Below are 487,587 nucleotides of genomic sequence, written 5' to 3' on the forward strand. Positions count from 1 at the left end.
ATCCACCTTCTTACTTTAAATGCTGACTAAGCTGCTCAAAAATTAGGAGGAAGGTCAAAACATGGGTTCCGAATTTCAAATTATTACAAGGAAGATCTGCTTTCATTTGTTTTATCTTCCATGGGGTTAACTTTTTATTTCACAGATTTACTAAATAAATAGTGATATCAAAAGTCTGTGATGTTCCAGCACTGGAGGAAGAAATGGCACAGCAGAAGAAAATAATGGCAAAAGATCTCCATATAGCAGCATAGACTCTCAGCAGCCTTGCAAGAATTCTGTTGAATTCAAGTTACTCCCTCACAGAATAATATATCCCTTTGTACTGATGGATATTTTTGTATTAGGGGGTTACAAAATTTTAATTTGCAATAGTCACCACAAAACAGATTACCATGAACCCTGTAGTTTCTGTATATGTATTTCTTTGTCTCTTCATTCTCTGTCAGTGGATTCTCTTACTCCTGTGCTTTTTGTGTATCTCTCTGACTCTTACTGTAGTTGTTGTCATGTGGGAGGTAAGAATTTATTCTGCATGGCCTCAGTGTCTTTGAAATCAATAAAAAGGTCTTCTTAAGAGACTCACTTTTTAAAAAAAAATCAAATCTGGAGTTTTATTTCAAGTTAAACTATTCAAATACTAGCATAAAAATGCTTCTGTATTTGCTAGAGAAAATTGGAAGCTAGTCTTCAATAAAAGGCTGAATGATGTTAATTTGAGTGCAAAGATGTTTAAAATAGGGATATGCTGGTTTTGCACATCCTCAGGAGTGAGCACCCTAAGCTGAATAAAGCAGAGAAAAAGCCCTTCATAGTATCCTGGGCTGGATAAATGGAGATATGTAAATCTGTATTGTTGGTCTCAGTCCAGTCAGGATCAGGGAGACATGCAGAAGAACGACGAACTCACGCCAGTTTGTCGAAGGGGGGACATTGCCAAAAGCAAGTGCTGCTGCACTGTGTGAAAGCTCCTAATTTATTACCACCTGTTTACATAGGTGCATTTTTACTTTTACATCCTACTGACCTTCAGGTTTTGCCTGTTTATTGCTTACCAGCTCATCACACTCTGCCTGTGGTGTTTTTTACTGCTGCTTTTCACACAACACGGTGTTACATAATGCTGTCTCAGTTATCCACAAACATTCTTCTAACCTCAAGGTCAGTTTACATTTTGCTAACCACCAATTCTTAATTCCCACATCTCCCCCTTCTTTGTTTTGTAGCTTCGTTTCCATGGCAATCATTGCAATCAGTTGCAGTTCAGCCTTCCACACTGTGGACAGAAGGCATCATACGCATCACAGGATGGCATATCCTGTAGAACAAATCAAACATCCCAGGCCTGCTAAAACCCACATCCGTAGGTTCAGACCTGCAAATTAATGCCCAGGGTTGAGCCATGATAAACTTTAGCCTCTCTCGTGATGTCATTATGCATTAATTTCTGAATCTCATTTAATTCATGTTTTAATGAATTATGTTGCAGATTGATTGTTTACTTGAGGCAATTCAGAGTCATGCTTTTAAGGGCAAGTAAAATTGACTGATAGCTGTAATTCTGTTCTGCTGATCAAGGGTGCCAATTAAACTCAGACATCAGAGTGAAAAGAGTAGGCTGATTTCACTACCAATAATTAAAGGATATAAGTACTACAAAAATAAGCAGTAAGAAAAATACAGAGTAGTACATATGCTTTTTACAATATGTAATTAAACAAGGCAAATGCACATAATCATTACTACACAATGGGTTACTAATATACAGATCAGCAATCGCTGGGGAGCCCCAGTGAAGTGCTAAGGCTTGGACAACCGGCCCAAGCCAGAGCTGACCCATAGATGAATCCTGTATATTTTATAACTGAAACCATTGTCCTAAAAAGTATTATACTAAGTTATAATAAACCACCTATTCTGATGTGTATTGAAGCCTGAATAACAGGCCCTGAGCCAAAACTGCTAACTCAGTATGTAATCATTAATGAAATATACATGGAAGATGTAGCTATCCTGAATGTATCTTTATCTTTCTCTGTGCATGGATAACAGGGTCATGGAGTTGTCTAGCACTGTGGCCTGATGTGAGACCTTGCGCATAATCCAATTAGATAAGCAGAGAAACTCCCTTAGCTTCTCCCCTGAGCCCTGGCCAGGCTCTGGAGGAATCTAATGTGAGATTGAAACCAGATGTTTCTACTTACAACAAACGTATCTGTTATTCTGGCTTGCTGATTTTTAGTATATAAGGCTGGACCTGCTTGCAGCGACTTTGGAAGCTTCACCTATGGGTAGATGCACCGCGTAGGATTTCCCACTTGCCGGGACAGGCTCTCCAAACCCTCGCTGTAACCGAGGCTCCCCAGCCACTGCGGGGCTGGGTGATGGTAACGTATGCAAGTGGTGATGGATCTTTCTTAATCACTATTCTCTCTCTCTCTCGTATTAATGATTTGATGCATTACCCTGTATTTTCCTCTTTGTTTACTTTAAGTGCACTATTCTGTCTTTTCTTACTGTATGTTTTCTGTATTACTCTGTTACATTATTTAGTTATCCCCAGTAAAATATGCCTACACTTTTCACTCTGGTGTCTGAGTTTAACTGGTATCCTTAATCAGCAAAACATCTGGTTGCAGCGAGGATTTGGATTACCTTTCCCTGCAAGTGGGAAGTCCTACATGATGCATCCATCTGTAGGTGAGGCATCCAAAGTTGCGGCAAGCAGGTCCAGCCTTATGTATCCAAATCAGCAAGCCAAAATAACTTGCACTTTTCTCTGAGTGGAAACATCTGGTTTCATCCTCCTGTTGGATTCCACCCAAAGCCTGGCCAGGGCTAGGGGGGGTGGGAAACCAAGGAAGTTTCTAACAAGGTCAAACACTTGGGTTCTCAGCCTTGAACAAGGCTAAACAAGGAAAGTTGGATACACATTCTCACAGCATTTCATCCATATTAATAACCACATTTTGTCTAAGCTACATCTTTCATTAATGACTAGTAAGCCTATATATTTAATTAATGATCAGATACTAATAACTAATGCTAATGTTAATACAGATTTTACTAATTGACAAATACTAATAATGGATAATGTTTAGTTATAAGGTTCATCTATAGGTCAACTTGTTTCAGGCCTATTATTCAGGCCCTAGCACTACAAATTCAGATCTACATCTCAAAGGAAAAATTACTGTAAGTTTATGGCTAGATACATTGGCTGTAGATAGACAACTAAAATATTGAGGATCTGTAATGATGATCTGATATCAGCCACTACTATTGCTTATTCGTGCCTATTTTCCAGCCAACAAAATATATGGATGAGTTGCACAGATGGTCTAAAATACAGGTGCTGTTGTGGCTGCAGAGACACACATGCACCCCCTCCTCCTGTGGACATACACACACGGGGGCATCTGCATACAATGTTTTATTGGCAACATTCAAACAATATGATTGATTATCTGTGTCTCGAGGAGGAAGTCAAGTCCCTCCAGCCCATTGTGTGTTGTTACTGTCTACTGGTACATCAGGATCCCACTGCTGCCACCATGTCTTCTGCTTTCTGTTGTAGTTGTTTTAGACTTCCCAAGTGATAGCTGCAGTCACCGAGTTCCTAGGGGAACGTAGCCTGCACATCAATTCCTGCATCATCAGTTGAGAGATCTGGGGTATCGGGTTGGAGGGTTGATCCTTCCAGCTCACAATATGGCTTGACTTTCCTTGTCGGTATCCACCGAGGACCTGTGGGTGACAAAACACAAGCGTAACCCTACCCCCATACAGCAGATCTACTGTCCCTCTCCAGGTTGGGTCTCCTTCAGGATCCTTATACAAGACCTGTGGTTTAACTATAGAGTCCGCTGTGGTGCTAAAATGACATTCGGCTGCTGTCAAGGCAAACTGATTTTTATTTTAAAAATTTAAGAGTATATAAAGCCATTGCTAGGTGATTATGTGGTGTGTCTGGAGAATTCCTCCTTCTTTGTTTTAAAATCAAGGCTTTTAGTGTAGCATGTGCTCATTTGACTATTGCCTGTCCTGTGGGGTTATGAGGAACATCTGTCTTATGCGAAATCCCCCACTGCTGCAAAAATAGTTGTAAGTTTGCCACCCTCCATCTCTAAAATCCACTGTCATTTTCCAGGATCTGTTCCTTTTTTTGACAGGCCATATCAAATTGTCCCAGACTGTGGAGGTTGGCTTTAGAACTCCTACATCTAATAAATCTTTAATTGTGATATCTCTTCACGTTCTCCCAGAATTCTATATTGCTTCATTGTGACTAACTTAGTTGCAGCTGGAATCTGCATGGGAGGCATTTTTACTCTACCAATGGTAACATGTCTAGCACTAATCTAGGGTTTAACTCCAAATTGATACTGATCATCAGAAAGGTTTAAAGTTAGTCCTTTTAGAATGTATATACCTATTATATATTCAGGAAGGGGGACAATCATGACTGAATACAATAGTCTTGGGAGGTTTCCTATTTTCATTTCTATTTGTGTTTATACAGCTTCCATTTGTTCTTCTCCAAACCTGTGATAGTTACAACCCTCTATGTTTATATATTTGCCACAGCTCATCATTTGGAACACCATCAATTTTTTTTTCATGAGACATGCCATTTTTTAACAAAGCCTAAATATTTCCTTATGAGAAATCCTGCTTTCACTGCCTTTAGGGCTGTCTTGACTATCTCTATTCCCTGCACATCCTCAGGGGCCCCACTCTCTGAGGTCACGTAACTGTTGCACTTTTTCAATTACTTCATCAAGGGGATTCCCTTTTTCATTAATGAGGAGGATCATAATTACATTCTTATATGCCAGTGGAGTGGTTTTAATCACTCGGTTTCTCATAGTGACCAACAAAGGATGCCGCATCATAAGGTCAGTGTCTCCTACAAAAATATCTGCTTTCATCCCTTCCTCTTTCATTGCTGTATACAATCATGCAAAGTACACCACTGATTGTCAGATGCTGGCCAATTATTTTCTGTAGGATATTTGGGATTACATCCCTGAGTAGCCAATGCTAACAAATTAATATTCCAAGTATTGTTTCGAAATGTATCCTGCACAAAAGAATCTGAACTTAAAATCAAAAACTTTTTAGAATTTTCTGCATCTAGGGTTATCCCTGCAGCTCCCTGATCATGCAGGTGCACCATCAAGAGAGCAGGGATTCCCCTGGTCTCTGCTTAAATCTTTCAATTATATTGTTTACTTCATACTGTGTATAATCCTCTATCATATCCTTGCCCAATATTAGGATCTCTACCAGGATCCCACTGCACACCTGATTCTGCAATCGCCACATGCATTTTTACAATTCACTCACCCTATCCTTTTCCTATACTTATATTGTGCTACTCGCACTGCAGCTTTCTCCACCACTGTCTGATAAGTATACAGTTTATCAGCAAGCAACTTATTCTGGCACTGCAACATCACTATTTGACTCTGCAAATCACATGTCTGTCACTCCATCTGGGAGCTCTCTAAAAACAGCTTATCTTTACTCTGGTGTTTTTTTCTATATGCAGTTAACAAAATCCACCCTCATTTACTTGAATTTGTAGTTTCTATTCCTTTTTCAACAGATACTCTTTTCATACAATTTAAAACATCCAATTATTACTTTAAATAATGGCATTTTTGTCAGATCCCACTTCTGACACCGATTTATGTTTTGCTGACTAGGGATACCAGTTAAACTCAGACACAGTGAAAACTGTAGGCATGTTTTACTGGGGATAACTAAATAATGTAACAGAGTAATACGGAAAACATACAGTAAGAAAAGACAGAATAGTGAACTTAAAGTAAACAAATAGGAAAATACAGGGTAATGTATCAAATCATTAATACGAGAGAGAGAAAGAATAGGGTTTAGGAAAGATACATAACCGCTTGCATACGTTACTATCATCCAGATCCACAAACACTGGGGAGCCCCATTTACAGCGAGGGTTTGGAGAGCCTGCCCCGGCAAGTGAGAAATCCTGTGCGGTGTGTCCACCCATAGGTGAGGCTTCCAAAGTCGCTGCAAGCAGGTCCAGCCTTATATACTAAAAATCAGCAAGCCAGAATAACAGATACCTTTGTTATAAGTAGAAACATCTGGTTTCAATCTCACATTAGATTCCCCCAGAGCCTGGCCAGGGCTCATAGGGGAAACTAAGGGAGTTTCTCTGCTTATCTAATTAATTTATGCGCAAGGTCTCACATCAGGCACAAGGCCAAACAACTGACTCCATGGCCCTGTCAACATAGAAAGGTAAAGATATATTCAGGATAGACATATTTTATGATATCAAAGCTACATCTTTTGTTAATGAGCATACATATTTCACTAATGACTGCATACTAAATTAGCAGCTTCGGCTTGGGGCCTGTTGTTCAGGCTTCAATACTTCAACAATTTAGCACTTTTTTACATCAGCATAGGTGGGTTGTTATAACTTAGTACAATACCTATTAGCACAATGGTTGTCAGTTATAAAGTATACAGGATTTGTCTATAGGTTAACTCTAGTTTGGGTCTGTTGTCCAAGCCTTAGCACTTCACATGTGGAACATAATAGGACGTCTATGCACTCCCTACGTCTTCAGTAGTTTTAAACTCCTGTCTGACCTTCCACCATAACGCTAAATCAAAAGTTCCATTGACCAGAAACCATGTACAATAATTAAAGATATATTACAGTAACTCATGCGGTTGATCATCTGTTACTGAATATTGGGCAGACTTCAATAGCTGCTTAAAAAATTGTATATACAGCTTTTTTTTTAGAAAACCCTGACCCCATAACTAAAGAGAAAAAGAGAAAGAGAGAAAGAAAAAAAAAAAAGAGAAAGAGAGAAAGAAAAAAAAAAAAACCCACCTTATGATTTAAGAGAGGGAGAAGAGTTGTGTGCTAGCAGCTTCCCACAGTCAGGCACTGCTGTGTGGTACTCATGAGATAACTTAAGAGAAAGAAACCAGCACCTTCCCACAGCCAGGCACTGCTGCTGGTAGGCAATTTAAGAAGAAAATAGAAGCTTTCCACAGTCAGGTACTGCTTTTAAAGATTTTAAAGATAAAAAACCTTCTGTTCTTTTGTATTCCAGCAGCTTTCCCGAAGTTGGGTGCTGCAGTCTGGTACTTAATTAGCTGAATGAATATTGAAGTCCAGATACCACTTTCCTCCTTCAAATATGAGCACACTGCTGTCTTCTTCAGTTTTCTGTATGGCTCACATGGGGCACCACTTGTCATTCCCGGTCCAGCCGAGATCAGGGCAATACACAGAAAGCAAACAGACATCAACACAGAAAACAAACTCACATCAGTTTGTTGAAGGGAGGGCATTGCCAAGAGCAAATGCTGCTGTACTGTGTGAAAGCTCCCAATGTATTACCACCTGTTTACATAGGTTCATTTTTACTTTTACATCATACTGACCTTCAGGTTTTGCCTGTTTATTGCTTACATGATGTACTGGGTCTGGCTGAGCTGGAATTGGTTTCCCCTACAGCAGCCCTCACGGTGCTGTGTTTTATGCTGGGAGCTGGCAGGGTGTTGATAGCACCCTGGTGGTGTGGCTGCTGCTGAGCAGTGCTTACACAGCACCAAGGCTCTTTCTGACATTTCACCCCCAGTGGGACGGGGTGGGCAAGATCTTGGGAGGGGACACAGCCAGGACAGCTGACCCGAACTGACCAAAGGGATATTCCAGACCATGTGACGTCTGCTCAGTACAAAGCTGGGAGAAAGGAGGAAGGGGGTGGGGTCACACTTGGTCCTCCGAGGCAACCACTATGGGTATGGGAGCCTTGCTCCTGAGAAGGCCTGACATCGCCTCTTCATGGGAAGGAGAGAATAAATCTGTTTTCTTTTTTTGCTTCCGCGCATGGACTTTTGTTTCGCTTTGCTTATATTAAAACTGTTCAGGTTTTTTTTTTTTTTCTATCTTATTTTCTTTCCCCTCTTTACCCTGTTGAGAAAAAAGGGGAAGGAGAGGAAGTGATAGAGCAACTTGGTGGGTACCTGGCATTTAGCCAAGGTCAAACCACCACACATGCTCACCACACTCTGCAGGTAGTGTTTTTTACTGCTGTTTTTCACACAACATGGTAATGTAAAAATTACATAATGCTGCCTCAGTTATCTGCAATCATTCTTCTAACCTCAAAGTCAGTTTATATTTTGCTAACAACCAATTCTTAATTCCCACAATGTACATTTCAAGACCAAGTTTACACATTCTCAAAAGGAAGTTGCTGCATTGGGAGACAGCTGCAGTCTATGGACAGGAAGGTGCAGACAGCCATTGTGGACTCCTCAAAAGTGAGTGGAGTGTGAATGTCATTAACAACAGACCTGTTCTCTGCTGCTCACATGGCAATAGAGATTTGGGCCAGGTTGAGTTCAGGTATAGAACGACTTTTCATCTAGATACCTTTGACTTAGAAAGGTTACGCAATAGAGTTTTTTCTGCTGCGAGTGGTGTTTTTTTACTACCAAGATGACAACACACTCAGTCACTGGGCACTGGGTGATACCAGCCATGTTTCTCTGTATGGATTTGTGATCCCTCTTCTCCAGAACATGTTGTCAAAGGATAGCAAAGTCATCAGTGTGACTTCTTTTGGGATCCCCATTCACTCTCCATACTCAATTTTGGACAACTTTTTCTAGACTTGGAGTTGCATTTTATTCTGCTTTTCACTTGTAAGATTGTTTTTTGTGATGTCTTTACACTTCCATTCCCATGTGAGTTTTGTTCATCACTCATGTAGGCTTGCTGGGACATCAGTGAAACCCCAGTGCTTGGTTCTCCCAAGGACTGCAGGGTTTGCTTTTCAATGATTTCTGGATTGGGCTGCCAGTAGTTGTGGAAAAAAATGAAATATAGAAAAATAATGGCAGGGTTATTGTTCCCATCAAACACAGAAAACAATAACAATAAACAAAGCATGGGTCAGGACCTGTACTAGCCATAAAAAAGGAGTCCCTCTTGTTCTTTCAGCAACCAGCGTATGCTGGCACTAGTCAAACAAGGCTCTATACACTGGGTCTACATACTGCATATTCATGTTCAGTTGTATATAACTGCCCTAGTAAAAATGCATATTGTCATTGCCACTGCAGTGTTTTGCCACTTCTTCCCTACTTCTGTTTCCTCCAGTGTAGATTTACTGTCTTTGTAACAGAACTCTGTGCCATTACCTGGTCAACTGCCTTTGGACACTTGGTTCTTAACTCCTTAAATATTTTTCTCCTTCTGTCAGATGCTGCTATGACCAACATCTCTTGTCAGGACCAGATCTGGTGAGTTTGTGCACTCCTGAGGCAGGAGACTTTTTTCATTAAAAGGGGGTGTGTTTCAGACATATTTCCTCTTCTTCATTGTTAAAGAAAAGCTGACTAATTATTCCATGTGACAACTATCACAAAACCCCTCGTTGCCTTGACAGGAAAAGCAAGTTACATAAGAGCAATAGAGAATTGTTGTTGGTTGTTTTTTTTTTTTTTCCAAAAATGGAAGATTAAAGAAAATGTGCACACACACCTTTCCCAATAAATATGACAGGAGAAAGAGTGACAACTGACATGCAAAAAGGCTGAGGTGCTCAACTTTTTTTTTTTTTCCTCTCCATTTTCACTGATAATCATTCTTTCCACATCTCTCAAGATCCTGAACCTCAAAGCAGGGACTGGGGGAACAAAGTCCTTCCTATTGTAGAAGATCAAGTTTGAGACCATTTGTAAAACATGAACATACACCAGTCTATGGGGCCCCGTGAGATGCATCCCAGGGTCCTGAGAGAGTTGGCAGATGTAGTTGCTAAGCCACTCTTCATTATATTTAAAAGGTCATTGCAGTCAGGTAAAGTTCCAAGAGACTGGAGAAAAGGAAATATTACAGCCATTTTTAAAAAGGATAATTGTGGAGGTTTGAACTCAGCTGGCAGCCAGATGCCATGTGGCCAGCAGTTCACCTCCCCCTCCTCACTTTGGTAAGGTCGGGGAGGGACAAAAGAAGAATTCGTGGGTTGAATAAAAAGAAATCATTTACTAAATGTAACAAGAGAACAAGAATAACAATAGTGAGTACAAAAAGAAAATGGGTAGAATGCAGTATTTGCTTACCGAGCGCAGCGACCGCCCCCCCCCCCCCAGCAACAACACAGCCTGACTAGTAGACGGCATGACATGAGAGCGCAAGAGAGAGAACCCGAGAACGAGACTGCCCACCTGGGCATGACATCACATGGTATGAAATACTCCAATGAAAATTAACTCCATCCTGTTTGAAACCAGGACAATAATAAAGGGGACCCTGGGATATACAGACCAGTAAGCCTCACCTCAGTACCTGGTAAGATCATGGAACCGATCCTCCTAGAAGCTCTGTCAAAATATATGGAAGACAGGGAGGTCAGTAGAGATGGTAAACAAGGCTTCACCATGGGCAAATCATGCTTCACTAATCTAGCAGCCTTCTACAATGAAGTGACTGCATCAGAGGATAAGGAAGAACAACTGATGTCATCTACCTGGACTTCTGTAAGGCCTTTGAAATGGTCCCCACAGTGTTTTTACCTCTAAATTGAAGAAGTATGGATCAAATGGATGGGTTGTTAAACAGATAAGGGATCAGCTGGATGGCTGTATCCAAAGAGTTACAGCCAATGGCTCAATGTCTATATGGAAACCAGTAACAAGTGGTGTCCCTCAGGGATCCATACTGGGGTCAATATTGTTTAATATCTTTATCAGTAATATAATGGGATGGAGTGCACCTTCAGCAAACCTGTGGATGACACCAAGAAAAGTAGTGCAGTTATTTGCTAGAGGGAAGGGATGTCATCCAGAGGGACCTTGACAGGCTTGAGAGGTGGGCACAAGTGAACCTCATGAAGCACCAGAATAACAATCAGAGGGCTGGAACACCTTTCCCATGAAGAAAAGCTGAGAGAGTTGCAGTTTTCAGCCTGGAGAAGTCTGTAGCGAGACGTTACCGTGACCTTTCAATATATGAAGGGAGCTTATAAGATGGAAAAAGCTTGATCAGAAAGGCCTGTAGTGACAGGACGAGGGGCAATGGTTTTAAGCAGGAAGAGGGTAGATTTGCATTAGACACAAGGAAAACACTTTTTTATGATTAAAGTGGTGGGTCACTGGACCAGGTTGCCCAGAGAAGTTGTGGATGTCCCGTCCCTGGAAATGTTCAGAGTCAAGTTGGATGGAGCTTTCACTTGATCTAGTGAAAGATGTCTCTACCCACAGCACAAGGATTAGTCTAGATGATCTTTCAACATTTACATTGTCTCTTCCAGTGTAAATGTGTCTATAGATCTTAGCAACTTTCAAGAAGATGTTACATTTCTATCTCAAGTTACTGTTACAGTTTATTTTTATCAGACAGATCTAGTAGACCAGATGAAATTTGATGTATAATTTGGAATCACCTATGAGGGAAGAAGAGAGGGAACTCAACTCTAACTTTGCTTCAATTTATTAGATTAATTTCTGTCATGAGTTAAAAAAGCAGTTCTATGAACAAGTATGTATCTACTCATTTAAAAAAAAAAAAAGAAAAAAAAAAATCCATTTCCAAATGGGTTCTGATATTGTGTCTAGAAGAACATGAAGACAAGGAGACAAACATCTAGACACAGAGGGAAATATTATATGTAGTCACAGATTCCTGGGCAGAAGCAGCTCATTATGGAGCAGGGTTATAGTATGAAGCTCTAACAATTTTATCCCATTTAAAAAAAAAAAAAAAAAAAAGACAAAACTTCAGCTTTCCAGAGGAAGACAACTCATCAGGGACTGCATGGAAAGGTGATTTGATGAAGTCCAGGAGCTTCTGGGAACCTCATGGCAGGGGTCTGCAAGTGGTTATAATTCCCAGGACAGGACTGCAATGCAATCAGATTCACAAAGCTTGAGCAGACATGATTTCCACGGCAAAGCAGGTTTAGGGAGCTCTGCAGCAGGTCGTACTCAACTACCCTCCTAGTAACATCCTGGGGACTTGCCTGTGTCCTCACAAAGCAATAAAGCCTGCAGCAAATGTTACACCATATGTCTCTCCTTACTCTCGAAATCTCCTGGGAATGACAGAGGACCTGACTACAGAAACTACTACCCAGTTTCTCATGGTAGCTTGGTCCCCCACAGCAGTCTAGTCATGGTCCCTGAACTTTTCTCCCTGGAAGGAGCAAACTGGTGTCAGGAAAGGGAACTTAGCTGTGGCATCACCAGTGTACTCCAGAGTTATCTCCGTAGCCCAATCTCGGATACTGTAAAGTTCCTTGTAGAACAGGATATTTTATTACTGGTTTGAGCCTTTAGGATGTCTCCTTCAGAGTTTTGGTGCTTGTCTTACTCCATTTGAGTTTCATTTGTGCCTATGCTGAAAAGATTGTGCATGCACAACATGGCAGACCTCATTATTTTCATTTGTTAGTGAGAGGCCACTGGAACAGTGATTTCTCTGCTAGCAGATGCAACACCAGTATCTATGGTCTATGAGAAGATAGAGATTCATCACTGATTAATCTTATGTTTTATCTTTATGAAAGGATGCATTAGAAAAAGCCACTCAGCTTGTAAGGAAAACAAAAACAAAACGCCAACAAAAAACGTCCATGAGAGGGCAGCAAACGCTCAATATTGGAAACCTTTTTCAGCCTTCACCCATTTTCAGGTGGAAAGCCATCTACCGAATAATTTTTCTTAAATACCATTTCTTGGTTTTAAAAGTAAAACCTCAGAAGATTTTCCTCCCCCCCCCCAAAAAAAAAAAAAAAAAGAAAAAAAAAAGTTTAATACATTCCGCGGAAGGAAAAAAACACCCTTCCTTTTCCATATTCAATTTTTCAATCTCTCTAAATATAGCCACGTTATTGTCTATGCCAACATAAGAATGGAAAGTACTGTAAAAATGTTCGTCCAAAAGAACGATTTCCCTTAAAAAATAAAAATCAAGCACGCAAGGATTAAACTCTTGATTAGAGTGCCTTTACTGCTAAATTCTCATTGAGAAAAGGGCAGGAAATACAAATAAAAGACAAATTCAAGAAGGGGTAGAACTTCCCAGAAATACCACTGGGCAGATTTTGCTGCAAGAAGCACCATTAAAAAAACATGAGGAGCAGCTGTTTAAAACACTGAAACCACACGTAAGAATCAATCAACCAGGTGAAACTGTAAGATATATCACATAGCCATATTTTAAAATAACAATTTTAGGGAAAAAAAAAAAACAAAGGGCAATTTGAGTGATTCAATAACTGGGACACTTCTCTAGGATCGAGGTTTTACTTCTGAATGATCAAGACAAAAGTTTAAAGCAAATTACAAACTATTATGCAGGCAGACTCAAAGTCTTTGTTATCTGAAAAAAAAAAAAAAAAAAAAAAAAGAACGTACAGAAAAAGGGCAGCAACGCACAACCTCTTGTGCCGCGAGAAGTGAAACTCGAACGAAACCCGCAGTTTTGTGCTAGCGGGGCGCGCGATAGCGAAAGTGGGGAGGCGCGGGGAGACGTGGAGGGAGCAAGCCCTAAGACCCCGCCCCCTTTCGGTGCAGTCCCCAACCAGGTCGGCTCCCACCGCATAAAGGCCGCCGCGCCGCCTCACTCCCAGCATCTTTCCTCAAGTCTCAGCACCAGCATGTCTGGTAGAGGCAAGGGCGGGAAGGGGCTCGGCAAGGGCGGCGCCAAGCGCCACCGCAAGGTGCTGCGCGACAACATCCAGGGCATCACCAAGCCGGCCATCCGGCGCCTGGCCCGGCGCGGCGGCGTGAAACGCATCTCGGGGCTGATCTACGAGGAGACGCGCGGCGTGCTGAAGGTGTTTCTGGAGAACGTGATCCGCGACGCCGTCACCTACACCGAGCACGCCAAGAGGAAGACGGTCACGGCCATGGACGTGGTCTACGCTCTCAAGCGCCAGGGACGCACTCTCTACGGCTTCGGGGGTTAAAGCGCTTCCCTCCCAGATCCTCCCGAGAACCCAAAGGCTCTTTTAAGAGCCACCCACTTACCTGGAAAAGAGCTGTGTCGCCTTAAAGCTTGTGAAGCGAAAATGAATCCTTGGAATGCTTCCGTTAATTGCATGGTTAGTTATTGAATGACTAGATATGTATTGAAAGGCAGTTAAGCGCTTCATATAAGTGTATATTGCAAATACATAAGGGACTATCCATGCAATACAAAGCTATTTCTGTGTTTTTGTAATTTCAGAGGAGAGAAAAGTCCTGGTCGTTAGATTGAAAACTAGAGCTGAGTAATAAAACGCCCTAAACTTATGTTACTGTTTTGAACTGGGGAGTCCTGGCTCCCCTCAGCCAGGTATGCAGTTGCCCTGCGGGTGTACCTCGTCTGCTTTCTCGCTGTTTGAGTAAATTCTAACAAGTAGATGCGTATCTGTTAATCATGTTAATTCCTGTAATGACACTTGCACATGGAAACGTACTGGGTAGGGCTTGGACATGTCACAGCTGGTCCCTCCTTTACATAAAATTTTAAATACTGGAATGATTCTGAATGTCCTTTGAAAGTCATTTTTATGGCTTTGTCCATTATTCTTTGTGCGTCCAGTGTGATAAAGCTTAGGAAGCTGCTGTTTTCGATTTAGGGCTGCTCTTGTATCCAGGGTCAGCACCAGACCTCCCTTTGTTCAAAAGCCCTCTACTCGTGCTCTGACAACACTCCCTTGTTGGAAAACAGCAAAAAAATGCAGTGGGGAAAACAAAACTCACAGACTACAAAGTTTGTATTTTGACAAGCAACAGCCTGAAAACACTCTCCCATTAATTAGAGCATTTCATGTGCAATTCTTCTCAAAATGTATATACCATACCAGCTATGATATTACTTTCTACTATTTCCAGATTTAAATTTTTCTTTGTAAAACAAAAAATTAACAGAACCAAACACAACACCACTGTCAAAAAGAAATTTAAAAAAAAAAAAAAACCAAAAACCAAAAGCAAAAACACACACACACCAAAAAAAAAAAAAAAAAAAAAAAAAAGAGAAAAACAAAACCCTAAATACTCCAAATAAGGTTTCCTGTTGAGGAAAATGGGTACAAAACTTCTTTTTCAAAGCTCAAGACTTCGTGAATTGGAATGAAATAACCTTGAATCTTCTATGCGTTCAGGACAGCATAATTTGCAACTGTCAGTTTCTCCTTCGAACAATTTTTGCTAAAAAAAATTAATTTTCTGGATGGAGTATAAAAATTGTTATAAGAAATATATAAAACCTAAAACAAGAGCGGTGAGTGCAAGATGGGGGGAGGGTGAGCGAGATGGGCGGTCGAGCGAAAAGGCGCGCTTTTCGAATTTGAAAGTATCCAGTAGTAATGTAGCATGGCTGCCAGCCAATCAGAGAAGAGAACACTCTATAAAAAGCCGCCACAGGACGGGAGCAGCAACACTCTGTGGGTACCGGTTCTGTTAGAGCGATGGCGCGCACGAAGCAGACAGCGCGTAAGTCGACGGGCGGGAAGGCGCCCCGCAAGCAGCTGGCCACCAAGGCGGCCCGCAAGAGCGCGCCGGCCACGGGCGGCGTGAAGAAGCCGCACCGCTACCGGCCCGGCACGGTGGCGCTGCGCGAGATCCGGCGCTACCAGAAGTCGACGGAGCTGCTGATCCGCAAGCTGCCCTTCCAGCGCCTGGTGCGCGAGATCGCGCAGGACTTCAAGACCGACCTGCGCTTCCAGAGCTCGGCCGTGATGGCGCTGCAGGAGGCGAGCGAGGCCTACCTGGTGGGGCTCTTCGAGGACACGAACCTCTGCGCCATCCACGCCAAGCGCGTCACCATCATGCCCAAGGACATCCAGCTGGCCCGCCGCATCCGCGGTGAGCGCGCCTGAGGTTCCCCCCACGGTCGTTCCTCTGTCATCCTTCATCTCTACCCTAAAGGCTCTTTTAAGAGCCACTACATTGCAGAAGAGGGCTGTTAACACGGTCGGGTTTTTTTGATGCTGTCATGCAAAGCTAAATCGTTAAGTTCTTAACAGGTAGTGTAATTTTTGGGGATGGTTTCAGAAGTACTAACATCCTAGCATTTAGTTTGTTTTTCCTCCCACACTCCTCAGCTCTACTTAGCTGATTTCTCTGGACATGTCAAGAGGCTTTTGAATTAAGATTCAACAATACAGAAAAGATAACTGCTAACTGCACAAAACAATGCTCAGGTAAGTTAAACAAATTTAATAATCACAGCAAGCCAACTTTTTAAGTATGACAGAAGTCATGATTCTTCCTCTCCAGATCTGATGCTTCCTGTAAATATGTTTTGTAATGATTTTAAGGAGCAGTGCAGGTTTTTACTTTTAAACAATGTGAAAGGTGTCACCTGAATTAGTGGACAATAAGCTTTTTATTAAAGAGAAATTGATGTAAATATACTCTATCATTACTCTTACCAGAATATACTCAAAGTCCTAATAATGTATTGGATATCTGAGAACCCTACCTCTTAAGTATGAGATGAATAAAACAAAAGTACTAAGAAGATAAGCCTCATGAAAGGTATAAAAATGGGAAATTGAATAAATTAGTCCAATTGTCATTTATAATCTCAAATTTGTTTGCTTGATGACTTTGAGGCTGGAGTCAAGGATAAAGGAGAGCTTGAAAAAGCAAAGAACCTGGTGGATGGATGTTCCCGGGAAGACCCCCATTCAATTTTCTAAATAAATGGAGAGCATTGGCACAGGGGAAAATTTTTGTGGCTTTCATATGGGACCAAAATATTTCAGGGAAAGGAAGCATCTGTCAAGCCCTGGCAGTTTTGTAACCAATGAGAGTCTTGTAGGAAATATGCTTATGTCATTTTGAGATTTGAGGACAAGTGTATTTATTGTGTTGGATGACAAAAAGAAGGTGGACTCTGGAAATGAATACACATAGAGGAATCAGAAGGAAACATTTATCAGAATTTAGTTGATCCAATAAAGTTTTTTAGTTAGAAAAGTACAGTTGGCCTTTAGTTTCCTTTAATTTCTTGACTGATTGCGTCAAGTCTTGTACACTTTAGGTGGTTTAATTTTTCAGAGAAATCACCTTTTCTATTAATTCACAGAAAACATTAAGATTCCTATGGTTTTTGCTTCTTTTCCTATGCCCTTGGTAATAGAGTCTAGCCTGTACAATATGCTTCCTGTATCAGCCAAACTGGTCTGAAATGAAAACTCAGGTATTTGAATATGGCATCTGGGAAGCTCTGCAAGAAGTTTCATAGAGTGTATTTCTAAAATACAACACAGGAAGTAAAATATTGTAAATGCAACTAATATTTATAGCATAACGATGTAGGTATGTAATGATGTACATACACACACAGAATGTACATATTCTGCATGTATATAAACACATATATGCTTTTCCTTCACTCACAAGTTTTAATTCTTCTCAGTATCTGTCTACCTCTGTCTTTTCCGGTCCTCTCTGCCCTAGCACCACCTGGCTTTATCCTACTGGCTTTCTTTTTTGCAGTCCAAATAATATGATAGAGTAGATCAGATGAAAGACACTACTTTGCAATTGAACTAGATGATTGTTATAGGTCCTTTCCAACTGAATTATTCTGCTTCTTTCCATTCCATTCATCTCTTTGTACATCACCACTGAAGAGTGACAATTTTATACATTTGATAGTGGAAGTGCTCCTGCTGGAATAGCACAGAGACTGTGCCTATAAGTGTAATTTGAAAGGAATTATATGATTATAATTTTAAAATTAACTATACGTCTGGCTACACTCTATTCAGTAGTCTCCATCCTGACTCCTGTTTTTCCACATTGGCAGTGTATTAACTGCAACGACTTCCATTTGTAGCAAGGCACCACTTAGAGGTTAGCAAAGGTTACAATGGCTACAACCTCAGACTTATTACATTGTAAATGAATAGAGTGAGGTCATGGGGTGAGCAAAAATTATCTTGCTGAAATAGACACAGGTGCCTGCTTATAGTGCACACACAAGCTCTGTAAGGAGCCCTCCCTGGTACCAGGCTGTGGAATCTGCTCTCAAAAGTGTATGAGGAAATAATTCATCATGACTGATAAGTTGTAAATATGTTTTCTGTGTTCCGGGTCACACATCTTTTGTCATCCACCCCAGTGCTGCCTCTGACAGAAGGTGTATATAGCACAGAAAGCATCTCTAAGGGAAATCATGCAAATGGTGCTCAGAAGCCACTAATGACAACACGTGACTGCTCAAAGCACCCTTCAGTGCTACCCAGCACTCAGGGCTGTTACACCCCAGGTACCAGCTGTGAGTTTTCACACACGGGGAGAAGTGAAGATGTTTCCCAAAATAATGGGAGTAGTAACAACTTTCCTTTATGAACATGAGACCTAATTTTTAGCTTCCTATTTTAGTGCTCAGGCTCTTGTTAGACTAGTCAGTCCTGTGGGCATATCTCATAGCAAGAGGTGGGTCCTTATGAAGAAGGTTGAAATCTTCATACATATAGACATATATCGTGCCAGTATCTTCTGAAGAACTCTATAGAAATCTGTTTGCAGAAATCTGGCAAGTCAGCATGTTTTCTGACTGCATAAAATCTTGTGATCACTACCTGGGAAACTGTAAGTTCAGTGACAAACATGTGTACACTCATTATTGGAAGAATACACAAATTTTCACTGCGAGAGTTTTATAAACCTCTTACTAAAGATACACCCCCACCCCCACCCCAAAAAAAAAAAAAACCAACAAAAAAAAACCAAACCACAAAATCAAATAAAAACAAAACAAAAAAAAACCCAAACTCAAAATCAAAACCCCCCAAAAAATCCCCCAAACCCAAACAAAAGCTTCAGGAAATACATAGCCTTTATTCCACACTTTATTATTATCAATGGTAACAAATTCAGACAAACTTTATAGCTTTTTCTGTGTACAATAATTTTTAATCAGCTTCTTGACCTTTTTAGTTATGTTTCTGTTCTTTGAGAGAGAAACCTCACATGCCCTTGTCTTTTCAGCAGAGTCATCCACCATTTTGTGACTGGTCTCAAAACCGATCTTTTCAGACAGATAAGTCTTGCTCCTGGCATTAACAGTTGTTGGAGCAAGGCAGCAGCCCCCTTTAAATCAGACTGCCTTAGCCAGGTTTTAACAGTAAGACAATTCCAATGAGCTATGGGAAGTTTCTCCTCTTGCCTAGACCCAACCAGCGAGGAGAGTTTAAGGCAGAGTTCCTGACACAGGGCCTGTCCCAAACAGAAATGTGTGTTGCCCCCCCCCCTCTTAAAATTGCTTTGAACCCAGCAGTCATAGTGAACTAATATAGTGACCTCAGCCCCACCTTCCAATGCTCTGTCCTATCCTACGCACTCAGTGTTCATGAAGTACCATAAAGATCACCTCAGTATCTGTGAAGGACCCTCATGAATGGCAAAGCAGGAAATTGTACACCTTGTGGGATTTGCAAAACCTGTTTATAAATAGGCAATACAGTAAAATAAATGTTTAAAAATAACAAAGAGCAACTGGGCCCATAAAATCAAATGCTATAATCTAGGAAATAGATTTCTAAAACGTGCTATGTAAAAACAAGTGCTACAGCTCCTTTCCTTGTGCATGTAGTGGCTCTTAAAAGAGCCTTTGGGTCTGTGTGCGTTGCCTCGATGTCAGCTGGAAAGAGGGAGAGGCCACAGTAGGAGCCTCAGGCACGCTCGCCGCGGATGCGGCGGGCCAGCTGGATGTCCTTGGGCATGATGGTGACGCGCTTGGCGTGGATGGCGCAGAGGTTCGTGTCCTCGAAGAGCCCCACCAGGTAGGCCTCGCTCGCCTCCTGCAGCGCCATCACGGCCGAGCTCTGGAAGCGCAGGTCGGTCTTGAAGTCCTGCGCGATCTCGCGCACCAGGCGCTGGAAGGGCAGCTTGCGGATCAGCAGCTCCGTCGACTTCTGGTAGCGCCGGATCTCGCGCAGCGCCACCGTGCCGGGCCGGTAGCGGTGCGGCTTCTTCACGCCGCCCGTGGCCGGCGCGCTCTTGCGGGCCGCCTTAGTGGCCAGCTGCTTGCGGGGCGCCTTCCCGCCCGTCGACTTACGCGCTGTCTGCTTCGTGCGCGCCATCGCAAACCAGCTCCAACCTCGCCCTTGTGAAAGAAGGAGAAGCGAATGAAGATAGCTACGCGGCGCTCCTATTTATAGAGCCGTCGCTTCTCTGATTGGACGACAGGAAGAGCGACTTCATTGGCTACCGTGGAAATCCCAGCCTCGGCCCGAGAAAGCTGAATCGCCACTGCCTGCATCCCCACCCCGCCCTCCCCGGCGACCCCGCTTCCAGTCACGACTCCCTTGGTGCGAGTCCGAGGCCTGGGCTGGGGGTGCTATTTCAGACACAACTCCTTTCTCCTTCTCCAGCTTTCCCTATCCGCGAGGTTCGTGGCAGATTCAAAGCCCTGTGCAGGCTGCAATCCAGGAGTTGCTCCTAAAAGCGCAAAGGGTTTTTTGTTGTTTGGGTTTTTTTTTCCGGGGGGGGGTGGGGGGGGTGTTGCTGGGTTGTTTCCAAAACAAGAAAAAATTCCTTCATTGCTATACAGAGCTCTCTCATACAGCAACAGGCACATTATCCTCAAAGCTACAAAGGAAAGATTACATGGTACTTGAAAACACAGAGACAAACACTTAAAAAATCATATAATGCAAGTTTGTAACTGTAGCAAGTATGTAAAAAGCTATAACAATACAGATGAAGCTTTTAAGATATGTCTCTCACGTTTTCTTTTCCCTGTGAAATAGGGCTTGTGTTAATTATCAAGTAAAATCGTGACTTTGAGAATACTTATGACAATTGTGAAATTAAGAATTTAAGAAGGAATAGGGAATTACTCTATTAGTAATTTCCCTTAATTTATTGTAATTATTATATTAAGGCTGCAAGAAAACGAGTGACCACAAATCTTTATTGAATGCAGTTGCTTGCAATTGGCAAAAGACTACCAACAGCTTTATCTAAACATGCAAAGATTGTTTTGCAGTTTTTACTCCGGTGAAGGAAATAGAACACCAGGACTATAGAAGTGCACCTGTGGTGGAAGCAGTCTATACAAGAACGAGCAAAGCCTTCACGCAAGGCTCTTTTAGCCACAATTTCTTGAAATGTTACTAGGGGCATAATTTTAGTTCTTGGTATGTCCCCTCCCCTAATATGTACTCTAGAAAACTTTATTAGATTTACTTCTCAAACAGGTTTGGTTTTGTTTTGTTTTTTTTAAAAAAAAAAAAAAAAAAAGATGCAGTAATATAAACAGGTTATAGCAAAAAAAAAAAAAATGTTTAGAAATAAGGAGAAAGAAAATGCTCACCTCCGAGCAACTTTCATGTTTTTCCCTAGGATGAAAACCTTGTTTCCCTTTCTTCCTCGCAGATTATTCTCATTAAAATGAAAATTTTTGAATACACGGCAATGAATAATATTCCAGGTAATAATGTTTAAAACTGCAAATATTCGGAGAAAGGTAAAGGAAACTTTCACTTTTCATTACAAAAAGCACTCGACATTTTCAGTGGGGTACATTTGCCACGGAATTTAATTAGTACACAAAAGAAAAATCTTCTCAAACACAGCAAAAACCAAACATCATATCGCACTTAATCGTTATAAACATTTTCAGCAGTACTCCATAATAAGACAGTTTTGATAAACTTTGGACATCGGGTAGCAGATGGTTCAGATATCCTTTCACAAGAAAAAAGTATCGCAGCTCTTCTCATGAGGAAGTGGGTGGCTCTTAAAAGAGCCTTTGGGTTCTCGGGAGGATCTGGGAGGGAAGCGCTTTAACCCCCGAAGCCGTAGAGAGTGCGTCCCTGGCGCTTGAGAGCGTAGACCACGTCCATGGCCGTGACCGTCTTCCTCTTGGCGTGCTCGGTGTAGGTGACGGCGTCGCGGATCACGTTCTCCAGAAACACCTTCAGCACGCCGCGCGTCTCCTCGTAGATCAGCCCCGAGATGCGTTTCACGCCGCCGCGCCGGGCCAGGCGCCGGATGGCCGGCTTGGTGATGCCCTGGATGTTGTCGCGCAGCACCTTGCGGTGGCGCTTGGCGCCGCCCTTGCCGAGCCCCTTCCCGCCCTTGCCTCTGCCAGACATGCTGGTGCCGAGACTTGAGGAAAGATGCTGGGAGTGAGGCGGCGCGGCGGCCTTTATGCGGTGGGAGCCGACCTGGTTGGGGACTGCACCAAGGAGGGGCGGGGTTCCCGCCATTTTTTTCTGCTCCGTCACAGATCGTGATAGAACACCGTCTGCCGTAGTCTGTTAAACAATGCTGTAAACTCTGCGAAGTAAACAAAAAAATTCCACTTTCCGCCCCCCAAAAATCCCATGGACGTACATGTTCGTACTGTAGGAAAGCTTTTTCCTCCTCTCCTTGCGTTTGTATAAATCCATTTGCTATACATATGTGTGATTTTGTTTGATTTGTATTCAAAGTTCTATAAACCTTTTTTTCAGGAGTTTTAGTGATTGAAATCTCTTATTGGCTTTAGCAATTTTCCTGCAATATCTGTGCTGTCGGGCTTTCTAATATTGATTTTGTATTTACCTTTCTACCTCCCGTTTCTTAAATGAAAGGTTTGATACACTATTATGATTTTTACATAAGCGATTTTGAGTGTGTAAGCAAATATTAACCAGAAGGTGGAATAGAATCTTTTTTATATTATTACCTTTATTTTAGACTGTGACTTTTACTAATTTTTCTCAATTAGAATTACTGCTGTGGAGATTTTTTCCTTTTTTTTTTCTTTTTACAAAATATCCTTTAGGATAACTAGAGATTTACATTCCTGCTACCTTAATCAGTAAGAAAATCACCTTTCTTTTGTATTAAAGATCAAGGTTTTCAATCTTTAGCTGTTGTTTTTTGCGTCTCAATCCATACTGGAAACAGATGAGAATCTGAATTAGTGTTTATGAAAGTAAGGAGCAATCCTTATCTAAGGATGTTACACATGTCACAGTATAAGAACATTCCAAGTTGGAATAACTACTGGACTAAGACATAATGAATGGCTTCATTTTTTTCGGGGGGGGGGGGGGGGGAAGGAAAAAATGTTTGTTGTTTTTTTTTTTCTGTAGGAGACGGAAGCATAATATCTGTGTACACTTTTAAACTGTGCCATATTAGAACATATAAGCAGTTTATCTATATTGTGCTGCTAAACTGGGAAAGAGTAGCTTCCCTCAGTCTATTTAATAATTTAATAAAACCAAAGAAATATTTGCTCTCTGTGGTCATATTAAAAGCTTAAAATAAGAGTTGATTATCATGACATCTCAGATGTTGTTTCTAATACTGTCCCTAGATGTATTCATGGTCAATATCAAATCTATGACTTTTGGGGTGCTGGGTTTTGGGTTTTTTTTTTTTGAGAAGAAAACAAATACAATTTAGATTAAAATTTTCTTTTTTAATGTGCATCACTTCTGAAAATGAGGATATTAATTAACATGGGAAAGATCTTTGCTTTACCCCTCTTCCAACATGAAGCAACCCACACTAAACTCTTCTAGTCAGTTACAATTGCTTATGTAGCAGAGGCATTCACAGCTTTTCCCCAGGCTGTAGCAACTGTGCTTCCTGTTGCAGAGGTGCAGTGGAATACACAGGTACAATGTGAAGTCTCCTTAGAATTGGTGTAGTCCTAAGCATACATCCTTTCTCTTCCTGAGAGGAGTGAACAGGTGAGTGGACTGTGATACCGGGGCTTAAAAAATTTATTATGCCATAGAACTATTCATACAGAACTGGTAGGTCACAAAGCAATAAACAAACTCAAGACTTCTATGCTATAACTCACCTAAAGAAGGATTCCAGAATAGGTTTGGGTGTTTTTTGAATTATTCCTTTATTTTCTTCACTTACTAGTGCCTCACTAGCAGCAGAACACCCAATTTCAATACCCCTCTCTTTCTGCTTCCCAATCCCTGCCCATACTTCCTAGTGACAGTGCTCAAGCAAAACCACTAAAAATTGTGTTCATTTAAGACATATGTAGACTAAGGACAGATTCACAACAAGATAGAATAAAGACAGATTTAGTTCTGTGAGATAGAGGCAAATGACTAAGCCTCTAGAGCACTGAGAACACTTGCTGTCTATCCCCATGATTTTTATACTCAGCTTTTCATTTCCATTTGTAAGTTCTCAGCTACCTTGCTTGTATTCTGGTTTTACATCCTCCAGGTAATTAAAGTGATGGTTTTGCATATATGTTTAAAGTCTAGCACAATAAGATAAAGCTCTTGTAGGGTATTGTTTGTATCAATAACCTCAGGATGAATAGTTAGAATCTTGACTTAAAAAACATCATTCATGAAATGCTGATAGAACTTCAGGCTTCAAGTTTTAGATCAATATTAGGCAAAAAATATCTATTGCCAGACATTAGTTGTAGGATATATAAAAATAAACTTCTGGAAAGGTAATTATATTTTTTAAACTAGCAGTTTTGTATTTTTATGAGTATTGGACAGGTTTTCCCATTCTTTGTGTTTTCCATTCACTGACAGCTGGTGCTTCATTCCTATTCAAAATACTCTGTCACTTTCAAAGGAAAAATGGAATTGCAATCTGTCCTTTGTGAATGAGTCAGGTTGTACAGATCCCTGCTTTGCACTGTTATCATGCTCCTGTTGTTGTTCTGCCATGCTGAAAATATAGTAGATCTCATCTGGACTATCTGGGGGAAAGAAATTGTTCCCTTGTACTTAAAGCCTAGGTACTTTTGACAGACCAGCAAACCCCCACAGTGGAGGAGAGCTCAGAGGACAAGGACAAAAGACAATGAGCTTGAGGAATAATGTACTGCAAAGAAAGCTTCACTTATCTCAACACCAGGGAGACTGGAGGGTTACCATGGTTTTAGATAAGACAGATGCACCAATGAATCATCAGGTTCCCTCAGACAACAAATAATCTGTTCCTGAGCAAGCCAGACCAGCATGAGGGGTGGTGAGGGAGGGTGGTGTATATGTGACTCAGCCCAACATGAAGTATAAAAACTGGACAGCAAATAAAACAAACTTTGAAGACCACAATGGGCTTGAGACAGTTTCAGTCAACATATTCCTTCCCAGTGACTGGGGAGGCCCAGCATTGTGACAACGAGCATATAGAGATCAGTTGTGAGAATCACGTTTGCACTGTGATTCAACTGTATATTGCAAATACTACATTATGCTTGTGATGCTATTTCAGTACATTGCTGCATCACTCCGCTAAATCAAAATCCCACATAATGCCAAATATGCTCAATAATGAAATTTGATACTAAACATTAAACTCTCTTCATTCATAATATCTAGAAGAATCTTCTCGGAGAGTATTCAAATCTGACAATATGGAGGTGTGGTCAACTGGGACCTGTCTCTACATGGGGGCAAGACTGTAAACTGCACAAGATCTGACTCTTTTGACACACTTCAGTCTTCTAAATCTACCTCAATGGTACTCATTCTCTGTAGCCCTGTGCCCACATAACACACCTTCAGTTCAGCATGAAAGCCACACTACAAATCTGTGCTTACTGAGAACAAGCAGCCCACGTGATTTTGGTAGGAAACGTTTTAAGTACACAAAGTTTTTATCTTAAGACTGAGTCCAAGTCAATATTTACGTATGTGGATTTGCCATTTGGAAGGAATCTCCTGGCAGTAGCATAGTTGCAGAAGTGGTTTATGCTGCTTAAGTAGAACTAGCAAACAATGTCTCCTAATATTTAAATGTTACAGCTAACGGTTTGCCAGTGTGTTGATCATATCTATCTATTTGATGGGTATAACAAGAGATCTGAGGGAGACTGTGGTACTTTGGTAACTAATTTAATCTCTTCCCTCCCCCTTCCCTGCCAGTGGACAACAGTCAGAGGTGGAGAGCCCCATTCTCATCTATTTATTTAAAGGCTCCCCTCAGTCAGAGATCCAAGAGGTTGGGCTGCAGCCCTGTTTTGGACTGTTTCCAACCTTCTTCTCTCTACCAAGTCCAGAAACTACACAGGGACTGATAAATCAAAAAAATACCTCAGTTGTAGCCCAGAAGCCTGGGCTGACTTTTTAGGATGCAGTTTGCCATGCACAGAGTGTGGCTCCTTACAGATCAGAAAACGGTTCACACAGGGGCAAAATGTTCAAGAAATCATCTCACTTCTGATGCCCAGTGCCAGCTGTGGGTAAGGACAAGTGCAACATTGTCTGAGTCACTGCTGTGTTGCTCTGCAAACCAGCAGGACATAGATACCATTTCATCATGGAAAACAACATCACAGGATTAGTCTCCAGCAGTGGATTGCAGGAAAGGACACTGCACATGCACTTGCAAGGGAATGTTGTACTTGGCAGGTACTGACACCCAAGCACTCACTTGGCCCTGCCACCACTCACCTCCTCCTCACCAGGCCACATGTTTCAAGGTACCTTTCAAAGCAATGCTGTTTGTGATGAGTAGTGTCCGGGACTTCCACGCCAGTAGTGATGGAATTGCAAAAATACACTTTCTAGGGTGTTTCTCTCACACAAAAATGTACCAGCTATCAGGACAGCTGTTCACCCCACTTAGCATGACTCTGGAGTAATGAGTGTGTTGTGTCTCACTCTACCTTGGAAGGAGAAGACTTGCACCATGCAAAAGCTGCAGTCTTGCAGGCTCATGGAATACCTGGTATAGGTGAATAGGTCTGTGAAGAAAGGCTGGAGAAACTCCTAGACCAGGTTTGGTGTATTGGGAAGATAGTAATATACCCAGTTCCTCAGGTGAAGCTGTTTTAGGACATGGGAGAGAAGGGATGGGGTCAATAACCTGCAATTGGAGGCAGGAGTGTCCTTCTGCCCATTTGGTTTTGTCCCTGTGCTCTGGACTTCTCCCACGTAGACACCAAATGACCTCTCCAGCAAGTGCTCCAGGTGGCTTCCCAGGACCAGGGTGGCCCATGGAGCTCAGAGCTCTGTAGTACACAATGCAAATCTTCTGCATTCAGGTAAGGGACAGAAAACAGCAAACTTCATCTGACACTTGACTGCTGCTCTTAAATCCTTACTCTGCTTTCTAAACTGGCAGTTGAAGCAGCACAGTTCTCCTTATACACTGAGCATTGACTAAGCTAACAAGGGGTATCTTGAAAGCATTTTAAACACAATGTTTCTTGCACAGCTGAGACTGATCAGTTCCTCTCCCTGTCTGGGCTTCTGCAGAGCTACACTGGGCAGTTAAGTTTTGGTGTTGAATTCTGCCGACTCTTATAGAGTTGTAAGCACTTTACAGCAGCTGAAGTATTGTCCTGTCTAAACAGTCTCTGGGGCATAGTTTTTAAAGTAATGAATGTACTGTGGGCATCCATGTAGGAATGTATTTAGCTTTTTTCTTGGGTTGTGTGTTTTTGGAGGAAGCCAAGTCTGGAAAATAGTGACATGCATTGTGTCAGTGTCTCCAGACGTTACTGCTGTTCTTTGTCTTTGTTACAGTAATAATTGGTTGAAAACCAAATACTCTGTTTGGAAAACCCAGCTGCTTACAGGGTTTTGTTTAGTTTTAGGCTCTGGGCACAGCAACAGGCTTCCCTTTAAGGATCCAGCAGCTGAGAAAGACCACTATAAACCCCAAGACCTGGCCAAGTCAGACCAGTCATTTCCCAGCCCATGCTGATGCAAGTAACTGTACTGCTTCATGTACAGAACTTTGTACTTCTCTTTGACAAACTGCATGAGATTTCTTTTGGTCCATGCCTCAAGTTTATTAAAGTCCCTTTTAATTGAATGTTTTACTTTTGGCTCTGTCTACCCTCCCTAACTTAATATCATCCACAGCTGCTAAGGGTGCATTGCCTCTTATCATCCAGGTCATTACTGAAAACACCAATTAATATCAAGTATTCATTCAGCCCAGGGGCATTCTTTTATTTACTGTGTCCACAGTTACTAAGTTGTTAACTACAGCCCTTTGACCCTGTTCTACAAAGAATTTTTGAACACCTAACAGCTGATGATCCTGCCCATACTCCCTCAGATCCCAGATGAGAATGTTCTGTGAGATGGTTCCAAAAACCTCGCTAAATACCAATTGTATTGCATACTGCACTCCTCCCCTGTCCACACAGATTCTCTCTAATCTATAGTTCTGTAATAACTACCAGCAGCTAAATATCAGCATTTTTTGTTGCTCTCCACACATCATCAGAGGTCAACAGAACACATTTTATTTCTGATAGTTGCTCAGTCTTGCTGATTCTTGGACACCCCACTATCTTCCCAAGTGTGTCACTCTACTCCATATTATAATTTCCTTACTGGTAACTTGCTGCAACCAAGAACATTAGTTATTGTATTTCCTATAGTGTATACTGAGGAAAGATTACCTCCTTCCTCTTCATGTTTTAAGTTTCTGAGAAGAAACTTCAGTTTTTCAGACTTCTCTGTCAGGAAACTTCAACATTGTTCTTCCATTAGAGAACAGTTTCTAGACCTCTCTGATAATTGCTGTTGCTCTCTTCTGAGTATTCTCTTATTGTTCACTTCTCATTACCTAGAGTTCAGTACTAAAAACTAGGCCTTAAACTCCAAGCAAGGTTATACCATGCCTGACTACAGAGGAAAAACTTCTTCATCTGTCTTGTAGATGTTGTCATTGTATTCCTTTCCTAAAACCTATTAACATACTGTTGTTGATTCCCTGTCAACTTATAACTGTAACTGGAAGACCCAGACCTACTCAGATGCTAGTCAACTTCTCCTGTCCAATATTTATAAAACCGATATATTTCTTTTCTGGTGAAGTATCGTACACATTTTTGAAGACAGTGTCTCCAATGTATCAGGCATTTTTCAACACATAAACTGTCCTCCATCATTCCAGCATTTCTTTGCTTGTTGGTACCCATAGCACTTCTATACATGCCCTGTAAACTATAATTCAGATCATAAATAAAATTACACCAGGCCTAGGACTGATTTTGCAGAACTCTATTTGACACAGCATTTTAACATCATAGCCGACAATCATAAACATTTAAATCTAAATTTCTACCGGGCGGGGGAGAGCAGCTGCTTGTGCTAGGCCAAGTTTTCCTGATTATTAGTTTCACTTTCAACACTTTTCTAAAATGAAATAAAATGAAACAGAGAGAAAACTTGCAGTGTATCAGCCAGCTCTAGGGAAACATTGCATCCTCCACTGAGACTCTTCCTAAAGTTTATTTTGGAGCAAGCCATTTAAACATGATTTTGATTTCTTCTCTTATGTCTTACAAAATTATGTCTCTTTTGAGTACTGTAAACTCTTGATTTTATTCGTATCTTCCCTGAATTTTGCTGAGCTGGTAATTAGTACAACTCAACATCAATGTGGTATTCCTTTCCCAGGGTGTGCTGAGTCTATAATGCTGAGCAATGCAGAAATCTGTAACCCAAAATGCCTTATTATGTATTTAGTTCTTGCCCATATTCTTCAGATACCTTAAGTGTAACAGAGTGACTATATAGGCTGCATGCATAGCTGGATCCGCTTCATATTATCACAGGTAATCTCTCAGCACCTATTTGCCTTCACTCAGCATGAAGGGCTAGAACTACCTTTGACAGCTTAGGAAATGACATCTTACAACATGTACATCCTGAGTGCCACTGGAAGGATAGGATGTAGATTTTCTGTATTGATGGCTTAGTTTCAATTTCCATCTCTGACTGAATCAGTATTTGCATTCCGACTCACAAAAAAACCCCCTGTCATTTGACTGTGCAGTGCACATGGGAGAACAGACAGCATGGAACATAGATTCAGATACCCTATTTCAATTTTTTCTAGGCACTCACTGAGAGTTACAGGTAGGGTTACATTTTTCCACACTTTTGCATGTAGGTCCCTTTATTTCTTTGTCTTTCTGCATTTACCTGCTTTCTTTTTTTCTTCAACTGAAAACCATAAAGAGTTAATTAGTCTACACAACAAAGTAGAGAAGAACTCTGCTTAAAGCTGAGTTTCCTGTGTGTAGCAATACTACTAACCATAATGGTAGTTCCTCAGTCCCAGGGATGGGTGGAGAGAATTAAATTGTGGTCACAAGAGAACCTCTGATCCAAACATTTTCACAAGATGGAATGAATATTTTGATGCTTTAGGCTGTCATTTTCTGGACAGACAGGAAGATTTTGAGGCTGACTGATTAAAACGCACAGCCCTTCTGTTTTGCTGGTTAGCAAGTATTTAGCAGTTATGGAAGGCAGAAGAGTCACTTCTCCCCACCTTTTGATCACACCAGAATATAGGGATTTTTTTTAAAGTGGCAGTTTCACTGAGACTTCAACTTGCCTTAACAAGTCCCATAGTCATGGATGACAATGAACACTGAGACAAATTAGGCTAGCTCAAATTGGTCTTGACAAGCCTTGAAACTAAGGACTGCCTGAGAGATAACAATGATTTTGAAGCAACTTTTATTTAACTACCAAAATTTTAAAGTGGCAGGACTACCACTCAGGGTTAATCTGTACATAGGTTTCACAAATTAACCTGGAAAAGTATTATTTGCAAAATAGTACTCAGGAAAATTATTGTTTCTGTCCAATCAGCACTGGTGAGACCCATCCTGGAGTGCTGTGCGCAGTTCTGGGCTCCTCAAAGACATGGACATAGCTGGAGCGAGACCAAAGAAGGGTCACAAAGATGATGAAGAGACTGGAGCATCTCTCATATAAGAAAAGGTTGAAAGAGCTGAGACTGTTTCACCAGAAGTCTCAGAGCCTTATTCGTGTGTTCAGATACCTGATGGAGGGAATAAAGGAGACAGAGCAGTCTTCACAATACTGTCCAGGATAGGAGGCAATGGACACAAACTGAAACACAGAAAATTCTACTTAAACATAAGAAATAATTTTTTTGAAACAGGCTGCCTGGAGAGGTTGTAGTTTCTCCCTGCTCTAGCTGGCTCTTCTCTGAGTGTGGGGATAGTACCTATTGCATTAGGTATTAGATTAGAAGGAAAGATACTTTTTTTTAAGGAGATGTGATTGCCCTAACACTGAAATATCTGTTAGTATATTTTTGTTAGCTTAATTGAAGTATGTATCTAAAAGGATAAAGGCTTCTTTACTACTGACACCCTTTTGACATTTTAACTCTTCCCTACTATACAAACTTTGCAATTGCTGAATCAGTATTGTCAATATAGTTGCAGCATGCCAGGGACTTCACTAATGTCTTTTGATCTTGGGATGGTGTTTTTATTTTTAATGTTAAGAATGATTACCTAATGTCTGCAAAATCATTATTTATCAAGAAGATAGCATACTTCAATTAAAAGTTTGTCATTTCTCTGGTCTTCACTATGCTAAAAATAGTAATTGTGATTAAATGAGTGTAGACTTTCAGCTAAATTTGGCTAATCAACTTATACAGACTGTTCTTCTGCAGCCTGAATGTCTAATCTGTCTCTATTTGTCTAATGTCTAACCTTTTTCTCTTCCATGTGGAGCTTCTTTCTTGACAAGAACAAAAAATCAAGTGTTTTCTCTGCTATACAGTTTTAGGAATGACTTCTTATGCTATATGTGACCTATTTTTGTTTTGAAGATCCTTTCACTGTAAAATCTTCTGTGATCTGCACTAACACCTGTTCTGCTAGTCAAGGAAGGAAGCCAAGGCATGTTGAGTGATGATGCATGGAAATGAGATTCTGTTTTGGGGAAGTAAGGATATGCATTTTAAGGAGACATAAAAAATTGGTTTAAGGTCCTGGGTAGGAGATAAACAGAGCCTGGTTTTGGACAGGGTGCTTGGAAAGGAAAAACAGCAGAACTTTCAATATTTACTGTTTGATTGAAATTTAGTATAAAAGGAGTCACATTTAAATATTTGTTTCTTCACATGGGAACTGCAAACAATTTTTATTACCAGCTCACTCTCAACATGTTGGTTTGGGGTTTTTTTAAGTAATGCTGCTTGGCAGTAAGAAAAATTCTTTGTCAGGTTGAAAAACTGTTCCATACTCTACCAATGATCTGTTAAGTTGTGTGGTGGGATGCTTGGTTTGCTTTGTCTTTTTCTCTTATCTGTAAAACACCCAGGGCAATATCAGTGCTACTTGTAAAGTAGATTGTGATTGGTCTCCTTAAAAACTGAGAATTGTTATTTTGGTCAAGTTATTCAGTTATTTCCAGAAATGAAAACCTGAAAATTGTTCGAAGCTTTACACAAGTTTATTTTATCCAATTATCTAGAAAAAGTTATTGTTGAGACCAGGAGGAGAATTAACCTTAGAAAAGCCTCCTCTTTTCACACCACTTCATATCCATTAAAAAACCAGATTGCCTTTTGCAGAAATGGTTGTTAAAACCAAGAAAATTTTCACTGCTTGGAAGTAGGCCAGAAGTAATTCTCTGTGTAGAGCAGAGTCACTGTGATGGTTCAGGAAGAGTTACAAAAAAGGATGTTGACACAAAATGCCAGAGGCCAGCAGTCAAGTCTTCCAGTGTCTCAGACTACTAGGGAAAAAGAAAGAACTTCATAAGTGCAAGACAAAATAGTAAGCACCTAGATCAGGGAACTCTTTTAAAGTCATGCAGATCTACACGGACCCATCCAGAACTAAAAGTGAGAGAAGACCTAAATTCTGTTCCTTGAAATCCTCAGATTAAGGCCTTTGTCATCTGCTTTCCTTACACAAACAGAGATGAGCTTTTCCCTTTAAAACTTGTCACAGAGGAGAGACAGCAATCCCGTTTTGATGGAGTTCAAGTGACTGCAGGTACTTAGGGAGCAAGATCTGAGGGCTCTTCTCCCACCTCTTTCTAACTCCTGTCTAACCTGTAACCTGTTCATGGGGGAAGGGAAGGAGATCTCTTTTCTCCTGGTGGACTGAGAACAGGTTTACAAAGAGTGAGATTGAAGGAAAGCTTGCCCAAAGGTATGGATGTGAAGGATGGAGCTGGTGAAAAGGATCCACCCCCGGGCCTACAGCTGCACTCATGCACCAGCGGTTACAGTCCACTCCCAGTTACTCCCAGCTTTCTGACCAGTTTAAAGTGTAATAAACAAGACTAGTAGAGATCTGACACTAAATCATCAAAGCTACAGAGTCTAAGGCACATAAAGCTTCTTTCAGTCCTTATTCTCTGAAGAATGTGCATTATATTAAACAGACCCAGATAGATGACAGCCCTTCCCAGTTTTGACTTTTGTATCACTTACAGTCAGATTCCACTTTATGGCCATCTCCCTTCACCTACTCTGGAAAATAAGCATGATGCCATCATCTTTCTACCAGTAACTGCCCTTTTACCCCTCAGAAAAATATTCCTACCACTCATTCCGGTTACCAGTCTGAGTTTCCCAACCCTATGACTACTGTGGAATTAGGTCCAGTTGCTTATGTGGGAACGATGTCAGGTTCATGATAAGCATGGCAGATTTCACTGCCCAGTTCAGAATGTCTTTCAGTCTGGTTTTTGCTGTGTGGTACTGAAAAGCCTAATTTTTTCCTTTCTCCACCTTTTCCTTAATATCCTTCTCTCCTTCAAAGTATTTATTAGCTGGCCTGCATGCACACACAAAATAGAAATAGGACTGAAAGAGAACATGAAAAAGTGACAGTTCATTGTTTTCACTTTTGTTATTGTAATGCATTTCATTTATCCTTGCCATTTTAATCTATCCCATTTCAACTAAAACTATTTACTAATAAGTATAATTTAACTGTGTCTTCAACACTTCATGTATGAAAATAAATGCCAGGGCCTTTTGCAGCATACTACTAGTCTTCTAGAGCTCAAATGTAGCCATGCTAGAAGAGTCACTTCTTTGCTGAAATAACCCACTGACATTTTGCATTACAAATTTTTATAAAGTACAATAGGGCAATATCTTACGTTTGGGCTTAATTTGTTCTTTTCAACAACAACAAAAAAATCTGGCTGCTCTTTAATTAGAAGCTAGCTGAGGCTTTTGCCTTCTGATTTAATAAAAAATTATCCCAAACAATTCGTGGCAATCCTTAAAAAAAAAATATTTAATTTTGTTGTCACTTTGTGAGACTTAATATTTAAGTGGAATCATAATAATTAAATCTGATTCTGATTTATGAGGATTGTCTGAAAATTATTTTGATATTCTGAGGATTTGGATGAAAACCTAAACTGGTGTTTTCCTTTAAAGAAGACAATGGCAGGTTTTATGAAACCTAGGGATAAAAAGGAGAAAAAAATAAACCACAAAAAAACAACAACAAAAAACCACCACCAAACAATCTGTGTCCAAATATTTAAAGGTAACATTGAGGCTGAAGCACACTGTTCATGCAGGCCAGATTTCCACATCATTTAACCTATCTGTGAGAACCCGAGGCTTCACCTGGTTCCATTAATGTTTAAGTAACATCCGATACACTAACATGTATGTCAAACTACCTGTTTGAGATTTTTCCCCTACAAGTCTGCTTCTGAATTCTGTAAGTCTTAAAGAATAATAGTATATACTGCTGTAACTGAGAAAATGTTAAACTAGCACCTTATACCGATTGTATATGCATTAACTAGGCACTGACAGCTTCATTTTAAAAACACAAACTATTTGTAAAAATATCGAAAACTTGCTATTCACCTACAGAAGACCACAAAAAATGCAGGGTGCTGGCAAGTTCCAGACACTTTTCAACAGTATATATATTCCTCTGAAGGTCTCTCATCTTACCCAAACACGAAATTCTGTAGAAATACCGTATCCTTAATAGTTAAAGATATGGTTAAGGGAGCCGAACCTTTATCCATATTCAAAGCTCAGCCATGAAATTGTGTTACTTCCTTCTCTTTTAAATCAATTTACGACAAAAATAATGAAGCTACACCCTCGGTTTCTATCCTCATCTGGAGAAAACCCCCTAAGGAATAAGCCTGTATTATGGGGGAGACTTTATATCTACGGATTTTATTATAATTTAGAAGGAAAAACAAAAGTTTGCCGTTCCCGGGGTCTCTCTGGCTTCACAACGCGGCGTTAAACACATCTTTTCTCTCTCATATGGGGTCCCAACAGCAAGAAACTCCCCTGAATGAAAGTCCACCGTCTTCTCTTCACTCCCCGAAGAAACTGGCGTATTTTTGTAGCACTCATTTTACAAAAAAGATGAATTTATAACTCCGAAGAAACACAGACTCGGAGGACGAAAAGCTCTTCCTGGCTAACAGTTAGGCGGGCTCTGCAAAGCACCAATCACAGATCACCGCTTCGCTATAAATTGAGGCATCGGGGTTACTGTAGCCCAATTACTTTCTTTTGATTAGGAAGAAGTCTCTGCAGCGATGTCGGAGACCGCTCCCGCCGCCGCTCCCGCTGTCGCGGCCCCCGCCGCCAAAGCCGCCGCCAAGAAGCCGAAGAAGGCAGCGGGCGGCTCCAAAGCCCGCAAGCCGGCGGGGCCCAGCGTCACCGAGCTGATCACCAAGGCCGTGTCCGCCTCCAAGGAGCGCAAGGGGCTCTCCCTCGCCGCGCTCAAGAAGGCGCTGGCCGCCGGCGGCTACGATGTGGAGAAGAACAACAGCCGTATCAAGCTGGGGCTCAAGAGTCTCGTCAGCAAAGGTACTCTGGTGCAGACCAAGGGCACGGGCGCCTCCGGGTCTTTCCGCCTCAGTAAAAAGCCTGGAGAAGTGAAGGAAAAAGCCCCCAAGAAGCGGGCGGCCGCAGCCAAGCCCAAGAAGCCGGCGGCCAAGAAGCCCACCAGCGCCGCCAAGAAGCCCAAGAAAGCGGCGGCGGTGAAGAAGAGCCCCAAGAAAGCAAAGAAGCCAGCGGCCGCCGCAGCCAAGAAAGCGGCCAAGAGCCCCAAGAAAGCGACTAAGGCTGCCAAGCCCAAAAAAGCGGCGGCAGCAGCAAAGAGCCCGGCAAAGGCAAAGGCGGTGAAGCCCAAAGCAGCCAAACCCAAGGCGACCAAGCCCAAAGGGGCCAAAGCGAAGAAGGCGGCGCCCAAGAAGTGAGGTGTTGAAGTGGAAATGCTTAAACCCAACGGCTCTTTTAAGAGCCACCCACTATTGTCCGAAAAAGGGCTGATACACTCCGTCGCCGAGCTCCGTGCCTGCCGCGGAACTAGCCACACTCCGCTACCCGTGTGGGACGTTAGACTGTGTAGTGGATGGGACACTAAACTTCTGGCCGTAGTTACGCTAAGACTTGGAAAAATAAAGTTTAGATTCCTTTCGAAAACGCTTTCTAAAGGCTGGCTTTTTCTGAGCACCGCAAGAGGGTGTATGTGTTAAAGGGACTGCTTAGGGCGGGTATCGCTCTGGAGCGCGGAGGTTTCTTTCCGTGCCGTAATCAGCGCGGTCCCTAACCGCCTGGGTGAGATCGCCACACCTCTTAGTGACGGCAGCCGGGGACTGTCAGCACGGCTCCTTTCCGCTTGGCAGCGCTGTCGTGGGGCAGGTCTTCGATGATTTCACCTACATGATCTTTGAGAAGGGGCTGCCCGGGGCGGATAAGCGGACCTCTCCCGCACCCTGCCTGCCGGGTGGCGCTGCAGCCACAGCGGCAGGAGCTATGCCGGGCCGCTGCGAGCAGGGAGCTTTATGCCCGGGGCTGCCTCGCCCGTTAGGAACGGAGAGGAGCGGAGCTCGCCGCGGCGCCGGTGACTCCTAGAGCTCAGCCTGTAGCCGCTTGTGATTGGCTGATGGGGGAAGCCACAGCCGCTGATTGGAGAATTAGAAAATTTCGAAAAGCCCGCGCTGCTGACGGGACACGCAGCGCTGCCCGCGCTGGCTGGTGGTCCTGGGGCCGCCCGTCCCCGTACAGCCCGTCCTCGCAAAGCGTCTACTCCGTCTCAGGTGTGCTCGCTTCTCCTATTGTCTTCTGATCCTACAAGGCTGCTTCCTGTATTCTCATACAAAATGGAACGTTTTTAAGATTAGACTATCCCAGGAAAACTATGAAAAATAAGTTATTAGCGTCGTTTTCTTTCTCCTCATCCCCTTTCTGTGGGGGGTGGGTGTATTAATGTAGCTATTAGAAGCTACATGAATCTTATTTATGGAATGTGTAGTACAGTGTTCTGCATCTTGCATCTCCACCGTAAAAAAGCTTGATACAACTTACATTTATTGGAAAATATTGGAACGTTAACATTCATTAAAGTTACTACGTTCAAGTATTTTTATCAAGCATTTCATAATAAAAACTTTCTTGCAAGCTCTGATGACGAGATTTAACAATTTATTCCATATTGTATTTACCCAATTCTGAAGTACACTTTCACACCTAGAAACAGAGATACTACTGTGTTAAAGCCCTCTCAGGGAGTATGTGGGTGGCTCTGAAAAGAGCCTTTGGGTCGAGGTGGTCTGGCCGAGGCAGTTCACTTGGAGCTGGTGTACTTTGTGACAGCCTTGGTGCCCTCGGAGACAGCGTGCTTGGCCAGCTCGCCGGGCAGCAGGAGCCGCACGGCCGTCTGGATCTCCCGCGAGGTGATGGTGGAGCGCTTGTTGTAGTGCGCCAGGCGCGAGGCCTCGCCGGCGATGCGCTCGAAGATGTCGTTGACGAAGGAGTTCATGATGCCCATGGCCTTGGACGAGATGCCCGTGTCGGGGTGCACCTGCTTCAGCACCTTGTACACGTAGATTGAGTAGCTCTCCTTGCGGCTCTTCTTGCGCTTCTTGTCGCCTTTCTTCTGCGTCTTGGTCACCGCCTTCTTAGAGCCCTTCTTGGGCGCGGGGGCGGATTTAGCTGGCTCAGGCATTTTAAGACCGTTCTCTACTCTAGAGAGTACTAGCTAAAATGGCCGCGGCGCTCCCCATTTATAGGGCTCTTATGCAAATACAAGACACCTAAGTCGTACGATGTGATTGGACTTTTCTGCACGGGGGTGTATCTTTCTCTGATTGGTCACAATACGATCCGTCTTCTCATTGGTCGTATAAGCAACGACTGCTTACACCCAATCACCAACTGCTCATCCCGCCCAGGGAAGAGATAAAATGGGAAGAGGCGTTGCGTCAGTATGATTTTTTTGATCTAGTTTCTTGCTGCGAAGCTCTGAGGGGATTTTTGCGTGTCTAAAGCATGTCTGGTCGCGGGAAGCAGGGAGGTAAAGTACGAGCTAAGGCCAAGTCGCGCTCATCGCGGGCCGGGCTGCAGTTCCCCGTGGGCCGTGTTCACCGCCTCCTCCGGAAAGGTAACTATGCGGAGCGGGTGGGGGCTGGAGCTCCCGTGTACATGGCGGCCGTACTGGAGTACCTGACGGCCGAGATCCTGGAGCTGGCGGGCAACGCGGCCCGCGACAACAAGAAGACGCGCATCATCCCCCGCCACCTGCAGCTGGCCATCCGCAACGACGAGGAGCTCAACAAGCTGCTGGGCAAGGTGACCATCGCGCAGGGCGGGGTGCTGCCCAACATCCAGGCCGTGCTGCTGCCCAAGAAGACTGAGAGCCATAAGGCTAAAAGCAAATGAGCTTGGCCAGTAAAGCTGCTTAGATTTTTCACGACATTGTACCCCAAAGGCTCTTTTCAGAGCCACCCACACAGCCAGAAAAGAGTTGTGTTGCTTTGTTTAGAAAAGTGCTTTGCTACTGTTTCTTGCATGCAGCTTTTTATTAAGGAGCTAAACCTGTTTTGTATCATTGCCTTAAAATTTCCTGTTTCTACCTGAGAAAGGTGATGTATTTCCTTTCTAACTCGTCTTTCGTAATGAAAGAATGGTAATTATACTAGTTATATTGGTAAAATAGTTTTTAATGTGGAGTCGGTTCAACTGTCATGACTTTACAGACTACTTATGGTGTGAAATACGCAGCGGGGGGGGGGGAGTGGCTGAAAGACAAGCAGGACAGGAAGAAAAGCTATGCAGCATGAAAGTGAACAGGAGACCACCCCAAACCCATGTAACAACATGAGAAATGTAACAAATGAAGAAGTGCTTGCTTTGTAGGCTTTTCTTTAAAAGATGTTAACCTTCCCTATGGCTTAATTCTATTGGGGGCTGGATTTGATCTTAAGAGGTCTGTTCCAAACTAAAAGATTCTTTATCTACAAACGAAATGAGAAATGCTTTAGGGGAAAGGGCTTGTTTTGATCTAGATCCTTAATGAGTCAGACCTGTACTGTAAAGCAACAATGTAGCATTCTTCTGTTTAGAAGCAGCTCCTTACAGCACTGGTGTATTCCCAGTTTAAGTGGGATTTCCAAGCTTGACACTCTGAAATTCCCTTACTGTGTATAGCTATTCCTGTTGTTGCATCAGTTAACAGTGGGCAATGTTTTTTAATTACTTGTGCTAACAATGTAGGATATTATCACCCAAAGGCACAATGTTATGGCTCTTTAGATTCAGTTACAAATTGAGAAAGACTGTTTAGATGATTCCTCTTGCTAGGATGTTCCCAGAAGCTGGTGGTCTGCATCACACTCAGTCTATAGCTCCCACCTGTGCAGCACCTCTGCCCTCCCCATACCCTGGGAAGAAGGAATGCTCTGGTCTTAGAGGAAGGAAAATACCACCTATAGCAAGATACTATCCCTTGTCCCTCTCCTTCCCACTCCTAAGCTGTAGCAAAGAGGCTTTTTAAGTAGAACTGTATGACAGCCAAAGAGGGACACTGGTGATCATATGCAGAGAGAAACAAAGGAAGACAGCTCTCTGGAGCACTAGACTTTTCTGGTACGGTGACAGTATCTGTGCCCAAGGTTCTGCTTGCTAATGGATACATTTAGAGCTGTAATGTTTCCATTATGTATCCATTACTGATCCTCATTATGCTGTTTTATTGATCAATAGCTGCAGCTGCATATCTCCTGCACTTACTGAAAAACTGTGATGATATAAAAACTGTGTTTTAATATGCACAAGTCTTCTGTGTTTGGTTTACAGAACAGATCCCTGCATATGTGTGTGCAGATCTCAATCATTGAATGGTTTGGGTCAGAAGATGCCATCAAAGATCATCTAGTCTAACCCCCCTGCCATGGGCGGGGACATCTTCCACTAGATCAGATTGCTTAAAGCCTCATCTAACCTGACTTTGAACACTTCCAGGAATGGGGCTTTCACAAATTCTCTAGGCGACCTGTTCCAGTTTCTCACCACCCTCACTGCAATGTCTTCCTTATATCCAGTCTAAATCTACTCTTAGTTTAAAATTGTTGCCCCTTGTCCTGTCACCTGTCTTTCTACCTGCCTTGATGAAAAGTGTCTCCTTGTCTTTGTATATTGCAAGGCTGCAATAAGGTCTCTGCAGAGCCTACTTTTCCCCAGGCTGAACAGCCCCCACTCTTCTTCATAGGAGAGGTGCTCCAGCCCTCTGATCATTTTTGTGGCCCTCCTCTGGACCCACTTCAACAGGCCCATGTCTTCCTTGTGCTGGGGACCCAGAGCTGGATACAGTAGTGCAGGTAGGGTCTCACAAGGGTGGAGTAGAAGGGGAGAATCACCTCCTTTGAACTCCTGGTTATTCTGCTTTTTTATGTAGTGCAGGATATGATTCACTTTCTGGGCCACAAGCATGCACCTCTAAATCAAAACACAGGAATTCCAGATAAAGCTCATGGGGGTGGGGGTATCTGTATCCAGGAGTGGGATTTCTCTGAACAAACTCCTATATGTGGAAATCAGTTGGTACTACAGGAGAGGGCCCTGCCCTTCCCTGAGTGTGGAGGTAAGTTCATCATATCTCTCCAAATTCTTATCATCTGAGCAGAAATTATTTTCTTCGGAGTTTTGTTCTAAACATGTATTTCCCTCATTACTGTGCTCACCTTAGTAACAAGAGTTTCACTCTCTGCGATACTGTTTTGCCAGTTATCAGGCCTAGCATAAAGATGAACCAATAACCAAATTGTATTTGATACAAAAGGGTCAGTACAGGGGTGAGCACTGGGGGTACAAACAAGTCAGATTATACATAATTGACATCAATCCCAATGACCCCAACAACACCACCACATGACCAACAATGGGTGGAATAAATGGTGAAATGCAGTCTCCCATAAAAGGGACAGGAGACAACTCAGTCAACAAGCCAAACACATAAGACCAAGGAAGCCACATACTGAATCTCTACACAGCCCACATTTACAAAAGCCAGACCTGACTGGAGCCCAGTCCTACGGAGGCAGGAGGTCCTTCCCCAACAGGGAACTCTGCAAAGGGCATCCACCTCACAGACAGACACTGCTCCTGCCTGCAAGTGGTCCCAGCTTTTATCCCTCAGTGGGACACCTGACCTTTGTTTACTTAACGCAGACACCTGGGGCTCCTTTACCCAATGGCTCTCCCTGCAAGGCCGGCACCACCCTGGAGGGAAGCCCAAAGGCAAACTCACCCCCCCTTTGTGAAGGGCTGTAGGAATCACCTATATGTCAACCTTAATTTGGGGCTTGGGGTTGAAACCCCAGCATTTCACTCGCCCCTTGACATATGGGTGGACCACAGCCCTCACACGATCTCTAAGTGTGACATCTTTATCTTGTATTTGGCTACAGACACTGCCACAGTCATCTCAGCTGTTTCTTCCTATTCTTCACTGTTGTGGTCTTTTTCATTGGAAGATCAGTGTGACTGTGGGTCTGAAGCTGATGGCACCTGCTCAGCACAGTTCAGCGTCAACTTGTATTCCAGTCCACACGCTGCCCATTTGGGTCAAATACATTTGTCACAGGAGTGATTTCATATTCCAGGCAGTGCCACACAAGATCTAGAAGACAAAACCTTAGACCATCGTTATTCCCACAAATAACATTTATTTGCGGGGACATATTCCCATTTTTTCTGTCCAGGCTTCATGATTAGGATGGTGTTATCTTTTCCTACAACTATTACTTCAGCTGGCTCAGGGGGGCCACTCGGCCCTTGGACCCATACTTTTGCCCCATTACTAAAATTCGTGGATCTCCACGAACAGTAGTCACTTGGGGTGGGTCCCCCTACCTCACCTTTGTTTTCAAAATTGGTAATATTAATAGCTGTGCTATTCTATCATTGGGTTGAAAAACTAAATCTTGTTCACCATTATTCAGCAGGATTACTTTGATCTCTCCCTGGTAGTCTGCATCAATCACTCCTCCCATTACATGAACACCTTTTAGGGCTAGGTTTGAGCAAGCAGTTATTAAGCCAAAGTGTCTTGGGGGAATTTGGATTCCTATTCTGGTGTTAATAACCCTTGTCTGACCTCAATTTATCTTTACCAGTTCTGATGCATAAAGATCTAGCCCAGCAGCCTCTGGAGTGGCCCGGTAGGGGGCCATTGCACCTGGAACCATTTCCCCATAGATTAAAGTTTCAGTTACCATTAGAGGCTTTATTTGCAGATTGGGCGTAGTCATACACATCAAGGGTGTCTCCATCTCCCCGATGGGTCTATTGTTGGGGTGTGGAGCACATCTGTGAGGTTAGATCTCCATCGGGATAGGTTTCCATTTCCCATCTTTTTTAACTGCTCCTTTAAAAGCCCATTCATTCGTTCAATTAATCCTGGAGCCTGTGAATAGTATGGAATATGGAAGATCCACTGAATATTATGCTGCTCTGCATATTGCTGTACAAATTTCAGAAATGGGACCCATTATCAGTTTGTATTTGTAAGGGGATGCCATAGTATAGGATCATTATAACTATGGTAGAGGTAGTACTATGGTGCGTGGCTTTTCTGCAGGGATAAGCAGTCAAGGATCCTGAATATGTATCAACTGCAGTGCAGATGTATTTGCACCCTCGGTCCTGGGGTAAAGGGCTGATATAGCCCATCTGCCAGATTTGTCCTGGCAATTTCCCTCTTCCCAATTCTCCTTTTACAATATTTGGTACCAGGCACTTATGAGTATGCTGGCACATAGGGCATTGGGCAATTATTGTTTTGATCATATCCAGTGACATAGCTATGCCACACTCTTGGGCCCACTTGTAAGTGGCCTTTTCCCCCAAGATGCCCACATTTCTGGTGTGCCCATTTTGCCAAGCCTTCATGGTCTCCTTCCTGAGGGAACTCCAGTCCGGCTTGGGAAATCTTTGCCTGGTTATCAGTGACAGAACTGTAAAGATGCTCAAGTGAATTTATATTACTACGAGCATCTACATGGAATACTATCACCTTGGTTCTTTGAACCAGTTCCCAAATATCTTTCCATATTGCCTTTCCCCAGACCGTTTTAGAATAACTTTTCCAATCTTTGGCTACCCATGTTGGCAGACAAATAGCCAATCCATTTGCCACTGACCAAGAATCGGTGTATAGGTGACATTCCCCTAAATCCTATTGTTTTAAAGCCATATATGCTGCATATAACTCAGCATATTGGCTACTTTCCCCTTCTCCTGTGGTCTCCAGAAATTTCCCTGAATGAGGATGATAAGCCACTGCCTTCCAAAACCTATATACCCTATATATTTAGCTGACCCATCTGTAAACCATGTATGTTCCCTTTCAAGAGGTAGCAGCTGATCCAGGGTCATCCCCCATCGCACAGGGGATTCCTGTTCAGCTATAGGATCAGGCTTTACCTCTTGATCCTGCATGGGGGCAGACACTACTTGCTCATGGAGGGCAGCAACACCACCAGGTCCCACCTTTGTGCTGTCCTGGATGTACCATTTCCATTTTATAATGCTCGATTCTTGTGCATGCCCTATTCAATGAGTCTCTGGGGAGCTTTTAACCCACTGCATAATAGGGATTTCGGGGCACAGGGCCACCTCGTGGCCTATCGTGTGCTGCTTGGTTTCTATCAAGGCCCAATAACAGTCTAACAGTTGTTTCTCAAAGGGTGTGTAATTATGCCCTGCCTCTGGTAACTTTCTTCCCCAAAATCCTAAGGGGACTCTTCTCTTCCCTTGTTTCTGCCAGAGGCTCCAATTAGCATATGACCCATTTACAGATACATTTAATTCTACTTCTCCATCCTGCATGAGCCATAAGTCCAAAGCCCTTTGAATCGGCAAGAGAGGCTATTCAAAGACAGCCTGCTGCTCATTTCCCCATTCAAATGCATGCTTTTTGCAAGTTACCTTATATAATGGGGCCAGAATCTGTCCTAAATTTGGAATATGTTGTGTCCAGAAACCAAACAGTCTGATAAATCTCTGCACCTCCTTCTGATTCCATGGTATAGCAAAGTTAAGAATCTTTTGCCAAGCTTTAGGTAGTATTTCTCGATGACCACAGTTCCAATGTATTCCTAGGAATTTAACTGTCTGAGATGGTCCTTGGATCTTAGTAGGATTAATCTCCCAACCTTTCTGCCTCATATGCATTAGTAGCACTTAAAGCATTTGTTGTAATTCACCCTCATCGGTCCCCTGAATCAGGATATCATCAATATAGTGGATTATTTGCATATGAGAAGGAAGCTGTACCTCGTCCAGGCGGTGCTCAGCCACTGTGCCTAGGGCACCGTCCAGGCGGTGCTCAGCCACTGTGCCTAGGGCACCGTCCAGGCGGTGCTCAGCCACTGTGCCTAGGGCACCGTCCAGGCGGTGCTCAGCCACTGTGCCTAGGGCACCGTCCAGGCGGTGCTCAGCCACTGTGCCTAGGGCACCGTCCAGGCGGTGCTCAGCCACTGTGCCTAGGGCACCGTCCAGGCGGTGCTCAGCCACTGTGCCTAGGGCACCGTCCAGGCGGTGCTCAGCCACTGTGCCTAGGGCACCGTCCAGGCGGTGCTCAGCCACTGTGCCTAGGGCACCGTCCAGGCGGTGCTCAGCCACTGTGCCTAGGGCACCGTCCAGGCGGTGCTCAGCCATCCTTGAGGCAATCTTGTAAAGGTGTACTGCCATCCTTGCCATGTAAATGCAAATTGATCCCAATGCTCTTCTGCAATCAGTCATAAAATAAGCATTGGCCAGGTCAATGACAGCATACCACGTGCCAGGATGCCTCTGAACTCTTTCTATTAAAGTGATCATATCAGGTACCGCTGTCACAAGAGGTAGGGTGCTCTTGTTCAGTTCTCTATAATCCACAGTCATTCTCCAGGATCCATCAGCCTTTTTGACTGGCCAGATTGGACTATTCCACATTGTGGTAGTCAGTTTTAAAACCCCTACAACCAGTAAATCTTTGATTGTTTGGGAAATTTCTTCATGACCGCCTAGAATCCTGTACTGTTTCATGGTTACTACCTTGGTCGCAGTTGGGATCTGAACCGGAGGCATCTTCCCTACTAAAACTGCTCGGTTAGTGATATAACTATTTACCCCAGATTGATAAAGACCATCAACAAGATTCAAAGTAAGTCCCTTTAGAATATCTATTCCAATTATATGCTCTGGGATCGAAACAATCATGACTGTATACTGTCATTTTGGAAGCTTTCCAGTTTTCATATCAATTTGGGTTTGTACTGCTTCAATTTGCTTTCCACCCAGTCCTGTAGTAATAACAGATTGACCTTTAAATTTCTTTGGATTTCCATAAATCATGGGGGCCTTCGCTACAGTATCTGCTAGAGCCTTTACTATTTGAGAGGACCGTTTTTTCCAGAATAGTTGTATTTCCACATGAGGTTGTCGGCCCTCCTGTGCCGAAGGTACCAGAGCTTGGCCAATATTTCAGTATGGATTACAGTACCTACTGTCTCTTGAGGGGTACAGGTCAGAATACTGCTGCCATTCGTGGTTCTTCCTCGGAACAACTGAACTGCTCCCAGAGGGCCCACCATGAGCAAAGACAGGATCCCGTCGAGGATCCAGAGGGGGTGCTGTAGGCTGAACAGTTTCTGACCAGTGTGCTTGATAATTCTGCACTTTTCCACGGGGTTTCTGTAACCCTCTCTGTTTGTACAGCCTCCATAATTCACTGGTGTTGACACCATCAATTTTAGCAAGAGGTACGCCATCTTTCAATAAAGCTTTAAACAATTGTCCTTGAGACAGCCGACGTCCGGTATTTTTACCGCGTCCGGTGTCTCGGTTCTGTGTATACTCCCAGGGGCCCTGTTGACGTCAGAATTCTCGATAACCCTGATGCTCCTGGGGAGTCCATTCTCCAAGGTCACCTAGCTGATGCATTTTCTCAATTACATCTCTAATGGGATTTCCTGTTTCACTCAATAAGAGAGTTACAAGAACATTCTTATAAGCTGGTGGAGCAGTTCTAATGATTGCATTTCTCATAGGCACAGACAATTGAAGTTGTATCAACACATCCACATGGCCTACATAAATGGCCAGTTTCATTCCTTCTTCCTTCAATCGCTATATACCATCCCACAGAGTATACCATGGCCAGTCAGTACCTGGCCAGGAATTCTCTAAAGGGTATTTTTCCTTGCACCCCACAGCAGCTAAAGCCAAAAGATTAGTACTGTCATCATTAGTCCAAAAAGCTTCCTGCACCAGAGGGTCTGAACTCAGAGTTACAAGCTTTCTGCAGTCAAAGTTATCCAGGCTAAACCCTGATGCTTCCTGATCATATAAATGTACCATCCAAGCAAGCAGGGGCTCTCCTGGTCTCTGACTGAACCATGCAAGAATATCACTGATTTCTTGCTGTGTGAAATCTTCCATTGTAGGTCTTCTTACTGGTGGCTCACCCTCAGAAAAATTCCACCTTCCTCCTGATCTCACATCTGCAGAGTCATCTGAGGCACCAGCCCCATCAGACTCTGCAGGGTACCAGATATCATCAGCTGAGTTATCAGGGTTACAGTGTACATCCACCTGTATAACCTCTGAGTGGACCTTCTTATGACTACATTGTCCCTGTCTCTTCCTACATTTACACTGGGCAATTTGTACTGTATCCTTCTCAGGTACAGTTTGAGAAGTGTCTAGTTTATCAGTAAGAAACTTGTTTACAGATTCTAATGTCATAAACTGAACCCACATATGGGAACATTCAGCCAGTAAGTGATCTTTTTGCTGGTACTGTTTCTTATATGCTGTTAACAGGATCCATCCCCATCTCCCAAAGGTTAGAGCATCCTGTGCCTTACTGGAGAATTTTTGAATATTTTCTAATACATCCTGGGGTTCAGCCTCCACCAACCGCTTCTCCCACTCTTCACATGGTCCCCCAAGTTTAATCCATTCGAGGGCCAGCAAACTATACACAGGATCTTCCCAACCAGGAACTTCAGATGGGGCCATCCTCATCACCAATTTTGTTTTGCCAATTATTAGGCCTAGCATAAAGGACACAGCCAGCATAAAGATGAACCAATAACCAAATTGTATTTGATACAAAAGGGTCAGTACATGGGTGAGCACTGGGGGTACAAACAAGTCAGATTATACATAATTGACATCAATCCCAATGACCCCAACAATGACACCACACAACCAACAATGGGTGGAATAAATAGTGAAATGCAGTCTCCCATAAAAGGGACAGGAGACAACTCAGTCAACAAGCCAAACACATAAGACCAAGGAAGCCACATACTGAATCTCTACACAGCCCACATTTACAAAAGCCAGACCTGACTGGAGCCCAGTCCCAGGGAGAGGCAGGAGGTCCTTCCCCAACAGGAAACTCCACAAAGTGCACCCACCTCACAGACAGACACTGCCCCTGCCTGCAAGTGGCCCCAGCTTTTATCCCCAAGTGGGACACCTGACCTTTGCTTACTTAATGCAGACACCTGGGGCTCTTTTACCCAATGGCTCTCCCTGCAAGGCCGGCACCACCCTGGAGGGAAGCCTAAAGGCAAACTCACCCCCCCTTTGTGAAGGGCTGTAGGAGTCACCCATATGTCAACCTTAATTTGGGGTTTGGGGTTGAAACCTCAGCATTTCAGATACTTAGACCCACTTATTAGCATTCCATATTTTTGTTCTTAGTCACTAGTGGTTGTACAGGTTGTGAATTCTGTTCTGTCATCACATTGATAAGACCTCAAATGTAAATAAGTCAGATGGATTATGTGATAAGAGTGATGGCAAATTTACTGGTATTAAAGTCTTTGCTTTCAAGCACATTCCACTGGGTGAAAGAATATAGAAAAGCAAGTTAAAATAAATTAACTTTCTCTCATTTGCATATACAACAAACTGTAGTAAAGAGGAAATCCATACCATATGGTGCCTTAGCTGTATCACTGGGTTCAATATACCTTAACATTCTAAAGAATTTATGATGGAAAAAAACCTCTAACCAAGCTCCTTCAAATGTTATAGAATATAGTTATGGTTAGGGATAACTCTAATCTCAGTCTATATATCAAAACTCTTAGAATTGCATAGTTAAAAAGATGAAAAGTTTTTCTATACCTTTTTACCTACTGTTTGCAGTGTTACGAATAATGTATTTACTAAGAAGATCTTACATTAGTTTGCATGTTATTATTACAGTTGTAGCAAATACAGATGTGGGTTTAAATTGCTGTATAACCTCTCAAGAAAATTAAGAGCAAATTTTCAGTTGGATGTAATTCACTGATGTGATTTTTTTTTTTTACTAATTATGTACTTTCTTTTTCAGTCATGGTGAGATGTTGCCTTACCGCAACAAAAAAATACAATTTCCTCATAGTTTAATGAGGAACTAGGGCAACTGTCCTAATTAAAGCACACTTGAAATGCTACAGGTTTGTTTTTGTTGTGTTGGGTTTTTTTTTTTAACTAAATAGAATTTTAGAAAGGTTTCCTTCCTCTTTTAACTCCAAGTACTATGCATCCAAATTCATGAAGAAAGTGTCGTACTTATGATCTAGGGACTGGATTTTAAACTTCCATCCAAATAATAATTATTTTCTACAATCAACAGTAAAAGCATCTTCATTACGGATTATACTCATCAGCAAAATTTTCTTTCAGCTTTAATTATTTTTATGAAGACCCTCTGGTACATGAGGAAACTGAGTATGTCACTTACAAACTGTGATGGTTTGATTCTGGCTAAATGCCAGGTATCCAACAAGTCGCTCTACCACTTCCCACCCACCCCCCTTCCCTTTGTTTTCTCAACAGGGTAAAGAGGGGAAAGAAGATAAACTAACCCTTGTGGGTGAAACAAAAGCAGTTTTAATATAAGCAAAGCGAAGCAAAAGTCCACGCGCAGAAGCAAAAGCAAACAGATCTATTCTCTACTTCCCATGAAGAGGCGCTGTCAGGCCTTCTCAGGAGCAGGACTCCCATACCCGTAGTGTTGCCTCGGAGGACCAAGGGTGACCCCACCCCCTTCCTCCTTTCTCCCAGCTTTATACTGAGCAGACGTCACATGGTCTGGAATATCCCTTTGGTCGGTTTGGGTCAGCTGTCCTGGCTGTGTCCCCTCCCAAGATCTTGCCCACCCCGTCCCACTGGGGGAAATGTCAGAAAGAGCCTTGGTGCTGTGTAAGCACTGCTCAGCAGCAGCCACAACACCAGGGTGCTATCAACACCCTGCCAGCTCCCAGCATAAACCACAGCACCGTGAGGGCTGCTGTAGGGGAAAACCAATTCCAGCTCAGCCAGACCCAGTACAGTCTCCACCCCTTATTCCATACCATTTACGTTATGCCCAGGTCCCACATAATATTCATTTATCCATTCCATAAGCTTTCTTCACACCTTCAGATGTTCAGTGACTTGGCTTCCATCTGTCAAGATAGATGTTCAGGACAGAATATGCTTGACTGTTGGACTCCAGCACCGGATAGGTTTGGGTCGTCATTGCACGTATCTGGTTCACTCTTCGTCGTTCCTACTTCCTCCATCACTTCCTGCAACATACAACTTATCCCACAGATTACTTTCCCCCCAAGGTTAAATGTTCTTGAGGCACACACTGAGTTGTCCCATCCTCCCACATTACCCACCAAGTACATCCAGGTCCCTGAGCAAAGACAATCCCACGAGTGGGCTTGCCTTTTCCCAAGGGAGGAGCAATCCACACTGCCTTCCCCAGCCATTTCCATGTGTGTGCTACAGGGACCTTATCTCCTCCCACAGTATGAAGGGGGTTTGTTTGGGCAGGACCAGGACGGTTAACAGATCCTCTGGTATTAATTAGCCAAGTGGCTTCTGCTAAAATTATGTCCCAGTGCTTCCATCCCCCACTGTCCAATGCTCTCAACATAGTCTTCAACAGTTCATTATACCTTTCAATCTTTCCAGATGCTTGTGGGTAATAAGGGATGTGATACACCCACTCAATGCCATGTTTCTTTGCCCAGGAGTTTATAAGATTATTTCGAAAATGGGTCCTGTTGTCCGATTCGATTCTTTCAGGAGTACCATGCCGCCATAAAATTTGCCTTTCAAGACCCAAGATGGTATTTCGGGCAGTGGCATGATTTACGGGGTACGTTTCTAGCCAACCCGTAGTTGCTTCTACCATGGTGAGTATGTAGCGCTTGCCTTGGCGTGTTCGTGGCAGTGGTCCAATAGAGTCAATCTGCCAGGCCTCACCATATTGAAAATTCAGCCATCGCCTTCTGTTCCAGGGGGACTTTACTCGTGTGGCTCGCTTGATTGCAGCACATGTTTCACATTCATGAGTGACCTGTGAGATGGCCTCCATGGTCATGTCCACCCCTCGATCACGAGCCCATCTGTACGTTGCATCTCTGCCAAGATGCCCTGGTGTTTCATGGGCCCATCGAGCTACAAACAGCTCACCCTTATGCTCCCAGTCCAGGTCCAGCCGAGCTACATCAATTTTGGCAGCTTTGTCTGCTTGCTCATTGTTTTGATGTTCTTCAGTGGCACGCCTTTTGGGCACATGAGCATCTACATGACGTACCTTTAGTGCCACGTTTTCCACTCTGGCAGCGATGTCCTGCCACAATGCAGCAGCCCAGATGGGTTTACCTCTGCGCTGCCAATTGGTCTTCTTCCACTCCTGTAGCCACCCCCACAGGGCGTTAGCCACCATCCAGGAGTCCGTGTAGAGATATAGTACTGGCCATTTCTCCCGTTCAGCAATCTTTAGGGCAAGTTGGATCGCTTTTATTTCTGCAAACTGACTTGACTCTCCTTCTCCTTTAGTGGCCTCAACAACTTTTCTTATGGGACTCCACACAGCAGCTTTCCACTTCCGATGTTTCCTACCACACAACAGGATCCATCAGTAAAGAGAGCATAACGCCTCTCATCTTCTGGTAACTTGTTATATGGCGGTGCCTCTTGGGCACGAGCCACCTCCTCAGGCAACGCTCCAAAATCTCTACCTTCTGGCCAGTCCATGATCTCTTCCAGGATCCCTGGATAGTTGGGTTTCCCCAGTTGAGCCCGTTGCATGATTAACGCGACCCATTTACTCCAGGTAGCACTGGTTGCATGGTGTGTGGAAGGGATGTTTCCTTTGAACATCCAATGTAATACAGGCAGCCATGGTGCCAAGAGGAGCTGTGCTTCTGTACCAACAACTTCTGAAGCAGCTCAAATCCCCTCATATGCTGCCAGTATCTCCTTTTCAGTCGGAGTGTAGTGGGCTTCTGATCCTCGATATCCCCAGCTCCAAAATCCTAATGGTCGACCTCGAGTTTCACCTGGTATCTTCTGCCAGAGGCTCCATGTGAGTCCGTGCTCCCCAGTTGATGTGTAAAGTATATTTTGCACAGCTGGTCCTGTCCGAACAGGCCCAAGAGCTACCGCCCGAGCTATCTCTTGTTTGATGTGCTCAGAGGCTTGTTGCTGCTCAGGACCCCACAGAAAATTGTTCTTCTTTCAGGTCACTTGATAGAGAGGGCTCACAAGCTGACTGTAACTTGGAATATGCATCCTCCAAAATCCCACAAGTCCTAGGAAAGCTTGTGTTTCCTTCTTGTTGGTCGGTGGAGACATAGTTGCTATCTTGTTGACAACATCCAATGGCACATGACGGCGTCCATCTTGTCATTTTATTCTGAAGAACTGAATTTCTCGTGCTGGTCCCTTGACCCTGAAGAAGGAACCTCCGGCCTGGCACGGCAAGAGTCAGACAGTGAATACTCCGACCAAGAACGGGAATAGAGGGCCCCTTCTTCCAGCCAGGAGGAGGAAAGGGATGATCAGGTGTATTGGACAGTGTGGATTCGATGGCCTGGCACATCAAATCCACAGAAGTACCAGGCTTTAATTGACACCGGGGCACAATGTACACTAATGCCATCAAGTTATAGAGGGGCAGAACCTATCTGGATCTCAGGAGTGACAGGGGGCTGTCAAGAACTATCAGTATTGGAGGCCTGGCTAGCTCATGCAGTAGAGCATGAGACTCTTAATCTCAGGGTCATGGGTTTGAGCCCCACGTTGGGTGCTGGAATAGGCTGTGATGGTTTGACTCTGGCTAAATGCCAGGTATCCAACAAGTCGCTCTATCACTTCCCACCCCCCTTCCCTTTGTTTTCTCAACAGGGGAAAGAGGGGAAAGAAGATAAACTAACCCTTGTGGGTGAAACAAAAGCAGTTTTAATATAAGCAAAGCGAAGCAAAAGTCCACGCGCAGAAGCAAAAGCAAACAGATTTATTCTCTACTTCCCATGAAGAGGCGATGTCGGGCCTTCTCAGGAGCAGGACTCCCATACCCGTAGTGTTGCCTCGGAGGACCAAGGGTGACCCCACCCCCTTCCTCCTTTCTCCCAGCTTTGTACTGAGCAGACGTCACATGGTCTGGAATATCCCTTTGGTCGGTTTGGGTCAGCTGTCCTGGCTGTGTCCCCTCCCAAGATCTTGCCCACCCCGTCCCACTGGGGGAAATGTCAGAAAGAGCCTTGGTGCTGTGTAAGCACTGCTCAGCAGCAGCCACAACACCAGGGTGCTATCAACACCCTGCCAGCTCCCAGCATAAACCACAGCACCGTGAGGGCTGCTGTAGGGGAAAACCGATTCCACTTCAGCCAGACCCAATACACAAACACCTGTAAAACGTGTCTGTGGCCACTTATAGCAACTTTCAGGCAAGGCAGACTTCTAGAAGGCATATATTAAAATATATCAAATGTACTTCGCACTTTGGGGAAAGGGATTTGCAGTTAGTTAATCTATGAACTACTCGTCTCAGCCTTAGCATCACCCACTTCTGACAGGACACTTTGGAAGATGATTTCCCAAGTCTTCCAATGGTTATACTGCTAGAGTGAAAAATTATACTAGGATAGTCACCCTTCACTTAGGAAGAGTTATGAAGAAATTGTGATCCTGACACATTAAAATATTTTGTGTAACTCCTTTAGGCTTTCTTTAGTATTCAGAAAGCTGGTTATAACTGCCTCATAAAATTTATCTATCCACAGATCTTCAGGTATAAAAAATAAAGCAGACTTTGTGGAGCCAAATGGTCATGTTATGCACCAGCCTGGCACGTCCACTAGTGACAAACTTTCCAGTTAGTCTATAAACAGTTTCAGTTCATTCTGTTCAGTCAAAAAGTGAACATAATATAAATTAAAGACAGTTTTGCCTGCTCACTTTGTATATATTTGAGTGGTAACTCTTTAATTTGTTTAAAATAACACTTTGAATGAAAATGTAATTGATAGTGATAATTATAAACATAACAAAGATACGTTTTTGGATACCTGTAGGTTAATACATGATTATCACATTTTCCCCTGAATTTAGGGAATATGTTCTGCAAAGAGATATTCTGGAGATGTTGCCTAAATTCTGTAAGCTATGTTCAGAAATGAAATTACATAAACAACTGTACAAATTTAAAAGGATATCAATAATTTTTAAAACGGTAAACATACTTGAAGTTGAAGTGCACAAAATAGTAATAAGACAACAATTGGCAAGTACTATAGCCATGTTTCTTCTCTTCTGTGTAAGCAACGTTTAAAATCTTAAGACATTTAAAATATAGCCTCGTGACTCACTATTTATTCATTCACTTTACAAATACAGTCCAACCTACTGTAAGTAGCATGGATGCAAGGTTTGTTAGAAAAACTGTGAAATACGCAGCAAAATTTCTGGATCCCTCATTTATAGGAAAAAAAAAATTGTTATTATTCGTTTCTCAGATGTCATACAGACATCTCGTTGGTAATGTCCGTACTATTTTCTTGTGCTCGCTGGATCCAGCTGCTCGGTAACGAGCAAGTGTCTATTTCTGTGGCCGATTATCTGCCGGGAGCGAGGCCGGCGCCCTGCGGCCAACGCTGCCCGTGGGACCGCGCTGCTGGGATGCGGCTTTGCTGAAGGGCAGAAAGGTGGCCCCGAGCAGCTGCTCCGAGTCGCCTTCACAGGGACGTCAGGTCTCAGCGCTTGCCATCGTAGCCCCGCACTGACCATTTTTCCTGCCGCTTGGGGCCTCGCTCCCTCTGGCGCCGACCTACACGTCGATCTGTGCCGACATGAAAGCGTTGAACGCTCGGGGGCACTGTCCCAAGGGCGGCACGGAGGAGGGGGCAGCGGTCGGGAGCGCGTTGTCAGGATAGGCAAAGTAAAACGCGGAGGCGCCACGGTCGAAGCGAACAAAAGAAGCGCGGCCCTGGGAGCGGCCCACGGCGGGTCCCCGCGACCGCAAGCGGAGATGAGCAGGGGGCGGGGCCGTAGCGCCTCGCGCGGCCCCGGATTGGTCGGATTTTGCCGCAGACCCGCGGGCCGCTGGAGGGACGGGACGGCGCCGGGGGCACCGCAGCCCGAAAACGCGGCCCCGGGGCCGCCGCCCCCGCTCCTGCCACCGGCGGAGAACCAGAGCTGCCTCGGAGCAGCCACCCGCGCGGGCGGGTCGGGACGGGAAAGGAGCGAAAAGAGGCGCCGGCTGGCGGCGGGGAGGGAGTCCAGCCCCGCACGCGACAAGGCAGAGCCGGCGGCCGCGGGGTCAGTGGTGCGGAAAGCGCCTCGACCGCCGTCTCGCGGGAGGTCCGCGCGGGGGTGGCGGGCGGGGGAAAGGGCGGAGACTGCGGCCGAGCCCCCGCCTCCGCGCCTCCCGCCGCAGTCCTCAACCAGGTCGGCTCCCGGGGAATATACCAAGGCTCCACGGCGCTGGCTGCGTACAGTGCGGGACTGCGGGGAGCGCTACAATGTCGGGGAGAGGCAAAGGCGGGAAGGGGCTCGGCAAGGGCGGCGCCAAGCGCCACCGCAAGGTGCTGCGCGACAACATCCAGGGCATCACCAAGCCGGCCATCCGGCGCCTGGCCCGGCGCGGCGGCGTGAAACGCATCTCGGGGCTGATCTACGAGGAGACGCGCGGCGTGCTGAAGGTGTTCCTGGAGAACGTGATCCGCGACGCCGTCACCTACACCGAGCACGCCAAGAGGAAGACGGTCACGGCCATGGACGTGGTCTACGCTCTCAAGCGCCAGGGACGCACTCTCTACGGCTTCGGCGGCTAAACTCTGTCGCAAACCTTAAATTGTCAAAACACCAAGGCTCTTTTCAGAGCCACCCACAAATGTCACAACAAGAGCTGTTTATTACGGGATCTTCAGTTTCAAATGTTTTTGATACATAAGTAACATGAAAACACTATAGAGTAACAATTTTGCAACTTAAAGGATAGAAAGTATTTCTGTAAGCTAAAAAAAAGCCCGAGTACTGCAAAACGCCCATAGTACTAGCACGAGTAGTTTTAAGTCCCTTACAGAATGTAGTCAGAGAAGATTTTATCATGTATTTAGGTAATTATTTCCGCTGGTAGAAGCAATATGGCCATCACCGTAACTGCAAAGCACAACGACTATGTACATGCAACGCCTAAACAGGGACGGTTATAGGACGGAAGTGTCTGAAATTACGTTAGTATTTTTTAGTCCAATAGGAATGGAGCGATTACAATCCTCTAATTTGCATAACGCCCTTATAAATAGGGGGGGCAGGCGCCATTTTTGGTGTTATTGAGGTACAGTGAAGATCTTCGAAAGAAACTTTTAAGGATGCCTGAGCCGGCGAAATCTGCTCCAGCACCGAAAAAAGGCTCTAAAAAAGCCGTTACTAAGACGCAGAAGAAGGGTGACAAGAAGCGCAAGAGAGCAAGGAAGGAAAGTTACTCGATCTACGTGTACAAGGTGCTGAAGCAGGTGCACCCCGACACGGGCATCTCATCCAAAGCCATGAGTATTATGAACTCGTTCGTCAACGACATCTTCGAGCGCATCGCCGGCGAGGCCTCGCGCCTGGCGCACTACAACAAGCGCTCCACCATCACCTCGCGGGAGATTCAGACGGCCGTGCGGCTCCTGCTGCCCGGCGAGCTGGCCAAGCACGCCGTCTCTGAGGGAACCAAGGCCGTCACCAAGTACACCAGCTCCAAATAGAACGGTTTTTAAACTATGACCCAAACGGCTCTTTTCAGAGCCCCCACTCTTTCCTAAAAAGAGCTGCAGTTGCAAATAGAACATACGGCTACTTTCGACATACAAGTTTTTTCAGTAATAAACAGCTCTCGTTGTGACATTTGTGGGTGGCTCTGAAAAGAGCCTTGGTGTTTTGACAATTTAAGGTTTGCGACAGAGTTTAGCCGCCGAAGCCGTAGAGAGTGCGTCCCTGGCGCTTGAGAGCGTAGACCACGTCCATGGCCGTGACCGTCTTCCTCTTGGCGTGCTCGGTGTAGGTGACGGCGTCGCGGATCACGTTCTCCAGGAACACCTTCAGCACGCCGCGCGTCTCCTCGTAGATCAGCCCCGAGATGCGTTTCACGCCGCCGCGCCGGGCCAGGCGCCGGATGGCCGGCTTGGTGATGCCCTGGATGTTGTCGCGCAGCACCTTGCGGTGGCGCTTGGCGCCGCCCTTGCCGAGCCCCTTCCCGCCTTTGCCTCTCCCCGACATTGTAGTGCTCCCCGCAGTCCCGCACTGTACGCAGCCAGCGCCGTGGAGCCTTGGTATATTCCCCGGGAGCCGACCTGGTTGAGGACTGCGGCGGGAGGCGCGGAGGCGGGGGCTCGGCCGCAGTCTCCGCCCTTTCCCCCGCCCGCCACCCCCGCGCGGACCTCCCGCGAGACGGCGGTCGAGGCGCTTTCCGCACCACTGACCCCGCGGCCGCCGGCTCTGCCTTGTCGCGTGCGGGGCTGGACTCCCTCCCCGCCGCCAGCCGGCGCCTCTTTTCGCTCCTTTCCCGTCCCGACCCGCCCGCGCGGGTGGCTGCTCCGAGGCAGCTCTGGTTCTCCGCCGGTGGCAGGAGCGGGGGCGGCGGCCCCGGGGCCGCGTTTTCGGGCTGCGGTGCCCCCGGCGCCGTCCCGTCCCTCCAGCGGCCCGCGGGTCTGCGGCAAAATCCGACCAATCCGGGGCCGCGCGAGGCGCTACGGCCCCGCCCCCTGCTCATCCCACCCCACCCCACCCCCGGCCGGTCCGGCTCCACTTGTGCTTTTGAACGGTCCTTGTGTTGCTTTTAATTTTGTATTTATTTGTATTTGCCTGAATAGACACCTTCATCGGGTATATTTAAATTACCTCTTCCAACCTTCTTGTCCTCGCCCCACAGCCTCTGTTACCAAATCCTTCTAGATGTTTAAACAGGGGAAGGAAACGCTCAAGCCACGTGATTAGTGGGGGTTTTGTTGGTGTGGGGTTTTTTGGGGGGTTTTTTTTGGCTTTTTACTTGTGATGCAGTATTTCCTTCCTGTGAATTACAAGTTTTGGTGGCTTTGAGTTTGGTGGGGTTTTTTTCCTCACCACACATGCGTATCTGCCATACTTGTAGCTACCAAGCATATTTTTCACTCTTGAGAGAAAATCTGAGAGACTGAAGGTTTCTTCTAAGAGAATAGACCATCAGGATGCAGCACAAGTTGCAACGTCGTGTTCTGGGAATGCTTCATACCGGGGAAAGAAGAGACCCATTCTTGCTTATCACCTTAATGGAAATGAAAGACTATTACAATATGCTCACACTAATGCTTGCGTTATATTCTTGCTAAACATGTGCCATTTAATATAGGAATGTTGTTCATATTTTTAATGGTTAACAACAAAATATAGATCAGTGTTCTAATATTACTAACTTTCCTGACTTAAGGCAGACTTGCTCAAATTAATAAACTTTACTTCCCGACTCAGATTATATTCAACTACTTTATACTGAGATTAGTCACAGTTTCACAATTAAAAAAATAAAATTGTCTTGGGTTACTGGTGGTTTTCCTTTTTTTTTTTTTTTTTTTTTAACAGCACAAATTTTCAGTCATATAGGCAGTAAGAAATATTTTTTCCATTTAATAGAGCAATATTGAAATAAACATAAATAAGTCTTCAGGAAAAGTGAAAATTATCATTTCCTGAAGAACTTAAAGGATTTCACTTTAGTATGTTTTCTATTTTAATTTGCATTTAGTCTTCATATTCTGAGAACTCACAGCATTCTAAGATATCTTCTCTGGCATAACTTTACATAACTTCTTTGGAAAACAGAAAAAGAAATGTATTACAGTAGGAAACCCCCCATGTCCCTGTATCTTTCCTGTTAATCGTAATGGCTCACACATTTTTAGGTCAAGAAATTTACCTAGTTCTTTCCCTTTCCTAACAATCCTCTCATCCCCTAAAGAATATACTAGATACATGTGCAAAAAGGAAATTAGTATACTTTTAGAAGATTATCTATATCTTTATGTGTATTACTTTTTCCAAACACACAAACATAAGGCAGCAGGGTTTGTTTTTTTTTTTTTAATATCTGTTATTATCTTTTAGCACTTTCCACCTCACCAGAGAACCTTGCTCAAAACTTCAGCATTCTATTTACAAAATTGTGTAAACCTATTCATAGAATCTATTCACAATTCAGGCATCTACCTGTTTTGAAATTATGACTACAGCATTTAGGGAAGTGTCATAGCCCATTTGATTTCTTTTTTTTTTTCCCTTGATTTGAGGACCTCTTGGCTTTTGTGCTTAGTCACCTAATAAACACCACCAGTCAGCTCTCCATTTGATTCCTAGATTTAAACTAGTCTTCTACAATTAAGTGATAGAACCATTAGCATCTGTGTCAGCCTCCAGTCAGATAAGCCTTTTACTACAAAGCAAAAGCAATTGGCAACTCCAAAATCCAAATCAGAATGTTAAGTAAAGACATCCATAGAATTAATGGATAAAAGAAACAGTTATGGAAAGATACCTTAAGGAGGAGAAATGATACAAAACTATCTTTTTTGCAACAGCAAACATCTGGAAGAGCCTCATAGAGGGTCTCAGAGAAGCTCTGGGAGTTCTGCTTTATATTTCTGGGGGACATGGGTGAGGGTGACTGCAGCGGGCGGAGGAAGCAAGCAGCCAATTCAATGTGAATGCTAGAGCAAGCTTCAACTTTATTGACAGAAATCACCCCTTATATAAGCACTCTACAATAATCATGCATACTACTCACAAATCTATTGGATACATGTAAAAAGCTACATTATAATATCCCAGCCCCCTGTGGCATCTCAGACATGTCACAACATCTTCCCTCTTCTGGCCTGCCTCCTTTCCCAAGGTTGTTTTTTTACCATCAAGGCCATTGTGTACCTCAGTTTCTCTCTTTGTTAACATAACAGTCTGTTGTTTGGCATAACTGTACCCTGGGTTTTTTTCCTTTGTTTACCTCAGATGGCTGCAATCAGCTTCTGCAGAGACCCATGGCCTTGCTCTCTGCAAGCTGTTCTCCAACAATTCCCCCTTTTTCTTTTTATGCAGGCTGCACAAGCATAAATTTACTAATATTTGTCATTATACAAATATATGCTATTTTAATAATTACTACAATCAATAGTACTATTCCTAATCACCGCAATCCTTCTTGTAACAGACCTTGTAGCCATAGGGACAGATCAAACACAGATTATAACCATTTGTCTCAAGGATTGACAACCACTTGTGTTTTTTTGTAAGCGTTGCTTCATCCATTGTAATTGGTTTTGAATTAATTGACTGTGGTCGGATAGATTAAAACAACACATCCCATCAAAATCTTTACATCCATGCCCCTGGGCAAGCAAAAGAAAGTGTATGGCAGCTCGACTCTGTAATACAGCACACCTTAAACTGTCGAAGGTACCTTATCAAGTACAAAGCATCCCACATACTATCGAAGAGCAATCACATGAAAGCAAACAAACTAGGATTGGTTCTATACTACTGTCCACAAGCCTTCACGCCCTCTATGGTTGGTCCCGTTATGGTGTTCACACGTAGTTCTTCTGTTAGGCAAACATCTTATTTCCCACAGTCCAGCATCCTTATTTCTTTGCTACTCACGCAGTTTCTCATCCTCTCGGCCTTGCCGGTGTTCTTCCCAACAGCTACAGCCTGATTACAGTGATGCCACTCAGTCTGGATCACTCATAACATGTCCGTTGTTTCCCAGGCATTCCACAGATCCCCCTTTTTGTTTTTGAGTGATCCAGATCCCTTTTATTGTTCAGTCCATCGTTCTCATAAAACACTTCCACACACAGGTTAATATCATTAAAAGGATTACAATGACAATTTGAACTGTTATTCAATGTAAAAACAAAAGAATTTTTAACCATCTAATAATTGGTAATCTTTTAGTCAAATCATTATTAAACCTTCTTCCTTCTTCAAGATGTAAATTCATTGTATAAACATCACTACAAAACCTAGTGCTATTCACCGGTACTGCTGAAGGAGTCACATCTTGCCATCTCAACCAGATTGTCTGATTATACCAACCATAATGACCAGTACAAATGGCATACCAAACCTGAGATGGGTCGGCAGCAGTTGCTAAGCCCAGGCAAAATGCCTACTGTCCTGGTTGATCTTTTCCTGCCACCTTGGCACACTCTGCAGTTTCTTATCTATCTTATGAGGCCTGTTCTTCATCAAAGCTTAGCTGTTTGTCAGGAGCTGTGTGAGGCCGATGCCTCCCAGCCCTCCCTTTTCTTTGTTTTGCTGCGGCACCTGCAAGGCTTGTTTGAGAGCTGTATCAATTAAGGGTTAGACAAACTTCAAAACACAGCATACTTAGAATAGTTCTAATTAAAAAGAGTAGACTAATTTCACTATCCATATTTAAGGGATATGAATAAATAGTACAAAAATAAACAGTAAGGAAAGTACGGTACTAACATTCAGATCCGCAATTGCTAGGGAACCCTGGATGCAGCGAGAATTCAGAGTGCCCTTCCTTACAAACTGGAAACCCTACGTGATGCGTCCATCCGTAGGTGAGGCATCCAACATCGCTGCAAGCAGGTCCAGCCTTTAAAGTAACAGGCCAAAATAACTGGCAACTTTCTTTGAGCGGAAACATCTGATTTCATCCTCCTGTTGGGTTCCACCTGGAGCTTGGCCAGTACTCCAGGGGGAAAACCAAGGGAGTTTCTAAATAAGGTTAAACACTTGAGCTCTTAATTCTTAATATTACTAAACAAAGAAGGTGGAATACATACATTCTTACAGCATCTTATTATTAACTATATTTTATCTAAACTACATTTTGCACAAGTGACTAGTAAGCCTAGATATTTCATAGAGGAGTTACAATTACTGTTAGCATTTTCTCCCAAAAGAATTGGCAACTGTAGTGTAGCTTGTCCTGTTGAAGTAGCAAACATTACCCAGACATTCTGCTTAAAAGATCAGTCGAAGAGACCGCAAACTGTCGGCACAGGGGCACCCACAGCACCCACAGCTGGATCCTGAGTGCTGGCTGCCTCTCACCCTCAGCTGTGGTTGCACACACCTTGCTGGTGACCATTGGAGACTGAGACCTGTGGAGACACAAGCACAACCTCTTCCCCAGGTTATTAAAGAAAATGGTCCTTCCCAGTTACCCCTTTCTAGGTTTTTGTTAACACTTGAGCTTTGCTCTGGACTTCTTGTTGATCTGGTATCTATGATGAAAAATGACACAATACTGGTGACACCTGTAACGCAGGGGATATGTTTAAAAAGTTTGAAGAGATGGAGTCTGTCTGGTATTCAGGGCAAGTTGCAGTGATGTTTTTAGCTGGATACCTTGATAAAGAAAACTGTTTTTGTATTGCTCTGACATTCTGGTGGAAGAAATGCATGCGTTTTACAGCAGAGCAAATGGTTGACCTGGAGCCAAGATCTCTCCCCCCTTTTGTTTTTGCAAAAGCGCTTTCAAGGTCTGGTGCGCTCTTTCTACGATGGTTTGTCCTGTGGGGAAATGCAGTGTACTTGCGATGCTTATTAGCTATATGGTGAAGATCTTGTTTTGCTTTTTCTGTAAGTACTTTGGGTGATGTCAGTGAAGGATCTTTTCACAAAATATCAAATAAGCTATGCAGATCATCATGAGTTAGGCCCACAACAGCTGTATCTAATTTAGGGTTCCTAACAGTGTTTGTAAATCTTTTAAAGTCTTAATAACAGTTTTAAGTTGTTGCAGGACAATACACACAGGTGATTCGGTTCACAAGGTGAGTGTCAGGGTGGGTTTCAGGGTGGGTTGTGCTACAGTGGTGATTAAGACAAATTTGATCCAATTTGAGTTCTTCATTGACTCATACAGTTATGACCCCAAAATGCAATAGGGGTTTTCCAATATAAATGGATGAATATTTGCTACCCAATTTTCTGGGCCTCTTACATGAATGAGATCCTTGCTTTAAATTGTTACAGCATGACATCAACCCTGAAAAGCATTTGAGGTACCAGGGCTAACAACCAATCTGCTCACAGATATTATGGTCACATCTGCACCAGTATCTAAAATGCACGTCAGCTCGACAGATTTTTTTAGCTTTAATGAGAGTACATTTTACCAGAAGTTAACCTTGTGTTACTGTTTTAGTCCAAAAATATTTAAGGGGTACCTGCTGATCCAAATCCTGAGTAATTGCAGCTTCTTTAACAAGCTGAACAATTTTTTACTTTTTTTTTTTTTTTTTTTTTTTTTTTTTTTTTTTTTTTTGTTACTGAACATAGGGGTACAGACCATAATTTTGATTTTTCTCTTCATAATCAGCATCTACGACCCCTGGTAAAACAAACAACCCCTGTAAGGTTGCAGATGACCTTTTGACAATATTTTCATTAGGCAGAAGGTACAGAGGTGCACTCTCCCCGCAGAGTATGCACCTAAATTCAAAACAACAATCAACACAGAATTACTGCCTCCCGTTAGAGGAGGTATTTTACCTGTAACAGTTAGAACACTGAGCCCAAACAAACTGCAGAGCCGATGCCCCAGCGGGCGGGCACTAGGACCCTGCAGTTCCTGGCCGGCCGCTTCCCTGGCCGGAGAACTCCGCAGCTGCAGTGGGCCGCGTCTCACACACACACTCACACACACACAGAAAGGAGCTCCTGGCACTCATCATTCACAACATAAAATGACAAATATTACAAATACGAAGATTCCATTAAGAACATATTAAAGCCTGTGCTGCATAACCCTGCCGCTTTTGGCGGGGGGGGGGGGCGAGCGCGCAGTGCCGGGCTCAGCCGCAGGCGGCTGCTCCGCGGCGGGGGGGTCGGGGAGGCCCCGGGCCGCCGCCGCCAGCTCCGAACGCCGAGCCCAGAGATCCACACGCTCGTTGTTTCAGATAGAATACTGTCCCGGCGTGAATGCCGGTTTTTCTTCTTAAAAGTGTTAGCCAATTTCTAGGGGGCCAGTCGATATCCCTGAGCCATCGCCTCCAGTACAGCTGGTGTAGTCTGAGGTTTTGCAGCCCGTTCTTATTAATGCTTAAATCTTTAATAACAGAAAAATGCCGTTCTTCCCAACGTGGCTGATGACTCGGCTCATAGCTTACACGAGTAAGAATTTTTCTTGCCGTGTCCATATTCCCTTGCACCAAAGTTATTTCACCTCACTTTTACGTTTTTTTTTTTTTCGCCTCACTTTTATCTACAGATCATCCCCAATTAAGGGAGGATACAGACCAGACAGTTCAGATTCTTTTTCAGGATTTACAGCATCAGAGTCTAAAAGATTATCACACCATTCTGCTTCTTCAAACAATAAATTTGGCTCTTTAAAGTGTCCCTTAGCCTTGCCCAGACCAATCAGCGCGGCTAAGTTTTTTATCGGACTTACTCCCCGCTTTTCTAAAAAGCAAAAAGCTTGAGGGCTACCTCTTGTTCCATTGTCCTGCCCGGGCAGACTTGTTTTGATTCCTTTCCTGTATCGCAGCTTGACGACCTTCAGCAGTATCCGATCAGTAGCTAACGACCAGTGCTGGCTTTTCCTAGGTTTCCCCAAATTCAGCCTTCGTTTTCCTCAGTAGCCCTCTCGGTTCGCAATATCTCCTGAAGCAATATTGTGGATCCGCTGCTCCAATGTCAGACTTACAAATCCCGGCGCTTCAGGAGACGGCACACATCTCCTGCACCAGGCAGTGACCTTCTCGCCTTCCTGCTCCGAAAATCCGTTCCGCTGCTTCCCGGGTTCCGTCTGGTGGAAAAGCAGGGTTCGGGTAACCCTGTTCGGTGCGCCACTTGCAGCGGGCGGAGGAAGCAAGCAGCCAATTCAATGTGAATGCTAGAGCAAGCTTCAACTTTATTGACAGAAATCACCCCTTATATAAGCACTCTACAATAATCATGCATACTACTCACAAATCTATTGGATACATGTAAAAAGCTACATTATAATATCCCAGCCCCCTGTGGCATCTCAGACATGTCACAACATCTTCCCTCTTCTGGCCTGCCTCCTTTCCCAAGGTTGTTTTTTTACCATCAAGGCCATTGTGTACCTCAGTTTCTCTCTTTGTTAACATAACAGTCTGTTGTTTGGCATAACTGTACCCTGGGTTTTTTTCCTTTGTTTACCTCAGATGGCTGCAATCAGCTTCTGCAGAGACCCATGGCCTTGCTCTCTGCAAGCTGTTCTCCAACAGGTGACTGTGCTATATAGTATACTAGTGGAGTTCTGCATCTATACTAGGACAGCATGATGAATTCCTGGGAACTTTATACTGTATTCTTAGCTAAATAGCTGATAAATAGTAATTCTTAAATGTTATTTCTAATGTGGTTTAAAAAAAAAAAAAAACAAAAACAAAAAAAAAAAAACTCCCCAAAAGTCTTAAGGATACAAAGTATCAATATTTAGAAGTGTTCATAAAATACAATGTATTTTGAAATACCTCTAATGTGGTTTTAGAACCATTAATTCCAGGGTCATCTAGCCAGATAAAATTTACAGGGCTAAATTAAGAGCTTCCTAATTGGGCTAAATCTAAAAATCCCAGAAGTTACAGATATCTGAAAATGTATAACAACTGCATATGCACACATACACATATAGCAACTGCTATTCAGTCCTCATAGCATGTAATCTGTATTGATGACTTCATATTAGACTGGCTGTTCATTTTATTTGTGTAGACTGCACTTGTACTGCTGCAAGGTGAACGACAACTCTGAGCATACCTGCCTAAACTATCACTGAAATAGCAAGAACTGACCTGGCAACGCTGCTGACTCTTAGTTTTCAAGTACTGGAGGCAGGTTGGGTGACACATTTAGTCTGGTGAAATTTTGTGTTTATCAGCTTAGACTGAGATTACCAAATTAACCTGAGAGTGTCAAATGTTGGAAACCCCCACATTTCCCTTGGTGTCTGTATAGTTACCTCAGACTTTTAAAATCATCTCTCCTGGAAGTGCACTAGTCCATACCCATGTAAGTGAGCTTCCTTTTTTTCTTGACATGTTGCTTTTCCCTAAAAACAAAACAAAATATCTGTCAGGTGACTCTGCTTGGGAGAACTGATGGGAAGATCAAAACTAGCATGACCAAGGAAAATAACATTGAATTTCAACAACCAGCATCGTACTTCATTTAGGATACAACACACACTGCCCTTAATGTTTTATTTCCCTATGTAACTAACATAGTTCTTTGCTTAGAATTCCTTCAGTCTCAGTGTGATAGTGATTTTGACAATGGGCTGGTTGACTGCAGCAAAGCATACAGAAAATCTCAAAGGCTACTTATGATTGTGTTGCTGCAGTGGTGATCTTACCTGCTTTTCATGGACTGTCAATAGCTTGAATTAATTCTGAAAAAGTTCAGAGCTCAGCTCATTGAATTGGCATCTGAAACACCCAGAAAGTTTTGCATTTGATTTTTGACTGTTCCTGAAAGGCTGTGTCCCAGAAACCATCCTTACTCCCTTTTCCATTATACTACTTAAACCAGGCATCCACATATACATTACAACGTTGGCATACAGAGCTAAAATCCATAGCAGCCTACTGAACATTTACCGGAAATTGTTCCAGAAGCCACAAGATAAATTCTTCCTTATTAATGGCCTCACAAATTGACACTTTTATAGGCCTGTATTTTGTATAGCTTTACTGGTCCATCCTGATGGATCAGTGATATTCTTGGGATAGCATACAAAAACAAAAGATGCAGAGAGAAGAGGGATATTCATGATATGAGGCAGGCATGTAAGGAAGTGTTGGAAGATCTTCAGAACTATATGGTGATGGGTGAGGATAAAGGGTAAAGAGAGCAGCAAAAAAAGATACACAGACAATCCAAGCAGGTTCTTTTTAATATCTTGACTACATTTAATCTCCATATTTGCATCAGATGACAGCATAGGATAGTACAATCTTTGCTGATGTATAAAGATGGAATGATCAAGACCAATAATACATTTTCTGCCCAGTCATGTGCTAGCAACTTGTGTGCCTAGGGGTAAAACAGCCTGCAAGACAGGGAATCAGTTCTGGAACTCAAGCCATACACTACCACTACCTGGAAGCTAGATGATGGAGAAATAATACTCGTTAACTATTAGCAGATGCTAAGAAAAAGGAGAAGAAAAAGAAACCCACAACATCTAAACACTGATGTATTGCAGCAAAGCTCAGTACAAGAACTTACAAGGAAGGGAAAGCATTTTTATTTTAAAGCAAAAGTGATTTGACTCACACATCCTAACACACACCCTCAAAAGACAGAATTTGCAAGTAGCAGGCCAGTATTGCTTGCAGAGACAGGCAGGACAAGGAATGCTTGTTATGAGCCCCCAGCAGGTCTCCAGGGAATGGAAGGTGCTGGCTACAATGTACTTGTCTTTGAATGGCCTCTTGTGCAGTTTAGAAGCTAACAGCAATTCTATTATTCTGTCTCTCCAAGCTCTAACACTCCTGTGACCATTAGAATTTTCCCACCAACTGTTGCCTCCATAACTGAATGTCTTACTGGTCCACGATTGATCGTTAGCTTTCTCTCATCTTCTCTCAAGTGCTTTAGTCTGTACTGTCCCTTTATGCTCTGCTTTGTTTTCACAACCTGGGTGTCCCAGACAAGCTGCAGGTAGGTATTTTGGAATCTTGATTACCAACTATCTAGGTGCATTTGAAAACCTCCATACTTAAAGCTATTCTTCAGGTCTTCTTTCTGGTGCTTGCATGTACTACCTATTTCCAGAGTTCTGGGAACATGTGGTTTTTCACATATTTGGACAAACATGATTTTTTTTCTCCATCTCAGTATTTCAGCTACTAATGCTGTATGAGTACTCAGAGCTGTAAAGTCCACCACACTTCCCCAAGAGAGTTTAAGACTTCAAAGTTTACCAGTTACAGAATAGCAAAGTGTTCACCGAAAATAAGGAGCATGTCCTTTATAACAGTCACCAAATGGGTTAAAAAAATCTTGTTGACACCAATATGATGATAAGCAGAGACTTCTTTATTAATGGCTGGGTGCATAGGGAGTCATCTCACCAACAACGCACACCTAACTCATGTAACATGCTGATTATATAAGATACAGTAATATATAATAAACAAGTTCTTATACATAAATCCATTTTCTTATTCCCACCTCTTTTTGGTCACATGCACTTGAGTCCTGAAATGAGTTGTAGGGCTGCTTTTACAACCACCATGAACTACTAAGTCAAAAGACAACCCCCCTAATGTTCTTGTCTCAAGGACTTTGGCTCACTTTACAGTTTAAACATGCTTCGAGGTCCTTTCACAGTGCGTCTTTTAGAACATCCTGGTCTACAGGGCAATAAGTTGTCCTTACCAAACAGCCTAACAATAGTACCTGGTCAGGAATCTTATTCTTTGATTAGAAATCTGGTTAATTGTCGGGGTAGGCAGCGGGTCTGCTGAAAGCCTGGCGGAACAGATGGAATTTGACCTCGGCCAGATCATCCCGTACCCATGAGAAGTCTGCATGCAGGAGGGCATACCACAGATAAGGAGCAAGGACAGTGAACATCTGCTTCAAGAAACATGAAACTGTTGAACACAGATAAGGAACTGTGTGAATCATGTTCAGAAGTAAAACTTTAAGAAAGCTATCCAATCATGTACCGTTGCTATGGGTTTAGCCAATTATGTTAGAGCTTGAGGTAGTTGTAAAAGATATATAAAGTATGTAGAAAACAATAAAATTTTCACTTCTTTTGCTTCTAACTTGATTATTGATTGTCGCTTGGCCGTCTCTACCGCGACAGTTAATGATTACTACTGGCCTATGCAGCTTTAGCCTCAACATTATAAAGGACTTCGTAGCAGCATGACTGGTGGTATGGTTACTCTAAATCATTCCTTATTTAAATCAAAATCACCAAAAATCATTTAAATCAGCTCAAATTAATAACAAAACAGTAACACTGCATCATGCTGCAGCTCTGTACTGCTCCTAGGACATGAAGACACTCCTATAATGGGAGGTGAGTTACATAGTCTGCAACCTGGATGCTTACAGACTTTGCAACAGTTCTGTTCTATAAACAATAACTTTCCCTGGATAAAGGAGATTTAAAAAAAAAATCTAGAAATGCCTCTTTTTCTGGACTTTCACATTACAAAGAACTTTGTGCTAGCAAGAATATCTGCCACAGTGATTGTTTTCATCTACCAGATGTTTTTAAACAAATTTGGTTTGCATTGGTTTACATATGTTCCTTGAGTAGGCTGCCTTTTCATTACTAGTCATTTTTACTTCAGCTTTGCTGAGAACAGAATTTCCCATTTGACTATCACTTCATAGTGTTATAGAATAAATTTTATTAACTGGATTCTCTGAATAGTCTTGTTTAGCTTTAGTAGTTTAGTGCTAGAAGCTAATGTAGTTGAAGTCTTAGGCTGCAACAACTAACCGAGAGTAAATTTTTTGATAAAACTAAATGCTACTATCACAGAACTAGCTGAATCTGGCAGATACAAGCAGAATGAATAAGATAAGGACCCAAGAAACAATTCCAAGAGAATGTGGTAACTTTAGAAGGTGGCCAGCCCAGCGACAGTGAAAATCAGTAAGAAATTAAAAGACTACCAACAAGAATTAAGTGATTGAACTTGGGGATTGAGTGCTGGATGATATGGGTATAATTGAGGGGCACAATCTGGTATAGGGGTCCCTCTCTGGAGGCAGTCAGCTCAAGTTATAACCCAAGAACTAATAAAAGAAGAAATTGAAACCTTCATTTGGACCTTACCTTAATCAGCAGGATCCCAGGGTTGGACACTGTTATGGTGGCCCAATATATAAATCCATAACACTAGTAGCTGACAAACAGTACTCCCTAAAGCTCACCTAATATATATTAAAACTTAGCAAATGCTCATATTGTTGTGGCAAAGATGTTTGTACATCTACAGTCTGAAAGATGCTTATAGCTGAAGATACAACATGACTTGAGAGAGAAGAAAGGATGCAGACAAGGCAGTACTACACAGGCTGGTAGGAGAGCTAAGGCTAGTTGAGCTCAAACTTCACTGTTTTTGATTACTGAAAAGTGTAACCAACAGGTGATTCACTTATGTAGCAGCTCTGAAGAGGGATTTGCAAGTGAAAAGTATGTGACAGGATGTTCAGGATTTAACTTTACATGCTGGCCTTCATGGAAACCACTATATCACCTTTGCAAAGTTTTTACATTACAATAGTTAATTCAAATTAAAACTTCACTTTTTCACATGTATATATCTATTCAGAGTTTTTCAGAAACTATTAAGTGTAAAAGTAGGACTGATTCAGCACGCTGGTCTTGCTCTCAGCTTCTTAGCAACATTCATTAGCTCAGGATATCCTGCAAAAAAGCACAGAAATACTACTGGACCTTGCTGATACCAGAGAAACCTCCACTTTTACTTCGAGTTATTAAATCTTGCACTAAGTCTCCTCTGTGTTTCAGACTAAAGAAATATTACATCAAATAAATTGTCTATGACAAATTCAGTTTTATTTCTAAATCATGGTGTATTTGGGGTTTGTTTTAGCAAATACATTTCAGGATCTATTCTCTAGACTTAACTGATAATCTGTTATTTCTCTGAATTTTATAGCAAGTGCAAGATACCTTTTAATACCTTATAAGTTTGCTCAAAAAAACCAACTAAAATACTGCTGATATCAATTCTTATTCACACCTTGTGAAAGGATTCCCCCCCCCCCCCCCCCCCGCTACATCTGATTTGCAATTTTTGTTGCTGCTTGTTTATAGCCAAGTGATTCAACACCATACACAAACAGATAGAATTCTAGATTGGATTTATCACTTGTGTAAGGAAGGAAGAGCAAAGCCCACTGTATAAGCTACAATCAGTCTACCAGTGTTTCCCATATCACTACTACAACCACATACAGCTGTTACAGACTTCAGAATGCACACAATAAATTTTTCCTAATTGCTAGCCTCATGCACTAGCACAAGCTATGATAGCTTATTATTAGTGCCCTTTTATAACATTACAGTCCTAAACTGCTTCAGACTCAGGCGTTATACTTTAGGGTTCATATGAGCTTTCCTGCAAAAAACCTTGCACATCTGTTTCCTTCTCAGATTATAGTATTAGTATTTTTTACAATTCAAGCATGCAGCTCTCCAAATGCATTCAAATAATACTATGTTTATTAAAACAGCCCAAGGTCTTCAAAAGACTAGAGAAAAAGTGAGACAGGCAAATACAATTTATTTCCCTCTCTTACTCCTGAAAAATAAATTATTTCTTGAACATGCAAAACACATCATTTTTGACACAAACTTCCACTGAAATTTAAGTACTCTGACCTTTGACTTGTATAAGATAATAAATATGCATTAAAGTAGTACAAATAGCTATTTTACTTTATTTAGTAATTAACAATTTCATCATAAGCATCTGTAAACAGGTTTAGATTAATAAATAATTCTCACTATCAGAAAAACAGGAAGAGAGTTTACTTTCAGTAAGACTCATTTCTGTAGTCATACTGGTAATCATGTACTGCAAAAATATTCTGAAAAACACAAATCCTATATCAATGAGCAATTGGTGGGGAGAATAAATTATATAGACTAACTTAATTCCCAAAATACTATTGCAGATACTTTATCTCGGAGGGGCAAAAGGGATGGGGGGAAGGTAAAAGAAAATGGCTGAAAGTGAGAAAAACAAGGGAAAGAAAATGGTGTGTGGAGGCACTTGATTGGTCAGATTTTGCTGCAGAGTCCAAGTTCTTGGCACAGAGAAAGGAAGATTTCCTAAAATGAAGAGTGTCAGTAGTAAACAAAAAAACTAAGCGTCTTGCAGTTTCAGGCATTCTAAAAGAAATATTTTCTCTAAGTAATTCTCCTTAGCTCCTTGCTTCTGAATTTAAACGAAGGCTGTGTTCAACTCCATCCAGCCGCTTCTTAAAGGCATAGCTACTAATTTGTAGCATTAAAAAAAAAAAAAAAAAAACCACATTATTTTCTCTACTTCAGTGGAATAACAAGCACCTCCAGTTACATAAAATAGCCTGCAGTACAAAAAAAAAAAATCGGAAGACGACAGAAAGTCAAGAGAATTTCACAAGTTTATATTTTTCAGGCACCAACTACAGATCTACTGAGTAGGAGGGCAAGGAGTGGTTACAGCCGAATTTACAGTCAGGAAGAAACCCCGCTTTCCAGGTAGAAAAATCATAGAAATCATTGGATACAACAGATGGGGGAAAAATCTCAATTTGTCATGGAGTTTAGAGTTGTCGTTAAATTTTTAATCACCAGTATCCCTTGGAAAGCACTTCCTCTGTGCTCAGTTCAGTAAATAGTTTCAGGAGCTTAAATACAGATGGAGAAAATGAATGCAAATAGGCGTGTCTAATCATTCACACAGGATACCCAGAATCATCAAATATGCCACGAGCGTGTCTCAAAGAAGACACCAGCAAAAAACACACCTCTTAAAAACGTGACTCGTAGAAATTATCCTTGCCACTGCCCTACCCCCATCTCTCTTTGTAAATATATTTATCTCAGGAACAAACTAGAAGTGTTTGAGAAGCTGAGGGTAGTTGGGGGTTGGTTGTCGCTAACGACAGGGACAATCAGACCACAAGTGATAAAGCAGTGAGGAAACTACCGACAGAGCGTCTTACCTAGAAGGGCAGAAAAGCACTACTTTCTCATTCAGACAACCCTCAAAAAAAGTGCTTGGAAAAGAAAACAATATTTCTGTCAGGATAATAAACTAACGTTATTACTATAAGAACATCAAGTAAATGCAGCATAGTAGGAGATACTTACAATACGCTTAACTCTGAATACATCTTCTGTAATTGAGAACGCAGTTCTGGAATCGCCTTTACGAATTCAGCTCGATTACTTTTAAGACACACAGTCAAATAGAAGGAATATGTACAAGTGTTTTAGAGCTGTCTATCTTCTTCAAAAAAAAGCAGCACACTATAATTTTCCTTAACGGATTTTTCTTTTAAATAAGACCTCTGAAGAAAACATAGAAAGGAATTTTCACCTTAAAACATAAATTTTGCACTATCATGATCATCACAACAGGAAATAATCTCACCGCACTGCTTTGCTAGCCAGGATCCTTCTTAATCTCTTTGAAACACTAATTACACGTTTTTGTTTGGCCTCTTCTTCCCTGTAAAGCTACCCCAAAAGCAAAGTCGAAATTAGTTCCTACACAGGACTAAGAGTTTACAGCTCTTTACTGGCCATGTGGTGGCTCTTAAAAGAGCCTTTGGGTTTTCGATAGTCTTGATTGAAGATCCGTTTGCTAGAAGCTTAAGCGCGCTCGCCGCGGATGCGGCGGGCCAGCTGGATGTCCTTGGGCATGATGGTGACGCGCTTGGCGTGGATGGCGCAGAGGTTCGTGTCCTCGAAGAGCCCCACCAGGTAGGCCTCGCTCGCCTCCTGCAGCGCCATCACGGCCGAGCTCTGGAAGCGCAGGTCGGTCTTGAAGTCCTGCGCGATCTCGCGCACCAGGCGCTGGAAGGGCAGCTTGCGGATCAGCAGCTCCGTCGACTTCTGGTAGCGCCGGATCTCGCGCAGCGCCACCGTGCCGGGCCGGTAGCGGTGCGGCTTCTTCACGCCGCCCGTGGCCGGCGCGCTCTTGCGGGCCGCCTTGGTGGCCAGCTGCTTGCGGGGCGCCTTCCCGCCCGTCGACTTACGCGCTGTCTGCTTCGTGCGCGCCATCGCTCTCGAGACCGGCTCCTTAAACCCAAGCGGAAAGACTCTGCACGGAGCAGCCGTCGGGCCCGCAAGTTATAGCCATCCCCGCGCTGTGATTGGCTGGAGGAAGGCACGAATCCCATTGGACAGAGGGAGGGATTTGAAAAGCCCGCCGTCCAGGGGAGGGGGTGACGGCCGCTCCAAGCTCTGCAGTCCACTCCCCGCGGCAGGGGGCCGCGTTCCCGGTTCTTTCATCCCTCTGCTTTGCCCCGCCAAACGGGGCCGCCGGCGGCTGAGCGCTCTGCCACAGCGGTAACCTGCTAGCGGGCGCGGCGATTTTACTCTGGCCCCGCAGCAGACGGTTTTGCCTCCGTCCCGGGCAGCCAGGATATCAGCCCCCTTGTAAAAGGCTTTTTCGGGAAAACAGTCTTTCCTGCACATTCTGCGCCATCTGAAGCCAAATAAAGTGCTTTCGTTTAGTTTTTTGGGGTTTTTTTTAAATAATCCCTTATTTTTTACTTATATTTCCCTATTACGGTGTCACTTAGGATCTATGAGGAGCCTCATTTATTCTGCTGCGGTAATTGTCCATCAAAGAGACGACAAAGAAAAAAAAAATGACGCCACTTCCATATGAAATCTCTAGGACTAACGAAATTATTTTTCTGTACCATTTCATTTTCGTTGTGCATGTTCTTGACAAATTTCATGAAACGTTGTCTTCCAAATATCGCACATAGACAGACTAATCCCTATGGAGCTCTCTGAGTAAACAAGCCTCTGGCTTGCGGCCAAACCCTGTGAGAATAACAGTTAACATTTAAAGGAGACAACGTTTTATTAGAAAAAGTATGAACTGCATTGGGAAAAGGTTGCAATAGTAAAAAAAAAAAAAAAAACCAAAAACAAACAAAAAAAAACCCACAAAAAAACCAAAACCCTGCTGTTTCATATCGGAAAAAAAAGGGGAAAAGAAACAAAACACCTTAAACGCTACCGTGCATATTTCTCCGTACTTAAAAGCTAGAACTAATTACACTGAAATGAGGAACACTGTATTATAAAGCTTTAGAACCCGATTACGTACTTAATATTAAAAACCTACACGAAAAACAGCGAGGGTACAGCACACACAACACTACCCAAATCATTCCCGGTATTTAAAACCGGAAACATTAGCACCATTAAACAGCATATCCTAGCCTGGGAACTAGAACTGTGCTAAATACAAGTACCACTCACCGAATCAAATCAGTGTGAACGACTCTTTTACTGAATATATGGGTGGCTCTTAAAAGAGCCTTTGGTTTAGACGATCTTTCGAACAGAAGATTTACTTAGAGCTGGTGTACTTGGTGACGGCCTTGGTGCCCTCGGAGACAGCGTGCTTGGCCAGCTCGCCGGGCAGCAGGAGCCGCACGGCCGTCTGGATCTCCCGCGAGGTGATGGTGGAGCGCTTGTTGTAGTGCGCCAGGCGCGAGGCCTCGCCGGCGATGCGCTCGAAGATGTCGTTGACGAACGAGTTCATGATGCCCATGGCCTTGGACGAGATGCCCGTGTCGGGGTGCACCTGCTTCAGCACCTTGTACACGTAGATCGAGTAACTTTCCTTCCTAGTCTTTCTACGTTTCTTGTCACCCTTCTTCTGCGTCTTCGTGACGGCTTTCTTGGACCCCTTCTTCGGAGCAGGAGCGGATTTAGCTGGTTCCGGCATTTCACAAGTCTGTCACTACCTGTATACCGCAGGAACGACGTAAATACAATAGCAGCGACCCCCGTATTTATAGGGACGGTATGCAAATGACATGACTCAGGGTTGTTCTTGTCTATTGGACAATCGGAGTTAGTGATGTCAAGACTGCTAGCACCTCCGATTGGTTGCTATTCAATCTGCCTTCCCATTGGTTAACTTCACAATCACAGCCTCGGCCAATCAGAAGTCCCACCGAACCCCAGAAGGAAGGGATAAAAAGGCAGGGTGGCAGATTCCGTCGCATTTTTATCCTTGTTTCATCTTTTTTTTTTTACTGTTTACTTGCGGGGTTTTTTTTGTTTTGTTTTGTTTTTTAAGTAATAGAACTTTTGTTGAGGCATGTCCGGCCGCGGGAAGCAGGGCGGGAAGGCGCGGGCTAAGGCCAAGTCGCGCTCGTCGCGGGCCGGGCTGCAGTTCCCCGTGGGCCGCGTGCACCGGCTGCTGCGCAAGGGCAACTACGCGGAGCGGGTGGGCGCCGGCGCCCCGGTGTACCTGGCGGCCGTGCTGGAGTACCTGACGGCCGAGATCCTGGAGCTGGCGGGCAACGCGGCCCGCGACAACAAGAAGACGCGCATCATCCCCCGCCACCTGCAGCTGGCCATCCGCAACGACGAGGAGCTCAACAAGCTGCTGGGCAAGGTGACCATCGCGCAGGGCGGGGTGCTGCCCAACATCCAGGCCGTGCTGCTGCCCAAGAAGACCGACAGCCACAAGGCTAAAGCCAAGTAAAACTTTTCTACAAACAACCCAAAGGCTCTTTTCAGAGCCACCCATATATTCCTTGAAGGAGCAGAAATATTCTGTGCCTACAAATAACTGCCTATTTGAAAACTATTTTTATTTCGAAGCTTTAGGTGTAGAGGGAAGGTTTCGGAAGGTTTCATCCCTTTTCTATCATACCTCCAATTTAGTTGATCGTTGTAGATTATTTTTCTTTAGAATTTTTTTTTCTATAGGAATTCATTGTTTTTATGTAAATATTCTCAGTTTAGCTTTTCTGAAAAAATAAAAAGGCAGCAGTTAAGACAGATCAGCAACCGGAGCATGATGTAAGGAGAGGCGCACACGGCAAGGGCGGACTCGGTGCCTTCCGCAATGGTTTGCGCGATGGTTTCCGCGAGGCGAAGCACTGTTAATCCCGGCGGAATGGGCTACGGCGGGGGAGGGGGCGGGCTCTCCGTGCCTCCGCGCGAGGGGCGGGGCTGCCGCCGGCCAATCCGGGGCGTGCGCGCGGTTTTCAAACCCGGGGCGGGATGGAGCCTGTCTTCCTCCTGCCGCACCCGCGAATGCCCTTGTTTTACGGGTGGAAAAGGCGTCCCAGTACCTTGTGCGTAGTGGCTGATTTGTTTTTCTGACTCACGAGGACGGTTTTTTTGCATGTTTGTAATTTATGGCTTTCAGGCAATAGTGGGAGAATACGAAGTACTTCGCTCTGATGCTGTCCCATAATGAACCCAGGATGGTTTCTAAAGCGCAGCATCAACTAATCTAAGTGACAGGGGCTGGTTGTGGAAGATGGTAACAGAGGACTGCAAATTAAAAGAAAATAGACTCAAGTGTACTTTTCCATAGCATGTACAGAAACTACTGGAAGCCAGGCGTACATGCAGTAGGGGATCATCATGTACCTGTTCAGACTTGAACTGACATTTCAGTTCTTTTTCATTTTGACAGTGTGTGTTGTTTAAAAGCACCATTGGGTTTTTCTGCAAAAGTTTCCTTTCCTCTTATGGTATTGCCTCCTGAATGCTACATTCTTTGTTTTGACCATGTTCTTTTATGCTGCTTTTTTTGGGCTTGTTGGCCTTAGCTTGGGGCTCTTAGCCACAGCGGCTGCCAGCTTCTTGGGGCTCCTCGTGGCTGTCTTGGCCTGCTTGAGCGCTAGAGCCCCTTGCACTCCATGGAGGCAGACGCAGCCTCGATGATGAGCTCAGCAATGCTGGGGCTATGGCCTTTGCAGCCACCCATCATCACCTTCAGCTTCTTGGGGGTGGGCAGTCTCCAACATAGTTAGAAACAGCTTTCAAAAAGTGGTGGAGGGTGTCAGGGGGATATAAATATAATTTGCAAGAAGCCGGTGCTTATAGGGAGAAGCCTCTCTGCCATCGGTGTGTTGGGGAGTTTGTCCCACAGGAACATAGGGAAGGCATTTCTTCCCTTTCTATTTCCTCGGAACAGATTTTATTTTTTTACTCCATTGTAGGGGACACCTCCGTCCCTCTGGGTTTTTTTAGGCAGATAGAGATAAAATATGCTTTTATTTATTTTTTCATTCAATTGTGTTTTACGAGGAAGAAAACAAAACTGCCCGAACCGGAGTCAGAAATGCGCCACGTGGAGCCTCTTAATGAGGCCGCCTGAGGGCTGGGAGTTGTTTTCTTTGTTCTTTAATAGTGCCCCTTAAGAACTAAGGCACGAAAACTCTACTGCTTTTTGTAGTGTTCTGCCTCAGGAGGCAGAGGAGTGAGTCACTGTGGCAATGTGTTAATAGAAAATGGTGTGAGGAGGGAGCATTTCTCTCTCTCAAGAGGAATGCTCATACTGAAGTGCCTGAGAAGGAAGTATCTCTGTTCTTCTTTTGGAAATTAGGGAAGGAGTTGTTTGGGTTTTTTTCTCCACTGATGTTTGAAAAATCACTTAAATACAAGTATTCTAATTTTTTTAAAAAAAAATGAGATATGGGTAGATTGAAATGCAGTCTAAAGTTGTGGGAGTTTTTCTATTATCTTCTTCATTGGAAACTACTTGCACTCAGTAATGGTAATTCATAAAATTTACCATTTTCTTCTCCACCTTTCTAGACATGTTTCTCCCGAGATGATGCATGTAATGAGCTCTGTTTCCTTATATAGCAGTTTATGACTAATATTCTGGTTTTAATGCCACCAAGATTGTTTTCATAATGTTCTTTAGCACATTTTTATTAGTACAGGGAAACTCTATACCAAATCCTCTTTTCCTTCAGCTAAAATACGACTGGAATATTTTCCTACAATTACTGCATATCCTTGTTCCTCCTGACTAAAGGTTCACATTTAATGTACAAAGGTAATATATTCTTCTACCTCAGGTAACTATGCTTGTTATAAATGAACATATTTTCCATCTGTATACCATAGTTAAATAAAAGTTTTGTGTATGTTAAAATAGGAGAGAGAAATGGATTATGTCACCTATTTACTTATGTGACAGATAAGAGTTAGTTTCCTTGAAAAGCACAAGTACTTTATTTCATTGCAGATCTGGAATTTCTAATTAATCTGGATACCTTCCCAAATTTCTTTCCACCTTTCCACTTCAGACAGCCTAAATTCTCATAAAGGAGAAAGGCTTTAGAGGTAAGAACAGTCCATCACAGATGCTGTTGGTCATGAAAAAAAGCTTGGTATCATAGATGACCTAAATTATTTTTTACTTTTAAGTCCAGAGAAAATATATCCTTATGCTTTAAAGTACTAGCTATAGCATAGGTAGTCTGATCTCTCATATAGCTTGCTCACAAAGAATGTTATTCAATGTGTAGTTACTTAATAGTTCTCTGTTTTTCCATAAAGCACTAGAATATAATATTCAAGATAATATTAAAAAATTGTGCTCATTTGCACAAACATTCCCAAGTATTCAGACAAACAAGTAAAAAACATGAAGTAATAACAGAACATTCACTTTTCAGTTGACTTTCTCTTTGTGACAATAGTTATGGGAAAAGTCCTTGAATATTCTTATCCTTCAAAAAGTCTTATTCATATTTTTCTTGAAAAACATTATGCTTGGTTGCTCTCTGACCACCTCACTGCAGAGAGGATAGTTTAAACTCCCTTGGTACTAAGCAGCCTTCCACAGTCTTAGAGGAGGTGTGATTTTAACTTTTTAAAATTTTTTCCCCTTGCCTTTCAGGAGGCATTGCATTAGCCTAACATATTTACCAAAACTGTAAGCAAGATAGAGTATATTTGCCTAGGCCAACAAAAATGAATGGAATTAATTGCCTGCTATCAAGGGTATCTCCATGAGACTGTGGGCTTCTCTTTGTAAAACTCATCTGAACATTTATGTGACACAATCTACACAAAGGTTAAACATTTATAGGTCTCTTAATAAATTACTCAGATCCCTTCACCCAAATTTTTAGTTCCTTTAGTACTTTTCTGCAACCATATGTGGCAAACCAAAGTATGATAACATAGGAATATCTTACAAATCTGGTGTAATGTATAGAAACCTTTGAATAATACCAGTATTTATTTACTTTTCATAATCACTTGTAAACAGACTTGCTTAGACACCAGATGAAGTTTTTTAGAAAAAGTTATTGATATTATTGTTTATTTCTCTCAGGTGCACAGTGCAGGGTCAATTTAGACTTTGGTAAACATGAAAGAAACTCATGTCTCCACGCCATTTCAGAGGCGCTGAAGCTGACATTCAGGAAATTTGAATGACAGTCTGAAAGCAAATTGCACTCACTGGCTTCAGAAACGCAACAGAAACCTGCATTTGCAGGTAACAATAAATGCTTTGAGTGGATCCACTATTAACAGAAAAGCAGATTGCCGTAATCTATAGCTAAATCCTTCTGTCTTTCTCTCTGCATCTTTCGAGAGTATCCCCAATATTACTGTGGCACAGCTAAGTGACGGCGAGGGGGGATCAGCTTGGGGCGTTTACCCCAGCGCTGTAAACCGGTTCAGGCCGAGGACGGTGGCGGAGAGGGGTGGCCCCAGGCACCGCCCGCCCGGCGCCGCTGCGCCCAGGCTGCAGCAATTTCTGACCAATCCTGCCTGGGAAACAGATTCCCTCCGCCCCAGTCTCTTAATTCCCTTCCTCCTCCACCTCTTTCTCCTTCTCCTCCTCCTCCCTTGCTCCTTCTCGCCCTCCATGTCCTTTCGATTGCCTTCTCCGCCACCCCCTTCCTTCCCCTCTCCTCCACGAGCCGTTTCACGTCGTTAATCCGCGGACAAGGAAGCTGAATCTGCTGGTGAGCACCCCGCCCTGGCTGCTCTTAAAACCAGCCTGCGTTTTGCGTAGCTCTAATGTTTCTTGTATCGACTGTTGGTTTTATTTTAACTGCGCTTCATTTTTAGTGCGGCTGTTGCCCAGGGTAAAACAAAACAAAAAAGCCCAAACAAATAATAATAATTAAAAAAACCACACACACAAAACCCCGAACAAAAAAAGACCCACAAACAACCAAAACCTACCACTAACAACAACAAAAAAACCCACTCCACACAAAACAAGGGGCAGTCGGGGTTCCAGCTTGCTCTGTTAGAAAATGTTATTTTGATTCTGCAGACTTCACGGTTAAGAGAGCAACCACCCTGCATGATAAATTACTTCTGTAAGGATTCCATGGTTATTAGAGCATTTTTCCCCTTGTTCATTCTGTCCTAGAAAACTTAACATGTGACTGCATGGTACAGAAGCAACCCTATCATACTAACTAGACTGATGCAGATATAATTTCTTCCTCTCCAGGAGGCATTTCTACATATCACTTCTTTAAGAAATCAATTACTTCAGGCCTCTGCACACAAGCAATATTACTCTTGTCATGTGGGGAGGGATTTCAAATCGAAACTAAGTCCTTCCCTCTTTATACAGATACTGCAGCTTTTTCCTGCCATGGAAATTCCTCTGTTGCCTCCACAAGTAGTCTGTGAGAGAATTAGAGAAATATCTGTATAAACAAGGATGCTAAGTAACTTGTAATCCGGGGGGGGGGGGGAACACTAAAAACTTAAATGAATAGGAGTTTTTTTGAGGGAAGGTTTTTTGTGTGGTTGGTTGTTAGAGGTTTTTTTGACCTTGTGAGAAAAACAGAACTGATCCTCAGCAAGTGCATGTAATTGACTGGCAGTTGATACCACCAGGGATCAGTGTAGGATGCTTTAAGAGATGGGAACTATTTAATACCAGTGTTAGAAAGTGCTCACAATTATGTAAGCACCTGTGTTCTTCACAACTGATTTCTACAGAGCGAGATGGTTCATCACCTTCAACTCATTTCTTTCATTTGGAAAAACTGTATAGAGATAAGGAGCCCATTTACTTATTTACATTTACAATATTTAGGAAGCTCTTCTGGCCCCTGTAACCTTTTGGTTGCTAACTAACTTTATAATTAGAATGGACCTCACTGAACTTGACAGATTTAGCCACTGACCTTATAGATATTAAAGAAGTAAGAACATCTTCACCCATTAGTTGTCTCTGCCCTAGTACCTTTAGGAGCAAAGCTTGTTTAGGCCTTACATATTTTTTTTCACTTTTCTCAAAACTTTCTTTTCCAGTTGCACTATATCTTTTTTAATTTAGAGGCCAGAAATGTACACAGTACTCTAGGTGCAGCTATTCCATACAATGCTACAAAGATACAGTATCCTCTGTTTTGTTCTCTATTCCTCTTGTGATTCTTGACATACACATTCTTTTCATTTTAGTGCCTCTGAGCATTGAACAAATTATTTGTTTAGTTATTTATTATTTTCAGGTGCGTGAGGATTTTTTTATTAGGATCAACTGGAAGGGTGCGCTGAAGGTGGAAGATTGTGGCAAGACATTTCTGAAGAATGAGTCAGGGAGCCGGGACAGAAGAACAGGCAGTGAAACTGAAAACTATGGTCAAAAGAGTACTGAGTCTGGCTGAGCTGGAATTAGTTTCCCTTATAGCATCCCTCACAGTGCTGTGTTTTATGTTGGGAGCTGGCAGGGTGCTGATAGCACCCTGGTGGTGTGGCTGCTGCTGAGTAGTGCTTACACAGCACCAAGGCTCTTTCTGACATTTCACCCCCAGTGGGACAGGGTGGGCAAGATCTTGGGAGGGGACACAGCCAGGACAGCTGACCCAAACTGACCAAAGGGATATTCCAGACCATATGACGTCTGCTCAGTACAAAGCTGGGAGAAAGGAGGAAGGGGGTGGGGTCACACTTGGTCCTCCGAGGCAACCACTACGCGTATGGGAGCCTTGCTCCTGAGAAGGCCGGACATCGCCTCTTCATGGGAAGGAGAGAATAAACCTGTTTTATTTTTTTTTTGCTTCTGCACGTGGACATTTGCTTCACTTTGCTTATATTAAAATCACTTTTGTTTGACCCACAAGGGTTGGTCTGTCTTATTTTCTTTCCCCTCTTTGCCCTGTTGAGAAAACAAGGGGAAAGGGGGAGAAGTGATAGAGCAACTTGGTGGGTAACTGGCATTTAGCCATGAAGTCTCCATACAAGTAGGATGCATAGAGTATTCATTTTGCTTGTGTTGTAATTTGTGGCAACTGAGGCACGGACTCTCCATTGAAGTGCAGAAGGAAAGACCCTTTATGATTACAATAGTACATACTTATGCTCCTGCCAAAGCTCTTACTTCATAATTTGCAAATTGGCAATTAGACAGATATCAATCCTTTCTCCTATCAACATAAGAGCACTCTAACACGCGCTGTGCAGACCAATCACCTTCTTGCTCACACACTGTTCACGTGGCGGTAACTTCACACAGTTTAGTACTTTTCTACAGTTCAGTGTTGCAGCTGTCTGTTGTTGTTCCCTGCCACCTTGGCACAACTCAGCAGTTTCTTATCCAAGGCCTGTTTTTCACCAAAGCCTAGCTGTTTCTCAGAAGCTGTGTAAGGCTGACAGGCTGATGTCTCCCACAGTAATTAACAAAGTTGTCGTGTAACTCACAGCAATAATTTATTTTTTCATGAAATTACACAACTTCTGTAATATTTTCATCATGTTGATTGTCACTCTAGGCAAAAATCCATATTCTTTCTAGTTGGACTTCTACATTTCATGTGATTATGCTGTGAGAACATTTATATTTCCCTAGGAAGATGATGCAGTTTTATTCCTTTCCTTCACAAATTTTTCAACTAAGTAAAACAGCACCTTTAATACAAGTTTCTGCTTTAAGAGGTGAAGCAAATCTGTATCTCCAAATTTCAACATTTCCGTCACAATAGTTTTAGCTGGTTTAAAAAAAATACACGACATACTTTTTAAGTTGACATTAATTGTCCTACTGAACTGAAAATACATGTGCTGGCAGACCTACTGAGAGATCAACAGCTCCTACAGAAAACTATAGAGTCTTCTTCAAAACCCCAAGAAAAGTAGATCACTGAAGAGAAAACTATTTTTGAAATTCACATTACTCAACAGCCTCCTCAAGGGGGTGGTTGTCTTTTGGCAAGGCCAGGAGTATTAGCAGGAATGGCAGGATGGGATATTGAAAACTGATGCAGAAAGGAATAAAAGCACTAAGATCTGCTGTGACATACCTAGAGTAGAAAGAGGAATAGAGTTGTTTCCTCACTTCTTTGCGCCCTCATCCAACTTATTCCTTCACTCCAGTGTGCCCTGGCTGCCTTCACACATCACGGGAGAGCTCAAGGCCCTTCCAACTAATGCTGACTGATCAGGAAGAGGAAAACAGAACCTTTCACCCTCCCCATACTGTCTTGATTGATGGAAAAAGCTGAATTGTAAAAAAAAAAAAAAAAATTAATCGGTAGGTCATATACTCACTTGTTTATTCTTAGTAACAAAATCCATGTAAATGAACCACCTGGAATGAAAGATGAACACTGGCTATAAAATACGAAACTAAGATGTCATTTTAGGAAATTAAGTACTAGTCCAGAATTCAGTCAATGCAGATTGCTCTGAGCTGCTTCTTCCTTTTCTGAAACATTGAAAGGTTAGAGCTCCAGTAAAGAGCATGTATGTCCCTTCTTTTGATTTAATTTTATCTATTTTCAGAAGTGCTCAACACTTCAATAATTATATAGACTATTATTTTATACCTACAGCTGCCAGTGAAATGTTTAGAAAGATACCACAAACATACATTACACCAAAATAAAAACAAGAAAATGAAACTGACTGTGTGGAAAAGGTAAAATTAAGTAAGAATAACTTGATTTTAACAATCATGAAATATAGAATAATATTTCCACACCCAAGCATACTGTAATACAGCAATCTATTCTATGTACAATACTATCACATCTATAAAGATTCTGTATATAACCATAGTAAAAAATCATGCCTTAGACTATATGTGGTTTTTATCCCTTTTGAAGTTAAGATATTGCTTCGGTCAGAAAGAAATTACATTGCTAGCTGTTTTGGTGGTTCTGCTGGGTTGTCACTCTTAAGAAGTAACAAACCTTGGATAAGGATGAAAAATTGGTTATTTAAGAAAATCTAATATTAAAGAGGATTTAAAAAGTATGATGCAAAAATAAACAAAGCTTAAATTTCATGGGAAAAAATATTAACCATACAATAAATGCCACAAAAATAGATATCATGAACAACAAAAAAGAAGTTGGAAATGGATACTAAAAGAGATTGCAAGCTCTTGACAAAGTGCCAATCAACATTCAACCCCAGTAGGCATTGAGAATTGAATAAGGCAGTTTGCAAGGTAGAATACCTATTCCCAGTAAACCACATAAAGAGAATTAAATTGTTTCAGTGGATAATCTACAAGAATATTAACACCTAAAGTATTTGAAATCATGAGGTGAAATGAAAGCAAACCTACAGAAAAGATATGCAAAAAATTATGTTTGAAACAAAATGTAACAGACGAGAAGGAAAAAATAATTTCTTCAGCAGACCTGATGAGAACAAAAGATGCCATTTGAATCTAGACAAACTAGACTGCTAAAATCACAAAAAGTTAATGGTTCAAAAAGATCTGTAAGGACAGTGAGAGATTCTGGATACTGGTGCAAGCAATAAAAAGCTCTGTCACCTTACCAGACTGGTTTTGCTTCTGGGTTTTGTTGGGGTTTTTTTAAAAAAATAGTGCTGTCTGAAGAAAGGGGGCCAGGTGAGGAAAGTGTGGGACCTTTCTCCTTTGCAGTGAGTAACGCTTGCTTGCAAGTGCTTCTGCTGTGCATAATACCTAAGCTGGGGAAACAAAGGCAGCCACCTGTGTTGAGGAGAGCAGCTTCATGCTGCCTCTGCGATGCTGCAGCTCTCTGGTTTTGTGCCTGCCCCTGCCCGTAACCCTGCTCCTTCTCATCAGGAACAGAGATCATCCATCTCCATTTTCTCTGCTTCCCTCCCAGCTATCAGTAGCAAGTCCATCAGCCTGGAGAAAATTGGGTAAGTCAGAAGGGAGCTGTATCTGCCTTTTAAGGACAAGAAAAGTATTTCTCTCTTTTTCAGCAAAGCAAGAAGAGAAACCAGAGTGGCCCATCTCCAGACTTTTAACTTCCCACATATAGTGTGAACCTGATGACATTCTTTTGGCATAAACTTTACCTGAAAAAGCAGTTCACTCACTCACTGAGAAACCTCTGCCTGGTAACAGGAGTTCTTTTATGAACATCTATGAAAGTCCATGACTGGAAAATATGGCATGTTCTGTTCTCTGTTTTTTTCTCCAGTTTTGTGTCCATGATAGAAAACAAAGGCTGGTTTTTAATCTGAAAAAGAAAATGTAGAATAACACAGGGCAATCTCAGGAACGTAAAGTCCATAGACCCAGAAAAAAAGGGGTGTTAAAAACAAAATTAAAAAGAAAAAAAATAAAGCCACAACACAAAAACCAGCTTCTACAAACACTATATCCCCCACATCCCCCACATTCCCCCCCCCCATCCCCCCATTTAATCCTTTTAAATCTATTGATTAGTTCCAGATAAAAGTGATAGCTGAGGTAGGTGTTAGATATTCTTAGATCTAGCAATTTTTGTAAAGATCAGTTATGGAGTAGAAAGACATCCTCTATTGAGAAAAGGTGGCTACTGTGAACTGAACAGCAACTGCTTGGTTTTAGCCTTCCAGCTGAAAAGTGTGTTAAAAAAACCCCACAAAATCAAAACTGAACTCAACCAAATAAACAAACAAACACAAAAAGCAGCAGCTGATCAATAAGTGATGACCAGTCAGTCCTGATGTAGCATGGTTATGTGTGCTGCTCCTTCACAAAAAGGTACAACCAGTGTGTGCTAAAACCAAAATAACTGGGGAGAGGAGTAGGGAGAGGCTTAGGAGATATTTATAAAGGGAACTCAAGTTCTTGGAAAGAACTGATTATGGTAATGGCAGAAGAGCTGAGTTTATTGCATTGTTTAGACCGTCAGGATATATAGAAAAGGAATCCAGACATTCGTATTTCTTGCAACAGTCTAAAATAACCATGTTCACTAAGGGAAATGGATGGGAACTTGTTAATGTCTAGTAATTTGTCATCCATCCTACTTCAACCACAGTGGAGTTTCCAGTGACCGAGCAAAGCTTTGGAGGATCCAAAAGAAATAATCCTTCAGAATCAGGAAACCTAAGTCTGATGGGAGAGAACAGAGAAAGTCATCAAGAACAGCTCCAGAACAACGCAAGGATGTCAGAGCTCAAAGGAGTCACCAGCCTATTGCATGTTACCACACAGTATGAACTGTGGGACTCTGTCTTTTTTTTTTTTTTTTCCCTGGTTGGTATATCTCCTCCGGGTGAACATGTGCTACAGGCTGACAGCTTTCTCCTGTTCAGGTAACTGGAAATTTCTAGGAGGCAATTGGAAGACATAAAGGCAAAGCTGCTGTTAGTGTTTTGCCACTACAGCTCCTGGGTGAGCTCTGCATAGATTTTTATGAAAAATACTCATTCTGAAATCTCCAGTTAGAAATATTTTTTTCCTCACTCTGCTTACTGCTTAAGTGGGCTTCAAGAAGAAAAATGGAATTTATGAGTAGTATCTTGGCTCTAATTACCTCACCTTATGCTGTCTCTTCAGGAGAAATGCTGGAGGACCATTTATCTGATGAGGGAAAGCCAGAGCCTGTGTATCACCTTGGGCTTACACAGTACAGCTTGCCACTGCCAAAAGCTCTTGAAAAACAAATCAACAAAAAACCAGAAGCAAACAAGCAGAGATAAAAAGATAGACATTTAAGAATAGCAGGATAAGTGTGGGAGATTTAGATTGGTTTCTGAACATCATTTCACTTTCATCTGGTATATTCTTCTATGTGGAATACAGAGAAAAGAACAAAGAAATCATTCCAGGAAAAGTTATAGAACTAGAGCATCACCCAAAAGACACTCAGCACATAGCATTCAGAGTTATGAGAGATGTATTGATAAGGCACAGCTGCCTAAGAGTTATGATTATTTTGGAGAATTTCTGAAGTGCTTGACACACCTTAGAATGACATTTGAGAAGTCTGGTTTTAAGGTTATAGGTAGCTGCTGTAGATCTTTTATATGCTGAGACTGAAATACTCAACATAATTGCATTATATGCTGCATACTTTGCAATTTGTCGCTGCAAGTTTTATAGCCTTAGTTACTGTTATTATTATCTGAAAACCTTCTGACTACTTAGAGAAACAGCAAATATATGGGTCTGTGATGGTTTGACTCTGGCTAAATGCCAGGTATCCACCAAATCACTCTATCACTTCCCCCCCCCCCTTCCCCTTTGTTTTCTCAACAGGGTAAAGAGGGGAAAGAAGATAAACTAACCCTTGTGGGTGAAACAAAAGCAGTTTAAATATAAGCAAAGCGAAGCAAAAGTCCACGCGCAGAAGCAAAAGCAAACAGATCTATTCTCTACTTCCCATGGACAGGCGATGTCGGGCCTTCTGTGGAGCAGGGCTCCCATACCCATAGTGGCTGCCTCGGAGGACCAAGGGTGACCCCACACCCTTCCTCCTTTCTCCCAGCTTTATACTGAGCAGACATCACATGGTCTGGAATATTCGGGTCAGCTGTCCTGGCTGTGTCCCCTCCCAAGATCTTGCCCACCCCGTCTCACTGGGGGAAATATCAGAAAGAGCCTTGGTGCTGTGTAAGCACCGCTCAGCAGTAGCCACACCACCAGGGTGCTATCAACACCCTGCCAGCTCCCAGCATAAAGCACAGCACCGTGAGGGCTGCTATAAGGGAAAACCAATTCCAGCTCAGCCAGACCCAGTACAGTCTCCACCCCTTATTCCATACCATTTACGTTATGCCCAGGTCCCACATAATATTCATTTATCCATTCCATAAGCTTTCTTCACTCCTTCAGATGTTCAGTGACTTGGCTTCCATCTGTCAAGATAGATGTTCAGGACAGAATATGCTTGACTGTTGGACTCCAGCACCGGCTAGGTTTGGGTCGTCATTGCACGTATCTGGTTCACTCTTCATCGTTCCTACTTCCTCCATCACTTCCTGCAACATACAACTCATCCCACAGATTACTTTCCCCCCAAGGTTAAATGTTCTTGAGGCACACACTGAGTCGTCCCATCCTCCCGCATTACCCACCAAGTACATCCAGGTCCCTGAGCAAAGACAATCCCACGAGTGGGCTTGCCTTTTCCCAAGGGAGGAGCAATCCACACTGCCTTCCCCAGCCATTTCCATGTGTGTGCTACAGGGACCTTATCTCCTCCCACAGTATGAAGGGGGTTTGTTTGGGCAGGACCAGGACGGTTAACAGATCCTCTGGTATTAATTAGCCAAGTGGCTTCTGCTAAATTTATATCCCAATGCTTCCATCCCCCACTGTCCAATGCTCTCAACATAGTCTTCAACAGTTCATTATACCTTTCAATCTTTCCAGATGCTTGTGGGTAATAAGGGATGTGATACACCCAGTCAATGCCATGTTTCTTTGCCCAGGAGTTTATAAGATTATTTCGAAAATGGGTCCTGTTGTCCGATTCGATTCTTTCAGGAGTACCATGCCGCCATAAAATTTGCCTTTCAAGACCCAAGATGGTATTTCAGGCAGTGGCATGATTTACGGGGTACGTTTCTAGCCAACCCGTAGTTGCTTCTACCATGGTGAGTATGTAGCGCTTGCCTTGGCGTGTTCGTGGCAGTGGTCCAATATAGTCAATCTGCCAGGCCTCACCATATTGAAAATTCAGCCATCGCCTTCTGTTCCAGGGAGACTTTACTCGTGTGGCTCGCTTGATTGCAGCACATGTTTCACATTCATGAGTGACCTGTGAGATGGCCTCCATGGTCAGGTCCACCCCTCGATCACGAGCCCATCTGTACGTTGCATCTCTGCCAAGATGCCCTGGTGTTTCATGGGCCCATCGAGCTACAAACAGCTCACCCTTATGCTCCCAGTCCAGGTCCAGCCGAGCTACATCAATTTTGGCAGCTTTGTCTGCTTGCTCATTGTTTTGATGTTCTTCAGTGGCACGCCTTTTGGGCACATGAGCATCTACATGACATACCTTTAGAGCCACGTTTTCCACTCGGATAGCGATGTCCTGCCACAATGCAGCAGCCCAGATGGGTTTACCTCTGCGCTGCCAATTGGTCTTCTTCCACTCCTGTAGCCACCCCCACAGGGCATTAGCCACCATCCAGGAGTCCGTGTAGAGATATAGTACTGGCCATTTCTCCCGTTCAGCAATTTTTAGGGCTAGTTGGATCACTTTTACTTCTGCAAACTGACTTGACTCTCCTTCTCCTTCAGTGGCCTCAACAACTTGTCTTGTGAGACTCCACACAGCAGCTTTCCACTTCCGATGTTTCCTACCACACAACAGGATCCATCAGTGAAGAGAGCATAACGCCTCTCATCTTCTGGTAACTCGTTATATGGCGGTGCCTCTTGGGCACGAGCCACCTCCTCAGGCAACGCTCCAAAATCTCTACCTTCTGGCCAGTCCATGATCTCTTCCAGGATCCCTGGATAGTTGGGTTTCCCCAGTTGAGCCCGTTGCATGATTAACGCGACCCATTTACTCCAGGTAGCACTGGTTGCATGGTGTGTGGAAGGGATGTTTCCTTTGAACATCCAATGTAATACAGGCAGCCGTGGTGCCAAGAGGAGCTGTGCTTCTGTACCAACAACTTCTGAAGCAGCTCGAATCCCCTCATATGCTGCCAGTATCTCCTTTTCAGTTGGAGTGTAGTGGGCTTCTGATCCTCGATATCCCCAGCTCCAAAATCCTAATGGTCGACCTCGAGTTTCACCTGGTATCTTCTGCCAGAGGCTCCATGTGAGTCCGTGCTCCCCAGTTGATGTGTAAAGTATATTTTGCACAGCTGGTCCTGTCCGAACAGGCCCAAGAGCTACCGCCCGAGCTATCTCTTGTTTGATGTGCTCAGAGGCTTGTTGCTGCTCAGGACCCCACAGAAAATTGTTCTTCTTTCGGGTCACTTGATAGAGAGGGCTCACAAGCTGACTGTAACCTGGAATATGCATCCTCCAAAATCCCACAAGTCCTAGGAAAGCTTGTGTTTCCTTCTTGTTGGTCAGTGGAGACATAGTTGCTATCTTGTTGACAACATCCAATGGCACGTGATGGCGTCCATCTTGCCATTTTATTCCCAAGAACTGAATTTCTTGTGCTGGTCCCTTGACCTTGCTTTTCTTTATGGCAAACCCAGCTCTCAGAAGAATGTCAATTACTCTTTGTCCTTTCTTGAACACTTCTTCTGCCTCATTGCCCCACACAATGATGTCATCAATGTATTGTAGATGTTCAGGGGCATCACCCTTTTCCAGTGCGGTTTGGATTAGTCCATGACAAATAGTGGGGCTGTGCATCCATCCCTGGGGCAGTCTATTCCAGGTATACTGGACACCCCTCCACCTGAAAGCAAACTGTGGCCTGCACTCTTCTGCCAAAGGAATTGAAAAGAATGCATTGGCAGTATCGGTTGTGGCGTACCACTTGGCTGCCTTTGACTCCAGTTCATATTGGAGCTCTAACATATCTGGTACAGCAGCACTCAGTGGTGGCGTCACTTCATTCAGGCCACGATAGTCTACTGTTAACCTCCACCCTCCGTCAGACTTTCGCATGGCCATATTGGGCTATTAAAAGGCGAATGTGTCTTACTGATGACACCTTGGTTCTCCAGTTGACGAAACAATTCTTGAATGGAAGCCAGAGAGTCTCAGTTTGTACGATACTGCCGTCGGTGCACGGTCCTCATAGCAATTGGCACCTGTTGTTCTTCAACTTGCAACAGTCCCACAACAAAAGGATCTTCTGAGAGGCCAGGCAGATTAGACAACTGTTTTACCTTTTCTGTATTCACACTGGCCACACCAAAAGCCCATCGGTATCCTTTTGGGTCTTTGAAGTATCCCCTCTTGAGATAGTCAATGCCCAAGATGCAAGGGGCTTCTGGGCCAGTTACAATGGGATGTTTTTCCCACTTGTCCCCAGTCAAGCTAACCTCGGCCTCCAATACTGATAGTTTTTGACAGCCCCCTGTCACTCCTGAGATCCAGATAGGTTCTGCCCCTCTATAACTTGATGGCATTAGTGAACATTGTGCCCCAGTGTCAATTAAAGCCTGGTACTTCTGTGGATTTGATGTGCCAGGCCATCGAATCCACACTGTCCAATACACCCAGTCATCCCTTTCCTCCTCCTGGCTGGAGGCAGGGGCCCTCTATTCCCGTTCTTGGTCGGAGTATTCCCTGTCTGACTCTTGCCGTACCAGGCCGGAGGTTCCTTCCTCAGGGTCAAGGGAGGTGATCTCAGTCTTTCTGTATCTGGGAGATCGCTGGTTACTTTCTTGTGGTTTTACACCAGCTACATTAACAACCTTCTTGGATGTCTTCTTCTTGGCAGGGGTCTTTCCTCACAATTCATGTACACGTGCTTCCAATTTAAAGGTGGGTTGACCATCCCACTTCCTCATGTCCTCCCCCTGGTTGCGCAGGAAGAACCAGAGTTCGCCACGTGTCATGCGCCTTGGCTTTCCTTTCCCCCTGACTGGGACAGAAATGATTTCTTGGGGAGCTCCTAACATCCAGGGCACTCGCCCGTAGAGATGAGGAGGTACCAAGACTCTCTTCAAAGTTCTGAAGCCAGGAAGAGACTGCCTCCATAGCTGGCGTACATCTTAGTCCTTCTACTGCATCTATTTCTGGGTAGTACATCGCGGCCAAGCCGGCAGAATACGAGGATGGTGCACCTTTAATCACTTTCCTCCACATGGCCCGTGTGCATGGGACATCCTCTGGATTTTTAGGGGCTTCATCATTATCTGGATCACCATAGATGACTTCCATCACTGCTAATTCTCTCAGGTACTGGACACCTTCATCTGCAGTAGCCCACTTCCCTGGGGTGTGGTCCATAAGATCTTCCTTAAAAGGATACCTTGCTTTAACACTTGAAAGGAGCCATCTCCACAGACTGCAAATTGCTGTCTCTTTTCCAATTCCCCTTTCAATTCCTCGATTTCTAGCAAGGGAACCCAGCTGTTGGGCTTCCTTACCTTCCAGTTGTTGAGCATCTGCCCCATTATCCCAGCATCACAGCAGCCAGGCAGCGATCCGCTCACCTGGCTGGCGGCAATAGTCTCTCCGCAGATCTCGCAGTTCTGATGACGTCAGGGACCGGGTAGTTTCTGCCTCCTGTTTCGGTTCTGTTATTCCCTCTTCTGATACCTTTGCTGAAGGACCAGCTTCTTCCTCTTCTTTCTCCTCCCTTATTAATCGAGGGTATGGGCCTGTTGTTCTCCTTGTCCATTGTTTCTTTTTTACTACTGGGGCAATCTCTGTTGCTGTTGTTATTGTTTGGGTTCCCATGTCAACCACAGTCCTTTGAGAGTGCTGAACTGCAGCTCGGTAAGCACAGGCCAGGCCCCAGTAAAGTGCTAGAAGTCGCTGATTCTCATTGGGATAGGCAAGACACCCCTCTGTCAGGTGATGTGTCAATTTTGTGGGGTTGCTTGCCTTTTCAGGGGTGAGATCCCAGGCTACAGGAGGTGATAACGGTCCTAGGAATCTGCCCAACGCCTTCCACGCTCCCTGCCACCCAGGAACAGGCCGCCTCAGAGCACATTTCAGCACCGATTCACTCAAAATTTGCGTTCTCTTACACCAAGAGCATACCGAGCTCCACACAACCCACAACAGGCGAACAGCATTAATGAAGAGTATCAATGAACTAACATAAGGATGACTAAGTACCTCGGGAGCCTGCAAAATAAAACCACTCATGATGTTCCCAATTCCTTGCAGCATGTTCCCGAGCTTAACAAAATAAAGATAAGCAGCACAATAAACAAGCCCGTGACCAGCACAAGAGCTTGTTGCTTAATAACTACTATAGCTACAGCACATTTAATATAAAACTGCCGTTGTTTTGCCCCATGTTGGGCTCCAGAATAGACTGTGATGGTTTGACTCTGGCTAAATGCCAGGTATCCACCAAGTCGCTCTATCACTTCCCCCCCATTTCCCTTTGTTTTCTCAACAGGGTAAAGAGGGGAAAGAAGATAAACTAACCCTTGTGGGTGAAACAAAAGCAGTTTTAATATAAGCAAAGCGAAGCAAAAGTTCGCACGCAGAAGCAAAAGCAAACAGATTTATTCTCTACTTCCCATGGACAGGCGATGTCAGGCCTTCTCAGGAGCAGGGCTCTAATACTCATAGTGGTTGCCTTGGAGGACCAAGGGTGACCCCACCCCCTTCCTCCTTTCTCCCAGCTTTGTACTGAGCAGACGTCACATGGTCTGGAATATCCCTTTGGTCAGTTCGGGTCAGCTGTCCTGGCTGTGTCCCCTCCCAAGATCTTGCCCACCCCGTCCCACTGAGGGAAATGTCAGAAAGAGCCTTGGTGCTGTGTAAGCACTGCTCAGCAGCAGCCACACCACCAGGGTGCTACCAACACCCTGCCAGCTCCCAGCATAAAACACAGCACCGTGAGGGCTGCTATAGGGGAAATCCAATTCCAATTCAGCCAGACCCAGTACAGGGTCACAGTTCTATAGCATAGAAGCACTACTGAAAAAGTCACAAGATGAAAGAAAAAAGGGGGAAAGTTGTCAAGAAATTTGGACAACCTAAGATTTACAACAACATTTGGAAACAAGATTTCTAAAGATAATTAAGGTGAGGCAACTCATTAAAATGATATTTTCTTCCATCTGAGCAGAGATACAGGTTACAGTTTATAAAAGTGTTCTGGACTGTGTCCAAAACCATGTGAAGAAAAAAAAACAGCAAAAGAAATACTTTTGAGATATTATGTATCCATAAGGAGAAAGACAAGATACAAGATACATATTAACAAGGTACCTAAATCAGTTCTTTCAACAGCACCTCAGTACCATACATAGAAAAAAGCCGCGAGAACATGCAGTTAGAGACCTGGGAGATAATGACTTAAACACCTACAAAAAAAAAAGAACGTGTTGTCCCCACGGAAAGAAAAAAAAAAAAAAAAAAAGTGGATAAATAATTTTACTCAGCGATCATTACAGAACAGTCCGTTTACTTAAGTACAGACACCATCTCGCAGGCCGCGTGCCCGCTACCTCCTCGGCCGGGCCCTTTGTTGGAGCGCGGCGAAATGGCGGCGGCGGCGCGCGGGAGGGGCGGGGCGGTGGCGCGCGGGCGGGAAGAGGCGGGTCGCGGCCCCGCCGCCCCCATTGGCTGGATTTTGCTGCAGACCCGCGGCCGGCGGGGCTCGGCTCCCCCACCGGGACCGAACGCCGCAACGACGGGGCTGGGAAACCGGGCCGCGCGCGGCGGGAAGGGGGGTTGTCCCGCTCCCGGGGATTTGCCTCCGCGGCGCCCAGGCCGAGCCGGCGGCGGGGCCGACTGTTTCCCGGAGCCGGGGCCCGTCCCGCCACCGCGCCACCCGCTCCTCATCAGAGGCGATGGCGCGAACGTCCCTGCCCGCAGGGGGAAGGGCGCGGAGAAGAGCCCGCCCTTGCCCTGCCCCGCCCCGCCGCGGTTTTCAACCAGGTCGGACCGCTGGCAATAAAGAGAGGCGCTGGCGACCCTTCCCGCCACACGCGGCTTAGCCCGGGAAGAGTGAGGTCATGTCTGGGAGAGGCAAGGGCGGGAAGGGGCTCGGCAAGGGCGGCGCCAAGCGCCACCGCAAGGTGCTGCGCGACAACATCCAGGGCATCACCAAGCCGGCCATCCGGCGCCTGGCCCGGCGCGGCGGCGTGAAACGCATCTCGGGGCTGATCTACGAGGAGACGCGCGGCGTGCTGAAGGTGTTCCTGGAGAACGTGATCCGCGACGCCGTCACCTACACCGAGCACGCCAAGAGGAAGACGGTCACGGCCATGGACGTGGTCTACGCTCTCAAGCGCCAGGGACGCACTCTCTACGGCTTCGGCGGCTAAAGTCGGTTCCTGGAATAGGTTACGCCCTTAGAACACAAAGGCTCTTTTCAGAGCCGCCCAAGCTTTCAAGTGAAGAGCGTAGTCGCTGCTCGTGTTTGTGTCGTGCTTTTGGAATTACGGTTGAGCTCATGGTGGGGGCGGAGGGCAGGGGGAGGTGGGCTTTTGTTTTCGCCAGCGGTGTTGCACCCCTCGGGGTCTTTCTCCCAGGCTCAAATAGGTGCTTGGAAGTGCAGCGGCGGGAACTCCGCTCCACAGAGGGCACCATGGGTGTAGTAGCTTGACTCCTGGGCTCTAGGAGACCGTTTAGGTTCTGCAACATACGCGTGTCCCTCATCCCTTCTCCCGCCCCGCTTCCCTCATTCTCTACCAGTACTCCGGTTACCCCCCTCCGTCCTCCTTGGAAATGGGAACGGAGGGGGCCGGCAGGCGAGAAAACCTGCGTCCCGCGTCCGGCCGGGGACAAGCGCTGTTGAGACAAGCGCCCCCCCGCCACGGGCTTCACCACAACAGCCTGAAAGGGGAAGCTCATGAAATGGCGGCGCTCTGCTCTCTGCCCGCCCGGGGCGGGACGAAGCGCATATGGGCACCCGCAGCGCCCCAGCCAGGGGCTGCGGAGGAAAAAGGCTGCGAGCCCGGTGTGAAAGGGCCTTCGCTTGCTCTTCTTCCAGCCCAGGGGCTGCCCGTTTTCTAGGCACCGCTCTCGGCCCCCTCCACCCGCCCCCCAGCCCCGACAGCTTTGAACGCGCAACCTCGCAAGCATCACACACACGGGTCGGGGGGGACACCGACGACTCTTGCGCTCCCTGCAACCCCAACCTTCCCCGGTTACCCCAAAACCGGTGCGGTGCAGAGCGCAGAAAGTGCGCTCGGCACACACTGCCCGCGCCTACTCCGGAACGGAGGAAGGGACACAGCTCTCTCCAGTGGCCACGTGGTGGCTCTTAAAAGAGCCTTTGGGTTGGGTGCTGGCAGGGTAGGAGCCTCAGGCACGCTCGCCGCGGATGCGGCGGGCCAGCTGGATGTCCTTGGGCATGATGGTGACGCGCTTGGCGTGGATGGCGCAGAGGTTCGTGTCCTCGAAGAGCCCCACCAGGTAGGCCTCGCTCGCCTCCTGCAGCGCCATCACGGCCGAGCTCTGGAAGCGCAGGTCGGTCTTGAAGTCCTGCGCGATCTCGCGCACCAGGCGCTGGAAGGGCAGCTTGCGGATCAGCAGCTCCGTCGACTTCTGGTAGCGCCGGATCTCGCGCAGCGCCACCGTGCCGGGCCGGTAGCGGTGCGGCTTCTTCACGCCGCCCGTGGCCGGCGCGCTCTTGCGGGCCGCCTTGGTGGCCAGCTGCTTGCGGGGCGCCTTCCCGCCCGTCGACTTACGCGCTGTCTGCTTCGTACGCGCCATAGCTTCTTATGTTCTTCCCTGCAACACTGCAGATATAGCAGCGAAAAACTGTTAAACTCGATTCCTGCTGACGACTTTTTATACCCGAGCGCTGCTTTTTTATTGGCTGATGGAATGGACCAAGCTCATTGGGCCAATTTGAAAGTCCCGCGTTAACCCCCCCGTATCATGAACGGTGTACTCATAGTGAAGCCTTGATCTTTTCCATTCCTTTGGAAATCAGCTTTCTCATTTTCAACAATTTGTACTTATTAGTTGCGCTCCTGGCCAATTCGATTCTTCTCATACAGTCCGCAGAAGATGGGTAAAAAAAGGCATTTTCCATGTTTCTCAGAGAACAATATTTTTGTTCAGGTTTACTTAGTAAAACCTAAATTTGTAGAAAGCCGGACACTTATGCTTTGCCATTGAAAATTCTTTAGGGAAGTATTTCTGAAGGAACTGTGTAGTTTATTTAAAATAAAAAAAAAATCTGTAGTACTGTGTCGTTTTTAATACATAAAGATATATGTTGTCACATCCTATAATGAAAATATTGACTCCACAAGCATTATTCACTTTCAAACAACTCAGAGAAAGGAAGAAGTAATTACTAGATAAATACTATTTTTAAAACCCTTTAGACTTCCCTGAGACAAAAAAAAAAAAAAAACTAGAAAAAGGGACTAGTCTTTGGGGGCGCCTTTAGCTACCGCAGTTGTTCCAGGAGCTTTCGAATTACCCAATGAAATTCTACGGTTCTTGGACCAATCAGAAACAAGAAGGCGGGGCCGCTACCCGTATAAGTAGGAGGTACAGGAGCTTTCTGGTTTTCCCACTGGCATAGGGAGCGGCTTGATATGGCGCGCACGAAGCAGACAGCGCGTAAGTCGACGGGCGGGAAGGCGCCCCGCAAGCAGCTGGCCACCAAGGCGGCCCGCAAGAGCGCGCCGGCCACGGGCGGCGTGAAGAAGCCGCACCGCTACCGGCCCGGCACGGTGGCGCTGCGCGAGATCCGGCGCTACCAGAAGTCGACGGAGCTGCTGATCCGCAAGCTGCCCTTCCAGCGCCTGGTGCGCGAGATCGCGCAGGACTTCAAGACCGACCTGCGCTTCCAGAGCTCGGCCGTGATGGCGCTGCAGGAGGCGAGCGAGGCCTACCTGGTGGGGCTCTTCGAGGACACGAACCTCTGCGCCATCCACGCCAAGCGCGTCACCATCATGCCCAAGGACATCCAGCTGGCCCGCCGCATCCGCGGCGAGCGTGCCTGAGGCTCCTACCCTGCCAGCACCCAACCCAAAGGCTCTTTTAAGAGCCACCACGTGGCCACTGGAGAGAGCTGTGTCCCTTCCTCCGTTCCGGAGTAGGCGCGGGCAGTGTGTGCCGAGCGCACTTTCTGCGCTCTGCACCGCACCGGTTTTGGGGTAACCGGGGAAGGTTGGGGTTGCAGGGAGCGCAAGAGTCGTCGGTGTCCCCCCCGACCCGTGTGTGTGATGCTTGCGAGGTTGCGCGTTCAAAGCTGTCGGGGCTGGGGGGCGGGTGGAGGGGGCCGAGAGCGGTGCCTAGAAAACGGGCAGCCCCTGGGCTGGAAGAAGAGCAAGCGAAGGCCCTTTCACACCGGGCTCGCAGCCTTTTTCCTCCGCAGCCCCTGGCTGGGGCGCTGCGGGTGCCCATATGCGCTTCGTCCCGCCCCGGGCGGGCAGAGAGCAGAGCGCCGCCATTTCATGAGCTTCCCCTTTCAGGCTGTTGTGGTGAAGCCCGTGGCGGGGGAGCGCTTGTCTCAACAGCGCTTGTCCCCGGCCGGACGCGGGACGCAGGTTTTCTCGCCTGCCGGCCCCCTCCGTTCCCATTTCCAAGGAGGACGGAGGGGGGTAACCGGGGTACTGGTAGAGAATGAGGGAAGCGGGGCGGGAGAAGGGATGAGGGACACGCGTATGTTGCAGAACCTAAACGGTCTCCTAGAGCCCAGGAGTCAAGCTACTACACCCATGGTGCCCTCTGTGGAGCGGAGTTCCCGCCGCTGCACTTCCAAGCACCTATTTGAGCCTGGGAGAAAGACCCCGAGGGGTGCAACACCGCTGGCGAAAACAAAAGCCCACCTCCCCCTGCCCTCCGCCCCCACCATGAGCTCAACCGTAATTCCAAAAGCACGACACAAACACGAGCAGCGACTACGCTCTTCACTTGAAAGCTTGGGCGGCTCTGAAAAGAGCCTTTGTGTTCTAAGGGCGTAACCTATTCCAGGAACCGACTTTAGCCGCCGAAGCCGTAGAGGGTGCGTCCCTGGCGCTTGAGAGCGTAGACCACGTCCATGGCCGTGACCGTCTTCCTCTTGGCGTGCTCGGTATAGGTGACGGCGTCGCGGATCACGTTCTCCAGGAACACCTTCAGCACGCCGCGCGTCTCCTCGTAGATCAGCCCCGAGATGCGTTTCACGCCGCCGCGCCGGGCCAGGCGCCGGATGGCCGGCTTGGTGATGCCCTGGATGTTGTCGCGCAGCACCTTGCGGTGGCGCTTGGCGCCGCCCTTGCCGAGCCCCTTCCCGCCCTTGCCTCTCCCAGACATGACCTCACTCTTCCCGGGCTAAGCCGCGTGTGGCGGGAAGGGTCGCCAGCGCCTCTCTTTATTGCCAGCGGTCCGACCTGGTTGAAAACCGCGGCGGGGCGGGGCAGGGCAAGGGCGGGCTCTTCTCCGCGCCCTTCCCCCTGCGGGCAGGGACGTTCGCGCCATCGCCTCTGATGAGGAGCGGGTGGCGCGGTGGCGGGACGGGCCCCGGCTCCGGGAAACAGTCGACCCCGCCGCCGGCTCGGCCTGGGCGCCGCGGAGGCAAATCCCCGGGAGCGGGACAACCCCCCTTCCCGCCGCGCGCGGCCCGGTTTCCCAGCCCCGTCGTTGCGGCGTTCGGTCCCGGTGGGGGAGCCGAGCCCCGCCGGCCGCGGGTCTGCAGCAAAATCCAGCCAATGGGGGCGGCGGGGCCGCGACCCGCCTCTTCCCGCCCGCGCGCCACCGCCCCGCCCCTCCCGCGCGCCGCCGCCGCCATTTCGCCGCGCTCCAACAAAGGGCCCGGCCGAGGAGGTAGCGGGCACGCGGCCTGCGAGATGGTGTCTGTACTTAAGTAAACGGACTGTTCTGTAATGATCGCTGAGTAAAATTATTTATCCACTTTTTTTTTTTTTTTTTCTTTCCGTGGGGACAACACGTTCTTTTTTTTTGTAGGTGTTTAAGTCATTATCTCCCAGGTCTCTAACTGCATGTTCTCGCGGCTTTTTTCTATGTATGGTACTGAGGTGCTGTTGAAAGAACTGATTTAGGTACCTTGTTAATATGTATCTTGTATCTTGTCTTTCTCCTTATGGATACATAATATCTCAAAAGTATTTCTTTTGCTGTTTTTTTTTCTTCACATGGTTTTGGACACAGTCCAGAACACTTTTATAAACTGTAACCTGTATCTCTGCTCAGATGGAAGAAAATATCATTTTAATGAGTTGCCTCACCTTAATTATCTTTAGAAATCTTGTTTCCAAATGTTGTTGTAAATCTTAGGTTGTCCAAATTTCTTGACAACTTTCTCTCCCCCTTTTTTTCTTTCATCTTGTGACTTTTTCAGTAGTGCTTCTATGCTATAGAACTGTGACCCATATACTTGCTGTTTCTCTAAGTAGTTAGAAGGTTTTCAGATAATAATAACTGTAACTAAGGCTACAAAATTTGCAGTGATAATTTGCAAAGTATGCAGCATATAATGCAATTATGTTGAGTATTTCAGTCTCAGCATATAAAAGATCTACAGCAGCTACCTATAACCTTAAAACCAGACTTCTCAAATGTCATTCTAAGGTGTGTCAAGCACTTCAGAAATTCTCCAAAATAATCATAACTCTTAGGCAGCTGTGCCTTATCATCAATACATCTCTCATAACTCTGAATGCTATGTGCTGAGTGTCTTTTGGGTGATGCTCTAGTTCTATAACTTTTCCTGGAATGATTTCTTTGTTCTTCTCTCTGTATTCCACATAGAAGAATATACCAGATGAAAGTGAAATGATGTTCAGAAACCAATCTAAATCTCCCACACTTATCTTGCTATTCTTAAATGTCTATCTTTTTATCTCTGCTTGTTTGCTTCTGGTTTTTTGTTGATTTGTTTTTCAAGAGCTTTTGGCAGTGGCAAGCTGTACTGTGTAAGCCCAAGGTGATACACAGGCTCTGGCTTTCCCTCATCAGATAAATGGTCCTCCAGCATTTCTCCTGAAGAGACAGCATAAGGTGAGGTAATTAGAGCCAAGATACTACTCATAAATTCCATTTTTTTCTTCTTGAAGCCCACTTAAGCAGTAAGCAGAGTGAGGAAAAAAATATTTCTAACTGGAGATTTCAGAATGAGTATTTTTCATAAAAATCTATGCAGAGCTCACCCAGGAGCTGTAGTGGCAAAACACTAACAGCAGCTTTGCCTTTATGTCTTCCAATTGCCTCCTAGAAATTTCCAGTTACCTGAACAGGAGAAAGCTGTCAGCCTGTAGCGCGTGTTCACCCGGAGGAGATATACCAACCAGGGAAAAAAAAAAAAAAAAAGACAGAGTCCCACAGTTCATACTGTGTGGTAACATGCAATAGGCTGGTGACTCCTTTGAGCTCTGACATCCTTGCGTTGTTCTGGAGCTGTTCTTGATGACTTTCTCTGTTCTCTCCCATCAGACTTAGGTTTCCTGATTCTGAAGGATTATTTCTTTTGGATCCTCCAAAGCTTTGCTCGGTCACTGGAAACTCCACTGTGGTTGAAGTAGGATGGATGACAAATCACTAGACATTAACAAGTTCCCATCCATTTCCCTTAGTGAACATGGTTATTTTAGACTGTTGCAAGAAATACGAATGTCTGGATTCCTTTTCTATATATCCTGACGGTCTAAACAATGCAATAAACTCAGCTCTTCTGCCATTACCATAATCAGTTCTTTCCAAGAACTTGAGTTCCCTTTATAAATATCTCCTAAGCCTCTCCCTACTCCTCTCCCCAGTTATTTTGGTTTTAGCACACACTGGTTGTACCTTTTTGTGAAGGAGCAGCACACATAACCATGCTACATCAGGACTGACTGGTCATCACTTATTGATCAGCTGCTGCTTTTTGTGTTTGTTTGTTTATTTGGTTGAGTTCAGTTTTGATTTTGTGGGGTTTTTTTAACACACTTTTCAGCTGGAAGGCTAAAACCAAGCAGTTGCTGTTCAGTTCACAGTAGCCACCTTTTCTCAATAGAGGATGTCTTTCTACTCCATAACTGATCTTTACAAAAATTGCTAGATCTAAGAATATCTAACACCTACCTCAGCTATCACTTTTATCTGGAACTAATCAATAGATTTAAAAGGATTAAATGGGGGGATGGGGGGGGGAATGTGGGGGATGTGGGGGATGTAGTGTTTGTAGAAGCTGGTTTTTGTGTTGTGGCTTTATTTTTTTTCTTTTTAATTTTGTTTTTAACACCCCTTTTTTTCTGGGTCTATGGACTTTACGTTCCTGAGATTGCCCTGTGTTATTCTACATTTTCTTTTTCAGATTAAAAACCAGCCTTTGTTTTCTATCATGGACACAAAACTGGAGAAAAAAACAGAGAACAGAACATGCCACATTTTCCAGTCGTGGACTTTCATAGATGTTCATAAAAGAACTCCTGTTACCAGGCAGAGGTTTCTCAGTGAGTGAGTGAACTGCTTTTTCAGGTAAAGTTTATGCCAAAAGAATGTCATCAGGTTCACACTATATGTGGGAAGTTAAAAGTCTGGAGATGGGCCACTCTGGTTTCTCTTCTTGCTTTGCTGAAAAAGAGAGAAATACTTTTCTTGTCCTTAAAAGGCAGATACAGCTCCCTTCTGACTTACCCAATTTTCTCCAGGCTGATGGACTTGCTACTGATAGCTGGGAGGGAAGCAGAGAAAATGGAGATGGATGATCTCTGTTCCTGATGAGAAGGAGCAGGGTTACGGGCAGGGGCAGGCACAAAACCAGAGAGCTGCAGCATCGCAGAGGCAGCATGAAGCTGCTCTCCTCAACACAGGTGGCTGCCTTTGTTTCCCCAGCTTAGGTATTATGCACAGCAGAAGCACTTGCAAGCAAGCGTTACTCACTGCAAAGGAGAAAGGTCCCACACTTTCCTCACCTGGCCCCCTTTCTTCAGACAGCACTATTTTTTTAAAAAAACCCCAACAAAACCCAGAAGCAAAACCAGTCTGGTAAGGTGACAGAGCTTTTTATTGCTTGCACCAGTATCCAGAATCTCTCACTGTCCTTACAGATCTTTTTGAACCATTAACTTTTTGTGATTTTAGCAGTCTCGTCCACCTCAAACTACATTTACCTATGACAAATGAGTTTCTTGCATAGGCACATGCCATCTGTCTCCTCTATACTGAGAAAGTCTAGAGTTTAAATGGCCCTTAAGGAAATAGCATAATCACAGCACTGGCTATATGATACCAAGTTATCCAGTCCTAGTTTCATTCAACCATAAATTAACTTGATCCTTTAAAAAGTGGATTATAGCTTTCTAATTTACTGATAAATGCATTACAATCATAATTTATAACATTGCTATACAGCATTTTAATTTTCTAAAAAAATACCCTTTTTTGAAACATACAGTCTAATACTAGATGAAAAACACTTCCTCCATCATATAAAAAATTAGCACATTAGAATTCCTAATACCATAAAATCATTTTAGTCTGTTTAAACAATTATATTTTCTTCTTCTTCTTGCACAATTATCTTAACTTGACAAGAAACCAGCCAGAATTTCTGCTTCACAATAAATTCAATTTTAAATTATTATTTATTTTTATTACCAGAAATATATCTTGGGTTTGATTTAAACAAATTAAACCAGTCTTTAATACATCCCAAAATAAGTTCACATTCTTTCAATTTACAGATCAAAGCAGAACATCCATCTCGCTTAAGGTCCTGAAAAGCAAGCCATGTTCTGTGGACTGAAAGAACTAATTTCAAACACAATTAACAAACTTAGTATTCCAGAGCCTCTGTATCTTTTCTGGTTTTATTTTTTTTTCCTTTTACATTTAACTTGTGGCTTTTAGAAATGCAGGCTATTACATGAAGTATGCATGTATACTCTTGAACGAATAAGAGTAACAAAACCCTCTGCCATTTTCTCTAGGTTTTCTTTTTCTGGATAGATAACCGCCCTTTGTACGTACAAATCCGCGCGAGCTGGCAGCTGCAGGAGCCGGGCGAGCCCGGATGCTCCGGGGCGAGGTCAGGCAGCCGAGGTCGAGCTTCGCTACAGAACTGTGTGATTGAAAGAGCTTATTGTGACTGGCTGATAGGATTCCAACTATTAACCAATACCAGCGTGGGCTTTAAAAAAGACCAATTACGAAGCCTCTCGTAAGGAAAGTGACGACACTTGTTTCGTTATCCAATAGAAGCGCTGATAGCTGAGGCCAGGGATTTGCATAAGGTCCCTATAAATATGGGAGTAATCGCATTATTGGGCACTTCGTTGCTCCAGAGCAGGCAAGGAGTTGTCGCCATGCCTGAGCCAGCCAAGTCAGCCCCCGCGCCCAAGAAGGGCTCCAAGAAGGCGGTGACCAAGACGCAGAAGAAAGGCGACAAGAAGCGCAAGAAGAGCCGCAAGGAGAGCTACTCGATCTACGTGTACAAGGTGCTGAAGCAGGTGCACCCCGACACGGGCATCTCGTCCAAGGCCATGGGCATCATGAACTCGTTCGTCAACGACATCTTCGAGCGCATCGCCGGCGAGGCCTCGCGCCTGGCGCACTACAACAAGCGCTCCACCATCACCTCGCGGGAGATCCAGACGGCCGTGCGGCTCCTGCTGCCCGGCGAGCTGGCCAAGCACGCTGTCTCCGAGGGCACCAAGGCCGTCACCAAGTACACCAGCTCCAAGTAGAGCGTCTCGGACTGTCAATTTTAACCCAAAGGCTCTTTTCAGAGCCACCAATTTTTTCAAATAGAAGGGTTGAATTACTGGTTTTTCTTGGGAGGTACGTAAATCATTTCATTTGCGTGTCACTGGAAGGTTAAGTACTTTCTTTGGTAGCTGCAAATGTAGCCACTTCATGCTCAAGTGGAGAGCTCTCAACAGCCCGTTCTTGGTATAGAGTTCTACTTGGTTGTTTAAAACTTTGAAATAAGTACATGCTATGAACTGTTCTTCAGTGTGGCTAAAAAGCAGCAGCTTGTTCCTAGTGCTTTGCCAGCTCCGATTTCAGAACCTGAAAGTTGCGGAGAAAGGTAGGTTACCATTTGTTTTCTAGAGGTTTTGATTTCTTCTTGGTAGACGATACATTAAAATAAATATTATTTAGCTAATATTTCGAAAACGGTCTCTGAAGCAAGTCTTTACAGTCGTGTTTGTAGCTTGGTTTCTTTTCCTACGTTCCGTTGCGCCCTACGTTCCTCCCAGTCCTACCGTTTGCTCTAGTTAAAGCAGCTGTCCGTACTCGATAAGGCATTGGGTAAAGATATTTCTTGAAGGATTTTCCTGTATAAAGCACCAACGTGCAAACTTCCGTCCGCAGGAGTCTGTTCTCTCTTCGAGAGCGGCCGGTAATGGGCTGGGAACCTGGGGGGTGGCGGCATTAGAGCGTGGGGCTACAGCTCTCCAGCTCCAGTTCCCTCCCCAGAAGCCGCGCCGCCGCTCGCTCACCCTTCCTCTGCGGAGCAACGGCAGGGCTGGGGCACGGCACAAGGCGTGCCTACCCTTGATCCGCGCACCCCCCCTCCTCCGGAGCCGGTGTGCTGCGGGGAGGCGGTGCCGTACGGAACCGAGCGAGCGCGGGGACGCAGCCGAGGACAGGAGCGGGGGATGGGGGGCTGTCACCGCACTACGGGGCGGGGCGGGAGAGCGAAAGGGGCCAATCCGGGCCCAGCGCGGGACTTTTAAACAAGCCCCGGCACGGCAGCCGCGGGGCGCTCGCTGGGACACCGGCTGCTGCCGCTCTCGGCTGCGCCGGTCAATTAAGGGGGGGCGGAGCAAGCGGCTTGCGGCTATCGCAGAGCTCCGCAGGAAAACACTTCCCCCTTAAAGGAAGCCCGTATCTCCCACAGGCTGCACCGAACGTGCACCTTCCGAAAACAGAAACTTTATTCCCGTATAAATTTCTGCCAAGACCCTTTCAAGATGTTTTCGCTCCTGTAGTTACCGCAGTGTTCCAGCTCTTTTTGAGACTAAGTGGGTGGCTCTTAAAAGAGCCTTTGGGTTTATTTATATGAGTAAACTCTTTAATTTCTTCTCAGTCGTTTTACTTCTTTTTGGGCGCCGCCTTCTTCGCCTTGGCCGCTTTAGGCTTGGCCGCCTTGGGCTTGGCTGCTTTGGGCTTCACTGCCTTGGCTTTAGCCGGACTCTTCGCCGCCTTCTTGGGGCGCCCTGCCTTGGCCGCTTTCTTGGGGCTCTTGGCCGATTTCTTGGCCGCAGTGGCTGCCGGCTTCTTTGCTTTCTTGGGGCTCTTCTTCACCGCCGCCGCTTTCTTGGGCTTCTTGGCGGCGCTAGCAGGCTTCTTGGCCGCTGGCTTTTTAGGCTTGGCTGCCGGCTTTTTCTTAGTTGCTTTCTCTTTTGTCTCGCCCGGCTTCTTATTCAGCTTGAAAGAGCCAGACGCGCCCGTGCCCTTGGTCTGCACCAAGGTGCCTTTGCTGACGAGACTCTTGAGCCCCAGCTTGATACGGCTGTTGTTCTTCTCCACATCGTAGCCGCCGGCGGCCAGCGCCTTCTTGAGCGCGGCGAGGGAGAGCCCCTTGCGCTCCTTGGAGGCGGACACGGCCTTGGTGATCAGCTCGGTGACGCTGGGCCCCGCCGGCTTGCGGGCTTTGGAGCCGCCCGCTGCCTTCTTCGGCTTCTTGGCGGCGGCCTTAGCGCCGGGAGCAGAGACAGCGGGAGCGGCAACAGGCGCGGTCTCCGACATAGTGGCAGCCGTCGTCCACGAATCAGGGGAAACCACTGGGCCTGGAGCAAGTCAGCGGCCTCGTATTTATAGAGAGGAGCCGCACGGTGATTGGTGCGTTGCAGAGCCCGCCCCGCTGCACGGCAGAAAGGTCCCTTCTCCCCGCTCATTTTGTGTTTCTTAGGAGTCAAAAAAGCCTGTTTTTATCAGAATTTCTGCCATCAACCGCCCCCCCGTTCACAGCGACGTGGAAAAGAAAGACTGTTCTTCCCCTCGGCAAAGTTTCCCTTCGAGGAGGCAAAGGGTGAGTTAAAAAAGAGGCAATAAACCCCGAGTCCTGGACCTAGACAGACCTCGGGAGACAGAAACTTTTGTTTTTCCTTCTAAATAAAATCCGCCACGTGGGCAACTAAATCTTCAGACTAATTAATTATTATTCTTTAAAGGGTCTTCTCTTAATATGAACTGAAAATCAGGGATTTGAATTGATATTTTAATCGCAAATTGATTTCAAAGAGGAGGAAGTAACACAGGCTCATCTTGAGCACTGAATATGGATTAGAAATTAGCTTCTTTGTCCAAAATCCTTTACCCCTTTCTAAATAACTAAAATAAATTAAATTAGTGCATTATGCAACAAGGAAAGGAGCAGATTAAAGTCCTCTGAAGGGCTGTTTATGCCCCAGAAGGAGATGATTTTTTACAGCATAGCAGCTTGTACTGTGTTGCTCAGTGTGCACAATACAGACATGGTTCCCTAGTGCTCAGCTACAGAAATATTTATTTTCTTTAAAAATTAGGTGGCATAAGAATTTAACATGGCCAGTCTTTGTTAAGTTATAATCAGTGCCCTATCACTTTATAATTCAGCAGTGTTTTTATTTTGATACAGCTTGATTGGTGAAAATCTGAGTCATCATTATCCAAGGAGACACTGCTGCAGCTGATTTTTTCCATACTTCTACATAATAAAACTTGCTCAACTTATCAGTTAGGGCTCCCCTTTCACAGCAGATTGCAAAATATTCTATTTTTTTTATTGTCCAGTGACTGATTCCTGCATCGCAAGTAGTATTAAAAATAGCATATTCAACTGATATATCTGCTAAAGTGGCTGCTTAGCAAGAGGGGGACAGTCTTCAGCTGCACTTTACCAAGACCACACTTAAACGAATGCAAAACAAATTCATTTTATTTTTCAGAGTACACAGAATTAAAACAAGTATTCTCTGTTATTTTTATTGTTGCCTACAACCCTTTGTTCTGCCCAAGGCCTGCAAACTGCTTGTTACCCCATGCTATTGTAACTGTCAGTGGTACTAAAATCTTGTACAATGTTATCATTCAAGTAATTTATGTTCTCGAATGGATTATTAAAATGTGTTTATTGAATTATAGCACGACTGATTTCTCTGTTACTATTTGAACATCCTTATGGTCTGTGCAGCACTTTGTATAAGGTAGTCACAACTGACAATAGCCCTTTTTACCTCAAGTTGCCTGTCCAGTGATTAACAATTATCCTCAAGTCCATCCAGACTTCAGGCAGAGAACGGCCATGGCAGCTCAAAGTCATGAGAAAATGGTATTAAAAATTAATAATTCAAAATGCCTGTTCTTATGAAAAAAAAAGAAAAAAGAAAGTCTGTAGGTCAAAAGGTTGTTTAGTGTGACAGGATGGTTTTTAAAGACATGAGTTACTACAGCTTCACGCAGGGCTGAGCCAATACTGGAGATCTGTTGGGGCTGTGGGTTCTTGCAATAATCAACTTTGTGCCTTTCTCTCCCCTACAGAACAAAATTTTCACAGTGCATAAACCTCATTTTTAGCATGGATTTAGCAGTAATTAACGAATTTTGTAATGTCAACATTTAAATTTTAAGTTTATTTTCATGAACAAATAGAAGGGTTAATTTTAACTTGGTTGGTTTTGCCAGGATCTACAGCTCCTTTTACGAAGAAGTGGGTGGCTCTAAAAAGAGCCTTTGGGTCACTTGTGAAGTGGGAATACTCCGCAGATAATTCTTTCACTTGCTCTTGGCTTTGTGGCTGTCGGTCTTCTTGGGCAGCAGCACGGCCTGGATGTTGGGCAGCACCCCGCCCTGCGCGATGGTCACCTTGCCCAGCAGCTTGTTGAGCTCCTCGTCGTTGCGGATGGCCAGCTGCAGGTGGCGGGGGATGATGCGCGTCTTCTTGTTGTCGCGGGCCGCGTTGCCCGCCAGCTCCAGGATCTCGGCCGTCAGGTACTCCAGCACGGCCGCCAGGTACACCGGGGCGCCGGCGCCCACCCGCTCCGCGTAGTTGCCCTTGCGCAGCAGCCGGTGCACGCGGCCCACGGGGAACTGCAGCCCGGCCCGCGACGAGCGCGACTTGGCCTTGGCCCGCGCCTTCCCGCCCTGCTTCCCACGGCCGGACATCGCTTCCAAACCTCTCCCGCAGCCGCCGCCCAAACCGACGTGAAACACGCGTCGCTACGCCCCCCCACGCCCGGCCACCTTTTATAGCTTCCCCGCGCGCCCCGGCCTGCTCCCTGATTGGTCGCAGCGCGCTCTGGCTCGCTCCGACCAATGGCGCTGCGGATCCAAATCCGCCCAATGGGGGAGCAGGCGGCGGGCCCTCCCGCAGGGCTGCCCCCGCCTGCCAGCAGGCAGCGGGAGGGGAGGGTGGGGGGCGCCCACCCCTGGGCGGGGCCCGAACCCCCCGCCCCCCTGGCTCTGCTCCTGGCCCGCCTCGGCCGGGCAGCCCGGGCGCCGCTGACCCCGAGACCCGCTCCGGAAGGTTATCTTACCGGGAAACGTGTCCCGGCTGCCTGAGGAGAGCAGAGGCGCATAGCTGTCTCCCAGGAACGGGAGGAACCTCTACTAAATCCATCGCTGCCCTTTTAAAAATCATCCTGTATTTAGAACCTCACAAACTGCTACTACAGCATTACTTTAAAATATTAATTATTATTACAGACGAGAAACACTGCTGTCGGTAGAAACATTTGCCACCCACCACTACTGATCGGTATAGAAACAAGGTAGGAACATGTAACAGGAAATTTCTCTGATTCTGGAGACAAATTACTCAAACATTACTGTAATCAAACTAATACAGTATTATTTGCAAGGCTATTCTTCAGAGCATTAGAAGTCAGGCTGTTACACTTTTACTCAAACTAGAGAATATCTCACTTCTTAAAGATTCTGGATGTTTGTCTTAGAAAGATTCCTGTTCATTTTTCCTCCTTTGCTCTGATTACACATGGTTTCTCTGTATTCCCTGACATATTTTTCTCATTCTTACATGTATTTCGAGCAAGGGCAGACATTATCCTTGTCTAAAGCAACAAAGGAAGCTGCATCCTGGACTTAGCCACATTCTTCCCCTACCCCAGTCTTGCACAGCAGGCCCCATTTCCCCCCACACCATGGGACTCTGCTCTCATTTCCATAAAGTCCAGTTCTCAGTGATTCTTTGTTCCCATCTGCATTCCTGGATGCTGTTGTACTTTAACTTGTGGTTCTTCTTTGTAATGCAGCCCAGATCCTACGATATGGAGATCATAAAGTTACAGTCGAGTGAGCAGCATGCGTGCACCAGGCTCGGCTGCTTACTCTGGATACTGGCATTGCCATAGTTCAGGGAAACACAAAGACATGACTCTCACCAGTCCATGACAGCCTACAAACAAAAATCCCCAAACAAATAAACAAACAAATGAACAAACCCAAAAGGCGGCATTCCATCTAAACTCTGCAATTCAGTGATCAAGAGAGAAACACATCCTTCTTTCCAGAAGGGTACAAAAATAGGAACTCTGATCTAAACTGTTCAGCATATGCCAGTCACAGCAGGAGGATTACAAACCAGGCAAAATAGAAAGAACTTCACGGAACACACGAAGTACTGTCACAACCTATTTATTTCTGGGTAACTAGGACTGACTAGCTCCCTGTTCTGAAGGTTCAGTAATATTTAGGAAGCATCTTTCCTTAGTGGTGCGATTCAACGGTTTGTAACAAATTAACTGATCTTAGAAGTCTATTTCCATCTTCATGCAGTCACTAATCTTCAACAATGCTTTGGGCAAGCCACATCACTTCTCTGTGCCTCTGTCCTTTCCCAGCCCTTTTCCTCCCCACAATCATTTTTCTACTCAGAGCCACAGGTGAAATCTGTGACCACAGGATGGAGGTCGTACTACAGAGAAGAATCCCAAAGCTCTGTATGACCACAATACAAAAACAAGGGTAAATGGGCTTTGGTTTATGTTAACAGTTGTCCAGAGCTGAGAACATCTGTTCTGGAGCTGTAGAAAAGATGGTATTACAGTATTGCATCCATGACCGGTGCCATCATAAGGTAAATACATAATTGTTTCCACAGGCTGTGTTGAATATGCCATGAGCTTTCTACTGTGTTCTTGTCTCTCTTCTAAGAAAACGTTTAAATACTAAAGATAGATTCAATTCTCCCTCAACAAATAATCAAACAGTATGATATATATATACTCACATATATCTATTTCACACACTTCCTTATTCAATCCCTTGTTGACTGGTGTCAGGGTACTGAGACACAGTAGAGGTACTAGGGAGAATTTTCCTACCTTCTCTTGATAGAAGTATAAGCACAAAACTTTACGTAATGCAATGGATGTTCAGTCAAAGCATATTTCAATGATCTGTCCTCTTTTTAAGGATTCCACTCACTCAGAGTCATTACATGAAGGGAAAAAGAATTGCTTTACAGTAATTTCTGATGCTAGGGGAGAAAAGGTTGCCAGCAGTCCTCAAAGCTGGATTTGATGTTTCTGCCATGGCCCATCATTTGCATGGTTGATGAAGAACCAGATGTTTACCTGAGCACATGGATTGAAGTCAGGGCATCCACAGATCCCACTGCTTTGATAAAAGTGACAAGGAAGAGCTTCCATCTTTGTGCTCTTTCCACTTAGAACTGTATTAAAGGCAAAGAAGGTAAAAAAACCCCTTATTACATTAGCTGAAGACAAACTGCAGTTCTGGTCAACCAGATGAAGTATCAGCCCCAGGTGCAGCCAGTCTACACACATAGTTCCAGCTAGACATACAGCTCCCAACCCCACATATTTATCCAAAACCACAACAGAATGGGACAAGCCTCCTGTATGAGAGCCACACAAGATAGCAGACAACCTGACTTCAGACTCTTCCCAGGAAAAAAAAAAAAAAAAAAAAAAAAATGTCAGCTCCTGGATGATTTACATTGTCATATCCAGCTCTTCCATGGGGCCTCTAAACCCATTCCAGGAGTACACTCTCCCTCACCTCACCTCCCCTCTCCACACACCCCCCAAAGGCATCTTAGAGGTCTATCAGTTGTAGGAAACTACCCCCTTTATCCTGGACAGGGTAAGGAAGTGACCTTTCTGATATTATGTACAGTCCTCCTTGTGCATTATGTTTCCTTCTCTGAGCCCATTTAAACATGTAGCAAATTCAACTCCTTTTGCCTCATCTGAAGAGGGTAGGTACAACAGACAAGTGTTCACTATCCCAAGAGAAGAAAAAGGTGGCTCATCTATGTGAGAATATGGCAAATGGAACATAAAAAAAAAAACCCACACATAAAAAGTCAGACTGGAGGAGCAGAAAGAATCAAGTGACTCTTATAGGTTACTAATGTCATCACAGAGCTGCCAGGGAGATTTACTCAACCTTGAATGAGGGGGAGGTCCTCATTCCAGAACACAGTTCCTCTTCTCCTTAAGCTGCTTCCTCGGAGGGAGGGTCAATACTATTATAAGACTGAGGGTCAGCAATACCACAATGATACCCCTTCCCCCCAAAAATCATCATTGACACATTTCACTTAAAGACAAAATTGCGCTTTTTTTAAAAAAAAAAAAAAAAAAAGCTAAAATAAAGAGGATATTCCTTAAATGTAACTTACAAGAAGTATTTAAGATACTACTGACAACTGCAATTAACTCTTGAACCAGGAAGAGAAGTGTTGTATAAACCTATTTGTTTGTGTCCAGCATTCATAAAAACAGAATCAAAGTTTTCAAGTATAAGTTTGGGTAGCTAATAATTTTGTCTCCTTAAAACAGACTTAACCTCAAAACATTAAGTATTCAGCTAGGTCTGGGGCTTATAGCCAACTAAAGGTATTGTTTGAGATATCTACTAGTCTGGTAGCTTAACATAAATTCTTTTTATTAAAAAAAAAAATAAAATCTAAAAACCCACAAGCCTAGATATATTCACCTAGAAATTGATACAGTTAGAGGACTCGCTCTTAAAAATCACCAAGACACCCATCACAAGCTCTTCAACAGGGGCAATTAAGTTTTCTCAACCTTTTTCATGTTATATCATACTTACAACACTAACATCTTATTTTTTTTTTTAACAGGATGAAGACACCGACATAGCTAACTGTTAGTATTAGGTCTTGTGCTCAAATTCAGCATTCCAGACCAAACTTTGCATTTTTGAAATATTTATTCCCTCTCTAAAGCAGCAGCTCATTTGGGAGAGACTCACTGCCAACACAACTGATCCCACTGGTCTCAAAACTAATTTGTCTAAAAGATCCCAGGAGATTTTGTAGTCTGTTTCAAATAAGAATAAAGATTTGTTCCTCGCATATGGTAAGGATTATTAGTACATTTGTCTGACAGCGTAGTGAACGAAGCTAAAGGAGTACTTCCACCAAAATAGAAAAAGAATTCTTTAAGCTGGAAACGTTAAAGTTCTTTTTTTAAAAAATAGCCGCACCTTAAAAGCGCTAATTTAATAGAATTTGAAAACAGATTTTTCCACAGTCAACTTCTTAGAATTAAAATCGTTTAACAATTTTTTACTTAAGGTAGCCTGTCCAAGATGCATCCAGTGGGTATCTGAGGCTTGATACGAAGTAAACCTTTCAATAAGAGTATATAAAATAAATAGTTTTCTAATTATTAGTATCACTTCAAGACTTCAGTTTCTGCTAGCTACCAACAAAGGTTAAAAGGGACATCTAGGAACACAAAGAGAAGAATATAGCAGAACATGAGTGTTAAAAGAGTACATGCTATATATACTGTAGCAACTGCTTTTCTGAAGTTCAGAGTGCCTCTATCTTCCCCCTCTTTCCATCCACATGCTAGTTTTAGACAAATCACAAGAAACAGTATTTTGATACACTGAACATTTATTGTCTTAAGACAAAATGAAGTTTCCCCAGCTGATGAAAAGCCATCAAGATGACTGTAAAGGGGATAGGGTGCAAAATTCCAGTGTACAGTATACACAACAAATTACCTCCCTGACTATCCTGAAAGAAAGATGATTGATCAATCTCACTGCAACTAAAAAAACAGGATTATAAAATATTTACAGAAAAGAGCAGTACAGAAAATAAAAACTGCACAACCATATGCATATGAAATGCTGCTAACACTTTTCTGGCTCCTTAAATAACAGTTCTACTACCCACACCAGAGCATTCAGGATGTGCAAGGATTCAGGCAGAGCAGTCACCCCCAGTCCCACACCCCCCTCCCCAGAGTACCATTATCTCCCTCCAAGGAAGGGGGAGGACTCAAGCAAAGCAGCATCACTTCCTTCCACCAAGTGGACATGCTAGCTCTGAAAGGAGGACCACAGCCACACCTCATCTGCAGCAGTCTCTATTCAGAGCATACCGACAAGTTAACCTGTGGGTAGCAAACAATTCTCTGTTATGCGAGCCCTTTCATTGCTTGCAGGAGGACCTTTCCTTCTCCTCCCTCTGCAGTGGTCTGATCTGTGTTCAGAAGGGCAGGAAAGCTGACTACGACTATGACAGGTCACAGGAGACCTTCCATTTCCTTCATGAAGGCTTCATACACATCATCCTTTGTCTGTACAGAGATAGGGGCAGATGATCCAGCCTTAGGGGCAGCTTTGGTTAATGGGAGAGCAGGCTCATCATCCTGTTTTCTCTGGGAGGCAGCTGAAGCCCCTTTATTCTCCCGGCGCACTCGCAAGGCAGTGGGCACAAAGCGAGTGATCTCTGCCTTGGGGTTAGTGATCTGTGGCTTGGCACTGATAGTGGCCGTAGCTTTCTTCTCAATAGTGGCCGCACTGGTGTCATCTGCCTTGGGGCGCTGAATCAAGCTGGGTGGGGCACTCAGTACCCCAGGATTTGGAATGGGAGCTGGTGGGAAGAGCCCAGGTGGGGCAGGTCCTAATGGAGGCACCAGAGGTGGCCGTAACATGCCTGGGCGAGGAGGAGGGATACCTGTAAGAAGAAAAGAAAGCATGAGCTGACTCCACACCTGGGAGTCTTAAAAGTTTTCAACCCTGCACCAAATGCTGGGCTGAAAATGCCGCTACTCCTCAGATTCTGAAAGCTACAGGAACCTGTGTCTTGCTCCCTTTCAAAATTTAAATTTATAATCTGAAAATAAAGTTTCTTGATGACTCTGAAATCCCAGTGAGATGGATCATCAGAAATGACCAGGCAGAAAAAAAAAATACCCCTATCTCCAACTCATTAAGTGGAGCACCATTACAGCACCCGGGGGTTAATCAGAAACAATCCAGCAGAAGTTTAAACTCTGAAATTCCCTTTTTAAGTACAGGTTTCTTGCTACCAAACTACACAAAGCATGGAATTACTTGTTATTACACAGAAAAACATAACAGCACATAGCACAATGCAGCCACACAGACAGGAACAAGGACAAACTGGTAACCAATTACTAGCTTGGTCAACACAGCAAAAACTGAGATAATAAATCAAGAAGAGACCTGGGCTGAAGCAAACAGACCACTTTACCTGGTGGGGCAGGAGGGGGCAGACGAGGAGGGGGACCACGCGGAGGAGGACCTGGGGGCAGACCTGGTGGGGGGCCTGGGGGAGGACCAGGTGGTCGCCCAGGTGGAGGGCCTGGTGGTAGAAGTCGAGGTAAAGGCCCACGCAATCCTGGTAATCCAGGAGGTCTCAGGAATGGAGGAGCTCCTAAAAACACACATATAAAGAGAGAAACTTAGTTCACGGTTTAAAAAAAAAAAAAAACAAGTGTTCCATCAGCCAATAATAAAGATCTTCAATAGAAACTTGAAAGCTATTCTAATACTAGCCAGCTGCCAGACCTCAAGAGACAGCAGCTGTAGAGTTAAAGTAAAGCTTCTTCACAATAGTCAAGTATCTTCTCCCACTTGGAAAAAGGGGTCCTCCCCATGTAATGAAGCAATATCTGAGAAAAGCTACTGAGCTAAGGTTTTAAGAATTTGAACAGCTAACAGTGAAAGAACTTATCACTCTGGCATTTGATTGTCATTCTGGCCCCAAAAGAAGCAGTTTTGCTCTACTGAAAATAACTGGTTTGAGATTTGCCCCTTTAGGAAGTATCAGAAATGTAACAGCAAGGAAGACAACAGAAAGAGTTGTTGTTAAAAACACTGGAGAGGTATTTGGCACCAGGACTTGTTCTTCATACTCCCAAGACTGGTTCCGCTGCTGCCTGTCAGTGTTAGTGCTAACAAACGAGCCCATCAGGCTGACTACATCCACAGGAGCTGGATGCCTCAAAAGCACAGTACAGCAATAGACTGACTACAGAAGAAATCACACAGGTCTCGGCAACTACCACACCAGGCTCCTGTACCCCAATTGCAACACAATCTGCTGCTTCACAACTCCCAAACTGATACACTGTCTGTAGTACCAAGAGCCTGCATCCTTCAAACCAGAGTAAATCAAGTATTCACCTGGTGGAGGGCCAGGAGGAAGGCCAGTGGGTGGGCCTGGGGGCCTCAGTGGAGGGGCTGGCGGTGGTCCTAGCGGAGGCGGCCCAGGCATGGGAGGTGCCTGTATCTGAGCTGGAGGAACAGGCTGAGGAGGTGGCTGCTGCTGCTGTGTCTGGGAAGTTGTAGTAGATGACCCAGTCTCTGCAAGAGCTTCCTCAGTGAGCTGCTGTTGCTGTTGTTGCTGTGATGTCTCTTCAGACTCAGAGTCCTCTTCTTCCTCCTCCTCCTCTTCTGAATATTCCTCCACTTCTCTCCCTTCTTCTGGAATTTCCTGACCTGGAAATTGAGACATACTTATAAAATCAGTCCACGGGTAATATCTTTGTGAACACCAAAGAAACCTGAGCACACAAATAAAAAGAAGAAAGTTAAATCTTACAAAGGAAAGAAAAGCTGACCAGATTTTATTGTTATATAGAAAACAAACAAACAAAAAAACCCACCCATCACAGTTATGGATACAGCTCTGCCACCAAGAGCTATGTGTTCCTGTGGGAGCTGAAACTTCTACTACCACCCCAAACTGCAGTATTTGATCTATGATTGGTGGAGAGGGAGGTGGGAAGGGGACAACACCTCAAAATAAACATTAATTCCCATCTCCAAGAAACTCCAGTGCCTTTGAAAGACACTGGGGTGTCTTTCTAAAACAAAAGAAAAAAAAAAAAATCAGCACTCTATTGCTTAGCTTATTTTTACAAAAGGCTATTTTTAGGGAGTGCAGATCCTTACAGGACACAGGCTGAGCCCATAGACACAATCTCACCCTTTCTTTCACTAAGAGGTTCATATTCTGTTTGAGCAATTATTTAAGAGTGAAGCAAGATAAAATATAGAAGAAAAAAACCTCCATAAGTTGCTACCATAACTTCAACTCTGCTATGCAAAACACACACTGCTACTAGACTAAAAATGATTTAAAAAACAGATACTGGTGTTAGATAAACACAGCTTAGTCTTTTAGCAGATCTTACATTATGACAGTAAAATATTTACTGTATAAAACAAAAACCTGTGCAAACAAAGTAAGCTTACCAGAGAAACCTTAACTTGAAGCCTTAACAGCATATGTCTACTTAATATATCCATCTCACTCACCTGCCATTCGTAACATCATGGCCTGGAGTGGAGTCAGTTCTTTCATGTTTTTTTTCTTTTTTCGTGACTTCCCAGGCATGTCTGCAAACCGTACGCTATGACCTGGGGAAAGCAAAGTATGGGCAAGGGTGGTGGGAAGTAGGAAGAAAATAACAAAAGTCAGATAGATTTAAGTCTTCTAGCTGGTGTGGATAATGTATCATTCTAACATAACGATGCTCCTTATATAAGGATGAGTGCTGGCATTACTGATTATTTGAAGTTTTGCTAACATAATATTCTTTATCTATTGGTCTCCCCCAAGTAATTAAGAAAAAAATATTATCTGGAAGCATTAGTAGTATGAAATTTAGTTGTCTTAGTTGTTCAAGTCACTAAAGAGTGATAATATTTTACACTGAGGCTTAATTTCTGTAGGGTGCCCTGCCAATTCAATGCTTCAGGTGAAAAATGGTTTGCAACCTCACTAAGTTACCTCAACTGTTAAGAAAAGAGGTCCATCTGAAAGATGCTTCACTTCTAGATAGTTTCCTTCTGATCCATTTATCAATAAAAATTCTTCAGCTGGAATTTAGCTGAGTTACAACACTGTTAGCTGGATAAACAAATTACTTTCCCCACCAGTCAGGATAAGAGACACAAACTCTGCTAAGTAGTGTTCCTCTTTTGAAAAATCAAACCTCAGTCTGTAACTTCCCACCATACCTGATTTCTTTTCTTCGCCACCTTCCCTCTCCTTGTCATTATCACGATGCAGAAAGTCCTCGCCTTCACTGTCTGCATCTGACCTATCACTGTCACTATCATCGCTACTATCATCATGCTTGTCTTGATCCATATCCTCAGGATAACCTTCATCTTCACTAGTACTGGACATATCGTCATCATGCCCTCGCTGTCCTGCAGGAAGCAAAGTATTAGGAAATGCATAAACTCCAAATACACTGGAGTGAAAGACAGAATATTTTGTATGTCTACAGTTAAAAAAAATCCCCCTAGCAACAACACGGACATACTGTCAACCCTTTACTGTTTAGCACATTCTTAAAGAACATTTTGGAGAGTCTATTTATAAGATTTCCTATTAACCAGCTAGTTAATTTGCACAGCAAACAAGTGAAGGCAACTCCTACCTACAACTCATTAGTTCATTTCTATACAGCAGTCATCCACCATTAAAATGCTCAATGGTTTCTGGTATGCAAAAAGCTGATCTACCCATTCACAACAGTTTCTAGGGAAGATACAGTAACTGTGTTAAAGGATGACCTACGGTTTCCTACCAAAACCATTTGTTTTGGGGTTTTTTGGATAGTTTTTGTTACATTGCTTTTAGCTTTTGTTTGGGGTTTTTTTTGAGAAGGGAAGAATTCTCAGAGAAAGTTGGGAGTTTTTTGTAGTTTGGGTTTTTTTTAAAGGGATAATATGTACGACATTTCAGCCTTTTAAGGCTTCATGGGAAAATATCCCATCGATGCAACAAAATGAAAAAACAGGTATCTGAAAGTTATAAGTTTCAGCATTTAAAAATATAGCTGACAACAAAATTGCAGATATTATGAAATATACTAGTATCATCTCAGAGGTACAATCACTTAAGAAGAGTCCCTCAAGTAGTATTAGCATCCATATTACCAGAGAATACCTTGTCTAGGGCACACTATGCTCACAACAGTACTATCCAGAGAGGTCAAGGAAAACCCCAGACAGTAACAGGGAAGTCCTTACCCGCTTCAGAACTGTAAGAAATCTCCTCTTCTCGCCTTCGAGGAGCCATCTCCAAGGTGAAACCCACTTTACGGCCATACATCTGTAGGACCTGAGGTGGGGGAGGCCCTGGAGGAGGTCCAGGGGGCTTCCTGCCTGGAGGTAAACGGGGAACACCAAGCCCAGGAGGAGGCAGTACAGAAATGGACCGAACTGGTGGTCTGGAAATAAGAAAGGAAACGAGAAACACAAAACAACACCAATGAACAAAGACACACATGAGCTTAATAGAATTCTTTAGCTTTCTCTCATCACTGCTTACACAGAAGCTTTCTAAAAAGAAACATGAACATTCCTAAAGTATAGATATGTCCCAAAGAGTTTACAACACATACAGAGACATGATTGCTGAAGATCAGACAAAAGCAAGCTTCTCAGAAGGCAACTGAAGACTGAAAAACAAACAAGCATTGAATCCCATCACAGTGCAGAATGAAGTAACCACAGAGTTGGTAAAAACAGAAGACTACTCAAAGAAATAGAAAGAAGTAGTACTAGAATGAGAAACCTGATAAACAAGTAAACTAGGAGCTTAAACTGAATACTAGCAAGACAACAGAACACACATGGCAATTTAAGGGGCATTTACATTCAAAGTTGCAGGGCTTTAAGCTTTATTGATATTCATAAAGACAAATGCTAAAAGAACATATATTACTCATAAACCAATTTAAACAAAAACCTGTAACAGTAGGAAAAGATTAAGAAGGGCTTTGGTTAAAAAAAGTACAATTCAGTCACACAGAATTCCTGATTTCTCCTAGTCTGTATTATTTCTGCTTCTACACCTAGCTCCTCCCCAGTAATAAAAGTGCTCCTTTTCTTTACTTCCTCTTCAATTTTATCTTCCCCTCTTACCCATAGGCTGATGTCTTCTTGAGGATAGAAGGTGGCTGGGCCCCTGGAAGAGGAATGTCCTGTATGAGGATGTTGGAGGGAGCATGTGGCATATCAGGTAAGGGGATACTCTCCACTTCAACATGCTGAGCATTCTGGGGGAAAGAAAAAAAAAAAAAAGGAAAGGGTTATTCCCACAGAGCTACTGTACAACCTCATTACCTTTCGGAGAATAGAACACACAAGACCTGCCATCACTTGCCAAAGGCGTCTGTTCTAAAGGCACGTTATCTTGCAGCAGTCCACAGTCCATGAAAGATGTTTGGGAAAAAGTCAAGAGGAAAAGCTTTCAACACAAAGCAAAGCACATACAGTGCACCCATGAAAGGCTTTAGTATTTCAGTCAAAACCCAGTCAGGTTTTCATCTCCCTTTAGACCTTCAGTCCGCAAAGCAGAGAGGCTGCAGACAAGTATGCTTGTATTTTTTAAGTATCCAGAAGGCACAAATCACAGGCTGCTGCATATTTCAAAGGAAAAAAAAAAAAAAGTCTTACAGATACTTGCACTTGGGCATTATGTTCTCCAATATGGTATGGAAGAATGTCAAAGAAAGCTCTTTAAAGAAATGCCAAAGGATTCTCATTATTTCCAGCAACAGATTTAGTAGAAATTCACAGAAATACCAACTGCACACTCACAGGCTCACTCTCTTTAACACAGAAAACAAATTCTGATATTGTTGATTTGCAACATAAATTTCCCTCTCCCCTGTAATTTCTTGTTGAATGAAATCAGTGTTTCAGAGACAAATACAAACTTGATAATCCCCATGCTACCCTCACTTAAATGCTGTAACTGGAGATACTACCCAAATTAATACAAGTACTTAATATGGACCAAAAAAACATATATACTGGTCTTCTAAAAAGCTCCCTTCCTTCTTAATTGTCAAACCCGATAAGTGGACAAAGAGTATACAATACCAGTTACAAGCCCGAAATATAATAAGCATTACCTTGACAGCATCAAAATACTGGCTAAGTTGTGATCTCTTCTGCTCATACTCTACTTCCAACTTGCGCAGTTCTTTATAGATGTCAGGATTCTCCTTCTCATAGAGCCGCAAGATGCGCTCAAAAGTCTCACGGAGTTTTTTGCGTTTATCCTTTAGCACTTTTTCATTAAGTTGTGGCTGCTGTACTGGGTTAAACTCTAATCCAAGACAGCAAAAAACAACCCAAAAATTCTTAAGTTACTTTGCTCTACGACTGTGAGAAATGAAACAACTTAAAAGCAAACAACTTCCAATCCCTATTTTCAGGAAGTCTTCAGCCTTACAACAATCCCCTCCCTCAACTCTAAGTCACTATCACGCACAATAGTTTTTTAAAATAGCCATCTTCCTGAAAAAAAAATTAATCTTTGATAGCACCATATCAAATCATAATTAATCCCTGATTATTCACAGAATCTCCCCTTCTAACAGGAAAGAAAAGTTACTCTATTTTAGTCCATCAGTTGTCCCTTAAAACTATGTTATGCATCTACACAAACCACTACTTAAGTCCAACACTTGGTAGCTCTCACTCACCCATCTCATCCAGTTTTTCCATGTCCCGGATAATTTGCTTTGGATCTTTCATCTTTAGTACAGCTGCTCGTACCATCATTCGTTGCTTTTTGTTCTAAGATCAGACATCAAGGAGATCAGAAAAGTGTCACAGGAGAAAGAGACAGAACCTTTGTACCAAATACTCCCCTCGCAATATTCCCAGTCTGCAGAAAAAAATGCACCTCAAAATGCCCTGTAAATGTTAACCATTAGCAGCAAAGGTAATTAAAACTTATGGGAATTTTAATTCCTCTATCCTGATATTTAAAAATGCTTCTATAATTCATTCACTCCAACAAAGACACATACAATCAACAAAATACACCAACTGCCACAAGGTATACAGTAAAACATGCTAAAAAGTATGTGAGTTTCAGGTGGTTTATTTGTCATTTGGTTTGGGATTTTGTTTTGGGTTTTTAATTCCCAAGTACTTACAAAAATGTTTCAAAAAGCTGTAGTCATCACAAGTTAAAAAGTAGCAGATGATGAGATATGACTGGTCAAAACAAGATTTCTGTCAATGTTTTCTTAAACTACTTGTTTGGACAGTATTTTCCAAAGTGAACCTTAGGATATCAACCAAAACATCTGTAGTCTGTTCTTCAGCCATGGCCCATGACAATCACAAACATGATACATAGTACAGGGAATGCCAAATAAAAATTCCTGATCTGCTTATTTACCTTCTTTAGTTCCCTTTTCCGTGCTTCCTTCCCTAAAGAGGAGAGGAAAAGAGAAAATAACAATTTGAAAGAGACAATCAAGTCCATGAAGAACCTCTCCTTCATCGACTGTTTCTCAAGAGTTCATTCATTTTACAAAGACTGTAACTGTTAACTCATCTTCCCAGTGAAAGTGAAATAAGCATGGAATAGATTTCTATTTCATCTGTGTTATATAGTCTTCCTATCTCCAGAAGCAAGGCTGTTTCTATACAAAAAAAAGAACAATAGGAGCAAGAGTCATAGTGATGTGTGCAATCATGACAGGATTGCTGCCCAGAAGCTGAAACAGAGTTAGTGACAGACAACACACTTTGAAAATACATAGGCTTTGAGTATGCATCTGAAATAAAGAAAATCCATAATTCCGTAGAGAATATGCTTTATCTACTTAGCATCGATAACATTTGGCCAAAAGTCTAAAAGGGAAAAACACAGAGAACTCCTTCATCTAACCAGAGCATCTGCAAAATTTGACATGTTCCTCAATTTCAGATTAACCATGTCCCAGAAAGCTGTTGGCTAAACTGCAACCTGCTAAGTACAAAGACCTTTGAACACTGATAACTACAGTAAAAACTTACGAGGTAAATACTCAGAGAAGCAACAACATGCAAGCAAGCAGCCTTCGCAGGAAGTTTTTACATCAGACAAAACTATTTTTAAAGGTAAGGAAACTCAGTTCTGATTCACAAGTGAGAATCTTATCCTCAGAGAAAGTTTTTTATCTGCGTCCCTAGGACTGGACTGCCCCCCCCCCCCCCCTTTCCCATCTACTTAGCTTTTGTGAATACTTACGGGCCTGATCCGTGGGATTCATAAACTTCCCACTCTTGGTGGATGATGTAGATCTCCGCCCCATTTTGACTGTTTTACTTCTGCTTCAAAAAAACAAAATAAAAAGAGGGAGAGACCTGGAAAAGACAACATGGTTTCAGGTCCTATGCACGTGCACCAGCAGCTTGAGCATGCTTATTCCTCCTCTCTAGATCACCACAGTTGCTTCCTCAAAACCCTCAAATACTTGTGAGATCTTCAAACCCTACTATAAGCTCAGACATTCACATCAAAATCACTCTACCCATGTCCTACTATTTATCTACTTACTACTACTTTACTAAGTATCTACTTCAAACTAATTAACTAGTTCCTTATTCACTCTAAGATTCAAAGTAGCTTCTTGCTTACACTACAGAGGGGCACTGGTATGGAGAAATACGCATTCTGTCTTCCTAAGACCATATCAGAGTCCTAGCTTTTCATTTACTCTCATGAGAGCTCTTCAATCTTTATCTTTCCATTCCTCTAATTTTTAAATGTTTCCCACAAATATCCTCCTTTCCTCAGGATTTTAAGCTGCCTTTAATTTCTCTCCCCGGCACCACCGTACCCATCAGCAAGTGTTCTGCACACACATCCACCTCTTCTCTTCCCCAGAGACCACTGCTATACCACTGCCCTTACATTCTCTATTTCTATCAGTATTATTTCAAGCTGTGTTATGACAACCAAAGAAGAAATGGTTACTCTGATAAGAATTTTTGCTTGTCTCTAGACATTTCTACAACTTACAGATGACTACGGAAGCATCCAAACGAGTCAGGGATGTAGCCTCTCTCACAGTTCTAATCTCCCCCCACTTCCAGCCTTACTTCCCTGCCAAAATACCACTGGGAAAAAAACAAAGTGAAAGAAAAAGGCACAAAAGATTCCACCCCAAAGTCTGAAACAACCTCTTAAGTTTGGGAGTTGATGGGACACAACTTCCCAATCACCATACTCCATCCACACAGATTGTGACCAAAGTGAAAGTATTCACAAGTTCAATCTGAAGTTCTCTGCAGCCTCACTGCAATCACCGTGTGCATCATTCTTTCCTGATTACAGATGTCACTTTTAAACCACTAGATGACGTGCCTCCCCTTATACCCTAAAAAGAAATTTAGGCACAGTGCTTCGTGCTTCAAGGTCTAACAGAAAGAGTTCCTACCAATCTCCAAGCACCGAGCACATTCAATGCACTGACTAGTAAAAATCTTGAGCTCTGCTCATGGCTTATACTACCAGGTTATGCTCACAGGTCGCCTGCTGTTTGCAATAGCGCCCCATGATTTGTGATCACCATAAGATTACACGAATTTTTTTGCAAGATACTACCATTTCAACAAACAGAACAGGAGTTACATTTGCACCCCGTATTCTCCACATTTCTAACTTTTAAAAAGTAATGAGAAAGATAATAAACTTATGAAATCTCGATCCCATATCCTTTAGGACACAAATCAAAGAGCTTTAATTCAGTAAGATAACAGCCGAAAGGAAAAAAAACAAAAACAACAACAACAAAAAAAAAAAACCACACACCAACCACTAAATTTATGATTGTTTTGGCCCCTGGGGAATGAGGCAGAAAGCCTCTTATGAGGCACACGAAAGCCTCCCCTCCTCCCCCCAAGCTGAGGAAGAGAAGGCGGTAGCGCAAACCGCCGTCTCCTTCCTTTCGCCTTCCTTTCGCCTTCCTTTCGCCTTCCTTTCGCCTTCCTTTCGCCTTCCTTTCGCCTCCCTGCCCCGTCCCGCTCCGCTCCTCTCACCCCTCTGTCCTGTCCGGTCCGGCCCGGCCGGGGCGGGGCGGCCCGGGTCCCTCCCGCTGCAGCGGCCTCTATAAGCCCCACGCTCCTTGCCGCCGCGGCCCCGCCGCCATCTTGAACCGGGACCGAGTGGCGCGCCGCCGTAAAGCGCGACTGCCGCGCCGCGCGGAGTTGCGCTCCGGAAGCGGGAGCTTTAGCGCGCCAACGCCATCTCTATGGTTCCGCCGCTCTTTTCTCCCCCGCGCGAGTCTCCTCTATGGTTAGGGCGGGGCTGAGGCGCCCCGCGCTCGTCGGGGCATCACGTGAGCGGCGTGAGCCGTTTTGCCGGGGCCCTCAGGCGGCGGGACGGGGACGTCGGCAGGCGGGCGAAGGGGTCGGGTCGGGTCGGGTCGGGTCGGGTGGGGTGGGGTGGGGTGCGGGGAAAGGGCCGTCCTTGGGGTGAGGGAGTGCTGCGCCGCTGTGGCCAGTGCTGGAAATAACGCTGGGGCGGAAGAGGAGCGCTGTGAACGTCGTCACTGCGGCCACTCTTCCCCCACGCATTCCTTGGGAAGATCCTACACAGTGCTCCCTCTGTCCTGAAACAAGGTGGAGCTGAGGGGCGTGTCCGTGGGGAATAAAGTCAAAGTGCTGAGGGCTCAGGAGTTCCTCTTAGTCTCAGAAGTGATAGGCGTTTCTTGTTGGGTTTGGCCTGGAGACAGCACCGTTCCCCTGCGAGGGGAGCTGGCATCCCTCTATTAGGCTCATGTGGCAGCTGCTGTTTCAGGGGACTACGGGAGAATGAGTGGGTGACGTTCATCGGGCAACTCAGGCTGTGCAAAGAGAACAGTGAAGCTAGTTTGGTCCCAGCAGGGACCACAGAAGCTACTCTTGTTGTCTTTCCCTGCAGCCCCTCCTGTGGTAAACTGGTGATCAGCTTTGGAGAGGCTGGTAAACACTTGGTAAGAACTGTTCTGCCTCGTTGCCCAAAGTGTGTCTCCCAACAGAAGTCCACAGACACATAAGGAACCAGGATAAAGATACCTGAAACATCTCATTGAATAGCAGTTGCATCACTGTGAATAAGAAGGGGCATGCAATAAAGTATGGGTGCAGGCTTAAAGAATCAGTGAGCCGGGGGAAGTGTAGGGAGGACATTTTTCTATGCACAGATGCTCCTGGGAGCAGAGGTGGTTGGATCTCTGAGCGGGATTTGTAGACCCCCTGCTCTGTGTGAACCTGCCATACTGTTACAGTTGTTACTGCTACCTGCAATGTTGTTACAGTTCTTCAAATAATGGAAACTTAGTCGGCAAACTTGGAAATTTATGAAGGATCCCTGCAAGGTGGGTAAAAGCAAGACTACACATTTAAGTTGTGCATCACATTAACACAAACATTAGTCCCAAACTGCACAAAATCCAGGTTAGCAGATGGGCAGCCGAGGAGCATCCTCAGAGCCAGAGCTCCGAAGCCCTAGCTCTTGGGGGTCTTGCTAACCATGTACACAGCAGTCATCCCCACCTTGTGCTTCTTTGGCCCGTTCTTTTATATTGTTCTTGTTACCAGGTTTGAAAGCAGCTTAGACTGCTTTTTAGCTGGTTTACAGTTTCTTTTATTCTTTGGGGCTGTTCTTCTTTGGAACATGCATGTTATACAGTTTTAATTCTTAATCCTTTGTCCAAAAGAACAGACTGAGCAGAGGAAGAATGCTTGAGGGGGTGTGGTGGGAATGCTGTGGCCACGCACATCCCTGTCATGTACCAAGTCTCTGGAGAAGGGGACAGCTGAAGCTTTGAAGACTGGCAGCTCCTCACAGCGCTTGGGGTCTTGTGTCATGACAATACTGGGCTCAGTGGGGACAATGGTACCGCCTCATCCCTAACTGCTTTCTCCCAGCAGTGTCTGCTGACTTGGAGGACAAAAGTCTTCACATTTTTCCCTTGGTACTTCTGTCACACCAAGAGGCAGCTCCGGGGAGTCTAGAGGAGAAGTATCAGCAGACTGGTTAACCCCAGACTGCTTGTGACATCTTTGGAACACCAAATATAAGACTGGTCAGAGGGTTATTTCTTATTTTTTGGGACAGAGCTTCAGTTACCAAGCAGGAACAGAGCTAAGCTGTTTCCGCTCAACTGCATGCTCTCCCTTGCCCCTAGCCAGTTAAATGCATGCTGCACTGAGCTCAAGTATATAACTGTGGGTAATGCAAGTAACTCCCATTTATTTTCTTATTGCTAGAGTTGAGGAAAAGAGTTTGAGAAGCTCCCAAGCTGATTGGCAGGTTTTTTACCCCAGAACCACCTTGTCAGGACTGGATGTTGCCCTACTCCTCTATGAGGTCACAGACAACTCTCCTAGCTGTCTGGGGATGCTGGCCCAGCCTCTGTGAGCTCACAGCCTCCTACCTCCTAAGCAGAGGGACAGCCTGTCAGCCTCCAACATCTTCAATGTCTTCCAGAATCTCATGGGCATGAGGACACCTGCCACACCTGCTGTTGCAGGCAAGCCAACTTTGCTTTAAGCCCACCAGAAACAAGGATCCATCAAGAGGTGAATAGAAAGTGTATATTTTGATGTTCCTCATTGTGTATCCTACTTCCCCTGACACTGCTTAAAATTTGCTTTCAAGAAAATGTGGAGAAACTGCCTGAAAATGTAAGAGATTTGTTTTTATTTGACTGCTATTATTGTACAGCAGTGATTGGCAGTCTCGTAAAGATATGTACTGAGCTGGTGGTTTTTTCTTCCTAAATTAAAATATACATTTACACATAGAAAGTTGCCAGGAACCAGGACCTCCTGCCTCTCCAACACTCAAATATTGTGGTTCTGCTGATTGAAAGTCTTTTGCCTCTAAACAAGTACCTCTAAACTGAGTGCCACTTGTGTCAAGAGACACAATATGTCACATCTTGGAGAAATGATGCCTCAGGTCACCATGTCAGCCACCACAATAGCTCAAGTAGGCAGGGCAGTGTTTTTTGCCTCCTCTGAATTGCAACTCTTGACCCACATTGCCCAGTCTGCAGCTTGTGCTGGACCCAGTTTGTTAGTCCCTATCACCCATCTGTGCTTCTGAATGCTGGGCTTTCTCCCTGATAGCTGGCAGAGCTGCTTGAGAGCCAGCTGCTGCATTGCAATCTAGTGGGTTTTGAACACAAAAGCAAAGAGGAGTCAGAAAAGATGATTAAAAGTGGGAATGGTAGGGAGGGAAAAAAAAAAAAAAAAAAAAAAAAACTAAAACAAACCAAACAAACAAAACAAAACAAAAAAAACCACACAAAACCACCAAAACCCAGAATGGAAGGGTTAGGAACCCAGTGAAGACCTTCTCTGTTGTACTCTCACCCATCTCTTTACTTTCACAGGCACAATTTAGTTAATATAATCATCAATATTGCTAATATTGAATATTGATAAACAAGTGTGAATTTGAGTATGCTTTTAGTATGGGGAATTCTAGTACTAAAAAGGGAACCCATGTACAATCCACTAGATTAGTCTATCCTGGAAATCAAAAAGAATTTATAAATTGCATCTATAATGAAGATTTTAATGTTTTTTTCATTATTTAGTTTGATTTGTTTTTCAGACAGAACCAAAAAAAAGTACAGGAAAGAGAAGTCTTAGAATATTCAGGTTCATTTTTATTCTTAAATTACTGGGATTTTTTTTCCAAAGATCAAAGCAAATAAAGCAAACCGCAGGAAATCAGAGAAAGAGACTGCGAATCATGGTCTGCCTCCAGCTTTTTTTTTATAATCTGAAAAATAAGGGTATTTGGTAGCATATTGTGAAATGCAGAATCTGAGCCGGCCTTTGGCAGTCCCACAGTGGTGGATTTGGGTAAAGCACATGAAATTTAGTGCATTGAAGGGCTGTAATCCTACAGACACTTATACGTGTGTATAATCCCATTTCATTCAACAGAGCATCAGCTGTGCACAAAATTATTTACCTGTAGGTTGACAGGAGTGGGGCATTACTGAGCATAAGAGGTTATTCACAGACAGGCAAGCCTGGAACGCCTCAGCCGATTTCTCTCTGTTGTGGGGCAAAGTTTTTTGTGTTTGCCTGTAGGCCCATGCTTCTCTTGCCTGCTAATCACCTGAGATTAGAGTTTAGTTAAAGAAGATCTCTGACTGGCTCCTTCTGCAGGGATGGGACAGGAAATAGCAGTTAAATATTCTTCAGATAGTCTTTGTAGACAGTTCAGTGAATAGATAATTCAGCCTATCAGATTTAGCACTAATCCACACTAAGAGTTTAGCAACCACAGCTGTCCCGATGAGCCCTCCAGATGACGACATGAACTGTGTCATGAATTGTGTTCTCCATCGTGTTGTCATCTTTGGTATAGAAACACAGTAAGAGAAAAATCACACCTTCTCACCGCTACTGCTCCAGCAGTGAATATTATTGTCACTATTATGAATTGCAGTTCAAGGTTATCTACAAGGCATTCCAGAAGAGAGCTGAAGGAATGGTATGAAGTATTTGAAGCATTGTCTCCAAGAAGCACCTATAAACCAGTTTCCTATTAATAAATTTCAGTGCAAATTCCCTGATCTGTCACGTCTCTTTCTCTGCTGCCACTAATAAGAAAAAAAAGCCATTGGTAGTTCATTTACCATAATGAATGAAAAAGGTTTCTTCAGGCGTAGCTGCTGCAGTCGCTGTGACAGCAGGAGAGAGAACTCAGTGAACTTCAGTTCACTGAACCTGCTGTCTCACCAAAGAAGTCACTTCACGTATGACACGCTGGTACTTTTCTGAGGCTGCTTTAAACTCAGTCAGGTGCTTCTCATAGCTTCTCACAGCTGTCAGAAGCTGATTCCTCTCCACAGCTCCCAGGATTGCATGGAGGATCATTTCAATGCCAAGCCCGAGAATGGTAATACTGATTCCCCCAAGAACAGATGCCCCAATCTGCACAAGGAGACTGACGAGCTTGCTCACAGTGAGAGTTATAAGACTGGAGCCAAGAAGTTTGATAGCTACCATCCCAGCTGTTGAAGTTGCTTCTCCAAGAATAATGGAAAAAACTTTATGGGCTATTGCAATTTTTTCCAGCTCGGGCTCTTTGATGTCATACAGCTTCTGGTACAACACAGGCTCTAGCTTTTCCTTCATGACACTATCAATCTTCTGTACCTGACGCTGAATCTCACTCATTGCTTGAATGATAATGTCACAGTTTTCCTTCACAGTGCTGTTCTCTCTCATCTGAATGTGGGTAATGGTACAGCCCAGGTGTTCATTCAGCACTCTAGCCAGCTCATTTGTTGCACAGAAATTTGTGGACATGCAGTCAAGCAATTCCTGGTGCAGATGGATCAATTCTTGCCTTCTCTTGGGGTTATCTGGGTAAAGGAGGTCACTCAGCGCCATTCTTCAGAAACAGGTTACTTCAAGAGAGAAAATAAATCTCTTAGACTGTTCAACACCCATAACCCTAGCCCTTAAAGAACAGTGAAATGCCCTTTATCTCTTCCTCACTGGTTCTTTTTATACTCAGCAAGTCAAATCCCAAGGCATAGCTGGTAAATGTAGAAATCTTAATTATTGTTTTGGATCTTTAGCCAAATGATTGGAGAAGGACCTTATGAGATACTGGACATACTCAGAGCAACAAAAATAGCTAACAAATATGTAATCAGCAGATTGGTAAAATGAAGATGGGTCATTCTTTACCTTGGAAACTGATGATGGTAGAAACTGAACTAGTTCACTAAAAAATGGAGCAATCTCATCTAATCAGCAAAGTCAAAAATAAATTGTGGAAATGAAAGGCTTGTTCTAGGCACACTTTTGTATCAGCCTATTTTTTTCAGTTAGTGACATCTGATTTTTAAACAACTATGATGACTGGTGGAGTGGGCACGTTCTGTATCACCATAAGGGTGTTTTATGATGATTTAGCTTATTTCTCCTCATATTCAAGATAAAACATTACTATATAAGCACTCTGTGCTTGTACTAATAAACTCACACTTGGAAATTCATAGAGAATAGTAAAATTATCTATAATAAACCCATCCTAACCTATATCACCTTACACACATCTCCCACTGTTTCCTTCCCTGATATTTAGCCCCTGTTGCCTCATTGTTTATTCACCTCCCGAATGCTGTAATCAAACCCCCATTGTTTTTTCACTCGTGAACATCAAGCAGACAGCCCCATGATGTTCAGCATGCTGTGTAAGCACCATGAGGTGCACCTACTCCAGCAGGGTGCCTGTGATGGCAGATTGACTTGGAGCAGCATGCACCAGCTTGCAGGGAAAGCTCTGCCTGCGCAGCCACACTCCCTCCATACCCAGGGGGTCCTGTGTGGCACTAATATCAGCAGGTGTTCATCAAGCTTCTAGGACATGACTGAGCAGAATCTGACCCTGCCTTATCACTGTACAGACCAGAGCACAAAATTTAACTTCTTTGGTTCCTTCACCCCACATACTTGTGCCTAATCCTTATGGTCACCATTATTCCCTGAGCTGCTGCTGGTTTGCCAGCAGAAGGGCATATTTAATATATTTTCCTTCATTATCTGCATGTCAATATACAGAGTCCAAAGTGACTGAGTTACCAGTGATCATGGAGTTACTCCTCATCACTAAGCTTCTGTAACCAACCCTGTGCCACTTCCCTTTAACCCATCACCAGCTGCAAAGTAAAAATGCTTTAGCATAGTTTTGACTTAAATGCATATGTCTTTGCAACAAGGGAAAACTATGAATGAGTAAGATGACTCGTTTCTTTGTTGGTACTTGGCATTCTCAGCCCTCATATTGCAAATCTGGGCCACTTTTATGCACTATTTGCCTTTTTCCAAGATAAAACTCTTTGTGCTCTTGGTGCCTACATAACACAGTTACAGCTACAAATAGTCATGTGGGGGGACTAGATAGATTTTGCTTCTTAAAAAGATACCTGTATGTCATTCTGGTCTTTTGTAGTTCTTTCATTATCTGTTAACTGACGCTGACCCAGCTGCATTTTACTAAACACACCACCCTCCAAGATCACTGTAGAAAACCAGAATTATTTCAACAGTCTCCTAGCCAACTTTTAGTCTCAGTGTTGAACTACAAGCCAGTCAGAGATAATTTTTTTCACAATATTTTGCACAGTACTGTACATTTCTTTCAGCCACTTACCTTGTAGCTCTGTCAAGACAACAAACTTTAACACATCTTTCTTTTCCTTCAAACTGGAGGGAGCAAAGTACATATACAATAAAGTTTTGTGATTTTCAGGAAACATAAAGCCATATCAATGCAAGGTAGGATTTCATATCAGTCTTGCCTCAGGGATATTGCTGGCTTGCTCTCTGTCTCAAAGTGATATTTGATCCTTTCTACTCCAGTAATGTTTTGTTGCAAGGCCTTTCTTTTTCCTTATTTGTAGAAACTGAGAAAACAAAATGTTCTAAGAGGAATAGCACTTCAACAAACATTTTATGTACTAGACAGGTGTGGAGGAGATGTTTAGCATTTATTCTTTATGCATGATTATTTCAGTTTCCTATAAATACTCTAGATTTATATCTCTTAATGTTAAAATTACCTTTTACTCTTCACACTGACACTTCTTGTTTTTGCATTTGCTTTCTAGAGTTAGGCAGGCCACATTTCTGTATTTCTAACTATTTCTCCAGCTCCAGGGTAATTTTCTCCAGAAGTTTTTCTAATTAAACATTTAGACTGCCTACCTGGTTTTGTCTGAGTGCTCCTGAAATCAGCTGAAATGTGTATGGGACAGTGACTTCATCCTCTTTCTGCTGTGTTCCTCTGGTGTTTTCCAGCACCATGTGATGAGTTAGGGATCCAGAGGTTGGGCTTCAGCTGGGTCCTGTTGCCTGCCTGTTTGTCATTGATTCTGTTGTGTGTGATGTTTACCCATATCCACCTCATTTTCATCCTCCTTTCCCCTTCCTTCCAATTTTAAGATTTCAGTTTATTTAACACTAGTTTGCAATTGTTAGATCCTCCAAAAACCTTCTGTTCCTCTTACAGCATGAATCCCCCCGCCTATGACAAAGGTATTATCACAGGTACCTACAGCCATGGCTGAAAGGGGGTGGTATTACTTGCTGTTCTCAGAACATAAAACATGTAGGACATCACTTTTCATTCATACAGCTATGGGATTAGGTTTTGTACTGGCATTTATAAATTTCAATTGTTTATAAGTATAAACACTAATGCTTGCAGTTATTCCTTGAAATAATGAATTATTGTCATGACTGGTTTTGTACACCTGCAAATTATGGAACAAAAGTTGAATAGTCCCACACAAATAGAAAAATTAATACCACAGACAGTGAAAACGGGCTTTGTCTGTCCCAGCAAGACATGCTTGTACTTCTCCCTTCATCCAGGCTAGACGTCTTTCATGCTCTAATCCTTACAAAGATGGACCTGCTGTCCACTAGGCTCTGGTCATAAGTGCTACCTCCTCAGTCAAGAATGGTTGAGTTCTGAAATGAAAGTAAAAGATCAAGCCTAAAATGAGTACTCTGCAATTGCCAAATTTTCCCCTGAAAGCTGAGCTATTGTGTTCGACCCAGAGCCACTGTCCTTGTTTTCAGAGCTGTAAGCATGAGAAGATGAGCTGAGAGAGAACACTAATGGTTTAACTGTTACATTTCTGCAATGATCAATTAGTTGTGACTCCTGTTACTGAGAATGCCATGTAGTCCTGAAATATTTCTTCCAGCATTGGACGGAATTGAATTGATCAGGCTGGCAACTGCTTCTGTGTCATATTCTGTAGGCTGGAAACTGATTTCAGGTCTTCAAAGTTTTGGAACATGACAGAAAATAATTTAAACAATAAGCAAGCAGTTTTGTTCCTGCTTTACTGTGGGTCTTTAGGGAATATTAATAGCTATTGTTTCAGACCTATTAAGTTTGAGGGAATGACTTCATCTGTAATGCCTGTTACCCTTTGTTAGGTGTTGGAAATATGAGAAAAGCAAAACAGTGAGAAATCTGTAAAACACACATTTCCTTGACACAGGGTGCCCAGACCAAGCACAGGACGGGATGGAGGTCCAGTGATTTGTGTTTGTCATGGCGCCAAGGAGGAATGCGAAGCAGGGTATAGGCCACGCAGTCCCATTCTTTCACTCATTTCATGGACAGATTTATTTCCTGCTCTACTTCTTTCTCTCAAGGGATGGTTTTTGCAGGAGTCTGCCAGCCTTGTTTCTCATCCTCCTTTTTTCTCACAAAACCCAGCTGCACACCTTGTATCAAGCCAACCTTGTTTCTCATCCTCCCTTTTTTCCCAAAAAAACAGCTGTATCCCTGGCACCAAAGAATGCACTGCGTCGTTACTCAAAAGATAATTGCTTGAATACAGTCCCACCCCTCACACATACAAATTAAGATAAATGCTACCACAAGTTTTTTACCTAACTTGGAGGGATGATAATCTGACACAAAATTGGAGGGGCAGATCGATGGGTTTGTGCTCTATCACACACACCCCAAGAGATGCCTTTTGGTAAGATTTCCTCGGCTATGCTGAGTGTATACAGTGTGTGTGACTGCAATCATTTTTCTTTTGTGTAGTGCTATATAGCCAACCTGCAGTTTATGCATTTATCATAGGCAATCCTAAAGAATCTGTAGATGTTGCATAACAATAAACCATACTATTCATGAGTCTGACTGCTTCTCTTGAATGCAACCGGACCTACAGCATATGGGCTGTTCAGGCATCCAGGTCAGACCTATAGTTACGGCCCCAATTGGCACACCTATTATGAGATAAGCCCAGCCGTCCCTAGCCCCTCTAATCTCTGAAGACCAGCTAGAATGCAAGGGGATTTATCTCTTACTAAATTTATTCTCACCCTAAATGCAACATCCTTTTTTCCTGCGATTTGCCAGGTCCTCTCTTCTGATGCCATGACAGTGGAAGAAGTGGTATGGAGCCCCAAAGCCAGCTCTGGCTGAACAGCAGTGAAGAGTAAAGTCAATTTTGCCATTTCACACAAGTTCATACTGCGGCGGGCGGAGGAAGCAAGCAGCCGATTCAATGTGAATGATAGAGCAAGCTTCAACTTTATTGAAAGAAATCACCCGTTATATAAGCACTCTACAATAATCATGCATACTACTCACAAATCTATTGGATACATGTAAAAAGCTACATTATAATGTCCCAGCCCTCTGTGGCATCTCAGACATGTCACAACATCTTCCCTCTTCTGGCCTGCCTCCTTTCCCAAGGTTGTTTTTACCATCAAGGCCATTGTGTACCTCAGTTTCTCTCTCTGTTAACATAACAGTCTGTTGTTTGGCATAACTGTACCCTGGGTTTTTTCCTTTGTTTACCTCAGATGGCTGCAATCAGCTTCTGCAGAGACCCATGGCCTTGCTCTCTGCAAGCGGTTCTCCAACATCATACCACTTTTACCAGATGAAGAGAAAGGAGGAAGAGGTAGGGGGTTGAGCTGAGAACTGAGAAAAAAGTCTTTCAAAGTATGAAGTGGGATGGGAAGTTGCAACTGCTTGGACACATCTAACTACATCAATAGCTGATGAAAAATGTCTGCTACAACCAGTCTGGCTTTCCAGGGCTCCGGCACAAGCAAAGGTAACATCTGGAGCAGTCTCTCAGTTATGTGCTGTCCCAGGACTGTATCTGCTGTTGGCCTTAGGAGAACTTTTAGGTGCAAGCAGAAAGACATAACTTCCTTACTAGTCAAAACAGTAGTGAGACAGGAGCCCAAGCAAGGAGAACGTTTTGTGTTTCCACCTAGCAAGGGATGCTTGTAATGTCTAGCTGCTGTATGAACTGACAGATATGGGTCACTTCACAGGAAACTGTAGCCTGACAAAACATTGCATTACTCAGCCTTCCCTTGCTTTGTCTCTTGAGTGCAGATATCTGATGTGTTTGACTTTGCTGTGTTTATTCCCCCCTCCCCAGAATATGAGTTTAATTCTGTGTAGACCCACCAGTATATACAAACTGAAGGATTATATTTCTAAGGATGATGTAAAGTAGATTGTTTGCCAGGATTCCTATAAATTTATCAATAAACACCAAAAAGTAAGAGTAATTCACTTGCAGCACTTCCATTGCTTTTCATATTCCATGCTGAAGGTCAGAGTCATACTTCCTGCAGTCATAAGGGTAAAAATACTTGCAGCTGTTTATACCATATTTTGCTGGCCTTCTTAGCAGGACCCCTTCCACGCCTGACAAAGACCATTTTCTATGTTTTCTTCTAACTGTAATGTCTTGGGGCAGGGTGAGTCAGATGGGTTGATAGTTTGTAATATTGATTTCAGAAATGTAACATTCTCACTGAAAATATATTGTTTTATTCCCCTGTGTCTTCTGGATTTCCTCTGTTTGCTTTTCAGAGTCAGATCTCACTCCAGAAATGTTAGCCCACCTCAGTTTTAAGAGTGATAAAGGAAGGCTGGTCAGGACCTACCAGGATCTGCATGACTTAGTGTACATCTATGTCTCTTCAACCAACACAGTATTCCGACTCCCCAATGTACATGTTGGCACCAACCTGCCCATCATGTCAGTAAAAGAAAACTTCAGCATTAAAGAGAATCTGCAGCTCCTAGTCAGTGTTTTAAAAGAGATGCAAGCCACCATGGAAACAAAAGACAAAGATGTACAGCAAATCATCAGCCAGAGTTTTTATGCCAAGATTGCTGGTCCCATTACCTCCCTGCAGGACAAGATTGCTGCAGTAAAGGAATTTTATGAGAATCACAAGGCGGGTGTAGAAAGCATCATGGGTATACTTGTTGCAGTGATGTTGAAATGTAACAACTTCCCTGACTCAGTAGAGTCTGCTATTCATCAGTTATTGAGTTCACCTGCCTTATCCCTCCAAGTATCAGAACTTCAGATGGACTGTGACGATATTGTGAAGATACTGCAACAAAATGAGACATCAGCTACCACAGAAGGCAGCTCCTCCTTGAGTGGAACACCACAACAGGTCAGGCTTCGTTCTCTATCCTCCTTCTCTTCACTTCTTGTTTTCCTACAGGCTATCCTTCAAGGACAAAAATCCATAAAGAGAGCCGTGAAAATAGCAGCTGACTACCTAGAGGAGGCTTTCAGGGTGCTGAAGTCACCTTGTGAAGAATTCCAAGCCTTGGATTAACGTGGTTGAAGCCTGCATCCTAGCAATAACAGATAAGCCAAAAAGAGTCATAAATGTGCTGATGTGAAATCCATCTTGATTCCTGTAATTCTCACATAAGAAAAAGTTTAAGCATGTTTGAACACACATACAAGAGGTATCTGCAGCAGCTGCTTCTAATGTTTTTATTCTTTTTTGAACTATGGACTTAGTATCTTTGAGCATTTAGGGATCAAAATCAAATTTTGATAACTCATTATTTGAAATCACTGCTAAACCAAAGGCAACAAGAAAGTAAATGAAATATAGATACAAAACAAGCTAATAGTAAAGTAGTTCTGTATTAAATCCATTTTTGCTGCCTGGGCAAGCCTGACTCAGGATTTCAGGGGCAGTAGTTCAGTTTCACAGAACATGTTACTAGGTTTGAGCTGATTAGATGATGGCCTCTGCCATTATAGACACCTAGATCTGATACACAAGATGCTGACTCTCAAAATCCTCCATTTAATCTGCTAAAATCTGAAGACAACCAAATTCCTTAAGTGCCTACATTTCTAATGTTAATATTTGTCATGTGCCTAAGTTCTGCATTCCTTGCCTCAGGATTTCCAAGGGAATGACAGCACCAAGCTTATATGGAGCTGCTCTGAGAGTCAAGCAGTTCACACAGGTGCTTTTCACTGTCCTTACTTTTGACTAACTAACTGATCTGCAGTTTGTGCATTCCTTTTATATTCAGATCTCTTTTGCATAGCTAACTTGTTGCTTACTGATTTGGACAGATGGTTTTGAATAGAGAACTCCAGCTTCCTGCCAGGTTCACCAGTGACTGAAAGCTGGGGTCATTTGTGAAATGTGTCAGTGAGTTTCAGTTCAATTATTTGATGACTACACTGCAAAGTTAAATCACTGTGATTAGTCTCCTTGGGCCAGTGAGATAACCTCTCTGACCTTAGCCTTGGCCCAGGGCTAACGTCAGTGGGGTGAGGGACCAGGGGCAAAGAAGCAAGAAAGGCATGTTGGATAGGGGAATTTCAGGTAGAAGATGTCTCTCATCATTTCCACACTGTTATTTTTTGGAGATGGGAGAACTCCACAGATGTTCTGCCTTGGGTGTCTAAGGCTCCAGAAGTGCTAAATGAACACATAAAAGTAAGAGGAGTCTATAGCTAAATCAGAAATTTCAATTCCATTTTGTGATGTTGATTCAATCTCCAGCATTAGACATTGCAGACCAGGGACATAGAAAAGCAGGTAAGTGAATTTCAGTCACATCCAACACCCATGAAGACAACAGTGGACTCCACAGGCTCTCCTTCATTTCAGCATGAAATGACCAGCAGGACTATTATGAACAGAGGATGTGCCCGAGTTTTTCAGAAGAAACAGTAAAGTCAAACATAGAAGTTGAAGACAGGCCTGACAAGTCTCGTGATCCTCTTCTGCTAAGTTCATGTCTCAAGGCATCTTTATGCTTCTTTCCCCTGTGTCTGAGATGCAGTCAGCTTGAGATGAGACCTATGGCTTTGATGCATGGGGTCATGCAGCAGGGAAAGACTGCTATGCAGCAGCCACAGACTTTGCTGTTCCCTGGGACCCTGCACTCAAAGGAGATATGCAAATCTGCACAGTAAGTCACTTGACTCTAGCACCATGCTGCCTTCTGCATCCCACAAACAGACTTTGTCATCAAAAATAAAGGTACTGAGACATCTTCAAAGAGTCCAAAGTCCATGTGTGTCTCTCTTGTATGCCTAAGGGAAAATCTACCTACAGTGAAGGTTGTGACTGCTCTACTCTTCAGAAAGGCCACAGGTAACTTCCCTCCTACCTGGATGAGTCCAAGGAATGTCTGTTTTGATGAACTAGGCTGAATGTTCCAGTCTTAGCTGGAGAGCTGCAGCTGAAAGCAAAGGGAGAGTTGAACCTTCTGTAACAACAGGAACTCCAGATACTGATTTCCTGTGAATGCTTCTTTCCTGCTATTCAGATGTTTACACATGGATGCGGCGAGAGAATCAGTCATTGCGGGCCAAGCACATGAAAACTCCAACTACGCTAGGAAGAACAGCAGAGGCGAAGGCAGTGGAACAGCTGTTCTTGCTTCTTGAAGCTGAAAGAAAGTCAAAAGAGCAGTCACTTAGACCTCTTAAGGCTGCCTAAATCTTCCTGCACTTGCTAACACAGCCTTTGCCCAGAGGAGCTTTTTTCTCAAGTCTAACTACTACTTTGGCTTAGGTCCAGGCACAAACTCTTGTTCCTGAATGACTGTTTTGTGATCAAAGGTTGCATTGACACACTGTTGTCCAAAGAGAGAAAAACAGGAGTCTCTTATTGGTGGTGGACTCACAGAAGGACAGGGATATGGAACAGGCCCAGTGAGGTCTTCCAGCCCAGAGCTATCTCTACAGCCAGGAAACTCACAGTGTTCTTTGACAAAAGATACCTTTCTTCCCTTCTGTCACAGGAAAGAGAACACCACTAAAGCAACAATAGTTTTGTGTACACTTATCTGAGCTTGCCAGAATAGTAGTGGACCAAAGCCCAGAACAGTTCTGAGGACTGAAGTGTAGCAGCCTTGCAAGCCACCAGAAGAAATATCTGAATTCAAGCTGACTGCAAATCTCATCTGCCCTTGCAATAGGAGTGCTGGCGATTCAAATGCATGTGTCCTACGACATCCTTGCAATGACAGATGGGATAAATGGAGGCTGCAGAGAACCCTGAGACCTACTGTGTATTAGGAGTATCTTTAGTGAGCTGTGGGCTACTCCCAGGTTTCATGACAAAAGGGTAAAAACTGGGTCATGTGTCTCTCTTTCATAGGTGAACACAGTGGGCAAACTACAGATTTGGCCTTGAGTGTGGTCCTGGGTAGGTGCAGCTGGTGAGGGCTGCTTGAAATACTTGAGACCAGACTGTCCTGCAACCCTCCTGCATGAAAGGCTGTATACAATACCTTCCACAAGCTCGCAGTGGTACTTGCTGTAGTTCCCCACAGAATGCAGTTGCAGCCGGTTCCCTTGCTGTGTCCGAAAGAAGCTTTTGACAAGGAATGACTCGTAAGGGGGAATGAGGACTTCCTTCTCAGATGTATAGTAAGAAAAGCCTTGCACAGCTGCTCCCAGGCAAGTGGTCACTGTAAACAAAGTTTCATTCCCAAACTTCTGGGCTTCCTTCCAGAGGCGTGAGGTGGAGGTGAAACGGCCAAATCGCACCCTGCTGCCTACCATGGCCTCAATATATGTGTCTTTTACACCCCTGTAAACCTGGTAGCACTTACGTTTCCCCACGCTCTCCTTGCCGCTCTGCCTTTGCTTCATTATCTGGATAGCAGTTGTTAAGTAAAAATGAAAATATTTGAAACTGAAGTTGTGTCTGTAATGCTCTGGAGACCTTCCTGCTGTAGATGTGGCCCAGTTCAGCTGAGAGTGCAGGGAAGAGTTCATGGTGTAAGCCATGAGGACTATGGCATGGCTCTCACGCATCTCCCTCAGGAGACCTACAGGGCTCTTTAATAAAGTCTCCTGAGCCTTTTTCCAGAGACTCAAATAGTCCTTGTTAGCAGCTATTTCCTTTTGGAAATAGTCTCCTTGCTCCAGTTCTTCCATCACCTTCTCTCTGCATCCCAGATACTGGTCATCAAAGGACTGCAGAGCCATATCCATCATGAAGTGAGATACAACCTACAGCATAAAAGCAAATTAAGATTGGTATCAAAAGTGTGAATTTTTTGTGTATCACTGTGGATGCAAGACAAGTTTTTCCCTACCCTCTTCTTGCCTCTTTGGCATTATTCGCAAAGCAAGCACAGCGGGTAGACATCTTTGACAAGACCTTTCTGAGCAACCTCAGGCTATTGTCCAGGCCCCACCTCAGACAAATGCCAGCCAGGATGCCAGAGTTCTTATTTGATGTGAATCAATGTCATTAAAAACTTCAGGAGAGTTGGTTCTTCAGAGGGTGAGGTATACAGCCTGCAGGACAGACCCATGGTCCATTTACTTCAATATTCTGCTCAGGATTAATAAGTGGTTTTGAAGAGGTAAAGAATAAAGAAAACAATGTGCTAGAGGCAGTGCAGCCTGAACACTCTCAGAGGTGAATTTCTTCTTCCTGTCTTGTCATACCCCTCCAACATGTTTTGTCTGCAGATAATGATGTTCAGTAAACAAATGAATAAGGATTTACACAACTGGGTACTATAACAAGAAAATAATCTCTAATATATTCTGCCTATGAAATGACACATTAATTATCTGTTTCTAGCATTCTAATTAATAAAAACCTTGTGTAATAATATCTAAGAAATGGTGTAAGTTAGAGTGTTGTTCTTTTGGATTTTTGATCTCCTAGTAGACTAGTCAAGTACTGTAGTCAGTTGATAATTAGTTGAATTCTACAAGTAGATATTCTCTTCATCTCAAATATTCATCCTAGACACACAACCAGATTGATACCTTTCTTAGCCTCTGAAGTTATAATGGCCCATAAACTATACAGAGGTTCAGTTTATCTCTCCATGATACCATAATTTCTTTGAGGGAAAGCTAAAAGGTAGTCACAAGAAATAGAGCAATATTATCACTGTCCCCTAACACATTAATTTTGTCAGACCCTCAGCTGAGACACACTGGAAAAGGATAGGAACAATTCCATGAGATCTACTCACAAACACACCCTGGGAAACCATCTGGCTCCAAATGAGAGAAAATTTCCAATCAAATAGTTAAAATGAATTAGGACAGGCGAGAGATAGAACAGAGCAACTGAAAACAGAAGAATTAAAACTGAACCCAAAGCTCCTTAAATAACATGCTTCAAACTGGAGGGGGGGAGTTTATTTCACAATTTCAAATAAACAATACTGTTTACCCCTTTTACCAGCATTTCCAAGGAGATCAGCAACAGAAGGCTGGCCAGCAGGACTGGCATCCTAGAGTCCACCCAAGACACTGTAAAGAACATTTTGCTTAAGTAGAGGTCAATTACATCTGTTTCTTTCCCTTTTTTCTTGATCTGGAAAATTTTGCAGTTTGTTATTTTTACTCAGGTTTTGTTGACAATTCTTCAACCAAAGATCATTCACCAGATTCTTACAGCAATTCAGAAATCATTAACCAATCCAAACAGACAATTCACTGATAGAAATGTGTCCACAATCCATAAGGAAGGGTCTGGTTGCACCAACTCCAGCTGGTGTAGGTGTTTTTCACCTTGATAGTTCTCTTCATTCCAGGGTATCTGGTGTGCTTGTTCTTGCAAAAAAGGAAGAAAACTCTGGCTTGGAGAAGACTAAAGCAGTTGTCTCCCAAGGACTGATGTCTCAGGATGAAGTGGAGAGCACCCCTTGGTCAAGAGCTTAAAAAGCCCTTTTAAAGAAGTGCAGAGCTCTGATAAAGTCAACACAGAAATGCAGGGTAGGTTGGGATCCCATCTGGAAGCAGAGATAACCTAACTGTGTCTCTCAGCTCCCCCTGGTTTCTGATAAGTGCTGCAGTCCTACCCTTACAGCACTGTAGAGTGGCATCGTGTTGAACTGCTTACATTGGATACACTCAGAATGAGTGTGTAATATGGATTCTATACTGCGACTAACCCTTCCTCTAGTAGCTGCTTTCCAGTCACACTTCCCAATAAAGGGTAGTGAGTTACTCACCTGCAAAGCCCCATGGCCTCTGACAACTCCTCTGCATGGAAAAAAAAAAGCCAAGAGGAGGTGTCAGGGACTCATTCTGACTACAAAGAAGTGAAGTCCATTTTTTCATTGCCTGCTACTGATAGGCTGTGTGAGGAGGACATTTGTAGTCATGGTGTTATTCCCTGAGAAAAGATGTCTGTGCAGCTGTTTGAGTTCTGGGGACAGAGATCATTTGCCAGATATTGCTGAAATAGGTTGAGAGATGACATAAAGGTCTCATACTAAGTTGTTTTCAAAGTAATCTATAACACTGCACAAACTGATGCTGCTGACAGTATCTCCAGTGACTGGTGATACAAAATGATGACATGAAGGATGATGCAAAGTGGTAAATGAAGCCTATCTATTTCTCCTTCTTGGAATTGCTCTGTCATTTGGGGTTGTATTTCAGACAGTGGTTCTTCAACTGCTAAAAGTGAGTCCACGGGGGGGTTTGTGAATTTATTCAGGCATCTCCTCTCCTTTTGGTGTTAGAGATAAAAATGAGCTAAACTGTGACAGGTTCCAGTGGGAACTTGACAATCAGGACAAACAGCCCCACTAAAATGTTAATTCCGATGCATATAATACAGTTGCAGATTATGTCCCTATTTTCCCCGTCTGGTATCTTAGTGTATGTTGTAGTACGAAGTGAATGAAGTAGAGAGCCCACTGGATTTGCATTTTCAAACGCTTCCAAAGCAACATAGTGTATTGTTAAATACAATAATTACAAAATCCATAAGATGGCAGCAGAGCATTTGTAGTGGTACTTAGATCCGCATTAACGAGGCGAAAATCGAGTTCCTCCATTCCAGCAGTGATTTGTGCACTCTGATCCCCAAAGGTCGTACTGACTTCAGTCCATATAGAGTTTTGGGGACACAGAGAAGATAACATGATGGACATCTTCATATGCAACGGGAAAGAAAAATACAAAACTAATAGAAAGATGCAAATACAGACAGGAAGTTTCATTTTCTTTTTTTGTGAACAAAACCTTACAACAAACCCCCTAACATGTATGTACAGTACATACTAGGATTTCGCTAATCTCTTTAGTATTTTTCCCAGCAAATTTTTCACTGTTTACAATGAGCTCTTTGTTCAGTTTTGCTAGATGGAGTTCAGAGGAGAGTTGTGCTGTGAGCAGTGAAAACCCATCAGTTCATGCCAATAGGGAAACCAGTCCCAGGTGTTTGACCAAGGTGAGCAGAGGTACTTACTGTCTTCTCCTTGACCAAGGCATCATAGTTAGTGCAAATCATAGCAGCTTGCTGAACAAGAGATGCTCACGCTCACATTGGCAGCCATCCCTGGGGACTTATCCCCTGTCCTTACTTCAGGGCAAGGCCTTTCAGAGAAATGCTGAAATTGGTGGATCAGGAAAAGCCTGGCCCTCCTCTCCCTCACTGTCACAGCATACTGGGATCATGACCTGAATCTCAATGTAGTCACTTCTTATTCACAGTGGGGCACAGGAGGAGAGAACGAGGCCTCACATACCTGTATCCTGCTCTTCAGGGTTCATAGAGGCAGGCTTTATCTTCTAGGCATCCCTAACCACAGATGAAGGTTGTACAGAGGAACAGAGAGAAGCAGCACACCAACCGGCTTTACATAAGCAGTATTTATTGCAGTCAGCAGCTGGGGATGGCTCCACCAGTACACATGCAACCAGAGAGATTTGATCTTTCTCAGTCTCCTAAGGGTGAGCAGTCCCTGTCCTTGTAGATGGGATCTGCCATCTAACTCTAAGGAAAGGAAAGCTGACAGAGCACATCAGGGGAGGCTGTGTAGAAAGTTGCTAAGGTATAATGTTCACACCAGAGAGCAGAATGAAGTAGTACAGAAAGAAGAGGGTATGTATATAAATACACTTTTTAAAAATTGCTTTAATATACGTAAGGAGAGATACAAGTTTCCTTGAATAAACCAAATGCTGACACAACTTCAATCCATCCTTGAACCCATTTCAGTTTTATTTCATAAGGTTTATTGCTTCTTTTTTTCTTTGGGTTTTCGGGTGGGTTTTTTTAGCTGTTTAGACACTTTTACTCCCAAGCATAAATGCTAAAGCATCAGAGTGGAACAGATTATTTATTTGTTCTGCTGGGATATATTCAGTTTCACCAGAAACCATTTGTAACAAAACCAGCAAGAGATTTCCAAGTTACTTTTTACACAGTCACTGAATGCAGCATACAAATGGAAGGGCTCATCTAAAAGAACTCCTCATACACACCTTTTGGGATTTATCTGTTGTGCTATACAGGCAAATTTTGTGACAGAATAATCAGAAGATTGTACCAGAACCTGGTTTCTGGCTATGTAATCGTATTTTTACACTTCTATCTTTACAAAATTATCCTACACTTGCATATATTTAAGCTGATTATACTACCTGAAAATACTAAACTTTCCCAGTCATTGTACCAGAGGGCAACCATTTTGCCGCCTTCTCAGTGAGCATCCCAGGATCAGATCCATCACATTTACACACGTTGTGACATTGTTCTTCTGTAATCCTCCTGCATTTTGTAGAAGAGGACAAAAGGTCTTATTATGTTTCTAAGGCATCACACTGATTTTCTTGAGAGGAATCCCATTTTTTTCACCTACTGCTTCACGAGGATTCAAACGGAAAGAAATAAGACAGTCTTCTCAATCAATTCTGGTAAAGCTCAAAATACCACAAAAGATGACTGAAGAGAAACATTTTTGATGAAAGGAAGATAGCTAATGCAAGCTCAGCAAATAGGATAATTATTGCCTTGGCATTCCAGCTGGCTAGGGAGACAACAGAAGGCGGCCCCAGTCTAGATGTATTTCTTCCCTCCTTCTGACCCACAGCCTTCTTTCTCCTGGGGCGCTCAGAGTAGTCCCAAGCAAAGTGAATGAAGTGACCATCCTATCCTTAGTATCTCCCAAAGAAATGGTTGTAGGCCATGGGAAATCCTATTTGGTCAGAGAGGTAGTCACAAGGTGGGTAGTTTTCACAACGCTCCTGCATACGCTCTGTTGAAGTTTTGTAATACTCAGAGTACCTGGAGTAGACAAAGAGAGAGATGCCATTCTGCAGATTCAGTTGATGCAGCTGAAGAGGTTTCACACCCATGATACTAACATGAAAAGTGATTTTCCGAGGTGTCCCAACAGGGAACTTCTCATGCTGAGTTAAACAACTATGTACATGAGGATAGACTACTTGATTAATGCTGGGAAAGGTTGGAACTGAACCCTACTTAAAGCAATCGCTTTTGAGGTTTTATCATCAAAGGAGACCACAAAAGCAGTTAATGTTGGGGAATTTTGTCCCCAGCCTCATTTCCCAGATACACGGGAATCTTTTTTGTTGTTATTATTTATTTGTTTGCTTATTTATTACCTGTTTACCTTTATGTGCTTCCAGTTCCTGATCACTTTCCCACTAGCCACAATTTTCCTTTAGCTTAAGGAGTTTCCTCTAGTCATCCTCACTTCTGTTGTTGACAGTAACGCTATCCCCACTCAGCTAAGCAAGCCCGAATCTTTTAGTCTCAGCTATACATTTTGGATGCCTTTCTTAACTCCTGTTCCAGGTTTCGTTAATCTCTCCTGACAACTGTACACAATGCTACAGGAGAAGTTCCACCAGTATCTCATTAATTGTTACTTTATTTCTGTATTGGATGTACCCTGCAGCACCCCTGAATTCAATTTGTTGCACCCATATTTCCAGACTAACATTACCTAATCAAATAACACCCTGAGCTGTCTGCATGCCTCAGTCCTTCCTGATTACTGCTTATAGCAGAAGCTATTTTTATGATGCCCCACCTGTAAGAGGGTACTCAGTACAGTTGCTACTACTGAATTTCATCTTGGTTTTACTCACTGCAGGTTTCAACATCAGCCAGTTCCTCTGCTACAATACTCAGATCCTCTCTTCCAGAAATGGGGCCTCTCAACCTCCTATTATCTAAAAAACAATATTATCCTTCCAGTCCTTCCAGACCGAGTAAAAATTCTTTTTACACAAACAGTGACACAACAATCTCTTCCAAGAAATATGTGAAGAACATTCTTGGATGACCTCAAATTTCTCCAAATGTTTATAGGTCAGATTTCTCCAAATCTTTGTGTCTAGGATTTTTGCACAAATTGATGTTGGATCTACAGCTTCAGAAAGAACAACCATTCTGATCTAGCCTCACCCCTGCAACAGAGCTTCCTTTGTAGGGAGCCAGGGACAATGACCAGGGCTCTGTGATGCTCATTATCCTGGAAACAGGCTCAGATGACCCTGAAAGATAGTTTCTAACTTGTATTCTGGTGTCTCCATGGCTAACCCAGACAGTTAGTACTGTCTTCCTCCCTGGAAGGAATATCAGAGTCCAGCTATGAGCTCTGAAAAGGATATTGACAAAAAAAAAAAAAAAAAAATTATCTATCAGTAAGTGACTCCTAGAGCCCTTTTGCTTCAACACATGAAGGTAATAACATATATGCACAACAAATTAATGCCTTTTCATCTCCTGTTGCCTTCCCACCCTCTCTTCAGAACAGGTCCAGAGTCCAGCACTCAGCCTGAGTCGCGAGTTGTTACCATTCAAACAGGCTGGATCTCTTCTGCCTTTTCACAAAGGCATTGGCAACTTCCTTTGTAATCTTGATGCCTGCTAAGAGAGGACACAGCAGCTTAAAGATGCAGGGTCATTGTCTATGAAAAACAGAGACCAGTCTAATCTCTGAAAATGGGTGGTCTACTCTCTTCACAAGCAGATGACTGCCATGAACCATCCTAATTGTACATCCCACCCCACTGTCCACTCAGAGCCCAACAGCTGAGCTCCCTCCTCACTCCAACCTGCACATCTACATGGAGCAAAGGCCTTTTCTGTCATAAATTCCACTCATCACACAGCATGGTCTGAGTCCACAGCAAATGTGCAGAAGGCAAAGTCATGGCAGCATAAAATATTAATAAGGAGAACATGAAGGAAATGTCACCCTCTATCCCTAGCCCACTTAACTTCCTAGTCTTGGCTTCCTTTCTAAATTTTGACTTAGACTGCGAGTGATGTGGGCTACCAGCCACCAGGTGTTAAAAATGCCTCTAATGAGCCATAAGCCACAGGTGGCACATGGAAATACCAATGCTCACATGTGTAAGGTTCCACAAAAGGTGAAGGGTAAAAAATAATGATGGTAAGCATCACTCAAGGAGAAATACACCCAGGAGGTGTGAAGATCCTGGTGTTCAAGACCTGGAGAACATGAGATCTTTCTGCCATGACAGCACTGGGCCCTGGTCTCCACTAACACACTGTATCAGCACAGTTGCTTATTTGCTCCCTTGGATTTGTGGTTGTGCAAACATGTGGATGCTGTGGAGCACTTCACTCTCCAGCCAGGGTTCAGCACAGCACAGCCTCACTCCATAGGATGAACCCAGACCAGCAGAAGTGTGGACAGGTGCCAGCAACCAGTAACACAGGTAGCTGTACACAAATACATGTTTCCGCAGGGAAACTGGCAAATTGTAGCGGACACTGGGGGAAAGAAGATCCCTGCCTCTGGGGAGACAGTGGGGTTTGTACCCTTCCTTCATCTTCATGGGGTATTGGACTGTGTTTCTTTTTGGTGGGTGAGAGGTACACCCTCTCTAGCAAGCTGGGGGTTAGTCTGTATCAAAATACCAATTACACAGAAACTGCCAGTTAATGAGCTGTCAGAAATCACCACCTTTCCCTGAATGCTCTTTTAATTTTTCTTCTCTTTCACAATTTGTGTTTGTATTGTCTCACTGGAGAAATACCAGCTTTCACACTCCTCAGCAGCAATGTTATCCTTTAATGTGTGAGAAACCAGAGACAGGGGAGATCGAAAGGGATTTTCTACACATATTTCTGCCAGCAAAAGCTGTGGACATGCCAAAGAGTGCAAATGCCCATGTCCTAGGAGACCTGACAGGAGGGACTGCAGCCCTCAGGAGCAGCCAAGAAAGCTGCTTGCTTTCAGGGTCTCCAGGTTATGGGATTAGGCAGGGATGTCACAGCCTGTTGGCATGTGGCACCAAATCTTTCTGCTGTGTGATCCTGCACACAAGACCAACTGTTCAGCAGATCCAAAAGACCAGTGCCTGAAGGCCCTGGGGCAGTTTTTGCTCTCTTAACAGTCTGGGGATGCAGCAGTCACTTTAGATAGGTCTCTAAGGCCAGCTCAGAGAAGCATGGAGACTGGCGGTGTTGCTCAACCCACATTACCCTATTTCACAGAGGGCAGATGCATCCATCTGCTAAAAACCTGCAGGACTCATGTCTTGCCTGGAGGCTGCTCAAAGGTTTTGGAGATGTGGCACCAGCATACCCAGAGTGATGCGAGGCTGCCAGTGCAGGGAGGCTGATCTCCCTGGTGTCTCCTGCCCCCATGGCTGTGAAAGGCATCTCTGTTTGCTGCAGGTGCTCCTGCACCTCAGGGACTGCAGCACTGAGGAAGCAAAAGGGGAGCAACTAGAGGGACTCAGAATGGTTCTTGTTCACCCCTTGAACCTCTCAAAGGGAAGAAAGAAAGCAGATGCAAGAGAATGGAGATGAGCATCAGTCACAATAATATACTCACTGTCAGTGTTGCGAGATCCTGAGGGGTCTTTGGGATCTGGAAGACAGACAGACAGAAAGGAGTTTGCTTGTGAGTCCTCCTCTGCTCCACTCTGTAACTGAATCCCTCTGCCTACTGTCTGGGTCCAGCTTCCCCCACTTCCCCAGAAGGTCTGTTCCTCCCAAAAAGGGTTTTATTGACACCCACCATTTAGAGACAGACTTCACCATCACAGCAAAATTCATCCATTATGCCTGGATTTGTTTAATTTCAACTTCCTCTGAGCCAGATTAAATGACACAATAAACATATAACCACTGTGGAATGTGGAGGAAGACCTTCCCCCTTCTCCCTCCCCATCCTTGCTAAGAAACTTGCCAAGGAAAGCGTCCTCTAAGAGAAATGGAAGGTCTCCTGATCTCGGATCTCCCACACTGCCCTATTTCACAATTTTTTTCTTTCACTGTTTCACCATACTTTTTTTTCAAGTGTCAGTTCCACCCAAGTCACCAGGTATTTGGCATAAGTTTATTTATGGGCAGAAAGAGGACTCTAGAGACCAAAAAAATAAGTCTGCTTAAACAAAACTTTGTGTGAAAAGGGTTATGTGTAGTTGTATTTTTAGGCAATGTATACATTTCTTGGATGAAAAAAAAAAAATAAAAAAAATTAGAAGTTACTCCAAGGCCATTAAGCATTCAGGAACTTAATGATTAAATAAAAGTAGACATATACTCAAGAGTATAAAAAGTGAGAAAGAGACTGACAGAAGGAAAACACTGATCAAACAAAATATATTTGCCAGTATTGAATCATGATATATCTGATGCCAAGGACTGAACAAAATTTAAATCTGAATGACATAATACCAGAAAAAAACAGCTCCCTCCTGATCAGCTTCTCTTTCCTGCTGTAAAGGGAAAATATTTTTCTCACCTTTTCCTCCTTCCCTCTCTCTTCATCAACTATACAGCTACCACTACATTACTATCTCTTCATCATGAAGTCACCATCGCTAAATCACCTTCAAATGTGATGTGATCTTATGTCAATGGGAAAAGTCATTTTTAATCACCAATAGGAGGCGCTTTTTTCCTCCAGAATTTCTCCACATCCCACATTTCCTGCAGGTGAATGCTTGACTTGATGCCTGTCTCTGTGATCCTACAGCACTCCAGGGCTGTCAGGCACAAAATCCCTCTCCCTGTGGTTGAAATAAATCTTCCTTCAGCTCAACCCTCTTACTCAAAAGTGAGCATCCAGCACACCTTTGCCAGTTCACCTAAATGCTAAACTGATTTAATACCTAAACATATTAAAATGTTCAAATTCTCTGCTGCAATTCAATAGTGCAATTTCAGGGTTAGGGTTTGACCAGTGGAAGAAAGTGCCCAGCAATAGATGAGACTTTCTATCCCCAAGCCCTCTCTCATCCATGACTCTGTCTCTCAGACAGAGATCTGTAGTTGGGCACTGACCGGCAGTGCATCTCTTCCCCTCAAAGCTGTGTGTCTCTCCCAGACCAGAGAGGTAGGTGGCAAGCTTCAAGGTTGAGCAGTCCTCCTGAAAGCCTTCCTGGGAAGATGTGCCCTTACCTTTCTCACAACAGCAGAGCGCTGCCAGGGCCAGAGTCATTGTCAGCAATGCCAGCAGACTCCTCATGTCTTCTTTGGCTGTGCTGGTCTTCCTAACCTCAGAGGTTTCCTGGAGGTTACTGAAGTTCTCCGGAGCTTGCTTCTGGGCAGCAGTTTATATCCTGTGATTGCCTGTATAATTCAGGGCTCTGGCTTGTGTTCCCATTTCTGACCTCCAAAACAAAGCCCATCCTTTGAGCCAGGAGATATTGAGTCCTGGCAGCCACTTTAACATCTATCTCAGGACTCGTGACATTTCCAGATTTTAATCCAAGATTTTGAACGGGGCTATTGAAGAAAAACAACTGGATAAAAAAATCAGTTTCATTATAAACATGAAAGTCATCCAGCTTCTTGCCAGAAAGCCAGGGGAGAGACCAGCACATCCTGAATTAGAGCTGATCTTTTTGTGTGTTGGAGCTCTCTCATGTGGAAAATCAAATGAGACAGAACCCAATAGTGACCCTTTTCACCCCATCCCACACTGACCCATTCCCCTGAAGGCAAAGAAAACCATGAAACAGTTTGCATAGAGCAAACACATGGTAGATTTTCACTTCAGACAGTTTCACCAAATCACTTCAGAGAGCTGAGATTTTTGTACTGTTGAGAACTTTGGTTGTTAGTTTGAGGGAGGGTCTTTCTTTTTTCTTCCTGGAAGTCTTCCTAGTTTGGAATCTTTAGTTTGGCTTCTCTTGTCTAAAAATCAAATAAACCTTTAGACTACAAAAGTGGTTTATTCTTCAGGGCTTGGGGACTTGTGTGGCTGTGGTTACTTGGTATGTCAAGAGACCTGCATGGGCTCTTCTACAGCCTATCTACCAATAACCCCATGCTCCCCAACCCACCATCCAAGTCCCAAAAACATGTCCCACAAACAGCATATGGATCACATCTTCCTCCACCTCATATTCAGTCCTTCTCAGCCCCACATGCAAGGGTTACAGAATTAAAGCCTAAAAGGCTCTCAAGGTCCGTCAGAGCCATTAGAGATTTTGCCAGTCCTTAGAAACACTGTCTTTTTATCTTAGAGATATTTCAGGATTTGAAAAAAAAAAAAGTTTAACTTCTCCACAGTCCAGGAAAGACTGAATATATACACTAACAACTTCCAGCAAAAGTATCTTAAAGAGCAACAGTTTAAAAATAAATAAATATCTAAAAATAATAGGTTTTCTAGGAAAGTTATTCTTCCAAATGAATACTTGAAAGAATATAAATATACAGTTCTAGTAATCCAAACAGCTTTATTTCTCTTCCCAACTTTTTCCAAGCTTTCTAACCAGCATGTAGTCTCTTGAACATGTTTTGTGATTGCTTACACTAATGAAATCCCACAGAAATCTCTGGTATTATTCATTATTTATACTGGTAAACTGGAGTTCAAATCACAAGATATTTCCAGACACAGACCCAGACAGCACTAACCCTGTTCCTTCTGTTTTGGTTGTGTCACAGTATCAAGTCAAACCCAGACAGTGCACACTTGTTGACTTCAGGGCATGAAAGTTTTGCTCTGATTGGTCATCATAAGATTCACCTACTCAGGAACATGCAGACCAAGTGTGGGTGTAAATATACCTAATTCATGTGGCTTTTTTCCCTTAAATTCATTTAGCTCTTTTTTTTTTTTTTTCCTTTGGACAAAACTTTAGCAACTGTCGTGGTGGAGTTTCCTATCATCAGACGTGTTTTCAGTAAACAAATTACATTTATTTCCAGAAGTTCATTTTCAAAGCTGGCAAAGCCTTGAAGCATATTTTGGAAGAAGATGTATGTTTCTAATGTGGCAGCTAGATTTGGCTCTAGACTTAATTTCACAGGTTAGTCAACAATTTGATATTTTATACCTCATAGCCTTTGATAATGTTCCATGAATCTTTCCCACTTCTATGTGGGAGCCTGGAGATGTGAATATTGAAACCAGCTGTACTGAGCTGAGCTGAGCTGAGCTAGAAGAAGTTACGTCTCCTAAGCACCACACACCAAGGAGTGTCCAAGCTGCTGTGGCTGCTGACCAGCCCAGAGCAGCATTGAGTTCTTGGGCTTGTCAGCACTGGTGCCTCTTGGCCTGGGGACAGGCTCTGTGAGGTGCTCTGGTGCTGGTGGTGGTGACAACCCAACAGCAGACACACTGATTCCTCCGTGGCCCAGGAGGTGCTCAGCAACCTGTGCTCAGGGTCAGGCCACAACTTGGTTTCAAATGAATTATGAACAGCAAAATGAAATTGTTTTAGGTGAACAAAGTTGGGCCTGATCTGAAACACTGGGTTTCTTTTATTTATTTATTTATTTACCGCCTGAACCCCCTCTTCACCTTTGGTTTCTGCAGCTTTCTAGCACTACCAAAATCATTCTAAGTGGAAAGTAAGGGCATTAAAGGGTATTCCAAAAGGAAATAATGAGTAAAGACTGGACCACACATTCCTTTCTACAGGAGCACCCTACATCAGGGCCTGAGGGTAGCTGGATAAGCAAGATGTAATTTACAGGCTTTTTCTGTCACTAACTCTCACCCTAACTTTGTTTTTAAGACTGAACAGGCACTTTCTCAATTTTGTTTCCCCAACTGAGGAAAGATAATACAGATTTCACTTTCAAAATATGCCTCTCACCCTGCCCTCTGAACAGCACACCATTTTAAGATGTCTGAAGATGGGAAACTGAAATTTGCCAGTGGCCTCTAAGAGAAGTCACTCACAGACCCTGGACAAAAACAATTGTAGATCCTTTCAAAGTTGTGTGATTGCAATGTAGTGACTTTTTTTTGTAATCCACATCAGATTCTATGATAAACAAACTCAGCTTCTTCATAGAAGATTGAACACCACCACCCAAAATACTGTGACTCATGAGAAGATAGTTTCAAACCAGCAATTTATTGTGTAGTAAACACCCACATCCCGAACTCTCTCTGATCTCTGCTACATCAGCTCAGCGCAAATTAACACAGTGTAGGAATCCATGGCTACATGGGAGAAAAACAGCAGGCAGTATAACATAAAGGGACACAAGCAACTAGATATGTTACAGAGCCATTGCATTTTTGGGGAGGATACCCTGGACTCCAGACCCCAGGATGGGGACATGTCGTCCTTTACTTAGTCCTCCTCCTCCCAAAATAGTGCCTGTAAGCAGCAGCATAGCCATGGTGAAAAGCGTACTGTTCGCAGGGGTAGAAGTCCTCACAGATCTCCCTCTGACGTTCCTGAGGTGACTTAATACGTTTCCTGATCCTGCAAAAGTACGAGACATGAGGGGTAAGCACTGTCATCTTATATATCTGTCTACAGGCCTTTTCTGCCCAACAAACCCCATCAGGATTAAGGGTCCATCACCAGATTCCATCATCCAGCTACGAAGATAAGATCTTCACACAACAGCTTCTGTGTTCCCCGCACCCAGGGGAGCAATGTGACTACAGCAGGAATGTTTTTCCTCCTCAGATAACCTTTTATTTCAGGGATAAGGAGGATGGTGGGGAGAGGAGGATGACTTCTGCCTCAACCTGAGGAAGAGTCCTTCCTCCACAGGCCTCCAAGCCTGTTGCCTTCAGTTCTTCCGCTCTTCCCCAAAGCCATACATGGAACAAAGACCTTAAACATACTGCAAAGGGGCCGCCTGGTACTGCAGAGAAGGTTTGTCTTCACACCTCACTAAGAGGTGATTTCTGTGCTTCAGCCTTTATTTTCACATGCCCAGCATGAGGCATGAAACTGCCTATATCTGTATTTTATAGATGAGACAAGGAAGCCCCCAGGTCACCCTGTGATTTAGAAAAGGTCATGCATATTTCTGCATGAGATCTGAGGACTAGAACAAGATCTCAAACTGATCTTCCTTTCTGGTCATCCCACACTGATTCCTTCTCCTTCTATTGGTGTTTCCTTCAGAGAAATTAAGAAGAGCTCTCCCAGCACATGACATGTCTTAAAATGCAAGAATTTGCTCTCTGCTATCTGAGTTCCATCTTCTCACAGGGTTGGGGACTTCACAGGCACCTCATATCTGCCTCATAGAGGCTAAGGCTTCCCAGAAGTCACCATGGCTGCCACCCTGGAACCACACCATGCTTGGCAAGAAGAGACCTCTTCCCACTCCCATCCTGAGTGTCCTAAGGCCATAACATACCTCTCCCGAGAGATGGCTTCTAGTCTCGTGTCAGCTTGTATGAAGTCATTGGCCCTTTGCCTGTTGATGAAGGGATCTGAGAAGGCAAGGGGTTGTTCAGAGTAGATAGACATTTTTTCAAGACCAGATTTCAATAAAAGTTAGCTTCCACATTTATAACAACCTCTTTGTCCACCCTCCCATGCACAGTGAAACCCAGGACTTTTTAATATTCCCTGCTGTCCACCCTTCTAGTTTGTGCACAGGCACTCCCTCTGGTTTGTGCAGTCTGTATGGAAGTGCACATGCTGCTCTTGCTCTGCTGTTACTCAAGACATCCAGAAGAAAGCTACTGTGATTTTTCTGCCACAGCCCCTCTGAGTGAGTTTAGCTTGACCAAGAGGTAGGTGCCAAAATGCACAGACCATGAGAGGTCTGGGCACGCTCAGCAGAATTAGCAGAATCATGAAATTACAGGTAAAAACAGGAAGAGCCTGAGTAAGTCTGTCTGTCTCCAAGGTTAAGTAGTTACTGAGCAGTCTGTGTGGCAGTTTTGGACTGAGGTGCCTGAAGGTCCCTTTTGTCCTTTTTGAGAAACATCACAGTCCTATTGCAGAGTTCAGGAGTCTGTGGATGTCTTTGGCATTGGCTCCCACATGTGTCTGTATGCTTCTGACTAGCTGTTTTGTGAAGCCCTTCTCCTAGATGGTCTAATTTCTTTTTAGTTTTGATCCATCTGTTCTCTAACCTCTCCAGGATATTACTTGTTCCAGAGTGAAACCCTCCACCCTTTCATGCTTTTCCTGTGACACTAACTCTCTCTTCCAGCCAAAGGATCCCTCCTGCCCACACATCCCATCTGCTTCTTCAAAGGTGCTGAGAGTAAGGCTCTCCCCATCCTTGGGGGAGAACAAATCATGTCATTGACTTCTGCAGTACCTCATTCCAGGCTCATCCCATAGCTTTTTCAGCAATATCCTTTTCTGGTGTCAATCTGGTTTAGGTGCATGCAGAGAGATCTAAGCTCATTAGTTTGTTTTCCAATTCTCATTATATTCTTTGCAAAACAGTGGTATGCACTTGTGCCCAAACATATGAAGTCTTTTTTTATCTCTCTCCCTTATCAACCTGAAAGCCCATCACCCAGTAAATTCAATTTCCCTGGGCTGAGTGTTTCTGCCTATTTAATCCCTACAGTAAATACAAGGAAATGGTCTTGGAGATGTCTGTAGCACACTTCAAATTCAAAATATAGTAAAGCAGTCTCTTACGGAGATACTCATGGGATTCCATGCTTTCATGGGACTCTGGGGAAAGAAAGAAGTAAAAACATGTGGTAAGACACTGTGTTGATGGGATTCAGCCTTTCAAACACCACAGATCAATAGAACACACACAGTGAAATCAGACAAGCCACATTTCAGGTACCTGTTCAAAGGGAAGAGAAAGGGATCAGTGGTGTGACCTAGCATTTATATGAGGAGTTTAGGGTGTTCAGGAGTTTAGAATGAAGCTACCTGGTGTCTTAGCCAGGACTTCAAGGTTTGTGCTTGGTCTTCCAGTGTGTGATTCTCAAACCTAGTTCCTCACCTTCATGTTCCTGACACTACTGTGGATATGATACCTGCTTACATTCAAAGCCTGCATGTATTCTTAAGGAATAGATTAGCACAGTGAGATGTGCTTGACTATTGCATGTAACAGCATCTTATTTCCATCAGTATGGAACTGTGTGCCTGACAGGAAAAGGGCTTTGATATTACAAAAAGAGAAAGGGAAATCTCCCCAATAAAAGAAATAATTAAGAATAAGACCCCTTATTGTAGTTCAGACAAGAGAGGAACAGAAAGAGGAGTAGTCTGTCAGGTGAGCTGGAACAGAGAGGGAAGGGCTGAAGCATCCTGAACCACAAATCACAATGACTGGATCTGAAAGCTCTGGAGCAGAGCTAGGAGGATCTTACACAAGGGCAGAAAAGCAGGCAAGAGATCAAGTTAAGGGGAAAGAAGACACAAAGCTGAATAAAACCCATATGAACAGACCCAAAGATGTCTGCAGTTTGGGAGTTACCACTCTACCCACTAAAAAAAGTCACCTACCATAACAAGTAGCAGCCATCACCAAAACAGCCAGGAGCATAAGGATGATGAGAGTGCGCATTGTGCCAGTAGACGGAGGAATGTCTCACTCTCTCTCTCTCTTGCCGTGTCTTGCTCTCTTCCCACTGAGGGCAGCTAGAGATCCTGGGCTGCCTGCAAAATTATCAGCGGAATGTTTATTATGAAAACAGAGCCAGGAGGGGGCCCCATGAAAGAGCCTGGGGAGGGCAATGTCTGGATGGTACACACTCTTTATGGAGCCATTACAAAATGTCCTTATTAGCAGATTGAATCAGGTTTCAGAAAGGAGCGGGTATGCCCCCTTTCTCTCACAGTTCAGGGCTGGGGGCCATAATTCACAGGGAAGCATGTCACTAGCACTCCAGGCTCAAAAAAGCTGGCCTGTGCAAGTGGAAGGAATTTCAGGGGCTGCCAGGGGCCTGGAGGGAGAGGTGTGTGTTGATCCCAAATGTAAATGTTTGCCTTTCTAATTTTTCCTCCGATCTGCCCTTTTTGCCCTCACCATCTTCTGTCTGGATACACCCAGCCCAGACTGTTCTGGCAGTTTTGTTGATGGAGACATGGAGAATGAGTCTTCAAACACTTCCTCCCCACTTGGCCCCCCTCCCTCCAGTTGGCCCTTGTTGTGGTCCCAGCCTGCCTGTACTCAGAGGAGGAATCCAACCCTCCTACCCCTTCCCCTCTCCTATTTTATTGCTCCGGGAATGACAAGCAAGAACCTAGAAGGATCCATTCTGCTGGATGGATCATGATTTTTGCATTGAGATAACAGGAGCCCCCAGAAATCTCTCTCTGCAGGTCCTCAATGTGGTGCTGACCCTACACTGCTCTTCCAGCCCAAGGGACAACATCTTGGTGAATGTGGAGGTAGCCATATCTCTCAGGACTGCTGCCTCTGGTCTAGCACTAGAAGTCCTTGCCCCACTGGGCACTGAAGTCAGATGTCAATACAAGGCTTTTCAGCTGGGAGGAATCTCCCAGGTCAGCAGTCTCTGGGAGCATTACTTCACCTTCTAGCACCTAAAGAGCTTGTCTGGGACCAATGAAATGGACAGAAGTCAGCAACAAAAGATGGGGTGTTCTTCTCTCCAGCTCTGTGGTAGTGTAGGAGGGAGTGAAAGAAGAAAGAAGGAGTTACAGAGATGACCATCCCTGATGGGTGAAAAGCAAAGGGGAGCAGTTTACTAGAGGCAAGGCAAGGAGGGAAGGTGGGTACCCAGTGCCTGCCAGACCTCCACCATGGCAATGGTGTGTCTGGGACCATGCACACTGTCTGGAGATGAGCCTAAGGCACAGTAACCATTGTTATGTCTGATCCAAACTGTGGTGACCACCTATTTTGTCCATGTGTCCATGAAGGCATCAGGATTTCTCACTGACAGGGTGCAGGCTGACTTCGTTCTGGGTACAGACCACTCCCCCAAAACAGTGTCGTATTGTCACTGCTCTGTCTCTCCAGTCTCTTTAAGGGAACTCTCTGCTCTGGGATTGTATGCATTCCTTAGAGACCACAGTTTTGAAGTTACTGTTGAATGTGGTTTTTACATGTTTCTTGAATGTCTTGTACGCCCTGGGAGCTCATGGGAGCTGCCAAGAAAGGGAAGCTTGAGGGAGAGACTGGAGGAGAGACCCTAGCAAGAAGGCAGTGGAGCACAGAGAGGAAGATGCTGGGAGTTCTTTGGAATGAAGACGAAGCGGGAAACTTCAACACACTTTCCAGATAAACCGTCTTTATTTAGCAGGGCAGAGCACTCTTCAGAGGACTCTGATCCCAGAATGCCTGGAGCATCCCCTGCCCTCAGCCACAGGAGAAGAGCCACAAATACCACTTTAACTCAGATGTTTCATTTTTCACCACAGAGGCAATGCATTTTCCAAGTGATGAATGAACATGCCTGCTACACAGCCCTGTGCCAACATGTCTCCTTCAGGGAACACTTTCCCTTGCAGAAGTACATCTCCTTTCTATTCCCCCTGCACTCCGTACTTCTCCAGCACACATCTCCCCTCCCCAGCATCAGTGGGCTGCCCCAGAGAACACACTGCTCACACCACAGAGCACAGCGAGCCCAATTCCCATTGGTTAGAAATACAGAAAGAGGAGCTAAGACAAATTGCCTGCAAATGCCAGGGAAACCTCTGCAGTCCCCCAAACAAAGGGGAGATCAGAAAAGCAGCCCTCTGTCCTGTCTCCTGCTGGAGTGGAGAATCACAATGTTATGCATGCCACAGAAATCACTCCTGACATTTTGCAGCTGTGAAGCACCAGCAAGGCATTAATAATGAGCAGCCATCCAGGAAAAACAAGGCAGTCCCTGCATACTCACCAAGCCGTTGCTTCCCCACCAGCCTGCAGCTTTTGCCTGAGGGGGCAGCTCTCCCCGAGTCCTGGACCCTGGACTGAAGAAGAGGGGCCTTTTATTTATTAGCATTGATCAGTGACTCCTCCCCTCTTCTGCTTCCCACTCTTGATCCACCCCTAGGCTACCACCTTCTCTGTCAAAAACACCTTCTGCCTGCAGCCAGGAAACCAACAACCTCAAGGAACTGAGCCAAGAGGGAGAGGAAAGAGCCAGAGCAGACACCACAGGATAGTGGGGGCACAGCCACATCCAGGCTGCCTTTCCGTGCACAGGAGCAGTGAGTGGGCAGAGGTCTGAGGAAAAGCTCCAGTCTCCCTCTTTGCAGCAAGACCTCTCCTCTTCCACCCCCTCCTGTGCTCTGACTAGATAAACATCACTGTCTAGGGCACTTGCTCTTCCACTGTGAGCAGGAGACCAGGACCCTTCCTGCATATCCTTTTATGCTCCTTTTGCAACTGTCTGATCCTCTCTTAATGGCAAACTAATGTCACACTGAAAACTCACATAACAAAGATGTCTGCTTTTGGAGACAGCTCTAAAACCTCTAAAAGTGACAAACTGTATGAGGCAAAGAGCTGGCTTACACAGATGCAAGCTCCTGAGGTGCATGGTTGCTGCTCACACAAGACCCACAACAGTGCTGGACAACACATCAGACAACACAGGACATGTCCTTGATGGACTGCGCTATTGGGCTTCTGGCTCTGCCCGTACCCAAGCTAAGATCACACAGGCATCACGCTAGGAATGCTGAACCTGTGTGAGTAGCAACCCGCAGCAGTGCTCCCTCACTCAGCAGAGATCCACACCTCATACATGTGGGTGCTGGCAGGTCCAGTCCTTAAGTAAGGGTAGGCACAGCCTGAGGGACTGAGATCAGCAGAGGTGAGATGGAGGGGATGACCAGTTGCAGAATCAGTGGCTCGGGAGGTTAAAAAACCCCATCACATCTATTTACTAACCAAACAGCTGGTGAGTGTGGCTTGTTGGTCCAGGAAAAGATCAAGTGTGGCCTGATTTACAGCCTTGGTTGCAAAATAAAAATGATAATATAACCAGGGAGTTAAAGAACAACCACATGATTGGATAAGAGGTGGGATTTGCTTCACTTCTGTAGACACCTTGTCACCTTACAGATATCATGCATTTTTGATCTATGTACTTTTGTCTGGTTCACAAAGAACAGTGAGGGGTGTCTGTCCAAGGGTGAGTTCTTTAGCTCCTACAGTGCTCAATGAGTTTGGGGAAAGTTCAGACCTATCTGTGGCAGCAAGGTACCATGTTATGTGTGTCTTTGTACTAGCAGCTCTTGCCGTTCAGAGCCTGAGAACAGCAACCTTGATCTGTCCTCAAGGTATATGGTTCATAGTCATGAGCCACCTTTGAAAAGTATTTTTTGCCCTCTAACAACCTTCAGGGACTGCTGAATATTCAGCCCTGTACATGCTGAACCCTGAAAGAAATTAGGACCCAGAAGATCTGGTCATCCTCATTTACCTAGGTTTTGGAAAAGCTTTGGTCCTAGTGCCATCTGTCAAGTTTTTAGTTAAGTTGGAGAAAATGGGCATTAAAGCCAAAATTGTGAAATGGTAAGGAAGCAGACAAATGGGGCAGAAGCTTGTGCAGTGGAAAGGAGAAATGATGAGAAATTACTAATTGAATCTCTCTTGGGACTAGTTTTATGGAATAGTTCCATTAATGATTGGCTTAAAATGGGAATACTTGTTGAATAAGTTTGTTGATAACACAAAGCAAGAAAGCAACATCAGTGCAAAGGAGGCATAGGAGCTTATACTGGAGGAAAAGGATGACCTTGAAAACTGGAGTAATATGCATAGCACAAATGCAAGATATTCCATGGGGATTAGCAGTAAGAATCCTGATGTAAATTAAGAGCTCATAAACTGTAAGTAGATGGGGAACAAAAGGAATAACTATGAACCAACAGTCATAAAGGTGATCACAGAATACTGATTCTGAGATGTCTAAGAATGTGCGAGCAGAGATGGACACCTGTTAGTGCTGCCAGGTAACATACCAGTGATATCTCAGCGGGAGTCCGCTATATGGCCCAAGTCAACTATGGAAGAAGAATTTCTGTGGGAAGTGGTGTAGATGGGGACTAACAAGGCAAGGTGATTTGCAGTCACCCGCAAAATGACAGACCTTTTTACCAGGGCCTGTGGGAGTCACCAAGCCTCTCCTTCCCTCTATTGTTCACAAAGCTTTTCCAGCAGGACAATGGACTAGCAATTAGGTTTTGTTTCCAGTCGTCAGGAGTCTTCAGGGGTTGTTTCAGAGCCCAGAGGTCTCATGATTAGGAAAAGTCCCATTTTCAGGCTCTGTGTCTTTACGGCCATCATGCATATCCATGCATCCGTCACCGAGTGCCCAGCTCATGCCAGGAAGTCTCCAGCAGAATCACTGAGCACTGCAGCAAGTGAATAAACCCTATCAGCTCTGTGACAGAGCCAGGTTTCCAAACCCAGGTTGCCCAGAGTATCAAGTAATTGACTCACCAATCTGGATAGCCCATCCCAAGCTTGCTCCAGTGTTTCAGGATGTAAGTTAGTCAACCAACGCATGGTCTATGACTTAGGAAGCAATTTCTCAACATGATAAACAAGTGCTTTTTGGAACAACTAGTTCTACAGCACATGAGAAAACAAGACTTTATTTTTACTTTTCATTTAGTCCTAAGTAATACCTAGGAACTGATCCAAGAAGCGAGTATAATTGAGCCACTAAGTAACAGTGTCCGAGTATCCACAATATAATTAAAGTCAACAACCTCATGGAATAAATCGTGCTGAAAACTAGCATACTGACACTAAGCTTTAGAAAGAGAGATGTTTTTTAAACACAGGATCTAGTCAAAAGACTACAAAATAAAAATAAATGGAGCACTTTTCAGGCATTTAAAGAACTTGATATAGATATCTAAACGTGTGTTAGCTCTGGCAGCAAACTCACTCAGCTACTTGAAATTCACCCTAAAACTAGTTCAAAAGCTAATTCAACCTGGGAAGAACACAGATTTAAACATTTAAAAACTAGATTTAAAAAGTTCCAAGGATTAAAAGAAAGGGGGAGCGCATAAACAGGAAAAATCTAGCTTCACAGCAATCGAACAATTTGTTTTCAAAATAACTGAAGTGATTAATTTCAATTTCAGTGGTGGGATGGGCAGAAAAGAGTAATATCATAACAAATAAGCGGGTTTTTTTCCCCAAAAATATTTAAACACATATCTTTGCAATCTGTTTCCACCTTTCCCCTGAGAATAATTTTGCCTCCAGTATGACAACTTTGTCCAAAAATATGTTGCTAGTGCAAACATACGTATTGATTCTAATTAAAACTTCTAACAAAGTGAGTCTATGTATAGTCTTATGAGTATTGTAGAAACCACTGTCGGAAGCTTACAGATAGTGTCAGTCTCCTGTAGGAGATGCAGGTTCCCATGCCAGCTCACAGCTATTTTCTTTTATGCTTCCTCCAACGTTTTGAGTCAGGGTGCATTTTAGAAAACACTCCTTACCATTCTACAAGATGACTTCCAGTGACTTTCTCCTGCCCATGGATGTGGAGCACAGCTGCACGTTCAACCTGAGGGGTGTCACTCCAGACTCTGGGACAACTGGTTGCTCACTATCCCAGTGCCAAGGAGCAGAATTGAAATTAAACAACATGAAAAAGCCCAGGTGCTTCCTCCCTGAACAAAGCCAGAGGATGAGAGGGTAATTCTTCCATCTGCAGTGTTCTACAGAATTTGGGTCTGTCTCCACATTAGCCATGACCATAGGCAGAGGTTTCCAATTGGTGAGCTCTAGGGTTTCTTTGGCTGGTTGGTTGGCTGGTAAATTGGGGAGGGTTTTAGACACTGTATTCTGCTGGGGGTGGCAAATGTTTAATCTATTAAAATTCAGAGATTAGTGTCCCGCCACAACATCACAGCCAGGGTCTATGGAGTTGTGATCTCTGAGGTTACTTCTTGCAGTCCATAGGACTTCAAAATGAAGCTCAGGGTCCTGGAAAAATCACAGTCTGGGTATAAATACAGGAGCATTTGGGGTCAGCAGTCCAGTTCAGTGGGAACACATTGCTCTCCATTTCTACTTGTTGCAAAAAGTGAGCCTGGCTGAAGCTTTTGACTATAATACTCAGCACTCTCCATGGGATATCAATGAGTTACCTTAAAAACTGACTTTCTCTGTTTGGCCAGGACTTCCCAGAACAGCTGTGTTTGGCTGAAACAATGAAAAAAGATTACTGGTTACGGGAAGTTCATAAGCACAGAAAACTAAAATTTCACAGAAGGCAGACCAAGGTTATTTAACTCACTGAATAAAGCAACCAAAGAATTCAGAACTAAGACCTAACTCTGCCTCTTCCTTTGGCTTCACCCCCATCCACCCACACATGTCCACATATCAGCCTATTTCTCTTGCTGTCTGGGAAGGAAGGAAGAGAGAGGATAATGTTAGTATTATTTTGATGTTGAAAAAACTGGCAGAGCCTTCTGTTTAGGGATTAAATAATCTATATAAGTAACTAGAATTGATTGTACTTCAAGTATGCTATGAAAAACTGAGCAAGCAAAATTTTGAACTCTGACTATAAAAAACAGGGTTGCACTCTTATGGGAAAGGGGAGTAGAAATCTTTCTTGCTTTCAAAACCCATCCCCCTGGCTTCACCACATGAGCACAAAAATGTCCTGACGTGATTCATTCTTTGGGATCAGATGAGATTTACTCGTCTTATTTCCTGTCCAGACATGCACAGTGATAAGAAAGCAGCTGTGGTTTCACTCTTTTCATCCAACTGGTAAATAAAAAATAACAATGATACCTCTTTTTTTCAACAACAAACTTAGATAGCATCTTAGATCCAAAATCTGCCAGTACTTGTGAAATCAAGATTGGACTGAAACATTTCTGTTCTGTCTGTCTTGAATGCAGGAAGCCACTGAAATATTTACAAGTATCCTGCAGTAATATATATGTTTCTTTGTTCTATCGCGGGTTCAGTATCTATAGTATCATAAATTTTGTCTTCAGTAAGTAAATAACTTTTTCTGTGGGAGGCCAAGACCAGGGGCTTGGCTCCAAATCTGACAACATAGATAGAGTTCAAAGGAAGGCTAGAGGGTGGGGGGAAATTCACGATACCCAGCTAATTGTGAAATGCTGTTTGTGGTTGGAAGAAATATATTCTTTTCCTTGAAGCATGAAATCTGATTAGTCTTATCTTCCTGTGCATAACTACAAATTATATTAATGATCATAGCTTCACATATTAGCCAAGTCATTCAACTTGATGACCTTCCTTAGTAATGAATTTCATACACTAATTATATGCTCTTTGGATACATAGTTATTGCTTATTTGTATGAAATTTGACAACTGATTATTTTTAAGAAGAAATTTTAAAAGGAGATGGCAAGATAAATCAGATCCATTTTTATTTCTTTTAATTTAGTTTTTCCTTTTTCCTAAAATGGCACTGGATTCCAGAAGTCACCACTTTACCAGGGATATCTTTGTCATTAGTGGTCATAATTTCCTTTAAATTCTAAAATTATAAAAGAAACAATAAGGATAGTACAAATGGAGAACAAAGAAGAGGTCTGGGTGTGGAAGCACTGGGAAGAAAAGCAGTAAGAAGGGCTGCAAGAAGAGCACGTATTGATGGCACCTAGATTAGCAGATCCTTATGATCACAGCATATTGACACACAGATCCTCTGGACATCTAGACTGGGAAAAACAAAGAACAGTTTAACACAAGATATGTCCTAAAACAAGGGACAGAGCACACCTAAGACTTAATAAAAGGGAAAACTCAAACCACTAGAGATGATGGTGCTAAGATAAAGAACAACATTGAGTCATAAAATACCTAGATGAGGAGACAAAAGACCATGAGACCGAATGATACTCAGAGGTGGGAAAAAATGCCAAGACAGAAGACCACAGTCACTGCCAGCTCCTGAAGGATGCAAAAGATGCATCTAAAATAAGCATATCGTGGTCAAACTAGGAGCAACCAAGAAGACATGATGAGGACTCCAGAGCCCATGCCTTGAATATTCTCTGTGATTGCAAGAAAACCAAACTGTATCAACAAATGCACCTTGGTGTTTGTGAATATGTGGTTATGAGAGTGTTAGTCTTAGTGAGTGAAATCAGCAAACAAAACAAAATAATCTTCCTTTTCTATAGCAAGTCACATTGACCTCTGTTACTCCAATACTGCAACAGTATTTACTACAAAATTAAGTATCAAAAGGTAACATGAAGACTCTTTGTGATGTCCTCAGTACGGAAAAGTCTTCATCCAAAACCATCTCGCATCATTCTGAAGCTTTGGCAGTGGTCTGTGTGGTAAGAAGCTTCTTTCAGAGTTCTTTCCACTTTGGTTCATGGCCCTTTTAGCCAGCCACTGGGAGGAAACCCAGGACAAATGCACAAGAAAAAGAGCAAGGCAACAGTGCTGCAGGCAGGAGGTGACATTCTTGGATCCAACATCCTCCCTCACTTGGCTTGGTCAACGTTGGTTGGGATCTGCTGCACTGAAACTATCTGCCCTCTTTTCTCTTCATACCTGATAAAGGATGGCATTTTAAGACTCAATACAGGTGCCAAAAATCACATAAAATCACACATATGACTTACAGCATATATCAGTCCTAGAAGTTGCACAGAGCTTTTTCTATAGCAGGACCTTTCTTTGAACACTCTTGCCAACAAAGACACATTTGTCCTTCCTGGGCTTTAACTGATGTTTTCTCCTGTCTATTCTAGTAATAGGATCTGTTTACAATACTTCCTGGCACCAACTAGGCTGTATTATTTGGGATTTTGCTTCTTACTGTCTCCCATCTACAGCTATGCCTGCACTGGAAAATGTTGCTGTACATTTGTCAGCAAAATACACTGTATGAGTCACATATTGGGTACACAAGCATTTACAATACTGCTGTCTGGCTAAGCCTAATATTAATAAGGACATTGTTTAATACCATACATTTTCCTAAAGCAGACATTCTATGAGAATCTCTGCTGTGCATATATACATCTGTAGAACAAGCCTTTCCCCATGTTACTTGGCCAACCATCTGCCTGTCACTTCAGCTCTTTGAGGTAGGCACCTGTCTTTCTTGTTGGTCATTTCACTAGCAAACCTGCTGGAAGACCCAATAAATAAAATACCAGTACTACCCAATAAATAAAACATACTCACTAGCTCTTTAAAAAGGCCTATGTCTATATTGAGACCTGAGTGTACACCTGAAATGAACAGCTAACTCCAGTAAGGACTGCAGTCAGGACAGTCATTTCATTACAGTCACCCACGGATCTCATTAGAGTAAGGTCCCTCATTTGTGCCAAGTGCCATACAAGCCCCAGAAAGGAGAGATGTGTGGTTACGTGCCTGTCCTCACCCCTCCACAGGAGAAGAGGCCTGTCTGGCAGGAGCACCTTCCTCAGCCAAGGACTCCCTTATCTCTGCCTGGCCTTCCCTAGCCTGGGGCTTGGAGATGACAGATGAAACACAGGTGTCCCAAAGACTTGGATGTCAAGTTCATCCTCTTTTTCAGCCCCTGGAGTTCTTCTGCATTATCTGATCTCTGTAGCCCACTCTGTGCTATTGCTCTAATGTTAATCGTAGCTGACCCCCAACAAGTATTGCAGGCACTGGGCTGCTAAACAGAAATCATTATACCTTAGCTGGAGAGATTTTGAAATAGTAAGAACATAAGAAAATAATTTGTCACAGTGGGTTTTCGCTTCCAGAGAGGGGCACCATCAGTAAAAAACAGTGGGAGTGTTATGAGGAGCTCTGTACAGCCACTTAAGTGAGAGATGTGCAAGGCTGGAGTGACAGCTGAAAGGTTCACTTTAGCTCCTTCTCTCCTGCCTGAAAGCAAGAACCCAAGATTGCGTTGGTCAGGTTTCTGCCTCCTCCATGCAACACTTAGCATTGAGGCACAAAGCTGACCTTAAGCTGCTCCTGAGAAAAAGGCTCCTGCTGGCTTGCGGCTGAGGCTGTTTCATGCCCATTCCTGCCTGCCTGGTGGCTGCTGTCCTTCATTCCTTCAGTCTGCTGAACCGTGTGAGCTCCCTGAAAAGCCACTAGGCCCCAGCCCCTGTGCTGCTGTCCTACAGTTTTTCCTGTGGTGACATGAAACCCCACCACCTGAGCCAATGTCCAGCAGTTACAGTGGAGAAAGGTGGCTCAGGAAACAAGGGAAAAGGGCATGGGGACTTTCTTGACAGCCATGAGGTTGGGATAACCACTGTAAACTCACTTACACGTATACATCTGAACTCCACTTGATTGTGTTGGGAAATTAAGTTGATAAATAAGAATGTAGTAACAAAATATCCTTGTGGGACCGAACAGGTGGCAGAAGACATGGATTCCAGCTGACTGGCTTGATCTAAACTCCCATATCAAGGTCTCCAAGGTATCAGAGGGAAAGGAGCTGTGAGCAGGATGCAGCAACAGGGCCATTCACCAGGCTCAGACCAGCTGCATTCCCAGGGTGGAAGAAGAAGGACAGACCCAACAGTGACTGTGTTTACATAAAATACAAAACAAAGTAAATGTCCAGATCAGTGGCTGTGAGTGAGACAAGGATGCTAATGCCAGTCACAGAGAGCAGCTCACCCACCCTAGCCTGCAGTATGGATGGGCCCATGATCTGCCTTCACCTGTGGGGTGTGAGGGGGCCTGCCTCACCTGTCACATCATCAGCCCCCTGCACCCTCACCACCACTCACTCAAGCACCCCAGCTTCTCCTGCAATAGCTGCATGTCTATGTGTCCTCCTGAGCATGCATTTCTTTTACCTCATCTGCCTTGCTGTGCAGAAACTGAATCAAAAGGCAGAGGTACTCCCAGGGTGCACCCTCTTCTGCCTTTAGGGTTGGTGATCATGGTGAAGTTGAGCCTACAACTTGTGCTGTCTCCCAATGCTACAGGGAGTCTCAGTGTAACAGAGAAACAGCAGCCCCAAGCAGGAGAGGGACCAGCTCTTCACTCCGCAACTACACACCATGCTCCAGCCATGGAGCCGAAAAACAGCAGCTGTATCTGGGGTCCACAGCCAGCCTCAGCTTCCCACATCCTGCTCTGCTTCCTCTCTTCTCTATCCTTGTCCCACTTGGCCAGTGGGACACACCATGACACCAGCTCTGTCCCCTTTTCCATGCTGTCTGTCCCCTCCACCACAGATATGGCACTACCGCCTCCCACATACTCCCTGTTCGACCTTGGGGAAGAGCCTGAAGGAGGGTGTCACATCTAGGGGGGTGTCATGGAGAGGGCCCCAGATGCTGGGGAGAGGGGCAGGGGGAGCATACACAACCAAGCCCAAATGACAGACCAAAGCAGTTGCCAATAGCAGCTGTATAACCAATAAGGAAGCAAACTGAGGTCTTGATACCCTGGGACCCACATCAGGACCTTGGTGTCTCCACTCTCCAGTTGGGACCATTTTGGGGCAGACAGACTTTCCGTTCCACCCAGGCCCCTCCTCCTTGCTGTTAGTGGGAGCCTCTGCTGCTTTTGTGAGTGACCTGGGGAACAGGGCTCCCTGTGTATTCTCTAAGTCGGTGGTGGGGAGAAGCAGAAGAGGAGAGTGCTTGTGGCATGTCTGTCTGTCACAGAGAAATTTGCAGAGACAGATTTAATATACTAAACATAAACAAACCAGCGCCAAGCCTTTGGCTGATAGTCACAGCTAGAAATAGAAGCCAAACACCTCAGGGGCTTTGGATTTGCATGCTCGATGGGTTCGTTCAGCTAACCCCAGCCTGAACCAAAGTAAACACTCCCACGTGGATTTTCAAGAAGGGGGCACAGAGGTGATTCAGAAAACATTGGTGCTGTTCAAGGCAATGGACAAGAAGCAAGGATCACCTCCCAAGCAGCTCATCATGGGGGGGGTTGAGGGCCCCAGCAAGATGTGAGGGCATGTTATGAGCAGGACCACGGTACCCCTGGCATAACAGAGCTAATGATGTAGCCTTTGGGACTTTTCTCCTCTGCCCAACACCTGTCTCACAAAAATAGGAGCACCATAATACCTTAGAGACAGCTGCCCTGCTGTCAGGCATGTCTGAGCATTTGGAAGGGGTGACAGGACAAGCAGACACACAAACCACCCCATTTTCACAGGAACAGCCACAGAAATAAATTTGCCCTATCATGTGAAATGCTGGTAAAGCAGTTTCTCAAGTTCTAAATATCCTGGATACAGTTATCTTTATTACTAAAAGAAGGAGGGGTTTATTGTCCTAGATCACGGAGCCAGACCTGCCAAGAAGGACTTCACTGAAATACCAGTTGCAGGACTCAAGAGACCAAGCAGAAACCTTTGGGTGAACAGGGCCCCCAGGGCAAGGCAGCTAAACCACTCCCTTGTGTTTCTAAAGTCTTGCTTCATCACCACTCTGACAAGGGTGCCTGGTGGGTTCTCTTCGTTCTCCCTTTGCATGGGATATTTGTTCTTTTTAAAAGGGAGTGCCTGGGGCACGTGCAACGTGGTAGGCACCTTCCCTTGGGAGCAGTAGGGACAGAGCTGCTTCCAGACCATGGGTTAGGCAAAAAGAGAACTAAATCAGAGGGCCTGTCACTCACACAGAGAGAGGGAGCCAATGGGGAGGAGGAGGGTGCAGTTAAGAGCCAGCCCTATCCTGGAGTCTGAGTGTCCATGTGGAGTGGTCTGTACCCTTGAAAGTCTCCACGCTGCTGAACAGACAGCAAGGCAGAAAGAAGAGACCCTGGTTTGGAATACTAAGAACAACCCTAATGGAATGATTCTTAGGTCACCCTACTCCTGCCTGTTTCACTGTGAGAGGATTGCATCTTTCCACAGAGCTTTGCATCTCTGTGAAGTGGTGGTGAGTTATCAGGTCACAGGAGACACCAAAGCTGCTGTTTCCATGCTAGGGAACTGCAAGACAGAAGCAGTTGGAAGATGCATCTTCCACACTACTGGATGACAGAACGGATCTGTGAGAAGACGACTGGTGACCATTTAAAGATGGTTGAAACTTTGATATAAGCATTGCTACCTTGGTTATAGCATCAGAAATAGCCTTTCACTTTACCAATCCCTTCTTTCCTGCTACTGTCTTGCCAAGACTAAAATGTACCAAGCAGTGGCTTGTTCACATTTTCCTCTCACCTGCCATAGAAACTTTCTGAATATGCAAGGATAACTTCTTAATATATTTGTAATAAGATATTTCAAATAAAACAATATTTACATAGTTATTAATTATTTAAAATAATGTTAATGTATTCAATATGCAAATATATCTTAATAACTTCTTAACAAAATATTTTCTTTACTGCCAGAACCTCGACAGCGGAGAAAGCCTGAAAACATTGCTACAAGATTGGATCTGAAACCCAGGATGCCCAGGGATCCAAGAGACTACAGCAACTGCATTGGAAAACCATGTGGCAAGGGAGGACATTCCCCATCGGCACCCACAAAGATAAGACAGTTGCTCCAGTAAAAAACCTCTCACTGGCAGGGAGTGAGAGATGGAGAGAAAGCAGTGATCCAGATCTGTTCAGCTTCAGCTGTGCCAAACTAGAGCAACCAAACAAGGCAGTCTTTGATTCATTTTCTTTACATAACAGGTTGTTGGGCATTGGAATGGGCTGCCCAGGGCAGTGGTGGAGTCCCCATCCCTGGAGGTGTTTAAGAGTTGGGTTGACATAGTGCTGAGGGATCTGGTGTAGTTGAGAACGGTCAGTGTGAGGTTAATGGTTGGACTAGATGATCTTCAAGGTCTTTTGCAACCTAGATGATTCTGTGATTCTGTGATTCATGGCAAAAAGACCTGCCATTTCAACTTAAAAATAGCCATTGCGATTTGCAGGGAGATGGAGGGTGAACAGAAAGTGGGGCCATCTGGCTAAGGCACCGGAGATCTGTGTGCAGGAGATCTGGGTTTTCTTTCCAGTTCTGCCCACAGGCTTCCTCAACAATCTGGGGTAAGTTAATGTCTGTCTCTTCTGTTTCTCAGCCAAAGAACAGAAACAATTGGCCAAGAAAAAGAAAGTCTTGATTACAATGGGAAGTCATGAAATAGCCTAGGGTCAACACCTACACTGAATTTCAAAATACCAAAGAACACTCAGAGTGCAGTAGATTTATACCAAAAGTATCACATCACATTTTAAAGCACCATCTTTTGGGCATACAGCCCTGTATTCTTCAGTGGATAAAAAAAACAGAGGAAGAGTTTTTCTTGGTTTGATTATTCCATTGATTCCAGTGATTAATAGGAACAAAACAAAACACAGGAAAACTGCAAGATCCTATCCTCCTCCCCTGATAGCTGATTAGCAGACCCAAGGACTTGACATTTCTTTGTAGCTGTCCACAGACCAAGGAACCAGAAGTGGACTGCACCAATGCTGTATCTTCTGGCATCTATGGAAGCAATGACATGCTATCTCAACCTTGCCCGAGAAAGTTACAGATAGCAGTATTTCCAATGTCTCAACTGCTAGACAAAAGACAAGAAATAATGCTGGTGATGTAGGAGTTATACAAATCACATGACATGGGTGGCATAGAGTTACACACAAGATGATGAAATGTGGACTTTGTCCTAGGAGGCGAAGGAGGTGGAAGATATGAAGAGTATATAATACTCATAACACAGGGATAGGGAGAAATCTGGAGTGCACACAGAGCCCATGAGTTTAGCCTGGAAAGTGGATGGATCTGGCTTTTCAGCCTCTACATGGACAGGATGTAGGGGGGGCTCCAGGGGCTGCTGTGGTGTATGGAGGATTCATAGGCTTGAGCCCTGGTGAGCATGTGGGGAGGAAGACACAACGCTTGTTGCAGACACAAGGCTCGTTGCAGATATGGAAGGCAACTCTGCACAGCTGCAATATGTGGAGGCCTGTGCAGGTGTAGTTATCTGTGGGCCTTTCGTCTAACCTGGAGAAATGTGCTGCTTTGTAGCTCATGGGACTAGTCTGCCTGCCTGGATCTGTACGTACATTGGCAGAGAAGGGAGAAATTCAAAGGGGAGAACAAGTACTTTCTTCAATGTGCATCTTGTGGCTTTGCAGATTTTTCCACTGAGAATATTCCTCTGAAGTTTCCTTAGTGACTGAGCCAAAATAGATCAAAGGGGTACTTCATTTACAGCCCCAGAAAAAACACTTCTATGTTCTCCTCTCCGTCATTATCAGTTCCCTGTGGTTCCCACCCAGTACCTTCCCTCACTGACTTTTGCCTGTCCTGGTCACATCACCCCCTGGGCAAGTCCTTTCCTTTTCCCAGACCAGCCTCTGGCTCTTCCCTGCCCTCCTCTTTCACGGTCCTGCAAACCAATTTCCCAGTCATATCCTTCAGACAATATTTCCCCCTCCTGTGTCAACTGCCCCCACCTCTTCACCAGCCTGTGGGCTGCCATTAGCGGTACTGAGCCATCCTGTGCAGAGGTGCAGAGTGACTAAGCTCTGTGGTCTGTTCAGCTGAAAGACAGGATTTGCTTCTACTGTTGCTGCCTGGATTTATTGATTCAGCTTCCTCCCAGATGAACAGAGGTGTCAGACAGCCATACCCCTCCTGCTTTTATTATAAGGAGGAAAATGGTTCTTACGATCTCTTACACTAAATCTTCACTATCTCCTCCCTGTCCTGAGAACTCAGGCCCAGCTCAGTGCTGGACTTCTGTGAGTGAGATGGGATCTGACCTGAGCACCATAAAGTTCATCCTGTGACAGCTATTCTGGCATATAACATAGAGATTTTAAAAATCTTTATTCAAAGTTGGCAAGTAGGCACCAAGCCTGGTGCCTAGCATGGTCTCTAGAAGAAAGGCAAGAGATTCAGTCCTGCCTGGGGAGCAAGCCAGGCAGCCTCACTGCACTGGGGCTGTCCTGCTTCCCTGCACACTGGGGCTGAGAGCCCTGGGAGGTGTCACTTCCCTTCATGCTGACAGTCAGAGGCCTCTCAGCATCTTCCAGGCACCACTGAGAGCATGAATCTTGAGCAGACAGATACAGAGGTCAGGGCCTGCTCCTCTTCTTCAGAGTAGGTGCCAAAGATTGTTCTGGTCCTTCTCTCCTGTCACCCAGACTCCCTATGGCTTGGCCAGACCCAGCACTTCATGTGCAGGGGGGACTGGTGCAACAAAGTTGAGGTGCAGAGATGTTCTTACTTAAAGTCTTGGTTCAACCTGCAGCAGAGGGGGGCTAGTTCAGAGGTCTAATTTCCTTGCATCTATGTATTCAGACTTTGGTTTGGGCCCACACTACACTAAAGGGAGGAAACAAATTCTGTGCTCAGAAGTGAGCAGAGATGGCAACCCCAAAAGTAGATACACCACACGTATCATGTTGAACTCCCCCTTCCCCAAACAGCCTTGCCCAAGTTGACATTCAGTATAATTTACATGAAGATGGCACTGTATCAGCTGCTGAAAAAGAGGGTGATACAAGCACCAGAGATCTGAGCCTTGCTTTGTGGACTTCACGAGAGAAGACCAGCAACTATCAAGACCAGCTCACCCCGTAGATCTCTTGCTGCCTAGTGGCATTCCTAACCCAGAGTCAGACTCCTGAGGGATGTGTGTATTCAGAAGAGGTGCTGATGAAAGCTGCATGGGGAAACACCCTGCCAATTAGGAGAAAATGCCACGGGAAGGGCTGTACCATAAACCTCTGCATCCCCAGGGTACTTGCAAGTACCAAAGGGAAATGCCTAAGAGAGCTCAATGGTGCCACTAGGACCTGAAAGCTGGTTTTTGCCTGGGTAGGGTATGTGAGGAGCACTCCTGGGACCCAGCCTTCAGCTCTAAGGAACAGTGGTTTATTTTATGCCATATGCAGCAGTGCAGGGGGGTGGAAACACAGAAATGTTAGTACCCTTGCTGAATCTCCAGGTCTTTGCAACATTCTGCTTCTGAAGGCATTTAAATCCTTTCTCACTAAGAATGAATGCAAAGTTGCATCTTCCACAGTGCAACCCAATTCCCTGATCACTGGGGTAAAGACAGCAGCTCTTACACACCTCCACAGCCTTGATTTGCTGTCAAACAAGCTCAGCTGCTATCTTAGCTATTTTCAATATCCCTTGATTTCAGGTGCTGCTGCAGAGCAGGGATCTCACACCACGGTATTTCCACAATACTGAGGGGAAAGGGAACCCCCTCATCCTCCACTCCATCAGTTCACATTCAGCACTTCCTCCACTTAAAAACAAGCCCAGCCTCCCCAGTCGACTCGAAAAATCTGGTCCAAGTACATCACAAATTCAAGTCAGAGATAACACAAGGGGGTACAAAACCCAAAATAAAACACAAGATTCTGCCTCTGGTTTCTACCTTGGATGTCCCATCACAGTATCTAAGCCCACTAAATGTGCACTGCAGAAGCCTTTGAGCATTGGGATTAAGACAGACCCCCTGGCTCCACCACCACCACCATCTGTGCCCAGGGCTGTCTGTACTGAGTGTAGCACTCTGGGGCTGTCTGTACTGTCCAAGTCCCAGACACCACTGCAGAGCAGCTGGAGGAGGAGGAGGCTCTTCCTGTGGCTGCCTTGTGGCTCCCAAAGTTGTTGGTTAGATGCAGAGCTCTGGAAAGTCAGGGGGAATTAAGCTCCCCAGTGTACATAATGAAGCTCCTGAAAAGCTGTCCCTATATTAGCTGTGTACACAGTGAACACAGTCACTGGGGACATTGCTTTTGCTTGCAGGCTTGTTTGCAGAACCAGAGCTTCATACATGTCCTGTTTTGTTTCCCTCCAGCACTGAGGAAGAGTCACGTCACTGTGCCCAATTCATACAGCTGTTCTGTCTGCACAGGGCCAAGACACGAACCTCAGACACCCATGCAGCAGGCCAGTTCCCCTCATATTGTTTGGTCTGGACCACAGAGATGCGTGACACTGGAAACATCTACTACACTAAGGCTCCTCGTAGGTGTCTCTGCAGAAGACCTTCCCAATTTACCTTACTGCAGAGAAAGCAGTGCAACCCTTCCTAGGAAGGAACAAGCTATAGCCATAAAAAAGAAAACTTTCCATTGAGGGAAAGCAAGCAGGGCTCTTGCTGGGACATACAGCCTTGCATATTCTAGAACTGGTATAAAACTAGGAGTTCAAAATCATCACACATCACTGACATGGGGATGTTGGAAGGCAGGTGTGAGTTTGCTCTGCCTGGGCTTTGGGCCAGAACGAAGTGAGTCATCTCTGATCCTCAAAGCTGTAGTGTGTGACAGAGTCTGGGATGAGACCCTCTGTCTCCCCAGTGCTTCAGAGGGGTTGAGACCCTGTGCTCACACCCCCACACAGCCCTAAGGTCAGAGGCAACTGATCCTCCTTCCATTATGCCCCTCACACAGAGCACACAAAAGCCTAGCAAGCCTCATACACTGCACAGGGAACTCCAACACCAAAGTCAAGGCTTCATTCACTATCTTGAGTCCAGCACTGCAACCTCTGCCCACATCCAGGGGCTCAGCCACCAAAAGCAGTGAGGCATTCTGACACTTTAGACCCTTCCCCTTTCTTTGGGGCTCAGCCTCCTGCTCTCAGCATCTTTTCCACATTTTTGCAGCCCTTCTTCAATGTGCAAAAACCACAAAAGCATCCAGCAGGATTTAGGCATATATTTAGACACATATTCATTCAAGAGGTCATCTGGTGCAGATAGTTCTCTTCCTTGGCCCTACCGATGGTAAGGGCATGCTTTGCTCTGCTCACCAACAGCATCTCCTGAGTAAGCTCACCGAGGACAGAGGCTGCATCACAGCCACGTGATGCTACCAGGCAAGGCTCCCCATGACAAGGAGTGCCGCCAAGCACAGTCTTCACTTGCAGTTCCAGGACTAGCATGTAAATCCAATGCACCACAGTGGCAGGTATTTGAACTACCCTGAACAGTCTCATGCTTCAGAGAAAAGGTCACTTAAGAGGTCTGCAGAGGTAGCTTACTCCAGCTGTTTTATGAACACTACACCCATGAGTTAAACCTTATGGCCTTGTAGGCTCCAGCTGTGACATCCCCACTTCTGGGACCACATGCTAGTAGCAGAAAGTCACTGCAAAATGGTTCAGAATAGAGTACACCCGAGTAAAACAGTTTTATGGGCTGAGGGCAGATGTCTTCACTTTTATCAGCCTAAAGAAAGAAATATGCAGCATGCAATGCCCCAAACTTGCCTCTCCCTTGACATCTTCGGTGTTACTATCTAGCTGTGTCCAGAAGCAATACCACAGGTTCTCACACGCCACATGTAAATCAGAGGTTAGGGAGCACTCAGCTGTGACAAGGGGAGAACTGAACAGACAGAGGTGGTTTGCCTCTCTCTCCTCTCCTCTCTTTCCTTTTTTCCTGCTCTTTTCTGAACTGCCTCATTTAGAAAACAATTCTTGGCTATTGCATTAGCTATGGAGCTTCTCATACCCCATATTTCCCACTGCCCTGCCTCTTAGGGGAGAGCTCCCTGTGCAGGGAGACAGGTTCCTGGCCTTGCCAACACAAGGCACAATCCTGAATGCTTTTTTGGTCATATCACTCTTCTTTGGAAATGTGCTGTAATTTTGATTCCCCATACTAACTATTACTGTATGGGGTTTGCTTTAGGTAAGCAGAGGAGAAGGAAGAGTAGAGCACTAAAGGAGGTAAGTTCAGCTGCATGGGAGACAGAACCTTAGGGAGATGAAAGACATCAGCTTGACTCACATGTAAGAAGCAAGAGCTAGCGAAGACCTGGCACCTGCCTCTCTATTGTACTGAGACCCTCCATGCTGTGGCCTTCATCATGGTGGCTAGCAGTTACTTTGCATCCTTTCCAGCTCATGACTTCTCTCTCCCTCTGTGGTGGGGAGCTGTGTTTGCTTCACCCACAAGAACAACTTTCTATTCCCAGATCTTTGCCTTGTGCTAGTCTCTGAGAAAGGCCTGAGGTTTCTCAGCTCTACAACTCTTAGGCTCCACGTCCAAAGCCAAGTTTCTCAAGCCCTGAGAGACAATGCAATCACTGTTTGACCAGAGCATCCATACTCCATGCCAAAGGATGGTGAGCCAAGTATGAGGCAAACCTACTCCATGGATTTAGTACAGCAGACCACAGATGGCTCAAATGCCTCGCCTGTGAAGTCCCCATCCCCTGTACACCACCACTGGGGGACCTCTAAGGGATGTCTGAGGTCAATACACAGACATTAGCCTTTCCCTCTAATGCAGTGTAGATGTCCCATCTTGCAATGCAACTTTCTACCACCCTTTTGAAACAGCTCTCATTCCTCTTAGCCTCAATCTGCATCTTGGGATCATTCATTTATGCTGCACCAGCTCAGACCTGCTGTACCCAGTGCTGTTCTGACCCCAAACCTTCACAGAAATCTCTCATCCTTGTGGAAGCATATTCCATGGGGAGTGATTTTTAGCAGCCAAACTGACTGTTAGGCATTGCAAGCCTGGTTAAATTCAGATAAATTAGATTTTTTAACCTACTCAGAAATAAACAGGCTTTGTCCTTAAGTGAAAGACATGGGGAGTGGGAAATCACATATTTGCATAAAAAATCAAGCTATTCACTTTCTGCTTTATTTAGTAAAATGAATGGAAAAGTTCATGTGACATCAAGCAACCAATCTATTCCTAGTGTCAGAAGAAGCTGACAGTGGATCCCAGCATGGCACCAAAAGCAAAGAGAATGAGGGAAACAGATCTCTCTGGGAATTACAAGCTTTATCTCCCACAGTGCCATTTTGCTATATCACCCTTTGCTCCAACAGAGGTAGCACGGAAGGACACAGAGTAAGGCAATACCAGAGCTCCTTGAGTACTAAGAAAAGAGAGCTGAAGCCAAAAAATGAGAAGGGAGAAGAGATTCCTAGAGGACAGAGAGCATATATGTAGATGACATGGAGATGGAGATGGCTGACTTGGCCCCTTAATCCTACTACTCCAGAAATCCATGAGCTGCAGGGCTCAGTGAACTCTTCATACACCAGAAACAGATGACTCTGGGCACAGTCATTCTGCTGACTGAGAAATCATCAGAGTTCCTCACTGAGGGCCTTCTCTTCAGGTTCATCTTCTTTCTAAAACACATTAGAGGCATGAAATCAATTTTGACGTTGCTTCATTTCTCAACATAGTGATAAAAGAAAACAAACCAACTTAAATGCCTCCCTCTGATGTCTATGCCACTGCCCTGCCTATCCCATTCCAACTGCACAACACAGGGTTCTGACACAAAAAGCCTCTGTGCTACAGGAAGATGAGGTTTGACAAAGAGATAACTCTTAACACTGAACGAACATGGAAGTTTAATTGTCCCTCTCCCATCAGAGACCCCTGGTAGAGTCCTAAGTTTCTGTCTGTAGACTCTGTTCTGTAGTCTTGTTGATAGATTTCCATCCTATCCATGCTACTGTCTCTCTGGCCTTCTCCTGTGGGCTGCCAGACACCACCCCCATTCTCAGTGTCCAAAAGCACCCTTCACTCTGTCTCCCCAGCTGCTCTTCCCAGAGAATAGATGCTTCACTGAGACCTTCATACAGTTGCAGGGGTCAGTGAAGTCTTCTTGATGCACACTAGAAGGTAGAGGTTAATGAAGAAAGAGGCTCTGCAAAGACATCCACCTCTGCTCTAGATCTAATGCTTTTCTGATATTCAGGTGCAAATGAAAAGGAAGGAGAAGGTGACAGGACTGGGGAGGAATTCGAGGAACTGAAGTCATCTTCTTCAAGAGCGTTGTGAGCAACGGCATCATCCTACAAGATCGCAGCTTCCTGTAGACTGTAGAGGAATCCCCCTTTACCTTTTGCATTCTTTGTAAGAAACGATTACAGAAGTCCTGTATATGCTCAACAGAGACTTCATCCAGAGTCAACACATCCTGCTCCTCATCTGGTGCATGGAACATAGCCAGAGCTGGCAGCTGGGACTTCTTCAGTTTGAAGAATGACACTATTCGTTCATTGCTTTTCAGATTGCTGTCTATCAGGATAAAGAGAATCTGTGACGGAAACATGAGCAAAACAGAGACTTGAGAGAGAAAACAGATCCCCACATGGTGATCATGTTAAGATTAACAGTGATATTTTTATAAAGGGTTAGAGAACACCTACCATACCCTGTTAGGACAACACTTCCCTCTGCCACTATCTAACTGCTCCATGCAGTGCATTTTTCTGTATTTTATCAAGTCCAGACTTACATTACCAGACAAAATATCTTCTTTCACCTTTAAAAATATATCTACAGTATGTCAGGAAGGCAGTCTCCACTTATATTCTCTTAATAGATGAGGAAACAAGATGTCTTTTATCTTAGTGGTACATGTAAAAGAAACTGACTCCTCCACTTGCATGTTATTGGGATAAGATGCTCACATCCATGCAAGACCCAGAGTGGCATAGTAAAAAGGTGTTTTGGTGTGTGGAGAATCAAACTCAATTTGCAAGAATGTGGAAGTGAAGCACAGGGTAGTGGGAACCTGCAAGCATAAGAACATGAGAGTACCAAACACAAATGACATATATAAGTGAGCTGCAGTGAATAGAAATGAAGATGCAATCATTCGGGAAACAGGAGGTGTTGGCAAGACGCCAATGTCCATACAGCCCAGCTCAGTGGAAGGTTGTTCAGACCTGGGGAGAAAAGCCCAACAATGAATAAGCTGGGATGATAATGACCTACAGTTTTCTGAGATCCTGAATATCCTTGGAGAGTAAGATCAAACCAAGGATTAGGATTCAATAGAACAGATTTATCAGAATTGGTGACCAATTCCATGATTTTATTTTAAGCGTAAATTTCAACTGAGACCTTACAGGTGCAGTAAGAATTAGTACAAATTTAAAATTTTGGAATCTTAAAGATTATCAGTAAAATACATGGCTATCTCAAAAATCTTTCCTAAATTATCTGTTAATACTAAACACAAACATTATGTATAAATTGTAAAAAAGAAAACAAATACAGCAATTGAGCAATGTAATCAGTGACCTGATTAAACAGAACCCCTTGGCAGGTGACATCCAAGTCAATGAAACAAACATCCAGCTAACATGCATCATTTTATCTTCTCTTTATCCTGTGCAGTCTACTGGGCCTAGCATATTCAATGTACGTATGGTCATGGATAAGACTTACCTTACACAAGAAAAAGAAGAACTGAAAAAAAGAAATGTAATGCAATGTTATGATGTGCCCAGTTCCCATACTGTGATTCATGTTTTCCTTTCTTTTCAAACAAGAACACTCAAGTTAGTTCAAAAACTTTTTTCTTCTCTGAAAATAAACTTGGTAAATCTCAAAATCTTTACTTTATTAAATTTATATTCTATAAAAAAAAAAATACATATATCTGGATACTTTCCTAGGCAACAGCCTATGCGAAGGAGGGATAGTTAGTCTGGTGTAAGGTTTAACTGCAGCTAATCACTGTGATACAGAAACAGGAACAGTGCTTTCACTGGATATGTGATATTTACCACTTGAAGTTTCTCTTTCAAAAGTCAGCTGTGCCCCAAGCTAGTGAGCAGACTGGTTGTGAGGAACTTCTCCCACAGTGTTAAATTCATCCTTTTGCAGGATAAAACACCAGGCTATAGAAGGATCAGAGGCCTAAGGATCTTATCTAAGAGGCTTTCAGCTGGAGCAGCAATACTTAAGTTTTAGGCATCTCCTTCCAACTACCAAGCTGGAAACATAGGCCAGTGTTGGAGGGAAGCACTTTCAGAGGGTTGATACAGGAAATGGTATCACATTTTCACCATTTCATTCACCAGCTTTTGGGTTTCTTTATGAAAGTTTCACTAGACAACTTTTTTTAATCAAATGTTATACAAGAAGTTAATCCAGAAAAACATTTAGCATACCTAGGTTATTAAATGTTGTCACTTTCTATACAAAATCTCCCCCACCTTTAAAACAGATTAATAGCATTTTAAAATGGTAATCTAAATAAACGTTAGTCAACATTCTTCACTTTACCAAGCTTTCCAGCCTTTGTTAAAAATCCCAAAAACTAAAAAGCTGTAGCTTTTTATCCATGAATACAAAGAATAGAGTAAGAATAAAAGAATTAAAAAGTAGGTGTTTAGAACTCCAAACACCTTCTTCCTTGCAAAAGAAAATGAAAACACACAAACAACTGTCCCCTCAGTCAAGAGGTCTGAAGTATCATCATTCACAGTTCCTGACTTGGATCTCTCTAATGACTCACATTCGGCTCACGGATTTACAGAGTGCCAAAGTATAGCAAAAGTTTCCTTCCCCTCTTATATTCCAAAAACACAATTGCATTTGTCCACTGTTGCTCAAAAGAGTGTGCTTTAGAATGACACATTCCCGGTAGGTACTGAGGTGAGATGAATCCTTCTTCAGCAAAAGGACAGGCCACACATCCCATGCTGGTTGTGTTCCAGGGATCCCGCCAAGGCCTACGTGGCCTCAAAGTCACACCTGTGAGGCAGTTTGTAAGGTGATGGTACTGAGGCCACAAGCACTGGAAGCCTAGTCTCCTCAGCAGCTGGAAACCAAGCAGGTTTCTCAATGGGGACACTTCCACAGTAGATGCCACCTGGTAGAAATGGCATTTTCTCATGAGGTATTTATTTTGTTCAGAGATTCCCAGCCAGCTCTAATCATAAAAAATGAATGTGGTGGCCATGGAAAATTATACTGACCATGAGACAAGATTCACCTTACCTAACTTCTGCCATCTAGACTTTAGTCTTGTCTTGGACAGTCATCTAGGCAACCTCTATAATAAATGGTGACAGGTACTTTATTTCACCTATTTTAGAAGGAAAGGAAGGACATGCTAGTGACAAGAACAGCCTAAAGCCTTGGCTCAAACAACTTACCAAAGCTATAATCCACCAAAACAAATCCCACTTATAATGGCAGCTCTCACAGTACTGCTAGAAACCAGGTAGTTCCATCCCAAACAGGAAGTTCATTTTCTGTTTCATACTGTCCTGTACAATGGCTGGTTTTTAAATTCTGAAATGATTTCCATTACATTGTTTCATTTTGTAGCAATCTTCTGGCCTGTGTTCAGAGGTCTGCTGCTACAGGCAGTGAAGGATATCCTGCATGGATGAGGAACTCCTGACACAAATTCTCCCCGCCACACATGATATTATCTGTGTACTGTCACCTGCAAAAAGCTCTCTATTAGAAAATTTTGTACACTGGTGTTGTCTTGGTGTCTCACCAACTTGATTCCTAGCCCAGTGTTTTTAGAACATCAAGTTCCTGGTAAATACTAAGATAGGGAATGATGTTATTGCCCAAGGAATTGAAAATAGTACTGCAAAATTGGCAAATGAAAATTGCCCAAGTTAATCGAAAATAGTACCACAATGTTAGAAACCAATTTGATGTTGCTTAGTTTTTCTTCTAATGAAGACAAACAGGAAGGATGATCAAGCCTCATATCCAGTGTTTGACTTTGAACTTCATGGAGCTGCAACCTTCATTCTTTGAGGAGACTGTATAAGCAAAAGGATCAAATTCTGAAGTTTGAGTAATTTCATACATAGCTTACATAGTACATCAAAGCAAAATTAAAACATCATTCATGAATTTAAAAAAGCAAGCTATAAAAACAACTTTACTGCAGATATCTGTTAAGTGACACAGACAAATCATATTTACAGGTTCCCCTGTTTATGGCTAGAAGAGGCATCTCTAAGTGTTATCTCTATTGGTTCTGGAGCCATCAATGTCTGACAAGAAAAATAAAGTGTATGAATGTCTGTCTGCAAAAGAAAGGGCACTGTCCTTCCATTTCCATGGAAGAACTCTTTAAGGACTCTCAGGAATTTCTCAGAACCCATTTCTAAAGAGGCTTACATATAAATTAAAAGGGACTTTGCAAACATCTCTACCCAAATCATTTTGACACTGTAAAGCAGTTGTATCAGTTACAGCAAAAGCTTTTTTGTTATTTCCAGCATCACCTTATTGAAACTTCTGCAGACACCCATGAGGTACACCAGCTGTAGCTGTCATGTTATACTCTGATACTGTGGAAAGAAAACTCAAGATGCTCATGCTAGTTTGGCTCAGCACTGCAAACCCTGACATTTCTTTTCCAGAAGAAAGCCTGGACTCTTGGCAGTACTTTCTCAAATAAGCACATATTTGATTGCAGTAGGATCCTTCCAAGAAGGCTGGTGGATTCACTCCTGCAGCTGCAGCGCTCTGTGCGATATCTGTTCACTGTTACTCACCCACAATTGTTTCTCAAAGTCTGCTAGAAACGTACCATATTTCTTCTTATTCTTGTCAGCTCTTGCCGTTAGCATTATCTTATCATTGTCTAACATTTGCACTTTCCTCTCCAGCATGTTATAGCCCCCAGGTTCCACAATAAAATCTAGAGGAATCTAGACTGCTTTCAGAACTCACTGCTGCTCAGGGTGCAGTTCAGGCTGTTTTCAAATAACAGTCCTCACTATACAGCCTCATGGATCCTCCAGCTAAAAAACTCAGCTTCCTCACAGGCAAAAATGAAATGATCATAAACCAGAGATGAAGGGACCATAATCCAGAAATTGGCAGGTGAATCACCTCCTCATGATCCATTAACAGTTGGACTCAATGATCTTAAGGGTCTTTTCCAACCTAAATGACTCTATGATTCCATTATTTTCTTCACTCTTTGGGGTCAACCACTAAGCAGCAACAATTCCTCCTCAACTCTCCACAAATTCAAGCAACAAGTTTCTCTTCTCCCTCCAGCTGGTGACAACAATGAGAAGGACTCCTCTTCCCTCAGAGTACAGCAGAAATGTGTGAATGGATCAGTATCCCTTCTCCTGCTTGAGAACCCTCTCAAGGTTCTGTATTCTGTGCTGGTTTATAGAGAAGTTGCAACACACACCCAGTCTCCCCAGTCTGCTCTGGCACTCTGCAGTCACTGTAAAATGCTGCTGGATGCAGTGGTACATGCTCATAGGGAACCTGAATACCTCTCCACGGCACAGCAATGATTCCTTGCTCAAACCGCTGACAGCACTAACCCCACAGCACAAACAAGCCTTTCACCACAGGCTATGAATTATTCACTGGTAATCCTGAAAAAAATTCAAGTCACGAATCTTGTATTTATTCACGGACAACCTTCAAGCCACAGAAAGGCAAAATCTACTCAATACTTCACTTGTTTCAAAGTAAACCTGAGTTAACTTGGTAGTCCTGACAACAGATAACTCCATTTAGAAAAATCAGCCAGCAGAGATTTCCATGGCATTGTGCAGTGGCTGCTCCTGATACCCAAATTAATTCATGTCTTTCTACATGACAGAGCAACGGAGACAAACCTAAGAGGGCACATTACTCTGCTTACTCCTTACTATCCAGATCTAAGACCCAAATAGAGGGATCCTAGCCCTCTCTTACTGCTTTGTAAGAGAGCAGTTCAAATCACAATTTACTTTTACTGAGTGCCACTCCTTTAGGAAAAACAACTTATTAGACAATAAGTCTCCCATCTAAGACACTCATCTATGTGTCCTGCAGTACCACTGCAGCAAAGTGGAAATAATCAGTCAAATCCCCACATCTCTATAATTTACTCTGGCCAAATTCTACACTGATTTAGTGGGAAACTTGCCTGCATGACTTTCAAAAAGTTAGATTTTGATTTGCTGGCAATTCATAAACTATCTGGACTTCAGTACAATATTTTATCCAATGTTTTGTCAAGTATCTCTAGGAAAATTATTCACATTTTCTCAGATGTAGGCATGTCACGTGAAGTGAAAACTAGCTGCAGCTGCATCAGCAAAGGATAGTGATGGTAAACTGTAATGTGCTGTGTTAGAAGAGTAGGCTGCTTGGGGGACACCTGTATCAGACTCGGCTGCTCATGGAGGACAGTGATAATGGTGTCACTGTAACACACAACTCAGATGAGATATCTCGAATTTTTCAGATAAATGAGGGGGGTTTTATCACTATGTATTCATCAGAGCAAAACACATTCAAAGTGATCTTTTGACTTCGATGCATGGTTTCTGCTTGATCTCTTGCCAATGGGTGGGACAGATGGCAAGGTCCAAAGTAGTCCTGTCATAAACAACTCTCAAGGCCTTTTGAGGGTGCCCCTCCATTTGAAGATGAGGATATACTTGACTTTTAATCTTCCCCTTCAGTACCAAAAACAGACAAATGCAGATGTTCTTGCTTGCAAATCTCAATTCTTTCCAGCTCTACACTTCTCCCAGGAAGGTCTCTTCCACTGCCTCTCAGCTCAACCTTCCCCACTGCTGTGATCTTCTGCCCTCTCCCATCTGCTGTTCTCCCTTGCCCCAAATGGCTTCCTGTTGGTCCCAGTCCTCCTTTGCTTGCCAGTTCCTTTCTCTGTTCTCTGGACATAAATTCCCCTATAATCCAGCTGCTGGCAGAGAATCAGCCATGGGATGATTTACTATTTGGGGAGCTCTGTTCACAGAGGGGTGGGAATCAGGCAAAATTTCTCTGAAAGATCCCATCTATCCCATCATCTTAGTGTGGGAAACCCAACAAACCCATTTGCAACTCCTTTTAAAAAGCCATTTATCCCTGGATTCAACCAGAAGGGAAAAGGTTAAGAAGCTCCATGACACTAATTGCTATCTGGTCACTTATATAATGCTCCTTGGCATCTTGCAGGCTGTATATACAAAATCACCTCTCACACCAGTGGAATGCAAGTCACCAGACTGATGCGCAGCAGCTGTTTGTCATTTCCCAGTACAAGGGAACAAAACTGGACCATAGTCAAGGAAGTACATAATGTCCCACTGAGGGAGCAGAGGAGCAGAATACAGAGGATATTTTCCCAAGGAGGCAAACTGGCAGAAGGTGAACAGATCCAACCCCTCCACTTAATTATCTAGCTAATCCTCTTTTCCTGCCACTTGACCTTTGATCTCCTAATGCACAGAGAAGGAGATTATGCCCTCCACATCCACTAAGAAAATCACTGTTCTCTTTTTTAATCCCTAATGGCCCTTTCCTCTATGTTTGGACTTACCTTCCCCCTGAAGAGCTCTGCTGCCGCCCGATATCTGCGCATGTGCTCAGGGTGCTTTGGGGACATCTTGTCTGTGATCAGGAGGAGGTGAAGCTGGAGTGAACTCTGCATCACACCTATTGCTGTCTGCCGAAAAAACAGCCCCCACAGACACAGAGAGAAAAAGGCACAGACAAGAAAATTGAGAACATTCAGTCTGTATCAGATGCACTGCCAGAGGGACAGCAATCCTCATGATCCAGCTGAGATTTCTTTGCAAATCAGCCCCACAAGCAGAACAGCTTTCTTTAAATCAGGAGGGATCCAGTCTGGGTTCTCTGTAGAAGCACTTAACCTCCTGGTTTTGGTTATTCCCAAGACAAGAGTCTGAAGACCATTAGGGTTCATCACTGGCCTCAGGATAGTCAGTGACTAGGCAAGGGGGCTGCCTTGATACAGCAAGCTGAAGCCTAGAGAAGCAAGGAAGTGGAGAGGGAAGATGAGCAAACACTGAACATAAGGGTGCATGGAATGACTGAGGTCCAGCACCCAGCTGAAATGGGAGCAAAAGTATGGGAAGGATTTGTGGTGTCAGGATTGGTGTCTGCCTTTATTTCCTTGCTTTAGCATTAAGCTGAGTAGGATGGAGATGAGTCCAAAGTTTCAGCAACCCCAGGGCCTGGACATTCCAGAGTGCTGAGGGTTGAAATTGCTTCTGCAGTCCCACAGTGAGAGACCTGGAGCTGGCTGCCCCTCATCCCCTGGGCAAGGGCCAAGTAGGCAGCACACACTGGCCCTCTGTGAGTAGACAGGGCTAACACTGCCCAAGAAGCCACTGCATCATCTTCAAGCACTCACTCACTCACTCACTCACTCATCTCCCTTCTCCTTCTGCCTGCTTTCTGCAGCTCTGCAGCCTCTCCCTCAAACTAAACAGCAGCTGGGGCAGACCTGCTGCCTCCCTGATGCCACCAAAACCACAGAGGTGCAGACTGTGCAGCTTTCCACCAGCGGAAGAAGAAAGTTTCCAGACACTCCAGAAGTACTGTGTTGGGTTTCGGGAGGGGGGTTGGTGTTTGATAGCAGGGAGGGGGCTACAGGGGTGGCCCCAGTGAGTAGCTTCTAGAAGCTCCCCCGACTCCAAGTTGGACTCACCTCTGCACCAAGGCCGAGCCAATTAGTGATGGTGGCCACATTTCTGTGATAACATATTTAAGAAGGGAAACCTGGGAGGAGGAGTGGGAGTTGTGAGGAGGAGCTGTGAAGGAGACACCTATGAAAACACCAAGGTCAGCAGAAGAAAGGAGGAGGCAGGGGGGAAGGTGCACCGGAGCAGAGACTCCCCTGCAGCTCATGGTGAGAGGGCAGGGTGTGCCCCTGCAGCCCACAGAGATCACCAGTGAAGCAGATACCCACTTGCAGCCCGTGGAGGACCCCACACCAGAGCAGGTGGCTGTGCCAGAAGGTGGCTGGGGCTCTGTCAGAAGAAGCCCTGACTGTTGTAGTTTGGCACTGGGAGGACAGCAACATGTGGGAGGGACCCACGCTGGAGCAGCTCGGGAAGAGCCCATGGGAAGGACTCATGTCAAAGAAAGTTCAGAGGACTGTTGCCCATGAGAGGGACCCCACACTGGAGCAGAGGAAGTGTGCGAGGAGTCCTCCTCTGAGGAGGAAGGAGCAGTGGGACCAACCTCAACCCCCATCCCTTGCCCCCTGCACTGCTCATGGGGAGGAGGTAGAGAAATTGGGAGGAAGACTGAGCCTGGGAAGATGTGAGGGATGAGGGGAAGGAGTTTTTAAGATGTGATTATACTTCTGACTGTCCTACTCTGTTTGTTAATTGTTGTTGTTAGTGTTTAAATTAAAGTGATGTTCTTTTTCTTCTCCTAACGAGTCTGTCTTTTGTCCATGACCATAATGGGTGACTAACCTCTCCCTGCCCTTATCTCTATTCCCAAGCCTTTTGCTTTATTTTCTCCTTTCCATTCCTGAAGGGGAAAGGGGTGAGCAAGCAGCTGCATGGTGGTTGGCTGCCAGCCAGGTTTAAACCATGACAAGTAATAAGGAAAGGGTCAGGAAGTGCATACCAGCAAGGGCCATGCACCACAAGGCATCTAGGTTTTGGCAGCCAGGACTCTGCCATTAGCTTCATGTTTATCAGACATTTTGTATTCCTCCACTTCTCCAGTGGTGTGCAGATGAAGCAGGGAGAGTAGAGTAGAGAAGACCTCATAGGAGGGGATGGGTCTGAAGGTGAGGGTGAAGCCAGCCAGTACTAAGGGCCATGACAAGGCTGGGCTGTGAGCAGGCGGAGCTGCAGCAGCAATTCCTCAGGCAGCTCCACACAACGGTATGTTTGTCCACGCAACCCTGTGCAAAAGCGATCAGCAGAGCTCATCAACATGGCCAGGTCACATTTGGCTCTCCTGGAAAGCCCACAGGGTAAGCATTGCCTAAAAAATGCCTCTAAAGTATGTGGGAGAAACAGTAAGGGCCCCAAGATGGGGAGAGAAATTCTTGGCAGCACTCAGTGTGATCTGTATGACCCCAGCCTCCGCTAACCGGCAGCATTCTTAGATGTAAACAACATATGCACTGGGAATAAATATTTACAAAAGAACAAGCTACGTTAGAGGGTCTGGGACAGCTTTGGGATGGAGACTGAAGGAGGCACTGTTGATTGCAGCACCTTGATAGGACTCCAGAGTATCTGGGAAAAATATTGGAACATGTGTACTGCCAGTTAGGGTAGAGGGGACCAGCTCAACAGCTCAGAACTTCTCGGTCAGGGAGACAGCCTGGGTGCCAAACAGGACACCCTGGAGCAAGAGCCCAAAGCATCAGCAGAAATGCATGAAGAAAGACCCATGATCTAATGAATTGCCAAAAGATGCAGCGGAGGTTCAGAAGGCCTGGGCAATTATAAAGATAACAAGAACATCCCTGCTAACAGGACTTGGGTGTTCTCAAAGGGCTGTGAGGACAGTGGGGCAGGATATAGCTTTTCTGCCTCCAGAAATATTATGTGATTTGAAATTCATTTTTCATATCCCTTATCAAAATGAAAAAACAATTATTTTTTTTTTTTTAAAGAAAAAACCACAATTTCTACAGTATTTCATTCTGGAAACAAAATGTTGTATTTCCAAAAGAAAATGTTTTCTCTACTGGGGGGCTGCACCTGAACGGTCAGTCCTCTTAGCTGATCCTTGGCATCAGCTTGAAAAGGTATAGCTTTGAAACAGGTTGGGCCATTCTCCTTTGATTAAATTGAGCTTAGTCAGCACTGTTGTAGCTATTCAGAAGTCCACAAAAGGCCCCATAAGCAATAAAAAATCTCAGCTTTGCATCCATCAGGGTTTCTAAGACCTATTAACTTCACAGCAATGAGCCCAGTAAACTGGCGAGATTTCAGAGGAGTCTATTTGTTGGTCATGCCCTATAGCAGGAAGAACCACTGCGACTCTGCCACTACCTGTCCGCTTGGTGAGCTAATGAAGATGGTCAACATGGAAGCATACTATGTCTGATAATTTTTTTTTGTTGAACTGATGAATTCTGGAATAAGGGATAGAGGGGATGGGAAAAATTTTGCTTGGGAAGTTTCCAGCCAGCTCTTAAATATGGCTTCAAATAGCTGGTCTTATGTCAAACCCTGTGAGCTGGGTGATGAAGAAAAGCCTGCCTTCTGGGAGTGGGTCAGTCGAGTTTCCATATTCCTCAAGGCTTTTCAGCCAAAGAGAGAGGATCCTAGCTGAGCAGGGTCTGCTGGGATGGCACAATATGGCAAATGCCCATGGGAGGAAGCAGCACTGCTGTCAGCAGTGGTAAGAAATGGAGCTCTCTGCCCACCAACACCCCAAATTTACTGGAAAGCTAAAGGAACCGCCATGCCTCCCTTCCTCTCCCCACCCCACTTGCACATCCCAGCACAGCATCTGTTTCCAGTCCCTGTATGAAGTAGCAGCAAAGAGCTGCATGGCTTCCCCAACCCCATCTACACTGTTCCTGCAGCTGTCTCACACAACTGGGTGTGAAAACTCTTGGGCCAGAGGACACCCATGAAGAGGAGGCCTAGTGCCAGAGGGCTACAGGGAGCTGATAATTACCACAGGATTGTACTCTGTCACCAGGCGGAGCTCATTCATCCGAATGAAACGAGTCATCTTCTCAGCATCAACATTGTTGCCATTCATATCCACATCCCTCCGGTCATTGTCTATCTGAAGACATTCAAAGACACATTCAGTAGCAGCTGTCCTCTCCTCCCAACACCCCCTCCAGAGGCACTCATGGAGACACCCACCCCCCTGGGACACTGCCATCCTCTCCCCACCACCGCATAATCCCCACTTCTGCATGTCCAGAACCTACAGAGACCAGCCTACACTTGACGATAAGGATCTTTCACCCTTCTTCAGTCTCCCGAGGACAAGACAAACTCATGGCATAACAGAAATCACTGAGGACTCCAGACATCAGCTCCCGATGCACTGGAGACAGGGAGGATTAGCTGATAAACTATTATAGGCATTGTGGGGAGAGATCATTACATAGCCTAACTCCTTCCATCAATTTTGGCTTTACATTCCGTTTTAAAATCTTCATCTCCTTACTGTATTCATTCTACAAATAATGAACATTGGCATGGGCCTCTATGGATTTCCTGGAAACATTATGCAAGAAGAAAATGTCTCAAATAAAAAGAGGTTTTTTTCCAGTACAGCAGAAAAAAAAAAAAAAAATCAAGTCCAGTACATTTTAGCTGTAGAGGAAAATCCATCCTACCACACACCTCCCCACATCCCACCACCCCCACCCAAACGATGTGATTTTATTGAGGTTTTTGTGACCTGGTAAACAGAAGAAAAGCAGGTAACCATTGAATGATAGCTAAACCACCTGAAGGGGCAGAGTTGCTGTGCAGTACCACTGCAGGATGTAATTGAGTTGGGCCATGGAGACTGACACATTGGGATCAAAGTCTGGGATTTGAAAGCCTTTGATATACATGTTGAATGAGGTTCTTTGGGCTGAGGAAAGGTCCACATGCACACTAGATTTTATTCTCTGCATCTGTACAACCTCTGACAGTGCTTATGTTAGTTTTTCCAGTGATGTGCAGACATCTAAAGCTCTTTTTTCTCTCTGTGGTCATTGGAAAGGTCTTTGATCTGTTAGGGGGCCACAGCACCCTGTCTGGCAACCCAGACTGGTGCTTTTCACACTGTGCAGCCTGATTCCTCTCACACATTTGCTCTGCATAAAATGAAAGGGCAGCTCTACTCAGGTAAATAAGATCAGACCAGTGAAACACCTGGGCAGGTGAAATCAGAAAGGCCTTGGAAACCAATCTAAAGCACCCTATACTTCACAGAAAGTCTTCTCTTGACTTTCATGGGCTTCTGGAAACACCTGATTTACATTTTTGGATAATAACAAATCTGTGCTCAACATTTATGATCTTTAAGAAAATGTCTGGAAAACAGCCTTCATCTAACAGTTGAAGCTCTAGTCAAAATCTTTATCACTCCATATAATTAGCTTGTTAGCATCTGTTAATTATGTTCTTTTTAGGTCTACCAGGCCAGATTCCTCACTAGAATAAATCCATCAGCCTCCACTTTATGCAAAGAAGTCTCACCGATTCACAGCAGCCCCTTCTACTACTGTAATTAAGGTTTAAGATTCTAAGCAGTTTAAGAAGTGTTTCATACTCTGCAAGAGCAAAGAAAAAATTAGTTTATGCATCTGATTCACTGCTATCCTGGTCATGCATCTTTGTATTCTTCAAATGAGTATTTTATTCCAAGTTCCTGTCCCAGTTCTTTTTTCTCTTCCTTTTTAGCTCTGACCCCTTATTCCTACACAGTATTCAGTACAGAATAAAAGCAAAAATAATGTGTCTGAATAATTTAAGAAAAACTGACAATTAGATAAATGAATTGTCCACCAATTACATGGTTATGGGTTTTTTTTCTATTAAACAGGAGTTCAGCTGCAAAAACTGGACTGTGAACAAAGAATATTCAATATAATCCAAATTCCATCAATCCAGACACTTTCTTTTATCAAACACCTTCCCAATGCAGTCATCCTCACTATCTGCAACAGCTCAAAAACAAAGGATCTTTTCAAAATTTTTGGAAGAAAACCACCATGACCAAGAACCAAAACTGAGATGGGTGTTGCTTCAAACTGCAACATGTGCATATAGCAAATAAAAGGTTAAATTAAAGGACCTGCCTACCTATTGCTCACTCTTAGATAATTCTCTTTGAATTATTTGGATAATACCAGTAGTAAACATGGTGCAGGAAATCATGAGAAAGAAAGGGGAACAAACTGGCTTTGTCCAACCTTTGTACAACCTAGATCTAGAATTTGGCCAAGCTGCCACATTTAGTTTTCCTAGTACACACAGTGTTTCCCTGTTCCCACCCACTCCATGTGCTTAGAGCTCTGGTGACACAACACTTCAAGGACTTTTAGGACACGCTGTGGTACATAGAGCCCCTCTCCTCCTCAGATACACCTCTCTCTCAAGTTTTAAGTGCCATACTTGTGTGAGAAGGGGCAACATAAGGAAATTGAGATAACCAGTAGAATACCTGCTCTTAACTTTTGTTGGTACTCTTGAAGCAAGTACACGCCCCTTCCCAATATAATCTCCTTAAATTTCAGCAAACATAGCTTCAAATTCAGTGAGGCACCAGCACTTACAGCTGGAGTCAACAAAGATTTGATCTTGCACAGCATCTATCCGTAAGAAATTGCAAAGTAACATTTTTAATGGGCCCGTGCCCAAAGTGTATTTATGGAATCACTCTGCAAACCACAGTGTAGGAGATTGAAAAGAGTGTTTGGGATTTCTCTGGGGGCAGAGCATCTATAACTGAAGAGACCCAGGCTGGATCTGGTTTCAGTCACGATGGAAAAGTTGTGCACCCAGGAAGAAGGCGTTGCCTGCCTCAAGTGGCACTTGGCAAGATTTGATGTCAAGCCTGCTGTGTTAATCCATTATAACATGGCCTAGATTCTTTTCATGTATGTGTCTCAGGAGCTTTTCCAAAACCATGGAAACCCCATCCAAATAACACTGATTTCCAGGCAGGTCACTCAGAAACACAGACAATCGTTCTTTGAAAAGCACTGGGTGCTGGAACAGATCCATAAAGAAACACTTAAAATAGAGAATCCCATCAGGTGTAATATAGATGTTGCATGTCTCAGCTACAGCCACTCTGCAAGTGAAAAGCAAAAGACCTCTTTGGGGCAGGAAACTACAGATGCGCTTTCAGGTGAGCAGGCAGAGTGACCGTCAATGACATCTAAAGAGCCATGAGCAGCTTGAATCTTCTTTATCACTACTACTCGGAGATTTCACTTCTTTTGGAGCGCGACTGCGGGCAGTTTTTAAGGCCTTGCCCGAGCAGAACCTCTCACCAAAGCCAGCGGGCGGGGGAACTCCTACACCAGAGCGTTAATTTTGTAGACACGGCCTTTTGCACGGCATCCTGTTTCCCCGGGGAGCGAGCTGCTCGGGGGCAGCGGTGGCCCCGTTCCCGCCCTCACACCCCCCTCCACCCCACGCCGCGGGCCCACGCACCCTGCGGAAGAGCGTGACGGTGTTCGCCGCGACGCCGTAGTGGGACAGGACCGCGGGGCTGGTGCTGAGGCCGAAGGGCACCTCCGGGACCCGGCCGGCCGCCAGACGAAACTGGGATGCTTCGGAGCTCTCCGGATCCTGCGGAGGGAGAGGAAGGGGGTGGGGGGGTGGGGGGGTGTGTGAGGAGAGGAGCCTCCCCCAGGGACACCCCCTCCCGCCACCGCCGCGCGCCCCTACGTGGGGCGAGGGCGACACCTAGGGGCCGCCCAGCAGAACCACCCGCCCCGCGGCCCCGCCGGGGGAGGGGGGAGAGATCGAGGGGGGCAGCCGAGGGGTGAGGGGGGCAGCCGAGGGGCGGGGGGGGGCCGGGGGAGGCCGCGGGGGGCCGGGGTAAGCGACTTTCTCTCCCGTCGTCCCCTTGCTGCAGAGAGCCCCCCCATCGTCCCGCCAACCGCTTCTCCTCCTAAAATCGGGAAGGCGGTTGGTGTCAACGCCACAGATAGCAGCAGGTGGCTACGGCAGGGCGGGGACCTCGCCTTCCATTTCTCTGAAACCTCCCTGCTTACCCCCACGCTCACAGGTAATATCGTGATGATGCAAAGCCCTGGAGCTCTCAAAAGGGAGGGGAGAAACCCAAAATATGGACGTAGCATGCTCAAATATATATAATATATACACACACACAACACATATATGCATGTGTGTGTGTGTAACAAATATATAAAAATACAATTTTCAATATGACCTTGATTCTAGAGTCAGGGGTTTACAATTTTGGAACACCTTGCATTAGCAGTATCCTGATTCCTTTTTAAAAAGGTGTCTTAGATATATCCTTTAAAAAGTAGCTAATGTAGATACATCGAAGGATAGAAATGTGCAATTTCTCAATCATTTGAGGTCCATTCTTTCTTGCAGCGAGAACATTAGCTACAGCATTAGCCCATATTAAAGCCTCCCTTGCTATTCCCATTTCCAGATTTTGAGTGATGTATTTTTGACACTTGTACTTACAGGATTTAAATTCTCAAGACACGGTCTCTGCTTGGAAATTGGTTTGGTTTTCTTTTTAGTTTGAACCGTCAGCTCTGCTGTTTGTGAGCCCAGAGAGAATGGAAAACAGAATTCTTCCATCATTCAAAAGAAAAACAGCTCTCGTGACCTGTTTTGGAAATGCCAGCTCATCGACGTGGCTCTGGTAGGACTGTGAAAGACTGAGGTAGGAATGACCTCAATGAATTTTGGAGCATTCCTGGGAAAGCTGGTGTTTAATCAGGCCAAGCATGGCCCTTTCTCACAAACACGTGGGGTTTTTGGAGCAGCATGCTGTTTTTCCGTCATGGCATGCTGTTCCCAGCCAGGGAGGCTGTTCTCATTATACAGGGAGCTTGCTGAGCTGCCTACTGCAGTGAATTGAAAGGCTGCAGCAGAAAAATAATTTATGATAAACAGAGAACATGGACATTATTTGGATTAATATACTCTCAGGCAGAGGGCCCAAGACAAATACTCATGGCACACATGTCTTTATCTACTGTTTAAATGCAGCCTTGTCGTGCTTCAAGCATTTGAACACCCAACACATTGCTGGCAGTTGCTGGGGCCGCATGGCAGTAGCCTCCTGTCTGACTCCGATCAATGAGAAATCCTGCAGCAGGTGGGAGGCTGTGATGGCACAAGACACCAGCAGTTATGCCCCCACAATGCTTCACACAGCAAGAAGCCACGGGCCCTGCTGTAGCTCAGCAGAAGCTCTATGCCCCAGGGACAGCCCTGCCACAAGCCTGGCCAGCTACCCCGGGGGGGAAGGAGATGGAGGCATCTCAGCACTTTCATTCTGCGTGTGCAGATTGCCTCACTGGTTTGCAGGACTGTAGCTCTGCAAGAGCAATCCTTGAGGAGCTCCAAATGCCTGCAGGTGCTTAAAGTGAGGTGGCTGGTTCTCTGTGATCTGCACTTAGGGAGGCCCCTGCAGCACAAGCCTCCAGGGCTCACACACTTGTTGCTGCTCTCACTGCACAGGCAGCACCATCTGTCCTCACTCTGTGGTAGGCTGTAAGATGCCGTTGCCCTATACCAAGGGCATGATGCTCTCCCTAGGCTGCCCTCCAGCCCCAGGCATGGGCAGAAAGAGGAAGGAGATTGCAGAAAGGAGTTATTTTTGAAAGGCTAAAGTCTTCTCTGACAGAAGCCATGAGGCAGTGTGTGGACAGCAGAAGGCCAGGGCAGAGCTCAAGGAAAAGGTGGAAAAAGGCGCAGTTTGGGGACCTTAAAAGTAATGAGGATCCTGTCAAAGAGGCCTCTGATTGATGGTGCTCTATCTACCTCAATAAATATTTTTGTCTTCTTTCCTAAGGAAAAATATTCTTGCCATTTTGAGGGCGAGGGGCACATACCTATCACTCATCTTTGAATTCAATTGGATTTAGAGAGATGCAGAGATCTCAAGGGTATCACCTCTGGGGAGCAAAGCAGTGAGACAGACAAACCATGCCTATACCTTCACTGCAGCTTGAGCCCAAACCCTCTTGGACTTCAGAGGACCCACACCAGCACTGGTCCCCAAGACCTAGCTGCCTCAGCCCCATCATCCAGGCAGTTCCCTGCTCTGTCTTTGCTGACCAAAGCAAACAACTTGACATTCCCACGCATCCCTTGACAACACTGTTTCTCTGCCATCCACATTCCTGTTTTGCTTCCCATGAAGCATTTCCCTTTCACCAAATCCAGAGCTCCTATGACCTCCTTCACCTTCCTCCCTTGCTCCTTCTCCCTTTCCACACACAAACTGAATTCTCTGCGTTCTCTCTGTGGCCTGTCATCTAATCCCTCCAAATGCCTGTCACAGCCCCAGCACCTTTTGGGATAGGCGCTGCCTTTAGGTGTTTATGCCACATTCAGTCCCAAGCTCTTGTCAGGATGGGATAGGGCTCACAGTTGGCGGCAGGGAGATGCTATGAACACACCTGGAAGAATCCAATGACCGCCACCTCCGCACCACTGATGAAGGCTTCAGTGTCCGCAATGTTGTTCAACAGAATAGGTTTCTCTGCAGTGCTGGCTGTGCCTGGAGAGGGGAGGTCAGGGTTGGAAGAGGGTAAACAAAGAGCAGCTTAAAGAGGCTCCCCCCAACACACAAGCAAGCATCCCACCCCTTACAATCTACCCACACACCTCTCCTGCAAGCTCAACGCAACACTTGCAACTGCATACCCGTGGTGAGGACTCCCCATGGCAGACTCAGGAAGAAAGTTCACTTACTGTGAGATGCAGAGCTGTCCTCACCTCCAGCACACCCTGCTGGGGAGCCCCTGGTGAGCAGGATAACGAAGAGGCACAGGAAGACAGAGGTGCCCATGCTGCCACCTTGCCCTCTCCTTGCTGTGTCACCCTGCTCCAGACCTCTCCTCTGCAAGAAACACGTCAGCTGCTGTGTGGGCCCACAGGCACTCCTAGGGCTGTGGGAAGGGAGCATCTGGCCCAGGGCAAAGCCTTCAGCTCCTGAGATAAGCGTCTGGCTGGGAGAGAGCCTGTCCTGCTGTGCAGACACCAGCCTTGGAAAGCCTCACTAACATTGCTGCCAGCACATCCTCCCCCACAGCAGACATCTTGCAGCACCCCAGCTGGGTAAGAACATCCCTCTGTGCAGGAGGAGCCCCTGCACTTCTCCAAGTGCTGTGTCCCAGAGGCTGATGTTTCCTTGTGTCTGGCCAGCAGGCCAGCTACTGGAAAACGTAGTTCTTGCATTGGCTCTGGCCATGGGGAACAACTGCCATGGTAAGCATTAAACATGAGAAGGCCATGATATAGCTCCCTGGGACTCATTCAGTTGCCACCCGGGGTGAGAGGTGGGGGCTGTCAAGCCCTGGAGCGTAGCCCCCTCATGGGCCACACTTTGGGCTTCAAAGAAGGATCCATGAAACCCCTGAAGGGAGCAGCTCTGCAATAATTTGCCTATTGAGTTAGACTGGTATTTTGAAGGAGGAGGGCTATTTCCCTGATGAAACATGCTCTTAAGCCCTCCTATAATACACTCTCCACATACACACCACTGAAAAACACACTCTAGAAAAGAACATGACACTCATGCAGAAAAGAAGAAAGAAACTGTGTTTATTCTTGGGACACTGAAATCTTGTTACAGCATCTAGCTGCATTCCCCCTGACTGGTTTTGCCTGCACAAGGATGGATTTTAAAGGGGTAGGGCACCAGATACAGACCAGGAGACCATCAGAGGAGGTAACCATTTACAATGAGTCAGAGCACATGGCAAGTGTAACTCAGATATGGATTTTCCAGGGACCAGTCCGCCCTGCCAGGTGATCTTGTTTCCTAGAAAAGGCACTTCCGGGACCGGAGTTGGTACAAGAGAGATGGAGGCAGCAGAAGGAAGTACTGGGAGAGAGGGAGGGAGATGCCTCCCAATTTAATCCATTATTTGTCATGACGGGGCAGTGGTGAGAACAGACAGATTATTTTCAGTGTATCAGAAGAAGCAGTAAAGGCCACCTGCAGGCCTGTGCATCAACCAAGGCTGGCACAGAGCCCTGGCACCCATGGGAAGGGCTGCCAGGGCTGTGGCTGGCCATGGAGGCAGGAAGGAGCAGCGTGGTGGGCATGGCCCACCTGGAGACTGGTGCAGGAGGCAAGGGGATGGGAAGGGGGAAGGCAAATGGGCTGAACTCATTCTGTCCATTCCTTCTTGATGGACAGGTTCCACTCCCAGGTGAGATGGTCATGCTTGTCATCATCTGTGAAGAAAGACTTGTTGTGGTAGGTGCCTCGAGCCAGCATACCCTTAGGAGCCTCCTCAATAGGCGTCAGGAACTCGTACTCCTCTGGCCGTGGGCCGTAGCTGCCAACCATGAATGTGGCTTTGTCCACTAGGAGAAAACAATCCACAAGAGATGAGCCCCTCAGGTGGGGAATGATAAAGGACAGAAGAGGCCACAGATCACAGACAAAAAGGAGATAGTGGGGAGAGAAACAGCCAGTCCACGTCAGCAAGGGGAATGGAATCAGTGGAAAAAGCAAGTTAGTGAAGCACAAGGACAGCTGGAAGGATAAACAGATGGATAGGCAGATGGACAGGCAACTCAGTCTGTACCCTCTCACATATATATGCTGCTGGAAGAGAGTGGATACACTCAGCATATGGCTCAAGATCTCTCTTGATCCCCTGCTGCTTCTCTTTTCTGGTGAGAAGCCACCACTTACGTGTGCTGAATGGGAAACTGGAGCCTTAGAGGTGGCTGCGTGCGAAAATGCATGTGGGATGTTTGTGTGTGCAAAACGGCGCTTCCCTCTGCCTTGTCCAGACAGGGAAGCACTCCATAGAGTAGAGGCCATGGAAAAACACAGGGGTCTGCACACAGCAGGAAGCTTTGTAGAGCAGCTCTGAATTTTTACCAAGTGTATCCAGAAGAGCTTTCAGGAGGTAGAAAGCTCCACACAGGCTGAGCCACTCTTTACAGGGGTTGGAGGGGAGGTGAAGAACTCTGTATGGAGAGGAAATCTGTGGCAAGCACTGTCTAGGCAGTGTCTCTGGGGACTTTGCTGCTGCAGACAGCTGTGTAGCATACAAATACCAGAGGTGGCTCATATTGAGTTCACACAGGAACAGAAAACAGTTGGCCTGGGTGATGCAGAGTGCAGGCTAACGCACTCTGCTGAGAAGTCTCACATCCTGTGTAGTGGCACAGGTGGGGCCATGGGACTAGGGGAGGTTCTGTCCCAGCCCAGAGCTGCAGGAACATTTCTTTGAGCAGAGGAAACACAGGGGTAGAAGCACTGGTGTGCACGGCACAGAGGACTCTTACTCACCCTTCACCCCTGTCCGATAGGTGTGCTGCACATATTTCAGTCCCGACACAATGTCCCTGTTTACCTGCAAGAAGTGACCAGAAGTAAGTGTCAAGGGAAGGGTTTTGGTTCTGTACCCGCTGTTTTTCTCTCTCCTTAAGACGTACCCATCTTGGCTCCCTACGTCACTGCTCTCAGGCTCAGCCCAGGACACATTGTGGGGAGTCCTAACACTTCTCCATAGGCATCTGGAGACCTACAGCATCCTCTGTGCATCTCCTGTACTTCCCCATCCTTTCCCTGACTTTGAAGCTGACTGGAGCATATCAGTCAGCTTCACAAGACAGGCTGATGAGGACAAAGAAAAGTGAAGCAGGGAGTTCCTGGTTAATAATTTCCATATTGAAAACCAGACATGGGTGACTAGAGTCATCTCTCCAGCACAAAGTGGTGGGCAAGATTAGCTGAGCACTCTCAGCTGTCCTCTAAGATCCATGGGGAGCTGGCAAGTTTCTTCTCAAGAGACAGAAGGACACAGTTTTGTTGATAATCTTTCCTCAAATGTCCTATGGATAGCTAGGATGTATCCCTCGCTGTTCCTGTCCAACATACACTGCCTCCCCACAGCACTACTCAATCTGGAAACAAGACCGGCAGATCCTTTTACATCCCAGGGGAGAATTCACATGGTGCCAGCTCTTACCAGCTTTGGGACTGAGGGAGGGAGTTAGAACAACTTGTCTGGCTCCAGGTGTCTCCTGTCAACAGGGCTCAGACACAAATATTTCATAGCACAAAGGAGAGCTGGAGGTGTCTCTGGAGACAAAGTCATCTCTGAAACAGCATGTGAGCCTCAGAGAAGAAGGGATATCTTGCCTACAGAACCCACAACACTAACATTTTCCCTCCTCTGTTTCAGGAGAACCATCCTCCATCCCTTTTTGCCTTCTCTGCCAAAGCCAGCTTTGCCTGCAGCAACCATGTGGAGTTGATCACTTCAGTGCTGGATGCCACACTGCAGTGTGGCCAAGTTTCATTTTCAGCTGGAAACAGAAGAAATGGCTGACACACTTGTTAATGGGAGAGGAGGAGAAATGAGTCCATTTGGGTATATCATGATCCAGAAGAACTCAGGTATCTTCAGCCAAATGTTACAGCATTAAATGTTTTTTTATGCATACATGAAGCCCAGCAATGCAGACTGAATTAGTGCTTCATACAAAGCCACTATCTCTTCTTCTCCCTATACATTTCCACTTTGTGTGAATTAGAGGTTTTCTGGTGGCTAAAAATCCAAGCCAAACTCAGCCAAAACTCCCCATCTGGCTTCCAAATCACCTGCTATTCACCACTGTGGGTGGACAGAAAGCAACCTCTTCCAAGGGGCGAGCAAAAAGGAATTCCCTGGAAAGACCTGGTCCCTTGTTGGGTAGAAGGACACTTGAAGTTCAGGGAGCTCTACAAGGGCCCAGCTTTTGGGCAGCCATGCTGCCCATCTCTAGATATCAGATAGACTTCTGGTGACTGGACTCAGTAACTGATAAGAAGCAATAGGAAGGAAAACAACTCACTCTGAAGTGGATCTTAACTCTGTATTCCACTCCTTCCTTTAATACAAAGGTCTCTTTCTTGAGTGCTTCAAGGTCACCTGTAAGGAGGGGATCAAGGTGTTAGCTAGAGGTGTTACAGCAAGAAGAGACCACATGTGGTGGGATGGGGCTGGGATGGTGCTGGAGGTAAGCATCCCTTTGAAGGATGGCACACCTGTAAAATGAGTACACAGAGGTCTATATAAGCAACTGCACTGAGAGAGCACATATACAGAAACGCCTGGGTGTATGTATGTGCCTGTGTCCACATCTATGAAGATAACTAAATAAATAAATAAACAAAGGTCTGGGCACATATACACAAAGATGTTTATCATCAGACTGGTTGCTGGGCATCTGCAGGAATGTGTGCCGGCTTGTCAATGCCCAGCCCTGGCCTGGGTGAGTGGAGCATGTTTTGCAGCTCCTGCACGGCTTGCAAGGGCTGCCCAGGCTCTGGAGGGCTCTGTGTGGTTTTGGTTGAACAGGAAGCCTCTCTGCTTCTCTGGGCCCAGCTTCCTCTCTCTGCAGAAAAGCCCATATAAGGTGAAGCCTGGTTCTTTCCCCATGCCCCCAGGAGCCGGAACTGCAGTATTGCTTGATTCTAAAGTTTCAAAACAGCCCGTTACCCAAATGCACGCACACCGCTTGTGCTCATGAGGCCTCACTGAAAGCAGATGAAGGCAGGAGAAACCCAGAAGCTCCTAGAGCAGTCTAGAGGTCAAGAAAAAGACCCTTGATATTTTCCTCTGTTACATCTCCTTTTCTTTTAATACATATATACCTTAAAATATGAAACAGGGCTAAGATGCCCTCGGAGTTCCTCTAAACCCACTGTAGCATCCCAAGGACAAACTCCCTTTCAATTTCAAGCATGCCAGGGCCTTTGCTTGTTCCCCTTTGTGCCTAAGGACAGAGTCTGTGCCTACCTGTAAGGTCCATAGTGATCGGTCCTGGAGCAGAGTCACATACCAGGGTGAGTCGGGTGACCACCACATTGGGAGCTGTTGGGTCTGCAGGTAGAAAAGTCAGGGGGAACTGTCAGTTTACAAAATTAAATGCAGGGGGAGGGGAAAAACACTGAAGAAATGGGGTTGCTTTCCCCACACAGAAACTGCAGTTCATGAAACACCCAGTAATGCTAGACTTCTCTTAGCACAATAGGACCACGCCAACTACCCCAGTCTTTCAACATGGATCTCTCCAGCCTTCATCCCAATACCTAGAGGAGGTCTTTCCACTATAGGATACTCTCCTCTTAAGATCATTCTGATCTGCAAAACCCCTTTTCAGCATAGGCTGGTCCCCTCATGTTTCTAACCCCTCAGGTGTCCTCCAAGGCCCACACACCTCCCACCACAAGTCCCTTTCTAATGCCAGCACTCCGTAGTAACCTTGCATCTAATGCTCAGAGCATCTTCCTTGCTTGCTTTACATGCATCTCTCTACCTGCCCATCCCAAGTCCTCCAGCAGAAGCAGTGCATGTGCCTGGTCAAACAAGCTTCCTCTTCTTTGAGACCACCTTGCTCCATCCCCACAGCACACTGTCACAATGCATCTCCCCAGTCCTTTCCTATCAGCGTGCCCCAGCCTACCTACTACCACAGGTCCATCTCCCAGCAGGGACTTCTTGTACTTAGCAAGGCTTTCATCATCCTTGTCTAACTCTTGCAGCTCCTGCAGTGTTTTTTGAGGAGGAGGTTTGTAGTTGAGTTTCCCATCCAGCTCATCATCATCTTCCTCCACATGAGGTTCTTGGGTCTTCTCAGTCATGGTCGCTTGGTCTGTGTAACAGAGGAGGAGACAGTCAATGGGATTGCTCCAAAGGGGACTAGCATCCCCAGGGGCACTCAATCTGGGCACAGCACGGCTCAGTCTCCCACGCAGGCAGGCACCCGCCCAGCGCCAAATGTAGCAGGATCATTACAGGCAAATAGCAATGGTGATCGGCTGCGATTCTGACACTGCCATGCTGATATTCTGGCTCAAACACAATGCCCCTGTGCTCCCACTCCTCTCCCTGAAGGCACCACACGCACATGCAGACCTACACTATTCTTCCCTCCTGGGGAGGAGGTGCAGGAGTGGAGGCTGAAACTGGAGTGATTTATAGCCACTCTGCAGCACAGTTGCTGACCAGCAACACTGCAATTACAAGCCACTGTACAAGGTTTCAGCATTCACCAGCTATCTTGCACAGAGCCACTGCCACACACTGACATGAACAAAGCCAAGGCCAGAGGTTTGTCTCACCCTCTCCTAAGGGGTTAAAAACCACTGTCAAGCAGCATTTCATACAAAGATCAAATATATGACAGCAACTCCCTTCTATTACCAAGTTATCTTTGTAATAGAAGCCCTCAAGGAAACGCGCCCACTAGAGTCAAGCTGCTGGCATTTCCAGTGCTTGCTCCCAGGAACAGCTCACTTCACGCACGGATCAGGTCTCCTTCCAGCTGAGGAAGGAAGAGTGATGGTGACTGCATCCAGCCCAGCTGCAGAGCAGTCCTGTATGCCTGCGCTGAATCAGTGGGGCTTCTCAGCGAGGAAAGGCAGGACAGCTGGAGCCTGCAGCCACGCAGCCAGGATGGCTGGGACATGCACTGCTGAATGCAGGAGGGCAGCAAAGCTTCTTAAGTGGCATCCCAAATGGGAGCCAGAGCAGGGAGAGATCAACTGATGGGCAGCCAGGCAGAGGGCAGGGAATGGGGAACAGGAGACAGAGGCAGGAGAGGTGAGCAGTGCTGTGCCAGGTCCCCCTTAGTCAGCTGCCTGCCTCATGGAGCCAGCCGCATGCTCTTGGCCACTTCCTCACTCTTCAGAGAAAGGCTGAAAAACAGAGCAGTGCCCTGGTGCAGTGACGGTGTCCTTTGCCATTTTGTCACAAGGAGATTTGGTCAAGCTACACAGATCATTCAGTTCACTTCAGCTTATCCTTACATTAAGTCCTTTTCAGAAGCTGTCCCTGCTAAAAATTCCCCTCTTGTCTGCTTATTTGCAATTTCCCCAGCAAACCCTTTTATCCCTCTCTGCAGCTGTGGCCTTAACATTTTCCTCTCCTCCCAAAAGTTAAATTGGGAGCTACTGGGATAGTTTTCTCATTGGTTAAAACAGAAAGGAAATAATAATAATAAATATATATATATATATATATATGCAACAGTTCATGGTGAATCAGCAAGCATCACTGGGCAGCAGTGAGTAATAAGCAGACCTCCCAGTGCAATCCCAGCATGGGTGAGACCAGTGGAAAAAAATTCAAGGAGGGGTATATTGGAATGTTACAGAGGGACAGAAAAGAACCAAGCAGCACAGGAACAAGACAGCTCAGTTGGGCATGCTAATGGACAACAGCTCTGATGCAAGAATACTTTGCAATGGCATTTTGTGGTGAGTCAAGAACTAGTGCAGAGTGGGCAGCCGGGAGATAAAAGGGAATTCCAACTCAAATGGACGGGAAAAAAAGCATGTCCCAGCAGCTGAATAACCTTGTCTGAGTTCACACTCATCCCTAGGAGTGCTCTATATCATGGAAAAGGCCCTGAATTTGTCCTCATGAGGAAGGAAACCAGAAGCTCCCTCATGAAAATAATGACTGCTCATGCCCCACTGCTCTGCAGCCTCAGCACAGTCAGCTTACAAAGCCTCACAATCCCCTCAGTGCCATCCCATACTCGGCACAGGAAGAGGACATGATGAACTATGGCAGCCACCACCAGGTCTTGCCTTCCACTTGGGCTCCAGCTGCAAATCTGAGTCACTTCCACTCTCCCGAGCTCTCTCGCGATACTAGGCTGCATCTGTTACCACTATACTCACAGAGCAGAGCTGCCTGTCTGCCCCTGTCCTCCACAGGGGTTTTGTGTTTTATCACAGGAGAGGGAGAGAGTCAGGCACTGGAGAGTGAGCGATCTGTGGCCACACGCAGAGAAAAGGCAGAGCGCCAGGGCTGGACCAGCAGGTTGTTTCCCATCACTCAGACCTTCCCTTTGCATCACACATGCTGCAGAGACATTCCCTGCCAGCCTGTGGGAGTGGCTCACTTGAGGGGGGATGCTTTCAGGCTCTGAAAACCTCCCGGAGAGGTGGACAGGCAGCCTGTTGTGTCAAACAGCAAAAGCCTGAGTTGAACAGGACCAGCCAGGCTGTTTGGGCTGAACAGCCCCCGGTTCACACGCATCTCAGGATGGCACTGATCAGACCCAGTTCCAGCATTTCTTCCCAGATTGTGGACCTGACCCTGCCTTCCTGCCAAATTCCCAGGCAGGAGGTGACTGACCAAGACAAAAGCTCACATCTCAGCTGCCCCTGACTTTACTCACTCTAGCTCCGGGACTGGTCTCCTCTGCAAGCCGAGACATGCTACTGGGCTCAGGCACCAGTGCTTCCCCAGAGTGAGCATGTCAGTGCCCAACTGCCGGGGTTCCTGGGCTCCTGTGTCACTGCTCAGGCCAAGGGCTGGGCTAAGATGGAGACTCCCACATGGCCACGAGCTTCATTAAAAACTGAAAACCCTATAAATGTAAGAAGAAATCTGGGTGATTTGTGCCTTGCCCCACCACATTTTTCTTGCTTTCCTGCAGCCCCAACCCACAGTTGTGTGTCGGCACCTGTGCCTCTGAGGCCTGGCAGCACCCACAAAGCAGCAAAGAAAGGGGTAGAAGCAGTGCTAGGGACTGACTCCCTGCCAGAGAGATGGTTGCAGGAGGCGAAGGAGGAATCATGCCCTGCCGAAGACTTCGAGCGTCTCTGAGCTGGGTTCTACCCGTGCCGGGGGTGGATGGCTGCCCTCACACCTGCTGCAGAAAGCTGGAGGAGGGGGGGGGGGGGGCAACGGAAGTGGATGGTGGGCGCCTCCTCGGCCCCCCCATACCACCACAGGGCACGAAGAGGGGTGTCACAGGGGCAGCATTTTATTTGCTCTCCCTCTGTGCATCACTCCCCCAAAACACCCCCTGACCGACAGCTTATCTCCAGGAAGCGGGTTTGGCAGGGAGGAAGCAATTTTCCACGATGAGGGAGTAAGTTACTGGCCCCACCAGCACCTCCGGACCTGACGTCCCCATCCCACCCCCTGGGGTGTGAGGGCAAAAGGGGGAGCCCATTGCCTAGCCACCCCCGGGGACCGCCGGGTACCACCCCGCAGGGTTACACCCGCCGTCACCCCCCGGGCCCCCTCCGCCACCATGGGGGCTGCCTCCCCTTCCTCTGCCCCATCACAGCGCAGAGCCTAACTTCCCCCTCGGATGCAGGCAAGGCCCTGCCCGTCTCCCCGGGCAAGGCTGGGCAACGGAGCCAGCCGCCGGGAACAAAGGCGCAAAGTTGCGCAGCGCCGGGGGTGAGCCCACTCCTCTACCTCTACCCCTGCGCGGCTCCCCCCGTCCTCCCCTCGCCTGGGCTGGTACTCACCAGCTGAGCGGCGCCTGCGGCTGGGGTCCTCCTCCGCTCTCAGCGCTGAGCTTTCAGCTTTGGCAGTTGGAGCAGGAAGGAAGTTGGTGAGGAGAGGAAAAAAAAATAACACTCACACGCAAAAAAAAAAAAAAAAAAAAAAAGGCAGCCGCCACTGCCGCCGCCACCACCACCACCAGCCCACTGGCAGAGGAAGCTCTGCGCGGCTCCGCATGCTGCAGCGCTCCACCGGCTACCGGCCCCGCTTTGTTTGCGCGCCCGCCCGCCCCGTGCTGCGCTCTTTTTGCGCAGGGATGCGCAGGGCTTTGTCTGCGGATCTGAGCCCGACTGGGGACGCGGGAATGCTTCCCGTGCGCGGCTGTCGGTGCCTGCTGCTGTGCCTGGGAGCGAGGTCTTTGTTTTTTAAGCCTTGGCTTTTATTTTTATTATTTCCCTGATGTAATTAAGGTCAATTTCAAAAGCTGGCCCTGATTTATACCGATTAAAATAAGTGGAGAATCAGGTTGAGTGTATTCCTGCATATGTGGGGGGATATGGGGGTGTGCAAATGGGGTTTATTACTGATGAACCTCATTTTTCCTGGTTAAGACGTGCTACCTGCTGCACTTAATCAGCTAATTCTTCCCAACTCCCAGCCATTTTCACACAAGCAGTTTCAAAGATCAGTTACTTCAAGAACAAGCTCTCGTTTCCCAGGGTGCTTAAATGTACAGAAAGATTTTACACCACTTCCTTTCTGAAATACCAGCAGATTTTCTCTTTCTTTTCCACTCATGGAGTGCCTGCTTAGTTCTTCAGTCACATAAATCCTTCACACGCATGATCCTCAGTGCACAACAAATTAGATCACTGGTTTGCAACCAACAAATCTGGATCTGCAATGGCTGGTAGACTGCTCTTAATGCATTTGCAAAAGCAAAATAAGCAAAGCAAATCTATTGTCACTGGGCTTAAATTCACTGACCCAGGTTCATATGTCCATTAGAAAGCATTTATCGACCGCAAATTTTTAAAGGTTCCAAACGACTGAGTAAGAGGGGTCTCCTTCAGGGATGGACAGACCTCAGAATTGAGGGGGACTGATTTTCCCAGCTTACCACTGCTTTCATTTAGGCTGTGTGTGGCACTTTTATTCTGATCTCATGCATTTCAAGGATCAAACGGAGCATATGTCTGCCTGGCAATGGATTTCCATTTAAGAGGGGCTGCAGCCTCAGAAACATTTTAAGTTTCCATGAATTAGCTTCACCACCAAGAGAAATTATTTTATTCTCTGCTGCTCTTTTTCACTCCTACGCTAACCCTCCCCATGGCCAGTGCAAGATAACTGAGCTCAATACAGCACTGAGCTGAGTTTAAAATGTACCTGGCAAAAACATGTAAGCAAATACATAAGTATATACTGATGAGCTTTAAACCCAGATGTGTTTTCCAATCCTTGATCATGATGGCCAAATATGGCTAAACCCTTGTGCCAGCACAAGGGAAGGGACTATGTGGGATAGTGATGGGGAAAGGGCCGAGAAAATTCTTTCAATGACAGTGCCACATTATGGTGGCTCAAATTGTTCATGTGAACAGCCCTAGAATGGGAAAGGTGTGAAGAGCTGGATGTGTTAATTATGGGGAGCTTTGAGGAAATGGTCTTGTTAAGCAGCCCCTGTGTCTTTTACATCAACTTCTTGTCTTGGTTCCTGTGCTGTCTGGACTCTCTCTGATTTCAGTAGGCTTCCTAATTTGTACTGAGAGACCAGAACACCCTTTGGGCTGGAAGGGTGTGTGGATTGAGGTTACCATTTGCTCATGGCTTGGCTTGCGATTTCCTTGAGCTTAGTGGCTATGTACAGAGACAACAGGGCAATCATAGCCTCTAGCTTTATTACGATCATTTTTGCTGAAGGATAGTAGGGTTTAGCTTTCTCTCATTTTTTTTCAGTTGGAGATAAGTACGAGACTGCCTGTGTCTTCATGTAAATATTTGCACACTATTTTTAAATGTGTGTGAGCAAACATCAAGACCAATATATCCACAAATGTGTACAGAGGTATAGCAATGTATAACTGTGTGCCACCACAGGTATGTATATTCAGCCTATATTGGCACGTCTGCCTATCATGCAGGAGAAACAGATTTTACTCCTAGATTAGAAATTAGCAAGTATGCAATAATGGGCAAATCATGTTATTGCTCTGTGCTTCATCCTCCTATTGGTAAGACAGGTGAGAAGGATTTACAGACCTTGGATATGCACCATGCCAAGCAGATGGGAGCTTAGAAACCAGGTATCATCCTTTGGGTCAGCATATCCAACATCCCTCTGGGGAACCACATCACTGATCTGCTGGAAGAAAGGCAGGTTTTGAACCACATTGGAGCAAATCCCTACCACCAAGTATTTAATCTCTGACAAACTGATGCCATGCAAATGTAGATCATCTCTTGGCAGACATTGTCCAACCCCAGCAAATTCTTGTGTCTGTGACAGGAGGAGGCAAGGACAACAGCCAGAGTATACCTCCTTTATTGCAAAAGAAACAGTAATATTTCAAATGTTTTTTTTCATTGGAAAATAATATTTACTTTGACCCCACTGATCACAGCTGGTTGTACAATTAGTTGACCACATGTAATGTGTGATCAGCCACTAGTGTGTAAACTTATTTCAATAGACAAAAGCTTATGCAAATTTTTAAATGCATATCCTTCAACTACACAGTCTCACAGTCTTTACTCTCGACAGTCATATACTTTCTGTAGCACCTTATTGGACCCAGCAAATCTTGGGATTTCTTAAAAATCGTAAGATTAAAAAAAAATTAGGCAAGGCATTTTTTTTCTGCTTCAGTTTGGATTGCTGCCATAAGCTGTCCAGCATTTCTGGATTTGAATCTTTCAGACTGGTGGTATATTGCTGCTGCATGCTATTAAGTGTCATCTCCATCTTCTGCAGAAGAGGTGGCTGTTTTTTAAGAAAGGAACTATTTTATAGCCTTTAGAAGTGAATAATTCAGGAAACCCTCACCTGTGAAAATCCTTAACTTTCACCTACTCTTAATTTCCAAAACAGTCTAATTTGGAGCTGAAACTTCCCAGGCTGGAAGCTCTGAGGGGAAAAATAAAAAGATACTTCAGTCTGGTCAGGGAATCCATTTTTGTAACTGTAAGAGGCCAAATAGTATAATATATTTTAATACTGCTCTTGTAAAGTGGTTTGTTTTGGAGCTACTCAGTTGCATTTGCACTGAAATCAGTACATGGTGTTTTTAACTTAGATGTCTCTCTAATGAATAATGTTGCTGAATCCTGTCACTGTCACGAGCTTTGCTTCTCCCTCAAGATTTTCTGCAGTCTCCAGGAGGACTACAGGTGATACACTGAGAAGACAACCTCACGGTGCAGCAAATTCACATCAAAAGCTGCTGCAAGGTAAGCATCAGTTTCAGCTGTGGGTGTCCCCCAGGTGGGTGTCCTCAGATAGTGTCCCTCACTACTTGCAGAGATCCTTTCTTCTCCAGAAATGGGAGGAGGTAATCTGGGCCTGAGGCAGTCACAAGGTGATGAGGATGGAGGAAGGTGACAGGTCAGGGATCTCAGACACACGGCCTTTCTTGATTTATGAGGGGCATTCACTGAATCAAAAAAGTGCCACCCAACTCCTTGGTAAACCCAGCATTGCCTCTTCCACCTTCCAGTTAAGTGGGATAAACAGGGGGATGCAGCCAATGAAGCATTAATTCATTCCACATGAATAAAACACAGGCACAAGGTGTCCCAGGATTTGCTTTAAAAGGCAGCATCCTAAGGTTGATCCTGCTGTGCCTAGCACACATGGTACCACTCAACTCTCCTAAAGAGCTGCAAAGGAGTGTGAAACTGATGGGGTAGAAAGAGATGAAAGAGTCCCCGGTAAGGGTTTAGCTGAGTTTCCTTCCCCCTGATCTCATGGCAGTCCCTTCACACCACCCAGGTGTGAGCTGAGGGCTCTCAGCTGGACAAAAGCTGACACCAGAAAACGTGACTGGGTGCTCCATCTCTCCAGCTCCTCTAGAAGAGATTTTTTTGAAAGATGGAGAGAAGATTGGAGATTTAATGCTTGTCTAAGCAGCTTTCAGGCCAATTAATGTGCTAATCCCATAACCCCCATCTCCAGCCTGAAGGTGCCCAAAGACTTCACATGTGACTTCTGGATGACTTGACTCCCCTGGGGGAGCAAGGGGAGCAGCAAGGGGAAAGTTGTTTGGGGATGACAGAGGAGGGGCAAAACAGAACAAGTTTTCTCCAGAGGCTAGTGTGAGAAAAGCTGAGGGTGAACAGAGCAGCCCAGTAAAGGAGAGCATGAGCTAAGTGGGTAGAAGGGGAAGAGTGAGAAGACAGGGCTGGGCAAGGGGAAGAACCATATCCCTGCCACTGGGGAGCAGGGATGTCTTCTCTGCACCCCCTGCACTTCCAAGCCCAGCATGGAAGAAAGCAGCTTTTCCTCACCATCCCTCAGTGGATGTCATGGCGGAAGCCAGCGTCTTGCAGGGGATGGTGTCCTAGAGAAGTCATCCTCTGGAGCTGGATTTGAAAGAGAACTAGATTATTTTAGGACCTCACAACAGGTGGTTGTGTAAGGTCAAATCTCAGTCCTAAGCTGATCACCAGAAAGCGTGTTAGAAGGTATTTATCCAAGCACTTCTCCTTGCGTTGTGACTTTCCTTCAAAACAGCCAGAGCTGAAGCTGGAACTAAATTAGGGGTAGAGCTGTGCCATCATCTCCTCCTCTGCTGCTCTTAGAAAATCTTCCTTGCCAGCTGCACCCTGCCTTGCCCATGCTCAACCTTTCAACAGAGACCTTGATTTTATACTGGAAATCATGGCTTTGTGTCAGGCTGTGTCCAGGCTCCCACTATCTCTTAGGTGCCTGATGTGCCTTGGTGCTTTAGCCTTAGCAGTTCTCAGGGCATGCTGCTTGCAGCTACATAACCTGTCTCTGAAGCCATGAGGCAGTAATTATGAGCATCTCTGTGGCAACATTTTTCTTTTATTGCACTTGTGCTGTTTCACATATTATTGCTCTCACGGCCCTGCCTCTGCAAACCTCCCCAGCTTTATTGTGGTGGATTCTCGTGGAAAACACAAGTGTGAAAATTGCCTCTCCTCCCTCTTCTTCTTTATCTCTTGTTTTGCAGACTTTAGTACATAAAGGAGCAAAACAAATGTGGTGCTCAACAAAGCAGCTAACAGCTATTTAAATTCTCAATAAATACTATCCAATAATATATATTCACAGAAGCTTAACAAGCAATGAATGCACAACATTTGCGCATGATAAGCATTGTTGTCCCAGAGTTAATAGAATCACAACCAGGAATAACCAATAGGGAGTTTTAAGTGTGTCCTGATGAAAAGTATATAATGCTATGGGAAAGCACAGGAAAAAAATATCATCCCTATCTTTTCCATTCTTATCACCTGCTGCACTGGAAGGACTCCTCAGAGGAGGATGCTCCTATGGCACCTCCCCATTTCCCTTCCCAGCTGGCCTCTGAGGAAAGTTTTCCCCTTTTTTTTTTTTTCTCTCTCTCCTCTTCCTTTATTTTCAGTTTTCTCTAGAAATAACTTTCACCATTACAGTCAAAATATGCCATCAGCTATGGACCCCACAAATAAATCTTCATGTATATGAAACTGTCAGAACATCCTTTCTGCAATGTGTGCATGCCCAGCGTGCAATGATGGCTACTAGACAGTTCACTTTTAGTCTATGATGTGTTTATGATGCTTGACTGGACCCAAGAAGTCGGCTGAAATTCCAGGCTCTTGGCACAGAAATATACTTAGGGGCCTTTCAGTAAGAGGCTCTAATTCACTTTGTAGAGGTGCGTGCCTCCACTGGAAAGGAAGAGTGTAGAGGATCTAAATTAAAAGAAAGGTTGGAATCTGCCAGTGAAAGGCCATAAAAAAAAAAACCCACATTAAACCATTAAACCTTATGCATATGCAAGATCCTGAGGGGAGAACAGAAGGCTTAGTACCTAGCAATAGACCTGAGAAATAAAAGGAGAAAATGAAAAAAAAAAAAAAAGTCTGATTCACATTTTCATCCCCTGGCTTCTCCTCTTCCACAGTTATTTCCACCAGGGATCTGCTATTGCATGGCAGCCAGAGCATTTAGCATCCATGTGTCTGGGAGGTGAGCAGCCACCCAAGAGACAAGATAATGGAGCAGGAAGAGCTGCCTCCTCTGCCCATTAGTTGAATGTTCCCAAGGAGAGTGCAAGATGCTCCCCAGAAGCAATCACTTCTGTTTGAAAGCCTCAGCTGCTACATGAAAAAAAATCATCATAATAGTGGCAAAGAGCTGAACTGAATGATATTGCACAGCGGTGCTTTTATCTGGTAGGAGGAGAAAAGAAGAGTATGTCTGTAGCATGGTGTGAAAGCCTTAAGAGATATGTCCCCTTAAGAAGAAGAAAGAAACATTTTACCAAAATGTTTTAGAAGAGCCTTTCTTTATTGGGCTGCTGGTTGCCAAGGAGGAAGAATTGATCGTTCAGAAAAAAGATGAGAAAAGGAGCTGTCAGGAAAGAAGACATCTGGAGCTGACTTGTGTACAGGGTTTTTTTCTTAGCCCAGTGATCATCTGATTTCCATTTAAATAAAACATTCTCTTGCAGTCTCATGTCTTTTTGTCTTTTTTTTTTTTTAACAAGGCAGTATTACTTCTCTGTTTAGTTCAATGTGTGAACACTTTTAGTGAGTGCTACTGGATCATTTAATCACTGTTCACAGGTATATGGCATATAATTCATACAGAAAAAAACAGCTAGGATAAAGAAAAAACTAAAGAAAACCCTTGAGATAATATTGTACAAACTGTGTTATTCAGGTATATTTTTAAGAGCAACAACATGCTCTGCCTTCTGGAAGTCACACAGGTAACAAGATTAACTACCTGGGTTTGGTAAAAAAAAGGAAAAAAAAATGTTAGGTTCACTATGTTAATGTTGAGCTTGTTCTGTAAATGGCATTCAGGAGAAAAAATATCTTATAAAAGAAAAGCCAGATATTTTAATTGTGGGCAGAATGAAAACAGGAAAGAGGGGAAGCTTTTTAAAATGATCTAACAAATTCAAACCCATTGCAGCACTACCAGCAGCCTCGATGAAGACATTAAGCAAAGTTAGTGCACGGAAAGGAGGCTCACTAATGTTACTGCTTTCTCATGAGACAACTCTGCAATGAGCACAGGGAATGCTCTTAAACAATGAATCACAAAGCAGTTATAAAGTCCTGAGCTTTTTTTGCTGCATGGCCAAGCACATCAGTCGCCACAGCAGATGTCTGGATGGCTGTGTCTCATCTGCAGGTCTATGAACTTTCTGTGCATCAGCTTCCATATTTACAAATAAGGATGATGAAAATTTAGCTCTGTGTTTTGAGATGTGTGGGTGAAAAGTGCTATCTAAAAAAAGAGATCATTCATTCTGGTTTTCCATTTATTTATGCCAATCAAGGAAAAGTTTGTGTAAGTTAATAAAATCATACCAATGTAACAGTGTTGTATTACATGGTAAGACTTGCTTATCTATTCTAAGAAAGGCCAGACTCAGAAGAAAATGTAACTCCCTGGTAACTAATGAAGTGTATGACAGGCTACATGGGTTTTTATATCATCTTCTATAAAAATCCCAGCACTTCCTAAAGCATTGGTGCCTCCAAGCCTGGGACCTGTAATGATATTCTGACATGCATAAATCGAGCCCCCTTGACTGAATGAGAAAATAAAGACTTCATTTTTCCTGAAGAAGCCTTGGCAATGGCCATTTGGCTTGCAGACTTAGTCTTGTCCCCAGTGTCGCCTAGTTTGTAACACAGACAGGGCCATTGCTGATAGTTCAGCTAAACCTTATGCCTTGATTTATGTTTCCTTAAAGGACCCTTTTCTCCAGCTTGACCATGAAAATCTCTCTCTAGAGCCCTGGCAGTGGAAGAACAGACCTCTGCCTCTTTAATCTCTGCCCCATTGCCAGAGCAGCCTCCAGCAGCAGAAATAAAAACTGAGACCAGTCTCTTTTGCACGCCAAGCTCAGAGACACTCAACATAATTGTTGTATCCAGCAGCAGGCACAGATTCCCAAAGCCAGCACACCTTGTTTGTTGCAGGCTGTAATAGATGCTTAATCCTGACGCCAGAAAAGTGGTACATGTTTTCCTGAAGGAAGAGCAATAAAACTCACCATGAGGATGCCTTCTTCTCTGCATCTTTGATGGGCTGATTTGCATATATTCAAACAGCTAAATATCTGCACCAGGCAAAGCCCAGTCCTCTATATCTGTTTCTCTTTCTTCACTAGCATAGACAGCTTAAGAACATAATGGGCTTCAGGAAGGAGGGTTACAGCATGCAAATCTTCTTTTGCAGGCACCTTGGTACACTGCGTTTCTCAACAAAATGCTCACCAAGATGCTGTTGACATGACAACCTCACTGACCTTCTACAATACCAATAGACAATCTCATTCCAAATCCAGGTCCTACCACTGTTCTTCTCTCGCCAGGGATTCAGAGGCACTTGGTAGGCTGCCTGTTTGCAGGAGGGAAATGAAAGTTTAACTGCAGATGCCCAGGAAATTCCCTACTCGTTTCCAATCAGGTATGTCTATGTGTTAAGTGATAAAACTCTATCAATAAGCCACAAAGTCTCCCAAGCCCCTGGCACAAGCTTGTAGAGCTATGTTTCAAAAGAGTTGCCAGCCACAGCCCTCATCAGCTGCATCCCTGAGTCTGCACCTCAGCTGGGATTTCCTCCCACAGTCCCATGAGATCAGCCAGCCCCTCGAAAAGTCACAGTCTTGTAAACTTGTGTTTTCTTTGTCATTCAAGTGAGCTGCTATTTCTGGTATAACTACAGTTACCATGGCTACACAAGCTCATAAACAGGGTCAGAAACCTTGGAGATGTTTTTTAAGTGATTCCTTGGAATAGGGAATAATCTGGCCAGAGGTAATGAAGCTCATGGGTTTTCCTTTGGGGCCACAGCAACTACACTCCTGCTACTGATTGGAACCCATGGCTTCTGGTACAGTTTCGGTTTGAACTGGGTGGCAACTGAAGTAGCCCAAAAGACCAGCACTAGTTCTCCTGGGGCCAGGGGAGGAAAAGCCTGGGCAGGGGCAGGGAGGGACAGGGATTGGGTACTCGATCCCTGGGCAGAACTTGTCATCCATCTGTTGCAGCCAGGCAGTGACACAAAGCTGGCACCTGTTGCTCTGAAAAGGAGCTGTGCACCTGCATCCCTGCAAAGCAAATGCCACCTGCTTTGTGAGGAGAAGGGAGAGAGAGAAGGAGAGAGGGGAATGACCCGATAATCATGGGAGATAAGACAGAACATGATAAGTGGGGCCCTTTAGGGAGTTTCTGCCACATTTTGTCAGTGGCCAAAAAATAGCTTCATGAGAGCCATGGAAATTTTTTTCCCACATGTCCACTTTTGTTAAAGAGAAATGAGACAGATTTCATTGGGAAAACAGGAAAACAAAGGGGGCATTTTTAAAATTAACAGCCTGAAAATATGTAAATTTTTAAGGTTCAGAAAAGAGGAGTAGGGAGCTGTAGAGCCGATTTCCCCAGCAACTCTACCTACATAGGAGAAGGCAGAAGGGGAGGGAGAGCCCCCTGAAACCTGTCTGCAGCAGATGGAGGCACAGGAATGAGCAGCAGGCATGGGAGTAGAGTCTGCTGCCAGCAAGCTGCACCTCTTTATATCCATACAAACAGGTCCCTGCCCACAGTAATCACTTCTGCTGTCAGGAGCTGCTGAGCGCCATCAGTCTCCACACATTTGTATACAAGCTCTAATCGTCACAAGGAAGAGATGATGCCAACACTATGCTGCCCCCGTCCTCTTTCCTGTGCCCAGGAATTATCACACAAGCCTCTGAAAGCTGTGTGATCATCCTCAAACATGTGGGAATGCTAAATGTGCTTGCTCCTTCTCTGCTAGATTGAAAGCCCCTCAGTTGCATCTAGGATTTACTTCCCAGCTTCTCTGTGCCCACTCCAAGGGCTAGGACCTTATTGATTTTTTAAATGTAAGCTAAGAATTTCACTGAAGGATTTATATAACTTTAGTCATCTGAAAGGCCAGAGGCCTCAGCTGTGCAGTTCCTACTCAGCACCAGAGCAGTGCTGGATTGGTCACTGCTGCCAGGGTCTGTCATGTCAGAAGGAGCCTGTCCTTTCTTGGTCACATGTAGTCACAAGCCTGCCTGGCATGGCTGCTCCAAAAATTCCCTCCTCCAGCCTTATCCAAAGACAAAGCCCACCCATCACTACACAAACCCACACGTTGGTTCCCTTCTGCCCCTGCACTGCTCTGATACTCCTAGTGCAGCTCTATTCTCTGGGACCATTTTTGGCCCTGCCAGCCCTGATTGCATGGTGTGAGCTGGATGCTCAACAAGGGTAAGTGAGCAGTGCTTCACCAGATCCAATGGACCCCAGAAGATTGTTAACCCTGTGGTTATGCCTTGAGCCAGGTAGCTACAGTCCATGACTTAGGTGCTGCTGCAGCTGAGGATAAGAATGTTCTTCCAGCACCTTCTAACAGGGCCCTGGACCCTCTCTTTTAATCCTGAGGCTCCACTCACTTTTCCCACATCTCTGACACCAATCTCCCAGGCAGTCACAACAGACTATTAAAATGCATCGGAGGTACAAAGCACCCGATAAAACAGTGTGCATTACCATGCATGTACTTTTTTGGGTTAGAGTTTGGGCTGAGGCACCAGCTCTTCCCTTTCTCAGACAGCCCCTCACAGGAGCAATGCTACCAGTACCCAGATGTGACCTAGCTGTTAACCTCAGACCAGTGCCTTGGGTCTCAGACGTGACAGGCCACCCCACTGGCTGGTCCCCTGCGTGCAACTCAAAGGTTCCTCCTTCTTCCCCTGCCATTCCATCTGCTGGATGCAGTTAAATATTCACTGGGACCCTGTGCAGCATCTTATCAGTGTTCCTATGACTCCCTTGAGCGACTCAGCCCACTTGGCACTGGGCTGACTGCATGCACTGCTCTGTAAGGTACATCTTGACCCCTGTGGCACTGCTGAGAAGTTTGCTGGAAAAGTTTGCATGCCTCTCTATGCATTCACCAGCACAGGGGAGGGACCTGGGGTGATTAAGACCAACTCCTCCCTTCCCTGCATGTACAGACAGGCACTTGTGTATTTTCATGAGCAGCGGCATCACTCAAAGGGCAAGTGATTTCCTTATTCCCCTTTGCTTCTCGAGAGATTTCCCCCCAGGAGCTCCAGAGAAGCCACAACTTTTTCTTTCAGAAAGGGGTACATAGCCCCTCAGGACTGTGTCGAGACTCTCCTGCTCCCCCAGATCTCACTGGAGCTGTGCCTGCAGAGCACCAAGGTTACAGCACTCCCCACACTTTCCGCCCCCAGCCATGCAGGGGCCCGCCCATGATTTGCACCCTGATGTCACCTGATGGCAGGGTATATCTGGAGGAGAAAGAGCACCTCAAGACCCTTTCTACACAGGCTGGAGGACCAGAGTTGAATGATTTGCAAGAGGAGCCCTTAGCACTGTAAGTATTTCCCAGGAACTCACAGCAATAATGAGGGTGGCAGGGGGATGAAAAGAGGAACTTCCTGCAAAACCCAAAGGAGAAAAAAGTCCTGATAAAACCCCATGTGGGAAAACTTTGGGTGTTTGTGCTTAGAAAGTGTGAACAGACCCAGTAGCTGAGAAAGGTTGTTGTAGTTCTTGGGTGATTGTTTTGCTTCCTCTAACATTAGGGCAAGTGCTGCAGCAGTGGTTTGTCTCAAAGCTGCCTGACTGTGTGAGAAGCTCTGCCCTCCACAGGGCTTCTTGGTTTCTCATGCCAGGCACCCCTCGGTCAGGGGTCCCTGGCTCCCCCTTGGCTTGTGTTTTCAGCTGGCTTAGACTGCATGTGAGCAGTGCCAGGGGGCTCCTGAAGAGCGTTCAGGACAGGCAGCTGGTGTCTCCTGCACCGGTGCCCAACCATACATGCAGGGCACATCAGTGGGGAGTTTGTAGTGTGATGCTGTACCTCTGGTGTTACTGGATACTTTCTTTCAACTGGGATAGTCTTTCCAATGACCCCCATCTGGGAAACAGTTGTAGGAATATAGTTCTACTTGAAATGAGCTTCTGTCTTTTGGAGTGTATCCTCTTTCATTTGTTCTTGGTCTTAAAACTGCTGCTAGAATGAAGGGTCTGAGATCCTGTGTAAAACACAGAACAGAACAGGAACAGAAAAGGTTGAACCTGCATGGAATTTTTCCATCGCTATGATTAGCCAGCTCAAGCAACTGAGACTGGAGCTGTGAGATTCCTCACTCCTCACAGGCATCTTACACTGGATACAGTATTCCCAGATGAATGATGCTAGTGTCTCTCAGGAGGTCAAGAGATGAGCATGCAAGAACCCCATCAAAATGAATGTAAAAATGGGAGTATTTCCTCCTGTGTGCCATTTTCTCCCAGCACATCATTGCATGGGGGTTCTGACACCCTTGAGGCACCATGAAAACAAGTGCACATGGAGAAGTCTGTATTTTTGAGGGTTTCAGACAGGGCAAGATGAGTTCCTATACTGAATCTGTCTCAAGAAGGTCAAGTGAGGCATCTGCATTATATGTCAGGTAAATTTTCCATAGAGAATCAGAGATTAAGGAAGGGGCAGATTAAAGAGTCAACATTTGTCTAGTAGTATTCAAGCCTCTTTAAGTTCAAAGAAAACTAAAAGAAGGATGATCAGCTTAGCCAGCAACCCAGAGGTGGGATATCTGACGCAACTGAGATAAGCCCATTACTGTGTATTAGGTATAATTAACATTCAGACGCAAGCAAAGCTCTTACCCAGAGGATTAAACCCTGGACTGAACAGAGATGCTGTCAGGGGCAATTAGGTAACACCTAATCAGAGGAGGGGGCAGAGAAAGTGTGTGTAAGAATGTCTTGTTCCTTAACCACCTTTGCATCCACAGCTGGCAGCACAGCCATCAGCTCTTACCCAGGAGCTGCATCCCAGTGTCAGCGGCAGCAGAAGAGCTCTGGCAGCCCAGGAAGCCCTGGGGGGAGGCAGCATAGCACTTACAGAGATCTAAAGAAGGAGACTCAGTTCATCAAACGTTTTTCAAGCCATTTGTTTGGTGTGGTACCAAGGACTATCCAAATACCCAGGTATGGAGAGGTGAAAGGCTGGGAAGCTGCTGTGGGCATTTTGTTTGCATCTATGATCCTGGGCTGCCTGCCCACCCATGTCTGGCTGTGTGCGGGGGCAGCTGGTTCCCAAGGTGTGAGAACTGAGGCAGCTCCTGTGCTGTGGGACAGAGCCCTCTCCAGCGTGAACATCTTTGCCTGCGTGTGATGGCAAGCAAGTCCCACTAGCTCAGTGGTGGAAGGGCAGCTTGATTTCCTGCTGCAAGATGGAGGCTGTTATGTGACATTAAGGTTGCTTTCCATCCGACATCATTCTGTTGGTGATGCATGGAGAAAATAGGTACTGGGAGGTTGGTAAGGAAGAAGTTACAATTGTCCCTTTTAGTTTCATTGAGTGTTCTTTCTTGAATTCATGCATATGAGAGAGAGGATGAAGTGTGATTTGGGTAGATACTTTTTCCTACCAAATCCTGGGTTATCAAGTATCTGGTAGGCGGATACAACTACTTCAGACTGGGGGAAAAGGAAACTCCAAGGACTGTCTTCCCATTAGCTACTTCTCTATTGAGTGAAGGCCAGGGTCAAGGCATGGAGTCAAAGAACTAAGAGGAGTTGACCCTCAAAGACGTTTTTGTGGTTAAGGTACTGTGCTGGCAGACATCAGTCATTGGTGAAGTAGGGCAGGAGCTCATTTGGAGATGGAGCTCAAAGGCATCTTACAAGTGTTGTATGTCAGTCCAAGGAGTTGGAAATCTGTTAGCGAGTTTGTTTCTTCTGTTGTACTTTTGGGAATAGCCCTTGAGAGGAGTGCCATGTATCTTGACATGTCAAATAAACACGGTGCTTAGAAGTGGATGTGTGTCTCATAGTTCAGGAGGGGTATCTACCACTGAGACAGACACCCTACTGATGAGAACTGCACCTGAAGCAGAGGTGTAATACTATACTTTGGGGCATCAGCAGACATGCCATGGAGCAGTTTTCTAATGTAAAGCATTTTTTGTAGGGTAGTGCCATCTGAATTCCTCACTGGTCCTGAGTAACAGCAAGACACCAAATTCTCTATTTGGTATGGAGCCAAATGGCCTTCACCTCTCAGTTTGGCCCTAAAAAACTGCCAGTGAAAAGATTTTGTCACTCCTCCCAGCTGTGTAGTCCAGGTCATACCAATCACTGCGCCCATTCCCATTCCGTAAAAGGTGAAGGTGACAGTGTTTGCTTGTTCTGCCACCATGCTGTGAGGATACACTTGTAAATACTGAGTGATTGTTCAGGTGCTGCAGAGATGGCAGCCAAATAAGTAACTTCTATGATTTGAGCTGATCCCTGTGTTAGTGGGCACAGTGTGCACTTAGGCAGCATTGTGTTACAGGCAGGGAATAGCATCTGTGCATACTTCAGCTGCAGACATAACCATCTGCTGCTCCATTTGGGGCTGCTGGAACCCATCCAGTCTCCTGCTTGAGATATTATAGCTGAGACAGGAGCCTTACCACAAGCAACAGAAGAACTATCATGCCACTAGGTGTTATCAGGATCCATCCTACTGCTAGCACAGATGGAAACAAGTCAGGGGTGAAGTATTCCCAGACTACCACAGACACAGAAACACAGCTCTTCTTGCACCGATGTGGAAGTGACTCGGGGATTGCTTGGATGGTCTTTCTCCTTGCATCTCAGGCTTTGCTTTCCTGCACTCTGGCTATTTCAGGACTGTCAAAGACTGTCTTCAGACTAAAAAAAAAAAACAAAAACTTTGATGGCATTTACAGTTCTGAGATTAAAAATCCAGAGTGTCACTGCAGGTGATGTTTGGGATTAGGTCACTATGGTGACATAATGGGATTAGTCTTTAGTACCAAATCCTGAAGTCAATTCCATCAGTGATTCCATCAGCCTGGCTGCACAGGGACAAACACCTGGAGATAGGAGTTATGTAATGGTCATGGGGCAGAATGTGACTTCAAGGAGGGGAGAAAAATTGGCAATTATTTATGTGCCATAAATGCACTTGGTCAGACCATTCTAGCATACTAATTAGCACAAAATTTGATGAAGGGCTGAGAGCTCCCCCTTGAGTGCTGGTGAGATTTATTACTGTCCTCTCTGGGAAGGAAGCAAAGGGCTCTGATGCAGCAGTTCTGCCGGCTGAGGCAGAAGAGATGTCTCCCACACAAGAATTGCTCCCTGATAACTTTTTAGCCCCTATGAAGTGGAGCTTGGCTCATGTACAGTGTGGTGCAGAAGAGGTCAGAGCACATAATATAATGCTCAAAAATACCAAAATGGACATATTCTGGGGAGACTTAAGGGCTTTGCTCTCCTAAATCCTAAGAAATTCACTGCTTTCTAAAAGACAGTCTCCAATGGCCTTAGCCTTCTTTACAATCTCTTAAAGATCCTATGCTATTTCCCTTAAGGTTGGTATTGACAAACATAAGGCCCTAATTGCAGCTGCACCCAGACTAAGGGCCCATCTAGCTCAGCATCCCATCTCCATTGGTGTCCAAAAAGGTACTGCTTAGGCACAAGTATAAGAACCAGTGATGATGATTCTGAAGGATAGGATATTTCTCTAAGCCCCAAGTGTATCTCTGTGGCTCCTAGTAGTCATATCCTGAACCAGTCCTTGGCTTGAGTGTCCTTTGTTTGGCATCTTAATTCAAGCATGCCAGATGAAAGACAGTGCTGTCCTGCTTATTTTATATGCATTACTATCTTTCTTGTTTAATATCTTTATCTTTAATCTTGTCACAATTACACTTTCTGTAATTCTGTCACCTGACTACTGATACCTAGAAATGATAAGCAGGGTATTGCATCAGTCCTTGCCATTATCTTGCAGGCAGAAGGATCTGAGAAGCGTGGGTCTGCAACACACAGTAGCTGAGTGATGAGTGAGAAGCCAGGCACCAACCTCAACACTGGAGACACTCCAACTGGTCCCACCACACCACGCAAGGGGCCTCCCAAGTTCAAGCAGAGACAGACAAGGCAGTTCAAGAGCAAGCCACCTAAAAAAGGAGTAAAAGGGTAAGGGCATTTTGGAAAGAAAAGAAACCATGCTAGTTGGGTGGCTGCTAAGCTGGGCTTCTGCAGTACCATCTTCCCTTGGGCAAGGAGCCAGGAGGCTTCCCCCTGCCCTATGGTGCCATTAACTCTCCCACGTGGAGCTGTTTGTCTTCTGTCTGCCCACAGTTCTCCTTCCCTGCCTAGGGGCACAGGCCAGTTCCCCTTTTCTGGATGCTGCTGGCCCAAACTCACTCTTCACCTGCTCTTTTCTCCCCTAGGTTTGGAGATGACATCCCAGGCATGGAGGGACTGGGCACAGGTAAGCGCTGTGGGATGTTGTTGTCATGCCCTGCTTTAACACAAGTGCAGTCATGCTTCAGCACAGGAGAGGACTCATTCTCTCCCTGGCCTCTCTGCAGCTCTCAGGGTCACCAGAGAAGGCTAGTACTCCCTCCACAGCCTGCCACAGTCATGCTTATGGTTACATACACTATAAAACAGAAAGGCTATTTAGGCATGCTTCAATTTCTGAATGGTTTCATTTGGCTGCAAATGTGCTTGTTTGTTTTCTGCTAATACTCTGGTTAAGAATTTCATCAGAATGAGGTTATCAAAGAAATGCCAAATGCTAAGCTATTAATACCAAAACTCACAGGAACTAAATCCCATCTGGTTAAATATTTGTGTTATTACCAGAATGCTAATTTTAAGAATTTTATGCACCTGACTGGGATTGAGAAACACACACTGGATGAGTTGTAGCCAGTCAGAACTTCTTAGGCATCAATAACAACTGCACCTATCAAAAAGTTACACATCCTGAACGTTGTAGACCAAATTATTCAGCATCTGATTTAAGACTGCATGTGTCTTCAAGGACATCACAGTTTGGCTACAGGTAGTTTATAAGAACAAGAGAAACCACATAACCGGAATTAATTTTTATACCAGTTTACGTAGTTGCTGAAGAGACTTACAGGAAATGCTGGTTTCCTCTTGCTCCCAGAGAAAGATGGCACAGGAGAAAATACACTGATGTGGTTCAGTCTGGTAGGTAGTACCAGATTTGAAGAGCTCGTCTGCTCATTTAATCCTCAAGTAGGGTCTTATTCTTCTTAATGTTTCCTGAGTAAATCACCCTTTACATTAATACCAAATAAATTCAAGAACTGTAGTGACCAGAACCCATTTGTCATTCTTTCTGTTTTGCAGATATCACAGTGATTTGCCCATGGGAAGCTTTCAGCCATCTGGAACTTCATGAGCTGGCCCAGTTTGGAATCATCTAAGGCATCAGCATCTCTACTGGTGTCACCTGATGACTGCACAGATCCCAGCATGGTCTTCATCACCTTTGACAATTATTTTTGGCCCTTACATCCATCTGCTCATGGGTAGGGTGGGTTTGTAAGGCTAGTTATGAGAATGTCCTTTGCAGATTAATTTGGCAAAGAAGTTATTTGAGACCCTAAACAGACCTCATGCTCCATGTGATGAAACTACTGAAAAATGTCTTAATGCCTCCCTGCACCATATTCTGTCTTCTCCCACTGCCATAGATCTTAGTGTTTCTTGAGATACAGGGAGGCTGTATTTGAACTTTTCCCCTGGTTAACTTCTCCGCGATAGCTGAGATACTGTGTGCATGGATGTGCATGTATGTCCAGACCTAATTATATCAAGCCCATTTTGGTTTCTTCCTTCCTTCCCTGACAGCTTTCTGTATAGGATTTCCATGAATATGTCCCCATGTTATTCGTGTCACCAATTATTTGCTGAGAGTATATCTGTAGAGAACAGCATTAGAGTCACCAGTCCAAGCATTAGGCCATTTCCATAGGAGACCCTTCCCCAGGAGTTCACCATAAGAAACCTGCTGCTAAGATTTATGTCATCAGCAAATAGGGAAAAGAGCTTGCAAATGTCTCTGCTGTACTGCCCACAAGCTATAAGCCATGAGACTCTGGCTTTTATAATAATGTTAAATGAAAATGTGTGTGTCTGAGATCAATAGCTAAGTGAAATAATCCTACTGTTCATTCTTTTGTGGTTGTAATTCCAAAGAAGCAGCACTCCAAATGACAATGTGTTTCCTCTGCTTTGATGTGATGCCCCTCTGTGACACCTGTGCTGTTCCCATACCCACACATATTTACACGAAGCATTTGCTCCCCAGGACATATTTGCTGCCACTTAAGAAGACAGAGAATCATTACGATCTGTCACCAAACAGTACCAGTAGTCCTGCCTCATCTAGCAGAAGATGGTATTGCATTAGTTTCTCCCTCTTCCCTGTATTTAGCATGGGGAAAGTCTCTGTTCACACACACCCACATCAGCAGGAAGGCTTTTGTCTCTTCACCCCCTGGCAGCTTCAAGCTCTGGAGCTTCTCTGGACAAGCAGGCAAATGGTGGTTCCCAAGAGAGAGATAACTGCAGAGCAGTCATGGAGGCAGGGGGAGGTTAGGATGTGTGTATGCAGGCAAGCACAGAGCGAATCCACTTAACCCTATTGATTTTGTGTCTCCTGGTCTCTGGCAGCCTGAGTGCTAGTGAGTGGTGAGGCACTCATAACTACTTAAATGCACAGGGAAGGCACAAAGATTCCCTGCTGCCCTGACATTAAGGAAAAGCTTTTGTTTTGTTGGGAGGTAAGAAGCAAGCTGTTGTAACAAGGCTTTGTTTTGTAGCTATATAATATTCATAAGGCAAGGTGGCATTTTTAATCATTGCCTTCAGCTTGACAAGCCGCATTACATAAGAACTGCCTCCCCCCAGATTATATTTTCTGTGCTGAATGTGTTCATGGGAGCAAGAAGTGATCATGGAGGGGAGAGCAAATCGTACCTAAAAGTTCGATCTCCATGCATAAAGCATTGCTATAAATCCATGGCTGCACTATAGTTATCCACTACTGTTATTCCAGAAATAAAAGCTATCAGTTTTCATTTAAAATATAGCTTCAGCACCAGAAGCTAAAGAAAATTCCTGATGGCAGTCCAGAGTACAGTTTTTATTATTCAGCACTCCTGCCATTGGAAACAGCAGTAAACCAACAAGCAGTTCAGAACCGCACCACAATCACAGCGCAGGAGTCATGTACCATTTAGCTAATTGCAGCCCACAGCTATTTCCTTGGGCAGAGGCAGTATGTCCTTTCCACTTACTGGAAATTTCTCCTGCCTTTCTCACCTTTTAAGGCTTTTCTTCTTTCCCTAAGTGTTCTTTATGTAAATTACTTTTTATTTAGCTTTGACTGTAGGGGACTAATTTCATTTTTTTTCAAGCTCACATGCTAGTCCTCTCCTCCTGTGGTTAAATGTGAATGTTCCTATGTCAATGCTCTTGTGCATCCCCTCATATTACACCATCCTGTAGCAGGTGATCCTTATTCCACCTTCTCAGTTTGTCCTCTTCTATCTGGGAAAAGACCTATTGGATCCAGTTTTAGATCCTGCAAGCTGGCTGCCTCTATTATCATTGAGTGTTCCCTTTTTTAAGCAGGAGAAAAAGAGGATAACCTTTGAATTGGTCCTTTTCCTCCCTTTTCATCCCAGGCTTTGGAAAAGCTGTCCAAAGACAGTGAGATCCTCTGTCAGAAAATACTGGGGTAAAAGCAAACTTCTCCTTAGTCCAGGGACTGAGGCATTTCAGCAAATGGGAGAGTCCCAGTGTAGTTCTACATCTGATTGCCATAACCTCAGCTCCCATCAGAGAACTACTCAATTCTCCTTCCTAGAGGAGTCCAACAGGAATGTGCACATACTCCAGCTCTCACGCCTGGCTGATGAACTGTATCAGAAGATGTTTTAAGTCAACAGAGTTTGCATTAAAAATAATTTCTATTCGTTATTAGGGATTACATTCCTTCCTTTACTTGTAAGGAACTTTGAGACTTAGAAGAGGAATCTTAAAACATCCTCAGAGTTGTTTTGTCTGAGGGTCAGAGGGGTTTTTTTAATGAGCTATAGCCCCTGAAATTTCGATTTTTTAAACAGTGAGAGCTGACTATGGCGCAAGAAAGCAAATGTGTTCAAGTAGCTTGTTGAAGGACTTCAGCCTATCGTAATATGTTACTCTTTGTTCTTTTACTATAAAAACAAGTCAAAACCAATAAAAACTAATTTTAAAATGTTTTAAAAATCATAAGAATGTAGTCTGACTTGCTTACAAAATACATCCAGAGAAAAGGCAGATGACTTAGCTTTTCATTCTAAAATCCTTTCCTGAGGAAAGCTCTGAAAGCCACTCACCACTCCTCATGAAACCAGCTATTTATCTCCAAACAATAGGCAATAAAGACTAACTGTGATATCATCTGAGAAGCAGTTTTTCCCTGAGTGATGACTGGTGTATTCTCCCAGGCATGGTGCACATGATTTCCCTAGGGCTGAAATCTTTTGGCCAGTTATGTCTTCTGGGACTCCTTATGCAACTAAGTGTCAGCATGTTTCTACCCTACAGCAAAAAATGACTGAGATGTGAATGCCATTTTGTGGCTTCTCATTGCTATGACTGCAAAACAGAACTGCAAACATTCATTTCCTTTTGCTTCTTGTTCTTGTCAAACTTTTTATAGGGTTTCAAGTTGGTCAGGTTCAACTGCCTCCTGCTGTATGGTGCCAGGTCTCAGCTTTAGAAAGTGTTTTCTTTTGTGCCATCTTTGGAGCTTTTTTCTTGCAACTCATCACTGAGTGTCTAATTTAAAGTCTTTTGTCTTTGAATTCTTTCTGTCCTGTGAGATACAAATATGAGTTAGCCAGGAGTCATCCGGGGAGAACTTTTTATAAATCCCTTCCCAATAGCACTTACAAAGCCAGAGAAACATCTTTTCACATAGTTACTGCTATTTAATAGCACAAACTTTAAATCTGGGTTTACCTGATGCCTGGAAAATTATGTATCACACCAAGAGTGCTCTCAGAGATGAGTCCCATCCTCACTGACCTCAGTTTGTGGCTCTAGTGAGAAAGATAAATAAACCTAAATATCTGCAAGAAAAAAAGAACGAACCTTGGGAAAAGTAAGAAGCACTTGTCTTGGTTTCCCTCACCTAATATATCTAAATCACCTCAGGAATCTCAATTTTTAAAAAATCTTCAGTGTAAATTGGATTCTTCAGGAGATCTGAAGATGCTCAGTGCAAGATTCCCATCCTCCACAACAGTTTGAAAATCAACACCTCGGTATCACTTTTTTCTATGGTATTGATCAATATGGTATGGACTAAGAAATGTACTCTGACAATATCACTGTGTGTTTTGTGAGGCATTTTTCTATTTTATAAATGGGATTTTGAAAGTTAGAAAAATTGTCATCAAGAGTATCCATCACCTTTAGGTCTCCAGTACCTGTTTTTTCAGAGTACTTAACATTATGTCTCAGTGTTTAAAACACAGCAGTCATTGGTTGTGGTTGCAGCTATGAGTACTCATTAGTGAGTCTCACTCTCTCCGAGTCTGATCTCACTTGGACAGTAAGTTACAAGGCCTCAGCTTGGAGATCCAAGAAATAATGAGTATGCATTTTGAGAGTATTTATGTAATGCCTCATAAAAATTACTTGTTGAGCATCACTCAGGGTGAGCAGGTTATTCCAGTCAACAGTCTGTTTCAGCATCACCACAACACTGCAATGCAAATCTAGACAGATATAAAAAAAAAAACCCAGAAGATCATGTAATTAAAATTAAAGTTAGTATCACATGCTTATAAGTGTACTTAACTCTGGAATTTCCTCATACTGGACTGCTTAACTTTGAAATCTTACTCCCAGTCCCATAGTACTGCCAGGGTTGTTAAAGCTGGGCTCAGCTTAGTACCCTGATGCTGAGCACCTGCACCTCCAGAGGGTATCCTCACTGTCCAAGGCAGGGAGCACTTATGGCTTCCAGCCTTCCCCACACTGACTGTAATCCACCTGTAAGGAATGGGATGGCTCAAGACTCTGTGTGGGGAGCACATAAAGGTTTAATTCTATCAGTTGCAACTTTCAGCTTATCTTTAACAAGTGCTCTCATTTTTTATGTGGTTCCGCTTCTTAAAGTTAGCACAACTGTGGTGACATTTTTGGCCCTTGCTACTCCTTCTGGGTGAAACAGATACCTTCACTATGAAGGCTTGTTGCCTTCAAGCATTTTGAAACACCTTCTTGTCTCTGGCATTTTTCTGAGGGCCTCTCACATTCCTGAGGCTGTAAATGAAGTGGCTGAGCATAGCAACCACCAGCACACACACAACATACTCCAGGCTTTTCCGATGGCTGGGCCGACCAGTGATACAACACACAGATGAACTTCATTACCCTATGAAGAATATGTCTAATGAGGGGGTCACTGAGAGTGGAGAAGGCTTTTTGTACCCTGAGAGCTTGGTCAGGACAGTGATGAACACAGGAAAAGTGCATAGGAAGGAAAGATTCCTTCTAGAACATGGAGAGCATGGAGCAGCAATGCAGTGAAGCCCTGCTCTGTGAGCTGCCTGCTAAAGCAGCACACCAGTCTCCACCCTGTGGACCATGCCAGATGGGGTATGGCAGATAGCCAAGGAGCACTTGCAGGAGCTCAAAGTCTGTTATGGTACTGAAAAAAGCATCCACGTGAGGCACAAACTATCTACAAAGGGCATCCAGTGAGCAAGCTGAACTTGGTCCCTTGCAAGAGGCCTTCCTCTATCTAGGAGACAGTGCCTGTAGCAGCACAACCATCTGGGAAGAAAGAGAGCTTGGAAAGAAACACATCAAAATATGGGAGCAAGGGGTGTTCCAGACTACCACCACAATGGTCATGTAGTCACAGGTGACAGAGAAGGTAAGCAGGAATAGCATCAGTGGGAGAATCCGTATCTTGTGTTACTAGGATAACTCAATAACCTGTGTTTTGTTTCCCCTCACCTCTGGTTAGGACACCAGAAGGAGCAAAAGATGGAAATCTCAGGACTGTTAACACCCCCCTCCAGTGTAGGCTGCTAGAGCACATCCCTTGGAAGTGTGATCTGTGCAGGTTTACAGAGGGTGAAGAGGGGTGCAGCAGGTTAGAGACAGGTGGGGCACAGGGCCAGTTACTCAGCCATACAGAGGTTTCTGCCCCACAGGTGACCTGAGACATAAACTCACATTGCTTCTTCAAAACCCCACATTGGTTTCTCTAAGCACAAGGAGAAGACAAGCTCATTTGTTCTTCTCACAAGCTAGCTGGATACATGTCAGCTCAAACCTGTACAACAGACAGCCTCCTTATCCAGCAGCTGCTAGCATGGGCACAGCAAGCCTGCATCTGTCTGCACCAGGGGAGCTGGCTGCACATCTGAAACTAAAGGAAGAGAAATAACAGCAGGCCAGCCACATAGGAAACAAGTAGTGTTAGATCTGGCTTTAGCAACAATGTTACCAGAAATTATCTCTAGGATCAAGGTCCTTCCATGCTAGGCATTTTGTATAATAAATACATCACCGGTAACTAATTAATTAGTAATAATACTGATCTCCAAGAATGTGTGTTACTCCAGCCTGTGGATGGATACTGAACTTCACTAACAAAGCAGGGACAGTGGAGATGCAGCAGAGTCTTGAAAATGTCAGTACATGGCCAGGTCACATATAGACAGTTGGGATGAGGAACATGCAGATGGAGGCATCAGGAAACAGTCCTTTCAAACACAAATCCTTCAGCTAGGAGAAGATCTGGTAAGCACCAGTCCCAGACAATAGCAAGGGGAAAGCAAGTCAGCAATGAAATTGCAATGAAATATGGTCAGCAAGTGAAGCAATTTTGGACTGAAGTTGCCTATATGGAAATAGCACCACAAGGAGCTATATTATGAGAAACCTGAGCAGAACTTAACACTATTGCATGCCCATCCAGAAAGCTGCATTCGGTTCTAGGTATTTTGAGAACAGAGGCTAATAAACTGTTAAGCATTTTGAGATAATGTAGAAGGGGAGGGAAAGAAACATACAGATAGAAAAATTAAGAAAGGAGAAGTAAGGACTCCACAGGCAGCAGGGAATTTGCTCCAGCATGCACAGCTCCCCTGAAACAGCCAGGTGAAGTTGTGATTCCCATATGGAGATAGCTGTAGGGTATATGTAACAAAGCAGGACAAATAGTAGCTAGGATGTAACAAAGAAAATCTATCTGAACATAACGAGACATCAAAAATTTAAGTAGTTAGAACTAAAGCATAGTTCCTGCATGGGGCAGGGCAGTCGTGCTGGGTTATCACTATCGCTGCTTTCTCTCAAGCTATGCAGTAGTGATTCACAGAAAGTAAGCTTGGTTTTATGAAATTTATGCTCAGTCATTACACTATCAAAGTTAAATACACAGAAATCTCTGTTTAGCAGCCATCTGTAAGCTTCTGATAACAAGACACAAACAAACCAGAAACACATTAATATGATGGAAGAAAAACTTTTGAGCTGAGCTTTCACCCCTGCTCCCTGTTACCTGTCAGGAGTTATTTTTTCTCTGTGAAGACCAAAAAAAAAAAAAAAGAAGAGTAGGAACCATTGTCTTAGACCCACACTCCTGTGACCACCCAGCAAGTCCTCTGGAAAAGGTGGCTGTATCTGCCCTTCACCCTCAACAAGGACCAGACAGCCCAAGCGACCACCTGATGCCACAGGACCATTTCAACATCAGAGAGCAAAGTCAGCAGTAATGGCATTCCACTCACTGTGCACTACAAAAGTATGGTGCAGACATGTATGCAATAAGTGGCAGACCTCAGCAACCCTTCATCAAGTTGAGGCACAGGGAGCCTGATCTCCACACATCATCTACATGTCCCCATCCGTGGTCCCTGGCACTACACTGTCTGCTCTCCCTCTCTATTGTCCTCCCTGCCCCTCTCTCCTCCCATTTCTGCCTCCTCCTTGCTGTGTGCTTCACTTTTCTTGCACGTGAGGAAAGTCTTTTTCCTTCTCCATCTGCTCCCACTGACAGCAGCTGGTGCAGCTCTCCTCTCCTCTCCTCTCCTCTCCTCTCCTCTCCTCTCCTCTCCTCTCCTCTCCTCTCCTCTCCCTTTCCTGCAGCATCAGGTTTCCTTTGGTGATTTTCTAGGGGCTAAGGGAGCAAATGTAACCAAAAGTTCATTTGGAAAAATAAATATTAAAAAACAGCAAAAAGCCTTAGTCTCAAAAGAAAAAGCACGGAAGTAAATGAGACATTTTCATATCATTGATCAGCAAGAGCTACTTTTTCGGAAAAAAAAAAAAACAGTGATATCTTAGTTCCACATCCTACCTTTAATGTCAGATTTCTCCACTTTGGAAGATACAAGATACACCTCATTGTGTGTAATGCTATGATACGTAACTTTTTTTCTTGGCTCCAGTCTGGGACCATTTGCCTGAAAGGCAAAATAAAGCTTTGCAGCTTTAACCCAGTCATGTAACCTCTTTGCATTCATTCATGGTAATGCCTAATCCCATTTTCAATCTTAATAAGCTCTTTAGTGCAATAATATCATATGGCACTAAGGCATACAGTTTAATTCCTTGACTTAAAGCAAGCAGCCTCTTTAGAGTTTTTCCACTGACTTCCACCGGCTTTGGATCAGGTCAGGCTCCAGAAAAAATCAACCCACTGCAAACTGGTAAACTACCTGACTGAAAAAGTGCTATCATTCTATAACCTTTTAACACATAACTTTTCTATGCATTCACAAGAACTTCAAGCAATGTTTAACCTGAATAATTAGCTACCCTGATCCCAATACGTTCTTCATAAACTCTGCAAGATGGAATATTTCCTTATGGTCACTATCCTGGTCCTGGGTTGAAACAGTGATTCAGCATGAGGAGTTTGGAGCCTTTGGGTGCCTACTCCCAGAAGAATCTTATCTCTTGATCTATAGAAATTAGTCAATTAAAAACAAGATTCCCAAGTTCATGCAGACAAAAATGATAGAGGTAAATTTAATATGAACTAAATTACAAGCAGGAGGAAACTACTGCTAGTTATAATATTTTAATTACAGAGCAAATTTTAAATCACCTCTTCTGAAGGACTGAGAAAAGTCATACTATGGGGACTGCCTGGAATTTCTCTCTGAGCCCCAAATAAAGGTCCTAAGTAGTCCCAACAGAACAAAACTTCTGGCTTGCTTTCCAACTGCAATTGTGGCCAGGAGCTACACAACAGCATGAAAACCTTTCACTGCCCTTCATGTGTCTTCACTTTGACACTACTTAAAAACAAGAAAAGAAATCTCTCTCCAGAGTCCCTTCAGCCCCTCGAGCTTTGTGATGAGGCACTGAATGTGCACAGAGCAGTCAGGGCTCAGATACACATCCAAAGCAAGGGGCTTGCCACAGCTTTAAAAGTTACTGCTCATTGACTGGGTTAGAGAAGGTGACCTCTTTGGCTGCTCCAATTGCCAAATAAAATACAGTTCATGGTGGCTTATGCTTGCATCTATCCTTTCTGCTTACAGAAAGCTCAGAGCACAAGCACAGCTCATTGCTGCAGCTCAGCTGCTGAGCAGTACTCAGTAACCCAAAATGGCTTATTACTTTCCATCAGGGATCCAAAACCCCTGTTTAGTTTACTAAAGAGATGGTAAAAAGGCCATTTGGTCAGACCCAGCAATGTCTTAATGGGAACGCATTTCTGATAAGAGATGAGTCTTTCTTCCAAGCAGCAAAAGTAAAATCAGATCTGGTGGCTGGAAACTACTGTTTGACAAATTCAGATAAGAACCACATTACTCATTTCTGACAGAGGAAATAATGAACCTCAGAAACAACTTTCCACATGATCTGTGCCCTGTAGGTCTTCAAACAAAGACTATGTGACAGGATGGAGGATAGATATGCTGTGGCTAACATCAGGGGCTCAGGCAGTTCAGAGATCTTGTGCAGGATCAATGGAGAAGTTTTCAAGTCATAGCTATACAGGATGTTGCTAGGATGCTCCCAGCTGGTTTTGACAAATATCACCCATGCTTACCCATTAGTGCACAGGTGGGAGCCCATGAACAAGAGCCATGTTTTAATATGATAGCCTTTATACTCATGTGTAAATATTTGGGAAAATTGACATGTACATTAAACCAGTGTCACTGAGTCTGACACAAGCACTGCAATCTTTGTAACCTGTTGCTATGGAAGAGACAAAACAGGGCTTCATTACTGACTTCTGCATTTCTAATTTAAATCAGATATATTCAGAAAAACATAAGGCAGAAGTGCCTCTACCAAATCAGACAAAAGGTCCCTCAAACCCAATACTCTGTTTCCAGCTGTGGCCAGTAACACATGCAAATGAGAAGATAAAAGAAGATGACAATATATAATACTACATATGTCACTAACATAATCTAGTAGCTTCCAGTGATTTGCCTTCAAAGACATCCTGAGACAGAGTTGATGTCTTTCTGTTTCATAGAACTTGGTAAATTTTTCCTTCATGATGCAGTAGAGACACTTTCTGAACCTACAGAAACCTTTACTATCCACGGTACCCTTAGGCAAGGAGTTCACACAATAAACCCATTCATACCTAATAAAGAAAAAAGTGTGACCTTTTGCTTGTCTCAGAATACAGAAAAAAGCATCTCATTTTGCTTGCTGTCACCTTCAAGTTTCATCAGTACTTGCCTTGGAAGAAACAGTAGTACTATACAGACAAAAGCAAAGCTTTCTTACTTCTCTTGGTGCTTCAAAACAGAGCTTGCTATGACCATTTATTGTTTGGCCAGTTGTAATCAACTGCAAATGACAGTTCCAGGTTAGAACATCGTTGCTTGAAAAGTATTAAAAGCTCTACATTCTTTCTCACCTAGAGAGCTCAAGAAACCTTCTGCCTTTAAATATAGTTACAGAACACTGTAATAAGCAACAGTGGGAGGCTGGTTTTTCTTTTATGTCAGTGTTACTTAAGAGCAGCATTTCAAGACTTCAGATAGGACATGGTGGAGATCAGTAGAAGTTACTGGAAGTTGGGTTAGTGCAGTTCCTGTGGGCATATAAAATAATCTTTACAATTCCTGCCCTCACCCAGTAGTTTCACAGCCTTCCCCTACACACAGGATCAGAACGTCTCCTGCTGAAAATGGACCTTGCTCCCATAAGTCATCATATGCTTAGTGCAGCTGGTCACAACATCAGCTTTTTCGGTCCTTAGGAAAAGCTCAGGTGCTCTTGTATGCCCTGTTTCAAGGAATTGTGTTTTCTTGCAGCAAGCAGTCTTTTTTCACATTTGGATTTTCAGGCAACACCATTCACAATATCAACCCTGGGCTCCTCTGAGGATTGGCAGTTGTTCCCAGCAGTAAAATCTAGCTAAGTTCATTGAAACAACGGGTCTGAGGGCTTTACTATGAAAAGAGATGTGAAGTTCTTAGCCTCCATGAAGTAACTATCAAGGAGGAACATTTTAGAGAAGACAAGAGAGTTTATTGGTTTAACATTTTAGCTATCTATGGCAAAACAGAACACACTGCCTCATGCTCACTAATTCTTAACCTAGGATATTAACATTTCATGGGTTACTCAAAGCAAAACTATGGTGGAAAATTACTGCCTCAGAAAGCCTGGCAAGACACATCTAGGGCAGAAACTGGGTGATTAATGTTCAGATTTGGTGTGTCCAGCAGGCAGGGTCCACACCTGACATAGCAGAATCAGAGGGATAACTGCAGATTCCTGTGGGTATCAAACCAGAGAGATGGTAATAATTTATTTGTAGCAGATAAGGCTTAATTAAAATTAACAAGAAGGTAGCCAGAACACCCCTATTCCCTCAGAGCAAAATCCAGCTGCAGAAGCAAGGCCACCTGTTGGATTTGTTGTCAGTACCAGTAAGCACAGACTGGGGCTGACCTGGCATTGCTTTTTTTCCAGTGCTGGAGGCTGCAGGCATGTGAGTGAGCACCCTCTCCAACTCTTGTTCCCCAACCCCTATACGCAACAGCCTCCTTTAAGCTCCTTTTGGAGTATGATGACAGTGGCTGGAAAATGTCCTGCTCTTTTGGGGCGCCCCACATGCTAGTACTGATTCTGCCTGCTGTTCATCCAGGGGTCACTGTGCCCAGCTCCCCCCCTGCACACAGTGCTGGGCATTCAGTTCATGGCCATGCCAAACTCAAGGGGAATTTCCTTAATACAGAGATGTCTTTATTGAGGACACAGCCTTGTACGGTTAGACAGTAATGTCTGTGGTGTATTGTGAGAACTGGAGTTATAAATACAGAAAATATGGGTGACTTTGGCATGTTTTCCCACTTAAATTTTTATTGAATTTTTTAGATCCAGAAATATCAGGCAGCTCTTTTCATGACAATGGTATTCTTTAAGAGGCTGTAAAAACAGAGCCTAAAATCTCTGCCTTACCCGCCCACGCTTCTCAGGCCTTGATGCAAAATCATCCTGAGTAAGGCCATGCCAGGGGAAGATGCTCCTAACACAGCATCACTGTCCCATCCCACTGCCCTTTGCCATCTTCCAGCCTTTATTTACTTTCTTGTTTTCCTTTAAGTCCATCTGAAAAATGTGGAAAGGAGAGGTGGAGAAGCTTTTGTCTTCCAAAATGCACTATCAGAACTGCCCAACAGCACAACGGTTGGCTTGCAAAGCCACGGCTGGCACATGGCAGTATGCTACATCCTCAAGAAAAACTTCCTATTACTGGCACTGAAACACAGGGAAGTCCCTCATCCATACAAACATGTAGAGTTTTCCGAAGCTGGAGGAAGAGGAACCATGGGATTAGTAATACCTGATATCTGAATGCAGAGCATGAGGAGCTCTGCTGCCTCCCACAACCCACACCACCATGCAGGAGGGGAGCAATACTGTAGTGTCTGGGACCAGGAGAAGCTCAGAGGAGTCCAGGATACTCATCCACAATCATGTGTGTGTATCTCAGGATAAATTCCCCCCCTATGTGAAAGCAGTTATTACTGCTCTAAGAAATGCTAGCTGCTGGTACAGACTTACTTGGAAAAAAGTAGTTTTATAACATGAATTTTCTCTTTTGGCAACTGTCCCATAAGTAAGAACTTTCTCTTACTGGAAGCAAAGACAGGGGCGTTTGGGAAAATATATTGTACCTTTAGCACTATCAAGTATTATCTGAGCTCTCAACAGTTGTAGAAAAACAGCTGTTGGGTCCTGTTTTGACAAGTGTAAGTCATAGTTTTGACTCTGATTGACACAAGCACATAGATACAAATAGTTTATTTTTATTTATTTTGTCTGAAATCTATAAATATAAGCATCTTCAAGACTGTGAGACTTTGCCAAAAGTTAAAAAAACAATTGAATAAGAAAGAGCCACAGACTGTTCCTAACCCCAAGTCAACATTTTAAAAAATGAAACTATCCACAGCAGAATAAGTCTAACCAGTGTTTTCTACAAACTCACTTACCTCTCACCTCACCTTCCAAAGAAAAGTTTTGAATGAGAAAAGAAAATAATTCTCGATCATCAATAAATATCACTTTACCCTTTTGTTCTCTATCAGATTCTTTTTGCCATGCATACCTCACTGTCCTGGCCTAAAAAAGTATGCCTTCTGCTCTCAAATAAACTATGAATGCATTTGTGGATGCATCACCCTGGTTATTCCGCTGAAAGAGATGCTGTGTCACAGGAATCTGAAAGGCACCAGGAAAGAGAATTAAGTGGTTTTCAGCCTGTGGTCTACAGTCCCTAGGGACTCCATGAACTATTTCTAAAGGATCCAGGATAAACAACCAAGGCAAGCAGGAACTCACGTTCTATTAGAAAATTTTTTTTAAAATATTGGAAAAAGATAAAAGACATCATCCAAGGTTGGAGGATGCCTAAAATAAATCCACCTAAAGAGCAGGAACCTGTTTCATACATACCACTTTCTGGATTATAAGTGTTTCAACTAACTGAAACATGAAACTATGGTGATTTTATATAGCTTCTCAGTAGCATTTTGCAGCCCATGCAGAATTCTTGCTGCTGCACCAATTTCCTCCGCAGCATCTATGCCAGATAGCTTAAAGCTAGTGCAGTGGTGTCATCACCTTTCTAGTGATACTTTAGCTGAGCTGTTGTTATTTCACTGAATCAAGAGGCTTTGCTTTTATCTTAAAAGTAGGAACATTATTGAACTCTTTGTTTTCTGCATTATATTCACTTTGCTGATTTACCCAGCCATCTCTGGATCTTCTTGACTCATTTAAGCATCACCATATCTACTCCATATTGTCCTGACCTGGGTACAACTATCTTGCAACAGACAGACAAAAATAACCTCTGATAGGTTATTATTTGCCATATTGTCTATTATATCATGCATCTGTTTGGTGCAGAAACAGGCAACGGAGTATACCTGTGTTGTACAACAGAGCCTGGTGCAAAGGTTGCAGAGTTAATGCCCACCAAAACAGCCCTGGACTAGGAAACAACCTAACACCTCAGCACAGCAGTCTGGCCAGTTAATTTTCCCTGCAGAGAAATGGAGTCACTAGTGAAACTGCTGTACCATTCTCCAATTCCAGACTGCTATCTCAGCACAGCACAGCTCAGATATTCCAGCTGTAACTCGAGCTAGTTCCAAGGACATCTGAGCTATGAAGAACAGACATGCCACCTATGTGCTAGTCCAGAAATCACTGGAGGGATGATGAATATTTTACACAGACCACATCATGTCTAACAAAATATTTCCATAAAGAAATAAATAAGAAATAACAAAATATTTGCCATGCTCATGTGCAGTAACATAAAGCAGCCCAAGTTAAGGGTGGTACATCAGAAATGTAGCAGGTACAAGAAGCCATAGCAAAATAATTTATTTGCCATTCCACCAGGGAACTGCTTGGTGTCATTCCCAGATTGAGTTAGGCAGGAAAGCCAACTCCAAACCACTGGGTTATCTTCAGAGGTGTTTGGCTTTAGGCTATCACTGATGCTGTGGAAACGTAAACTCAAGTTCATGCTCCTTAAGAGGGTACTCAATCAGGACAGCTGTTCTCTAAATGCTCTTGTTTACTGATGCAGTGCTGTAGGATCAGAGCTTGCCATCAGTAAGCATGTACTGTCTGCCCACCTCCCCTTTTGTACAACAGCTGTCTCAACTTTTCCTTACAGAGAGCATCTTCCCCATCAGCTTTCCACACTGTCTCCCCTGTTTCTGTGTCATTTTGGAAAGCTGGTCACTGTTCCTCCCAGCACTGATGTCACATTGTTCCTTATGATCATCCTGTATTTTACAATTTGGGGGTATACACCCAAACTGTAGCTAAAGAAGACTTCTGGCTGTACTGCACCTTACAGATATCTTCCTAAGTCACAAGGCTCTTCAGAGCCTGATTATTCCAGCAGGCCCATGACTGAGTATTAAATCAGAGGCAATCTTTAGTGCAAGTCACAAACTGACTCTGTACTGACACTGAGATGCATCAGCCCTGCTACCACTGGTCTCCCACAAGACCCTTACCACCCTAGATGGCAAAGCTTTCACTAACCGCTTCTCTGCTCTCTGACTACAGCCAGTCTCTATGGAGTTTATAACTAATGAAAAATTAATTATTACTTCATTTTTTAAAATAAGAAAAAGTAATTGAGTCAGTTCCTGTAAGTAAACCTCATGTTTACAAAACAGCCGCACAGCTGGCAATGCCCAGTCAAGAGCAAGGAGGGTAGTGGAGGGATTCAACCTGACAACTTCAGACCCACTGCCACATTGCTACCTTGTTTGTGAAAGTTCATGTATTTAGATTCAAAGATATCTCCGATTTAGAAAGTGTTTGAGACAGACCTCTTCAGGCTGGAAGTATGACCACAGGCTTGCCCTGCATCCTTCCCCAGCATTCATTATTGGCAGCTATCAGAAACGGGTGTTTTCAACATGACAGCAGGTGTATGAACCCTGGGGCTGGCTCAGTGCAGTTTGTCTTATGTCCTAAGCTATTTCAAATCTGAGGAAAGAATTTCTCTTACTTCTGCTGCTCCTGTACTTAGAAAGACACTAATGAAAAATGCTCAGTGGAAAAACAGTGAAACCGGTAAAAAATTGGCAGACTGGGTAGAGGGCAGTGTGAGCAGAATGACAGTGCCAGGAACAGCCGCAGAGATTAGCCAAATGGAAGGGCAGAACAGGGCAGGGCAGGGAGGGAAGATGTGGTGGAGGGAAAAAGGAATAAAGATTGTTATCTGGGGTTTACACTCTGCCCAGATGTGGATGACTCTGTGGGCCTGGTTATGACAGATTCACAGGACAGAGGAAGGCCCTTCTCTGGGCCAGGGACACAGCTCCTGCAGCACCCAGCCCTCTGACTGGGATCCAGTTAGGCACCATCTACACATCATCTTTCTATGTTTAGTTATACAGGCAGCACGGTAGAGGTCTCTAAGGATGGAATTAATCTCTCCTAACCTTAGGTATGTATAGCATGGCTGCCAAAGGGGATCTAGTCAATAAACCCACTGGAGCTGAAGAACATATTTATCTAACCAAACACTGGCATGTGCTTCAGCATGAGATGAGTTGTACTCTAGTCTCAGATACATTGATTAATCCTCCATGGACAAAGGAAAAACTTAAGGTGACTAGCTCAGATGCAGACATTTGCATGTGATTAGAGGTGAGTGCCATACTCAGAATACAAAAATAAAGTAGTCCAGAAGGGCAAGAGGACCAATCATGGCATGACAGTGACAGCAACAGCCACCAATACATAGCTGGGGAATGTGGATAAAAATAAAACCTGTGGGAACAAACCAAATTCTCAAAGCACTATGATAACCATTGGTTAAATATCACATTTTTCACTGGCATTCCCAAAACATTCACAAACCCTTATCAGGGTTCAAAGCTTTGCTGTGCTAAGAACTGTGCAACCACATAACAAAAAGACACTCCCTATCCCTGGAGAATGTGTGCAAAAGCAGCAAGATCCGTGCATGGTCACCACTCATTTTCTCTGACTTTCTTCCCTGCCATTTCCAGGAGGGTCTCACCATCACCCATTTCTCTCAAGGGGTTGTGCTGGCATGCAGTAACATCTTTTGGGGAAGCACTAATGTTAAAACAGGGTTGCCTCAGAACAGGGCATATACTGTTGCTTTCTGACATCAAGTTTCCTTTTAGGTGATCTCAGAGTGTTTCAACATGTCTCAAGAGCTTTAACCAAGGCTTTAAAACAGAATCAGGTAACAAAGAAAAATATTAGAAATATTGTCTAAGTATTTGGGACAACATTTTCTATATATAAAAGAACCAGAGTGTTTGGGGGGAAATGGGAAAGAAACATACCCCCTCTAATGAAAAAATTTACAGAACTCCTTTTTAACTCAGGAAACACAAGAAGGAATTTAAACATTACAACAGGGTAAGAAAAATTTGTTAATGAAGGAAGAAAAAATTTTTTAAATTTGTTTACTTTTTCTGTACTCCAGGTTAGAGTTTAGGTGTGTGTCGAGTACCCACCTCCCTGTATCTTCAAGAGCTCTTTGTTCAGTCTTTAAAACAAGGTCATTTGGCTTTTTACTCCAAATAGAAGCGTGTGAGTACACAAAGTTTTATTTGCAGTTGCAAAGAAAGCTCAGGAGGCTTATTAAAGTTGGAGCTGGGAAAAGGAAAAAAAAAAAAAAAAAAAAAGAAACCCAAGCATGGTCACAAGAATCAGTATTGGCAGCTAGGGATGTGACGTTCATGAGATGGCCCAAGAGAAGAAAGTATCTGGAAAGAACAGAAGAGAACAAAGCTGAAATAACTGGATTTAAAGGAGCTTGCTTGACTAAGAGCTTCTCAAATACCTGTAAAAATTTGTAGAGATTCACTAAATCCCATTAGTAAGCCAGTTGTATAAGTATCCAGAGAGTATATTATTTTTATTTAGCTAAAAGTAGCTAGAACGTATCTCCTTAAACAGTTTGCTTTCAGTAAAATGGAGGATACACCTTTGAGAACTGTGGAATCAAAAGAAAACATAAAAATTAAGTCAGAAATAGAAAAATGTATCGATGATCGTAACAGAAAGAAACTAGACCATTACCTTCAGTGCTGCATTTTATCATTCCATAAGCTATATTACAGCTGAATAAAACAACAGTGAAGGGAATCAGGTCAATTTAGGACATGATTTATTTTGGAACTCCTCTGTAGCATGTTTAATACAAGCATATTTCAGTGTACCACTAAGAATAGTCCTACAGAAACTGAAAGAAATCTAAAGCATATGTGTATGTTTGCAGCGCTGGGTGAAAGGGACCTAATACAAACCGTTACTTCATTTCATGCAACACTGACATTTTTTCACTCTTTCTTTGCCTCCTGGGACAGTCTTACTGAACAATAAATAGGTGTTTAAATCATTAGCACTGAGAAGGAAAACTTGCACAAGAGCAAAGATGGACTCCATGGAGGAAACAACAGTTCAGACTGTTGGTTATGGCTCTCAGAAAGCAAACAACAATGAATGTTGAGTCCACACTACTACTGACAACCTTTTTTCTTTTGCTTTAAAAGATTCAAACTGTATGCTACAAAGTGTCTGAGCGTTCACATCTGAGCACCATGCCCAAATTAAACTGTTGCTATTCACAGCACAATTAGCATTTATACATAGACTGCAGCAAGAAATGCAGGGCTTATCTTCACTACGGAGTTAAATTAACCTTATAATGCTGTAAATTGAATGTTGCTTTTATATTAAGTCCTGATGACACACAAAAACTTCACTCAAGTATGATGTAGAGCATATACAGGGTAGAAAAATAGCTTAGTGCTGCCGGTCCTCATGCACCTTCCCATAATTCACATGCATCAAGAAAAGATTAAATTTTCCCAGAATTCACAGTGAAACAGTTTACAGAACAACCTCCTGTAGTTTTTCTGGTAATTGTAGCCCAGACCAAAATGATCCCTGCAGTTGTCTGTCCCATTAATCTGTCAGAAGCTCCCCTTTCTCTTCTTTTCTCTCATAGCAGGAGCAGCAGAAGCAAAAGCATATTTTCTTTCCCAAAACTGTGGTTTCATGCACATTAATAGAAGTTTGCACACTGCCAGATCACTCAGCAGCACAAATTTAATCTTGATCATGTGTGGGCATATGACTGCATTTCTGTCAAATCAAACAGAGCACATGATGGAGTTTTCACTGTCTTCTATTAACACAAACGTTATATCAGCCCAAGGAGGGTAGATGATGTCTGATCTCTCACAAAGCCAGGCAGTATGAAGTTAACCCATTACATTACTCCGAACCTATCTGAGCTGGCAGATGGAGTACGTAGGAGGTCAGCACCCTGCAACCTGGGGCCATGCCATTTTGGATGCCATTAGGAGAGCCCAAAAAAGCAGGACTGCACAAAGCCAGCCAAGGACTCACCGCAGCACAAAAGCCCAGATGCCATCTTATGCTAGCAATTTTTAAATGGATTTGCACTTGGTGTCCTTGGCCAAGTCACGTGCCGTTAGCCTAAGGGGCCAACAAGGGTGATGCTATGGTGTTACCCCCCATTGCTCTATCTCACACAAGATTACCTCAAAGTGAAATAACTCAAGAAAATAGATCTAAACTAACTCTGCTTGAACACTGCAAATGCTCCACTGTGTAGCATAACGCACACAGACAGTATTTCCCTCCCTAAATCTGGAAGAAAAGCTCAGAGCCATCTCCTGGCGCTTCCTTACAGACTGCTACCACCTTGTGGCCTTTCTGTTCCCTGTGTTGTCAACAGCAGCCGAAACCTTTAAAAGTTAATTCTGTTTTCCCCTGTTCTTTTAGCTGTTCCACTGGAGATAAATGATTTTTAGGGAAAGACGTAGCAAACCCAACGCACCATGGGAGAACCGTGTCACTGTAGAAAAAGTAACATTAAAGAAAAACATGTCAAACACTTTTTTTTGGTAAAGTTTACACAAAGATCTCAAAATAGCACCTATCACTCCATTTCGCAAATGCAAATAAAACTCTTTTATGGAAAGATAGCACAGATGCTTTAAGAACAAATGAATAATTTGTGAAGAACGATTTTCTAATATCAAACAAAGCTTTAGTGCACTCATTCTGAAATCCTGTCATCCTTGATTCATTCAGGAACAAATTAAGACTGAGACTGAGAAACAGTAATATACAGCTTAAAGAAAACATTTTAAATGAAGCTGCTACCAACACAAACATTTTTTCTCAACAAACCATATAGCAATATATAACTTCTCACCAGAGGTACTCAAAGTTTCCTGGAGACCCCAGACTAAATTTTCAGCTGCGAACTTTCCCCTGACAGCTCAGCATCTCACTTTGAAGCTCCTGTAAGGGACAATGCTGCCCAGTGGGCAGGACAGATTTACGACACAGTTTCCATTCGCAGTTCTGCCACTCCATCCTCTGGGCGAAGTCACTCCTGCCTCCTATCCCTGTCTTCCCCACTTCTCCTGTTCACCTCTCTAAAGGAAGGGTGGACTCAGCAAAATACAGCAGCTAGTGCAACATGATTCTGATTGAGATGATGATTTTTAAGTACCATGAGGACAGAAATCAAAGTGAATAATTGAAATAAGAGCATATGATTGATTTTATTTGTTTTGTGATTAGATTACAGAGATTATTGTTTATACAAGGGAAGCAAATCTGATCATTCAACTGGCATTTTGGGAAACCAAAAAAGCAATTCTGGAAATATCAGGATATTGATCAGTTAATATCACTTTTCAGCCTACAAAACAGAAAAATTTTTAAGGCCTGTTTCAGGAGGTTTCCTACTATTTGCTCATACCACAAAGGTTTTCTTGTGGCATACAGTAGCACTCTAAATATAGTTACATTAAACACACAATTTTCACTCATCATAAATAAGGAAACATTATGCTTCAAATCACTTTTCTCAGAGACTTAATTTCTTTCAAGCATTTTAATAGCGTTGTTGCCGTAAAAGCCAGCAGAGGAATTCTCTAAAACTCATTTTGGAGTTTCAGAAAGCAGGCATTCTTTACTGCAGTGCTGGATGCATGGGGGATCATTCCACCTAATGTCCATACACTAAAACAAAAGTTCATTCTTTATATACCTTAAAGACATGAATATTCATACATTTTCCAAGAAGTCTCCACCTTTCTGCCATTTCCATAATGCTGGCATTTCAAAAATACACTACACATGCATGGGGTCTCGGGTGGTTGCCAGTGGTCGTTTGGGGTGTTAGCCCCCTAGTCCTTTTTCCCTTTTATGGTCACGAGTCTTTTGAGAACAATTTCTTCTCCTTGGATGTTTCCGACTCTGTTGTGCAGACCGGCTGTTCATTCTTATCCACCTTGTTTGAGCATTTCTGCCAGGATGCATCTATTCTCAAGGTTAGGATATCTTCTCTGTACCTTTTAATCACTCAGGCCTTGTTAAACACAAAGTTAAGCATTGTTTGGTAAAAAAATTTCTTAATATTCCCCTCTTTGAGTCTTCCAGGTATACACAACTAGATGCAACATGACCACATAAGGTATAATGGAATGCTTCTCTTATCACTAATTGTTACAGGCCTCAACTTGCAGGCACTAACTGCTCGCAGGCATCAGCTAGCAGGCATCAGCATGAGACAGATGTTCCACACCTGCATGCATCTCAGGACCATCTTCACTTCACAGAGAAACATATACATCCCTTTCCAGAGCTGAAGATGTAGGGTCTGACTCTAGAGGGGGTTGTATAATCATATGTGCAATGTGATTATTGCAGGGAGTAAGTAACTTTCCTACATGTGTTATGAAGCAGTGATCCTCCATTTCATGTACAAACTGATACAACTTTCATACATATTTCTGATATAGAGGTCACGGCATTCATCTTGTGGCAGCAAACAGCAAAATTCCCATGACTCAGGAGAGTATTTGTGGAGCTATCAGGTGTTCAGACCACAAGCACATGTCATTGCTGTAAGAAGTAGGTTCAAATTCTCTGTCTTCTGCTCAGTAAAAGAGTACACTTACCACACAGTCTTCTGTGATCGCATATCACCTTTGTGACTTGCTTTGGGCAAGGTTCAGGACTCTGGGCAGTCACACCTGCCCATAATTCACAGAAATACTGAGGGTGGATATTTACACTTGACCAACTTGGACTCCTATTTTAGCCAAGGAACTCTCCCCCGGTGTTCCTATAACCACTGGAGGAAAAAGAGGTCTTCCAGAGAGCGATTCCAGCAGATCCAAAATTTAGTGCTATGGGTTGTTCTTTGGAAGAACCTGCCTTCATGGACAACAGAGGAAACTAAGGGAGTCCAGACAGTTTGCTTAGATGACTGTGACCTTCAACATCACAGTTATTTCTGAACTCCTGACTAAAGTCTCCTTTCTGTTCGGCCTTCGTTCCTCTCTTTAGCCCCTGACCTTGACCTAGGAAAGCAACACATATGTCTGCTCTTTTCACTCTGCCTTCCTTCACTCTCTGATCCCCTCAGCCTGGGATGGTGAACCACAGGCACTGACACCAGGCTGGTCATCAGGAGCTGGGGCTGGCACCAGCAAGTGAGCTGCAGGGCTGCAAAACGGATTTGACACTGATCAACAAAGAGGTTAACCCTTCTTCCCTTGGGCCCTGGATGGTCTCTGCCCAGGCTCTGGACTCCAGGCTGGGCTGCAAAACGAATTTGACACTGATCAACAAAGAGGTTAACCCTTCCTCCCTTGGGCCCTGGATGGTCTCTGCCCAGGCTCTGGACTCCAGGCACTTCTCTGGGTCTTGTGCAGAGGCATTGCTCTGGAAGCTAGCTTGTTTGGGAGTCAGCCATCCAGGCACTAGAAAGGGTGAAGAACTGTGGGCAAGGAAGCTAGAAATAAAGAGGATAGCCTGCTCTTAGAGATGTCACCAGGGAAGAAGGCACTGCATAGGACTTGGGATGTTCGCAGCCTTGCTCTGGTGCTGGCAATGACACCTAAATCTCACTGCAACCTCCTACATCCTCTTCTACCTATTTTAGACAAAATAAATGCTCTGAAAAAAATGGGAAATTAATTATTTTAGCCATGAGATCGAAGTGATAGGGTAATTGCCAGAATGGAACAACTAGAAAATAGATTACTCAGCAGAGTATCATCTGTCCATGAAAGGGCTAGTAAAAACTCTACAGAAGGCAGCTATGATACTGTGCAGTAAGAATGGGAACACAGGGAAATGTATCCTTCTGTCTCTCAGCCACAAAGGGCCCAGAGCAGATGTATCCCCCGGCTGTGTCACAGCTGCCAGCTGCACAGGGGGCGAGCGTTATCCAGGAGTGGCTGCCTTTTGCCGGGCCAGGCTGTAGTATTGCCAGGTAAGAGTGGGACAGGAGGTGGCGTTGCCTTATCGTTGTCAATGCACGGGAGTTGTCAACATTCCGCGTACTTTACGGCAATGCTTTATGCCCCTTGCGTTCCCTGCCTTACCGGTCTACGGCCTGCACCTAAGCGAAGGCAAAGGGCCGCTCCCCCCGCGCAGCCATCCCAGCAGCAGCACCAGCGGGCGCAGGGAAGCCGCGGCGCAGCCCCCCCCACATCAAGCCCCGGCGGGGCGGCTGCGCCCCCACCCTGCGCTCGCCAGGCGCCGACGCTGCGGCACAAACCCCTGACTCGGCCCCTGCTGCCCGGACGGCCAGCGACGGCGGCTAGCACAAGCCCGCGGGCTCCGCCTCCAGCGCGGCCGCCCCTCCCCGCGGCCTCGGGCCTGCGGGACGCGGAGGAACCCTGTCGCCCGCCCCGACTCTCGCGAGATGGGGGCGGTTGGGCCGGGCGCGGTGGCCGGTGGTGGCGCGGGTGGCGCCGGGCGGCTGGCGGTGCGGAGCGGGCAGGCGCCCCTCGGCGGCCGGGATCGCGGTGGTACCGCCTGTCGATGTACGATGCCCTGTCCCGCCGCCCGCGCCCCTCGGCGGCGGCCGCCCCAGGCAGCGGGACGGGACGGGACGGGGAGAGCCTCGCCGTCAGGGTGGAAGGCAGCTCTCTAAGTCCCGGCGGCACCTGCTTCCCGTCCGAGGTGGTCGCAGATCGTGGGGAAATCGGCCGTAATTCGTTAGAAGCAATTGCATCATATTCTCATAACAAAAATCAGTGAGCAGACCCAGTAACAAACCTTTCCTGTAGGCACCTGCAGTACATCGCTAAGCACCCTTGTCTGTAAACCAAGTTTGGGGACTTTGCTGTATATGGCCTTATCCCTGTCCTGAGAGCTCGTCCCTAGCTCAGTCAATGTTACCGAGAGCAGTACAGCTCTGCGTTAGTGAGCAGAGAAAAATCCTCTGCCTCTACGTTAAGATTTTGTCTGTGCTTTGGTCTGTGAACTGCTTTCAGTTCTTGACCTGTAAAAATCAAGCTCCTGATCAGCTACTGGACTAGCAAGTTTTCAGAAACCCTGCATTATATTTGCAAATGTGGCCAAGTGTAAGTAGGAGCAGTAAATAAAGCTGAGAGTATTTCTACCAGCTGTGAAATGCATTTCATGTTATCCACATTTATTTGTATTTCAGGAAGAAAATTTGGTTTTTAATTGAGTATGATGTTAATGAAAAGGGACTAGATTGAAAACCCAGGAAATACATGTTCTATGTTAAGTGCAGTGAAGGGGACAAGCATTGTTGTCTCAGTGCTGCCTTGCCAATGCGCTTCAAATTTAATCCAGGCTAGTTGTTTGCTTTTCATGGCCCACATGCACTTCAGCTGCATAGTGGTGCTTTTAAAATTTTTGCCAAGTGTTATGCTTCAGTTCACCAGTATCAAGTCCTGCACCTCCCTGCCCTAGTTGCTTTGAGATAATTGTGGCATATATGTGGGCTGCCACCAGAAGGGCTGTGCTAGCTATTGGTTTCCATTGCCTCTCCTGCTCGTACATCAGTCAGCTTGTTTGATGATGGGATCGAAGGACTAATTAATGCAGCTGAAAAGCAAACATTTTTTGCTTGTATCAGTTTTCTGCTCTAGCTTTTCATACAACAGTAGGAATACTAGAACTGCACAAGAGAGGCACTGGGGAAACAAAAGAGGACAAGTGAAAGCATAACAGCCAGGAATAAAGACAGAGTACATGACCATGCAGATTTGGCCTAATTCTTACACAGGCCATAAAGTAAACCAAAAGAGAGGCAGATTTTCTCTCTGAAAATAAACAAAAGCAAGCTGTTCTACTGTGGACTTTTGATTTTTTTTTTTTTGTATTTTGAATTTTTTTTTTTTAGGTTGAAGACTCCCCTAACTGATTTTGACAGAAGACAGTGAGCGGTGTGCTGTTCTTACAGGTTAGGACCCTTTCAATTATTCACCTGCATTTTCCCTGTAAGACCACAGGGTGGAAGAGTAAGGGGAAGGGGGAAGGTGTGCTGACATAATTGTCAAGTTCTAAACAAAACTGGAGTTCAGATCTAGTGACATTTTATGGTTCTTGATCTAGGTAAGTAGTTATCTCTGTCCCATCTTGCAGCATGTCCTTGATCACCAGTTACTGATTTGTCATTATGATAACCAGGTTATCTATTTGAGTTAGGTATCCACTAGTGTTTAAGAATGGGTTTAGCAGTTTCAGTTTTAATTAATTTGCTTTTCATATATACCATCTACACTTGAAACCAGATCCTTTGGGTGAAGCACTTTTGCTTATTATGTTATTTTGTTTGTTGTGGGGAGAAGTAAGGTCTAGAAACCAGGTCTAAAGCTGATTAGATTTTTTTTTTTCACATAAAGTCTGTCTTACAGGTGTTGGTATCTGATTCAGACCCAAAGTAAATACAAAAAAATTTCCCCTGAAACCAAACTCCTATCTTTTGGCCTGCTCTAAGTAGATAGTAGGAACGATAGGGAATGCTTTGAAAGGGGATCTTTTCATATCTGTGACAAAGACAAGTAATTTTTTCAGGGCAGTGATGTGGTCAATACACAGTACCAGCAGTCCCAATCATCCAATTACTGGGATTTTTTTTTCAAATCCTTTTCTCTGCCTATCATATTTTCATTCAAGTGGCTTCTCTTAACTTTGAAGAATTCCTTGCTGACAATCAGAGACCCCCCCACATCCTCCAGATGTCTCTGTTGCTTTACATTTTTACAAATTTGTGATAGCATCAGATTGTTACCTCTCCTGTCATGCTCACCAGTACTATCTCATTGTTACATACACTCTCTGTGGTAAGTTTTGTAGGAATAAGTTTTGTTTGTTATTTGTATAGTATTGCACAGCACAGATTTTGACTCAGACATTTGAGATTGTAAGGATCTACCATAACGACTAGTAATAAAAGCAGTAATAATAAAAGGTGCCAAATTTTCTATAGGAACCCAAATAAACTATTCCCTGCCACAGCTGAATACTTGATGTGCTTTGTGGTTTAATGAATTAACATTCAACAGTTCATTCAACACTACTTTTAAATTCAGTGTGATTTATAGGATGGAGCATTACATTTTCATTTCAGTAGGATGTAATTTTTTTGTGCTGTGCTTATTTATGTTGATTTCACATAGATAATCTCCACAGACTGTTCCCAATGGGAAGAGCAAGAAAAGACTCATGTGCGGTTTCTTTCACTTCTTACAGATTCCGTTTGTGCTCATCTTTTTCCCAAAGCAAACCAGAATCTGTTATCATCTGAGTTGGAGGCAGTGGTACCCTGACCTCAGGAGCCTCAGAATCTGGATGGCTCATCACCTGCTGGTCAGTTTTCTATGGTGTACTGACCACACCTGTGTGAAGTCATTAGGGACAGAATTGAGCACATTGGTAAGTTATTGTCTTATGCTTAAAATCTTGTGGATGGGCAAAGAGGAAGCACACCTCATATATAAATAAAGCCAAGAAATTATTTTTAGTATGAGTGAAATCTTAAGAGACAAATCATTATTAGTCCAGAACAAGTTGCCCCAGAGAAAGAAAAAAAAAAAAAATGCAGTTAAATTTGTTATACATATGCTTCATTCACACCCTTTTCCTGGCTTCCCTTTCCACTGCTCCTCTAGGTCCTAAGGTCAGCAGTTTCATTGTACAGGCTTCATTCTGGTGGAGGGGAGGGAGTTGTTTGTTGTGAATTGTCAGCCTCTGGAGTCCTTTGCTGGGAGAAAAGCAATATTCATATTGATGATATCTTCTTCCTCACTCTAGGTTCCGAAAAACTCTGGGGTAATTTTATATGTTTGCTAGGTCACTCTTACACCTTTCTCTTTCTTCACTGGTCTGCAGCTCCATGTTGCATCTGAATTTACCATATACAGTTTTCTTTACATATGTTAGATATTATTTCCTTCTTCTCTTTATTAACCCTCAAATGAGTTTTGTCCAGCTCTAGGCCTGCCTTTCTACACAGAACAACTGCTTGTTATTGCTGTTCATATAAGTTTGTTGTCGTACCACATAAAAATAGTCAAAAGTAAAAGAAATTAGCCATACATACCTGCTCAATTAGAGCAAATGCTGTCACAGCTAAATTAAGTGAAACAAAGCTGCAGGCAGATAAAGAAAAGTTCAGACAGAGCAAACCTGACAAGCTTCAGTCCTGAGGTCTTGCAAATTCATTACAAATCTTACATCCTGTTAATAGTATACTGATCTTGGACCAGCGGGGATTAGGGCGACACGCTGAATCATGACAAACTCACTCAAGTTTGTTGAAGGGGGAACATTGCCAAGAGCAAAATGCCACCAGACCGTATGCAAGCTCCCAATTTATTACCACCTGTTTACATAGGTTCATTTTTAATTCTACATCCTGCTGACCTTCAGGTTTTGTCTGCTTACTGCTCACACACTCACCATGCGCTCTGCAGGCGGTGTTCCGACCTGCTGTTTCTCATGCTCACAACACAGTGTTCCATAATGTTGCCTCACTTATCCACAATCATTCTTCTAACCTCAAGGTCAGTTTACATTTTGCTAATTACCAATTCTTAATTCCCACATCTCCCTCTTCTTTGTTTTGTAGCTTCGTTTCCATGGCAATCATTGCAATCTGTCACGGTCCAGCTTCCACACTGTGGACAGAAGGCATCATACGCATCACAGGATGGCATATCCTGTAGAACAAATCAAACATCCCAGGCCTGCTAAAACCCACATCCATAGGTTCAGACCTGCAAATTAATGCCCAGGGTTGAGCGATATAAACTTTAGCCTCTCTCGTTATTATGCGTTGATTTCTGAATCTCAATTAATTCATGCTGTAATGAATTATGTAGTTTGTAACTTGTTGTTGCAGGTTGCTAGAAAAGGCTCCTTGTAGATGCATCTTAACCAGTTCCCATGTTGTATTTTTCAGTAACGTTATTCATAACCTGTACCACTGTATGGGCTGTTTGAACAGAATGTACAAGGGCCATAGAGGCTACCACAGCTGTGACCACAATTACAATAGCTGAGATAATAAAGGCTAACAACAATCCAATGAATCACTTTTGTCATTTTGCTGTAACTTGTCTCAACATCTTGTTTACTTGAGACAATTCAGAGTTACCCTCCTAAGGGCAAGTAAGTTTGACTGGTAGCCATAATTCTGTCCTGCTGATCGAGGGTGCCAATTAAACTCAGACACCAGAGTGAAAAGGGTAGCCTGATTTTACTGTTAATAATTAAAGGATATAACTAAGTACTACCAAAAATAGGCAGTAATAAAAATACAGAATAGTACATTTACTTATTACTACATACAGTTAAGCAAGCCAATGCACCTAATCATTACTACATAGTGGGGAGAATAATGATTAAAAAAGGTACATCACCACTTGCATACGTTACCAACATGCAGATCCACAGTCGCTGGGGAGCCCTGGTTGCAGCGAGGATTTGGAGTACCTTCCCCTGCAAGTGTGAAGTCCTACGTGATGCATCCATCCGTAGGTGAGGCATCCAAAATCGCAGCAAGAGGGTCCAGCCTTATATACCAAAAATCAGCAAGTCACAATGACTTGCACTTTTCTTTGAGCAGAAACATCTGGTTTCATCCTCCTGTTGGATTCCACCCAAAGCCTGGCCAGGACTCATGGGGGGAGAACCAAGGGAGTTTCTAACAAGGCCAAACACTTGGGTTCTCAGCCTTGAACAAGGCTAAACAAGGAAAGTTGGATACACATTCTCACAGCATTTCATCCTCATTACTAATTACATTTTGTCTAAGCTACATCTTTCACTAGTGAGCATACATATTTTGTTAATGATCGGATACTAATAATTAACCGTAATGGTAACACAGATTTTACTAATTAACAAATACTAATAATAGATAATATTTAGTTGTGAGGTTCATCTAGAGGTCAACTTTGTTTCAGGCCTATTATTCAGGCCCTAGCACTACAAATTTAGATCCACATCTCAAAGGAAAAATTACTGTAAGCTTATGACTAGGTACATTAGCCGCAGATAGACAACTAAAATATTGAGGATCTGTAATGATGATCTGATATCAGCCACTACTATTGCTTATTCGTGCCTCTTTTCCAGCCAACAAAATATATGAATGAGTTGCACAGATGGTCTAAAATACAGGTGCTGTTGTGGCTGCAGAGACACACATGCACCCCCTCCTCCTGTGGACATACACACACGGGGGCATCTGCATACAATGTTTTATTGGCAACATTCAAACAATATGATTGATTCTCTGTGTCTCGAGGAGGAAGCCAAGCCCCTCCAGTCCATTGTGTGTTGTTATTGGCTACCAGTACGTTGGGATTCCACCAGCTTACTGGGGCAAATAAAGGTGGGTCAATGATGTGTGTCCAAGATACGTAACTGGCTGCTCCCAGCAAAAATAACAAACCTATATTTACCACAGAAGTGGTTGAAATGAGGGCCAAATAGTCAAGAAAGGTATTTTCTGGCATTGGCATCGCTTCTACCTGTGCTATCACATCTTCTGCTTTCTGTTGTAGTTGTTTTAGACTTCCCAAGTGATAGCTGCAGTCGCTGAGTTCCTAGGGGAACGTAGCCTGCACATCAATTCCTGCATCGTCAGTTGAGAGATCTGGGGTATCGGGTTGGAGAGTTGACCCTTCCAGCTCACAATATGGCTTGGCTTTCCTTGTTGGTATCCACCAAGGACCTGTGGGTGGCAAAACACAAGCGTAACCCTACCCCCATACCAGCAGATCTACTGTCCCTCTCCAGGTTGGGTCTCCTTCAGGATCCCTATACAAGACCTGTTGCGGGAGAGATGAGCACGCATACGACCAATGTGAAAAAGCAATTCCCGCTTATTAAAGGATACACAGTAATTTATAGACTACCATAAAGTACACGCGCAGCTACTTGATTGCTAATAGGCTAAAGCTACTTGTCCACTTGCCCTTTTGCCCTCTATGATTGGTCCTGGTGTGGTGTCCACACGCCGCTCTCCTACTAGGCAAACATCTTGTTTTCAATAGTCCAGCTTCCTTACGTTTTTGCTACACACACAGTTTCTCAGCCCCTTGGCCTTGCAGGTGTTCTTCACAACAGCTACAGCCTGTTCTTACAGTGCGGCCACTTGGTCTGGATCGCTCATAATATGTCCGTTGTTTTCCAGCCATTCCTCCACAACCTGTGGTTTAACTGTAGAGTCTGTTGTGGTGCTAAAATGGCGTTCCACTGCAGTCAAGGCAAACTGATTTCTGTTTAAAAAATCATGAGTATATAAAGCCATTGCCAGCTGATTATGTGGTGCGTCCAGAGAATTCCCCCTTCTTTGTTTTAAAATCAAGGCTTTTAGTGTAGCATGTGCACATTCGACTATTGCCTGTCCTGTGGGGTTATGAGGAACATCTGTCTTATGCCAAATCCCCCATTGCTGCAAAAATAGTTGTATTTTTCAAGCTGTGTAGCCGAGCCTGTTACCAGGTTTAATTTCTTTGGCACTCCCATGTTTGCAAAACAGCTCAACCAATGACTCTGTATGTGTATGGCCTTTTTCGCAGAGGCTGCAGTGGCATGTATCATCCCAGAAAATGTATCAATAGTTATGTGAACCCACCTTAAGCAAGCAAACAATGTCTGCCAGATTTCATTGGCTTCCAGGCCTCTGGGATTCACTGCATTGTCAGGAGGCGTTCCCCTGGTCTGGAGGCAGTCCAGACAAGCTCAGATGATGTCCAAAGCCTGTGATTTAGTGAGGTCAAATGTCTTCTGCAGGCTCGGTGCATTTTGGTAAAAAAAATCGTGAGAAGCCTGAGCTTTTTGAAAGGCTAGCATGGCTGCTACAGCTGCATCTGCCCAGGCATTTCCTTCTGTCAGCGGTCCAGGCCAATCAGTGTGTGACGAATATGGGTGATAAACAGAGGGTGTCAACACTTGTCAATTAATGCTTGCAATGCTAAAAACATAGACAGCAGTTTCCTATCATCAATTTCTTTTACTAACGCCATCTGGAATCACTGTACGTCCTTAACTACATATGCTGAGCCAGCAACCATATTTATTTCCTGCTTCAGAAACGTTTGCAGGGCTCAGATGACTGCTCCTAATTCAGTTCTCTGTGTGGAATCTGCTTGATAACGTGCACAAGTCTGCCACCTTCCGTCTTGTTTCCATGCAAAGCCTGCCTCACCAGTCTTGTCAGAGCCATCTAAAAAATCGTTAACGCACCGGAAAGTGGGGTATGGCTGATCTTCTGTACAATTTTAGTGGTAAAATCGATATGCTTTGTAATATCCTGTTTGCTGGTAACATCAAAGATATTTCACCCATAAAATCCACAAAGGCTATCTGAAATAAGCATAAGCAAATAGTTAAGCTGTTCTTTAGTACAGGGCAGAATATGATCTGCAGATGAAGCCCTGTCAATGCTTGACATCGCTCTCGTCCTTTCTTTACCAAGGTAGCACACTGATCCACAAATGGTGTTATTGTTTTTTCCAGGGTGGCAGGTAAAAAAATCCACTCCAAATATAATAATTCAGGTGCTAACTGTCCAATAAGAGCCGAGGAGTATGTGGCAGTAGGATATACTAAACAACCTAACAGGTACATTGGCCCACCAGTGGTCTGCCTGGAATTGTTCAATATGCTCACACGCTGTTATCATTTCCCTCCTTGCCTCAGGGATTATTTGATGCAGGGATGTTAAATCTGGGTCTCCCTTTAACAAATCAAAAAGATTTTTTAATTGTTGGGTAGCTGTACTGAGGTACGGTCATACCCAGTTGATTGTTCCCAACAGTTTCTGGAGGTCATTCAGTGTCGTGACTTCTATATTAAGGCATAGCCTATGCAGCCTAACAGGACGATAGGTCAATATATGTCCCAAGTACTTCCATGGCTCTACTTGCTGTATCTTTTGGGGGCAACCTGAAGCCCTGACTGAACAAGCCAGTTTTGAAAATGCTGATACCCCTTCTGTAAAGGGCTTCCTGCTCCTTTGCTGCTAATAAAATGTCATCCATATAATGATGTATTAGATCGATGATGTCTAATTGGAGCGAGCGCTGAGTGGACATAATGCTGACAAATAGTAGGGCTGTTTTTCATCCCTACTGATAATGTTTCATGGGCTGTGCATTATTTATTATGGGTATTGAAAGGCAAATTTACACCTATCATTTGGATGTAGTGGGATTGTAAAGAAGCAATCTTTAAGATCTATTACAATTAAAAACCAGTTCTGAGGTATCATGGTAAGGTTTGGCACACCTGGTTGTAAAGCTCCCATAGGTTCCATTACTTCAATACTCTTACTGCCCTGAGGTCCCGCAAAAGTTGCCACTTTCCACCTTTTTTTGGTATTACAAAAATAGGTGTGTTCCATGAACTATTAGAGGGTTTAATGTGTCCTGCTTCTAGCTGTTCTTGAACTAAGCATTGGGCATGTTGTAATTTCTCCCTTTTTAGGGGCCACTGATCAACCACACCAGCTTTTGTACTTTCCAAGTCAGTTGTAGGCAGGGGATTATGATAGTGATCCCTTGCCAAAAGGCTGAGTCTGAAAGGTTACATTCCATTGTTCCAACAAATCTCTCCCCCATAGGTTCAAGAGACAATCCATTATAATACAACTGTACCCATCCTTTCTGTCCATCCTGACCCTCACTCGTCAAGATCCTCTTACTTTCTTGTGGGGCAGATGTGCCACCTATGCCAGTAACCAATAATGGAACATTTTGCCGTTCCAAGTCTGATGGCCAGTCACATTGTGTGAGACTAAAAACATCTGTTCCTGTGTCTATAAGACCTTCAAAAGTTCTCCCCTGAATTTTTATTGCCACAGTGGGTTTATTTGTCTGAACAGCAGTGGCCCATAGAACGTCTTTAACTCCTGTACTACCAAATCCAGCACTATGCCTCTGAGCTGACGCTGCCTGGGGTACCCAATACGGCAATATCAGAAGCTGAGCTATTTTTGTTCCTAGGGAAAGCACATGAAATCCTGATGTCTGCAACATTACTTTCATCTCACCCTGATATTCTGCATCAATTACCCCGAGAATTACCCTCAGTCCTTGCATGGACATGCTCGATCGACCTAAAACTAAACCTACCATTCCCGAGGGTAATTGCCCATAAACTCGGGTTGAAGCCGGATATGTTACGTCTGACTCAGTTCTGTGATAATGACGAGGTCCAACCCTGCGCTGCCGGCTGTTGCCGCTTAGAGCTCCTGAACCCTTCGTCGTGGCTGTGAAACACTTGAGGCCCCTCCTCCAGTTTCCGGAAAGAGGCAATACCATTCTTATCAAATTTTGACCGACATTGATTAGGCCAGTGAAATCCTTTCCCATACCTGGAACAAGGTTTAGAAAGCGATGGGCTTTGCTCCTTTTCTTGTTTACAATCTTTTTCAAAATGCCCAGGCTGTCCACGTGAGAAGCAAGTTCCCCTGCGTGCCGCTTGATGTCGCCCTCGCACTGCCGGCAGGGCTGCGGCCAGGAGCTGCGCCTTGTGGCTCTGGGTACCCACGTGTTGGCAAGCTTTGAGGTACGCGCCAAGATCCTGGCTTTTTCCCCGGAGTGGTGCAAGGATTGCTTGACAGTCACTATTAGCACTGTCACATGCCAGCTGTAATATTAGGGCTTTGGCTGCCTCAGGGTTATCTACCTGTCGAGATATCGCCACCTGTAAACGATCTATAAATTGCCAATATGACTCCTGAGACGGTTGTCAGATGGTCGCAAAGGAATCCATTCTGTGTTCTCCATCAGGTACCTTTTCCCATGCTATTAAAGCAGCTCAGGAGGCCTGGGTAAACAAGCATTGATCTTGCTGGGCTTGAATGAGGGTGTCCATACACTACCCTTCACTGACCAGCATGTCATAGCCTATCCATGTACCATCAGCCAGATTTTTCACAGATTGCACAGTACAGAGATCTGCATACTCGGCTTTCCAGATGGAATACTGTGCCGGCGTTAATACTGTTTTTATAAGTGCTTGCCAATCCTATGGGACCAGTTGATACCCATGAGAGATTGCCTCCGATATACCTGTTGTAAATGAGCTTTGAAGCCCATTCTCACTGATGCCTTTCTGTAGTTCTTTAAAAAAACAGGTATGGCAGGGACTCATGCTGTGGCTGCTGGTTGGATCTTAAAATTACCAGAGATGCCACAGGGTTCCCACTATTTAGTGTCTCTCTAAAACATGTTTCTAGCCTAGACCCTTTTCCCTGAATCTCTACTGGGAATGCCTCCAGTGGGGGAGGTGGAAAATCTGGAGGTACAGATTCTAGTTCCTCATCTTTACCCTTTTAACTCCCACTTGTTTCTCCCGGGGGAGCACTGGGGGTTACTCCTTTCTCCTTTCGGGACAGGGTACCGGCAGGTTCTACTGTTTCTCCTGCAGCAGTTGTAAAGCCATGTAAATCAATCACCATGTAAGCAAGACAGAGGTTGGAACTACAATCCCCAGCTCTTTTTTAGTTTTAAACTCATGTCTGACCTTCCACCATCATGCTAAATCAAAACTTTCGTTTACCCGGAACCATGTACAATACTTAAAGATATATCGCAGTAACTCATGCAGTTGATCGTCTGTTACTGAATATTGGGCAGCCTTCAATAGCTGCTTTAAAACTTGCATATACAGCTTTTGTTCCTTAGAAAACCCTGACCCTATGATTTAAGAGAAAGAGAAAAAAGAGAAAGAAAAAAACCTTTATGATTTAAGAGAAAGAGAAGAGCTGTATGCCAGCAGCTTCCCACAGCCAGGGGCTGCTGTCTGGTATTTAGCAGATAATTTAAGAGAAAGAAACTAGCAGCTTCCCACAGCTGGGCACTGCTATCTGGTATTCACCAGATAATTTAAGAGGAAGAAACCAGCAGCTTCCCACAGCCAGGCACCCCTTCTGCTCTTAGTATGCCGGCAGCTTTCCCAAAGCTGGGCGCTGCTATCTGGTACTTACCAGATAAACGAATACTGTAGTCCAGACGCCACTTTCCTCCTTCACATACGAGCACGCCACTGTCTTCTTCAATTTTCCATATGGCTGACACAGGGCACCAGTTACCGTTCTTGGACTAGCAGGGATCGGGGCGACACGCTGAATCATGACAAACTCACTCAAGTTTGTTGAAGGGGGAACATTGCCAAGAGCAAAATGCTGCCACACCATATGCAAGCTCCCAGTTTATTACCACTTGTTTACATAGGTTCATTTTTACTTCTACATCCTGCTGACCTTCAGGTTTTGTCTGTTTACTGCTCACACACTCACCATGCATGTGGTGTTCTGACCTGCTGTTTCTCACACTCACAACACGGTGTTCTGTAATGTTGCCTCAGTTATCCACAATCATTCTTCTAACCTCAAGGTCAGTTTACATTTTGCTAACTACCAATTCTTAATTCCCACAATAGTACTGTCAGTACTGTATTTCAGGGCTATACCATTAAATATGAGTGTCAGCTAATAACTGCTTTTATGCAGTCTGTACAAAAGTCATACTGCAAACATATATCAAGATAGTGAAGACTTGAGCAGTCCCTGTGCTTTATAGATACAACCAATTGCAATTTGGAAGTAATCAGCAGAAATCAGAAATGCACAAAGTTGGGACTGAGGCACCTATGCTCTTATTCTGTTACCTTTGAAAATAGATCCCAGTATCTTGAATTGAATGGAACAGGACTGCTGAACTTTAGAGTATGGAAAGGCCTACTGTCAGAATGAACCAGTGTTCAACAGATCTTTGACATGCCAGGCAGATGTCATGCGAGTTACATGGAGACACTGCATTGTAGCAATGCGCTGTCTGTGGGTTCAGCCATAAATTATAGTTGGAGCATCTGTTTTTCTAATGGTACCAATGCTGTCTAATGTTCACCCTTGTCATCCTCACTGATGGTAAGCAAGCTGTACAGAGAACAAAGCTAAATTTGCACAGCAAAAGTTAGTCCATGCACAGATTGACATGTATTTTTAGAGTTATAGTGAGGATTTGTTTGCAGATCCAAAAAATTAGGTTCAAAAGGGGGCTTCCCTATTCCTTTATGTGCAACTGGTATAAGAGGATGCACTGCTTTTCCGTGTGTCCTTCATATTATAATTACTCTAATACGGTCTTCCTGCTTGTACTCCTGTGTGTCTCTTTCAGATAGGTTGCCCACTACCCCTGAGCCATTGTACACTCCAACAGCTTTGGAGATGATGCCACCTCCTGACAAAGGCACTGTGATTTATCTAGGAGAAGGTGGGGACACCCTGAGAAATCTTGCTGGCAGCTGTAGGTAGATGAAGCACCTGTTTTGATCCCCTTTTTGGACCTAATCCAAACCCTGATGAAATCAATATTATTTCCTACTGGTATTTTAAATTACTTGGGAATAAATTATTTTCCTATATATAGGGAAGGAAATTAGTTACATAGTTACACAGCTGTCTCATCATCCATGAGTTCTGCTCATACTGTTAATTATCTCAGAGGTCCGTCTAAGCTCAAGCCATTGTTCTCAGTGAATAACTGTATGAACCAGTTGTGAAAATATTTTGTTGTGAAAACATGAGTAGAGAAAGATAACAGCCAAAAGTGAAAGTGAAAAAGATGAGAGCTGTGTAACTGCAAGATCAACACTAAAGTCTGTGTTAGGAGAACATTTTACTATCCTGTTTGCTGTAGTGGTTTTGCCAAGACTTATAAACAAAATCTGGCCAGATTGGATCAGTGCTTGATTACAAGCTCTTAAATCTGGCAAGGGTTAATTGGACAGAACTGAAGGAAGTTAGTTCCCTTATTCCACCAACAGTTGATTATCAGAGTTATGTGTTCATTTGCGTTTGCTAAGTTGATCCAGTTGCTTTGGATGAGCTTGGAAATTGTGGCTGTTGATTTTGGTCCTGGGCTACTTCGACAAAGATAAGAAAGGATGGGACTTTTGCAATCCTATGATAACTAGATGTGGCCACAAGATTTTCAGAAGCACAAAACTGAAAGAGAGGTGTCATCCTTTTTGAGGTCAATGCAGTTGGTAAAAGCTTGCAATATACTGAAAAGCACGGGTACCCTTTGATGTCATGCTTATTTAGAAATTACATACTTCTGCAGTATGGGTGTATTACCTCTCACTAGTAGGTTGCTACGTTTGGTGGCCAAGAAAACTGGTAACTGCTGTGTGACTAGGAAGAAACCTCTGTCCCCTGCAACTGGACCTGATAATTTACTTCAAGGAATAAGATGCAGAGGAACACCCTGAATCTCAGCTCCCTGCCTTTTTGAAAATAAGGAGAATGATTTCTGTTATGAGCCTTTAGTTGCTGTTCTTTAAAAATGCAACTTTCCATGTCCTTTATTACTGACTTGGACTTCATGCACAGGCAACTAGAAGTAGTTCTTATTTCAGCCTGTACAGCTCTCCAGCAAAGTGTATATTTTGGTATCATGGTCCTCAGACTTCCAACCTCCTTTCCAGCTGAGGAGGTGAAAATTGCTGCCTTGTAAGTATGGCCAGTTCTCCCTCCTGCTCCTGAGGCATGATATTGTTCAGGCAGTTAGAAGCAGTTAGCAATGCCCGGGCTAGCAAACATCAAACTGCAGCCGAATATGAGTGCTTGCTATCCCTGTGAAGACTCTGTATCTAAACACACAGATAGTAGTAGCCAGCATTTGTTGACTACAGGTTTGAGTTTTTAAGTGACTGTAGTTGTACATTCACTGCCTTGAGTATGCCGCTTTGCCCACTAGCCTTGAATTTGGCAGTGAATTTAGCAGGAACTGCAGAGAAATTCAGAGCTCTGGAGCCTTTACTTCAACTTCCCTGCTTGCACCAGGGAGAGTAATCTCCTTGTGTGACCTGGGCTGCTGGGCGCTGTGGCCAGCTGGGGGACAGGAGCAGGTGTAAGGAGAAGGAGAATTTAGGACCATCACGAAGTTAATCTCCTTTCTGTTCCTGGGACAGAAATCCCCAGCTTGGTAGCTTTGCCATCTAAGTTATATAGCAATAAACATAATTTTTAAAACCCTAAAATCCTTCTCACAGAGAAGCTCTATAGGGTAGGGCAAGAGTCTGCATTATCCAGATTTATGGCCTGAGTGCCTCAGACTGGCATGTAATGAGCCATTGCGATCTGCAGGAGACAGCAGCAGTGCTCTCCTGATTCCTGCTCTCCAATTTGAGTTTGAATTCAGCAGGAGCTGAAAGCTACTGTCTGGCAGTGAGCCACCTTCTCCTGAGTTTCTACAGGCCCTCCTAAAACCTGATTTGGGAAAGAAAAATATAATCCAGTGGTAACTCCCATGCAGAAAAATTAGAATATCATGATAGAGATCTCAGATCTTACGCATGCATTTCATTCTATAGCATTTGACTGATACAGATGTTTCCAGAAACAGTTTTACTGGATTAACTGCTGAAACATTTTTCTTCCTTAATGTTAAGGAAGAGCATGAAGAGGAAGGGAAGGGTGGAGAAACTGTGAATGGAATTTCAGCTAAACAAGGTAACTATTGAAGTGGGTATCCCAGCTAGCAAAGCTAACAGCCCGTCTCTAATGAAAACTCCTGTGAGTCTGGAGTAACTTCAGTCATGAAGAACAATACACTGAATATGGCATCTTTGACACATGGCAACAGTGATTAAAGGAATGGAAAAATGACTTACAGGAATTTTGGCTTTATATGACTTCCCTGAGTAGTACTGTCAGAGCTGACAGTAGTACTGTCAGACTGCTGCAGGATAAATCTCTAACACAGCCCCAGTCAAGCAAGGCCAGACACAGCTCTGATCTGAATGGGGGCTGCTGTGTGGCTCTAGCCCTGCTGTATGGTACAGGGTCGGTCCCCCTTATTGGACAGCATGGTAATGTGGCAGTTTCTCCTCAGGTGGATCCAGCACCAGTAAGGAGATAGACAGAAGCAAGAATACAGGAGCCAAGAATGCAACAGCTTGGTTATTGGTGTCCAGGCACCAGTACAAATCCTTCATTTTGCTAGTTAGAAAGTTATATAGTGGGGAATTTTACTTTTGGCAGATAAGACAACCAGTTCAATACCAGCAGTGTGAAACCCACAGTCTCACAGTATTTAGTTTCAGCCTGAAATACCTGCAGTTTTCACTTGTCCTCCTTTTCCCTGAGCTGTCCCTAACCCAAGCATCAGAGGATAGCTCATGCTGCCGGGGTCAGCTGGAGTCACCAGCACAGCTACCCCGACTCTGCAGCATAAACTCTTGGCTCCTGGCTTTCAGCAGAAAGGCCATGTCATCTGTTTCTATTTTGTGGGTATGGTTTGGGGGTGACTGGAATTTTTAATTACCCTGGTTTTTCATGCCTTTGCCACCATATTGACACCAATACAGAGAAAGTAAATAAATATTAAAAATAATCCTTGCCTTGGTTCTGTAAAGGGAAGATCCTTGATAATTAAAATTATGCCAAGAATATTCTGGAACTGAAACAACTTCCCAACCAAAAAAGTAAATTCTTGCTGATAGAAGTTCTGGTCTTTAATGAACTGGGGTAATGAAGACTGTAGTATAAAGTTCAGTTATGTTTCTGTGAGCCTCTCATCTGAGGAAGAAGTACCAGAAGAGAGCAAAAGGAGATACGGGCTCAAACTGTATGGTAAATGTGATGTGAAAACATCTCTTGCAACATGAAAGTGATTGCTACTGGGTCTGAGTGTCATATTTTTTACTTCTAGACAAGAATAATTGAATACAGAGATTTTAAAAAAAACCTGATGGCAAGAGTTGTCAGCTACATATGATTTCTGCGTAGAGAAGTTGCCCATCTGACTGGTGAAGAGACCTGATGGAGCCTAATCCTAGAGTCTTTCCACTTAACTCGGTTGCTCTGCCTAAGTACAGAGTACGAATTGTTCATTGCTCATGCAGAGAGACACAGGCACCTCCAAGACAGTCAGATCTTAGGCTGCCTGAAATCTGTAAGATTAAGTGGTAATGATCAGCAAAATCTTCATATAATTTCTTTTACACTTACCTAAAATACGCTTTGAAGTTCAGCTCCATGCAGTTGCCTGTTTCTAGGAGTATTCAAAAGGATGCAGGTATTCTCTAAAATGACTCAGACTGAAATGAAAGAGATCTGTTCTACTCCTTTCCCTAGCTAACAAAAACTCCTCCTTTATGTATTCCCAAGTGAGAGATCTCTGCCCTCTGACACAGATTGTCTATCAGAAAGGGGACACACTGACCTTCAAAGCACGTTTTGAGAGTGGGAATTTGCAGAAGATGGTCAAAGTGTAAGTTTCTAATCTTTTTTTCTTTTATTAAGGTGGAGTTATCAGAATTCTTATTATCAGCAGCCTTCTATCAGTTTCTGAGCAGGATGTATTATTCTGGGTTTGTAACTTGTTTTACATTAGTTAAATAAGCTTTAAGAGTAGTTTCAGGCAGCTTTCACTTGAAATGGTGTTATAGCCATTCCATAGCACTGAATATTTTCTGTAGGTGATAATCACCCGCACAAACTCAACACCTTTTCTTAAGCACTTCCTTTTAAAAAAGAATGTGGAAAATGTTTTTAGAAGTCCTAGTTATTATTAAAAGTCCTAAAGAAGACAGCAGTTACATTATTGACACACTCAGTGAGATTAGGCATCTTTTCCTGCAGCTGTGTAGACTTTGATTTATGACAGTGTAAATCAGATTTGCATCTGATTCTCTGCAGGATGCTTTGTCATGATAGTCCACATTATTTGACACTGCATCATACAACAGTGCTAACCAGCATCACAACTGTTTGTCTTCTTTCTGCCTACAGCAATGAATTTGAGTACCAGCTGACCTTGCGCACTACACGAGCAGACATACACAGTGTTACTACTTCCAGGTAAACAATATGCAGGCAGGGGTGCCATATCACTTCACTATTTTCAACTTTACCAAGAACAACAGCCTATATAAATGTGGCTTGCGGCTGCTGTTATAGTCAGAATCCGATGCTAAGAAACAAGGTTGCCTGGTGGAGGACTGGAGATTAAATCAAGTATTACAAAAACAATGCAGGCCAAGGTAGACATCATTTCTTCTCACTCACTTGGACATTCCAGTTCCTTCATGACCAGGACACCTGCTACTTTGCCCACTGCTATCCTTACACCTAATCCAACCTGCAGGAGTACCTGGTGGCCATCTCTAAAGATCCAGTGAAGTCCAAATTCTGCAAGATTCACATCTTGTGCCATTCACTGGCAGGAAACACAGTGTATGTTTAACTATCACCAGCCCCCCCAGAAGTGGCAAGGGCACCAAGAAGGCGGCTGTGATACTAACCACAAAGGTGCATCCGGGAGAAACTAATAGTTCCTGGATAATGAAGGGCTTTCTGGATTACATTCTTGGTGATTCAGACAAAGCTCAACTCCTGCGGAACAATTTTGTCTTCAAAGTGGTACTCATGTTGAATCCAGATGGTGTAATTGTGGGAAATCACCGCTGCTCTTTAGCTGGTCAGGACTTGAACTGCAAATACGGATCTAACATGAAAAAATTTTATCGTTCCATTTGGTATACCCGGAACATGATCAAAAGGTAACCTCATTTTCTTTCCCTTTAGAATAGATGATTTTCCTTTCCGCTCTCTCTTTGTTAGTTTGACTTCTCTATGTCCCTTACTGTTTTGGTATTGTTTACATCTTTGCCTTGTACCCAACCCTTTCTGACCATTTTGTTTACATTCAGTTGTATTTCATAGTGGGTTATTTTTTTCTTCAGGATTGTGCAGGTTTTCCTTAGTATACTTTCTCCATTTCTGGTAATAAGTTGTATCTCCAAAGCAAAAGAGTTTTCATCAAAATGTTTTCAGCATATTTCTCCCCACTATCCTCTGCCAAAATCTACTTGTCAAATTCCTTATTTCTTTCATTTTCTTCTTTTCTGGCATACAACCACATCCCAAAATGAAGTTGTTTTCAGAATAGATCCCAGATGTCTATTTGACAAGATTGCCAAGTTTGCTCTATGTTTTGCTACAAATATATTTGATTTCTTATGCAGACTTCCAGTCATAGACACATTGATACTCTGGATTTAAAACTAAACCTTCAGGTATTAAACTAAACCTTCAGATAGTAAACTAAATCCCTCTGGTTTAACTTCTGTAACAAATTAATACAAACAAGATTCTTGTTCAGAAAGCCAGTGTCAGAATTAGTACATTTAATGTTTTTCATCTAGTTTTTCATCTAGTTAATCTGCTTTTTAAAGATCTGTGTTCTTTCTAATGAATGTTTTGACATGTAGATCCCTAGCTTACAGAGGATGAGCACTGTGCCTCTCCTTCTCTTCCATGAGAATTCTTCTCTGTCTTACTGTAAGACAGCCCACACTTGTGAGTGTCCTGTAATTAATACTAATTATGTCTGCTGATGTGCTACTGACCTCATATTCAGCTACTGTCAGCTGAGACAGATACATTAATTACTGCTTCCTTCTTTGTTCCACCATGGATTTCCAACTTCTGCCCAGAGTAAAGCCCCAGGTGACATGCTGTGATGCCATTGCATCTTTCCTGTAGAGCTCTGCTTTTACATTAATTGGGCAGTGGGGGTGTGAGTTGCTAAACACCAATGTGTCTAACTGCAAATTTTCCTTAATAAGTTAATTAAGCAATAATACATTGCAGGATCTTGTCACATCATAAAAATTGATGTCTCCAGTTTGATAAAGGAAAGAATAATCACTGCCATTTATGCTTCAGTCTCATAATTTTATAGCATCTATTATTCAAAACATACAATAGTGAAAGAGAAGCAGATAAGAATAGTGGGTTCCAGCCGTACAACATGCTCATGTACACATCTACAGAGCTGGATATATATAACTGAGCCTGAGAGTTAGAACAAACTCATGGACAAAGGCTGATGATGCATACACTTATATCTTATTTCCGTGCAATAACAGATGTTTTATTTTGGAGGAACTGAGCAGTTTGGCTTTAATCTAGCACACTAAAGGTTTAACCTAGAGCTCAGAATATAAAATTTTTATTGATTTCTTGTTCTTCAGGTTACACATAAGCTTCAGTGTAATGTATTAGCAGACTAGTTTCTGAGTTGGAGAAAAAACCCACTTTTAATAAAGTATTCTCTGTCATCCATATTACAGAGTGATGGGGGAACGTGATGTTTTCCTGCATTGTGATATCCATGGTCACAACAGGAAACAAAATGTCTTCATGTATGGTTGTGAGAGAAAGCAGCAAGCAAAAGCACCATACATGCATCCACGTGTCTTCCCACTCTTGCTGAGCAGGAGCTGCCCAGATAAGGTAAGCAAATGTATAGCTAGAAACGTACTCACCTGAAAATTCAAGCACCGTCTGGGATCCCTAATGTTTTGTTAAGGTATCACATTTCCTAAAAGATCACACTTCACCCACTAAAATAATCTTCAGTTGACTAAAACTAGAAATGGTACAAATATGAAATTTTAATTCCTTTGTCATTTCAGCACTCCAAAGAGTATCCTGATGAACTGGGACATAAAGTTAGCATTTTTTGAAGATTTTTTAAAAGAATGAAGAAAAAAGGATATCAAAATAACATTATTTTAACAATGTCAAAAACTAACATTAAGTATTGTGTACTCCTATATTAAATGCAGTTTTAAATACAATATTGTAGAATTAAAAACAAACAAGTAAGCAAATAAGAAACTAAATAAGAAAAAAATTTCTCCAGGTTGAATCCTTTTGAAAATTTGTTTTGAAATTTGTGTCCAAATCACCATGTTCATGTAAAATATTTCAGTTCGGGGGGGGGGGGAAAAAAAAAGTTTTAGTAGGAAATGACTGCTTTTAACATATGTCATTTTCCAGCAAAATCTGACTGCAAAAAGCTTCTTTTTGAACCAGAGAGGTTGCAAAGCCTCAGGAATAAAATAACACACAACCTAACCTACTAGATGTCATTGCATACTTGCAGCTAATGCCATTTTCCTCCAATATCAATAATGAAGTCGTTGTGAGCTCCAAATCTGTATGTATCAAGCTGTTGGTCTATTAACTCATGAGAGAAGAGTTAGCCCCACTTTTTAGTAAATACGCATGTTCATATATAACAGGATTTATGGTAACTCAGCTGATCAGCTCTCTATATAGGATCATTCAGAACCAGTAAGTACAGCCACGTAAAAAATTATTTGCATGCATCTCAGAAATCCTTAAAGTAAAATAAACTTTTAATCAAAGGCCTCTTATTTCACCTATATCTCCATTATATCAGTAATAAAAGTATGCTCTGAACTATGTTATGCAATATTCAAGTAGAGTGGAAACTCACAATTGTTTACCTCATACATAAGATTTAAAAAACCATGCAGGGTTAAAATTAAATTATTGCATCTTCCTATTTACTTCAAAATCTAATGCTGTACCAGTCTTTTAAGTACTCATTCCCAGACTGCTGTTTCAAAGTCCAAAAGAGCAAAAAAGGCAGAGGTCAAGTGGTAATGTGGAAGATGGGCATCAACAACAGCAACACTTCGGAAGCCTCTATCTGTGGCTCTAAGTTGGGTGAGACAATTCCCTGCAGCTATGTAGTAGGAGTCATCAAACAAGACCTTTACTTTTGTTTTTTCATGGAAAATCATAGCTTGAGCTACCATCCCCTTGTTGGTGTTCTGTCTTATTGGGTAGAAATGAATGATGATTTAAAATAAGAGTTGAAAAAAACACTAAAACTAGGGCATTCACCTAGCAACCTTTCAGGCCACTGCTAGCATTATTGCATATGTACAATAACATTAGTGGATGGCAAATTAAAAGCAGTAACTAAAGCCCGTTGTATTTTTAGGAAATTTTGTAATAGGTTCTAGTTATAGTTAACCTCCTCTGAGTGGATAGATATGTTCATATAGGCAGAATAATGATCTGTAATCATATGTATAAAATTCCGACAGTCATAGATCTGTCTAGCATCTGTCAGTGAAAGGTATGTTAGTTTGCAGTCAGCCACAATCCTGAAATATCACAGATACCTAGCAGTCAGCAGGATGACTGACATTTTTATTTCTGTCTTGCTCCTACTGATACTGCAGGCTGCAGACAGAGCACCCATTTCGATGTGAAAGACTTGGAGTCAATAGGACAGCATTTCTGTGATGCTCTTTTTACCTGCGATGTTCATAACAAGGAGGTAAGGGAAGTCCCCCCTAGGCTTTTCTCCTGCCTCAGTTCATCCTACTGTCGCAAAGCATATACTCTATAGGGTTGTAGCAATAATAAAATTGATAATGGCTTTCTTTAAGCAGTAAACTAAATTTGTGGTGTTTGTTATTATTATCTGTGCCTGAAGGAACATGAGAAAGTAGTGAAACAGCAAGCCAAGGTGAACTCCAAGGTCCTGAATTCTGATGTGTTAGACTGGGATTCCAGGTAACTTAGAACTATTCAGATATGCCATAATTTATTACATGTTTTCTGCACCTCATAAAGACTGCCAAAGTAGATGTTAGAAATATCACTAAAATTTGACTTTTAATTGTCACAGTCTTTGATTTAACACTCCTTAAAATATTGTATACAAATCTTATACCCAAGCCTTAATAGCCAGTTCACTAGAAGTAGAGCTCTGTATCTGCCCCAGGCAGCCTTTCTGAAGAGAAATGAAACTCTGTTGGTACAGAGCTTGGTCTACTGCATCACTTAAATCAATATGCTTTTTTTCAGCCTTACCTTTTGCAGAGCAATCTAGCCACCATGTAACTTATATTGATTGATTTTGTGTAAATCTAATTTCGTTAACCATGGAAGATGACAGTCTGATTCCATTTAGCCAAAAGGACTAAGTTCGGGGTAACTGGTAGCAGTGAAGAACCTGTACGCTGACCAAGCAATACACCTGTTAAACATGATCAGCTCCTTCTGTACCAGTGCTGACCGTGAGTGACTGCAAGATCAGTTGTGCAGGTGGTTTGTGAGAGGTGGGCATTTATGTGTTATGAACAGCTTTGGCCCTATGGTCATTTATTAGAGAATAAAACTTTTGTACATTTCTTTTTTGGGGAAACATGAGTAGGTTGGATCTATCTCACCACACTGTGCCCAGAGTATAGAAATCAAGAGATGAGCTTCACAACTGGTGCTGACCTGCAAGGAAATAAAAAGAGACACAAGATCTTGATGCGTCATCAGAGAACCAGGAGAAAGCTTGCTGGGAACAAAGAGAATGATGTAATGTGAGAGGATTTAGGAGAAGAGTGAGAAGGTGTGTGAAGCAGAACTAAAAGAAACCTAGGTAGAAGCAGGAGGTGCCATCTGGATAGATCACATCTCTTTCAATAACCAAGCTTTCTCTAAGATGATGATGCCCACTTTTTGCAGGTTAGTTGTAGGTCTGTGAAATTACAATGTGGATCTGGAAGACAGGCATGTGGAAAACACATTTATATCTCTACAACTAAGGCTACTAGAGAAAACATCTGCTAATTGTTGGAATGAATATTGCAAAATACTGTTTGCAGTCACCAAATTCAGAAATTAAAAAAAACAATTATATTTTTCACAGCAGCCAGACTTCTGACAGCCCAATCTCCTGTGATCTTGTTGCACACCAGATAAAACTATGCATCAAGGTGTGCCGTGACTTCTTTTTGTCTGTTTACATCTCTGTCCTGAATTCCACTGAGAAAGAATCACTAGAGTTTAACAGGCTCCACTTTGAAGAACCTTAGGATTAAGTCAGTCAGAATAGTAACTAACAAATCAATAGTCTACAGTCCAAATAAACACTGCAGAGCAATAGTATTAATTTTCCCTTTAGCTTAACCAAGATTGTCCAGAAAGTGGTGGTTTTGTTCCAGAAGAAGGTGGCTTTCTACCCATCAGGTTCTGCAGTACAGCTGAGTAAGCAGACCTAGGGTCAGGGTGAGCAGGAGGAGGGCACCAGCTTTAAGCTCAAGAAGTATGATGCCCGTGTGCACTGGCATCAGTCATACTTTGCAGATACCCAGTTCAGGGTGTTCAGGGGTTGTGTTCTCCCCTCATGGATACAGGCAATTCATCGCACTGCTGTTAACTGCTGTCAGCATCAGACTACCCCACTGCCTACTTCTAAGCTCATAGGCAAATGTAGCCCCAGAGTTATGAAAGTGCTTTCACTGGAGGGCAATGAGACATTTTATTTTCCTGTAACCTGTATTTACATGTTTTGTGGAAAAGAATGGGTTGAAACATGGGTTTTGTCCTTGTTTACCTGGTGTTTATTTTTTTGGTGCCTGTGATTGCCATAATATTACTTAAGACATTTCCTGTAGATAAGCAAAACAGACTTTTGTGAGTGTATTACTTTTAGAAAGCTTGTGGATTAATTTTAGCCAACAATAATAGTTCCTGTAAATTGTTGCTTCCTGTTTGTGACATAAATACAGTAAATAAACAACAACAAAATGGGAAACTAGTACCAGGACTGTGTACTAAGAGTGTATAAAACTGAAGTGGCCCTTGTAACACTTTGCAAAACATGCAGATAGGTATTTCAGATGTCTGGGCTGATTGACAAATTGCATGATTTGGAGTTTTAGATCTAGTTTCAGAGATGACAATTTGAAACATGATGCAGTCAAATAAACTCTGGTGAGTGCACTTGTGGTGAGGGAAGCTGCCACAGATCCCTTAACGTGCTCTGTCCTTGCCTGGAGGCATTTGTCCCTGGAGGATATGGAGAACACATAAATCCTACAGTTCCACTTAGTCCCACTGTCACCCAGAGTTTAAGCAAAGCTACTGGGTTTTGTATTTCGGGAAGGTGAAGTGCAGACAGACTTTCCATTCACCCAACCCACTCAGGGAGTAGTAATTTCTGATGGAAGGGCTGTGAGGGTGTTATTGACGTTTAATGTTTATCCACAGCTTGAAATTTCTTCCCCTATTCTATTCAGTGCTAAAGAACCATGCAGGAATTTCCACAACTGACGCTATGGTATTTCCAGGACTATGTTGTTACAGAAGATCAACCATAGTGGGTTGGATGAAAAATCTCTTCCGCAGGGTACAAGGACTGGCAGCAGAGGGTCGGAGAAAGTATGCAGGGGAGGGATGAGTATTGAGATTTTTTTCTGTAATGTATCCTCTGTCATGTTTGTTCTTATAATGCTGCCTTTGGGATTGAGTTTATTTATATGTGAATGATAAACCCACATGGGCACATTTCCTGGATTTTAAAAAAAAATATTCCTGAAAACTTTAGAATGACAGTGGTAAATGGACCCTAAAGTTAGTAGCATTTTCTGGTTAACACCAGGTATCCTGGACCTTTTAGTACTTCTCAGCCCTTCATGCTTTCTTGCCCCACCTTCTCTCATCTAGCTGGCAGTATGCCAGTGCATGGGGGTGTGAGATGGGACTGATAGCTCTGAGGACTGGCAACTTGAGAAAAAATTATCTAAAACTCTGAGCCTTTCCACATCATTTGCTAAAAATAGCCTTGTTTGTGTCTAAACACTCACCATGCCAGTCAGTGGGACTGATTCCATTTTTTTCTGATGTCCATAAGCACTGTTTCAGTGTGGTCTATAAATGGTACATAAAAGCAAGGCAGGCAGGTTTGCCTGATGTGTGTGACTAAGCTGTAGATTGAGCAGGCTGCCACATAACTCTCATAACTGCTTATTGCAAATCATCTGTGCATGGTATTCATCCCAAGGACTGGAATTAAAGGTCATATAATGAGATTTATCTAGATGACATGAGAAATGTGGAACCCTGTTGGATAATTGTGATTTCAGGGGACTTTCAAGCTCAGAAAAATAATTGGAGGGGTATAATACTGCTGTAGATAACTGAAGCCCAAACAAACACAAAAGACTACTGGAGAAAGTTAGGGTATTGTTTGTCGTCCTTTCAGTTTAGTCTTTAAAACTGTTAGACTTGCTTGGTAATACACAAAAAAGAAACATCCAAGAGCCAAGAACGGCAGGGGTGCATTCCTAGAAACACTTGAGAATACAGTATCCACACAAGAGCATTTGTTAAAGCTTAATTACTTCAGGATCTCTACTAAATAATGCATTAGCATATTCCTCATCCCAACAGACTTTTCACACAATGTGATGAGCCATTTAACAATCACTTTCTGTCCTCCCTTGTCTCCTCCTGCCACATTCCTTGCTGTGTATTCCTTCCACTTGTATACCTCTGATGTTCAGTCCCTGCTGTGACCTGGTTTAACACACTAATCTGATAGGAAGGAAACCCAGCAAAAAGAATGACGTGGTTCTCTGCTGGGTTAATGAGTTAAATCAGGTCACACAGGATGGGGGTTTTTTGAGCATCAGAGCCAGTTTAAGCAATGGAGAAAAATACTACCTAGGAGTGGGAGAGGCTGGACCAAGGACAAAGGAAAAGAGACTTTCTCCTTCAGTAGCAGGAATCCCTTAGGAGATCTCAGCAGTCTGAAACCACAACTCCAGGTGATTAGTCGAACGTCTCTGTTTTAAAATTGACTACACTTTAGAAATTAGTCACTAATTTAATAAAGAGGAGTCTCCTGCAAGCAGAGATCCCTCTGGGTACAGGGCCTGTCCCATCACGTGCCTGTCTTAGGAGAGGATGAGTGTGTTTAGGATTGAACACAACTTTGGCCACCAAAGAGCCTGATTCTGTAAGGCTATGCCTGCCAGTACCTATAAACACACATTGCAAAACTATTAGTTAAGTGGAGCTTCACTAGGTCCTGTTGTGTAATTTCTGTGCTGAAACACAGACAAAGGCATCTTTCATGCAATTAATTAAAATGCTTTTGCTGATTGTATACTAGGAGCAAAACATACCAGAGTGATACTGTTGCTGTTGTTATAAATTACGATCACAATGGATCATAATCCAATTAGAATTTTATTAATTATAGCAAATAGAATATGAGCAAAGACAGCGCTGGACGGCAGGGGAGTCTGCGCTCCGCCAACTGCCGCGCTGAGCAGTTCAAACAGTCCCTTTTTATACATCTTTACTTCCGTATTCATGAAGTAGGGGGGGGGTGCATGCTTCAGTTGTTGCTACGGGGTCGTTTTCTGCCTCCTGGTGATAAGAAGTCTTCTTCCTTCGTCCCATAGTTGACCCCACACCCATATGTCCTTATATGGGTCTGTTTGTCTTATTTCTGCCAGTTCCTTAGAACATCTTGCAGATATCTTTAACTTGCACAAGCGGTGTCTGGTTTAGTTTGTGTAAGCGATTGCGGTTATCTTATCTTTTGTTGTCTAACCTTTACATTGGACTTAACATAAATCTTAATAAACAATACCCTAGTCCATAGTTTTTCACAATCCCCCCTTTTTTTTTTTTTTTTATCCTATTATTGTTTATTAGACGCTACTTTCATTTTCGGCACTGCAAGCAAACCTTTTTCCACACTCCCAACATTTATCATAACATTCACAAGGTAATATCTCACAATTACAATAGGCATAGTCTTTACGTGGCATAACGCATTCACAACAATCTTCATCCTCATTAATAGATACACTCTTATATTTTGCCCCAGACCTCGTAGTTAAAATAAGCAATTTAGCTATGTCAAACCGTTTTTTAATGAAGTTTAAAATATAGCGTAATATACAAGGTCCAAATATAAGTCCCAGAATCAACATAATAAGCGGTCCTGCTAAAGCAGACAACAAAGTGGTTAGCTAAGGTGAAACATAAAACCAGTTTTCATACCATGATCTGCCCGCCTCACGATCTTTCTTACGTTGATCTAACCTTTTCCGGAGTTCAGACATGGTGTCCTGGACTACTCCTGTATGGTCAGCAAAAGAACAACATTCTTCATTGAGAGCTATACATAACCCTCCTTCCTTTAAGAACAATAGATCTAATCCTCTTCTATTTTGCAGCACTACTTCTGATAAAGACTTTACTGAAGTGGCTAAATTTTGGATAGATTGTTCTATTTTTGCTAAATCCTCATCTACAGCCATCTGCAAATTTTGTAATTCCTGACCTTTTACTAGGGAGGCTATGCCTGTACCTGCTCCAACTCCGCCTGCTATCAACAGTGTAGTTAGGGTTACTACTGTAATTGGTTCTCGTTTTTGTCTATTCAGGTCTCCTTCAAAGTGACGTAACACTTCCTCAGAGGTATGATAGATCAGACGAGGAACAATAATCACCTGTATGCAAAACTGAGATTGATTAAACACGTTTAGGGATAGGCAAGGTGTTACTCCGATGTCTGAACAAACCCATTTCGCTCCTGGTGTCGGGATAGCCCATTTGTCATTTTGATTCTTATGTTTTTCTATATTGGTGTTAGTGACTGTTCGGTTGCACAAAGGCTGATACTTTTTGGGCACTGTGCCTATACATTTTCCTTGGCCTGTTACTAATTGAATAGTAACTCCTTGCGTCTGGTTCTTCATGTCATCCCATGGACATTCTCGTGGGTTTGATCCATTAGACCATTGAATTCTACCTGGTTTTCCAATTGCTTCAAAATATGGAGGTCTAACATTATAACATAACCAGCATTCCTCAGTCAAATTTGGTTTGCTCTCATTAAGGGCACGATAAGAGGCCTGCATTAGATTCCATAAGGGGTCCTTGGATTCTGGCAACTCCAGATCCCTGGATAAGGAGAATTCAGTCATAGCGTCTTTAGTTGTTTCCGAAAGGAAGTCTGGAGAAGGGGTTACGACAATTACGGGGGCAACCTTTTCTTTAGAAGAAGTGGGTGGGTTCAGGACCAGGTTTGGTCCTACTGGTAAGGGATCATGAGGAAGCTTTTCTTTAACTATTCTAAATAAACTTCCCCTATCCGCTCCCGATTCCCAATATCTAATTCCCCAGATACGTCCAACTAACCATGTGTCATCTTGGGGTTCTTTTATAATTATTTCAATTCTGTTACAGGACACGCTGCCACAGGGTTGTTTAGGGTGTCCATCAAAATCATGCTTTGGGGGAGTGCAGCCCAGGGGTCCCCAAGTTACATCTATATATTTATCTCCCCGCGTTTTCCAATTTGAAGCAACAGTTTCACAACCCCAATAGGCACAGTGAAAATGACCTGGATAATTACAATAACTTCTGCCAGGGTTACTTGCTGGACATATATAAAATGCCTTGCATTGGGCCTGAAGCTTTGCTAGTTCTGGGGTAAAAACAGGGGAGCCCTGTTCTATAGGTATCAGGGAATATAGATGCACGGAGAAATTCCACTTCCCTGGACCGATCTGAGTTTGAATTAATTTTGACTCTGGTAAATTATATAATTTCCAGGCCATAGGTTCATGAGGGTTTCCATTTGCTTGGGTTATTACTAATAACAAAACTAATGGTATACCAGAAAAAAGGGTGTCTGTCAATTTTGCCAATTTAAGTATATTTTTACCAGTCCTGGGGAAGTTCGGCCATTGCTGCTTTTGCATCCCATTGTTCTGGTTCTTTTCTCCACAGTTTGTTCCTCCTCTGCCTCGCCCGTCGACTCGGTTGCTTCGAGTCATGGGGTGTACCATCTTCTTGGCAGCAAGGGAATTCTTCAGGAGAACTGCTGTTTCGGGCTTTGTGCCTATTTACATAGGCTTCTCACTTTGCAGCTTTAACTAATGGGGCAAAACAAGACACGGTTAGTACTTCCCTTCTGCACTTTATAGCCAAAATTTCAGCTACAAAGGGGACTGGTTCGTTGGAGTGGTAACAATAATATTGAGGGTTTATTCCTTTGGCAAAAATTTCCCACCACTCATGGGATTCCCGAATAATTTCTTGTTTAGACTCTAATTGTTTTAATTTCCACTCAGTGAGAGTTCTTTGGATTTTTCCAACACTGTGTGCAAACTCCTATTGGAGGGTATCCACATTCACAGTGTGTCCACCATTTGTCCTGGCATACCTTACATCTAAAGCAAGCAAATGGATAACAATTGCAGTTCAAATCATTACATCTAATCCGTATATCTAGAGTGCATATATTATTTCCATCAGCATATTTTCTATATTCAATATTGTGTGGTTGCATAAGTCTAGCAATTTCCTTTAACACACTTTGTACGCTTCCATATATAATAGATAAAAAAAAAGAAATAATTATAGCAAGTATAAACAGCAATACACACTTTATACCAAAAGGTAATGCGGCAAAGTAATCAAATAAAGTCTCTATCATTACGTTATCTTTTCAGGGTTATCTTGGTGTCACCTGGAGTACTGATTACTTTCCAGTGGGGTCTTGTCACTGGGCCTTTAATGCGACTGGCATGAGTCCATCCACGCTCAGCAGTCCGGACAGCTGTTTCTGTTGTGAGCAAAACAAGATAAGGTCCCTCCCAATTGGGTTTTAGGGTTTCTTCCTTCCACACTTTAACCAATATCCAATCCCCAGGTTTAACATTGTGAATTTTTAAGTCCAACGGGGGTCGTTGCACAATCAGTCCATGTTCCCAAAGCTTGTTACGATGTTCTGCTAATTGTGAAACATATTCATTAATCACACGGTCTCGAATTAAAACATTTGTTTGTGGATTTTCAATTCTATAGGACATTCCATACACCATTTCAAACGCTGATATTCCTATATCTGCTCGGGGTCTGGTTCTGAGAATTAATAGTGCCATGGGTAGGCACTTAATCCATGATAATTTGGTTTCTATCATTAATTTGGTCAAAATAGTTTTGATTTCTCCGTTCATCCTTTCAACTTTTCCCGAACTTTGTGGATGCCATGGTGTATGGTATTCCCACATAATACCCAAGCTTTCGGTTAGGTCTCTAACAATTTTTGACACAAAGTGTGTTCCTCTGTCCGAGTCGATTACTTCAGGTACTCCATATCGAGGTATAATGTGCTCAAGTAACACTTTAGTAACTTGGTTAGCAGTTGCCCTGGAGGTAGGAAAAGCCTCAACATAATGTGTTAAATGATCCACCATTACTAATAAATATTTGTAACGCCCTGCCCTAGGTAGTTCAGTAAAATCCACTTGTATGTGTGAGAAAGGTCTGTATGCTGGGGAACGTCCTCCAAGAGGTTTTTGTCTCATGTTGTTTCGATTAACCTTTTGGCAGGTCTCGCAGGCTGCCGTGACTGTCTTTGCTACGTTATATACGCCTATACAGGCAAACTGTTGATTAAAATGATCAACTAACGCCTGGGTTCCCCAGTGTGTTTTACTGTGTATTTTTGAAAATATTTCGAGTGCTATGCCCTTTGGCAAGGCTTCTCTCCCATCTGGCAATATGTACTTACCATCTTGTTCCTTAGCTCCCATCTGTTCTAGTTTTTCCTTTTCTGCATACTCAAAACTCAAATTTTTACTAACAGGTATTTGTTGCATAATCAAAATCATACTATAATTGCCTGCCACTCGTTTTGCTTCTGTATCAGCTGCATTATTTCCCCTAACTTGATAACTTGTACCTCACTGGTGTCCCTTTATATGTACAACTGCTATTTTATTCGGCATTTTCAATGCCCCCAGAACTCGCCGAATTAATTCCGGGTGTATCAGTTCTTTTCCCTGTGAGTTAACAAATCCTCTTTCCTCCCATATTTTCCCAAAAGTATGTACTACTCCGAACGCATAGCGTGAGTCTGTATATATAGTTCCATCCCTTTCCTTCAGTGACTCTAATGCTTTCCACAATGCATACGACTCACAGGCTTGAGCCGACCAGCTGGCACTTAGGGGGCTTGATTCTATTGTCTTAAATTCTCCTTTTTCCAACTTAACGATGGCATATCCGGACAATCGTTTACCTTCCACTATTCGTGATGACCCATCTATAAATAATACTTCTCCACATTGTAGTTCTTCTTCTTCTAAGTCTGGCCTAATGCTTGTCTGCTGTTCAATTGTTTGAAAACAATTGTGCAATAGTTCATTACCTTCTCCTGGGTACAAAAATTCAGCGGGGTTAACTGCTCCAATAGTTTTCAAAGATAGTTTAGGGGATTCTATAAGTATTCCCTCATACTTTAATAATCGGCTATCTGTAAGCCATTTTTCTGCTTTTTGTTGTAACACTCCCCTGATATTATGAGGCGCATATAAGACAACTCCTCCATTAAAGGTAATGCGATTCATTTCCTCAAGTAATAAGGCAGCAGCAACAATGATTTGTAAACAACTCGGCCAACCCCTGCTCACAGGGTCCAACAGCTTTGATAGGTATGCCACCGGTTTCTTTTGTCCGGCCCATTCCTGAGTTAATACTCCGAATGCCGTTCCTTCATGTATGTTAACAAATAAATGGAATGGCCGCTTTAAATCTGGTAGGCTTAAAAGCAGCGCTTGACTTAGCTCCCTTTTGAGACTGGCAAACTGCTCCTGATCCTGAGGGGTCCACTTGGGTATTTTGTCTTTAGACAGTTGTTCATATAAGAATTTAACTTTAAAGCTGTAGTTCTCTATCCATTGTCTACAATACCCAAATAGCCCTAATGCTTGCCGAATTTGCCTCTTAGTGACAGGCATAGGTAATTCCAGAATTCCTTTAATGCGTTCTGGATCCAATATCTTCTTGCCGTTAAACAAATAATGACCCAAATATTTCACTTTTTCCTCCACAAATTGTAACTTTTCTTGTGATACCCATAGTCCCTTTTGTGCAAGAAAGTTTAGGAGTCGAATGCTTTCTTTTCTTACATCCTCCTTATTATTCCCTGCTATGAGCAGATCATCTACATACTGTAACAGTACGTTTCCCGTTTGTATCTGGCATTCTTTTAAGAGCTCTTCCAGGGCCTGTCCAAACAGATTAGGGGACTCAGTGAACCCTTGGGGAAGCACGGTCCATCTCAATTGCTGTCTACGGCCTGTCTCTATGTCTTCCCATTCAAAGGCAAAATAATCACGGCATTCTTCTGCCAGTGGACAGGCCCAAAAGGCATCCTTTAAATCAGCCACACTATACCAGGAGTTATGGGGTCCTAACTTGCTTAGCAGCGTGTATGGATTTGCTACTACAGGGAACCGGGTGATAGTTCTTTTGTTTATTTCCCTTAAATCATGTACGAGCCGATATTTCCCATTTGGTTTCTTTACAGGCAGAATGGGGGTGTTAAAGGGTGACATACAAGGCCCTAAGATTCCTTGTGCTGGCAATCGATCAATCTCTGGTTTTAATCCTCTTCATCCTTCTAGGGATACAGGATATTGCTTTACCCTCACAGGTATGTGGGGTTCAGAAATTTGGATTTTAATCGGTGGAATTTCCAGTCTACTAATTGTGTCCGGAGAGTACCAGACATCGGGGTTAATTTGTCTTTGATCATCCAAGGTCAAAGGATAAGCAGACACTGTTAGCTCTTGATTTTTCACTTTAATTTCTAATTGCAATTCAACAATTAAATCTCGTCCTAGCAGATTAAATTCTGCTTCAGGGACGAGCAAGAGTTCACCCATTCCAAATTTATTTTCAGTTTCGAATACCACATTTTTGATTTTGTTTACTTTAAAGGGTTCTCCTTTTGCCCCAATTACTTGTACTTTTTCAGGGGAAATTTTACATCCCTCAGGTATTTGCCTAATAGTCGATTTCTCAGCCCCAGTGTCTACTAAAAAGGTGAACTCTTGTTTGTGGGGACCTAATTTTAATTTTATCAAGGGCTCATGATGACTCCGGTCCCCTAAAATATAGAGCCCCTGACTCTCCTATTCCATTTTCAATATTTCCTCATCCCTGATCCTTTCTCTGCAATTCTTCTCTATATGTCCCTTCTTTCCACAGTAAAAACAACATCTCTGTTCCTTCTTTACTACTACTATCAGATCCTCTCTGACCGCTGCTACCATCATTTTTACTTGTCGCTTACTACTCTCTTCTTCCCGCCTTACATAGACTTTCTGAGCTTCCCTCAATAATTCATCCAACCCTCTATTCTGCCAGTCTTCTAACTTTTCAATCTTCTTTCTGATATCTTCCCATGATTTTGCCACAAACTGAGTTTTGAGGAGCGCTTGCCCTAAAGGGTCGTCTGGATTTACCCCGGAGTATAGCTGAAGGGCTTTCCTCAGTCGTTCCAGCCACTCAGTAGGGCTTTCATCTTTCTTTTGCATTTCATTAAATGCTTTATTGATATTCTGGCCACGGGGTACTGCTTCTCTAATCCCCTGAATTACTATAGTTCTCAGGTCCTGCATATGAGTTCTATGCACCGGATCCTGATTATCCCAATTAGGTCTTTGGAGTGGCCATTTAATATCTGCTTGAGGTCCCTGGGCATGTTGAGCATCCCATAGTCTCATTCCTGCTCGTCTAATCATATCTCTTTCCCCGGTAGTAAATAATTGACCAAGGATAGATTGCATCTCATACCAAGTATAAAGGCTTGGTCCCAAAAATTGATTTAATCTTTCTGCCACTCCGAGTGGGTCCTCAATTAAGTTTCCCATCTCGGTTCTTTTAAAATCCCGTAGGTCAGCCGAGTTTAGGGGTATGGAAATATATCCGATCACTGGTTGAGGTCCCCCCATGGGTATTTCCCTTAAGGGGTACATCTGAGCTGCCCCTTTTTGACTTCTAGTTACGCGTCTAGGAGGAGGGGGAGACCCTTGTTCCGACTCTGGTGGGGGAGTGGGCGCTCTGGGGACCTCTGGAGGGGCTGAGGGAGCAGGAGGAGGAATGTAAGGAGGGGGGATTAGAAGGGTTTCGTCTAACTCTTCCTTCTTTTTCTTTTGTTTAGTTTTTATCTCGTTTAGCGGGTAAAGTCTAGCTCCCGGTCTTTCGAGCCACACTTCCGCATATTGACTCTCCTCTGGGTTAAGGGGTTTTTTACTATTAACCCAGAGGTTTAATTGCTATCTGTCCCAATCTTCTTCTGACCCATAGACTGGCCAAAAGACATTTTTAGAAATCATCTTCCCTCCCCATATCTTAGTACAATATTCTATCATCTTCTGTTTATCTTTCCCTAAGGTTCCAGGGAAATATCTCCAGTTGTCTAAGATATACGCCAGAGAGGTATTCTTAGGTACAGTGGGTACCCTTCCCATGGGAGTTGAAGGTTTGCTGCCCTTCGCCCCCATCTTCTGGATTATCCACAAATATACACTCACTCGCTCCCCTTGTTCCTGGCCCAGTCCCTCGCGGGAGATGGAAAACGCAGTACTTAAGGGTCCACGCTTGGTTCAGTATATCGAACCTCTCACTCGTTATAATCCAGGAAACCCAATCCCGCCCAAACGGCAAACCCGCGAACAAATTCGCAATATACTTACACGTCCTGCGTCTTCGTCCGGACTCCCGTGCACAGAATTTTATGGGATTTTACCGGTTTTTCCTTTGCTCATTATTCTAGAATTTAGGTTCGTCGGTAAGGTTGAGGTAGGCTGTTGGTCGCGGGGCCGCGGATTGTCACGGGGCGCCTCCCCGGAGGACCAAAGCTCACCGTTCCTTATCCGAGTCACAGCACCAAGAAATTGGTATAAATTACGACCACAATGGATCATAATCCAATTAGAATTTTATTAATTATAGCAAATAGAATATGAGCAAAGACAGCGCTGGACGGCAGGGGAGTCTGCGCTCCGCCAACTGCCGCGCTGAGCAGTTCAAACAGTCCCTTTTTATACATCTTTACTTCCGTATTCATGAAGTAGGGGGGGGTGCATGCTTCAGTTGTTGCTACGGGGTCGTTTTCTGCCTCCTGGTGATAAGAAGTCTTCTTCCTTCGTCCCATAGTTGACCCCTCACCCATATGTCCTTATATGGGGCTGTTTGTCTTATTTCTGCCAGTTCCTTAGAACATCTTGCAGATATCTTTAACTTGCGCAAGCGGTGTCTGGTTTAGTTTGTGTAAGTGAGTTCGGTTATCTTTTGTTGTCTAACCTTTACATTGGACTTAACATAAATCTTAATAAACAATACCCTAGTCCATAGTTTTTCACACTGTGTAAAGAAAGAAAATAAAAACAGTTTATCAAACGAGTTTGAAAGAACAGTACATCACAACTCCTGCAAGAAGTTTCTTTTGTTCTTTTCCCAAGTGGATCTACTTGGGAAGATTTCTGTGGTTGTTCTCAATGGAAGTTCTTAAAGGCATTTGAAAAAGGTGAATAGCAAGGAATATCACAGGTTCAGTAGAGTTTTTGACATAAATTCATGCTGCAGCTGTATGTACCACCCCTCAATGGCACTTTGCTGACATTCAGCCTAGAAAACTATATGGCCCTCAGATGTAAAATAGGAACACTGTTATTGTTGCCTAGAGAAAGCAAACCGTCATTCGGAAAGAAGTCACATTAATATTGTGATGGGTAACATTCTTTTTATGTATATAAACATTATAATGCTGGCTGCTTTATTAATGCTTTCATTGGTGTTATAGTTGAATTGAAATAACTAGAATCCGAAATAAATTTACTAAATATTTATTAAGGTAGGAAAGCAAAACAGCGCGCTGGGCGGCCGGGGAGTCGCAGCTCTACCCGAGGCTCGCGAATTCCGACAAGTAACACAGCCTTTTTATCCTCACGGAGGTCGGTTTCGACAATCTTCGGCACGCCCCTTAGCTTCTTTTGTTATTATAATTTCTTTAAGGCTGGCTAGCTTCGAGGTCGGTTTGAGCGAAGAGTTAGGCTTTCAGTTACGTAGCAATGTGGGTTGTACATTTGTTAACAGGAAGCTGTGAAGCTGTAAATTACAAAACTAATCTCTTTTTACACTAAGGTCTAAACAAAGACAAAAGTTCAAAAGTTGTCATGGTAATATAAGATTGTAGTTTAACAGTTGCCTTGAGACAGTACCTCTTGCAACCTCGCGGTTAAGTCTTTTTTCTTGCCAGACAGGACGTTCTCAGATCTGTTGCAGCAAGATCATTCCTTTTGTTAAAAAAAACCCGTTTGATCTGCAAATTACCCTTGATTACTTATCACAATTGGTTCAACAGGTAGAACAGAAACTTTTTGCGTTTCATGCCAGTCTTTCTTTTCAGAAGCCCCAACAGCGTAAAAAAAGAGCAGTGGCAATTAAGACTACTGAGAAAGCATGGCTGTCCAGGTTCCCAGACTAAAAATAAACAAGCCGTATTGAATAGGAAGTGAGGTCCCCTGTCAATATGATATGTTTGTGTCCAGGTTCATAAATATTTGCTGAACAGAACAGCATAAGGAATTCAGTCTTGAGCAGCTTGCTTGCATGTGTTCCTTCTGGCATTGTGATTATCATGTTTATTTGCAACTATTTTGGGTTTTTTTTGTTTTGTAACTATAATATTGCCTCATGAATCAAAATGGTTACATGCTATTTTCTTTGCAGAAAAAACCCAAAACATCAGGAAAACATTTTCTCAGCATTGCTAAGAACAGAAGTCATAAAAGCAAAAATGTATTTTTCATCCTAGTAGAAACATGTTATGTTCTTTTTTCTGACTAAAAACTGACATATGACAATTTAATTCAACCACTGTAACTTTAGACAAAAAATTTTGTCACCAAAAGCTGCTGACCTAGAATGTCCATTGCTCTTTATTTTCTGTTTCATCTATGAATCAACACTAACAAGTCTGGGGCTGGAAAAAAATGGTAAAATTCTGTCTCATGAAAATATTTTTTTATACATTTTGATCTTTCTGTCAAGGAATATGCCTTGGAGCTGGAGATTATACCAGCTGTTCTTCAGTATCCAAAACTACTAACACCTCACTCCCTCAGCTGGACCTGTTTCATTTCCAGTTTCATTGAACAAGATTTTTACCAGATCCATTAAAACATTTTCTGTTGAGTTTTCCAGTCCAGTAGAGTGCTGTGGAGAGAAAAGGAAAGGTCACAGAACGTTCTAGGGAAACAGGCAATAATTTTTTAAATTAACTTGGCGTCATTACCAAGCCCCAGCTCTGAAATACTTGTGCTGGCAATATTTGTAAAGCTGCATCATGCCCTTCCTATCATTTAGAGTGTAAGATTCAGTACTCAGCATTAGCTGACCTAGCACTTACCATGAGATTAAGTTTACTAAAGCATCATTGTCAGAATAGTTGGTATAAGATCTAATATTTTTTAAAAATATCACTTCTCCATTATTGCTGTTAGGCATCCTACATAACTATTTGGAAAATGTGAGCCTTATTGTAGTTGACAAGCACTTAAAAATCATAGATGAAAATGGTGGAGTCTAATGTTATGTTCCTACTTCCATGAAAAGGAATTTAAGAAGTGTATTTTACAATGCTGAGCACCCAACAGCTTGCAAAGTGAACACAAGTTGATGAGTTCTCTGAGTTTTTGAAAAACAAGCTAAATACAGAAATCTAGCTTGCCTTCTGGTTAAAAAAAAAAAAAAAAAAAAAAAAAAAGAAAAAGGAGAAGCCTAATCTTTACATGTTAACTGTTTTCCCACTAGTTACTGAACACTTACCAAGCTTCCCCTGTCCTAATCCGGTGTACACTCCTTGAACAACCCATGAAGTGCCTTATCATAAAGACTATAATACCTTCTTTTTGTCATTGTATCTTTTGGAACTTAATAATATTAATAATTTGTTCATGTTTCTTTTCTGTTTCACAGACTCAGGGGATTGAAACTCAACATAAGATATTTCAGGTACTTGACCCAGTGAAAAAAGGTAAACTTTATATTTTTCTTTAATTCTTAAAATTGCCATAAGCCATTTTTTTTCTGTAATCTCAAACCTCATTAAAGAATCCTTTGGCAGGGATTTCACTCAGTCCTAGCGTTTGGAAGAGCTCATTTTTCTTTAGTTTAAACTATCTTCATGTTATTACACTCTGCTTTACTGATTGGGAACAGTCTCACTGGAGAAAAACTGAACCTGAGGCGAGTTCCAGAGAGGTGAAAAAATATTTGTTCCTATTGGCAGTAGGGCACACACATTTTTAATAATGTGGTTATTTGGTACAGAGAGACTAGAGGAGAAAACATTCATTGAAGTCAAACAATGCAGCCCAATCCTATGGAAAATTTGGATCAACCGGAACTTTTTGGTTTCAGTACAGACAAAATGAAAGAAGCAATATGGAGGCTAAGGAAGCAGAACAAGAGGACTTGTGTCATTGCAAGCACAAGGAAATCTGGGAAAGATTTAGGTGTTAAAGTGAACAAGGAGCTCAACATGAGTTATCTTCATACTGTGCCACAAGGAGAAATAGAGTTTTTGCCTGTGTGAAAATAGGAGAGAAAAGCCATCTTGACTTCAGACTAACAATGAATTACTTTGACGACTTCTGGTGTCATCATTATTTTAAAGAATGTTTAAAAAAAGAAGAATGCAAAAGAGAACCCGTCAAAGTACGTGAGAACTAGAGACAACCTCTTGTGATACTTAAGAGAATTCAGCCACTTTATGAAGAAATGAGACTTTATGGGATGAAAATTGTCTCCTAAAATACAAGGATATTCTTCAGTAGAGTATCTGAAAGTAGCAGAGATAGCTTCAGTCCATGAAAAGAAAGTATGAGAAGCTGTGACTGGAATTGATGACAGACAAACTTGCAATAGAAGTAAGGGATGCATGTTTTGGCAGGGAGTCAGAAAGCCCATTACTGCAAACTCCAGGAGATGTAGGGGGTTCTCTGTCCTGCTTCAGTAAAACACACAGTCTACAACAGGGCCCACAGAAAACTGAATGAAACTGCTAGCCTATTTTTCATGGTAAGGGACACATATACGAAATGATCTGTGGTTCTTTCAGGCCTTAGAAATCTGGTTTTCAGAAACTTAGAATTTTAATGTTTCATATTAAAACAGAATTGGCTTTTTAAGTAATGTAGAGTTTATTCCATCCAGAAGTTTAAGGTTAGGGTTTATTAGAGTTTTTGGTAGAGTTTTAATAGAAAACAATGCTGTGGACTGAGTACTGAAAAGCAATAGGATTTGTTATGCTTAGTGTCAGACTTTGGGACTTCACAGATACCCACAAAGCCCACTATCAAGCATACAAAATCAACAAATTAATCTGTGAAGAAAGTACCAAAGTAGAAATGTCCTGAATAGAAAGCTACCTGCCCTCATCCCACAGTGCCATAAGTCAGCATTCATTGATTTTAACCATTATTATAATTTTTATTTATTCCAATAAACACCTTTGAGCAGTGTTAATTACAACATTGTGTCACTTTTCTTAGATTCTTACAGCATATATTATTGGCAAAATTTTGCAAAGCTAATAGTACATTTCTCTTCAGTTTTGACATCTCCTACACAGTTAAACAAGCCTCATGAAATACTGTGAGAACTGCAAAAAGTTTAAAGAAACGGTTATTCTCATTAAGTGCTTTAAAATCTTTTCCAGATATGATGTCAGCAAATTATACAGAACAGTACTTCAGCCATTGTTTTCATGAACAGAAATCTAGAATTCCTGAGTAAGGACTGGATGGGAAATATTAAAGTAGTCATACATATTATCTGTGTTTTAATATAGATCTGTGGGTTTTACAGATTAATAGGGAGCTATCACAGATCAGTTAAACAGTGGAATTTGAGAACATATTCTCTGTCTACATTAAGGATACCAGAATTTATTCTTAGAATGATCCTTATTCATGTGATTTTTCACACTTTGGGTGCTGAAAATCTAACAATGTCATGCCGTAGCAATATGTTTTAGTAATGACTTTGTGTATGGTTCTGAATTCCTGTCTTGTTTTTCTCAGACATGCACCCAGAGCTGTTCTACCTTATGACTACTTTGGTTTTGTCTTGGAGAACTTAACCAGAAAAAAAAAAAGTATCATGGTAGCTAAAAAACTAACAGATGAGTATCTGGTTTGTGAAAGGGTTTTTGAGAATGATGCGCCTGTGATAGGAGAGAACTGGATTCATTGATTCACAGGAGGGGATCCTGTTTTCTTAATGTATTTTTTGAAACTATATAAATAGAACTGTAAGGTTTTCCTGTGGTTTGCCTTCCCTATTTTATTTTGGCCAGGCAGGTTAAATATTATTAATGATGTTCAGCATCAACTATATAAAGTACCTCTTTGTTTAGACTAAAAGGATCTTCAAAATGTTGTAAATATTATTTGTGCCCAAGGGACATACCTCCCCACACACTGTCAGACCTGGTTCATCTCACCCGTTGATCATGGGCCTTACCAGGTAGTTTGCTGCCTCACTCTACCCTGCAGATGAGGAATGTGCAGTGCAGCACTAAAGCCAGCTGCAGCTAACCTGGTCCATGGCCAGCTGGCAAGATGCATCTGCCAGGTCAGGTCATGCTGAGAGAATGGACAGGGCCTGGACTGCAGCAGTGATTTTGGCACTTGAGGAGATGTGGTCTTCACCTGCTGTCAGTGCCCGGGCTGTGCCTGTCACACCAGCCAACACGCTGGAGATCCAAGTCTTCAGAAAGAAGATACATGAGCCACCTGCAGTATAGAGGGAGAGGTGAAGTTGAAAGTGACTCTCCCTCTGCCAACCTGAATCTGGGCACAAATCATTACAGCTGTAATTAGCTTCTGTGGGACAGGCAGTGCAGTTAAATACAGTTTAAGGATAACTTAAGTAACAGTACAGTTTGAGTACATTTAAGTCTTTTGTCTGCTAAAAGCTTGCCTGCCAAAGATGAGATTAATAAAGAATGCATTTGTAAATGCTTTTGTGATCTTGGGTGACATTAAAGCGCTTTCTTCCCCAGCTGTAGCTGTTTGTGCCTAGTTATTGTGTACCCAGGGTAAAAGTGTAACAGATCATGTTCTTCTAGGCCTTCCTGAAATTGACATTGCTTAGAGGAAGGGGGAAACAAAAATACAAAAACCTGACTCTTAATACTTTGTTACTGTGTTTTTTAGGTCCAACTGGAGTACTATCTCACAGCCTGTAAAACACTTGATACCAGCTTTTCCTCCCTCCTACTGCTCTTTGGGAGGTGTCTTATCAGCAGGGTGTGTAGTGAAGGCAGGTGCTAGACATGTGCCTGAGAGGAAACAATTTCTAGCCCAAAGGTTGCTGTCACTCAGGTACTTTCATCTCACCTGCACTGGACCCCTGTTCAGCTGCTCCCTGAATGCAGTGGCACCACCACTCAGGAGGCTGCCACACTACTTAACTTCTAGCTTTCCTGGGTGCTAGCACTGCTCATGTCCCAGGGCACCTTGTTCTGACACAGCCAGCCACCCTCCAGTGAGCACTAGCAGCTGAGCAGCTCAAGAACACGTATCGCCTGTCAAGATCAGTTGGGTGGCACCAGCTCTTCTCTTCCTCTCCCACTCATGTTGCTTGACAGTGGGGCTCAACATAGTATTCATGCTCTGGAGATGTCTGTTATGACTCTAGTCCAGTGTCATTTGAATGTCAAAAACTTGGCTTCCTGGGAGCCAACTCTAGGAGTGAGGACATGTTCTTCAGCTGAGCTGCATGCTTACCAAAACAAAAAAATCATGTTGACTTTGGCACATTCACTTCCTGATTTACAGTTTTATGCATAGTGAAGCAGTTTCAGTGGGAGCTACCTAGAGTGTCTTTATCCCTTTATGACTTTATTAGGAAATAGATGAAGAAGGGGAGGTGGACATGTGAGTTGGAATCTGCTTAATATGAAGAAAGTCTCAATCCCAACAACTAGTCATCTGAGTAAATGGCTTGATGTCCAGCAATGTCTGCCTTCTGTAACTCTACTTACTCTAACAGTAAGTAACTGTATCAGCCTCAGCCCGTTACTGAGTCTGAACTGGCCAAGACAAAATTTGGATGTTTCATTGTGATTTTATTTTTTCTTCTTCACTCTATTTGGAAGTTTCCCTAAGATTCTCAAGGAGAGGAATTATTCACCAAGCAGCTGAAGCCACCATTCCTTGATCATAGTAGAAAAACTGGAGAATCATAAGCCACAAAAGTCATTCCCCCCAACAAATAAAATACATGTTACACTCAAAAAAATTTGACATAAAATCTGTACACAAATAGTCCGTCTGTGGAACTCTGCTAAAGGATGTCATGGATGCAAAACATGTACATGGATTCAGGTGAACATGTACCTTGTAGCTAAACCACTGGGAGTTTTTGAATAGACACATACTGCTTGGGAAATCTCCTCAGCTGAAAAGAGTGAGAATCTAGGATAGTGCTTGGGAAAACTATTGGATATGCTTGTCCTCTTCCTGCTCTCCCCTGGCTATCCACGCATGGTCATGTTGGAGGCAGGGCGCTGTGACAGATGGTCCCTTAGCCTAAACCAGCATTGCCATTCATGTGTTCCTACATATCTCGGTAATATTTCATTCATTATGGTCATATACTTGCATAGTTTGCATTTTCTTAATGTGTATAGCATTGTACAGACATTTGGGAGAAGAGATGAAAAACAGACTGCTTAAGACAGGTACTGAGTTTTGTCTCCTTTAAATTTCCTAGCACTTGGAATTGCCCAGTAAGCAAGTCAGTGAGCTTCCTTTCTCTACCATGTCTCTACAGCATGCTCCATTTTAATCTGTACACTGGAACCTATTGCTGCAAAATCAGGCCCATTAAGTTATGAGCATTTGAGAGGGGCTGAGCTAGTATAGCCAATAATAAATAAATCCTAAATTATTTGTATCTGCAAGAAGAAACAATTGGCCAAATACTTAAAATACTCAAAATGTATAGCTGGGAGGAAATATCCCATACAGCCCCTCTGTTGTGCACTGTATAAGAAACAAGGAAAAATCATACCGTATTACAGCAAGACAAATGTAATAATAAAGACAAGAAATTAAACACATAGGCACAAGTCATCATTAAAAGTCCTCCCAGAGACAGGGCTAAAACTGCATCCAGGTATGGTGAAGAAGGGCACCTTCCAAGCTAAAGGCTCCAGCCAGCCGGGCACCAGTTCTGGGAATGAGTTCTGGGAACCTTACATCTGATAACCTGTGGGATTAGGGTTCAGTCTCATGGAAGCACACATGCAGACAGCACAAAGCCATTTAGCTTTGCACTGCCTTGGACTCTGGCTTTTAGGTTGCCAGCAACCTCCTCATGACAGCTACAAGAAGAAAAGCATAGAGTTGCTTCTGTTTCACTGAGATTTATTTTTAGTTGTCAGCAGATTACAGATGAGAAAAAAATAGTCATTTTACAATTTCTTCTGAACAGAAGTGACTTCTAAACAGTGTAGAATATGAACTCCAATCTCTCTTCTTACCAGTCAAAGGACTCCCACAGAGTCCCTTAAATCTAGTACAACGGGGCAGAACTAGCTACAGCTGAGAGGGTTTTTGAGTAACGTAGAGGGAACAGAGTTCTGCTGTGGAAATTCCCTCAGAAATGGGGAACTGGGTCATGACCAACTTCCGGGAAGCAAGTATAGTAGCTTTTAAAACAGCAGGCTAAAATAACCAAAACACTTTTGAAAGTCTCAGCTCATCTCGTGCTTTACTTGTGATGGCTAATATTACTAGGACTGCTGACAGTGTTGCTGTGTGTGCTTCAACTGCACCACAAGAGACAAAGAGCTGCAGGGTAGTTCATTCCACTGTAAAGCCAAGTGAACATCTCCTTAATGCACACAAGGTATTACATTTCTATTTCAGGAAACAATTCCAGGAAGGAACAATTGCACAGGAATTTAGTGGAAGCTGGCTCCTGGGAAGTGCTCTGCTTTCCCACTCACAGACACCAGGCTCCAGCAACCCAAACACTCCATCCCATCTCTCCTACCTCCAGGCACACACACATAGAACCCCTGCTGTCTTTCTCCTCTCACTTCCTGTTCTTCCTCCATGAGACATGTTGATGATCATCCCCCTGCTTATCCCACACCCATCACACCTATCCTCCCCAACTGCTCCATCATCAGATAGACTTGAAGCATCTGAAGCCACAGGGGCAGCCAGAAGACACCTGTAAAATGTCCCTAGGAAGAAGAACAGCAAGGCATATTGCATCCTGCTCATCCTTCAAGCACAACCTTCCCTGCCCAAATGCCTTGAAGGAGAAAGTAAGGGAACTACCTGGCAGAAAGGCAGCCAAAGATGTGGAAGGAGGGCTCCAGTATAAGAAGGTTGGTGGTACCAAGGGCCAGTCTTGAGCCAGAGGTTGACCGTACCTCTCCCTGCTGGAAGCCTTGGCATCCCAGGAGGCATTACAAGCAGCAGAGACTGAGACCCTGCAGGGGAGGAGACACAAGGCTCTGCAGGAAACACTCAGGAAACACTGAAGAGACTTTTGCCATAGGTACACAATCAGGCAACCAGTTCTGGCCAGGAAGATGCCACAACCCTAAATGTTGTATTTATTGCTCTGAGCAGTGCAGAGAAGTCTGGGGAGATGGAGGTGTGTGCAAAGGCTAAAGCCAGGATGTGTGGCCATCTGTCACACTGATGAAAGCTGAAGCGTAAGAGATCAAACACCTATCTAGTAGGACAGTGGCTTGAGGGACAAGTGCAGTGGCATGATGGAGCAGACCCACTGTAGCAAACAGGACCCAATGCAAAGTGAGGATGTTTGTGAAGGAGCTGCTTGTGCCTCCTGCCCATATGTGGCAGCAAAATGGCAACCTCCACTGTGGTGCTGAGGTCAGCTAAGGAGCTGGCTGATCACCAGATCCAAATCATATATATTTTTCCATTCTGAATGACAAAAAGAGTGAGTGGTGTGAGGTGAAACTGCATAACTGCCCCTCTTGAGAGCACAAACATGCCTCATGCCAATGCATTTTTCCTCACTGGAACACAGGCCTCACCTTGGTGCTCTCAGCTCATACCTCATTTTCCAGCCAGCAGCCCCAATTTCAGATGATGGCTATATTCAGCCCCAAGGCTTCCTTCTACGTCCCTGCCATTCACCACATTCAGCTCAGCAGCTATGGTGTGCTAGGCTTTATTTGCTGCAAGCCTTCTGCCCCAGTCCCTGATTTCTCCCACCATAACCCCTGCCCAAGCCATCTGTGATCTGAATCACCTCAATCTGGATTCTTGTCCTTCTCAATGCTAAAATTAATCCATGCACACAGGCCAGATAGTAAGGGACCTTCCCACTGCCACCTGCCTGATGGCTCTATCCATTGAGCTTCTCAGGGCTTCCTCCTATATTTTCTTTCACCTGCCTCTTGTGCTCTTGGATCTGAGTGCCAATATTAAAGGCTCACAATATATGTACCACCTGAAGATTTTCAGACCATGTCTAAATGTGGAATTAGTAGGTGGGACTCTGTGAACAGCTTCATGGCTAGATGTCCCACATGTATCACCCTCCAGCACACACCTAACAGACCCACCACCAACGCTGCTTATAGGACAGGACAAATGATTCTGGATCTGGCCAGGAGAACTAAAGGAAGGAGAGTTTTGCCCCTCAAATCACTCGAGGTTTCACAGGTTTCCTGTTGCAGCAGGCAGCTTGCCACTTCTGCACTGCACCTACACAGGCAGCGTCTGTGGGTGAAGGGGAGCTCGGGCAAAACTGGGTCTGGGAGCGGTGTTCAAAGTGCAAGACGTCAAAGTGGTCACTGAACTCTGACAGTGCTGCGGTACTGGGGGTCGGCACTGGGACAGTCAGTCACCTCTACAGAAGTGTCCAAGCAAAACAAACTTTTCTCAGCCCCCACAGACACCCAAGCCACCCTAGCAGTCCAGCTTTCCTGGGTGAGCTTAGCCTGGTCAGGTACCATGTCACTTAACACAGCCAGGAGAAGAAAGCCTCCCCCGGCTCAAATGCTAGTGGCTAGGCTCAGCTTGTTTTTTTTACTCATATTTAGATGACGCAGTATGAGTACTACATGAGGCTCCCATGGCCCTGAAAACCGAAACAGAAAGCAAGAAGCAGATGCCAGTGACACAGCAGGGGCTGTGTGTCAGAACCCACCCAGCACGGGACCAGACAGCTGCCACAGACCAACGCAGCTCACTGGGGCAGTACCTCAGCACTTTCCAGCGTTGTTTCAGCTCTACACCCAGCCAGATGCGTAACCCGTAAGTATCCTCCACTGTGTCCCTCACCTTTTTAATGCCGCTAACATCCGGGGAGATCTGCCAGGAAAAGAAGTGGTGCTGCAGGGTACAAATGTCTGTGAGGAAGCAGGCCCTTCCCCAGCTGTGGCACACTTTTGGGGCGGTTCATCTGCAGTGTGATCTGTGTGCCACTGGCTGGTTTCTGTTTGCCAGCAATCCTTCTTGTCAGTGGCCTTTCTTAACCTGTGGTTTCCCCACAGCCAATCCTGTCTGAGGGGGGGAAGGAGGAGCTGTCAATGTTAGGTAAATGGTTGGACTGGATGATCTTCAAGGTCTTTTCCAAACTAGATGATTCTGTGAAGAGGTATCCGGGTGGGGGTGGGGTGTGTGTGTTGTAGCTTGAAGGAAAGGTCCCAACTCCAAAGCTGCCTTCCTTTCTCACTGCTCTTTCCTGGAATTACTCAGCAGCGGGGGAGAGGGGATGCAGGAAAGCCAAGTCTTCTGGGGGCTCTTCAGTGCAAGAGAAAATGCCTATTCCCTCACCCCTTTGCATTCAGCCTGTTCACTGCAGTGGGGTCTGGCAGCTCCACAGAGATCTGTCCCCTGCACAGAGGTACCCAGGCACTCATCCAGCAGCTCACTGAGCAGAAGGCACAGCCTCAGCCAAGGAAGGTGCTCACCTGCTTATGAGCCAGCAGAGGGAAGGGCCCTGCAGTCCCAGCAGCACAGAGTCCCTGCAAGCCCCATCTCACACACAGACACCCCAAGGACCTCCTGACCTGTGCAGGGAGCTGCACAGGTTGAGACACAGAGCTCTCCCATGGTGAAGTTCAGTGCTTCCAGTGATGCCTGCTCAGAAACAAGGGGGCTGAAGCCATGCTTGGGTTCCTCTTGCACCTTTGAGACAGAGCTGCCGACTCTCCCATGCATCCACAGGCACCTCCTTAGAGGCCGAGGGGCTGCAGATGTCTGGGAAAAGCCCCAGCTGGACACTGAGTGACAGCTGTTTCCTGTTTATCTCCTGCTTCTCGGCCAGGCTGCCTCCAAAACACCCCCGGAACCAAGCTGCTGAGCTCACAAAAGCTGGTTCTGCAGTTGTGCTGATGGCAGGGTACCAGGTCTCAGCTTTCATTGCCAAAGTGTATGTCACCTCCTGCCATGCGGTCTCTGCCCCAGTTGGCACAGGGCACCCACTCCAGGCATGTTTCTGTCCCTGTCATAGTTACACCTGGGGACAGGGATTTACCTGGTGGGCTGAGCTGGGGAGGCAGCAGGAGGCTTGAGGGGCAAAGCTGCCTGCAATTTAGCAGAGTGAACAGAGAAGGATCACTGGGAAGAGAAACTAGTTTTTTACACATATGAGCCTCAAAACAGAGGAGAGGGCAGAGATACCATGGGATTTTCCTGAGCTCTCGCACATGCAGAGATCACATAGCAGCACAGTGCTGCTGAGGTGGCTCTACTCCGCCTCTGCCATATATTTCCATGAACCTTCTAGGAATTTAATTCTCTATCCCCTCTCTCGTAAACATGTGTAACTAGGACAATTTTTAATTGCTTTTATATTTTATGGAGGTGGGGGTAAATAAAAGGTAATGTGAGATGATTGAACAAAAGCCTGTTTCTACCAGCCTGCCTTCTCTAGGAAACCAGTCTACAGAAATTCCACAGCAAGGGCTGGTGGGTGGGCAGAACCAGGAGCTGGCTGGGCTGTACCGGTCCCAGCTCTGAGTTCTGACAGAAATCCTGGGGGAGGTGGTCAACTAACCCAGCACAGTTTGTTCTCCCTCTGAGGGCTGTGAGGCAGGATGCCAGGGAGAACAGTGGGCAGGTGTGAGCCCTTGCAGGACAGGGAGAGGAAAAGCAGCAATGCCTGGCTGCAGAAGAGCATGTGTACAGACAAAACAAGAGGCAATACCAGGGTCAAGACAAACACTAGCAAAATTGCATGTGCACAAGGTCTCATTCTGCAGCATGTTCTGGGCCAGAGCACAGATATTTTCCTGGTCATTTGTGTCTTCACTGTAGATTCAGAACAATGGGCATTCTCCACGTGACCTTCCAGTCTTTCCAGAAGCCTGTTGTGAAGAAGACCTCCAAGGGAAGCTACAAGAAGAAGTGAGGTTATTGACCAAGGGAAGGAGACAGGTCAGTGTCTGGATGCTGTGATGCCCTTCCATGCTGGTGTGTGCTCCTTCTGGCTATGACTATGTGGAGGAGAAGTTTGGGACAGAGAAACTTTATCCTTGCGCGAATTAACCATAAGTGACCCACTCCCAAGTATCCAGGGAGACAGGGAGTGGGAGGGGAATGCTGAAGGCACTGTAGCCAGGCACTGGGTACAGATTGAGTGGGAGGGGAATGCTGAAGGCACTGTAGCCAGGCACTGGGTACAGATTGAGTGGGGTCTCTCCTGGCACTCTAAAAACGCAGAGGCTGTACCAAATCCACAAGTGGCTGTGGGCTGATGGCCTACGACACCCAGGACATCAGGATGATATATCACCAGGCAATGGGCACTGGAGGGGAGACAGCAGGACCAACATCATTAAATTCTTGAGGAAAGGTGGTAAATGATTCACAGGAGAGAATGCTTGACAAAGGCAGGAAAGGGGTTATTTACAGAGCCTCAAGCTGGAGGCTGAGCTTGAAGCCAAGGTCTCTGAACTCCTTGCCCTGTGTTTGTTCCTCTGTGCAGATCTGGGTGGCTAGTGCTGCAATGCCATGTGGCTCTGCAGCCAGTGATACCCCTTCCTGATGCCACTTCCCTGTTTTTCAGCACGAAGCAGAAGCCTGGAAGAGGGCACTGAGGACAGTCCACATTTCTGGGAGAGGAGCAGGGAGTCGGGTTTGCCAGACAGTCTGAGAGGAGCGAGGATGGTAATCACAGGTCTGTCACTGTAGCACCCATTTCCCCAGACCTCAAAGGAGGGCAAGTGGCTGCAGGTGGGTCTGGGGTGCCTCTCTGTGGTAGACAACTTCCTGTCCACGTGGGGCATCGGTCCTCACAAAACAGGGAAGAGGAGCACCATGTCTGCAGGTGATCAGCCCTGCTGTGCCCAGAAATGTATAGGCATGCAAGGGCCACAGGGGTACATGGATGCTGGAAACACATGTCATTAGTGGCATTATGTGTCCTAGAACTACAGGGGGAGGAGGGAGGCCGCAGGGAGAGCCCTGCACTTCAGACACTGTCATGCCTGTATTTTACTCTGTAGTCCAAAGATCATAAGGGATGTCCTTATCTGAGCAGACCTGAAAGAAAAGCATTTCACCAGAACAGTTTTTAACCCCCTCCTTACCAGACAGCAGTGTTTTGCTCCCCTCCCATCACTGCAGTTTGCTGACACATGTCTCTCTTGCCCAACATGAGATCACGGTGCAAAGGGCATGTGTGGGCTAAAGGGAGCCATACTGTCCTCCCAGTTCTGGTCCATGCTTGGGACATCATTAAGCCACCTTTGCTGTGACCAAAAATGCACCCCCCTCGACCTAGTAACACATGTACAGCACAGTCAGAGGCAGGACTCAGATGCTCCTGCTCTAGTTGCAAAGGGAGTCCTGAGACCCCAGTGACACAGGCTCAAAGTACATCCTGAGAAGGGTGCCATAACACGCAACAAACAAGGGGTCCCCCGCTTCATGTTTTGCAGCAGGCATCCCCAAAGCAGACTTTACGATGGTATCAAGAAAGCATGCAGGCACCAGGATGGGTTTGCTGCAACAGAGGTACACCAGGCACCTGCTCTATGCGCTGACCCTACTCAAGTCTGCCGGGACCTTGGCCCTGATGCTCTATGCACTGCTGTGGGAAGCTGGGAACCTGGTCGACCTCCCTGGCAAACGCATTGGCTTTTACAACTTCTGCCTGTGGAATGAGACAGCTGGGCAGCTACAATGCCTGGAATATGAGCACCTGCAGATGATGGGCATCAGCCTACCAGGAATAGTGATAGCCAGGGTTTGTGTGTATGCCTGCCTGGTCTTCAGCATCTTCTACCCCATTTTTGTTGCACATGTGAAATGCACAGAGGAGACAGAGGGCTGGAAGGTGACCATCATCATACTCATCATCAAGACGATAATCCTGTCTGGAGGCCTGGTTGTATTTCTTTTCCAAACCTCGCAGTGGATTCAGCCCTCTGAGTTCACTGGGGGCTTCCTGGCACTGCTTGGTTCTCAGGCTCTACTACTGCTCCAGATTATCACTGCCACAATGTACCTCAGCTGGGCCAAGCACACACCTCATGTCAAACCCCTTTTACTGAAAAGGCCCTGCCCATTGAGTTTGGCAGTGAAGAAGATGCAAGATGCAAGCGCTATTGATAACCTGATCTAAACCAGTAATCCCGCTACAGCTTTAGTCACTGGCATAAATCTGATCCTTAGTCCAAAGGCCCTCATCCAGCCATGCTATGGCACTGTGTGCAGCACTCCTGCAGCGAGCAGGCAGCAGACACCAACACCCACAGCACAGAAGCTTTCTGGCAACAGCAGCATGTAACGCACCCCTCAGCCTGGGGCACAGCAGCAAAGCAACAATATTTCTGGTCCTGACCCAGAGGACAGTGAAGGGGACAGATCAGAACTAGCACACAGTGGACACAGCCCTCTGTCCAGATCTAACCTAAGTATAGGCAGGCAGAGAGGCTTCCTTTCTTGGAGTTGCCCAAAGAGACTCTGCTTCTTCTGCTGGACTAAGCAGGGATGCCTTTGAGGCAATTGTGACTTGAGGAGCTGTGGCTTCACACTGCCATCACTATAGTGATGATCACTACAGTGGTGGCCCTGGAAGTGGAAATACTCTCTTCAGCAGGAGCCCCTGTACTTCACCTGCTGGAATGGCATCTGGAGTGACTCTGCTTTAGCTCATTGGGGTGAAGTGGCCCACATCCAACCCCAGCAGCAACAGAGCACCTGGAGGGGCAGCCTAACAACTTGCTGAACACAGCCCTAATGAGGAGTTTCCACGAGGAAGCAGAGGATTTTGGTGCAGAACCCGAGGTTTGTCCCCACTGATATTATGGAGCTAAGCCCAGCACTCCAGAAGCCTTTGAGACTGCAGAACTGGTTCTGTGCAAGGGCAGCTCACCACAAAGCTAACTCAGACCAACACATACACCACACAAGGGTGCACTCAGGGAGATGGGCCAGGACTGCCAAAGGCCAGGGTGCAGTGCCCCAGCTGGGCATCGCAGCCAGAGCACTGGAGAGGGTTTCTCTGCTGTAGCAGCACATAGCACCGCTCCATGGCATGTCTATAACCTCACACAAAGAAGCGCTTCCTTTCCTCTCCATCCCCTTCAGGGACATAAGGGTCTGTTTACTCTCCTGCTGCAGTCTTGTTGTGGATGTGGCTGTGGACGCTCATTTGACCAATTCTTTATTTCAGTAAAAGCTTTTGAACCTGCTCCTGTCTCACATGGTTTGTTCATCCCCACCTTTGGATCGGGAAGAGGACACATCCTCATCCTGTCCCAGACCCCCATGCACACTGCCACAGGGTCAGCCCCCTCAGGATGGTCCCTGCTCCTTGCCAGTCTGCTCCCACCCATGTCTTCCTCTTCTATGGGAGGCCTGCCCGAGCCTGGAGGCAAATTCAGCATCAGGTCTAATGGGGACAGCCTGTCAGGCCCCACTGCAGCTGACACAGAGAGAAAGCAAGGACAAGGGAGCCCCAAGGCTGAACCATGACTATCTGGCTCTGCAGAGCCAGCAAAGGCCTTTCAGGGCCAGCAACTCCCAGTTCCCCTCCAGTCCCAACACCGACCCACCAATGGGACACTCACAGGAACCCAGATGTCCTCTTTAATCTGTCCATGTTCTGAGATGCCAAACAGACATGAACATAACCTAATCTGGAGCCAAATCTCACTGAACACACCACGGGAAGTGAGTGCCCCCTTCCTTTTTCCCCATGGCCTTCATGGGCCTCCTGCTAGCTCCACAGTCCACCAACACAGCAGATACACAGCCCACTTCAGGACCGATTCCCACCATCCTGAGTGCTGTGGGAAGGGCCACCCTCCTCACCGTCCCCTTTGCTCCTGGGGAACCGCAGAGGAAGCAACGTTAGCTGAAAAATATCTCCCTGACGTATTTCAGAGCATCGTCCTCAGAGTCCTCCCACCTTCTCCTTCTCTCTGCATCGGCACCTGCACCAGCGTCAGGACCCAATGGGAGAGCCGGACTGCAGTCGCTGCCTCCTCCCACGTTGCCTGTGTTTACAGGATCCTCCTTTGGCCTTGGCTGGAGCTTCTGCTCCTCTTTGCTCCCGGACCGGGCCTTCTCCTCGCCTTTCTTGCACCGTAGATTCTGACCAAAAAGAAAACAACCAGACCCGGCTGTGCACGACTTCACCCCGACAGCACCTCAAGACGGGGGGGGTGGGGGGGGCAGCCCACCAGCCCCGCGGGGACATCCCTCGCCAATCCCCAGGTCCGCGGTGGAAGCCGCTTTCATTCCGCAGCGCCAGGCGGGGCGGCCGGCCGCGACCAAAGCAGCTGCGCCGGCCCCGGCAGCCTCCGGGAAGGGGAGGAGGGGACCAGAACACCCGGGTGCTGCTCGGCAGCGCCCCCAGGCCCGCTGCTCGGAGAGACACCCCCAGGGAGCTCCTGCCCACCCGGCCGTACTCGGGAGCAGCCAGGGCCGCGCCCCCATCCCCGGGGGCCCGGGCTCACCTCGGCCAGGACTGCCAGGGCCACGTCCACCAGCTCCGCCTCGTTCATGCAGTGCTGCACCGCCGCCGCCGCCCTGGCACCGCACGGGCAGACACTCAGCGCGGGGGGGGGGGGGGGGGGCCCGGCCCGGCCCGGCCTCGCCCGCCCGCCGCCCCCGCCGCTCCCCTCGCCCCAGCGGCGCTACCTGGGCCTTGCCGCCGCCCGCCGCCGCGCGGCCTTGGGGGGCACCGCCGCCGCCCGCTCGTCCCCCGCCGCCCCCATCCAGGCCGGGAGGAGCCGCCGCCGGGCGCCTGCCGCCATCCTCCGCAGCGCGGGCACGGTGGGGCGGCGCGGCCCCAGGAGACTCCGCCCCCACCCTCCGATTAAAGAGGCTACTTTTAACTCCCCGAAACAGCCCAAGAAAGAGAGAAGGGATGGCGGGAGCGGAGGCCCTCCGAGCTGAGGAACGTCTCAAACGCGTGCAAGTAACGAAAGCACAGCCCAGGGGCCGATGGTGTGGCGTTTGGAGCCGACAAGGGCACCCGAGAGCACAGGATGCAGCTGGAGGTCGGAGGGGAGTGCCGTGAAGGCGGGACGGGGCTGCTCTGGTGCATCTTGTCGAGTTTCAAGGGCCACCTGTCCGGTGATCGACATTTGCTTCCTTATCCACGAAATGCATGTTAAAAGTTCACACCCCTGAATATGCTGATGAAGATTAACGAGACCATGCAGGTGTTCTAATCAAACGAGCTAAATTTTAAATATATATATTTTTTTAATCGTGTTCAATTAATTTAGGGTGAGGAACAATAGGCAAAGCAGCGCTGGGTGCACGGAGAGCCGTAACCCTACCACACGCACACCAAGTTCAAAAACACAGCGTTTTTTATACTTCTGTGCCACTGTCTTTAACCAGTCCTCTCTCGTCAGATGATTGTCCTGCTCTTTCTCCATTGGGTCCTTTGAGTTGCTTGGGTCTTTGTCCTCCTCCTATTGGGTCTTTTGAAAGTCTCGAAGCCTTGGTCTCGTGGCGTGTTTTTCTCCTATTGGATTTTTTTTAAAAGCCTCATGATCCCATCTTTTGGCGGGCTGTTCTTCAAGCAGCAGTTACATATTAGCTCTGGGTGATGAGGTTTCCGAGAAGTGGGTACCTATTAGCTCTAGGTGATGGGGTTTCCGAGAAGCGGTTACATTGTTCCAACCGAATGGCATACTTTATATTTTACCCATATATATATATATTCAAACATTCATTGTAACATAGGTTGTAGTAATCGCAAATCACTTCAAAACCCACCCAGGGTACCATATTCTATTTTTACAATACTTTAGACAGCAGGATAGTATGGTTTAACATTTACAGATCATTCAAGCGTATCGTACCTGCCTTGCTTAACTTAGCGAATTAGCTACAATAGTTTATTACACAGAGACCCGAAGCCGTGACTTCCATTTCTACCAATCTCTCTCCTTTTCTTTTTTCCTTGTTATCATCAGTTAACACGAGGCATACTACATCGCCTGCCATAATTCATTGTGTATTTAGCCAACTATCGCGTGCCCAGTTAGTACCTTGTAGGAAATCAATACATGTCTGGACTTCGATACTTGTCTCCTCGTTGTCCACAGCATCAGGGACTTACGAGTCTAAGTCACTCGTCTCCCTCCTCTGAGCGGGACGTGACACCCCCCCAGGCGGGAAGCCGCCGGGCTGCCGTCGCCGTCGCTGGGGGATTTCTCCCCGTCACTCCGAGCTCTTTCGGCTGAACCGCCAGCGCAGGCGAGCAGCAAGGAAGCCCCTCCCCGCCCCCCTCCAAACCCCCACTCCCGGCCGAAGCCGGAGCTAGATGAGGCGCGGCGGGAGGCGGCGCGGGCGGGAACCCCCCGGGCCCGGCAGCCGGGAGGGACCGGCAGGTTCAGCGGCCTGCGCCCGAACAGACCCAGCTCCCGCCGCCCTCGCAGCTCCGGTGGGGGGCCGGGACAGGGCGATGCTTGGATCGGAGCTTTGTCAGCTGCCGCGCCCGCCCTCCAACAAGGCGGCGAGTGCCGCACCCCCGAGGGCACTTCCGGGCCGTCGCCCCGGCGTGCCCCGCCCACCCTGACGTCACGCCGCCCGTGTGATGCCCCCGGCGCTCGCCGTTGCTAGGGCGACCCCTGCGGGCGGCAGCCCTCAGTGTTGTCGCCGCAGCGCGTCTCTGGCAGGGAGCGTTGGGGGGCTGTGAGGCGCGGCCGCCGCTCGGAGCTCGCTTCTCGGCCCTTCTCGCCTTCTCCCTTTCCCCCTCCCCGCCTGGGGCTCGGCACAGCCCGCCGGGCGCCTCCTGGACTCGGGGCGGACCGTGTCCCCGTCCCCACCGCAGCATGCAGAGGCTCGTCACGCTCCTCAGGAGCCTGCGGGAGCGGCTGCCGCCCAGCAGCGCCTCCGCTCCCCGCGCCGCCGGGGCCTCCGAGCTCCGGGAGGAGGGCCGCGGCGGGCTGTACAGCGCGGCCGCCAGCGGCAACCTGTCCCCACTGCGGCGGCGCTGGTGGCGGAGGAGGCTCCGCATCAACGAGCGAGATGAGCGAGACGAGCGAGACGCGAAGCCGCAGTAAGGGGCGGGCAGGGCCCGGCGTGAAGCTTCCACCCACCCTTGGCGGGAGGAGCGGGCAAAGCCCAGCAGGGAGGCAAGCGCCCGCGGCGCCTTGCCGGCTCCACAGCGCTGGCACTACCGGAGGCCGGCCCGAGCTGGGACGGGGGGCGGCGGATGCTACGCTCTGACCTGCCCGGCCCTCCCCTGCCCTGCCCGCCTGGTCCCTGTAGTGACTCTTCTGTGGAGCTCAGCAGCCGTCGTCCAAGCAGAGACGGCTCCTCTGCTGTTGCCAGACGGAGAAGCTTGCTTGAGCAGGGCATGGGTTCACAGGACACAGCCCAGTCTCTCTGTTGCTTGTAGAATGTCTCTGGGACACATGCGGGTCTGATCGGGGGAAAACCCTGGGCCTTACACAGACTCTGCAGGCTCCGTAGACTTACGTAGCCTCCAGAGGCTCCAGGCTGCCGAGATGAGGTCTCCTTTGCTGTGCCAATGGCTGGGCAGTCGTGCTGGAGGCACAGGATTCTGTGCAGGTTCATTGATGCAGCTGAGGAAATGCCTCCTGACTCAACAGATGTGTTGGGGATTTTCCCTAGTCAGCCCCAGGCTTTAGGTATGCAACTGCTGCCACCGGCTCCAGAAGCAGAAAGCTTGCCGTCAGCTTATTTTTTGCCAGCTGGGACTTTCACCAGTTGCGGTGGGCACCGCAGCCTGAAACAATGTCTTCAGCTGTCTGTCTGTGTTAACTGAATATGTTTAATTTCTAGGATGCCTCTGCACCTTGCTTGTGCGAACAACCATGCAGACGTCGTTCAAGTTCTAGCAGGAAGGGAGCGCCACCTAAACCCTTGTGACAATTTTCAGAAAACGCCACTGATGGAGGTACATGGAATAGTTTATGCTGCTGTACATTGGGCTTATCAATGATGCACTGAGTGATATATACCTTGCACAGTTCTTCACGTGTAGGCCTGTGTAGAAACAGGTGTGTTGTAGTCAGCAGGGAAGGGGCATATGCTGCCTAATCTTTGAAGACGCTCATACTTAGCAGCGTTGGGAAGATGCGGGTGTTCTGGCAGAGAGAACTGTAGCTATTGGAAGTTACTCCTCCTTTGTGTCTCGTTTCTAGGCAGTAGAGGACCAGCACAAAGACTGTCTGGCTGTTTTACTGGAGCACGGTGCCATCTCTGACTTCAAAGGTGCTGGCGGCAACAGTGCCCTTCACCTAGCTGTTGCCATTCCTAGCAAACCTCTAGTGGAGCTGTTACTCGAGCACAAGGCCTGTATCAATGCTCAAAATGAGGTAAGCTTGGACTCTGGGTAAGGCTCCTCTTCCCCAAAGTTGCTTGAATTTACTGTGTTATTCTAAGGGAGATCATTTCCCCTTTCAGTTGGGATACACTCCGCTTACTCTTGCAATCACCAAGCACTGTGAAGAGATGGTTGAGTTCCTTCTTCAAAAAGGAGCTGACGTACATGTTCGAGATAAGCATAGAAGGTGAAGGGTTTGTCAAAAGTGCGCGTGGGACTCCTTAGCGTTGTTCAGGTTGGATTGATTGGAGGCATAGGAATGAGCTTTGAAAAAGAACCAGGAGCTGCCCAGGAAGAGTTCCTTCTGTGTGACTTGTGAAAGCAGATCTGCACTCAGCTGCTCTCTTACCTCAGGGGATAATTTCTGCACTGAGGACTGCAAGAAAGGGTTGGCTGTGCTGCCACACATGCACATGCATGCCCCAAGTCAGGTGGTTGGCCTGGTGACCCACTGAGGTCCCACCAACCTGAATTCTCCAACACTACCATGTGTTTGGCTGTGCCTTCACTCTGCCTGTAGGAGAGGGGAAATAAACTGTTTGGGGAGCAAAGACGGACTGAAGGAATGGCAATGCAGTGTCTGCAGAAGCTGATGCATTTCCTGTCATCTTCTCGGTGCTTTAGGACCCCTCTCATGGCAGCTGCTGCGGCTGGGGATATGAATGTAGTACAACTTCTTCTTCGGCATGGTGCTGATCTTTCTCATGAAGACCCATTTGGCCACACAGCTGTGTATTATGCCAGGGTGTTTCAACATGCCAAGTAAGTGTTGCACGTCCTCGTTAGAGCAGCTGCATTCTCAGAATGTCCCTGCTGATGTATGTCCATTTTGGTAACATCACTGAGGTTTAATGAGGTGTTGAGACCTTTGCTGAAGGCTCAGCAACATCTTCTGATGCATCTCTTTCTGTCGCAAGAGGCGATTTGAAAAACTTCCCCCCACAGTTCTCTCTGGGAATTCACCTATGTGCTGCCAAGATCTGCTCAACTCAACTGAGCAGCAACTACCTGCCTTTTGTTTCAGAGGGGATCTAACTGATATCCCCCAAGCTAAACCCTTCAGCAGTTTTCCTCTTGTGGGTAGCTTTGCACCCCTGGCCGTTCATTCGCTAAGGTGCCTATGCATGCTTCACAGCTAGGCTGAAGGAAATAGCCCTCTTCCCTAGTGATGGGTGAATGAACTGCTTTATGCCTATGAGCAGGCCTTGTCTAGCCATAAACAACTGTCCATGACCTCTTTTCACTGGGTCTCAACTTCATTTCTTCTCCCCTTCTGTCAGCCTGTCTCAATGGGAAGCAGGAGAGAAGGGTGCCTAGGTAAACTGTGGAGTAAAAACCCCTTTAGGAATACAGAATTGCTCTAGCAAAGCAAGATTTTCATTCTTTCCCTCCAGGCTTCTGGCACAGTATCAGTGTTGTGCTAATGCACCATTTTGCATAGCAGCCTTGGTCTGGAGCACATTTTTAATATTTTCTTTTCTCGCTTTCTGGGTTTTTTTGTTTTGTTTTTGGTTCTGCTTATGAAGCAAGCCTGAGAGTGGTATCTCTATGGAGACCCAGCTGACCCTCTGCCAGGGTAGTTAGAAAATAACACCTGTGCAATGCTTGGAAAATAACTGCAATCTTTGTTGGCCTCTTGCTATCCCACTTAGGAGCTCTAAATGCTCAAGTCCTCAGGCTAACTATGGGAATTTCTGAAGCCCTTCCAAGTCAGGACTGGGTCTGAGGAGATGTTACCCATCCCACGAAGGTAGAAGCCTTGTAATTAGATGTACCCAGCCTGCCAGGGTGCTTATTAATCCTGCTGGCCCTCAAAATGGAGAGCAGGTTTATCAGATGAGACTGTAGCCAGCAGGCGTGAGTTACTCCATAGATAAGAATAGGCACCTGTAGCATAAATGTGCCTGCAGTGCCTTCAGTCTCTACTACTCTAGTAGTGCAGAAAGTTGTGTTACCTTTTATCAGATGAATGGGATGGCTCATAGTGGCTGTTGCTCTTCTAGTAGAGAGTGTGCGCAAGTGTGGGGGTATTTATAACCAATTCATTTCCTTCCTTCCTTTTTGTATACAGTATTGCTAACCAACTGGAGGAATATATACGCTGTGAAAGGATGGCAGAATGTTCTGCAGGAGGCAGAGAAGGCCCAGCAGCACTTGACAGCTCTTGCTCTGGGAGAACTGCTGACGTTCTGTTGGGCACAGCTTCATTGACTGGAGCAGGTAGGATCATTCAGTGTGGAGGAGGTGATGAGGACAAATGACCGTGGCCTGTTGGAAAATGATAGCATGTCAATGGGATGCAAGGCTTGAGGGATGGGGAGAGGCAGAGTGAAATAAGCACTCACAGCAGCATTGCGCTTTTTGCCTCCTTTCTAGGTGTCTTGCCAGCAGCAGCAGCAGGAGCAGAGCAAGAGGAAGATGTTGATTTCCCGTGGGACTCTGAGGTACCTTTCCTGAAGGAGGCAGCGGGGCCTCGCTCGGCTCGCTTGCTTTTGGGCTCGTTTCACTCTGCTACTGCTTCGGCCACCCACTCGTAACTGGGATCTTGACATGCTGCTGCTGCAGGCAACATGTTCAGTGAGGTCTGGGACAAAGTGAGGGCGAGCTAATGACCTGGCTCTCCTAGCAGCTGGCCTCTGAGCTGGATTTCTAGTACAGGATTGAAGGGGTAAAGCTTCCCACCTGTTACAATCCCCTGAAATCCTACAAGGCTGGCACTGTGAGGATTGCTGGTTTTTCACCACACAGCTCTCTTCTTCGGATCCAGTCCACGTCAACTGGTTGCCCATAGGGCCTACAGACTACACACTTAGCTTCTTCTGCCTCGGTCCTCTCTATCGTGGGCAGCTGTACTTCATCCCCTTTTGAAAGCCCAGTTCAACAGAGATGCCTAACACGCTGGCTCTGTTTGCCCTTTTCATTCTTGCAGTCACCTGTTCCCATGTTATGCGTGTTGGCTGAAGCAGGAGCTTTCTGTGTGAAAACAGGTAGAGGAGTAGTCTGTGCAGTTTCTCACACAAGTCTTTTAAATTACACAGACGGATTCTGAAGGCCCGGGGAAAGAGTTAGGTGGTGTGCTGCTTCCAGCTGGAGGTGGATGCAGATTGTCCACTCAGTCCGTTGCAGAGGAGCGCGGCAATGGTAATTTCCTGGTGCGGTAAATGGCTACCTTTGTAAGCTTCTCTGGAGTGAAGCAGATGTGGAAGAGCGGAGTGAAATAAGCACTCACAGCAGCATTGCGCTTTTTGCCTCCTTTCTAGGTGTCTTGCCAGCAGCAGCAGCAGCAGGAGCAGAGCAAGAGGAAGATGTTGATTCCCCGTGGGACTCTGAGGTACCTTTCCTGAAGGAGGCAGCGGGGCCTCGCTCGGCTCGCTTGCTTTTGGGCTCGTTTCACTCTGCTACTGCTTCGGCCACCCACTCGTAACTGGGATCTTGACATGCTGCTGCTGCAGGCAACGTGTTCAGTGAGGTCTGGGACAAAGTGAGGGCGAGCTAATGACCTGGCTCTCCTAGCAGCTGGCCTCTGAGCTGGATTTCTAGTACAGGATTGAAGGGGTAAAGCTTCCCACCTGTTACAATCCCCTGAAATCCTACAAGGCTGGCACTGTGAGGATTGCTGGTTTTTCACCACACAGCTCTCTTCTTCGGATCCAGTCCACGTCAACTGGTTGCCCACAGGGCCTACAGTCTACACACTTAGCTGCTTCTGCCTCGGTCCTCTCTATCGTGGGCAGCTGTACTTCATCCCCTTTTGAAAGCCCAGTTCAACAGAGATGCCTAACACGCTGGCTCTGTTTGCCCTTTTCATTCTTGCAGTCACCTGTTCCCATGTTATGCGTGTTGGCTGAAGCAGGAGCTTTCTGTGTGAAAACAGGTAGAGGAGTACTCTGTGCCAGTTCTCACACAAGTCTTTTAAATTACACAGACGGATTCTGAAGGCCCGCGGAAAGCGTTAGGTGGTGTGCTGCTTCCAGCTGGAGGTGGATGCAGATTGTCCACTCAGTCCGTTGCAGAGGAGCGCGGCAATGGTAATTTCCTGGTGCGGTAAATGGCTACCTTTGTAAGCTTCTCTGGAGTGAAGCAGATGTGGAAGAGCGGAGTGAAATAAGCACTCACAGCAGCATTGCGCTTTTTGCCTCCTTTCTAGGTGTCTTGCCAGCAGCAGCAGCAGCAGGAGCAGAGCAAGAGGAAGATGTTGATTCCCCGTGGGACTCTGAGGTACCTTTCCTGAAGGAGGCAGCGGGGCCTCGCTCGGCTCGCTTGCTTTTGGGCTCGTTTCACTCTGCTACTGCTTCGGCCACCCACTCGTAACTGGGATCTTGACATGCTGCTGCTGCAGGCAACATGTTCAGTGAGGTCTGGGACAAAGTGAGGGCGAGCTAATGACCTGGCTCTCCTAGCAGCTGGCCTCTGAGCTGGATTTCTAGTACAGGATTGAAGGGGTAAAGCTTCCCACCTGTTACAATCCCCTGAAATCCTACAAGGCTGGCACTGTGAGGATTGCTGGTTTTTCACCACACAGCTCTCTTCTTCGGATCCAGTCCACGTCAACTGGTTGCCCATAGGGCCTACAGACTACACACTTAGCTTCTTCTGCCTCGGTCCTCTCTATCGTGGGCAGCTGTACTTCATCCCCTTTTGAAAGCCCAGTTCAACAGAGATGCCTAACACGCTGGCTCTGTTTGCCCTTTTCATTCTTGCAGTCACCTGTTCCCATGTTATGCGTGTTGGCTGAAGCAGGAGCTTTCTGTGTGAAAACAGGTAGAGGAGTACTCTGTGCCAGTTCTCACACAAGTCTTTTAAATTACACAGACGGATTCTGAAGGCCCGGGGAAAGAGTTAGGTGGTGTGCTGCTTCCAGCTGGAGGTGGATGCAGATTGTCCACTCAGTCCGTTGCAGAGGAGCGCGGCAATGGTAATTTCCTGGTGCGGTAAATGGCTACCTTTGTAAGCTTCTCTGGAGTGAAGCAGATGTGGAAGAGCGGAGTGAAATAAGCACTCACAGCAGCATTGCGCTTTTTGCCTCCTTTCTAGGTGTCTTGCCAGCAGCAGCAGCAGCAGGAGCAGAGCAAGAGGAAGATCTTGATTCCCCGTGGGACTCTGAGGTACCTTTCCTGAAGGAGGCAGCGGGGCCTCGCTCGGCTCGCTTGCTTTTGGGCTCGTTTCACTCTGCTACTGCTTCGGCCACCCACTCGTAACTGGGATCTTGACATGCTGCTGCTGCAGGCAACATGTTCAGTGAGGTCTGGGACAAAGTGAGGGCGAGCTAATGACCTGGCTCTCCTAGCAGCTGGCCTCTGAGCTGGATTTCTAGTACAGGATTGAAGGGGTAAAGCTTCCCACCTGTTACAATCCCCTGAAATCCTACAAGGCTGGCACTGTGAGGATTGCTGGTTTTTCACCACACAGCTCTCTTCTTCGGATCCAGTCCACGTCAACTGGTTGCCCATAGGGCCTACAGACTACACACTTAGCTTCTTCTGCCTCGGTCCTCTCTATCGTGGGCAGCTGTACTTCATCCCCTTTTGAAAGCCCAGTTCAACAGAGATGCCTAACACGCTGGCTCTGTTTGCCCTTTTCATTCTTGCAGTCACCTGTTCCCATGTTATGCGTGTTGGCTGAAGCAGGAGCTTTCTGTGTGAAAACAGGTAGAGGAGTACTCTGTGCCAGTTCTCACACAAGTCTTTTAAATTACACAGACAGATTCTGAAGGTCTGCGGAAAGAGTTAGGTGGTGTGCTGCTTCCAGCTGGAGGTGGATGCAGATTGTCCACTCAGTCCGTTGCAGAGGAGCGCGGCAATGGTAATTTCCTGGTGCGGTAAATGGCTACCTTTGTAAGCTTCTCTGGAGTGAAGCAGATGTGGAAGAGCGGAGTGAAATAAGCACTCACAGCAGCATTGCGCTTTTTGCCTCCTTTCTAGGTGTCTTGCCAGCAGCAGCAGCAGCAGGAGCAGAGCAAGAGGAAGATGTTGATTCCCCGTGGGACTCTGAGGTACCTTTCCTGAAGGAGGCAGCGGGGCCTCGCTCGGCTCGCTTGCTTTTGGGCTCGTTTCACTCTGCTACTGCTTCGGCCACCCACTCGTAACTGGGATCTTGACATGCTGCTGCTGCAGGCAACGTGTTCAGTGAGGTCTGGGACAAAGTGAGGGCGAGCTAATGACCTGGCTCTCCTAGCAGCTGGCCTCTGAGCTGGATTTCTAGTACAGGATTGAAGGGGTAAAGCTTCCCACCTGTTACAATCCCCTGAAATCCTACAAGGCTGGCACTGTGAGGATTGCTGGTTTTTCACCACACAGCTCTCTTCTTCGGATCCAGTCCACGTCAACTGGTTGCCCATAGGGCCTACAGTCTACACACTTAGCTTCTTCTGCCTCGGTCCTCTCTATCGTGGGCAGCTGTACTTCATCCCCTTTTGAAAGCCCAGTTCAACAGAGATGCCTAACACGCTGGTTCTGTTTGCCCTTTTCATTCTTGCAGTCACCTGTTACCATGTTATGCGTGTTGGCTGAAGCAGGAGCTTTCTGTGTGAAAACAGGTAGAGGAGTAGTCTGTGCAGTTTCTCACACAAGTCTTTTAAATTACACAGACAGATTCTGAAGGTCCGCGGAAAGAGTTAGGTGGTGTGCTGCTTCCAGCTGGAGGTGGATGCAGATTGTCCACTCAGTCCGTTGCAGAGGAGCGCGGCAATGGTAATTTCCTGGTGCGGTAAATGGCTACCTTTGTAAGCTTCTCTGGAGTGAAGCAGATGTGGAAGAGCGGAGTGAAATAAGCACTCACAGCAGCATTGCGCTTTTTGCCTCCTTTCTAGGTGTCTTGCCAGCAGCAGCAGCAGCAGGAGCAGAGCAAGAGGAAGATGTTGATTCCCCGTGGGACTCTGAGGTACCTTTCCTGGAGGAGGCAGCGGGGCCTCGCTCGGCTCGCTTGCTTTTGGGCTCGTTTCACTCTGCTACTGCTTCGGCCACCCACTCGTAACTGGGATCTTGACATGCTGCTGCTGCAGGCAACGTGTTCAGTGAGGTCTGGGACAAAGTGAGGGCGAGCTAATGACCTGGCTCTCCTAGCAGCTGGCCTCTGAGCTGGATTTCTAGTACAGGATTGAAGGGGTAAAGCTTCCCACCTGTTACAATCCCCTGAAATCCTACAAGGCTGGCACTGTGAGGATTGCTGGTTTTTCACCACACAGCTCTCTTCTTCGGATCCAGTCCACGTCAACTGGTTGCCCATAGGGCCTACAGTCTACACACTTAGCTTCTTCTGCCTCGGTCCTCTCTATCGTGGGCAGCTGTACTTCATCCCCTTTTGAAAGCCCAGTTCAACAGAGATGCCTAACACGCTGGTTCTGTTTGCCCTTTTCATTCTTGCAGTCACCTGTTACCATGTTATGCGTGTTGGCTGAAGCAGGAGCTTTCTGTGTGAAAACAGGTAGAGGAGTAGTCTGTGCAGTTTCTCACACAAGTCTTTTAAATTACACAGACAGATTCTGAAGGTCCGCGGAAAGAGTTAGGTGGTGTGCTGCTTCCAGCTGGAGGTGGATGCAGATTGTCCACTCAGTCCGTTGCAGAGGAGCGCGGCAATGGTAATTTCCTGGTGCGGTAAATGGCTACCTTTGTAAGCTTCTCTGGAGTGAAGCAGATGTGGAAGAGCGGAGTGAAATAAGCACTCACAGCAGCATTGCGCTTTTTGCCTCCTTTCTAGGTGTCTTGCCAGCAGCAGCAGCAGCAGGAGCAGAGCAAGAGGAAGATGTTGATTCCCCGTGGGACTCTGAGGTACCTTTCCTGGAGGAGGCAGCGGGGCCTCGCTCGGCTCGCTTGCTTTTGGGCTCGTTTCACTCTGCTACTGCTTCGGCCACCCACTCGTAACTGGGATCTTGACATGCTGCTGCTGCAGGCAACGTGTTCAGTGAGGTCTGGGACAAAGTGAGGGCGAGCTAATGACCTGGCTCTCCTAGCAGCTGGCCTCTGAGCTGGATTTCTAGTACAGGATTGAAGGGGTAAAGCTTCCCACCTGTTACAATCCCCTGAAATCCTACAAGGCTGGCACTGTGAGGATTGCTGGTTTTTCACCACACAGCTCTCTTCTTCGGATCCAGTCCACGTCAACTGGTTGCCCATAGGGCCTACAGACTACACACTTAGCTGCTTCTGCCTCGGTCCTCTCTATCGTGGGCAGCTGTACTTCATCCCCTTTTGAAAGCCCAGTTCAACAGAGATGCCTAACACGCTGGCTCTGTTTGCCCTTTTCATTCTTGCAGTCACCTGTTCCCATGTTATGCGTGTTGGCTGAAGCAGGAGCTTTCTGTGTGAAAACAGGTAGAGGAGTACTCTGTGCCAGTTCTCACACAAGTCTTTTAAATTACACAGACAGATTCTGAAGGCCCGGGGAAAGAGTTAGGTGGTGTGCTGCTTCCAGCTGGAGGTGGATGCAGATTGTCCACTCAGTCCGTTGCAGAGGAGCGCGGCAATGGTAATTTCCTGGTGCGGTAAATGGCTACCTTTGTAAGCTTCTCTGGAGTGAAGCAGATGTGGAAGAGCGGAGTGAAATAAGCACTCACAGCAGCATTGCGCTTTTTGCCTCCTTTCTAGGTGTCTTGCCAGCAGCAGTAGCAGGAGCAGAGCAAGAGGAAGATGTTGATTCCCCGTGGGACCCTGAGGTACCTTTCCTGAAAGAGGCAGCGGGGCCTCGCTCGGCTCGCTTGCTTTTGGGCTCGTTTCACTCTGCTACTGCTTCGGCCACCCACTCGTAACTGGGATCTTGACATGCTGCTGCTGCAGGCAACGTGTTCAGTGAGGTCTGGGACAAAGTGAGGGCGAGCTAATGACCTGGCTCTCCTAGCAGCTGGCCTCTGAGCTGGATTTCTAGTACAGGATTGAAGGGGTAAAGCTTCCCACCTGTTACAATCCCCTGAAATCCTACAAGGCTGGCACTGTGAGGATTGCTGGTTTTTCACCACACAGCTCTCTTCTTCGGATCCAGTCCATGTCAACTGGTTGCCCATAGGGCCTAACAGTCTACACACTTAGCTTCTTCTGCCTCGGTCCTCTCTATCGTGGGCAGCTGTACTTCATCCCCTTTTGAAAGCCCAGTTCAACAGAGATGCCTAACACGCTGGCTCTGTTTGCCCTTTTCATTCTTGCAGTCACCTGTTACCATGTTATGCGTGTTGGCTGAAGCAGGAGCTTTGTATGTGAAAACAGGTTTAGGAGTACTCTGTGCCAGTTCTCACACAAGTCTTTTAAATTACACAGACAGATTCTGAAGGTCCAGGGAAAGCATTGGACAGCCTGCCAAAGAAGGATGCTTCAACTCAAGCAGATTTTTGCCACAACGGACAGGTGACTCTATGAGAGACTGATGCAGATATGCATAAACTGAATCAGTATAATGAGAACTGTATTTCTACTGAGTTTGTTTTGGAGTGCTGCTGAGAGGAGGTGATTGAATCTGGACCTGAACTGTATTTTGGACCTCATGTCATTCCCATTCTGAAGCAAAAGTGCTGGAGAAAGAGGTTGCTCAAAGCCCCATCCAACCTGACTTTGCACACTTCCAGGGATGGGGCAGCCTCCAACTTCTCTGGGCAATTCTGTCCAGTGTCCCACCACCCTCATTGCTAAAAATGTCTTCCTTTTTGTCCAATCTAACTCTGCCCCCTTTTAGTTTAAAACTGTTGCCCCTTGTCAGGCTCCAATAAACTCCTCAATATACTCTCCCCAGAACCTGCTTTTCCCCAGGCTGAACAACCCCAACTCTTTCAGCCTTTCCTCATGGGAGAGGTGTTCCAGCCCTCTGATCATTTTTGTGGCCCTCCTCTGGACCCACTCCAACAGGTCCATGTCTTCATTGTGCTGGGGAACCTAGAGCTGGATGTGGTACTGCAGCTGGGGGCTCTGCAGGGAGCATAGCAGGAGGGGAGAACCACCTTGTTCAACCTGCTGGCCACCCTGACAACCAATCTAATGATATAATCCCATAAGTATAAGCATCCCTCGTCTTGCCATCTGCTTGCTGATTTCTCCATGCTCATGGAACATCATTTCTTTAGAAATGGATCAGTCAGCTGCAGCAGGAGCTTGCCGACACCGCCAAGAAGAACTTCCTAGCAGAAGCTTCACTCAAAGCTAAGAAGCGTTACACCAGGGATCTGCAGAAACAGAAACTGCAGTTGCAGAAGGAATTTGACAGGTCTGAAACTAAGGTATGGAGAAAGCCTGTCTCTTGGCAGGGGCCCAGGCCTTTTCTGTAGCAAAGCAGAGCGGGGAACTGACCCTTTCTTAGGGGTTTTCTGTAACCCAGGGTGGTTCAGCGTGCAGCTAGCTGTAATGAGGGAGCTGGGAGGGAACAGCCCTGCTGCCTTTGGTGCCTGCCTGTTTGCACCACTTGAAGTAACAGTAGAGGGCGGTGCTAAGGTGGTCTTAGTATACTAGACAACTTTGCAACAGGAGTAGATCGAGTGACATGGAAGGAACTTGCTTTGTTTTATAAGCCTGATGCCCATGATTAGAAAGATCACTAACCATGAAGTCACTTTGTCCTTATTTAGAGAAGGGTGTGTGTATTCCTTTCCAAACACTGCTCCTCAGGTTCTACAGAGCACCTGTATTTGCTGCTGCTTTTGGGTTTGGTAAAGCCAAATGTGTGCTGACAGGCATGCTGGAGTGTTTCTGGGTGTGTTGTAGTCCCTCCTCATGTCATCCTTGTTACAGAGTTGCAAAGTCACTTTAGGAGCAGGAGGAGCTTCTAACCGTGTTGGAGGAGCCAGCAAGTGGTTACAAAGAGTGTCTGGAGTCCCTGAGAGGGGAGTGTTGTGGCAGCGTTTAGGAAACTCTGTGTCAGTGTAAGCGTAGGAGAGGGGCCAGTATAAAAGATGAAGAAGTAACGTGGGTTTTGAGAGTCAACATGAGAGTCAAAGCAGTCCACTCCTTTTTACCGAGCCTAAGCTGACTACCAAGGATTCTTCTTGTGCTTTGACAGCTGCAGGAATTGAAAGAATGCAGTATCTGGACTGACTATTATGCTGTGTACCTGAAGAATGCCATAAAGGAGAGGGAACTAACATCAAGGAAACTGCAGGGCTGCATTCTGGATGTGTCTTCTGCAACTGCGACTATCACAGAGCTGGAAGAACGCATTAAACAGTAAGGAAGGAACATAGTGGAGCCAGGCTTCACTTTCTGTGATTGTGTGAAAACAAAAGGACTCTTCTTGCGTCCCAGCAAGATAATCACAATTTTCAAAGATGCTTTTGTTTTAGATGATGTTCTCTCATACTCTTCTTTTGGGATTTGTGCTTTTGTGGACTTCTGTGGTAAGGCCTGTACTTCTTTTCCAGACTCCAAGTTGGAAATGCCAAGCTGAAAGCCACAGTCCAGCAACAAGACAAAACCATTGAAGCCCTTCAGAAAGAACACCAGGCCTTTGCCTCGGTAAGCTAGTCAGAGCCTTCCCTTTTCATGAGCTACAGAGTCTAGTTCCATATTTGTGGGAGGAACTCTTAAGAGGAGGTTTTCCTGGAGAGCCTGGGAGAGATCCATTCCTCTGTTCTCCTGACTGTAGGCTGCTCTGAAAGTCCTGCTTGCTCATTCTACAGCTTTCCAGCTTTGAGAGTTGTCCCCCAAGGCTACAGCAAGTCCTACATAACACCATCTTTAAGGAGTTGGCAGCAATGCACTGGCTTAAGTATTTTCTGCTTTAGACCAGGCATGAGGTTGAGATCTTAGGCAGCACTTCAGACACTCATGCAGTAGAGGGATTTGGTACCTCCGGTTGCAGACTTTCCTTGGCTCTAGTGCTGCCAAGCACTTTATCCTGGAGGCCTGGCTGGCATATCATCAGACTATGACAGGAATTCTTCAGTTGCCTGTACTCTGGTCATCTTCCCAGTCTAGTGACTACGGATTCCTTGGTCGGAAGGGTTGGGTCCATAATGTAATGGGAAGACCTCCCAGGATGAAAATCCACAACTAATAACAGAACAACACCTCCACAGGCAGTGTTTTGTGTGCTTGGGTGGCGTTGCAGGAGAGGCAAACACTGTGTTGTACCGATGATGGCAAGAGAAGAAAGGCTGTGAGGTGTGATCTTCAGTTGGGAAAGTCCTAGCATGACTTTTTTTTTCCTTCTTGTAACGCTGCTGTAGGCTTCTCATGGCCCAGAGGACTTGGAAACTGGCTTTCAGACAACACCGTCTGCAAAGGAACAGCAACATCAGCAGGTACTTAAGCAGCTTCGGGAATGACTGGGTTTAGTCCTGGAATTTCTTGTGGGCAGGTGATTTATGAAAAGCTTAGGGAGGCTGTGGGGAACCCCCCACGTTTTTGGGCAGGGTCATCCTCAGGGGAAAAATCTATACGTTTCCTCATGCCCCTAGTACTACTGTATTTTGAATCTGATTGGAGGGACAGTATGTGGGCACTTGCTTTTGTCAGCATGATTCCTGTGGACAGGAGAGAGATCTGAGGTTGAGAGCTGAGAGAGGACACTGGAGCTTGGGGGATCCACGTTATCTTCATTGTGGAAAACTGTATGCATGTTCTGCATAAGGATCCTGTTCCTGTGCTCTGTATGTGATGTATCTTTTCTGTTTTGAAAGCATGGGCGTGAAAGCAAGGAAGTGAAGAAGATGGCCAAGATGAAACGCCACACAGAAGCACCTCTGGTCAAAATGAAGGGAAAAAATGCCACACCGGAGAGAGAACGTACCAGGCATGGCTTTTTAGGGCTTTAAAGCATCATGTCGAGTAGAAGTCAAGCTTAACTGAACTCTACTGTAAAAGCATCTACATAACATTATTTGTGAGGAAATTCAAGCCCTGCATTCAATCTTGCAAGGTGCTTCTGTGCATGAGCCTATGGTTTTAAAAAGCTTGCAAAAGGCCTTGCAAATGCAGGCTGCCTGCAGTTCTCCTGGGAGGGGAGGAAGTCTTTTCTTGCTCTGCTCAGGTAAACTGTGGGCCCTCCAAATCATGTCCAGCACTGGAGTGCTGGCTGCTCTCAGTAACTCCTGGCCTGTTAAACATGTTACAGATGAAGCAAGCCATGGCTGTGCTGCTTATATGAGAGTATGTGGAAAAGGCCAATTATTGCTTTGCTTCATGCTTTCCTTACTAATTTGCTGAGCAGTTTGAAGACGCTTCTGGAGAGAACTTGGACAAAGTGGCAGCATAGACAGGGAAAAGTGAAGAACAGCTCTTTTGAGGTGGGCAATGAAGTTGGTAAACTAAGAGCTCTGGCTTGTTTGGTGGATGTGTGGTGATTATTTTTTTCTGCTGGAACCTGTATGAATCTTTTCCTATACTTTTTGTCCATGTCCTGATGGACTTCCACAGAAGTAACTTTAGAGCTTGCTCTTGGAGTTCTGTCTTTTTTGCTGCCTACAAGTTGATGACATTTCCCAACGGCTGGAGATGCGGTTGAAAAAAATGCATGCAGCAGGCAAGACAAAACCAAGCCCTGTGAGAAAAGTTGTCTGCTTTATGTAAGACTCAGGAAGAACTGGGGCAGATCCAGGGCTGTGGTGGTTTAGGCCCTGCGGGGACCTGAGACCACGTTGCCGTTGTCCTTCCCCCACCCTCAGACCGGACAGGGCAGAGAGTGAGATGCAAACCCCGGGGTTCAGATAAGGAAAAATGTAATACAACAGTGTAACAAATAATAAACCAAACAACAACAATACCAATAACAATAAACAGTAATAACAATGAAGAGGACAAGAAATATACAGAGATATACCACAAGGATAGAGCAATGAAGGGGAGTGACAGCAACCCAAACTGCCACTTCTCTTCCCGCACTTGGGCTCGAGGACCTGAGGTCAGCATGGTATTGAATAAGCCGGCTAGAGCTCCCTCCCCACATGCTGAGGAAGCTTAACCCTATCCTAGCTGAACCAAGACAAGGGCTTAACCTCAGAAGTTGTTGGGAGACCTGCATGGTGGGTCACAGCCAAATGGAGAAGTCTAAAAGAGATGGGAGAAAGAGCTGGACAAGAAGGCAGGCAAAACCCACAAGGAGTTATCTGTATCTCCACATAACGCAGTTTTGCAGGTATAGGCTGTAACTTTGTTGTTGACAAGTTTGAGTGTTTGGTTTTTGATATATGGATCTGCACATTAGTGCTGTACTTCCAGGACTCACTTTCAGTGCCTGCTGTGAAAGTAACACAGCCTTTTCCTTTCCTGATCTTCCCCACTCACAGCTGAACTTTCAACACAGCTAGCAATGAGAAGATGTTGGAGCAGAGGAAGTGCCAGAAAAGACAGACTGCTCACAGGGAGACGAATGAAGCCTTGTGCAGCCATGACCTTGCATCTAATTCAAAATGTTCTGTTGCAGCTTGGTATTTAATAAACAGTGTCATCTAGTACATGTCTTAGTTTTACTGCACAACTGGAGTGATTCAGACTAGCCGGCTTAGATGGAGACTCCTATTGTTGAAGGTTTAATCGGGCTCTCTTCCTATGAAGGTGGTTAGCCCATGTCTCTGCTCTTACTCTGAATGAAGATCAGTCTTGTAGATATCTCTGACAGGGAGCAGGCATCTTCTGTGTCCTTCTCCTCTGGGGAGGCCTGAACCATGACTGTACTCAGATCAGGAACTAGGGCTGAGCCACTGCTAATAATCAGTTCCCAGACTCCCTTTTTAGAGTAATCCTCCTGGGGGTCTGGGCATAAGGTGGTGGGCAAGCTTCTGGTAGCCATGGAAGCTTTGCAGATCCCACAGGACTCTGATGGACCTGTAGCCTGCCGAGGGGCAAGGTGTGAAGAAGGGGGCATGAGCTAGAACAGGGCAAGTCCCACCTCACCTAAGGAAAAACCTTTTTTGTTGTGAGGGTGATGAGAGACCAGTGTCAGGGGACAAGAAGACAAAAGGGGTTCCATGGCCAGCAGGGCAGGGCCCAGCCTTGGCCCACACAAGCAAGGGGAGCAGGGCCACCCTAACCCCAGAGGGACAAATAAGTGTCTGGTGAAGCAGCAGCTCTGAGGGTAATCCAGGATGTCAGGCCAAGCCGGGCTGGGGTTCAGGCCCGGCGGTGACAAGCAGGGTCAGATGCAGCCCAGTGACGGCCAAGCAGGGCTACGGGGAGGCCAGGGGCAGGCTGGGAAGGCAGCCTGCGGCCTGGGGTCTGGAGCAGCAAGGTCTGTGGCCAAGCACAGGCACAGCTGAGCCAGAGCTGGAGCCAGGGACACCATGACAGAGCTCAGGCAGGGCCTGGAGGCCTCTGCCTACGCCTCAGTGGGCCTCTTGGGCCCATGAGCTGGAGGCCCCAGGTCAGCCTGCTGGTGGCTTATTAGTGCCACAGAGATGTTGTGGAGTCTCTATGCTTGGAGATGCTCCAAACTGGACATGGCCCTGTACAAGCTGCCCTGGCTGACCCTGCTTTGAGTGGGGCAGGGACAGATGAGATGGACCACACAAGGCCCCTTCCAGCCTCAATGATGCTGCACTTTGAAGACACAAACATCTCCAGTGATCTGGAAATTTCAGGCTGCAGACCCAGTTTTGATCAGCAAAGCCTCCTGCCTACTTTAACAAGCTTTTTGCCTGAGGTTGACTTCATCTTAACTTTATCTGTAGCCTTCCTTGGGCTACATGCAACAGACCAAACAACTGTAGACTGTTGTCAACATGTCCAGACACAAAGATGACAACAGCCTTCTCAGACACCAAGTCATGTTGTGAGGTATGACACTACCAGTGAAGAATGGCTGTTGAGTTAGCCAAGCAAATCTTCATTTCTAACCCCCAGTTTGAGACCCGGAGGTGGAGAAGAACCATCACGCTCCAGGTCTGGCTGGGCAACGGGGGAACCTGCCAGCTTCCTGGCTCAGTCCCCATCTCTTCAAATGCAAGGAGATAGCTAGCCAGGCATTACAACTTTGACAAGCTACTCTTCACAAACACACCAAAGCAAACTTGGCAAAATCCAAATGAAATAATGTTCTACCACCTCTCCCTTCACATTGGTGAATGTTAACAGATGTCCAGGCTCTAAAACCAAAATGGCCTTTGGAAAACAGAAAAGGTATCTTCAAACAGTAAACTGGACCCATTCTTCCCATAATTGAGAATGAGGGCTCTGCCAAGTAACAACAGTACTGTAAGCTCCCAATAAAGGCCAAGGACATACACAGCAGTAAGCTCTGTGGCAATATGTGAACAGATGAAATATGATTATGTAGCAGTACATTCAAAGACTACACAATCCCTGAGCGCACTTGCCCTGATGTTGGCAGGGGATGGACGGGGAGAGACAGCTCCAGTGACAGGACCAGACTGGTTCTGGCCCTCCTCCCTGTCTGCCATCAGGTAGCTGCTAGGCATTATGTAGATTCTGAACCCCAACACAAGCATTTCAAAAAGTCTGGCTCATGATCTCTCCTCTAATTGGCAGTAGATATCTAGCACAAGGAAACACAATACATCTGAACAAACACCAGCTGTTTTTCTTCCTGGGTGTCTTGCACTCGTTCCTACCAGCATGCAGGTGTCAGTGCTGGAAGTACCTGGTAAAAACACAGGCATCTCCATGCAGGAGACTTTCTTGGCATATCACTGCCCCAGCCACCCTCCATGTTTTGCAGCAAAAACAACTGAGCACAGGAATCAAGTGCAAGGGAATATTTTCTTTTTACAGAAAACAAACAAAAAATCCAAACTAAAATTAACAACAAAAGCCATAAGAAATACTATACTGAAAGTATACTCTAGTTTCACACCAGCCCTTCCAGTTTGAGCCATCTTATCACCATGCACTGTGCTGCCTCATGCATGCCTCCTCCAGCCTCACCTTCTGCAGAACCCCTGACATGATCCTAGCAGCCCTGTAGCCACATGCTACTCAAGACTCCCTAACAGTAGGAGTCCAGCTGCCACAGTGGGTCAGTAGAGACTTATTTTTCAGTGCTGCCACTGATCCTGTCCCATACCAGCATTCTATTGCACAGTGGTTTGGCAAATTTTTTTAACATCTGTCAAGAGGCAAAAGCTACAGTGAGAAGAGGGACTGTGGTTTGCCTTCTCTCCCATGCAGTTTGTTCCTGTGGAGTGAACACTGTTTTTGTCAAGTCTTGTTTGATCTTTTGCTTCACTACTGTCCAGGTTAAGACTTTTGAGCCAGTAAGGTTGTTAATTTAATCTTCCCATCCATAGAAGCAGTGAGGCAGGTCCCACAGTCCATGGCCGTGCTCCAATCCACTGTGACAACAGGAGCTCGGTGTCCTCCCAGGGTAAGGCAGCTCTCTAGAACCTTTTCCTCACCATTTAACTGAAAGAAAGAAGCATAAGTTTTTAAGGAGACATTTCATCAGTGGGGGCAGTACACCCACAGAAGTCAACTTCTGCTCCAGACTCCATATCCCTATCAGCATACATAATTAAGCAGAAAATCAGGGAGATGTTGAAATGTATTCTTGAGGAAGTAAATTTCCAGTCTCACAAGAGGAGCACATGCTCTCAAGCAGCTCAGCTTCTGACATCAGCTGAGCAGCAGTAATTGAACAAGGCAGGCTAAGAGCAAACACTGATGAGAAGCACAGAAGCCTATAGGCTCCTGTTATTGCAGGTGCCCTGAATGTCCCAGATGCAAAGGCAAAATTCCATCTAATCTGCCTTGCAGTGGCTTCCACTGATGGGTATTGACTTGAGAGGAGGCAGGCAAGGGGCATGCAATCAGTAACCGCTTGTTCCTGCAGCACAGAAATTTGGGTGCTTGAACCATTCAGTCTTACCATTCATTTAATTTCAGTACACAGTAAGAGGAGAGAATCAGGCTTGGACTAACATGGCATCAGCAAGCACACAAGGCAGATTGACGATGAGCATCAATCAACAATCACACATTTTGCATTGAACTGGCATGCATTAATATATTTTAAAAAAAATAAAATTCTGTCCTAGGCACTTGGGCACTAAGGAAAACTGCTGCAGCTAAGCTTTAAGAACATTCAGAGGACCAAACACTTATAGAAGGTTCAAAGTCTTGCTAAACACCACATACTGCTAAAATGCACACTGTATGAAACAGAGCAGCAACTTTCACAGAGCACAGATGGGTATGGGTAGGTGCTGCCTGAGAACCTGCAGTGGCTGCTGTTGCAGCCTTGTAACATTAAGAGCTTCAATGGATGCATAAAAGTACTCCCCAACACTTCTCAGACTTACCTTAAAAATTACTCCCCCAGTAGAAGAACATGTCAACATATAGTTGCCCTCAGAGTCAAAAGCAAAAAGCCTTCCTCGTGGGAATTGGACTTGCTTGTAGCCACTGTATCCAGACAGAATAAAAGGACCTGTAGCTTCACTAGGAAGATCATACTCAGACACCTTCAAGCCACTTTTGTGAATATTCCACTGAATAAACTAGAATGACAAAAGGAGATGACAAAAGCCCACAGTTAAATTGACTGGGATGAAAGCAGAGGGACCATTTGTCATTTTTAAGCTAAGCAGCTATTCCACCCAAACAGAAGATGGCATTTTGACACCTATATCTAAGTGGCTGTATTTTTAAAAACACAGGCTGCAAAGGCTTTACGAGTGCCTTCTATATAGGCAAACATATGCTCTACCTTCCATGAGCATTGCTGCCTATGTGTCCTTCCACACTGCATGCAGGATCCTGGTGGAAATTCACTTAACTCTCACCAGCCAAGGATCCACACTTTTATGCAGGTAGCTCTCTTCCTGAGCCACACCTCTACTCCTGAAGACTCTGGAACTGCAGAAACTGAAGCCTATATTTAAAGCAACAGTGAGCTGCTGACAAGAAAATTTATGCAAAGTGGTCAAGGATCTGCTCTCTGGTGAATCCCACATCTCAAATGTGGTGATCTCAGGGGCACAGAAAGGTCATCTTCACATGGATTCCCTAGGAAGGGGATATCACCAACAGCAGGATTTGCACACAAGGTCCAAGATAGCTCCAGATATTAATACACTTTCCAGTCACTCACTCTGCAGAGACTGCATGCAGCAGGGTTGTGCTGCACATCTAAGCTTAGTTGGAAGTCCACAGATCCTCCAGATTCTGAAGGTATTTTTACTGCTATCCCCACCATATGGAGAAGACTCCAGAAGGGATCTCACTGCCAGCTGATCAGTAGAAGGTCACCCAGAGCCTACCTTGCCATCCTCGCCTATGCTGTAGACTGTGTTCTCATCATAGCTGAATTCAACAGAGTAGACTTCCCCATCGTGTGCCTTCCAGCTCATGGCGCACTCATGCTGCTGCATATCTGAGGGGAGAACCAGTACTCAACACTCCTTGTACTTCCACAGAACTGATGTACACAGAGGCCCTTTACATTCATAAGCTCTCTGTCTCAGCCCTTTAAACCAGCCTGGGCAAATCCAATCCAATCCCAGAACCCTGTGCTTATTCTCCAGCATGTGGCTTTTACACTGGCCACAAAAATCATTGCCTATAGCTAGTCACCTCTTCCTCCAGCTTTGCAGGGCTGTTCACATGCGCACTTGTCAGCTGCAGGCATTCTGCATCTAAGCCCCACTGCCACCCTTCTCCTCCCCTTGCTATCCTGTCTACCCTCACACCTGCTGCCAACTCTGTCCTCCCACAGCTGTGGGACTGCAGCCTCCTGCACAGCACCCAGGTCAGAAACAGATCCCTCAATTCACAGAAGAGGGAGGCCCAAACTGCCTTTAACACAAGGATAGGCTGAAGAGGACAAAACCTGACAAACAGGAGTTGCTCAGGGAAGAAAGACCAATGTCAAAACCCTGCCTTCAACTGGAAGGTCCCACATTAATTCCTCTTCTCAAGACTCAGCCTCTGGCAATGGTACTGCTATATGGCACAGCCAAGACCACATGGCTCAAGGGAAAGTTAACTCTGCTTCTCAGCAGGAGGGAAACAACAAATCTAGCAGCATGGGATTTGTTGTTTCCAGGGTCTCCAGCCAACACCCCCCAGAGAAAGTTTATGTCAATTCACTCCTGACAGCTATTGTGGAGGACAGAAAATAGCTTCCATCTTGGTGTTCAGGCACATCCCACAGCTGCCTCCCTGCTGGCAGAAAAGAAGGGCGCTAGGGAGACCCAGCTGGGGACACCAAGGGGCCATGTCACCACCCAATTTCAACATACCAAAGAGACGAACAATCCCATCTGCAGCCCCGGTGACCAGCAGGTTGCCATTGTGATTGAAGGCTGTGCAGTTAACAGCAATGGGCTCAGGCTCAAGGGAGAACTGCAGCTGGAAGGGAAAGCCTGCATTAATGCAAAGAAATGGAGCTGGGGGTGCTGAGGAGCTGCTCTCCAAGAGAGGGGGAACAGATGGTATCTAGTAGCAAGATATCCTCCCGTTTGGAGTCCTACACCTCCCATGACTACAGACTTCAAGGTTGGCAGCTGCATTTTACTGTGACACCAAGCCAAAAATTCACCTCAGCCAAGCCCAGCTTTCTTGGCCATGGTCTCAAGGCTGCAAAACCAGCTTCTGGCAGACATTAGCTTGAGTATATTGCTTTCTCCTACACATCAGGGACAGCATTTCTTAAGGGCAAATGCGAGGGATGGCATGAGGATTCCCTGCCAGAATCCGATCCATCTGAATTGAAACAATGGAGAAGATGACTTGGGATGAAGCCTCTGAAAGAAGTACTTCACTTAAAAACAGAGAGGACAAAGAAAATAGCAGCAAAGAAAACCCTTTGATATAGCCAAACTGAAGAAAGCCTGAGCAAAGCATCATTCAATCCACCTGGGACATTTCCAGTCACAGACTGTGCAAGCAGGATAGAAACAAGGCTATGGACTATTTTGAGGAATCCTTCAAAAAACCCAACACACCAACAAAACAGAAACACCCCACCCAAACCCAGCAGCTACTTACACTATTCATTTTTATCCCACATGTGATAGAGGGGAAAGTAGGAAGGAGGAAAGAGAAGGGTATTGAAAAGAACATCAGCATAATTTAGAAAGAGGGCTCCTACACATTGAAACAGAAGACACTCATTCTCAGCAAGCAGACCGAGAAAAGAACGAAACCCAGCAAGTACCTGCTGCTTCATCGTTTTAGTGTCCCACAGTAGCAGCTTCCCAGGAACTTGGTTCATGCTTTTGCCCCCACAGCTGACTGCTGAGAAGTCCATGTGGGAGATGAGGCTCTGGGCTGCTGCAGAACAGACAAAGGAGGCACCACTTGGGCTGCAGGCAAGTGAGAGGATCCTGAAACAGAGCAAACAGTCTGAACTGCCCCTCTCCAGCAGCTGCCTCAGGCACACCATTCAACTACGAGCTCTCCCATTAAGACCCTGCAGGACAGCGTAAAGGAGAGTGGGATTCATGTGCTTCGACAGATTTTACATGTCCCCCGTTTAACTGAGGAGCTTTGCACTGCTCAGACAGGGACTGCCCTCTAGGTGAAGGTCTAGATAATGCTGCCGTTACAGGAAAGCAGCTGAGACTTCACCTACCTTTCCTCAGTCAAACCACAACATTTATATCTAAAAAAACAGTATTCCAGAGTTACCTGGGCATGTCTTCATCAATGCTGATTTCACAGAGATTCTTCTTCGCTTCTGTGTCATAAAGACGAACTGTCCCGACCCCACTGCCAAGCAATAGCTTGAAACCAACAAGGAGAGGAAAGGAGTGTGAGTGAGGAATAGAGTGATGCCATCCAACAACCACCAACACCAGAGAAAATTTTTCCCATTTATGCATTTGGATTAAACACGACTCCATTAGGGTACATCCTGCCTTTCTTCATGTATCGCACAGAAGTCAGAGTCAAAGCACTGCTTTTCAGTGAGAAAAAGATCTGATGGGCACCAAAGTGAAGTAAAAGCCACCTTCTAGAGCATGGCTCAATGTTACAGAATGAAAAACCATCTGTGGAGCTTCAACATTGAGGGGAGCAAAGAGAGTAACGCTGAATTAACAGTCTAAGCTTAAGAGAAAACCAAGTAAAAGCCACCTTAAATCATGCAGAAGGGCTCACATCTGCTTTATCCGTGCTGCTACATTTTAAATCAAATTTAAGAGTGTGCTCTGTGTCTTATTTCCATTACTTCCATTTTTTCCGTTACTTCATATCAAAGAAAATGAACCAAGCCAGATCTGTGTCACTTCAGAGCCTGACGCCTGCTGAGCACGCATGTATTTCAGACAGAAAAATCTTTCTATCAGCAAGCAGAAAACTCTACAAAGCAGAAGAAATAATGGACATCACACCACGGAAGTCACGGAAATCATGGAGCACGCTCCCTGCTCAAATTTTGCTTAGATCCTACAGGCTTTAGTTCCCCATGTCCCATTGCAGTGGAAACTGTTGCCCTGATCTTACCCACAATGCAGCTGTCTAGAAATCCACATGCAACACAGCCCCAAACCATCTGCTGTGACTTCTGAGCCTCTGCACACAGGCTACTCACCAGCCGATCACGCTTGGTTGCCCATTCCAGAGACAGCAATGGAGATTTAGAAATGGATGAAGCTTTAGTTTGCATTATGGGGTTAAAAGACCAGACTTTGATGACCCCATCCACATCCAAGCTGGCCACCCTCCGTCCAGAACAGTCAACCCTATGTGCAGAGGAAACTGATTAGATGTTTTTCTCCAAGTTCTTAGATGCAAGTAATCTTTCCTCTCCTGGCCACACACCAACTCCTTCTGTAGGAATCAAAGTTTCCTTGCACCACGTCCTGTTCAGTCCACTGGCACAATGAAGCACAGCAAGCTTCACATGCAAAGTATTAAGCAATACCATCCTGCTTTCCCAGGGAGTTTCTTCCTGGCTGGCATCTCCCATTGATATGTCCATTCTCACCACACAAGCTACAGGCTCTTTTCAGTCACACCAACCTGTCTGCCCTACAACCGAGAGAACATGCACAAAGTGCTGGACAGAACAGGCTGGAAGAAAGAAGTCAGACACAGCCGATCCTCTACAGAGGCTTCTATGAAAGCCCTCTTCTGCCAGTCCATTACCTGCAGTACATGATGGATGAGTGGTGCTCCCCATACTCCTCCTGGCTCAGGACAATGAAAGGCTGCTCCTGCCGGACTGCCACAGCCTCTGCACTGCTGGCAGGCATTTTGGTTGAAGTCTCTGTTTGCTCAACATGCAGCTCTGAACATGGCTCTGTCTCAGCTGTGCTAATATCTGTTTTCTTCTCAGCACTTTGGCCCTGAAGGAAGAAATCCTGTGTGAAATAAAAGGAAGCAGCAGCTCCAGATCAAGCTCTTCAGCCACCCCAGCCTGCTGGGAGAAAAACCAAGAAGCTGCACTGAAACAGAAGTATTGTCAGCTCAACACCCCTTCCGCCAGGGACCTTTCTGAGCACAAGGATAGTGTTGCATAACTGCACCATTTAAAATGGCCTCCTTGGTTGTGGAGTCCCTTATATCCCCCTCCATGTGCCCAGCCATATACTTTCCTCTAAGAATTAAAGGAACGACAACATCTGTTTGGCATACCTTTGGGTGGTATAAGAGACTCATTTTGATGCCATTAGAGCACAGACAAGCAAATCAACATATTTCAAGGAATTCTTGCACTCAGCAATATAAATTAAGTCTGCATAATATGCAGTTCAGTAAAACTGCACAAAAACTCGTGTTGGATGGTGAGCCCCAGTGGATGGGTTATCCTTGTCTGCCACAGACTTTGCGCACACTGAAGCAACCACTGCAGCCAACTGACTGATGACAATGCTAGAGTCAACATGTGTCCAAAAGCTTAAAACCAAATTTGACAAGGCAGACAGAAAAATCGGAGTTTTAGGAAGTAAAGATATCTGAATGAGACAACTGTCTGCACTGCAGCAACAGCAGTGTTTGAAAGCAGCTTAGTCTTCCCCTGCTGCCAGAAGCTGAACAAGATGCAGATACAGCACATAAGCCAGTAAAACATCTGCAAGCATTCCTTTGCTAAACCATCCTCCGAAAATGTAATGCCCCAAAATGGTATTGATGGTGTTGGTTAATGGGGGGAAACAGCCAATAAATGACACTCATGTGAAAGAAACGGTGCTGCTTTTCAGTTCCCTTTTTGCTCACATGGATTGAGAACAGAAAGCTAAATAATATCAGCTTCCCCAAGAGTACCAGAAGCAACTTATACAAAGACAGGAAAGCACTGCCTTAACCTGGAACATCACAGAAAAATAAAGTCAAAGGATACTTATTGGGAAACTGGACTTTGCAATTTTCTGACTAATGTTTAATTAAAGTGTTTTAAATTAACCATGAAGAAAAGTTCTCTCATAGCCTTGAATGCTCAGTGGTGGAGTAACATCTCTCTAAAGCAGTACTCCCACACACAAAACAGCCACACATACTGGCTGATAGGCAACAGTCCCACAGCAGTATCTCTGCCCCAAGGTAATGTCTTATACAGCCAAAATAAATGTGGCTGAGATGCTGCCATCATTCCTCCTGGGCTCTGCATCCTTTAACCACGTGGCTGCTTAAAACCAGACAATACACAGGTGAGCAGAAGTAGTCTGCTGACATTCAGCAGTTAAAATCCAGAACATAGTTCTACTGTTTCATTAGATCAGAATGCAGGGCACACCCCCAAGCAAAACTGCAACATACAGTGCCAAACAACTCCAAAAAGCAAACATTGCTGGAAAGGATGTTTCCACTCCTATCCAGGAAAACTTTCTAACAACTTTTATCTGTTCCACACAGAGCCTGCACAAACCAGTGTAAGAATCCACAGAGGAGAATTCACTTGGGACAGGATGGGTGAGCCAATTGCCACTAAGGAACTGGGATTATAACAAAGTATGTGAACATAACTATTCAGGTGGATGAAACACATCCAGGACCAGACTGTTGAAAAGATGACAAAAGATGACTCTTCTTCCATTTGAAACATCAACAGGGACACAGAAATAAACTGAGTGTGGAAGGAGTTGATTAACTAACCAGAGACTAATCTTTGATATAGTTTTATCTGAGTAGCAGTTCAGAAGTTTAACAGGCATACTTGGGCTTGTTTTACCACCTAGCACAACCAACTCCAGAAACACCAGCCTTCCAGTTCCCAGCCCTTCAGTGTTGCCTGGTACCTGGAAGGTCCCTTTCGACAGCAGTTCCTTCCTTTCCTTCCCATGTTCTTGAAAGCGCTTCTGCCGCTGCTGCAGGGAACTTGACTCGCCTGCTACAAACCCACTGAAGTGGCTCTTCCCATCCTTACAGATGACTGTTCCTTCTTTTCCTTTGGCACTCTGGAAGGCAGAGGAATGATTTGGCAAATTTATGTTTGTGCTGGGCTGCAGAACAAAGAGCAAAAGATGCAGCAAAGAAACCAATCACCTGCAAAGGCTCCACAAGGCCCCACACAACAGCAGCTGTTCTTGTGCTACATTCAGGCCCAGCATACACGTGCAAGGAAGGAAAGGACATCTCATTTTTTCAGGTGAAAGCAAAAGCCTGGAGCAGTGCTGTGCTGCAAGTTAACTCCTTGGATACTGAGCATCTTTCAACAAACACAGTTGAGAATTACCTGGTGATTTGCTGGTTCTTTCTTCCCTAGCAGCATACTGCCAGTCTGTGTTGAAGAAGCCCCACTTGGATGGACTGGTCTGGAAGGGCCTTTTTTGTTTTGGGAGAGAAAAGAGGACAGAAAGCCTCCCCGAGACTGAAGAGAATGTGCAGTACTCCTCTGGCTGCAGGTCATATCACTAATAAAAAAACCAAACAAAAAAACCCTAACAAAAACCAAAACGACCAAACAGAATACAAAAGTGTAGCCAGACAACCTGATCAAAGACCACCCAACAAGCAAAATGCCAGCTGTTTAAACCACTGGAGGACAGATACTCCATTCCAGGCCAGTGGACCACTACCCACTGAAACGGTTTTAAAACATCCTGTTAGTGCCTGGAGCAGATCATTATAAAGGCTGTAACGAAAGCTCACTTCTCAGAGGTGCCACCGAGACGGTGGGCTCAACTGTTGCTGAATCCCCTGCAGGGCCACCTCAAACTCCTTCCATTCTATCTAGGTTAGTTTAGGAAGATCCCAAGGGAAAGGCAAGGGAATCCAGATTAAAAAAAAAAAACAACTGTTTAGCTGCAATTCCCAATTCAAGGCATAAACCAGACCTACTTCGAGAGGCATTCACTATCCAGTGTTTCACTGAACACCCTTAAGATATTCAGCAAGTCATGTTCAGCAATTTTAAAGCACAAGCCCTCTATCTCAAAAATGGGACCTAAAGGAAATAAAGTTTAGATCCATTTCTGTGATTACACACACCTCCCTTCTCAGCCCACAATGCCAAAAGCAGCAGTTGCTTCCCAGAACATAACTGTCTGACCTCATGCCACTACAGCTTCCTCTTACAGCAGAGCAGCATCCTGGGGAAGAGGAATACAGTTATCTTCACTGTGTCTATCCTCTCTTCTAGAAAGGAACTGTTCTACCAAAGTTGGGCTTTGGGTTGAGCAGAGGCATGAAAACAGCAACCAGACTGGTCTCCAAACTAAGAGTCAAGTCGCACACACAAGAAATGCCATTTCTAAGACAAATGGAAAAAAAATTAATATAGGAATAGATTACCCCATGCCTCATGTCACTCTCCCCCGTGTGTACAGATGAACATCAGGGCTTTCCACAGAGCAGTTAAACAAAACAATCTCAAATTAAACTCTGTAGCCTGCCCTGTGCAGAGTACAGAGCAGTTATCAAGATAGCTCACCAGACACATAAGTCTATTTAATCAAACAGCTTTTAGACTAAAACAAGGATTTTGTGTGTGGTCTCTGCTAGAACTTCTATTTGTCACTGTCAACAGGATAATTTGATCAATTCCCCCTCCTGTCTGAATAGAAGTGAAAGAAGCACATGAGAAAGTCAAAGCCCCAGCAACATTATTAATACCTTGTGGCTAAGCTATGTCTGCTTTCAGATCCTTTTAAAGTAAGAAAAAAAACCTCTCAATAATTCAAACACACAGACTTGCTTTCTATGATTGCGTACTGGGGGAAAAGTAAAAGTTTAATTAACAGTTACACAAGCTGTATCACTGTGGATGTTGCCTAATTTCCAGGTAGGAATACAATAGATGTAGCCATAAAACACTAACTGCAGCAAGTTTATGGGGAATTCTGTGCAAAACTGAGCCTCACAAAAGAAAAACTCCTTTATCCTTGACTTCGCAAAAGAAAGCAAGAATCTCTCCATAACGACCCCTTTGGGTCATACAGTAACAGTGTCTACAAAACAACACCAGGCACTCCCCTACTGCACCAAAGGCTCTAAAGTAAATAGGAGTCAAGGGGCAATCCATTTCATTTGAGTAATGCTGCAGGGTACTGCACTGCTACCAGTGCTCAGGCTGCCCAGAACACCTTGGTATAATGCTGAGAGCAGAGCAGAATCACTTCCACGTGTGCTTGACCTCTCACCAATTGGCAAGAATCTCTCTCCCAAATGGTGGGAGAGATGCCCATCATGAATTCCTCCATTAAACCCACTTAGGTCACCAGAACTTCTGCCTGGATATCTTTCTGCATTGATTCTCAGGGCAGGGAACAATGTAATGATCCTGCATGGGCCTTCCTGACCCAATAAAAGCAACAGAGCCTGTCCCCGGCTCTTCCCCTGCAGGCACTCACAGCTCCGAGTCCCCTAGTCGATCCATGTTGGCCACATATGCAGGCAACTTGTGATGCACAGCTGCTTGTTCCACCTCCAGTTCCTCTTTCTTTATGCGGGAGGATTCTGCTTGCAAAGCAAACAGCTACAAGAGAAGAGAGCCAAGTAAACAGAGGGTCACTGAGATTCACCTCCTTCCCACTTGCTGAAGTTTACTCCTTTTATTTCAACAGCCCTATAAGGGAGGGGAGGGAATAAAGTCTCTGACTGACTGAGCACATTAGTCCAAGTAGTCAAAACAATCAGTACTTGACATGCATGAAACTGGAGCCTACTTAAAACCCTCCACACCTCTCCTTGAACTGTTGCTGTAGGGATATTAATGGTGCTGTGAAACAAGGGCCAGCCAGGACAGAGCTGATCAGCCACTCCATGCAGGCAGTTCAAGGCCAAGGCAATGCATGTGACTGGCAGTAGGGATGTATGGGCACTGAGCCTAGAAGGTAATCTTCACAGAATCATAGAATGGTTTGGGTTGGAAGGGACCTTAAAAATCACCTAGTTCCAACCCCCCCCTGCCATGGGCAGGGACACCTTCCACAAGACCAGGTTGCTCAAGGCCCCATCCAACCTGGCCTTGAACACTGCCAGGCAGAGGGCATCCACAGCTTCTGGGCAACCTGTTCCAGTGTCTCACCACCCTCATAGTAAAGAATTTCTTCCTTATATCCAACTTAAACCTACCCTCTTTCAGTTTAAAGGTATTACCCATTGTTCTGTCACTACATGCCCTCATAAGAAGTCCCTCTCCAGTTTTCTTGTAGGCCCCCTCTTCCCATAGCCAAGGGTTTGGTGAGCTGGCAGAACAGAGGCCGATGCCATCAGGTCACCCTGAAATCCAGCTCCACACCCTGCCCAGCTCGCTCCCAAGCACAACTATATGGAGATTTATCTCCATATAGTGAAGAAAGAGACAATTTTCTTCTTCCCCCTTGGCAGAGAGGAACCTCAGGATGCAGCTTTCTGTGACAGCTGTGGTTTATGCCTCAGACTCTTGTTCACATGAATTGTTCCTCAGGCTTTTCTGTTTCCATACATTCATTTTTCGGATATAATTCTTCTTTTTCCTTTTATCGCAATGTTTAGGTAAAGAAATTACAAGAAAAAGGAGCTTTAGAAATCCAGCTTGTTATTCATGTATTTGCATTGTTTCAACAGTGAAATCAGAATCACTACTTAATCTCAACTAGCATCGAATTCAGTATTTATCCACACTAATTTTTTAAATGGTATTCCAGAGGTAGCTGCTTCCTTTTCTGACCAGTTCTCCAAAAAAGGAAAGTCAAGTTTTATCTCTGCCTATCTGCCACAGAATGCTTATCCAGTCTGTAAGTGACATCAATCAACATACCACAAACAAAACCAGCTTTGACTAAAAGTACAGAATAGAAAAATTGGAGGAAATGAGAGCTCTTTCAAAATATACCTTATCCTGTTGTTCCTATTCACAGACCATCTTTACAGAGCCCTCCTGTCAAAGTCTGCCTAATCTACTGACTCCATATAGTACACAGTGACAAACCTCACTTTTCTTTTGAAAAAACCCTCCTTTTTGAAATCAATTATTCTATTTTTAGGGCAAATTAACAGTGTTGATCAGCTACCAAAACAGTTGAAATGGAGCACAACATACAACATAGTATTTTGTAACACAGAAGATAAAGCACAAAACTTACTTTACTGAAGTATTCATACAGAGAGCTTTTACTTGGTGTGTTTGAGGAAGTGAAACCAAAGTCCTGCTTACATGAATAAGGCTTCCCACTCGTATGTGATCACCCACAGGTGATCTGTAGTTTAGAAAGTTCTTAAACTGTAGATTTCCCAAATATCTCTAATAGGAAATTACATTGGGAAAGGACTAACCCATGTTATATATTCTTACACCCTCTCTCTATGCATCTGCTGCTGCTATATCAAAAACAAGACATGGAGCTGGGTGTCATTTTGTCTGAACCAGTCAGCCTTCTTACAGTTTACTGTAAGGTCTAGAGTTGGGAAACCAACATTCACAACATTTCCATTAGCTGATGTGAATTGCTTTAAGTGCACTTCAACCACAGTGAAGCGGCTGTTTCATAAGTAACAGTTTGTGCTTCTTTGCCAGAAGTTATTGCCCATTTCTATTACTCTATCAGGTAAAATCTGGAAGTGACTAAACAACATTCACAAGTTTCCATGCAAAGTCGGCCATATATGTCCTTAACCTGCCACTAGTTTCAGCTTGTCTTGACTTTGAAGTGTAGCAGGAAAGGATTTTGCACAGTATCCAGCCACCTATCAGATAGCCCAGGGAGAGGGACAGTCACCGCCCACAAAGGGACAGTAATACCCTGAACAGACATTTGACAATATCATCACAACCCTAAGTTTGCTGGAGACAGTTAAAAGATAAACCACAAAGGACTTACAGAAGAATCTGCACTGAAGTAAGTGCACTGAACTGAACAGTTACAATTTTCTTGAATTGATGGAACCAATTTTACAAAACTCACAGCCTCATACAGTCAGCAATTATAAGGTGACTTCAGTTCTGACCTTATGCCGCAACGATTCATTTTCTTCTTGTATGAGACTGCTCCTGAGACATTCAGCTTCAAAGTTCAAAATGACTGGAACCGGTGAAGAATGTTAAAGAAAACCAAGGCAAGAACTCTAATACACCTGGCTTAATTCTAAAAGCCAGCACTCCATACCAGCCATTTGCCTCTAAGACAGCAAAGCGGTACAGTCCATATTACCAGCAAGAAGCATGTGCAAGGCCAGAAGGCTAGTAACAGCTTAGTTATCGAAGCCAACTTTGTACTTGCTTTGTACTTTACTGTTGCACAAACTATTTCACATGAGTTTTACAAGGATTTTTAGAGTCTTCCTTTTTACATGTCAGAAGTGGAGGACAAGACAGGTTATGTTACTGCATTAGTGTACACTGAAGAAACAGTTCAGAATGAGATCTGCACAAGATTTCTAGTCACTAGCATAGGGATGAGTTCAGCATTAGCAACAACCACAATCGTTTGTGCCCAGGGAATATAACATATCATCAGATAATTGAACAGTAACTATTCCAACATCCTCTGGTAAACACCACCTTCCTATTAAGATGGCCCTAAGCAATCACCTGAAAGCAGCAAGTTCTGTAATACTATATTCTTGGCACTGCTGTTAATAGTAAGCATAACAGGGCAAGGGAGATTTAACTATTAGTTTTAAAAAGGATATGCATACACTGAAATAAGACGCTCAGGAAGTTGTGCAGAGACACAATAAATGTATCTGTCCACTGGCGTGAGAAATAGGTGGCAAAGGTGGGGTTGGAGTCTGGAGCAGGAAGGAAGGGCAGGACAAACCAATCTTTCCACTCTGCCTGGTTCTGGAGCTCAGAAGCCTGCTTGAGGAAAAACTCCTGTGCCTTGTCATTGCGGCAGGTCTGAAACACAGCAAGAACAGGGCTCACACTTCCATTAATGCCACCACATCGGTTCTAGGAACATTCGCTCTGTGTTACTAACATACCAACAACTACTTTCACCACCCAACAGAGCAAGTGGTTGGAGTTAACAGATGCAGAGCAAAAAAAATCTCAAATACACTAGGAGAAGCAAACAAAGACACTTAACATAACCTTCTTTCTAGTCATCACAGTATTGTTTAAAGGCTGAGGCAAACTGAACTAATCACACTGATTTCCAGCTAAACCAGTGTAGTTTGTGCACTGACCCAAACCATGAGCATTCAAACACAGGACCAAAGTATACTTCAAATTACTCAAGTCTACAGCAGATGTAGCCTGAAAAGGTTTCTATCTGATACATTATTCAGACAGGACAGTCACACCTCAGGGTAAGCACTGGGCAAAACAAAAATGTAAAAAAAATGCACTTGCAGAAGTATGCATTAGATTTTGACTCCTCCACTAACACCCATCATTAAAGATTTTTCAGTCAGGGAATGGAATCAAGGAGGAAACATTGCTTCTAAATGGTAAGAAATGAAACATGAATTCCTGACAGGTATTGTCTGTTTGCTAAAGCCCACCCTGTGTAATACATTCCATTGACTTTCTTAGGGCTTCAACAAGAGGCCTGCTCCATTTGAAGCTCATTATTTTCTGTTTTATTCAAAATCAAACAAAAAACATTCATTCATTTTCTCTCTCACATTACCTTGTACAGACTTGAAGCCCACTTCTCCCCTCTCTCAAACTAAACCTCAGCTCCACCAACTTCAAGTCACCTTTTTTTCTTCTGGACTCAACAACTCCCTTGATGCTTTAAGAACTGTGGTGCCTGAAGGACTGGCTGAGCCCTGCCAGCAGGTTAGAGTGGAAATAATACAGACAATCCTGCCTGTTGATAGCCAGTACTGCAGTAAGGTCCTTCCTTGCACTGCTGCTGCGTGCTCAATTGTTCATTATTCTACACTGGAGCAGTTAACTACCACGACCTATGTACAGGTGCTTAAGGCCTTCTTCTGCCTGTTTCTTCAATTTAGGAAGATTGCTCTGAGCACTGCTCTTGTCCTCCTCTGTTCTCATGGCAGTGCCCCATAAGGACATCTTTACAAACCTTGTGGTCTCTCCCAGTACCCAGGTTACTAACAGAGGCTGAGCTAGCAGCACAACCATCCTGAGTGATACCTGCCTTCATGTCCAAGTGTGATTATCTTGCTCCCAGTTAATTATACTTCCTCTCACCTGAGCTTTCTATCCTGATTACAATCTTTTCACGTGAGTCTGCATCAAACTCCTTACTACACTCCTGATACATGACACACAAATTCCTTACCCACCAGACCTGTCAGAGGCTCACAAGGGTATTTTATTGCTCTGGTTTCAGAGACCAGGATCTTTTCAAAACAGAAGCCTAAAAATCAAACACTACCTGAACAGCATGGACGAGGTAGTACCGGAATAAGCTGGTTTTCAGTTTGTTCACTGTTGGCCGGTACACATCCTCGAGACGGCTGAAAAGGCGTCGGTCCAGATAACTCCAGTAATCCCTCAGGGCAGGCAGATCATAGCTCTGAACGAACTGCTGCAGCTGGTCCACTATCTTATCCACCTAAAGAGGGCAAAATAGGGAAGACTGGTCATGTGAGGGCTCTTCCGGCACAAGAGACTTTCTGTAACTTAATGCTGAGAGAAGCTTTAACTGCGCAATTAAGACTACAATCCAGCATTTACGTATTAACTATTTTCCTAATCCTAGAAACACTCTGCATTTTGTATTAGCATTCTTCCACTCTGTGGCACCTTTCAAATAAAAAAGAAAGAAACGTAAAAGAACACAGTTTTTGACAAAAAGATCACATTTTGTTAAACACGGTTGCTGGGGGTTTTTTTGCAAGTAAGCAAAACTTTCCACTTTTTAAAAGTCAGCTGATAATGAAGAAACAGGAATAATGTGATTAAATGTTGAAAACTCAAAGGCAGCATCTGGAAAATAGTATTATTTTTAGACTAAATAGAAAAAACTGTACTTAGCTAACAGAAAGAGGAAGAAAGATCCATTGTACTGCAATTTTTGAAGTGCCTTTATCTTTAATAACATCATTTACTAACAAGGCTGGCATAAAAGTTCGCAACAGATTTTTTTTGTCATTATGCCTCTTTGAAAGTTACTTCTGCAATATGAATAAGGCAGAGTAGTGGTGTGGGAACAGAACTTTAATTCAGTGATTTCTGATAGACAAGATGAGCATCAAGAAAAAAAAAAAAATTACACTCTACACAAAACTCAACTACCAAAGTTGTCTGAATATGTAGTTTGATTCTCCCTCATCAGTTAATGTTTTAGGACATCACCCATCCTTTAACTCTGTTGTTTCCTACAGATACAGGAAATGGAAGTCTGTGGCCGCAGGAGAGACCCTTCTTGGACACCATAATTCCAATTAAATCAACTGTTTGCTGACCTCTAAACATTAGCAAATTGCTTATATTTTAAAAATAAAAGCAACATGCTTTATGAGTGATAAAGAAGTGGTTACACTACTGGTTAAAGAAAAACCTGACCGTTCAAAACACTACTTCAGTGACCAGAACTGCTGCTACAGGAACAGAAAGCTCAAAGGGCTGAAACTGTATTTTCGAGGCTGGTAAATGCTGCACCAATATCCACACATCTAGCGAGGTAGCTGGTGCCCAAGACATCCGAACTAAGGAGTGGAGCTGTAAAGCCGCTGGATAAAAATCTCACGACCACGCAAACAGATGTTCTCCAGCCGCTGCCCTCTCGTAGACGCGTCTTCTCCGTTCCTCTCGGCACGAAGCTGAGAAACCACTGGTGGTTTACAGGTCGGGCGCAGGGTCAGTAGACGGCGGTTTCGGACAGGCCGAGCAGACCGCCGGGCCGGGAACGGCAGCCGCTGGCTGGGGAGGAAGCCAAGTGAGGGGCTGGAGCTCGTCGCTCACCGCTGCTGCTCTACGCTAACGCCGCTTCGGAGCCAAGCGGGAGGAAAGCCTTCACCCGGCCAATCCCCCCGCGCCGGAAGGCTGCGCCTACACAAACAGCGGCAGGGCCGGGCGGCGGCCCCCGCCATCAGGATGCGGGGGATCTCCCCTGCGCGACCGGCCGGGCCCCGGCGCCCGACCCAGGGAGGGCGGGGAGAGAAGGGCCGCCCCGCAGGCGAGCTGCCCCCGCGAGGAAGCCCGGGAGCTCCGAGCCGCCCCGCCACCACCCAGCCCACTCCCCTCGTCCAGCCCGGGGAGCAGGTGTGTGCAGGGGCGCCCGCGGCCTGTCCGGGGACCGCGTCCTCCCCGGGGGGAACCCGCACACAGCGCCCCGACGAGAGGGGGCACACGGCCGCCGCTCACCCGGAAGCCCTTCTCTCGGTCCGCCTTGATCTCCGCGTCCAGCTGCTTCAGGGCGGCCGTAAAGCCGCGGAAGAGCAGATACTCCCGCACCAGCTCATCCGTCCGCTCCGCCGCCGCCGCCATGGGGCCCCGCGGCGCTGCCGGCACCGCCCGCCCACGGACGGGGAGGGGAGAGCTCGGCCCCGAGCGAAATGGCCCGGCCCAGCGCCACGGGAACTACAACTCCCATCATACCTTGCCGCGCCCACCCAGCGCAAGGCACGCCGGGGCTTGTAGTCCCCGCCGTCGCGCACGCGCACGGCCAGCTTTTCCGGCCTGGCTTCTCCCGCCTCTTCGTTGCCTCCCCTCCCCTCCCCTCCCCTCCCCTCCCCTCCCCTCCCCTCCCCTCCCCTCCCCTCCCCTCCCCTCCCCTCCCCTCCCCTCCCCTCCTCGAGGGCGCCTAAAGCCCGCCTTTTTTCCGCTTTTTTTATTGGCCGCCGCCGGGCGCTGGCTGCGTCCTGATTGGCCCTCCGCCACGTGCGGCTCATGTTGCTGGGCGCTGGCGGGCAGAAGCGCGGCGGCGGGGGCTATGGGAGGGGGCGGGGCGAGGGCGGGCCGGACCGTGCAGGGTAGGGTGGGGACCGAGCTGTTGATGACCGGAGGTGTCCGGCGTGGGCCTCCGCGGGCTTTGCTGGGCCAGCTTTTCTCCTCCCGGCTGCAGAAGAAACAGTACGGCCAGGCTTTCATGCCTCTAGGCAGTACTTGTGGCCGGTAACCGGGGGGGGGCATCAGTTGGGTGGCCGGGAGGCGCTTCCCCAGGCAGGCACCCAGGGCTCTGTCAGGCCGGCAGGGTGGCTGCAGTGGGCCCGACTGACTGTGGATCTGGCCCTCTCGCACATGTGTATGTCAGGTATCATTGCCTGCTCTGATGTCACAGTTAATTGAGAAAAAAATTCCAATGCTGTGAAGAATTATGTCTTAAAACTGGCTGCTTGAGGCTTGGATGGGCACATGCTTTTCTGGGTAAAAAAACTGGCTGGATGGCCGGGCCCAAGCACTTGTGGTGAATGGAGTTAAATCCCGTTGGCAGCTGATCACGAGTGGTGTCCCCCAGGGCTCGGTTTTGGGGCCACTCCTGTTTAACATCTTTATTGATGATCTAGACGAGGGGATCGAGTGCACCCTCAGTCAGTTTGCAGATGACCCCAGGTTGGGTGGGAGTGTTGATCTGCTCGAGGGTAGGGAGGCTCTGCAGAGAGACCTGGACAGGCTGGAGCCATGGGCTGAGCCCAACTGGAGGAGTTTCAATAAGGCCAAATGCCGGGGGCTGCCCTTGGGCCACAACAACCCCCAGCAGCGCTACAGGCTTGGGGAGGAGTGGCTGGAGAGCTGCCAGTCAGAGAGGGACCTGGGGGGGTTGATTGACAGCCGGCTGAACAGGAGCCAGCAGTGTGCCCAGGGGGCCAAGAAGGCCAATGGCATCCTGGCTTGTGTCAGCAATAGCGTGGCCAGCAGGGACAGGGAAGGGATCTTACCCCTGTACTCGGCACTGGTGAGGCCGCACCTCGATTCCTGTGTTCAGTTTTGGGCCCCTCGCTACAAAAAGGACATTGAATGACTCGAGCGTGTCCAGAGAAGGGCAACGAAGCTGGTGCAGGGTCTGGAGCACAGGTCAGGTTGCACAAGGAGCGGCTGAGGGAACTGGGGGTGTTTAGTCTGGAGAAGAGGAGGCTGAGGGGAGACCTCATCGCCCTCTACAGCTACCTGAAAGGAGGTTGCAGAGAGCTGGGGATGAGTCTCTTTAATGAAGTAACAAGTGATAGGACAAGAGGGAATGGCCTCAAATTGTGCCAGGGAAGGTTTAGACTAAATATTAGGAAGCATTTTTTTCCAGAATGGGTTGTTGGGCGTTGGAATGGGCTGCCCAGGGCAGTAGTGGAGTCCCCATCCCTGGAGGTGTTTAAGAGTTGGGTCAACATAGTGCTGAGGGATATGGTGTAGCTGGGAACTGTCAGTGTTAGGTTAACGGTTGGACTAGATGATCTTCAAGGTCCTTTCCAACCTAGATGATTCTGTGATTTTAATAATGGCTGTGGGAGCTGAGGAGCCTCAGCGCTTTGTGAAGCTGAGCCCTGGATATCCCATGGAAATGAGGCATCAAATCATTGCAGGGAAGTGTGCAGGAGATGGGAGCTTGTTTCAGCTGTGTTTCACCCCATGCAGTGTATCGTTAGTGGTAAATTAGGTTCTAGTACTTAGAGGGACCATCCCTCAAGGCAAAGAGAAGATTTCAAACTCCATGACTTCCTATGGAAAAATAAGCTGGAGTGCTCTGCCAGTCACCCTGAAATTTCCTTTTTTGTCTGTCCCCTACACAGGCTGTAAAATTTTTCTTCACTTATATATATTTATTCAGTATAAATAAATGCTGCATTGCAGCTTTTGATGGAGACAGCTGGAGACTGTAGGAAGACAGATGCGAGAGTGAGTCCCAATCCCCTGACACACCTGCAAGGGGTAGAACCCTGCATGGCAAAGCGGCACTTGTCACAGGCATGCCACCGGGCTACACTGGCAAGACTCTTAGGCAGCTTGCAGGGAGCTGTTTTATCCCAGTCAGACAACTCGGCCTCAAAGGTGCGAAGCAGTGACTATTTCTCTATGCATCGCTATTGTACATGGGTATGTTTAAATTTAACCAGGTTTATTAGGATGACCACTGTATCTTTACACATGCCAGTGTGTGTCTAATTTCACTGTGTGCAGCTTTCCTGGATCTCTTTTACTTTAAAACTGCCAGCTCAACATAAGCAAATTGCTTACTTTGTAGTCTCTGGGTCATGGGTTTATCGTGCACTTTTCTTACGGGGTTTTTGCAGCTTCTTTATAGTGTTTTGGAAACAAACCAAGGGATCCCATGATGAAATTACCTTGATTTCACTGCATTTTGCTGCGAAATTGGGATAGTAAGTTTAGGGACAGAAGACGTTATAGGGGAGGGAGTAATTCATTCAGCCTTATGAGGTGCACTCTATCTTTAAGAAACAAAAAATAAGTTAGGAAAAAAACAACTACCAGTACTGGTAATTCGTCTCTAATAAACTAAGAAACTATTTAATCAAAACAAAATTGTTTCTAAAGATGAAATTGACCCAAAATGCTACCAAAAAGATGGATATTACCATGCTCATGGCAGAGGAATAAACATCAGGACTTCTTTTATCCTCAACTCTGCCACCAGTTCATTTAGTTAGATTGTTTACTTTCAGTTTTCCAGTTTAAAATGGAAATGGTAATGACTGTTTAGGACAGGAATTGTCCTTGTAGAGGGAGGCTCTGAACATACAAACTGTTGCTATCTGGGGCTTGTGCCTGCTTAGCCCATTACCTCTCATGCAGGTTGAGGTAAGAGTTCAGTTTGCCATGTTTTGAACAAGATGAAAATTAAGCTGAAGTCACCATGATCTAGGAAGCTAGGACTAAACAGATACTTGTTTTGTCTAGTCTAAGGGGGCTATCTTCACATACCAGTTCTTAAAATTGCTTTTTCATAGTATCATGTGCCCCTTGTGTGACTTTTGGAGGCCAAGGAAGTTCAACGTCTTCCGAGAACCTAAATACAGAAGTTCCCTTGTAATCCTAGTGCTTAGTGTCTGGCTAAAATATCCAGTGGTGATTGTGGATCGTCCAACAGTCACGTAAATCCTGAAATATTTTTGAGATGTGTATATTTAAATGCATTTGCCATATGTTCTCAGTTATGTGTGCTATAAATGATGAAAGAGTGATATGCAGCACTGAAGTTATTTCAGTTTACATCAGTGTAGCTGAGAGTAGAATGTGGCAAAGGCTTCTCCTAGCAAAATTCTCATGGGAAATGATTAGTAAAGTCTTATGCCTAAAGTTGGTAGACATCCAACAAGACTTCCCAGCATCGTATTTCTGGACATGCTCCAAGAAGAGAACAATCCAAACAAGACCATTTGCTGATGAAAGAAGATCAGAGTTAAGTAGCAAATGTCTGTGTGACTGGGTGTTATGTGTATGTATTGCATAACATATACCCAAATATTTATATTCTGTATTTAAGTTTGCTCTGGTATTAGTTCTTTCCCTTTTTTATATGGATAAGGGTAGCTGGTGAAACAATGCAGTTGTTTTCACAGAGACAGCAAGATAACTGAAGGTCAAAGTGAAGGAAAAGTGAAGAAAGCAACCAAGGCATGTTAAAACATGAATCTAGTCAGAGCAGAGACCAATCAGTTCTGATTTCTTCTTATGTTTAGTATCAGGTTTTGCGTAAGACTAAGAAATCTGTCCAGAAGCTGGAGCGAACTGTGGGTTCTTTGCTGAAGATGAAAGGTAACTGTATGCAAATATTTGCCTTGGACAGAGTGTCTGGGCTTGTTTTTTATTTATTTGTTAAATAGAAGCAGATAGGTATGTGGCTGATCCCATTAAAGCCTTAGAGCCAACTGTGGCAGTAAGCAAGGGATAGTGAAAAGTGTCAACCCACAAAGTAATGCACCTCAGAAATCCCTCTCTGACTCTCAGTTGTTCCTACCCCTTCCTCAGCCTAGATGAGGGAAAGAAGGAAACAAGTAATTCCTGCTGTCCCATGGCAGCAGGCAGTTCAGGCAGAGTGCTCTTGTCACCCTGCTGCCAATTCACCCCCTGCAGGTGTGGGGCTGGCATGGGTCCCCAGGCTGCATGTTTGGGCTCTCACTGAGAGGCTGCAGGAGGATGTTGTGCTCCTGGCTGCAGGAACATGGTGCAGTGCAAGTCATGAGCACCCAGCGTTGTGTCAAGCACAGCCTGAGCTTAGACTTTAGAACAGCAGGCTCTGGTGTGAGGTAAAAGAGAAGGATAGAGAAGTTGTTGAGGATTTTCTGGTCTAGGAATTGGAAGCCTCTAGTTAAGAATTTACTCCAATAGAAATGGGTAATACAGATGCTGCAGTTTTGTTTTCTTTCAGCTCGGTGAGTCATCTTCATGCACTCTTCTTACCGCCTGTGACACCATGCGTCATGCTGGTCTAGCGTATGCTGTCAGCAGTTGCAGCTCCTGCTGCAGGGCTTCATGCCCTCTCCAACACACCTTCTGTTTACTGATGCTGGCCACTGACTCCAGTAGCAGCAAGTAGGACTAGGGGCTGATGAGTTAGAGACATATTTTTTATGTCCCTTCAAGTGTCCAAATTACTGTCAGCTAGAAAAAAACATTTCTATTCATGCAACTTGCACCTCACATCTTTGGATAACCTATAAAAGTCAGTCATAGGTAGAAGGAATAGTTTGATAGAGCAAAATGGAAGGTATCACAAGCAGTGAGGCTGGTTGAGGAGGGTTTGGAGGTAAACTTCCCTTTGTATTTACTTGCACATATCTGCAATTCATACTGCTTTTGAATCACAGGTTGGTTGTCGGGGTTTTACATGCAATTTGCTCATTATATGGCAATCCAAAATACTGTATTGACTAGGGCTTTTTTGATTTGCTGGTTTAGCAAAAACTGATGGTTTTCAACATCAGTTCTGTCAGACCAACATTAGGAAGAAGACATTGATTCTAAATTCCTCAATGATCATAAACTCCCCATAGTTGGAGAGGTAGAAGCTTCTCCTTTTGTATCATTTTTGCCTAATGAAAAGCTCTGACTCATGAAGAACTAGTTGTTGAAATTACTCTGATTGGGGCTGAGGGTGAGAGGGAAGCCAAAAGTGCCACTGATGTGACAATAACCTTTATGCTGACAACAGAGTCCTTCAATCTGGAGGATGGAAACCCGCCCAGCTTTGAGGAAGTCAGGGAGGAATATGTCAAGAGGCACTTCAGCAATCACAGGTAAGGACTTATATCAATCAAGGAAAGATGATAATACTTTGCACTTGCTTCCATCCCAGCATTTCTGAATCTCTTTGTCATTATTACTGAATTTCCAAGCAGAGGCCTTTCATCATGAGGAAGAGATTAAGAGAATTCACCTGGACCCCTGTAAACCCGTATAGTGCACGAACACTCTAAGCAGGCCTTATTTCCAGTCACCACTTGGATTTCTTTTCCCTTCTATGTAGCTGATCTTCACCAAGGACTTCTTATTCACCTGCAAAGGGAGGAGAAAGCTGGCTTGGGAAGAACGGCCCTGGACTCTGGAGTGACCACGACAAGGGCTTTATTAATCTAGTTAAGAAGTGGTTCATGTGGCTTTTTTTCCTATGTGTTCTTTCCAGCAGTGCATCAGCCTCAGAAGCTGTGAGTGAGAGTGACTCTACGGTCTGGTATTTGATAGAATGTGAAAAACAAACATTGGAAGAGGATGGGAAGCCAGAATTGGTCCAGCCTTCAGATACTTCATCCCCAGATCTGGTGGAATTTGAACGGTAGGTGCATCCCACATTGCTTTCAGTTTTTTAACTTATTTACATTAACACTGTGAATTTAGTCACTGCCGTTCATGCAGCCCTGCTGGAGCTTGCATCTGCCTTGCAGAAGCCTTGTGCCAGTGAAATGCTAGGGTTTCAACCCCAAGCCCCAAATTAAGGTTGACATATGCGTGATTCCCACAGCCCTTCACAAAGGGGGGGTGAGTTTGCCTTTAGGCTTCCCTCCAGGGTGCGGCCCTTGCAGGGAGAGCCGTTGGGTAAAGGAGCCCCAGGTGTCTGCATTAAGTAAACAAAGGTCAGGTGTCCCACTGAGGGATAAAAGCTGGGACCACTTGCAGGAAGGGGCAGTGTCTGTCTGTGAGGTGGATGCACTTTGCAGAGTTCCCTGTTGGGGAAGGACCTCCTGCCTCCCTGGGATTGGGCTCCAGTCAGGTCTGGCTTTTGTAAATGTGGGCTGTGTAGAGATTCAGTATGTGGCTTCCTTGGTCTTATGTATTTGATTTGTAAACTCGGTTGTCTCCTGTCCCTTCTATGGGAAACTGCATTTCACTGTTTATTCCACCCATTGTTGGTCATGTGGTGTTGTTGTTGGGGTCAGTGGGATTGATGTTGATCATGTGTAATCTGACTTGTTTGTACCCCCAGCACTCACCCGTGTACTGACCCTTTTTTATCAAATACAAAGATAACTGGCAAAGCAGCCAGGGATTTTGGCCGTGCTGGTGATGAAGTTGAACACTTCCCAAGTCTCTTACCTGTGACTTGCATCTGAATGGACTCATTGCATTGTAGCAGCCCCCAGCTCTGCAAGGTGTGGAAAATCCCTGAGAATTTTCCATCCATCTTCAAGAAAGAAAAAATTTTTTTCAAGTGTGTCAGTCCTTGTTTGGCTATGCTTTGCTGCTGTCTGTATGGCTTGCGAGTAAGATGCAGCATACCTGCTAACAGTTTAACAATCAAGCTTGGATGAAATAAGAGGCTTGATTTATGCAGGTGTGTGTCACTGTGTTTGTGGTATCAGTACCACTATCAAGTTGTATCCCTGCAACAGGGCTAGATTTTAGGGATGTAGGAATTGCTGTACCAGACAAATTCTCAAGAGTCTAGCTGTATGTGTTCTGCAGAGATGCAGGAACCAGAAGTAGGCAGATCCTTTCCTCCACAGGGATGTTCATCCTGCCTCTGATGGCATTGTTATGAGGACATGAATGCTGTTGCCTCTTCTAGAAATGGACCCTTAGCTTCTCACAGCTTGGAGTACTTTTTTTGAGGGATCAGAGCAGGGTAAGGCTGGATGCAAGCAGGGAAGATCATGTAGTCCTCATCTTGCGGGCTGCAGAATAATGGTGGTCTGGAAGATATCAGCACTCCTCAAAATACCTGCAACATGGAGAAGCAGGAGGAGAGGAACATAAACACTTACATGTGTGTTACACTTATAGCTAGTGGGTGTGAGTGTGTAGCCCCCTTTAGGGATTGGCTCCTAAGTACCTGATGCAGGACCTAAAAATTGAAAACTGGTGTTCTCATGTCATTGGTCCGTGTATTTTATTCTGGAGCTGTAATAGTAAAATTACTGTTTTTCTCCAAGTTATTAGTATCTTAAGACAGAGTATGTTATTCATCACTTCCTTCCCCTTACTGTCAGACAGCACTAGAAGGTATTTAGAAGTCATGGGTGCTTTTCCAGAAGGGTAAATGATCATTTCATTTTAAAGATTTGAGGAACAGATGGATGTCTAATCTATCCTGTACCATCAATCAAGAGTCCATTTCACCCTATCCATTCCAGAGTTAAGAATAGGCAGTGTAAGAGAATCCATAGCTGCAGCTGGCATCCTCTTCCACAGAGTCACCACCATAAGCAAAAACTTCTGAACCTCTTCTCTTTTGCTTTGAACCTGTCTTTATTTATAAAATTCCCTTGGATTATTGAGTTTTTCATCAACATGAGACTGCAGCTGTGCCAGCAGATGGCAGCAGCCTCCTGCTACTGTTCCGGCTTTTGATCCTGTGAGAATCGAGGTGGCACTGTAGTAAGGTATAGTTTACAAGACCTTGAAATGCTCTGAATCAAGTTTTTTTGGGGGAAGTAAGCTCTGCTTGGTCAAAGACTGCACGACAGAGCCACTGACAAGGTAGACCAGGGCCTGTACTGTGTGGACTCTAGCACTTACCCTATAGTCTTACGGCAGACTGCAGTTGGTTCATACCTAATTCTTCTCAAAAAACGATCTTTTATAACAGGCATAAAACAATGGGAACTCTTCAGCAAAGAAAATAACAGCCTTTTGGTGATCATCTAATCACATTATTTGGGCAACATCAGAAATGCTTTGAGCTTCAGTGGACTGTTATTTTTTTTCCATGTCCAGCAGTGGGAACTACATCAGTAGGACTACACAGTACTCTGCCCAGTGCACAATGTGGTTGTCTTCTTCCAGCTGGGAAGGAAATAGTCGAGTCATGGTTCAAGCTTAATTTCTTTAGTAAAGCAGTCTAATGGTGATTCATATTCTTCTGTTTGAGAAACTACAGATCCTTTGTTTGGAGCTGGACATCCAGAATCCTTAGCGAGCGCAATAACTTACATAGAATACTTACTCCCCTTCTGGTAGTTTGTCTCCAGCAATCGTGGAAAATATTCCAGAGTATGGAAACTGGAGTTTCAACATGTTTATACTTTCATGCAGAATTACGTTTTTTCAGCATTGGCTTGCTCGAACAAGTATTTTAAAAAACAAAACAAGAAAGACTGAACCCTTGAGTTACTTTCTCATGCAATACTGTTCAGTTAATCAGGAAATGTGCTCATTTGGGACATCTTCCAAGGAATGTTTTTAAGCCCAAACTTAGTAACAATGACTACTGTTTATAGAACTCTTGGTTTATACTCCTTTGATCTTGTTATTTTCATCTGAGAAGCTCCGAGCATTTAATTAATGTAAAATAATCTTTAGTGCTGCTTTTCAAAGTGGACATTATTATCCCTGGTTCACTGTGCCACACAGTGCTAACAGAATAAGCGGGCTCGTTCTGAGACTTAGTCACTGGGTTGAAATTACGACACTTATGTTCTATTACCAGTTTCACTACAGACTGCAAAGCAGACAGTCTTAGGGATGTGTTTCTTCAGATGGAAAATGGAGGAAATTGAGCTCCCATGCTTATTTAAGTCAGATCATCCAGGCCTGGGGTAGTCTCTTTCTGTCTGCCTGAATAGTACCTAATATGTCAGGATATGACCTCAGCCAAGGCTTTTAAGTGTAGTGCAATGCCAGTAGAAGTATAAAAAGTGACACACAGTGTAAAAGCCTCAGGATACAAAAGCAAGTAACTTAAAATTTATTAAATGCCAGAATGAGGTTTGCCTGTGCAATAAGTACAGCCTGCAGCGCTTGGAGCTTCTGTTGTGAGGCAGTCCTGCTGTGGCTGGAGCCTGCCTTTTGCAGATGAAATCTTGGCAGAACAGAGTTGTTAAAATCTTCAAACAGTGTTGGGCAACCTTCAGTAATTGTATGAAGTCTTAGAGGAGGGAGTCAGTGAAGTAGTTATGAATCAGAGCTACTCCCCAGTCTCCAGCTGATTTACAGGAGATGGCTGCCTCATAGCCTGCTCTTAAGAGATGCTCCCTTTCCCTTCATTACAGATACCTGTATTTTTATAAGCACACAGTGGACCTGCTGATAGAGCATGGAATTGTTTGCACTGAAGAGGTGCGTCTTCCTGAGGTCTCCACAACTATTTCCCACCTCTGGCAAGAGCTTTCTGAAGAAAGAAGAGACAGCATCTTGCAGTACTGTAGCCAGAGAGATTTACTTATGGATCCTAAGGCTGCTTGCCAAGAGCCTGCATGCACTCAAGGTAGTGTGAGGGACAGCCGAGGTAACAGTGAGGAAGCTGGTGGTTCCTCAGTCCCCACACCAGATGAAGTAAGTGCTCAGTAACATACATGTCTGTCCTGAAACTCCAGGCCTTCAGATGCTAATTGTCTCTGCATCTTTTAATTGGAAACATACAGTAGTTGTAATCTTGCCCAAGACCACTTGAATGCATAAGTGGAGATAATAAGCAGTCTTTTAATAAATGTCTGCAAAATTCTCTCTTGGTAAGATACACAGCAAGCTATAGGAGTGCAGCAGTAGTAGTCCCACTAGCTTCCACTGACCTGTAGAGTTTCTGTGCTCAGTAACTGTTAAATTTGCTCCAACTTGCTCCAGGGGGAGGGAACAAGAACAAGAATTATACAGTTACTGTGCTCTGTGAATTCTTCAAGGAGTACAGATGATCTAAATCCAGAAGGAATACAGAGTTCACCAAGGACTGCTGTGTTTTGAGTTGGGTGGGGTTTTTTTCATCAAAGCACTTAGTAGCAAAGAGAGAGTGTTTGTAGACCAGTTCCAGTGGTACAGGGCTAACAACTGCCTGTGTCATGCACCTTGGCAGAGCCAAGAAGTCAGTGGCTGAGTCAGCCAGGGTATTTGTTAAAAAGAGATGAAATAATAGCCAGCCATTTGTAAACTGTTCCTGGAGCACTGATTACTTAAGCACCTAGCTGTTCAAAGACATGTGTGTAATTTTATTAGCTTCAAGGGAGGTACAGATGTTCACCCCTAGCATGTAAGTAAATTGCATTGACAAGTTCTTTTTGAGTCACAGGGCACAACTCACATCACTGACCTCCTCAGGAAATGTCATGGGGATGTCGCATGTACCATACTTTCTGGCACAGAAAATGTGTGGACTGCATTATGGCAGAGTGAATTAATGAGCTTATCAGACTGTCACACAGAGCATCTAAACCCCTTTGTAAACCAGATTGCACACCAGAATCAGATTTGGGGAGACTGGCTGGTACAGCTCCAGCCATAAGCAGCAGCCCACAATCAGGTCTCTAAAGCACTGATATGATTCATGGTTTTTTACTGATCTTGGGGGGGAAATGTAATGTTAAGTCTAATTCCTAGATTGAAGCACAGGCCTAAGGGATTTGACTAACCTTGTGTTCCCAGGCATGAAATACAGATATTCCTTATTTTCTATTCCTGGCTCCACAAAACCCTCTTGGTTTACTCTAGCTGTAAACATACCTGTTAAACAGAAAGAAAGAATATCATGCTTTTAAAGACTTCATTATTAAAAATGATGCCCTAGGTAAAACTTTTAGGTGGCTGGATATGTTGACATCTGAAATGCTTTTTCTGATAGGTAATGTTTGAAGATGCGTTTGATGTTGCTGCTGGTTTCCTTGATAGAAGCGAGACTGAGGGAATGACCAACCAGAGGTAAATTACAAACTCTCCCCTTTTGCTAGACAGAGTAAGTTAATAATCCGCTGTCAATACTCCACAGCAAATTTTCTGTGGAGTAAGGCAATAGGCTAGCTTCCTTTTTTTGTGCCTAATTTTTAGTACAGCAATACTGGTTTTTAAGGTGCAAAAGTGAAAAGATTAATAGGCATTTATGGCAGAATCACTAAGAATCACTTATTAAGAGCACCCCATCACTTCAGGATAACTGGGGTCCTGATTTTCTTCATAGCTATGCATAGCTTTCCATCTTTTCAAATTCCAGTGTTTGGAATATTTTCCTTTTCTCTCTCACTTACCGTGTCTGTGAGGACCATAAGGCATTCCCTGGATAAGACAGTTAATCATAAACTGTACTCTTATTTAATGAGAAAAAAATTGTTCATTTTTTAACATTGTTTCCCTTACCTTTTTCAAGTACTCTAAATCAGTCACAAAGAGATGATCAAGCTAAAGTGTGGTTGACCTGAACAGTAACATCAAAGAAACACAAGACCTATTAAATAATAACATCTCTTTCCTCTGAAGGTCAGATGAGTTACCTAAAAGAGAACATGTCAGATACAAAGCTGGTACTGGCTTTGATTTTTCCCAGCAGACAAAACAGAGAAAAGGGTTGCTTTTCTCAAGAGGAAAATCACATTATGACTTATCTTTTATGCACTCTTGTTATTTAGTCTTTGTTAGGATTGTTTGTCTTTGCAAATAATGTTTTTAATCTGTTTATTTAATCCCATTTTCTACTTATTTTTCCATAGAGAGTTCTTTAGTGTGAATCTCTTTCCCTCTTTCACCACCATTCCACCTTTGCACTTCCAGAACAGCATGAATGGAAATAAGGTTGTTTTGGCTGTTGATCAGAATATCCACTAAATAACATCTATTGGGTGACAATTGCTGTTTGCTTTTAAAATAAAAATAACTATTCCTTAATACTGCAATGTATTGCCATCATCTTTGCAATCTATTTTAGGCCCCAAATTAGATTAATATTTCAGTAGTCAACATTTAACCTGTTCCCTTCTCTCCCTATCACTCTGTGACTTGTAATTCTGACAGAGGCATAATGGCAGACCTTTGTAAAATCCCAGGGAGAACACAGAGGTGAAGTCCAAAATGAGTATCTTAGCTTTTTCTCAGAATTACCTGTTACCCGAGTACAAACCTGCCAGTGATAGCTAATATGTCATTTCATGACCACATGTCACTGCATGCACTCAGAAACTTTACAGAAGTCAGAGCTGTTCCTCTGAACAACCCTGCAAAATACAATACCAAATAACCATTGTCATTCTCTGTTATAATAGATATATACTCTTCCCTAAAACAGTGTTAGTATAGCTGTCACGTATCAGTGGATCTCTTCGTTGTGATGCTGGTTTCTTGTACTGCTGTTCTCTGTTCTTACCTATCTTCTTTGCATTTGTTAGACAATATCTTGTCAATACATCCAACTCTGCTCCTCCCTGCCTTGCTTGGCTTTTGTCTTCAATACCAGAATCATCTTGGAAACAATTTGGGTCTTTTTAAATTTATAAGTAAAATGTAGAGGAGAGAAAATAAGTAGGAGAAATAAGGGAACAGGAAATTAAATATAGTATCTGATTCCATTTTCAGTTCAGCATTTGCAAGCTGCGCTTCTAAAAATCTAGAGGATCACCACAGACTCTATCTGCAGATCACTGACTTCTTAAAAAGCCTCTTCTTTGCTAATACACAGTTTTTCCAGGTAAGCTTTGCCAAAGGATTCCTTATAGAAGGAGCAGTATACTTCTGTCATTGTCAGAAAGGGATTTCTGGTTTCTGTGCTTCTCATCATATTGCCCAGAATCATTACAAATGAGCACTTGGGATTCATCAGTTCAGATGTGTCATTCCAAAGGGTCAGTAGGATTGCCTTTGTAAGAGGCAAAATGTGAGGGGTTGTTATTGCTTAGAATATTATTTAAAATGGCAAGTGACATGAGCATGAAAGTTGCTTGTGGAAAAGCATGAGTGATCTTATCTGAGCAGGCGAAGCCCACTTCTCAGTTTTCCATTAATCCCCAGCCACTTCATTCTGAGCTCAGTAGGACCACCTTCTGCTGTCGGTGTGCCAGGTTCCCTACCCTCAGCCCTCTGCTGGCAGGCCTGAGGAGTAGGGTATTCATGTTCTTGAGCAGCTGCTGAGCTGCCTCTTAACCTCAGTCTACAGGTGCAGGTTCACTGAGCCAGAAGTTGTGTTTGCAGTGTTCTTCCCCTTCTGCCAAGGAGGTGGCTCAGAGCTTGCACATGAGTGGAGGGCTGAAAGGGAGATGCCCCTCATCCAAAACACGCTTGTCTGAGCTCAGAGTCAATTGTACCTCCAAGTAGCCACTGTTTTGCTATTTTCTATTGCCTAGCTTCTACCTAGTCTTTGTTACTTGAGCAGGTGCTCCTCTGAAGGAAATAGTGTTTATGATGAGGGGTAACTGGGACAGAAAACAAAGCAGGAACTAGTGTTGCACCACTCTCTGAATCTATGACATCGTGACCTCTGCGTGCCATTTGGTTCCCCCATCTCAGGGAGACAGTTGCACTAGAGGAGGTGCAGAGAATGGCATCAGGCACAGCAGAAAGCATTAAACAGGAGCTGCTAGAGTAGGAGCCTTCTGCAAAAAAGACTGAGAGGTACTGTGAGAGAGTTTTGATCCTAAATGATGTGGATTTGGTACACAGAATGATTGTTCGTTGTCTAACACCAGAAGAACTAGAAAGGACTCAATGAAATGAACAAACAACATATTAAAAAATAATCTGCACATACAGATTAACAGATTTAACTCCTGGGGCATCAGTCCTTTGACAACTACTAAATCTGAAGGTCCACATAGAATTTCCAGCTCAGAAGGTCCTTGCAGCACACAGTTTGCCATAATGTGGGAGCATATTGTGGAACAGAGCGCGCTGCATGCACAGTTCTTACACTTTTTGTCTAAATGTCCACTCCTGGCTGTTGTCAAAGACCAGGCACTAATCTACACAGCCCTTTGGTCTGTGTAGTAGCCATGCTCTGTGTAAGAGCAGAGTTTATGAATTGAGCACACCTAGAAAAGAAAGAAAAGTCTTAGGCAAGATACGGTATTTTCCGGGCTTAAATTTCTTTTGTGGATGTCATGCCTGACAGCATTAGGTGGTCTCATTTTGTCCTTCTGCTTGGTGCCGCACTGTTATATGTGGGCCCAAATCCATCTCACACCTCCCAGATGAGGTGGTATGAGAAGAGGTAGTGTGTCTTTCAAGCTTTTAAGTGGGACATTTGAAATAAGGCTAGGAAAATGGAAGTAATGGGAAGACAGGCAACAAAAGAAGCTGAAGTACTGCAAATTGCCAGTCGACTGAGCTCTGTGGATCCAAAAGGAAAAAAAAGGCTCAACACACTTCTTTTGTGCGGGAACTTTGAGTTGTCTGTGATAAGACAATAAAAAGGGAGTTTGACCAGAAATCACCCAGGCTAGAGTACTGATAATGTGAAGGTCACAATCTGTTTTGGTTTAAATAACTGCAGTACAGCACATCTAGAGAATCCTGCCAAGAAGAAAAAAAAAAGGAAAATGACTGACAAGACTTTTTTGTTTTGAGAGCAGAAATTCAGCTCCATCTCAAAGCAAACAGATTGAGGCAGTTATAGAAGTGGTTGCAGAGCAGGGATAGGAGATATTCCAGCTAGCTTGAAACACACCAACTCAGGCAGCAGCAAAGAGCTACATACCTTACCCCAGAAATTGGGCTACTCAGAGCATTGGAGACTCCTGGGCTTGACAGGGAAAGGAGACCTTGCTGCTTATCTTATGGGTGTGACTGAACCTCTGCAGACCATTCCCCTTCCCTTGACGTGGTACATGTGCTGGTACTACACTAGCCCAGGAGTTTGAGCAGTGCTGGGATAAATTATCCCAAGGGTAAAGTGATGTCCTGGTGCACTGTGCACACACCTTGTAGAAGATACAAAGGTGGGTAGCAGGTACGGTACCAAGGCAAGGCATGAGATGTGCACCTGACTGAAATACAAAAGGCAGCCTATGGTCTCCTTTCCTTTCATCTGCAGAGCTGATGAGGTGACAGCTTTTATTGCTGGTCATTACATGCCAGTGCTCTGTTATGGTTAACTGTCCAAGTACAAAGTACTGTTATTGGATTGTGTACGTTCACTGTTTTGTAGTCACAGATCCACTGAGTGCCGCTCCTCTTGAGTGGCTGCCCTGGCTCTCAAGGCTGCCAACAGCATACACCCCACTGGTGTAGTATGCTTGAGAGACTCATGTAAGAGAAGGGAGGAAATCGTTTGGACAAAGAAAGAAAGGGCTCTTAAAAGGACAGTGACCCAAAAATGTGAACAGGAGCATACTTCCATGGTACATGATAGAGATAGATTTCTGAGCATGAGATTAGTTAAGCAATCTTGTCATTTTCCAAGAGCTGTTGTCTTAAGGTCACATCATAAGAGATGCTTAGCATCAAAGGCAATAAGAAATTAATTTAGATTGAGGTCCAAAATGGGTTTTTTTCTAAATAGAACTGAGCACCTTTGCATCTTCAAAGGCACGCTTCCTACTAAAATTATGGATTTTTTGATGAGTCAGTTGACAAGCAAGTGGGATTTAGTACTCCTTAAGCTATGCATTTTTTAAACAGCACATATTCTTAAAAGCAGTCTTGCCCTAGAGTCTTGCATCAATGCAGAAGGTGGGCTAGATGAACACTTTCATCTCCTAGACTTTGATTTCTCAAGAGCTACTTACTCTCTGTAAGCTGGTGAAAGAGAAGACCATTTTCTTCTGTTCCTAAAAGAGCAGCAAAGCCTGAAGTCGGTTAAGGGCTCAAGGAAGCTCTCATATCTTCAAAGCCTGTGCCCACTTGCTACCACAGTCAGTAACAGCTGTCTACATGATGTAAATAGACACAGGGTGGAGCCCTGTGATTTTAGAAAGAAATTAATTGAAAATTTGAGCCATTCTTCGTGCACCTCAGGCACTTCATAAGTGCTGGTTGCTGATTCAGAGAGGAAGGAGGGCTCATGGTGCATTAGCTGACAAGTGTCAGCACTTGACCAATCCACTGTATGTTTGAAACACAGTCAACTCCTGTTGTTTTTAATTCTGCTTGACTTTGGGGGGGTTTTCAGGAAGAAGATCTTCAGTTCGATTATGAGACTGTGATGCTGAGGTGCACTGAGACCTTTGATGATGAAGATTTCTAAACAGTATCTCTCTTTGCTAATGTTTTGCCAAACATTGCCAGGCACACCAGGCATGTGAAGAGACTACATCTCTTTCAGTGAAGCACCTCTCTGAGCGGAGTTTGGAGACACTGTGTTAAAGTGGTTTGTTATCGTTGTCTTCCCATTCCCTCGTCAGTGCTTCTTGATATATTAGTTGAGTAATTTATACCTTTAAAAGTTCCATCTTTTAAATATTTATGAAATCGTAGGAAATACTTTTGTCTATTACTTTTTAATGTTTAACCTCTGTTCACAAGTAAACTGAGGCAGGTACGGTTAAGTGACTTTGCCTAGCATAAGCTGTGGGAGAGCTGCAGAGGTCACATCAGTGACAGCCTGCGCACCCCCAAGTGTGCAGTATCTGCAGGTCTCAATTTGCAAAAATCACAAAGTGCCCTGCACCCTGTCAGTGATTACTTTTCTGGTGCAATTTTTCAGCTTGGACTGACAAGGAAAGAGGGATTTCCTCACAGAGAGTAAGATGAGGCTCTTCCATCTCTTTATGAGGGCAGCAGCAGTGGCCCACTCCCCAACCACCCAGAGAGGTGCAGGCACAATAATACACCTTAGATTATTTACTTTTGCGAAGTGTGTAAAGCTGAGTGATCAGCCCTGTGCTTTTCTGCCACATCTCATTCTTTGATGAGTAGTGCTGCTCAGATAGTGTCTTGGAATTAAAAATGCCGTGAAGATGAATAAAATCTTTTGTATCTTGGAGCTATCATTAAAGGCTCTCTGCAGACTTGGACAAGTTGTGTTCTGACAGTGGTTATGCTAACAGCCATCACAAACAGAAAGGCTAAAGTTTTATTTTAAAATTTAAACTAAAGCTGGCATGCCCAGGTATTAAGTCTTCAGCAGTAAGGTTTTTAGGCTGAATCCAAGAGGGCTGGACTGTGTCTTGGTGCATAAGAGCATTATACATGCAGCTGTATTAAGCAAACGCATGTGGAGCCTAGTACTGAATTACAAGGGGAGAGTAATTCTTCCAGAGCACCTTCTGTCCCTGCAGTTGAGGCTGTGGTAGCACTTCCAGGTGGATGTTTGCCAGGCTGCTGTGTTTGGAAGTGGGGTGTGAGGTCCTAACTGCAGATCCTGTTTGGGTTTAAGACCCCTTCTGAGTTCACCAGGGTGCAGCCATGTCTTTCCCTGGCTTTTCTAGTGTGCTTCATGTGTACAGGTTGTCATTGCTTTGAGGCTATAAGCAATGCTGGCTCTCCCTATTCCTCCTCTCCTTCTCATTCCAAAATGCCAAGCATGTGCATCCCCTGGGCAGTCTGGGTTTTGGGACACATGCTGGTTGAAATACATATACAGAATTTGCAGGGGATCCAAGGTAAAAGCATTCTTCCCTTTAGCTAGTACAGGAAACATACATATGTACCTACAGTAATAAGTGTTTACATTAACTGTTCTCCCTGTGGTTTCTTATCTTTGTGTAGTTTTGGGGGGAAATAGATTAGTTTTTCTCAGTATTGAGGATACTTTTTCTACAAGCTTTTGTCTGTAGGAATCATGCAGGCTTCTCTCATCTCCAGTTCAATTTGCCACACAATATTTGGTTGGGTTCATTACACTAACAATTCTTTCACCACATCCATCTTAAATACTGCATCAGCTGAGGTCAAACTTGGCAATACTGTCATGTGCCGCAGGACAGCCATGTGAGTAGATAATGTTCAAGGGTTAACAACCTTATTAGCCCTTCATCCCCACCCTTCTGAAGGCCAGTTCAGGAGAGAAGTTAAACAGTAGAATATTTTATTTGCAAATGACTTTCACCCTGCCACCTACCAGAGGAGACAGTTTTAAATGGACACCGTATACTATGTAGATGCATTCCCTTGATCATCACACATGAGAGCTTCTGAAGCTTCACCAGCAGAATTTTAGGTTAAGACTGGCCTGAACATTAATATGAAACAACAGGTGTGTTCAGGTAAGTGAAAACAATAACTCCTCCAAATAGCAGCAGGCTTTGTAAGAGGTGTTACAACATTAAGGAGAAGATGAAGAACACATTACTTTGGTTCCTCCTGTGACATGATCACAGTTTGCAAGAGTGCAGATCTGTGTGTAATGTGGGAAGGCAGTTTCCTCTCATGCAGAGCCAACACTACATTGACAATAGCTGTTCTGCCCTGGCGTGCATGAAGTCTGCTCTGCCTTGGCAAGGAAGCAGCCTTAATCCCTGAGTGTGTTATTGCTGCGTTGTGCGTGGGTACCACGTTGTTCAGGACTCAGTGGTTGGTCTGATGGAAACTTTTCATGAAAAAATCTGGAAAATGTAGGCTATCAGCTACTAGGGCAGTGCGGTGGGAGGGAATTGGAGGCAGAAAGGCAGGGAGGGAGGAGTGGGAAACATGAATGCAGCAGGGCATGTGTGGCTGCTGTGGGGGTTTAGGCAGACCAAGCTGAACAGGGTAGAGTGGGACCCAGTACACTACAGCATGACAGCCCCTCACTTTACAACACATTGAGCATAACATAGGGCAGACCTGATGCCCAGGTCATATCTTCTTGTGAGAAAGCTGTGAAAATGAGCCTCTGATCAGCTGTTCTAGAGCCAGTGCACCTAGGTTCAAGCAAATACCCATCACTGAGTCTCCTTGGCCAGACTGGACTTGGCAATTAGCTGCCTGCCTCTCTGCAAAGCTGCAAGCAGGGTGACCCCACACCTGGTTGAAATCAGTAAGTCTTGCTCCACTCAGGACTCCACAGTAGCACCTATATATGTCAGCTATATTATAGGGTAATATAGTTGACAGGTAGCTAGCTGTTCTCCAAGCAATGTGAAACAGCCCTCAAGTGTTCAGTTTTACACTTGAGGATCCTCTGATTTTTAATTTATTTTCATTAAGCAGCAAATAAACAGAAGCTGTGTTGGTATGGTGCAAAGCCAAAGCTGTTTCCAAACCTCAAGTGGCAACACACAGCTGGGAGGTGTGGTGGCCCTGCAGCCTAACCCTTTTATTTCATGCCTACTTCGTTTTAAAAGTTGGAAATGTCCCCCTGAGGCAAATAAAAGGATATTTTATACATACATAACAAACACACCAAAGAGGGAATATTAAAGGACAATTAAGAACCTGAGCTTGAAATAAGGACATAAAAGCTTCTGAAAAAAATGGTTTCTAAGCCTTAGCAACAGCAGACACAGCTGTCCCAGAGCAGCATGCCCACCCCCCCAGATGCCTGCACCTCCTGGGCCACAGGTTGTGCCGGTGTAACAAATAAGCCTCCACTGGGGATTGGGGCCCCCTCATGCTAGGAGCTGTAAAGTCATGCCCAGCTCTGCTCCTGGGAGCTTGCAAGCTAAATACACAATGGGGACAGACAGACACAGCAGCAGCCTGGAAATGCAGAGTGGCATAACAGACAAGCAATGGTCTCCATCTGTGGGGTGGGGAACAAAAATCCAGTTGAACACTCTTTTTTTTGTAGGAAACCTGTTGGGTTTTTTGGGTTTTTTTGAACAGAGCTAAAGCAAGTATAAACCTCTGTCACTTGCCAGCATTCTAGCATATCTTATGAGAAGAAGCAAAAAGATATGACTGCAGCCTCCACAGAGCTGACACAGAGCCAATAAAATTACTGAGGGTTCTCCATTTGTGCTTCCCACCTCACTTTTTCCATGTGGGGATCCCAACTGTAACACTGAAGGGAAAAGTCTCTCACGGAAGATGGAGCATCTGCAGGGCTGCATAGTACAGCAGGTTTTGGCTTGTGTACCTCATTCATTAGCTGCATATCCTGTTCGCACCTAAACCTCTCCTGTAGTGTGGCAGGTCTGTCCAGCAGCAGCCTGGCAGCTTCAGTACAGGACATGGGAACAGGGTGATGTAGACTAACAAACTCACTTTCACACATGTGCTACAGCACAAGTAAATTCAAGAGTGATGAGTAAGACCATGAGTTTGTCTGCTAGGTCCCCTGGGAGCATAGGCTAGCTCTAAATGAGCTTAGAGACATAGTCAAGGTTGTGGAGGATGAAGAAGATAACAGAACTGAGATGTCTGCGACTAGTCATCTTTGTAAAATCTGTGATGGTACGGGAAATCAGAAATACTTAAATGTGCAATTCATTTTTTCTCCCAAAGACATAACAACCACAATCTTCAACAGAGGCACTCCAACCTGCCTATAACAGCAAACTATTTATACCATAATGTTTCCTCCTTTAAGATCCCAATGCTCACACAATTGATGTATTCAGGCTTCATTCACTCACAAAGCAAAAAGATCCCAACACATCCCTTACTGATAAAACAAGCCACATAGCACTACAGCTGCAGGATGGGACTAAAGAACAAAACTGTAACAGGCCTGAGGAATAAAGACTTTTCTTTGAAACCACTCAGGTTTTGTTCAGTCTTGAGACAAGAGGGTGAAGGGGGCATCATACTGTAGCCTTCAGCTGTCCAGTGGAGGGTATGGAGAAGATGGGGACAGTCTTTTCTCAGAGGAGAACAGTGACAGGACAAGAGGCAACAGACACAAGATGAAGCATTAAAAATTCCCATTAGACACAAGGGAAAATGCTTTTCACCGTAAGGGTGGTCAAACACTGGTACAGGCTGCTCAAAGAGGCTATGGCTCTCCATCCATAGTTCAGCTGGACACAGTCCTCTACAAGCTGGTCAAACAGGACCAGCTCTGAGCAGAGTCTAGCCCAGATGACCTCCAGAGATTCCTTCCAACCTGAATTACTCTGTGATTCTTTGAATACTACCTGCCACTCACTATAGCAATCACCCTGAGAAATATCATTACATTGTACATTTTATTTATTTAAAAAAAAAAATAATCTAAGTATAAATCTCAGTGCGAGAGACACAAGCTTATGCTACACCGACAATTATTATTATACACCACTGGCAACGAGCACCAAGTGCAATCACATTATATATGGCCATATAGGTTAAAACTGTTTCTGCTGGTAGTGGACAGGAACGAGAATCTGCAAACTGTTTTCTAGACAAGCGGTGGTTGCTACACAATTACCACACCAGACCAAACAGGTACAGTGGATGCAGCAGTAGGAGGAATGCATCAGATTCATCTTTGATACAATTCCTTCATCTTTGTAGGGCTTGGAGCCCTGGGGAAGCTGGCTCCCCTGAGACTGCTCCCAGCACCCCAGGTGGGATTCATTTCAGTGAAACTGGGTTTTTCTATTAGGTAATGAACCTAAGTAAGGTCTCTGATTCCCTCTGCAGCCTAAGGTGGGAAAGTCATGTTCAGAAGGCAATCCATCCTACTAACCTTAGGCACCTCTCTTACAACAGCATTCATTTGACTAACTTTAAATTATGGGAATATGGAATGAGACGAATCATGACATAGAGGTGCCCGCTCCTTCCCCTTGGCCAGGATGAGGTCTAAACCACAAGCTGAGAGGTGAGGGTTGCCATTACAGATCTTTAAAGTGGTGGGATTAGCCTCAGCCCAAGGCATGCCTGAGAGTGGTACAGGGCCTACATCAGGTGTGCCTTCTCCGGTGGCCACTTGAGCAGCCAGGACAAGGGACAGGAAAAGCTTTGCTTCAGCTAAAAGGCTGGAGTTCCCCAAGGCTCAGTGCAAAGAAGAAAACTGAACATCTTTCCCAGGCATTTATTGGGATTTGGTGTTCCCCAGAGAGGGATTATGTTCTTCCTAGAGGTGGGTACGCAGGAGCAGAGAGGAGAAAAATTTCTCCCTCAAGGTTACCAGTGGTGCAGGGGGCAGAACTGGGAAGGGAAAGACATTATCATTCTCCTGCTCCAACCTTTAACAGCTGCCAGCTCATGTTCAAAAGATGGGGACTGCCAACTCTCTTTTCAGACCCTCTTCTGCAATGAGTTTACCTGCAGGCCAGGTGCTTATATCCTTGTATCAGCACCTACCTCAGAGTCTCTTTCTGAGCTTGCTTTAACACTGTTTTCTTGTCTAGCAGCCTTCAGTTCATTCATTCTCTTGTCACCAGGTAGTCTTTTGGGGCAAGCAGGGAGATATCGAAACCAAGAGACAGCACAGTATTTGGTGCCTATGCCAAATGGAAGATCATAGACCTTGGAAACGAGCTGGGAGTTGTCCGCCTCTCCCTTGTGGCTATGCTTCCATGCCAGGAGCCCCCGCTCCTCCAATGTTCCTGCAACAGCAAAAATGAGATTGTTGTGTTTAAAACAGTGGGTGTTCCAAGCATAGGACTACCATGTGTGCCTCACACCCCCTTCTCAAATCCCAGCAGACCCAGCACAACATATAGATCCTTGCACTTAAACCCTTCTAGCTCCAAAGCCCTTTACAAAAATTCATGAGCTTCTAGACAATACCCATCTTCCTACAACAGCTTCCAGACAAGCAGTCTTCCCCACTACTTTCCCTGGGAATCAAGTATACTAAGACAGGTTTTCACAAGCAATAGGGGGGTCCAAGATCTGTTCAAAGGAGGAGTTTATACAGTGCTAGGAAAGCAAGGCAGGATGTTAACAGCCCAGATGCTGTGAGCGGGCTGATAAGATTTAGCTAGCAATTAGTAGTCAGTCACAGGTGTCTACCCTAGCCAAGGAATTGCTAAGTGCTTGTAGTTGTTGCAGCAGCTGAGTCCCTCTCGGGAAAGGGAGTGAGCACATCTGTAAATTCTGCCCCAAGGAGCTGAAGATCAAGGGCTACAAGAAAATGAATGAGCCAAAAGAGGATTAGCTTTCCAAGAAACCTGAGACAGTAGAAGATTCTGGTTAACAGAGTGTCCTTCCTACTTTTTTTCTGTAGCAGAAAAGAGTTTCCTCTCCCTATTCTTATGCCATCCCTCCCCAGGCTCGATGAAAACCAGAAGATCTTTGCTGACTGTGAGGGCCAGCTGCAGGTGCTATATTCTATCTTTGGCCACCAGCCTTTCCTACTGCTTTCCACTGATATGGCATCAATTCACCCTCAGTTTTAGCAGCTCTCATAAGGAGACACACAGTGTCTCCTTCCACTTCTTGTAGTTGCCTTTCTTTATCCTTTCAATCAGCCACATGGCTCTAGGCTGGCACTTTCCCTAAAAGACATTTTTCCCAAATAAACCTTTTCCTCAGACTGGGTTGTTCCTGAAAAATGAGTTAGTTTCTGATAAGCTGCTGTTCTCCAGCCAGAGACTATTTCAGTGATGTCCCCTGTTCCTCACCACTCTCTGGGAGGGGTTCAGTCACAGGGTGTTTCATGGTTGTTAGCACAACTCCTACCCATAAAGCAGTAGTTATGAAGACAAAAAAATACTAGGAAACAACCTCTAGGACAGGCGCAAACTAGTAGCTTAGTTCATTTCAGCAAATCCTACCTGGAATGGTGTTGTCAAGGATAAACCCCAGGAGTCCGCCCACAAACATGCCAGTGGTGAGAAGCACCTGGATCACCTGGTCCAGCTGGATGATTCCTAGCAGAAAAGCAAAGCTATGGGTGGTGATGCAGAGACATGTGTTTGACCAGCAACATGCCCAGTGCCAAGAGGCTGCAAGCTGCATGCTTGTTTAGACAAGACTTGCAAATCCCAAAGCAAAGTTTAAAATTTGGCAATGCAAGGGAGCTTGATCTCACTGCCAGTTTCAGACCTACACTTTTATTCTGCATAATTATTCACTGACCCAGCTGTTGGTGGGCAGGAGATGCTCATAAATACATTAAGAGCCTATTAAGAGTGCAGACCACAGCACTGTCTCAGAAAAAAATGTCTTCTGCTCCAAACATGTTCTGCACCTCTACAACATAACACCAAGCAGTTCCCTACAAAAGCATGAGCTTCAGTACCAAAGAAGTACAGGTATATTTAGCATGGGATTTCACCGCAAGTTGATGTTTCTCTGTGAGGGCTAATAAACATGAGGAAAGCCCAGTGGCACTGAGCATCTAATAGACCATCTATAGGATGTGCAATCTGTGGGCCCAGCTCTTTCAGCAGCTCACCCAGCATGCAATATATACCTTACGAAAGGACACTACAGCCTTTGTGACAAACACATTGGTCACATGCGACACAATGAAGGGATAACTGCTGGAGGACTGGAAATTTCAATGAAGTGAACTTGATGGAATTTCATAGAGGAGTCTGCTATTGCATTTTGGAAGCACAAAGTTTTATTGTGTATGAGCACGTAAGAAAGCCTCATTCATTGAGATCTGGATCAAGATTCAGCCCTGGAGTATTTTCTTGCCTTGTCCCAGGAACATGTCCCAGGAAAGTGCTCTGCAACCCCTTGCCCAACAGGAATCTGGTAAGGTGCAGTCATTCACTAATCAAGAGTGGAGATTTCCACACCAGATCTGTGCATCAGAGTAAAGGGCAAGAACAGCCCTCCCAGAAAGAAACAGGAAACAGTCAAAGCACGGGTTTCAGGGTTTTATCAGGAAAAACTGCATTTTAAATTTTTTCTCTGGATCAGCCTTTAATTCAGTTTTATGCTACAGAAAATGCTTCTAATGTCACTTCTTACCTGTTTCCAGCAGTGTACTATTTTTGCTTGCCCAGTTGGGAACCGTGAGGCCAGCAAATATAGAAAATCCAAAGATAAAGATGTTTCTGGAAGAGTTCATATCTGTGTACTGCACAGAGAAATTGTATACATTACATTTTGAATTATCCAAATCTGTGGATAACTGCTGCGTTCATGAGACATGCTTGGATGTAAACACTGCATGCAGGAGTGGGACCCAGGCAGCAGCCCTGGTGCTGCTGGGGCGTTAGTGATCCCGCTGCCCCTGGTGCGAGCAAGTCCTACCCCAACCAGGGAGCCCTCTGCAATTTAGCTCCTCTGGGTTCCCAGATCTTCATCCAAGGAACTACCAAGATAAATGTTTGCATTTGCTGCAGCATGGCTATATCTGACTCAGCCTAGTAAGAACCTGACTTGAAACCAGTCCCCTTCCCTAGGGATGAAACAGCACTCACACAGATGTTACCTGCAAATTGGAAATCCCCACTGCCGTGATAACTCCAAACATCACAAGGAACATGCCCCCAATCACGGGGGTGGGTATGCTGGCAAGCATTGCCCCAACTTTCCCGAAGATGCCACTCAGGAGCATGGCGCAGGCACCGGCAATGATCACTATTCGACTCCCTACCTGAGGCAAGAGGAAGAGGAGGCAGTCATGCACTGACCAGCACAGAGAGACAAGGGATGGCAGGCTCTAGCACCAACCTGCTGGGCAGGGGTTGTACCTCTGACTGAAGCACTCAATGGCACATTCAGTCACAGGTTCAGATGCAGCCACCGGTGAGCTGGCATGCTCACACTGCATGGGAAGCATCAGTATTTGCACACTAGTAAATATTTATCAAGAAAGGCATTCCGAGAACAATCACGGGTAAATATTTATCAAGAAAGGCACTCTGAGAACAATCCTGGATATACACCTATTTACCTGGTGTTATCCTCTTTCCTACTGTTGTCAGGACTTTTAACAGTTTGCTGTTAACCAAAAAATTTATTATTAAATTAAGAGCACAGTAATCCCCACTCACAGCTTTGTTCTTGCTTCAATTTAGAAATGTCTTGACTTACCTACAGGCTGCTGTGGCAACCACCCAGCCAATTCAATGGACAATCCTTCCACCAGGGTTGGATTGCCATCTAAAAATGGCTTTCAAATGAGGTGTCCCAGACTGATCCCTCCATTCCCTGGAGACCAAGATTTGGGAAACCAGACCTGGCTGGCTGCTCCAGTCCCAAGCTCTGGAATCTGATATCCTTTCCATGGTCGACAAAGGGCTAATAAGAAGCGGGGAAGTCTCTTGGTCTGTCCCTATCTCTCATCACCCACCTAGCTTCAGTAAAAACATTTTTTCCCCTAGGAAGAGCCAGGGTAGCTTTTTCTTGATTGGGCACTACAACAAAGACAGGATGAAGCACCAAGCCATGCCTTTCATTCAGATCTGTTAGAGCATGAACCTAAGAAAGAAAAAGAGTATCTGCCAAACAAAGGGATGAAGGAGACATTTACAGGCTATGGAAACTAAAAAGAAAAGCAGCAATATTTATTACACTTTCAATTCAAGATATGCCTTGATACAGCAAAACTTGGACAGCTTAAAGAATCATGCTAAAATTTACAAAGCTCGTGTCTTAGGCAGGGAAACTCTCTAATCTTCTGCAAAGATTTTATAAATCAATTAAATATTTTGTTCCCTCCCTTTAAATATCTGAAGAATGTCATATTTACAGGAAGGGCTTTTTGGGAATACTTTAAAAAAAAACATTCCCAGTAACTAGTAGTGTCTCTCTTTCAGTATTTCTTAAACATGTCCATTTAAAATATTTTAAGTCTTACTTGATCGTGATAGATAAATGAAAAAGATTTTGTGGGGAGTTTCAAAATAAAATAATGAATTCAGGTGGCATTTTTATATTCTTGGTCTTAAAATCTTGGGACACCTTTATCATCAGAACTGTAATTTAATAAAAGCCAACAGATCTATTTGTTCCAGGATTAGAACAAAACTTCAGATTCTTAATTTACCAGAATGTTGAATTACTCAGTATATGGAGATGGCCTTAAAGACAAATTACCTAATCCAGTGATACCACAACTGTAAGCATATGCTGCTAAAGCCTCTAGTTTAGAGTTTGTTTTGATTATGTCAGGAAAACAAGAAAATCAGTTGTCTTTCTTAAGACTGAAGAAACTGCACAGTTCTCTACTATCTATATGGTGACTCTGAGGTCTTTATCTCCCCTTAAAATCCTCCTCTTCATTTCTTGGAAATGAGAGTTCAGTCCTGGCATGCTGGGCTTGATCAAGCCATTTAAGATGTTGCATCTTGGCAGCTTCCAGCTGCTTCTCCTTGCCTTATTTGACAGCCCCTGGGGATATTCAAGAGCTCCAAAGATGTTTCAGGTAGTGTTGGACACCTCTGTTTAAGGAGAGAAAACAAGTCCCTTGCTTTTCCATTTGTTACGGGAAAATGTTTCCCACATAAAAAACAAGATGAAATCTGCCTTGTGTTCTCAGCATCCCCTTCTATCCCAGCCAGAGTCTTTACACTGATTTAAGGCTGACTGAGATACGACTGTATTTTCTGCTCTCTGAAGTGTGAACAAAGTGAGCAGAGGCAGGATCTAAGGGAAACATCTCTCCTGAAACAGAAAGGATGGCATATCTACCTGCAGGACTTAGCGTACTTAGGGAGAACATGTCCTATAATCCAATAATTATGAGTTCGGGCACTTCTGCACTATGTTACATCCCATATGCACAATGTATGCAGAAAACTACATGTCATAGAATCATAGAATCAGAGTGGTTTGCATTGGAAGGGACCTTAAAGGTCATCTAGTTCCATCTCCACTTCCATGGGCAGGGACAATTTCCAGATTGCTCAGAGCCCCGTCCCACCTGGCCTTGAACATTTCCAGTAAGGGATCATCCACAACCTCTCTGAGTAACCTGTTCCAGTGTCTCACCACCCTCGCAGTAAAGAATTTCTTCCTTAGATTTAATCTAAATCTATCCTCTTTCATTTTAAAGGTATTACCCCTTGTCCTGTCACTACATGCCGTTGCAAAAAGTCCCTCTCTGGCTGTCCTGTAGGCTCCTCTTAGGTACTGAAAGGCCACTATAAGATCTTCCTGGAGCCTTCTCTTCTCCAGGCTGAACACCACCAGCTCTCTCAGCCTGTCATCAGGAGAGGTGCTCCAGCCCTCTGATCATCTTTGTGGCCTCCTCTGGACTTGCTCCAACAGGTTCATGTCCTTCTTATGTTGGGGGCCCCAGAGCTGAACACAGCACTGCAGGCGAGGTCTCACAAGAGCAGAGCAGAGGGGGAGAATCACCTCTCTCAACCTGCTGGCCACACTTCTCTTGATGCAGCCCAGGATACAGTTGGAACAGGCTCAGGTATATGGTCAGTATGCATAGATTTCACAGTGAAAAGGTACATCAGGTGACAGACTCAACTAGACTCCATGTAGATAACCAGACAGCCCTTGCTGCTGGAAGCAGCCACCTTGGTGGCACTAATGCTTAAGTCTGTGAAAAATGGTTATTTTGAGTGTGGTTTATAAAATCCAGTGAAATAAGCACTATTATGGAGTGGGAGCCATAAGTCAAATTCTGCATTTATTTACTGACTCTCAGCTCTGCTGACATGATATTGCTTATTTGACAATGATTTAAAAATGTTTTCTGGTTGACTGCTGGATGTACCCATCCCCTGGCTGTAAAGCTTAGTGAAAATCTATGATTTAATTGTCAAGTTTATCTCTGGTAATTTCTTTCCCTTATAAAGACCAATCAGACACTCAAGTGATTCACAAAACTTTATAGAGAGGTAAAAACATAAACCTTCACCATCCCATTTTATAAACCCAAAGAAATAATCTACCTTTCACATGACTGACATCCTTAGGTTATAAAAATTCTGGAATTTGAAGCCCTATTTTTTTTCTTTTTCTCTTTTGCTCCTCTCCTCAAATATATTTAGGAAGACAGATAGAGAGTAAGACAAACAGATAAGTTTTGATAAAATCAGTCCTCAGGAAGTTTCCAGGTTAGCTCGGATGTAACATGCTTAGATGTAACATGCTCTCTTTAGTCTCACCTAAGCCAAGTGCCACAAGTAACAGCAGTGTGCACTCATCCTGTATGCAAACCATAAGTAGAGAAAGAGAGGGACTAGCCACCTCTGTTGGGTGATTCCTAGTGCTGCTGAGGTGGTCAGCAATGTGACAGGGCACATTTTTCCAGTGTGCCTTGCAGGCGGTGGGCTAAGATCACATCTTAGGTCCAGCACATACCCATGTGCACTACTCCTTTGTACATACACCCCCAGGGGAAACCTCCAGGAGGGCCAGGGCACTGCAGCCACCCTGCTGTAGCGAGGCTTACCTTGGTGATGCCCAGAGCCCCCACGTTCTCACTGTATGATGTGGTGCCATTCCCTGTCCCCCAGGCCCCAGCCAGGAGGCAGCCTATGCCTTCCACCCCGATCCCACGGCTGATGGCATGCTTTGGAGGGGGGGGTGCTCCAGACAGGCGGGCACAGGCATAGTAATCTCCCACGGACTCCAGCATGGAGGAAATCACCCCAGCTAAGATGCCGAATATCCCAGCCAGGCTGACAGTTGGCACTCCCCACTGGCCTGCAAGTAAAGAGCTCAGTTTAGGTTGGTGGGACACATTTACCCTGAAATCTATTGCAGGGAGGGGAGGAAAACAGCAGGGATGCTTGTGGGTGTTTGCTTGATTTTTGGCATTTCATCTCCCCCTGCTAGCCATAAATGGAGGTGCAAGCCAGAGCAGAGAGCAGCATGGCAGGAACAGGACAGGGAGGGGAATGGTACCTGGGTAAGGCAGACGAAACCAGGGGGCCTGGGACAAAACATCCCCACGAGTGTCTGTCCGGGCCAGGTGGCCGTACGCAGTGGGGTCCGCAGGGAGGACATCGGTCACCGTCAGTATGTAGCAGAGCAGCCAGCTCAGGGAGAGCCCCAGCAGCACCTGCCCATCACATGCAGCAGTGGGGTCTGGTTAGGGTATGGCTGTGTCTCCAGCACAGTTGTGGGGGATGAACCCTTTCCCCTGCGCATGAAATGGAGGCAGAGGGACAGCAGGAGGTCCTGGTGGCCCTCCCTCCTTTCCTACCTCAGGGCCATGGGCAACTTCTCCCCCTCTGCCCCTCTGCTGCGCAAGCTGGGCTGGGAGGCACTAACTCAGCTGGATGTGAGTGGAAAGAGCCGAGGCAGCCCAGGGTAGGTGAGGCCAGTCCCTCCGCCATGATCGCTGGGAACCCCAACGTACCGGGAAGATCTGGAAGAGGTAGACTGGGGACAGGTGGCACTTCTTGCCTCTCTGGTAAGATGGCAGCGGTACAGGGACATCTTTCAAGTACTGAGAGAACAGAACTATGAAAGAAATAGTCCTAGAAGGGAAAATCAGACCATGAGACAAAGTGGGTGCCAAGGTGCCCACCTCTTGCCACATTAATTGAAGACCTGATACCCAAGGACTGAGGACTTCGGAGGACCCCAAAAAACAGGGTCTCTGCACTAGAGGGTGGCTCCCCACTTCAGCAAGCCTGAGGTGGAACAAGCTTTCCATCATACTCTACTGATAACTCCTTTGCCTTTGCAAATATCTTCTTTTCCCCCTTTTATTCCAAGACTGACGCGCCAGATAGTGCATCAGTATGACACAGCTGCAGGAAGCTTAAAAATGACACTTCAGTAAAAGAAAGACCTGAGAGATGTGCAAGATCCAAGCAGGCTATGTAGGAAACTGCCCCCAAAGCTCTGTGTAATTCAGATATACAGGATTTCTTGGTTTCCTGACTTCAGGTTTACCTACGCTGCTCTGAAAGTGCCAAAAAAGCTCCTAAGTGGCACAGAGTAAAAAAAAAAAAAAAAAAAAAAAAGAGGGTTTGATTTGGCTGTGAAGACCCTGTTTTGAAAGAAAAAAACATAGTGGGACTGTGGGGCTGTACATGGCACCCACAGAGCCCTCCCAGCCAGCTGAGAAGGGAGAGCACAGCCCTCCGGCCTGAGAGGCCTGAGCACAGCCCTCTGATCTTAGAGGGCTGCGCAGTGGAGGCGTCCTCCAAGGCAGGGGTGCTCACATGTGCCCTGGTAGCACCTGGGGCTTGTTCTGTTGGAAGCAACCATGAGGTGCAGCTCCTCTCCCATCTCTTGTGGTAGGGCACATCTCCTGTGAATGGCAGCACAGCTGGGTATGCTCACAGCAAGCCCTGTCTGCCCTCCTCTGTCTCCCCCCTCAGAAAGGGCAACCAGATGAAGCTGGAGGCTTCCGTATGTGGCAAGAGGGCAGGGACTGGGCACCCCACACTGACTGCTGACCTGGTAGAAGACCTTAGACATCTTCCTCCTATCTTAACCAGGCCTCTGAAGGGCTCCTCAATTTTTTATAACAAGTCTAAATTGTATACATTGAGTGAATTAATCCAGATAGGATTTGGTGAGAAATCAATTGCACCAGCTGAAGTGCACTGACACTGAGGGAAAACTGAGCTATAGGTAGAATATTCATGGGCAGGCAGAAAACCAGCAGTGCAAAGGAAATGCTGACCTCACCTCTCTTCAAAGACATGCCATGACATACAGCCAAAGGTTATCTATCAATCACAATTCAAAGCACTGAATGACTGGAGGCAGAAAGTCTGAGGAGAAACTGGTTTCCATTCATGGTTTCTAAAGCTACAGAGCCCAGACAGACTGCGTCAGTGCACATTTTGTACATTTGCATTAACAGAGGTGATCAGCAGCCTTATGAATCACTGCAGAGCCCTCTCTATCTGAGATAGACGTAGGTGTCACTGCTTATTAGTAAGGTTGCCTGACACATTCCATTAACAAACACTATTTTCAGCTGCTTATAATTCTGCCTAACTTTACCCATTTGGGATAAAAATTACCAATGGAAAACATCTGCCTCAGGTTTGGGATACATTTTTCCAGAAATATTTGGCCTATTTCAAAGAGTGATGTTCAGGAAATAGACATGGTATATAGCCTGCACTGAGAAGGTCATTTTCCCTTGACCAGTAGCAGGGTCTGCTTATGACCTGGAGCAGAAATCTGAGATTTAGTAGAACCTGTTCTTTAGGGTAAAGGATGTTGCTCTGTCCACAGAAGTCTGCTCAGGTATGCTCAGCCTATAAAAAGGATCATTCATCCCAGGTCCCAAGCAGTCACCAGAAATTTCTAAGGCTTTAACATTTGCAGCCCATAAGATTCTGAGCCTTCTGAGTACATCCAGGCCTTGCCCAGCGATGAACTGTGTATGCACTATCACCAGGGAGAGAGTAAGCATGCACTAGACCAGTTTCTTGAGGCAACAGTGGGTATCACCCATCATGGGGGCTCTGGGATGTGGTGGGTCTGAACAGAACGTCTGAGACCACATGGTCTTCCACCTTCTCCACCAATGCTCTCCCTTCTTCCCTAATGACACCCAAGGAGCATGGAGAAGACAGATAAAGAGAACACAACTGAGACAGCTCAGAGCATAATGATCACGTTGGAGCTAACGTGTCTGAGTCAGGAAAGAAAGGACTGGGATTAGCACCGGTAGAAGATAGGACAGAAATGAACCAGACAGAAAGGGTGACCCAGGTTGAAAGCAGGGACATGGGCTGGAGGACTGGGACCCTGCTAATGGAGCAGCACAGTTGGGCAAAGACATCAAGCAAGAGACTGAGGTTAGGCTGAGATCCAGTGGCTGGAGAAGGAAGGCAGAAAAAGGAAATAGTCCAGACAAGGTTATACAGTTTGAAGGGAAAATTCAGACTGGCTGAACAAAGGGGCTAGGACAAATGATCAGAGCTGGAGAACAGGACAACAAGCCAGAGGTGTGGTGGGATAAACAATGGTGAAAGGAAAGATGGGTCACAGGCAGGGTTTGGTGTGCTGGTGAAAGAGATCAGTTAGGTAAGGACTAGGGCTGGACGTCTTTTGGGGTCTGGGAGGAGAAAAGAATGAGAGGAAGTGGACTGGAGCATGACCCCATAACATCATGCTGCCTTCCTGGGGCTGCAGTGAAGCCTGGCCCCTCAGTCTCCAAAGGCAGCTCTGAAAGAAATAGAAAACTGATGGGAGCCCATAGAGAGGATAACAACCTACTCCTGTTGCATGTTATCCCAAGCTGAAAACTGCATTAGGGATCTGAAGGTGCCAAATCTGCAGGGGAACCATGCAGTGGCATTTCTAATTTTTTAATCAGAATTAATTTCTGAAATACCAAGAAAATTCTGCCACCAAGCACACTTGGACACTCATGCAATGGGCACACACACAAGTATCCCTGAAAGAGCACTCAGTGCTGCAAAGGCACATGTGCAGACATTTCCAGACCCCACCCTCCAGGCCCTCTGTGGAGAAAACAATTCCTTCTCATCATATGAAAACAATACATAAAGCACCAGCTATTTTAACTCAAGGAATAACTAAGTCTGAGTGCTCAACTTTGTCATTTTAGGCATGTTTTTTTAACTTAAATAATGGTTGTGTAAGACTGTGCATAGACAACTGTGATGGAGACTACTCCCAGGAACCACACACAGGAAAGACTTGTTTCTCTACTGACCTATGAACTTTACATTTTCACAAAAATCAGATTTTTAAATTTATTTTTGGGTTTTGCTTTGCTGCTGAGGGCTGTAACCTCCTGTGAGGGGGAAACCATGCAACACTGCTGCCTTCCATAAGCAGGCCACATGTTAGTGCTCAACAAATAAACCTCAAACCCAGGGGAACCCTGCTACAGACTGCAACGCTTGGTTTTGTATTAGAGGTAGATGATTTGTGTACGCTGTCTTTCCCACGGGGAAGTGAGACTTACATGAATGCTATGCCCCAGTGCTGCCCAGCCTCATCCCCAGCTGAGTCGAAGAGAGGTAGCGCAACCAAGGTGATGGTGGGGGCAATTGTCAGGGGGCCGATGAACCTCATCAGAAATCCGATCAGGCCAGAAAATCCGACAAAAATTTGAAAGCAGGAAGCTACAATGATAGCTCCTTGCACCTAGAAAAATGGAGGAAGAGAGCAGAGGTTAAAAGGAGCTCCAGCTCTTGAGCCTTTACTTCAGAAGTCTGTGCAAATCCAGTGTGAGAGCCAGGCTCAGCCTCTAGTGACAGACCAGCATGTAGGCCCTCCACTGACTACAGCAAAGCCTGGCTGAACGTTATGTGGGGGGAAGGACCACCAAAGTATCAGCACACCGATTTCCCCTTTGGCTGATGGATATAGTCCTCACCAGGACTAATTTTATCCCGGACACCCCTTCCTCCCTGTCTTCTTGGGCCACCCAAGCATGTATCAGCTCCCCTTCTCCCTCTTTTCCTGCTCCCTCAAAATGCAGTGGAAAAGCTTTTGTCCTGAAAATGGTAGTAGGGACATGGTCTCCACTCATCTCCCATCTTGGAAGGGCTTTCCACACCTCAGCACCCTAGTAGGGCAGGTGGGTCATTACAGTCTGTTTTTTTCTGAATATCAGTTTCCCTTCAGGGACACATTTATCACCCTTAACTTTCCTGTGGCTTACAACCGCTGATAAGTAGCCAACAACTGCACCCTGAAATGCTGTTTGCTGCTCATGTCAGCAGGGACTCGGGGGTGAGGCTATCTGCCTTCCCAGATTTGGCGATAAACACAGGCTGGGTCCTCTGTCATGCTGAGCAACTTCCCTCCCCCGGCTCCAAAGGGAAGAGAAACACAGGGGCTGGGGTGAAGCACCCAGCCTGAAAGGAGAAGGCAGCAGTAGATTTACATGTATCAATAGGGAGGGTAGCCTGTGCTACACAGCAAATCCTTCGTGAGCTCGCAACACTTTCCAAGCGCTTTGCAAAGCACCCCAACAAATGGATCGACAAAGGTAAATTTAGACACTTCTCTGATAAGGCAATAGATGTAGAACAAGGCAGTGAGATCCCCGACCTCTCCTCCTCTCTTTTGACTACATAAGAATGCACTTTTCCTTAATATTTACAATAAATTCTGCCCTTGCATTTCTTTTTACTATGTTTCCTGTGCTTAGACAGGGTCCCTTCCTTGGAGACACCTTCCCTCCCATCCTTCCTCAAGGCTAACCATGCTTCATGGAGAAGGGATCTCACTGAACCAGTGGAGTCTTTGCAGGAACCATAGATCATCCAAGGTCTGCATGTCCTCTATTCAGCAGCTGTGAAGCACCTGTTTTTTTCCAGAGAATAGATGTTTTGGAATCTGCAACAGGGTGGGGGCCAAGGTCCATTAGGGATCAAAAGTTCTCCAGCAGTGATGGTCCTGTCATTATCAGGTGGTTTTCTGAAAGCAAACAGCCCTGACACAGAGCAGGCGTCACTGAAAATGTAATATACCTCTCGCATCCGGGTCTGCCAGACTTCAATGAACTCTGGTGAAGTGGCATTCACCAGGGTGGCATTCTGCGTCCAGGCAGGGCACTTCCACTGGGGGAGAGACAGCATGGCCAGGGTAGGGGTCAGAAACGCAAACGTACCTCCTTGAATAATAGGCAACCTGGAAGGAGAGCAGAGGGAAAAGATGACAAGCGACAATGCTAGAAACTCAGCTATATAGGGGTGAGAGAAAGGAAAGCAAAATAAATTTTAAAAGCACTCTGCCCATGGCCTCTGGCAGTATCTTTTGAAATGTTCTGGCAGGTCTCCATCACTGACCACAGGTGGGAATTGCTGCCCATGGCACTCAAGAGCAATGACCCAGGGGGGAAGAGCTCAGGTTCAAACATCAGCAGTGGACGGGCACATTGGTGCTGTAGCAAAAGTCTGCTACATGGCATTAAGGAAAAAGTAGTCCTCCTAAGGTGTGATGAGACCATGGAGCTGCACAGAATAAAACAACAACCAAAGGAAAAAGATGGAGGAAGGAAGAAGACCGAGAAAGTAAGATGATCAGATTCTGGAGAAAAGCTCAGCATCGACCTAGGCCCAAATCTTGCCAATACCCAGTTGCTTCCTCTGTCCCCTCGGTTTTCTTCACAACCTGCTCATTAACACAAGGACAAGCACTGTCTATTCCCCACATCACAATCATCCTCAGACTGAAGGTAGTAGAAAATGTGACTTGGCTTCTAGTACACTTGGGTTTTAAAGCTAATTCCTCTGCTCTGTTTACACTGACACTGGAATGGAGACCTGCATGGACGGGTTTGAGCGTGCTGGCTGGGTGAGACCTTGGCTCTCCCCCCACATCATATATCTCCTGGTTTAGAGCAGCCCTCACTCTGTAACCCCTCAGGCTAGCAAGGAGCTCACACCTCTAGAGGCAGTCGGCACCGGCTTTGTACAGAGCTTTATACAGCGGAGACAGCACTCGTGTGAGCTACACCAGCCTCTTTCCATGCATGGAGAAATGGAGACAGACCTAAAAGGCCTGACTGGCTCTTCAAAGCCCCACGGGCATTAATCCCCCATTGCAGTGCAAGTTGTGGCTGTTTCTCTAGAGTGCTTGAAAAACCCAAAGCTGCCCGAGGGCTCAGGCTGGCACAACTCTGAACCAGCCGAGGGAAACCTCTGAGGTACCTCTTCTGCTTCCTCCATTTAGGAAGTGCCCCTGGGAGCAGCCCTCAAAGCAACCTCTCCTAGTGCCAGGAGCTCTCATGACACCTGGTCAGAAAAGCAGCAGGGCAGCAAGCTGGGAGGGAGCTTTTGCAGGGCACAGGTTTCCCTGAACCAGAGGCATTTCCACCATTCTCTGGAAAGCACTGGAAAATAAAGAGACGCCATAGCTGTCACAGCACCACGTCTCCATCACCTACAAATATTAATCATGCCATGCACAACCAAAGCACTGTCAAAGCTTTGCCAGTAAGCTATATTTGAGTATCAGTCATCCACGGAGTTACTTATTTATGGCATTTGGCCAAAATATGTTGCAGCCTTGAAAGGAATTTGCTGGGGAAGGCAAAAAAAATAAACAAAAAGAAACAGAGAAGGCCCAGTGCCACCACTGTTGAATTAACAATAGATTTAGAGCTCCTGATGCATTGGCCCTCAAGCTATTTCACAGCCAGTGCTGGCATGGGTGGACTCAGAGCAAACTGGGGTGCTGAGGCAATGCATATGGGGCACACTGAGCTCTTTCTAGCAGGGTTTGCAAGAGGGAAAGCTGCAGGTTTAGGGAAGGAAATGTTATGCTCTGATCATCATATACAACGTCCAAGCATCTTCTATGGGGGGCTCACCATAATGGCAAGCAAACCATGTCTCCTCTCAGGAGCCTCTTGGATAGTGTCTCCAGTGACTGTCTGGGACCTGTCACTGCTTTTTCATGCTGTGTAACATGACTAATCTGCAGGTTACAGTGGGTTGGGCTTTTACCTCGACTATTGTTTCTGGAGGGCTGCTTCTGAATGGCACTCGCTCTTGGTAGGAACTTCCCCATCTTCATGGCTAGTTTGCATCTGTTCATTCTTGTACAAGCATTGTCTTTTAGCCAGAATCATTTCTTCCTAACCCATTTCTCTCCCAGACTAGTTGCAGGCTACAGCCATAGCCCTCTGAGTCACCACTTTGCCATGTTAACCAGGCCAGCCTCTGTAAGATGAATGGTTTTCCTTCCCCATGCCACATTAACAGATCATCTCCATACCTCTTCTCTGGATTAGTCTTTCTTAAATACGGACACTGGGAACTGTGCAGAGCACTTAGCCAAGGGCCCCCCAGGGCCTCAGAGAGTGGCATAGATGTTTTCCAGGAAAAAGCATCCCCTCTAACTCGTTATTTACCATTTTTCTGGCTGTCTTGTTAGCTTACTTATGGTTATCAACTACTACAGGATTTCAGAAAACAGTAAAAGGAGAAAAAAAAAAATCTGCTTCCAACTGTCTCCTCAGGCTTGGTTTGCCTCTGGCCACACTGCAGGCTGAGTCCCATCTTTCCAGCAGGAATGTCCTCAGGAATGTCTAAGTTGGGGTCAGCAACAAGGTAATTGTGTCCTCAGCACAACAAAAGCTGTTCAAGCTTATCCTACAGGATCAACTCCCTACAACTTAATTTGATCTGTTGTACCTCATTTAACTGTTCAGCCACAGGAGAAGCTCCCTGCTACTCTTTCATCCTCGGCTAACAGTGAGCAGGGGATGTTACAGCTCTTAGGTATCCACCAAGGCATTTGGGGGTTGCCTGGGAGGACTCCAGCCTGAATTGCACTAGCAGTCACAGCCATGGTCATGCACCCCAGCCTGAATTTAATCGAACTGAGAAGAAACAGATTTTCTCTTTTCTGTGGCTGGGGTGTCCCCCCTCCTATACTAATCCCATAGCAATGCAGGAGAAGGGGAGCACCCTCCAGAGAGAGGTTTGCCTACAGCCTCTTAAGACAGACAGAGATGAAAAGTTGCACGAGGGAAAGAAACAGGAGGAGTAAAAACTTTTTGTGGAGCTGGCAGTTGACTAGTGATTTAATGGTATAAGAGTTTTAACCAAGGTCCCTCAGATTCAGAAGACAAAGAATGTGTGATTTTTGCCTTTGAAGCAAGAAACACAGGTTCCCACCATACTAGAGGGAAAAACAGCCTGTAGAAAGAAAGCAGCAGCCCAGAGATATGACAAGGGGGATAAAAGAAATTTTCCAAGGATAGCAAAGGAGGAGTGCTTGCAGTCATGTCTCTTATTAAGTACTTCATTTTCTGGCTAGTAAATGGCAAGTCCATGCTCATCGCCTCACCACCAGCTCTTCAACAGCTCAGCAGCAGAGGATTTACCTTGCTTACATTCAGACTGTGCCAGGAATACCTAAGCATGGGAAGTGGCACCACTTAACAGGATGTGCTGCAGAGCTCCTCCCAGAGACCCCAAGCAGTGGCAGATGGGCTTCAATTTCTCCCTGTTATCCCCTGCCTTAGAGTATCTTATGCTCCCTTGACCCCAGGCCCAGATCAGAAGGGTCGTGCCTCAGCTGGAGGATCCCTGAGGTAAGGAGCAAGCAGATACTGTTTACTGTTATTATTTTACAGGACAGATTCCTTATCAGCCCCACAAAAGGTGCTTCAAGTACCAGGAGATGCAAAAGTCAGAACAGCCAGGTAGCCTTGGTACTGGGTAGCTGTTCTGACAATGAGGTAGCAAAGCTATCATGTACAGTGATTTCAGGGTGCTTTGGCATGCACCCTGATGACCCTTACTGATAGATAAACTCTACAGCTGACTGGTGGCTGAGTACATAGCAATTTCATCTACAAACTGTTTTGTCACATGTCCCATTTCTTGTATTTGGCCTACCTGACTCCAAAGAGGACTTGCAGCAGGGTGCAAATCCCCGAGACAAAGAAGATGGTGCTGATCAGGTGGCTCTGGGTGAGGAGGTCATGCTGGAGGCAAAGCTCTTTGGAGAGGATCAGCGGGATGGCTACAAGACCTCCCATGGCTGTCAGGAAATGCTAGGAGCCACAGAGAAAGACTGGGTGAAGAAGGACACAGAACTGGCTGTATTTTATTACCGTGTTGTAGACGGAAATCTAAAACTCACAGATTTATGTTTGGGTGATAATAGTATTACCCATTCTCTTTTTTGGCAACCTTAATGCTCTGTTAGGGGCTGCTTCATAGCACCTACAAGAACTGCAGCGCACACCCACAAACTTCTGCTTTCCATGGCAAAAGATCCTTCGTAGTGCTCTGGACTCTCCAGACCACTGTCAGACACAACCAGTTTATCCCCAGCACCTGCAAAGTTGTGGGGGTTACTCTTCCAGGAAGGTGGGAACATCCCAAGGTAGGGAGAGAGAGCAATCAGGCAAAATGAATGCAAATGTTTCAGTCCATCTGATTTGCACCACAAAGGATAATATAAAAAGTTGGCAAATTGGAGTTACCCATTCTTTGCTATTAGTCACTTTCCTCACACAGTGCAATTGTTGCTAATCATAAAAAATGTATGAGAAAGAATGGAAAAATCAGGCATTGCATTTTTCAGAAGAGTCACAGACATATTTCTTCAATGACCTTCAGTTAATCACTAAATGTGAAAATAATTTTTCAAACTTATTTTTGCTTTAAATATTGACCTTAGTTGTTAGTTCTTACCTTGGAACATAGGACTGCAGTGGTGGAAGTGGTGGCACTCAAACTCACTGTGTTCATTACTGGCATGTTTTATTAAAATTATGATGCAGATGTGTTCAGAAAAACTTGGTTTAATACACTCAAAATTTGAGATGAACATTTAAGGAAACAAAGTACAAAATGCCCACCAATCTTGAAGCACAGTCCATCATTACCTTTATCACTTTGAGGTCTCTCTTCCCTGAGGCTCTGTACCCAGAGTGGCATTGGGTCACTTAACACACCTGGGCAAAGACACCAGCCAAAGCAGTGTGGGCCCTTCTGCTTAGTTTTTATTGCCATGGGAAGGCAGAAATTCAGAAGCCCTTACACATTTGGCTAAGTTCAGCCAAGGAATCTGACCTGTTCTTGTTAACTGTTTGGCCCCCAGACTGGGGCATTTGCATTTCAAGGGCGAAGTGTATCTGTGGGCACAAAGGTAACAGTTGGTGTTCAGGAGCCAGTGGGAAAGATTTGAGTTCACTGAGCTCCAGCCCCACAGCTCCAGTCATGCCCAGTGAAGGTAAAGCACTCCCAAATTCAGGTTTCACCCCCATTAACTGGCTGAACAGCCATTAAACTTCCACCCACCCCCAGCCTCCACCTCCTTCCCCGACACACCTGAATGCCCAGCAGGATGCACAGGTACCAGGGGGGCACATCCGTGATGATGTAGGCAAGCTTGCTGCTGCCTCGGGCCATGACCCCCCCTTCCTCTGGGCCCCGGGTAGCTCTATCTGGAGAGGAGCAGTAGTGGCTCCCATCTTCACCCTGGACAACAGGAGAGACCCTTTGTTAGCCACAGCCCGGCCCAGCAGGCAACCAGCAGCTGCCTCTCTTGCAGCCATGCTCCACGTCTTGCAGGAACACCTCATATATAGCTTTCAACAATGTCAGGATAAAAAAGAAGAGCAAGGGGGAAAATAAAAACAGAGGTGCAAACACCTATGGAAAATTTTTATATGCACATGTATCTAGACCAGAAAAAACATTAGAGGGTGTCTTGACCTCAAAGGGACATCTGGACAAAGTGCATTAGTGTCATTAATGTCTAGCTAAGGGTGGAGAAACTGCAACCAGAAGCAAGAAAGACTGCAGCAGTTTAATCAGTGAAAGCTGCACTGTCCCCTGGTCTCTGTCTCTCCTTGCTGTCCCACCCAAACAGTGCTTTTGATAAAATATGCCAGAACAACTTGGCTGTCACTAATTACAGAGCAGAAGCATGGTTTATATTTCATTTTAATGTCTTCTCTTTACAGTCTCCTTACACTCACCCTTATAAATGTTCTGCCTCGATAAACACACCTGCCCTTTGTCTTACTAGAAAATCTCACTCCTACGGAAGAACCAGGTGAAACACAGGGACAACAGTGAACGGCGAGTCCCAGCGTCCATTTCAAAGGAGCCAACTCAAAGCAGGGCTACCAGGGTGCTGCCCCAGCTTAGCTGCCGGTCATGGGAAACGACACCCAAGGAATGCCCCAGGGCAGGGGCAAGCACCGGAGACCAGGAAACAGCCTGGGGACATGGGGCCTCAGGGAGGTGGCAGTATCTGAAATAGCTCCCCAGGAAGGCTCAGATCCCTTCCCAGGGAGCCAGAAGCCCCAGGGCTCCCCAGGGAGCTGTATGCCCTGCAGACTTTATTTATACCAAGATGCATTTTGCCAAGGAAAGCAAAATAATGCTTTGCTTCAGTTGCCACAGCTTTTAAGCTAAGTAAATGCCCCTGGCTGTCCGCTCCTCCTTCCAACCCCCTCTGACCCCTGTGCATACACATGTACACATACACACATTGCCTGGGCACACAGATACCCCGTGCACATGCACACACACACATGCACAGCCTGCCTGTAGATACACACACTCCTGCATGCACACAGATGACCCATCTCCAGCCAGCGAGTCCTCCCTCAGCAAGCCAGCAGCAGAGGGCTTTTCTGGGCTGAGATGCCCTGCTCTGTCAGGCAGGGCCAGAAACCTGCTGTCAGGTGAAGCTCAGCTAGTTTGTCAGCATCAAACTTCTTTTTTTTTAATCTTTCAAGTCCTGCTGGAACCTGAAGACACCAAAATGTCCAGCAAAGAGAGGTGGCTGCTGTAACACTCACAGCATACCTACAGATGGAGGCAAACATGTGATGCCATGGTCAGGGAACAGGGATGTAAAATTATGTTCAGCTGTAAATTTTGCAGGTGTGGCAGATTATTCCTGAAGGACTTCATCATTTGCCTGAAACCTCCAGATTTCCATTCTCATGGCTGAGTCTCCAAAGTCCCATTTTAGATGACACTGATGAAAATGCGCTATGTAATACCTTTTAAACACAGTGTATTTATCCAGCCTGGGCAGGCTGGGAGCATGACCATTACTTCAAAACAGATAGGTGAAGACAGAGTTAATTCAAACTGAACTCAGGCATGAACTTCAAGAGCAAAAGGAGTTCCTGAATAACTCCCTGTGGAGACATTTTCTTTTCACAAGAGAGCTGAGCCATGGATTAACAAATGTACAGCAAGGTACTTAAGACTGCCCATGCACGGAGTTATTTGGGGACAGCTACTCATGAATAACACCACGGGTAGATGAATCCTAAGCTAGGCAGACAGCAGTAAGCTCCTTTCCTTGCATGGCAACTTTTCCCATGTTAACCAGGAGGCATATTCCAGTGAGGCAGAGCCTGTGCCAGTAACAGCCCCGCATGATCATCACATGAAGGCCTGACCCTCCCCAGGAGCTGGAGGGGAGCAAGCAAGCAGGGCTCAGAGAAGGATGGAGTGGAGATAACAGGATGAGACAGGACTAGAGGCAATGGGCTCAAACTGAAACACAGGTGTAAGCCAAAACGTCTCGGTAACATTTTTTTTTCCTTATTGCTTTTTCCGCTTGCTAAACATTTTTTTACTGAGAATAAATTTGGTCCTCTGTCAGCTTTTTCAGTAACACAGGAGGTCCTGTTTTAACATCAGGAAACACTTTTCCACTGTGAGGGTGACCAAGAACTGCACAGGTTGCCCATAGAGGTTGTGGAGTCTCCATTCTTAGAGATATAAAAAAGCTGTCTAGACACAGTCCTGGGCAACTGGGTCTAGTTGACCCTGCCTGAGCAGGAGGTTGGAGGAGCTGACCTGCAGAGGTCCCTTACAACCTCAGCCAGTCTGCTGAGATGATGGCAGGAGGGTAAGACAGGAGCAGTCTGGAGTGGGGAAGGGGAAACCATGCTGGCAGTTCTAGGCCCAGGAACCCAGGGGACCAGGATACCCTCACTCTCCGTGTGCCTCAGGCTCCATGCACAGCAACAGAGCCCTCACCATCATCTTAAATAAGTGCATCAGGAGAGCAGTCAAAACCTGAACTGTTCTAACCACAGGTAAAAGATCTCAGGACTGATCTGTGCTATGGCAGAAGTAGAAACGAAGACCCCATTAACAATAGTGAAAGAAAACCTCTGACTTCCTCTGAGCACCTCCCCGAGGCTCTGCCCACAGCTGGCACATCACCCCCCCTCTCCCCTGCTCACAGCAAGCTCCCCAAGATTGATCCCCGACATGGGAGACTTGTACACCCGGAGGTTAAATGCCTCCTCCAAGGACCCCCAGGTAAGTCGTCTGTAACCAAGGTAGCCAGATGGTTTCAGGACCCCACTCCTTCACACCTGATGTCAGAACATAAACAGTTCTGACCTATTATTTCTAGTTTCTAATGGAGGTTACCCCTGCTGTGAGATAGGGAGAGGGCTGCTGTGTCCCAGGTCCTTGCCCTATGGCTGTTACAGCCCGCAGCATTTCCAGTGCACTGCACACCCCTGAACTGATACAGCATTTACAGCTTTTATTATCCTGCTGTAACTCTACAGGGTGCCTTCCCCTGCTGACTCCCAAATCCCTCTTTCACTCACCTGACAGTTCACCTCACTAGAAATAGATGCAGAAAAGAATGAAACACAATCTTCACTAGGCTAAATTTCTATTGTAATTTTACTAATTAATACATAAACTGCTCTACCCAGAGACACAGCCACAAGGAACCCCAAGCTCACTTGCTTTGCAGTACAGATACACTTGTGCTGCCATTCATCTATGCCATCATTTTAGAAATAACGAAGAGAAAAAAAGAGAGTCCTAGAGAGTAGAAAGTATGCTGAGTCTTCAGCGGCAACACCAGCAGGCTGTAGTGAGGAAATCATTCCTCGGATTCCTGCCGATAAAGAGACAGACACTTACCACACACCAGCATCCTTGCAGCCAGTCCAAGCCCTCTGACTTTCCCTTTCTCCTCCTTCTGCAGGGCTCGCACCCATTTATGCAAGAATTACCCTTCAGAGATGAGCAGACTCACCACGAAGCCAGGGTTATCTAGCCCGTTGAGGTCTTTGTCTGAGGAGGGGGTCATGCCTTCCACTTGACTTCACCAACTGCCTTGAAAAAGAAAGACCAGTAAGAAGAGGAAAGCCTCCCAGATTGTCACTTCTCACAGTCAACAGACCCCTAAAGAAAGAGGGTGAGAAGATGCAGAAGCTGGACTCAGGAGTCAACCAGTGCTCAGTTCTAGCTATTCATGTGAGCTGTATCGCAGAAGCATTTCCTTTCCCTTGGCTTATATAAGTGACTCCTTTTCTCCAGCTGATTAGAGGACCGGCATTCAAACCAAACTGGAAAGCAGCCCTTCCCTGGACTGAGTGAATCAGTAATCGACAGCAGAAAAAACTTCCTCTGTAGGTAAGGATGCAAGGGGGTATCAGAGAGGTGAGACATTTCCCTGTTTTCCTAGCACAGCCTTGAAACTTGCTTCATTATTGATTCAACAGCAACTTGCATTTTCCCTGTGGGTTGGGCCTGTTTGAAGACCTTTGTGCTGATCTTTAGAAAATTCAACTTCTAGATAGTTTAATTTATTTGGCATGTAAACTACTGTGTATTATCTTAGCTACAAACAGTCATTTTGTGTGATAATCCTATTTACAACATGAAAAGAATGAGGATTTTACTGAGAACCTATTTAAGGCGGCAACCAATAATCAAGTCATCAGAACACGACACCAGGGAGGTATAAAGACGTAAGATTGAAAAAGAACTACTTCAGGTCATCTGACTGTCTCCATTCAGCTACCTGAATGGTTTGAATGCTCCATCAAGCTGTTCTAGCCACCCCACCCAGCCCTCCTCAGGTTAAGTATCTATTTAATTTAATAGTTTCCTCCAGGCAGTGAATTTCCCAGACCAGCTGCAGAGAGCTCCTGGAGCTAGGGGCATGCTACACTCAGTGAGCACCCATTAGAAACATCTGGTTTCTACACAGGAAGCAACGCAACTGAAATAAACTCTGGTCCCTATTTCTCCTGTAGAGCTTTGATATTCTCAGACCTTCTCTTCAGACCAGGACTACATTACAGAGTGAGACAACTTCACCCTAAACACCATCAGTGAAGCTATGAGCTGCTGGACATCTAAATCTTAAGGCATCAAAATCATCAGATATTCACAGCTTTACCAGATCTCTTCTCTGAAGTCCCATTATATAAGAATCTCTCCATATTTTTAACTGCAGGGGGTGCATTTCCAGCCCCACTGATCTTGGCACAAGGCCACTTTTTTTCTTCGAACTCTAAACAAGAACTCTTTTCCTGGTCAAACTACCCTGGATACTTTTACCCTCAGCTCTACCAATTCCCAGTACAGAGGAAGCAGCACAAAATCCCTGTTATACAGACTGACCCATCTCTTGTTATCCAGAACATTGTATGGTTGAGGTTCATCGCATATTTACTGTTTCATTGTATGTATCAGCAGTGTCCATTAAACAATACCAGAGAGGATGCAATACTAGTGAGGATGCACCATTGCAAGGCTCTAAGAAAAGAAGAATCGGATTTTTCTATTTCTTTTTTGAAGGTATGTTCCTGCTTGCATTTCGTGATGGATACAGTCCAGTTCTCCAAGCAGCCATCTAAATCTGTCCATTCTGATAACCTTATCCTCCATTAACCCTACTCCACTGCATCACTCAGGTACTTCGTGTCTCACAATCTCTCTCATGGTGATTTTTTTTGTCAAGCCATGGCACAATATTCCTCTGAGGCTAGTCAGTCTTCCCAACAGACTTTTATGAGACCTCCAATCAAAAAAATCCTCCATCTCTAATTTCAGCGCAGCATGTGTTCAATGGCTCCTCAGTGCTGCCATAACCTTGTTTTCAGATGAGACCTAGTGTGCTGGTTTTGGCTGGGGTAGAGTTAATATTCTTCACAGCAGCTAGTATGAGGCTATGGAGGTTTTGGATTTGTGATGGAAAGAAACAGTGTTGATAATTTGGGGATGTTTTAGTTATTGCTGAGCAGTGCTTACAGAGATCAAGGCCTTTCCTGTTCCTCATACCGCCCCAACAGCAAATAGGCTGGGGGTGCAGAAGAAGCTGGGAGGGGACGACGACGACATGGTCTTTATCTCAACCCATGAGTTTTCTCACTTTTACCCTTTCCTATTCTCTACCCCATGCCACTGTGGAAGAGTGAGCGAGCAGCTGTGTGGAGCTTAGTTGCTGGCTGGGGTTAAACCACAACAGTCCTTTTCAGCACCCAGTGTGAGGCACAAAGGGTCAAGATAATTATAGGTTTAATTCGAATGTGCTAGATTGGATTTATAGCCGTTATTACTGTTTAGCTATCAGTTGGCAGGCTCCTGTGCTTGCCTTGAGGCTTGCTTGCCTTACTGTGTATTAGAGTCTAGCGCTTGTTAGTGGCAGCTTTTTGCTTACACTGCTTTCTGTACTGCTTATTATCTTACTCTGCTGTGCCTGGGAACATTTTGATAACAGCAGTGGCCATGCACCTGGGCTGGCAGATGGCCAGGACATCGCTGCTGTTTCTGTGCTGCTGTACTGGACAGGCTGGAACTCCACTGTGAACTCGAGTTGAAGGGACTGTGACCTGTGGATGAGCCCACACGGGAGCAGGACACCCCAAAGCGTCTGCGGCCATGAATGAGTCCACATCAGAGCACAGACATCTCAAATCATCTGTGGCCGCGGTTACATCTGTGCCACAGCAGGTACACCTCTGAAGGGATTGTGGCCCAAGGGTAAGTCCATGCTGCAGCAGGCACACCTTGAAGCATCACTGTCTGTGCATGAGGTCATGCTGGAGCACCTCAAAGTATGTGGCCATGGATAAGCTCACGACAGAACAGGTACACTCCTGGAGGGACTGCAGCCATGGGTAAGGCCATGTTGGAGCAGGTTCACTTCTGAAGGGACTGTGGCTGTGGGTAAGGCCACGCTGGAGCAGTTATATCTCCGAAGGCACTGTCACCCATGGATGAGGCCATGCTGGAACACGTGCACCTCAAAGCGACTGTGGCTGTGGATAAATCTATGGCACAGCAGGTACCCCTGAAGAGACTGTGGCTCACAGGTAAGGCCCCACTTGGAGCAGGTACAACCCTCGGGGACTGCAGTCTGTGGGTAAGTCCAAGCTGGAGCAGAGGCAAGGGGAGGTTCATTGCAATATTAAACCATATGGGCTAGTCCAAAGGCACCAGGGGTGGAGATTGTAATGGAAATACCTTTAAATTGTTGTAACTCATGATTTGATTTGCCTGTTATAGGAATTACTATAGCAGGAACCACCTGAACCAATGGAGGACAAGCCTAACAAGAAGCAGTGCAAGTGCAGCAGTGACCTGACCTGAGCTGGCTTTGATGCCCAGTAACTCCATGCGACACACTACCTCTCCTGTCCTGAGTGACCACAATAACAGATGGACTCCAAAGCCATGGACTAAATGAACTCAGAGGACGTTTTGTGGACATTTGTGGACATTTACAGACATTTCACAGGTGTGGTCCAGAGATTAAGGGAATGATATCTGTGTATTGTATCAAAGGATGCGAAGTGTGTGGGGGAGTGCTCAATAAGGATGTACCGGATAGCATGGGACTTGAGCATGACATAAATAGTATGGAATAAGGGGTGGAGAATGTGATGGTTTTGGCTGGGGTAAAGTTAATTTTCTTCATAGTAACTAGTATAGGGCTATGTTTTGGATTTGTGCTGAAAACAGTGTTGATAATTCAGGGATGTTTTAGTTACTGCTGAGCAGTACTGACACAGAGTCAAGGCCTTTTCTGCTCCTCTTATTGCCCCACCAGCAAGTAGGCTGGGGGTGCACAAGAGGTTGGGAAGGGACATAGCCAGGACAGGTGACCCCAACTGACCAAAGGGATATTCTGTACCACATAACATCATGCTGAGCATATAAAGCTGGGGGAAGAAGAAGGAAGGGGGGATGTTTGGAGTGATAGTGTTTGTCTTCCCAAGTAACCGTTAGGCATGATGGAGCCCTGCTTTCCTGGACATGGTTGAGCATGCTGACGGGAAGTAGTGAATGAATTCCTTATTTTGCTTTGCTTGTGTGCATGGCAAAGTAAAATAAGGAATTCATTCACTACTTCTATTAAACTTTTGTCACTTTTACCCTTCTGTTCTCTCCCTCATGTCACTATGGGGGAGTGAGCGAGCAGCTGTGTGGGGCTTAGTTGCTGGCTGGGGCTAAACCATGACAGCTAGGCATTCAGTAACCAGGGTTTCTTCTTCTCTTTGGTGGTATAAAATTGTGTAGCAACCCAAAGGTACAGGTGCATAAGGCCTGTGTCATCTAGCTAGCATGTGAAACTGCCCATGCAAAGAGTATTAAGTGAACAGGATGAGATGAACAAAAATAAGTAATAATAAAAAAACCACCAGTAACAACAACAATCCCTTTTCTCAAAAAAGCTGAGCAGAAAACAATTTTTCCATTCTCAGAAAATCTGCAGTGCAAAAAATCCGCTTTAAAAGTACCAAGAGATTGTATGTTTTCGTGAAAAACACAGGAAATAAGTCCTATGTAGCCAAAAGCCTGGACATCAGAGTAGGCCTGTTAGGAATTAAGAGTTTAACAATACTAGCCTCTGGCCAACGAAAGATTAATGCTGTAATCTAGAATCTAGAAGAAGGTTACAAAATAGCACAATGTACATGTCAAAGTAGAAATTTATGGAGTCCATGTGAAATGTCCCAGTTTGGAACATCCTGCCTATGGAAATAACAAAAGCAAGTACGAAGTCTCTATGTGCATGCAAATGTCTGTGTGTATCACACATATATGTACATGTGTGTATTTGTGTCTATAGAACAGGACTGGCAATAAATTACTGAATTGTGAGGTTTTTCAGAACAAGGACTTATCAATTAGCAAAGATGCATGCTTAAGTGGTCATGTCGTCAATTACTGTGTAATTAAGTTCAATTATTGACAACACCCTAATTGCTGTATGAATGGCTTTTAGGAATAAATAGGTTGGTATCTACCTGTTCATGTTATGATGTGTTAGGAAAGAAAACAAAAAAAAATATGATAGGGATTCCCTTTAGACTTGTGTGTCTGGCATATCTTCTGCTATCAGTCAAGCTACCTGGCCAGGTGCTCATGTCATCAAAGGCTGTCTCAGTTTATGTCTTGGGGGGCAGAAGCAGCCAACTGACTGTTAAAAGCTTGGGGACATGGGAGACCAAATGCAAGTATTCAGGCTTGACCCCAAGACTCCTGAAGCCAGAAGGAGAGCCTGGATCATCTGTATCCTGACTCTCCTGACAGAGTCATTTTCTCTCTTACACTACATGCCTCCCTGAAGCTCAGTCTTTCCCAGGGCATGTTTCATAATGGATCAACTTATAGTGTCACCCTGAGATGCAAACCTAAACTGCCCCTGATTATGCCTCCATGACCAAGGAGCTTCCTGAACTCTTTAGGTGTCCTCACCTAATTGCAGTTGGGGTGACATCAGCATGGCAACTTCCAAGGCCCTACTGCTTGATACAGATGTGGCAAGTTCCTGCCACATACAATCCCAAAAAAATCTGGATAGTGACAAATCTGAATGTGCTGACAGATCCATCCACTGCCAGTGGCTACAGGCAGGTTTGGTGGCTGAGAGTCCTCCCACCAACATTACCCATCTGCAACACAGGCTTCCTTTGCATTCAGTGGGCACCTCTAAAACTTCCCGTGCATCTTAAAATAGGAGTCCCAAATGGGCTTGATAAAGCAAGCCTGTATTCTTTCCTGAACTATGAAACAATCAAGAATAACTGGCACAGATGAAGATGTCTAAAGTTGAGTGAGAGGAGTCCCTCCATGTGTGCACACATAACCCAGGGAGGTGCAGAGCCTGTGAGTCACATCAAGCCACTTACTGGGAGAGCAGGTTCATCCACAGTGCTCTCACAAACCTGTAGCACTGAGTCCCAGCTACTGGAGCTAGGAAAAGGTGGGTTTAGAGGGAACTCAGGGCTATGAAATAAAATCAGTGCAGTATAGAAGAGGCATAACATGGAGACCTTGCACCAAAAAATAAAAAATATCATCTTTCTGGAGAATGGCTTGTTCTTCCACAGAGCTAGCCCTGGTTGGGTTGCATGAAGGACAGACTAGCAAATGACTTGCTGTGAGTAATTTAGTCACAGAATACCTCTATCTCCTGTCTGCAGAACCTTCTGCAAGCAAAGAGGATCATCCATGGTCACTGACTTGAAATTAGTACTTGTGTGTTCAGTAATGGAAACTTGGCTTCTGCATAAAAATTCTGCACTGCTCAGTAGTGGACCTGGGTGAGCCCAGTGCTTTTAGTCTTGGCCTGCCAAAGTGCACAAACACTATTTCCCATGAGAAATTGGATCTCATCACTTAAGTGCAACTAACAACACACAGCAATGTACTGGGGATATACAAAGAAGTTTACTGCAAGAATGTTTGGTTAAAACACAACAAGGGAATAACATGACCAAAGTAATTTCCCTTGAATAGTCAGGGATCATTGCTTTCTGGTTTTGCACCAGGGTCTCTATGGCACAGCAAGAAATTGACTGCAGAGTCCTAAAACAGAGAATTACCTGCGTGCTTCACCCTCCTCCCACATCTCTCAGTTGCCTTTTCTCATCCAAAGGACCTGACATACAAAGACAACTGAGGCACTGAGGCACACACCTACATTCCTGTTGCTAGTTCCCCATGTAAGCAAAACCAGGTGTCACAGGGAAGTTGCACAGGCTGCAGTCAAACAGCAAACGCCCACCCAGCTGGGTGCAACATATAACCTTCCATGGCTCTTTTCTGGCAAGACTTCTGCAGTTGCCCAGCTCTCCCAGCAAGTGTCCCCTCACCCAGTCCCCTCTTCTTTCCTCCTGTCACTGTTCATCCAGCTGCACCACAGCCCTGCCCTAGGTACAGGCCCTGGATCCCACTGCTGCCAGGGAAACATGTCAGTCCCAAGGGATGAGCACTTCTCCATGCAAGGCTGCTCCGGCCTGCCATACCCAGCCCTTGTGTGGGCCAAAACATGGGGTGCACTGCAACTGTAAACATAAGGCAGAGCACCACGTAGACCTTTTCTGGTTACCCTTGCAGTTCATCTATCTGTGCTTCTCTGGGGACCCTCCTCCAGACATTCTCACACCACAAGGTGGAAGAAAAGTGTTTGTTCTTCTCTGGGGCTGGTGCTTTTTGGTGTCAAAGCAGCACAATAACAAACAGCAGAGCTGACAGGGTCTGTGCCAAAACCAGCAGAATGGTATGAGGGTGTGGGCCATGCCAGGATGGAAAAAACACCTACAGGAGATTAAAGGAGGAATTTCATAAGTCTCATGGTGTCATGTTGATGCCAACATGCCCCTGCTTGGCTGCCTGTGCCACAGGAAGGGGGATGCTGCTTTCTCTGGCCAGGGACACCAGCATGCAGGGAGGCAGGGCATAGGGATGGGATGAGGTGGAGGGTGGCCACACACCATCCCCAGGCCTGGGGGCATCCTGGTCTGGTGAGGTCATGGGATGGTGAGGCCGTGGGACAGGAGAGCCCCAGCAGCTGATCTGAACCAAGGTGCTAGCTTTGAAGCTGTAGAGCAGGGGCTGGAGTAGAAAATTGTCCAGGGCAAGGTGACACTCATGCAGGTGGGAGCAGGTGAGAGAGGCACTTTTGCAGAGGGGGTATTTAAAAGGTTCAAAAGGGCACAGGAGAAGGTAGGGGGAAATGCCACCATGGCTCAGCAAAGCTTTATCCCTAAATGGATCCCCAACAGCCAGCAGGGAGATCTGAGTGGAGGTGTGAGAGACCTTTGAGCCAGCCTTGAAGGTTGTCAGCTGAGCTTTGCCTTGCAGGTTGCTGTGGTGGAGGAGCAGCTCTTGAAGGAGATCACCCACAGATGATCTGCCAGGAAGGTGGAAGCCCGCAGTCAAGACCCAGGAGCTAGGAGAGCTGCAGCCCCTTGGTCACCAGCTTCCCTGCTAGCTCCCCCTTCCTTCTTGCCTTCCCCACAAGGAAAGGCCTCACTGAGCCGGGGCACCAGGTTCCCCTGAGCCCAGGGTCATCCCCTGCATGCACAGCCCAGTGCCCAGCTTCCCAGCTCTGCTCAGACAGCCTCCACTGGAAAGCAGGGAGCAGGGTACAGTGTTGAAATCCCACCCCAGCAGGATATTGATTTTGCAATAATAAGCCCCTTTATCTCCCTCAGCCCCAGGAATAGCTCTTAAGAGCATTAGCAAAGGAATAATCCATGTCATCTACTCAGCATTCTGAGCACAAGATCAAGCATGGTTATTGTGTCCCTGGGGTTTTGCTGAGCCCATTCATTCCCCGGCACATGTGACAAAGACTTACCACCACCCGCACGGTGCTGAAGGCCACGCTTGTGGCACGTGCTTGGTCCCCAGCTATTTAGCACCAGGACATATCCAGCAGTGGGGAGGGGGACAGAGGGAACTGCCTTTGCCTCTTCTCACTGAAAAGTTGTTATTGGTGGGGCAGCTCATAAGTCCCAGCAGAAGGTACACAGGCACTGGGCTCCAGCTCAGCAGAAGGACCAGTTCAGGTTTGGTCCCATCCAACTGGACAGACGGGTGCAGCCCCAGTGCCCACGGGATTGCTGGCACCCCAGCTCCCAGGAGATGACTCTGTTTGTACCTAGGGCATGCCCTGAGGCTGGCTCCTCTGCTGTCAGTGTTATACTCTCACACAGCCCAGCCCCAGCTTCAAAGCTTACCTTCACTGCACAAATGACAAAATCCCTGTAGTCAGAAGGGGAAAGGAAAAAAAAAACCCAAACAGCAAAACAAGAGGACCCCCCCTCCTCAGCCCATTCTCCAAGGGTAGCCAAGGAAAGCTTACCGGTTAAGAAGGATTAACCAGGAAAGAGAAGAAATTAAAGTACTTTCTGAGAAAGACCATTATGAGTCATGGGAGGCTGAAACAGGTTTTCCTGAGAAAGTAAATAAATCCCCTGGAGAGAAGCCCAGAGAGGTATCAGCACAGCAAAACCCAAAAAAGGAGTGTCTGAGAGATGGATAGACAGAGAAACAGAGTAGGATTAAGGCATTCCCATGTCCAAAGGCCCACAGAGGTGACAAGAAACCTCTCTGTAAATGCACGGAGGGGCCAGAGGACTGCTGAGCCACCCTGGATGTGAGTGAGAAGTGGTCCCAGTGCCAGAGAGGGACCACAAGCAAGGTACAGTCACTGCCCAGCCCTGCAGCAACTCTCCTTGCTGCAGACCCCCTTTGCATCCCCAGGATGGGATGTGACGGGACAGGGGTTTCATTCCATCTAACATTTTTATTTTCCCCTTATGCACTGCAGTATATCACACTAAGACCACAAGACACCTGTTTGGTTTTGTGAACAGAAGTTGCCCACACATCCAGGGCAACATTTTGGCCTCCGAGACCCACTCAGGTAGCCATGCTTAGCCAAGCATGTTGGCCGCAGCTACAGGCCACAGATAAAAGAGAGGTGAACAAAAACCGACCGACAGAGGCAGAATATCTCCCTGTCAAGCTGTAAGTGCTTGAAAATGTCTTCACATTCAGCCTCCAAGGCTGCTGCATTTGTGCTAATGCTATTAATGAATAACTGCCTGGGCTTTAACCCTTATACCTGCAGTAAGTCCCAGGTTGCCCCAGGACAGGCAAGGATGCAGGACAGGAGGGGCAAAGGAGACCCACAGGGTGAGGGGAGCTTCAGGAGGTACAAGGAGGGGAGAAGATAGCCACAGCAGGGGACGCTCCAAAAACCACCACAAAGCTTTGCTGGTCACACAGCTGGTCCACTGGCCACTGGGGAAAGCCTCGGCACAGAGGCATTGCCTGCTCCAAAACATCTTGGTCTCAAGAGTTCAGGCAACATGGGGCACCTTGCCTCTTCCTGGGTGCACACAAGGGACCAGGTGGGTAGGGGCAGGTAAGAGCAACCTACACCCCAGCAGGCAAGAGCTGGTTGCTACTACAGCCCCTCCAGCTACAAAACATTAGGGCCAGATGGGCAGAGATGCCACGCAGAGGGAACCCCAAGGAAAAGGGAAAACAGATTTCTCTGCGGTTCCTGCAGCAGCAAAGCTGATAAAGTTGCTGCTATGCAACCCTTTTGATTCCCATAGCTCATATCCCATTCCACTGCTGTTTACAGAAAATCAGCCTCAGGGTCTGATGGGAGGGAAGAGAGCAGCATGGGAGAGTCTGCAGCTCAGGACTCTCAGCAGTGAGCTCGAGCATGGAATTTGGCATCTAGAGGAGGATGAGGAGGAGGGTGCCCAATGTTCAGCTCCAGCACCCGGAGAGATGGTGACAGCCAGTCCCTACAGGAGGGAGCTGTTAAAGATAGATCCTGAGCACTTGCTGCTTCTTACTCTCTTTCTCATGCTTGGTCTCTCTGCAGGGCTTCATTCAGAGCAGCTCAGCCAAGTGGCCAGAGCAGGGCTGGCAGTGCTAGGAGCAAGGATGTGGGGTTTGTGCCGATGCGGAGGTGAGGCAAGCCCCAGGGTGAGAGCAGCTACTAGCTTTGCTGCTCAAGGCTTAATGCCCTAAGAGCCCAGCTGACTCCTGCTCAGAAGCAAAGGGAAACAGCAGGCACTCAGGACGGCCAGGCACCCAGTAATGCTGTGTTTCCCCAAACCATGACGGGACAAAGGTTCGGGAAATGCATTGCCCTTTGCCTGCTGCCCTGGAGCTGCCTGAGCTTTGCCTGGAGTGATGCTTCTGGGCCTGGGACCACTTCGACTGGATCAGGACACATCAGAAAGGGGCTGGACAGAGACATTGCCAACGGGACCTACATGCACAGCAACTTCTCAGGTACTTGAGCGAGCGATCACCTGTCTCTCCCTCTGTGGGGCTGCTCAGGGCCCCGCTGTGCAGGCACAGAGGGTGAGGGGCATGGGGGCGTATTGATGATGGCATGACGGTGCTTCTCCTGGCAGGTTCAGAGGCATGTCTGGGGCATGCTGGGGCTGCGGGGCTTTTCAGCCTCAGCAGCTTCTGTGATGTGGGAGAGATGTGTCATTATCAAAGGCAAAGTCGCTAGGCATAGGGAGAAAATTTAACACTTGACTATCTTCCTCTGAGAGTAAAGTCATCCTCCATGTCAACCTTTATGCATATCATGATGGACCAGCTCCCTGCCCAGGGTATGGGTGCACTGAACACATTTATGTCCCCAAGGGCTGAGCTGGGACCCTTGGAAAGAAATGAGGATGGAGATTTTTTAAAAGCACAAATGATCTCCAACTGCTGAGGGTGATTACATTTTTTTTAATCCGCTCCCTAGAGCAGAGCACACACTGTTCCCCAATGAGTGGGACATGCCTGCCTCCCAGTGCAGGCAGCCTGCCCACCTCCATGTGCAGGCAGTGGCTCAGGGCAGCCCATGTCATACTATTGAACCCTTCACCTTCCCAAACCTTTATGAACTAATGTTGTTTCCAAACTGCCTGTTGGGAACAGTCACTGGATCACCTTATCTCCAAATTACAGTGAAGGATTGTTGGGGAAGGTGCTAGCCAGTGCCGGAAAATTTAACCATACAAGATTCAGACCAGGCATCCAGGTAGCCTTCCTGGCACTGCTGAATTTACTCATATAGACATCTCCACTACCTGTTAACAATATTGCTGGACCTGGAGAAATTCTGGGCTTACTTAACCTGATTTGTTTGATGTCAGGCCCTCTGGAGGAGAAGCCTGCATCATCTCAGAAAAAGCAGAGGCAAAACAAAACTCTCTCTTGTATTAGTTTTACTGCTGCATTCAGAATTTCCCTCAAAGGTTCCCCCTAAGCTAGATAAAGCACACTTCTGCCTGCAGGTTTTTAGCCTGGCTCAACTAGAGTTGGTCAGAGTATTTTCCTTTAATTAAGGATACTGGTACCTGTGATACCTGTTACACAAGAATCTACTCATCCACATATTCTTGGCCTTGTGTTACCCAGGGTTTTTTTGCAAGCACACAGACTAGCATCCCTTTTGGAGCCTGACTCACTCCTGGCTCTCACCAGGTACTGGGGAAGCTGGAACAAGGACAGTACTAAAGATGCAAAGGGTGCAAAGCAGAAAGGATGATCTAAACAGAATAACTGAGTAGCTCTGAATAGTTGTGGGTAACAAATTAGGAAAAAAAAAAAAAAAAAAAAAGGCTAGGATGGAGAAAGTATCTCTTTATAGCATAGAATAGTATTTTTATTGCTTTGAGTTCCAGCCAATGATATTCTTATAGAATACTGGGGTATTAAAAAATGCCTGTCCTCTTCCTTTCCCTCCTAAGGGTTGCTGTCCCCATCCTGTACCTTTCCAGTCCTATTTCTGCTGTTCAGTAGCTGCTCACACTGCAGAGTTATTAGACTTTTTTTCCAGATAAAGCCACTAGACTTCCCTATGTCTCTCCTTTAGAATTATGCCAAAAAAAATTCAGAGATTTGCAGCACTCTCAGGAGCGACACAAGGGCCAGGCAAGCTTTTCAAAAGCATCACTAGCAGGGGCTTTGTCATCACCTGCACTTTATGTCTCCCCTTCTCTCCCAGAACCATGTACGGCTCTCCCCCCACCATGCTACGGATACTACTATGTGGACAGAGGCTCGGGCATCTTCCTGAGCTTGGTCCTCGTGTACTGGTGCCAGGAGGAGTGCTAGCTGGAGGGCAGTGAGAGGCTCTTCTGCCTCTGCCGGGAGAGTGCTTTGTCCTGGAGCCACCCCCCACCCCACTGCCAGGGGAAGGAGACCCCTGATGTGACCCATCCCCTGTGCCCACTTACAGGGTCTCAGCGGGGTGTAGGTGATCACCACCTGAGTGCTAACTCAGGATGGGATGAGCATCTACCTGCCATTGCACAGGGGTTTGGTTTTGTCACTCTGGCCAAGACAGTGAGGGCAGGAGGAGGAGGTAGGGTGCCCTAGCCACCCCAAAGGGGACAGCAAATGTCCAGCTTAACTCAGTCAGTGGTCATCAACACAGGTGAAATGTCATGCTTCAGCGGGGTCCCTGCAGCAGCATTTCATGAGCTGCATAAAGTGAGGGGTTGCCAAAGGGTGAATTTACCTGGCATCAGCTCAGCAGACAACCAGGCCTTCTCTCACTCCCAGTAACCGGTACAGAAGTCATCAAGTTGGGTCAAAACCTGGTACCAGCTGATGCTCAACTCTGGGTGCCAGGCACAGGGACTCCAAGGCACAGCTAAAAGCTTTCAGCAGGAGGAAAGCTGAACTTTGTAATAACCCAGCACATGCTGTTTATGAAAGTGCATGCAGAGCACGTGCCAGTTGCAAATAGCCCCCACATTTTTTGTGGTACAAGCTCATCAAATGGCTTAATGTCAAAGGAACAAAGTTTATTGCTTTAAAAGCTTTCTCTCGTGCACTGTGTATTGTATGAGTACATACAATAATTTCAGGAAAATTGCCCTCAAGAAAGTTAGATATTTTTGCAGCGGCAAGCAAAACCACAGTAGTTATAAATGCTGTATAGCTTATGTGTGAATTATATTGCTCATGTTAGACACTGAGAATCAAAGACCCGAGGCCCTTTCAGAAAGTTTACGAGTAAACCTGTGGTGCAATAGCTGGCTAGAAAACAAAATATGAAATAAAAAGGTCTGCCACGTACACTTTTGCCTCTTCTCTAGCTCAAGATAAGCAAATCGATTTTAAAAAGGTAGTATCTCACAAAGGTCAAATTAGAAACGCTTCAACCATAGCACATCCCTGCAATTGCTTAAGCTCAGAAGAACCCCAGGCATCTTTTTCTCTTTAAGAATAAAAACAGAAATAAGGCACTTCAGTTCAGAGCTGTAAAACCTGGTTACACAAGAGTCAGTGTCCCTGTTTCATAAGAGTAAACACAGCAAAATAAAGAAATTAACTTTGTTGCAATAGGTTACAGGTACTCCTGTAATAAAACATTCATAAAGTTCATTAGCAAATCTTGTCTTCTCAGTCCTAAACAGAGGCTGCAGTTTCTGCACCGCTTAATTACAGGAACATCCTGGGTGAATAAAACAAAAACCTCCGAACTTCAAATCATGCCTTACATTCTCCAAAATAAAGAGGTTTTAAGACAGTTTTAAGGAAAGAAGTCCCCATGCACTTGTTCTCTTTGAAACAAAAAACAAATCTCTGTACTTCCAGAAGTCTTAGTTTGGTTATTTTGCAAGTGCTGTAAGGTTGGGGGTTTTGTATTTGTGTGTTTTATTACTTTGAAAACCTCAACATACCATTTCTGCAGACATTAGCAAGTTCTTTCATATTATTTTGCCCTTGGGACAGGAGCCACTTCCCCAACTTATGCAAACATCATTTAGGTTCCCTTTATGGTTAGATCAGGATTTAATTCATCTGCTCTTTCTGGTCTTACGGTGGTAGGGATCACACATTCAGATGGACTGTACACCCATCCAAGAAAATTCTGAAGGAAGTTGCTATTTTTTACGAGGGTAGTGAAGTGCTAGAACAGGTTGCCCATAGAGGTGGCAGATGCCCCATCCCTAGAAACATTCAAGGTCAGGTTGGACAGATCTCTGAGCAACCTGATCTCATTTCTCTACTGGTGGGAAGGGGATTGGACTAGATGACTTTTAAAAGTCCCTTCCAACCCAAACCATTCTATGTTTCAATGATTACATCCATTGAACTTTCCAATTAAATTTTAATTTACTTTTAAAAAATTTTACAAGCCCATTTGTTTTTTCAAATACTCATACCTCCTTAAGTCTTTTTAACTTAGTTTTCCCCCTTTTAACTCTTTTTCACCTTCTAAACTTTTTTCCACCTTTTAAACTTTTAAAACTATTTTTACCTTTTTCCCCTTGTTTTAACTTTTTTTTTACCCCCAACAAAGAGTTAAGTAAAAATACACGTTCTAGGTAAGACCATAACAAACGCGAAAACTAAAAAACTCCGAACAAGTTACCACCATTTCTTTTTGTTCTATTCGGGGCTTAATTCCTGCTTTGTGCTTTATGCAAGACACATCGAACGTGTTATGCTTTCTGTGCCAGGTGATTATTGTACTTTAATTATCTGAAAAAAAACATTCACTTTTAATACGATTTTTCTTCCGTTCGCTTCCTTCTTTATTAAGCCGGCGTGGCGTCACCCACGGTCACCATTTTTGTTGTTGTTTTTTTTTTTTAATGGTTATTAAGAAAAAAGACATCCTGAAGCACCACTTCAGCTCATCCGCACGGGGGAGCGGGGCCGGGGGAGCACCCGCCCGCCGCGGCCCCGGCCCCGCTCACCGCCGCCCCGCTCTGCCCCGCAGCCGCCCCGCAGCCCCCGGGCACCGGCTCCCGCGCTGCGGTGGCCGCCTCGCTGCTCAGCGGAGCCGTTATCCTGGTGCTCTCCGTCTCCTTCGCCGTCTGCTGCTGGCGGGACAGGACGAGGAGGAGCCGCGAGGGGTGAGTGTGGAGGCGGGGGGAGGCGGGTTCGGAGGGCGCAGCCGGAGCCGAAGGAGAGTCGCTGCTGCCCTCTGCCGAGACACCCACTCGGGACACGGCCCCGTGCGGCCCACCTCTCCCCCGCCCCTTCCTGCAGCTGAAACCACCTGAAGCTTGGCACGATCGCGCATCAAAAAGTTAAGCCGCTGCTCCCAAGGGAAGGATGAGGAAGACCGGGCTTTGCAAGGGTCTTGGCCGTGGAGAGGCTGCTGGGGATTGCAGAGAGGGCTCCTGCAAGGAAACCTGCGGCCCCTGCAAAGCTGTGAGCTTGCTGATGTACAAAATGCTCCCATAACAGATGAAGAACAGGCACCACGGGGAGGATGGGAGGTGGGAATAGCCCTTTTCTGAGGCTAAGTTCAGTGGAACTGCGCGTGCAAAGCCCCGTGAGGGGGAAAGAAGGAGCATCTTCCTCTGGGAAGGATGGGGAGAGAAGTCATGGTGGGGAGCAGGGCTGTGCAAGCAGAGGTGCCACCAGCCAGGAACCACACTCGCAGAGGGGCAGCGCTGCAGCAGCACTTCCCTGATTTCCCATCCTATGGTCCGGCAGGACCTCTTTGGTTTTATCAGCAGTGGCATTCTGAACAAGGGATCGCAGCAGTAAGGACAGTGCAGCAGCCTACCTAGGGACACGGCTTTAACTGAGCGCCCAGTCCCTTATGATCAGAAGTGCACAAGGACAGGGAGTAAAAAAGCCTGCAAGAAAGAAAAGCTCAGTCTCTCAGCAGGCACCACCCATACTTTTCCCCACTGGCCTACTCTTCCCTGGGCTGGCTCATCCCTCACCGTCACCCCTTTTCTGGAGGGCTGAAACAGCTTCAGTGCTTTCCTCTGGGAGTAGGAAAAGGGGTTCAAAACCACCAAGTCTTTCTGGGGAGGAAATGATAACAGCCAGCCCACAAAGTGCAAAGAAAGCATCTTCATGGGCATGTCTCTCTCTACCTTGCAGGCAGCAGCATAGGAGGAAAGTCAGAGGAGGATGGAAACATGACCCCTCCACCCCTGAAATGGGGAGGAATGCTTTTGGGAGACTGAAACACTACCACTGGCGTGATTACCACCTCTCAGCCCTCTCCAGCTCCGTGTTCCCAGGGACATTTGCAGGCTGCAATAACCTGGCTTTTCAAAGGTACGGCTCAGCCCCTGTGCTGGCACTACCCCCAGAGCTCCTCACACAGGGGCAAGAGCTGCTCCTAGGCCACCTGGGGGCAGGAGCAGCCAGGTATTAAAAGCCCACATTGCTCGGGCATTCAATCCCTGCCTCACCCTGTCACACACTCCCCACCTAGCACCTAACAGCAATGAAACCCATTTTCAAGAGGGAGGTGAGCCAGAGGACCAGGGCTCCCATTCACCCTGCCTCAGCATCACCTGGGTGGGTTACAGGCTCCCATCAGTGCTGCAGCCCCACCTTACCACCCCTTCTCCCTCTTGCCTTTAACAGGAGCCCTGAAAACCTGCCAAAGCTGCCCCTGCAGAGCTGCCATCCTAAAGCACAGGTCTTGCCCCAGCTGGTGTTACAACCCAGCACATCACCAATCAAGGCCCTGCCCAGCCTGCCACCCCGCAACATACCGCTGCCTGCCATGCCCTGCCATGTTGACCTCCCCAGCCACCTGCTCCCCCTCTATGAGCAACATCAGCTCTTCAACAAGTTCGGGAAGCCAGTTTGAAAATTTAAAGCACCATTCAACTTTTTTTTTTCCTTTTTTCTTTTAACACCATCACTTTCTTGAAGCTCTGCAGAACTCAGGGAAGAATTTCATAAGAGCCAATTACTGCACCTGGGTTTTCAAATGAAGAAAATTTGACACCATGTTGAAAGGCTTTTTGATATGATCCTTTTATTCCCCCCACCCCACACCCCCACCCCACACCCCCATGTCCAGAAGTGCACATTTCAAACAAGAGTTCCTGGCTTACAAGCTTCTTAATTGATCATTTTGCTGAGATGCATAAAGCCAAGTCTGAGCAGCTCCAGCTTAACCTACAGGCTGAGCATGTGCAGACTTTCAAGTTATAAACACAAGAGTCTGATTTTCTGTTTAGGGCTCTCTTAAAGGCTGAAAGTAAAGACTGCCAGTTACCAGGAACAAGGAATCTATGTCATTAGATAACTGGAAGCATTTACAATTCATTGCACTTTAATGTAGGCTGAGATTTAAAGGGTTTTTGTTGTTGTTCAGAACTCCCCATATCCTCCCATTTCTACAGACAATCTTAGACTTGCAAGATGCAATGACAAGTGTGCAAAGACAGCCAGTCAAGAGGAAAACATGAATTTACCTTTAACACAAAGGACCTAGTACATCTGGAAAAAAACCACAATCCAACACACACTTGGGGTTTTCCATCCCTTCTCTCCTACATTAGAAATTCACATCAGGAGTATCAGAACGCTACAGCAGCATCCAAGAGCTAGCTTAAGTGCCATCATTTGCATTCAGAAAGCAATGACTCCCCTATTTCTGTCCAGGATTTCCTGTGTGAAAATACAGGGGCATGTTCCCGGCAGTACATGCAGAGCCTGGCCAAGCAGCTTCAGGACACCTCAGCACCTATTTGCACTGCAGGACAGACTGCCCAACACAGCCTGGGCACACGGGGCTTGTTGAGTACATGTGTGCACAGAAAAGGTGTTTTCTCTCAGGAGGTATTACAGCATAAGAAGAGGTGCTGGCAGCCCCAAGAGCTGCTGCATGCATGGGGATGAGAATAAGAACAAGCAGCCCCAGCATCACCTGCCATCCAGTGCTCGAGGAAGCAAACTGTGATATTCAAACAATCCTGCTATAAAGGCTAGGAGTTTTATCTAGCTGACTTAATTTCTATCAACATTTGCATTGCACTGCAAGTAAAGATGTAAGGTAGCACATTTTGTGATGAGGCAAGACCCAATATCAGACATCTGGGAACCACTGCTGCTTCTCCCTGGAAGAGGGATAGGGACACTGTTTTTCCTAATAATAAAAAAATTAATCTGTTCCCATTCCACCTTCTATGTCTTCTTTTCACATAACCAAGCTATGGGAAGTCTGGTTGGTGGGCTGGGTTTGTTGGGGGAGGGAGCATGTGGTAAAGCTTTCACAGATCCTTTGCAAAAGATGACAATGCCTGCAGTGGCCATTTACCAACAACTGCACCATGAGAAGGAACAAATCTTTAATTCTCCTAAGACAACTGAAGCTGTAAAAAGGACAGGAAGAACAGGACCTGTTCTGCACTTCCCTTCAGCTCAGGTCCTAACCTTACCTTTTTGTCCTCCCTCTTTTTCCAGACAAGTCTAAACACAGGGAAGGGGAATAATCTTACTTCAAGGTAAGTTGTTCTTCAGTTCCCTCCTGGATGCTCATGAGATTGCCCAGACTACATGTGGAAAACGTGCTCTGCATGCAGACAGACCAGCCATGAATTCAGACACGGTGCTATGGGTGTTTTGGGCTCTCATGAGCAGTCAGTGACACCATACCCACAGACTACGCTTCCCTTCTGTCTTACCAAAATAGGCTTCATGTCCAGGAATTCAGACCTCGATCTGCCCTGGGAACAGCACTGCCCAATTTCTTGTTCGTGTAGGAAGGGTTTGTCTTGCTAAGAAATGAAATCAGGAAAAAAAACAGAAGGGAAAACTGAAGAGGATAGGAATTTTCCTATCAGTTTCCTTCTCTGTTCTTCTCCCTTGTCATGTTTTAAGAAATAAAGCCTCACTAAGTTTCCCCTCTTTCCAAGGACATTTTTATATGAAAAACCAACACTTGGGCCAGTTTGCTGTTCCTTGGATCTGAGCTAGGCTTTAAAAGCAAAAGTGGGATTTTTTGCTACATAAGGTTAAAGATTGACACCTGCTTCACTGCAAACTGAAGTGACACACATTTTAGGTATCATCTTCTGTCAAACATGTCCAGAAAAATGCTGATTTCGAAGCATCATAGAGAATTTTCAATAAAAATCTGACCGTTATTCACAGAGAGGAAACTGTCAACTTGAAACAAGCATTTTATACAACTGATATTTAAAAAAAAAAATTTACTTGACAAAATTAAAAAGTTTCCTTGGGGTAACGTTTTGCTGACTTTTTGTGTGCAAAGTTAAGCTTTCCACCACAAAAATTTTCTCCTAAAACCTTGGCAGACTTAGCCTTAAATTCCTCCAGCTGGGAGAAGCACAACCAGATCTTCCTCAAGCTTGCAGAAGACTGAAACCAAAGAAGAAAGGTGGGTTAAGGGCAGGAAGCCCAACTCTACCACAAGTTTCCGTCCCAGTCCCTTATCTTTGCCTCAGTTCCTTCTCTCCTTGGACCAGCATGGCAAAGAGCCGAATTAAGGCTGTGAAGAGCCACACTCAGCTTCAGCCCAGGAAGGCAACGTCAGTAAGGCAACAAGAAGCACCATTTGCATTTATTTGCCAAAAGAGGAAGGAGGAAGGTAACTATGCTGAAGCCTTAAGTAATATTTAAGTAATATGAAAATGGTAAGAAGCAAACCTCACAAGCCTATAATCCCACACATTCTTGACACACCACTCAGTGGTTTGTTGGAGCCACCATCTACCCAACATTGCTTCACCAGAGCAATACATGACGTTGCTGCCCTCCCCACTGTTTCTCCCTTGCAGACCAGCAGAGAAACTTCACCTTTCTCCATGCTAGGGAAGGGGGTTTCCAGCTGTCTAAGATCCTGGCCTCCTCACAGGTAAGCTGAAGCTCCAAGAGGTTTAGTTGCAATGTTTTATGCAACATCAAATACAATATCCAGTTATGCAATATATTATCTATCTCATTTCTATTCATTTTTTATTTAAATGATATACATGCGATGTATAGTGTACACAAAGGTGGGCCCTGGAACTAAAGGAAACCATCAGAAGAGGGACAGAGATAGCTGCAAGGCCAGCTCATTGCCGATTCTGTCCCAGGCAAGCCTCACAAGCAGTTGCTTTCTGCTCAGTGTTTGGACAAAGAGAGAAAGCACCCTCAGGTCTTTTTAAAACAGGATTTTAAGTTTCAGATGCCACACTGGAAACTTCAGCCCGCAGGCTTATCTAGAAAGAGCTAAACAAGTTTTGGTCACAACTTTCCTCTTCAGTGAAGCTCAGTGTACCAGCCTCTTAGGACTGTTGGCTCTGACAGAAGAGGCTTCAGACCCTCTCTGAAGATCCAGGCAAAGTTAATGCTGGGACCTGTAACATTCAAATTACTAAAGCCATGAAACTCTAAAAAGATATTCATTGTGATTTTTGAAAAGAATGACCACCCTCTGCCAATACAAGCTTTCTAGACTTTTAAGTCTAGAAAGTCTAGTTCTAGACATTTTAAGTGTTGCTGTGCTGGTAAAATGAGGAGAGAGCTGAGCAAATCCCACCCTCTTCTTCAAGCATCTCTGAAATGGAGAGGCATTTATCAAATTTGTAACTCTGAGGACTGGGTTTAAAGAAATAGTAATCTAGTAAGATTTCACAGGAGAAAGCAACAGTATGCTGTTGATTACTGTATCCCTCTGAGACTCTACCTCCTCTGTGTTGCAGATGGACTCCTCGTGACCACCACAGGTCAAGCAGATCAGTTTCCCATCTACTTTAGATTAACGAGGACTTTTCTATACTGTTTTCCTCCACAATGACACCACCTCTGCTCAAATAACTTCCACACCTACTATCACTGCATCAGACCACCCTAAACCAGTGCTTTTCATCAGCAAATCCAGTAACAAATCTGTTGCTGCCAGGATCACCCAACTCAAACCTCTACGCAATGCAGCAGTTCAGACTTCTGCATCCCCGCAAGCTGCCCTAGCTCCCTGTATGACAAAGAACCTCATTTGGTCACTTTCATCTCAGGAGTCTTCACTTCACCACAAACAGCAGTAAGCCTACGGCAAAGGCAAACCCCATAAAGAAAGGAAGATGAAGATCTTGCTCATATACATTGTTCCCACATGTAGATCAGAGCGTACTGAAGCTACACCATTTCTTACACTGTCACCCAAAGCTATGATGATACTTCACTTTACTCCTTAGGAGCTTTGTTTACAGTCACAGCCATAAACAGAAGTGGACCTGAGAGCTGTTTCTCATCTGTGGAATGTCCCAAAGTAGGGAAAAAGATACGCTGTGTGAAGAGGAAGGAGCACAAGTTCTTACAGTTACTACACCCACATTCAGCTTGAACAGATGATAATGAATCCGCGAAGCAGAAAGCACTTCTATAGCTAGCCATATAGCCACACACTGCTGGAATATGCAAAGCAACAACTATTTTTAATGCATGGATTCATGACAAATGCACTTTGCATAATTTGCTCTGTGTGCGCTAAAAATCCATGTCACTGGCAGCTGGACTAAAGAGTTCATTCCCTTCAAGAAGTTACAGGTACCTACAACCCCTTCAGCTACGGTTAGTGACAACTCCAGTCCCCTGGCCCTTCAAGCTCTGTGCCACCACTCAGCATTTCTTACACACCTCAGTTCTGGGCAGTAAGTTTTATTCTAGCACTACAGCTTGCCCCAGAGGGACTTGGTCCCAGACAATACAGCACCTAACATATACAGTGGATTTAAGTATGTTGGAGACCAACAACAAACTTAAGCTCCTTTGCAACTTACAGCAAATTCCATGTACCCCAAGGAGAGGGATGAAAAGCACCGCAGTAATTGCTCTACTGTATTTCGAGTGTATTCTTCTAAGCTCCTTTGCAAGGGTGAGGGAGAAAATTGGTGAATGATCCCTTCTCCCCTCAGAAGAGGAAAAGGTGTTCAAGCCAAAACTCTCCCCAGCAGCATGGCCAGCTCTACTGAACTGTAAAAAAACCAAAGTAAAACAGAACAAAAACACAGAGCCAAAAAACCCAAAATCAACACTAAAAAACCCAAACGAAACCAAACCATCCCCCACAGAAGCAACCAACCACACTGCATTTTCCCTAAAATCCAACATTTTGTATCCCTATGATTAAATGAGCATCTTGGAGAGAAAAAAACCTTCTCGGACAACAGAGTCTATGATAGAAGGGAAGGAAAACAGAAGTTTGGAGTTCAGGAAGTAGAATGCAAACTCAGCTTCATGATTAAAAACTGTCATGAAAACAGGCAATGGTGTTTTAAGTATGGTTAGAGCAGCCCTGTCAAGACACTGCACTTATAAGGGCACATACCTGCTTACGCTTGACTTGCAAACAGGAAAAGTTATAAAAGGAAGGAAAATGAATTTATGCAACGGCTCTTCACCTTATCTAGCATGTGGCATTATACTCCCTTGCTTAATCCAGAGAAACATCATTCCCTTACTAGCTATTGAAAAGAAAAAAAGCAAGCAGCCAGAAACCCTTAGTATCAGTTCAGCACTGCTGAATCCCAAATAACTATGCTTGAATTGAGAATTCTTTGAAAAAAATCAGCACAACTACCAACACATTCATGGCTAATAACACCCTTTTCCTCCTCAACACACATTCACATCCATTCTGGACAAGGAATCTGGTCCATCCTCTTTCTCCAATTTCTTTTCCACCAGACACAGTCTACCAAATGTGTTGCTTGTCCTGAGTCACCAGCCTTTTGGTCAAGCACTGTTCTTTGCTTAATGCAAGGAAGAGTTGCAAGCATCCATACAATATATAAAACAGACCATGCACTGGGATGATCTCATGGACAAGCAGACATACGGATGCTCTCCTTTCAGTAAAGGTTCCTGTACAGAACTTCTTGCCACAGGAAGAGTCCATCCAATGACAAAAACCTCAGGAGAAACTAACTGAGCTCCACACAGTTTAACAGAGTGAAATGTCAGGTTTCTTGCCAACTGGAGGGGATGCAGAAATCTGCATCAGACAGTAGATAAAACTAGGCTAAAAGAGGCAGAAGCAGCACCCACACACATCAGCCTGAACACTGATATATTCTAATGCTAGTAACACCAATGTTACTGACCAAGAAGTCTTTCTTTGGGGGGGGACGGGACACAGCACCATAAAGAGAAAAACCATTCTAGTTATCAACCTTTTGCTGAAGGCTGTTTGTCAGTAGGCCAATAACACAAGCTGTTGTATGGCAGCAAGGAGTAAGTGCTCTCCTGAACCACCAAATCCTGTTTTCTAGTGGTAGCAGACTACGGGCACAGGTCTACCTCAGCACATCCTAAACTGCGACAAAGACAAATCAAGAACTGAAGAAGGCCACAGCTTCAGGAATTGCTGTAGTACATAGGAAGCAGTTACAACTGCTTTGTGAAGCTTGCTTATTGTGAGGATCAGGAAGGGTACCCTTCTGAAAGAGAAATATTAAAGGGCAAAAATGTCTGTGTCTAACTGGGGGAGGAGAGGGGAGAAAAAAAAAAACCAAAGCAGCCCATTGCATCTTCACCAGCACCTCCAGCAGACTGTTCTCACTGGGTTGCATCCCCAGTGCCAGCAGCAGACAGTGTCCAGGAGAAGACATTCCCAGCCTACTTCTCCTTCCACCACCATCAGTTAGAGCAGGGGATTGTGCAGAGGCTGAGTGACAAAAACAGTGTTTGCTTTGCAGGGGAGTGTTAACAAAGGGTGTGCACATTCTCCCAAGTAATCAGGGCACACAAGTGATCTGCAGCACAGATGCCCATCCAGAAACACTAAGTGCAGTTCATTAACACAGATAGTAAATACACCACTAAATGGCAACACAGGTGAGAGAAGAGCAAAAGCTGGCAATCACTAACAAGTGATGTTGTACAAAGCAAGATAGGTAGAGTCACTTTATGCAGATTCAATGCCTGGTTCACCTGTCCAGCAATCAATTCAGGACTTGCTCCCACTCCCTGGACCATGAAAGGCCAGTCCCCCGACCCCCATTAGGTGCCCACAGTTCAGCAGTGGGAATTCCCTCCCTCACCCCTGCCAGGAGCAAACATTTTAGGAGGGCAGCCAGCCCAAACTATACAACTCACACCAGGTAAGAAATCCTTCTGCACAGGTATCTCTAGGATTTCAGGCTCTCTGCTATCCTCATGAGCACTCCAATCACAAGGTTGCTGGTTTTAAATATCTCTCACTGGAAGCATAAGAGCTTGTTGGATGCCTTCTATATGGTAAGAGCTCTTTATCCCCTGCTGTGCAGCAACATTTTACACCTTTAAGCAAGGATGCCTACGGACACAGAGAGTATTAACTAAAATTCTCTGCTACCCCTTCAGACACATATACTGCCATGCTATCTGTCCCAAGTTGATATGGCATTTGATTCAGAAAATATAAAGAAGTTTTTCAGATTTAAAAGGATACCACCTATAAAGGTTAGAGACAAGAGCCTCTAGCTATTGACATGAGTACAGACAATAGAATCCCTTTAACAATGTGTGTATGATTTTCCCACCCTTCAATACAGAAGTCACCATGCAAAGCAGTATTTCCATGAAAGAGTAGCTCCAGTTTAATGAACAGAAAAAAAACCCCACATGCAGTGACAAAAGGTTTTCAGACACAGTAATTAAAAATCCAAGTTTAAAAAAAAACCAAAAAGCAAATGCAAAGTCATCATCAAGTTCTCTGTTTATTTAAGATTTTAGTTTTAATTCTGAAGAAAGAGGTACATTTCCTTGGTTTTAGTTTTAGCATCAGGTTATAACCATGTTTATTTATCTGTTTCTTTTTTCCTGTCTTTTCAGTACTGCACAAACGTCCAGAAACTACAGGGTTAAGTAAAAGCTGCAGGCAGAGGAGGTCAAAGGTTGCTCCTGATGGTGATCATGTGGCCCCAATGCAGTGCTATCCCAGAGTGCCCTAATCAGGTGAATCTTTGTTTTTTTAAAAAAAAGAAAGAGAGACTGACAGAGGAGACAGAAAGACTGAAGTAAATATCACTCATGTTTCAGCTGCTTATATTATGTATACGCTAGGTATTAAATCTGTGAATACTTTTAAACCATTAAAGTTTACTTTAAATCTAAAGCCAAAATTAAAGAAAAATCTTATTCTCTCCTCTTTAAACCACTCTTTAGCAACATGCCAGTTACTCATAGCTATAAGTGTTTTGTCTTTCAACACACTTCATGTCAAACTCTGACTGGCACAATGAAATCTCCTTCTCAAAAAAAACCCCAACATAGCATTTCTCTGTGTAGTGCCACACTGAATGCAAAATAAATGCTAGGCCACTGTTTGCTCCACATGTTCAGTAACTTCATTTAAATTAAATACCTTTTTCATGTTTCTGCATTTGATTCTGCATTGCATTTTTCCCCTACTGCAGATTGACACTTTTCCACTAGGCAGAAATACTCATGTGCAAAAGACATAAGACAGTAATATTCTCCTTAAGCATTGAGACTGCATTTTGATTTCTCTCTCTCTTTTTTTTTAACCTTAGAATGGTTAGAAAATATTTCAAACAGTGTATTTCAAACACTGGCTCAGCAGAAACTTAACAAAAAGATACGGTCATGACCCTGTGATGGCATTGCATTTGGGGGGGAAGTTTGATCAGGAACTGGATTCTTCAGAAAGAAAGATATGACAGGGAACAGTAGGTGGGCATGGGGAGGAGTCAGGGTGGGACACTTCCTGCACTTCTAACGTTTTGGGTTTTTTTTTAAATTTTTCCTCCTTTTCTAATGACGATCCAGCGCTGAGCTCTGTAGTAGATCTGTGGGGGTTTTACTGGGGGGTCTGAAGGCTGTCTGAAAGCCTGGAGGTGGGGAATGGAAGCTGGTGGGGTTTGAAGGAGGAGAGTAGGGATTCCAACTGGCTCTGTGCAGAGGGATCTGTGTGCCGAAGGGGTTACTGTGGTGCGTCTGTGATGGTGCTGCACTGGGGCCGTCTACCTCTGTGAGAGCCTGAAGAGATTTTAGCCAATGTGGAGGATTGTCATCTTGAAGAGTGTCTAAACTGTTTCCTGTGGAGGCTGGGATACCTACGAAAAGAAGAAAAAACACAGGGATACAGACAAGTCAGAGCAGAAGCAATAAGCTGAGCATGAAGGAAGTAAATTTAACCTAACAAAAAGCAACAGTGAGAAAACATGATTAGTTTGTACAGAGAACACATTTTACATTATTATATAATTACCCTGCCCGCAAAACATTTAACATTAAATCCAGATAGGAGAAAGTTCCCCTTCAGAGCACTTCATAAAACACATTTTTCTGTCAAACATCCTGTGCAAGGACTGCATCCCTGCTGACATGACCTTATGACACCAAACTACCAGTACACTACATGCTTCACTTCCTACTCTGCCTACTTGAATCATGCTTCAGCCTCTCTAACAGAAACATAACCAGACAGCCTTATAAAAGAGAGCTTTATAAACAAGTGGAGTATGTCCCTTTTTAAGTAACAAAGTCCAGTGAATGCCTTCAGTGCCTCAGGACCAGCGGCGCACATACCGGACATGCCATCCAGCAGAAGGGACACCTACGTTGACCCTACAGATAAGTGCTGATCAGCCTGACTGCCTGCAAAGGTCCTGGGCATGCATGGCAAAGACCTAAGCGACAATGTTATACCTAGCGGTTCCACAAAAATTCCTGGATCCTTGAGGTTTTGTGGATGGAAGCTGGAAGAGACCACCGCATACTGACTTTTTCTTTTTTTCCAGATGTAAATCAGTTTGTGCCAAATACCCATTTGATGGTTTGCCAGCAGAGCTGAAGGAGTGAGAAACGGTTACCTGTGATGATTGCGGGGTCCATCCAGCTGCCAGGGCTGTCCCAATTCAGGCTGTCGGTGGTGGCAGTGTTGGACGTTGGTACACTGTGGTTGGCGTTGGAAGGGGAAGAAGCATTGGGCAGTCCACCAAAGTTGATGTTAATGTTCGGTAGAAGTGCCCTTAGCCCGTCCTGCCATTCCTTCATATTTAAACTCTCTACAGAACTGCTGTTGTCTGGGAGATTTACCAACAAAAAAAATGAAAGATAAAAAAATAAAAAGCTGAAGTTAGAAACAGATGTCGTTCTTTGGTGGGGTATGGGATTTTGTTTTTACTTTTTAAGCTAAGCATTTAATATTTTCTCTGTCCAAAAACTAGGGTCACTGTTTATATGATTGATGAATTATTCAGAGAGGCTGGCAGATTTTAAACCAAGTGTAAGGGAGTGGGAGAAAGATTTAACTCCTCCCCCAATTTATATTTCCCCATTTTTTTCAGTTCAGAGACTTGATTATTCAAGGACACAGCACTCTCCCTTTATTAGTAATAGGGGAAAACCTACCAGATCCTTTATGAGCTCTGTTGCAAGCTAGATAACCCAATTTGGCTGCTTTATTAATGGGTAGCAGGCTCGAAAGGGTTGTTTTCTTTGAAGTATATTGAAGTGAAGAAAGGCTAGGTAGGGCTTTGCAATAGAAACCGAACATGATGAACCAGGGAGGTGGAGGAATATCACAGAAGTTGTTTGTTATAGCTCGCTCATTCACAGCCCTACAGATGTTCTTCTGAAGGAAATGGTAACTAGATTTTCATGAAGTTGGAGGGAGTGCAATTTCCTCTTGCAGTTGAAGAACAGTAGTGAAAATTCTTTAGAGACCTTTCAGAATAATTCCCGACAAAGCAACATCCTCAAAACTTTGTTTAGAAGCAAACCAGCTGGACAACAAAACAGTCAAGTCTCAACTATTTGTCTAAATGTTTCAGGGCATGTATTGAAAAGGACAACAGGATAACATGGCTATGAGCACTACAACAAATGGTCCCTGAACACAAACACTAAAGCATGTTATCTAGAGCAGACTATCAGGTTCTACAATCCATCTCCTGCTTTAGGTATCTCAAAGCAAAACAAACCAACCAGACACAAGCATCCTAGTATTTATCAGCCAATATAGAAAGTCATACTTAATCAACTTGTGGTCAAATATATTTGAAAAGAAAGTGTTGGGTAGTACATTGGCAGTACGCACTTTCTGTCACCGAATACAGCTTTTTAAACTTTTTTCCCCCCAACTGTCTCTGCCTGTCATAAGTGAAGAAAGAACCTTGTTGTCAATCAAATGGTTACAGAGATGTACTTACGTAATACTGCTACTTCATCAACAATGGAAGAGATTTAAGTCTTCATTGAAATATAGAGGGTATCACTAACTTGCAACTCTGTACTGTGGAGACTAAAGAAAGCAGTCTCACTTGCTATCAAAACCTACCTTGACAATTTTTGTAAAAAATTTGGGAAGAACTAATGTCTCAAACGATTAACTTTTTGTAAATAAAAAAGGAAATTCTTCAGAATAAACTTTATATAAGGTTCTGCTTCTGTACAGAATTACAGCAAGTAACTTCAATCACAAATCACAGCAAGTCATACCTCAGTCCACATCACCAGTTGAACTTCAAAACAAATTACTATGCAAATCTGCCATATCCACTTTGCCTAAGACAACTGTTGGAGCAATGCATTCATTTCTAACCCTATGCACACCTAATGTAGCTAGCTGTTCTAGCACATGCATAAATGTCCCCACAGGACAGCAGCTGACAGAAACCTAGGATGTCCATGGCCAGATCGACCTGATGCTGTGTATGGAGCCTAGGCAGGGATAAAAGCACGGGTGTAAAGAGTGTACTATGAAAATCATCCTCTGTGCCTGGGCAAGTTTGCAGAATACATTTGACCACAGATTCTGGAAGTTTTACAGTTGCTGTTACCTCCACTCACTGTCTGAGGCTGGGAAATCACTCTTCCTCAGAGGTTACATGAGGGAAGACAGACAACTCCTAAAGTATTCCCATAAACAAAGAAAAGACAAGTCAAAAATTAGGTAGCAGAAGTAAACCAAAAGCCTGCCTGTTACTGCATGCATCATGTACATCTGAAGATTAAAATTTTGAGAGCTACAGGAGAAAAAAAATAGTAGTAACAGAACTGCAGCTCTGCCCCAAGCAAGTAATCTAAGACCAGCTTTTTAGTAACACCTTAGCATACAGATACAATCAAGACTCCAAATGTGTGTGGCTGTACCCACACACTGTGTGCAGCAATGTGGTCTGTGAGGCCTGGTGTACAAGTCACTTTGGGTGGAAAAAAAAAAACCCAGGCGTATCCGCAGTTTGTTCTCTAATGAGCCATAGTGCATACAACTGGCTTCCATTTGTACTTTCATTTCTTCTATTGTAAATCAAATCTATCCCTCCCTCTAGAGCTCCCACTTTTTTTTTCCTTGCAATACTTATGCACGCAATAAGTTTTAAAGAGTTTGGTGCAACACATTTTTCATTCAAACCTGTGATCCTGGGGCTTAAGAAATTAAATTTTTTAAAAGTATTAGAAATATCCGCAACAGATGTTTGCTCACAACCCTCTTGAACAACCATAAGCCTATGAGGCAAATTCTAAATTCATTTCTTGGGACAGAAGTAGCCAGCTCACCCTCACAGAAAACTGCAATGGATTCTGCACGGTACACCATTAGTTTCAACTTTATTTTCTCACCGCTGCTTCCAACAGCTTGTGCAAAGACATACAGCTCAGTTTAACTACTCTTTTGTACTACAAGGCAAAAAGCACACACAAGATGCTTACCAGGACCACGCATGAGTGAACATACTCAGCACAGCAACTGTGAGCAGGGGATCTGCAAGCTCATGGTGATCTTAATCGTGGACATTACCCCCAACGCTCATGTGCAAAGAAAATAAACATGTAGCAAACTACACATCTGCATCATGTTACTGAGGAAGTCTAATGAAGGCAAAGCCAGGAAGATGTCATAAGGAATGGGATAGGAAAATAAATGTAGTAGGGCATTAGACCACCTTGGGCTAAGAAAATACACAAATTTTTGTCAATTATTCTCCATTTAAAAAAAGACATAATACAGCACACATAACAGTCCAGAAAGATAGCAAGCAGGTGATGCACAAGATTTTCATGGAACGGAAAAAGCTGGCACTGTCTGGTGATGAGAAATTAATATGACGCATGCATAGTGCACCACTGCTGTGTGCCCTCTCTAACACAGAACAAAAGAAAATAAGAAACTAAGGAAGACTGTCCTTTATCTCAACTGTCAGTACAAAATCCACTCGGAATCACAGAAATCAAAAAATGAAAAGCCTTAAAGTATTCAATATCTATTAAAACTATTATTTGCTAGCAATATGGACATTTATTAAAATCTTGTGCTCCTGGGTACAAAAGCAACAAACAAAGAATCCTAACAGATTTATGGTCCTTCCCAGATAGCTGGGTTTGTGGAGCTGAAAGACGAGCTATGACAAAAACATTGCCCTCTGAAACCAAAGAAAAAGCAGACAACACATTATTCAGGGGTCTGTAACAGGGTTTTCCACCTTGGCTAATAAATGCACAGAGTAGAAAAAAAAACCCAAACAACAAAACAAACATGACCAAAGTTTCACAGCCTCCAAGGAGAAATGCTGCAATTAATCTTGTAATATGGGATCTAGTAAGGGATTAAAATGCATTAAGGTGTTAAAAGTAGATGGGATCAGTAGAGAATGCTCTACAACATTCCCTAGACTGCCCTCTGAGGCCTCAGTTACTGGCTCTGACAGGTGAAACACCTAAGTTAAAAAACCCCTGATGTAAGCCAAGTACATGAGAAATCTCCAAGCACCATACAGCAATACCCAAAGCAAACAATTAAATCAGCATGTCTTCACTGGAGTCTGACAAATTTTAAACAAGAGCCTAAGTGAAAATGCAAGTCAACCCCAGAGGCAGGAGTTACTTCCACCACCTGAAGAAAGTTAAGTATCTTCAGAACAAATTACTGCTCATCCTTTGGCTAGCTTGTCCTTTTTGTTAATTAAGTTTATGCTTCACCATGAAGGTAGCGCCATAGTTTAAAATGAGAAAAGGTTAGCTCTCAGTTAATACAGATCTACTTAAACAGGACCTGTCTATTATCTTTCTGTACTTCTAAACTTAATTGCTTGAAGAGAGTAATTTTTTGACTAGCTAGCAGAATTCTCAGTTGGACATCGTAACCCAGGGGCATGAGAACCAATGCACTACTTTATCCCCTCTCTCAGCAAGTGGAAAAATTGTCTCCTTCCTTAGCCTCATCCTAATTTAAAGCAGTATGTCCACGGACAGTGGGAAAACACAGAAGAAAACATGTTACGACACAGCTGATGGCAATAAAACAATTTGTACACATCAAGATAAACTGTAGGTTCCTCCCCACATGCTTCGGCTTTGTCTCCAAGAGGAGAGTATAACCTGGTGAAGCATCATTGAAAATACCACCGTTCACATGAAAAACAGACTCCAGTACATGTTCTGGACTCTAGTCCTCCTCTGATATGCATTTCATAACCCTATGGAAATAGTGGAGACTTGTGCTTACAGAGGTGAACAGGTCCCACAGATCTAGCACTGAACTTTTTCATTTGTCTGAGGTAGTATGCCAGCATGAAAGAAAAGCACTTGTATGCAAAATTTTCAAAGTCAACCACTGTCTGAAAGCAAGCAAAGGGAAGAAAAAAAAAGATTCATCCCAAACTTAGCCTGTCCACACAATTTAAATTAAAAAATACTTAAATTTAGCTTAAAATAGAATATGATTGAGAAGCCTGAACATTCATCTGTATAAAAGCCAGTTGTTTAATGAATTTCTAAATAAAATAATTGCCCCATCATGACATCCTACATGATAGTCTGGTAGTGTTATCTCAATATCCTCTACCTGCAATGTCTTAGCATTATTCCTTCAAATCAGGCAAAGCAGTGTCTATTATTTGGGGGAGAGACAGCAAAGAGGATGATGGCTAAGCCAAGAAACATTGTTCTGTTGACATTACCAGTATTTTAGAAGACATTTGCAGGAGCAGAAGCTGCGTTGACACCGGCTGTTCTGTGACTTCATAAATTCTGACAAATGACATCACAATCTAGACCCAAAGGTGTTTCAGACTTGGCCACACCACATTTGTGATGTTGACGCACTTGATCTTTTATACTAAGGGTAATAAGAGAGCATGTCTTACAGTTTACTTGGTGGGAGACAAGCTCACTAAAATCAATGTCCTACAGAGACCTGACCATTTCAAATTATTGCCCCAATTCTGATACAAGTCTACGGTCAAATCCATATCAAAATTCACACAGTATATGCTTAAATAAATACAACTAATAGCAAAGATCACACGGCCATCACAGTAAGTGTAAAGAAAGTGTATTTCTTTGCTTTGCCAAAATTATATTCCAAGCTATTACAAGAGCCCAGTTTCATACTAATTGTGTAAAACCATTAAATATCTTTATGCCAAGAGTCCTAAATATTCTAGTCCTGCTGAAAAGCAAGCAGTCCTGCAAATCTAGGCTACAGTTATTTAATTCTTTTTTTAAGAACCCATCAGTATGCCATGTGTGTGACCAAGGCACACAACAGTGCTACAGAAAAGCTTCAAATAGGCAAAAGAAATTCAGAGGAAAACTGTCATATGAGAGAAAAACTTATAAGCAGTGTCACATACCTGACTGAACAGAATAGCAAAAAAGAAGTGAAGAGGCTATCAAGGTGTATTCAGTAACAGAATGGCTATTGCTATGACCTCCTTGTAAGAAGGCCTTTGTGAAATCTTCAAAGACACTGTACAGTAACAGTTTTGAAGCCTTGGCAAGACAACCAGAATGACAAAGTTGGGCCCAGGAGGGAGAAAAAAAAAAAGAAAGAGAAAATAAAAGGAACAGGAAATATTACAAGAAGGAGTTCACCAGTAGTCTTTCAACTTGATTAGAAACAAGTGAGGCCACCAGAAAAGCATACCCTTCACAGTGACACCCCTGTTAGTCCCAGCCTGCACTTTGCGCTACTATCTTCACAGATACTACAGATAGTCTGTGCTTCCCATGAAACAGGCTATTCCGAGAAGTGGCTGGGGCTTCTCTTTTCAGCTCAAAATTACTTCCCACTATTAGTATTTCTGTTTTGCAAAAAGTTGTCCAATATTTCACTCTGAGGGGGGAAGAGGAGGAAAGGATGATTTGCCACATCCTAAAATTAAATTATGCCCATCACATTAGATAAACTCAAAACCCTTTCATTCAAAGCTTATACACTTAACCATCAACAAAATAGTTATGATAAAACTGTACCTGTGTCACTTTATATGAGTAATAAACTTGATTTCTAATGGAATTTAAAACCATGAGTAAAATCCCATTTAAACCACTACAGCCCGAAGGACTTCACTCTCATACCTCATTGATTCTGTGTATCTATGATTTCTAGGAATCCCTCAATGCTTAAACCAAAGAAAGAGGTTTCACCCATTCACTAAGGCCTGAGAACATCACTGGCAGATTAAAGATTGAATCTTTTCACATTTAAACAGCAGCACTGTTCCATCAGGAATACAAGTAGCCACTTCCTAATATGAGGGAGGTATCAAAAAGACAGGAGCACTGCAAGACAAAGCTGTTTGAAGGGAACACTTAAAAGCCTCACTGACATTCTTTGCACACAGGAGGAAGCAACTTGGAAATCTGCAAAACCAGCATTCTAAGTGTCATCCACAGCACGGATATCAAATGAAAGTCTTATGGTCATGAGAGGTGGGGAAACACAAGTAGTATATATACATATACACACACATATCTGCACATGCACACACATACAAAACTGGCTTCAGTAGTCAAGAAACACCTGTCTGCCCTCAGCTTTAAAATAATGCAAGTAAGACAGCTTTTATCTGGATTCCACATTTATTTCCATGGCTATATTAATTCCACATGTACCCAATTTAAAAGATAGCCACATAAATCAAAAAAGCACTATTTTTCAATTTAAAACAAATCAAGTGCAACTTATCATGCTAGAAAGTCAAACTATCAAGTAGAAGAGGAATATATTTAATTCTAAAGTTTTCTTCAAAGGGGAAAGTAAGGTTTTTCTAAACAATATTCCTTTTTAATGAAGATCTGACAGTACAACTTAAGCTTTCTGTGACTAAAGTGCTAAGAGTCAGAAAATTTAATTTATTTTCAGGGGAAATCCCTTCTATGACACCAGTGAGGGGACAGCTCATCTTAGATACTCAGTAGGAAGATTCATATTTGTTGGTAAGTAAAATGTCAGTATTTTATTAAGTTTGAGAAAAGAAATTTTACTCTAAGTATTTTGGAGAGTTCTTGTAATTGATTTATATTTACCATGGATCAAGAGTCCAAATCTAGTAAGTAATTACAGCAGCCAGCCACCCAATTTTAAGCTGTAAGTAAATTTCACTGAGATTCTAACTTGCTTTGAAAAACATGCTTGACTTCATATCAGATGTTTCTATAGTACTCCAGCATTTTTTATTACTGACTTTTAAGTCAGTTCTTGCTAAAGAACTCTTAAGTCGTTTCTTGCTAAAAATGCATAGCTGGTCAACTGCAGGACTTAAATCAAGTTGGGGCCCACTGTCCTGCATAGAAAAGACAATATATTTTGTAATGCTTCCACCTTAGTCAACAAACAACCTCTTTTTCATGGATGATAACGAGATGCTTTTCATTCAATAAAAAGGACCCCATAAGAAAATAACCAGTTCTCACCACTGATAATTGTAATTCTCCACTTCTCAGAGGAAGCCGTCTGAAAAGATACAGGCCTCTGGAGGTGCCACATGTGCCAGAACTTTTATCAGATTTCTTACTTTCAATATTTATACCAAATCAGAGAAAACTTCAGCTATAGGCAGCCACAGATCTAACCAGTGGCACAGAAAGGTGATGCTCACCTTCCATGCTTTCTGCCAAGCTGCTGTTGGAAAACCATGAAGTGAGCAAGCTGTCTTCTTTAAAGAATAAGGACAGAAAATTAATGGACTAATGCATCTCTTACCATTAAGAGCCATCAATACTCAAAATTAGCATTAAACCTTTTACATACAGTGAGATCAAGAGGAAAAGTATAGCAAAATGCTCTTTCAACCACTGCATCGACATAAAGAGATGTGAGGCAGTACTCTTAAGTCATATTGCCTGTTGCTACGGTATGGGATTAAACTCATTTTGTACAGAGTATTTGGAGAATTTTAAGTTTTACAACATGCTGAATTTGTTTGAATGAAAGACCCATACCACACAGGCCAGACCCTCTTCTAAAAAGGTACAGCAGCAGGAGCAGAACCCCCTCAAAACTCCATACCAAATGATTATCCAGAGACCACAGAAGAGTGTCAGCTGCTATGCTGCAAATTCAATTTTTTTGTTTCACAATTGTCTAAAACAAGCTGTGTTTTTCTTTGTTCAGGAGACAGAATCAACTATTAAGAATCAACCCAGAGAAAGGAGACAAAGTCAAAAGGACAAACGTCAAATAAGAAATGTGTGCCCTAAATGGAAATGAGGTTACAAGTAAGAGAAGAACTCTTAGTATTAAAGGCAGAGTATGTCAAAGCCAATTCCAGTATCTCACCCTTCAATATGATCATAGCCAACATATAGGGATCTATCTTTGTTTTACTAAAATGTTGTCCAAAAGGAAGCATTAGGGAAGAAAGGATTTGATGTTCAAGACAAGTCCAATAGCTGGAAGCACAGAGGCCAGAAAATTTAAAGTGGGAGAAGATACACCACCTTAAACTGTTCAGATATGGAAGAGCTTAGGACTGAAAGTGGGAAGAAGTTGGACCTTCTTAATATAACCTTAATTGCTGTGCCCTCCCTCCTACCAGCTATTGCTTCACAAAAAACTAAATGCAGGCAAGACTCAAAAGTCTGTACACTAACCAGTGTCTTGATAAGGAATACAACACCACTACCACAAAGACTGCTGGATGGCACCCAAATTTATTAGAACTGTCTACCTATTGGTCTCAATCTCATCTTTAAATATACATAACCCCATAAATTAAGCTCTGCATATTCAAGAGATAAACCAGGTTTTGAGAGAACAAAATTTTATTTGTCAATTATATTAATCTACAAAGACTTAAGACATTCAAGCCCCCTGTTTTGAAGTTTCAGACAGTTCAGAGAAGTCTATTGTATCTCCACATCAATATGCTTCATGGCTAAAATAACTTGATGGATTTTACAGTGGTTATCTTCGAGGGCAATGGGTAAAACTTTTTTCTTCCCATACCCTAAACAGGATTTAATTCTTCGTGCTTCTTATCTGCCTTTGTGTCCACTTGACTATTTCATCTGTCTTAAGATTTCTAATATATGCATGATATACATAAATTGCCTGGGTTCAGGAAGCATTTTGACAATGCTCTGAGATGTATGATTTAATTTTTAGGCTGCCCTGTGTGGAGTCAGGAGTTCGACTCAATCCGTGTTGACCCCTTCCAACTCAAGGGGTTTCAGTGATTTATGTGGGAAGAATATACACACAATATTGTGTAGCATTAGTCTTTGCAGAGTTCAAATCCCAAACTAACTCATTATTATTGAATGCATAAGTTCCTACAATTAAGTTTTTTCTCATTTAGAGTTATGTTCAGGGTAATTATGAAATTAGTAAATAACAGCCAGTGTTTAAAAATGTCAAGTACTTCATCTTGCACAGAACTGACAGGAACGACAGACTATTTATTACTATTACTATTGCTATTTATTTACAAGCTTTTCCTCGTACTTTCAGAGTGAATTTGTCCTTATACTTTTTCTATGTAATAAAATCAGTGATTACCAACCACTCAGTAAACTCAAGAAATAAAACTATCTAATGCTATTTTTCCCATTATTAATATGCATGATCTCATTTTATAAGCATCTGTCTCAAAACACACTGTTAATCTGAAACCTATTTTATGATTCAACACTATATTATTTTAGAATATACCACTGGGTAGTAGGGTAGCAAAGATGATAGCGTATTACCTACCAAGTTACAAAGAGCGTCCTATTATCCTAAAGTATGATAAAAATAAAGGTACACACCCACCCACTGCTGTCAGCAGATCTTTCTTTGGCATTATCTGCAGAATAAAGGATAGCTACTGTCCTATATTCTTAGGATAGTTTGCACACAATCTAGGTAAGATTGCTTTTAGCAAATCATACTGTCCATGAATAAGAAGTCACTGAACTTTTCTCCCAAAGCAGTTACACAGTTATAACTGCACAGTAAATCATCTAATCCATCCCACACCAGAGAACAGCAACAAGCCTAAATTGTCCCTTATCATGAAAATATGTAACATCTGCTACAGTTTGCGAAATCATACGGTGGGGGGAGAAAAAAAAATGTTAGTTTGGGAATCAGTCAATCAAAAAGTTCATTTAAATATGGGTTGGGGACAGATGTATGCCTGATGAATATGACACATTTCAAGTATATGCATAATAAAATTATGAAGTCAATCATGTGTCATTGTGTCATTTCTCTAGAAACCGCAGAATAAGTTTAATAGATACTACTTCCTCTGAGATATAGGCTACCAAATTGCATATAGAAATTATTTTTAAATGAGAGGTTAAAAAAATAATTTAGGTAGTGCCTGTGTCCATTTAAATCTGGTGCACATCACAAAGCAGCCCTAAAGCTGTGGGATTATGAATACAGCACAGATCTGATTCTCAACTAAAAGGTAGCTTCAAAACATTACATTTAACATGTCACACAAGCATTTCAAATCCATTTGAATACTAATGCATACCTAAAGCGGAAGCAGCAGCAATTTAAAAGATGCCATTTTCTTCATACAAGCTTCCAAACCACAAATACGCGTAGTGAGATCAAATAAAATTGGATTTAGTATACTATTTTCTAGGCTTTCAAACTCCCTATGAAATTGTAAAAGTTTTTAGATCTGCTTGCTTTCACATAAATGAAATAGAGAAGTTGAAAAGCACTGACTAAATAGGGCAGGCAAATGCACAAAATAAAGGAATGTTAGTGTGTTTAGGGGTTTTTTTGGTGTTTTCTGTTTGAATTTGATTTTTTTTTTTTTAATGACTGGTCCAATACTATTTGCTTCAGGAATTTATAGTCCTGTAAAATATTGTGATCAAAAACCTTAGGACACATGCAACTTTGACAGTAGTTGAAGGTCTCTGCTAGAAGACAGAATGTGAAGTTTCATCTGCACTACATTTCTGTTGTTGTTACATCTGAAACAGCTGAATTGATGACATTTTCTAAAACACCTCAATATAGACTAACAAAAGAATGAACAAAAAGGAGCTTCATGTATACTACAAATAATCTCTCCATACTGCTAAATGGCTATTATGATACACACAATCTTTTTAGCAGGTCAGCTAGGAGTGTGTTATAAAGCACTGCACTGAAGTCCCATCAACATGATTTCTCTGTACTTGTATATCACTTTCCTCCCCCAACCCCAGACAGCTATATCTGTAAATCTAATGAAACTAGGAAAATTATATGATTATATACCTGCTACTGATAGATTAAAAGCAAGGACAAAGAACATAAATTATTCTTTCAAGAAGAGTATCAAAGAAATTAATTGAGAGACCTATACACTAGATAGAGATTTGAAAGGACAGAATAATAAACAAATTGGAAGCTATTAAGTCAACATGCAAAATAAGAGGTATGAGGGTACCTCCTGACTTTCAAGTTACTTTTACTTCTGAAACAGTCAGATCACTAAAGAAAACCTTAGGCACCAAATACCTTACAAATAATACAAAAATCCATAACCCAGAAAATAAACCCAGAACTGAGACTTCAGCTGATATCTGACAACAGGAAAAGAAAATGGAGTAAACTGTTTGTGCAAGTGATTCTGTTTTCAAGATACATGAAAGCTGACATGTAGATCAGCTGAGAAATGTGCACTGCAGCAACTGTTGCTAATTGTCAGCCAGGCAACTAACAATGTTTTCTATAACAAGAGATTAAGACCAACTCAAAGGAACTTTCCATAGTGACCACAGCAGATGTTCATTTTCTGGTTTTAGCACTGTATGTGCCAAAAATATTTTGAAATTAATTGGTTCTAGCAGTTGCATACAAAAAAGAATATACTTAAATATCAAATCTGTTGCCTTAAAATATATAGGGGAAGTACAGGACATGGGCTGTGCATCAACCAATACCACCACACAACTGGCTCTTCAGGAGCGGTACTAAGGATCTACGAGTCGTCTACAAAGATCAAGAGGTCCACTTTCAAACTGCCAAAGGCAATTAAAGTAACACAATTTAAAGAATACTTTTGCAAAGCTATAATCAACCTGTACTACAGATTTTTTACAGCACACAACGAATTTTATAGTCCCACTAGTCCACAAGATAGTCTTGTTACTGGCCTCTCGAACTAGCAATTTTTAGAACTGATTGGTAAAGTTGAAACTCAATGTCTTGCAATGTTCCTTGAAATTCTGTGTAGTTTAGGGGAAGCGAGCAACAATTTGCAGTGCCATGGATACTGCATTTTTGACTCCATGTCAAAAACAATTTATTTTTTCCTCTCTTTTTTTAACACTTTAGAGTAACCAATATCAGTTATTTTAGTCTATATACTATGAATCAGCTTAAGGACCCTACAGCAGTACTGTAGCTTCAACAAGCCTTCAAAGATGACCAAGTACAAAGAAGTCACAGCTCTTGTACTAGAGCATCAAAAACACAGTACTTTTTCTAGCTCACTTTTTTAATAGTATAGCTAGTACTTCTCAAAAGCCATGTAAAGAAAACACTGGCAACATCTCAAGAAGCAGTCTTCTCCATCTCAAGGCTACAAAGAGCTTACAGAGACTTTTTACCTGCAGTTCATTATATACCTAATACAATCTTTTTCCCTGTTAGGAAAAGAGAACCTGGGCTAAGCTAAATTAGAAGTATGGAAGGACTTAAAAGTCCAGAGGTGAATTTTTAATCAAGACAATTATTGTTACAATCATCTCCTTAGTTCTAACATTTGCTGCAAGAGCCTATCAATCCATTCATGGCAGCCTGAACTGGCCTGACTGTACATTTACTTTCTTCCAACATCACAACCCGCACAATCACGATGAATCCTCTTACACACATTGCAAGCATCCATTCAGTGAAAGATTAGCATAATATTAAGGCCATCTGAAGTACAGAAATGAGCAGCACTGAACGTTTCATTGTGCAGCCATTTGGTTATGTGCAAGAGGGAACAACCCAGCCAAGACATCTGGCACAGATTTCCATCATTATAATTTTCTGCACAATTTTAAGAACTCTGGTCAGCACCTGTATGTCAACGTGGAAGCCACAATGTACTTCCAGGGCCTACTCCTAAGGAAAGCCAGTCTGGCAAGACTGAAGAACCAAAATACCAATTTGCTTTGGCACAAAATTAAACGGGCACAGAATACTCCACCTTCCTTATAAAGCTCAGTATTACAAGGCTAAAGATCCAGACATGTTTTGTTTGTTTTTTTTTTTTAAATGGAAAGGGCCTATTTAAAACAATATTCCTCCCTCTGTTCATAAACCTAGTATGACAGTCAAGAGATACCACTCTACCACTTGTAGCTGGCTATTCCCCTTTCCTTTCCTGGCTCAGAGAAGCTGAAAAAATGAATTAGATCATATTCACAGCTGTCCCAATTCACCTACCTGATATAGGGATCCCTCCCAGACCTGTGCTGTGTTGTGGTGGGAGATTCAAGTCCAAGAAATTACTATTTGAGGTGGGATTTGCTGTGTGGTTCAAGTGCATGATGCTATTGCGTGGGAAGGCCATCCAAGGATAGCGAGCTGCTTGGCCTGGAAAACTGAAGGAGTTGTAAACTGCTCGATGCTGTTGAAACTGTGGGAACCTCTGTGGCATGACTGGAAAGGTGCTACTGAGAGAGTTGGCATTTGTGGGTGCAGCAGGATGCAGGAATCCAGAGCCAGGCCCTTTGGCAGTTGTAGTGTGTGGGGTAGGGTTCTGAAGAGATGTGGGCGAGAGGGAAGGTTGGTCTTGGACTGACAGTTCCTTCTCAATCAGGTCTGCTAAGGCTTTACGGGTGATGTCAAAAGGGTCAAATCCTAAGTCGTCCTCTTGCTGTTTGGAGGAACCGAACCCAAAAGCCGCTTGCCAGTCTGTGGAGGAGGATACTGGTATAGTTTCTGTCAGAGAAGATGAACAGGATTTAAAACAAGAATTAGTAACCATTTATCCATACAAAAATTTCAGCCTCAGTATCTGAACCTATGTTGCCAGCTATCTTTCATATAATATACTTTATACATTCCCCAAAGATACCTTATATGTCAGCTTTGGATACCTTTTTCAGATAAAACTGTCACAGATTTCTACTTAAAGTGAAGTGGCAGAACTAGCAAATCATGTTTTTAACTGCAGAATTGCTCTGTTCCTGAACTACAGAAAAGCCTTGTCAAAAAAGTATTTTCAGTAATACCATCAAGTAGAAAGAGACTAATAAACACTTGCTTAGAACCTTTTTATACCCATATCACATGATAGAAGTGTGATCAAGCAGAGTTTAAATAAGGTTGTTATTCAGTTCAGTACTTTGCTTTCAGTATTAATGCTATGCTTCATCTCTGCTGTGCAAGAAAGGTGCAGAGAAGATCCCTCTCAAAGAGGGAATCTCTGAGCGGTGGTTAAAAAAAAAAACCAAACAAACCCCACTGTCTACTATTATGAAGAAAAGACAAGCCAAATTCTTGAGTAGACACCTTGATAAAACAACGAACTGCATTACAAGATATTGTTAAATATTTTGAGGCAGTTTTGCAAAAAAGGGTTATCAGAATTTCCCTGCATTTTCAATTACTCCTTCAATTTATTACACTGTTTTTAAAATTTCTTATTCAGGCTCAGTGAATGCTGGGTCTAGTTTCATAGTATTTTTCCTCATAACCTTGGTAACACAAGCTGATGAGTACAAGGTAGTATCACTCACAACGTTAACTCCCTCTGCTGGTAGGGAACCTGGTCTGCTGCTTTAAGTAGTTAAAATTAAGCTCAGTATCCTCTAGGAAATCTACACTTATATTTTCGTTCTAAAAATACATGGCAATAGATAAAAAGAGTTGCTAGACAGACAAAAACTTGTGATTTGTATTCTTATTTAATGTAAAATGTATGGTTGCTATTATGAAACGAACAAGATCTCCACCACCTGGAAATTGGCTCCTACTGCTCCTTAATACTTACAAAATTGGTGTGTATAGTACCTTAAACAGCAGGTAATGACCTTGGTAATAAATATTATTTACAAACAGGATTATTACATCCAGGAGTCAGATAAACATCAAGATAAGTCTAATCACTAAGTAAATTAACTTTGTCCTAAAGTATCATTTACATTCTTTTTAATACTGACAGTTTTATTTTTTAACAACTCCCTCCTTTTTAATTTGTGAGCTCTTAAACACTGTTAACTATTCCTGAGACGATATAAATATACCTAAAATGACGTTTCATTCATATGAAGTGGTATTGCATAGAAAGTATCTGGAAAATACAAGCATATTTCAGTTGATGCAACTAACCATATTTTTATCTTTTCTGAATGTATATAATCTCATTTCAGAAAGAGAAAGATTAGGCACCTTCAGATAACTATGCAGGATACTAAAGAACATCCTGAATTTCAGTGTACAGCTTCCAGTGTCAGAGTTACAGATTATTACAGATTCTTACACGAACATACACTGACACCATGTATTTTCCCACTCTCAACAAAAACCTGTAACATTAGATATTAAGGATACACGTCACAGCCTATTATTTAGACAGGCACATGGCTAAGGAAAACTAAAATAAGCACCCTAATAATTTAGCCATGCAGCTGGAAAATAAATGAGGCTTCTTTTAAAAGAAAACCCTTTGTCAGTGCAATTTGTTTGTAGTTAAGTAACAAATTTTAATCAGTTGTGAAGGGGGAAAAACAGTATGGAGCAATTCCTAGAGTTTTTGGTTCTACACAGTTTAAGACATCCATCGCAAAAGCAAGCAATACCCAGCCACATAACCTGTGTACATACCTGATGTGAAGAGGCTCTGTGGTTCTGGTGCTGTAGGCCACTCATTTGAAGTCTGTGGAGAGCTGGGGAATGGAGGAAGCCCACTAGGAATGGGGTTTGGGTGCCGAAAGTTGTCAGAAAAGAGCGACTGTGATTCTGTTACAGCCCCTTCAAAAGGGGACCGTGCACTGTGATTAGATGAACTGATGGGTATGACTGGATTGGGTTTTGTTAAACCAGGCGGTGGTGAAGGTGTGTCACTGTTTGTTATCTACAGGCAAGAGAGGAAGAGAAACAATTAGGATATGAGTGTTTATATATAAAATATTTTTCACTGATGCAGTTGAAAGATTTCCTCAAAACTTTTGGCTGCAATTAGGTTAGTTAATATATACAGCTCAGTGTAAGGTCAAACATAAAAATCAACTTAGCAGTAGCATTTTTTAGTTTTGTTTAAAATTATTATAGACTTCAGAAAGTACTTGCTTCTTCAACTACAAGTTGCACCAAGCCCTCAAACTCAATTCTTACTTTCACAGCATTTATCTTTGTGTCTTACCTGCTGAGAGCTGTCACCATTTCCTATACTGAGGGAATCTGAAGGTTTGTCGATAGGGCTGCAAAAGTGAGAGGGGGAAAAAAAAGACAGTTAAGACACTTAAGTATTTAATGTGAAAATTAACATTTGTTTTGTAGTGGTAGAAAAGCCTTGAAATAAAGACAAAATTAATTAGGAAGAATTAAGAATGAAAGAAGTCCATTTATTATTTATGAGACTTTAAAATAATAAGCATCCCAATCGTTTGCCATATACTATAATACTTCTTCCCACCACTCTCCATTCCACCTGTTGACCGCCCTGTTAAGGATCAAAAGGAGTTTTAAACATGTTCATAGTCACTCTATACCATTCAAAAAAACCCAGGACTCATACTATGGCAGTATTCCATAGTAGTCTATGCTACTACTGGAAAGCAACATGGGAACAATTTGTTTTCCAAATATCTAAATTGTCAGTTCCCATACAAGTTCTAAATAAATCTGGGGAGAGATAAAAGATTAACTATTTAGTCCTGGTGGCAAGTTAAGCTTCCCAACAGCCTTCAAGCTTTAACTAGCAGAAATTAGTTCCAAGAAAACTGAATTTTGAGATGACAGAAGGGGAAAAATGCAAGATGAGACATAGCATAAAACTACCAACAAAGAGCATAAAAGATAAGATACAGCAGAAAACCACCCCAGAAAGCTATTCACTGGGAATTAACATGACTTTGCTGAAACGGCACATCTCAGGATTCAAGATTCTGACATGCATCCATGAGTTGCCTTAATTATGCTAAATACCACACTAATGAAACAGTATTACTTCAAGTTTAGATTAAAATCTCTGCTTTACAACTTCAAGGTGCTTTTATTTTATCTACCCATAAGAGAAGAGGCACCACCATCAGGCTGCACAGCCCAAAACATAGGTCCTACAAACAAGGACCAGAAGTAACAACATGAATTTCAGTTCCATTAAGAGCCCAGAATGTGATATAAGTCAAGTTACAGGCATGATATGTTAGCACAAGACAAAAATATGTAGTAACTATTTTAACTGGGTGCAGACTTCAGATTCTAGCTACGCTGTGTTTTCAAACACCCCTTGCTGCTGTGAAGTTTAAATATTGCAGTCACATACCAAGGTCAAAAATTTATAAGATTGCTTCCCCCTGTATTTGTTCTTCCCATCCCAGAATAACTAGGATCAAAACCCAGCAGAATTAATTCTTCTCTATTCTAAAGATTCTGTGTAAGTAATTCATTAATAAAACCAATTTATGTGCAAAAGAACACTGATTGAGTTGGTGTCTCAAACAGATAACTGAAGCTGAAGTATTCATGACTATAAAGGAAAAAAATCAGAGGAATGTACTTGCAAACAAGCATTACTCCAGTTAAAAATCACAAATACTTTCTACTCAGTGGTCAAACACCATGAATAAAGTTCTTCCATTTGGAACAGTGTCTTGGGTTAGCAATTTCTGAATAACAGCAAACTTTTGTGCTCTAGGTGACTCTTCACTACACAATTATGTTGATTGTAGAACTGATATTACAGCCAAAGTCTTCTCCAAAAGCTGCTGACAGAAGGTCACAATGATGCAGTTTTAAAAGCTACACGTAAGACAACTTTTAGTAACAATCTAAATACTGAAAATGTTTATTATACTTGAACCTGCCTAAGAAGACTTTAATCATAAGACAGGCTTCCAGCCCACAAGAATGAACAAGATTCATTATCTATTGGCTACAATATTTTTACCGACGCTTAGTACATTCTTTTTAGAAAAGATAAGAAGGAAGCTGCATGTCACTACCAAGATGCAACCATAGGATCTCTGATCACAGCTCAACAGGACTGCTATTAAATCTAACAGGAAGGTACCACTTTCAACAGCACTCACAATGTTAATGCATTGGTTCAATATAGATTTAAAACGAAGATCAACTATCTAACTGGCAACACATTTCTTAAAATATTAGGGTTTACCTTGTTATTTCCCCATCCAACCTCCAAATGAGGCCAACCAAGTGTTACCTGAGGGGGTCCATGTAAAACAAATCAGCATGACTACAGACTATTCAGATTATTCAGAACTGCAAGTGACGCTATGATGGAAGAGCACACCGGCTCTATTTAAGGAGGGACCAAGAAGAAAAAATGTTGGTTAGTAATAAGGAAGTTATTGCAAGCAGATGAATTACTTCCTCTGCACAAAAGAGCCTCAGATGAATCTGCTGCCCTGTCATTCCTATTACTGAGAGATAATCAGGGAACCCTTACCTCTGCAGTTGTTTTTCTGGAACACACCACTGTAAAGAGATGACAAATATTCAGCCCTAACATTGAGCTTGCCTCTGTTGAAGCTTTTCCAAGTGACAAGCCTCCTGATGTATAGCAACTAGCATGTTATTTTTGTGGAAGCTTCTGTATAGAAATGAAGGGCTCAGCTCAGCTCTAGCTAGGACCATGCAGCTATATAAGCTGTTGATCCCCTAGTTATTCAGCTCCCCTCAGCCCTTACCTGTAGCATCACTTATTAACTTCATGTTAGTGTTCTCCTGCACAATCTGCCATTCGGTCTTTGACAGGGGCTAGGCTAAGTCCAGCTTTTTGTGACCTGGTCAGGATTTGAATCCAGCTCTCCAACCAGAGAGAGAGACTGGAGAATCATTCCCTCCACACCAACCAGTGAGAGAGAAAGCAAGCTATCTGAAGTATAAAAGGCAGCACAATTACCCGAAATCTGAGTCTGCACCATCTGGAGTCATATGTTCTGGGTCTGTGCCATTTTCTAATATAGGAGGCGTTTTCCTGTGTTCCATTGTTAAACCGTTGGCTGATTTACTTGAACTCTGTAATGATGGCCAGGCATCTTTGTTATTACTGTTGGGTCTGGAAAAAGGCAAGAGTAAAAAAAAAAAAAAAAACACAACACAAAACAAAAAAGAAGAGTTCAAGTTACGAAGAAAGTGTTTTAAAAAAATCGTAAGCACTGGGGAAATGAATCCTTGTGCCAGACAATCTATAAGAATAGATTTATCTGGATATTATTTCTCAGATTTTAAATGGTGATGACTTAAAAAAAAGAATTAGTAGGATAGGGGGTGGAGAGAGAAAACCAGGGGAATTCTGTTTTCTTCACTGAATAGATAGCTGCTTTGCAAATGATGAAATCCAAACTTGTCCATTTGGGGGAGAGAAAAAAAACAAAAAAAAGCTTCAAGTATCCAGACGTACATACACCTCATTCTCATTTAGAATTATTTGCTTTATCCCATAACTATTTGTAAGTTTTGTAAATCATGAACTAATCTTTTTTTATTAAATACATGTTTTATATTCCAGGCCCTATCAAGACTGGCCCCAACAGATGAAGTTTGTATTTAATGCCTACAGCAGAGTCCACAGTTTACTAACAGACCACAAGACCACACAACACACTGTTCATTCAAGTTTCTGCTCCCTTCATTTCTATTTTAAAGCCATAATTGCTTCCTTTTTATAAAGTAGCATTAAATTTAATTTCAGAGTGTACATTAGATCTGAAAGTTCAAGAGAGGACTCAAAGCCCAAGTTTTTGCTGAAAGTAGTTACATTTTATACAACTTGAAGCAAGCTGAAGTATCATCTGTAACTGAATGCATTCAAATAGTGTCATCTACTAACCCTACAATTTTACTATAATTGCCTTTGTGTTCTCCAGTCCTTCTATTAACTTTAGCTTTTCATTTGCTTTAATTAGGATGCTCTTTTTACTGTCCAAGTCTGTCTTCATAAGGAACAAGGTTTCAAAACAACTTTTTTTAAATACTTAAGTTCCTCCTGATGTCTCCATTAATATGTTCTTATTACACAGTCCAACATCTACTCTACATCTCTAGGTCAATTTAGTAAGTTCACAGTCAGAATCTGGAAGTTCCTATAGCTACTTATAGCAAGCAGTTTCTTCTAGTGTTTCCTGCTCCTATTCAAGTAAAATTGGCTTTAGCTACCCTCAAATCTCAGTTAGTATTGTAAGATTTGCTATTCTACCTCCACATTTCTCATACACCTATATAATATGTACACAGATGAGAGCCTCGACCTCATTCACAGATCTCATCTTTGCTTTGTACACATTTGATATAAGAGATAGTGAGTTGATCAGATATTGAACATCAAGGAATGAAGACACATTATCAGCTCTATGTCACTCATTAAACATTCTCAGTCCTACAAAAGTGAGCTGTCATCTAAATAAAACAACGCTTTCAATCCATTAACAGATTTATTTTAAATATCAAATTTTATGTCTGCTGCAGTGCAAAGCCTACATCAAAACTAAAACATCACAGTTAAAAGTCAGTTTTTCACCCAAGGAGAAAGGTAAAGAGAAACAAACTGGTTTGGTTTGGGGTCGGCTTTTGTGCATGTGGGGTTTTTTTGTTTTAAGTTCAAAGTTGCATGCTTCTAAAGGGCTATTCTCTAAAACCAGCAAGTGCTTAACAAGCGTTTCCACTTGTAGCATAAGAAAGCATTCACTTCAGTTCTTTAGGAAAAGGTCATCAGGAAAATAAAAAGTTTGTCTGTTTTCAATGTGGAATATACCTCTAATTGCAAGAGAATGCAGTCACTATGACCATCAAGTGACATACCAAGAGATGAGTACCCACATACACAAAGTGCCACTGGGGTTATTTTAACATTTGCTTTTAGCAGCAAGAAAAAAGGTCTACAAGTAGGACCTTTCAAATTAGAACATAATTGTGAAAAAGCATTTATGTACAGTTTAAGAAACTGTTTTCTACTACTGGAGATTTATAATTAAATATATACTATTTACAACACAACTTCTGTTCAATTCCAGAGTGAAACAGAAATCCTGAACCCCAGAAACACAAGAACCACCACAAAATTGTCAGAGGCTCTGACAGACTGCCAGAAACATTGTATCAGTGAATCTGACAAAAATGAAAACCCAATTGGGTAGAAAGCTGTGAAGGAGAACAACATGCATTCACCAGCTCACAAGCTGCATTTTGTACTGATGAGATGGGACTTGAAGAAACATTTCAAAATCCCAGCTGCAAGAAGAAACTCACTTTGCAACCCAAAAGGTGTTGCCTAGTCTTTAGCAAAGAACAGACTCTTTCTTGTGATGATGCTGTTCAGCTGGCAAGAGAAATGAACTCCAGACCACTTGTTGACTTTGGAGCCATTTTTTCCGTAAGTGCTGAAAATGTTAGCACCACGGATTGGCCAAGCTCCAGTTCCTAATTGCTTTCTGAAGGTTTAGAAGTTTGCTGCACTTTCCAACAGAGCATTCTTTCCTCACTTGTATCATTTGTTTTGCCAGGATCTAATTGGGTTTCAAATTAAGATTTGCTCAGACTTTGAACATAAAAATAATCAATATCCAAACGCAGGAAGTGTTGTATTTGCTTTACTCACTGCACTCTACCTTCCAAGGCAATACTGAACCAATGCTCAAGAAATAACAAGTGGCACAGTCCTTAAGAAAAGCTCCAACTGGAGTCCTGACCACTTGCAAAGAGCAGACAACACTTCCTTCAGAAGTTAAAGAAAATAATCTCTTTACACCACCTGGAATACCTGTTCTCAAAATTGTATTCTGCTTATTCAAGCTCAATTGGCAATATTTTAGATATAATACCCACTTTCTTGCTTAAACTGTTGTGCAATGATGCTGCCAGTGGCAAATTGTCTGAAAAATTCAGTAGTGGATAAACTGGCACACAACACAAACTCTCATTACAAGGCCAAGGTGCATACGAAGTGCAATCTAACTTTTACATTCCACTCTGCCCATCTCATCATGAAAATCCTACTAAAGGAGTGGAAGAAATCGTTAACAGTTTTTATTTCTTTATCTTAAATATGACATTTGAGTGGCTAATTCACCTAAGGACTGATGACCTTAGGTTTTCATTTATCTTTGTATGACTATGTACTCACATAGACAGAAATATTTTCATAACTTACTGAACAAACTGCTTCAACAGAATATTATTTTAACAAACAGTAATAAGTGATAACTGAAATGACAACATAGTGAAAAAAAATATATTTTAAGTTTACCAGAAAGCAAGAAGTTTTATTCACATCTTGTGAATTCTCACTCATACAGAAGAAACTGATTTTACTTTTAAGTTCCAAGGTCCTTAGACCTAATGCAAGGAATGCACTATAAACCATTATGTAAAACACACATATCAAGACTATGAGGTGCCTCAGTGGTGAGAGAATAGACTGCATACATCATGACACCATACCAAGAAAGCTGACATCTGGTCTTCAATAAATATTATGTGTTCATTCAAATATAAAATACAAGGTCATCTTTCAGACTAATACCTTGTTCTGAACTAGTGATCCACATGCACACAGCAGAACAACATTTCTTTACTAAGTAAGATTTGTATTAGAACAAAGTGGTGCATATGTCTCTCTGCACAGAGAAAACTAGTATTAGAGTTTATCATGTAATAGCTGCTAAAAAGAGAGGACGACTTAAGGGATGCAATAGGAATAAGGGGTTTTCTTTGGGAATAACCAGAAAGAGAACATAGCCAGGCAGTCCAGCACCAGTACTTACGCATCATACCTCTGCAGTGCTGTCACTTTGTTCTTGTTCTTGTCAACTGTACCCGTAGATAATTGGAGAAAGTTGGGGTTTAGTTTGTATAATTCTTGCAGTAGTTTCTGTTCATATTCCTGGTGCTTACCCGCCTAAGGAAACAGAAAATCACAATGAACGAATACTGCTTTAATATGTATTTTTATAGATATAAAAACGTATTTTTAATGTATAATGTACGTATATATGTCCCAAAGCTCAGTAACTCAGCTTTAACAACAGGTCACTCCTGACACTCAAACCAGTGCTTCTCAATCCCAGCACAGACATGATCTCGACAAATCTAAAGCTTGCCTAGAAATCACTTGGATGTGTTTACCAATTCATAATTTTTTTTGAGACTTCTAAAGAAGGTAGATAGTTACAACCTTATTAGACTTTCTCTTCAGTTCTAATCAAGAGCTTCATAATATACTTTCTAAACCACCAACAGCTAAATCTCCAAGGCAGTCTGCATTTGATATATCAACCATACTAAGCTTTTCATAAGATGGGAAGAAGCAAAGAGTCTCTATTTTAAACCAAAAGTTCTGAAACGGAAGTAATTTTATATTGGCTTAATAAAAAAACCTGAGGTGGTCTGGGCGTTAACTATCATGCGACAAGCAGGACATTCTGAGCAATAACTGATAAATCATTCTTCTTAATAACAGAAAAAATGAAATTCTTTTAACTGAATTAATTGAGAACAACTTCTTGCTTTCAGAAATTGAGGAGGCCCAATCCAACTCCAGAATATTTAAACTCGTGAGTGAAAGAAGAGAGTATTTTTCAGTCTAGTTTATCTATAACACTCTGTGGCTAAACACTTAAAATAAAACCAGCAAGATGCATCCCCCATGCAACACTTAAAGCAACATCTGAAACAAATTCAAGATAAACATGCACATTTTTTGTAGGCTGTTATACCACTCCAACCTAAGAATTACTATTTCTAAGTTAAGTATTGTAAGTTGAGTTGAATCAGGATGAAACATAGAACAGTGAATTTGAAGTTATCAATAGCTTTTATCTACAGTTTCCAGATACTAAGAGATGTCCTTTAGCAAAGCAAGCAAGCACCAAGATTTACAGTCAGGCCTTCTGCATCTTAAGTACGGAACATACATGTTACCACATCTACAGCATTGATTTAAAATCTGTCATGCCACTTGCACACCTAAAACTTAACATTTGTACATTACTTAATTCATTCCCTTTATAAATGTTTTGTTGAAACAGGAATGGAATTGATGGACAGGCAATGTAGACATCCTCCTAGAAAAATATTACAATCTAAAAGAAAACTCTTTACTTGCTTTTTTTTTAAAAAAAAAAAAAAATTAAGCAGGAATATTTGACAAAATTCAGAACTGCTGGGAAACTAAATTCCCTTCTGGGCTCCTTTAGAAGGGTACTTGCATTATCCCATCAGAATGCTCCAAGTCAGTCAAACACTGTAAGTATCTCCAGTTTTTTGATACTTAATTCGCCAGTTCTCCATTACTGGTTGATTCTGAACATTTCTTTCTCTATGTAGTCAACTACACAACCCTCAAAAAACGACACTGAAACATCTGGTGGATACATTATCTTACTCAACTTTGTCAGTGTCTACACCCAAGCTACTACCTACAGTAGAAAGAAGTGTGGTTTTAGAGTGTGGTTCACCTAAATGCAAACTTTGAGATATACTGCACCCCAGAAATGCTTCTTTTGCCATCCACTATGAATAGAATATAAATAACTAGCTCAGATACATAGATCTGCACTGCAAACATTAAGCAGCTGAGTAAGAAGAAACCTCCCTGGATATTTCATCTTGCTTAAGGCTTCAATGGCAAGAGACTGAATGTCATGGCCAGGAACATCAAGCCAGTACTAAGCTCACTTACTGTTACATAAACATAAGAAAGAAACAAGATTAAAATCCTATATAGGATCCTGCAATAATTGTGCTTTATTTATAACAAGCAATCCAGAGGCCAAGCTTAGCATCTCCAACCTACCTTACCTAAATTGCCAACTCCATTTTCAGACTTCCTGGAGTTCTATCAGTTCTTTTCAGCTTGTCAGAATGTTTACCTCTGTTAACAATTATTGAATTTAGAATGTAAGTTCATCCATTTACTTTTTTTTTTTAAAAAAAAAACAGAGCATCAGAGCCTGTGACAATGATCAATCTCATAAAAAGGACCTGTAAATTCATTGACACTAACCCAAACTCCAGAAAGCTGGTACAGTGAAAGCATAATGCACCTCTGCATGAAATCAAGATGAAAGTTCAAGGAATGTAACAAGAAGCAGAAAAGGAAGATTCATTTAAGTCACCAAGATCAAATATAATCCACTCAAGACTTCTGAAGAAACTCCTATCTGAAACTGAATTCCTGGACAAGGTATGTAATCTATCAATTTTAACTGGCAGATAGGTCAGAAGACTGATAGAGTGCCACTGTCTCCTACAGAAATGGCTGCAGAAGAGATCCTGTGAAGTACAGACTGTTTACAACCTCCATTCCTCCTAAAATTCTAAAGTCTATCTCAAAAAAAAAAAAGTAGTTTGTGAATAAACATAATCTGCTGAGAATGATTCTGAACATCTTCTGTAAAGGGAATCATATTTCATTAACATGATGGAATTTTATTATAGTGTTAATAAGCATAAAGAGGATCCTCAAAACTTTCAAAAAGTGTTTGATAATGTTTCAGACCAGAAATTATTTACAAAACTGCCTTGGGATAGAGGAAAGGTTCTTGTGTGGATTGAAGCTGGTATAAAGATAGAAAGGCAAAGCAAAGACTTACTGGTCACTCTTTCAGGATGTAGAAGCAAGTGATGAGGACTAATGACTGGCATCAATTTTATGCAACACCATCAGCATGCACAAGAAAGGAGTAAAGAGCAAGTTTTTTTTCTGACAATACCAAGCTCTTTTGGTAGTAAAATGCCATGCTGATAATGAGGAACTCCAAAAGAACTACAGGGAACTCAGCAAACGGGCAAAAAGTTATCAAATAAGTTTCACCAGAGACATGTCAGGTAACACACCAAGGGAGAAGTAGCCTAAACCATACTAATGCTCTTATTGATCTGTGAAATGGATGTTACAGCTCAGTGAAGAGATACTGAGGTCACTGCCAACAGATCTCTGAAACTGTTAATTATGCACTGCCAACCAAACACAAAAAATGCACTGGGCATCATTAGGAAGGGCACTTGAATTTTTAAAGAGTCATGGCTGACAGCTCTATAAAAAAGTAAAAAGCCTAGACAGGAGGAATGTACCCTCAAACATGTATAATATAACAGATCCAGGTGGTGGTAAAAATATAGGGAAATGAGCAGGAAAGGTGGCCTGGTTTGCAAGTTCTCCTTGAATTTTACCTCCTATTGCCCTTATATGTGAAAAAAATATATACTATAGGGACTATACATCTGAAGTAGCAGAGTATTTTTTAAATTTATGAAAATGCAGCTAAAATCCTCAGAAATAACTGCTAATTTGTGGGGAAAAAATGTATAATAGATATGGACATTCTTTCTTATCCTCTGGCTTACAGCAGCTTAACACATGAAATAAAATTTACTTGTATGACATTTGTGCTAGCACTAGGGGTGGGGACCACCGGCTTCAGACAGACCACATGCAGTGGATGTATGGATGCAAGGCTGGCATACTTGAGACTGTGTTTAAAAGCTTTACTGTACTTCATGTAGAGGGACAGACCCAGACAGACCTCAGAACGCACCACCTTTGAGAAAGCTATCCATTTACTTGCTTCTGTACCCTAGATAAAAAGCATTTTGATGTTGAGATAGTCAAAGAGTCCCTGCATTAGCATTTATGCTCTGTTACAGTTACCTTCAATGTTTTATTTCCAAACAGTTTCTACACCCTTCACGGCTAAAAGGGTATCGAAATCCAGACAACATAGTCAAATCACAGTGCAGTAGTTAAGCCATGATAACTGGTCATATACACAAAACCTACAGGAAAACCCAGATCTGCACTAACTTCTTCCAGAGATTCAAAATAACATACTTTACTTTGCATTGGTATGAACAAAGAGCAAGTAGATAACTCAAGGTTATTTGATTTCTTGGCTAAGTTTATCATCATCTTTTTGACTCATGAACACTCAGGGGACTTTCCAGCCTTTAAAAGCAGCATGCAATGAAAAAAACTTAACTAACTGTTCACTTCCATTATTTAACTGGTTAATCACCTCCTGGACTTCAAAATTCATCTCTGCCATAACAATCATTGAAAGGCTACATTATACATTAGACTAAAGTATATACAATAGATACATGCCACATTTCATATGTTTCCATTCATTACACTTACCTGCATTTCCTCTTTTGTGAAACTGGCTGCTTCATCTCCCAGCTCATGTAGATACATGCAGTCTGGTTTTGGACACTGCATATTTTTTAGAAAATAACTGCAGTATTTTGTTGTACCTAATGATGCCTGAAGGAAAAAAGAAAACAACTACTTAAGTACTGGATGTTAAGAATGCCAGAATGCCTTTTACAGTATAAGAAAAAAACCCACTCTATTTGCAAAAAAAACCTTCCCAAGGTTTGAAGTTCTATCATAATGCGCTTTTTGATGCAGATGGACTAGGAAGTCCATTTGTAAGGATTCTATATACTTCAAGATTAGATAATTAGAACATATGTCTATTTTCATCCCATCTACGAGCCAAACTACGAGCCTCAGTAATTTTCTGCATTCATAATCATGAGAAGCCATATAAGTCATTATGAGTTTGTATTACGTGAAATAGGTTAATGTTCTGTAGTAGGGTCAGGAAATTAATATTAACTAGCTGATTTTCTATAGCCACCAGTTTATACATATACCAAAGGAAAAAAACCTTGCATTTGACTGGAAGCTTTAGAGAGATGTGGTGTCTGGACTACAGAAATGTTCTGTAAACGTAAATAATCAGTTTTTCACACTGTCCTATTAAGCTGTACAGCAAATAAGCCACTGTAACAAGGGGAATGTGGTGCATCTCTGTCTCAAACTTTTGTTTTTGAAAAGTAACTGCTAACCCCCTAAAACACTGCCTGCTGGAAGCTCACTGAAATTCCATTTGTGATTAATGCTAGGAAAATAGGTCAAAACCCAATACCCAATAAACTGGACTTTTTTGTTCATCAACACAAACATATCCACACAAATACAATTTTATACTATGCACTAGCATGACATGTCCTAGCATATATACATATTACCACCTTAAGTGTTCTGCCGTCTACGACCACATTATTGACGCACTGTATGGCTCTGAGAGCATCTTCTGACCGGATGTAGGTTACATATGCACTGGCACTTGGACCCTAGAAAGAAAATATACCATATTTTAAAAATTTCTTCCTTCCCCTAGACAGATCTGCTTTTTAAGCAGCTTACTTCATAAACTGGTATTTTCACAGCTAGATGTTTTAACAGAAAAACTGACAAAAATGGTAGAATTCATAAAAATTTAGATGCAATACATAAAGAACGGGCAAAAGAAGAAATGCATCAAACTGTTGCTTGAAAATTCTAAAAATACTTACAAGTATTTTATCCCTGAAATGCAGATTAGTGAATAAATGCCACACTGCTGCTTCTTTAAAGGTTCTCATCCTGTCTCCCAGTCTTTCATCTTTCTACATTGCATCTTGCAACCAGCTTTGAGAGTCTGGTTGGATAATGCCTCAGTAACTTAATGATAATTTGATTTTTGCAATGGTGCTGTTTTTCTTCTTCTTACTTTAACCTATTGCTTAATCAGAAATAGGGAGCCCCAGATTCACTAAGCATACATGTATTTTCTCTAAAAGAATAAAAAAAAAAAATCACGAGGCCTCTGACTTACCTGTGAGCCTGCATATGATGTGCTGTTATTAATGACAACTTTATGTATTTTACCAAATTTGCCAAAATATTCTGGTCGTTTCAAAACCTACAAGAAAAAAAATGTTGAAGTCATACAACGGAAAGTTAGTACATACAGGGATATACTTATTTTTCTGTATAACTGTGCAACTAAGGCCTTCAATAAAAAAACTAATAAAAAAGACTTCCTACAAAGCATGTAGATGCAGATTTGTTTTCCAATGTAACACATAGTTACTTGCGATACAGAGTACAATGCCACTGCAGTAGAGAACTTAAATGAGAGATACTCCACATTTTGTGTTGTATTTTTTAAAAATATTTTTCAGCACTCAGATTACCCAAATCCTACCCTGGCAAGATACATCCCATCCAGCATGAAATATTTCTGTATACATCTATTTTATAATTTGAGGAAAAAAATAAAAATCACACTCATTCCAGTTTTAAAATAAACAACCACCTTAAATTTGCATTCAGATATATTAATTGCTAAGAACAAAATGCTGAATCCTAACTCACTTGTGCCCCACTCCATATAGAAAGAGAGTCAAGCAATTAGCTCAAGACAGCCTCAAGTTTTCAGAAGACCAGACTAAGTACAAGACAATACATGACACCTCCCTGGGCCAAGAAAAAACATTTTTAGAATCAACATTACACTAAAACGAATGAATGTCACATACCTGAAGAAAAAATAAAGCCTCCTGCCTTGCCCTTCCCTGTATCAGTCAGTAGTAACACACCATTTATGGATCCTGTGCAAAGCAGTAACATCTCTAGCATATTAAGCAACTGCGTTGAATAACAGTTACCTGTGCACCAGTAGAACTGGCACTTATCTGACACTTTTGGTACCAAAAGTTTAGCTCTGAGCTGGAAGGAGGTACAGAAGTAAGGACTATTCAGACTGAAGCTAGATAAGCCAAGGGTATTTCTAGTTACAGACAATATCATCGGCACAGTACTAATCCAAGAACTTCTTTAGTTAAACACCTCCTCTCCCTTCTCAAGGGAGCATCAAGGTCTTCAAGATCTAACAGCATAAATTGCATTTGGAACACCCTGTAGAACTACAGGACACATTGTATACAGACCACCAGTCACTCACTGGTCTCTTCTGACTGCTCTTCACTTGATCTACACCCTTCTGAAAGATCCTACACCCACCCTTCGCATCATTCCAGAGACTAACATTCTTGAGTAAAGAAGAAGAGTTTCTTCAAGTATCTTGCAGACTATACTCCTGATCAGATATGGCAGCACAGCCTTCACAATTTTCACAAGAGCATGTCACCAGAAGTGGATCCACCTGTACTCCATCATGATCCACAGATCCATTTCCAGAAACAGCAAAGAGAAGCCAATCTCCCCTTCTGATTCATCTATCTTTATGCTCAGTTTTTCCACTTGCTTAAGTGGAAAACTTATACTGACTATATTGAATACTTTTTTTTAGCCAATCTCTGTCTTTCAGGCTAGATTTCTTCAAAAACAAGTAATTTTGGTGCTATATGCAGTATCCAGTAAGTACACATCATCTTCTGGTACATTAGTGAGAATACTGCTACCACCAAACGTAGTACAACACCACAAACACCCCTTACTACACCAACAAATCCACTTCTAATTACTTCAAGTAATGGAATTATCTGAGGCTAAAAATAATTTAGCTCTATATACTAACATTTCTCTTACTCACAAATTCTCTATCTGGTCAAAGAAACCAAATACATATTTTGGCAATAAATAGCACCAAGTCAGTGTTGACAGTTGCTTGCAAATACTTGTTGCTATATTCTTGTAGAAACTGAAGCGTTACATGCCAGATCTGCTTAACTTGGGATTTTTTTCTTCCCTTCCTTTTTTTCCCCTTTTTACATTTGCTCTCACTCAACCAAAATGTAGTCCATACTCTGCAAATCCTCAGAAAGAGCCACTTCGGAGATTTCTTCAGACAATTTAGTCCAATCAGGCAAATTTAACTAAGCACAGTAGCTTTGAAGACATCCATCTTATCCCGTATTACACTCCCTCCATATTTTAATTCAAGGGACTTTTACTCATTAGAACTAATATCATTAGCCACCTTCAGCTGACCAATGATGGAAGCAGATAAAACCTTTTAAACACAATCAGTTGTGTCAAATGAAAAAACTGCTTTTTGATGATGCAGAGTAGGAAGCCAACTCTTTCCTGGGTCTTCCTCTTACTGATTTTTTTTCCCCCTCAAATGACATCACCATTTATGCTCCTTCCTAGTTACAATTCAATAGTTGGTTTTCTTTTTCTGTCCCTACAGGTTTGTACTACCCTTTATATTTGTTCTTTAATCCAACCAAGTCACCATTTTAGAACTGGTGGGGCACAACACAGCTATACAGTACAAGTAGATCCAGCCTAGGAAAATGAGTACCTAAAAAAAACCCCTTAAGCTTGTATTTAGTTTAACAAGCCATTTTTAAACAAATACAAAGAACAATTTCCTCAACAAAAAATACAGCATCTGTACTTCCAAAACCAAGACATGAACATTTATGGAGGCTATTTTGGAGGAGTAAGGTGAGTAGGTTCCCTTAAGAAGAAAGGGCTTCAGCAGCCGTGAACTTTATCAACACTGCTTCATTTTATACTCATCAGGGAAACAGACAAGGGCAGGCACAAAGGTATCCTAATGGTTCTTGACAATAAGTTAAGAGCAAGATCTATAAGTGTGAACCTCTCACCTCTGGATCTGCTAGGCGTTGAGATAGCCCTACCACAAAAACAAGGTTCTTCTGTACAACCCGTACACTGGCCAAATGTTTGCGATTCTCTGATATCTTCTGTTTCCTCTCATTTTGTTTCTGTTTCTTTTCATTTTTTATCCTTTGCAGCTCTTCCTGGGAGAGTGGTTTGTACACTGCTGGATCTTCTGGATATGGCTAATACAACAAATAACATTAAAAACAACCCATAAGAAACAACACATTTGAAAATCATTAATTTTGATGTTCTAACACACAAATTTCTTCTGTTACACTGTTCTGATTGTCACAGCCAGCCACATTATAGAAGCAGCTCATTCAGCCCTTTGAGAAACATGAACATCTTGTATATTTTCATAGAATTCTCCTATTTATAGACATGATACTGATTTGGACAATAACCACATTCTAACCCAGCTGCCTACTCAGTTTGCTAACACTACAGGCAGCCACAATCTGACAACCAACACATCCTGTTAAGATTTCACTAACATAGCATAGTAAGCAGGGTGAAAGCGTGCCCTGCATATTCACTTTACATTTAGTTGTCTGATACAGATTTGGATACTTAAGCGCATTAAAGACTACAGGACAAGAAATCAAAATACAAATGCAATTTCAGTGCCCCACCAAGTTCAAACCCATAACACCATTACACGTCTCCATCTTTTACATGGTTAACTTCTCCTAGCAAAGAGACAGATTTCAATACAGTTACTGCATACTGATTTAATAGTATTCTTGCTGTGCTTAGGTAACACTTGGAAACTTGGGCTTTGTCTTCCCTGGACAATGGTGCATTTTTAACCTCAAGATTATCATCTACTGATAACTCCTCAAACACAGACTTAACACTGTAGATTTTAATCTCAAAAGTATCTAGCAGAAGTACAAATGTCCTCAGAGTTACCTGGAAAGATTGCTCTATTCATGCAGAGCTTCACTATAAAGGCACTAGTTTGGCCTGGTGTAGATCACAGTGCACTGTCCTTTGCCCCAGATTACCCCTCAAAGCAGTCCCATAATCCTTAGCTGTGCCAGTTTTCTCAGAATTAAAAGTTAAATTTCACACTTAATACACAAAGCAACAATAAGCACAGAAACAAACATGTAAAATTGTATCTCAAATAAAAAGAAGTGTTTCTAAACAGTGAAATGAAGAGTACAGAGGTGCATTAAGATAAAGACTTAAGATAAGGAAGCTAAGGTCACCAATATGTTGAACTAAGTTCTTTGCTTGTGCTACCATAACCAAAGGTTTTAGTGTGCAAGTCCAACAAAAATGCATGTGACTTTTCCCTGACTGTCCTCTGTTAAGGCAGAATACAAAACTAGTTGTCATTCTAAATGATGCAAGAAAAATCTACAGCAGCAGATGAAAATAAGGTTTAGATTAAAAGCATATATTCCTCATACTTGCATGATTCTACTGAAAGAGCCACCAAGTGCTCAGACCTGACAGTCTTCTGAGTACATCCCCAAACAAAACAAGGCCCATTTTACAGTTTAAAGAGCTTAAAGTTCACCACCATTATGCTATAATTGAGACATCTTCTGAAAGTATGCTGCAGTCGACTTCAGCAGATGGCATCTTGTGGTTAAACATCAAGTCCTCTGGAACATGTTTTTAGTACCACAAAGGAATGTCAACTTTTAAGATGCTTTAGCTGTAGCCAAAGGTACACAACTAGGTCCTTAACATGAAAACACAATGAGGACTCTTATTATCCTTGAAGAAGAGTTAAAGCTGTACCATTTCTTAAAAAGTTATGTTATTCACAAGTAACACTGAATACCTTATACAGATTTCACGGTGTACTTGAACAGCAATGACCTGTTAGTAAAGTCATTTGAGATTAACTAGAGACAATTATTATCTTGTGTTTTAACACGTGTACACATGAGGACTTCAAAGATGCAGAACAATTCTGCAAGGCATTTCACTTCTTTAAAGAGCTTCTCAAAGTCTGTGCTAGTCAATCATGTAGAACAAAGAAAAGATATTGTTTTGTTTCAGGGAAGAGAAATACTGCTCAGCAAAGAGAGAGTTAATTCAGTTATCACAGTCAAGTTGAGTTCAGGTAGGAATGGGAAGAAAACAAGTGCACCAATACAAGGTAGATATCGTTCCAAAAATAAAATGGCTCGCCCTACATCGTTATATCGTATTATACCCACAATCCACCTTTTCACATAGTAATTCCTTCTCCACATCCCATACTACGCAAAGCAAGGCGTGCGACTATGCTGCTCTCTGGTACTGAGCAAGAAATGAATTTATTGTAAGGCTCCTGAAGGTCCAAGCATAATATAGCAAACAGTGCCAAAGTTAATCAGCTTCTTTCTTGCCAAGTATAGACACATTCACAGCATACTCTCAAATGAGAACCAAGTCAGACAGTATGTTCCTCCTCTGCATTGCTACTTGCTACTGGAGGTCCTGAACATTAGTCAGGAAACATCCCAGGTAGCTCGAGAATAACACTGAGCAGAAAGTTTATTTGTTCATAGTAAAACTAGTAGTTTGTATTTGTACAAGAGAGCACAAGAACTGCTGGGAGGCACACAACTAAACAGCAACTCCAGAAACAGGGAATCAAGGAAGAGAAATGTCTTTACTTCAGCAGAAAGTGTGAGACTGCCCAAATAAAGATTTCAACCATTAAGAAGTAGCAGCAGTTGATTTGCCACCATGGATAACAGCATTTGTTTGAGCAACAGAATCATCAAAAGTTCTCACTAAATACCGTAGAAGTTTATTATATATAAAGTGCTTCATATGTATGTTTATCACTTATGACATGTTTTATGCTTCTAAGGAATATGAGTAGTTGGATATCCTGACTTGCAAGACCTGTAAATGAATCTCTGTGCACATCCTGAATCCCAAGAATAAATCAGAAACCCAATCGTAAGAAGTGATAGATAATTTTCCTACCTACATGTCTGTGGCAAAATGACAGATAAGGGATACTGTGCACTTAAGGAGGGAGGAAGGCAAGTAAGCACAGCACCAACATTTCAGAAGCAAATTCTAAATAGTACTATTAGAAATCCTGTTCTTTTCAAATAAGGACATAAAGTCAGTCTACAAATAGGACAATGAATAAATTCATCTTCAGAGTGATTGCTTCCCACAGCACTGAGGATCATGAACTCAGGTAACAGTTCAACTACAGACAGAATGCATGCAGAAAAGGCTGGAGGAACATGGCTCTGAAAGCCAAACAAGGTGGACTGACTGCTGGAGTATCTCACAGTACCATTTCATCTGTTTACTCTGTCTAACCCTACAAAATAGGGGTAGGGAGAGGACCACACGTACCAGAAGCAACACCTAAAGTGGGAAGGCTACTGACATGACCACTTCCACACCCTCCACATCCACCCTGAAATGCAAGATATCTGTTTAACCTACTGTCACCAATTCGCAGCGGGCAGATTTGAGATCCAAGCAAAGTAGATATATCAAGTGTTATCAGCATTTATCTATGCTCAGATGCAACACAGAGATATCAACTGATTCACTGAGTTTAGCTGACACCCTCCACTGAAGTTATACAAATCCTCTTCAGCAAAAAACATGGAAGCCTCCTCAACAAGATGTGCCAACACAGAAAAAGACCAGATTTTGTTTACAATAATTGCAAGTTGCTGGTAGTCCTAAAAACTTCAAAAGTTCAAAGATCTCTTCTGTAGTCTCATTTCTTTAATCAGAGATGGCCCTTGAAGAATTCTCAGTCTTCCTAAGTTTGTCTTGTCATTTAAGTTTTGTTTTCTTTCTGACTTTTTTCCCCCCACATTTTCCCAACTGTTGAAAGCTGAGGTGGGATTTATCAAGCACTTGGCTTTTGTTATTCCCAGATGGGTCACATTCCTTCCACACAATGGATGTACCAACATTTCCCAGTTGTTGCCTTGCTACCGAATAGGTTCTGAAATGAGAAATACAAGAGAAAGTCAATAATGTTTATTATGCATAGTATACACCATACTACTTACATCAAGAAAAAAAATAGTAATTTCTAAATATCAATTGTTGAGCCAAAATACTCAGTTCTGGGATTAAAAATACCAGAAGAAACAACTGATATTTTGAAACTGTGCATTAAGACCAGGTGTTTCTTTTACATAGAAGCAGGAGAAGAAACATGGACAAAAGCATGCCTAAAACATGTTAGTTTTTCTGGTGACAAATGTAGCAGTTCACTACTTCTCCCCATCTCTAACACAAGGAAGGAGGAATCTCTAACACTAGGACGAATTAAGTTAAATTAAATTAAAATGAAGTTAAGTTAAATTAAATCAAGGAACTGAAGAACAAGGCAAACCCACACTGCAGCAACAGTTGTGTATCAAGTTAAGGATATTTGGTGGAAGGGCAAAGCAATTAAGAAGTGTGAAGGAGCTAGGCTTTGTTTTGCTAGATTTTAAAATTGCACCAACTGACACTAAGGTCCAAGAGTGCTATCTATTAAAGCAACACAAGCAACGGAAGTGAAATTTGTTATTCATATGACAAACAGTACCTAGGCTGTTGAATTTTAAAGGAAAAAAGAAAAATCACTGTCTTGACAAACAGCAAGTCTGGCAACCTGTAAACCAGATTTTGGATACAGAAGTCTCTTTTGATAACAGCATATTTTAATTTTAATTTGACTAGTTAGGTGCTATTTCATTCACAGTAATTGATTGGAAAAAAAGGGAAGGCTTGCTTAGTATCTTACAATTGACTACATCTACAATTCTGGAGGGCATCAGGAACTCAAAGCAGGTCAGTTCTATTTTTTAAGGAAGCACTTTTTGTAGTTAATGAATGAAACAGATTTTTCCGAGTCTATTTCAGGAGATTAAGGTAAAGTTTAGAAAGCTCTTAATGTGTTAAGATTAACAAGGACAAGTTTCCAACCAGAAATCAAGCTAAATTCACACTAGCACCTTAGTTTCACAAATCAAAGTAAATGTTTGTCCACTACTATTACTAACAGGAGGAAACTTGAGACACTAACTCAACTGACTGCAACCACGTGAACATAGTCTGCACATGCATATGTTTGTAACAGTTTAAGCATGTAGAAGCATTTTCTCCTTTGTAGAAAAACCTTCAAGCTAACATATTTTCATTTAGAAGTAAATTAGAGAAGCTTAGGAAAATAATGGTATACATGCAATGTACAGTTAAGATCTATCAAATTTAAGGCACAGGTGCCACTATAGTGCACAGCCAAACTGTTTTATCACAGACTTTTCCAAAATCTCCCCCGACCCCTTCAACGAAAATCCCTGGATAAGGAACTTCTTCATTCCTCCTCTACACAGACTAGTGATCAAACCACTGGAAAACTCACACTGCATTCAATACTGTTGTCACAAATAGCAGTTTTCTATTATGTAATTGTGCATAACATACTCAGCCTTGCTTTAATATATGTTTATTCACAGTCCATTTGGCAGTAAGTATCTTGCACTTGTATATATATTACAAACATGACGTACCTGTTGAAACCATAGTACCTACTACAAACTTTCCTGCAAAAATTTAGTTGCTTTACCATTTTCAGTGCTTCAGCATTTTAAGTGGTCACAACCAATATGCACCATAATAGATATGAATTTGAAAACTGCTTAGATCTTTCCCCTAGAAACCTTACTACACAGAGACAGGAACTATTTAGACACACTGCACACAAAAATACATACCTGGTTCAGAAAGTCCAGCAAACTTCAAACCATGGCTTCTTCAGACTTATTTGATGATCAACAGCATAGCTTGAAATTATTTTTTCCCAAGATCCTGGTGTGGTCTCTGCATCACAATGTCTTTGTCTATGCCATGAAAGGAGTGTACTCCTCAGCTGCCTCCATGCAAATCGCCTACAATCCAGTGATATAGCTGCAACTCAAGAACATCTTGCAGTCCGTGGACGAAGAAAGTACCAAGAGCATAATCCTCATCCATTGTTGAATAAGAGGCCTCCTTCCTCCCCTGGAATGGTTGGTGTGCTTCATTTCCACTGTAGCACTCATCCTAACTTTCCTCCCAAAACAACTTCTGAGCAAACTGTATCCAATTCAACAAAATATTTACACATCCAGTCATACACCAGATTATTCCACATGAAGAAATTCCAATGTCGCAGCATCCATATTTCCAAGAATTCAGATACCCAGAGGCAGTGAACAGCATGTTGCTTATGTGATTTCTCAGATATATTCCACAAACTTCCAATAACGAACAGGCAAAGATGAATCAAATAGTTGTTGGCAAAAAGTTGTATAATAAATCCAGACAAATGAAGCAACTTAGGGAAATACCAGCAATTTCATGTTGTACCAGAAGAGTAGATATTTGCTTGTACTATGAAAATTACTATACAGCATATGTCATTACAGCAGGTATCACATGTGTAGACTGTTTTGGTTGATGACAGGTGGATCTTCTTCATAGAACATACAGCTCAAATACCACAACAAATTTGTGCAATTTGTTAACAAACACATGTCGCTGTGGGATAGCCTTCAGGCTTGCAGAGGCATCCAAACACAGTTTAGCAGCGATAGGTCTGGTGTAACCAAAGTCCAAAAGAGCAGCAAGAAAATAATGACTGGAAGTGCTTATAGAAAGCTGTGGCAGTGAATAGTGAGACCAAGTAAGATTACTTGGGGTCTGAAAAGGGAGCTGTAATATGAGACAGGAAGCCAACAAAAGCATAAACTGAGGATGGGATCACAATTGAATTGCAGGAGAAAGAGGGGACTTAAGTAGTTGTAATTACAAAAAGAGAAAGACCAGGAAAGAAAGTTACAATCAAGGGAAGTCATTAAAGAGAAGAAGATATCAAGAAAGAATTTTATTAAACACTGAAAATAAGGAAATAATGAGGTTAAGTAAAACACTAGAAGTAAGAGGAAAATAATTCAAAGGAGAAAGCAGGCAAGTTAGTTAAGCTGAAGTTTATGGTTGTGGCCAAAGTATCAGTCAGACATCAGTTAAGACAGGGAGAAATTGTGACTCTCAAAGCACTACCTTAAAGCATTTGGCAGCATGACCAGAATACCAGACAAATAGATCAGATTTTGAAATGCTTTAAAGTTTAACACCATTTCATTTATTTTTTCAAAGATTTTATGTGTTCAGTGTCCAGAAAAATATGGATTAAAAGCTCCAGTGCCACAAACAAAACAAGCGGGTGATTTATAAGCTTGCCTCAGACAGGTCTGCTAGTTTAGAACAACCTTGGCCCTCAGCAAACCCCTGATGCTGGAATCCTCACTGTCCTTCCTGAAAAGAGTTTGTCAATGCATGAGCACCTCAAATGAAAGGATTTTATTATTTTGGAAGTTCTCCCAGCATCAGCAAACCTTGGTTCTGATCCACAGCTTCCCCTATTAATCCAGTTCTGAGTTTAACAAACCAAGACTAGCTGTTGTTGCACAGCAGCTTCAACACATATGCAGATAGCATCTGAAAGATCCAACACCTCACCCTTGATCTAGAACACGACTAGAAGAATGCTTCCCCGAAGGAAAAGGATGTCTTTGGTACCAACACAATGCAAGAGCCTTGTGATATGTGCAAGACAAGCTGCTGTTCCACGATATTTACCTTTCTGCAAGCAGGACAAAGTCCATTCTCATCAGTGCGGATACGATGCCAACAGAACCGACATATTTGGTAGCCACAGGTGCAAGGGAAGAAGTTGATGTCATCAATTTCCAGAGGCTCCATGCAAAGGGGGCATTCCACAGGGTCTTCCTTAGCATCAGGGCTGCGAGACATCTTTATATGTTCGCAGAGCAGCAAAAGTTTATAATAACTTAATAGACACAGAAGGTCAGCACTTGAAGGTCTGCAAGAGGGGAAAAAAAAGGGGGATTAATACTTCTGACAATCTTTCTTTTGTACCATTTAATATTCTCATTCTTCACCACTTTCCTTCTCCCCATGCAAATTATCTAGCAACACACAAGTAGTACCAAGTAGTAATAAACTTTGGGGTCTCTTTCTACTTATGAGTCACATGAGTAATATGAAAGATGGTACTGGTGATGTACCTTTCTAGCTGGATAGGAAAGCACTTCTTTAGCAGTTCACTAGCCTATTTGGATTTCAAACTGTACAGTTGCAAAAAAATGCTTAATGTATACAACACACTGATTTTAAATGCTGTTAATTACTTTAACTATTGCTTTCTTGAAATCTAAAAATCCAAAATCAAATACTTGAATGCAGAACTTCATGTTTAAGATAAATTAATTCCTTTGCTCAGAGACTTGGAACAGTAAGAGATTTAGAACAACATTTAGGTCATCCATTCAGACTTTTCAGTAGGGTTACAGAATTATCAAACAAAAACAAGGAAGTCTTCTTAGGAGGATTCATTTCTTTGTCCATCACATTTTTAGGTCCAGAGACTGATCTCCAAGGTCAGCCTTAAGGCAATAGCGTTAACTAAGATTTGTCATATACACAGTTTTATACATGTGTTGGACAACTTTCATCAAGTCGTTTATGCTTTTCATCAGCATCCATTTCACACTAAAGTCTAAATAAATACGTGTGGACAAAAACCCCCTAAGTTTTAACTTACACTGCAGCCCCAGTATGGCATTTCTGGATCAGAATTTTGAAGAGACCCAAAATTCAGGTCACCATTTTCTTGTACCTAGTCATTTGAGTATGCTTCAATTCTGTCCATTTAAGAATGCAGTACAAAAAAGTTACTTTCAGACTCAAAACAGGGCACATACAATCATCACTGTACAAGCAATCAGCTATGGCTTTTTCTTTTTTTCTTCATTTAAGTACCACTCCAGATATTTTAAATGGTATCTAGTCTCAGCAAGCTGTCTCAATCTGCTGCATGAAACATGCATGTAGATGGGACAAAATTAAAGGGCAACAGAAGAATTTTTAAGTGGATCTTTTGGAAGAAAAGCCACCCCACCATAACCTACAATCCCACTGAAAAAGATGTGTCCAGAACTGACAGTTGGATGGTCATACTATCTGCAATAAACTACACCACTTCTTTACAAATAAGTGAGCTCAAAAGTTATTAAAAATTACTGAATTTTTACAATTATGCCTTTCCCAAAACATCACTCATGCAATTATAATTTAAGCACACACACAATCTGGAGTCCCCACTACTTTCCCAGATAATTTTCCATATCATTTCTAATCAAAAACTACTCGATCATGTACTATCCAATCTTTCTCCAAGCTTTTAGGAGGAAGTCCAGAAATAAAGTCTCGCATCCACCTACTTGAAGAGTGACATTTACTCCTGTTCTGGAAACAAGATGACTGAATGATTTGAGATCAAACTCTTGCTCACAAATTTCTGTACATTGCAGTGTTAGCCTTACGTATCTTTGGCTTGATACTCTACAAAAAGCCAGTCCTCATTATCATCTTCCACACTCTAAACCATACTTCTTTGCATGAAGTCTATCTTGTAAAGCCTGAGAGGTTCCAGCTCAAGATGTGACCTCCCACCTTACACAATAGGATCCATTCAGCATCAGTCCACAATACGTGTCCCTCTCTTGTACATCTCTTCAGGGACAAAGATTCCTCTGCAAGCAGCCAGGATAGAACCCTGAAGAGAAGCAGCATACACAGACACACACAACCAAAGCATCACCCAAATATACAGCAGAGAGTATATAGCTTTGTACAGGAACAGTCACATTATACTTAGGGTAACCTGTGCTCACAGGCTGATATGAGAAGCCTAGACTATGCAATTTCCAGTACTCTGGTAGGGATTATAGCCTCTAGGAAAAGGTGCAGTTCTGGTAAACATATACCACTGCCCTAGTGAGAAGTTCCACTGTATGCCCACACAGAACTAAGGACAAGAGAACAGATTTTAGAAGTGATAGCACAATTTCTCTGTATGGCATGCACAAGCCACAACGCTGTCCTCTTTCTGACTTTCACAACGACTGAAACAAAAAAGTTAGCCTCCTACAGTAATACTGCAGGTTTTACTTCATTATCTATGTTTTCATTAGTGCTATATTTTCAAACATTTTGACAGACTCAAAACCAGGTTCTGGGACCTTACCAGTGTTTTCTACAGAGAACACCAGCAAAATCTGACTTGAAGGAAAGGATCAGTTTGTTTGGGAGCTTTGTCTTGTTTTTCAAGAAGTCATTCCCACTGTCTGAAGAGTGGGAGGGACTGCTGTTAATAGGCTACAGCACATTATTTAATTGCTTATTATGCAGATAACTTACATTTCTACAGCAAATCTTACATTTCCTGCAAACTTTTCACACTTGTATAGCAGCAAACAAATTACAATATAAAAGTAACTTTAAACTGAACCATGGGATGAACTGAATGGATTTTGTTCAGTGTAGATTTGGATTTGACTTTGTTACAGATCTCCAATCAACAGGTCAGTAAGCAGACAGCATATTCCCTTCGACTGTGTACTCATTCTACCGCATGCTCAGCAGCTTTGAGCCTACTGAAACATGTCTAAATAAAGCTATACTAGTAGAAGTGAAGCTGTAGTTAAAAGCGCAATTTTGAAGAAACTTCAGCCACCACAGCAAAACTACTGAATTATGAAGTTACTACTTGGAATCTCTGCTAAGAACTGTCATCAGTTCATGTGAAAAAAGTGTGACATATTAGCTAGTGCCTCTGGGATATGCAGACAAGCTCTAACAAAACTGCAACATGATTAACATTTATGAGCTGTTTAAGTTAACACTAAGAGTTCAGCAGCTGCTAGCAATAATGCCAATAGCTTGCTTCAGTCAGCAAACGGCCCATTATTTTACAACAAGGAGTAAAAAGCAGCTGTGTGCCATGTTTCTTGAAACTAAGTAAGAAGCAATATTTATTTACTTGGGAAAAGACTATTCAAGCATTTCATTTAAAGATTCTCCACTGAAGTGTGTCTCCATTTCAGGAGGGTTTATTACACTAGGGTCTGCGTCTCAACTCTGCATCAGAACAATGCTTGTTTTTTCAAAACCCAAACAACATGCATAGTAAGGTATCATTAATGAATTGTTCATATAGCACTACCAAGAAACCCAGAGTAACTAATCAGCTCTAAGGCTATTCCAAACAATTCAAGATTAGCATCACAGGAAAAGTAACAGCAATTGCAAAAAACAAAAGGCAGTATTACATGTTGTGTTTAACCGAGAGTATTTGGCCTTTGGGATCATGTTCAAAGAGATTAAATTAATAGCACCTCAGGAAAAAAGAAGGAAGGTTGCACACATGTAACACACACAATACAAGCAGCTAGAATTTATCCATACACTTTCCAAAATGCCGACAACTGCAGTCAAACAGGGCTCCGACAGCTCCACATCCTGTTTACAGAAGACTGCCAAAACATTCATGCATGCAGGGATGGAGCAGAGGTGGACAGTGTCTAGCAGCATCTTCTACATTTAATGAATTGGTAATAGGTAATAACCAAAATATAGAAGGATATAGTTGTGTGTCTTATCCCTTCCATCATACAAACTAGTAAGTTCCTCTTTTCCAAACACATGCAAAATGAAAAAAAAAATTCATTAACTTTTAAAAATGCTTACTTAGTGGATTTGACAGCTGTGTCTAATCAGCTCACTGTATAATTGTTTCTCTTGATGAAATCCTCCAAATTTTGCAGTTGGGAAAAAGAGATCCTACTATTTGAGGGTACTAACCTAAACACAATTTTACTTCTAATACAGCTAGTGATTTCAGTCCCTTAAGGATGGAGATGTTGCCTTTCCCTTTTTCACTTGAGGTGAGCAAGTTTAGCTTCCAGCAGTTTAATCTTCCCCATTTAATTTTAGAAGGGGTCATTAAAAAAAAGGGGGTGCAGGGGAAAAAATCTTGTTATCCATTCTTTTTGCTCACGTGACCCAATTTGAGACTTGACACAAATTCCCCCTCCCCATAGTAGACACCAGAACATCTCTACTTGCTAGCAGTTCGTTTAAGTAAACTGGTCCCTTAAACTTTAAATCCTTCCCCAGGAGGGCAGCTAGCTACAGGTGAGCAATCCTCCACACAGTGGGTTGAATACAGCTTTGCTACTTGCTTTAAGAGACTGTGTCACAGCCAAAAGTTTGCAAAATCTATTCATGAAAAAACTAAGTAAAGGACTCGAATCCCAGAAAATATTTGGAGACTTAAGGCCTCTCGAAGGAAAAAATCCAGACATGTGTTAGCTAATGTTTCACTTCAAGTTCAAACATACCTGACACTTGAAGTGAAACAGGTCGGAGTCTACACACCCAACCTTTAGTAAGGGCTCATTAAACTTACACAAACAACTTAAACTTCATGGCCTTGTATCTTTTGAAACTACAGCACTGAGAATTCTCAAAAACGTGCTGCAGATATTGCCTGTGTAACGCCAAAGGGAAGGCAGCCCCCCCCCCCCCCCCGAGACCACCACTCCCACCCTGACAAAGGATCGGTTCCCTTTCCACACTTAACCTCTGTGGCGATCCCACATACAAGCTGGAGGCAGAAAGGCAAGCAGACTACAAGTAGCCGAATGGTTTATTCCTTCCTTGAACCAAGAGAGTAGCAGCAGTTCTGTCAGCACACTGCCCTCATCCAGGCCAGTCCGGGGGCAGGGAAGGGGGAAGCACAGTGACCTGAGGCTCATATTTGGACTACCTCCTCCTGCTCGTTACTCTGCTGGAAGGAAAGCAATCCTGATCTTCAGTCTCTGAACCTAAGAGACTACCACTTCATTGCACTGTAGTGACTAGTGGAAGGTTTATATCAAAACATTTCATAGGTACGCTGCAGTAAAAAGCCCATTTTTACTTTTTTGAGCATGCAGACCTACAGGATGTCCAGCAAGTTAGTCATTCAGAGCCCCACAGAGAACTCATACAGGAAAAAGTTCATATACACATGTCCCAAATTATGGATGGATGTTCTAGTCATCAAAACATCTAGTCTTGTGTCTTAAGTCACCCACACAATTCAGAAGAAATAGGAGGAACCTCCCCAGGCCACCTCTTTGACATACTACCCTCTACTTGCCTGTCATTTTTTGGAGCACTACACAAGGAGAGTGCTCCCTTTTTCTCTCACCAGTGCTTCACTGGCATCAAAATAGTGATATTTTACAATCACCTGTTTAGCAACACTGATATAGGAGACAGCAGGAGCACTGAAAACAGGCTGTGCTTTTATAAGTTTTGTGGCCCTGTTACTGACTGAGAACAAAAGACACCTCAGTGGCAAGCAAGCAGGCTCTTGAATTCATCCAAGTTAATTTTCATGAGACAGAGGGAAAGTTCACTTTCTCTTTCTTTTTCCTGACCGTGCTGAAGATTTAAAGCAAACTGTACTACTCGTTGCAAAATCATGCTCAGTAACTACATGGTCCATTTTCTCTCATCTCTTCTCTGCGATGTTTATTATTCTATCTGTGGTCTGCAGCTACATTTAGATCACAGTACAAAATGTGTAAGAAGAGTTAAGAGGTAAACGAAGTCCCAAATGTTTAGAAATATGACCAGGAATCAGATAACCATCTCAGTATTTCTAAAACAAGCATTACACTGACTAGGATTATCTCCAAATTGTTTAGCTCAAAGAGGAAAAAACTGAAGTCTAGAGACTCCTCTGCTTTAAGGCTCCCTGCAGGTGCTTATGAAGCTCACTCTCAAGGTTTCAGACATTGAATTCTATCAGCATAAGCAGTTGTACTGTCACTTGAACCAACAAGATCGAAGCATAACTATTTTTGCTGGGTCATAGTTTACCTAAATCAATCCTCCATCCAGTTTGTCACACAGCCGTGCAGGGAGCTTGCACCAGCATGGTGAAGCTATAGGAACGAGCACCTAGGTGTAGGAACTGCTTGAGCAGCATATTCAGCAGCAATGCAAAAAAATCAGCCAAAGAATTCACTAGATAAGTTTCAACCTAATGCCCTCATGGCACCTTAATAACAAAAATAGAAAAATCAGATGCCACCGGCTAAACGCAAGGGAAACTAATCATTCTTTATAAACTCAGAGTGAACATAAACTATTTCAAGACAATTGTGTGTCAAAAAAACAGTTATATACCAAAGATGCTTTTCTCTCATTTAAACTGAATCAAGTATTGGTCACTATCAGCTTATTGTTACAGCACTCAACTTTCATGCATAAAGGGCTACATACTATCAGTGACATGAATGCTAAGTAAGAGATCATTTACTCAAATTACTTTCTTACAAATCATGAGCAGAATCAAGGTGTTAAACTTTATTTAGAAAGAAAATAGGCCAAGTAAGACTGACAAATTCATCCACAAGCACACAGAGCTTTGGACACAATTATCCAAGATGACAACATTATCCTAGCATCTAGGTCAACTCATTCAATGAAATTAAAAGCATAATATTGCTCTGTAATTGTCTAAATTAGTTTCCCACATTCATTCATGTTAGAACTTAATTGCTAGTTTTACTTATTTTCTCTTTTTGCATGCCCCCATTTCATTTTTGTACCTATTGCGCCATTACACATAGACATGAGATATCAAACATTTGGATAATGAATTAGAAGTGAGCTATACAATTATTAGTTCAAATGTTTTTATAGCTTATTTCACAGACAGTGATCATCTAATCTTGGTATACATATACCAGCACGATTATTTTCAACTCCTGAGGACACAAGCAGGAGAAGCTTAAGCAGCAGGTAAACCAAAATAGCCATACCTATGTAAATTTATATACAGCAGATTATCCATCACAAATTGTTGTCAAAGAATGTTGCAAAAACCATAACATACCATGCAAAAAAAATCTGTCAAAAAGTAGATACATCAGCTCCTGGTACACATGAAACATGTTCTATATGAACTATCTTGAATTTCTTAAGCCTCTTGTTACTGGGGAAAAAAAGGGTGCTACTCCATTTCTTGTACTTTGTCTTTAGAGCATCTGCTACTAGTTACCATCAGAAAGAGGATCTAGATAAATTAGCTTGCCAATCATGAAGCAATCACAGGCAGATATTAAACAGGCTATTTGGGGAATGGAGAGTCTGTATTTTGCTCACTCAGCACCCTAGCACAGAACACATTCTACAGTCAGGGTACCTATACATGAATATACCATAGTTCAAGACTTCCATAATGCTGTGTTCTATTCAGTCCTTAGTAAGGTGATACATACAGAGACACGCCTGTCCTTGTAAATCAGTAAAGCACTACCAGCACTGGAAAACTATTCTTTCCACATCCTAGTATACCAGTTTTCTCTGTGTTCGAAGACAGGCATATTGATTTCAGGGCAGAAGACTCATATTCTAGCACAGAAGCACTACTGGACAGCTGCAACAGTACTTTGGAAAAACAAAGTGTTTTTATAAAAGACAGGAGACTCAGATTAAAAGCTCTGTTAATTCATATAAATTCAGTAATTTGTGATATGATAATATTTAAATGTAAATGTAGTCACTAACATAATAAAACATATTCAGCACCAGTGCAGAGTACCCCTGAAGACTGAGGGTTTTTAATGTATAGCACAATGGCCTAACACTGTTCAGTCACTCAAACTCCCTACAGCAAGGCACAGAGGCTGGGTGAGTGATGGCAGATCGACCTCATTGACCTGCTCTTCCATCTGTTTCACAGTTTCCAACATCCATTCTTTCCAGTGCTTTTACCTCTGCCAATTAAAAGCCCTAGACACAGATGTTTCACTGGTGCCATCCTGAGTAAATTTGGGGATACTGACTGGAATGGCTTTAAGCTTCAACTTATCCAGTGTTGCAACACCCTGAACTTTGTGCAACTGAAGCATCTCACATACCTATCATTTTCTTATCCTTCTGCTGCCTTTTACTCACTATGACTTATAATCACCAACTTCAAGACAAACTGCAAGTTAACCCTCCCCTCAAACAGATTTTAAAATTTTAACTACAAAGTTGTTTTTTTATAGGTAACTACTGCATGTGTTGATGTACAATTAAACAAAGCTTTTTTTAAAAAAAAAAACCTAACTCAGGAGAAAGTCTTCATTACCCACACTTAAGATGTTGTTGTTTCAGTATGTTAATATTTTCCTCTGATTTTTGAGTTTGTTTCTTAATCCAATATCATTGGTGCATTTAATAAGTTCTTTTAAAAAATATCTACATGGAATTTTTCAACTAGCATAGTGTCCAAGTCATACAAACTTAGGTGTGCTTGCAATGCAAGACATTACGTTCACAAAACTTGAAACCAATTATCTAAAAGTAGCAATGGTAACAGTAGGTTATATCTCCAAATTCTTCAAGATTTCAGAACTAGTATAGCATATCCTAATTTTCCTTTCCTGAGGGTAAGAAAAAAAGCTTTTTTCACCTTAAAAGAAATGATTCCTCCAGTGAAAGTGAGCACATCACTGAAGTAGTAAATTAAAGTGACATGGCCTGACTGTGCCTTCAAGAAAAGTTGATACAGCAGATAAAAACATTTCAGTTCTTTAGCTCATGAACTCTACTAGCATAATTAATACTCGAACTCAGTACTAGTATCATGCAATGTGTATTAATTGTATGTTGACTATGTTGACTACTAGAGAAAATGCTAAGTGACAAAGGTCACTAAGATGACTTACATTGTAACACTTGTCAAATTGATTTTGATGAAGGAGTTGTGCAAACTTATTTTAAGAGACATTATCTACAGACCAATTTAAAACTTAAAAAATAAAACCCACAACCCAAAACGCACAACTGCTTAATGCTGATTAAGTCACCACAGCAGCACTACCCCTTCCCTTTGCACAGCAACTCAGGCTGTTCTCCGCCCTCTCAGCCTGTCTCCTCGGCTGCCCTCTCACCATCTCCCACTTTTTAATTGGTCTACCCAGAACCATTCAGCCTATTCACATTTTCCTGGGATGCCTTCATCCAAAAGATGAGAAAACCAGCGTTTGCTCCAGGCTTCCAGCTACTGGAGTTTTTATCAGTCTGTTTCTTCCCTGAAGAGGTAAGAACATGCCATTCTGTAATGAAAACTTCTTGTGCTAGCTTGTATTAGAATGCATACTTAGTAATAATGCTCAGTATCCCAGATCCAATTATAAAGAAAAGCTCAACTCTGAAGAGCTCCACAGCCTTTGAAAGAGAGACAACCCAGAAATTCTAACACAATACAAAAAAAAAATTAAAAAAAAAAAATCAAAAAAAAATCACCCCACTTGAGGGTTGCAAGATTGTATTTGAATATAACCCAGTATGCAACATCCTGCCAGCAGCCCTCACCTTCTGGATAATTTACCAGAAGGACTTTAACCTGCTGCTCCAGCTGCATTAGTTCACATACACTTAATATTACAACTCCCCTGGATCTGAAAGGATGCCTGAAGAACAAGTCATACCACCACTTCAATACACCATCAATGCAGTATGCTCAGAAAGAGGCATATACAATATTTTTTTTAAGCTTGGATTAAAAAGCAGCTCAGCTTTTACATTAAAAACCCTCTTATTTTCATTTTCATGGTACAGCACAAACAAGACTGCCACAACACCTTTAGAAGTCCTAGCCTGCTTGTCCAGCTATACTCAGTAATTACAACAGTTGTACTATACAGTGCAAAAACCCTCTAACTACTTTTCATATTAATTCCTGGATATTTATGTTATCCAAATGAAGAAAAAAGAATATTCAGTTAAACCTCCTGCCAACACATCTCCAGATAGCTTTTTTATTACCTATTAGATAAATACATTCCTCTACAGCTTATCTGTTATCTGCCCCTGAAGTAGCAGTTACAGGAACCGTATCTTCCACGGAAAGCGTAACTAAGGAAAATGCAATTGGTGCTAAGGCGCACTACCTAAAAAGAAATCCAAATCAAAAAAATTTCTTATTTTATAAAAAATCAATGATCCTTAAATGTTAAAAATGCAGCACTAACTTTAGCTCTTAGGGGAACAGTATCCAGTAGTTAACACACAGACTTCTGAAATTATCTTGGGAAAACTACAAAAAGTTAAGAGCTGCTGAGGGCAGGTGAGAAGCAGCACAGAAAAGGGGGATAAAAGCTGATCACACCAAAGGTACACACATTCTTATTTGTAGCACACATATTCCTTTAGCTCATAAAAAAATCCCAAATTGACTTGCAGAAAACTAAGTATAAAATGGAAGACTGGATGATTACAGGTCATGGCTTCTTGTCAATACCTGCAAAGTATCTCAAGAACTTTCCAAATTCCTTAACTCTCCCTTATGAATTGCTGAGTTGTCACATCAATATTAAGTGGTAACAAAACAGAAAATTATATCAGCCACATACTAGTATTATTAAAAACCCTCACACAACACACATGGAAAGTAGTAAATTTTCTGTTTATGCATAAGCAGGGCGATTAAGCACCCCACTTGCCTTGCCTCTAGCCAAGAGCCCCCTTGAACATTGTTCTTAATTCCACAGACTGCTTGAGAAGCTTTTCTTAAACAGAGAGGGTGTTAGTGAATGTAGTAGGTAACCCTTTTTCCATATTACTAAAACATGAATAAAACTAAGAATTATTCACTCTGAAGCTTAATAATACAGTTGAATGCACTTCAGATCTAGGGAATGGGAAAACCAGCCAGTGTTAGCAACAACTCCTCCATTCCCTTCAGTAGCATCCTTGAAATTATGAAAGCATAAACTAAGACACCATAAAATCTGAGAGAGAACACATTTTAAATAATTCTCAAAGATCTTTATGTAGGTGTTTAAAATTTGTTTAAAACAACCTTTGGAAAATGAATGATGAACTACTTAATGTTGATTTGTTTTCTTCCCACCTCAATTAAGGTGTATTTATTCTAGGCTTCAACTCCTGCAGTTGTTCAAGGTTTTCAAATGAGAACAAAAGGATAACTTGACCTTTAAGTATTACAGAGCAACAGACCTATTACATGCTTTTCAAGTAATTTTAAACAGCAAACATGAACATAACATGTTTTCTTAGCAACAACAGTATTAGGTCTCCCATGTTGTTTCATAATTCAGAAAGACTAAGACTTTTTAGATGGGTTGGAGGGGAGAGAACAGAAACAAGTCTAAGACTGACAAATCTGCACAGAGAAATCCTTACACAGCTCATAGGTTCTGGATGAGCAGTAATTCCAGCTTAAGTGCTTCTGCTAATCAAGTAATAATGCAAAGCACTGAGCTCAGAGAATAAAAACTCTTTGTCAAAGTCTATGCACTCCTCAGTGCCCACAACTATCTTGAAAGTCACTGGCAGCTGATGCCAGAGATTAGAGGACTGGCATGAAGTATGCTGTATGACCCACTGATTAACAAATCGTCACATACAGCACTAGATTGAACATGCCTGCTTATTCTTGCACAAGTAAAACACAAGCTACTTCACTCCCCTGGTCAGAAACTGTGAAGCACCTGTGTCAGTGCCTCCCCTCAGTTCTAGCAATAGCTTGTACTTTAAAGTCTAACCTTAATTTATGAAAAAAATAAGCCATAGTAATTCTTGATCTTCATTTTGCTCTGGAATTACGTAGTTACAAAGATCTCAAATCATCCTCTGATTCTCCAGGCTGTAGTTTTATTGCTGGCAATTCAAAGTGTCCTACTGGATGCCATGAAGCAATGAAGCCTTCATAGAACTTGTAAGAACTGTGATAAACAATAGTCTGAATGGTACAGATTATCAGTAGGATACTGATACTCCCGAAAATTATTTTTCTTTTGAGGTCTAAAGAATATAAAGTAAGGGAAGAGAGACCTAACGTGAATATAAGGAAATCTATGTTCTTTAAAAAGAGTCAGAAAACGAGGGAGAGAACTCCAGAGATACCTTTCATCCAGAGCTGAAACTGCTCTGCTGGAAAGCTAACAGGAACCACATTTGACCTCTCCCTCCTCAAGGCAGAAGCTTCCACACTGAGGTCAGACCTATGAGCAGGAACCTCAGCAGGTGGCTACTAACTAGACCTCTTGGCTTTAACTGAAGACAACAAGAAGAAGGGAAAAAAAGGGATGATATGATCAAAAAACAATTGCTTATCACCACACAAGCCATTCTTGAAAAGGTCAGAAATGGAATAGACACAGTAAAAGTGAAATTTTAAAACTATTAAATCACTTCATATTGCTGGACCCAGAGATAACAGTGTGGGAGCAATAGCACAGCTGCTGCCATTCCTCTGTAAAGAAGAGAGTGCAAGGAAAACTGCTGGAGTAGTAACAGCTTCTGACGTTTATCAGTATTTTTGCACTGTACCATTTAAAGTATTTTCAAGTCTGATTAAAGTACTTTGCCTTTTAATGACTGGTTACATATACTCAAACCAAAGATGAACAGCTTTTTTAAAAAATAAATCAATCGAGTAACTCGGTAGTAATTTATTTTCAGGTACATCACTTTTTTTGAATATGCTGTGATCTAGAGTTCAGTTGTCCAGAGCAGACATAATGCAGACAACTGCAATACATGACAACATGAATTTCCAAATTCAGGTCTGATGTGAAAATAAGCCATTACATTTCATCCAGTCATTTCTTGAAATGGGGCTGGGAGGGCAGGGGAAATCAAACAGATCCCCTGGTTCAAAGTGCTCCTGACTCAGCACAGGAAGAACAAAGCTAGAATTTTCTCTTTAGGAGCATCAAGCCAAAGTTAATGAAGTTGCATTTTGAATTTTCAAGGAAAACACACAGTTTGGGAAAGAACAACCAGTCACAGAATGCTGACACATGAATTGCCATTCCAGTCATTAAATTACACAAAAATTTTGACTATATTAAGCAGCAGTCTAGAACGGGGATTTCTTTCCTCCATTTATTAGAATATGATTGTGAAAGCCTGAATGTGTTAATATACATGGCCTGAAAAATTGGCAAAACAGTTTTCCCTTTGATACATGCACAATGGGTCTTTATCCAATAATGTTTTAACACAAGCTCTACTTGCTACAAATGCACAGTGCAAATTCATAAAATCAAGTGTAATTAATGCTTGATCAGACAATTTTGAATTAAATTTCAGTGGGGTAATAGATAAATCTCTTCACAAACATTTTATGCAAAAGAGCTATAAAAATCTAGTCCACATTTAATTTTAAAGACATTTTGCTTAAGAGTTGGATTGGGTTTGCATCTACAAGTTTAGAAGTTATTTGCAGGTTTACTTTCACAGAGTCTGATCAGTCATAGATGTTGATCATACAGCTGGGGAGGAGCACAATTCATACCTGCTGAGCCAGTACTTCAAGAGTTTTGCTAATGAGTTTACACAGATGCTTTAACAGGTAGCTGCAGTAGCAGATTTTTAAAATCAGGAACTGACAGTAAAAACATTTTAGAAGGGACTTTGCATGCTTGTCCTTTACTAGAAGGAAATTTTTTGCTTAGAAAAGTGTTAGGCTAAGTCAGAGAAAATAAGTAGACTGAATTTCCTCTCCTCCCATTGGGTTTAGAGAATCAGAGACAAAAAATGGTACTTTTGGTACCGCACATTATTTTAGCTTCCAGCCAGGTATTAACCACCCAAAAAGTATCCATTCATAAAGAGAAACACATCAGATTCTTCAGATGTGAACAAATACCACAAAGCCTGAAGCTTTTAAGACTCAGTCTGTAATCAAGTTCAGTGACCATGCTAGTTAGAGCTAGAATTAGTAGGAAGTCAAAACAAAGAAAAAACACACAACTGTTCATGGAGCAACAAGCTACCTCCCAAAAAGAATTTTTTTGATCATGTGGACCAGAACAATTCTGCTTTCACCTTAAATTTCAAAAAGGCTTTCAGTAGGGTCCTGCTGAGCTCTCTGAGAAACTAAGCTGCATCAGAAGTGTCTGTCCCCTCATAGATTAAGAATTGATTTTAAAAACTTGGAAACAAAAGAAGGACCAAGGGAAGTCTACCATGGGAGCTCCATACAATTCTCTGGTATCACAGATGTAAGTCATTCTATTTATTAGCAACACAGAAAAAGAAAGTGAGGAGGAAGTGGACAAAAGTTACTTCAGCAAAGGACTTACTATTTAAGACCAGCACAGAAATCTGAAGGATCTCATGAGACTGAAGAGTGATAAAATAGTATGAAATATAACGTTGCTAAATGTGAAATGATGCAACCAGGGAAAAACAGCTTCTAAATGAGCACAATGATGCACCAATCTACCTATTAATTTTAAGGAACAAGCTCTCTGAGCTGTCGTAAGTATCTCCTGTAACATCAGCTCAGTAAATCAGTCACAGTCGAAAGCCAAACTAAATATAAGGAATTATTAGGAAAAAAGCACCAAACAATGTCACTGTAGAAATCTACAGTGCACTTGCATCCTGTACTCAGAACAACTCTGCTTTCCTCTCCCCACATGCGGAAAGAACCAGCAAGTACAGATGGAATAACAAGAATTACCAAACATATCGTAAGGAACAAAACTGACCCACTGGAAAAAGGTACTGTGGGTACACAAGTAGAATGTAAGAGACAAACAGACAATATGTATACATTCCCCTTTATATGCGTCACATTTTATATATATATAAATATATATATATGAATATAACACTGTGCCTGGTTAAACCATGAAACTCCTTGCTATCAAAGGTTGCAGATGACAGAATTTAAATACTTTAAAAATAATCAGACAAAATGACCAGGGTGGAAGATGCAGAGTAAGGCAAGTACCTTAAATAGTATTAAACAGAAGATATACTGCCAAGAAGTGGCTGAGCTAGACACTTCCTGGGCTGGAGAAGTCCATAGACTTAGGCACCTTTATCAGAAAGCATCCTAGGAAGCATCACTACGTTTATGCTGATTCTAAAGTCTTCCCTAGAGCAACTGCTGCTAGCCATTAACCAGAGAAAGATACAAGGCTAGATAATTTCATTCTGATCCAGTACAGCGGTTCTTGCACATGGTATTGGTCTAATTTATTACGAAGTTCTGCACTTTTAGAAACATACAAGAAAACGGGAAAGAACCATTAGTACATACCACTGTGTGTGACTGGTTTTGGAGACTGGATTCCTTCCACATCTTTTTAATTTTATTTCCCATACCTAGAACTGACTTTAGCATTTTTACAAACACACTTTTACAACAACTACAACTTGACAGAGCAATTAGAAGCATAAGCAGTTATTTACCTGGCATCTACTAAAATACAAGTGAAAGAAATGCACCATACAGAAAAGACTAAGTATAAAGACTTTCATCCTCATCTTAAATCACTAAAAGTTCTCCCTCTGTAACTTCATTAGAAGTCCTGAAGCTGGTTACCAGCAGTTAACCAGGCAACAGAGAAACACACTGAAATTTCACAGTTCTTCACAGAAGTACATTGGGAAATTATGTTGAACTGCTGAGAAACATTCCACAATTTTGATCCACAAAACCTATGAGAAGCAAATTTAGTGTTACAGATCTCTGTATCTGACAGATAAACACACATATACCACATGAGCAGAATCACAGCTACACCACTTTTAACACTATAGGTACACTACGTGAAGTTCCCAGAATACACTGCTGTCTAGTGATGCTTCCAGTTAAAGCCTTTAAAAGTCATCATGAGCAAACCTACAGCAAAAAGCATTTCTGTGTCCAGCAATACCAAGCACTGTGCTGGAGAAACACTTAGTCATAGCACTGAGATACTTATCATAAGTAGGCTTTTGTAGACCCTTGCAACTGATAAAAATTCGAGGAAGACATTAGTTAGATCAAAATTGGTTTAATCTACTAGTGAAGTGGCAGTACAGAGCTGTTTCTGTAGTACTACATTAACAACACTACTCAAAAAACCCCACTGTAACCCAGCTCCAAAGCTTCAGCATTCACAGAAGAAACTAACTTACCTACTGCTGTATTACTTGGAACAAGTCGTTTGCAACCATACTATTTTTGGTTTGTTTACTTATTATAGACAAAGCATTGTTTCTTGACACAGCAGTATCTGGAATAACCACATCCAAGCACCTCAGATCTCCTAATGTATCACCAACTTCATACATCACCTATAGTGGCAGCCACAACTGAAATCTTAACCATGTCAGAAAAAAGAAGCAACACATCTAGAGTCAGTAGATTTCACAGCCTCATATTGCTTGATTAGAAGGACTCTCTCTTAATGTTTTTCACAATGGTGCTGACCCTTCTCATTAACAGATGGCTTTAAAATTGTATATTCTCTGCTGTTGAATCTAAAGAGTGATTGAAGTCAATTCTGAAAAAAAATACCATCAAAATGCATAGAGCTCAGAGTTACAAAGAATTACAGGTAATGCTACGTGGGAAACATGAAGGCAAAAACAAGAGAGGCTACATAAACCCAGTCTAGGAGTCTCCAGGAGGGTCCCTGTTTACCATCTGGTAGCAAACTTTATCACATCAAGACTCCCACTAGGCAGAGAAAGATCACCCTCAAACATTCAACCTCAAACATTTTCTGCTTGTATCCTCTCAGCTAGACAATATAATCAAGAGTTCAAATCCACGCATCTTTACTTTGTCTTGGATGAGGTTTCTGGGGAAGAAAATTAGTTAATTATTTATTTGTTCAGATTAAGAGTTCAAGCCCAATTCTGCCAATAATCTAGGGCTAAATTTACAGTAAAGCTGTACTTACAATAAAGTAAATCACAGCCAAGTTACAAGAGCCTGTAACCCAGTGATCCTCTGGTTAACTGCTACAGTAAGCTTGTCATTGTATGCTGCCCTCATAGGTATAAAATAGAGGAAGCAAGCTGCCATGGATTAAGATAGACTTACGATCCAATGCATGTAGAAGACTCCACAATGGATCAAAAAGCCATGGAAAAGACTTTATAGGAGTTCTGCACAGAGCACATCCTCCAACCAGCATGAGTAGGCATAAACAACCATCATATGCAGCCTGAGCTGGTTCAGAGAAAGCCTCAGCAAGGCAAGCATTCCCGAGAGGTCAGTATCATAATGAAGCGTAAAGAAATTCTTCTCTTCTTCTAGTGATGGTCAAACATACAACAATAACAGCCAGAAATGAGAGATCTCTAGGAAGACATCCACACATCCAGCACACAAGCGTCTGATCATCTTTACAAATCTGGTCATATCACAGGCATTTGAGAAAAGCCTAAATCAGTTCTTTGGGAAGAAAAACCACCAACCATATCCCAGAACCTCAAAAGAAGTAATTCAAGGCATTCCAAAACTTTTCATTTACAAGAAAATCCTGTAGAGAAGCATCACAGAATCTCTCCAAAAAGGGAAGTCAGTATACAAGAATTGTGTTTTACATACAAGAGGCTCCAGTTAGCCCCACCAGCTAAATGGCACCTTGCATCACAGTCCTTTCTTTGCCTTCCCACAAGGCACCTATACTGTGAAATAGCAACATTAAACCTTGCAAGTCAGGCATATTACCTGAGTTGTAGGCTGTTTGCACAGTTTGTTTTACAGAAGAATCAGTCACTTCTAAACAAGGTCCATCATGTTCAACCATTGCACTAGACATAAAGGAGGCCTCATACATTATGTCTACAGACCCTGTCTTGCAGAAGGGGAATTCAGAGGGCTGGTGCTAACAACAAAGCTGAGATGACTGTAGCACACTCCACCTCACAAGAGAACACCACAGATTTTCCTTGAGATAGGGCTACACAAGTTTTCAAGAGCAAAGGAGGAAAAACATGTACTTGTGAGAACATATTCTCTACGGTCACTGAATGACTAGGCTACTACTGAAGCAATTAATATTTGCAACTACAACAGAAATCTCATACCAATGACAGGTACCACAGTCCTTACATGCAGCATCACATTTCATAATATATTAGCAAATATCTCCCACTCCTGGAAAATCTGTAACTCATTCCTTAATTGTATTAGAGACTGATGCAAATAGACTTAGGAGGCTGAATGTTTAGATCTCAGTAAAATCTGAATGCACTTGTAAAATATCTCTCACCTTTCTACAAATTAAGCTGTATGAGTTTGCCTTGTAGCCTTCCCTAGAAGTTGAGATCCTTGCCTTTGCAAAAGGTAGTTTACTGCATTAAGGTTTTGATGCTTCCAATTTGCTTGGATTCTGCAAAAAAAATCAAGCAAGGGCAGGGGGGGAAACCACACACCCACCCACAAACCAAAAACCTAGTATGCCATCATGAATTTTCTGAAAGGCTATAGCTCCCTCTGAAAATCCTTGGCTTGATTATCACTGCCCTTTTTCACCCTATGGGAAGAAGCACAAGAAGATACACAGCTGCTTTCCAATAGTAACTGTGTGAGGACTTTTTGTTTGAGGCCAGAGATGTTAGTGGATCAAATTAAGAAAGGAATTTCTCAAACTGTATACCCTTATACTGGCTCCAAGTTTCTCCACTCTCAGAGACAACTAAAAAGCTCTGTTTATTGTGATCTGTTCCAGTGCCAGACTCTGCACGGCCAGCACAGCGATAATCACCAATGTCCTCTGTGCAAAACAGTGCCAGAAGCATCATGGTCCTCTCTAGATAAAAAGTCCAAAACAGAGATTCAAGAGAGGTCTCAAGTAGTAGGTCTAGAAGACTAAATGCAGGAAGAACATCTTAGTTTCTTGATCAGTAGGGCAATTCATCATAAGCCTTTGAGCAGAATGCTCCTTTCTCTTTCAACACACCGGCCATAGAAGAGAAGCCTCTACACACTCAGGGAGGCTTTCCTAGTATTCCTTCCAGAGAAGCTGAACCCATACAAAAATTTATCAAAGCAGGCCATCAAGCAGTAAGGATACAAGCTGCAGGGATTTCTTTAAAAAAAATATCTGGTGCTTTATACTGAAAGTCACTAGCACCAACCAGCAGTCTGAATGAGCAATATATTCCAAATAAGCCTCACACTAAAAGCAGCCATACAATTTATCACACATATCTGAACAGTAATTCCCAAATTCAGGAGACAGAACCACTGCATCCTTACTTTTTCTTATTCTTTTAGCAGCCTAGAACAAGCACAGCAGCTCCTCAGGACAGAGCTGTTCAGCATGTCCAGACTCACGTACAAGACTCCTGGGAACAAAATCCAGCAAGCATCAGAACATCATCCTTTTCCCTTATTACAGTAATGTATGAGCTGTGTTGTTACTGACTCTTGCCCTTCAGTTTTCAGAGCTTAAGCATTTATGACTACTCTTCTGACAACATCATTCTCTTTTCATTAGGACATTCTACTTAGTAAGCCTTATGATATTTTAGTCTTGGACATAACTACAACAATACTCTTACATATCCTAAAACTGATTCTCAAAAAAACAACTGACACTTCTAGTTTAGAGAAAAATCATTTGCAAATCCAGTTTTAAAAAGGAAAATGCTAGCACATTGCTATTATAAACAGCTACATACCCTCACTAATCAAGGTATTTGAAATATTAATATGCAAGTAAACCTAAGTAAGATCAGCAGTTGCATTCAACAAGAAAATAATCCGTGCAGTCTATTGTTTTAGTGTTCAGAATTTCTAGGGTCTTGGCATCAGGAGGCTGAGCAATAATGAACCAGAACAAAGGACAAATGTGTACTTTTTACATTTATGCTTACTGTGTGTATTAACTACAGGACAGACAGCACTAGCTGGTACCTTTACATGCTGTATTTGCTTTAGCACAGTTAAGCAGGAAGCTTAATTTGATGAGAAAAACTCTTCCAAAATACATATTAAAACCACAGAAGCTCCATTTGAAATGTGTGTAAAGAAGTAAGAAAATAAAACAATGGGTCATATTGCCCTGCCACTTTTGTGTGGGCTAGCACGTGATTACAAACCTATAATAGAAACTTTACAGTGTGGTTTAGTCTTCATCTACAAGGTGCTGAATAGTAATTAAGAGTTTTAAAGAGCAACCAGAAAACCCTTACTAGCGTTCCTACAGAGCGGAGTGTAATAGAGATGTCCACTTCCAAATAATGCTAAGTCACCACACTAAAGACTTATTCCCTGGGATTTAAAAAAAATATTTCTCAACATTTATCTAGTAAACAGCATAATTATAGAAGCATCTTTCCTGGAGAGGGAAGGGGGTATCGTATTATTCAGGGACATGGCACCTATGTTATCTGCTTCATGACAACTGCTGTAGCCACCTCACAGGGAACAGGCTACACATTCAAAGTTCTTTTAATACCCATCTGCATAAGGGCCAGATCCATACAGTAATGAAGAGGGTAAAATCATCTGTACAAATCACAACACCACATACAGTATCTTTGCTCCTCTGACTCAGTAAAATAACAGACAGATTTTATCTGCTTTAGAAGGTACATTTGTCTCTGAAAAGCAGGTTAGTGTTTTCTCCTTAGCTACTGTAATATAAAAGGCTTGTGATCAGTATTATGCATACAGATAGGTAAATCAGATGTTATCAGCTGAATCTCATGATAACATAATGCACGCAGACACAGGTAGTTCAGAAAGCCCATAAAGCATTAACATGGCAACAGTTGGCCAACAAGAAATCAACAGGGTGAATAAATGGCACCTTCAGTTTTGTGGTGGTTTTTCCCCTCTCCCTGTTTTTTTTTCCATTCTGTTTATTAACACTTATGCACATCTCAAATACATCATCATTCCCAAATTTACGCTAGAATGTCAGTCAAATTCCCAGCTCTCCTACAAACAGCAAACCTTTGGAAAGGGATAAAGTATTCTTGCTGCTGCTGGAACATCAGCAACTCAATTCCCAGACCCTCTGGAAGGAAATGCTCACTGGGTGGAGTAGGTAATACAGAGAAGAAATCCAAAATCAGAGAATAACAGAAAAGTAACATCCTCTCTCAGGAGAAAGCATGGCGACATCAGCAGCCCGGACATGCTTCCCACTGCCCCATTCCTTAGGGTTACAGATTACAGCAGCTGCCAGGTTGGCTGCCTTCACTGCAAGGCAAGGGCTCCAAACGGACCAGGCGCTGAATTCACATTATTTCTCCCCTGCAAGGAGTTGAAAGGTAAAGTACTACTTCCCAAAAATCATATTTCAATTAAAAAATCCAGTTTAGTTTTTCAACTTTCACAGGAAAATAACTTCAATGAAAGCCTGAAAACTCTTCTGAACACTTTCAAGAGGACTTTAATAGCCACAGGGTTTAATTCCTTCAGACACATGGCTATGCCTAAAACTAATACTAGAATACATAGAATATTCTCTCTAGATTAAGACCACAGGTAGCATATTAAACAGCATAAGATATCACTATGCAGAATTAAGGTTTTCAGCATGAAGTCACAAGTCACTTTGTTACAGCTAAACACAGAGGTATCAATACCAAAGCCACAGCACATGCCCACAGTAGCTTTTCTTAAACAGCAGGACACAGATCAAGGATGGCCACAAGAGAAGATGAGAGCAAGTATGGAGGGAAAAAGAACCTGTCTCCCTTCTAGCACTGCACACCTCTATGGAGTCCTGAAGCTGCCCAAGATGGAGCCACATCCTTGTGCCTCGCATACACTCCTGCATTCATCCTACTCCAAAGCAGCCACAATGATTGAAGGCTGAGATTGTATTTTTTATTAGACCAATATATATAATGAACTGGTATACTGGTCTAACACAAGATACTATCTCTGCCTCCAACAAGATACTACTTCTGCATGCCTCACCTTGCACCAGGGGACAGGATGACAAAACATGACACTTGTAAAATTCAGTAATTATTGACTGATCTAAGTTATAAATAGGCTTCTTCACATAGTCAGCACTCAATCCCAAATTCTGATGTCCCAAATTTCCATTAAAGTTTATTAAATTAATTTTAAATTTTTTCTTAGGGTGTGCATAAAATTAACAGTCATTTACCTTGTTATTCTCAGCAAACGAGAGGAGAAGCATGGTCATTTTGAAAGTAAATTGATTAAGATCAACTATGGCATACTAGAGAAAACCAGTAGTTACACTTGGGCAGTGGGAGGGGTAGAAGAGGACTTCATGATAATGCTTAGAACAAAACACATTGGAAGTTACCCACTATATCAAAGCCTTTTCAGACAAGGTGGAAGAAGAATAGAGCCTTCAGCATACTGTATCTAAGCGGTAAAATAAGCTTCTTGCATCAGTTTAAAAGGGATCAAAAAAAATCCCTCAAGTACCTGTTATACAGCCATAACACAGTGTCTATAATAGGCAACATTATGGTTGTTGAACGATTCAACTACATTTAAACATGCTCACAAATCTTGCATTTACTCTTTTCTCACAGTTCAATACAAATTTGAGGTATAAGTGGCAAAACCCATTGCATGCAGGTATATAAATAATGTCAAGTATTTTAGGTGAAATTGCAGTCATATACTGCCAGAATTTATCACAACACACTTTGCACAGAAATAAAAAAAAATATTAATTGGCACAAGCTTAAACTGAAAAAAGCTTAGGAATTTACTGTTCCACAAAATATACAGGGTCTGCTTCTCAACTTTTTTGAATCTTTAGAAGGCATTCTGTCTTTCAGAATGATTGTCTTAGACTAATTATCTATAAAAGGACTATGATGCAGAATTGCTTATACAATATAAGTAGCTTTACCCCTCTACCCTTCCAAAAAAATCTTACTCAAGATAAATGTTACACATGAATTCTTATATAGAGAAAAGCAATGTTATTTAAGTTTTATTTTTAATACATCTAGAAACAGTCAAAGTACCCAATGTAATTCACTGATAAATTATATAGGAAGCAAACTGCAACTACCCATAACAGAAAAGGTACTGTTATGTCCAACATTTGCAAGGAAAAAAGAAATTTAAAAATCATACATTTAAGAGAAGAGCCTGTCCATCTTCATAGATTAGGACACCAAAACTTATTGTTTGCAGAGCACTACTTCTCCAGTAGTCACTGAACATTTTTGAACTCTGAGCTTTCAGCTGACACCTTGATCTAGTTCAGGGTTAGTGGTGACCACAACATATAAATTACTTACTATATCCGTCAGCTAGAGTCCAGGTCTCCAGCACCCCAGTTTGCCCATAGCACATTAAGTTACCAGTTGTGGGGAGAAGCCAGGAAAAGGTCAACCTGAGGAATGAGCTACCTTCACGTTCTTCCAGGCCAGAATTAATGTACACTTTTGTGAATATTTATATTACTCCTGCTCAACTTGTTTGACTGAAAGAGCGGAAGAATATTACTAGACACGCAAAAAGCACTCTCAAACACACTCTTATTCTTTACAGCATTCTGTAAAGGTACTACATAATTTACAAACACCTATATGAGTTCATCAATCCCTAATTAGTTTCAGTTTGCAAGTGCCATTAACCCACCACAAGTCCTAGTATAGAAAAGTCAAGAGTGAGAATTATTGGGCAGTGTTTTGTTTTTAAAGGAAATAGAAGCACTAAGGTACTGCAGAATTGTGTCCTTCAGCTTTCAGCTAAAATCAATATCAGCATAACAAAGGGTTAGTTTAAAAACACTTCTCTAATTTTCCCAACAAAATTCCCAAGCTTGAGAAAAAATATCTGCAAAATCTAGAATAACTAGTGTAAAGGCCACTACCCATAAGTACGGTGCAAAGATGAAGAAAATAATTTCAGGTACTAGAACCATATGTCCTTCATTGCCTGCATTCTCCCAGAAGACACAGCAGAAACTATGAACCATCATTAATGATGTTCAACACCTAATTTTACCTTTCATTCAGGACTCTACTCATATAAGCAGCTACCTAAAGGTCTTAATTTAAGCAGAAAATTCAGACTAAATTCTGCTGTAAGACTAATTATAGTATACCTGCAGTTACAAATAGCAGGAATTATTCTGGATTATCTACTATAAAATTGTGGGGTTTAGCCAACAAAAGTGAAGTCTGTTTCTCCTGCTTTTTGCAGACACACAACTACAGGAACTAGCACTTAACCACATACAATGCTGTTACTATTCCTGAGGCTTTGAACAGAATTATCTAGCCTGAAGGACAAACAAAAAGCAAAACCTTACAGGAGATAGAAGAAAAACACTCAAAAAAAAGCCCACCACACACAATCTACCCCAACTCCAATACTAAACCACTCCTATTCCAACACATTCTCAGACTGACCACTACTGTGTTAGGGCAACACCTGCACCTGCAGTACCATGGACAGTGTATGGGAAAATTCTTTCACTTCTGAGAATTCCATCACCAAGTTTTTAAACAAGCAGCTCAAACTTTAAGAAAACAAACACCCTTTGACAGTGCAAGAAAAACATGGATCTTTTGTATTACATCCATAAGCTTCAATGTTTACAGCAAGAAGTACCTTTAAGTTTAAAAGCCTTCTTGCATTTCCACTTAAGTCACACTATTTACATTAAGGTTTTTAAGCATAGGCTCATTACTCATACCTAGTTTCAAGCTCTAACACAGGCAACTTTATATTCACGAAGTGGAGGGTTTTTACATTTTTTGCTACAGAATCATAGAATAACCCCAGCTGAAAAGGATCTCTAGGGTTCTTTACTCAACCTTATGCTCAAAGCAATGTCAGCAACATCAGTCTAGATTACTCAGGGATTTATCCAGTTGGACATCAAAACATCCAAGGGTGGACACTGCAGAACCTCTTTCACCTGCCCCAATGATTGTCCCACTCCATGGTGAAATGTTCTTCTTCAATGGAGATATTTTAATGCATATCTGCTGCTTCCTGCCTTCCTTCCACAGCTATAAAGAGGCTGACTTGGTATTCTCATAGGTTACTACCAGTTCTGCCTGCTTCCCAAAGCCTTCTCTTCTGTAGGCAGAAGTCCCGTTTCCTGATCAAAAAATAAATTTTAGCAAACTCTTACTTCTCATACACATCTGCTAAACTTGGTCTTCCATTACAACGTAAAGTTTTGATTCAGAGTGGGTTTTCATCTTCATCCCTGTATTCCCCCAGATACAACTGCAGGAGCTAAGACCTTACAGTAAAATCTTTTCTAGTACAAGCTAAAATGCATTGTACACTGCCTTTCTAGGCTCACTATAATCCCTGTCTAGGATATTCCTCAGCTCTAAAGAGAGAGCATCTCCTGTTCAGCCTGTAGCTCTGTTTCTAAGCTAGAATTAAGGGTTATGAAAAAAAAATCAAAAAAAGCCACACAGTCGAATGACAGTTCTGCTGAGTAGAGCAGTTGTTTTATACGCTTACATACATACACAGACTTGGATACACAGGAAGAAGTAAAGATGCCCAGAACTGAAGGCAGGGGGCAAACTACCCTCAAAGTATGTAGATGAGAAATACATCAGGAAGGAGAATAAGAGTACATTACTAGGGCTGCTGTCTAAACCATTAAATTGTCTTTCACTTTTTTTTATAACATTAACAAAGAAGCCAGAAGCACTTCAGCATGTGAAATAAATTTCTGATAAGGTGTAGTACTCTACTGACAATTACAAGCAAAAGTTCCCCTATCAGTTTTCACAATCTTCCATCCAGTCCTACAGAATTACTTACCAGGCTAATGGCAAGATAGTTCAGGATAGCATCAACTCTTCAGACACACTCACTCTTTGGTAAAGCAAGCAACATCAGGAATTGTTAACTACTGAAAAAAATCCATGTCACAACTAGTTAATAATTGCAGTGACAGAAGGGGAAGGAGTGAAGAAGAGATGTATCCAAACATTTACTTCAGCCCTTTTTTCTCAAAAGAAACGTGACAGGGTGGGAGGGGCTACAGATACTGAAAGAAGGAGTGATGCTTCCTTCCCTAGAAAAAAGGAATCTTCTCTACAGACCTTCACATCTCTCTGGAAAACTCATATCCTTTCCTTCACTCATAGCTGAAGAGGAGCAAATATATCAGAGAAAGGTCTGTACTCCTCATCCAACCTCTTAAAAAAAAAATCCTTACAAAGAACTAAATGCTTGCACCTGCTTAAAAAGATTTTTCGAATGCTTGAGAAGCTACAAAGAATTGCACAGGAAGGATTTGGTCAGCCTCTTTAACCTCATCTTAAAACCTGGGAAAAGGCACAGCCACTACCCTTTAACCCCATCCTAAAACTTGGGAAAAAGCACAGCCACCACCCTCAAATTTATTCTCAGCCATTCATACTCTTAATACCTTTACAGCCACACAAAAGTGAAAGAAAGCAAACTTGACTTTTGCAAGAAGTGACACTTGTCTCTCACCACAGAGGAGCAGTCAAGTCAGTTTAAACCACATGCGAATGAACACTTAACAATCTGGAGATAGAATATTTGCTGAATAACTAACTGGGGCCCCCAGCATAAGACAGACATGGAACTGCTCTCAAGTGGGTCCAGAGGAGGCCACAAAGATGATCGGGGGGCTGGAACACCTCCCTTATGAAGTCAAGCTGAGAGAATTCGGGTTGTTCAGCCTGGACAAGAGAAGGCTCCGAGGAGACCTCATAGTGGCCTTCCAGTACTTGGAGGGGGCCTACAGGAAAGATGGGGAAGAACTCTTTATCAGGCAGTGTAGTGATAGGACAAGGGGTAATGGCTTTCAACTGGAAGAGGGTAGATTTAGATTAGCTACTAACTAGGAAGAAATTCTTCACTGTGAGGGTGGTGAGGAACTGGAACAGGGTACCCAGAGGAGCTGTGGCTGCCCCCTCCCTGGAAATGTTCAAGGCCAGGTTGGATGGGGCTTTGAGCAATCTGGTCTAGTGGAAGGTGTCCCTGCTCATGGCAGGGGGTTGGAACTAGGTGATCTTTAAGGTCCCTTCCAACTGAAACCATTCTTATGAACTTGCCTGTATGTCGCATTTTAAACCTAAGGCAACACAGCAATGCATTAGAACTTAACTGCATTTAGGCAGTGCTCAAGGTAGAAAACCAAAATACTAGAAATTAAGGCCTTGATTCTACAAGCATTAAAGCAGAAAACTTTATCCAGTGGAACAGATCTATTGACAAAAATGTAGTTAAGAACATATTTGATGTAAAGGTGATTGCAAATACAGCACACATCCCGTGTACAAATTTGTGGCACTATTAGGAAGTAGGTGGAAATTAGGCCTCTGGCTTATTTCTTGTTTTACACTAAAAATGATAAAGGGTGGAGCTTCTCTAAAATGTAGAATTCTTTAACACACATAATTCAAAACCATAAAGTATCTCTTCTAGCAATTTAGAAAACAGTTGGATAAAACACAAAGTACATTTAATTAAAATGCAGTATTGAATAAACCCAATGATCTATCAGTTCTATTGGCTAAAGAAAAACATTGATTCCAAGTTCAGTTTAAGTATGGAAAAATAAGAATACTGTGCTTAGGACATCATCTGCTTGGGACAGACAAGAGCAGGATGCTGCTTAAAAAAGATTCACTGACATCTGAGTCAACAGAAAATAGTACAAATGTCTACCATGTCACAGTCACACTCAATCACACTTTGGGATTATTGTTGGCTTCTAAAGAGAACACTTAGAATTTTACTTTGTGAGGAAAAAGAACAACACATACAAAATGAAAACACTGGTTCACAAATACAGAACTGGAAAACAGAACAAAAAACCCCATCCCAATCTCTCCCCCATGCTCACTTTTTTCTGGGTTATACTTTAGTCTTAGACACCCTGAAGACACTGCTAGGACAAGAAGGAGAAATATTAGGAACTGCAGCGTGAAATTCACTTTGGAAGTAGCCACTCCATTCCCAGGTTTTCTACTTCTTCAGCATACACTGTAGTTTTCTATAAAATAAACTTTTAAGAAGGTGAGAGATTACACTTAATTCAGCATTATTTAGCCAACAAGATGGCCATCATAAAAATCAGTACAAAGCAGAGCTCAGATCCGCAAGCCGAAGTATTTCAGGCAACAACTCTCAGAAATTATGGTTCACTTTTGTCAGACAGAAATAAGGGTAAGAAATTCTAAAAATCTATGCAAATTAAGATGAAGGCAGAAACTACAATCACAAGGCTGTCCCAAGGGTAAAAATTACATTACAAGGAACTAAGCTCCATTCCTTTGGGGCAGAAATTAGGGATAACCTTAAATTAGTCAAAAGCTGATATTTATTATAGCTAAATACAGGAGTTTAAAGACTCCCGATAAGAATCTGCCTTCAAGTGAAGGCTGCATTCTCCAATGGGATAAAAACCAGAAAGTTTTAAGGATTCACAAATCAACAAGATATAACCACTTAATTAAGTCTAAAACTGGTCCAAATAAGTTGCAGCATTACTGTAGACATCTATTTAGTATTTGCAAAAAATTGAGTTTTGTTTCAAAGATCAAATGAGAGTTCAAATGTTTAATCCAGAAGCACAAGAGAACTTCAGAAGATGGAAGAATCTTTATATCAATCACTCCACATACCTGCTAGAAATCCAGAAAGGTAGTAGTTTCATGTAATATTTACATCATAAATCCCAATTCCCACATATCTGGTACACAAACTACAATCTGCTTCTACTTTTCAGGGAAATACATATTTGTTACTAGAAGCTGAGAAAGATCAGGACCTGCATTCAAGGAAGTACCTTAATCTCAATGGGGAACAGAATGCTAACTGCTTGAAGATAACTCGTATGCTGTAGTAAAATTCTTGATAGTCACATACAAAGCAATTGTCTTAAAAGAAAAAAAAAGAAAAAAGGAAAGGGAGAGCATTAAGAAGTATTCTGGGGAGGAAAATGGGCTGGGGAGAAAGGGAAAACTATTTTAGTATTCTAAAGAAAAAAATCTAGTAAAATACCCAGAAGCACATCATCAGCTTCCAGAAACTTAAGTAGGATGTATAGTACTGGTTTTAGATAAATACCTTCTACTTCTACCTCAACTATAAGGAGCCGCATTAACTCAAACAGGTGAAGCTAAGGAATCATTTGATAGGTATAAAGCACTGAATTAAATACCAAACAAATAATCTGTCAGCTATGACAAATACATGCTATAAAAAGCACAAAAATTCAAGTTGACTGCAAATGCACTTGCCTAGCATATCCTTTAAATGCTGTGACCTATTAATACAGAGATAGTTGAGTTTTTACTGATGAAGAGCTGCCAAATGTGGTTCCTTTGGAGAAGCATAAACCTATGTAAGACACAAACTAACCAGAACCCATATGAAATTCAAACAACAGCCTCAGAAGAATGAAGAACTGGTTATTAGATTTAAGTTTCTTTAAAAAACAGAAGCAAAAAAAAAAAACAAAATTAAGACAATATTAAGGAGGCCTCATACACATTTATGCTGATGTCAGCTCTGTTTGAGGGGATGCTCTCTAATACCTGGTTTTATAATTAATAAAACCAAAACCAGAGTGTGACACTTGAGTTCATCTCCTTTCTTGTACTCACATATACTAAGGTCTTTCCTGAGTTCATTCTATGTCTCAAAAAAAATGGTACTGTCAAAAGATGCTGCACTGCACCTCTATGGAAGTTACCTTCACCACACTTCCAGAGTTGCCATACGCTGAATACAGCAGAAACAGCAGCTGGTTGCTCCTCTAAAGCAGCAAGTGGCTCATTTATTAAGCATGGATTACTACAGAACTGCAACTGCCAAAAGGAACCTGCCTCTCTCACCTCGTCCTACCAAATTACGATTGTCTCAAAACAAATTTTGCTTCACCTCTACTCAGCAGTTTATATATGTATGTGCAAATAATGTAAAAAGACTACTGATAATTAATACCAGTTACCATGAGAGACAGAAAAAGCATTCTACTTCTAAGTGCCTGCTTTCTGATTCTTCACTTTAATTATACTCTATATAACTCAACTCAAAAAATAAAAGCCACGCCAGTGCAGGCTTCCTTATCAAGATGGCTGTATTGGTTTTCTCTTTCCAGTCACCAAACTTGAAAGCAGTTAGATGGTTTCCCAGAAAAACAGATGGTTGTCTACAGAACCAATTCTAAGCAGTTTCTGCCTGAGATATGATGTTTTCTTAACAGAGCCTTATGGTCATCCAACACAGGTGGTTCTTACCAAGTTTCACTGTGCTATGTATTTACATAGTAGTAACTAGACCAATAGTTTTCATACAAGGTATGACGCTCCCTCACCCCTAGGGAATCATGAGCCTGAAGGTTAAATCAGAATGAGCAAAAGGATTAAGAAATGCATGGCTCTAAAAGTGCTCAATTAGAGCAGGAAGCCACTACACTAGTGAAAACATGAGAATGGACCTACCTTGAAGCATGCTTACAATTATCGCTACTATTCAAGACAAGAATGAAGCTGTCATACAGTCAGAAGATGACACTACCCATGCGCAGAAGACAGCCTGATGAGTGTAAGAGCTGATATTTCCTTAAACTCCCCAGCTGTTCTTCCATATTTTTTATGTATACTAACAGTTATGTAAAAGAAAACTAGCAATCATCCTCTAGTTTCAGCTTACCACCTGATGTTCTAGAACCAGTTTGCCACTTACTGTGAAACCACAACATTAATATGTTAAATATATACTGCACTAAATAAAAGTATTAGCAAAGCAGCTTTCAAAGATGGAAAGAAGCTGTAATTTCTCAAACATAGTTCCTCAGTTGTAACTTCCTTGACCCTTAACCTCGGATGAAGTATTGTAAAAGGAAAGCTTACTTTATTAGGAAAAGGGATTCAACTTGCTAAACAACCAATAGAAGTACATGCAAGCAGGCTCCTTCAAAAGAACAGCAGTTATATGATAAATGGCAGTAAGATTAAGTCACTGGACAAATTCGATTAATGCTACCGGGCCTCTCTCATTCAGATCAGTGCTTTTAACATAACTCCAGTAGTTTTGGGGGTCCCTACAGTTCACACTGATTGGGGGGAAATGCATTTAAATTAACTATCAGGCAGGTTGACCTATAAACACTAATTGTGACCTAGCAAGTTTTGGCCTTTCATTTTATGCTACTTTAGGAGCTCTCAGAGGATACTTTTTATGAATGAGATACTGAAGACTAATTCTAAATTTCATTCAATAAAAAAATGAAAGAAGTCACATGTAATGAAGCAGTAGCTATTCAGAAAGAGCAAATAGCTTCTATTTTTCCAACGTCCAACAGCCTAAGGTAACTTCTACAGATCACAGAGAAGATTTAGGTCTTTAACTGATAGACATGCTACAGCTACATATACCCATCTTCATTCATTATATTTGGAGAGAAAGTAAAGAAAGAAAAAAAAAAAAAAGGGAGCTGAACACTTTCTCCAAACGCACAGTGATTACTGCTACGTATTTCTTTCCCAACCCATTTTTCTAAATTTCTAGGCTGTACTGCAAAACAAACTCTGAACAACCACCACCACATGCTCACCTATCTGGGACATTACCTACATCAAAACTTCTATCACTTGAACTCCCTCAGGTAAGCAGTTTCAAAGCACATATAAATATACATTAATTACTTCCTCCCATTCCTGCACTCAGATTCTGTTAATTTTCTTAAGATGGTAAGTTATCGTAACATGTAATAGGACATAGGTTTGGAAGTAATAAAGTTACTCCACCTGAAATTACAGTATTTTACACTGTAGGTGTCTCAGTCCATGGATCTTGCTACTTAAAATTAATATATACCATTCAAACAGGATTCACATTAAATCTACACTGGTGATAGAAACTATAAACCAAAACACAACACGCAGCCTGCTTTCAAACAAAATTCAGTGTTCCTGAAAAAAACTGCCCAGCTTCTCACTTTTCCACTGCATTAAGCTGGGAAACTGGTAGCAAGTTTTCCTATGCAGCATGTTTTGTCCTACAATGAGCGAGATTGCTACCATTTTAGTTACTACTTTACTGAATCAAATCTTACATGGAAGAAACCATTTAAGAACACTCACACTGGGAAAAGTGTGAAAACCCCTTCTGTTAAGCAAGGAAGAGATTAGTTTGAAACACAAGATTAGGTTGCAGTCCACCACAAACAAAGTCTAAAAATGTGCCAAAACCAAGGCCGAAGTACTCTTTGAAAACCATATAGCACACTCACTTATGCCTGTCACTCTTTTGGGTCATTCCTACAAAGCTCCTGCAATTCTGTTCAGAATTTGAAGAATTTATTAGAAGTAGCTCAAAGTCAAAAAAGTGTGCTGTCATTTTTATTTTCTTTTCCACTTCATCTCTTATGAAAAAGAAAAAAAAGCCACAAAAATAACACTCCACATTTCTAACGCTAATAATTAATACTTGCAATCAAAAAGAAGAAATTGCAAGGTTACCTTCCAGCAACCAAGGACTGCTAAGCTGTGATGAGTAAAGCCCCCAAAGCCCAGAAGGGGAAAATCCAAGGATTTGCACTACAACAGGGGACCCTCCATCTCAAAACCAAGACACATAGAAGTACAGTTACTTTGTATCAGATATTGCAGTCAATTGGTACCCACTTCATATTAGACATCTATTCTCCTCAAGACATAAGCAACTGATGCTGGGATCACAGTATGTTAGAAAGCCATTCAAACAGCTGAAGTTTTCCTGTCTTCCCTTGCAAGAAAACAGAACCTGATCAAAAGCAGACAGCACTGCTCAGGGCATACACCTCAGCCAAGAACTAAGCTCCCTTTCCACCAAGTTCAGTAGCATGTTTGCTTGATCTCAACATTCTCCTTTATTTTTAACTTGACAACTAAAAGATAAAAAAACTCCCCTTATGCTAACCCCAACCCACCTTTCCCTGGTCTGGAAAGTAGCAATGGATGAAGTACCTAATAAAAATACACAAATTAATGAATAATCATAATGAAATTAACACTAACATATTCTGCTCCAGAATAAAAGCACAGTACATAGCTTTCAGAGTACACAGAAAGAGAGGAGAATGAGCATCATTCTCTTGGCCTGTACTCTCCTGACGGTTTTGGATTCAGACTTGCTCAAATAGCTAAAGCATGTGCTTAAGATAGTTTATGAATGCATTATTTTGTACATACATGTTTAGAAAACCCTTGTAAGCTGTATTTAAATGATAGACTCTTGTAAGAAATACCTTGGAGCTGTCATGTTCCCAGAACAGCCAAGGGGAAGGGAAGGAAAAAAACCCCACATCACAAAACCTACCTGATCTTAGTAATATGTGGAAATCACTATTTTAAACACTAATTTTTTCCTTTAAGCTGCTGCAGCCAGTCTAATAACAGGTAGCCAGAAGTCAAGAACATGTATTCTGAATGTTCACTAAATTAGTAGAATCTTAGATACAATTTTGAAGTAAGAAAACAATGAGGATTTCTTTTTCAAGCTCACACAAGAAAAATGCCATCTGACAAAACCAAGCATACCATCAAAGTTTCTGATAAAAAAATAACAAAATCCAGTTTAATGAAAATATGCACCTAACTGATCCAAACAGTTTAATGTAAAAATGAATACACGCTTTTACTTACAGATGTTATATTCATATTTCCTACTAGATACTTATAATGTTCTCCCAGTTACCTACAGGAAGAACCAGAAGGTCTGAGCAGCAAGTCAAGCAATGCCAAACCATTTGCTCCTGTACTTCATTTTCCATGTTTTCCATAGTTGTTAAAATGTTAACCAATCTTCTCAAAGGAATAAATTGCTGGACCATTCTCCAAGAACCAGATGAGGCAGGGCCCAGAAAGATGGGAGGCTCTATTTGTTCATAGAGCTCTGACTCCTCACACTGTCTCCATCCAATAAAAATAGGACAAAGCAGGTATAAAGATACACACTGGAAAGCAAAAGAAACATCTTTAAAGAGCTGAAACACTCAGGACATTAAAGTAAGGTAAGTTATGCAGTCTTTAACATCGGCACTTACTCAAGTTCTCAGCAATACTACACAACTGCAAGTGGGACAAAAGGTGGTTTGTACAACCTAAGAACCATTCACCATGTGAAAGTTTAAAAACCCTTGATCCTAGCAGTCTTGCCAAGCAAGTAATTTCCTTCCAACATGTGGTAAGGCCTATAGATCAGCCTCATCTTACCAGAACAACAAACTTAGTTGTTGTCCAAGGCCTAAGATGCAATCTATGATCAGCCACTTAGCAGCTACCTGTGCTTACAAAACACTTCTATTTGAAATAATCACTTTTATTCCAAAGAGGTAGGCAAAATTTTGAGAAATCATTGCCAGAGTTAAGCCTTCGGGGCCCATACTTAAGACCTTGGTCAGAGTAATTACAAAACATTTCACTCACTAAGAACTTCCTAACTTTCCTGAACAACAGCCACGAAGGACAGTATGTACCTGTTTATCATTAATATTATTAAACAAAAAAGACACATACTTGTGTAATATTCTCTCACCAGCATTTTTAACCCAAGCCTTTTCAGTGGGCACTGTATAGCTGTTCTTAAACTTTCTGAAGAAAAGGTACCAAAAAATTAGTAGAGCACTATCCCTGACAGGCACTCACCACCTTTTCTCTGTAAAGAGAAAAGCTGTTAGGATCCTCCAAGAACCATCATTTTAAAAGCTAATAAAGAGGAACCTGAAGAAACACACAAATTAAAAGCAGAGATCATTTTATCATTATATTCCCCCTTTCCAAACAATCCTTTCTCCTAGAATGAACTTCGTGTGCAATTAAGCCAAGTTCAACTGCCAAGCATTTCTAAACACTTGCATGTGTTTGTCTTGTTTATGAAAAAGAAACTCTATCACAGAATCCCAAAAGCCTAAGATACAACAAATCTGAATCCTAGACCACACGTTAGTTCACTATTAGAAATATGTTAAGAAACTAGAAGTATATTTAGATATTTGTAGGCCATCTGAAAAAAATTCACCCTCCCTAGCCAAACTGCTATTTTATTCTTTGCTTTTCATAAGCCTGTATTTTACTTTTTCCTCTTTTTTTTTTTAGGCAGGAAGAGAAAGGGTCTAGAAGAAATTTCGTTCTATATATTCGTCTTTCGGCATGAGTTTCTCTTCTGTTAGTGCCAGTCATCACATTTAGAAGAATATGGGATACTCAAGACATTTTACAACTAGAACAAAAAAACAGTTAAACCACAGTGAGCTAGAAATCTGCACAGGCTCAGTAAACATGCAATAGGCCAGAATTAACTTCTAAAACTTCTGGGCAGGAGTAAGCTAACATCTGCAGGCCTAGAGTTTCCACAGCTTTAACTAGCTGATGAGTTCTGCTTACATTAACATATGCTGTAGAGAGAATTGCTTCTCCTATGAACTATGTACTTGATATTACCATACTGACACAAATATATAAGCCATAGACGATTAAATCCTTTCAGGTACAGTAACGAAGCATTTTAACATAATTATCTAGCATATTTTCCCTCTCCTTTTACTGTACAAATGAAGGCACCGGCAGCTCACTTTCAGACTGGCAGGTAGAGCTGTGCGACCGTCACTCGAAGTAGGATGAGAGCCCGTACGCAGCCTTGTCATTTGCTTCTGCTAACGCACAAAACAGAAAGAGCTTCTAGTATTTTGCACGTAGGAGACGTAAAGTTAGGTACCGGTTATTTTACTGACAGACAAATCTCAGGCAGTTACACGGACAGTCCAAAATAACATCAAAAATAAGAGGCTGCCATTTACCATCTGTCTGCCTCTCTCAAGAAAAAAAAGTGCAGATCACAAGAACAAATGGAGCCTGGCTCCGGGGAGGAGGAAGAAGGGGAGAGAGGAAATTTCCACGCAAATTTTAAGTGAATCACGCCGCGATGGCCGCGCCGGCCTCCCCCAGCAGAGGCGAGCGGCTGCAGGGGGCACCGTCCCTCCCGCTCCCCCGGCCGGCGGCCCGGCCCGGCCCAACGGCTCCCCCGCGCCGGGACGGCAAGGAAGAAATAAATAAAGCCTCCCCCGGGCAGCAGCACGGAGGGAGCCCCCTTCCCCGGCGCCCCCCGGGGAGAGGCCACCCGCTCGTCCCTTCGCCCTCCCCACACGGCCCGGTGCCCGCCGCGCAGGGCAGCGGCCCGGCGCGTTCCCCCCGCCGCCGGGGCCGGCACCGGGGGGTGGGCTGAGGCCTGCACCGTCCCAGCGAAGCCTCGGCGCTCTCGTAGTCAGAGCGGCCCGGCTCCCCCCCGCTCCTCCTCGCCTCTCCTTTCCTCCCTCCTTCCTTCCCCGGCCCGGCCTTCAGCTCGCACTCACCCGCCTTCCTCCTCCCGGCCCAGCCCGCGGTGCGTGTGCGCGGCTCTCCCTCACGCTGCCCGGCGCAGCGGCGGCGGCCGGGTCGGCGGGGGCGGGCGTGCGGGTGGGCGTGCGGGGAAGGAAGCGAGGGGAGAAGGAGGAGAAGGGTGGGGAGAGAAGGAGAGAGGCGGCGAAAAAAGAGAAGAGAAGCGGGGGGGGGGGGGGGGTGGAGAAAACCGCAGCGACGCTCCTGAGGCGGGACCTGCGGCGGCAGCCGGCCGAGCGCTTGGGCGGCTGCTCCAACGACCTTTACGCGAGAGACGAGTAATCTCCGAGCTCGGGGCGCTCCACTGCCAGCCCGGCCACCATCTTACATTAGGGAGACTTGCCCTGGTCGCCGCCTCCCCTGCGCTTGCGCCGGCGGCAGTGGGCGGGGAGCAATGGCGGGGAGGGGGGCACGGGGCACGACGGCACCAGCCGCGACGGCGCTGGGCATGACGGGACTAGTAGGCGGCGGCGGAGGCGCCGGCCAGCGCAGGGTGGGGGGAAGCGCCGCTGCGCGGTCCCGAGCCGGGGGGAGCCGGTCCCCTTCCGCCAGCACTGCCGCCCGGGTAGGGCCGGGGACCCCACCTCTTCTCCCCGGGCAGGGCTGCCCCACCGCTCGTCGCCTTGCTCCGGGGAGTCCCTGGACGTAAAACTGCTGAAATTGCAGCCACCTGTTGCTGGCCATTAAACCTGCTCAGGTTTAAAGTACTTGGGTTGTTTTTTTTTTTTTTTTTCCCTTTTCATTGATATTGCTTTGGGGTATTTTTTTCTCTTGCCAGGTCGAGCGACTTCGTCTGCCTCCCAGAGTTGGCCGGTTGTTGGCTGTAAGGTCTGGGGAGGGTATGCCCTCTCA

General features: G+C 43.8%; 37 protein-coding genes, 1 long non-coding RNA gene and 1 pseudogene across 57 annotated transcripts; 17 read left to right on the forward strand and 22 right to left on the reverse strand.

Annotated features, from left to right (window-relative positions):
- The first annotated feature begins 13,676 nt into the window (after nt 1–13,676).
- On the forward strand, nt 13,677–14,214 carry LOC141958587 (histone H4). Its single transcript, XM_074901425.1, has one exon. The coding sequence runs from the start codon at nt 13,683–13,685 to the stop codon at nt 13,992–13,994; it is 312 nt and encodes a 103-aa protein (XP_074757526.1). The 5' UTR covers nt 13,677–13,682; the 3' UTR covers nt 13,995–14,214.
- Nucleotides 14,215–15,482: 1,268 nt separating this feature from the next.
- On the forward strand, nt 15,483–15,893 carry LOC141958588 (histone H3). Its single transcript, XM_074901426.1, has one exon. It carries the CDS (start codon nt 15,483–15,485, stop codon nt 15,891–15,893), a length of 411 nt encoding a protein of 136 aa, XP_074757527.1.
- A 3,802-nt stretch (nt 15,894–19,695) lies between these two features.
- On the reverse strand, nt 19,696–20,114 carry LOC141958589 (histone H3). The gene has a single exon (XM_074901427.1). It carries the CDS (start codon nt 20,112–20,114, stop codon nt 19,704–19,706), a length of 411 nt encoding a protein of 136 aa, XP_074757528.1. The 3' UTR covers nt 19,696–19,703.
- Nucleotides 20,115–20,928: 814 nt separating this feature from the next.
- Nucleotides 20,929–22,141, reverse strand: LOC141958591 (histone H4). The gene has a single exon (XM_074901428.1). It carries the CDS (start codon nt 22,131–22,133, stop codon nt 21,822–21,824), a length of 312 nt encoding a protein of 103 aa, XP_074757529.1. The 5' UTR covers nt 22,134–22,141; the 3' UTR covers nt 20,929–21,821.
- Nucleotides 22,142–35,307: 13,166 nt separating this feature from the next.
- LOC141958592 (histone H1.01-like) lies at nt 35,308–37,198 on the forward strand. The gene has a single exon (XM_074901429.1). The coding sequence runs from the start codon at nt 35,322–35,324 to the stop codon at nt 35,985–35,987; it is 666 nt and encodes a 221-aa protein (XP_074757530.1). The 5' UTR covers nt 35,308–35,321; the 3' UTR covers nt 35,988–37,198.
- Nucleotides 37,199–37,318: 120 nt separating this feature from the next.
- LOC141958593 (histone H2B 1/2/3/4/6) lies at nt 37,319–37,748 on the reverse strand. The gene has a single exon (XM_074901430.1). The coding sequence runs from the start codon at nt 37,736–37,738 to the stop codon at nt 37,358–37,360; it is 381 nt and encodes a 126-aa protein (XP_074757531.1). The 5' UTR covers nt 37,739–37,748; the 3' UTR covers nt 37,319–37,357.
- A 243-nt stretch (nt 37,749–37,991) lies between these two features.
- Nucleotides 37,992–38,741, forward strand: LOC141958594 (histone H2A.J). The gene has a single exon (XM_074901432.1). It carries the CDS (start codon nt 38,062–38,064, stop codon nt 38,449–38,451), a length of 390 nt encoding a protein of 129 aa, XP_074757533.1. The 5' UTR covers nt 37,992–38,061; the 3' UTR covers nt 38,452–38,741.
- Nucleotides 38,742–54,861: 16,120 nt separating this feature from the next.
- Nucleotides 54,862–55,238, forward strand: LOC141958595 (histone H4). Its single transcript, XM_074901433.1, has one exon. The coding sequence runs from the start codon at nt 54,864–54,866 to the stop codon at nt 55,173–55,175; it is 312 nt and encodes a 103-aa protein (XP_074757534.1). The 5' UTR covers nt 54,862–54,863; the 3' UTR covers nt 55,176–55,238.
- Nucleotides 55,239–55,566: 328 nt separating this feature from the next.
- LOC141958596 (histone H2B 7) lies at nt 55,567–56,110 on the forward strand. The gene has a single exon (XM_074901434.1). It carries the CDS (start codon nt 55,716–55,718, stop codon nt 56,094–56,096), a length of 381 nt encoding a protein of 126 aa, XP_074757535.1. The 5' UTR covers nt 55,567–55,715; the 3' UTR covers nt 56,097–56,110.
- Nucleotides 56,111–56,208: 98 nt separating this feature from the next.
- LOC141958597 (histone H4) lies at nt 56,209–56,607 on the reverse strand. The gene has a single exon (XM_074901435.1). The coding sequence runs from the start codon at nt 56,605–56,607 to the stop codon at nt 56,296–56,298; it is 312 nt and encodes a 103-aa protein (XP_074757536.1). The 3' UTR covers nt 56,209–56,295.
- Nucleotides 56,608–67,284: 10,677 nt separating this feature from the next.
- Nucleotides 67,285–73,551, reverse strand: LOC141959152 (histone H3). The gene is made up of 2 exons (XM_074902632.1): nt 72,233–73,551; nt 67,285–69,772 (listed from the first exon to the last, which is right to left on the reverse strand). The coding sequence occupies exon 1, from the start codon at nt 73,145–73,147 to the stop codon at nt 72,737–72,739; it is 411 nt and encodes a 136-aa protein (XP_074758733.1). The 5' UTR covers nt 73,148–73,551; the 3' UTR covers nt 67,285–69,772; nt 72,233–72,736.
- A 186-nt stretch (nt 73,552–73,737) lies between these two features.
- On the reverse strand, nt 73,738–74,861 carry LOC141958598 (histone H2B 8). The gene has a single exon (XM_074901436.1). The coding sequence runs from the start codon at nt 74,835–74,837 to the stop codon at nt 74,457–74,459; it is 381 nt and encodes a 126-aa protein (XP_074757537.1). The 5' UTR covers nt 74,838–74,861; the 3' UTR covers nt 73,738–74,456.
- A 354-nt stretch (nt 74,862–75,215) lies between these two features.
- LOC141958599 (histone H2A-IV) lies at nt 75,216–75,754 on the forward strand. Its single transcript, XM_074901437.1, has one exon. The coding sequence runs from the start codon at nt 75,216–75,218 to the stop codon at nt 75,603–75,605; it is 390 nt and encodes a 129-aa protein (XP_074757538.1). The 3' UTR covers nt 75,606–75,754.
- Nucleotides 75,755–94,631: 18,877 nt separating this feature from the next.
- Nucleotides 94,632–95,039, forward strand: LOC141958600 (histone H4). Its single transcript, XM_074901438.1, has one exon. The coding sequence runs from the start codon at nt 94,649–94,651 to the stop codon at nt 94,958–94,960; it is 312 nt and encodes a 103-aa protein (XP_074757539.1). The 5' UTR covers nt 94,632–94,648; the 3' UTR covers nt 94,961–95,039.
- Nucleotides 95,040–95,942: 903 nt separating this feature from the next.
- LOC141958602 (histone H3) lies at nt 95,943–96,353 on the reverse strand. The gene has a single exon (XM_074901439.1). It carries the CDS (start codon nt 96,351–96,353, stop codon nt 95,943–95,945), a length of 411 nt encoding a protein of 136 aa, XP_074757540.1.
- Nucleotides 96,354–97,192: 839 nt separating this feature from the next.
- LOC141958603 (histone H3) lies at nt 97,193–97,603 on the forward strand. Its single transcript, XM_074901440.1, has one exon. It carries the CDS (start codon nt 97,193–97,195, stop codon nt 97,601–97,603), a length of 411 nt encoding a protein of 136 aa, XP_074757541.1.
- Nucleotides 97,604–98,495: 892 nt separating this feature from the next.
- On the reverse strand, nt 98,496–98,914 carry LOC141958604 (histone H4). The gene has a single exon (XM_074901441.1). The coding sequence runs from the start codon at nt 98,895–98,897 to the stop codon at nt 98,586–98,588; it is 312 nt and encodes a 103-aa protein (XP_074757542.1). The 5' UTR covers nt 98,898–98,914; the 3' UTR covers nt 98,496–98,585.
- Nucleotides 98,915–103,869: 4,955 nt separating this feature from the next.
- Nucleotides 103,870–104,686, forward strand: LOC141958605 (histone H2B 1/2/3/4/6). The gene has a single exon (XM_074901443.1). It carries the CDS (start codon nt 103,889–103,891, stop codon nt 104,267–104,269), a length of 381 nt encoding a protein of 126 aa, XP_074757544.1. The 5' UTR covers nt 103,870–103,888; the 3' UTR covers nt 104,270–104,686.
- Nucleotides 104,687–105,454: 768 nt separating this feature from the next.
- Nucleotides 105,455–106,530, reverse strand: LOC141958606 (histone H1). The gene has a single exon (XM_074901444.1). The coding sequence runs from the start codon at nt 106,278–106,280 to the stop codon at nt 105,624–105,626; it is 657 nt and encodes a 218-aa protein (XP_074757545.1). The 5' UTR covers nt 106,281–106,530; the 3' UTR covers nt 105,455–105,623.
- A 383-nt stretch (nt 106,531–106,913) lies between these two features.
- LOC141958607 (histone H2A) lies at nt 106,914–108,710 on the reverse strand. Its single transcript, XM_074901445.1, has one exon. The coding sequence runs from the start codon at nt 108,675–108,677 to the stop codon at nt 108,288–108,290; it is 390 nt and encodes a 129-aa protein (XP_074757546.1). The 5' UTR covers nt 108,678–108,710; the 3' UTR covers nt 106,914–108,287.
- A 4,683-nt stretch (nt 108,711–113,393) lies between these two features.
- Nucleotides 113,394–124,776, reverse strand: WBP11 (WW domain binding protein 11). The gene is made up of 12 exons (XM_074902633.1): nt 124,644–124,776; nt 122,851–122,966; nt 122,014–122,045; nt 121,307–121,400; nt 120,731–120,927; nt 119,736–119,869; nt 118,839–119,038; nt 117,816–118,010; nt 117,111–117,212; nt 115,974–116,288; nt 115,039–115,221; nt 113,394–114,498 (listed from the first exon to the last, which is right to left on the reverse strand). Exons 2-12 carry the CDS (start codon nt 122,912–122,914, stop codon nt 114,065–114,067), a joined length of 1,950 nt encoding a protein of 649 aa, XP_074758734.1. The 5' UTR covers nt 122,915–122,966; nt 124,644–124,776; the 3' UTR covers nt 113,394–114,064.
- A 4,556-nt stretch (nt 124,777–129,332) lies between these two features.
- Nucleotides 129,333–130,010, reverse strand: SMCO3 (single-pass membrane protein with coiled-coil domains 3). Its single transcript, XM_074901446.1, has one exon. The coding sequence runs from the start codon at nt 130,008–130,010 to the stop codon at nt 129,333–129,335; it is 678 nt and encodes a 225-aa protein (XP_074757547.1).
- Nucleotides 130,011–132,640: 2,630 nt separating this feature from the next.
- On the forward strand, nt 132,641–136,775 carry C3H12orf60 (chromosome 3 C12orf60 homolog). The gene is made up of 3 exons (XM_074901175.1): nt 132,641–132,677; nt 136,009–136,607; nt 136,659–136,775. The coding sequence occupies exons 1-3, from the start codon at nt 132,641–132,643 to the stop codon at nt 136,773–136,775; spliced, it is 753 nt and encodes a 250-aa protein (XP_074757276.1).
- A 1,989-nt stretch (nt 136,776–138,764) lies between these two features.
- On the reverse strand, nt 138,765–141,737 carry ART4 (ADP-ribosyltransferase 4 (inactive) (Dombrock blood group)). Its single transcript, XM_074901447.1, has 3 exons — nt 141,633–141,737; nt 139,717–140,443; nt 138,765–138,870 (listed from the first exon to the last, which is right to left on the reverse strand). Exons 1-3 carry the CDS (start codon nt 141,723–141,725, stop codon nt 138,776–138,778), a joined length of 915 nt encoding a protein of 304 aa, XP_074757548.1. The 5' UTR covers nt 141,726–141,737; the 3' UTR covers nt 138,765–138,775.
- A 2,577-nt stretch (nt 141,738–144,314) lies between these two features.
- Nucleotides 144,315–150,992, reverse strand: LOC141958610 (osteocalcin-like). 3 transcript variants are annotated; one of them, XM_074901449.1, is made up of 4 exons: nt 150,615–150,977; nt 149,041–149,076; nt 147,026–147,095; nt 144,315–145,484 (listed from the first exon to the last, which is right to left on the reverse strand). In XM_074901449.1, the coding sequence occupies exons 1-4, from the start codon at nt 150,679–150,681 to the stop codon at nt 145,355–145,357; spliced, it is 303 nt and encodes a 100-aa protein (XP_074757550.1). In that variant the 5' UTR covers nt 150,682–150,977; the 3' UTR covers nt 144,315–145,354. The 3 variants fall into 3 exon arrangements, 2 of the variants coding, with proteins under 2 accessions (XP_074757550.1, XP_074757549.1); XM_074901448.1 differs by having other exon boundaries at nt 147,026–147,098; nt 150,615–150,940; XR_012633290.1 differs by lacking the exon at nt 147,026–147,095 and having other exon boundaries at nt 145,346–145,484; nt 150,615–150,992.
- A 2,521-nt stretch (nt 150,993–153,513) lies between these two features.
- On the reverse strand, nt 153,514–159,283 carry MGP (matrix Gla protein). The gene is made up of 5 exons (XM_074902636.1): nt 159,211–159,283; nt 156,863–157,015; nt 156,035–156,070; nt 154,785–154,860; nt 153,514–153,889 (listed from the first exon to the last, which is right to left on the reverse strand). Exons 2-5 carry the CDS (start codon nt 156,921–156,923, stop codon nt 153,751–153,753), a joined length of 312 nt encoding a protein of 103 aa, XP_074758737.1. The 5' UTR covers nt 156,924–157,015; nt 159,211–159,283; the 3' UTR covers nt 153,514–153,750.
- Nucleotides 159,284–176,936: 17,653 nt separating this feature from the next.
- Nucleotides 176,937–197,244, reverse strand: ERP27 (endoplasmic reticulum protein 27). Its single transcript, XM_074902635.1, has 7 exons — nt 197,148–197,244; nt 196,853–196,953; nt 193,887–194,024; nt 190,387–190,500; nt 186,299–186,424; nt 179,081–179,278; nt 176,937–178,358 (listed from the first exon to the last, which is right to left on the reverse strand). The coding sequence occupies exons 1-7, from the start codon at nt 197,242–197,244 to the stop codon at nt 178,314–178,316; spliced, it is 819 nt and encodes a 272-aa protein (XP_074758736.1). The 3' UTR covers nt 176,937–178,313.
- A 729-nt stretch (nt 197,245–197,973) lies between these two features.
- ARHGDIB (Rho GDP dissociation inhibitor beta) lies at nt 197,974–209,027 on the reverse strand. 3 transcript variants are annotated; one of them, XM_074901450.1, is made up of 7 exons: nt 208,928–209,027; nt 206,689–206,745; nt 202,875–203,063; nt 202,208–202,291; nt 201,261–201,337; nt 199,711–199,774; nt 197,974–198,770 (listed from the first exon to the last, which is right to left on the reverse strand). In XM_074901450.1, the coding sequence occupies exons 1-7, from the start codon at nt 208,941–208,943 to the stop codon at nt 198,571–198,573; spliced, it is 687 nt and encodes a 228-aa protein (XP_074757551.1). In that variant the 5' UTR covers nt 208,944–209,027; the 3' UTR covers nt 197,974–198,570. The 3 variants fall into 3 exon arrangements, with proteins under 3 accessions (XP_074757551.1, XP_074757552.1, XP_074757553.1); XM_074901451.1 differs by lacking the exon at nt 206,689–206,745 and having other exon boundaries at nt 208,928–209,024; XM_074901452.1 differs by lacking the exons at nt 206,689–206,745; nt 208,928–209,027 and adding an exon at nt 203,615–203,971.
- A 9,112-nt stretch (nt 209,028–218,139) lies between these two features.
- PDE6H (phosphodiesterase 6H) lies at nt 218,140–226,380 on the forward strand. Of its 2 annotated transcripts, XM_074902637.1 has the most exons (5): nt 218,140–218,273; nt 219,700–219,895; nt 222,720–222,907; nt 223,165–223,205; nt 224,099–226,380. In XM_074902637.1, exons 3-5 carry the CDS (start codon nt 222,768–222,770, stop codon nt 224,173–224,175), a joined length of 258 nt encoding a protein of 85 aa, XP_074758738.1. In that variant the 5' UTR covers nt 218,140–218,273; nt 219,700–219,895; nt 222,720–222,767; the 3' UTR covers nt 224,176–226,380. The 2 variants fall into 2 exon arrangements, with proteins under 2 accessions (XP_074758738.1, XP_074758739.1); XM_074902638.1 differs by lacking the exon at nt 219,700–219,895 and having other exon boundaries at nt 218,143–218,273.
- A 21,173-nt stretch (nt 226,381–247,553) lies between these two features.
- AGBL3 (AGBL carboxypeptidase 3) lies at nt 247,554–270,841 on the forward strand. The gene is given in 14 exon segments (XM_074901176.1): nt 247,554–247,674; nt 249,030–249,068; nt 250,361–250,543; nt 260,308–260,403; nt 264,306–264,408; nt 264,930–264,958; nt 264,961–265,117; nt 265,119–265,375; nt 265,378–265,699; nt 267,275–267,437; nt 268,556–268,682; nt 269,207–269,304; nt 269,464–269,543; nt 270,676–270,841. Coding segments are annotated over 14 exon segments (1,941 nt in total).
- A 3,154-nt stretch (nt 270,842–273,995) lies between these two features.
- LOC141958613 (uncharacterized) lies at nt 273,996–282,441 on the reverse strand. Its single transcript, XR_012633291.1, has 3 exons — nt 282,326–282,441; nt 276,499–277,401; nt 273,996–274,905 (listed from the first exon to the last, which is right to left on the reverse strand). It is a non-coding gene; the product is annotated as an uncharacterized LOC141958613 (long non-coding RNA).
- An 11,383-nt stretch (nt 282,442–293,824) lies between these two features.
- On the forward strand, nt 293,825–299,346 carry TMEM140 (transmembrane protein 140). 4 transcript variants are annotated; one of them, XM_074902639.1, is made up of 4 exons: nt 293,825–293,956; nt 295,964–296,254; nt 296,306–296,825; nt 297,589–299,346. In XM_074902639.1, the coding sequence occupies exons 3-4, from the start codon at nt 296,693–296,695 to the stop codon at nt 298,272–298,274; spliced, it is 819 nt and encodes a 272-aa protein (XP_074758740.1). In that variant the 5' UTR covers nt 293,825–293,956; nt 295,964–296,254; nt 296,306–296,692; the 3' UTR covers nt 298,275–299,346. The 4 variants fall into 4 exon arrangements, with proteins under 4 accessions (XP_074758740.1, XP_074758742.1, XP_074758743.1 ...); XM_074902641.1 differs by having other exon boundaries at nt 295,964–296,083; nt 296,715–296,825; XM_074902642.1 differs by having other exon boundaries at nt 295,964–296,083; nt 296,715–296,825; nt 297,592–299,346.
- On the reverse strand, nt 293,954–300,939 carry CYREN (cell cycle regulator of NHEJ). 2 transcript variants are annotated; one of them, XM_074902644.1, is made up of 4 exons: nt 300,800–300,939; nt 300,616–300,688; nt 300,066–300,250; nt 293,954–296,041 (listed from the first exon to the last, which is right to left on the reverse strand). In XM_074902644.1, exons 1-4 carry the CDS (start codon nt 300,913–300,915, stop codon nt 295,966–295,968), a joined length of 450 nt encoding a protein of 149 aa, XP_074758745.1. In that variant the 5' UTR covers nt 300,916–300,939; the 3' UTR covers nt 293,954–295,965. The 2 variants fall into 2 exon arrangements, with proteins under 2 accessions (XP_074758745.1, XP_074758746.1); XM_074902645.1 differs by lacking the exon at nt 293,954–296,041 and having other exon boundaries at nt 299,462–300,250.
- A 2,126-nt stretch (nt 300,940–303,065) lies between these two features.
- Nucleotides 303,066–318,773, forward strand: LOC141958395 (uncharacterized). Its single transcript, XM_074901177.1, is given in 26 exon segments — nt 303,066–303,427; nt 303,581–304,043; nt 304,291–304,464; nt 304,553–304,659; nt 305,097–305,234; nt 306,544–306,731; nt 306,777–306,916; nt 307,511–307,613; nt 307,733–307,892; nt 308,549–308,690; nt 309,176–309,233; nt 309,507–309,577; nt 310,172–310,274; nt 310,394–310,553; nt 311,168–311,351; nt 311,946–312,048; nt 312,168–312,238; nt 312,833–312,935; nt 313,055–313,122; nt 313,718–313,804; nt 314,515–314,667; nt 315,444–315,607; nt 315,802–315,895; nt 316,609–316,683; nt 317,062–317,667; nt 318,667–318,773. Coding segments are annotated over 25 exon segments (3,336 nt in total). The 5' UTR covers nt 303,066–303,335; the 3' UTR covers nt 317,197–317,667; nt 318,667–318,773.
- Nucleotides 318,083–339,070, reverse strand: WDR91 (WD repeat domain 91). Of its 2 annotated transcripts, none has more exons than XM_074902647.1 (15): nt 338,925–339,070; nt 336,991–337,170; nt 335,330–335,537; nt 334,646–334,728; nt 332,068–332,192; nt 329,952–330,129; nt 329,515–329,673; nt 327,425–327,624; nt 326,868–327,018; nt 325,964–326,058; nt 325,491–325,659; nt 324,574–324,682; nt 323,593–323,705; nt 322,633–322,830; nt 318,083–321,736 (listed from the first exon to the last, which is right to left on the reverse strand). In XM_074902647.1, exons 1-15 carry the CDS (start codon nt 339,045–339,047, stop codon nt 321,572–321,574), a joined length of 2,256 nt encoding a protein of 751 aa, XP_074758748.1. In that variant the 5' UTR covers nt 339,048–339,070; the 3' UTR covers nt 318,083–321,571. The 2 variants fall into 2 exon arrangements, with proteins under 2 accessions (XP_074758748.1, XP_074758747.1); XM_074902646.1 differs by having other exon boundaries at nt 327,425–327,639.
- Nucleotides 339,071–341,348: 2,278 nt separating this feature from the next.
- Nucleotides 341,349–355,829, forward strand: STRA8 (stimulated by retinoic acid 8). Its single transcript, XM_074901454.1, has 8 exons — nt 341,349–341,540; nt 343,190–343,265; nt 344,662–344,746; nt 345,133–345,282; nt 348,935–349,217; nt 350,494–350,570; nt 352,212–352,323; nt 355,738–355,829. The coding sequence occupies exons 1-8, from the start codon at nt 341,349–341,351 to the stop codon at nt 355,810–355,812; spliced, it is 1,050 nt and encodes a 349-aa protein (XP_074757555.1). The 3' UTR covers nt 355,813–355,829.
- A 4,930-nt stretch (nt 355,830–360,759) lies between these two features.
- LOC141958615 (solute carrier family 23 member 1-like) lies at nt 360,760–383,984 on the reverse strand. Of its 3 annotated transcripts, XM_074901455.1 has the most exons (12): nt 383,697–383,984; nt 379,985–380,134; nt 378,542–378,699; nt 374,660–374,819; nt 373,144–373,325; nt 369,592–369,712; nt 369,135–369,291; nt 368,680–368,933; nt 364,753–364,917; nt 364,287–364,395; nt 363,137–363,232; nt 360,760–361,963 (listed from the first exon to the last, which is right to left on the reverse strand). In XM_074901455.1, the coding sequence occupies exons 1-12, from the start codon at nt 383,748–383,750 to the stop codon at nt 361,695–361,697; spliced, it is 1,875 nt and encodes a 624-aa protein (XP_074757556.1). In that variant the 5' UTR covers nt 383,751–383,984; the 3' UTR covers nt 360,760–361,694. The 3 variants fall into 3 exon arrangements, with proteins under 3 accessions (XP_074757556.1, XP_074757558.1, XP_074757557.1); XM_074901457.1 differs by lacking the exon at nt 378,542–378,699; XM_074901456.1 differs by lacking the exon at nt 378,542–378,699 and having other exon boundaries at nt 383,582–383,984.
- A 10,059-nt stretch (nt 383,985–394,043) lies between these two features.
- LOC141958616 (uncharacterized) lies at nt 394,044–402,079 on the forward strand (annotated as a pseudogene).
- A 6,505-nt stretch (nt 402,080–408,584) lies between these two features.
- CNOT4 (CCR4-NOT transcription complex subunit 4) lies at nt 408,585–487,089 on the reverse strand. Of its 8 annotated transcripts, none has more exons than XM_074902651.1 (13): nt 486,952–487,089; nt 450,352–450,595; nt 442,725–442,922; nt 439,979–440,065; nt 439,353–439,454; nt 438,451–438,576; nt 434,087–434,211; nt 430,219–430,374; nt 427,492–427,549; nt 426,954–427,203; nt 424,569–425,066; nt 410,776–410,988; nt 408,585–410,016 (listed from the first exon to the last, which is right to left on the reverse strand). In XM_074902651.1, the coding sequence occupies exons 2-13, from the start codon at nt 450,523–450,525 to the stop codon at nt 409,715–409,717; spliced, it is 2,289 nt and encodes a 762-aa protein (XP_074758752.1). In that variant the 5' UTR covers nt 450,526–450,595; nt 486,952–487,089; the 3' UTR covers nt 408,585–409,714. The 8 variants fall into 8 exon arrangements, with proteins under 8 accessions (XP_074758752.1, XP_074758751.1, XP_074758753.1 ...); XM_074902650.1 differs by having other exon boundaries at nt 486,711–487,089; XM_074902652.1 differs by having other exon boundaries at nt 486,997–487,054.
- Nucleotides 487,090–487,587: the final 498 nt, after the last annotated feature.

The sequence above is a fragment of the Athene noctua genome, chromosome 3 (assembly GCF_965140245.1).
Source record: "Athene noctua chromosome 3, bAthNoc1.hap1.1, whole genome shotgun sequence".
Taxonomy (NCBI): Eukaryota; Metazoa; Chordata; class Aves; order Strigiformes; family Strigidae; genus Athene; species Athene noctua.

Bases quoted from the DNA above. Each gene is read 5' to 3' on its own strand.
- LOC141958587 (XM_074901425.1), top strand. From the start codon at position 13,683: ATGTCTGGTAGAGGCAAGGGCGGGAAGGGGCTCGGCAAGGGCGGCGCC.
- LOC141958588 (XM_074901426.1), top strand. From the start codon at position 15,483: ATGGCGCGCACGAAGCAGACAGCGCGTAAGTCGACGGGCGGGAAGGCG.
- LOC141958589 (XM_074901427.1), bottom strand. From the start codon at position 20,114: ATGGCGCGCACGAAGCAGACAGCGCGTAAGTCGACGGGCGGGAAGGCG.
- LOC141958591 (XM_074901428.1), bottom strand. From the start codon at position 22,133: ATGTCTGGCAGAGGCAAGGGCGGGAAGGGGCTCGGCAAGGGCGGCGCC.
- LOC141958592 (XM_074901429.1), top strand. From the start codon at position 35,322: ATGTCGGAGACCGCTCCCGCCGCCGCTCCCGCTGTCGCGGCCCCCGCC.
- LOC141958593 (XM_074901430.1), bottom strand. From the start codon at position 37,738: ATGCCTGAGCCAGCTAAATCCGCCCCCGCGCCCAAGAAGGGCTCTAAG.
- LOC141958594 (XM_074901432.1), top strand. From the start codon at position 38,062: ATGTCTGGTCGCGGGAAGCAGGGAGGTAAAGTACGAGCTAAGGCCAAG.
- LOC141958595 (XM_074901433.1), top strand. From the start codon at position 54,864: ATGTCGGGGAGAGGCAAAGGCGGGAAGGGGCTCGGCAAGGGCGGCGCC.
- LOC141958596 (XM_074901434.1), top strand. From the start codon at position 55,716: ATGCCTGAGCCGGCGAAATCTGCTCCAGCACCGAAAAAAGGCTCTAAA.
- LOC141958597 (XM_074901435.1), bottom strand. From the start codon at position 56,607: ATGTCGGGGAGAGGCAAAGGCGGGAAGGGGCTCGGCAAGGGCGGCGCC.
- LOC141959152 (XM_074902632.1), bottom strand. From the start codon at position 73,147: ATGGCGCGCACGAAGCAGACAGCGCGTAAGTCGACGGGCGGGAAGGCG.
- LOC141958598 (XM_074901436.1), bottom strand. From the start codon at position 74,837: ATGCCGGAACCAGCTAAATCCGCTCCTGCTCCGAAGAAGGGGTCCAAG.
- LOC141958599 (XM_074901437.1), top strand. From the start codon at position 75,216: ATGTCCGGCCGCGGGAAGCAGGGCGGGAAGGCGCGGGCTAAGGCCAAG.
- LOC141958600 (XM_074901438.1), top strand. From the start codon at position 94,649: ATGTCTGGGAGAGGCAAGGGCGGGAAGGGGCTCGGCAAGGGCGGCGCC.
- LOC141958602 (XM_074901439.1), bottom strand. From the start codon at position 96,353: ATGGCGCGTACGAAGCAGACAGCGCGTAAGTCGACGGGCGGGAAGGCG.
- LOC141958603 (XM_074901440.1), top strand. From the start codon at position 97,193: ATGGCGCGCACGAAGCAGACAGCGCGTAAGTCGACGGGCGGGAAGGCG.
- LOC141958604 (XM_074901441.1), bottom strand. From the start codon at position 98,897: ATGTCTGGGAGAGGCAAGGGCGGGAAGGGGCTCGGCAAGGGCGGCGCC.
- LOC141958605 (XM_074901443.1), top strand. From the start codon at position 103,889: ATGCCTGAGCCAGCCAAGTCAGCCCCCGCGCCCAAGAAGGGCTCCAAG.
- LOC141958606 (XM_074901444.1), bottom strand. From the start codon at position 106,280: ATGTCGGAGACCGCGCCTGTTGCCGCTCCCGCTGTCTCTGCTCCCGGC.
- LOC141958607 (XM_074901445.1), bottom strand. From the start codon at position 108,677: ATGTCCGGCCGTGGGAAGCAGGGCGGGAAGGCGCGGGCCAAGGCCAAG.
- WBP11 (XM_074902633.1), bottom strand. From the start codon at position 122,914: ATGGGGCGGAGATCTACATCATCCACCAAGAGTGGGAAGTTTATGAAT. The intron at 121,401-122,013 runs GTAAATAAGCAG...GTCTGATCTTAG, and splicing joins GGAAAAGGGAACTAAAGAAG to AACAAAAAGCAACGAATGAT. The intron at 119,870-120,730 runs GTAATGCTTATT...TCTTTCCCCCAG, and splicing joins AGTATTTTGATGCTGTCAAG to AATGCTCAGCATGTTGAAGT.
- SMCO3 (XM_074901446.1), bottom strand. From the start codon at position 130,010: ATGGCGCTGAGTGACCTCCTTTACCCAGATAACCCCAAGAGAAGGCAA.
- C3H12orf60 (XM_074901175.1), top strand. From the start codon at position 132,641: ATGAATCCCCCCGCCTATGACAAAGGTATTATCACAG. The intron at 132,678-136,008 runs GTACCTACAGCC...TTTGCTTTTCAG, and splicing joins TGACAAAGGTATTATCACAG to AGTCAGATCTCACTCCAGAA. The intron at 136,608-136,658 runs GTCAGGCTTCGT...GTTTTCCTACAG, and splicing joins TGAGTGGAACACCACAACAG to GCTATCCTTCAAGGACAAAA.
- ART4 (XM_074901447.1), bottom strand. From the start codon at position 141,725: ATGTTCTTTACAGTGTCTTGGGTGGACTCTAGGATGCCAGTCCTGCTG. The intron at 140,444-141,632 runs GTAAACAGTATT...TTTATGCTGTAG, and splicing joins TGGAAATGCTGGTAAAAGGG to GTTGTATCTCACTTCATGAT. The intron at 138,871-139,716 runs GTATTGTATACA...ACTTTCTTTCAG, and splicing joins CCACTGCGAGCTTGTGGAAG to CTTCAAGAAGCAAGAACAGC.
- LOC141958610 (XM_074901448.1), bottom strand. From the start codon at position 150,681: ATGAGGAGTCTGCTGGCATTGCTGACAATGACTCTGGCCCTGGCAGCG. The intron at 147,099-149,040 runs GTGAGTATATTA...GTCCTCTCTTAG, and splicing joins AGGATCTCGCAACACTGACA to CAGGCATCAAGATTACAAAG. The intron at 145,485-147,025 runs GTAACAACTCGC...TGTCTACTCCAG, and splicing joins AGATCCAGCCTGTTTGAATG to GTACTCTGAGTATTACAAAA.
- MGP (XM_074902636.1), bottom strand. From the start codon at position 156,923: ATGCGCACTCTCATCATCCTTATGCTCCTGGCTGTTTTGGTGATGGCT. The intron at 156,071-156,862 runs GTAGGTGACTTT...TTCTTTCCCCAG, and splicing joins GATGGCTGCTACTTGTTATG to AGTCCCATGAAAGCATGGAA. The intron at 153,890-154,784 runs GTATGTTATGGC...GTACTTTTGCAG, and splicing joins GAAGCCATCTCTCGGGAGAG to GATCAGGAAACGTATTAAGT.
- ERP27 (XM_074902635.1), bottom strand. From the start codon at position 197,244: ATGGGCACCTCTGTCTTCCTGTGCCTCTTCGTTATCCTGCTCACCAGG. The intron at 196,954-197,147 runs GTAAGTGAACTT...TCCCCTCTCCAG, and splicing joins GGACAGCTCTGCATCTCACA to GCACAGCCAGCACTGCAGAG. The intron at 194,025-196,852 runs GTGTGTTCATAG...CTCCCTCCGCAG, and splicing joins CGGTCATTGGATTCTTCCAG to GATCCGGAGAGCTCCGAAGC.
- ARHGDIB (XM_074901450.1), bottom strand. The intron at 202,292-202,874 runs GTAGGCTGGGGC...TTCTACCTGCAG, and splicing joins AGATGGACCTGTGGTAGTAG to ACCCAACAGCTCCCAATGTG. The intron at 201,338-202,207 runs GTAGGCACAGAC...CCCTCCTTACAG, and splicing joins GATCACTATGGACCTTACAG to GTGACCTTGAAGCACTCAAG.
- PDE6H (XM_074902637.1), top strand. From the start codon at position 222,768: ATGAGTGAGAAGCCAGGCACCAACCTCAACACTGGAGACACTCCAACT. The intron at 222,908-223,164 runs GTAAGGGCATTT...TTTCTCCCCTAG, and splicing joins CCTAAAAAAGGAGTAAAAGG to GTTTGGAGATGACATCCCAG. The intron at 223,206-224,098 runs GTAAGCGCTGTG...TCTGTTTTGCAG, and splicing joins CATGGAGGGACTGGGCACAG to ATATCACAGTGATTTGCCCA.
- TMEM140 (XM_074902639.1), top strand. From the start codon at position 296,693: ATGCCACTTCCCTGTTTTTCAGCACGAAGCAGAAGCCTGGAAGAGGGC. The intron at 296,826-297,588 runs GTCTGTCACTGT...CATGTTTTGCAG, and splicing joins AGCGAGGATGGTAATCACAG to CAGGCATCCCCAAAGCAGAC.
- CYREN (XM_074902644.1), bottom strand. From the start codon at position 300,915: ATGGCGGCAGGCGCCCGGCGGCGGCTCCTCCCGGCCTGGATGGGGGCG. The intron at 300,251-300,615 runs GTGAGCCCGGGC...CTTTTTGGTCAG, and splicing joins CCCTGGCAGTCCTGGCCGAG to AATCTACGGTGCAAGAAAGG. The intron at 296,042-300,065 runs GTGGGAGGACTC...TTCTTCTTGTAG, and splicing joins GATGCAGAGAGAAGGAGAAG to CTTCCCTTGGAGGTCTTCTT.
- WDR91 (XM_074902646.1), bottom strand. From the start codon at position 339,047: ATGGCGGCGGCGGCGGAGCGGACGGATGAGCTGGTGCGGGAGTATCTG. The intron at 335,538-336,990 runs GTAGTGTTTGAT...GCTGTGTTTCAG, and splicing joins ACCTCGTCCATGCTGTTCAG to ACCTGCCGCAATGACAAGGC. The intron at 332,193-334,645 runs GTCAGAACTGAA...CTTCTCTTGTAG, and splicing joins ATGAATCGTTGCGGCATAAG to CTGTTTGCTTTGCAAGCAGA.
- STRA8 (XM_074901454.1), top strand. From the start codon at position 341,349: ATGGAGACAGCTGGAGACTGTAGGAAGACAGATGCGAGAGTGAGTCCC. The intron at 349,218-350,493 runs GTAAGTGCTCAG...TTTTTCTGATAG, and splicing joins CAGTCCCCACACCAGATGAA to GTAATGTTTGAAGATGCGTT. The intron at 352,324-355,737 runs GTAAGCTTTGCC...GGGGGTTTTCAG, and splicing joins CTAATACACAGTTTTTCCAG to GAAGAAGATCTTCAGTTCGA.
- LOC141958615 (XM_074901455.1), bottom strand. From the start codon at position 383,750: ATGACCCCCTCCTCAGACAAAGACCTCAACGGGCTAGATAACCCTGGC. The intron at 374,820-378,541 runs GTAGGCCAAATA...CTCTCCTTCCAG, and splicing joins CAAGTCCTCTTTGGAGTCAG to GTTGCCTATTATTCAAGGAG. The intron at 361,964-363,136 runs GTAGGATTTGCT...TTGCTGTTGCAG, and splicing joins CCTTGACAACACCATTCCAG to GAACATTGGAGGAGCGGGGG.
- CNOT4 (XM_074902649.1), bottom strand. The intron at 438,577-439,352 runs GTGGTAATATGT...TTTTTCCTTCAG, and splicing joins TAGACGGCAGAACACTTAAG to GCATCATTAGGTACAACAAA. The intron at 434,212-438,450 runs GTAAGTGTAATG...CTGTTTCCTTAG, and splicing joins TCACAAAAGAGGAAATGCAG to GCGGGTAAGCACCAGGAATA.